Source organism: Oncorhynchus nerka, linkage group LG24 (genome assembly GCF_034236695.1).
Source record: "Oncorhynchus nerka isolate Pitt River linkage group LG24, Oner_Uvic_2.0, whole genome shotgun sequence".
NCBI classification, from domain to species: Eukaryota; Metazoa; Chordata; class Actinopteri; order Salmoniformes; family Salmonidae; genus Oncorhynchus; species Oncorhynchus nerka.
The window spans coordinates 62,733,282-63,309,997 of record NC_088419.1 but is presented as its reverse complement, the minus strand read 5'-3'; the positions used below and the strand labels follow the sequence as shown (position 1 = coordinate 63,309,997).

Sequence of the window (576,716 nt, the reverse complement as noted above, 5' to 3'; positions counted from 1 at the left end):
GGAACCATGAATTCTGCTCTGTATCAGATAACTCTATAGGAGAATGTCAGGCCAACCATCTATGAGCTGAAGCTTAAGCGCAGCTGGGTCATGCAGCAGGACAATGATCCAAAACATACAATCAAGTCTAAATGAAAATGCAAGAAATGTGAAGTTTTGGAATGGCCTAGTCAAGTCCAGACCTAATCCCAATTGAGATGTTGTGGCAGGACTTGAAACGCACAGTTCATGCTTGAAAAACCACAAATGTCGCTGAGTTACAGCATTTCTGCATGGAAGACTAGGCCAAAATTCCTCCACAGCAACGTGAAAGCTTGATAAACAACTACAGGAAGTGTTTGGTTGGAGTCATTGCAGCTAAAGGTGGCACTTGAGTGTAAGGGGGCAACTACTTCTTCACATAGGGGCATTGGGTGTTGCTTAACTTTGATTATGAAATAAATTAAATACATATGTCATTATTGTGTTATTTGTTCACTCAAGTTCCCTTTATCTAATATTAGGTTTTGCTTGAAGATCTAATGATGTTCAGTATCCAAAATATGCTAAAGTAGAGACAATTAGAAAGGGGGCAAATACTTTTTCACGACACTGTAACATATATCCGTGGCCATAGAGTCAGCTACCATACTCACTAACTTTCCATCTAAGTTGTCAATGTCAGGAGGTTTGTCATTATTGATCGATAACAATCATTTCCCCACTTCTCCCACACTAACTTTACAAAATTCTAACTTACAATGCTTTTCTTTCATTATTTTGTCAATTTTATGCCTGAATACATTGGCTCACTGTTCGTTGTTGGCATTTCCTGCCTAAGTCTGCCCACTTGGCCAATGAAGTAATCATTCAAATAATTGGCCTATATCAAATGATTTTGTGATGAATAAGCCATCTGATTCGATGAAAGATGGAGTTGAATTCGTCTTTCTGTCCATAATTTCATTTAAAGTACTCCAAAGTTTTTTTTCCATCTTTCTTTATATCATCGATCTTGGCTTCATAATATAGCTTCCTCAATTTGCAGTAAGTCAGCCAGTCAGATGTGCAGACAGACTTATTAGACACTCCTTTCACCCCATCTCCTTTAACCACAGAGTTTTTAAATTCCTCATAAATCAATGGAGCCGTAACAGTTCTAATAGTTTGTTTCATAACAGGGGCAATAATTGAAAGAAGTTCAGCGTCTGGATGCTCCTCATTAATCACGTCAGACCAACAAATATTTTTACATCAAACATATGAGTCACAGCAACATCTTTTGTATGATCTCTAATACATTATTGTAGGCCCAGCTTTTGGAACTTTGGCTCTGCTAGATACAGCTACTAGATTGTGATGACTGCATTCAATGGGTACGGATACAGCTTTAGAACAAAGTTCTACAGTGTTAGTAAAAATGTGATCGATACATGTGGATGATCTTGTTCCTGTAGTGTTTGTAAACACCCTGGTAGGTTGATTAATAACCTGAACCAGATTACAGGCACTGTTTAAAGTGAGAAGCTTTCTCTTGAGCGGACAGCTTGATGTAAACCAGTCAATATTCAGGCCACCAAGAAAGCTGGCCTCTGTTTACATCACATACACTATCAAGAATTTCACACACATTATTTAGATACTTACTGTTAGCACTTGGTGGCACATAGCAACATCCCAAAATAATATGCTTTAGATGGCAGGTGAACCTGCAACCACAGCACTTCAATAACACTTGACATGAGATCTTCTCTAAGCGTTACAGGGATATGGCTCTAAAAGTATATAGCAACACCTCCCCTATGAGAATTCCTGTCTCTTCTATAGATGTTATATCCTTGTATTGTTACTGCTGTATCATCAAAGGAATTATGTAAATGAGTCTCAGAAATGGCTAATGTATGAATGTTATCTGATGTTAGCAAGTTATTGATTTCACAAACCTTATTTCTAAGCTACATATATTAATATAGGCTATTTTCTGGGCTTTTCAGAGATAAACATAATATGGAAAATAACAAACAAAACAAACAAACATTCAGAAGTCCATCAATCAGGTGTGTGTAAGTATGTGTGTGTGCTGAAGCTACAAACCCATAGGTAAGGCCCTCTCATACCTTCTAGGCTTTTGGGAGGGAGGGTGGACAATGACCCTACCATAGCGGATGTAAGCAATGCCCCTACTCGCTCTGGCAGCTTTCATGGCCGTGATAAGTTATTTTCTCTTCTGGCACATAGCTTCAGAATGGTCCTTGTTGAGGAAGATGTACATTCCTCTCAAGTTCTTGGCTATTTCCAGAACAGCTACCTTGTCCTTGAACCTCTGGAACTTGACTGGGCCGGTCACTTGAGCCGGTGGTTGGTTTTCCAATCCTGTGGGCGCACTTCACTTCAATATTCCTGTCGTCCATCTTCAATTTCTAAGAGATAATTTCCCTCACTTTGTCCTCAGACTCCATCCAGGTCTCATGTGGAGATTCTGCAAATAGTTCCGCCTTGATTATCCCTTGAAATAATCTGATTTCTCCATCATTGTTATCATGGATTCACATACAAAACTGATGTCCTCTCTCAATGACATGCAGATTGCTGTTATCTTGCCTTTTAACTGTTTGAACTCATCGAGTTGACCCTGGGAGAACTCTGTACTGTTCTTCAGGTCCTGAACCTCTGGTCAGGTCGTCCATTATTTTATTAGTTGACTCCACCAGTAATTATCAACATGGAATTGGGCCATGTTGGTAATTTAGCCATGACACCAGGTAATTACCACCCCTAGTCTTACATTAAGTGCCATGGGATTTTTTTAAAGAACCACAGAGAATCAGGACTTCAGTTTAACGTCCCATCACAAAGACGGCACCCCAGACAGGGCGATGACCCCATCACTGCCCTGTGGCACTGGAATATGATAGTAAAACCAGAGGGAAAAGTGTCACCTACTGGCACTCCAACACTACTTCCAGCAACATCTGATCTCCCATTCAGGGACAGACCTTGCTTAGCTTCAGAGGCAAACCAGCAGTGGGATGCAGTGTGCTATGCTGCTGGAATCGATGTGATAAACTTGCAACTGCAAAAGAAGTCAGTGAAAGCAAAGGCCAGGGTACCATAACCAGGCAAAGAGCAAGGCATTTGACCACAATCACCTCATCATCGAAAATTATTTTCCTGCATTCAATTAATTTACAAGCCTAGGTGTGAAGTTGGTGATGTAAAACATTGTTTATTATAATTCATTTCTTTATAATTATGAAATAAACATGTCTCCAACCACCATATCAAACACTCACAAAGTGAAATCATATGTGTGTACATTGAACAATCAATTGGTGAGCCTCAAATATTCCATTCATATGTACACTGAGTGTACAAAACATTAGGAACAACTATTTCCATGACATAGACTGACCAGGTGAATCCATGTGAAAGCTATGATCCCTTATTGAAATCCACTTATATCAATGTAGACGAAGGGGAGGAGACAGGTTAAAGAAGGATTTTTAAGCTTTGAGACAACTGAGACATGGAGTGTGTATGTGTGCCATTCTGAGGGTGAAAAAACAAAATATTAAAGTGCCTATGGACGGGGTATGGTAGTAGGTGACAAGTACACCGGTTTGAGTGTGTCAAGAACGGCAATGCTGCTGGGTTTTTCACACTCAACCGTTTCCCATGTGTATCAAGAATGGTCCACCACCCAAAGGACATCCAGCCAACTTGACACAACTGTGGGAAGCATTGGAGTCTTCATAGGCCAGCATCATCTCTGTGGAACGCTTTCAACACCTTGTTGTCCATGCCTCAACGAATTTACGCTGTTCTGAGGGCAAAGGGGTGGAACTCAATAGTAGGAAGATGTTCCTAATGTTTTGAAAACTCAAAGTATATATCCACTGCGTAGCCTACATGAATCGCAGCAAAGTTGGTTCCTGTTTCAGTCACATCTGTGGCAGGGGTGAAAGTAGATTTAATTTCTTCCAAGTGTGGTGAAACTGATGGTTTGTCGGGAACTGATGACTTCTACGGTTGTAGCTAGATGGAGTTAGGAGGTTAGGAGAATTAGATTAAGGTTAGGAAAAGAGTTATGCTTAGCTAAAATGCTCCGGTTGTCCCTAATGCAACAACTAAGTGGAGCTGTACTCCATCTAGCCACAAACATAGAAGCCATCAGCTCTGAGAAGCCGTCAGTATCACCATACCAGCTTACTTTCACCCCTGGTCTTTGGTCATACTTGTGTGGGTAAAATAAACACCATAATGATTGGTTGACAATAGAGCCCACCACAATGCAGGCGATGGCTGCAGAATGAAGATGATAAAGAGAATCGGCGGCAACTTGCAGTCAACTGAAGTTAAAACTTCATGACTGTTGATCACGTGGCTTTTGTAAAGTTCATGCAGTCTACATAAAGGTGCAGGTCAGACAGTTTTTCCCATAATGCAACACACTGACTTTGTAAAACCAAACCGCCCAATATGATCAGTTTTGAAGTATTTTCCAAAACTGAGATTTGCGAGATTTAGGGAAAACTATTATGTTCTTAAATCCTTCGATATTTTAGGGTTGGATATTGATTTCAGTCATGCCCAGTAATGCCCACTTGCCCACTAACATGGGATGGTAATGCTGTGTTCGTAACCAGGTGGGAATTTACCAGTTGTGAAGTTGTAAATATCAGTTGGATGCATTCATGTGCTTTGAACTCATTGAGAAATGCAGATTGGCTAATGGCCAACAAGCTGCATCAACCATAAAACGAAAAGTACCGCTATCATGCTTGTAAATTCTAGGGTTCAAAAACCATAGATTACTTTTTATAAATAATGTTTTATTGTAGCATTTAACTGCCAAAAATGCTGTTATCGAGGTGACATCAGAAGTTAGTATGTGGGAGAAGTTGCAGCTAAGGATGAAAGACGAATTTCCCACAAATAATTACCAGTTTGAGGGCCGTTCAAGTGGATTTTTCCCAGTCGTATGTGGTTTATTCGCACTTCCCACTTGGTTACGAACACAGCATAATGCCTAAGAAGAATTATCATGCAAGGACAAACAGCTGCACTGAGTGCACTCTGTCCAATCAACCAACAGAATCAACCTACAGAAATACACGAGACAGCAATACATAGACATCTTTGCCAATGTTATGTTGAAATAAGGAGACTTGGTGTTTATAAAGGACTTTCCAACTCAAACATCCTCACATTTGTGAGCTAACGTTAGATTCACAAACACAATGGTCATCAAAGATAGAGGTTGTGTTCCCCTGCTCAGATGCTTCTGAAGCATGCCGGATATTACAATGCCTGGATACTGTTGGTAGGCTATTTTCCTTATCAGCTAGCCACATCTTATGTTATAACAATCTGTTGCCCGAAGCTACAGTTAATGATGTGACATGCAACATCTGAGCAGGGGAACATGACCAGATACTGATACTCTAGAATTTAGGAAATGCTCGGAGGTTGGGATTCTTGACAAATCACATTCATGTTGTCATGCGTCACAAGGATGCTAAGCCATTCGTCACGCGTACAGTGGCTGTTTGGGATGTTTCAAGTAAAGAGCAAGCATAGAGATAGATAGAGGACTCTAGTGCCAAAAAGCCAGTTTTAGCATGGGCATTTTCAAGTAGTAAACTGGATGGGACTTCCTATGGTCTAATGATGAATCACATAATTCCATCCAGGTCACCAGGAAGGATCAGCCAATTAATTCTACTAGTGAGGAAACATTCCATAACTGCAGGTGGCAGTAAATCGCCAAACTTGGCTTTATACCTGTTGAAACAACACACTCTAGGTGGCAGTGTGCACCTGTTCAGTTTTTTTGCCAACTCATAGATGTAGTAAAAAGTACAATTGACTACTACAAAATAGAGCCCCGCAGTGGAGGTGTCATAACACCCATAAAACCTAACGGTCAAACAGGGAAATGGTACCAATCATTTTTCCACCATTAATTTGTTTCTCATAGGAAATGTTATAAACACTTAAGTGCTGTGTTTCGTGTAGGCTTATCTTGGCGTGACGTTTTGATAACCATGTAAATCTCTCCCGGACAAGGTGACTTTTATCAATATATTCAGCTTAATTTACTCTCAGACCCGGAAATGCTATTTAGGATCAGCAGACATCATGCAAGACTACAAATCCCTGCAAGCTCCTGCACGTCATCTCTAGCTGACACCTTTGTCAACAGGTATTGGGTCATTTAAAACTTGCACAAGGCAGTTCACAGGATTGTACATTTAAAGACATTTAGCCAATTTATTCATTACTAAATTTAGCTAACATTAGATAGTTAATCCAGATATTCTTACCTTTGCCTCGATATGGCAGTCTCGTCTAGATCATCATGGCATTTGTAGTTCTTTATGATAGCCACATTATCAGCTAAATAGCATTCATTTTTATGGGGTAAATACAGGCAAATATATTGATAAAAGTCACCTTGTTCTAGATCAATTTACACAGTTATATATATGTCACACCAGGGTAAGCCTACACTGAACACAGCCCTTAAGCGTTTCTAAAACCGCTATAGGAAAAATGAATGGTGGAAAAACAATTAGAACCATTTCCTTGTTTGACCTGACTTTATGGGTATTATGACGTATACTGTGGTATACTGCGTGCTTTTACACCCGCATTGTTTGCTGTTTGGGGTTTTAGGCTGGGTTTCTGTACAGCACTTTGAGATATCAGCTGATGTACGAAGGGCTATATAAATAAATTTGATTTGATTTGATTTGATTTGATTTGATATTCTATCGAGATGGCCTAAGTGGCGCTGCCTGTGCTCTCACAGACGCCATAATGGGACAGATACAATGATGTGATCAGTGTTGGGGAGTAGTGAACTTCATCCAATTCAATTAGTAATTTAACTACATTTTGCAGTAGCTTGGTGGCAGTTGAACTCAATTCAAGTCTTGGTAGTGCTGTCAGTAGTCAATTACTTTTTTGTCATGCAGCGGTGTAGCCAGCTAATGGAACTACACACAATTTTCTTTGCTAAAATAAAATATGGGTGAAATAGGCAAGAATGTCCCACTTCAAACACTTCAAGTTCAGCCCTCCTTTAGTAAACTCCATCAGTTTATGATGATGCTGGTATTGTCACACCCAGATCAGTTTCACCTGTCTTTGTGTTTGTCTCCACCCCCTCCATGTGTCTCCTATCTTCCCCATTATCCCCTATGTATGTGTACCTGTGTTCTCTGTTTGTATGTTGCCAGTTCAAATCAAATCAAATGTTATTTGTCACATGCGTCAAATACAACAAGCCCTTAATTAACCAACAATGCGGTTTAAAGAAAATACCTAAAAAAAGTAAGAGATGATAATAATAACAAATCATTAAAGAGCAGCAGTAAAATAACAATAGCGGGGCTATATACAAGGGGTACCGGTACAGAGTCAATGTGCGGGGGCACCGGTGTCGGGGTAGTTGAGGTAATATGTGTATGTAGGTAGAGTTATTAAAGTGGCTATGCATAGGTAATAACAGAGAGTAGCAGCAAAGTAGAAGAGGGGGGCAATGCAATAGTCTGGGTAGCCATTTGATTAGATGTTCAGGAGTCTTATGGCTTGGGGATAGAAGCTGTATAGAAGCCTCTTGGACCTAGAATTGGCACTCCGGTACCACTTGCTGTGCGGTGGCAGAGAGAACAGTTTATGGCTAGGGTGGCTGGAGTCTTTGACAATTTTTAGGGCCTTCCTCTGACATCACCTGCTATTGAGGTCTTGGATGGCAGGAAGCTTGGCCCCAGTGATGTAGTGGGCCGTACGCACTAACCTCTATAGTGCCTTGAAGTCGGAGGCAGAGCAGTTGCCATACCAGGCAGTGATGCAACCCATCAGAATGCTCCTGATGGTACAGCTGTAAATCCTTTGAGGATCTAAGGACCCATGCCAAATCTTTTCAGTCTTTTGAGGGGGAATGGGTTTTGTCGTACCCTCTTCACAACTGTCTTGGTGTGCTTGGACCATGTTAGTTTGTTGGTGATGTGGACGCCAAGGAACTTGAAGCTCTCAACCTGCTCCACTACAGCCCCATCGATCAGAATGGGGGCGTGCTCGGTCCTCTTTCCTGTAGTCCACAATCATCTCCTTGTCCTTGACTTGATCATGTTGAGGGAGAGGTTGTTGTTGTTGTTATTGCACCACACGGTCAGGTCTCTGACCTCCTCCCTATAGGCTGCCTCTTCGTTGTCAGTGATCAGGCCTACCACTGTTGTGTCATCGGCAAACTTAATGATGGTGTTAGAGTCGTGCCTGGCCGTGCAGTCATGAGTGAACAGGGAGTACAGGAGGGGACTGAGCACACACCCCTGAGGGTCCCCCTTGTTGAGGATCAGCATGGCGGGTGTGTTGTTACCTACCCTTACCACCTGGGGGCGGCCCGTCAGGAAGTTCAGGATCCAGTTTCAGAGGGAGGTGTTTAGTCCCAGGGTCCTTAGTTTAGTGATGAGCTTTGAAGGCACTATTGTGTTGAACGCTGAGCTGTAATCAATGAACAGCATTCTCACATAGGTGTTTCTTTTGTCCAGGTGTGAAAGGACAGTGTGGAGTGCAATAGAGATTGCATCATCTGTGGATCTGTTAGGGCGGTATGCAAATTGGAGTGGGTTTCTATGATAATGGTGTTGATGTTAGGCATGACCAGCCTTTCAAAGCATTTCATGGCTACAGATGTGAGTGCTATGGGTCAATAGTCATTTAGGCAGCTCCCTGAAAGCAGCAGCTCTACCCTTTAGCTCAGTGCGAATGTTGCCTGTTAATCCATGGCTTCTGGATGGGGTATGTACGTACAGTTACTGTGGGGACGACATCATCAATGCATTTATTGATGAAGCCAGTGACTGATGTGTACTCCTCAATGCCAATCGAAGAATCCCTGAACATATTCTAGTCTGTGCTAGCAAAACAGTCCTGTAGTTAAGGATCTGCTTCATCTGATCACTTTTTTATAGACCGAGTCACTGGTGCTTTCTGATTACATTTTTTGTGTGTAAGCAGGAATCAGGAGTATAGAATTATGGTCAGATTAGCCAAATGGAGAGCGAGGGAGAACATTGTACGCTTCTCTGTGTGTGGAGTGATGGTCGTCTAGAGTTTTTTCCCTCTGGTTGCACATTTAACATGCTGATAGAAATGAGGTAAAACTGATTTAAGTTTCTCTGCATTAAAGTCCCCGGCAACTAGGAGTGCCACCTCCTAATGTCTTGTCAGGTCTTACTAGCGTGCTTTCCATGTCTTCCTGCTTTCTCAAGTTTCTGTTTCCTAGTTTCCCCGATTACGAACCTCTGCCTGCCCTTGACCTGTCTTTTGCCTGCCACATGTTTGGGTCAATAAACATGTGTGATTCTAGCTGTCTGCATCTGGGTCTTTTCCTGAGTTCTGATAGATATAGTAAAATGGAATTTTGGCAAAGTTGTGAATCCTCTGAAAGAAACAGATAAGGAGGCTTTTGTAGCCATGCCCTTAAAGTAGCACTCCAGTCTCCTTTTCACCTCATTTATCACTTGATTTACTTAACAAAAGCCACATATTAATAGGTGGTCCAGGTATGTCATGACATAGTACAAGTCCTCTATTGTTCAAGCAGAGGGAAAGCAGATGACATCGCGGATTCTCATCAGACCAACTCCTTGAAGTTTGCAGTTGTGTCTAAAAAAACAATTTTGCTCAAAAAGTATTTTTTTACCCTTCAGTGTGTGTATTTTACTGAATTTATGCTTATGATATTCCTTTTCAACAGTAAAAGTGCAAAAATCACTGAAAGACGTCTTTAATTGTACAGTGGCTTGCGAAAGTATTCACCCCCCTTGGCATTATTCCTATTTTGTTGCCTTACAACCTGGAATTAAAATGGATTTTTGGGGGGGTTGTATCATTTGATTTACACAACATGCCTACCACTTTGAAGATGCAAAATATTTTTTGGGTGAAACAAACAAGAAATAAGACAAAAAAATTGAAAACTTGAGCGTGCATAACTGTTCACAATTACAGCTGCAAGTCTTATGTCTTTATAAGCTTGGCACATCTAGCCACTGGGATTTTTACCCATTCTTCAAGGCAAAACTGCTCCAGCTCCTTCAAGTTGGATGGGTTCTGCTGGTGTACAGCAATATTTAAGTCATACCACAGATTCTCAATTGGATTGAGGTCTGGGCATTGACAAGGCCATTCCAAGACATTTAAATGTTTCCCCTTAAACCACTCAAGTGTTGCCTTAGCAGTATGCTTAGGGACATCGTCCTGCTGGAAGGTAAACCTCTGTCCCAGTCTCAAATCTCTTGAAGACTAACACAGGTTTCCCTCAAAAATTTCTCTGTATTTAGCACCATCCATAATTCCTTCAATTCTGACAAGTTTCCCAGTCCCTGCCGATGAAAAACATTACCAGGGATGGTAATCTCGGGGTGATGATAGGTGTTGGGTTTGTGCCAGGCATTTTCATTGATGGCCAAAAAGCTAAAGTTTAGTCACATCTAACCAGAGTACCTTCTTCTATCTGCTTGCGGAGTCTCCCACATGCCTTTTGACAAACACCAAATGTGTTTGCTTATTTTTTTCTTTAAGCACTGTTTTTTTTCACCCCACTCTTCTGTAAAGCCCAACTCTGTGGAGTGGATGGCTTAAAGTGGTCCTATGGACAGATACTCCAATCTCCGCTGTGGAGCTTTGCAGCTCCTTCAGTGTTATCTTTGGTCTCTTTGTTGCCTCTCTGATTAATGCCCTCCTTGCCTGGTCTGTGAGTTTTGTGTGGGCGGCCCTCTCTTGGCAGGTTTGTTGTGGTGCCATATTCATTCCATTTTTTAATAATGGATTTAATGGTGCTCCGTGGGATATGCAAAGTTTCTGATATTGTTTTATAACCCAACCCTGATTTGTACCTCTCCACAACTTTGTCCCTGACCTGTTTGGAGAGCTCATTGGTCTCCATGGTGCCGCTTGCTTGGTGGTGCTTCACCAATTTGGACTATTTTGTGTATGTCCATTACATGAAATCAAAATTAAAATCCATTTAAATGACAGGTTAAAATGCAACAAAATAGGAAAAATGCCAAGGCGGTGAATAGTTTTGCAAGGCACTGTAATTGTTATCACCTCGGATCTGACCACTGAGGTACAGTACCAGTCAAGGGTTTTTCTTAATTTTTAAAAACTATTTTCTACATTGTAGAATAATAGTGAATACTTCAAAACTATGAAAAAACACAAATGGAATCATGTAGTAACCAAAAAAGTGTTTATATTTGAGATTCTTCAAAGTAGCCACTCTTTGCCTTGATGACAGCTTTGCACACTCTTGGCATTCTCTTAACCAGCTTCATGAGGTAGTCACCTGGAATGCCTTTCAATTAACAGGTGTGCCTTGTTAAAAGTTAATTCGTGGAATTTCTTTCCTTCTTAATGCGTTTGAGCCGATCAGTTGTGTTGTGACCAGGTAGGGTTGGAATAAAGAAGATATCCCTATTTGGTAAAAGACCAAATCCATATTATGGCAAGAACATCTCAAATAAGCAAAGAGAAATAACTGTCCATCATTACTTTAAGACATGAAGGTCAGTCAACATGGAACATTTCAATAACTTTGAAAGTTTCTTCAAGTGCAGAAGCAAAAAACATCAAGCGCTATGATGAAAATGGCTGTCATGAGGACCGCCACAGGAAAGGCAGAGGATACGCTCATTAGAGTTAACTGCACCTCAGATTGCAGCCCAAATAAATGCTTCACAGAGTACAAGTAACAGACACATCTTAACATCAACTGTTCATAGTAGACTGCATGAATCAGGCCTTCATGGTTGAAATGCTGCAAAGAAACCACTACTAAAGGACACCAATAGTAAGAAGAGACTTGCTTGGGCCAAGAAACACGAGCAATGGACATTATATCGGTGGAAATCTGTCCTTTAGTCTGAAAAATCCAAATTTGAGATTTTTGGTTTCAACCGCAGAGTAGATGAAGATGAAGAGTAGGTGTAGGTGAACAGATCATCTCCGCATGTGTGGTTCCCACCGTGAAGCATGGAGGAGTGTGATGGTGTGGGGGTGCTTTGCTGGTGACACTGTCTGTGATTGTTTTAGAATCCAAGGCACACTTAACCAGCATGGCTACCACAGCATTCTGCAGCAATACGCCATCCCATCTGGTTTGCACTTAGTGGGACTATCATTTGTTTTTCAACAGAACAATGACCCAAAACACACCTCCAGGCTGTTTAAGGGCTATTTGACCAAGAAGGAGAGTGATGGAGTGCTGCATCAGATGACCTGGCCTGCACAATCACCCAACCTCAACCCAATTGAGATGGTTTGGGATAAGTTGGACTGCAGAGTGAAGGAAAATCAGCCACCAATTGCTCAGCATACAGTGGGGCAAAAAAGTATTTAGTCAGCCACCAATTGTGCAAGTTCTCCCACTTAAAAAGACGAGAGAGGCCTGTAATTTTCATTATAGGTACACTTCAACTATGACATACAAAATGAGGGAAATAAATCCAGAAAATCACATTGTAGGATTTTTAATGAATTTATTTGCAAATTATGGTGGAAAATAAGTATTTGGTCAATAACAAAAGTTTATCTCAATACTTTGTTATATACTCTTTGTTGGCAATGACAGAGGTCAAACGTTTTCTGTAAGTCTTCACAAGGTTTTCACACACTGTTGCTGGTATTTTGGCCCATTCCTCCATGCAGATCTCCTCTAGAGCAGTGATGTTTTGGGGCTGTTGCTGGGCAACACGGACTTTCAACTCCCTCCAAAGATTTTCTATGGGATTGAGATCTGGAGACTGGCTAGGCCACTCCAGGACCTTGAAATGCCTCTTATGAAGCCACTCCTTCGTTGCCCGGGTGGTGTGTTTGGGACCATTGTCATGCTGAAAGACCCAGCCACGTTTCATCTTCAATGCCCTTGCTGATGGAAGGAGGTTTTCACTCAAAATCTCACAATACATGGCCCCATTCATTCTTTCCTTTACACGGATCAGTCGTCCTGGTCACTTTGCAGAAAAACAGCCCCAAAGCATGATGTTTCCACCCTCATGCTTCACAGTAAGTATGGTGTTCTTTGGATGCAACTCAGCATTCTTTGTCCTCCAAATACGACGAGTTGAGTTTTTATCAAAAAGTATTATTTTGGTTTCATCTGACCATATGACATTCTCCCAATCTTCTTTTGGATCATCCAAATGCTCTTTAGCAAACTTCAGATGGGCCTGGACATGTACTGGCTTAAGCAGGGGGACACGTCTGGCACTGCAGGATTTGAGTCCCTGGCGGCATAGTGTGTTACTGATGGTAGGCTTTGTTACTTTGGTCCCAGCTCTCTGCAGGTCATTCACTAGGTCCCCCCGTGTGGTTCTGTGATTTTTGCTCACCATTCTTTTGATCATTTTGACCCCACGGGGTGAGATCTTGCATGGAGCCCCAGATCGAGGGAGATTATCAGTGGTCTTGTATGTCCTCCATTTCCTAATAATTGCTCCCACCGTTGATTTCTTCAAACCGAGCTGCTTACCTATTGCAGATTCAGTCTTCCCAGCCTGGTGCAGGTCTACAAAGGACACCCAGCCTGGTGTCCTTTGACAGCTCTTTGGTCTTGGCCATAGTGGAGTTTGGAGTGTGACTGTTTGAGGTTGTGGACAGGTGTCTTTTATACTGATAACAAGTTCAAACAGGTGCCATTAATACAGGTAATGAGTGGAGGACAGAGGAGCCTCTTAAAGAAGAAGTTACAGGTCTGTGGGAGCGAGAAATCTTGCTTTTTTGTAGGTGACCAAATACTTATTTTCTACCATAATTTGCAAATAAATTCATTAAAAATCTGGATTTTTTTTCTAATTTTGTCTGTCATAGTTGACGTGTACCTATGATGAAAATTACAGGCCTCTCTCATCTTTTTAAGTGGGAGAACTTGCACAATTGGTGGCTGACTAAATAATTTTTAGCCCCACTGTATGTGGGAACTCCTTCAAGACTGTTGGAAAATGATTCCTCATGAAGCTGGTTGAGAGAATGCCAAGATTGTGCACAGCTGCCATCAAGGCAAAGGGTGGCTACTTTGAAGAATGTCAAATATAAAATATATTTTTATTTGTTTCACACTTTTTTGGTTACTACATGATTCCATATGTGTTATTTCACAGTTTTGATGTATTCACTATTATTCTACGATGTAGAAAATAGTAATAATAAAGAAAAACCCTGGAATGAGTAGTTGTGTCCAGGGAGCTGACAGAAGCAGAAGGGTGTGTTAAAGATCATCTCTGTTACATTGAAAAACTACTGAAATGTAGAGGCAAAATGTTGTATGATCGATTTATGATTGGTTTCAAGTGCGTAACATTACTATCCTGTGCATAGGAATTAAATTTTTGTACCATCAATAAATATTTTTGCTTAAGTCTTGTGAGCACTGTCAATAGTCACCAGGTTTAATTGTATTTGCAATACCTGGGCTCGCTAGTTTTTAATCAATGCTATTGATTGATAACATTGCAATACATCTAGGCTAAACATGCATTATCTTCTATTCCCTGATGAATCTGAATAACCATATAGTATCACTTTACAGTGCATTCAGAAATTATTCACACCCCTTGACATTTCCACATTTCGTTGTGTTGCAGACTGAATTTAAAAATGATTAAATTTAGATTATTTTTGTCACTGGCTTACACACAAAACCCATCATGTCAAAGTGGAATTATGTTTTTTGAAAATGTTTAAAATGAATAAAAAAATGATCAATAAATATTCAACACCTTTGTTATGGCAAGCCTAAATAAATTCAGGAATAAAACATTTCTTAACAAATTGCATATTAAGTTGCATGGACTCATTCTGTGTTCAATAATAGTGGTTAACATGATTTTTGAATGACTACCCCATCTCTGTACCCTTCACATACAATTATTTGTAAGGTCCCTCAATCAAGTAGTGAATTTCAAGCACAGACTCAACCACAAAGACCAGGGAAGTTTTTCAGTGCCGCGCAAAGAAGGGCACCTACTGGTAGATGTGTAAAATATAGAAAAAGCAGATGCCGAATATCTCTTTGAGCATGGTGAAGTTATTTATTTAGCTTTGGATGGTGTATCAATACATCCAGTCACTACAAAGATACAGGTGTCCTTACAAACTCAGTTGCCGGAGAAGGATTTCACCTTGAGCCTAATGGGGATTTTAAAACAGTTACAGAGTTTAATGGTTGTTATAGGAGACAACTGAGGATGGATCAACAACATTGTAGTTACTCCACAGTACTAACCTAATTGATGGAGTGAAAAGAAGGAAGCCTGTAGAGTATAAATAAATATATAGTGCTGGGAAAAGTGCCCAATTGTCATACTTGAGTAAGTAATGATAACTTGATAGAAAATGACTCGAGTAAAAGTGAAAGTCACCCAGTAAAATACTACTTGAGTAAAAGTCTAAAAATGTTTGGTTTTAAATATACTTCGGTATCACAAGTAAGTGTAATTGTTAAAATATATAAATAATATCACATTCCTTGTATTAAACTAACTAGACAGCATGATTTTCTTGTTATTTAAATTTATGTATAGCCAGGTGCATATTTCAACACTCAGACATAATTTACAAACAAAGCATTTGTGTTCAGGAAGGAAACTGCTCAGGGATTTCACCATGAGGCCAATGGTGACTTTAAAAGAGTTACAGAGTTGAATGGATGTGATAGGAGAAAACTGAGGATGGATCAACAACATTGTAGTTACTCCACAATGCTAACCTAATTTACAGAGTGAAAAGAAGGAAGCCTGTACAGAATACAAATATTCCAAAACATGCATCCTGTTTGCAACAAGGCACTAAGGTAATACTTCAAAAAAATGTGTCAAAGGAATTAACTTTTTATTCTGAATACAAAGCGTTATGTTTGGGGCAAATCCATTTCAACACATTACTAAGTACCACTCTCCACGTTTTCAAGCATAGTGGTGGCTGCATCATGTTATGGGTTTGCTTGTAACTGGGGAGTTTTTCAAGATAAAATAGAAATGGAATGGCACTAAGCACAGGCAAAATCCTAGTGGAAAACCTAGTTTAGTTTGCTTTCCATTAGACACTGGCAGATTCATTCACCTTTCAGCAGGACAATAACCTAAAACATAAGGCCAAATATACTCTGGAGCTGCTTACAAAAAGACAGTGAATGTTCCTGAGTGGCCGAGATACAGTTTTGACTTCAATCTGCTTGAAAATCTAGGGCAAGACCTGAAAATGGTTGTCTAGCAATAATCAACAACCAATTTGACAGAGCTTGTAGAATTTTGAAATGAATAATAGGCAGATGTTGCACAAACTAGTTGTGGAAAGCTCTTAGAGACCCAGAAAGACTTACAGCTGTAATCACTGCCAAATGTGCTTCTACAAAGTATTGACTCAGTGGTGTGAATACTGATTTAAATAAGATATTTCTGTATTTCATGTCTAAAAACATGTTTCTCTTTCATCATTATAGGGTATTGTGTGTAAATGGGTGTGAAAAAAGTTATATTTAATCTATTTAGAATTTAAGTTGTAACACAACAAAATGTGGAATAAGTCAAGGGGTATGAATCCTTTCTGAAAGCACTATACATGTAGCAGAAACACTCTCATTTATACAGACTAATAGACTTATAAACCATTAGGCCTAGTGGGTTATTGATAAATTGAATGCTGATATTTGGCATCAGTCAGCTGCTGATGAGGTTTCAGCAGTGGGCAATGTGAACAGTCAGCAAAGGATGCCTACATGTACAGTATATAGGCTCTGTTTAGTATTCACCCAGCATTCTTCCTATTATGACCTAGAAAAATGACATGAACCATGATGATTACTGAAAATAAAATAAATAAAAAGGAGGAAAGAAATGCCTTCCCAAAATGTATTGGAAAAACTGCATTATAGCTAAGCCCACAAAGCACTGTAGCCTAAGATATGTAAGATGCTGATGCGGCAACAATGACAGTTCAAGTAGGTTACCATATTTTGCTGACATATTGCCATCATCACCTAGACATTAACATTGCATATCCTCAGACAGCCATGTATGTTCAAATTTATAGAAATGTTAAAAGGGAGAGAAAACTGTACTGCTGATTATTGCAAAGATTTCTTCCTGTGGATTCTCTGAACATTCATCAGCCACAGTGTGTTGAACTAGAAGTAATTATTGTCTCTGAAGATAAAAAGAGAGTGGGCAATTTTGGAAAATAAACTAGTGATAGAATGACCTTAAATATTTTTAACTCCTTTTCCAATAAGACTATTTCATCTGAGTTTTTGATAAAGGGATTACTGGATTGCATTATGCAGCACTAGTCGAATCTGGATGTGGAGGTGCCAATTTGATTGAATAATTCTTGTTTCCTTTTTTGCAAACCTTGCAATCCTTTTGGAAGCTAAAATTCAGCATAATGCAAGATTTACTTGTGGTCTGGGAAAGCGATGAGGTTCGTCCCTCATGCCACATCCGTTCACTTCAGACGTGGGGAAAAGCTGCAGCCAACGCCATCACCAGTCAGAGCTGGTCAGTTCAGAATCCATTATCGTCCTAAAACGCAAATGACAGAGCACAATTTGCCTGTCAGTGCATCTATTATTTGACACTAGTGGTTGTTTTTTTTATCTCACAAGCTGAAACCCTGACCCACAATCATTAGGTCTGTCAGGGTTAATCAACAGACTCTTGACTTGCCCAATTTTCTGATAAGACCTTATTGCAGGTATGGGGTAAGTGGGATGGGGTCATGGTGAGGGGGCATATGTTGGGGCCTCTGTTTTGTCTGGATGTTTCAGAGCATTCAAATGCTTGGAATGAATCACTTTAAAAAAGTGCCCAATTTCTCACGCAAAACATTATCAGTCCACAGCCCTCTCTACTACTTCTTTGATATATACAGGTAGTGAGATCTGAGACAACAAAGCCAACAGTTGAAGTAATCTGCATTCATTGAAATCCTTCAGTCACCCACTGAAAACATCTTAGGGGGCCATATATCCCCCCATTATCTGGGAGTTTCTTCTCCTATACACATAGCATACTTAAAGGAAAATACTTTGTCATGTTTTTTTGCAGCAAGCAAACATTCAAATGTGTAAACTGACATCCTCCATGAAGATATATGTGTGATGTATGATGATCAACATAACTGTTATGAACCTGTAATGTAATGAAATTATTACCAACAACATACTATTAGGATAACACACTTTTAATAAGCTGACATTAGCAACTTATCAAAACAGCTATGCTCTGCTCAACAACAAAAAAGTTTATTCCCAATAATCATTCTATCTTAGACTTATTTAGAACCTATGATTTAATATGTGCTCACACATTTTTGCTATGACAGAATTTGCTATGCATTTGCCTCTTCAAAACACTTGACGACTTGATAAAGTTGATAGGATCCAATTCTAGTAAACCATTCTAAAATTCACAAAGTACTGTTTCCTAAACTTGGCTAAATATCTGCGTGAGAAAATATCATATTAACATGTAAAGCAGAGTTGAATATTATCAACACTGCTGTTATCAGATCAAAGTTACAATATCAATACTCTCTTAGGAGTAAGTAAGCAAACACACATAACAAGACATCTATTAGAGGTCACCTCTATGTCAACCTGACAATAAACAAACCACTAAACATCTATCTTTACTCCAGACTATCTATACATTATTTCACCAACAAATGTAGTAATATGTCTGTTAAAGGTACAAGGAATGACCCCTAGTTATACAATACCACATATTCTTCTATATAACCTCTTTCCTTTAGATGCAATCACACATCAATTAAATGAACCACTACATAAAGTATACGACTGAAACTGAACACTACTAAGTTAAACGTTGCATAATATAACGACTTTGAATATACCCCCTCTCTGCATCACAGACATGGGGAGAATGCACCCAGTTCCATAAATGTAAAATAAATGCCCCATGTCCCTGAAGTGCCACATTGTCATGCTTAATCGTCTGAGTCTGAATCATAAACAATCTGAGAACTTTTATTGTGTTTCTCTATTTATGCATATCCCTGAAGGTGTTGCCTTTAGATACTTCCTACGAAAAAAGGGAAACAAATAATTACAAAAACAAAAAAATGAAATACCTTTCAGATGCCCAGAGGAAGGCTGTGGACAGACAGATGATGTGATATATTTCTCCCCCTCATTCTTAGGCAGCTTCCTCTCTCTGCGGCTGAAAGCAAATGCTTTGAGACTCTGTGGCATATTTAATTAGAAGCAAGCTGTTTGCACTATCAGTGTGAGGATCTACCTCTCCAATCTCTCGTGAGTCAATCTTCCCCATCTCTGATTTTCTTTTATATTTATGCTGGAATATTTAATTGTAGACAAAAGGTTACTCTGGCAGCATTCACCGCACAGAGGCAGAATAATCTGCTTTAAAAGGCTTGACATTTCAGGCTTTTCAAAAAGGCTGAAAAAATTATATCCCTGCTTTTGTTAATCAATGAAGTAGAACTCCCCTGAACAAAAGAATTAAATTGCTTGGTTGGTTTAATAAAACCAACAGAAATAGCTGCTTCCTCTGGGCTTTTTGTGTGTAGGCTCACCACATGCACCCAGCACTGTAATTCCATATGATTTTGGGGCAAAACTCTAATTTATCCACACAGTTGGCTTTTTAAATCCTATTGAAACTCCAGCCCTCCAGCCAGTGTGCCTGCCTGATGGAGGACAGATTCATCATTAAACCTGACTTTCACTGACTGCTGCAGGTCCACTACAGTTTGAAATTTCTATACTGCCCTTGCCTTGGAAAACATTGTAATTATGCAAATGATAGGGGCAATAATTAGGACCTTCAACATCTCATTGTGTTGCTCCAGTGTGCTTCATTCCAATGGGAAGAGAGATAACCATGTTCTATTCTATTTTAAATTGCTCAGAGCAGATGTTTGGTTAAAGTTCTGTTCAGTCCTATATTATTGCAATCCTTGGGAACTGACCATGTAAGGTAAGATCAATTATGTTCTTTCTAGTTACACTACATTACCAAATGTATGTGGACACCTGCTCGTCGAACATCTCATTTCAAAATCATGGGCATTAATATGGAGTCACCCCCCTTCGCAGCTATAACAGCCTCCACTCTTCTGGAAAGGCTATCCACTAGATGTTGGAACATTACTGAGGGGACTTGATTCCATTCAGCCACAAGAGCATTAGTGAGGTCGGCTACTGATGTTGGGTGAATAGGCCTGGCTCGCAGTCCGTGTTCCAACTTCCCAAAGGTGTTCGATGGTGTTGAGATCAGGGCTTTGTGCAGGCCAGTAAAGTTCTTCCACACCAATATCAACAAACCATTTCTGTATGGACCTCACTTTGTACACGGGGGCATTGTCATGCTGAAACAGGAAGGCCCTTACCCAAACTGTAGCATTAAGATTTCCCTTCACTGGAACTAAGGGTCGTAGCCCGAACCATGAAAAACAGCCCCAGATTATTATTCCTCCTCCACCAAACTGTACAGTTGGCACTATGCATTGGGGCAGGTAGCTTTCTCTTGGCATCTGCCAAACCCAGATTCGTCCTTCGGACTGCCAGATGGTGAAGCATGATTCATCACTCCAGGGAATACATTTCCACTGCTCCAGAGTCCAATGACTGCGAGCTTAACACCACTCCAACCGAAGCTTGGCATTGCACATGGTGATCTTAGGCTTGTGTGCGGCTGCTCAGCCATGGAAACCCATTTCATTAAGCTCCCGATGAATAGTTATGTTGCTTCCAGAGGCATTTTGGTACTTGGTAGTGAGTGTTGCAACTGAGGACAGACGATTTTTACGCGCTATGCACGTTGTTGCTCCTAGACGTTTCCACTTCACAATAACAGCACTTAAAGTTGACTGGGGCAGCTCTTGCAGGGCAGAAATTTGAGGAACTGACTTGTTGGAAAGGGGGCAGCTTTTTAGTAAGGCCATTCTACTGCCAATGTTTGCATTGGAGATTGCATGGCTGTGTGCTCGATTTTATACGCCTGTCAGCATCGGGTGTGGCTGAAATAGCTGAATCTACTAAGTTGATGGATTGTCCACATACTTTTGTATATACAGTGCATTCGGGAAAATACTCAGACCCCTAGAATTTTCCCACACTACAAGCTTGGCACACCTGTATTTCGGGACTTTCTCCCATTCTTCTCTGTAAATCCTCTCAAGCTCTGTCAGGTTGGATGGGGAGCATCGCTGCACAGCTATTTTCAGGTCTCTCCAGATATGTTCGATCAGGTTCAAGTCCGGGCTCTGGCTGGGCCACTCAAGGATATTCAGAGACTTGTCCCGAGGCCACCCTTGGCTTGCTTAGGGTTGTTGTCCTGCTGGAAGGTTAACCTTTGCCCCAGTATCAAGTCCTGAGCGCTCTGGAGCAGGTTTTCAAGGATCTCTCTGTACTTTTCTCCATTCATCTTTCCCTTGATCCTGACTAGTCTCCCAGTACCTGCGGCTGAAAAACATCCCCACTACATGATGCTGCCACCACCATGCTTCACCATACAGATGGTACCAGGTTTCCCCCAGATGTGACACTTGGCATTCAGGCCAAATAGTTCCATCTTGGTTTCATCAGACTCAAGAATTTATTTTATTTATTTTTATTTCACCTTTATTTAACCAGGTTGGCTAGTTGAGAAGAAGTTCTCATTTGCAGCTGCGAATCTTGTTTCACATGGTCTGAGAGTCCTTTAGGTGCCTCTTGGCAAACTCCAAGCGGGCTGCCATATGCCTTTTACTGAGGAGTGGCTTCCATCTGGCCATTCTACCATAAAGGCCTGGTTGGTGGAGTGCTGCAGAGACGATTGTCCTTCTGGAAGATTCTCCGATCTCCACAGAGGAACTCTGGAGCTCTGTCAGAGTGACCATCGGGTTCTTGGTCACCTCCCTGACCAAGGCCCTTCTCCCCCGATTGCTCAGTTTGGCCAGGCAGCCAACTCCAGTAAACATTTTGGGGGTTCCAAACTTCTTCAATTTAAGAATGATGGAGGGCACTGTGTTCTTGTGGACCTTCAATGCTGCAGACATGTTTTGGTACCCTTCCGCAGATCTGTGCCTCGACACAATCCTGTCTCGGAGCTCTATGGAGAATTCCTTCGACCTGATTGCTTGGTTTTTGCTCTGACATTGACTTTCAACTGTGGGACCTTATATAGACAGGTGTGTGCATTTCCAAATCATGTCCAATCAATTGAATTTACCACAGGTGGACTCCAATAAAGTTGTAGAAACATCTCAAGGATGATCAAAAGAAACTTCAAGTCTCATAGCCAAGGGTCTGAATACTTATGTTAAAAAGGTATTTCTGTTTTTTATTTTCAATACATTTGCTAAGATTTCTGTTTTTGCTTTGTCATTATGGGGTATTGTGTGTCGATTGATGAGGAAATGTTTTAATGTAATCCATTTTAGAATACGGCTGTGACATAACACAATGTGGAAAAAGGGAAAGGGTCTGAATACTTTCCGAATGTACTGTATAGTGTATGAATGAGTGCCTGTTGTAATTTGAGTGACTAACGTGTGACTATTTGGCATTACATTCCCACTGCTGTACAATACTGCGTGTTTGTACTGGACATGTATGTATTATACATGCACCGTTGTTCCATTGGATAAAATAAAATAAAAATATATGTGTATATATACACACATATTTTTTTTTAGCATGTCAAACAAGCAGGTCTCTGGAGAAAAAGTATCTAAATAATAGTATTACATCTGGGGAATAGGTAAAAAGACTGATTTATAAGTATGTTATACATTACCTTAATAATGTGTTCTGAAAAACACTATTTGCACAATTCTCTTTTATTAATGCATGAGCATTTTCAGGTCCAGAGACGCTGGACCAGATAGGCAACATATTTTATAGGACACTAAATTACTAGGCAGGAAGTAGCTAGGGACTAGGCATACATTTCTATAGAATTGGGACCTCATTTTGCGACAGTGCTGAGCAATTGGACTTGAGTCTTTACGACATGTGCCTTTAATTTCTGTCAGGCCAGAAATATACAACAGAGAAGTCACGGATCAAAACATGAGGGGTCATCTGTGACTTTGTTCATCGTAGACAAGTGTATAAAAAGTTATGTTGCAAGTCTTTGATAGAGGCGGATCTTAGCAATAAAACATGGTGAGTTAGTATTGATTATATCGATGCTACCGTGAAAGGATAGCTTACTGCATTGAAGTGTTTAGACAAGAGCAGAAGCTTTAGAATTTCGTTAGCTAACTGGCTGGTTAGCCAGCTTTACTAACTAGCGACTGTAACTAGCTGTAGCAGCATACCAGTGAAAGTGAGCAAGCTGATAGTGTGTGTAGCTACGACTAACAGCCATACAGTTGGTGGCTAGCTAACATTACTCAAATGGTTAACGTTACAGCTAGAAACAAATAGCAGCATGACTACTGCAGCGCCATCATGTGGAAACCATTAAGGTACATGACCTACATATCACACAGGTTTTGACCACATATCTGAGATGTAACCACTGCACTAGCTGACTTTGATTATAAACATGTCTTGTAGGCTTTATATGAAAAGGTTGCGATATCTTCCTCTACTAATGAACATCCATAATCGTTTCACAGGCCAGTTCCATGGTGGCAGTGGGGCTCACCCTAGCAGCAGCTGGATTTGTAGGTCAGTTTATCTTTAAGGTACAGAATATGCAGAGTTGAAGAAACGATTTGATGGATTTTGTGACACTAAAATGCGGATCCTCCTTGATTCAGGTCGCTATGCCATGCAGGCCATGAAACACATGGAACCCCAAATGAAGCAAGCTATGCAGAGTTTTCCCAAATCGGTAAGATTGTATGGGCTTTCACACGTGTTGGCCTCTACAAGACACAATGAATGGCATTGGTCTGACTGAACTCACATTGATGCTGTGGTGGAACAAGTACCTAATTGTCATATTTGAGTAAAAGTAGATACCTTAAATAGAAAATGACCCAAGCAAGTCACCTAATAAAACATTAGGTTTGAAATGTATAGTTTTACTTTTGATACATAAGTACATTTCAAATTCCTTATTAAGCAAACCATATGGGACCATTTTCTTAATTTACAGATAGCCAGGGGCTTTCTCCAACACTCAGACATAATTTACAAATGAAGCATTTGTGTTTAGTGAGTCTGCCAGATCAGAGGCAGAAGGGATGACCAGGGTGGTTCTCTTGATAAGTTTGTGAATTGGACCATTTCTGTCCTGCTAAGCATTCAAAATGTAACAAGTACTTTTGGGTGTCAGGGAAAATATGGAGTAAAAAGTACAGTTCTTTAGGAATGTAGTAAATTGAAAGTTGTCAAAAATAAGAGCCAACAAAAACTACTTACACCAATGCATCTGTTATACAATTGTAACTGTCTTGTTGCAGGCTTTTGGTGGTGGATACTACAGAGGTGGATTTGATCCCAAAATGAACAAGAGAGAGGCATCGCTCGTTCTAGGAGTCAGGTACTGTAAATTTCACTGTGATAAGCAAATACTTGACTTTATTGCACTAATGCATCATATTGTTGTCCCCAGTCCCACAGCTAACAAGACCAAGATCAGAGAAGCCCACAGAAAACTGATGATTCTTAATCACCCCGATAGAGGTTTGAGAAACTAGTACAATGTGTGGTCATGACTTTTATTTAGACCCATTGCGCTTGTAAAAATGTATTGGATCACACTGTACTCTAAAAATGCACATTTTGTTCTATTGCAGGTGGATCACCATATCTTGCGGCTAAAATAAATGAAGCAAAGGATTTACTTGATGGACAACTAAAGAAATAGATCAGATAATCACATTGCACTTGGTTTTTCTTATTAATTGTGCCCAAATAAATAATGTAAGAGATCAAACTCAGTCTTCCTCTTTACATTACTCATGTTCTCAGGACAAAGGTGGTTTTGGATCTAAATGGAAGATCGGGTTTTATTTAAGAACTACCGGCATACAAAACATATTGCACATCAAACCAGAATGAGCATAAAAAAACAGAATTGTAGTTTACCAAACCAACATCTGGGAACTTCTCTTTCAGTAGTCCAAATTGTCACCTGCATGAAAATACGGTCTTCAGCCAGTGTTAGGAATAACAGCTTTTTAAATACTGTACACTTGATAAACCAAATAAAGCTCCTTCATGAGACCAGTTACTGCCACCATAATTCCAGCCTCTGGTGGGTGCATTTCAGCATACAGGTTCACTACTATGTGGAGTGTCATTCAGGGAAAAAAATAAAATAAATTGACATTGAACATTAACAGACCAGTTTCCAGACTAATGTTATTCTTATGGAAAATAAATTACAATTCAGTGCAAAACTCTTCCAGACTGCATTTCCTCGTATGAAGAAGTGGTTGCATATTAAAATGTAACAAAAAGCAGCTAACTCAACAAATATTAGGATAACTGGATTCTTCCTATCTTTGCCATCACTGACAAAACGTTTACTACAGCCAGGCAACTAACTATGTTGAATCTATTCTCAAGGCACAACATCAGATCATGTACTTGAAACATACTCTTATGTCTTGGGTTCAGTGCTAAATCTCTCTGTGTCCCATGTTGAGGGAACTGAAAAGTGCAGTAGAGAATCTGGAAGTCCATGACTATCTTTGGCAAGCTTGTACAATAACTATTGTAAAAATGTAGTACAATTAATGAGTTTGAGTGGATTCGTAGATTAGGAAACCCCGTTCAGGACAGGCTGCTGGTCACCATTCCCTTGGTAAGTGACTTTGGCAACCTGTTCTGTGGAAGCCCTGCCTGGTTCGTCACCTCTTCCATTGCTGGATCCGTTGCTTGTATTTGCTTCTGCAGATAGGCTGTGCTCCGCGATACACTCAACCTGCCCCTAAAAGACACAGGTAGAAACAGTTACAGAAGCTTGACCAAAGACACAATTCTGAGAATTGAAAACCAGCCTGGTCTCAACTCATTGGCAGGGTTTGGTACATTACCATGATTCTTTCTCTGGCCTGGGACCGACCTGTGTGTAACAAGTATCTCATAGTAGTAGTGCTGATTTAGGATCAGTTTAACCTTTTAAATCACAATGAGTAATTTATTTAACCAGGCAAGTCAGTTAAGAACAAATTCATGATTGCCTACCCCGGCCAATTGTGCGCTGCCCTATGGGACTCCCAGTTAGTCAGTTGTGATACAGCCTGGAATCGAACCAGGGTCAGTAATGACGTCTATAGCACAGAAGCAGTGCCTTAGACCGCTGCGCCACTCGGGAGCCCCAAGTAAGAACCGGGGGGTCTGATCCTAGATCCGCACTCCTATTCTGATACAAACAGGCCCTGAAGTCTGATTTGTAGCATTGTTTTCCAGACTCACCAGTTCTTTTTTGTTATTTTTCAGTTCTTTTTGGTTAGTCTGTCTGCTTTGTGATTCAGCACGGGATATGTAATCTGCCACTGTAACTGCAAAACAAAGAATGTTAGAACCACTTTTACATTGGTAATTCATTTAACTAGAACTTCAATCGGATGTCATCATAGCTAATTAAATAAAAACAATGAAAAAACAGACAATGCAGTTAAAAATAACTAAAAAGGTGGTCTTAGGAGTGCAAGTGAGAAATACAGGCAACTAGTATTACAGCAAGGAAAACTCAATGAATTTTCACAACCTTAAAACGGTTGTCAACCAGTAGCTGACATGTTAGTGAATTGGAGTGGTAACATTAAAAACAATGGGTCTTCTTGATGGCATGCCTTTCCTAAGTTTCTCCCTCAGCTCCAGATAGAGAAATTGAAGAGGCTTCCCAGAGCAAGTTGATGGTTACTGGTTGAATCACTTTACTGCTAGCGAGGGAAAGTGTTAAGCACACGCTTTGGTAAACAAACAGGCCGTTCACCACCGGTTACCTGGTTGCTTTTCCTCTGGTGGGCGGACACTGCGTCTGCTGCTACGGTTACGCCGTTGTGGTTTAGCTTTTGAGTCATCTATGTGGGGGAGAATTTGTGCAGAGCCCTCAGTGAGAGTATTGCATAAGGATAGACTTGGGATTGGTGTAAATGTATGATTCTATCCTTTTTTGGTCTGTCACGGAGGTAATTGCCTCCCATCTAATGCTTATGAGAGTGTTTGTTATTGAATCCCATTGGCTCCCAGGGATTGTTTATTTTACTCAGACACCTTTATCCAGAAGGGACTTACCAAGGCTATTCTCACTGAGGGAAGCGTTATCTGATTCACTCATGCCATCAATGACTGTTGTGTCCTCATCAGTCCGGCGGCGGCGGGAGCGGCGGCGGCGGTTTGTGTTGAGGTTGGAGTCGCTTGCATCAGTGTCAGCCGTCTGGTCTGTCTCTGTGTTGTCAAGCACACTGTATGGGTTGCCATAAGGATCCTTCAGAGCTACAGAGTAAGCAAAATGGCTTAATATTTAATACCTTAATACCTATCGTTTGAGGAACAATTCAAACCTTCATGTGATCATTCATGATAAACATAAAGGATAACAAATTATTGTCTGATGTCATCAGCATGTGTTTGACCCATCAATTGTGTATGCAGCTGTACCGGTGTTGGGGGCTCCTCTCCCTGCTCCACGGCCCCTGGGCCCTCTACCCCTCCCTGGACCAGCTCTCCTCCTGCTGTCTCTCTGTTGTCGAGTCCCCCTCTCCGGTTCTTCTCCCGCCAGGGACCAGTCACTCAGCTCATCCTTACGCTCAGAGTCAGTCTCAGAGGCATTGGATTGCTCAGAGTTTGTGCCTGAAAGTCAAACATAGTCATCAGCCATGTGGTATTAAAAAGCTATCACATTATATCCCAATATCAATAACTTTTGACTGACCACCTGATAGGTGTGGAAGACTGGCTTGTAATGGGAGAATCTACAAAATGTCTTCAGTATCATTGTAAACATGACACTCACCATAGCCAGAGGTGTAGTTGGGGCCCCTGCGTCCGCGGCCTCTGCCGGTGTAGGAGCGGCTGGTGTGCACGGCGGTAGCAGCCACACTGTCGTCTGTGGTGTAGCCCTTGTCTGCTGGGCGGCCAGATGAAGGCCTGTGGCCCATCCCAATCTGCCTCAGCTGCTCGTCAATCTGCAGTCTCTCCATACGCAGCTGCTCCACTTCCTGCAGTCAACGAAAGGCAAACATGTCACAAAACAAACTCCTACAGCGCTGACTCAAACCATTAGGAGTGTGTTACTGTAGATCACTGCTTACGTTCAGGTAGGCAATGTGGTACTCCAGAAGTACCCGGACATTCCCAATATTCTCCTTAGTGCCGACAAATGTAAACGGGACCATTCCCTGTGTCAGCGCATCACAAATAAATGATGTTATTATGGGTGAAGAGTGTTTCGATGACAATATTGATCTCTTTGTCTACTAAGTGAGCTAGAAAGTAGCACAAAAGTAAGGGCTTACTTCTTGACGTGGCTGTGTGCCATCCTTGTCCCCTTCAATCCTAACTCTCACCACTCCAGACTTGTCAACGATCTCCTGAATGACTTTCCCATTCTTGCCAATTACCTTTCCTGAAAAAGCCACAAAGAACTTGTGTGAACTGCCACAAACACACCATCACTTTAATTTTATAATGATCAAATCCATCTCCATACATACCGACCAAGTTCCTGGGGATCTGAACAGAATCTTCAAGAAACTCCAGATAATTCCTTGCCTTCTTAACGGCCTCCTCATTCTTGAAGAATACAAAAGGTTGTTTTTCTTAAAAAGGTCCTGGTGGTAAATACACGTTTGTAGTTCACACGCACACAAACGTCTATAGTTAACACACACAAGCCCATAGTTCACACACACACACGCCCATAGTTCACACACGCCCATAGTTCACACACACACACACCCATAGTTCACACACACACACATAGTTCACACACACACACCCATAGTTCACACACACACACCCATAGTACACACACACCCATAGTTCACACACGCCCATAGTTCACACACACACACACGCCCATAGTTCACACACACACACGCCCATAGTTCACACACACACACGCCCATAGTTCACACACACACACGCCCATAGTTCACACACACACGCCCATAGTTCACACACACCCATAGTTCACACACACACACACCCATAGTTCACACACACACACCCATAGTTCACACACACACACACACACACCATAGTTCACACACACACACACACACACACACCCATAGTTCACACACCCATAGTTCACACACACACACACACACATAGTTCACACACACACACCCATAGTTCACACACACACACACACACACACACACACACACACACACACATAGTTCACACACACACACCCATAGTTCACACACACACACACCCACACACACATAGTTCACACACACACACCCATAGTACACACACACACACCCATAGTACACACACACCCATAGTACACACACACCCATAGTACACACACGCCCATAGTTCACACACACACAAACGTCTATAGTTAACACGCACACAAACGTCTATAGTTAACACACACACGCCTATAGTTAACACACACACACGCCCATAGTTCACACACGCCCATAGTTCACACACACACACACACGTCTATAGTTCACACACACAAACAACACGTCTATAGTTCACACACACACACAACACGTCTATAGTTCACACACACACACGTCTATAGTTCACACACACACGTCTATAGTTCACACACACACACGTCTATAGTTCACACACACACACACACACACACGTCTATAGTTCACACACACACCCATAGTTCACACACACACACACCCATAGTTCACACACACACACACACACCCATAGTTCACACACACACGCCCATAGTTCACACACATGCCCATAGTTCACACACACGCCCATTGTTCTCACACACACGCCCGTAGTTCACTCACTCTCACACACGCCCGTAGTTCACTCACTCTCACACACGCCCGTAGTTCACTCACTCTCACACACGCCCGTAGTTCACTCACTCTCACACACGCCCATAGTTCACTCACTCTCACACACGCCCGTAGTTCACTCACTCACACACACGCCCGTAGTTCACTCACTCACACACACGCCCGTAGTTCACTCACTCACACACACGCCCGTAGTTCACTCACTCACACACACGCCCGTAGTTCACTCACTCACACACACGCCCGTAGTTCACTCACTCACACACACGCCCGTAGTTCACTCACACACACGCCCGTAGTTCACTCACTCACACACACGCCCGTAGTTCACTCACTCTCACACACGCCCATAGTTCACACACACACGTCTATAGTTCACACACACACGTCTATAGTTCACACACACACACGTCTATAGTTCACACACACCCATAGTTCACACACACACACACACCCATAGTTCACACACACATAGTACACACACACACACCCATAGTTCACACACACGCCCATTGTTCTCACACACACACACACGCCCGTAGTTCACTCACTCTCACACACGCCCGTAGTTCACTCACTCTCACACGCCCGTAGTTCACTCACTCACACACGCCCGTAGTTCACTCACTCACACACGCCCGTAGTTCACTCACTCACACACGCCCGTAGTTCACTCACTCTCACACACATAGTTCACACACACACACACCCATAGTTCACACACACACACACCCATAGTTCACACACCCATAGTTCACACACACCCATAGTTCACACACACACACCCATAGTTCACACACACACACACAAACCCATAGTACACACACACACGCCCATAGTTCACACACACGCCCATAGTTCACACACACACAAACGTCTATAGTTAACACACACACGTCTATAGTTAACACACACACACGCCCATAGTTCACACACACACACACGCCCATAGTTCACACACACACAAACACGCCCATAGTTCACACACACACACGCCCATAGTTCACACACACACACACACACACACGTCTATAGTTCACACACACACAACACGTCTATAGTTCACACACACACAACACGTCTATAGTTCACACACACACACGTCTATAGTTCACACACACACACGTCTATAGTTCACACACACACGTCTATAGTTCACACACACACACGTCTATAGTTCACATACACACACGTCTATAGTTCACACACACACACACACATAGTTCACACACACACACCCATAGTTCAACACACACACACACACCCATAGTTCACACACACACACTCATAGTACACACACACACACCCATAGTACACAAACACACACCCATAGTTCACACACACGCCCATAGTTCACACACACGCGTCTATAGTTAACACACACACACACGTCTATAGTTAACACACACGCCCGTAGTTCACTCACTCTCACACACGCCCGTAGTTCGCTCACTCTCACACACGCCCGTAGTTCGCTCACTCTCACACACGCCCGTAGTTCGCTCACTCTCACACACGCCCGTAGTTCGCTCACTCTCACACACACGCCCGTAGTTCGCTCACTCTCACACGCCCGTAGTTCGCTCACTCTCACACACGCCCGTAGTTCGCTCACTTCACACGCCCGTAGTTCGCTCACTCTCACACACGCCCGTAGTTCGCTCACTCACACACGCCCGTAGTTCGCTCACTCACACACGCCCGTAGTTCGCTCACTCTCACACACGCCCGTAGTTCGCTCACTCACACACGCCCGTAGTTCGCTCACTCACACACGCCCGTAGTTCGCTCACTCTCACACACGCCCGTAGTTCGCTCACTCTCACACACGCCCGTAGTTCGCTCACTCTCACACACGCCCGTAGTTCGCTCACTCACACGCCCGTAGTTCGCTCACACACGCCCGTAGTTCGCTCACACACGCCCGTAGTTCACTCACACTCGCCCGTAGTTCACTCACACTCGCCCGTAGTTCACTCACACACACACGCCCGTAGTTCACTCACACACACGCCCGTAGTTCACTCTCACACACACGCCCGTAGTTCACTCACTCTCACACGCCCGTAGTTCGCTCACTCTCACACACGCCCGTAGTTCACACACGCTCACTCACTCACACACGCCCGTAGTTCGCTCACTCTCACACACGCCCGTAGTTCGCTCACTCTCACACACGCCCGTAGTTCACTCACTCACACACGCCCGTAGTTCGCTCACTCTCACACACGCCCGTAGTTCGCTCACTCTCACACACGCCCGTAGTTCGCTCACTCTCACACACGCCCGTAGTTCACTCACTCTCACACACGCCCGTAGTTCGCTCACTCTCACACACGCCCGTAGTTCGCTCACTCTCACACACGCCCGTAGTTCGCTCACTCACACACGCCCGTAGTTCGCTCACTCTCACACACGCCCGTAGTTCGCTCACTCTCACACGCCCGTAGTTCGCTCACTCTCACACACGCCCGTAGTTCGCTCACTCTCACACACGCCCGTAGTTCGCTCACTCTCACACACGCCCGTAGTTCGCTCACTCTCACACACGCCCGAAGTTCGCTCACTCACACACGCCCGAAGTTCGCTCACTCTCACACGCCCGAAGTTCGCTCACTCTCACACACGCCCGTAGTTCGCTCACTCACACGCCCGTAGTTCGCTCACTCTCACACACGCCCGTAGTTCGCTCACTCTCACACACGCCCGTAGTTCGCTCACTCACACACGCCCGTAGTTCGCTCACTCTCACACACGCCCGTAGTTCGCTCACTCACACACGCCCGTAGTTCGCTCACACACGCCCGTAGTTCGCTCACACACGCCCGTAGTTCGCTCACACACGCCCGTAGTTCGCTCACACACGCCCGTAGTTCACTCACACTCGCCCGTAGTTCACTCACACTCGCCCGTAGTTCACTCACTCTCACACACGCCCGTAGTTCACTCACTCTCACACACGCCCGTAGTTCACACACTCTCACACGCCCGTAGTTCGCTCACTCACACACGCCCGTAGTTCGCTCACACTCACACACGCCCGTAGTTCGCTCACTCTCACACACGCCCGTAGTTCGCTCACTCTCACACACGCCCGTAGTTCGCTCACTCTCACACACGCCCGTAGTTCGCTCACTCTCACACACGCCCGTAGTTCGCTCACTCTCACACACGCCCGTAGTTCGCTCACTCTCACACACGCCCGTAGTTCGCTCACTCTCACACACGCCCGTAGTTCGCTCACTCTCACACACGCCCGTAGTTCGCTCACTCTCACACACGCCCGTAGTTCGCTCACTCTCACACACGCCCGTAGTTCGCTCACTCACACACACGCCCGTAGTTCACTCACTCACACACACGCCCGTAGTTCACTCACTCACACACACGCCCGTAGTTCACTCACTCTCACACGCCCGTAGTTCACTCACTCTCACACACGCCCGAAGTTCACTCACACTCACACACGCCCGTAGTTCACTCACTCTCACACACGCCCGTAGTTCACTCACTCACACACGCCCGTAGTTCACTCACTCTCACACACGCCCGTAGTTCGCTCACTCTCACACACGCCCGTAGTTCGCTCACTCTCACACACGCCCGTAGTTCGCTCACTCTCACACACGCCCGTAGTTCGCTCACTCACACACGCCCGTAGTTCGCTCTCTCACACACGCCCGTAGTTCGCCCGTAGTTCGCTCACTCTCACACACGCCCGTAGTTCGCTCACTCTCACACACGCCCGAGGTTCTCACACACGCCCGAAGTTCGCTCACTCTCACACACACGCCCGTAGTTCGCTCACTCACACACACGCCCGTAGTTCGCTCACACACGCCCGTAGTTCGCTCACACACGCCCGTAGTTCACTCACACTCGCCCGTAGTTCACTCACACTCGCCCGTAGTTCACTCACACTCGTTCACACACACACATAGTTCACACACACCCATAGTTCACACACACACACCCATAGTTCACACACACCCATAGTTCACACACCCATAGTTCACACACCCATAGTTCACACACACACAAACCCATAGTACACACACACACGCCCATAGTTCACACACACGCCCATAGTTCACACGCACACAAACGTCTATAGTTAACACGCACACACACGTCTATAGTTAACACACACACACACACAAACACGCCCATAGTTCACACGCCCATAGTTCACACACACGCCCATAGTTCACACACACACACACACACACACACACGTCTATAGTTCACACACACACAACACGTCTATAGTTCACACACACACACAACACGTCTATAGTTCACACACACGTCTATAGTTCACACACACACACGTCTATAGTTCACACACACACGTCTATAGTTCACATACACACACGTCTATAGTTCACACACACACACACCCATAGTTCACACACACACACACTCATAGTACACACACACACACCCATAGTACAAACACACACACACACCCATAGTTCACACACACGCCCATAGTTCACACACACGCCCATAGTTCACACACACACGTCTATAGTTAACACACACGCCCGTAGTTCACTCACTCTCACACACGCCCGTAGTTCGCTCACTCTCACACACGCCCGTAGTTCGCTCACTCTCACACACGCCCGTAGCTCGCTCACTCTCACACACGCCCGTAGCTCGCTCACTCTCACACACGCCCGTAGCTCGCTCACTCTCACACACGCCCGTAGCTCGCTCACTCTCACACACGCCCGTAGCTCGCTCACTCTCACACACGCCCGTAGTTCGCTCACTCTCACACACGCCCGTAGTTCGCTCACTCTCACACACGCCCGAAGTTCGCTCACTCTCACACACGCCCGAAGTTCGCTCACTCTCTCACACGCCCGTAGTTGGCTCACTCTCACACACGCCCGTAGTTCACTCTCACACACGCCCGTAGTTCACTCTCACACACGCCCGTAGTTCACTCACTCTCACACACGCCCGTAGTTCACTCACTCTCACACACGCCCGTAGTTCACTCACTCTCACACACGCCCGTAGTTCACTCTCACACACGCCCGTAGTTCACTCTCACACACGCCCGTAGTTCACTCTCACACACGCCCGTAGTTCACTCACACACGCCCGTAGTTCACTCTCACACACGCCCGTAGTTCACTCTCACACACGCCCGTAGTTCACTCTCACACACGCCCGTAGTTCACTCACTCTCACACACGCCCGTAGTTCACTCACTCTCACACACGCCCGTAGTTCACTCACTCTCACACACGCCCGTAGTTCACTCACAGACACGCCCGTAGTTCACTCTCAGACAAGCCAGCAGTTCTCTCACACACACGCCCGTAGTTCTCTCACACACGCCCGTAGTTCACTCTCACACACGCCCGTAGTTCACTCACACACGCCCGTAGTTCACTCACAGACGCGCCCGTAGTTCGCTCACTCTCACACGCGCCGCGCCCGTAGTTCGCTCACTCTCACACGCGCCCGTAGTTCGCTCACACACGCCCGTAGTTCACTCTCACACACGCCCGTAGTTCGCTCACTCTCACACGCGCCCGTAGTTCACACGCGCCCGTAGTTCGCTCACTCTCACACGCGCCCGTAGTTCGCTCACTCACACACGCCCGTAGTTCGCTCACTCTCACACGCCCGTAGTTCGCTCACTCACACACGCCCGTAGTTCGCTCACTCTCACACGCGCCCGTAGTTCACTCTCAAACACGCCCGTAGTTCACTCAGACACACGCCCGTAGTTCACTCACACACACGTCCGTAGTTCACTCACACACACGTCCGTAGTTCACTCACACACACGCCCGTAGTTCACTCACACACACGCCGTAGTTCACTCACAGACACGTCCGTAGTTCACTCACACACGTCCGTAGTTCACTCACAGACACACGCCCGTAGTTCTCTCACTCACACACGCCCGTAGTTCTCTCACACACGCCCGTAGTTCACTCACTCACACACGCCCGTAGTTCACTCTCACACACGCCCGTAGTTCACTCTCACACACGCCCGTAGTTCACTCTCACACACGCCCGTAGTTCACTCTCACACACGCCCGTAGTTCACTCTCACACACCTCTCACCCACGCCCGTAGTTCACTCACACACACGCCCGTAGTTCACTCTCACACACGCCCGTAGTTCACTCTCACACACGCCCGTAGTTCACTCTCACACACGCCCGTAGTTCACTCTCACACACGCCCGTAGTTCACTCACACACACGCCCGTAGTTCACTCACACACACGCCCGTAGTTCACTCACAGACACGTCCGTAGTTCACTCTCACACACGCCCGTAGTTCGGTCACTCTCACACGCGCCCGTAGTTCGGTCACTCTCACACGCGCCCGTAGTTCGGTCACTCTCACACGCGCCCGTAGTTCGCTCACTCTCACACGCGCCCGTAGTTCGCTCACTCTCACACGCGCCCGTAGTTCGCTCACTCTCACACGCGCCCGTAGTTCGCTCACTCTCACACGCGCCCGTAGTTCACTCACACACGCCCGTAGTTCACTCTCACACGCGCCCGTAGTTCACTCTCACACGCGCCCGTAGTTCACTCTCACACGCGCCCGTAGTTCACTCACTCTCACACGCGCCCGTAGTTCACTCTCACACACGCCCGTAGTTCACTCTCACACACGCCCGTAGTTCACTCTCACACACGCCCGTAGTTCACTCACTCTCACACACGCCCGTAGTTCACTCACTCTCACACACGCCCGTAGTTCACTCACTCTCACACACGCCCGTAGTTCACTCACTCTCACACACGCCCGTAGTTCACTCACTCTCACACACGCCCGTAGTTCACTCACTCTCACACACGCCCGTAGTTCACTCACAGACACGCCCGTAGTTCACTCACAGACACGTCCGTAGTTCACTCACAGACACGTCCGTAGTTCACTCACAGACACGTCCGTAGTTCACTCTCACACGCCCCGTAGTTCACTCTCACACACGCCCGTAGTTCACTCTCACACACGCCCGTAGTTCACTCTCACACACCTCTCACCCACGCCCGTAGTTCACTCACACACACGCCCGTAGTTCACTCTCACACACGCCCGTAGTTCACTCTCACACACGCCCGTAGTTCACTCTCACACACGCCCGTAGTTCACTCTCACACACGCCCGTAGTTCACTCTCACACACGCCCGTAGTTCACTCACACACGCGCCGTAGTTCACTCTGACACGTCCGTAGTTCACTCTCACACGCGCCCGTAGTTCGGTCACTCTCACACACGCCCCCGTAGTTCGGTCACTCTCACACACGCCCCGTAGTTCGGTCACTCTCACACGCGCCCGTAGTTCGCTCACTCTCACACGCGCCCGTAGTTCGCTCACTCTCACACGCGCCCGTAGTTCGCTCACTCTCACACGCGCCCGTAGTTCGCTCACTCTCACACGCGCCCGTAGTTCACTCTCACACGCGCCCGTAGTTCACTCTCACACGCGCCCGTAGTTCACTCTCACACGCGCCCGTAGTTCACTCACTCTCACGCGCCCGTAGTTCACTCACTCTCACACGCGCCCGTAGTTCACTCACTCTCACACGCGCCCGTAGTTCACTCACTCTCACACGCGCCCGTAGTTCACTCTCACACGCGCCCGTAGTTCACTCTCACACGCGCCCGTAGTTCACTCTCACACACGCCCGTAGTTCACTCTCACACACGCCCGTAGTTCACTCTCACACACGCCCGTAGTTCACTCACTCACACACGCCCGTAGTTCACTCACTCTCACACACGCCCGTAGTTCACTCACTCTCACACACGCCCGTAGTTCACTCACTCTCACACACGCCCGTAGTTCACTCACTCTCACACACGCCCGTAGTTCTCTCACACACGCCCGTAGTTCTCTCACACACGCCCGTAGTTCACTCTCACACACGCCCGTAGTTCACTCACACACGCCCGTAGTTCACTCACAGACGCGCCCGTAGTTCGCTCACTCTCACACGCGCCCGTAGTTCGCTCACTCTCACACGCGCCCGTAGTTCGCTCACTCTCACACGCGCCCGTAGTTCGCTCACACACGCCCGTAGTTCACTCTCACACACGCCCGTAGTTCACTCACAGACACGCCCGTAGTTCGCTCACTCTCACACGCCCCCGTAGTTCACACGCGCCCGTAGTTCGCTCACTCTCACACGCGCCCGTAGTTCACTCTCAAACGCGCCCGTAGTTCACTCAGAGACACGTCCGTAGTTCACTCACAGACACGTCCGTAGTTCACTCACAGACACGTCCGTAGTTCACTCACAGACACGTCCGTAGTTCACTCACAGACACGTCCGTAGTTCACTCACAGACACGTCCGTAGTTCACTCACAGACACGTCCGTAGTTCACTCACAGACACGTCCGTAGTTCTCTCACACACACGTCCGTAGTTCTCTCACACACGCCCGTAGTTCACTCTCACACACGCCCGTAGTTCACTCTCACACACGCCCGTAGTTCACTCTCACACACGCCCGTAGTTCACTCTCACACACGCCCGTAGTTCACTCTCACACACGCCCGTAGTTCACTCTCACACACCTCTCACCCACGCCCGTAGTTCACTCACACACACGCCCGTAGTTCACTCTCACACACGCCCGTAGTTCACTCTCACACACGCCCGTAGTTCACTCTCACACACGCCCGTAGTTCACTCTCACACGCCCGTAGTTCACTCACACACGCCCGTAGTTCACTCACACACACCCCGTAGTTCACTCACAGACACGTCCGTAGTTCACTCTCACACACGCCCGTAGTTCGCCACTCTCACACGCCCCGTAGTTCGCTCACTCTCACACGCCCGTAGTTCGCTCACTCTCACACACGCCCGTAGTTCGCTCACTCACACACGCCCGTAGTTCGCTCACTCTCACACACGCCCGTAGTTCGCTCACTCTCACACACGCCCGTAGTTCGCTCACTCTCACACGCGCCCGTAGTTCACTCACACACACGCCCGTAGTTCACTCACTCACACGCCCGTAGTTCACTCTCACACGCGCCCGTAGTTCACTCACTCACACGCGCCCGTAGTTCACTCACTCACACACGCCCGTAGTTCACTCTCACACACGCCCGTAGTTCACTCTCACACACGCCCGTAGTTCACTCTCACACACGCCCGTAGTTCACTCACTCTCACACACGCCCGTAGTTCACTCACTCTCACACACGCCCGTAGTTCACTCACTCTCACACACGCCCGTAGTTCACTCACTCTCACACACGCCCGTAGTTCACTCACTCTCACACACGCCCGTAGTTCACTCACTCTCACACACGCCCGTAGTTCACTCACAGACACGCCCGTAGTTCACTCACAGACACGTCCGTAGTTCACTCACAGACACGTCCGTAGTTCACTCACAGACACGTCCGTAGTTCACTCTCACACACGCCCGTAGTTCACTCTCACACACGCCCGTAGTTCACTCTCACACACGCCCGTAGTTCACTCTCACACACCTCTCACCCACGCCCGTAGTTCACTCACACACGCCCGTAGTTCACTCTCACACACGCCCGTAGTTCACTCACACACACACGCCCGTAGTTCACTCTCACACACGCCCGTAGTTCACTCTCACACACGCCCGTAGTTCACTCTCACACACGCCCGTAGTTCACTCACACACACGCCCGTAGTTCACTCACAGACACGTCCGTAGTTCACTCTCACACACGCCCGTAGTTCGGTCACTCTCACACGCGCCCGTAGTTCGGTCACTCTCACACGCGCCCGTAGTTCGGTCACTCTCACACGCGCCCGTAGTTCGCTCACTCTCACACGCGCCCGTATTCGTTCACTCTCACACGCCCGTAGTTCGCTCACTCTCACACGCGCCCGTAGTTCGCTCACTCTCACACGCGCCCGTAGTTCACTCTCACACGCGCCCGTAGTTCACTCTCACACGCGCCCGTAGTTCACTCTCACACGCGCCCGTAGTTCACTCTCACACGCGCCCGTAGTTCACTCACTCTCACGCGCCCGTAGTTCACTCACTCTCACACGCGCCCGTAGTTCACTCACTCTCACACGCGCCCGTAGTTCACTCACTCTCACACGCGCCCGTAGTTCACTCTCACACACGCCCGTAGTTCACTCTCACACACGCCCGTAGTTCACTCTCACACACGCCCGTAGTTCACTCTCACACACGCCCGTAGTTCACTCTCACACACGCCCGTAGTTCACTCACTCTCACACACGCCCGTAGTTCACTCACTCTCACACACGCCCGTAGTTCACTCACTCTCACACACGCCCGTAGTTCACTCACTCTCACACACGCCCGTAGTTCACTCACTCTCACACACGCCCGTAGTTCTCTCACACACGCCCGTAGTTCTCTCACACACGCCCCCGTAGTTCACTCACACACGCCCGTAGTTCACTCACACACGCCCGTAGTTCACTCACAGACGCGCCCGTAGTTCGCTCACTCTCACACGCGCCCGTAGTTCGCTCACTCTCACACGCGCCCGTAGTTCGCTCACTCTCACACGCGCCCGTAGTTCGCTCACACACGCCCGTAGTTCACTCTCACACACGCCCGTAGTTCACTCACAGACACGCCCGTAGTTCGCTCACTCTCACACGCCCCGTAGTTCACACGCGCCCGTAGTTCGCTCACTCTCACACGCGCCCGTAGTTCGCTCACTCTCACACGCGCCCGTAGTTCGTAGTTCGCTCACTCTCACACGCGCCCGTAGTTCGCTCACTCTCACACGCGCCCGTAGTTCACTCTCAGACGCGCCCGTAGTTCACTCAGACGCGTCCGTAGTTCACTCAGACACGTCCGTAGTTCACTCAGACACGTCCGTAGTTCACTCTCACACACGCCCGTAGTTCACTCTCAGACACGCCCGTAGTTCACTCACAGACACGCCCGTAGTTCACTCACAGACACGTCCGTAGTTCACTCACAGACACGTCCGTAGTTCACTCACAGACACGCCCGTAGTTCACTCACAGACACGCCCGTAGTTCACTCACAGACACGCCCGTAGTTCACTCACAGACACGTCCGTAGTTCACTCACAGACACGTCCGTAGTTCACTCTGACACGCCCGTAGTTCACTCACACACGCCCGTACACCGTACACGTTCACTCACTCACACACGCCCGTAGTTCTCTCACACACGCCCGTAGTTCACTCTCACACACGCCCGTAGTTCACTCTCACACACGCCCGTAGTTCACTCTCACACACGCCCGTAGTTCACTCTCACACACGCCCGTAGTTCACTCTCACACACGCCCGTAGTTCACTCTCACACACCTCTCACCCACGCCCGTAGTTCACTCACACACACGCCCGTAGTTCACTCTCACACACGCCCGTAGTTCACTCTCACACACGCCCGTAGTTCACTCTCACACACGCCCGTAGTTCACTCTCACACGCCCGTAGTTCACTCACACACACGCCCGTAGTTCACTCACACACACGCCCGTAGTTCACTCACAGACACGTCCGTAGTTCACTCTCACACGCGCCCGTAGTTCGGTCACTCTCACACGCGCCCGTAGTTCGCTCACTCTCACACGCGCCCGTAGTTCGCTCACTCTCACACGCGCCCGTAGTTCGCTCCCGCTCTCACACGCGCCCGTAGTTCACTCACACGCGCCCGTAGTTCACTCTCACACGCGCCCGTAGTTCACTCTCACACGCGCCCGTAGTTCACTCTCACACGCGCCCGTAGTTCACTCTCACACGCGCCCGTAGTTCACTCTCACACGCGCCCGTAGTTCACTCTCACACGCGCCCGTAGTTCACTCTCACACGCGCCCGTAGTTCACTCACACACGCGCCCGTAGTTCACTCACAGACGCGCCCGTAGTTCGGTCACTCTCACACGCGCCCGTAGTTCGGTCACTCTCACACGCGCCCGTAGTTCGCTCACTCTCACACGCGCCCGTAGTTCGCTCACTCTCACACGCGCCCGTAGTTCACTCTCACACGCGCCCGTAGTTCACTCTCACACACCTCTCACCCGCGCCCGTAGTTCACTCACACACGCCCGTAGTTCACTCTCACACACGCCCGTAGTTCACTCACAGACACGCCCGTAGTTCACTCACAGACACGCCCGTAGAGCACTCACACACACGTCCGTAGTTCACTCACAGACACGCCCGTAGTTCACCCACACACGCCCGTAGTTCACCCACACACGCCCGTAGTTCACCCACAGACACGCCCGTAGTTCACCCACAGACACGCCCGTAGTTCACCCACAGACACGCCCGTAGTTCACCCACAGACACGCCCGTAGTTCACCCACAGACACGTCCGTAGTTCACCCACAGACACGTCCGTAGTTCACCCACAGACACGTCCGTAGTTCACCCACAGACACGTCCGTAGTTCACCCACAGACACGTCCGTAGTTCACCCACAGACACGTCCGTCCACAGACACGTCCGTCCACAGACACGTCCGTCCACAGACACGTCCGTCCACAGACACGTCCGTCCACAGACACGTCCGTCCACAGACACGTCCGTCCACAGACACGTCCGTCCACAGACACGTCCGTAGTTCGTCCACAGACACGTCCGTAGTTCACCCACAGACACGCCCGTAGTTCACCCACAGACACGCCCGTAGTTCACCCACAGACACGCCCGTAGTTCACCACACAGACACGTCCGTAGTTCACCCACAGACACGTCCGTCCACAGACACGTCCGTCCACAGACACGTCCGTCCACAGACACGTCCGTCCACAGACACGTCCGTCCACAGACACGTCCGTAGTTCGTCCACAGACACGTCCGTAGTTCACCCACAGACACGTCCGTAGTTCACCCACAGACACGTCCGTAGTTCACCCACAGACACGTCCGTAGTTCACCCACAGACACGTCCGTAGTTCACCCACAGACACGTCCGTAGTTCACCCACAGACACGTCCGTAGTTCACCCACAGACACGTCCGTAGTTCACCCACAGACACGTCCGTAGTTCACCCACAGACACGTCCGTAGTTCACCCACAGACACGTCCGTAGTTCACCCACAGACACGTCCGTAGTTCACCCACAGACACGTCCGTAGTTCACTCACAGACACGTCCATATTTTTCGTACATTAAAACATCAAATTGATCAGAAATACAGTGTAGACAATGTTGTAAATTAATATTGTAGGCCAGCAAGGCCAGCATCCCAAAGTCGCCTCTTCAGTGTTGACGTTGAGACTGGTGTTTTGCGGGTACTATTTAATGAAGCTGCCAGTTGAGGACTTGCGAGCCTTCTGTTTCTCAAAGTAGACACCCTAATGTACTTGTCCTCTTGCTCAGTTGTGCACCCGGCCTCCCACTCCTCTTTCTATTCTGGTTAGAGACAGTTTGCACTGTTCTGTGAAGGGAGTAGCGTTGTACGAGATCTTCAGTTTATTGGCAAATTCTCACATGGAATAGCCTTCATTTCTTAGAACAAGAATAGACTGACGAGTTTCAGAAGAAATTTCTTTGTTTCTGGCCATTTTGCGCCAGAAACAAATCGAACTCACAAATGCTGATGCTCCAGATACTCAACTAGTCTAAAAAGGCCAGTTTTTTTTATTGCTTCTTTAATTAGGACAACAGTTTTCAGCTGTGCTAACATTATTGGAAAAGGGTTTTCTAATGATCAATTAGCCTTTTAAAATGATAAACTTGGTTTAGCTAACACAACGTGCCATTGGAACACAGGAGTGATGGTTGCTGACAATGGACCTCTGTATGCCTATGTAGATATTCCATTAAAAATAATATTTTTCCAGCTTCAATAGTCATTTACAACATTAACAATGTCAACACTGTATTTTTCATCAAATTCATGTTATTTTAAAGGGGCAATTTTTTTGATGCTTTTCTTTCAAAAACAAGGACATTTCTAAGTGACTCCAAACTTTTGAATGAACGTCTATAGTTCCCTCATAAGGTCTTGAAGCAGCAAAAGCATTAGCACACCTCTCCGTAAATTCTGAACGTCCCGCTCCCCTCATCCAGCTCGATAGCAGTGACTCCAGGCAGTTTTCTGGCTTGTTGAATGTTGCTTCCATGGCTTCCAATGGCAAGGCCCATGAGGTCCACCCTGACTGTAAACTCCTCTTGGAAACCAGATGCCAGTTGCTTTGTACTCTTGAGAGGAGATCGTTTTGAGTGAAAGATCTTACATTCACAGATGCCATTCATTTTACTATTATCCAATTTAATTCTGTCATGCGCATGAATTCATGTGTTTTTATGCCAGGATGCAATTATGAAAATGGCCCTTACCTCCAGATGTTTAGTGGCCTCCTCATTTCGGGACATGAGCATGAGCTTAGTACGAATGCTCCTCAGGTGCATGTCACTGAGCAAAGACACTCGCTTAACTGTGGCTTCATTTATGGACTGCAAGGAAACAAGAATATAAACATAAATAAATGGTCAAAACACATGAACTGGTAGGGGGAAAAATGTATAGTTACATATCGGGATATTATTTTTGACGATATATCATATTTTCACAATATTATTTTGCGCTAGTTGGCTGTGCCTGCACCAAAACTCCAGTATTTTTTTCCCATAGCTTGTTCTCCATCTTTTTAAATAGGAACCCAATTTGTTTTCAGGGCTTATTTCCATAACTGGTCCAAACTAGTTCTCTCATGTCTCTTGTCCCTCTGCAGTAGACATACAGCTGAAGTCGGAAGTTTACATACACTTAGGTTGGAGTCATTAAAACTAGTTTTTCAACCACTCCACAAATTTCTTGTTAACAAACTATAGTTTTGGCAAGTCGGTTAGGATATCTACTTTCTGCATGACAAGTAATTTTTTCACCAATTGTTTACAAACTGAGTATTTCACTTAAAATTCACTGTATCACAATTGCAGTGGGTCAGAAGTTCACTAAGTTGACAGCTTGGAAAATTCCAGAAAATGTCATGGCTTTAGAAGCTTCTGAAAAATAATGTCTATTAGCCTGAGTCAATTGGAGGTGTACCTGTGGATGTATTTCAAGGCCTACCTTCAAACTCAGTGCCTCTTTGCTTGACATCATGGAAAAATCAAAAGAAATCAGCCAAGACCTCCACAAGTCTGGTTCGTCCTTGGGAGCAATTTCCAAACGCCTGAAGGTACCACGTTCATCTGTACAAACAATAGTACGCAAGTATAAACACCATGGGACCACGCAGACGTCATACCGCTCAGGAAGGATACGCGTTCTGTCTCCTAGAGATGAACGTACTTTGGTACGAAAAGTTTAAATCAATCCCAGAACAGCAAAGGACCTTGTGAAGATGCTGGAGGAAACAGGTACAAAAGTATCTATATCCACAGTAAAACAAGTCCATTATCGATATATTGCTCAGCAAGGAAGAAGCCACTGCTCCAAAACCGCTATAAAAAAGCCAGACTACGGTTTGCAACTGCACATGGGAACAAAGATCGTACTTTTTGAAGAAATGTCCTCTGGTCTGATGAAACAAAAATAGAACTTTTTGGCCATAATGACCATTGTTTTGTTTGGAGGTAAAAGGGGAGGCTTGCAAGCCGAAGAACACCATCCCAGCCGTGAAGCACAGGGGTGGCAGCATCATGTTGTGGGGTTGCTTTACTGCAGGAGGGACTGGCGCACTTCACAAAATAGATGGCTTCACGAGGGGGGGGAATGCTACTCACTGGACCTATGATCACTCGGCTACACATGCCTCTCCCTAATGTCAATATGCCTTGTCTATTGCTGTTTTGGTTAGTAATTTGTCTTATTTCACTGTAGAGCCTCCAGCCCTGATCAATATGCCTTATGTTCCACCCCCCCACACATGCGGTGACCGCACCTGGCTTAAATGGTGCCTCTGGAGACAAAACCTCTCATCGTCACTCAATTCCTAGGCTTACTTCCACTGTACTCACATTCTACCATACCCTTGTATGTACATCATGCCTCAAATCTATTCTTCTGTGCCCAGAAACCTGCTCATTTTACTCTCTGTTCCGAACGCACTAGACGACCAGTTCTTTTAGCCTTTAGCTGTACTCTTATCCTACTCCTCCTTTGTTCCTCTGGTGATGTAGAGGTTAACCCAGACCCTGCAGCCCTCAGCATCACTCCCATTCCCCAGGTGATCGCATTTGTTGACTTTTGTAACCATAAAAGCCTTGGTTTCATGCATGTTAACATTAGAAGGCTCCCCCCTAAGTTTATTTTATTCACTGCTTTAGCACACTCCGCCAACCCGGATGTCCTAGCCGTGTCTGAATCCTGGCTTAGGAAGGCCACCAAAATTCCTGAAATTTCCATCCTTAACAATAACATTTTCCGACAAGACAGAACTGCCAAAGGGTGCGGAGTTGCAATTTTCTGCAGAGATAGCCTGCACAGTTCTGTCATACTATCCAGATCTGTGCCCAAACAATTTGAGCTTCTACTTTTAAAAATCCACCTTTCCAGAAACAAGTTTCTCACCGTTGCCGCTTGTTATAACCCCCCCACCCCCCCAGTTGTGCCCTGGACACCGTATGGGAATTGATCGCCCCCCCATCTATCGTCAGAGTTTGTACTGTTAGGTGACCTAAACTGGGACATGCTTAACTTCTTACGGGCAGGTGGGACGGTAGAGTCCCATCTTGACAACTTCCGGTGAAATTGTAGAGTGCAAAATTGAAATTACAGAAATATAAATATTTAACATTCATGAAAATACAAGTGTCATACATCAAAATAAAGCTTACCTTCTTGTTAAAGCCGCTGTGTCAGATTTCAGAAAGGCTTTAAAGCGAAAAAGCACACCATGCGATTACAAAAGCACGAAAAACATTTTTCAACCAGGCAGGTGCGCCACGAAAGTCAGAAATAGCGATAAAATAAATGCTTTACCATTGAAGATCTTCTGTTGGCACTCCAAACGTTACCAATAAACTTCTCCAAACAACGTTTTTAATCAAACCTCCGGTACCACTTAATACGTAAATAAACGATAAAAATTTAAGGCCGAGAATCGTTATTGTCTTTACCGGAGATAAACAACAAAGAATGCGCTCTCATCCACACGCATGAAAACACTACAGCCAAAATGGGAGCCACTTAGAAAAACTACCAATTCTAGCTCATTTTTCCAAAAACAACCCTGAAACTTTCTAAAGTCTTGACATCTAGTGGAAGCCCTAGAAACTGCAATCTGGGAGGTTTTTGCCTCATAATAAACATGACAGCCATTGGAAACCGTGGTAGGCAGAATATTTTTTGGGGGGGATGGTTTGTCCTTGGGGTTCCGCATGGTTCTGTTATACTAACAGTTTTAGAAACTTTAGAGTGTTTTCTATCCAGGCAGTTTACTTTGGGCACGCTTTTCATCCAGATGTCAAAATACTGCCCCCTAGCCCAAAGAGGTTAACTTCATTGGGATAGGAGGCAGTATTTTCACGTCCGGATGAAATGCGTGCCCAAAGTAAACTGCCTGTTTCTCAGGCCCAGAAGCTAGGATATGCATATAATTGGTAGATTTAGATAGAAAACACAAAAGTTTCTAAAACGGTTTAAATTATGTCTGTGAGTATAACAGAACTTATTTGGCAGGCGAAACCCAGAGGACAAACCATCCAGGGGGGAAAAAATGAGGTCACTGTGTTTTCAATTGATTTTCTATGGGAAACTATATTTATGAGAACATGGTTGCAGTTCCAATAGGTTCCACTAGATGGCAACAGTATTTAGAAATTGCTTGATGTTTTTCTTTTGAGAAATGAAGAAGTAGGGCTGTTCATTGTGAGTGTCAAGCTAAGTGGACTCTTCTGCGTGGTGCGCGTGAACTGGCGCTCACTCCACGTTGTTTATATCCGCAATTGAACACAGTATATTCAGTCTTAAATTTTATCGATTATTTACGTTTTAGGATATCTAAGGTTGGATTTGGTAAGTTGTTTGAAATGTTTGGACCAAGTTTACAGGTAACTTATTAGATCCTTTGTTGTCATGTTGGGCGAGTTGGAGCCGGTGTATTTCTGAATCAAACTTGCCAAATAAATGGACATTTTGTGGATATAAAGAAGGAATTTATCGAACAAAAGGACCATTTGTGGTGGGACACGGTTGAAATATGTTTTTCATGTGTTGGTATGCGTGGCGCTGTCCTCAGATAATCGCATGGTTTGCTTTCCCGTAAAGCCTTTTTGAAATCTGACACGGTGGCTGGATTAACATCAAGTGAAGCTTTATTTTGATGTATTGCACTTGTGACTTTATGAAAGTTAAATATTTATAGTAATTTAATTTGAATTTGGCGCACTGCAATTTCACTGGATGTTATCGAGGTGGGACGCTACCGTCCCACTGATCCGAAAGAAGTTGAGCTTCAGAAGCTAACCAGCTAATAAGCTACAAGCTATTTATTGTTAGCCACTGCTAGCAGCTTTTACCTTCTGCACAGATACCAGCCCGGTTTTTAGCCTGGACAATACCCGCCTGTCTACCAATATCGCTTGTCTACCAATATCGGACTGTCTCTCCACAACAACGCCGGATTCCTGCCGTAATCCCTGGACCACTACTTCTGATCTTCACAGCTAGCTCGCTCACAGCTAGCTAGCTTTCACTCACCGTGGCACCTAGTACCGAAGCTATTCCCTGAGGCCCACCTCCCGGCCTACTCAGCTGTTCACCCGAACCCCACTCATACACGGATAGAGCCCAAAACTCCACCTGATCCTTGCTCTATACTCTGGACCTTGGCACCGGATCACCGCTGCTACCGATTGGATATAGTGGCTAACGCCACTGCCACGAAGCTAGCACCAGTTAGCCGTGAGCCAGGCACATCTCCCGGCTAGCAAACTAAATTCCACAATACCTCTTTCGCCATCTGGCTTGGATTCTCTGTCGACACGGCGCCCCGCCGCACCACCACGACTGGTCTGCCGACGAATACTCCATCCGCTGTGCCTTCATCCGGCCTCCGTCGGAGCAGACGTTACTAACTTTAAACGCCGTGTCGCTTGCGTAGTGGGGCTCCCCTGTTCCATCTACTGCTGCCCCCTGGACACTATGATCACTTGGCTACATAGCTGATGCCTACTGGACTGTCCATTAATCACGGTACTCCATTCTGTTTATTTATTTTTTATCTTTTCGGCCCAGCCGCAAACTCAGGCTCTGTGTGTAGTTAATCCGACCCTCTCTGTCTAGTCATCGCCATTTTACCTGCTGTTGTTGTGTTAGCTGATTAGCTGTTGTTGTCTCGCCTGTTATTTTAGCTAGCTCTCTCAATCAACACCTGTGATTACTTTATGCCTCGCTGTATGTCTCTCTGAATATATTCTACCACGCCCAGAAATCTGCTCCTTTTATTTTTTGTCCCCAACGCTCTAGGCGACCAGTTTTGATAACCTTTAGCCGTGATGTGGAGGTAAACCCATGCCCTGCATGTCCCCAGGCACCCTCATTTGTTGACTTCGTTGATCGAAAAAGCCTTGGTTTCATGCATGTCAACATCAGAAGCCTCCTCCCTAAGTTTGTTTTACTCACTGCTTTAGCACACTCTGCCAACCCTGATGTCATTGCCGTGTCTGAATCCAGGCTTAGGAAGGCCACCAAAACTTCTGAGATTTCCATACCCAACTATAACATTTTCCATCAAGATAGAACTGCCAAAGGGGGAGGAGTTGCAGTCTACTGCAGAGATAGCCTGCAAAGTAATGTCATACTTTCCAGGTCCATACCCAAACAGTTCAAACTTCTAATTTAAAAAATGAATCTCTCCAGAAATAAGTCTCTCACTGTTGCCGCCTGCTACCGACCCCCCTCAGCTCCCAGCTGTGCCCTGGACACCATTTGTGAATTGATCGCCCCCCATCTAGCTTCAGAGTTTGTTCTGTTAGGTGACCTAAACTGGGATATGCTTAACACCCCGGCAGTCCGAAAAATGTAAGCTAGATGCCCTCAATCTCACACAAATCATCAAGGAACCCACCAGGTACAACCTTAAATCTGTAAACAAGGGCACCCTCATAGACGTTATCCTGACCAACTGGCCCTCCAAATACACCGCCACTGTCTTCAATCAGGATCTCAGCGATCACTGCCTCATTGACTGTATCCGCTACGGGTCCGCAGTCAAACGACCACCCCTAATTACTGTCAAACGCTCTCTAAAACACTTCTGCGAGCAGGCCTGTCTAATCAACCTGGCCCGGGTATCCTGGAAAGATATTGACCTCATCCCGTCAGTTGAGGATGCCTGGTCATTCTTTAAACGTAACTTCCTCACCATCTTAGATAAGCATGCTCCGTTCAAAAAAATGCAGAACTAAGAACAGATTTAGCCCCTTGTTCACTCCAGACCTGACTGCCCTCGACCAGCACAAAAACATTCTGTGGCGGACTACAATAGCATTGAAAAGTCCCCGCGATATGCAACTGTTCAGGGAAGTCAGGAACCAATACACGCAGTCAGTCAGAAAAGCAAAGGCCAGCTTTTTCAAGCAGAAATTTGCATCCTGTAGCTCTAACTCCCAAAAGTTCTGGGACACTGTAAAGTCCATGGAGAACAAGAGCACCTCCTCTCAGCTGCCCACTGCACCGAGGTTAGGTAACACGGTCCCCACCGATAAATCCATGTTAATCGAAAACTTCAACAAGCATTTCTCAACGGCTGGCTATGCCTTCCTCCTGGCTACTCCAACCTCAGCCAACAGCTCCATCCCCCCCGCAGCTACTGGCCCAAGCCTCCCAAGCTTCTCCTTTACCCAAATCCAGATAGCAGATGTTTTGAAAGAGCTGCAAAACCTGGACCCGTATAAATCAGCTGGGCTTGACAATCTGAACCCTCTATTTCTGAAACTATCCGCCACCATTGTCGCAAGCCCTATTACCAGCCTGTTCAACCTCTCATATCGTCTGAGATCCCCAAGGACTGGAAAGCTGCCGTGGTCATCCCCCTCTTCAAAGGGGGAGACACCCTGGACCCAAACTGTTACCGACCTATATCCATCCTGCTCTGCCCATCTAAGGTCTTCGAAAGCCAAGTCAACAAATAGATCACTGACCATCTCGAATCCCACCGAATCCCACGCGCAATCTGGTTTCCGAGCCGGTCACGTGTAAACCTCAGCCACACTCAAGGTACTAAATGATATCATAACCGCCATCGATAATAGACAATAATGTGCAGCCGTCTTCATCGACCTGGCCAAGGCTTTCGACTCTGAGGCGTCAGGGTAGCCTAGTGGTTAGAGCGTTGGACTAGTAACCGAAAGGTTGCAAGTTCAAATCCCCGAGCTGACAAGGTCCAAATCTGTCGTTCTGCCCCTGGACCGGCAGTTAACCCACTGTTCCTAGGCCGTCATTGAAAATAAGAATTTGTTCTTAACTGACTTGCCTAGTAAAATTAAAAATAAAATATTCTTATCGGCAGACTCAGTAGCCTCGGTTTTTCTAATGACTGCCTTGCCTGGTTCTCCAACTACTTTGCAGACAGAGTTCAGTGTGTCAAATTGGAGGGCCTGTTGTCCGGTCCTCTGGCAGTCTCTATGGGGGTGCCACAGTGTTCAATTCTCGGGCCGACTCTTTTCTTTGTATATATCAATGATGTTGCTCTTGCTGCAGGCGATTCCCTGATCCAACCCTACACAGAAGACACCATTCTGTATACCTCTGGCCCTTCCTTGGACACTGTGCTATCTAACCTCCAAACGAGCTTCAATGCCATACAACACTACTTCCGTGGCCTCCCAACTGCTCTTAAACGCTAGTAAAACCAAATGCATGCTTTTCAACCGTTCGCTGCCTGCACCAGCACGCCCGACTAGCATCACCACCCTGGATGGTTCCGACCTAGAATATGTGGACATCTATAAGTACCTAGGTGTCTGGCTAGACTGTAAACTCTCCTTTCAGACTCATATCAAAATCTCCAATCCAAAATCAAATCTAGAATCGGCTTTCTATTTCGCAACAAAGCCCCCTACACTCACGCCGCCAAACTTACCCTAGTAAAACTGACTATTCTACCGATCCTCGACTTCGGCGATGTCATCTACAAAATGGCTTTCAATACCCTACTCAGCAAACTGGATGCAGTTTATCACAGTGCCATCCGCTTTGTTACTAAAGCACCTTATACCACCCACCACTGCGGCCTGTATGCTGTAGTCGGCTGGCCCTCGCTACATATTCATCGCCAAACCAACTGGCTCCAGGTCATCTATAAGTCCATGCTAGGTAAAGCTCCGCCTTATCTCAGTTCACTGGTCACGATGGCAACACCCATCCGTAGCACGCGCTCCAGCAGGTGTATCTCACTGATCATCCCTAAAGCCAACACCTAATTTGGCCACCTTTCCTTCCAGTTCTCTGCTGTCTGTGACTGGAACTAATTGCAAAAATCTTATCTCCCTCACCAACTTTAAACATCTGCTATCTGAGCAGCTAACCAATCGCTGCAGCTGTACATAGTCCATCAGTAAATAGCCCACCCAATTTACCTACCTCATCCCCATACTATTTTTAGTTATTTACTTTTCTGCTATTTTGCACACCAGTATCTCTACCTGCACATGACCATCTGATCATTTATCACTCCAGTGTTAATCTGCTAAATTGTAATTATTCGCCTACCTCCTCATGCCTTTTGCACACCATGTATATAGACTCCTTTTTCCCCCTACTGTGTTATTGACTTGTTTATTGTTTACTCCATGTGTAACTGTGTTGCTGTCTGTTCACACTGCTATGCTTTATCTTGGCCAGGTCGCAGTTGTAAATGAGAACTTGTTCTCAACTAGCCTACCTGGTTAAATAAAGGTTAAATAAAAAAATCACTCATTCCGCTAAACATATCCTCGTAAAACTGACAATCCTACCAATCCTTGTCTTCGGCGATGTCATTTACAAAACAGCCCCACTCAGCAAATTGGATGCAGTCTATCACAGTGCCATCCGTTTTATCACCAGAGCCCCATATACTACCCACCACTGCGACCTGTATGCTCTCGTTGGCTGGCCCTCACTACAGATCTGTCGCCAAACCCAGCAGGTATATTGCACTGGTCATCCCCAAAGCTAACACTTCCTTTGGCCGCCTTTTCTTCCAGTTCTCTGCTGCCAATGACTGGAACCAATTGCAGAAATCTCTGAAGCTGGAGTCTTATATCTCCCTCTCTTACTTTAAGCATCAGCTGTCTGAGCAGCTTACCGATCACTGTACCTGTACACAGCCAATCTCTAAATAGCACACCCGACTATCTCCTCCCCATATTATTACTTACCCTCTTGCTCTTTTGCACCCCAGTATCTCTACTTGCACATCATCATCTGCACATCTATCACTCCAGTATTAATGCTAAATTGTAATTATTTTAGCTTCTATGGCCTATTTATTGCCTACCCCCCTACTCTTCTACATTTGCACACACTGTACATAGATTTTTTTTTTTCTTTTGTGTTATTGACTTTATGTTTGTTTATGTGTAACTCTGTGTTGTTGTTTTTGTCGCACAGCTTTGCTTTATCTTGGCCAGGTCGCAGTTGTAAATGAGAACTTGTTCTCAACTGGCCTACCTGGTTATTAAATAAAGGTGAAATAAAAAAATATATAAAATAAAAATGGGTCTCCCAAATGGACAATGACCCCAAACATACATACAAAGTTGTGGCAAAATGGCTTAAGGACAACAAAGTCAAGGTATTGGAGTGGCCATCACAAAGCCCTGACCTCAACCCTATAGAAAATTTGTGGGCAGAACTGAAAAAGCATGTGCGAGCAAGGAGGCCTACAAACCTGACTCAGTTACACCAGCTCTGTCAGGAGGAATGGGCCAAAATTCACCCAACTTATTGTGGAAAGCTTGTGGAAGGTTACCCAAAACATTTGACCCAAGTTAAACAATTTAAAGGCAATGCTACCAAATACTAGTTGAGTGTATGTAAACTTCTGACCCACTGGGAATGTGATGAAAGAAATAAAAGCTGAAATAATTCACTCTACTATTATTCTGACATTTCACATTCTTAAAATAAAGTGGTGATCCTAACTGAACTAAGATTCTTACTAGGATTAAATAACAGGAATTGTGAAAAACTGAGTTGAAATGTATTTGCCTAAGGTGTATGTAAACTTCCGACATCAACTGTATAGTGAGTAATATGTTTGGAGCATCAAATCGCAATAAAATCACAGTATCGAAATACATATAGAATTGTGAGAATCCCAATACATATCGTATCGGCACCTAAGTATCATGATAATATCATATCGTGAGGTCCCTGGCAATTTCCAGCCCTATTTCATTGGTATACTCAAATCTGCTGGAACTGAATAAAGAGTGTCAGAAAGATGTATACATACTTACCAGTACAACCAAGCTACTTGTTTCTGAACAGTAGACAATCCGACAAGCTCCCACTGCCTTTTTGAAATCTTTATGCGCTTGTTCACTTTCGCACCTGAAGTAGAAGGAACTATAATCAGATTCTAAATTATAATGCATGTAAATAACATCCAACAAATAACCAGTCTATATCACAATCAGAAACTACTTTTAAACAAGGTACATACACTGCTTTCAGGTCGTCGGGAACTGGGACTGTGCACTTGAAGAAGGAGCTCTTTGACACCGCCTTGTTGATATTTACAGGCCGAAGACGTTCAAATGTGACTATTTCATTGTATGTGGCGTCACAGGCAGCATACTCGATCACATAGAACTACATAGTAAACACAACACAGGTTACATATCGACTTGCATGAAACTGACAAACATAACAGGATGAGGAAACCCGAGGACAAACATCAAATAAACATCTCCTTGATTAAACAACTCTCCACAATTACATTATAGGACCAGTGAAATTGTAACCACAGTTAACTACTCACATCTCCCTTCATCATGCGCACTTTGGCAAGCCACCAGCCACATGGCTCCTGCTCATTGGCCCGGGAGAAGATCTGGTACAGAGAGAAACAAGGGGAGAAAATTAAAAATAAGACATCCTATGGAAACTGTGTCTGTTAAATTTCTATGAAGATAGAGAGCCAGTTCTCACCTCCACCTCTTCTCCCTCCCCGATGTCCTTTTTACCATCGGCTGGAGGTGGCATCCGAACATCACTAAAGGGAACTTGTCTCTCTGGTTGCCAACTTCATTAACAACAACAAGCATTTAGATCAGTATCAAAGTTATGCCCAAACTAATACCACTATCACTCCAATATGACAAACTACAACCTGACAAGAACTGACGAATTACCACACTTACTTGTTCTCAAAGGCAATAGCGAGTGAATCGTCATGGACATCTTTGACAAATCCCTAGAGAAAGGACAGCAGTACTTTAAATTCAGAAGTGCTCCCCTAGCCCTAGATTATATATACAGTGCAGCGAAAAATTATTTGCCCTCTTTCTAATTTTATCTACTTTTGCATATTTTGATACGGAATGTTTTCAGATCTTTTCAGAACCAAAACAGCCGTCCAAAAAGTTATACTTTTGACTCATCTGTCCAGAGAACATTCTTCCAAGAGTTGACAATAATCCAGGTGTTTTTTGGCAAACTTCAGTCATTTTTATGGATGAGATGGGTCCCATTATGCCTGGTGAAAATCAAATACTATAGTCCACAGGAAAAACCTCATACCAATGGTCAATCATTGTGGTGATAGTGTGATGGTTTGGGGATGCTTTGCTGCCTCAGGACCTGGATGATTTGCCTTAATAAAAGGAACCATGAATTCGGCTCTGTATCAGAATTTTAGTCAGGCCATCCATCTGTGAGATGAAGCGCAGCTTCATGCAACAACACAATGATCCAAAACACACAATCAAGTCTACATGAAATTGGCTAAAAAACAACTAATTGGAATGGCCTAGTCAAAGTCCAGACCTAAACCCAATTGAGATGTGGCAGGATTTGAAACAAGCAGTTTCTGCTTGAAAACCCACAAATGTCACCGAGTTAAAGCAGTTCTGCATGCAAGAGTGGGCCACAATTCCTCCACAGCGATGTGAGAGACTGATCAACAACTACAGGAAGCATTTGGTTGCAATCATTGCAGCTAAAGGAGGCACAACCAGTTATTGAGTGTAAGGGGGCAACTACTTTTTCACACAGGGAATTGGGTGTTGCACAACTTTGTTAATTAAATAAATAAAATAAGTATACATTTGTTGTGTTATTTGTAAACTCAGGTTCCCTTTATCTAAGATTAGGTTTTGGTTGAAGATCTGATTACATACAGTATAAAAATGTGCAAAAATCAGAAAGGGGGCAAATGCTACAGTGCTGTGAAAAAGTTTGTTGCTAGGTTATGTTTAGGTCTATTCTAGTCAAGAACTCGACCAGGGCACTGTGATATCCCTTCACTATGTGGATCTTTGATTCAGTGAATACAAAAATAGACCTGGTGCCTAAAGTATCTGCTGAATCTGACGACAGCTGAGCTGAGGACAGAGCAGCTGACACGGCATAGATCAATCAGTGGGCCTAAGACTGGGCATTCATGGAATAACTTCAGGATAATGTGTTGTTCACATTTCCAACTTTCTGCAATAGTCTAACAACATCCACAACGAGTGCAAACATTTTCACCAAATGTATGTTCTTAAACGGGCAAGTCCTTCTATACACAACATTTCAGCTAGCTAGCAAGTTAGTTCCTTATTCAGACTTCAATGAGGAGCAAATGAAAACAGTGAGCTGGCTATGATTCAAATATGAATTTAACAAACGTTTTACTTTAAAATTGTTTTATGATTAACACAAATGGTTAGCATATACACTTTGAGATAGTCTAGCAGGTCATAAAGTTACTCAGATCGCTCCTGATTCAAGACGAGCAAAGTCAAAAGAGCAACCGAACCCGTTAGTTCAGCTAGCCAAGTTAACTAGCTAGTACCTAGCTAGCTGGTTGATGCTAACAATAGACAACCCGCCCGACTAGCTGTTAATTAAGTCAGAAACATTCCTCAGTGTTTTCGTCCAAGAAAACTAATATCGTAATCATGTAACGTTAAGACAAACAGGACGTGAATAAACGTTGTTGCAACAACAAAAACGGACAAGAGGCCAAATAGCTATAATATTTGGCCATCAAGATAGCGTATCTAGCTAACGTTTCGTAATAGCTAGCTAACTACCAACGTCAGACATGTTGAAAACACATATCTAGTTTAGTGTGTGTAGCTAGATTACGTTTGTTGACAATAGTTGGGGAACAGATGTGTGAGTCATGTTTTATAAAACATGATTATGGTCAGTTTACATGAATGTTAAGAATGTATTTACCTTATAATATGCTCCGTTGGAGCCACGGACCTCCACCGTCAGTTCATCCATGTTGGGCATGCAATGCATGCCGGGGAGGAGTTCTAGAAGTTTACAAATGGTACAAGTCTAGAAGTGTACTTGCAAATTGATAGGCCAAATTCAATGTGCACATAATCCATACTCCAGGATTACAACATTGTTGTCCATAATATAGGCCTACATTTAACAGATTTAGTTAGCTACAGTGTTGCACAACATATATTCTATGATTTAGGTTAGCTACATTGTAAAATGTGGATATCAACAAGACCTATCATTGATTTTTGCACACTGTAAATCGCCTGAGTGAGTGCATTTTAGAAATGTGGACATGTATCATTAATCAATTTTGCTATCCATGACATTAGACAGAGGACCAAGATGAGGACCAAACTTTGAAATGGCCTGATGTGCTGGCAATTGTAGTCAATGAATTGACAGGCATAAAGGCTAAACTTGTGAATCAGAAATCCGAGATGAATAATGAAAAGGTTTTTGTGTCACTCATAAATGGTCCATTTATTCAGATGTAAATGTTGTTATGATGCTGGAATTCAATCAAAACCACACTGCAGCATAACATTGTTCCTGGGCCATAGCACATTCTCCTGATACAGTGCCCTAAGAAAGTACACCCCTTGGACTTTTTCCACATTTTGTTGTGTTTCCAGCCTATATTTTTGTCACTGGCCTACAGACAATACCCCATAATGTCAACGTGGAGTAATGTTTTTAGAACATTGAATGTTTCCGAGTGGACTAGTTACAGTTTTGACTTAAATTGGCTTGAAAATCTATGGAAAGACTTGAAAATGGCTGTATAACAATGATCAACAACAAACTTGACAGAGCTTGAAGAATTTTTCTAAGAATAATGTGCAAATATTGTACAATACAGGTGTGTCTTAGAGATTTACCCAGAATGACTCACAGCTGTAATAGCTGCCCAAGGTGATTCTAACGTGTATTGACTCAGGGGTGTGAATATGAGATAGTCTATTTATGTATGACATTTTCAACAAATTTACCAACATTTCTAAAAACATATTTTCACTTTGTCATTATGGGGTATTGTGTGTAGATGGGTGACAAGAAAATTGATTTGCTGGTTTTAAGCATTAAACTTTCAAATAGCTCTTTGTTGACTGTTGCTGGTTGTTATCATTCACCATCATCTCCGGCCTGTACCCTAAATGCCCTAAGCTCTCTTCTGGCCCCTTACACTAAATCTGTAGTTGTCCTTCTAGGTGACCTAAATTGGGACATGTTTAAACCACCTGACCAAGTCCTAAAGCAATAGGACTCCCTAAATCTCACTCAGATTATTACCAATCACACAAGGTATGACTCCAAACACCCAAAAAAGGCTACTCTCCTTGATGTTATCCTCACAAATAGTCCTGATAGGTATCAGTCTGGTGTTTTCTGTTATGACCTTAGTGATCACTGTTTAACAGCCTGTATTCACAATGGCTGCTCAGTGAAACGACCTGTCCTGATTTGTCACGCTTGCTAAAAAACTTTAATGAGCGAGCCTTCCTTCATGAACTGACCTCTGTAAATTGGTATAGAATCAACTTGATCCCCTCTCTCGAAGATGCTTGGACCTTCTTTTTTGATATTTTCAGTGGTATTGTTAACAAAACTCCCCCATAAAGAAAATGAGAATTAGGAACAGGTTCAGCCCCTGGTTCGACTGTGATCTGGCAAAGTTACTCCACCTCAAGAATTCCATTTGGCGAAAGGCTCGGCACACGCATACTCAGGCTAACTGGCTTTCGTTCAGGCAAATGAAAAATAATTGCACTCAGGCTATCCGGCAGGCCAAAGTTAGTTACTTTAAGGAGTAGTTCTCTCTCTCTGTGGGTCTAACCCCAAGAAGTTATGGAAAATGGTTAAAGACCTGGAGAAGAAACCCTCCTTCTCACAGCTGCCCATGTCCCTTAATGTTGATGATGTGGTTGTTACTGACAAGGAGCACATGGCTGAGCTCTTTAATCACCACTTCATTAAGTTAGGATTCCTATTTGACTCAGCCATGCCTCCTTGCCCATCCAGCATTTCCTCATCTCCCACCCCTCCTAATGCGACTAGCCCCGATGCTCCTCCCTCTTTTTCCCCTACCCCGCTACAAAGTTTCTCCCTGCAGGCGGCCACTGAGTCCGAAGTGCTAAAGGAGCTCCTTAAACTTGACTCCAAAAAAACGTCTGGGTCTGATGGTTTAGACCCTTTCTTCTTAAAGGTTGCTGCCGCTAACATCGCCAAGCCTATCTCTGACATTTTTAACCTGTCTCTTCTCTCTGGGGAGGTTCCCATTGCTTGGAAGGCAGCCACGGTGCATCCTTTATTTAAAGGGGTTGATCAAGCTGGTCCTAACTGTTATAGGCAAAATTTCTATTTTGCGCTGTTTATCAAAAGTGTTGGAAAAACTTGTCAGTAATCAACTGACCAGCTTTCTTGATGTCTATAGTATTCTCTCTGGTATGCAATCTGGTTCCGCTCAGGTTATGGATGTGTCACTGGAACCTTAAAGGTCCTAAATGATGTCTCTATTGCCTTTGATTCTAAGCAATGTTGTGCTGCTATTTTTATTGACTTGGCAAAAGCCTTTGATACGGTGGACCATTCCATTCTTGTGGGCCGGCTAATGAGTATTGGTGTCTTTGAGGGGTCTTTGGCTGGTTTTCTAACTACCTCTCTCAAAGAGTGCAGTGTATAAAGTCAGAACATCTCCTGTCTCAGCCACTGCCTGTCACCAAAGGAGTACCCCAAGGCTTAATCCTAGGCCCCACGCTCTTCTCAATTTACATAAACAACGTAACTCAGGCAGTAGGAAGCTCTCTCATCCATGCAGATGATACAGTTTTAAACTCAGCTGGCCCCTCCCCGGATTTTGTGGTAAACTCCCTACAACAAATCTTTCTTAGTGTCCAGCAAGTTTTCTCTGCCATTCACCTTGTTCTGAACACCTCCAAAATGCGTTTGGTAAGAAGAATGCCCCTCTCCCCACCGGTTTGATTACTACATCTGAGGGTTTAGAGCTTGAGGTAGTCACCTCATACAAGTACTTGGGAGTATGGCACTGTCCACTGTCCATCTCTCAGCACATATCAAAGCTGCATGCTAAGATTAAATCTAGACTTGGTTTCTTCTACCATAATCGTTCCTCCTCAACCCCAGCTGCCAAACTAAGCCTGATTCAGATGACCATCCTATCCATGCTAGATTACGGAGACATAATTCATAGATCATCAGGTAAGGGTGCTCTCGAGCAGCTAGATGTGCTTCACCATTCGGCCATCAGATTTCCCACCAATGCTCCTTATAGGACACATCAATGCACTCTATACTCCTCTGTAAACTGGCCATCTCTGTATTCCTGTCGCAAGACCCATTGGTTGATGCTTACTTATAAAACCCTCTTAGGCCTCACTTCCCCCTATCTGAGATACCTACTGCAGCCCTCATTCTCCACATACGACACCCGTTCTGCCAGTCACATTCTGTTGAAGGTCCCCAAAGCACACACATCCCTGGGTAGCTCCTCTTTTCAGTTCGCTGCAGCTAGCAACTGGAACGAGCTGCAAAAAAACACTCAAACTGGACAGTTTTATCTCCGTCTCTTCATTCAAAGACTCAATCATGGACACTCTTACTGACATTTGTGGCTGCTTCGCGTGATGTATTGTTGTCTCTACCCTCTTGCCCTTTGTGCTGTTGTCTGTGCTCAATAATGTTTGTACTATGTTTTGTGCTGCTACCATGTTGTGATGCTGCCCTATTGTGTTGCTACCATGTCATGTTGTGATGCTACCATGCTATTTTGTTGTCTTAGGTCTACCTTTATGTAGTCTTGTGGTGTCTCTCTTGTCGTGATGTGTATTTTGTCCTATATATGTATTTTATATTTTTAATCCCGTCCCCGCAGGAGGCCTTTTGCCTTTTCGTAGGCCGTCATTGTAAAGAAGAACAGACTTGCCTAGCTAAATAAACGTTCAATAGAAAATAGATAAATACAATCGTGGTTTGGGGACAATGTTGTGGCTGGGACTGTTGTGAATCAATCTGTAGAGTAAACTGAAGCATGCAAACACCCAATATTCGCTGTGCAAATAGGCCTTTTTTACTTTATTTGAATTAAAGTTTCCCTCCCAGTGCATAAACAATGTGCTTTTCCATTGTGCATGTTTCACAGTGTGGATGTATTGAATCTGATTATTTTATTTTAAACTATTTTGTGACATCTAGTGGCCAATATAAAATATTTGTTATTACCAGTCTGCTCCCATATACCCGCCAGGAACATCATTGTCCTTCCACACAGACCGTATTTGAATGGATTCTAATTGTACACAGACTGTTTCTGAAATAAATAATACAGCAGAATGCCTACTGCATTTTTCTGAAAATAAATTCTGTAGAAAATATTGAGTGATAGACAAACACTTGATTTGATATTTACAGTTATAGCCAGACATGTTTTAATTGCATTGCCTTCAGAAAGTGTTACGGTGTTACAACCTACATTTAAAATGGATTAAATCTGGGGGGTTTTCTCACCCATCTACACATAATACCCTATAACGACAAAGTGAAAACGTGCTAATATATTGAAAATGAAATACAGAAATATCTCCGTTACATAAGTAGTCAATATTTTGTAGAAGCACCTTTTTTCCAAGAGCTTTCCACATCTGGATTGTGCAACATTTGCCCATTATTATTTTCAAAATTCTTCAAGCTCTGTCAAATTGGTTGTTGATCATTGCTACACAACCATTTGCAGGTCTTGCTATAGAAAACGGTTACTCAACCACTCAACATTCACTGTCTTCTTGGAAAGCAAATGTAGATTTGGCCTTGTGTTTTAGGTTATTGTCCTGCTGAAAGGTGAATTAATCTCCCAGTGTCTGGTGGAAAGCAGACTGAACCAGGTTTTCCTACAGGCTTACTTCTTTTCACTCTCAATTAGGTTAGTACTGTGGAGTAACTACAATGTTGTTGATCCATCCTCAGTTTTGTCCAATCATAGCCATTCAACTGTGTAACTGTTTTAAAGTCACCATTGGCCTCATTTAGAAATCCCAGAGTGTTTTCCTTCCTGTCCGGCAACTGAGTTAGGAAGGAAGCCTGTGACTTTGTAGTGACTGGGTGTAATGATACACAATCCAAAGTGTAATTAATAAATTCCCCATGCTTAAAAGGATATTCAATGTCTTTTAGACATTTTTTACCCATCTACCAGTAGGTGCCCTTTGCAAGGCATTGAAAACCTCCCTGGTCTTTGTTGAATCTTGTGTTTGAAATTCCATGCTCAACTTAGGGACCTTATAGTATGTGTGGGGTACAGAGATGAGGTAGTCATTCAAAAATGTTAAACACTATTATTGCATACAGATGCGTCCATGCAACTTATTATGTGACTTGTTAAGCACATTTTTACTCCTGAACTTATATAGGCTTGCCATAACAAAGGGGTTGGATACTTATTGACTCTAATTCAGCTGTTCATTTTTTATTAATTTGTAAACAATTGGAAAACGTAATTCCACTGTGGCATTATGGGGTATTGTGTAGGCCAGTGGCACGGTCATCTCAATTTAATCCATCTTAAATTCAGGCTGTAACACAACAATGTGGAAAAAGTCAAGGGGTGTGAATAGGCACTGTAATTATTGCAGAATTTGCAAACAACCCTCAATGAGTATCTTATTTGTGAAAACAACCTTGTTTTTCAAGTTATTCTGAGTCCTCTGTTTGTTTGTTTACACAATAAAATGTAGTGAGAGAAACATAATAATATAAAAGACATGTAACTTTCCAACAAAATAAGTATTACAGACATGAATTATGACTTATCATATTCAGTATTTATGTTGGTGCACATATGTCCCTGTGACACCGTCCCAATAAGAAGAAAACAAATCTAATCAATAAGACATATGCTTGTGAAAATATTCCACTGGGCTCCAGAGCTATTACCATATAACCATTTAGGGCCCAGCTGATAGTCTGTCCTCACTTTCAGATTTAAACCAGTTTACAAAATCCATTATGCTAAGCCTGAACACTAGTGGAAATGATGAATGATTACGAAATACATAATCTCCGGTGGTACCATCCTTGCAATATGACAGCCAAATTTCATTCATCCTATCAAATCTTTCCTTATTTAAGAAAGAAAATGACTGGCCCAGTAATCAGATATACAGCAGGGCTGTCTCCAGGAGTTAAGCCAACTTCCATTAGGCTTTTAACCTCTCTCACATTTTAGTAAAATGCATGCACATAGAGATACAAGTGTGTTCCCCATGTCTGACCATTCATAGTTTTGACATCCCTTTTGCTTGAATCACTCTCATTTGGTCAAAATATTTTGTAAAATATTGTCTTCCAGTAATGGTTGTTTGAAACAGTGCTGTCATATAAGTGGTTTATATAGCTGCATGCTACTTTCCTTGAAACCACATTGTATAAAACCATATCTGGCTAAAGACAAATTGGTAATGCTATGAAAGATAAGATTTGTTTTCAACTGATGAATTAGTGACCTATCTTAATAGGTGTTTTGGGTCAATAATAACCACTCAGACATTCAACATAAACTCAGAGACATCAATTTGGCACCAATCTTAATTCACCAGCCATGAGATAAATATAAAATCATCAGTCTCTCATTTATCGATCAAAATGAGCATATTATTTTTTTCTCTCTCTTGAGATGTTCCTCTCCTGTTACATAAACATCAACAGGAGGTGAGAGAAACAGAGAGGGCTTAACATCTATTACTGTTTGTTCTCAATGCATGTCCAATGTTCTTCCAATCTTTGATGCATTATCGGTATAATTGAAAATTAGTAGTACATCTTTTTTGGGGAGGGTAATTTATCATGGTTCATTGTTCCACGCTGACACTTTAGTCCTGTCTCTAACAAGGCGTTGGTAGCTCGAGGGTTGAGCCATGGAGAGCAATTATGCTGTAGTGATGCATTTTCACTGCTTTGTTGCTAATTGTGGCCTCCCTTCTATTGAATTGTGAGTCCAGTAAAAGAGCTTGTTGGCTCGATGCAGGAGAGCTGCCTGGGCCGCTCTCGCCATTATCAAAGATACTCTTGATCTTTTCAAAAGCAGGAAATAGATTTTCTCCCTGTTCAACAGCAAAAAAAGTAATTTGCAATGCGTCCATTAGTTCTTCATTAAAGCAAGATTAAATTGCACTGCAAATCACATCTGCCTTTCAATGATTAAAGGGTGGCATTTTTGGGGCCAAAACGAATTACTAGTCAAAATGAATGGGAATGAAAAAACAGGCATGTTTTTACATTAGATAGTGTGGCCTGTAATTAGATTCAGGCTAATTCCACTATTTCTGCTTCTTTAATGAGAAGAGACTGTCCTCATCTTTTTGTCTCTTTTTGTAGGCCATGCTAACAGCTCCAAATGTATAATTTTGATAACACAGCGTTTACATAAATTAATTTTTCTAGTTACCTGCCACAAGTGCCAAATCTGTGAGGGACGGAATTCTTATTCAATATTCAATGAGGGGATGGTTTTCTATAAAAACCTGACAATTATTTATTGAGAAGAGCGTGTAGTTGCACTGATTTGTTGTCAGCTGACATTTGGAGCTGGGATATCAGTTGGTCTTCTACTAGTTCAACTCTCTAGTCTCTACTCCTAAAAATGACACATTTATAACATGAAAGCTGTTCAATAGTGAAGACTGTACACCTTTACTGTTTGTCCAATTCAGACCGTCTCTGACTCTGTGGTCTTAAATGTTACACATTAGCTTGCTCTTCTAAATGAAGAAAATGCCATTGGGGCAAGGATTGTCAGATTAATGTAAGACCCCAGAGCAACCCAGGGACACAAACAGGATTTAATATGTTCAAGAGAAGCACACCTCCCCGGCCTGTAATGCATCATGGAAAAATTATGAGGATGTAAGCATAACATGCTTATGTCAGATATGCCTGATTTTTGTGAGACTTAAAGTGCAGAGTATACATCAAATTAACATGTATGCATTTGTAAAGTTAAACATCTTGCAATCCGAGATGAGTCAATAATGATCTCAACTTTAGCTTTTACTTATAGTATGAACCTAGTATTTCAAAATACATTTAGTAAGTTCTCAACTGATTACTCCTCTGAAAAATGTTTGCTCCCCAACATTTCCACATGCAATGCGTTTTCAGAAGACCAGACGTCCTTTCCTTGCAAAAAATATATGCAGTAGCACTAATTTTTAAGCACAGGAATCGTTCTATTTCTGCTGAAGTGAGATTTTGCTCCACAGCCCGTAGTCGTTCCAGAAATTCAAACCTCATAACATTTCAGCCAAAGCTTATACTAAGCTTGTTAGTATTTCTGATGCAGTAGGTGATATGGCTGCTGCATTACCATAAATCAGCAGAATTAACTATGATCTTCAACAGCATGTTTAAAACTGTCTGACAGAAGTTTGCAATATGCTGCACAGAATATTATGATAACAAGCCATAATAAATGTTTATAATCTACTTTGGGCCAGGGTTCAAATGCATTCTATATTATTGCTTTTTCTCCCCCACCCCCCAAAAAACTGTTCCACAATCATGACCAAGTGACAGATGGACACTTAACTATTAATATAAGAAAATGGTTTGGGTCAAGAAAAACTCTCCAAGAACATAGAAATATTCTTCATACAATTTTCTCCACGTAGTGAAATGAATGAATCAACTGTAACAATTGAGGAAGTTCCTCTTTTATACCTTATACCTATAAAGCAGTGTTAACACCACTACTACTATGTGGCTGCATACCAGGAAAGTATTCAAGCTTTGAAAAATATTCAAGTTATGTCTCAAGGCAACTTTAGACACAAGGAAATTAATATGGTATACTATCAGAAAATACCAAGGTCATTCTTTGAAAGGGTTACCAGCTTTATAGGATTCCTTTGTTGACACATACAGTACATATCATATTGGGATTAGCATTCCATTTGCTGGGACAAAGGTCTCTTTGAAACCCCAGAATCTATAGTGGAGGTGCCCAGCCAGAAAATAACATACTTAAACACCAATGGATTTCATAAGTACCTTACCAAGGATCAGTGCAGACAGTCTGAAACACATGACTAACAATGCATGTAAAAAATATATTTATGGGTAAGGTTATGTATGCTGTTTGCTGGGGAAAACAGAAAAGTATTTAGTATTTAGTATCTGAATAATGACTGGTGTGAATAGGAGATCACATCGTATGATCTTCTGTAACCTTACCATGTCCTCTAAGAGTGCAGACCGAACACAGAAGTGTATGCTCGCATGACTATAAGTTGCTTTGGATAAAAACATCTGCTAAATGGCATATATTATTATTATTATTATTAGCAGTGGTTGGATGGTAGAGTGACTGAGAAATGGTTGCACTTTGATTTATAATGAGTAAATAGCAACATTTTTCAGTGCATTGTTTTGGGCAAACAGTCATAACACAAGATTCAGTAAGCAACAACAGTAATATTACTCTGGTGTTGTGGAGCACCAAGACTGTGTTTATATTACACTACAGGTGAAAAGTTTTAGAACACCAACTAATTCAAAGGTTTTTCTTTATTTGTACTAATTTCTACATTGCAGAATAATAGTGAAGGCATCAAAACTATTAAATTACACATATGGAATCATTTAGTAACCAAAAAAGTGTTAGACAAACCAAATTTGTTTTATATTTGAGATTCTTCAAATAGCCACCCTTTGCCTTGATGACCGCTTTGCACACTCTTGGCATTCTCTCAACCAGCTTCACCTGGAATGCTTTTCTAACAGTCTTGAAGGAGTTCCCACATATGCTGAACACTTGTTGAAGCTTTTCCTTCACTCTGCGGTCCGACTCATCCCAAACCATCTAAATGTCGTTGAGGTCAGGGGATTGTGGAGGCCAGGTCATCTGATATAGCACTCCATCACTCCCCTTGGTAAAAATAGCCCTTACACAGCCTGGAGGTGTGTTGCATCATTGTCCTGTTGAAAAACAAATGATAGTTTCACTAAGCCCAAACCATATTGGATGGCGTATCGCTGCAGAATGCTGTGGTGGCCATACTGGTTAAATGTGCCTTGAATTCTAAATGAATCACAGAAAGTGTCACCAGCAAAGCACCCCCACACCATAACACCTCCTCCTCCATGCTTTATGCACACCGCGTCTTCCACACGGCGTCTCACAAAGACACAGTGTTTGGAACCAAAAATCTCACATTTCCACCGGTCTAATGTCCATTGCTCGTGTTTCTTGGCACAAGCAAGTCTCTTCTTATTATTGTTGTCCTTTAGTAGTGGCTCCTTTGCAGCAATTTGACCATGAAGGCCTGATTCACACATTCTCCTCTGAACAGTTGATGTTGAGATGTGTCTGTTAATTACTCTGTTACTTACTCTGTGAAGCATTTATTTGGCCTGCAATTTCTGAGGCTGGTAACTCTATTGAACTTATCCTCTGCAGCAGAGGTAACTCTAGGTCTTCCTTTCCTGTGGCGGTCCTCATGAGAGCCAGTTTCATCATAGCGCTTTATGGTTTTTGCGACTACACTTGAAGAAATTTTCAAAGTTCTTGAATTTTTCACATTGACTGACCTTCATGTAATTTCTCTTTGTGACAGTTAATAATTAATCCAATCTCTGAACTGTATTAAAATGAAATACAATGCCTTCAGAAAGTATTCATACCCCTTAACTTATTCCACATTTTGTTGTGTTACAGCCTGAATTAAAAATCTATTTCAATTGACATTTTCTGACCTAACTACACACAACACCCAATAATGACAAAGTGAAAACATGTTTCTAGACATTTTTGCACATTTCTTGAAAATTAAATACAGAAATATCTCATTCACATAACTATTCACTCCCGAGTCCATACTTTGTAGAATCACCCTTGGGCGACGATTACTGCTGTGTCTTTTTGGGTCTCTAAGAGCTTTTATTCTTAACAAAATCTATTCAAGCTCTGACAAGTTGGACAGCCATTTTCAAGTCTTGCCATAGATTTAAGTCAAAACTGTAACTATGCCACTCAGGAACATTCAATGTGGTCTTCGTAAGCATCTCCAGTGTAGATTTGGCCTTGTGTTCTAGGTTATTGTCTGGCTGAAAGGAGATTTCTTCTCTGTGTCGGTTGGAAAGCAGACTGAACCAGGTATTCCTCTAGGATTTTGCATGTTTATTGCTGTATTCTGTTTTTATTTAAAAAAACCTCCCTAGTCCTTGCCGATGACAAATGCCCATAAAGTGATGCAGCACGGCCATGCTTGAAAATATCAAGCGTGGTACTCAGTGATGTGTTGTGTTGATTTGCACTAATCATAATGCTTTGTGTTCAGGACCAAAAGTTAATTTCTTTGCCACATTTTTTGCAGTATTACTTAAGTGATTTGTTGCAAACAGGATGCATGTTTTGGAATATTTTAATCTGTTCAGGCTTCCATCTTTTCACTCTGCCGTCATTTAGGTTAGTCTTTGAGGAGTAAATACAATGTTGTTGATCCATTCTCAGTTCTCATATCACAACCATTAAACTCTGTAACTGTTTTAAAATCACCATTGGCCTCATGGTGAAATCCCTGAGCAGTTTCCTTCCTCTCCGGCAACTGAGTTAGGAAGGACGCCTGTATCTTTGTAGTGATTGGGTGTATTGATACACCATCCAAAGTGTAATTAATAACTTCACCATGCTCAAAGGTATATTCAGCGTCTGCTTTTTTTTTTACAGATCTACCTTTCGTTTCCCTCTTTGCTAGGCATTGAAAAACCTCCCTGGCCTTTGTGGTTGAATTTGTGCTTGACATTCACTACTCTATTGAGGGACCTTACAGATAATTGTATATGTGTGGTACAGAGATGGGGCAGTTATTCAAAAATCATGTTAACCACTATTAATAAACACAGAAAGAGTCCAAGGAACTTATGTGATTTGTAAAGTCAAGTTTACTCCTGACCTTCTTTAGGCTTGCCATAACAAAGGGGTTGGATACTTATTGACTCAGGACATTTCAGCTTTTAATTTAAAAAAATTCTACAAATGTCACGTTCTGACCTTAGTTCCTTTGTTTTGTCTTTTGTTTTAGTATGGTCAGGGCGTGAGTTAGGTGGGTTATCTATGTTCGTTTTTCTATGATTTGCCATTTCTGTGTTTGGCCTGGTATGGTTCTCAATCAGAGGCAGCTGTCAATCGTTGTCCCTGATTGAGAACCATATTTAGGGAGCCTGGTTTCTATTGTGTTTTGTGGGTGGTTGTTTTCTGTCTTTGTGTGTCTGCACCAGACAGTACTGTTTCAGTTGTGTTCTTTGTTGTTTTGTTATTCAGTGTTCAGTTTACATTTTAAAAAGATGAACATGTACCACGCTGCGCATTGGTCCTCACCTTCTTCCACCGACTACCGTTACAACAAACAAAATTCCCCTGTCATCAGTGACACATAATCTAAATTCAGTACATTTTAAATTCTGGTTATAAAACCAAAATATGGAAAAAGTAAAGGGGTGTGAATACTTTCTGAAGACAATGAGCTGTAAGATAACTTATTGCTTGGGTTGGTTTTTCTACACAGTGTTATCTTTTAATATGAAATATTCAAGCTATACCATAGGACAAATTAATAGAAATGGTTTTATGTCTGTAATTAGAGAAATTAAGTGGGGGGAGGGGCAGGACTAATGATTAAACAGAAAGCAAAGCATCTCATGAAATATGTGAGAAATTATCCTGTGACATATATGTGACTTAAATGCAAACCAAATTTGGCTCTGTTGTTTAAAATATATATATTTTTATTTAACTAGGCAAGTCAGTTAAGAAAAAATTCTTATTTACAAAGACAGCCTAGGAACAGTGGGTTAAATGCCTTGTTCAGGGGCAGAACAACAGATTTTTACCTTGTCAGCTCGGGGATTCGATCTTGCAACCTTGCGATTACTAGTCCAACGCTCTAACCACTAGGCTACCTGTAATAAGACATTTCCCAGAATTAGTTTACGTTTGCAGAAAATTGCAAAAGGCTAGTACTTTTATCTATGAATTTCATTTGAGCATAAGCAAAAACCCCTCATACATTATTTGGTTACGTTCCATCACTAGGAGAAATACCATAATGCACTGCAAATTCTATGTATGTTAATAATACATAGACATCCACCTGCTTTCAGATAAAATTAGTTTAATTTTCTGTTGCCCAGTGCCTGGTTGGCCTTTCATAAATTACTTATGCACAGCCATTATTAAAATAGAGGGAAAGCAAATGAGAAAGTCTTCCTATCTCCACTGGATTTAGCCAAGCCAGGGCTGTAGCTAACACAGTCAGCATTTCTCTCTGAAATTCTGCTCTCCTGAAAATCCTCCCCTCATCTCTGCATTTCTATTTTGTTGTAGGAGCTGTGACCCTGTGTTTACTAAATTGACCTAAATCGTTTTACGATGACAAGTGTAATGGAATTTTCAGACTTCTTCAATGTGTGTATTAGAATGTATTTGTCGCTGGACTCAAACTTATTTTTGCTGTACAACGTGTCCTCTGTTGTTGCAAGAGACAATAGCAAAAGCTCAATAGTTGAAAGATATCAATCTGAAATGGAACCTGGAACGCTTGTAGCTCTGCAGAGGATAATAACAACTTGTTAGAAAAATAATAAGTGTTGGAATGGGGTCAGATGCAGGTGCTTTTACAAGCATTGCACTGAAGTATGATTATTTTAGAAAAACTACTCTAGTCAAGTTAACATTGGGTGGTACGAGCTGTACATTTGCTTTGGATACAGTTAAAGGCCTATGCAGTGAAGGCCTGTTGGAGTGCGGGTTTGATTGAACAACTGCCTGGGGGTAGATATGCTGGGGTTAAAAAGCTTTCAATTCATAATTATCCAAGAACTTAAAGGCACTTCCATTTACTTTTCATTTTCAACCCCATCCATATTGTCATGCTCTAGGAATTCAATGTAATACTTTTATTTTAAACTGAAATACTTTTTTTGGACATTAATTTAAAACGTGTCATCTCTGCATGTTCAACTGTCTGATTGCCCCATGAAAAAACTACTTCATAGAAATGGAAGTCCCGTTTTGAAAAGGACCACTGGTTTTTCCATCTATGAGTCAAAGAAAAGGAATGAATGATTCTCAAATGCAAAAATCTGCAGTTTCATCAAAAGCAGTCAGGTCTGCCCTTAAGCCAGAGCCTAGTGTCATCACTGAGGCCTTTTCTTAATTGGATTTGCTGAACTCCTGCGATTTCTCTCCTCCACCCTCTCTAACCTTCTTTTGAAAAAGGTCAAAGGTAATCGAGGAGAGGCAGTGAGGAGAGGGAACATGGACGAAAATGTGCTTGCATAGAATGAGACTCCTTCTCCACTCACACGTCACGATTTGGCTTAATGACGCCAGTGTCAGAAGTGACTTCGAAGCAGGTTAGGAGAATTTACTCAGTAGGTTAAGATAATTAACATAACATAGCAGGTTAGGACAATTAGATTAAGGTTAGGAAAAGGGTTAAGCTGATGATACACTAGCAATTTGTCCGGCAATGTTGCCGAGCAATGTTTCTGGCAACGGAGTGGGGTATGAGACACTGAAGCAATGATCAGCAAAGAGTAACATGGACAGGAATAATAGGGCATAATACAGTAACTTAAAACTCAATTTCCCTATTTATTTCATCATCACCTCCAGCACGTTGGGCTCCTGAGTGGCGGTCTAAGGCACTGCATCTCAGTGCAAGAGGTGTCACTACAGTCCCCAGTTTGAATCCAGACTGTATCATATCTGGCCGTGATTGGGAGTCCCATAGGGCGGCGAACATTTGGTCCAGCATCGTCCAGGTTTGGCTGGTGTAGGCCGTCATTGTAAATAAGAATTTGTTCTTAACTGACTTGCCTAGTTAAATAAATAAAATCAATGTGGTATTCTGTTGATTGTTGTACTGGAATTTATCAGCAAAGAATAAATAATGAGGTGTTGCCTCTGTCCTGGGCATTCACTCAACCTACTGCCAGTCAAGTTAATGCAGACAATTAGATTTAGCAAACGTTTTACTTCACAATTCTAGGCTAGAAAGTGTAAATGGTATTCATTCAGCTAGCCAGCTAGTATAAAATACCAAAACGAAAAATGAAATGTAAAATCTACATGGCTAGCTAGCGAATTAGCTTGTTTGTCCCATTGATTTAGCATGGGTTTCGATTAGCATGGGTTAATTGATGAGCCTACACCCCAGTGTGGATATTTTCATCAGTTATTGAGCACAGTATGTATGTGTTAACGTATCATGATCAAATACTGCAGTGCGGAAACATTTTAGACGTGAATGGCCAACATTTCACTGCAAAACGGGAGTTGATTTTCTAATTTCAGCTCAAAAAAGGCCATGTTTTCCAAAATACTTTCAAAATGGCAGACTGATCTAATATCTACATAGGCGTACAGAGGCCCAATATCAGCAACCATCACTCCTATGTTCCAATGGCACACTGTGTTAGCTAATCCAAGTTTATTTTAAAAGGCTAATTGATCATTAAAAAACGCTTTTCAATTATTTTAGCACAGCTGAAAACTGTTGTTCTGATTAAAGAAGCAGTAAAAATGGCCTTCTTTAGACTAGTTGAGTAACTGGAGCATCAGCATTTGTAGGTTCGATAACAGGCTCAAAATGGCAAGAAACAAAGAACTTTCTTCTGAAACTCGTCAGTCTATTCTTGTTCTGAGAAATTAAGGTTATTCCATGCGAGAAATTGCCAAGAAACTGAAGATCTCGTACAGCGCTGTGTACAACTCCCTTCACAGAACAGCACAAACTGGCCCTAACCAGAGTAGAAAGACGAGTGGGAGGCCCCGGTGAACAACTGAGCAAGAGGACAAGTACATTAGTGTCTAGTTTGACATACAGACGCATCATAAGTCCTCAACTGGCAGCTTCATTAAATTGTACCCGCAAAACACTAGTCTCAACGTCAATCAATCAATCAATCAATCCAAGGTATTTATAAAGCCCTTCTTATATCAGCTGATGTCACAAAGTGCTGTACAGAAACCCAGCCTAAAACCCCAAACAGCAAGCAATGCAGGTGTAGAAGCACGGTGGCTAGGAAAAACTCCCTAGAACCTAGAGAGGAACCAGGCTATGAGGGGTGGCCAGTCCTCTCCTGGCTGTGCTGGGTGAAGATTATAACAGAACATGGCCAAGATGTTCAAATGTTCATAGACACTGTGGCCCCGTCTGACAATACCCCCAGACAGGGCCAAACAGGCAGGATATAACCCCAACCACTTTGCCAAAGCACAGCCCCCACACCACTAGAGGGATATCTTCAACCAGCAACCTACTATCCTGAGACAAGGCCGAGTATAGCCCACAAAGATCTCCACCACGGCACAACTCAAGGGGGGACGCCAACCAGGACAGGAAGATCACATCAGTGTCTCAACCCACTCAAGTGACGCACCCCTCCTAGGGACGGCATGGAACAGCACCAGTAAGCCAGTGACTCAGCTGCTGTAATAGGGTTAGAGGCAGAGAATCCCAGTGGAGAGAGGGGAACTGGCAAGGCAGAGACAGCAAGGGCGGTTTGTTGCTCCAGTGCCTTTCCTTTCACCTTCACACTCCTGGGCCAGACTACATTCAATCATAGGACCTACTGAAGAGATGAGTCTTCAATAAAGACTTAAAAGGTCTCTCACAGGGGTAGGCAGACCATTCCATAAAAATGATGCTCTATATGAGAAAGCCCTGCCTCCAGCGGTTTGCTTATGAATTCTAGGGACAGTAAGGAGGCCTGTGTCTTGTGACCATAGCGTACGTGTAGGTATGTACGGCAGGACCAAATCTGAAAGATAGGTAGGAGCAAGCCCATGTAATGCTTTGTAGGTTAGCAGTAAAACCTTGAAATCAGCCCTTGCCTTAACAGGAAGCCAGTGTAGAGAGGCTAGCACTGGAGTAATATGATCAAATGTTTTGGTTCTAGTCAAGAGTCAGTGCGAGACACTGTGGCTGGTAGGCCTCTCCAGCCACGCATACACACCAGTAAAATAACTATTTAATCCATTTTAGAATACGGCTGTAATGTAACAAAATGTGGAAAAAGTTTCAGAATGCACTGTGTATATACAGTATATACAAAAGTATGTGGACACCCCTTTAAATTAGTGGATTTGGCTATTTCAGCCACACCCGTTGCTGACAGGTGTATAGAATCGAGCACACAGCAATGCAATCTCCATAAATAAACATTGGTAGTAGAAAAAATAAGAATTTGTTCTTGCCTAGTGACTTGCCTAGTAAAATAAAGGTAAAAAATTAAAAATAAATAAAAATGAAGACCTTTCCAAGCTGTTATTGTGAAGTGGAAATGTCTAGGAGCAACAACGGCTCAGCCACGAAGTGGTAGGCCACACAAGCTCACAGAATGGGACCACCGAGTGCTGAAGCGTGTAACGTGTAAACACAGTCTATCCTTGGTGGCAACACTCACTACCGAGTTCCAAAATACCTCTGGAAACAACGTCAGCAGCATAACTGTTTGTCGGAAGCCTCATGAAATGGGTTTCCATGGCCGAGGAGCCGCACACAAGCCTAAGACCACCATGCAATGCCAAGCATCGGCCTCCATGCGCAATGTAAAGCTCTCAACCATTGGACTCTGGAGCAATGGAAACGCGTTCTCTGGAGTGATGAATCACGCTTCACCATCTGGCAGTTCGACGGATGAATCTGGGTTTTGCAGATGCCAGGAGAACACTACCTGCCCGAATGCATAATGCTAACTGTAAAGATTGGTGGAGGAGGAATAGCGGTCTGGGGCTATTTTTCATGGTTCAGGCTAGACCCCTTAGTTTCATTGAAGGGAAATCTTAATGCTACACCATACAGTGTATTCGGAAAGTATTCAGACCCCTTCACTTTTCCACATTTTGTTGTATTACAGCCTTATTCTAAAATGTATTACATTTTTTTCCTCATCAATCTACACACACCCCATAATGATACAGCAAAAACAGGTTTTTCAAATTTTGCAAATGTATTATTATTATTATATATATTTTTTAAATATTTACAAAAATATTCAGACCCTTTACTCAGTAATTTGTTGAAGCACCTTTGGCAGCCAATACAGCCTTGAGTCCTCACCATAGGGATGGTGCCAGGTTTCCTCCAGTCGTGACGCTTGGCATTCAGGCCAAAGAGTTCAATCGTGGTTTTATCATACCAGATAATCTGTGAGCCAGGCCTAATCGCACAACATCAGTGCCCGACCTCACTAATGCTCTTGTGGCAGAATGGAAGAAAGTCCCTGCCGAAATGTTCCAACATATAGTGGAAAGTCTTCCCAAAAGAGTGGAGGCTGTTACAGCAACAAAGGGGGGACCAACTCCATAGTAATGCCCATGATTTTAGAATGAGATCGTCGACAAGCAGGTGTCCACATACACTACATGACCAAAAGTATGTTTGGGATGCTATTGGAAACATTTGTAACACATATGGTAAAAAGCATTCATTGTCACACTTCTGCAATTACAGACTGCCATGTTGTATATATATATATATATATATATATTAATATATTAAAAACGATGTATTTTTACAATGAATTTCAATACATTGCATTCATTGTCACACTTCTGCAATTACAGACGGCCATGTTGTTATATATACATATATATATATATATATATATATACATTTATATATAACTATGTATTTTTACAATGAATTTCAATACATATTACAGCATAATTGCATATGTAATTACACTGTAATAAGGACCCAGTGAAATGAAGTGTTATACAAAACTCTTTGGCGAAGGACTCAGGTTGGATACACATAGCCACCTTTCATCGAGGATAGTTAACGAGGAGGGGTGGACACTCTTCTGTTTGCCTACTAATGAATTGACATCTCCTCGACCACTTATTAGTTTCCGGGTCACAGCTTAGAGAGGGTGGAGAACGCCCTTACAAAAATGGATTGCAGTCGACTGTGGTATTTTGGATGCAGTAATTGCAGAATAACTGCAGTTGAACTTCAGTTATACTGCACTCTAGTAAGACAAATTGTTTTTTTGGACACAGTATTTGCAGCATACTGCAGTTATATTGCACTTTAACTGCAGTGTAATGCAGTTATACGGCACTTTTTTCATAAGGGCAGACTTTTACCCAAATGAGAAAAGACCTTAGACTCATCCAAGGACTTAAGGTCCTTCAGACAAAAAGGCTTAACCTGTTTATTCCCAAGGGAAACAGAGAAAAATGTTTAGTAAATCAAATGACCTGAGAGGAACAATGAATAAATGCAAAATATAAGCATGCCCAAGCCCAATGAAGAAACGTCAGCTGACTGTCTATCAAACTAATTATCCCAAAAACCTTTGCTAGTTTTTGTCAGTTGATGCAAGACAAGACGGGCCTTTACTCTTCGGCTGTGCAAACAGTACACATTTGGAGAGCGGTGGGGGCAATGCATTACTGCCATGGACCATGGCACTACATTAGCAGAGAGCCTATGAATGTGCTCACTAATGTGATGCAATGAAAAGGTCTTTGTGAGTTTCTGTGGGGAGATGAACCAGAGTTCTTGTCATGCATACAATACAAACTGGTCTCAGAGTGTTTCGTATTATTCTGAACGTAAATCCAAGACACTCCATCAGGGCCAGTCCTTGCCGTTCTGCCGCCATAGGCAAGACCAGAAAATACCGCCCTCTGCAAAACTGGAATACTCTCATTAAGCAAAAATTACGGAGAAAATATGTATTTTCCAGACGTTGAAAAAAAAAAGGTTCTTTTCAGTTCTGAATGAAAGTTGAAAATACTTATTTCCGGATAATGAAAATACATATTTTACAGACGTTGAATTTTGAATTGTTTTTACGGATGTTGAAATCAGGCTCTGAATAAAAGTTGAAAATAAGTAATTTATAGACGTCTATGTTTGGCCCAAATCAAGGCTGGCCCAGACCGGACAAGATCTGAACCAAACACAGTTCTGGACCGGATCAAAAATCAAGGCCGGTCCGGAACTGCACCAAAAAAAGACGTCCAAAAGGCGTCGACATCAGTCCATGCTTACTGAGGTGTAGCCTACAGTGTTGCCTGAAATGGAATTTTATGAACACCCATTTATGTGGTACGCCTACCATTTGTAAAACACAAATAAAAGACTGGGGTGTAGCCTACCATGTCGGCCTGCAATGACATTTTATGAATGCACATACATGTGGTAGGCCCACCGTTTGTGAAAAAAGGCCATTGCATTGACTTTAATAGTCCTGATTCCTGTGAATAATCAATGTGGCTATTTAAGCTCTGAATATCAGCTACCCAACTTTACCAGGAGTTATCGCAAGCCTATTTGCAATGTGTTTACACAGTGGGAAATGCAGAAGTATTTTCTTTTTCACTATGATCAGCCTGTCAAAAATTGAGGATACAAACTTGAATCCACTGATCATGTCAGTGGGGAGAAACTCCTGGACAACAGTTGTTATTGTCCATTCCATATATTTTTAGGATATGTTGTTTGTTAACATGACAGAGCATTTTGTATTTTATTGAGTGCCATTTAGGTTAGGCTATTTGATCGGAGAAACCTTCATGATATAAAAAAAGTGTCAGTCTCCTTACATTGTCATACCTTTTATTTCCAGCCTGTAGGCTACAGAAAAGTTCACATACTCTTTCTACCATATCCTATATCTGCGACATGATTTATGTTTTTTTTTTTTTTACGCAACGTTGGTGGAGCACTGCAGAGATGCGTCTCTCCAACAGCACCCTGGAGAGGTGTTCTGGGAATGGACACGCAAAATATTTTGAGCACCAGCCTTTGACAAAGTGGGCCCTTCTTACCGAAGGGCAGCATCGGTGCTCAACTAAAAAGCCCATATGCCACTGGTTGAGAGAAATTGTCATTGTTTTGGGCATAATTATGTGAGGTTTTATGTGTTGTTGTTGGTGGTCTTGGTCAGTTTAAATCAGAAAATGCTGCTCTCGTCAATCTAGTGCCATAGGCCTAATCCTGCCTAATGAGCGGGTCGGCAGTGCACTCCATTTAGTATGAGATTGTTTCGTATTGTATGTATTATTTTGTGGATGTCCATCAACCATTTCCTATGACACATTACGAATTTGCAAAACGTATATGTTATGAATTTCAAATTGGTTGTGGCTAACGTTAGCTAGGCCAGTGTTAGTGTTAGGAGTTAGTTTAAAGGGTTAAGGTTAGGGTTAGCTAATATGCTAAGTAGTTGCAAAGTAGCTAAAAAGTAGTAAGTAGCTGCAAAGTCGCTAATTAGCTAGAATGTTAAAGTTGTGCGTGATGAGATTGGAAAAACGCAACCTTTAGGTTGCTCGACGTTCGCGTTATACGCCCACCAGTGGAGGTTCCTCAGCAGAGGAAGGGGATCATCATCCTCCTCAGTGAATTTCATAAAAATAAAAATTGGAAAACAATTTTTAAATCATCCTTTTTAGATAAAACTATACTAAATATATTTGTATGTCACCAAATAATTGATTAAAACAATGTTTTGCAATGAAGATTTACAGTAGCCTCAACAGCACTCTGTACGGTGTTGCCGAAGGACAGCTAGCTTCCGTCCTCCTCTGGGTACATTGACTTCAATACAAAACCTAGGAGGCTCATGGTTCTCACCCCCTTTCATAGACTTACACAGTAAGTATAACAACTTCCGAAGGACGTCCTCCAACCTTTCAGAGCTTTTGCAGCATGAACTGACATGTTGTCCACCCAATCAAAGGATCAGAGAATGAATCTAGTACTGAAAGCATAAGCTACAGCTAGCTAGCACTGCAGTGCATACAATGTGCTGAGTAGTTGACTCAAAGAGAGAGAAAGACAATAGTTCAATAGTTTTGAACAAATTAATAAAAAAATGAAGGAAAAGCAAGAGAGAGGGTAATTTTTTTTCACTTACTTAGCTAGCAAATGCAGCTAGCTAGTTTAGCCTACTCAAACAGAGGAATGCTATGTTAGCTAGCTGACTATATCCAACACAACAGTGGTACTCTTCCAAGTCAAGGTAAGCGTCTGGTTTGACTAATTTATTGCCACCGGGGCCTGCCGGTGTAACTGCTAAACTGCTTACTGACTGCACACTGTAACTTTACTGCATGATTGTAGCGGGTTTACTAACGCGTTAGTTCAAATAGCTATGTTGACTATGACGTTACTTTAGCCAATATGGTGACAACATTGTAGGCTGTGTGTGGTCGGTTATGATATGGTTTGGCTTGGAAAGGTCCACAAACGAAGGAAGTCCACAAATGAAGGAATACAACTTGGCTTCTATGAAAGTGAACTGTTTACACATGATCAGGGGTGTATTCATTGAGCCGATTCTTTGAAAACCATGTCTTAAACGGAAGCAAACGGAACAAAACGGGGATAAACATACCTGAATTTGGCCAATAGAAACTTGTTTGCAACTGTTGGACTAATGATTACACACTAGATCAGCTAGATGAAGGCAAGAGTGTGCAAACCTACTATGTTGTAAATGTTCATTCATAGGCATAGGGAAAATTCAAGTCTCATATAGTAGCCTAAACCTATCGATGTTACGTTGAATAGAGTAAATGGAATATGAATGACTGTCATCCAATGTGCTGTAATAGAAATAAGGCCATGCACATTAACATTTGTTTTTGTCCTCCCTCTTCATAAACTGCACCGGCCGCTAGAGAGACGTTTTTACCTTCCCACTGACGCCCACCCATCCAACCTCTTTCCGTTTTTGCCTTAAGAAACCTTCTGTCTTATGTAACCATACCAAATGTAACATATAATACTAATTTTAGTGTCCCGGATATACATTTACTATGTTATGTCTAGTCTATGAGAGCATGCACATCTCCAGCATCTTAAATGCCGCTAGACATGCTTTTACCTAACCCCCACTGTGAATGGAACAATGGAGTGCTAGGTGGAATTTCATTTTAATTTGAACATAGACCATTGATTGGCACAATGCCCACTCCTCACACTATGATGTCTCCCCCTACCTCAATCTTTTTGCTTAGAATGCAATATTGCCATTGTGGGACCCAGAGAATGAGTTGACAGTGTACAATCAAGGTTACTGCTGTCAAAAGGTTCATGACCTTTATGACTTTATAAGACCCCGATGTGACCCAGTGTTTTCAGATAACAAATGTTAAGTGAATTAAGTGGTTCAAATATTACGTTCTCTGGTGAACTGAGATGGAGAAAAGCTTACCTTTGTCATCACTAGAAGACATATTACTCTCATAAAATCTCATTTTCAATCTATTTGTACTATTAAGGTTAGACAAGTGTAGCGTGAAGTAAATATAAATGTCATAACTGTGGAGGACAGAGGGAAAATTATACTAAAATAATTGGGTAGACTATCTAGTTTTTTCACTATATTTATAACTGGCCACAAAGTACTTAAAAAAAACTGTGTGCAGAGCTAGTGTTGTACTGCCCTCCAGTGGAAAGTATCAAAAGTGCATGTTTTCAGTTGAGCTCGCCACTGGGTCATATTACACTGAACAAAAATATAAATGCAACATGGAACAATTTCAAAGATTTTACTGAGTTACAGTTCATATAAGGAAATCAGTCAATTGAAATGAATTAATTAGGTCCTAATCTATGGATTTCACATGACTGAGACTACAGATACACTTCTGTTGGGGCTCCTGAGTGGCGCAGCAATCTAAGGGACTGCATCTCAGTGCAAGAGGTGTCACTACAGAACCTGGTTCAATTCCAGGCTGTATCACAACCGGCCGTGATTGGGAGTCACATAGGGCAGTGTACTATTGGCCCAGCGTCGTCCGGGTTAGGCTGTCATTGTAGATAAGAATTTGTTCTTAACTGACTTGCCTAGTTTAATAAAGGTAAAATAAAAATACCTTTTAAAAATGTAGGGGTGTGGATCAGAAAACCAGTCAGTATCTGGTGTGACCACCATTTACCACATGCAGTGTGAGAAATCTACTTAATATAGTGTTGATTGTGGCCTGTGGAATGTTGTCCCACTCCTCTTTAATGAGCAAAGTTGCTGGATATTGGTGGGAACACGGGGTCATACACGTCGATCCAGACAGCATTCCAAACATGCTCAATGGGTGACATGTCTGGTGAGTATGCAGGTCATGGAAGAACTGGGACATTTTCAGCTTCCAGGAATTGTGTACAGACCATTGCGACATGGGGCCATGCATTATCATGCTGAAACATGAAGTGATGGCAGCAAATGAATGACACAGGATATCATCAAGGTCTCTCTTTGTATTCAAATTGCCATCAATAAAATGCAATTGTGTTCTTTATCCGTAGCGTGTGCCTGACCATTCCATAACCCCACCACGAGACACTCTGTTGACAACATTTACATCAGCAAACCGCTCGCCCACATGACACGATACACTACACGCCCGGTACAGTTGAAACCAGAATTAATCCATGAAGAGCACACTTCTCCAGCTTGCCAGGGGCCATCGAAGGTGAGCATTTGCTCAGTGATATTGGTTACGACACCAAACTGCAGTCAGGTCAAGACCCTGGTGAGGACGACGAGCAAGCAGATTAACTTCCCTGAGACGGCTTCTGACAGTTTGTGCAGAAATTCTTTATGTTGTGAAAACACACAATTTCATCAGCAGTCCAGGTGGCTGGTCTCAGACGATCCCGTAGGTGAAGAAGTCAGACGTGGAGGTCCTGGGCTAGCATGGTAACATGTGGTCTGCGGTTGTATGTACAGCAAAATTCCCCCAAACAACGTTGAAGGCGGTTTATGGTAGAGAAATTAACATTCAATTATTTTGCAAAAGCTCTGGTGGACATTCCTGCAGTCAGCATACCAATTGCACACTTCCTCAAAACTTGAGACATCTGTGGCATTGTGTTGTGACAAAACTGCACATTTTAGAGGGGCATTTTATTGTTCCCAGCACAAGATGCACCTTTGTAATGATCATGCTGTTAAATCAGCTTCATGATATGCCACACCTGTCCGGTGAATGGATTATATTGGAAAAGGAGAAATGCTCACTAACAGGGATGCAAACAATACATTTGAGAGAAATAAGCTTTTTGTGCATATGGAACATTTCTGGGATCTTTTATTTCAGCTCATGAAACAAGACCAACACTTCACATGTTGCGTTTATACATCTGTATTTCATACAATCATCAGGTAAAAACATGCAAATGGTCACGTGAGATGAAATGTTTTCAAGTGTAGGATTATTAGCACACTGCATACATAAAATGTGATTCTAATAAAAGGAGTGCACTTAAGGCAAAGATAAATAACTGGAAAGACATGACCACCACAGAGTAAACAGTGCATAACATGATTAGAGTTAAAGGGATCAGTTTAAGACATTAGTACATTTAAGAGCGATAGATTTGACGGACTAAAGAGCTGTGCCTGTGAATTAGTGAGTAATCCCTTGTAACAAGATGAACTAAAAACATGTCTAACTGATGTGCAGTATAGTGATTGAAGACGTTGAAGTTAAGCTGTAAATAAGCCACTTTGGCTGTTGACATGAAAGTTGTGCTCTTTGCAAGGATGCTGTGTCCAGTTATTAAATCATGCAATTTAACTTAAATTAGCTTACCAATATGCCATTGGGTCTAAGTTAGTCTCAACACTGAAGTGAGATACAAGAAATGTAACAGTAAGATCCATACAAAGCTATAGACCCTTTTCTGCGTTTGCAAACATTGCCGCACAAGTGCGATGCACGCAAGTTGGTGGAAGTCCAAGTAGAAACTTCAGCAAAACAATTCTCTCTATTTACATGTAGTTTATGAGTGCATTTCACACTACTTTTGTATTATCATTGGATTAAGGCTCATATGAATGTCCTGCTTAATATGTTTGTGTCATCGCAAATCAACTGCATTTTACTTTAAAAAAGCACTTCAACCAGTAAATGGCTCTTTGGCTAGCTTTTGCTACAACTGGAATCAATGAGCGTTAGCATTCTAGCTAACAAACTGCTGCATCCAAAATTATTTTGCAACGATCACAACCAAATATAATCATAGCCACTGTTTAAGCAAGAACCAGAACATAATTGTAAGGGTATGAGAACACAAGTTATTTTGTTTAGAAGTAATAAAAACAAAGCTAGGCTGTTGAATGGGCACAGACAGCGATGGCTTTCTTTCTGCCGCCAAGAGTTGTGCGCATCTGTGCATTACGTCAGTGTGTCATGTACTGAAAAAGGGTCTATAGAATAGCATTAGCACACATTCTTATAAGCAAATATCTGGTTCGAAGTTGGATTTACACAAAATAACCACATTAATGCTTAAACCAAACAAATCAGGCTTGGAAATTTTGGCCAAAGTTCACAGCCAATTTATTGAAACGGATTCATATTGAAATTTCAGTCATTGAATGACATCTTCCAATCTACTACCAGCAAATAGAATAAAAGAATGCTCAATATATCTAATCTGTGAGTTTCCCGATACTTAATACAGAGTTTACTGTACTTAGTTAAAGTTAGTTAAATTAGTTAAAGGTAGACTATATCTGCGGTGCTGCTCCTAACAACGTTATTTCACAGCGTCTACCTTTAATTGAGGCTAAATCATCTTCAAACTGCATGCCGACAGCAGATATCAGGTCTTTCATTTGCTTTCTTTCCTTTCACAGAAAAAACAATCTGATATGATATTTAAGGCAGTGTAATTATCACAAAAACAGTAAAAATTTCAGAGCACATTTTTTTGATATCACCAATGCAAAATTGACAGCATTGGACACTTGAAATTTGTCCAACACTATAATAGCAATAGTTGATTTGTTTATAGTTATGAAATAAGATGGTTAAAGCATCTCGGAAAAGCTGAATTCACTTTTTCGGCTTGAAGCATTTCTCCTCAAACTGAGCTATTTGGCTGAAGATATCTAGGAGATTAGTTGACAGCTCTTTACTTCCTCCTGCAGATCCCTTACCATTCAGGGAGGCATCATTGGAATACCTGTTATCCCTGCCATCAGACCTTCGGGTGGCCTTATTTTTCTCATCTCCTTGTTCTGTGCTACCATACCTCCCACTATCTGATCGTCTGTAACTGGATATGTGAGACTGTGACGCAAGGTCGTTGGCGTACCAGTCAGATTTGCAGGAATGCTCTGAGCTGGCAGATGAAGACATTCTTCTGTGTTTGGCTTTCTCCAATGAGCTGAGAACTTCTTGTGGGATACTTTGATCCTCCTGGCCCTGGTTCTTCCAATGCCCCCCGGAGGCTTCCCTCTCATTCACTTCCTCATCACTGGTCTTGTCATCATGGACACCATTCCCCTTGCTGCTCTCAGCACGCTGAGGAGAGCTGTCAACAGGGTCATCGTCAAACCTACCTCTGCTGTTGTCCGGAGCATCTGTGGACACGAATGATAAAGAGTGATGATTGCTGTGGGGCTGACTATGCTCTTCGGTCCTATCTGGCCCCTCAAACAGCCTGACCAAGCTACATTTCTGATCCAGGAAGGAGGTGGTGGTGTTGGGTGGGGCAGGGTACCATTCCTCAGACACACTCCTGTTGTCCCTGGATGAAACCCTCCGTTTGCGTTTCTCCCCTCGAGATGACCGTCTGTGTTTGCTCTTCTTTTTCTTTGAGGAGGAGTGGTCGGACGAAGAGGTGGAAGACAATGACGTTGATGAAGAGCAAGATATCTTCCATTTCTTTTTCATTCTAGAGGGAGTTATAGCACAGAAACTATGTAGCTACAAAATCAAAATTAGATATTGGAGAATTAAACGATGATTAATATTTAGCCAAATTAAATTACGTGTATGCATTTTGTTTTACAAGGCAACCAATGAGCTGACAGTTTACCTTCCGGATGTTGGATTGGTATGGATTTACCTTTTTTCTTCTTTTAAGATCTTACGCAATTTTTCTGCACTCGTCTCCACATTCTTAGCTTTTTCCACTTCCTTTGCTGCTGCCTCTTCTCTCAGTTTGAGGGATTTCTTTAAAGCAGTCAGTTTTCATAGTAAAATTACACCATATTTCATGAATTCAAACATGGGAGCAAACCAGGAATGTGAAAAACGGCACATACAGACAAATTTACCAAGGCATGATCCAGAAATCATAATTACAGGTAGAGAACAAAGTTTACATTTACTGCATTGAGATCAGGTCCAGCGTACCAACCATTTTCATTCCAGTTGTAAGGTTGCTTGTTCCACCAATAGACACGCGACAATCAAGGCAGTCGGGTAGAGTCAAAGGGCAGGGTCCCAGATTGCAGACACGCACATAACAAAACACTTCATCAGTATTACAAGGCTCCGTGTGTGTTATGCCAAAAACACAAAAATGACTGAACATTTAACTGGCCCCTTTTCAAATGTTCATGTTCAAATATGTCAAGTAAACAGATAAAGTATCAGTTAAATGAGGGTGTTAAAACAGTTAGAAACAGACTTTCCAATCGAAGCTTAGCTTCTTAAATGGGAAACAAGTGGAATAGTTGGCATAACCCATGGAATATACCAGCTAACCTGGATAAGTAGCTCTATTTTTCTCAATGCTTCCTTGGCATCCGGGAAGGAGGTTAAGGCCAGAGCTTTTCTGTAGAGGCCCTCAGCTGTAATTAACTTTTCTTCCTCCTCCAGTCTAACAGAAAGAAACAAGTATTTTAGAGGAGTGGTTTTCACTTAAACACAGGATAATAAAGGACGAGGGAAAACATTCCTACTTACTGGCCACCTCGCTCCACCAGGGTCTGGCATAGGTATTTCTTAGCATTTCTGTGGGTTGGGCAGCTTTCCAATGCCAGCTCAAAGTCTGTTATTGCCTTCAGCAAACTCCCTTTGTTGGCATACCTGGGAGAAGTCAACTGGCAGGTTTATATTAACTGCATGTAGGACAACTACATTTTATGTTAGAATTAAAAACATTTTTTTTAAACTGTGTTTAAACAGAAATAACTAGCAAGAGTATAGGCTGGGAGTGCTGACTACTACGCCACAACATTATCAATAAAACCAGATGGATACTCACAGTGCACCACGTGCCACAAAGGCTTCCACATGGTTAGTGTCAATATTTAAGGCCTTATATTCATTCATTGCTTCGACGTGGCGACCAGACTTGAAGTGGTCCACACCAACCCTCACACTGTAACCCAGACATAACGTATATTGACAAAAACAAAGCACGATCAGGAGCAGTTCATGCATTCTGTAAATAGGTTAGCACAGATCTAGTCACTGGCTCCTCTGTTTTTCTCCAATATGCAATGGGAGTTAAATGGTCAGGCATACCATTTAAGAGCCCAGGACGCAGACTGCTTCTTTGTGGATAATTGTGGCAAAGTCCTCCTCAAGGAAATGTTTGCTGTAAAGGAGAGTCCCAAAATACAGTCAAGTGCTGATAAAAGGGGTATCATTTTCTGGCAAGCGTGTCTGCTGAAGAGTGACAAAACAACACGTTTGTCTTCTCACCTCTGTAGTCCTCTCATGAGTGAGGGAGGCTGTGTGTCACTGATCCCAATCTTCCCCAAGAGATACTCCACACTAGATGGGTTGGAGTATCCAATAGTATCCTCTAAAACCCTCTCATAGGTTTCAGTGTTGTCGTTGGCAACGCTCACACTGCGACTGGGTAAAACAGTACAATGAGCAAAGACAGCCTGAGTTCAAGCTGAACTCATTTTTACCATATTTTTTCTGCCAACTAGAATATGTCTGTCTTACCTGTATTGAAGTGGAAGATCATCTCTACTAAACACTCAGAGCTTTAGGCTCATCAGGTTTGGGGCGCGGGAGGTGGGCTGAAGTGAAATGGTTATCTTCTCATGGTATCGGTCAAAATATCCTTCACTCCAGCTAGGGCACAGCACATGGTATATGGGTCAGTTTGTTGACTTATCACAAAACTGCATTGTGAGCATGTTTACATTTACAACACAGTTCGCTAGTGCAGTGTGCATTCACCTCTTATTAAATAGCAGATCATCATGATTGCTATTGGAAGGTACATCTCTAAGGGGACACAGGGCCTGAGGAGAGAAAGAAAGCAGAGAAAGAGGTTAACATGTGCTCCTATTTCTTCAATAAAAAACACTGACCACCAGGCCAAAGCCACAAGCCTTACCGTGAGCTCCAGATCCTCTATGTCTCTCTCTAGCCCACCTGCCATGCAGATCACTGTTACAAAGAAGCCAAAATCACTGATGGAGTTGATCCTGCCTATCACAATATCCTCTTGCTCCATGTCCCTGTACAACAAATTCCTCCGCTCCTCAAATAACACCTCCATGAACTGCTCCAGAGGGGGCATGATGGCATAGGGCTCTAGGAAAATGATATTAGGCCAAACTCAGTACAATATGTTAATTTACCTGTGTATTTGACAGTAACAACTACCTTCTCCTTCCTCCAACACATCCTCCACTGTTGCACTGGATTTCCATGATGGTGAAAATAGGATGTCTGCTTTTCTAGCAATAAACTGCTCCACTAAAACATTGTCCTCCCCTCCATATTTTCTGCAAAACATGGATATTAATGATCATGTACACATTTTCTGGAAATTTGCCATTGACAGTGTTGCCATCTTGAGGTTCCATTAGCTGAATCACTGTACTGTTCATTTAAAATTACCTTTGATAGCTGGCCTTAGACAAGTCCAGTTCAATAGCTTTGAAATCTAGATTTTCACTTTGTTCACATTTGAGATGGGTAAACAGGCTTTGTCCATGGTGAGACAAAGTCTTCCTCAGTAAATCTCTATCCATTTTCAGTTATTGGCATCAGAATTACGCCTGATTAGCTAGTATGAACAACATCCTGTAACAGAAGAAAAACATGGCATAACAGCTTACTACAGTAGCAGCTAGCCCAATAGTGGACTAAAGGAGCCTAGCATTACTCCATATAGTCCAAAGGACCAGACATGTTCTGTTTAAATAAAAGGTGAGATGGCTCTAGAGACCAAAACAGCCAAATCAGGGATGGGCAACTCCAGTCAACCTTTCTGACCTGTGAAAACCCACTAAAACAAAAATAAATAAAAAGCACACAATAAATCAGAGTATTAACCACTAACAAATATTCATTAACAGGTGGGTTGTGTGTGGATGCTGGCATGTGTGTGCTAAAAATCGTAGGATTAAAAACAAACTGGACACAGTTCAACGTAATGGAAACAGATTGTTTTAGATGACATTGCATTCTTACTTAAATCACTGGTGCTACCCAAACTATAGAATTGAGTAATACATTGTCAAAAACGTGTCTTATTAATTATTCATACCTCTGTCCCAAATTTCCCCACAGCCTGTTTGAGTCCAGTGTGTACTGGCTATCTGTTGTTCCATAGGAAGCTTATCACTGACCCAAACACAAGATGGCGGCCTCATTTAATATCAGTCCCAATGCCCAATGCAAAACATTTACGCATTGAAATTACTAAGACATTGCATTATTAAAGTGCTATATGAAAGCCAATTACCATTCATTTTGTTACTTCACACTTATTAAATGTCTATCATTTTAAGATGACTATGTAATGATTTGGAGGGATCAATATGTATTAACTGTGTTGGCACGGACTATCAGTCCCCTGTAGATGACATGGTGCTCTGTCCATAATAAGTCTCTAACGGTTGAGTAGGTGAATACAGAAAATCAGTTGGTCTATTTAACAGGGTATGGGGTGCCTTCGGTAGGTATTGAGACCCCTTGACCTTTTCTACATTTTGTTACATTACAGCCTTATTCTAAAATGGATTTTTTTAAATCCTCAAAAATCTGCACACAATAACCTATAATTTTTTAGATTTTTTGTAAATGTATTACATTTTTTAAAACGGAAATACCTTATTTACGTAATTATTCAGACCCTTTGCTATGAGACTCAAAATTGAGCTCAGGTGCATCCTTGAGATGTTTATACAACTTGATTGGAGTCCACCTGTGGTAAATTCAATTGATGGACATGATTTGGAAAGGCACACACCTGTCTATATAAGGTCCCACAATTGACAGTGCATGTCAGAGCGGAACCCAAGCCATGAGTTCAAAGGAATTGTCCGTTCAGCTCTGAGACAGGACTGTGTCGAGGCACAGATGTGAGGAAGGTTACCAAAAAATGTCTGCAACATTGAAGGTCCCCCAAGAACACAGTGGCCTCATCATTCTTAAATGGAAGAAGTTTGGAACCACCAAGACTCTTCCTAGAGCTGGCTACCTGCCCAAACTGAGCACTCCACCAGGCCAGTCAGGCCTTTATGGTAGACGGAAGCCCCTCAGTAAAAGGCACATGACAGCCCGCTTGGAGTTTGCCAAAAGGAACCTAAATACTGTTGAACCATGAGAAACAAGATTCTCTGGTCTGATGAAACCAAGTTTGAACTTTGGCCTGAATGTCAAGTGTGGCTTTTGGAGGAAACCTGGCACCATCCCTATGGTAAAGCGTGGTGGTGGCAGAATAATACTGTGGGGATGTTATTCAGCGGCAGCGACTGGGAGACATTTCAGGATTGAGTCAAAAATGAACGGAGCAAAGTACAGAGAGCTCCTTGATGAAATCCTGCTCAAGAGTGCTCAGGACCTCATACTTGGGCGAAGGTTCGCCTTCCAATAGGACAACGACCATAAGTACGCAGCCAAGACAACGCAGGAGTGGCTTTGGGACAAGTCTCTGAATGTCCTTGAGTGGCCCAGCCAGAGCGCGGACTTAAAACCGATCGAACATCTCTGGAGAGACCTGAAAATAACTGTGCAGCAACGCTCCCCATCCATCCTGACAGAGCTTGAGAGGATCTGCAGAGAAGAATGGAAGAAACTCTCCAAATACAGGTGTGTCAATCTTGTAGCGTCATACCCAAGAAGAATCGAGGCTGTAATAGCTGCCAAAGGTGGTTCAACAAAGTACTGAGTAAAGGGTCTGAATACTTACTTAAATGTTAAATGTCAGTTTTTTATTTTGTATAAATTAGCAAAAAAATCTAAAATCCTGTTTTTTTTGTCATTATGGGATATTGTGTGTAGATTGAGAAAAAAATAAATAAAGCTGTAACCTGACAAAATGTGGAAAGAATCAAGGGGTTTGAATACTTCCGAAGGCACTGTATTTCAAAAAATATTACCATGGTGGAGGAAAGTGTTTGGAGTTTTATTGGTTAGGGGTTAATCAACTCCTGTACAATGCTTTAATCTTTATGAAATGATCCATAAAGGGACCACTCAACATTTCCTAAATCACTTTTTACAACACTTACATACTTCTAAGTGTGAGTGTGCATGTTGTATATTAATTAAAAAATATATGTTACTTCATATCTCGAGTAACCCATTATACTCAATATTATGTTACTTTATCTCTAGTAACCCATTATACTTTGTGCATCGAGTTTTACATCACACATTCCTCCTCTCCACCAGTGTTCTACTCATACAGGCGTTGAAATATTCACTCTAGTGTTCTATTTAATAGCATATTTGGGAATAGTACTTTCTCCTTTCATACATGTATCTCCATACAGAATCCCTATATAATATTGTACATCTTTAGTTATTCACGTCTACTCCATTTTTACGTTTCGTTTTATTGGTTTTACTATTACTTTTTATTTTATACAAATTAATTTCAATTGACTTACTGAAATCATTTGCTGTGTCCCTCAATTGTTTGCGGATGATGTCTCCTCCTGAGCAGCTCACAGTAAGGGTCTGGGCGGGTCTTGTCTCTTTTGGTCAGACAGGAATTTCCCTCACGCTTCATAAAGTGTAACAGGAGCATTGGTAGACACAATGTAAGTAAGATAATTGTATGTCCCTCTAACTGCCCTGAAAGTCTCTGCTAATGCAGAGACCAGATTGAACCAGATTTATGCTGTTAGCACTGAGGCAGTGTGCTCTAGTAGGAAGTCCACTGTCTGCAGCTCACCCTGGACGAACATACATAACATGAGAATATCTACTTCTGATAAGCTTCCCAGTAAAGAAGTAAAAACAAGCAAGCATCCCAGAAAAGTGCTCAAAATAGCCAACATTAACACATGTAGCTTAAGAGACAAGGTTCATGAAATGAATAACTTGCTAGTAACAGATTACATTCATATTCTGACTATATCTGAAACTCACTTAGATAATACCTTTGATACAGTGGTAGCAATACAAGGTTATAACATTTACAGACAATACAGAAATGCCAATGGTGGAAGTGTTGCTGTTTATATTCGGAACCATATTCCTGTACAGCTTAGAGATGATCTCATGTTAAATACTGTTGAAGTAATATGGCTACAGGTTAATCTGCCACACCTAATGCCCATTTTGGTGCGAAGCTGTTATAGACCACCAAGTGCTAACAGTCTCTGGATAATGTGTGAAATGCTTGATAATGTATGTGAAATCAACAGAGAGGTATATTTTCTGGGTGATTAAAATATTGACTGGGTTTCATCAAGCTGCCCACTCAAGAAAATGCTTCAAACTGTAACCAACCAGTGCCTGTAACCTGGTTCAGGTTATCAGTCAACCTACCAGGGAAGTTACAAAAAGCACAGGAATGAAATCATCAACATGTATTGATTACATCTTTACTGAGGAGGCAGAAATTAGCTTGAAAGCAGTATCTAGATCCATTGAATGTAGTGATCACAATATAGTAGCCCTATCTAAGGAAAACCAAAGTACCAAAATATGGGCCTAATATAGTGTATAAGAGGTAATACAATACGTTTTGTATTAATTCCTATGTTGTTGATGTAAAGAATATTTGTTGTTGGTGTGTAATGAGGAGCAAACAGACACTGCACTTGCTTATTCCAGTTACTAATAAGCATGCATCCATTAAGAAAATGACTGTAAAAACGGTTAAAACCCTGCAAATTGAGAAATCATGTGACTCCACCTGTCCGTGCTGCTGCTCCAGTTTCAACTGTTTTGCCTGTGATTATTATTATTTGACCATGCTGGTCATTTATGAACATTTGAACATCTTGGCCATGTTCTGTTATAATCTCCACCCGGCACAGCCAGAAGAGGACTGGCCACCCCACATAGTCTGGTTCCTCTCTAGGTTTCTTCCTAGGTTTTGGCCTTTCTAAGGAGTTTTTCCTAGCCACCGTGCTTCTACACCTGCATTGCTTGCTGTTTTGGGGTTTTAGGCTGGGTTTCTGGACAGCACTTTGAGATATCAGCTGATGCACGAAGGGCTATATAAATACATTTGATTTGATTTGATTTAGAAATCCTTGAGTAAGTATTAGCTAGGTTGCCACTTGTTGTTCGCCTATTGAAATTGAACTTCAGTTCATGAAAATAAATAGCTAGCCAGCTACTTAAACCTGTTGCCAAAAGTTAACGTTATAACCAGCCAGCTAGATTCATCTGGCTAGAAATGCTCGACAGGACCGTGTTGTGTTGTGAAAGCTAGCCACAATAAGGATTATGCACAATAGTGGAATTTGCGGTTTGTCTTCAAAATTAAAGTATATAATTGACAGTGATGCAAATGAATACAAATAGTAGAATTATGCCATAATTTTATTTTGAAGGCTAACAAATTCCACTAATGTGGATAATCCTTATTGTGGCTAGCTTCACATAAATGGGTCCGACCACCATTAATCAACTAAGAACTGTTTTATAAATTAGGGTTATTTTAGATGATGACACCTCGCTATATAGTTAGCTAGCTAATTATAGCTACTGAAACAGATGTCGATTCGCTATATTTTTGGGAAGAACATTGTTTTGCATCCATGAGTTAGCTAGCTTTTTTAATGAGCAGCACTGTAGGTGCGCGAGCACCAGCATCATAGCAGCAATGAATCGTTGTGATATATGAAATACGAGTGATAGTGTAATCAATGTGTAATAACTACGTAAAAAATGAATGAACGCGTTAAATTATTACGTGACGTGAAGTCGTATTCAGGTCCTGATTGGTCAAGAAGCTTATTTGACATGTCAAATAGTGTTATTTGACGTGTATCTTTTTTGACACGCAAAGACCCGAACAGCGTTCCATAGAAATATTCGTTGAAAATGAAACGACTGAACAAATGAACAACCAAACAGAACAGCAAGTAAGTGAAAGAAATAGGTTTTATTATGTTTTACTGGTAATGGGGACATACAGAAATGCCAATAGAATTACTTTTTGGTCAGTGTAGAATGTGTGTGTGTGTGTGTGTAACCTTTATTTAACTAGGCAGTCAGTTAAGAACAAATTCTTATTTACAATGACGGCCTACCCTGACCAAACCCGGATGACGCTGGGCCAATTGTGCGTCTCCCTATGGGACTCCCAATCATGGCATGATTGGGCCAATCATCCCAATCATGTGATACAGCCTGGATTCGATCCAGGGACTGTAGTGACACCTCTTGCACAGATGCAGTGCCTTAGCACGCTGTGTCCATGTGTGTGTGTGTTAACTATTTAACTGTACTAGAATACTTGAAGGCCACTAAAATGTTAAATATCGGTTATTGGCATCAGGGTTTTTTTTTGGCAAGGAAAATATCGGATAACGGTATCGGTCAAAAAATGTATATCGGTGCATCACTAATACTGTAGGCATGACATGCCAGCAACAAAGGCTGACAATACACATCCAAGTATATTTGACAAAATTAAGACAGACAAGCGTTGTAATTTTGTATTCTGTAATGTGATTGTGGAATAGGTGAAAAAAATATTGTTGTCTATCAACAATGACAAGCCACCGGGATCTGACAACATGGATGGAAAATTACTGAGGATAATAGCGAATGATATTGTCACTCCTATTTGCCATATCTTAAGCCTACTAGGAAGTTTCTGCCCATGCAAAAATCATTCCGCTACCTAAGAATAGCAAACCCCCTTTTACTAGCTCAAATAGCCAACTAATCAGCCTGTAACCCTTAGTAAAGTTTTGAAAAAAATTGTGTTTGACCAGATACAATTCTATTTTACAGTAAACAAATTGACAACACATTTTCACATTTTCACATTTTCAGGACATTCAACAAACTGATGCTAAAAAGACTTTTGACATTATCGATCAAAATCAAATCAAATTGTCACGCCCTGACCATAGTTTGCTTTGTATGTTTATAGGTTTTGTTTGGTCAGGGTGTGATCTGAGTGGGCATTCTATGTTTTATGTCTAGTTTGTCTGTTTCTGTGTTTCGCCTGATATCGTTCTCAATCAGAGGCAGGTGTTAGTCGTTGTCTCTGATTGGGAACCATATTTAGGTAGCCTGTTTTGTCATTGCGGGTTGTGGGTGATTGTCTATGTGTAGTGTTGGTGTCAGCACAATTGTTCATTAGCTTCACGGTTGTCACGTTGTTGTTTTGTAGTGTTCAGTTTTTCCATTAAAATGACGAACACTTACCACGGTGCGTATTGGTCCGATCCTTCTCGCTACTCCTCCTCAGAAGAGGAGGAAGAATGCCGTGACACAAATATTATTGGTCACATACACATGGTTAGCAGATGTTAATGCGAGTGTAGCTAAATGCTTGTGCTTCTAGTTCCGACAGTGCAGTAATATCTATCAAGTAATCTAACAATTCCCCAATAACTACCTAATACACACAACTAAAGGAGTGAATGAGAATATGTACATATAAGAATATGGATGAGCGATGGCCGAGCGGCATAGGCAAGGTGCAATAGATGGTGTAAAATACATATGTTATATGAGTAATGTAAGATATGTAAACATGATTAAAGTTGCATTATTTAAAGTAGCATTGTTTAAAGTGACTAGTGATCCATTTTTTAAAGTGGCCAGTGATTGGGTCTCAATGTAGGTAGCAGCCTCTCTGAGTTAGTGATTGCGGTTTAGCAGTCTGATGGCCTTTCAATCTCTCGGTCCCAGCTTTGATGCATCTGTACTGACCTCGCCTTCTGGATGGTAGCGGTGTGAACAGGCAGTGGCTCGCGTGGTTGTTGTCCTTGATGATCCTTTTGGCCTTCCTGTGATCGGATGCTGTAGGTTTCATGGAGGGCTAGGTAGTTTTCCCCCGGTGATGAGTTGTGCAGACCGCACCACCCTCTGGAGAGCCTTGCGGTTGAGGGCGGTGCAGTTGCCGTACCAGGCTGTGATACAGCCCGACGGGATGGTCTCGATTGTGCATATGTAAACGTTTGTAAGGGTTTTAGGTGCCAAGCGAAATTGATTTTGGTTGAATAAACACAGTTTCTTCACCAAACTGTCCATGTGGGTTTACCATTTCAATGTGATGTGTACCTCGAGGAACTTGAAACTTTCCACCTTCTTCACTGCTGTCCCGTCGATGTGGATATGGGGGTGCTCCCTCTGCCTTTTCCTGAAGTCCACAATCAGCTCCTTTGTTTTGTTGACGTTGGGTGAGAGGTTATTTTCCTGGCACCACACTCCCTGTGCCCTTGCCTCCTCCCTACTTTATGACTCTTCATCTCTGAGTGGTTGGTCTTGGGAAGGATGGTTTTTTGCATGAAAAAGAGACAAGACAATCATTGCTTTCACCCATCACCTTCTCCAAAATTGAATCCATTCTCATTGATCTTTCGAAAAACCGTATAAAAAAAAATCAGAATTGGGCTGGCTGTGTAAACACAGCCTAATAAACGCTGCCATTGGTAGCCTTTTCCTCTTTTTCTCTGTGCACTTCTGGCATACAGGTGTGTTTACTGGACCATGCTTACTTTCTGTTAAGTTGCTATTCAGTGTAGGGCAGATCAATCACTTCATTTTTGTATTCTTGCATTGACATCAAAACCAGTTTTCATGCAACTGTGTCTAATTTATATAATTTCATGACACTCTTTGGGCCTCCATTATTTCCATGCACTGGTTTAATTCAATACATGGATAATATATGGATAATTTTGCACAAATGACCAATTTAGTAGAAATATAGTTTCATCTGAAATGGCAACAGAGAGAGAGAGAGACAACAGTAACCGTATTTATTTGGACATGGAATAGAACATACAATTGAAGTCGGAAGTTAACATACACCTTAGCCAAATAAATTTAAACTCAGTTTTTCACATTTCCTGACATTTAAATTCCCTGTCAATTAAATTCCCTGTCTTAGGTCAGTTATGATCACCACTTTATTATAAGAATGTGAAATTTCAGAATAATAGTAGAGAGAATGATTTGTTTCAGCTTTTATTTCTTTCATCACATTCCCAGTGGGTCAGAAGTTTACATACACTCAATTAGTAGCATTGCCTTTAAATTGTTTAACTTGGGTCAAATGCTTTGGGTAGCCTTCCACAAGCTTACCACAATAAGTTGGGTGAATTTCGGCCCATTCCTCCTGACAGAGCTGGTGTAACTGAGTCAGGTTTGTAGGCCTCCTTGCTCGCACGTGCTTTTTCAGTTCTGCCAACACATTTTCTATAGGATTGAGGTCAGGGCTTTGTGATGGCCACTCCAATACCTTGACTTTGTTGTCCTTAAGCCATTTTGCCACAACTTTGGAAGTATGCTTGGGGTCATTGTCCATTTGGAAGACCCATTTGCGACCAAGCTTTAACTTCCTGACTGATGTCTTGAGATGTTGCTTCAATATATCCACATAATTGTCCTGCCTCATGATGCCATCTATTTTGTGAAGTGCACCAGTCCCTCCTGAAGCAAAGCAACCCCACAACATGATGCTGCCACTGTGTTCTTCGGCTTGCAAGCCTCCCCCTTTTTCCTCTGAACATAATGATGTTCATTATGGCCAAACAGTTCTATTTTTGTTTCATCGGACCAGAGGACATTTCTCCAAAAAGTACGATCTTTGTCCCCATGTGCAGTTGCAAACCATAGTCTGTCTTTTTTATGGCGGTTTTGGAGCAGTGGCTTCTTCCTTGCTGAGTGGCCTTTCAGGTTATGTCGATATAGGACTCGTTTTACTGTGGATATAAATACTTTTGTACCTGTTTCCTCCAGCATCTTCACAAGGTCCTTTGCTGTTGTTCTGGGATTGATTTGCACTTTTCGCACCAAAGTACGTTTATCTCTAGGAGACTAAATGCGTCTCCTTCCTGAGAGGTATGACGGCTGCGTGGTCCCATGGTGTTTATACTTGCGTACTATTGTTTGTACAGATTAACGTGGTACCTTCAGGTGTTTGGAAATTGCTCCCAAGGATGAACCAGACTTGAGGAGGTCTACAGTTTTTTTCTGAGGTCTTGGCTGATTTCTTTTGATTTTCCCATGATGTCAAGCAAACAGGCACTGAGTTTCGAAGGTAAGCAAGTTAACAAGATATTTGTGGAGTGGTTGAAAAACAAGTTTTAATGACTCCAACCTAAGTGTATGTAAACTTCCGACTTCAACTGTATGTCAATACAAACCACAAATAAATCATTTTCAAATAAAAGTATTCAAAATATCTGAAATTAAACTAAAAGCTTGAAATGCAGTTTTACAGTGACAATCTGGGTAGGACAATACAGTGTTTTAATTCTAGACTGTATTGCTTTTATCACTGTTCCGCCTCAAACACAACAATGTCCAGCATCCAATGGGATACCAGACTTTCCCTGTAGCCTACAGCTGTTGGGGGAAGCTTGCGCTGGGGTCCACTGCATTTCCTCTTTCAAACAAATACTTTTCAACATCTGAATGGCAAAAACACAGTTTGAATGAAGGCTAATATTGTTGTGGATTTGGTAGTTCCTGGTGGAATTTCAGAAAATAGTCCCAACTGAGTGCCATACAGCAATCCACTGCAAATATGTATGCAGCATATGTCACACACCAAAACCTACTGTAATCTTGTGCTGGACCACAGACATTTTACCAGATTCCATTGAAACCAATACATATGCTGAGGTATACTGCAAACACAGTAAGCTAAAGGCTATTGAAACACTTGATCATGAGAAAAACACACACATTGAATCACATTAGGTTTACCTTGTTTGGTAAACTAAAAAACATGTTGAGGTACAAGCGACAAAAATATTCCCATAAAGCTAAGCCCTACAGTACTTTCATATATTTCAAAAATTATTATTTTAAAGTTAAAGGAGATGACTGATTTATGGTACTGCCTGCAAATGTAATACATCTCCTTATCTTCAATTCATGCATGTGTGCATATAGTCACCAACATAATGAAATGAACTGAACCTGAAGGGGAGAGAGCCTGTTTTACTGACTGTATACCGTTGTTTGATTGATGAAATCTTTGGAAGTAACTTGTTGTAGGATGGAGGGATCCGGGTTGGTCAGCAGTATTCTGCCACAAAGTACTCCTTTCTTATAGCCTTATGATGCACCTTCCTCTTACATTTCTAAACATCTCAGAGTCCAACCAGGTGAGCCTGTTTAGGCCCTTATTTCAGTTTACTTTTTATAAACAGCAGAAGTGTCATAATAAGGGTCTCTCCACCATACATTACTCAGTCCACTGAAATGGTTCTCCATACTTACTATAGTAGCTACAGTATATGTTCAAGCTGGACAAAGGACTAATTTTCTCATATCACAGTAAAGTATAGTACAGTGGGGGTTTTGGTTGAAGGAGGCATGTCTCCTGCCATGTCTTTATATCGTACTGCTGCTCAAACTTGTCACTCTGGAGCAAGAGCAATCAGGATGTATGATTCATCTGAACCCTCATTGCAGTCTGGAGGTTTGGTCACCAAGTGACATTAAGCACTCTGGACTAGCTCATTGTGAACGTCGTCCTTGGGGCCTTCAGCAGTGGATCTCATATGCAATTTGTGAGTCGAGGAACAAGCCTGTGTGATTCAGAAACAAGCCCTCCGACTCGGCTGTCACCGGCTCTGCCTCCCCGCCCTCCCCTGCCATCCTTCTCATTGTCCGTATATCCGGCTCTATCTGGGGCTTTGTGGGAGACAGTGCTTCCTGCTGTTGGTACCCCAGAGTGGTGGTAGTGGCTGTGGTGGAAGGTGGGAGGACGGGTTTAGCCCGGTTCAGAACATACATCTCGTGCCCGCGCTCATCCCGATACTCCTCCAGCTGGGCAAAGGTTGTTGGTCCGTCCGAGTAATCATTGACATACAGGATGCTTTCCTCCTTGTCATCTGTGTCCTTCTGCCGATGGCGTTGTCGGCTGTAGATCATGGCCACCAGGAGAAGAGCTGTGAGGGCCAGCAGGGAGATCCCTATGGCGATGGCAGTCTGAGTAGCAGCTCCCAGTGCGCTGAAGGCCATGCTGCCAAGGGCGTACAAGGGCTCTCGACTCACGTCTGACGACGTCGGCCGATTGGAGCGCAGACGAGGCCAGGATGGAGCGTAGGAGGCAGGGGACCAACTGGACGAGGACGAAGAGTTGATTGCGAGCTGAAAGGTCACACGGGCCACCCCTCCAGCATTCCAGGCTTCGCACTCATACAGCCCGGCGTGAGCCACTGTCACGTTGCTAAGGAACAGCATCCCACTGCCAGTGTCTGGATCGAAGCGCTCCCCATCCTCCTTCTGGAGTCTCACCCGTCCTGCAGCTGGATGTATTGCATCCTCAGCCCCCACAGTCCCTACACCGCCCAGGTCCTGCACCAGCCCCCGAGGGGAGAGCTGCACCTTACCCTGGGAAGCCTTCCTCCAGGTGACCTGCGGCCGGGGGTAACCAGATGCATGGCAGGAGACGCGCATGCTCTCCCCCAGGCGCACGGCCAGGCGGCGGGGTTCCAGCTGAACCAGAGGGGGGATGCACACCAGGCTGTTAAGAGGCACCTCCACCAGGCTGAGGTGGGAGAGGCGGGGTGGCTCAGAACAGACAAGGCGCCGCTCGGCCGAGCTCAGCAGGCGCTGGCCCTCCTCATCGATCCAGCTGCGCAGCCAGTGCAGGGCACAGTCGCAACGCCAAGGATTGTCTACAGTAGGAAATTATAATTTGACGGGGGGATGTGGCAAAGTCAACAAAGGGGAATGGAAAGGATGCAACACAACATTGAGACAATTAAGACAAAACATTTGAAAGAGGTAATTCTATTTGAAGAACAAGGTCAATATATTTACTGTAGGCTTCTTTTTTGGTCCCACAGCCCTACCCCAAATCCTGTCCTTTGGCCCTCACCTGTGACACGCAGCACCTGCAGGCTGACGAGGGGCCGCAGGGTGGCAGGGCCGATGGTGTGCAGGTTATTCCGGCTGAGGTCAAGCAGGGCCAGAGAGGACAGACCAACTAGAGCTTGGTCTCCCAGAATCTCAATGCTATTCTGCTGCAGGTGAAGCTCTTGAAGACGCTATGGAAGCAGGGATTGTAATCATTATTAGGAATGAATAGTGATATAATGTAGAGGAAGTGGTTTAAGTTGAAGCGTTGATTGTTGTGGTGGAACTCTAGATGATTATCAGGACAAACAGTCTGTTTACAAGGGAGGAGGGGAACACTAGCATTGGTTTGACAAAACATGAACTGAGTTACTGATAATAAGGGGACTGACCTGTAGGCCTCTGAAGGTATAGTCCTGTAGGCGAGTGATGTCATTTCCTGCCAGGTAGAGGATGCGGAGGTGCTCCAGGCCCCTGAACATGTCTGCTGTGACCAGGTGGATGCGGTTCCCGTTGAGGGCCAGCTCCAGAAGCTGACCCTGGCTCTGGAAGGCCCCGGGCTCCAGTGCTGAGATACTGTTGTTCTGCAGATACAGGTAGTGCAGACGGCCCAGCTGGGAGAGGTCTGACAGACGGATCTGCCCGATAGCATTGTCCTGAAGGAAGATGGTCTAATTGGAATAGATGGGCATAATTAACAATAAGCATAACTCCATATGTAAACGCTAACAAGAGTAGGTACGCCTGAGTGAGTGTATGGATGATTCAAGCATGGCTATATTGTGTTGTGGGTGGTATCTGGGAAACAGACATGTAGACATATTGAGTCAATGCTAACCTGTGTAGAAGCTGGGACGTGTGAGGGGATGTCCCGGAGGCCCGTAGAGCCACACTCCACAGTCAGGCTGTAGCAGCGACATCCCACTGGACAGCCAATGGATGGGAGAGCGTGGAGAGATAATATCAGGATAGCCAGAAGAGAGAAGGCCATCGCACCAATAGGACAGAGATCCTAGAAAGAGAGACAGACAGATTGAGGAAAGAGAAATGGAGGTTTAAGCAGTGTTTCCCAACTCCAGTCCTCCAGTATCTCTAACAGTACACATTTTTGTTAAAGCCTCAGACAAACACACCCGATTCGACTCATATAGGGCTTGATGATAAGTTGACAAGTTGAATCAGGTGTGTTTGTCCGGGGCTTCAATAAAAATTGGTACTGTTGGGGGTACTGGTGGGGGTACTGGTGGACTGGAGTTGGGACATTGGTTTAGAGAGGGCATGGTAAAACTGGTTAAAGTAACAAAGAAATATATACTTTTTTTGACAATATCCCAATCTGGTCATTTGTATATGTCATTGTGAACTCAAAGGGGACATACTTGCGAACATAAGCAACCATTTAAATGCAAACAGTTTCTCCTGCTCAAAATATGTATCAGCCAATTAAAATCGTTGATTTACTTGCACGTGGCAGAATGCAAAATTGTAGCCGGTCCAGTCAGATAAAATGGCACGTTAGCCCTATACTATGTGGTTACACTTACATTTAGCCTTACAACATTTTATAGGCTATGCATTATGATAATCATCCACTTTGTCACATGCGTTCTGAATTGAGCATCAAGGACCGGCAGTAAAAAAAAGAATCCTCAACAAAAAGGCTTGATGTGAGGCGGGCCTCAAACCCATGGTTAAAGTGCACTATTGATTTCGAGTCAACCGAAATGTGTGCCACCTAAAAGCGATGTTGATAATAGTAGCCTACATGACTGCTATTTGACAAGTACATAAGGCTCTTCATTTTTTTAACGATATATGATAAACTGACATAAACGTATTTATATATTTTTTTTACATAAAAGCACATGTTCTTTTGCACCCCAGTATCTCTACTTGCACATCATCATCTGCACATCTATCACTCCAGTATTAATGCTAAATTGTAAATATTTCACCTCTATGGCCTATTTATTGCCTACCTCCTGACTCTTCTACATTTGCACACACTGTACATAGATTTTTCTATTTTACTTTTCTATTGTGTTATTGACTGTACGTTTGTTTATGTGTAACTCTGTGTTGTTGTTTTTGTCACACTGCTTTGCTTTATCTTGGCCAGGTTGCAGTTGTAAATGAGAACTTGTTCTCAACTGGCCTACCTGGTTAAATAAAGGTGAATTTTTTTTTTTAAAAATAAATAAAAAAATAAACATGGATGTGTGTGAAACAGATAAACAAAAACTTTGGAATTTGTCAAGTATAAAAATGTTGTCTAACGCTGGTAGTAGTTAGTAGCCTAGTCAAGGATGCATCAATGCAATATTTACAGACAACGTTTTGTTACAGACCAATGGAACAAAAGTAATCCTTGAATTTGTTAGCTTAAAGTGTTTTAAGAAATGCCATTGGTTGGTGGATATAAAGTCTAAGTTCTTTGATAGGCTGATGGAGAATTTGTTCCAGGATATAATCACTGCCACCCGGTGAGGTTAGCAAAGGGCTAACTTGTGCCATGTTATCTGATGGGACCAGCTACAATTTAGTGTTCCGTCACGTGCAAGTAAATCAACGATTTCAATTAGCTGATACCCATTTTGAGCGGAAAAACTGGGCCCCAAAATGTTCTGCCCGAGTGCATAAACAAAATGCAAGTGTCAGCACTCATGTTACATGCTGACACAATACAGTGTCACGTAGAATCAGATCAGAAAAAAGAGCAGTTTATTACATGGATGTTGCTTTCTATGATATTAATCCAGGTTGCTTCTGGGCTGACTTCTCCAGACTGTCAATAATAATAGTTGGTCTTTTTTAAATGACTACTCTATCAATTAATGTATTTTCTATGCATACATGTAAGGCATGCTATACTTGTATGTTGCTTTGGATGATGACTGTAAAAAAAAAATGTCACAAACAAATTGGAGGGAAATTAACTGTGTCACTTCAGTAGGCTAATTAAGCAAAGGGTCACTTAATTTTCACAAACTGATTAGGCACGCTAAAACAATATTGAGGAGTCTTTATCAGGAAGATTCCATTGCCTGCTCTCCAAACATAAGCTGCTGCTGCAGGCAGCTGTGGAAGTACAGGCTTGTGTTGAAAAGATAAGCACAACATTTCCTTGGAGAAGATGAGTTCAACTCCAGACAGTGACCAGGCAGTGAGCATCTTCCTCTAATAAGCCTGACATCTAGCAAGGGCCTGGAGGCATTCATGAGGAGCGGTGATGTAGCTCCAGGGGAATAGGCTATGCAGCATCCATGGTGGTATTGATATGTGTTGTAAAAGAAGCCTATCATGGCCATGCCTCGAAGATCTGATGCTCCTGACTTCATAGCACTGATTGCATATGAGAGGCCTTTTGGGGGTTGTAGCCCATTGTAACTGCAATAAGTCAGAGGATGAGAATATGCCAAAAATGAATCATAGCAAATATTCAGCAGATGATAATTATTTATATCTAGGCCTAGACAGATGGCTACACAACCACCACTTACAACTAATGTATGATAATATGAACACTAATAATGTTGTTACTAGGCCTACTGCTAATAAGTAATAATATATAATGAATAATAGTCATGCGTTGTTATATCATAATTACTCACACGATTCCTCTTATTTATATTGTGTAGGCTGATAATTACAACTACAATAATAAATACACTACCACATTAAATCAATATCTGATACAACCTACACTGTGATAAAAACGACTAAACATTAGAATACACACTGTCCAGTCCACAATATATCACCGTTTTTAAAAGAAAAAGAGGCACCATCGGAGGGCACATACCAGATAAGGATGTAGAGATGCGCTATACAATTACAATCGCCCAGATTTCGAATGGATCCGCACGGAAGAGCGCGTTATTATTTTGATGGGAATCACATATATATCGTATATATTGGTAGGTTAAAATCATATTCTAACGGGATCTCCTCGGTAAAAGACACATCCGACGTTTTGAACACATTGTCCAAGGCTACTGTCGAGCCATTATTATGGTACAGGGCCCCGCAAATATATAGGCTAAAGAATAATAACCGATACGTGAAGGCTACAGTATACCGCCACACTCCAAAATAGAATCTTCAAGCCGACAGGCTTGTATTCCAAAAAATGAAAAATTATTTTGATGAATCAGGATTTCTCCTTTTTCATCCTATGTTATCTTGTCAACGTTCTTGCGCTCGTACGGTGTCATCCAATTCACTACGTTCCTCGTCTCTAGCCCCTCCCTTTCTCTATCAAATGGATCACTTAACAGCGTTACAGTTGAATTGTTAACACTTGCTTTGTTTCCTTCTTGCCTTTTATTTTCTGTGATCTATTCCAGACGTTCCTATCAAATAAATAGCTTGGAACCCACTTTCTATGCCTTGTTTCTAAATCACATACAAACGCGCGCAGGCTTACAGCGTTTCTCAAACTCGGTCCTCGGGACCCCGTGGGGTGCACGTTTTGTTTTTTTGCCCTAACACTACACAGCTGATTGAAATGATCAAAGACTGATGTTTCGTTGATTATTTGAATTAGCTGTGTAGTGCTATGGAAAAAAACAGAGTTTGGGAAACCCTGGACCATCCTTTCCCTTAGTCCTGTGTTTTTTTTCATTATGGTAACAGCGTCTTCATCACTAAAAGCTTAATCCACATGATTGCAATATAATAACAATATTACTATCTAATCCATTTTAATGAGGAGGGGAAGGAGGATTGTAACCATTATGATTTAGGATAGTAGGTGGTAATCCATGACTGGATCCTTATATTCCTTCATGAGAGACAAATACAATGATTGCGTAATGTGATCAGTGATATTAACTAGTTTAAATGCATGAGGTGTTTCTCAATATAGGGCCATTTTGTGGCACAATGAGCTTATGTGACAAACACTGTGAGTTGGGATAAACACAACACAAATATCCCTGGATCCAAAGGCAAATTAGGTGGTGTCTTAGAGTTTCAGGATATTGAGACAAAAGGCCATTTTTAGGCACACGAAAAATGTCCACTACTGTATAGGGGACTGGGGTCACCTGCTGGTAAGATTGAGGAAGCTATCCAGATCAATAAAGGTGGTTGTGTTCTCGACAGGAGCAGGGCATCATGCAATGTAACACTGTGTTACTAGGACCTTTGCTGGTAGCTTCTTGTTGTTCAGGGATGAACACTATTATATGATTTATAGTATATAATGTTCAATGTTTAATCCTAAAAGTCTGACAATCTATTTGAGAAATCACATTAAAGATAAACATCTCGTCCACAGACGGCTGTACAACATGAACATATTGTTCTCCCACATAATACACTTCAACCCAGATATACAGTACCAGTCAAAAGTTTAGAACACCTACTCATTCAAGTGTTTTTCTTTGTTTGTACTATTTTCTACATTGTAGAATAATAGTGAAGACATCAAAACTATGAAATAACACATATGAAATCATGTAGTAACCAAAAAAGTGTTAAACAAATCCAAATATATTTTATATTTGAGATTCTTCAAAGTAGCCACCCTTCTACACAATAGTAGATTTTGGTAGACAGAAGGTGCTCTTTGGTAAAAGGGGTAAATTGTTCATCAAAAAGAAAGGAGGACCAAGGCACTTCAAATAATTAATTAAAATGTCTTTACTTGTATGACATGTTCAATGGAAACAAAGTTGAAAAACTCTGACGCGTTTCGGTTGCATGGCCTTCGTCAGGGAGTACAAAGAAATGATAATACAATGTCCTCTTTTGAACAGCTTTTTCCAATCATCCCTGATTTGAAGAGAGAGTGGTTACAGCATTCATTTGACAACACCTAGTAAGCAATACTATACACATTAAAAAGTTAAATACTGTAAATATGTTATAAAAAATGCAACTCCAAGCTCGAAGCATCAGAACCCCTAGAAAGGTAGTTCCAATCTTGAATATAACTGGGCAAAGTGCCAAGAATCAGAGAGCCATCTATAACATAGTACCCTAAAGCACAGCAAACATGTACAAGTCTAAACATAGCTGAGGGGAATAGAGCAAAAATGTCCACTAGATGACAGCAAATGGACCTATCACGACACTACAGGAAAGGTGAGAAATTCATATCTTCATTTAAACCAGGGTACTTAGTGCCCTGTAGTTTGTAAATCCCAAAGCTTTCTCTTTGGTTTAGCTGTTTAAAAGACGGTCTCCTTTTCTAATTGAGGCCGGAACATGATCAATACCCATAGCTTGTAGGGAGGCAGGGTTGCCATGGTGTTAGGACTTGTAGTGCCTTGCCATGGGGTAGTCTTCATTGCCTACCTATATGGCGTACTTGTGTTCTGCTAAGCGGTCTTGAAGGCGTCCCTTTGTCCGTCCAATGTAGAACACCTTGCACTGTGGACATTCCAATCTGTAGATGACATGAGTGGTTTTGCAGTTAATGAAATTCTTGATGTGATACTCCATTTTACAAGCAGTGATAACAAAAAAAACATTTTCTGTGCAATATTTCTGCAATGGTTGCATTTAAAAGAACCCCTGGGTTTGTGGTCTAGCCAAGTTTTTTTTAGAGTCACCAGGAAGATGGCTGTGAACTAATTTGTCATTTAGAGTAGGACATCTCTTAAAGTGTATGACTGGTGGCTCTGGGAAGTCTTGGCGTAGTAGCGTATCACTTTGGATTATTCCCCAATTATTTTTAATGATTATTTTAATGTTCTCTGCTTCAGTGCTATATTTTGTAACAAAGTACACTCTCTCTGATGCCCCACGTGGCATTCCCCTTTGCAACAAGTTCTCTCTGGGAAGTCATCTGGCTCTCATACCTGCACCTTTCAGGACCTGAGCGCTCTAGCCCCGATTCAAGAAGCGATTTTCCAATTCAGCAGATTTGACACTGTAGTCTGTTTCCTGATCGCAAATTCTGCGGACTCTTTGGAATTGGCCATATGGAATGTTCTCTTTAAGCCTTTTGGGGTGAAAACTGTCTTCCCTCAGAATGGCTTTCCCACCTGTAGGCTTCCTAAAGATTAATGTGTGCAAACTACCTTTGTCATTTTTACTGATGTCAATGTCCAAAAAATGTATGTTATCCTTTCTGTACTCCATAGTTAGTTTGATGTTAGGGTTAATTCTGTTAAGGTATTGGTGGAAGGAAATATGTTAATCTTCTGAGCCAGATCAGAACAGGCAAACATCATCGATATAGCGTCCTCACCATATAATCCAGTCAAAGATCTGGTTTTTAGAAGGATCCAAAATGAAGTCATTTTCCCATTTACCTAAGTACAAACCAGCATAGGAAGGGCTTGTAGCAAGCTTCCATGGCACACCCTTTGACTTGTTTAAATATACATTCCTGACAAAGATGTTATTATTAAGAGTCTGTTCAGTCAGTGAGACAATGAATTCTGTGGGAGGCATCTCAGTTTCAGGTCGGGTACTCAAGAAATGATGCATAGCTGCCAAACCCTGTTCATGTTCAATGGTGGTGTATAGAGACTCCACATCCATGGTGACCAAAAAGGAAGCTGTACTTATATTGTTGAATTCCTTCATTTTGTTCAACACATCTGTGGTATCTTGAAGATAGGCTGGGAGTGACTGCAGAAAAGGCTTAATAAAGTAATCAATGTACTTGGAGATGGGTTCTGTCAGATGTTCATTACAACTAATGACTGGTCTGCCTGGGTGGTTTTCAAGATTCATGTGGACTTTTGGAAGAAGATAAAAAGAAGCCATATGCGGACTGTCATTGAAAATACATTTCAACTCATTGTCTGAAATGTAAACATTCTCTTTAGCTTCTTTACTCCACACCACTGTAGCACCACCCTTCGTCTGCTTTTGTAACCACAATCCGTCCATTTTTGTACATTGATTCAACTGCATCCCTCTCTGTCTTAGAAGATTACGTCGTGTTTGGTTAGTCAATTTTACTCTTAATTAACAGATTCTCCTTATCAAAATTCACCTTCTTGACAAGTGTATTTATGTGGCATTCTGGACAATGGGACAAAAGGTGGACTTGGGCTTAGAAGGTGTTTTTAAGGGCACAGAAACTGCCTGACCTGAAACACCGGTGTCTGTAGTTGGAGAGATGTTTTGCCTGTACCAAGCCTTCAGATGTAGATTCCTATAGAAACGAAATAGGTCAATCTTTGTATTGAATTCATTAGTTGAGTATGTGGGGGCAAAGGACAGTCCTTTAGACAAGACCCTTACACAATCATCAGAAAGGGGTTCTCCAGAAATGTTGACCACAGCCTTGTTCTGGTCCTGTTCCATGTGGTTGGAGAGTCTTGATTTCTATCTCCCCCTTCCGCGTTGGCCTCTTCCACATCCTCTCCCTCTCCTATTGGGGAACCTGCATGGCTCCTCTTCCTGGTGTAAAAATTATTGGGAGGAGCCTGCCTCTGACTGTCTGGTGTGACCCTCATTGTCACTGCTCGTAAAGTTGAAAGAAACAGATCGAGGCTTCCTCCTCTGCGGATGTGATTCTGTATTCTTGTGGGTTGGTTTTCTCCAGGCAAAGACCTTACCATCTCTATTAGTCTTCTTCATCTCCTCAAATTTTCCTTAGATTGTCTTGCTTCAATGTCAGAGTGAATGTGTCTATTTTCTCTTTCAAAATCTCATAAAATTGTGCTTTTTTAGAATTGTCACTGTGTTCTGTGATTTTCCTTTTCACTTCTTAAATTTCGGTTTGGACTACTTGTGTCTATTTCCTCTATTAGAAGTAGCATTAGGTCAAAGGAACACTTGTTGAGAACAGCCTCCCATGTATCTCTAAATTCAGTTGTACCTTGTGCTCTATTAGCTGGAAAATTCCTAATGAGGAGTCCTCTGGGGATTAGGCCTTTCCTCCAGTAGTCAGACAAGGTGATAGAATTGAGGTCAAGTTTGGTGTCTTTCTCCATAAGGTGTTGCAAGCCTCTGTACGCCTTGTTCAAGTCCGTTCCAGTATTCTCTGTGGCTGTCATTTCATCTAGCAATGAGGTTGTGGTAATGATCATTTTAATAATCCTTCATGGGAATAGGAACATCTTGTAGCCTCTCGGGTAAAATCCATAGTATGAGTTGTAAAATGTCCCCAAAACACAGAACAAAATACTGTGGAGCTGCTTCCTCTAAGCACTACCCATGTGCTGTGATTAACTTGTAGAAAATGGGAAGCGCTGCTAAGGTACACAATAGTAGATTTTGGTAGACAGGAGCTGCTCTTTGGTAAAAGGGGTAAATTGGTCATCAAAAAGAAAGGAGGACCAAGGCACTTCATATAATTAATTAAAATGTCTTTATTTGTATGGCATGTTCAATGGAAACAAAGTTGAAAAACTCTTTTCGTCTGCTTGGCCTTCGTCAGGGAGTACAAATAAATGATAATACAATGTCCTCTTTTGAACAGCTTTTTCCAATCATCCCTGATTTGAAGAGGGAGTGGTTAGAGCATTCATTGGACAACATCTAGTAACCAATACTATACACATTAAAAAGTTAAGTACTGTAAATATGTTATAAAAAATGCTCCAAGCTTGATGAAATGTGTTTAAAAAGTTAGCTTTCCGATGCACAGGGACTATGGTGATCAGCTTGAAACGGTGGCATTACAGATTCAGTCAGGAAGAGGTTGAAAATGTCAGTGAAGACACTTGCCAGTTGGTCCGCGCATGCTTTGAGTACACATCCTGGTAATCCGTCTGGCCCCGCGGCCTTGTGAATATTGACTTGTTTAAAGGTCTTGCTTACATCGGCTACGGAGAGCGGGATCAAACAGTCATCCGGAACAGCTGGTGCTCTCATACATACTTCAGTGTTGCTTGCCTCGAAGTGAGCATAAAAGGTATTTAGGCCGTCTGGTAGGCTCGCATCACTGGGCAGCTCGCGGCTGGGTTTCCCTTTGTAGTTTGCAAGCCCTGCCACATCCGACGAGTGTCAGAGCCATTGTAGTAGGATTCAATCTTAGTCCTGTATTGACGCTTTTCCTGTTTGACGGTTCGTCCGAGGGCATAGCGGGATTTCTTATAATTGTCTGGATTAGTGTCCCCAGCTCTTGCCTTTAGCTTGGTGGGGATGTTGCCTGTAATCCATGGCTTTTGGTTGAGATATGTACGTACGGTCACTGTGGGGACGACGTCGTTGATGCACTTATTGATGAAGCCGGTGACTGAGGTGTTATACTCCTCAATGCCATTGGATGAATCCCGGAACATATTCCAGTCTGTGCTAGCAAAACAGTCCTGTAGCACGGCATCTGCGTCATCTGACCAGTTCTGATGCAGCCGACCACCCTGCATCATTACATCAATTTATATCAATTCACTGCAATGATAAGTCACATTTATCCAGCTCGACTGCTTTACGGCACAGACAAGGCAAAGAAATCGCAAAATTTCTCTCGAGCAGGTGGATCTAAATACCTAACTTTCATAGTTCTATGATAAATAATGCGACCTACACACTTACTTAAATCTAAAATAAGTAAAGAAGTCATTTTGTTTGGAAGTCGCACATTTGTTTTACGTCGGAGGCAGACACATTGCATATGCTCAGAATGACAAAATTGAGACCTTTACATATACAGCCCTTCTCCCCTTGTCTATAGGAGGGACGCATGCTGTTTAAATGTCCCAAATGTTGATTTAAACATTCACAAATTTAACAGATTTTGACTAATGCCATGATATCTTTGGTAAAGTAGTAAAGAAGGTGAAATATTTTGGGTAGATGTTCCTAAAAAGATGATGACTGCAGTATATATGGACATAATATAAAATATGAAAAGGCTTATTCATTCGCCATTTCGTTTTTTAAAAATCATACCATATTTTTTGTTTTACTATACTTTTATTGTGTACTAGATCATATGGGTTGAAAAGTTTATTTTTTCTCAGACATATATAAACTATTCCAGGTTTAAGCCAAAGGCCATAGCTTTCCAGGGGGGGTGATACTACCACCTCAATAAAATATTGCCCTCTTGCTAGATTGATTACTAAAGCCTTAGCGAAACAGAACAAAACGGCTGTCAGCTCAACTTTAATATATATATATTTTTTAAAGATTATGTAAAAAAGTAAAAAAGACGATGAACATTTATCTTTTCGTTAGTTTATCATACTGCCGTCATCAAAATGTAATGAATTGTAAACACTTTTAAAATGGACATACATCCATAAATTATTCACACATAATTTAAAAGACCATTTCATAGAGCCGTGGTTCCCAACCTTTTTCGGTTACTGTACCACCAACTGAAGTTTGCTCTGTCCAGAGTACCCCTGAAGTGCCCCCTCATGTACATTTTACCAGTAGGCCTATGATCTCATGAGTCTTCTCAAGTACCCCCTGTGGATAGGCCAAGGTGTCCTAGTACCCCTGATCGGGAACCACTGTCATAGAGAATGTTACAAACTGGACTATATGTAGGAACCTCCTTTGAAGAGATGGTGATTGGGTCTAAATAGGTTTTTGGCGTTTGGTAGTCTGAATTCAGTGTCCTTGTCTTTAACTGTCATTTCCCACACTCCAACTCATTTTCTCAGCCATAGAAGCATCTGCATTCACCAAATGTTGTTAGACATATTCTTCATATTTATTACATAGGGAATTGTTAATATATTGTCCAAATTGTTTTTTCTTTTTTTTTCTTTTTTACCCCTTTTTCTACCCAATTTCGTGGTATCCAATTGTTTTAGTAGCTACTTGTCTCATCGCTACAACTCCCGTACGGGCTCGGGAGAGACAAAGGTGGAAAGTCATGCGTCCTCTGATACACAACCCAACCAAGCCGCACTTTTTCTTAACACAGTTCGCATCCAACCCGGAAGCCAGCCGCACCAATGTGTCGGAGGAAACACAGTGCACCTGGCAACCTTGATTAACGCGCACTGCGCCCGGCCCACCACAGGAGTCGCTGGTGCGCGATGAGACAAGGACATCCCTACCGGTCATGCCCTCCCTAACCCAGACGACGCTAGGCCAATTGTGCGTCGCCCCACGGACCTCCCAGTCGCGGCCGGTTACGACAGAGCCTGGGCGCGAACCCAGAGTCTCTGATGGCACAGCTGGCGCTGCAGTACAGCGCCCTTAACCACTGCGCCACCCGGGAGGCCCTGTCAAATTTTTCTTGATGACATGTTCTTCAAAAGAATTCACCAAAAAATGCATTTTACTTTCTTTAGTATTTTTCAGATAGAAAGATGAAAAAAGTATTAATCTACAATTGGCTATGTGTAATATTATGAGACATCAAATAATTTGCATATTTCAATAGAATATTTCAGAATCATTGTAAACAAAAAAAGTATTATATTTGTGTCTACATTTAACTTATAAAAGTTTTTTGTGATATGATTAAGGAACAAAAATACCCCATGTCACACCCTGATCTTTTTCACCTGTCTTGTGCTTGTCTCCACCCCCCTCCAGGTGTCGTCCATTTTCCCCATTATCCCTGTGTTTTCTGTTTGTCTGTTGCCAGTTCGTCTTGTCTCGTCAAGCCTACCAGCGTTTTTCCCCCATACTCCTGTTCTCTCTAGTCCCTGTTTTCTAGTTCTTCCGGTTTTGACCATCCTGCCTGCCCTGACCCTGAGCCTGCCTGCCGTTCTGTACCTTTCTGACTCTGGCCTAGATTACTGACCTCTGTCTGACCCCGAAACTGCCTTCTAATTCTGTACATTACCGACTCTGCACTGGATTACGGACCTCTGCCCGCCCTTGACCTGCCTTTTGCCTGCCCCCTGTTTGGTCAATAAACATCTATGATTCGAACGGTCTGCATCTGGGTTTTATCCCGAGTCGTGATAGTATAAATTGGCTCTGTCTGACCCAGCAGACTCGGACCAGCTCCATAACGTTGTCTCCTCCCAAGGAGCCACCATTGATAGGAGTTTCTTCAAGGTTTTCTGGAAGGATTCCAGAACTTGGCGGAATGCCACGACCATGCTTTCCATACATTACTGGAGCAAGTCCATTAGAAAGCTAACCACTACCGTAAACTCCCAGCCTCTCAGTAACCCAGCTGTCAGCAGCGCATCCCCCAGCCCACCCCGCCTTCCTGAGATCCCCGTTTACCTCCTCCGGAAGACTCAGGGACCTGTCGGATGTTTCTCTCCAAGTGCTCCCTCATCTTTGAGCTACAACCCTCTTCTTTTCCCTCAGACCACTCGAAGTTAGCGTACCTTATAACACTTATAACACATGTCCGAGAGGGCTCTCACCTGGGCTACAGCAATGTGGGTGCAACAAGCCACCGTGTGTTTCAATCTGGAGGAGTTCATGAGGAGTGTTTGATTCTCTGTTGTCAGAGAGAGACTGCTCAGAAGCTACTCCCGCTACGCCAAGACTCCCATAGTGTGGCAGACTATGCAGTCAATTTCTGCATGTTGGCAGCCGAGAGTGCCAGGAACCCGGAAGCCCTGTTCGACACATTCCTTCACAGGTTATCAGAAGAGGTGAAAGATGAGCTCGCAGCCATGAGCTGCCCATCGACCTTGACTCTTTCATTGCCTTGACCATTTAGATCGTTGGGTGACTACGGGAACGTTGGAGGGAGAGGAGGTCTGTTTTCACTCCCCCTTGCTCGTCAATGGATCCCACCTCGCCTCCGAGGAATCCTGGAAGTCCTTGGCATCTACATTGACGAGAGAATCCGAGATTACCCCCTGTTCCCCCGGGAATCACCGAGGTCTGCCGACTCGCCCACTACGGAGCCTATGCAACTTGGCAGAGGTAGATTGTCTCCTGCAGAACAGTTACACAGACTGAACACCAAGAGATGTCTGTATTGGGGGACTGCATGTCACTACATTTCTACCTGTCCTGTAAAAAGACCCGGCTCATCAGGAAGTGTGAGTATGCTGATGGGCATTACCAATGTCCAATCTCCCCTTACTCGTACCTCACTCCATGCCACCCTGCTGTGGGGATACGGATACAAGAAGGGGATGAGTGGAAGACTGCCTTTAGCTCGGCTAGCGGGCACTACAAATACCTGGTGATGCCATTCGGACTGACCAACACTCCTGCTGTGTTCCAGGCCCTGGTTAACAACGTTCTCCGTGACATGTTGAGCCGGTTCAAGAACTTGTCCTCCATGTCTGGCAAGTCCTCCAGCTTCTTCTGGAGAACCAGCTGTTTGTCAAAGCAGAGAAATGCGAATACCATCCCTCCGCCATCTCCTTCTTGGAATACATCATAGCTGTAGGCAACATACAGATGGATCCTGGAAAGGTGAGAGCAGTGGTGGATTGGCCACAACCCACCTCCTGATTGCAGCTGTAAAGCTTCCTGGGGTTTCCGGCTGTAAATCTTCCTGGTCTTCATCACTGGTCTCCCTCCATCTGAAGGCAACACCACTATCCTTACGGTGGTGGACAGGTTTTCCAAACCCGCCCATTTAATTCCCCTCCCCAAGCTCCTCTCATCCCAGCTCATGGTGCAGCACATCTTCCGGATCCATGGACTTCCGGTGGACATGGTCTCTGACCGTGGTCCTCAGTTCTCGTCCTGGAAGACGTTCTGCACACTCATTGGGTCGTCGGTCAGTCTGTCCTCCGGGTTTCACCCCCAGTCTATTGGCCAGTCAGAGCAAACCAATCAGGACCTGGAGACAACTCTTCGCTGCCTTGTCTCTGCCAACCCTACCACATGGAGCCTGCAACTCGTGTGGGTGGAATACGCCCGCAACAGCCTCCCCTGCTCAGCCACTGGTCTCTCGCCTTTCGAGTGTTCGATAAATTATCAACCCCCGCTCTTCCCTGAGCAAGAGGTCAGCATCCCCCTGCCCAGATGCCGCTGTATCTGGAAGAGAGCCCGGTCTGCTCTTCTCAATATCACCTCCAGGTATCGACGACAGTCAGCTCGCCACCAGACCCCGGTTCCCCGTTATCATCTTGGGCAGAGGGTATGGCTGTCCACTCGGGATCTGCCCATCCTGGTGGAGGCCCGCAAACTTTCCCCCCGTTTTACCGGACCTTTCTCCATCTCTAAGATCCTTAGCCCCTATACTGTTCATCTTCTGTTGCCCCCGCACCCTTCATATAAATCTCACTTTTCATGTATCAAGGAACTTTGATATATGAAAAAGACGGTTAGGAAATCATTACTCTAGTATAGAGCACAAATCCTTAATGTTGTATTTGCTCCAAGCATTGTGTAAGTTGTGCATTCAAGTCTCATATATAATGTATTACTCTCTAGTTATTATTCTGAACTAAACATTTATAGAATTCTGAGTTCATAGAAAATGTATTATTAAAGAGAGGTTATTTATTATTAAAGAGAGAAATGAACAAACAATTGTGTACATTATTAAAATGTACGCATGACATTACATACAGACACTGCGAGAGTCCATCAAGCATTAGGTTTTAGACATTCATTTACACTGTGTTGTAGCATAGCATGAAGCTTCATTATTGACTGCATATTTGGCAAAAGACTTTGAGGTATATTTTAGAGAAAGCTTTAGATGTCTTAAAGAAATGTATACTTTTTTGCTTCGTTCCCAAACTCAACATGGATCAATGAGGGCTATACTGTACACCAGGAGTGTGAAACTCATTCCATGGAGGGCCTAGTGTCTGCACATCTTTGTTTTTTCTTTCTATTAAGCCCTAGACAACCAGGTATGGGGAGTTCCTTACTAATTAGTGCCCTTAATTAATCAATCAAGTACAAGGGAGGAGCGAAAACCCGCAGACACTAGGTTCTCCGTGCAATGAGTTTGACACCTGTGCTGTGCTGCTTGAGGCTCTCATTCACACCACTGTTCACTCTGTTTGCTACAAATATACGTAACTTGTCAATTATCTTAAAAGCGTGTCTTAGAACTAGAGGTCGAACGATTATTATTTTTCAACGCCGATACCGATACCGATTATTGGCGAACCAAAAAAATCTGATACCGATTAATTGGCCGATTAAAAAAATATATACTTGTAATAATGACAATTACAACAATACTGAATGAACACTTAATTTAACTTAATATAATACATCAATAAAATCAATTTAGCCTCAAGTAAATAATGAAATATGTTCAATTTGGTTTAAATAATGCAAAAACAAAGTGTTGGAGAAGAAAGTAAAAGTGCAATATGTGCTATGTAAGAAAGCTAACGTTTCAGTTCCTTGCTCAGAACATGAGAACATATGAAAGCTGGTGGTTCTTTTTAACATGTTTCTTCAATATTCCCAGGTAAGAAGTTTTAGGTTGTAGTTATTATAGGAATTATAGGACTATTTCCCTGTATACCATTTGTATTTCATTAACCTTTGACTATTGGATATTCTTACAGGCACTTTAGTATTGCCAGTGTAACAGTATAGCTTCCTTCCCTCTAGTTAGCGCACACTAACTAGCTAGCCATTTTACTTCGGTTACACCAGCCTCATCTCGGGAGTTGATAGGGTTGAAGTCATAAACAGCGCAATGCTTGACTCACAACGAAGAGCTGCTGGTAAAACTCATGAAAGTGCTGTTTGAATGAATGTTTACACGAATGAATGTTTCTGATTGTTATGAAAACTTGAAATCAGCCCTAATTAATCGGCCATTCCGATTAATCGGTCGAACTCTACTTGGAACGCATTTCTTCCACATGCTTTTGTATTCATGTAGTTCACAGTAATCTGATAACATTGACTATAAATATGACCTGATCTGAACTTGATGAACTGTAAAATAATATGCACAGGGTTCTCAAACTGTAGTACAACCTTACTGTCTACCAAATGTGGCATTATAGCAGGTAGTGTTAGGGTTTTCATAGTGCTTGTAAGGGTTATTTTTGTCCAGGATAATAAGGCATACACCCAGCAGAAGTACTGACCACTGAAACAGGCCATCTTGTTGCAACCACCATTCTTCTGTAATGAGAGGATACACACTGGTCAGGAGGATGAAGTCAAGCCATGGAATGCCATACAATGTCAAAGTTACAATAGGCTGGTTATAGGGCTCAGGCTTACCTGTATGTTGGCACAGCAGGATGATTTTTTTTTGCTGTTCTGACCCAAAAGCGGTTTTCCAGGAACTTTCTCTCCTGACTGCCTGAGGCATAATCTTGCCATAGGCCCTGGAGCCAAGCTATAAGCACAGACAAAAACAGACACAAATACAGAAAATGAACCACAAGCTGGGATAAGAGTTTGATTGAGCCAATGTCATCTGAGATGACTGCGATGACTGAACAGTGGTTACTGAGTATTGGCATTCCAGACTACAAACAGAGCTAAACATTTGAGATGTTAAATGCCATGACAAAGCTTAGAAGCACAGCAATTCAAATACAGTAATTCTGTTTATAATTTCTTTAACCTGTTGCGACGAGCCATCCCGGATCCGGGATCGTGAATACAGCCTCAAGCTCATTACCATAACGCAACGTTAACTATTCATGAAAATCGCAAATGAAATGAAATCAATATGCTAGCTCTCAAGCTTAGATTTTTGTTAACAACACTGTCATCTCAGATTTTCAAAATATGCTTCTCAACCATTGCAAAACAAGCATTTGTGTAACACTATTGATAGCTAGCGTAGCATTTAGCGTTAGCATTCAGCAGGCAACATTTTCACAAAAACCAGAAAAACATTCAAATAAAATAATTTACCTTTGAAGAACAGATGTTTTCAATGAGGAGACGCTCAGTTAGATAGCAAATGTTCAGTTTTTACAAAAATATTATTTGTTTAGGACAAATCGCTCCGTTTTCTGCGTCACGTTTAGCTACGAAAGAAACCTGTATCCAGGATTGTGTAAATCTATCCGCAAGCTCATTAGCATAACGCAACGTTAACATTCATGGAAATCGCAAATGAAATGAAATAAATCTATTTGCTCTCAAGCTTAGCCTTTTGTTAACAACACTGTCATCTCAGATTTTCAAAAATATGCTTCTCAACCATTGCAAAACAAGCATTTGTGTAACACTATTGATAGCCTAGCATAGTATTATGCCTGACATTCAGCAAGCAACATTTTCACAAAAACCAGAAAAACATTCAAATAAAATAATTTACCTTTGAAGAACTTTGAAGACCTTCAGATGTTTTCAATTAGGAGACTCTCAGTTAGATAGCAAATGTTCCGTTTTTACAAAAAGATGATTTGTGTTGACAAATCGCTCCGTTTTCTTCATCACGTTTGGGTAAGAACAAAAAAAATAAAAAATAAAATATTAAGTCATTAAAACGCAAACTTTTTTCCAAATTAACTCCATAATATCGACAGAAACATGGCAAACGATGTTTAGAATCAATCCTCAAGGTGTTTTTCACATATCTATCGATGATAAATCCTTCGTGGCAGGTGACTTTCTCTTCTGAAGAAATAGAACGCACATGGACCTAGAGATTACGCAATAATTTCGACACAGGACACCGGGCGGACCCCTGGTAAATGTAGTCTCTTATGGTCAATCTTCCAATGATATGCCTACAAATACGTCACAATGCTGCAGACATCTTGGACGAACGGCAGAGAGCATAAGCTCGTTCACGGCACATTCACAGCCATATAAGGAGACGATAGAAAAACAGAGCTTCAAAAATTCTGCTAATTTCCTGTTTGAGTTTCCTCTTGGTTTCGCCTGTAGCATGAGTTCCGTGGCACTCACAGATAATATCTTTGCAGTTTTGAAAACGTCAGAGTGTTTTCTTTCCAAAGCTGCCAATTATATGCATAGTCGAGCATCTTTTCATGACAAAATATTGCGCTTAAAACGGGCATGTCTTTTTATCCAATAATGACATAGCGCCCCCATAGGTTGAAGAGGTTAAGCGACATTGAAAAATTATCTTCTAAGTTACCTTCCACAATCATATACTTTAATTGTAGAGTTTCACACAGCACCAAGGCTCTGAGAGTGTGATTGTTCAACAGACGTTCATGTGGTTCATTTGGTTGTATATAACTTACACTGAATGGTTTTCCCATCACATCAGCCATGCAGTCCAGAGTGGACTGGAGCAGGAGGCGGTCGAAACGGGTGAACTGCTCCCCAACCAACTGCTTCACCTTAAACAGTTCATTCTCTGGGTTTAGTTTCCACATAGTGTAGAATAGCAGTTTCACACAGGTTGACTTCAGATATTCACTGAGGAAACTGTATTTCTACTTTGAGCTCTAGAATAAACATCTGTTCACTGCAGTTTTTCATTACCTGTGAGGGTGTAGCTGTGGAGCTGTGCTAAGGCTCTGGAAAGGTAAGACCACGGACTTTCCCGTCTCTGATCTGGGCCGTGAAGAGTATACTCCAACATGCATTAGTTTCAGTAAACATGGCTCCAGTCTCTGAACTGACTACAGCCTTACTTACTCATGAAGTGTCATGGTCGATGGAAGGAGCGGACCAAGGTGCAGCGTGGTGAGCGTACATGTTCTTTAATTAACAAAAGACGCCGAACAACACAATACACACTACAAAACAAAACAGTGAAGCTTAAGGCTAAGTGCCAAAAAGAAAGACAACTTCCCACAAACACCAGTGGGAAAAAGAGACATAAAATATAGACATAAAAAGGATCTCCAAGGCCAGGGCGTGACAGTACCCCCCCCCAAAGGTGCGGACTCCGGCCGCAAAACCTAAACCTATAGGGGAGGGTCTGGGTGGGCATCTATCCGCGGTGGCGGCTCTGCTGTGGGACATAGACCCCGCTCCACCTCTGGCTTGGCCCTCTAGAGCGGGGAACCTTGCCGCCGACCCCGGACCGGGGACGCTCGTAGCGGGAAGGGCGCCTCTGGAAGCTCCGGACTGACGGGCGACGCTGGAGGCTCCGGAATGGACGCAGGCACAGGACTCACCAGGCTGGGGAGACATACAGGAGGCCTCTTCCTTGGCCGAGGCACCGGATACACTGGGCCGTGGAGGCGCACCGGCGGTCTCGAGCGCAGAGCTGGCACCACCTGTTCTGGCTGGATGCCTGCTTCCATCCGGCAAATGCGGGACGCTGGCACAGAGCACACCGGCCTGTGAATGCACCGCCTCGACACCATACGCATCACCCCATAGCACGGGGCCTGACCAGTCACATGCTCGCCACGGTAAGCACGGGGAGTGGGCTCAGGGCTCTAACCGGACTCCGTCACACTCCCCGTGTGCCTCCCCCCCAAACATTTTGGGGCTGCCCCTCGGGCTTCCTTGCCAGCCGCGTTCCTTCATAACGATGCCTCTCTGCCTCTACCTGCTCCCAGGGCAGGCGATCCTTTCCAGCCAGGATCTCCTCCCATGTGTAGGATCCCGTGCCATCCAGGATGTCCATTCCTCCTTACCATGCTGCTTGGTCCCGTGTTGGTGGGAAGTTCTGTCACGGTCAATGGAAGGAGCGGACCAAGGTGTAGCGTGGTGAGCGTACATGTTCTTTAATTAACAAAAGACGCCGAACAAAACAATACACACTACAAAACAAAACCGTGAAGTTTAAGGCTAAGTGCCATAAAGAAAGACAACTTCCCACAAATACCGGTGGGTCAAAGGCTACCTAAGTATGGTTCCCAATCAGAGACAACGACAGACAGCTGTCCCTGATTGAGAACTATACCTGGCCAAAACATAGAGATAGAAAATCATAGAAACACAAAACATAGAAATGCCCACCCCAACTCACGCCCTGACCAAACCAAAATAGAGACATAAAAAGGATCTCCAAGGTCAGTGCGTGACATGAAACAGATCCCACAATTATGTAAGCCTGTCCCTCAAACACTCTCTGCCTCTGTCTCTCATCATAGTCCAGCAGATGCACCAGGATGTCCATGTCTGTGGCCAACTTTGAGAGGGCCCTGGGGTCAGAGGCTCCAACTTCACTGCCCTCTGTAGCCCTCTGGGAGTCTCCAGCCTCACTGCCCTCTGCAGGCCCCTCTGCGTCTCTGGCCTCAGAAAAGCAGTGAAAGTTACTGGACCCAGTAGAAGAGGACCACGCTGACCAAATTAACAGACTTTCAGCACACTTATAGGGAAGGACATTCAACAAGCATATCACTTACACAAATGACTGCTGATTGGCTGAGAGAAATTGATTATAAAAGATTGTCGGGCTGTTTTGTTAGACTTCAGTGGCTTTTGACATTATCGATAATAGTTTGTTGCTGGAAAAACACATGTGTTATTGCTTTACATCCCCTGTTATATTGTGGATAAAGAGTTACCTGTCTAACACAGAACACAGAGGGTGTTCGTTATTTGAAGCCTCTCGAACAAAATCCAGGTAGAATCAGGAATTCCCCAGGGCAGCTGTCTAGGGCGCCTTCCTTTTTTCAATCTTTACCAACGACAATCCACTAGCTTTGAGTAAAGCCAGTGTATCTATGTATACGGATGACTCAACACTATACACCTCAGCTACCACAGTGACTGAAATGACTGCAACACTTAACAAACAGCTGCAGTTAGTTTCAGAATGGGTAGCAAGGAATAAGTTAGTCCTAAATATTTCAAAACTAAAAGCATTGTATTTGGGGAAAATCATTCACTAAACCCTAAACCTCAACTAAATCTTGCAATGAATAATGTGGTAATTGAGCAAGTTGAGGTGACTAAACTGCATGGAGTAACCCTTGATTGTAAACTGTCATGGTCAAACCATATTGATACAACAAATCAAAATCAAATCATATCATATTTATTTATATAGCCCTTTGTACATCAGCTGATATCTCAAAGTGCTGTCCAGAAACCCAGCCTAAAACCCCAAACAGCAAGCAATGCAGGTGTAGAAGCACGGTGGCTAGGAAAAATTCCCTAGAAAGGCCAAAACCTAGGAAGAAACCTAGAGAGGAACCAGGCTATGAGGAGTGGCCAGTCCTCTTCTGGCTGTGCCGGGTGGAGATTAAAACAGAACATGGCCAAGATGTTCAAATATTCATAAATGACCAGCATGGTCAAATAATAATAATCACAGTAGTTGTCGAGGGTGCAGCAAGTCAGCACCTCAGGAGTAAATGTCAGTTGGCTTTTCATAGCAGATCATTCAGAGTATCTCTACCACTCCTGCTGTCTCTAGAGAGTTGAAAACAGCAGGTCTGGGACAGGTAGCACATCCCAACAGTAGCTAAGATGGGGAGAAGTCTGTCAATAATAAAGCGCTGCTCTGCATTCTTAATTTAGCGCTGAGATCCCGCTAACGGGATCGATATGACAACAGCCAGTGAAAGTGCAGGGCGCCAAATTCAAAACAACAGAAATCCCATAATTAAAATTCCTTAAACATACAAGTATTTCACACCATTTTAAAGATACACTTCTTGTTAATCCCATCACAGTGTCCGATTTCAAATAGGCTTTACGGTAAAAGCACCCAATACGATTATGTTAAGTCAGAGCCAAGTCACAGAAAAACACAGCCATTTTTTCAGCCAAAGAGAGGAGTCGCAAAATTCAGAAATAGAGATAGAATGAATCACTAACCTTCAATGATCTTCATCAGATGACACTCATAGGACTTCATGTTACACAATACATGTACAGTGGGGAGAACAAGTATTTGATACACTGCTGATTTTGCAGGTTTTCCTACTTACAAAGCATAATGTAATTTTTATCACTTCAACTGTGAGAGACGGAATCTAAAACAAAAATCCAGAAAATCACATTGTATGCATTTTTTATTTGCATTTTATTTATTTAATATGCATGTCAATCTCTCCTGGCTCAAAGTGACTTCATCACTACTTGTATTTGTGAGAGGTGTTGACATGTTGAATGCACCAAGCTGTCTGTTTGAACTACTGGCACACAGCTCGGACTCCCATGCATACCCCACAAGACATGCCACCAGTGGTCTCTTCACAGTCCCCAAGTCCAGAACAGACTATGGGAGGCGCACAGTACTACATACATGCAGTGGAAACGTGTTCTTTGGAGTGATGAATCATACTTCACCATCTGGCAGTCCGATGGATGAATCTGGGTTTTGCGGATGCCAGGAGAACGATACCATTTATCTGCTTTACCAGAACACCATGAAATGTCACACTTGTTATAGATCAATTTCTATTGTAGAATACAATTAATGGCTATGTTAAAACTGGCAGTGAAATCAAAATAATTCAACATCATTGTTCATAACAGTCCTGTGTTACTTCACAAAATTTTCTAAACATATTATTATATGTTTATGAGAAGAATAGGCAAACACCAGATAGAATATTTCAGTCGCTACTGTAAATTTCCTTACCCTCTCTATTGCCTCCCAATGCTGTTGTGCCCTGCCCATAGGAAACCTTGTTTATTGGAGTGGGAATCCTGGGGTGCTTCACTTCTAGGATGCGCAGCCAATGCTATTGGTCTGAAGTTATAGAGTAGACTGATGCAAGAGTGAACAAGAGCAAGTATTGTCGAGGCAAATTTAGCTAATATTGCCTGCATGAGTCACTGCAAGTGACTCTCCCGTTGGATTGTGTTACAGTCATGTTACAAAAAGAGGATCAAAAGTAGGCTACTCCATCCAATCACTGCAACCTGGTCTCAGAGCATTTCATATTATTCTGTATATAAATCCAAAACACTCCATTTAATATGACATGTTACATTTCATATGATATATGTTATTTTGTGGATGTCCATCACCCATTTCGTAATTACAATTTGTATTATATATTACAAATTTGCAAAATGTAGAATACATTACGAATTTGAAAAACGTACTATATGTTACGCATTTGCCAAACGTATGTAATGTAATGAATTCTATCTGGCTAACGTTAGCTAGGCTAGGGGTTAATGGTTAAGGTTAGGGTTAAATTTAGGAGTTGGGTTAAAGGATTAGGATTATGGTTATGGGAAGAGTTCACTAAAAGGATTAAGGTTAGGGTTAGGGAAAGGTTTAGCTAAAAGGGTTAAGGTTATGGGAAGGGTTAGCGAACATGCTAAGTAGTTGCAAAGTAGCTAAAACGTAGTAAGTAGTTGAAAAGTTGCTAATTAGGTAAAATGCTAGAGTTGTCCGTAATGATATTCAAACTCATAGACTTTGTGTTACTAGACCATCACGTTATACAACTACCCATCCGCTCCAGCCAACCACCCTACTTTCATTTTTGCCCAACCTGGTGTCAAAGCATTTCGTATTATTCTGTACATAAATCAGAGATACTCCATTTAGTATGATATGTTAAATTTCATATGTTTACATAAAACAGATCTTTATTTAAGACAAAAAAACGAAAGTAGGGTACAAAAACGTCTAGCAACAAAAATGTTTCAACTACAAACTACTTTTGAGCTACTTTGCAACTACTTAGCATGTTAGCTAACCCTTCCCTTAACCTAACCCTAACCCTAACCTTAACCCTTTAACCTAACTCCTAAACTTAACCCTAACCTCTAGCCTAGCTAACATTAGCGAGCTAGCTAACGTTAGCCACATATCATACGTTTTGCAATTTTGTGACATACATTTAGAAAATTTGTAACATATTGTACGTTTGCAATTTGTAACATATAACACATTTTGAAAATTCGTAACATATTGTATGTTTCGCAAATTTCGTAACAAACAATATTAATTGTAATTCATAACATATTATAGAAAATGGGTGATGGACATTCACAAATTAATACATACCATACCAAACGTAACATATCATACTAAATGGAGTGTCTCAGATTTACATACAGAATAATATGAAATGCTCTGAGACCAGGCTGTTTTGATCTATCTTATGTAACCATACCAAAATTAACATATCATACTAATTTGAGTGTCCTGGATTTACATTTACTATGTTATGTCTAGTCTATGAGACCAGGCCCATCAGTCAGTGACGTCACTCCATGTATGTCTCCCGTCATGTGTTTTCAAAGTTTTATCAGGCATAGCCTTGTGGAATTATTAACACCTTACATTATAGCCTAATTAAAGTATAAAAATGGGGTTATAAATACAGTTGACAGTTGATAGTTTATAAATCTGTACAAACAAGAACGCCTACAGATATAGGCCTAGCTGATTGTATGATTGCACTGCTTAAATGGCTAATAAAATTGGATACATAGTAGGTCTTTTCATAGGCGCGGGGAGTAGGGGTGCTTGATAAATTGAAATAATTTAGCCTACAAAGGATCAATAGCTTTTAGCTGTGGATTAAAAGCACTTACAGTCGGAAAGGCTGCAATTTGGGCAGCACGCTGCCAAATATAGAACAGCTTGTTGCGTTGTGGCAATAGATATAATCCATAGAAGGATTTTGGAACTTCTAACCCTGACACTTTGAATGTTAAAGCATCTCTGCTCAAATCTGGGTCAAATATTGAAAGGAATGTGAGTCTTATTAAGTACATTTAGTTATTGCTTGTTTTTCTAAAGTCTACCAACATTGCCAGCAGGCATGCCAGCTAAGATAGTCAGATAAGCTAGCTACTCTAACTAGATTGATAGCCTGAAATTTCTTTTTGGTAGCTGGTTATGAGGTTGGGTGATTGGGAACCTTTCTGGGCTACCCTAAGCCAACTTCATAAAATTGCTAAGTGGCTAGTATTACAGACAAAAAAACAACACATTTTTATTTTATTTTTAGAAGACAAATCTGAGAGATCACGTGCTCCTGTGCCTCCTATGGGCATGATGCAGGCACCCACCAAAATATGTTTGTTTTATTATTAATAACACTGTAGATGCCCTTTTATCCATTGGCAGTTTCACTTTTACTGCGTGACAGCTAACATTAATGCTGTTGCTGATATGCGTATGCACTGGCAATGTTGTGGGAAATGCATAGATTACACATAATGTCATTGTATATATCCATGGATGAAATATAGATTTGTGTGGACGTGTAGCCTATAATAAATTGCCAAATGTTTGGGGGGAAAGGCACTTTGAAGACGATGGAGGCCAGAAAATGCAGGGTAGTCAGAATGTTTGGGTTAATTGCATTCTGTAAACAGCTTTGACCTTATAGTGATTCCTATTAACACAGGAGAACACATTTGGAAACACCGAAAAGTACAATACTTGTCCTAAGTACATGTACAGTGGGGCAAAAAAGTATTTACTCAGCCACCAATTATGCAAGTTCTCTCACTTAAAAAGGTGAGAGGCCTGTAACTTTCATCATAGGTACACTTCAACTATGACAGACAAAATGAGAAAAAAAACACCAGAAAATCACATTGTAGGATTTTTTATGAATTTATTTGCAAATTATGGTGGAAAATAAGTATTTGGTCACCTACAAACAAGCAAGATTTCTGGCTCTCACAGACCTGTAACTTCTTCTTTAAGAGGCTCCTCTGTCCTCCACTTGTTACCTGTATTAATGCCACCTGTTTGAACTTGTTATCAGTATAAAAGACACCTGTCCACAACCTCAAACAGTCACACTCCAAACTCCACTATGGCCAAGACCAAAGAGCTGTCAAAGGACACCAGAAACAAAATTGTAGACCTGCAACAGGCTGGGAAGACTGAATCTGCAATAGGTAAGCAGCTTGGTTTGAAGAAATCAACTGTGGGAGCAGTTATTAGGAAATGGAAGACATACAAGAACACTGATAATCTCCCTCGATCTGGGGCTCCACGCAAGATCTCACCCTGGGGGTCAAAATGATCACAAGAACGGTGAGCAAAAATCCCAGAACCACACGGGGGACCTAGTGAATGACCTGCAGAGAGATGAGACCAAAGAAACAAAGCCTACAATCAGTGACACACTACGCCGCCAGGGACTCAAATCCTGCAGTGCCAGACGTGTCCCCCTGCTTAAGCCAGTACATGTCCAGGCCCGTCTGAAGTTTGCTAGAGAGCATTTGGATGATCCAGAAGAAGATTGGGAGAATGTCATATGGTCAGATGAAACCAAAATATAAGTTTTTGGTAAAAACTCAACTTGTCGTGCTTGGGGGACAAAGAATGCTGAGTTGCATCCAAAGAACACCATACCTACTGTGAAGCATGGGGGTGGACACCATGCTTTGGGGCTGTTTTTCTGCAAAGGGACCAGGACGACTGATCCGTGTAAAGGAAAGAATGAATGGGGCCACATATCGTGAGATTTTGAGTGAAAACCTCCTTCCATCAGCAAGGGCATTGAAGACGAAATGTGGCTGGGTCTTTCAGCATGACAATGATCCCAAGCACACCGCCCGGGCAACGAAGGAGTGACTTCGTAAGAAGCATTTCAAGGTCCTGGAGTGGCCTAGCCAGTCTCCAGATCTCAAGCCCATAGAAAATCTTTGGAGGGAGTTGAAAGTCCGTGTTGCCCAGCAACAGCCCCAAAACAGCACTGCTCTAGAGGAGATCTGCATGGAGGAATGGGCCAAAATACCAGCAACAGTGTGTGTAAACCTTGTGAAGACTTACAGAAAACGTTTGACCTCTGTCATTGCCAACAAAAGGTATGTAACAAAGTATTGAGATACTTTTGTTATTGACCAAATACTTATTTTCCACCATCATTTGAAAGTAAATTCATAAAAAATCCTACAATGTGATTTTCTGGATTTTTTTTCTTCTCATTTTGTCTGTCATAGTTGAAGTGTACCTATGATGAAAATTACAGGCCTCTCTCATCTTTTTAAGTTGGAGAACTTGCACAATTGGTGGCTGACTAAATACTTTTTTGCCCCACTGTATGTATTTAAACCATATATTACATGTTCTTGTAGATTGGATTTTCAAAATACTTATAGACTTTTCCATTAGAATTTCACAGGATGTGATTAGAATAGTTTTTGTAATATTTATTACTGATGAACTACTTTTACAAATCAGTATGCTACTGCTTTACTCAGACCATAACCTTTTATATATCCCTTCGCTTTTTGTATATTCCTATACCTAAAAAGTTCAGTTTAGCTAAACTTCAATTCTGAAAAAGGTGTCCTAACCTGTTCTGGTTAGGTGAAATATTTGAACCATTAGCACTGTTAAAAGGTGCTGCATGTGGTGTATGAGAATAGCACATTCCTCCTGAATTCCCCTGGCCTAAAAATAATCCTCATTCCCCCTCCCCACAGAGAGAGTTGTGTATCTGCATTGTAGTCAGTGCTCCTTCCCGCCACAGCAGAGAGAGATCGCTCTCGGAGGAGAAATGTAAGGTGTCTGTTTGAGGGTAACACCTGAGCAGAGAGGAAGGCTGGTGTCCCACGGGGTTAGGCAACACAAAGCCGTGCTGATTAATGACAGCAGACGCACTGACGGCTCTGCTTTGATGTACACATTCTCCACAGGAAATGTATTCAGTCCCCTGCAACTGTTCCTCCTCCTCCTCTTCCTCCTCTGAGACTACAGCAGACAGTACACTGAATGACTCATCTGGAATGGTACTAGAGAGGGCTGCCTCTACAGAGGTAGTACCACCTATCCCCATTAGATGACAGTGTGGCCCCTTCACATGAGACAAGACTAGACAATTGGACCTGTGAGATATTACAACCAAATCAAATCCATTTATTTCACAATCAGTAAAATACAGTGATGGGTGCTTGAAATGATCAAAAGCTAAATTCAGAAGGTGTGCCAGTCTTCTGCTATGCGTTACCATTACTGCAGTGAGTTCTAAAATCCTCATGATATGCTGACTCACACACCAAAGCGTTAAGCACAGAGCCATAGAGGAGCAAACAGCCTCTCAGGACAAATGGACACAAGCTGGTGTCAACAGTCTGAAGTATCATGCTTTTCTTCTCACATTAAACCTGAAACCCACACAACTGTTGGAGCGTTTTATGGATCCTGATAAGAGGCAGAGCTTTGCCTGCAAAGAGCTGTATTGCTTGTCTAATGTTTACCAATTATTTTGCATGTCTGTTCCTTGCCAAGTCAAAAGAGAGATTGCAGTGAGTTGGAAAACATTCATTCAACCTGGTCATGCCAAAACACATTCTGTAATAAACACAGTTGAGAAATAAAATCCTAACAAAAAAAGTCCATGCTGACTGTGGTGTACTGTATGTTGCTGCAGCCAAGTGATGTATTTGCAACAGGGTCTGGTCGGGAGAGATAAGGGTGTCAGAATGCTCTGAGGGGCTTGCTCAGTAGAGGAAGAGACAAAAGTTTAAAGACCTCCTTTGATGTGATTTAAAAGTAATCTGCTTCGCTCTAAAGATGTCTCTTTAGTGATGTTGACGATACAGGAAAAACTGTTTTGGAGTCACTGCCTACTCTCGCCTTTTACTTTGAAGTGCTTGTTGTTAAATGCTGCGTCTGGAACTAGGGGTTAGCTTGAGAACTTCAGATTTCAGCTTCCTCGTCCCCTTCATCCTATATCCCCCTTTCTCTTCACAGGAAGCTTGCAAATGAGTTCCAGGCTAATTGTTATCCAATTTCATTCCTTCGTCCATCACTGGACAGCTCACCACATATCGATTGTGCTATGTGCTGCAACAATGGCAGAGAACAGGGGATGGAGAAAAAGAAAGAGGGGGAAGGGGAGAGAATTGCTCATTTACAGTGGAACTGTTTTTACCAGGGTGATTCCGCTCCCAGGGGTCATAGCGTATTCCCTTTGACTTGCACAGTGGAGGAAATGGCATTTCCAATATCTGTCTCCCTTACTGTATTCTCTTTTCCTCTCTCATCCCTTATTATTCTCTCATCTCTCAGTGCACAGGAGTAAAGGAGTATTGCCCATGCCATTTTGGAGTCTTGGAGTCTCCTGTACAACATTATAACAGACTGTACAATAGTTGGTCATATCTACATTCTATTCTTATTCTTGTCTTATTTTCCCAGTGAGTGTACTGAGGCTGACATCATGTTTTCAGTCAGTGAACGAAGACCGATAGCTCCATATTGAGTGGTCTTGATAAATTAAGCAGTGGTCAATTACAGTAACTTAGCAGGTCAACTTGATGAATTAGTCTACCCCCTTAAGTCGTAAAAAGAAACAGTCTTCTCTGAGCTGCAGTCCTTGGTCCTTCAGTCCTTCAATCTCCCCAATAACATTTTTGGTTGGGAGACAGCTATCAAAGGGAAAAGTGGTGTATAGGTCATACTGCGGGCAACATAGTATGATATTAGCCAACTATAACATCTACAGAGTATCTCCAAAATGTGTGATCCCCAATGCATAGTAGGAGTGAGATATATAGCCCAGAAAGACAGAGGGGGAAGGGGTGTATTAGTGGTGCAGAGCATTGACGACAGTCTCAGACAATCCATGACCTTGCCCAGAGAGACAAACTCTGGCAACTTTACTTTTTTACCCCAAAGGCTATTTTTAAAACCCTCTTTGAAGTTGGCACTTAAAAGCTCTAATATAGACACTGAAGGAAGAGTGTAGTGTGGAAGGGATGTTCAGACTTTCAAACTGTGTGTGTATGTCTGTCTGTCTGTGTGTGCGTGCGTGCGTGCGTGCGTGCGCGTGCTAGTGTGCATGCTGCAGTGGTGGTGCATCAGTGTGGTTATGTGTGTGCCCATATTAAGTGTGAATACCCTATTACCATTTCCTGCATGCAGAAATACTGTATTAGACATTGACATACAGCAATAATGTGATGCTGGCTAAAACAGTAAGCATCCTCTTGCTTCCAGCTCACAATGCACCAACACTGTTGGCACTAACCAATAATTTACTGAGTTAACGTTATAACAAAGTGGTATTATAATTCTGCTAAAGATTTGACATCCACCCACTTCCGGGCCTCTCACCTGCCAGATAAGTATTTATTGCCCAGGAGTGGGACACTGGCACCCAGGCGGGCATAATTGATTGTATAAGAGAGAGGTCAATCCAAACATTACAATGCAAGGAACGCAGGGATGCCACTGCCCAAAAGTAATGCATTATTCAAGCAATGATGCTAATGCTACTGTTCTACAATTGAGACATTTTACCTTCATTTTATACTCTGATTTACAGAGGAATAATAATACATAGAATGTATGTAACCATATCTTGCATGCAGTACTTGTAATGTGGTGTGCAGGGGGTTTGCAGGGGGTTTGCAAGGCAGGTGTGATACATAATCACAGCAACTATAATGAGGATTATGTAATTGATGTACTCATATATAAATATCTGACAATCATAACCCTTTCTATTTTTTACCGGGTGAACTGAAAGGTCTCTCCACAAAGTTCCCCATTTGGTAAGGTTATACTGCTGTGTCCTCTATCAGCTCTGTGGGTGCATCCCTACAATGCTGCCTCACAGTGGACAGTTGGCATGAACATTTTATGTGGAAATGGAATAGAAATAATGAGACTGGCTGTTCTGTTCCGAGCTCTCTGTTGGCTTGGCTGAGGATGCAGGACATGAGAGGTTGGGGTGTTGATGAAAGGAGCTGTAGTAAGATAGCTACAGCTCACTTTGAGGGTGCATTAATTATTTCATCCCTATTGATGTCTATTTGACTCAGTTTGACACAAACTCAGATACCAATGGCCTTCCTTGTCATTTGTTGATAGTATTAATAACATTCAAAGGAAATTGTAACTAGGCCTACAAAGAAAGCCAGTTTTGAGTTATGTCAGTATGAAACCAGTGTGCTCAGATTGACTAGGGAGCAGGAACTTAGAAAAACACCTAATAAACTAACAATATCATCTAGCAAATAAATGCTTTCAGTTGTCATTTCATTGCTCTTTGTGACATTAATTGGGGCGATTCCACGCCAGCGGGAGCGGAAAATATTTTTGGTATCTCACATTGTTCTGGTAAATCCAACGTCAGGAACTTAATTGGGAGAAAGGATTGTTTTTTAACATGCTTTTAACATTTGTATCACAAACCATATTTTTGAAAATCATGATGAAATTTAACATTTCAGGTCCTTTTTAGACCTGTACATGCCACCTGTAAGACCTTATGATCCGGACAACATCTTGGTGTTGTTATACTCATTATAGTGTGTTCTGGAGTATGGAGTATGTCTAGATCATGAAAATGAAGTATGTCTAGACCATGTCTAGATAATTTTTTCACCATAAAAAAATCTCTAAACTACCCTTTTAGATTTGGTTCATTTTAAGATATTTTTGGGTGGAACAGTATACTCTTCATACGCTTATTTTTTTTTGTATTGAATAAATTATGATTTTATTTTATTTTAGAATCTAGACATAATCTATATGTTAGAGGACACTGTAAGATGTCTTTATCATGTACGGTTCACAGATCACAAGGTCTTACAGGAGGCATGTATTGGTCTTCATGACTTTCGCATAAATGGTGATACAAAAATAAAAAACATTTTAAACATCCTTCCTTCCAATGAAGTTTATGTGAGAATTACCAGAACAATCTGAGATACTCCAAATATTTTGCGCTCCCGCTGGCATGTAATCGTCCATTGATTGTCATATGGTGAGTTTGGACCCAGCTGCAGAGAAGAGACCAGACGAGGAATCAGGACAAACATAAACATTTACTGAGAAACAGTAACGGAAGGATCACAGTAACACTGGGGAAAAGCCACTACGTCTCGAAAACTCACTCAGGAGCCAACCGCACACGGCACACAATTCAAGCTTCTGCAAAGGACAGCAGAAAATACACCTCTTTTAACAAGGAAATCATAATGAGTGAATAGGACACACCCGAGTGTCGTTAATGTCTCTATGATGGTCTCTGCCACCCTCTGGTGACAGGTGGAACCATGACATTGATGTGTTGTCTGACACACAATCTCAAACTCTCCATCACATACGGTATTCATTAGATGTACAGGTTCTTCATGCAGTAGTGTTCCCATGCAGTAGTGTTTTAATTTAGTCCCCTTATGTATTGATATTTACCAGTTGAATCTGTTTGGCACCCACACAAATATTTTTATAAAGCAGTAGAAAAATAAGTTATGATCTCTAGACAATGAGGATCCCCAATTCGATTACTTAGTGGATGTGTATTACAGGTAAATCAAATCAAATGTTGACCCTCTTCATAATCAGATAGGTATGCTCTTTCTCTCTCTTGTGTGCAGACTCACAGTCATGAGCCAGGAAAAATATCATCAACCTCTCCTAAAACACTACACTCTGCTAGTGTATACACCCTTATGTTATACTAGGTAAATGGTGTTTCCATTGTTTCAGCTATGGCTGACAGTGAGGACTTGTGAAGATCAGAATCAACAACCTCAGCATAATCAAGACAGTTGCTTTGTGAGAAGATGTTCAAGTTCAGTTGTTAAAGTTCCCAGTGATTGTTATATAAAATAACAACTGAAAAGTACCAATGGCCTGGCTTTGGCCCTAGGTGAGAGCAGGTCTGCGAGAGCCATGGCCCAGTGATACATGGGTACCAGCCTGTGTAGATGGACACAAAAAAGTCTGAGCCTTTTGGGTAAAACACCGAGGTAAATCCTCACTGGAAATGCGCCATTGTCCACTATTCTGTATCTGGTTCTATGGTTGAAGGTGCATAATATTTCCCTGTTGTATTCTGTACCTGATTCTCACTGCTGCGCTGACGATCAAAAGCGTCCTTCAATCTCTCCACCTTCTACAGACAGTCCTCTGTAGGATCCTCTCCATCCATCCTCCTGACAGGATCAACGGACCTAGAGGGCCACTCGTTCATACTTGAGACTTCATAACTTTTTCAGTCCCACATATCTATCTTCCTCTAGTCTGTATCCTAACCCTTAGACCACACCAACATCTGAAAGTTCAGGTGAGATGTTTTTTTTATCTTGTGAATCATGTTTTTCTCTGATATTCTTCCAATCATCCCCGCTAACCGATGACCTAGTAACTCTTACCTGAAACAGGGTGAGGGATACATTCAGTGCTATATCAGTGCTATAACCTTACCTTTCTTCCTCTGACCATTGCAAAGGGTGATCCATAATATCAGTGTTTTGACTATGCATGTAATAAAATATGTATAAAAATCTATGCAACCGCAACAAAAGCTCTTTCCGAGTTGTAGAGAATAAATAAGAGCGAGGTTCCCATCAGTGTGAAATGCATGGGTATGTGTGATCGAGAAGCATGGAGTTAATGGTGAAGGCAGGCTTCAAAGCGATGTTAGAATCCATTATCCCCTGACTTCCTTTTTTCCAACTGTCATTTCCACTCAAACCTGTGAGGATGAAATGGGGAAAGTGAGAATGTGGAGATAAAAAAAGGGACATTGACTTGACAGCACTTCTGTGCATTGCCTGCATTGTATAAAACATGGAGCATTAGAACCCTGTCTTATTGAAATAGCTAAGTGCAGAAAAAAGATCCTTCTCTAACATTGGCACACACACATACACACAGGTACTGCATCTACATAGACTTTACTACCACTTTCACCTGTAAGATCTGTCTTTCCATCTGTCTTTCTGTGTCCAGGCAAAGACATTGTAATGCATGGTATATTAGCTTACATTAAATCAAATCAAATGTATTTATATAGCCCTTCGTACATCAGCTGATATCTCAAAGTGCTATACAGAAACCCAGCTTAAAACCCCAAACAGCAAGCAATGCAGGTGTAGAAGCACGGTGGCTAGGAAAAACTCCCTAGAAAGGCCAAAACCTAGGAAGAATTCAAGAAGTTGCATGAAGTGATATAAAGAGTAGAAAACAAGCATCAGTCTTTGTATCACAGCCTCTACTTGATTTGTTTGCATAAAATTAGTCTATCCATGAGCTGTTGCCCATTCTAGTGTTGTTTCTATTTTACTTTGGGGCTATGATAAACCTTTACTGATTAACTCGTTCCGATGAACTCGACTGGAACAGTTGAAATAATTCACCATGCTCGGTGCATTGACAACAATTGAAAAATTCACCATACTCTGATAGTGCATTGAAGAGGTGCACTTTCAAGTGAAATATTTATTTGTTTTTACATACATCTAGCTTAAATTATGTTTTTGTTTCCTGCATCATGGCATGGTACTCTACATCCCTGCGAGGGCTTTCTGCATAACTAATCAAAAGCATTAGCATCTGGATGCACATTTTGGCAGCTTTGATGTAGCAGGTGTGTCATCCATTACAGCGTGGGCGGATGTTCCCACATACAAACCTAGGTATGGGGGATAGAACAAAGAAAACACAACAAAAATAATCAGTTTGGTGTGCATGGGCTTGGTTTTTACCAACTTAGCATAATCATAACCAATTTCATTACAAGACAGAGTTGTGCTTTGATGTATAAATGAATGAGTGAAGTATCTTATTTTGGCTATAATCCATCAATTTTCCATCTGTTACTAACACACAAGAGGTTCCCGAGGGGCAGACAGAAATGATCGTCCTCTGAACCAGAGATCATTACAGCAGAGCCGTTATTTGACAGAACCAACATCCATGCACGCAATCATACAAACATGATGGAGCATCTATTTTTGGAACAATGTACGATCAAAAGCTAGAAGAAAGACACTGTTACCACTACATAGAATATTGTGACAGAGACTAATTTTGCTCCTTGGGAATAAATTAAGGTTTTAGTTACAAAATAACATGCAGCTCTTTTCATGTCAATACATTATTCCCAAGATAGTAATCCATTTCTTAAACAGATGACTTTTTGATATAGCACCAGTCAATTTTCAATAGTTCACCATGGGGAAAAAGAAAAGAGGGCATAAAACACAGACACTTCTGTCTTTTCATCCTCATTCACCAAAAAAGCAGACAATGCAAACCACTTGAATGTAGAGAAGTAAGAGATGAGGATAATAAGGAGACAAAGAGGTTTATTCGGGGTCTTCTGTCCGTGATATGTGGTTGTGTGAAATGAAAAGATGAGTGTGTTAAAGGGATAGTTCACCCAAATGACCAAATTACATATTGGTTTCCTTACACTGTAAGCAGTACAGTGCATTCAGAAAGTAATCAGACCCATTGACTTTTTCCACATTTTGTTACATTACAGCCTTATTCTAAAATGGATTAAATAGTTTTTTTTTCTCTCACCAATCTACACACAATACTCCATAATGACGAAGCACGTCTGCTTTGTTGAAGCAGGTTTGGCAGCGATTACAGCCTTGAGTCTTCCTGGGTATGATGCTACATACTTGGCACATCTGTATTTGGGGAGTTTCTCCCATTCTGCTCTGCAGATCCTCTCAAGCTCTGTCAGGTTGGATGTGGAGCGTCGCTGCAAGGCTATTTTCAGGTCTCTCCAGAGATGTTCGATTGGGTTTTAGTCCGGGCTCTGGCTGGGCCACTCAAGGGTGCAGGCCAGGCAGCAGGCTGTTAGCCAGCCTGCCAGCTTAGTGGAGTCTGCCACTAGCACAGTCAGTGTAGTCAGCTCAGCTATCCCCACTGAGACCTTGTCTGTGCCTCGATCTAGGTTTGGGCAAAACTAAACATGGTGGTGTTAGCCTTAGCAATCTCAGTGGAATAAAGACCTCCTCCGTTCCTGTCATTATTGAAAGAGATTGTGATACCAACACATCTCAAAATAGTTTTAATAGTTATAATCAAAGCAGTTATAATCAATGAACTAATCACTGATCATAATATTGATGTGATTGGCCTGACTGAAACATGGCTTAAGCCTGATGAATTTACTGTATTAAATTAGGCCTCTCCTCCTGGTTACACTAGTGATCATATCCCCCGCGCATCCCGCAAAGGCGGAGGTGTTGCTAACATTTATGATAGCAAATTTCAAAAAAACAAAACAAAGGATACGTTTTCATCTTTTGAGCTTCTAGTCATGAAATCTGTGCAGCCTACTCAATCACTTTTTATACCTACTGTTTACAGGCCTCCTGGGCCGTATACAGCGTGCCTCACTGAGTTCCCTGAATTCCTATTGGATCTTGTAGTCATGGCAGATTGTCACTCCCTGATCTGTTTCACCTGTTCCTGTGATTGTCTCCACCCCTTCCAGGTGTCGCTTATTTTCCCCAGTGTATTGATCCCTGTGTTTCCTGTCTCTCTGTGCCAGTTCCCCTTGTATGTTAGTCAAGTCAACCAGCGTGTTTTTCCCGTACTCCTTTTGCTATTCTCTTTTTGATAGTCTTCCCATTTTTGACCCCTGCCTGAATCTGTACTACTTTCCCGCCTGCCTGATCACCCTGCCTGCCCTGATCTCGACTCTGCCTGCCCTTCGGTACCTTTTAGACTTTTACTCTTTTGCCTGTCCATGGCCATTCTCTTGCCTTACCCTATTGGATTAATAAATATTGTAAGACTCCAACCATCTTTCAGACATAAGGAAGTGGATGGCGGCAAATTATCTACTTTTAAACTCGGACGAAACAGATGCTAGTTCTAGGTCCCAAGGAACAAAGAAATCTGTTGAATCTGACAATTAATCTTGAAGGTTGTACAGTTGTCTCAAATAAAACTGTGAAGGACCTCGGGTTACTCTGGATCTGATCTCTCTTTTGACAAACATATCAAGACAGCTTTCCATCTACGTAACGTTGCAAAAATCGGAAACTTTCTGTCCAAAAATGATCCAGAAAAACTCATCCATGCTTTTGTCACTTCTCGATAAGACTATTGCAATGCTCTACTTTCCGGATATCCCGATAAAGCACTAAATAAACTTCAGTTAGTGCTAAACACGGCTGCTAGAATCTTGACTACAACCAAAACATTTGATCATATTACTACAGTGCTAGCCTCTCTGCACTGGCTTCCTGTTAAAGCTAGGGCTGATTTCAAGATTTTACTGCTAACCTACAAAGCATTACATGGGCTTGCTATATTTCCGATTTGGTCCTGCCGTACATACCTACACATACGCTACGGTCACAAGACGCAGGCCTCCTTACTGTCGATAGAATTTCTAAGCAAACAGCTGGAGTTAGGCTTTCTCCTATAGAGCTCCATTTTTATGGATTGGTCTGCCTATCCATGTGAGAGACGCAGATTCGGTCTCAACCTTTAAGTCTTTATTGAAGACTCTTCTCTTCAGTAGGTCCTATGATTGAGTGTAGTCTGACCCAGGAGTGTGAAGGTGAACGGAAAGGCACTGGAGCAACGAACCGCCCTTGCTGTCTCTGCCTTGCCTGTTCCCCTCTCTCCACTGGGATCCTCTGCCTCAAACCCAATTACGGGGCTGAGTCACTGGCTTACTGGTGCTCTTCCATGCCGTCCCTAGGAGGAGTGCTTCACTTGAGTGAATTGAGTCACTGATGTGATCTTCCTGTCCGGGTTGGCGCCCCCCTAGGGTTGTGCCGTGGTGGAGATCTTTGTGGGCTATACTCGGCCTTGTCTCAGGATAGTAGGTTGGTGGTTGAAGATATCCCTCTAGTGGTGTGGGGGCTGTGCTTTGGCAAAGTGGGTGGGGATATATCCTGCCTGTTTGGCCCTGTCTGGGGGAATCGTCGGACAGGGTCACAGTGTCTCCCGACCCCTCCTGTCTCAGCCTCCAGTATTTATGCTGTAATAGTTTGTGTCGGGGGCTAGGGTCAGTCTGTTAAGTCTGGAGTATTTCTCCTATCTTATCCGGTGTCCTGTGTGAATTTAAGTATTCTCTCTCTCGGAGGAGGAGGGCCTGAACCCTAGGACCATGCCTCAGGACTACCTGGCCTGATGACTCCTTGCTGTCCTCAGTCCACCTGGTCGTGTTGCTGCTCCAGTTTCAACTGTTCTGCCTGCTATGGAACCCTGACCTCTTCACAAGACATGCTACCTTGTCCCAGACCTGCTGTTTTCAACTCTCTAGTGACAGCAGGTGCGGTAGAGATACTCTGAATGATCGGCTATGAAAAGTCAACTGACATTTACTCCTGAGGTGCTGATCTCCTGAGGTCCTGACCACCCTCTACAACCGCTGTGATTATTACTATCTGACCCTGCTGGTCATCTATGAACATTTCAACATCTTGGCCATGTTCTGTTATAATCTCCACCCGGCACAGCCAGAAGAGGACTGGCCACCCCTCATAGCCTGGTTCCTCTCTAGGTTTCTTCCTAGGTTCTGGCCTTTCTAGGGAGTTTTTCCTAGCCACCGTGCATCTACACATGCAGTGCTTGCTGTTTGGGGTTTTATGCTGGGTTTCTGCACAGCACTTTGAGACATCAGCTGATGTAAGAAGGGATTTATAAATACATTTGATTGATTGATTCAGAGACTTGTCCCGAAGCCACTTCTGCGTTGTCTTGGTTGTGTGCTTTGCGTCATTGTCCTGTTGTAAGTTAAAACTTTGCCCCAGTCTGCGGTCCTGAGCACTCTGGAGCAGGTTTTCGTTATGGATCTCTGTACTTTTCTCAGCTCATCTTTCCCTCAATCCTGACTAGTCTCCCAGTCCCTGCCCCTGAAAAATATCCCCATAGTATGATGCTGCCACCAACATTCTTCACCATAGGGATGGTGCAAAGTTTCCTCCAGACGTGACGCTTGGCATTCAGGCAAAATAGTTCAATCTTGGCTTCATCAGACCAGAGTATCTTGTTTCTCATGGTCAGAGTCCTGTAGGTGCCTTTTGGCAAACTCTAAGAGGGCTATTATGAGGAGTGGCGTCCATCTGGCCACTCTACCATAAAGACCTGATTGGGGGAGTGCTGCAGAGATGGATGTCTTTCTGGAAGATTCTCCCATCTCCACAGAGGAATACTAGAGCTCTGTCAGAGTGACCATCGGGTACTTGGTCACCTTCCTGACCAAGGCCCGTCTCCCATGTCTGCTCAGTTTGGCCGGGCGGCCAGCTCTAGGAAAAGTCTTGGTGGTTCCAAACTTCTTCCAAGAATGATGGAGTCCACTATGTTCTTGATGACCTTCAATGCTGCAGAAATGTTTTTGTACACTTCCCAGATCTGTGCCTCGACACAATCCTGTCTCGGAGCTCTACGGTCAACCTGATAGTTTGGTTTTTGCTCTGACATGCACTGTCAACTGTTGGATCTTATATAGACAGGTGTGTGCCTTTCAAAATCATGTCCAATCAATTGAATTTACCACAGGTGGACTCCAATCAAGTTGTAGAAATATCTCAAGGATGATCAATAGAAACAGGATGCACCTGAGCTCAATTTTGTCTGTATACTTATGTAAATAAGATATTTCTATAAAAATAAATAAATAAATGTGCATAAATGTCTAAACTTGTTTTTGCTTTGTCATTATGGGGTATTGTGTGTAGATTGATGAGGACATTTTTTTCATCCACTTTAGAATAAGACTGTAACATAACAACAAAATGTGGAAAAAGTCAACGAGTCTGAATATTTTCTGAACACACTGAATGAATAAGGAATGACAGCAATCCAAGCTTTGATTTAGCTTCCCTGGCACTGTTTCCAAATGCATATATTTTTGCATATGTGGCACAAATCCCATTCAAATCATGGGACCCATATTAGCATTTTTTGCGCATCGTCTATGTGACTTTGCTGAGCTTCACAATACATTTTAGATACTTTCAGATTATTTGGTATGATCTGGGAAAAATATGACTATCGGTCCCATAACTTCAATGGGATTTCCTACAGCAAATGCTAAAATATTAGCATTTGGAAACAGTGCCAGGGAAGCTAAACCAAAGCTTGTATTGCTTTGTAATTTGGGTGAACTATCCCTTTAAGCAGATAAAAACAGCTGGTGGGAAACCAAAGGGAAAGGACAAAATGCATTCTGCCAATGTGGCGTTATGTTACTACATATAAAAACCCAGCCGCTGTAGCAAAGTAAAAATGATTATTACTATTCTCACACTTCGAGTAAGAACTTTGAGGATAAATAGTGTAAAGTATGGAGTGAGACTGACTGAAAGCACTACTATACAGGAAATTTATTTTGGTCCCCAAGTATTCTAGGTAGGGTTGCAAAGGGAGGGTATATTACTGGAAACTTTCTAAATGTACCAGTAAACTACCAGAATTATGGTATATTCCAAGGATTTAAAGTAAATCTATGGCTAGACATCTAGTGGACCTTTCGGGTACTTCAGATTGTCACAGGTGTCTGTAGTCTCTGTCCCTCTGTGTGGCCGTATCGCATGTAAAATACATGAAGTCATTTAATAAGATTTTAAAATAAAACAATGAATTACAAAGCTGTAGAATATTATCCTAAATACAAACCATACATTTAGTGAATACTATTGGTGTTTAATATGAGGGTTTCAGCATGAAATATCCTTTATATAATATATACATTTTTTTACAAACTTGTATTTATTTTACTTTGTCAATATGGATTTGTTGTCAATGTCAAACTGTTGGCAGTTTTGAAAAATGTCAATAGCTGGAAGATTTGCAGAGTTCATTGAAAATAATGCCATTGTTGATTAGACATTTCAATAAATATAATATTTTCTCTTTAACCATTGGTCTATCTACGAGACACTCATAGACAACATGGACAAAGATATAATTACATTAACACTACAGTAAGCTACAAAGTATTGGGACAGTGACCCATTTTTGGTGTTTCTGCTATGTACTCCAGCACTTTGGATTTTAAGTGATACAATGACTATGATGTTAGTGCAGACTTCCAGCTTTCATTTGAGGGTACTTTCATCAATATTGGGTGAACCGTTTGGAAATTACAGCACTGTAACTTTTAGGGGACCGAAAGTATCTGGACAAATTCACATATATCTGTATTAAAGTAGACAAAAGTTTAGTATTTGGTCCCATATTCCTAACACACAATGATTACATCAAGCTTGTGACTCTATAAACTTATTGGATGCATTCATTGTTTGTTTTGGTTCTGTTTCAGATTATTTTGTGCCCAACAGGAATGAATGGTAAATAATGTATTGTGACATTTTGGAGTCACTTTTATTGTAAAAATTATAGAATATGTTTCTAAACATTTCTACATTAATGTGAATGCTACCATGACTACAGATAATCCTTAAGGAATCATGAATAATGATGAGTGAGAAAGTTACAGATGCACAAAAGTCATAGCCCCCAAAATGCTAACCTCCCCTGTTATTGTAATGGTGAGAGGTTAGTGTGTCTTGGGGGTAGGATATTTCTGTGTCTGTAACTTTCTCACTCATTATTATTAATGATTATTCATTGTATCATTAAAATTTAAAGTGCTGGAGTACAGAGCCAAAACAAAAACATAAATGTTCACTGTCCAAATACTTTGAGCTCACACACTACCAGTCAAATGTTTTAGAACACCTACTCATTCTAGGGTTTTTCTTTATTTTTCGTATTTTCTACATTGTAGAATAATACTGAAGACATCAAAACTATGACAAAACACATATGGAATGATGTAGTAACCAAAAAAGTGTTAAACAAATTAAAATATATTTTATATTTGAGATTCTTCAAATAGCCACCCTTTGCCTTGATGACAGCTTTGCACACTCTTGGCATTCTCTCAACCAGCTTCATGAGGTAGTCACCTGGTATGCATTTCATTAACAGATTTGCCTTAAGTTAATTTGTGGAATTTAGTTCCTTCTTAATGCATTTGAGCCAATCAGTTGTGTTGTGACAAGGTAGGGGGGGGGGGGGGGTATAAAGAAGAAAGTCCTATTTGGTAAAAGACTAAGTCCATATTATGGCAAGAACAGCTCAAATAAGCAAAGAGAAATGACAGTCCATCTATACTTTAAGACATGATGGTCAGTTAATACGGAACATTTCAAGTACTTTGCACGTTTCTTCAAGTGCAGAAGCAAAAAACATCAAGCAATATGATGAAACTGGCTCTCACGAGGACCGCCACAGGAATGGAAGACCCAGAGTAACCTGTGTTGCAGAGGATACGTTCATTAGAGTTACCAGCCTCAGAAATTGCAGCCCAAATAAGTGATTCACAGAGTTCAAGTAAAATACATATCTCAACATCAACTGTTCAAAGGAGACTGTGTGAATCAGACCTTCATGGTCAAATTGCTGCAGAGAAATCACTACCAAAGGACACCAATAATAAGAAGAGACTTCCTTGGGCCAAGAAACACGAGCAATGGACATTTGACCGGTGGAAATTTGTCCTTTGCTCTGAAGTCCAAATTGGAGATTTTGGTTCCATCCGATGGGTCTTTGTGAGATGTGGTGTGGGTGAACGGATGATCTCTGCATGTGTATTTCCCACCGTAAAGCATGAAGGAGGAGGTGTTATGGTGTGTGGGTGCTTTGCTGGTGACACTATCTGTGATTTATTTACAATTCAAGGCACACTTAACCAGCATGGCTACCACAGCATTCTGCAGCAATACGCCATCTGATCTGGTTTGGACTTAGTGGGACTATTATTTGTTTTTCAACAGGACAATGATCCATCACACCTCCAGGCTGAGGAAAGGCTATTTTACCAAGAAGGAGAGTGATGGAGTGCTGCATCAGATGACCTGGCCTCCACAATCCCCCGACCTCATCCAAACTGAGATGGATTGGGATGAGTCGGACCGCAGAGTGAAGGAAAAGCAGCCAACAAGTGCTCAGCATATGTGAGAACTTCATCAAGACTGTTGGAAAAGCATTCCAGGTAAAGCTGGTTGAGAGTGCTACGAGTGTGCAAAGCTGTCACCAAGACAAAGGGTGGCTATTTGAAGAATATCAAATATCAAATATTTTTAGATTTGTTTAACACTTTTTTGGTTACTACATGATTCAATATGTGTTATTTCATAGTTTGATGTCTTCACTATTCAACAAAGTAGAAAAAGGTCAAAATAAAGAAAAACCCTTGAATGAGTAGGTGTTCCAAAACTTTTGACCGGTAGTGTATATATATATATATATATATATATATATATATACAATTTAAGTCGGAAGTTAACATAAACCTTAGCTAAATACAGTTTCACAATTCCTGACATTTAATCCTAGTAAAAATTTGCTGTTTTAGGTCAGTTAGGATCACCACATTATTTGAAAAATGTGAAATGTCAGAATAATAGTAAAGAGAATGATTTATTTCAGCTTTTATTTATTTCATCACATTCCCAGTGGGTCAGAAGTTTACATGCTACCAAATACTCATTGAGTGTATAGCCTTTGAATTGTTTATCTTGGGTCAAACGTTTTGGGTAGCCTTCCACAAGCTTCCCACAATAAGTTGGGAGAATTTTGGCCCATTCCTCCTGACAGAGATGGTGTAACTGAGTCAGGTTGTAGGCCTCCTTGCTCGCACACACTTTTTCAGTTCTACCCACAATTTTTCTATAGGATTGAGGTCAGGGCTTTGTGATTGTACTCCAATACCTTCACTTTGTTGTCCTTAAGCCATTTTGCCACAACTTTGAAAGTAAGCTTGGGGTCATTGTCCATTTGGAAGACCCATTTGCGACCAAGCTTTAACTTCCTGACTGATGTCTTGAGATGTTACTTCAATATATCCACATAATTGTCCTGCCTCATGATTACATCTATTTTGTGAAGAGCACCAGTCCCTCCTGCAGCAAAGCACCCCCACAACATTATGCTTGTTCGACAAAAGGGGAGTGGAGGTCAGCTGAGAAGTGAGTACAGAGTTGATAATTATAACAATTGAAATGCTAATCCTTTGCACATGAACGCTCACTCATTCGGGAACAATTGCAATCAATATACACTGCTCAAAAAAATAAAGGGAACACTAAAATAACACATCCTAGATCTGAATGAATGAAATATTCTTATTAAATACTTTTTTCTTTACATAGTTGAATGTGCTGACAACAAAATCACACAAAAATTATCAATGGAAATTAAATGTATCAACCCATGGAGGTCTGGATTTAGAGTCACACTCAAAATAAAAGTGGAAAACCACACGACAGGCTGATCCAACTTGGATGTAATGTCCTTAAAACAAGTCAAAATGAGGCTCAGTAGTGTGTGTGGCCTCCACGTGCCTGTATGACCTCCCTACAACGCCTGGGCATGCTCCTGATGAGGTGGCGGATGGTCTCCTGAGGGATCTCTTCCCAGACCTGGACTAAAGCATCCGCCAACTCCTGGACAGTCTGTGGTGCAACGTGACATTGGTGGATGGAGCGAGACATGATGTCCCAGATGTGCTCAATTGGATTCAGGTCTGGGGAACGGGCGGGCCAGTCCATAGCATCAATGCCTTCCTCTTGCAGGAACTGCTGACACACTCCAGCCACATGAGGTCTAGCATTGTCTTGCATTAGGAGGAACCCAGGGCCAACCGCACCAGCATATGGTCTCACAAGGGGTCTGAGGATCTCATCTCGGTACCTAATGGCAGTCAGGCTACCTCTGGCGAGCACATGGAGGGCTGTGCGGCCCCCCAAAGAAAAGCCACCCCACACCATGACTGACCCACCGCCAAACCGGTCATGCTGGAGGATGTTGCAGGCAGCAGAACGTTTTCCAGACTCTGTCACGTCTGTCACATGTGCTCAGTGTAAACCTGCTTTCATCTGTGAAGAGCACAGGGCGCCAGTGGCGAATTTGCCAATCTTGGTGTTCTCTGGCAAATGCAAAACGTCCTGCACGGTGTTGGGCTGTAAGCACAACCCCCACCTGTGGACGTCGGGCCCTCATACGACCCTCATGAAGTCTGTTTCTGACTGTTTGAGCAGACACATGCACATTTGTGGCCTGCTGGAGGTCATTTTCCAGGGCTCTGGCAGTGCTCCTCCTGCTCCTCCTTGCACAAAGGCGGAGGTAGCGGTCCTGCTGTTGGGTTGTTGCCCTCCTACGGCCTCCTCCACGTCTCCTGATGTACTGGCCTGTCTCCTGGTAGTGCCTCCATGCTCTGGACACTACGCTGACAGACACAGCAAACCTTCTTGCCACAGCTCGCATTGATGTCCCATCCTGGATGAGCTGCACTACCTGAGCCACTTGTGTGGGTTGTAGACTCCGTCTCATGCTACCACTAGAGTGAAAGCACCGCCAGCATTCAAAAGTGACCAAAACAATCAGCCAGGAATTATAGGAACTGAGAAGTGGTCTATGGTCACCACCTGCAGAACCACTCCTTTATCGGGGGTGTCTTGCTAATTGCCTATCATTTCCACCTGTTGTCTATTCCATTTGCACAACAGCATGTGAAATTTATTGTCAATCAGTGTTGCTTCCTAAGTGGACAGTTTGATTTCACAGAAGTGTGATTGACTTGGAGTTACATTGTGTTGTTTAAGTGTTCCCTTTATTTTTTTGAGCAGTGTATATATTTACGCTCAGTGTGTCGTCGGGATCTCTGTTGAAAAGTTTGTTTCTGTTGGAGGTTTGTCCGCCCTCTCTGTCGTGGTTAGAATGGATAGTTCAGAGTGACATTCATTCATGTCGTTATGGAGAGATGTTTCGGCGGTTGTCGGTCTGCGCGTTCAATTATACTAAATTCCTAGCTGCAGACTAGTAATTAATATCAAAGACTTGTTCTTATTCTGTCGGTATCGATAGTCTAAGAGTTTAACCACGTGGGATGGTTAAAAGATTCAGAAATCGTCTCAAACCTTGGCCCTCTCGTTATCAAGGTAAGCTGGTCTGCAACCTTTGTCCTCTCGTAATGGAGAGAAACATGGTCTGTTGAGAAATTCTCAAGGTGGGGTTTTTATTCGGAATTGCAGAAAAGGGCCTGTCCCAGGATGCCCGAACATAACTGTGCTCATGGGCGGTCTTTTGATTTAGTTAAACTACAAAGGGAATTAGAGTCTTATACAAATTAGATGTAAACCACATATCTGAGGCTATTATATATACAGCGTTATGGTAATGTGGCCGTCTTGTCTCCCATGAGTTTCACAAAATTGTACCAAACGGACCAGCTGGATTCTTCACCGATCTTTTATACCTTCTCCAGAACATAAATGTTGTTCGAACCTCAAGTTCTGTGAGGTGGAAGAAATTCCTTTGTTCTCTTATATGAAAACTCTACTCTCTCTCTCTATTTTGTGGCCATGAGGAGATAGTCTCCTCCAGGAATTTACGACCTCTCTCTGACCACAGCAGCCTGGGTGTAGGAGACAGGGAGACAGGGAGAGGGGGTTGGGGCTTGCTGTACCCAAAGAGAGCAAAGTCATGACACAAGCCTCTCCCTTTTTCCTCCAAACATAATTATGGTCATTATGGCTAAACAGTTCTATTTTTGTTTCATCAGACCAGAGGATATTTCTCCAAAAAAGTACGATCTTTGTCCCCATGTGCAGTTGCAAACCGTAGTCTGGCTTTTTTATGGCGGGTTTGGAGCAGTGGCTTCTTCCTTGGAGAGCGACCTTTCAGGTTATGTTGATAAAGGACTCACTTTACTGTGGATATAGATACTTTTGTACCCTTTTCCTCCAGCATCTTCACAAAGTCCTTTGATGTTGTTCTGGGATTGATTTGCACTTTTGGCACCAAAGTACGTTCATCTCTAGGAGACAACGCATCTCCTTCCTGAGCGGTATGACGGCTGTGTGGTCCCAAGGTGTTTATACTTGCATACTATTGTTTGTACAGATGAACATGGTACCTTCAGGTGTTTGGAAATTACTCCCGAGTATGAACCAGACTTGTGGAGGTCTAAAAACTAATTCTGAGGTCTTGGCTGATTTATCTTGATTTTCCCATGATGTCAAGCAAAGAGGCACTGAGTTTGAAGGTAGGCCTTGAAATACATCCACAGGTACACTTCCAATTGACTCACATGATGTCAATTAGCCTATCAGAAGCTTCTAAAGCCATGACATCATTTTCTGGAATTTTCCAAGCTGTTAAAAGGCACAGTCAACTTAGTGTATGTAAACTTCAGGCCCACTGGAATTGTGATACAGTGAATTTTAAGTGAAATAATCTGTCTGTAAACAATTGTTGGAAAAAAGACTTGTGTCATGCACAAAGTAGATGTCCTCACTGACTTGCCAAAACTATAGTTTGTGAACATGAAATTTGTGGAGTGCTTGAAAAACAAGTTTTAATGACTCCAACCTAAGTGTATGTAATCTTCCGACTTCAACTGTATATTTATTTTGTACAATTATCCAACCTCTCTTTAATATCGTCTGAGATCCCCAAGGACTGGAAAGCTGCCGCGGTCATCCCCCTCTTCAAAGGGGGGAGACACCCTGGACCCAAACTGTTACAGACCTATATCCATCCTGCCCTGCCTATCTAAGGTCTTCGAAAGCCAAGTCAACAAACAGATCACTGACCATCTCGAAACCCACCGTACCTTCTCCGCGCACCTTCTCTGTGCAATCTGGTTTCCGAGCCGGTCACGGGTGCACCTCAGCCACGCTCAAGGTACTAAACGATATCATAACCGCCATCGATAAAAGACAGTACTGTGCAGCCGTCTTCATCGACCTGGCCAAGGCTTTCGACTCTGTCAATCACCATATTCTTATCGGCAGACTCAGTAGCCTCGGTTTTTCTAATGACTGCCTTGACTGCCTTGCAGACAGAGTTCAGTGTGTCAAATCGGAGGGCATGTTGTCCGGTCCTCTGCCAGTCTCTATGGGGGTGCCACAGGGTTCAAATCTCTGGCCGATTCTTTTCTCTGTATATATTAATGATGTTGCTCTTGCTGCGGGCGATTCCCTGATCCACCTCTACGCAGACGACACCATTCTGTATACTTCTGGCTCTTCCTTGGACACTGTGCTATCTAACCTCCAAACAAGCTTCAATGCCATACAATACTCCTTCCGTGGCCTCCAACTGCTCTTAAACGCTAGTAAATCCAAATGCATGCTTTTCAACCGTTCGCTGCCTGCACCAGCACGCCCGACTAGCATCACCACCCTGGATGGTTCCGACCTAGAATATGTGGACATCTATAAGTACCTAGGTGTCTGGCTAGACTGTAAACTCTCCTTCCAGACTCATATCAAACATCTCCAATCTAAAATCAAATCTAGAGGCGGCTTTCTATTTCGCAACAAAGCCTCCTTCACTCACGCCGCCAAACTTACCCTAGTAAAACTGACTATCCTACCGATCCTCGACTTCGACGATGTCATCTACAAAATAGCTTCCAATACTCTACTCAGCAAACTGGATGCAGTTTATCACAGTGCCATCCGTTTTGTTACTAAAGCACCTTATACCACCCACCACTGCGACCTGCATGCTCTAGTCGGCTGGCCCTCGCTACATATTCGTCGCCAGACACACTGGCTCCAGGTCATCTACAAGTCCATGCTAGGTAGCTCCGCCTTATCTCAGTTCACTGGTCACGATGGCAACACCCACCCATAGCACGCGCTCCAGCAGGTGTATCTCACTGATCATCCCTAAAGTCAACACCTAATTTGGCCGCCTTTCCTTCCAGTTCTCTGCTGCCTGTGACTGGAACGAATTGCAAAAATAGTTGAAGTTGGAGACTTTTATCTCCCTCACCAACTTTAAACATCAGCTATCTGAGCAGCTAATCGATCGCTGCAGCTGTACATAGTCCATCGGTAAATAGCCAACCCAATTTACCTACCTCATACTGTTTTTATTTATTTACTTTTCTGCTCTTTTGCACACCAGTATCTTTACCTGCACATGACCATCTGATAATTTATCACTCCAGTGTTAATCTGCTAAATTGTAATTATTCGCCTACCTCCTCATGCCTTTTGCACACAATGTATATAGACTCTTTTTTTCTTTGTTCTTTTTTCTACTGTGTTATTGACTTTTTATTGTTTACTCCATGTGTAACTCTGTGTTGTTGTCTGTTCACACGGCTATGCTTTATCTTGGCCAGGTCGCAGTTGTAAATGAGAACTTGTTCTCAACTAGCCTACCTGGTAAAATAAAGGTGAAATAAAATATAAATAAATAAATAAAAGCAGAATTGACCAAAGTTACATTATATTCCTATAGATTTTCTGTTAATTACGTAAATACCTGAGATTTTGGTAACTTAAATTACCGGTAGCTTTTCAACCCTAATTCTAGGTCAGTTTAGGTATAATGGCTTGATACTGCCTCTTTGTCCCTAACATAGCAGCTGTAGAAAGACGCCAGAGTCTCCACTTCTGTTTTTCAGGGGAAATGGAAATTAGGTTGAAAATACTGTATCCCTGAAAACCAGAAGCATCTGCTTTCTGCCTATGCCGCTAAGGTTGCTTTGCCCCCAAAGTGGCTTCATCCCAAATCATGTTCCTCATTATTGTTGATGTGAAATTAATGGTTCGGTGACAGAAAATAACAAAAGATTATGGACAAGCTAGTGGGACTTGCTGTAGTTAGAGTTATTTCAGCCACACCCGTTGCTGACAGGTGTATAAAATCGAGCACATAGCCATGCAATCGCCATAGACAAACATTTGCAGTAGAATGGCCTTACTAAAGAGCTCAGTAACTTTCAACAAGTCAGTTGGTCAAATTTCTGCCCTATTAGAGCTGCCCCGGTCAACTGTAAGGGCTGTTATTGTGAAATGGAAACGTCTAGGCGCAACAAAGGCTCAGCCACGAAGTGGTAGAGCACACAAGCTCGCAGAACGGGCCTGCCGAGTGCTGAAGTAAAAATCATCTGTCCTTGGTTGCAACACTCACTACCGAATTCCAAATTGCATCTGGAAGCAACGTTAGCACAATAACTGTTCGCCGGGAGCTTCATGAAATGGGTTTCCATGGCCGAGCAGTTACCCACAAGCCTAAGCTCGCCATGCGCTATGCCAAGCGCCGGCTGGAGTGGTGTAAAGCTCGCCGCCATTGGACTCTGGAGCAGTGGAAGCGCGTTCTCTGGAGTGATGAATCACTCTTCACCATCTGGCAGTCCGACAGACGAATCTAGGTTTGGCGGATGCCAGGTGAACGCTCCCTGCCCGAATGCATAGTGCCAACTGTGAAGTGTGGTGGAGGAGGAATAATGGTCTGGGGCTGTTTTTCATGGTTCAGGCTAGGCCCCTTAGTTCCAGTGAAGGGAAATCATAACTCTACAGCATACAGTGACATTCTAGACAATATTTGTTTTTTCTTAATAATGAAAAACATTTCCTTGGAATGTTCTAACATTCTAACATTAGTAAAAATAAAAAAAATCATAAGACACATGATGAAGGAAATAAAACATAAAATAGTGTTACTAGTACACAGCATATGCAAACTCCACATGTGCAGATTGTCAACGTATGAAGTGTAAAAATATGGTGTGTTTGTATGATTAAATGCCATCTGTGTCTACAGTGCATTCAGAAAGTACTCAGACCCCTTGGCTTTTTTCACATTTTGTTACATTAAAGCCTTTATTGTCACGTTCGCTGGAATAATTATCGGACCAAGCTGCAGCGTGATATGGTTTCCACACATTATTTAATTGAAACGCACAAAACAACAAAGAATGAACGAAACAAACAACGAACCGTGACTACAGAGATGCAACATGCACTAACTCAAAACAATATCCCACAAACACAGGTGGGAAAAACAACTACTTAAATATGAGAATTAGAGACAACGACAACCAGCTGCCTCTAATTGGGAATCATACAAAACACCAACATAGAAAAAGAAACTAGAACACAACATAGACATAGAAATACTAGATCACCCCCTATTCACGCCCTGACCTACTATACCATAGAGAAACAAGGGCATGACACTTATTCTAAAATGTATTCAAGAATTTGCTTCCCTTATCAATCTACACACAATACCACATAGTAACAAAGCAAAAACAGTTTTTTTTAAATGTTTGCTAACTTATAAAAATAATAGTAATAATAATTTACGTAATTAATCTGACCATTTGCAATGACACTCAAAATTGAGGTCAACTGCATCCTGTTTCCATTGATCTTCCTTAAGATGTTTCTACAACTTAAATGGAGTCTGTGGTAAATTCAATTGATTGGACATGATTTGGAAAGGCACAGACCTTTCTATAGAAGGTCCAACAGTTGACAGTGCATGTCAGAGCAAAAACCAATCCATGAGGTCATAGGAATTGGCCGTAGAGCTCCGAGACAGGATTGTGTCGAGGCACAATTCTGGGGAAGGTTACAAAAACATGTCTGCAGCATTGAAGGTCCCCAAGAACACAGTGGTCTCCATCATTCTTAAATGGAAGAAGTTTGGAACCACTAAGACTCTTCCTAGACCTGGCTGCTTGGCCAATCTGAGCAATCGGGGAAGAAGGGCCTTGGTCAGGGATGTGACCAAGAACCCGATGGTCACTCTGACAGAGCTCCAGAGTTCATCTGTGGAGAATGACAACTCTCTGTCATCTATCTCTGTCATCAATGACAACTATCTCTATTATCTTTTCCAGAATGACAACTATCTCTGCAGTACTCCACCAATCAGGCCTTTATGGTGGCCAGACGGAAGCGACTCCTCAGTAAAAGGCACGACAGCCCACTTGAAGTTTGCCAAAAGGCAGCTACAGGACTCTCAGACCATGAGAAACAAGATTCTCTGGTTTGATGAAACAAAGATTGAACTCTTTGGCCTGAATGCCAAGCATCACGTCTGGAGGAAACCTTCTACCATCCCTATGGTGAAGCATGGAGACTAGTCAGGATCGAGGGAACAATGAACGGAACAAAGTACAGGGGGATCCTTGATGAAAATCTGCTCTAGAGTGCTCAGGACCTCAGACTGGGGTGAAGGTTCACCTTCCAACAGGACAATGACGCTAAGCACACAGTCAAGAAAATGCAGGATTGGCTTCAGGACAAGTCTCTAAATGCCCTTGAGTGGCCCAGCCAGAGCCCATCCAACCTGACAGAGCTTGAGAGGATCTCAGAGAAGAATGGGAGAAACTTTCAAGCTTGTAGCTTCATACCCAGGAAGATTCTAGGCTGCAATCGCTGCCAAAGTTGCAAAGTACTGAGTAAAGGGTCTAAATACTTATGTAAATGTGATATTTCAGTTTTTGTTATACTTTTTTTTCTCTAAAAACCTGTTTTTGCTTTGTCATTATGGGTTATTGTGTGTAGATTGATGAGGGGAAAAAACTATTTATATAGAATGAGGCTGTAACGTAACAAAATGTGGAAAAAGTCAAGGGGTCTGAATACTTCCCGAATGCACTGTATATCACCTTGTAGTGGGCCTACAATCCAATCCTCAAATGCACATTTCTTTAAATCAGGAGAGAAACATAATAGGGATGTATTCCAATCTGCTTTCTTATGCTTTAAGGAACTAGAAATGTGAGTGCTGAGAATGTTGTGGTAATATTAGGTCTTATATATAACATTTTCTAAATGTTATAGAAATGTTCTAAAGACCTCCAAGACAAAGTAACATTTTTATTGTGTGACCATCAGTGGAATATTATGTTAAACCGTAAACAAATATTCTATGAACGTCATAAAAACAGACTTATTGGAAATTGTGGAACATTGTGGGAATGTTCTGTGCAACCTCTTTAATACAATATGTGAATAGAATAGCACAATGATATTCTTGCAACATCCTAGACAACTCCCATGACTTAATGGGATGTTTAGGGAATCTTAAATAACTTAGGCCAGGTTTCCTGTCAACATTCTTACAACAAGGGAATGTCCTGTGCAACCTAACTTCAACAACTGAGCATATTTTGTGCTTTGGAAACTGAACTATTGGTATGTACCCACACTGTTCCGAAGATGTTTTGGGAACCTTTAAAGAACTCATCAATTCTGTTCTGTCAAAATTCTTGCAACATCTAAGGAATGTTTTGTGCACCCTGATACAAACATTATCTGAATGTCAGCACAACTGGGCAGTTTTAGTGTTTTTGGAGCCTATCTCTTGTCATATCCCCACAAAGTTCCCACAACCTAAATAAAGATTTGAGGAATTGTTAAAAAAACATACAAATGTGTTCTGGGAACATTCTTGTAAATTCAGGTGTTGTAAGGTGTTTTTTGCACCCTAAAATAAACATTGTATAATCCTCCGAACAACTGGAGGGTTTATCTTTTGTGATGTTCCCACAATGTTTCCACCAGACTGTTCCCACAACCTAATGAAACATTCTGGGAACCTTTAATTAAAGAACATACTAAATGTGTTCTGGAAATGTTCTTGCAACATCAGGTGAATGTTTTATACAAACATTGGATAATCAGCATGACTGGACAGTAGTTTTCTGTTTTATGAGAACATGTGCCATAACCTAACGAGTGTTCTGGGAACTTTCACAGAACCAATTTTGGTTTGCTGGGTATCCAACTTAAATCACATTTTTAAAAATTGTATTGGTCACATACACATATTTAGCAGATGTTGTTGATGGTCTAGCGAAATGCTTGTGTTCCTGGCTATATACACAAATCTAAAAGTAGAAGAATGGAATTAAGAAAAATATAAATATTAGGACGAGCAATGTCGGAGTGGCATTGACTAACATACAGTAGAATAGAATACAGTATATACATATGAAATGAGAAAAGCAGTATGTAAACATGATTCAAGTGACTAGTGTTACATTATTAAAGTGATCAGTGATTCCATGTCTATGCACAGTATATAGGGCAGCAGCCTCTAAGGTGCAGGGTTGAGTAACTGGGTGGTAGCCGACTGGTGATGGCTATTTAAAAGTCTGATGGCCTTGAGATAGAAGCTGTTTTTCAGTCTCTCGGTCCCAGCTTTGATGCACCTGTACTGACCTCGCCTTCTGGATGGTAGCGAGATGAACAGGCCATGGCTCAGGTGGTTGACGTCCTTGATGATCTTTTTGGCCTTCCTGTGACATCGGGTGCTGTAGGTGCCCTGGAGCGCAGGCAAAGTGCCCCAGGTGATGTATTGGGCAGACCGCACCACCCTCTGGAGAGCAGATGCCGTACCAGGCGGAGATACCCGAGATATGAGATACTAGAATTTGCTGTCATTCTATATCTGAGGGAAGTTTAAAGCTCCTCTCTCCCATAGAATGCTATTGACAACAATAAAAATTAAATTAAATAAATCTCCCATCTACCCATGCAACTGGCAAGCGGCATATGAGGGCTCTAGAGAATGGCTGAATAACAGAACACTGTCCTGTCATAACCCAGGGCTCTGCAGCAGACAGACAGCCTGGCTGAGCACTGGGCTAAACCACATGGTGAACTCAGTAGGGACTGCTAGTCACCGTCACTGTAATTGGCTTAGTGTGCCTCTGCTGCCCTTGGGTAAAATACTCTCATTGGGCAATTGAACAGAAATTGAAATATTAATTGGCTCATAGAGATTAATTGTACATGTAATTAATATGTTAACAATAGTCCTCATTTTGCTAAAAGTATTTTGCTTTGTTTTGGTCTTCGTGTGTTATTTTTATATTGCATGTAGAAGATCTATGCTATTCTAGTGTGGTACAGATGTAGGATCGTCATTTGAGCCAATTTACTACAGCAGGGGTTGATACATGAAATTACAATGAAGTCTGAATTTTCAAAGTGGAAATTACAAACTTCAGAAGCGTTTGTAAACCTTATATACACTATAGGTTAGCAGGACAACTCCTGGGGGAAACTGGAGGGCACGCAATTCAAATAAATAATCAGAAAAATGATGGATATTAAACATTTAGGTACATATAAGTGTCTTATATCGGTTGAAAGCTTAAATTCTTGTTAATCTAATTGCAATGTCCAATTTACAATAGCTATTACAGTGAAAACATGCCATGTAATTGTTTGAGGACGGCGCCCCACATCAAAATATTTTTCCACCGGCACAGGTTTCATAAATTCACAAATAGCGATGAAATATTCACTTTCTTTTGAAAATCTTCCTCTGATTTGTCATCCAAAGGTTCCCAGCTAAAACATTTAGTGTCGTTTTGTTAGATAAAATCCTTCTTTATATCCCCAAAAATCTGTTTAGTTGGCGCCATAGATTTGAGTAATCCACTCGTTCAACATGCACTGAAAGGAATCCAAAATTCTGACCCTAAACGTTGTTTCAACAAGTCAAAATCCATTTCTATTTACTCCTCAGATACCCTAAAATGTAATCAAACATGAATTTCCAAGACTGTGTCCCTGTACTAAAACTGATATTTGTCATTTGTTTTTGAAGTTACAAGCCTGAAACCTTGAACATAGACTGCTAACACCCTGTGGAAGCCATATGAATTGCATCCAGGGAGCTAAATTTTCAGTATGACCTTATACTTGCCACTGTAAGAGGATGGTCTCTCAAAAAAATATATTTCTGGTTGGTTTTTCTTTGGATTTTCTCCTACCATATCTATTGTGTTATATTCTCCTACATTACTTTAACATTTCTACAACCTTCAAAGTGTTTTCTTTCCAATGGTACCAATTATATGCATATCCTGGCTTCAGTGCCTGAGCAACAGGTAGTTTACTTTGGGCACGTCATTCAAGCGGAAATCGAGAGAAAAAAAGGGACCTAGCCCTAAGACGTTTTAAAATGTACGAGATTGCAGGGAAGTTCTCCTGCAACAAGGTGATCAAATGAGCATCCTACATCTGTATGTGCTATTGCTCAGAACATGAAGGATGTATTATTATTTTGATTTACTGTGTGAGTAAGTTCATTATAAATCCACTGGATTGGGTCTCATGATATTATGAAATAGAGCCGACTGGCTGTTAGTTGCCACCAGACACACTCCATCACATCAAATGGCTTTTTAAAAAAAAATCTGGCTGCTTATTTATTCTGTGTGATGTTCTGCTTACTGACATTGCTATGGAGCAAATGCAGTACCATGAATATATCATTTACATTACATTTAAGTCATTTAGCAGACGCTCTTATCCAGAGCGACTTATATGTTATGCTCAAACTAATAGGAACCCACAGAAACAAACTAAAACCTTTACCATTTCAACAGATTTTTACATTGAACTAGAGTAACAAATAGATAGAGAGAATTTTCCCTGTCTGGTATGTTTGACATTATAAACTGTGAGCAAAACCAAACCCCAACCTCTTACCACCATGCAATTTTGTCCGGAGCATGCATCATGCTGCTTCATGTGTATTAAGAGTCGAGGTCACATTGCGGGGGATACTCACTCACAGGAAACAACAGTATTTCTCTTGGAGAAACAAGCAAATTCTTTAGACAACAACAAAAAAACGAAATAACATGTTATGACATTCGTGCCCATCTTTTAGGAAAAATGGCAAAGCCCAGACAATGATCTTTAACTAATGTTTTGGCTCAGCAAGGAACAAAGACCTTCCCCGTCAACCATTTGTCCTCCTTGCTGACTTTAGCAGTGGCTTAACTTCCCTCTCTTCTCCTCTGTCGTTCCTCAAAGCTTTTTTTTTTATTTCCTCAAGGCCTCAGCCCCTATGTTTAGAGCATTGTTGTGTATAGAAGACAGCTGACATGCAAGGAAGCTGTTTTCAGTCTTTCTTAGGGAATGTCCCCTCTCTCTCTGTGTGACATTGGAGGTATAAATACCTCAAATTCCTAACACTTTTGGCCATATTTCCTTTGTTACTGAAGAAAAGTTTAGGATATCAGGCAGTGACTTCAGTCTACTTTCAAGTCTTTCTCCATTATGTAGTTGAACACACAGCAATAATAAAGTAAAAGGCTTTTCTGGTGTAAGACAATTCTCTGCGGTCCTTCACCTAATAAGTCAGCCAACTTCCTTCAATTCCACAACACAATTGAAATCTATTCGGTACCTGTGGAATTTGATTGTTTACCATACTGTACTGTACCACATAAGTTAATGTATAAAAAAGGAAAAGCACAAATAACTTCCCAGTGTATCACAGTGGAAGTAACTCTCAGTATGTTTTGTGTGAGTCACACTGTTTCTTCCTGGTCTCCTAAGTGTTTCCATCTACGCTGTGATGTGACAGACTTCAAGACACCTTGTCTGGCGCTTCCTTCCTCTAGTAACGGCCTTCTCAATTAGGTTTCTCCTTTATCCACATCCCTAGGAGTGCTCACAATCCTCCATTTAGCTGACTCCATCAGCCCTAATGCCTGTTTATCTCTAGGGCCTATTTAGACATGCAATTGATTGTTTTCTGATGCAAGAAAGGTGGTGTTTCTGTCTTCACCAATGGACCTAGTTCTATTACAGAGCACTTCCTCAGTACATTATGTGCTGTGAAGTACAGACAAAGGGCTGAGCATAGCTGTGCATTAAGAAAAAAAGGTGCTCCTGTATCTACAACCTAAAAGAGTCATTTGGCTGTCCCCATAAGGTTCAACATAGGATTTTGCCCTTTCCACAGAGGGTTCTACATGGAACCCGAAATACTTTTTCCTGGACCCAAAAAGGGTTATCCTACGGGGACAGCCGAATATCCCTTTTGGGACCTTTTTTTGTAAGAGTGTTGTTTACCACAAGCTCCTACTAGGTAACTGAGTATACTATTCCCAAATAAAATGAGTTTGTTTGTGTCTAACCCTCTAAGCTTTTAAGCATGCCATTGAGTTACCAGAGTGACTAAATTATTTATAACTCTGTTGGAGCAGAATATATTGACACTTGACTTGGGAAAGACCGGTCAAACTCACAGCAGCCAAGCAGATAGAAGTTCATTAACCTCCTGAGCTCAGAAGTCATTCCGTTTGAAGACAGAGAGAGAGGTAACAACAGAGGCTTTAATAGTTACATCAATACCAGATGAAGCAATCTGGCCAGAGGGGTAAGTGAACTGAGCTCATTAACCATACCTGTTAGTTGGGAGACATGCAGAAGAGACACTAATGGACTTCAACAGGCTCTCCCTGTGCCTAACTCCCTTTGCTCCTCTGATTGTCTTTAACTCTGTAGTGTTCAGTATCTGTTTACCTATCCCCCCGTTTTGAGCACTGTCAGCCATTAAGCGCACCTGCTCAGTATGCAAATTGCATTTTTACTCTGGTGGCAAGGGAAGCTTTCAAGCCAACATTCAAAGGCTCAGGTCTGCATGGAGATTAAATAATGCACAGCTGAGATTCTCTGAAATGGTTCCAGTGTCAGTCATTTCCCTGCTTATCAAAAGGTTCATATACAGGACATTAGACACCCACGCTGCAACCGGTGGAAAAAGTCCTGGGGTAATGCCCCAATTTTATATTTCACATTTCAGCTTGCTTATTAGAATATTAAACCAAAAGGAGGTGGTAAACAAATGTGGAGGAAGAGAATAAAAGGGAGGTTGAGTACAATGTACTACTATACTAGTTTATACACTTTATGCTTGTTGGTGTGCTTGAATCCCTTTATATATATACAGTTGAAGTCGTAAGTTACATACACCTTAGCCAAATATATTTAAACTCAGTTTTCACAATTCCTGACATTTAATCCTAGTAAACTGTTACGGATACAAGTATCCTGTGTGTGTATCCTGTGTGTGTGTGTATCCTGTGTGTGTGTTTCTTTTCTCTCCTTCTCCCCTCACAGGTGAAAATCATCACTCCCCAATCAGTCACCAATCCAATCATCAATCAGAAGACACACCTCCTCCTGTTTCCTACCCTATCACAGTTCCTTTCCCTTGGTTTAAAAACCCTGTCAGTAGCTTTGCTCTAAAGCTCAATCTCTCTGTAAATGCCATGTCTGTAAGTCTCTGTGTTTCACTCGCTCTTTGTGTATTGACCTCTCTTTTGTTTGAGCACCTACATAGAACTTTGTCATCACCTGTGGGAAAAGGGGAAACCAAGACAAGTTGCCCATGGGCATACACTCCCGTAGGTAAAACTTTTGTTAAATTCACTAGTTAGAACTGGGCGGACCACCCACTGTATTTTTGGTTAGTTAGCTGTTAAAGTAGGCTGGTCTAGCTTAGGGTGTTTTTGAATACTTATTGTTTCTTTCCTTGGGTCCAGCTCAGCCCCTTTTCCTGCTCCCCACATTACCGTGTGTTTTACAATAAACCCTGAGTTTGACGGTAGATTTCGGTTGTCGTGGTTATTTCGTTCTCACTTACTTTGTCACTATTATAAATTGCATGAGTTATGTTACGGGTCTCATTATCATCCCCCCTAGACTGTCGGGCCAAAAGGGATTCGTAACAAACATTTGCTGTCTTTGGTCAGTTAGAATCACCACTTTATTTTAAGAATGGGAAATGTCAGAATAATAGTAGAGATTTATTTCAGCTTTTATTTCTTTCATCACATTCCCAGTGGGTCAGAAGTTTACATACACTCAATGAGTATTTGGTAGCATTGACTTTGAATTGTTTAACTTGGGTCAAATGTTTCGGGTAGCCTTTCACAAGCGTCCCACAATAAGTTGGGTGAATTTCGGCCCGTCCCTCCTGACAGAGCTGGTGTAACAGACAGGTTTGTAGGCCTACTTGCTCGCACACACTTTTTCAGTTCTGCCAACAAATTTTCTATAGGATTGAGGTCAGGGCTTTGTGATTGCCACTCCAATACCTTGACTTTGTTGTCCTTAAGCCATTTTGCCACAACTTTGGAAGTATGCTTGGGGTCATTGTCCATTTGGACGACCCATTTGCGACCAAACTTTAACTTCCTGACTGATGTCTTGAGATGTTGCTTCAATATATCCATGTAATTGCCCTGCCTCATGATGCCATCTATTTTGTGAAGAGCACCAGTCCCTCCTGCAGTAAAGCATCCCCACAACATGATTCTGCCACCCCCGTGCTTCACGGCTGGGATGGTGTTCTTCTGCTTGCAAGCATCCCCCTTTTTCATCCAAATGTAAAGCCATGACATAATTTTCTGGAATTTTCCAAGCTGTTTAAAGGCAGTCAACTTAGTGTATGTAAACTTTTGACCCACTGGAATTGTGATATAGTGAAATTCTTTCTGTAAACAATTTTTTGAAAAATTACTTGTGTCATGCACAAAGTAGATGTCTGAACCGACTTTCCAAAAATATAATTTGTTGACAAGAAATTTGTGGAGTGGTTGAAAAACAAGATTTTAATGACTCCAACCTAAGTGTATGTAAACTTCTGACTTCAACTGTATATATATTAAATTAAACCCAATTAATCTTTGTACTGTCACTGAGTTTCAATGTCTCACTTGATCAATCACAAGTGGAAATCAAATAGAATATATATATTCTAATAGAAAATAGAATATATATATATTCTATTTTTTCTATTAGAATATATATATATTCTATTTGATTTCCACTTGTGATTGATCAAGTGAGACATTGAAACTCTGACAGTACAAAGTTTAATTGTGTTTAATTTAATTCAGTCGCCATATGAATAACTGATATCTAACTCATAAGATTGATTTATTCCCACTTCTATTGAGTTTCATTGACTCAGTTTTGAGCATTACATTTTGATTTACAGTTTTTCACCATTGATTTGTAAATGACCATGGTTGTAGAGCATTGGCATTTGTAGTCATGTATCGAGAATCTATTCTGCTGTTTCACTCTGTAAATTGTAGCAAGTTGTTGAGGAAAATATCCCACACTGACACACAAACCACTGCGCAGCAGGAGAAGCTAAGCTTAGTAGACCAAAGATAACAAATATAACCCGCAGTATGTCTTCAAACAAACCTTACATGTTGATATTGCTCAGTACCAGAAACTAGAGAGAGACTGGAATTCTGTCCATGTCACCATGGAAACCAGCCACTGTCAAGAAAATCTTATTTCTTTATCTTTCAAGAGATATTATGGTTCAGGGCATCAAGTGATGAAGCTTGTTGCAGTGTCTGTTATAAAATTGACCCCAAGCGGCAGAAACAAAAGAAAATGCTTTGTGTTACATATTTTGTTTCACTAAATGGCTGAGGAGTCTTTTATCAGATGCTGTGTGTTAGCATTTGAAGAGTTTAATTCTAAAACACTAGATATCCATTTCCTGAAATGTTGCTAAATGAGCTTTTATTGTGTAATCCTTTCCTTCAGTCAATGACAAAAAGCACTCTCCTTGGCCTCATGGGTGGAATGTTATAGTTTCCATAATTTCATAATTAATAAAGGTTACTTTAAAAAATGGATAAAAATCAGGTGTTTCTATGTCAAACAGTTGTTATATTTCAGTCTTCTGTGATGTAGTGTATTGGGATGGAAACTCAAAATTCTATGAATTTAAACTCTGTCTGTTGTACAGATGTCTTCTCTTAAGTCCATAATCATGTATGTGAGGTTTTGAAGAATTTGTGAAAGGAATTGGTTTGTATTTTCACCACCTAATCATGGCATGGGGTTGTTAAATGACAGACGTACTTCAACCACATATCACAGTCAATATGAACATTCCATTCCAGCTAAACAATGGATATAGAGCGTTTTGCAACCAAACCCATTTTAATACGCATCTAATATATGAACGAAACATCTGAGAACAGTAATATTTTACACACACATGAGGGTACCAATAAGCAATATATCATGAAAAAACACATGTCAAACATTGGTGCGTATAGTGTTTTGAAACTAAACTCTTTGTCTGTACTATAGGATGGTGTCGACTTCAGGCTGTAGACTGTAGTTTCAGTAGAGGGTATTTCAGTTGAAATACTCTCTTCTGTCTCACTCGCTTTCTCTCCCAATGTGAAAATCAAATTGTGCTGTCGCTCATTATCAACATAAACCTCCATACTGAAAATCTTGGGAGCTCTGAGAGATGGTACATGAGATGGAGGAACTATACTGAGACAAAAGCTCTATGGAGCGTTTTATTCCCTCATCCCTTTAATTACCTGACATGCAACTGCATTCTTGAGTAAGCAGTTGGTTATTAAAGACGCTGTCCCAGATCATGAGTGCTCACAAATTCACAACATACAGTACTCTATGACTTGGAATTCATAACATACCACACAAATTGCAAAAACATACACACCATATCATACGAAATGTATGACGTTGTACACAATTGTGCACAATTTCCGGGGACACATTTTGGCTCGTGAGCACTACTTTCAAAACTACTTGCTGAAATTATACAAAAGCTCTGGAGCATCACTTTAAAGGATGTGTAAGGCCAAATTAAATAAGGGGAACAATCCTCTTTAGGAAGTGCTTTCCATGATCAGCCAATCCTTTCTCGTGTCTACTACTGTTCTTCGCCCTTTACAGGTTATAGTTTTTGTTTTGTTGTGTTGGGAATTACTTTGTGAGTGATTCCCATGATGCAGCAAAGCTCACTATTTATGGTGAGAGTGAGCCATGAAAATGACATGTCAGCCCCTGGAATGGAGATAATAGTTTTTAGCTTGACAAGCTAATTGTGCTCGTCAGAGGCTTATTTCAATGTGTGGTTGCCTGAGATTACGACCAACTGAATCCCTGGCTGTTCGGACCACACCGCTGTCAGTGTTCATAGCATAATGATGCCGTACATCCAGGGATGTGATAGAACTCTGTTTGTTTGGATGTTACCTTTGAATGTTATGATATGGGTGCACTAAGGCAAAGAAGCCCTGATCACCCAAACTGACTTGAGGAGCACAATTTAAATCTTGGTTGTCACTGGCAACAGCAAACCTGCAGGGTTTATGCACTGATGAGTCTTTGGCTGAGTACCTCTAGAATTGCTTGAAGCAGACATGCTGTCTCAAGCAGTCAGTCACGCCATGCTGATGTCTGATGTTGGGGGATGATACGTTGTCAGGTTGTGATCTCAGTGTCTTGCTCCCTCCTTTTTTCTTCATAGAACTAAACCTCATTATGAATGGCACAATGGTAACGCTTTGCCCCATGGTCCCAGGGCTTTTTAATATTTCACTGAGAGTGTGTGTGGAGCCTAAGAATTATCCTAAAGGATGGCACTCAACATTACATTTCCATGGACAATCTCCATACTAACCCACTTGGCTCTACTCACTCACACATTCCTCCGATGGTGGACCACCAGGCTTTTCTGGGGTTAAATCTCAATAGACTTAAATCCCAATCGAATCAGGTGGCTCCCTGTTACTCGAAGCTGACGTTTATTCATTTAGAATAAAAATGAGGTGGGTCCAGGCTGGGGTGAGATTTTTCTCCTCTCATGGTCACAATGAAGACACGGGGGGCTAATGTCTTCACACAAAAAATAATCCCCCACAAGCCCATTGTCTCACATTTTCAAGATAATTATCTCCCTTTGCAAAATAATATTAGTGGGTAAGGCTCCTACTTCCAAAATATAATAGCCATTTAATAGCAATTTGGTTTTGAATTTCTTACCCGTATTTGTATTGTAGAATGTGGTGAATGTAACAACTGCTTTGAACATCGTAAGGTGAATAAATACACTTTTGTTAAGGAATCCTATGACTCACATTGTTTTTGCCTTCACACTCTTCAATTCCAGCTCTACTGTCATATTAGACTGAGAAGACCCACTATGTACAGAAGTCAATTCAATGTATATTTCACATTGGTTCAATGTAATTTCATTGAAATGAAGTGGAAATAACGTTGATTCAACCAGTGTGTGCCAAGTGATCTGAAGTAAAATTTAGAGAACAAAACAAGAGTGAGAGCGGAAAGATATATTGAATGCTTCACATGAACTTTTAGTGCATGTTTCCCTCACGGTGGAGATAATGTGAGCGGAGAGAAGAAAAATAGAAAAATACCCTTTCTGTATAATGGCCTAGACACAGGTGGGGAAGTACATGATTCCCTATGGAGCAGAAATGACAAAAGAATAGTACCACAATCGACCATCAAAGATCCAGAGGAGTGCTGTGAGCACTAGGAATGTAGAGCACATGGTCTTAATTGGCTGTTTCAGGGGCCAGAGAGGAGTAATTGTTGAAGTTCGGAGATATGGTGCTTTTGAATGCACACACATGATTGCAGACATAAATCTCCACAACTCCCGTAATGCCATCCAAGGCTGTGGCCGTACATGAGCCACAGCAAACCTGAAAGTGTAAACCACCGCATTTAACCATTGCAGGGTGACTGGGAACATGGACGTGTACAAACAGACCAGCTATGCCCTTCGTAAGGTAGTCAAAGAGGCAAAACGACAGCTCAAAAACAAGACGTACAGTTGAAGTCGGAAGTATACATACAACTTAGCCAAATACATTTAAACTCAGTTTTTCACAATTCCTGACATTTAATCCTAGTAAAAATGTTCTGTCTTAGGTCAGTTAGGATCACCACTTTATTTTAAGAATGTGTAATGTCAGAATTATTGTGTAATGAGATAATTATTTATTTCAGCTTTTCTTTCTTTCATCACATTCCCAGTGGGTCAGAAGTTTACATACACTTAATTGGTATTTGGAAGCATTTCCTTTAAAATTGTTTCACTTGGGTCAAACGTTTCGGCTAGCCTTTCACAAGCTTCCCACAATAAGTTGGGTGAATTTCGGCCCATTCCTCCTGACAGAGCTGGTGTAACTGAGTCAGGTTTGTAGGCCTCCTTGCTCGCACACACTTTTTCAGTTCTGCCAGCAAATGTTCTATAGGATTGAGGTCAGGGCTTGTGATGGCCACTCCAATACCTTGACTTTGTTGTCCTGATGCCATTTTGCCACAACTTTGGAAGTATGCTTGGGGTCATTGTCCATTTGGAAGACCCATTCGCGACCAAGCATTAACTTCCTGACTGATGTCTTGAGATGTTGCTTCAATATATCCATGTAATTGTCCTGCCTCATGATGCCATCTATTTTGTGAAGAGCACCAGTCCCTTCTGCAGCAAAGCACCCCCACAACATGATGCTGCCACCCTCGTGCTTCACAGTTGGGATGGTGTTCTTCGGCTTGCAAGCCTTCCCCTTTATCGTCCAAACGTAACAATGGTCATTATGGGCAAGCAGTTTTATTTTTATTACATCAGACCAGAGGACATTTCTCCAAAAAGTACGATCTTTGTCCCCATGTGCAGTTGCAAACCGTAGTCTGGCTTTTTTTATGGCAGTTTTGGAGCAGTGGCTTCTTCCTTGCTGCATGGCCTTTCAGGTTATGTCGATAAAGGACTCGTTTTACTGTTGGTATACATACATTTGTACCTATTTCCTCCAGCATCTTCACAAGGTCCTTTGCTGTTGTTCTGGGATTGATTTGCTCTTTTCGCACCAAAGTACGTTCATCTCCAGGAGACAGAACGCGTCTCCTTCCAGAGTGGTATGATGGCTCGTTGGTCCCATGGTGTTTATACTTGCGTACTATAGTTTGTACAGATGAACGTGGTACCTTCAGGCGTTTGGAAATTGCTCCCAAGGATGAACCATACTTGTGGAGGTCTACAATTTTTTCTGAGGTCTTGGCTGATTTCTTTTGATTTTCACATGATGTCAAGCAAAAAGGCACTGAGTTTGTAGGTAGGCCTTGAAATACATCCACAGGTGCAATTCCAATTGACTCAAATTATGTAAATTAGCCTATCAGAAGCTTCTAAAGCCATGACGTCATGTGCTGGAATTGTCCAAGCTGATTAAAGGCACAGTCAACTTAGTGTATGTAAAATTCTGACCCTTTGGAATTGTGAAATAATCTTTCTGTAAACAATTGTTGGAAAAATTACTTGTGTCATGCACAAAGTAGATGTCCGAACCGACTTTCCAAAACTATAGTTTGTTGACAAGAAAGGCAATTCGCTCCCGGATGAGCTAAATACCTTCTTCACCCGCTTCGAGGAAAACAACATTGAGCTGACAACTCAGGCCCCTGACGCTCACGTGGACTGCATGCTCTCGTTCTCCTGGCTGAGGTGAGTAAGTCATTTATGCGTGTTAACCCTCGCAAGGCTGCCGGCCCAGACTTCATCCCAAACCATGTCCTCAGAGCGTGTGCAGACCAGCGGGCTGGAGTGTTTACAGACATTAAATATCCCAGTCTGTTGTCCCCACTTGCTTCAAGATGTCCTGAACTAAATTATTATCGCCCTGTAGCACTAATTTCTAACATCATGAAGTGCTTTGAGAGGCTAGTTAAGGACCATATCCCCTCTACAATTTGCATATCGCCCCAACAGATCCACGGACGACACAAATGCAATTGCACTGCACCCTGCCGTATCCCACCTGGACAAGATAAATACCCATGTTAGAGTACTGTTCATCGTCTACAGCTCAATATTCAACACTATAGTGCCCTCCAAGCTCATCACGAAGCTTAGGGCCCTGGATCTGAACCCATCCCTGTGCAACTGGGTCCTGGACTTCCTGACGGGCCGACCCCAGGTGGTGAAGGTAGGCAACAACACCTACAACACGCTGATCCTCAACACAGGGACCCCACAGGAGTGCGTGCTCAGCCCCATCCTGTACTCCCTATTCACACATGACTGCATGTATCATCATCAAATTTGCTGACGACATAACAGCAGTAGGCCTGATTACCAACAACAACAACACAGGATACAGGGAGTAGGTGAGAGCCCTGTCAGAGTGGTGGCAGGAAAATAGCCTCTCCCTCAATGTCAACAAAACTAAGGAGCTGATTGTGGAATACAGGAGAAAGTAGAGAGCACGCTCCCATCCACATCGATGGGGTCGCAGTGGAGAGGGTCAGAATCTTCAAGTTCCTCTGCTTACACATCACTGATGACCTGAAATGGTCCCTTCAAACAGACAGTGTGATGACGAAGGCGCAACAATGCCTCTTTAACCTCTGGTGGCTGAAGAAATTAGGCTTGTCCCCTAAGACCCTCACAAACGTCTACAGGTGCATCCTGTCGCACTGTATCAGCGCCTGGTACGGTAATTGCGTCTTCTGCAACAGCAGGGCTTTCCAGAGGGTGGTGCAGTCAGTACAATGCATCACCGGGGGCACAATGCCTGCCCTCCAGGACATCTACAGCACTCGGTGTCACAGGAAGGCCAAGAAGATCATCAAGGACCTCAGCCACTCAAGCCCCGGCCTCTTCATCCCCCTATCATCATCCCACTAAAACCCGGAACTCTACCCTGCAAATTAGAGACTGCTGCCCTATGTTTCATTGAACACTGGTCACTTTAATAATGTTTACATAATGTTTTACCCACTTTATGTGTACGGTGCCTTCAGAATGTATTCATACCCCTTGACTTACTCCACATTTTGTTGTGTTACAGCCTGAATCCAAAATGGATGAAAACACACACAACACCTCATAATGACAAAGTAAAAAAAATCATAATAATTAAAACATGCACATTTATTGAAAATTAAATAAAGAAATATCTAATTTATAAGTATTCATACCCCTGAGTCAACGCTTTGTGGTAGCACATTTGGCGGCGATTACAACTGTGAGTCTTTTGGGGTAAGTCTCTAAGAGCTCTGGTAAAGTTAATAAAGTTAATTTCTTTGCAGTATTACTTAAGTGCCTTGTTGCAAACAGGATGCATGTTTTGTAATATTTTTATTCTGTACGGGATTCGTTCTTTTCACTCTGTAATTTAAGTTAGTTCTGTGGAGTAACTACAATGTTGTTGATCTATGCTCAGTTCTCATATCATAATCATTCAACTCTAACTGTTTTAAAACCACCATTGGCCTCATGATGAAATCCCTGAGCAGTTTCTTTCCTCTCTGGAAACTGAGTTAGGAAGGATACCTGTATCTTTGTAGTGATTGGGTGTGTTGATACACCATCCAAAGCCTAATTAGTAACTTAACCATGCTCAAAGGGGTATTCAGCATGTGCTTTTTATTTTTACACATCTACCAATCGGTGCCCTTCTTTGCGAGGCATTGAAAAACCTCACTGGTCTATGTGGTTGAATCTACGCTTGAAATTCACTACTAAATTGTGGGACCTTACAATTATCTGTATGTGTGGGGTAGTCATTCACAATCCATGTTAACCCCTATGACTATGAGTCCATGCAACATATTATGCCATTTGTTAAGCACATTTTTACTCCTGAACTTATTTATTTAACAAAGGGGTTGAATATTTATTGAATCAAGACATTTTTTTTTACCCCTTTTTTCTCCCCAATTTCGTGGTATCCAATTGTTGTAGTAGCTACTATCTTGTCTCATCGCTACAACTCCCGTACAGGCTCGGGAGAGACGAAGGTTGAAAGTCATGCGTCCTCCGATACACAACCCAACCAGCCGTACTGCTTCTTAACACAGCGTGCATCCAACCCGGAAGCCAGCCGCACCAATGTGTCGGAGGGTACACCGTGCACCTGGCAACCTTGGCTAGCGCGCACTGCGCCCGGCCCGCCACAGGAGTCGCTGGTGCGCGATGAGACAAGGACATCCCTACCGACCAAGCCCCCCCTAACCCGGACGACGCTAGGCCAATTGTGCGTCGCCCCACGGACCTCCCGGTCGCGGCCGGTTACGACAGAGCCTGGGCGCGAACCCAGGGACTCTGATGGCACAGCTGATTTCAGCTTTACATATTTTACTATATTATTTCATGTTCGACAAACAAAATTCCACAAATTCAACAATTTAATAAATGTCTAATTTAGGCTGTAACAAAACAAAATGTGGAAAAAGTGAAGGGGTGTGAATACTTTCTGAAGGCACTGTAATATACTGTAATATAAACTGGGTGGTTCGAGCCCTGAATGCTGATTGGCTGACTTTCTGGTATATCAGACCGTATACCACGGGTATGACAAAACATTTATTTTTACTGTTCTAATTAAGTTGGTAACCAGTTTATAGTAGTAATAAGGCACCTCTGGGGTTTGTGGTATATGGCCAAAACACTACGGCTAAGAGCTGTATCCAGGCACTCCATGTTGCGTCGTGCTTAAGAACATCCCTTAGACGTGGTATATTGGCCATATACCACACCCCCTGTGTGCCTTATTGCTTAATTCTAGTCATATACTACAGTCGTGGCCAAAAATGTTTTTAGAATGACACAAATATAAATGTTCATAAAGTCTGTTGCCTCAGTTTGTATGATGGCAATTTGCATATACTCCAGAATGTTATGAAGAGGGATCAGATGAATTGCAATTAATTGCAAAGTCCCTCTTTGCCATGCAAATGAACTGAATCCCCCAAAAACATTTACACTGCATTTCAGCCCTGCCACAAAAGGACCAGCTGACATCATGTCAGGGATTCTCTCGTTAACTCAGGTGTGAGTGTTGACGAGGACAAGGCTGGAGATCACTCTGTCATGCTGATTGAGTTCGAATAACAAACTGGAAGCTTCAAAAGGAGGGTGGTGCTTGGAATCATTGTTCTTCCTCTGTCAACCACGGTTACCTGCAAGGTAACAAGTGCTGTCATCATTGCTTTGCACAAAAAGGGCTTCACAGGCAAGGATATTGCTGCCAGTGAGATTGCACCGAAATCAACCATTTATCGGATCATCAAGAACTTCAAGGAGAGCGGTTCAGTTGTTGTGAAAAATGCTTCAGGGTGCCCAAGAAAGTCCAGCAAGCGCCAGGACGTCTCCTAAAGTTGATTCAGCTGCGGGATCAGGGCACCACCAGTACAGAGGTTGCTCAGGAATGGCAGCAGGCAGGTGTGAGTGCATCTGCACGCACAGTGAGGCGAAGACTTTTGGAGGATGGCCCTGGTGTCAAGAAGGGCAGCAAAGAAGCCGCTTCTCTCCAGGAAAAATGTCAGGGACAGACTGATATTCTGCAAAATGTACAGGGATTGGACTGCTGAGGACTGGGGTAAAGTCATTTTTTCTGATGAATCCCCTTTCCGATTGTTTGGGGCATCCGGAAGAAGCTTGCCCGGAGAAGACAAGGTGAGTGCTACCATCAGTCCTGTGTCGTGCCAAGAGTAAAGCATCCTGAGACCATTCATGTGTGGGGTTGCTTCTCAGCCAAGGGAGTGGGCTCACTCACAATTTTGCCTAAGAATACATCCATGAATAAAGAATGGTACCAACACATCCTCTGAGAGCAACTTCTCCCAACCATCCAGGAACAGTTTGGATGCGAACAATGCCTTTTCCAGCATGATGGAGCACCCTGCCATAAGGCAAAAGTAATAACTAAGTGGCTCGGGAACAAAACATCGATATTTTGGGTCCATGGCCAGGAAACACCCCAGACCTTAATCCCATTGAGAACTTGTGGTCAATCCTCAAGAGGCGGGTGTACCAACAACAAAAAAATTCTGACAAACTCCAAGAATTGATTATGCAAGAATAGGCTGCCATCAGTGTGGCCTAGAAGTTAATTGACAGCATGCCAGGGCGGATTGCAGAGGTTTTGAAAAAGAAGGGTCAACACTGCAAATATTGACTCTTTGCATCAACTTCATATGATTGTCAATAAAAGCCTCTGACACTTATGAAATGCTTGTACTTATACTTCAGTATTCCATAGTAACATCTGACAAAAATATATAGACACTGAAGCAGCAAACTTTGTGGAAATTAATATTTGTGTCATTCTCAAAACTTTTGGTCACGACTGTACATCGGTACTACTGTACACAATGTTTATATTCATATACTGTCCATACTGTCTATACACACCAGTGGCGGTGGGTGCTGTTTAAGATTAGGGAGGATGATATTTTTATTTCTGATTTCTATTACAGTGCATTGCCTTCAGAAAGTATTCAGGCCCCTTGACCTTTTCCACATTTTGTTACATTATCCTCAGCAATCTACACAGAACACCCCAGAATGACAAAGTAAAAACAGGTTTTTAGAAATGTTTGCAAATGTATTTAAAAAAAAGAAGAAATTCCTTATTTAAGTATTTGGACCATTTGCTATTAGACTCGAAATTGAGCTCAGATAAATCCTGTTTCCATGGATTGTTTCTACAACTTGATTGGAGTCCACCTGTGGTAAATTCAATTGACTGGACATGATTTGGAAAGGCACACACCTGTATATACAGTATAAGGTCCCACTCTTGACAGTGCATGTCAGGAGAACAGGATTGTGTCGAGGCACAGATCTGGAGAAGGGTACCAAAACATTTCTACAGAATTGAAGGTCCCCAAGAACACAGTGGCCTCCATCATTCTTAAACGGAAGAAGTTTGGATCTATCAAGATTTCCAGAAGGACAACCATCTTTGCAGCACTCCACCAATCAGGCCTTTATAGTAGAGTGACCAGATGGAAGCCACTCCTCAGTAAAAGGCACATGACAGCCCGCTTGGATTTTGCCAAAAGGCACCTAAAGCCTCTCAGACGATGAGAAACAACATTCTCTGGTCTGATGAAACCATGATCGAACTCTTTGGCCTGAATGCCAAGCGTCACTTCTGGAGGAAACCTGGCACTATCCCTACAGTGAAGCATCATGCAGTGGGGATATTTTAGAGCAGCAGGGACTGGGAGACTAGTCAGGATTGAGTTAAAGATGAACGGAGAAAAGTACAGAGAGATTCTTGATGAACACCTATTCAGACCTCAGACTGAGGTGAAGGTTCACCTTCCAACAGGACAACGACCCTAAGCACACAGCCAAGACAAAGCAGGAGTGGCTTTGGGACAAGTGCCTGAAAGTCCTTGAGTGGCCCAGCCAGAGCCCGGACTTGAACCCGATCTAACATCTCTAGAGAGACCTAAAAAATAACTGTGCAGGAACGCTCCCCATCCAACCGTACAGAGCTTGAGAGGATATGCAGAGAAGAATGGGAGAAACTCCACAAATACAGGTGTGTCAAGCTTGTAGCATCATACCCAAGAAGACTCAAGGCTGTAATCGCTGCCAAAGGTGCTTCAACAAAGTACTGAGCAAAGGGTATGAATACTTATGTTAATGTGATATTTCTTTTTTTTTTTTATACATTTGCAAACATTTCTAAAAACTTGTTTTTGCTTTGTCATTATGGGGTATTGTGTATAGATTGATGAGGGAAAATAGAATACAGAATAAGGCTGTAACGTAACAAATTGTGGAAAAAGTCAAGGGGTCTGAATACTTTCCGAATGCACTGTACCTCACATACAAGTACGACCAAATGTATTTAATATCATTGTAATGAACATTATATTATACAAGGCGTAAATCTTAAGCTACAAAGCAATACTGATATTAACAAAGCATAATTCTAGGCATAAACTGTAGATCCGAAGGTTAAGTTACAAGACAAAGCATGAGCAAAGAGATGCCTACTAATCCAGAGGCCCAGAAACCTAGAAAATTGGAAAATATCATACAACCGTTCTCCAATCGACAGGATACAGGATAAGAGAGAGAACAACATACCTTCATTCCATTTATAACATCTGAAGGTGTAACTTTTTCTAACCAAAACCAACCACCATTGACCAATCAAATGATACCTATTTTACAGGAACCCCAATCTCCACAGGGTGTCACTGCATCTAAAGGCTTGTGTGGGGGATGAGACCAGCGTAAATAAGACTGAATTTCTGAGAGGACAATAAAAACCCTAGCATAGAGAAATGCATAGTTCACCCTGTACAGAGATCATACATCCATATAGATTACATTTTAGATAGATACTAAACACGGTTGCTGTTGGATTATTCTATCATACATTCCATTCCAGGATCCTACACTCACACACAATCAGAGCTGCCATGAGCAGAGTGCATGCAGAGTGTGCAGGGTGCTGGTTTCCCACAGAGGGGCAGCTAATGGATTTACTGATGAGGAAGTTATGTCACTTTTCGGGCATAAGCAATCGGGCCTGGGTAGGGTAGGGTATGAATGTTGTGTGCATGGGTAGGGCTCGGGCAGGACTCCAGTAAACATTGGTCACAGAAGATCACTTGAATTACACGCCCACCGTTGGTTGAACACATATGAACAGCACGAGAGGTGGTGTCAGGTAGCGCGTGGTGCTGTCTGGGAATCACTGGCATAGAAGAGCAGGATGGAGTGCAAAGTCTTGCATGGTGATGTACTTTGATGCAGCTATGCAACTTTTTGTCAGAGGGAGTTTCAACAGCTATTTTTTACATTTTATTTCACCTTTATTTAACCAGGTAGGCCAGTTTAGAACAAGTTCTCATTAACAGCTGAGACCTGGCCAAGATAAAGCAAAGCAGTGCGACAAAAACAACAACACAGAGTTACACATAAACAAACGTACAGTCAATAACACAATAGAAAAATCTATGTACAGTGTGTGCAAATGTAGAAGAGTAGGGAGGTAAGGCAATAAATAGGCCATAGAGGCGAAATAATAACAATTTAGCATTAACACTGGAGTGATAGATGTGCAGATGATGATGTGCAAGTAGAGATAATGGGGTGCAAAAGAGCAAGAGGGTAAGTAATAATATGGGGATGAGGTAGTTGGGTGTGCTATTTACAGATTGGTTGTGTACAGGTACAGTGTATTTAAGCTGCTCTGACAGCTGATGCTTAAAGTTAGAGAAGGAGATATTAGACTCCAGCTTCAGAGATTTTTGCAGTTTGTTCCAGTCATTGGCAGCAGAGAACTGGAAGGAAAGGCAGCCAAAGGAAGTGTTGGCTTTGGGGATGACCAGTGAAATATACCTGCTGGAGTGCGTGCTACAGGTCGGTGTTGCTATGGTCACCAGTGAGCTGAGATAAGGCAGGGCTTTACCTAGCAAAGACTTATAGATGACCTGGAGCCAGTGGGTTTGGCAATGAATATGTAGTGAGGGCCAGCCAACGAGAGCATACAGGTCGCAGTGGTGGGTAGTGTATGGGACTTTGGGGACAAAACGGATGCACTGTGATAGACTACATCCAGTTTGCTGAGTAGTGTTGGAGGCTATTTTGTAAATTACATTGCCAAAGTCAAGGATCGGTAGGATAGTCAGTTTTACGAGGGTACGTTTGGCAGCATGAGTGAAGTAGGCTTTGATGTGAAATAGGAAGCCGATTCTAGATTTAATTTTGAATTAGAGATGCTTAATATGAGTCTGGAAGGAGAGTTTACAGTCTAAACAGACACCTAGGTATTTGTAGTTTTCCACATATTCTAAGTCAGAACCGTCCAGGGTAGTGATGATAGTCGGGCGGGAGGGTGCAGGCAGCAATCGGTTGAAAAGCATGCACTTAGTTTCGGTAGCATTTAAAAGCAGTTGGAGGCCACGGAAGGAGTGTTGTATGGCGTTGAAGCTAGTTTGTAGGTTTGTTGGCACAGTGTCCAAAAAAGGGCCAGTTGTATACAGAATTGTGTCATCTGCTAGAGGTGAATTAGAGCGAGCAGCAGCGAGAGCGACATCGTTGATATATACAGAGTAAATAGTTGGCCTGAGAATTGAACACTGTGGTACCCCATAGAGACTGCCAGAGGTCCGGACAACAGGCTCTCCAATGTGACACACTGAACTCTATCTGAGAAGTAGTTGGTGAACCAGGTGAGGCAGTCATTTGAGAAGACAAGTCTGTTGAGTCTGCCGATAAGAATGATTGACAGAGTCGAAAGCATTGGCCAGGTCGATGAAAACGGCTGAACAGTACTGTCTATTATCGATGGCGGTTATGATATGGTTTAGGACCTTGGACGTGGCTGAAGTGCATCCATGACCAGCTCGGCAACCGGATTGCATGGTGGAGAAGGTACGGTGGGATTCTAAATGGTCGGTGATCTGTTTGTTAACTTGAATTTCGAAGATTTTTGAAAGGCAGGGCAGGATGGATATAGGTCTGTAGCAGTTTGGGTCTATAGTTTCTCCCCCTTTGAAGAGGAGGATGACTGCGGCAGCTTTCCAATCTTTGGGGATCATAGATGATACGAAGGAGAGGTTGAACAGGCTAATAATAGGGGTTGCAACAATTTCAGTGGATAATTTTAGAAAGAGAGGGCCCAGATTGTCTAGCCCGTCTCCAGCCCGGAGCCTCCAGAGACGCCCTTCAGTCCGGAGCTTCCAACAAGGGTCTCCAGTTTCGGGCCCACTACGAGGGTCTCCAGTCCGGGGTCGGCGGCGAGGGTCCCCGCTCTAGAGGAACATAGGAGGAGTAGGATAAGCGTACGGCTAAAGGCTATAAGAACTTGTCGTCTAGTGTGTTGGGAACAGAGAGTAAAAGGAGCATATTTCTGGGTGCGGAAGAATAGATTCAAGGCATAATGTACAGACAAGGGTATGGTAGGATGTGTGTACAGTGGAGATAAACCTAGGCATTAAGTGACGATGAGAGAGGTTTTGTCTCTAGAGGCACCATTTATGCCAGGTGAGGTCACCTTATGTGTGGGGGGTGTAACAACAGGGCTAGCTAAGGCATGTTGAGCAGGGCGGGAGGCTCTTCAGTGAAATAAGACAATAATCAGTAACCAAAACAGCAGAAGACAAGACAATATTGACAATAGGGAGAGGCGTGTGTAGCCGAGTGATCATAGGGTCCAGTGAGTAGCTAGGCAAGCTGAAGACACGGCGATTCAGACAGCTAGCAGGCATGGGCTAGCAGATGGGCCTCGGGGGACGTCGCAACGGAAGAGCCTGTAGAAACCCTCTCGGATGGTCACATCAGCAGACCAGTCATGATGGATCGGCGGGGCTCTGTGTTGGCAGTAAAGGGGTCCAGGCCAATTGGCAAAAGCGGTATTGTAGCCCAGGAATTGGCCTAGCTCCAGGCCAGCTCCAGGCTAACTGATGCTTGCTTTGGGACAGACATTAGCCAGGAGTAGCCACTTGCATAGCAGCTAGCTAGCTGCGATGATCCAGTGTAAAGGTTCAGAGCTTGCGATAGGAATCCGGAGATGTGGTAGAGAAAAAGCAGTCCGATATGCTCTGGGTTGATATTGCGCTGTGCAGAGTGGCAGGAATTGCCCGGGCTGAGGCTGGCTGATGTCTGAGTTAACGGTGATGACCGCTAGCAGTGTCTAACGTAGCTGGCTAGCTACTGATGGAGGTTCCCGGTCCTAATGTATAAAAAATAGCAGATCCGTACCACATTGGGTGAGGCGGGTTTCAGGAGAGTATGTTCAGTCCATCGATGGAAATTGAGATAAAAAATATATACGAAATATATACGAAGAAAACAATATATACACAGGACGAGACAAGACAAGACAAAAACAGACGTCCGACTGCTATGCCATCTTGGAAAAACCAAGCTATAATGCAAATGTACGCAAATTATGATATTTCCAGACCGTATGCATGGTGGATTGAATAGAAATACATACGAACATTTATTTAGGGTAAATTTCCCCTTTAAGCTTGTCCAGCTTGAAAGACAAAGGCCCCTGTGACACCCAAGGAGTTGTTCGGGCCCTCTGTCCTGCCATGCGGCAGTTGTGTGACATGCTTTAGAAAGTAGGTAAAGCCTTCAACTTCTGCCTGCCCCACAAACCCGGGCCCCGTGGCAACCTGTGGGTTCCTGCAGTTAATCACAGCTTTACGGCTGGGAGGGGGCAACAAGCTGGTTTTAGGTTACCTAAACACCCGGCAGACTACCAATACCAGGTTAGACCCCTGAACCAGGGCAAACCTGGAGGTGAACAGTCTTTGCTGCAACTGCAGCTGTAGTTAAGTTACCCCCTGGGGGTAAGAGGTGTCGGCCAACCTAGAGCTCAGCCCTGGCGGCAGGGAAGGATAGTGTACACAGCCTACAGTGCACACAGCCTACGGCTCCCTTCCCTACCCACTCTCTCAGGTTAAACGTAAGCCATTCAAAACGCTCTGCTCATATGCCTTGGATTCATTACGAGATATCCCAGTTTCTCGGACATACTCTCTGTCCCCTCTGCAGAGTTGTCAGACCCTGGGGTACACATGACACACTTGCACTGGCTGTTTCCAAACTCCAGGGGGCCTCTTCGCTTCAATAGGGACTGTTAGTAATGACAGAAATCTTCCTCTTCAGGAGTCATGGCCGGGATAATGCCTGGATAGTGCCGGGATAGTGCCCGATAGACCATTGATTGAGTGCTTTGAAGTGAGCCTTCCCTATAATCTCCGCTATGCTGCATCAGCACAATGGACATTGTATCTCACTTGAGAAAGCATCTGAGCGAGCGAAACGGCGCCCCTCTGTCTATGTATGTGTGGGCTATCTATCTGATTCTGTCTGGTCATAAAGAGTATGACATTGTTGCCGCCTGTAGCACTGAATGCTAGGGAAGGCAGAGAGCATTTGGCCTCCGATGATAAAAAAAGTATATAAACAATAGCCAATCAGCGTTGAGCTAAACTGAGTGAGCTCAACTGTGAATGGTCCTGGCACACCAAAACATTTTGTCAAGGGAAGCCAGATTGGATTTGACTTCTCTCCTATCAAGATAACTACATCATTGACAGAAACAACTTGAATTGTTGCATCTCGTTGTGTTGTTGTTCTCTGGTGGTTAGCTAGCTAGCTAAAATTGGCCCTTTACTAAATTAGCCATGGATTGAGCTAGGGATTTGGACTGATTTTACTTAATTCTCCGTACGGTCAATGATTATAATGGCGATTCTACACCAACCATAAATTCATACATTGTGCCCCTGGACTGAGAGGATGGGCATTCAATATGTAGTTAGATGTAGAAGGCTGATGTTAACTACAGACACAAATCAGAACCATGGACAGCCACATCATATTTAGCTTACTTTGATTGGACTAAATTGTTTTTGGTATTTTTTAGTTGTCACTGTAATAGACTAGCATAGGTATTTGGATGATGTTGAAATGTTGAAGTTGAAATGGTGCTGGAATAGTGGAGGGAGCTCCTGTTTTCTTTTCGACTTGTGGTAACTCTTCGTGGTTCTAAATCAATAGCTGTTTAGTAGTCCGAAAATGTTGGAAACGTTTGTTGACCATGCTGTAGGTCATGTGGTTGTTTGTTACATGCAATATGCTTTGTGGACTTTTGTTGCTCTCCGGTTTTGTGATATAGCAAAGGTGGGGTTTAATTGATTCTTCCCTGTGTCTTCATATTGTCTCCACCTTAGGCCTATATATCACTGTCGCAAGGTATATGAACTAACAGGTTATAGAGCAAACAATGCAACTATCATAACACATAGGTTGTAATAAATTATGGATTTTTTATGGCTCGCCTTCCCTGGTGATTTTACCCACTCACCACTACTGCGCCCATAAACACTAAAGCAAGGATGGTTTGGTGATGAATATACGCTACAAGATACAGTAGATAGGGCACCTATTACAAACAGCCTATGTGAATGCAGCCGTACACACAGCTGTCAAACCAAAATAATGCAAACTTAATGCTGAAAGTAGTAGCTTAGTTATTCATGCATGCAAACAAAAATACTGAATAGCAGTTTGGCTTAGAATACCGACACTGTGAACTGTGAATGCGAACAAAGGAATGCAAACAGAACACAACAGCGGTATCAAGTAAGCCTAGTAAACAAAATATCAGATCAATAAAGACATGACACAATCTATATTTAGGCTAGTTATATTAACAGTAAACAAATGTGGTAAACAAAAGGCAACTGGAGTTCCAAATAGCTAAAACATTATTTTGTATTTCACCTTTATTTAACCAGGTAGGTGAGATGTAGCCTTGCACAGCTGTCTTGCCAAATGTACCAGTATAGCTTCCGTCCCTCTCCTCGCCCCAACCCGGGCTCGAACCAGGGACCCTCTGCACACATCAACAGTCACCCTCGAAGCATCGTTACCCATCGCACCACAAAAGCTAAGGCCCTTGCAGAGCAAGGGGAACAACTACTTCAAGGTCTCAGAGCAAGTGACGTCACAGATTGAAACGCTATTAGCGTGCACCACCGCTAACTATATAGCCATTTCACATCGGTTACTAAAACAAATAGGCCTATAGGCCCGCTTCAAACATGGAAAACCATACTGCTATCCTGTGGAGCCATTATCCTGGCGGCGCTTGTGGAAGGGTGGGTAGGCTCTGCACGCCGAGAAAACTGGAGCTCGGCAGCATCATCGCTGCTGGGCTTGGCTGGGGCCACGGTGGTTTGATGCTGCTGCTGGTGGTCATCGATCTCCTTTAGGCTTTGTTTGGGTACTTTGGCGCAGCCAATTTCTGTTATCTATCATGGCAGTGGCAGATGAACTGGTTTGAGCTACATAGGCTAAGGCTAATACTACTAAATAGCACTTTGCGCCAACCTGTCACTCAATCATTTGAACTTTTTTGCTATTTTTATATAGGGACATAACACTTTAAGTTTCACCTTGAGGTTTACCACCTCTGGAGGGCTTATGGGCCATTTTCTCCACCAGAGAGGTGGCTACTTCATGGGCAGTGCACTTAGGCATCTATTCAGAGATTGGTTTGCGATGGTTGTATACCCCTCAAGGTATAGGTAATTTATGGATGGTGCTGTGCTGTCTCATAGCTTGCTGCCTTTTTCTCTCTAGGCCTCTGTGGATGAAACTGTCAGGTAACCCTGGCTTCGGAGAGCATTTCTGCCATACAGGACTGCCATACAGGGCTATATGTGTATCCCATAGTTACACATCGAAACGTGTACTTGAAAGAGAACTCAAGGTTTCTCTTGAGTGAGATTTGTCACTGCATTTCCCTGCTCGCAAGAGCTCAAGAAGTAGAGACATGCTTGAGAATAACCAGAGGGTGGGGAGAGTGGTGCCGCATAAAGAGGGATGGCCTCACCTCATTTGGCACTCGACCTGTCTGTCTCCGACAGACGTTGTGTGATTGGTTCTTCTTAGTCATCAGCCTATCCAGCAAATCCCATAGTGAGACATCTCACTCATATACTTTTAGAGAACTGGGGTTATGCAAGTAACCTTGAGTTCTGGGAGCGGAGCTCCTATCTGCAGTGCTGTCTTGTCCTCATCCAAAAAGTAACAGCGCTTCGATGGATGGACCACAGTTTTAATTTAACAAGCTGAAGGTTGAGGCTGCAACAAGACTCACTTTCTACTGCCAGCAAAGCAGCATCAGAGGTGCAAATCAAAGAAATTGCTTTTGCCTAAAAAATATTTCACACCACTTTTGGTGACTTTCACTCTAAGAGTATCTGATTATTACACACAGTGATTAGACCATGAGTACCTTTTCTTTGCAGGACACGCACACATGTAGATACAAATGTAATAATGTAGGGTTTTATAGCAGATGCAAGGATACAAGCACAAATTAAAATGCATTGGAAGTTCTGTAAATCACTGGATTAACAACAGTCAGATAAATTGTATATCTCTAAACTGTCAACATGAAAGCAACTAAGTGCACCATTACCACTGTGTGCATGCTTCAATGTATTTAGTAAACCCCTTTTTAATTGGGGGCTTTGAGAAAACAATAAAAATGAAATACTGTCTTATAGATGAGCTGCATTAAACCAGCTCATTCTTCACTTGGACAATATGTAATTACTCTGAGCTAATAACATTTGCCAAAGCTTTTTCATGGGTTTATTTATCTTAACGTACATTTGAAAAGTGTTCTAGGGGGACGTTTATGTCAAGGGTCCATTTGCGGTTTCCAAAAGCTGTTATTCATATGGATTGATAATAAGATTTTCATATTGGCATCTCTTCCCCTCATTTTCATGCCTTTGATGAATAACTTCTCTAGTTCCTCCCTGATCAAATCAAATCAAATGTTATCGGTCGCAGATATTATTGTGGGTGTAGTGAAAAGCTGGTAATCATAAGGTACTTAAAACAAATCAGCAGTCATCATTGGTCATTAAGTGCAGTCTCCGTCATGCAACCTTCATCAACAGAGATCCTTATTATGCATACAGATACAGCCCATGTATTTGTATTGACCTTGGACGTTTATGTTGCTATTATTTTCTTGTTTTTTTATGTCAAATGGTTATGCATACTAAATCATCATAAGGAATATGTCAGATTTGCAGTATGCTGTTGCTGTGAACTAGTTTTTATTTGCATCAACCAAATTTAACCATAGTCAGCCATAATGAATTATAAAAAAAATTGACAGAAGATAGAAAGAGCACAGTTTTAAGTTGTTTCTTATACATCTTCCCAGACCCTTTTTTTACTGGCTCAAACTTTGTTGTGCCTTTTTGTGCACTAGAACTTACACTGAATCAAGAAAAAGCTGTTTACTCCATTCCAACTACACTACCATTCAAAAGTTTGGGGTCACTTAGAAATGTCCTTGTTTTTGAAAGAAAAACACCAAAAATTGATCAGAAATACAGTGTAGACATTGGCAGCTTCATTAAATAGTAACCGCAAAACATCCGTTTCAACGTCAAGAGTGAAGAGGCGACACCGGGATGTTGGCAGAGTTGCAAAGAAAAAGCCATATCTCAGACTGGCCAATAAAAATAAACGATTTAGATGGGCAAAATAACACAGACACCGGACAGAGGAACTCTGCCTAGAAGGCCAGCATCCCAGAGTCGCCTCTTCACGGTTGACGTTGAGACTGGTGTTTTGTGGGTACAATTTAATGAAGTTGCCAGTTGAGAACTTGTGAGGCGTCTGTTTCTCAAACTAGATGTAAACTAATGTACTTGTCCTCTTGCTCAGTTGTGCACCGGGCCTCCCACTCCTCTTTCTATTCTGGTTAAATCAAATCAAATCAAATGTATTTGTCACATACACATGGTTAGCAGATGTTACTGCGAGTGTAGCGAAATGCTTGTGCTTCTAGTTCCGACAATGCAGTAATAACCAACAAGTAATCTAACTAACAATTCCAAAACTACTGTCTTATGCACAGTGTAAGGGGATAAGAATATGTACATAAAGATATATGAATGAGTGATGGTACAGAGCAGCATAGGCAAGATACAGTAGATGGTATCGAGTACAGTATATACATATGAGATGGGTATGTAAACAAAGTGGCATAGTTAAAGTGGCTAGTGATACATGTATTACATAAGGATGCAGTAGATGATATAGAGTACAGTATATACATATTCATATGAGATGAATAATCTAGGGTATGTAAACATTATATTAGGTAGCATTGTTTAAAGTGGCTAGTGATATATTTTACATCATTTCCCATCAATTCCCATTATTAAAGTGGCTGGAGTTGAGTCCGTGTGTTGGCAGCGGCCACTCAGTGTTAGTGGTTGCTGTTTAACAGTCTGATGGCCTTGAGTTAGAAGCTGTTTTTCAGTCTCTCGGTCCCAGCTTTGATGCACCTGTACTGACCTCGCCTTCTGGATGATAGCGGGGTGAACAGGCAGTGGCTCGGGTGGTTGTTGTCCTTGATGATCTTTATGGCCTTCCTGTAACATCGGGTGGTGTAGGTGTCCTGGAGGGCAGGTAGTTTGCCCCCGGTGATGCGTTGTGCAGACCTCACTACCCTCTGGAGAGCCTTACGGTTATGGGCGGAGCAGTTGCCGTACCAGGCGGTGATACAGCCCGCCAGGATGCTCTCGATTGTGCATCTGTAGAAGTTTGTGAGTGCTTGCCGAATTTCTTCAGCCTCCTGAGGTTGAAGAGGCGCTGCTGCGCCTTCTTCACGATGCTGTCTGTGTGAGTGGACCAATTCAGTTTGTCTGTGATGTGTATGCCGAGGAACTTAAAACTTACTACCCTCTCCACTACTGTTCCATCGATGTGGATAGGGGGGTGTTCCCTCTGCTGTTTCCTGAAGTCCACAATCATCTCCTTAGTTTTGTTGACGTTGAGTGTGAGGTTATTTTCCTGACACCACACTCCGAGGGCCCTCACCTCCTCCCTGTAGGCTGTCTCGTCGTTGTTGGTAATCAAGCCTACCACTGCTGTGTCGTCCGCAAACTTGATGATTGAGTTGGAGGCGTGCGTGGCCACGCAGTCGTGGGTGAACAGGGAGTACAGGAGAGGGCTCAGAACGCACCCTTGTGGGGCCCCAGTGTTGAGGATCAGAGGGGTGGAGATGTTGTTGCCTACCCTCACCACCTGGGGGCGGCCCGTCAGGAAGTCCAGTACCCAGTTGCACAGGGCGGGGTCGAGTCCCAGGGTCTCGAGCTTGATGACGAGCTTGGAGGGTACTATGGTGTTAAATGCCGAGCTGTAGTCGATGAACAGCATTCTCACATAGGTATTCCTCTTGTCCAGATGGGTTAGGGCAGTGTGCAGTGTGGTTGAGATTGCATCGTCTGTGGACCTATTTGGGCGGTAAGCAAATTGGAGTGGGTCTAGGGTGTCAGGTAGGGTGGAGGTGATATGGTCCTTGACTAGTCTCTCAAAGCACTTCATGATGACGGAAGTGAGTGCTACGGGGCGGTAGTCGTTTAGCTCAGTACACCTTAGCTTTCTTGGGAACAGGAACAATGGTGGCCCTCTTGAAGCATGTGGGAACAGCAGACTGGTATAGGGATTGATTGAATATGTCCGTAAACACACCAGCCAGCTGGTCTGCGCATGCTCTGAGGGCGCGGCTGGGGATGCCGTCTGGGCCTGCAGCCTGGCGAGGGTTAACACGTTTAAATGTTTTACTCACCTCGACTGCAGTGAAGGAGAGGCCGCATGTTTTCGTTGCAGGCCGTGTCAGTGGCACTGTATTGTCCTCAAAGCGGGCAAAGAAGTTATTTAGTCTGTCTGGGAGCAAGACATCCTGGTCCGTGACTGGGCTGGTTTTCTTCCTGTAGTCCGTAATTGACTGTAGACCCTGCCACATACCTCTTGTGTCTGAGCCGTTGAATTGAGATTCTACTTTGTCTCTATACTGACACTTAGCTTGTTTGATAGCCTTGCGGAGGGAATAACTGCACTGTTTGTATTCAGTCATGTTACCAGTCACCTTGCCCTGATTAAAAGCAGTGGTTCGCGCTTTCAGTTTCACGCGAATGCTGCCATCAATCCACGGTTTCTGGTTAGGGAATGTTTTAATCGTTGCTTTGGGAACGAGACAGTTTGCTCTGTTCTGTGAAGGGAGTAGCACACAGCGTTGTACGAGATCTTCAGTTTCTTGGCAATTTCTCGCATGGAATAGCCTTAATTTCTCAGAACAAGAATAGACTGACGAGTTTCAGTAGAAAGTTCTTTGTTTCTGGCCATTTTGAGCCTGTAATGAAACCCACAAATGCTGATGCTCCAGATTCTCAACTAGTCTAAAGAAGGCTAGTTTTAAATGCTTCTTTCATCAGAACAACAGTTCTCAGCTGTGCTAACATAAATGCAAAATGGTTTTGTAATGATCAATTAGCCTTTTAAAATGATAAACTTGGATTAGCTAACACAACATACCATTGGAACACAGGAGTGATGGATGCTGATAATTGGCCACTGTACGCCTATGTACTGTATATATTCTATAAAAATGAGCCGTTTCCAGCTACAATAGTGATTTACAACATTAACAATGTCTACACTGTATTTCGGATCAATTTGATGTTATTTTAATGGACAAAAAATGTTCTAAGTGACCCCAAACTTTTGAACGGTAGTGTATGTTATCTAAAATGTATTACCCATGACATTTGACTCAATCTGAAATTGAAAAGTAGACTGTGCTAATTAGAACAACAACAATATCAACAACTCCAGAAAAGCACGGGGCACAAAACTGTAATGTGAGTTGGTTTTGAACAGTATATTGTTGACAGGGGTCATGGTAAACAACATCAGCAGATAAATACACAAGGTGCTGTATTATGGCCATGTTTTAGAACTCATCATAAAAGCTCATGTGAAAATGTAATGTTCTGTAGGCTACAATGTGTGCTGTTTTGCACGACCGTGGAAACGATACTGTACCTTGCTCTGAGATCACCCTCACACTAAAGTAGGCTATACTGTTACTGACACAGACTGCTGGATTTGTACTAAATAGGATGTATTTGATCTGTCAGATCTCCAGTGAGAAAACATCCAGGTCTTTTAAAATATCTTTACATTGTCTTCAACAAGAGATGAAAGAATTCGTAACTATTTCAAACATATTCTTTTGCAGGTTTTATGGATTTAAAGGTTTTGTCATGGATGTGGTTATAACATTTAGTTTGTGCTTCAACCCACTTAGTTTTAAAGGCTGCATGTCTTTTTATTTAATGTAACCCTTATTTTACCAGGTAAATTGACTGAGAACACATTCTTAACATGTGGCTTAAACGTCTCTAGAGACAATATCTCTCTCATCATCATTCAATGCCTAGGTTTACCTCCAATGTACTCACATCCAACCATAATACCTCTGTCTGTACATTATGCCTTGAATCTATTCTCTCATGCCCAGAAACCTGCTCCTTTTACTCTCTGCTCTGAGAGCACTAAACGACCAGTCCTGTTAGCCTTTAGCCGTACCCTCATCCTACTCCTCCTCTGTTCCTCTGGTGATGTAGAGGTTAATCCAGTCCCCGCAGTGCCTAGCTCCGCTCCTACACCCCAGATGGTCTCATTTGTTGACTTCTGTAACCGTAAAAGCCTTGGTTTCATGCATGTTAACATTAGAAGCCTCCTCCCTAAGTTTGTTTTATTCACTGCTTTGGACACTCTGCCAACCCGGATGTCCTAGCCATGTCTGAATCCTGGCTAAGGAAGTCCACCAAAAGCCCTGAAATTTCCATCCCTAACTATAACATTTTCCGACAAGATAGAACTGCCAAAGTGGGCGGTGTTGCAATCTACTGCAGAGATAGCCTACAGAGTTATGTCTTACTATTCAGATCTGTACCCAAACAATTGGAACTTCTACTTTTAAAAATCTGTCACGACTTCCGCCGAAGTCGGTCTCGCTCCTTGTTCGGGCGGCGTTCGGCGGTCGACGTCACCGGTTTTCTAGCCACTGCGATCCACTTTTAATTTTCCATTTGTTTTGTCTTTGTCTTACACACCTGGTTTCACTCACCCAATTACTTGTTTATTATTTAACCCTCTGTGCGCCATGTTTGTTTGTGAGTGATTGTTCGCTGTACATCGGTCCGTTATTGTGGGCTCGCTATATTGCTTTGTATTTTGTAAATTTTGAGTAAAGTACGTTGATTACTCAATCTGCTGTCCTGCGCCTGACTCTCTACACCAGCTACACACAGGACCAGTACAAATCCATCTTTCCAGAAACAAGTCTCTCACTGTTGTCGCTTGCTATAGACCACCCTCTGCCCCCAGCTGTGCCCTGGACACCATATGTGAATTGATTGCTCCCAATCTATCTTCAGAGCTCGTGCTGCTAGGTGACCTAAACTGTGACATGCTTAACACACTGGCCATCCTTCAATCTAAGCTTGATGCCCTCTATCTCACACAAATGATCAATGAACCCACCAGGTACAACCCCAAATCCGTAAACACGGGCACCCTCATATATATCATCCTGACCAACTTGCCCTCCAAATACACCTCTGCTGTTTTCAACCAAGATCTCAGCGATCACTGCCTCATTGCATGCATCTGTAATGGAACAGATATAGCCCACGGTTCTTTCCAGACCTGACTGCCCTTGACCAGCACAAAAACATCCTGTGGCATTCTGGACCCGCCATTTCTAAAAATTATCTGCCGAAATTGTTGCAACCCCTATTACTAGCCTGTTCAATCTCTCTTTCGTATCGTCTGAGATTCCCAAAGATTAGAAAGCTGCCACGGTCATCCCCCTCTTTAAAGGGGGAGACACTCTAGACCCAAACTGCTACAGACCTACCCTGCCTTTCTAAGGTCTTTGAAAGCCAAGTTAACAAACAGATTACCGACCATTTAGAATCTCACCATACCTTCTCTGCTATGCAATTTGGTTTCCGAGCTGGTCATGGGTGCACCTCAGCCACGCTCAAGGTCCTAAACGATTTCATAACCGCCATCGATAAGGGACATTACTGTGCAGCCGCATTCATCAACCTGGCTAAGGCTTTCAACTCTGTCAATCACAACCTTCTTATTGGCAGACTCAACAGCCTTGGCTTCTCAAATGATTGCCTCGCCTGGTTCACCAACTACTTCTTATTTTTTTTTTATTTTTTTATTTTACCTTTATTTAACCAGGCAAGTCAGTTAAGAACACATTCTTATTTTCAATGACGGCCTGGGAACAGTGGGTTAACTGCCTGTTCAGGGGCAGAACGACAGATCTGTATCTTGTCAGCTCGGGGGTTTGAACTCGCAACCTTCCGGTTACTAGTCCAACGCTCTAACCACTAGGCTACCCTATATAGAGTTCAGTATGTCAAATCGGAGGGCCTGTTGTCCGGACCTCTGGCAGTCTCTATGGGGGTGCCTCAGGGTTCAGTTCTTGGGCCAACTCTCTTCTCTGTATACATCAGTGATGTCGCTCCTGCTACTGGTGATTCTCTGATCCATCTCTACGCAGACAACACCATTCTGTATACCTCTGGCCCTACTTTGGACACTGTGTTAACTAACCTCCAGATGAGCTTCAATGCCATACAACTCTCCTTCCGTGGCCTCCAACTTCTCCAAATGCAAGTAAAACTAAATGCATGCTCTTCAACCGATCGCTGCCCGCACCTGCCCGCCCGACCAGCATCACTACTCTGGACAGTTCGGACTTGTGGAATATGTGGACAACTACAAATACCTAGGTGTCTGGTTAGACTGTAAACTCTCCTTCCAGACTCACATTAAACTTCTCCAATCCAAAATGAAATCTAGAATTGGCTTCCTATTTCGCAACAAAGCATCCTTCACTCATGCTGCCAAACATACCATAAAACTGACCATCCTACCGATCCTCGAATTCGATGTAATTTCGATGTAATTTACAAAATAGCCTCCAACACTACTCAACAAATTGGATGCAGTCTATCACCATTTTGTCACCAAAGCCCCATATACTACCCACCACTGCGACCTGAATGCTCTCGTTGGCTGGCCCTTACTTCATACTCATCGCCAAACCCACTGGCTCCAGGTCATCTACAAGTCTCTGCTTGGTAAAGCCCCGCCTTATCTCAGCTCACTGGTCACCATAGCAGCACCCACCCATAGCACGCTCTCCAACAGGTATATCTCACTGGTCACCCCCAAAGCCAATTCCTCCTTTGGCCGCCTCTCCTTCCAGTTCTCTGTTGCCAATGACTGGAACGAACTGCAAAAATCTATGAAGCAGGATACTCTTACCTCCCTCACTAGCTTTAAGCACCAGCTGTCAGAGCAGCTCACAGATCACTGCATCTGTACATAGCTCATCTGTAAATAGCCCCTCCAATTTACCTCATCCCCATACTGTGTTTATTTATCTTGCTCCTTTGCACCCCAGTATCTCTACTTGCACATTCATGTTCTGCACATCCTACCATTCCAGTCCAATTGCTTTATTGTAATTACTTCGCCCCCATGGCCTATTTATTGCCTTACCTCTCTTATCCTACCTCATTTGCACATGCTGTATATAGATTTTTCTACTGTATTATTGATTGTATGTTTGTTTATTCCATGTGTAACTCTGTGTTGTTGTATGTGTCGAACTGCTTTGCTTTATCTTGGCCAGGTCGCAGTTGCAAATGAGAACTTGTTCCCAACTACCCTACCTGGTTAAATAAAGGTGAAATAAATAAATTAAATAAATAAATAAATTACAGCAACAACCTGAGGAATAGTTACAGGGGGATGAATGAGCTGAGGATGATTAGATGACAATGAGGGCCAGATTGGAAATTTAGCCAGAACACCTGGGTTAACACCCCAACTCTTACGATAAGAGCCATCAGATCTTTAGTGACCACAGAGACTCAGGAAACCCGTTTAACATGCGATCCAAAAGACGGCACCCTACACAGGGCAATGTCCCCAATCACTGTGCTGGGGCAATTTTTTAAGTCAGAAGGAATAATGTGGATATCAGTTTCAACAGCCATAGAAATCCTCATGTAAATAACTAAAACAACAAACAAAAAAATATTGGAAATAGTCAAACACCATTACAGTAAATTTCTCCAGAGTAAAACATCCAATGAGCTTTTTAATATGCCCACTTGAGAGGAAAGAGTTTTCTACACCCATTTCCACTTTTAGAGTCCTTAAGGATCAGTAAGTAAGTCCACACTGACAACACAGCTATCATTCCATGGGATCTCCAGGCCTGAATACAATATCATTGGCAGAGATCCTCAGAGCCAACTCTCATTAAATGTTCATTCCCAGCGTGTTGTAATGATTCCCTTAAATGAAAATCTTCTCATTGATAATTTAGAGGACACTAATGCCTTTCTGGCTCCTGCAAATCAGATAGAAATCTGAAATCTTTAATATTTCATTATTTTCTGTTCAAGTTATGGATGTGATTGGATTTTAATGATGATCCACCTTTCTGCACACCTGTAAATAGTTCCTGTGGAGCTTGTTTTACTTTATGTGAAGTGAGTGAATAGATCAACCTATCTCAACATCATCATTAAGTCTACATGTACCGAATCCATACAGAGATCACCTAAATCATACACTGATATCAATGGGAGATTTGCCAAGAAAGTTCAGTTACTGTGACATTCACGTGCTGTCAGAGTTATGGGATGTTCCGAGTTCTGACTGGGAAGTTGCACTTGAACGACTCTTCAAGTCGCAATTACAAATGGGAAACTCAGAGAGAATGTTATTACCTGAGTTGAAACGTTTCACCACTGACATGTCGTTTCAACCAAAGGATGAGGGTGACAATTACAAACTTATCAATGTGGATAATGTAGCTAGTTTGACCATATTGTCAATGTTAAAGAGTAACTAAACGCACCGATTCCACGTGTTTCTCTGTTGCTCATAAACAAGTGGCAGTTACGGACGTTTGTTCCCCATGAGACACCATTGGAACGAAGACAGTATAACTTCCTCAAAATTGGTTCTGACGAGTGGGAGTAGGCCTACAGCTATGAACAGAAGTGACGTTTTCGTAGCAGGTTAGGATAATTAACATGGTAGGTTAAAAAGTCACTTTCGATCATAGCTATACTCTAGTAACAACCTTCAAAATAGTCTGAATAGTCTGAATCTAAGATAAAAATGAATTACTGATTTCTTGAGTTGACATTTTTGCAACATGGTTTTATTCACACAATTGTATATCTAGCTAAGCTGTTTGGTGCAGTATTTCTCAAGTAAAAAATTAGCAAATTCGGATCCGCTGCACTGCTGGGCAGGTCTCTCTCACTGTCTGTGTTCTGCGTGCAATCACTGCAGTTTGTGTATCCCCCTGTGTTAGTGAGCAAGTCAACACTGTCGAAATCAAAAACCAACCCTCACAAACTCCATTTTGGACGGACTTTATGACCAAAATTCTCCTATTTACACGTTGTAGTCAATTTTGACACCACCATAAATGTTTCAGTTGCGCTTTAAGCAAGCTAGCTTTAATATTAGCAAGGTTATTATATGATCTAAAATCTTATTGGTTGAAGAATTGTTCTGACTTCAAAAGCACTTGAACACAATCACGTTGGACAATAAGGGCACAAGACGAGACCCAGATGCAGACACAGGAGGCAGATGTTTTGAGTCTCTGATATTTATTATAATAAAAAGGGTAGGCAAGAGAATGGCCATGGACAGGCATAAGATCCAAACCAGGTCAGAGTCCAGGAGGTACAGAGTGGCAGGCAGGCTCGAGGTCAGGGCAGGCAAAATGACAAGCACATGAATGCCCCATAAGTAGGATTTAGCCTTATATAACTCATAACTCATTCAAGGTATTACCTGTTCAGTAAAAAACTTTCAGAACTGTCATGCCCTGACCTTAGATATCTCTGTTTTCTATATATTTTGGATAGGTCAGGGTATGACTAGGGTGGGTACTCTAGGTTTTTGTATGTCTAGGGGTTTTGTATGTCTAGGGGTTTTGTATGTCTATGTTGTCCTGATATGGTTCCCAATCAGAGACAGCTGTTTATCGTTGTCTCTGATTGGGGATCATATTTAGGAAGCCCTTTTTCCCACTTTCTGGTGTGGGATCTTGTCTACAATTAGGTGCCTGTGTGCACACCAGTAGCTTCACCGTTCGTTCGGGTGAGTTTCAGTGAGTTTCAGTTCATTCAAAATATGTGGAACTCTATTCACACTGCACCTTGGTCTCATCATTACGACGATCGTGGCAAGAACAATCAAAAGATTATTAAAATAAGTACCATTGCTTATTGAAAATGCAGATGCATATAATATAATCGAAAAAATATCACACTGCATATTATATGGTGTGGTGTAAAGGGAGGAAAGAAGAGTCTGAGAGGAATGTGTTAATGATTATGCTTCAAATTAAATGACATGCATTTTTGTAAAATCTCTATAAAAGATGATTGCACAGAATTGGACAGAATTTCTGTGTGGTGGAGAATCAAGTCTTGAAGAATATGATGCTATATTAATATGTTTGCAATCTGTAAACTAAAGAATCTGCAGAACCTTAAACTTCCCCCTGTACTTACTAATGAAATATACTGAATGAGGTAGAATGCCAGTTTGATTAAGAATATGGTGCCAACATGGAGCTAAGTCTCTATTGGATGAAGTACTACCTTATACTGGACAGTGTTTTCAATCATTTGAAATGCTAACTAATATGGACCTAGAGGGCCAAAGGGACCATATGAGAAAATAGAATTGGTAATATTGTGCATATACTGTACTTTGTAGGAATACATGAAATGTTAGTACAGTATACACACTGTAAAGTATAGGTCGGAAATCCATAATACTACATATTTGATTATGAAACCGGCTAATTGTCAGTGTTTATCCTCCATTCTCATATTGTCTAGACTAGAGCATCTGTCTCTGTGTTGATTTATAGGAGTTACAACAGATGACACCTACTTTACCCCTGCTTGACAGATCTAAAGACATTGTAACTTACTGTCATGTTTGTCTCCAGAAAAGATCAACATTGACAGAGAAAAAAAGGCTCCCTGTAATGAATATGGATGTGTTTCATAAAGGACTCTGGGAATCATGCAAAACAGACTCATTAGCTCCCACAGAAGTTCATTTTTCTCAAGATGCAGTGGAGAGCTCCATCACATGTCCCTAGCCATTACTCTGGAATGGCTGCTGTGTTCTCTATGCCAACTAGGAGATGGGAATCATTGTCTGTGTGTAGGCTTATCACTCACATGGCTTTAGTGGCCACTTTGACACTTTGACGGAATCTGTGATTTAATACAGAAGAGTTACACACACTGAGGTCACAGTAGGCTCCACTGTTAGTGATGTCACTGCATGTTTATGTTTATGTCGTCATTATCGAGTGCTCGCTACAGTATGTGCGCCTGTTTGTGCTCCCCTGTAACATTTGACCATATGGTCCATGACATCTCCGTGCTGGGTTGTGGAAGGGGATGGATTCCTCATGGCCAGGATGATGCAGAGCTCTCTGGGGTTAGCAAGTGAAGCTACTGTCAGAGAAACAGAAAAGAGAGAGGAAATGACGAGTGGGGAGAACATACTAGATAAAGTGAAGATGCACTGACCAGTATGTTGGTATGATGATGGATCACACCATACGCGGCTCATATGGACGCACTTTGAGATACACTGAATAAGAAGTACTCTATTGTCACTATCTATGCATACTGGGTTGCTTAAATGGCTTGTTGAAGCCTGTAAATTCAGGCAAATGGATAAAGAGGTATACCAGTCCTAACTGGCCCCTCTTCAGCTATAGAGCTTTCAAATCCAGCAGAGAAATCAGCAACTCTCTCTACCTGATGAGCTATTCAGTCACCTCCTACAGCCTAAGTGCATTGTGCCACTGTGCTAATGCCCACTTACTCCTCAGTTAGACAACAAGATGAAACCTGGAGCCATTCTATTACATCTCTAACCAGATAGACACAGATACTGTGCAAGAAACCTTCCATCCCGCTAACATGCATTAAGAAACGTTATTTCAATCTTTTATTGTTCAAATGTCCTTGAATTGAATTGGTTTAAATCAGTACTTTGGTTAGGAAAAGATGAAAGATAAATTAAACAGCGATTTAACTATTCAATCTTAAAATCACAATCATTTTTAAAAATAAATCGTTCATAGCAGTCCTGTTCTGTACAAGTTCACAATTTATAATAAGTAGGGTTAGTATAAGAGTAGGAGATCTGAGTGATCTGTGCTAGGTAGATGTTTTTACTCATCGTCTGTCTGAGAGCCAGAGCTATTGACCCTGTGACCTCAACATTCACTTACCGTACAGTGTCTTTCTGCTGATGCCCAAGAGGATACGTGGAGGGAAGGTGGGGCATGGCGTGTCAGTAAATAAACATGCCACTCAGTCAGACAGAGAGTGTGTTGTTGACAGCTGGTGAGTGCTAGGTTGTGTTCAGGGCAGCTCTAGTGTGACAGCAGAACACACCATCTGTCATACAGAAGTGAGGAGGCATGTGGTTAGGGGCTATGAACTCTCTTCTGTCTCCCCAGGTGTGATGAAAAACAGTCATGAACTGAAGTAAGAGGAAGTGAGGATGATATATAAAAAGACCAGAGGTCTTGTTTCTCACTTTACTGTACGTGACCAGAAAGACAAGGTAACATCTACAAACAAACTTTCTCTAGGCTAGACTGGATGTGGAGGTATAGGCTAGGTCCATTATTTTATGTTTTCTTAACACTTGTTTCACTGCACAGTTGTGTAACCTTTTCTTATTCTATCAGTCAACTTTGAAGGACCCCCCCCCACCTTCCCGTACCTCCTTGGATCATTAAACTTATTTCATGAGTTCTAAGATGTAATTGCACTCCTTTATGTAGTGGGTAAAGAGCTCTCCGGCTTTTTGGATGTGAAGGGCAGTCCATTATTATTGTTATAACTCAGACGGGGCCCGTGCCATCGGCTACAAAGGTAAGACACAAGTCATTAAATCTAAATGAAGCAATATTTCCGCTGAGCGCATGAAGGGCTCTCACTGTGGTAGATTGATGTTGCAGCATTAACCCAGCTCTCTGTTGCCTCTTTCAGTCGAGGGTGAATAGAGTAAACTTGTAGAGCTTCCATACTAAAGAAAAAGGGCCTAGTAAATTAGTATTCCACTGAAGAAGGAAGATACAGTAAGAGGGGGAAACCTTTACTTTTGGCCCACAGCAGATGTTGTCTTTTGACCCATTATCCTCTATCTCCTCTAGGCTTAAAACAATGAGGCCACTTATTAGTCTTCTCTCATAGAGAGGGGTGGTAGAGAAAGAGAGTGACCTTGTATATTTTATATGGTCAGAGATTAGCCCCTGTCCCGTCCTTATTGTAGACGGTTTATAATCCTATGTTGTCGGGTCAGCATTGCTCTCAGCACAGTACCATCGACCCGACTATTGATTGGTCTGTTATTGATTGGAGGGAGGTGTTCAACCAGCTGCTTTGATGTGTGTTTTAAATTTCCCTCCATCTGTCGGGTCACAAAACACTGTTATCGTCATATAAACAGCTTCCTCATCATGCGTGTCAATTCATTCCAAAAGACTGCAACAAACTGGGACTACCTAGCAGGCAAAGCTGGTTGCAATGACTTCATCTTCCACCACAGACCTAGAAAGAGTAGAACAGACATCCTTATTCAAGTCAATAATGCCACAATGGGTGGTTACAACTCATTGTGCTGGCTGGGTACTTTTGTTTTAGACTGGTTGAGTTGGTACTGCCTCTACACTTTGTAGAGGTGTGTGATTTGTGACAGACGTAGACAACAGCACTGAGTAAGACCTCATAGTTGAATGGTGTTTAGGTGGTTCATGTCATAAACCTGCGGAGTTGGCAGAAGCTGTCTTCATCTGTTGTGGTGCACAGAAATTATGTCATTTTTACAACTCTTCTCTTTTGTGACATCATATATTATATTTCATGGCACTGCACAGTGGCACATTTCCTGAAATATTAATGATCTGACTACTTTTAAGGCATGGCATGGCACGCCACTTAGTTTGACGAAGTAGTGTCTCCTATTTTAATTAGATTTATAATAATAATAATGCCCAGCATATCATGTGGATCATGGGCAAAGACATCCATCACCAGACAATGCTTTGTTATTGGTTGATTACGAATGCAAGTGGCATCAGTGTTGTGTATCTAAACATCTTATTTATTTGACATAATGACCTTCAGTCCGGAATGCATGCGTTTTGGAAAGTCCTCATCTCAGGCCAGACATTTTATATAAAAAGCCTGTGCAGTATAAATGATGTCTGTGGGAAATGAGATCAGATTGCTTTCTACGGAGCACTTACTGTATGTGCAAACAGTCTTCAGTGTGCTAAGATCTTAGCCCTATGTGGCCAGATAAACCACTTCACATCTACAGCTCCACATCTCTAGGAAATGAAAATGTAATGTTATATGGCTTCGAAAACCCAGGGCTATAAACACAGGATACAGAGGCTCAGAGTATCATATAGTACATACATACCATCTTAACATTAATATTTCATAGATGGAAGAAAAAAAGGCATATTTTTCACACGAAAACATTGCAGCCTTCTTGAAATACTCACCAGACAATGCTTTTTACCAAAACACACATCAGGTACTGCCTTGACAAAATAATTTTACTAGATTTATGGACAGAGAAACTACCCAGACCAACCCTGACACTTCTGAATATCTGAACTCATTGGTCTCTCTTCAAACAGGAGTAAAATCAGTGGCATCCCAACAGATCTGAGGCCAGTCTTTATCAATATCCCCTTGAGGGTGTTCATTTAACCTTGAATAGAAGTTAATAGAAATTAAATTTACTGGCTTTAGCCACTGGAGGCCTTCACTTTTGATATGCACTTCCTCAGCAGATAACAGATGAAAACCACTTAAAACATCATTACGGAAAGGAGATGCTGCTTTTTGTTCTTTTTGTTCTCTGTCACTAATTTGTCTGCCTTTGTGCTGGACAAGTTATTACAGGAGTCACCATTGTAAATGATGAGCATAAAGCAGCACGGTTGCTGTAATTCTTGTCTACTGTGGGCTTTAACCAATGTAATCCGTTTTTGAGAGCTCACACTATTCCAAAGAGTAGATAGAGGCTGCTCACTGCGCATCTGATCAAAATCCCATTTTGGTTGGTATTTAACTGATTTGTCAAGAAACATGAAAGCAAAGAGTTGGGCACTGCCCAATATGCTGATTACTTAGATCTCATGTTGGTGCTGAATGGACAACTAAGCTCAAATTTTTGTTGGCTACACTTTATCCCTTACCCAACATTTTCAAAATATGACTTTTAAAGTGTCTGAAAACTTCACCCTAAAGGAAACACAATACCATGGAACAGTGCCTGGTAATAAGATACTGTATACTTGAAACTCTTCTGACTTTACAGTTCACACCACTCAGACATATATATATATATATATATATATATATATATATATATATATATATATGAGAGAGAGAGAGAGACAGGGGCTGTGTGTAGAGGCTGCAGGAGCACAGTGATGTGGGAGTCGTTCTTTATCTCTCCCTTTCCTCCATGTCCGGTGGACGTCTCTCTGATCTCTCTCTATCCATCTACCTGGGCCTGCAGCTAGCTATATATGTGTGTCACTGGGGCTTAGGCTGCTGCTGGAATGGAGCAACACAGAACAACCTGCATCAGAAGACCCAGAAGAGAGAAAATATGGCAGAATAGAACAAATATATAAAAAATAACACAGAGCAGTACCGTAGTAATGGAAACAGGCTCTGCATGTCTGAATTATTTTGCTTTCTAATAAGAATTAATTATGTTTATTTGTGATCCTATTACTTGTTCATGGCATGCACTGTTTTATAACAAACAGAATGCATGTGTTTAAGTATATACTGTCCAGAATGTGAGGAATAGCGGAGTGAGTCAGTGAGTGAAAGAGAATCAGAGAGGAGTGTCTGTGGAGGGTGGAGGAAGAGAACATATGAACGCTGCTTGCGCCTCATTGGCCTTGACATTGAGTCTGAAACCTCACGGATAAGAACAGACTGAATAAAAAGACGTCCGCTCATAAGGAGGAGACGGGAGCTGGGCAAATGGAAGATAATTACACCTATCGAGAGCAATGTCCTTATGTCCTTATGTCCTTATGCCTTCTGCCAAAATAATGAAATAAAATATGTCTTCACCAGCCAAGTTGGGCAGAGTGGGAAATCCATACCTGCCCACTGTAGAAGAACGGGATCATGTTAGCATTGAATCTGTCACGTTCTGACCTGAGTTCCTTTGTTTTGTCTTTGTTTTAGTATGGTCAGGGCGTGAGTTGGGGTGGGCAGTCTATGTTATTTTTTCTATAATTTGGGATCTCTGTGTATGGCCTGGTATGGTTCTCAATCGGAGGCAGCTGTCAATCGTTGTCCCTGATTGAGAACCATACTTAGGTAGCCTGGTTTCACCTTCGAGTTGTGGGTGATTATTTGTCCTTTTCAGTGTTTGCACCATTCGGGACTGTTTCGGTTTTCATTTTGATTCTCTTGTTCTTTTGTATTCATTGTGGATATGTACCACGCTGCATTTTGGTCCTCCGATCCTTCCTACTACTCCTCCTCAGAGGAGGAAGAAGAAACCCGTTACAGAATCCTCATTCAGAAATCAAAATAGGTTAAGGCAGCCTGCTTTCCATTCTTCCATTATCTGAGAGCCACGTGATTGTTGACTGGTACTGTATCTGGCTTCATAGATGGTCCATTGTTGTTGATGGTGCAGAGTGGGGGTTCTTCAGGATATGTTGGTCTGGTAACCTACAGCAGCTCAATTCTTATTTTTCAAATAGAGCAGCTCACTCAATACCTGCTTTGAAGGAGTATTGATCTTTTGAGACCACTCTCTATTTCAAATGAATTCTCCTGTCTCATTTAACCATCCATCCACAGAATGTTCCGCACCCATGCTGAACAAGTCGGTCTTCCTCTATCTCTATTTCCCACTATGTGTTTCTCTCTGTTTATCTATGGGCACACTTTTTCTTCCTGTTCTGTCCCAGCTTTCTATCTGATAAACCTAACCTTGACAAGTCTAAAGCGGTGACAGTTTGTGGGGGGTTATGGGATATGTAGCTGAACAGTTACTTCGTATTCATTAGCGATATAAAACCAGTAGCTGCCTCTTCAACTAACTAGAGCAAAATAACCTGCCAACGAGAGGCTGGTATCACAGCGTTCAATGTTCCGCCCCAGGGTCTGTTTAGCGTCTCCCAGCACATATCCCTCTGTGCCCTCTCTCTGTGCAGGTAGATATGAGAGTTTCAAGTCAGAGAACAGGGGGGAAGAACTTTAACACCTCTCAAAGGTAGCCTGGGGACATTGCAATAGTTGCTTCCAGCAGATTCATACTGCTCAGAAAATTCATCATACTGTAAATGCTAAATAAATGTTTTTCACCCGCTCTACTAATTCATTATTCCCTCTCTCTTCCTCTGAGTGATTAGCATTTTCTTCCATTTCTTTCCCTCCTGCGCTGTAGACTCCATGCACAAAGAGCAGATTTTCTTTTTGTTATAATGTCGCTCGCCAATATCTCCCTTTTCATTTATTTTCTTTCAAAAGAGACGGTGGTTGTTCCTTTTGTTCAAAGAAGTGATAGAGAGCGGGGATATCCCTAGGCAACGCCTTTGACTGACTGCTAGATCTGTGGGGTGAGGGTAGAGAGTTATGAGAGATATGTCGTCTCACATGCAAAGCAGCATATTCTACATGCCTTGTAGGTACACAGGGCGGGATGAGGGAGTTGGGGGGGGATGTTAAACACTTGCTCAAGTGAGTCAAAATGAACACCCTGAAACGACAGGGCCTACTGCTAGTCCATTACTCAGGAGACCCGCTGTTTTAATTTACTACAGGCTCCGAGAAGACAGCTAGGACGAAGGACCTGACCAGGGGGCTATGGTCATCCATATGCAACAGAGGCTTTGCCTAGCTGCTGCTTTCTTACAAACTTTCCTTATCCTCAGGGATATCAGAAACCACTTCAAGAGAAAGATGGAAAGAGGGACACAATAATTATTGTGAGGCAATGTTTTAATGTTCTCCATTTTTGGTATTTAATGCAAAATTGTTGTGAGTGGATTGTAGGCAGTCAATATTTATTGGGATATGACTGAGAAGCAATGATGGTAATGTCGAGGAAAAGTTGATTGTAAACATGTAGGCTAATTATGTGCTTTTATTTGCTTGCCAACATGCTAATTAGAAGCCAATCTGAGCAATCAGTGGGGTTAGGGGTAATTCTTCCCTGATTACTGTGCCACTCAGAGGTGTCAGCTGTGGAATAAACAAAACCTGATTGAAATTACACCCTACCTTCTATCCAATTAGAAATTCAGAAACAATTTACCTTTGTCACTAATGTCTTGATCCAATAACAAAATCATGTGCTGCACATACAGTAAAGGAGACCACCCACTGGGCACACCATGTCATTTCAATGTGGATAATTGAGTAATATTTGGTTGAGACAATCAATGAGATTACAACCTACATGGAGTGTACAAAACATTAAGAACACCTTCCTAATATTGAGTTGCACCCCATTTTTTCCCACAGAACAGCCTCAATTCATCGGGGCATAGACTACAAGGTGTCGAAAGCGTTCCATAGGGATGCTTGACCATGTTGACTCCAATGCTTCTCACAGTTGTGTCATGTTGGCTGGATATCCTTTGGGTGGTGGAACATTCTTGATACACATGGGAAACTGTTGAGCGTGAAAAACCTAGCAGTGTTGTACAGTAGTTCTTGACACACTCAAACCGGTGCGCCTGGCACCTACTACCATATTCCATTTTAAGTCAATTAAATATTTTGTCTTGCCCATTTACCCTCTGAATGGCACACACACAATCCATGTCTTAATTGACTTAATGCTTAAAAATCCTTCTTTAACCTCTCCTCCCCTTCATCTACACTGATTGAAGTGGATTTAACAGGTGACATCAATAAGGGATCATATCTTTATCCTGGATTCACCTGGTCAGTCTACAGTTTGTCATGGAAAGAAGAGGTGTTTCTGATGTGTTGTACACTCAGTGTATATCCACCCACTCAAAAAGACAGTCAAAAGTCAATTCAATTATTGCCTATGCCGTCAAGCACAACAAAATTCCAATGGAAAAACAATGTCTGAATTTTGGTTTATTCATGTAACAGATTATTGTGTTATAACTGTGTGTTTCATCTAATAGCAGAACCAAATGACCTGGATTGCAATTGAAATTACATTAAAAGTAGATGGTGCAAGCGATCAATGCCGTTTGAGATTCTACGTAGCAGATTATTACAGGAATTGTGAATATCTTCACAGACCTGCGATGACCTATGCATGCTATCTTGAACATGCAAGCTTTATTTGATTACATAAGAAGAAATGTATAGGTACAGAAACCTCAAAATGTGTCAATGCAACCAAATCTCAACATTTAAAGGATATGTATCTTCTGCTTGGATAGTTCCATCTATACCATTTACATAGTCTGGCTTTGATTTCAGTTTGTTAACAAATTTGTAATTGTTGGATTCATATGTCTCAACCAAAAATCTACTTTAAAGAATAGGTCTAAATCAAATCAAATAAACTTTTAATGCACTTTTAATTTGTAAAAATTTGATTTAGTAATATTATTTAAATTGAATTTTTGTTTGAGATGGAGACGTGAATCCAACATATCAATTGTTCATATGTCGACAAACTGGAATTAAAGCCGGACTAAGTCAGTGGCACAGATGGAACTATACAAGCAGAAGATACAGTACATCTCCTCCAAAAGTTGATATTTGGTTGCTTTGATAACCAAACATAATTCAACATCACAAAATAGAATTAAATCAGAAATCAACCAGAGCTTGAAAACCTAGGCCTTTTACTTGTCTTTCACTGCCATGACATTTTTGTGTGTTTCTAAAAGAAAATGTTATCTAGAATAAAACATATCAATAATTCCCTCTGGGCAGGTCTGGAAAATATATCTAAGGTTAACCACACAAAATGTGATGAATGCAGATGTATCTGATGCTGATTTTCTTTTGTTGATGTGTGGGAATTCAGGAAATGTTAAAGACTGAATTTAGACTACCCAACTACAAATTTAGACCTAATCACCATCTCTAAGTTATTAAAGTAAGTTACTAAATATAGTCCAGTTTGTAACACTCTCTATGAAATGGGCTTTTAAACTGTGTCTAATTCAATGTAGTGATATTTGAAATGATTGATGTAAGTCCATTTTAAAGTGGTTAAAATTCATTAAAATGTTGATGACAGTATTATGATAAATTAAAGAAAATATAAATTTTTGAAATTTTTCACATTTTTATGTTAACTTTTTGAAAATTCTAATATTAATGGACCAAAATACCAACGAATCACTAAATTGATATACAGTGGGGCAAAAAAGTATTTAGTCAGCCACCAATTGTGCAAGTTCTCCCACTTAAAAAGATGAGAGGCCTGTAATTTTCATCATAGGTGTGGCTGTTTGAGGTTGTGGACAGGTGTCTTTTATACTGATAACAAGTTCAAACAGGTGCCATTAATACAGGTAACGAGTGGAGGACAGAGGAGCCTCTTAAAGAAGAAGTTACAGGTCTGTGAGAGCCAGAAATCTTGCTTGTTTGTAGGTGACCAAATACTTATTTTCCACCATAATTTACAAATAAATTCATTAAAAATCCTACAATGTGATTTTCTGGATTTTTTTCCCTCTCAATTTGTATGTCATAGTTGAAGTGTACCTATGATGAAAATTACAGGCCTCTCTCATCTTTTTAAGTGGGAGAACTTGCACAATTGGTGGCTGACTAAATACTTTTTTTGCCCCACTGTAGGTAGATGCAAAAATGTATCTTAACACTCCCTCTCAGAATAGCACATTGGCAATAGCCAGTGACAAATATCTTAGCTAAGCAGAGCGAGGCTTTTAAACCCCTGGATGGGAGACCGAAGTGTAGCTGGAGATATTCTCCAGTAGGAGGTGCTGCCCAGCCTATTGTTTTCTTGATAGTGGATATAACATTGAAGATCTGACATTGTTTTAAAGGTACAAATTCAACATATTTTATACAAGGATCGTCTAATTTGTTGAAATTTGGTTACCATGATGACATAACCCTGTGGTTGAAATTTCACCCTCAAAACAACATTTTACGTTGATTACTTTTTTCAAATCCAATATACTATATCTTCCACGTAGATTACACGTGACAATAAGTTGACATATGATGTTGAAACAATGTAAATTCAACCAGTTTTAGGCATTGCAGCTTTTAAATGCAATTAGCAGCGTTTACCATGAATGGGAGCTCCGCGAATGCGGGAACATTCCCTTTAAAAGCCGCAATGCCTATAACCCGCTATCAAATTTAATTCCGGCCTAACTCTTGATTGAAAGTTTATGCCTCATGAAAATGATGGCTTAAGTAGGCTACTGATGATCCCTCACATACTGTGTATGTATTGATAAGACATTGTTACTGTAAAGTAATTGTGTTATTGTGTGCTATCCTCCATGATTTTACTCATGTTCGTGTCTGTCTTGTTTTTAAAATTGTCAAATGAATAAACTAAACTATATGCAGATATAGGCAGGGGTAAAAGTGACTGGGCAGCAGGATAAATAATAATAATAATAATAATAATAATAGCAGCAGCATACAGTATTTAGGTGAATGTGTGTGTGTGTGTGTGTGTGTGTGTGTGTGTGTGTGTGTGTGTGTGTGTGTGTGTGTGTGTGTGTGTGTGTGTGTGTGTGTGTGTGTGTGTGTGTGTGTGTGTGTGTGTGTGTGTTTGTGTGTGAGAGAGAGAGAGAGAATGTCAGTATATGGGCTGTATTCAAGCAGAACCGTTTTAGATGACATCCGCATAGAGGTTGTTTTGTTGGTGTCGGAGGTGGAACTGAGTTACAGCTGTCAAATCCACAAGCAGCCCCTGGCACCATACCTAGAGGAAACATTACCATTGGTTGCACGGAGTCACATTAAGATAAATCCCATGTTTACATGTTCAAACACTGGAATGTGAGACATGATCTACACCTTGATTAGACTGATAGAAATCCTCATTATTTTGTTTAATGATTTTCTATTTGAGCTTCATTATTTCTATATCCTACACTTTCTAGTTCTGAACTTCTAACGCGAGGGGGAGGTGTGGCTTCATGACAATGATCAGCTGCTCACCGATTTGATGGCTCCAATGCAGTTACACCTCCGACACCGCCAAAACATCAGCTATGCAGGTGTCGACTATCGTCGGTTAACGCTTATCTGATTTCATTTAAAGTGTGTGTGAGTGTGTGGATAGAGACCTGAGAGTCAGTGCAGATAGAGTCAAGGAAGTCCTTTTTCATAGCATATACTGTAAGTCATGTTTGATTATAAAAATACATGCATTCATCTGTAGAAAATCTCCATTAGGTTTTTTAAGTATGGCAGTTGTGACAGGTCAACGGGAAGCTAGAGCATAAATGCAGTAGATTAATGACCATGCAGTTGATGACATCTGATCTCCAATGTGTCGTATGAAGACAGTTAAATCAGACATGAATATTCAGTGAGCGTTATAAATCAGAGCAGGCCTGTTAGATACTGTGAGTGGTTGTTTCTCAGAGTGTGTATTCTGCAATGTTTCATCAACCAAAGAGGGTTTGTTATCACCACAGATAAAAGTGACCTTGAACATTCACTGTACTCTCTCTTTTCCTCTTTGCTGTTAGCACACCCACTCTAACAACTCTGTTGAGAAACAACAACAAAGTAGGCTCTCATTTTCATTTGCCAAATTCTAATCCTCTGTAATCAACAGTGTATGAAATCAAAGCAAATAGAAAGACAACAACACAATTCATTCCTTTGATTACAAGAACATGGCTTTGCCTTACAACTTCCTGCCTGCTCCCAGATCCCGGACTCTCAAGAGGCCTGTACACTTCTCTTTTAGAAGAGCTGTGAGAGGAGGAAATGTCATCACTTTAACCTCCTTCACCATCCACCTCTACTCTTTGCCGTGTCCTTATGTTTCATTAGTTGGTATTGTAATTTGTATCAAAGCAGTGGCGCCAGTTAGGGTATGGCAAAGTGGGGGAGGATTTTCACCATCGAATTGCACCTTTATAATAAAGGATTGCATGCATCTATCATCACATTTGCAGACTCATGTAAGATAGGCTACTATGTGATGAGTAGATTGCATAGTCATAATTTAGGCTAATAAAATAACTCAATCACTGTTAACAAAACAGACAGTTCTGAGCAATGCACGCCTGAGCACGTACTGACAGAGTAGGCCTAATCAGAGACGTTTCTTCTCCTTTCTTTGCACAGGAAAAATGTGACCTTTATAAACGGATTTCATACAATTCTACTGCACTTTATATGAATGAAGACATAAGCAACATCTTTTATACGACACAAATGTGTAGCCTACTATGTTGACACTGACAAACAGATCAGTGAAAATGACCTTGTCTTGAATGCAACCATCTAATCTAGGCCTATCAAAAGGGGAGACACACATTTTACAATATGACTTACATCTAGCCTGGAGGAAGAAATGATTGTCCCCCAAAAAAACTTTCCAGTGGTACTGATCCAATAATAAATGCAGTGAATATGCATGCACACAACGGGGATGTGGCCAATGCTCTCTGCTGGTGCCAATAAAATAGGCTACTGCTCGCTCAATTGGGAGTTGAGAGTTTCGATAACTAAAGACAGATTAGGGCTACAGAGTGGTGCAGTGGTCTAAGGCACTGCATTGCAGTGCTTGAGGCTATATCACAACCGGCCGTGATTGGGAGTCCCATTGGGCGGCGCACAATTGGCCCAGTGTCGTCCGGGTTTGGCCGGTGTAGGCCGTCATTGTAAATAAGAATTTGTTCTTAACTGACTTTCCTAGTTAAATAAAGGTTACATTAAAAAAATATATATTAGAGTACTTTCTTTGTCTTCTCTTTTCAGCAAATCGCCATATTCTTTCTAAACTATGTTTTTCCTATGAATCTTTTTGGAAATATTGCGATAGGCCTATTTAGCTGCTTTTCACTGACCGCCGCAACCCAACAATCAGCTATTTGTCACATGCCCTGTCCAAATTGTGCTTAAAACAATCCACGGCTAATTTTTAAAATAAATAAATGATGGTATGTGGCCAAATCAAGCTCTCTAGAGTAGTATTTTGTATTATTGTATTTATTTCTCTATAGGCACAAATATTTATAGCACATTTTATTAAATTTAATTTCGGGGAAGCACCTAGCCAATTGGACCCGCCGCCTATGCTGACATCAATGTGAAAGAGACCGGTACATAAAACAGCTGGCAGTCAGGCTTACAAGTCCCAGTTCTAATGCTTACATCAAATTCAAACGGCTGACTGGCAAAAGCAAACTGTCTGGCACTGTCTCTGCTCTCTGCTTTTTTAAAGAGAGGAACGCAGCCTGGCAGCTTCTCTCCGAGCGATGCTCCTCATGGTCCTAAAGCCAGCCTTCCAATACACTAAACAGCCATTACATTTAAATCAAGATTGGAATTATTTTAGTCAACTTTTTTGTAACCTACTTTAAAATGTTTGGTCTTGAGCTAGGTTCTTGGCCCTCCGTTTCCTGTAGTCCACGATCAGCTCCTTTGTCTTGCTGATGTTGAGGGAAAGGTTGTTGTCCTGTCATCACACTGCCAGGCCACTGACCTCCTCCCTATAGGCTGTCTCATTGTTGTTGGTGATCAGGTCTACCTCTGTAATCAGCATCAAACTTAATAATGGTGTTGGAGTCATGGAAGTCCAGGATCCAGTTTCAGAGGGAGGTGTTCAGTTCCAGGGTCCTGAGCTTAGTGATGAGCTTGGAGGGCACGAAGGTGTTGAACGCTGCGCTGTAGTCAATGAGCAACATTCCAACATAGGTGTTCCTCTTATCCAGGTGGTGGAGGGCAGGGTGGAGTGTAATAGAGATGGCGTCACCTGTGGATCTGTTGGGGCGGTATGCGAATTGGAGTGGTCCAAGGTGTCTGAGATGATGTCGTTGATGTGAGCCATGACCAGCCTTCCAAAGCATTTCATGGCTACAGTTGTGAGTGCTATGGGATGATAGTCATTTAGATAGGTTAACTTGCCGTTCTTGGGCACAGGGACTATGGTGGTCTGCTTGAAACATGTAGGTATTGCAGACATGGATGCCCATGCAAATGGTTTGTCTTTCACTTCCTGCCTCTGACATTGATTGCTAATCGTGGCCATAGAGATTGATTTGCTCACCGTCATTGTGCTGTGGGATACATGTATATAGATTTCCAGACCACTGAGAGTGATTAGCTATTCCTGCCAAAGGCCTGGAATGTGTTTAGATAATTGATGAAGAAGAGGGCTAGCAAATCTCATTTCTCTCCTCAGTTATACACTTCATATGTAATGAAATACGATGAGAAGATTGAGCAACCACAATCAAGGGACATTGTCATTGAAGTCTTGAGTTTGATTGGTTCATTCTGGAAACATTTCTTTTGACTTTATTGATTAAACTAATTTGGTAAGGAAAAAAAGGAAAGCACTCATGCTAATTAAACTCTTCCTCTTTAGGATTTATTAAGCACAGTGTGTACTTATTGTGCTAAAGAGAAGTGGAATATGCAGAATAGAAATAATGTCTAAGTGCAGAGATAATCCATTTTCTGCAATAATGTATTTAATATATTTTTAAATCATGATTGGCATAATCTATAGTTAATTTGTAAACGGCCTACATACAGTAAAGATTTGCTCATATACTTTGCCCTTTACCAATCACTGTTGCGTGATAGCAGTATCTCCTATTTTCTAATTAGATATATTTATTTTTAAAGCTTTTGTGATTTATCATCTCTAAGGCTCTATTAATTCCACTGAAATTGAATGTCTGTTTGAAATAAGGCAAATTATATTCTAAAACCAAAGGCATGATACCACCCCTATAAAAGCAAGTCATAAATCTGTAGTGCCTTGTGGGAGATGGGGTAGGGAAAATAATTCAATTTGATATGAGATGTGTCATTCTCTGCGCCAAATTGCATTTAGCCTACCTTACTGAATTAATGGTAAGCGTTCTACAATGAAATGTTGAGTCAGAATTCTTTCTTCCATGAGAGCAACCTTTCCTTTACCCACAATGCATTTCTAGTACCCACAGTCCATCTCTATTTTGCTGCATGAACCGTGTTTGTCCCAGGAAGACAAATGTTCTCGTATCTCCACGAAATAGCGTGTCATTTCTCTACCCTGATGTCTAGGTCTGTCCTTTCCTCTCTCTCCTCCCTCCCTCAATCCTGTCATTCACCACTATCCTCTTTTCACATCCACCGCTCCCTCCTTATAAGGCACTGGCAGTGTCACTAAAGACATTTTTTAAGATATATATTTATACATGTGAAAAGTGTAGTGAAATCTTCCTTCCATGAGCATACAGTACATCATGTGTGAGTTAATGAATAAGATAACAGGTCTGTTTTTAATGGCACTGCTAGAGTTCCAGAGCGTCATGATGAATAGGGCTGATTCTGCCCGGCTATAATTACACTCACATGACGGCACTCATAATTGATTTTTAATCTCCTAAAAGTGAATATATATGAGCACATGCTAACCCCATCAGCTGGGCAACGACAGATAACAGAGTAGGAGAGGAGAAGTTACATGACTTCTGAAAGTGGGTGTGAAAGTCAGAGAGAGGTGTGGACTAAGCTGTGTGATCCTGAGTCGCTCTACACTTGTATGGACTATACAATGAACTCCTTTACTCCTACGTACCCAATGCAAGAATAGGAGCAAAGATAATTTCATTCCATCAGCCACCAGGCTGCTGAACAGTGGGACAAAGGACAGATTGAGGCCCAATACATGGTTGGACAGTAAGCCGCAGAGGCTTTGAATGTGTGAAAATGTAATTGTGTGACGTGTGTACAATACCCTTCCGGTTTTCTGTACTACATGTAATACAGTATATTGTGTTGTGTTTGTATATTTGTATGCTGACGTCACAAAATGAATTTACATGTAAATGGACAATAAAGTATATCATATCTTACCGCTAAACCCCTATATGTCCCAATCTGTTAGCCATCAAGTCTACATGAACAGTAGAGTAACCGACTGCAGCTGCTCAATGTCTCGATGTGCTTGTACAAAGTGTATAATTTTCCTCTGAATCTAACTCTGATCGAGAGGGGCGTTTCCCTCAAGGCTTCAGAGGCTGCGGTACACCTCAGAGAATGTTTCCTTAGAAGCTCTGACACTACCTCCTGTATCTACATAAGAATAAAGCATGGATAGGGTGTTCTTTCAGTGAACTGAAAGTCTCGTTATACACCTTTACTGACACATCTCCCAGAACAAGCTTATTTTATGTGAATATTATTCCTAAGAGTAGAGGTTCACACTTGGGCTAGAGGAAGCTTTTCCTGTGTGACTATGGTTACAGTATCTATTTGTTGCTATCATGAATAATGCATTGTCCTTTCTCAAAGCATTTGAATATCACTATAGTCTGCTACACATCAAAGAAAGCCACCTGCAACATATTATGCAGTAGTCCTGGTTTGAAGCACCAAATTTAGAGGAGCACTTTGAATTAAAACCCCAAATTTGAACATTACAACATAAAAACAATCTTACAGAACAGCAACATCAAAAAGCATGAAATCACACTATCCTCAAAATAAAACCTCATAGAGTAATGCTATTGCTGTATTATTTTTCTTTCTAAATGCTATTTTAATTTCAATGAGACTTTTCCCGGTAAAGTTCAAACCAAATAAAAAATGTACACAACCGGTCAAAAGTTTCATAACACCTACTCAATTCAAGGGTTTTTCTTTATTTTCACTATTTTCTACATTGTAGAATAATAGTGAAGACATCAAAACTATGAAATAACACATATGGAATCATGTCTTATATGGATCCTTGACTTTGGCGATGTCATTTACAAAATAGCCTCCAACACTCTACACAGCAAATTGGATGCAGTCTATAGATACAGCCCTCAATCTCACACAAATTATCAAGGAAACCACCAGGTACAACCCTAAATCCGTAAACATGGGCACCCTCAGCGATCACTGCCTCATTGCCTGTATCCGCTATGGGCCCACGGTCAAACGAACACCCCTCATCACTGTCAAACGCTCCCTAAACACTTCTTCGAGCAGGCCTTTCTAATCGACCTGGCCCGGGTATCCTGGAAGGATATTGACCTCATCCCGTCAGTCGAGGATGCCTGGTTGTTCTTTAAAAGTGTTTTCCTCACCATCTTAAATAAGCATGCCCCTTTCAAAGAAATGTAGAACTAAGAACAGAAATAGCCCTTGGTTCACTCCAGACCTGACTGCCCTTGAGCAGCACAAAAACATCCTCTGGTGGACTGCACTAGCATCGAATAGTCCCCGCGATATGCAAATGTTCAGGGAAGTCAGGAACCAATACACGCAGTCTGTCAGGAAAGCGAAGGCTAGCTTTTTAAAACAGAAATTTGCATCCTGTAGCTCTAACTCCAAAAAGTTTAGGGACACTGTAAAGTCCATGGAGAATAAGAGCACCTCCTCCCAGCTGCCCACTGTACTGAGGCTAGGTAACATGGTCACCACTGTCATGACGTTGGCCTGGGGGGTAGGTTTATGACAGTCATAAATACCTCTTCCCCGCTTTTTCCTCTCTCTACCCTACTGAGGTTACATTTGCAAAGCCCTTGGTTAACATAGAGATTCTGGGAACATCAGTAGGTGGGGGGAAATGAACTATATTCTGGTAATCCGAACCATTGAACATATGCGGAGATACTTAATGAATATGATGTCAGTTTGGTTGTCATCTGAGACATTCTCATCAATGATAAGATGACATAAACTCTACAGTGGAAAGTCTAAACAGCAGAGTTATCGGATTCACATGGAATTGTTGTTCAATTTAAATGTATGAATATGAAATTATTTGTGATGGGATGAAAAGTTATTTTAGCTTCTAAAATGTGAGATGTGGGTTTTCATAAGATAGGGCTGCTCAATAAGTGGCCCACCCTGTGAAGGGACATGGGCTATAAAACTTTTCAAATACGGCCTCCTCTCCCTTCCTATATAAGCCCTTGACGACAATCGAACTTCCTGTTCCGGGGATGTAGCACGACGGTCCTATGTCAGAATGGTTCAGATAATAACTACAGAACGAAGCCAACATCAGCCTGAGCTTTGGTTGCGAATGGTATGAACTTTGAACTCTTATTCACTACAGAAGTGTTACCTCCTAGCTGTTGAGTTAGCAACCGCAGCTGCAAACGCAGGTTAGGAAGGAACAGACAGAGTATCCCGTCTACCACACAACGACATTACTACAGCGTATCCAATTGACCACCAGAGACATTCTTCAAAGGACTCGGTTGGGCAACACGGCCTTCCATCTACCACCAACCTACTGAAGCGCAGCTCAGAGTAAATATTTATTACATTTTCCTTTTCCAAATGGGCGGTAATTTAGAATGCATAAGATCCTGTATTTACGATAGCACAGCCTCTTCCCTTTGTTCCTCAGTCTTCCCGCTCTTTCACTCAAACCCAGCCCCATTTTCTTTTGTGTAACAAGCTGTCATATCTGTTCCGCCTGCCAGGGACGTTTTCCTTTATGACGTAATTGGTAATCAAGTTATGATTAATTGTGTGTATGTATAATTCTGTGTGATTAGTTAGGTATTTAGTAAATAAATAATTAAACCCAATTTTGTATTGCTGATTCAACTTGTTAGCCAGGGTTGGTGCAGATAAAATAATTTACAACTTTCAGATGAGACTGAATTAAGATGACGATTGATATTGACTGCTATTGATGTAAAATATTACTAGGTCTTTAAGAGTTTATTCGGAAGATAACAGCTCTATAAATATTATTTCGTGGTGCTCTATAAATATTATTTTGTCTCTAGACAATTACATTTACATGATTAGCTCAATCAGGTGATATTAATTATGGAGAAATTATTTTATAGAATAGCATGTGATATCACTTAATCCGGCAAAGCCAAAGATACGACACCACCGATAAATCCATGATAATCAAAAATTTCAATAAGCAATTCTCTACGGCTGGCCATGCTTTCCTCCTAGCTACCCCTACCCTGGCCAACAGCTCCGCACCCCCCGCAGCTACTTTCCCGTGCCCCCCAGCTTCTCTTTCACCCAAATCCAGATGGCAGATGTTCTGAAAGAGCTGCAAAACCTGGACCCATACAAATGAGCTGGGTTAGGCAATCTGGACCCTCTCTTTCTAAAATTATCCACCGCCATTGTTGCAACCCCTATTACCAGTCTGTTCAACCTCTCTTTCGTATCGTACGAGATCCCTAAAGATTGGAAAGCTTCCACGGTCATCTGCCTCTTTAACCTCTTCAACCTATGGGGGCGCTATGTCATTATTGGATAAAAAAACGTTCCCATTTTTAAGCGCAATATTTTGTCACGAAAAGATGCTTGACTATGCATATGATTGGCAGCTTTGGAAAGAAAACACTCTGACGTTTTCAAAACTGCAAAGATATTATCTGTGAGTGCCCCAGAAATGATGCTACAGGCGAAACCAAGATGTAACCTCAAACAGGAAATGAGCTGAATTTCTGAAGCTCTGTTTTACTATCGTCTCCTTATATGGCTGTGAATGTGCTGTGAACGAGCTTATGCTCTCTGCCGTTCGTCCAAGATGTCTGCAGCATTGTGACGTATTTGTAGGCATATCATTGGAAGATTGGCCATAAGAGACTACATTTGCCAGGGGTCCGTCCGGTGTCCTTTGTCTAAGTTGGTGTGTAATTCCCAGTGGCAATCATTTTACCACGCGATACAGAGGGAGAAGCACACTTCCAGGAACGATACATCATTGAAGAGATATGTGAAAACCACCTTGAGGATTGGTTCTAAACAACGTTTGCCATGTTTCAGTCGATATTATGGAGTTAATTTGGAAAAAAGTTTGGCGTTTGGATAACTGAATTTTCGGGTTTTTGTGGTAGCCAAACGTGACGCACCAAACGGACCGATTTCTCCTGCACAAAAAATCTTTCAGGAAAAACTGAACATTTGCTATCTAACTGAGAGTCTCCTCATTGAAAACATCCGAAGTTCTTCAAAGGTAAATGATTTATTGAATGTTTTTGCTGGTTTTTGTGAAAATGTTGCCTGCTAATGCTAACGCTAAATGCTAATGTTAAATGCTAATGCTAAATGCTAGTTTGCTATGGTAGAGAAGCATATTTTTGAAAATCTGAGATGACAGTGTTGTTAACAAAAGGCTAAGCTTGAGAGCAAATAGATTAATTTCATTTCATTTGCGATTTTCATGAATAGTTAACGTTGTGTTATGCTAATGAGCTTGCGGATAGATTTACACAATCCTGGATACAGGTTTTTTTCGTAGGTAAACGTGACGCAGAAAACGGAGCGATTTGTCCTAAACAAATAATCTTTCAGGAAAAACTGAACATTTGCTATCTGAGAGTCTCCTCATTGAAAACATCCGAAGTTCTTCAAAGGTAAATGATTTTACTTGAATGCTTTTGTGGTTTTTGTGAAAATGTTGCCTGCTGAATGCTAACGCTAAATGCTACGCTAAATGCTACGCTAGCTATCAATACTGTTACACAAATGCTTGTTTTGCAATGGTTGAGAAGCATATTTTGAAAATCTGAGATGACAGTGTTGTTAACAAAAGGCTAAGCTTGAGAGCAAATAGAATAATTTCATTTCATTTGCGATTTTCATGAATAGTTAACGTTGCGTTATCGTAATGAGCTTGAGGCTGTAGTCACGATACCGGATCCGGGATGGCTCGACGCAAGAAGTTAAAGGTGGGTGACACTCTAGACCCAAACTGTTATAGACCTATATCCATCCTGCCCTGTCTTTCAAAAGTCTTTGAAAGCCAAGTTAATAAACAGATCACGGACCATTTCGAATCCCACCGTACCTTCTCCGCTGTGCAATCCGGTTTCCGAGCTGGTCATGGGTGCACCTCAGCCACGCTCAAGGTACTAAATGATATCATAACCGCCATCGATAAAAGACAGTACTGTGCAGCTGTCTTCATCAATCTGGCCAAGGATTTCGACTCTGTCAATCACCGTATTCTTATCGACAGACTCAATAGCTTTGGTTTCTCAAATGACTGCCTCGACTGGTTCACCAACTAGTTCAGTGTGTCAAATCGGAGGGCCTGTTGTCCGGACCTCTGGCAGTCTCTATGAGGGTACCACAGCCGACTCTTTTCTCTGTGTATATCAACGATGTTGCTCTTGCTGTGGGTGATTCTCTGATCCACCTCTACACAGACGACACCATTCTATATACATCTGGCCCTTCTTTGTACACTGTGGCAAATAATCTCCAAACAAGCTTCAATGCCATACACCACTCCTTCCGTGGCCTCCAACTGCTCTTAAACGCTAGTAAAACCAAATGCATGATTTTCAACCGTTCGCTGCCCACACCCGCCCGCTCAACTAGCATCACTACTCTGGATTGTTCTGACGTAGAATATGTGGACAACTACAAATACCTAGGTGTCTGGCTAGACTGTAAACTCTCCTTCCAGACTCATATCAAACATCTCCAATCCAAAATCAAATCTAGAATTGGCTTTCTATTTCGCAACAAAGCCTCCTTTAATCACGCTGTCAAACTTACCCTAGTAAAACTGACTATCCTACCGATCCTCGACTTCGGCAATGTCATCTACAAAATAGCTTCCAATACTCTACTCAGCAAACTGGATGCAGTCTATCACAGTGCCATCCATTTTGTTACCAAAGCCCCTTATACCACCCACCACTGCGACCTGTATGCTCTAGTCGGCTGGCCCTCGCTACATATTCGTCGCCAGACCCACTGGCTCCAGGTCATCTATAAGTCTATGCTACGTAAAGCTCTGCCTTAACTCAGCTCACTGGTCACGATAATAACACCCACCCGTAGCACGCACTCCAGCAGGTACAGTATATCTCACTGGTCATCCCCAAAGCTAGCACCTCCTTTGGCCACCTTTCCTTCCAGTTCTCTGCTGCCAGTGACTGGAACGAATTGCAAAAATCGCTGAAGCTAGAGACTTACATTTCCCTCACTAACTTTAAACATCAGCTATCTGAGCAGCTAACCGATCACTGCAGCTGTACATAGTCCATTTGTAAATAGCCCACCCACCCAATCTTCCTACCTCATCCCCGTATTGTTTATTTACTTTTCTGCTCTTTTGCACACCAGTATCACTACTTGCACATCATCATCTGCTCATCTATCACTCTGTGTTAATCTGCTAAATTGAAATTACTTCGCTACTAGGGCCTATTATTTGCCTTATATCCTCATGCCATTTGCACACACTGTATATGAACTTTCTTTTTTTCTATTGTGTTATTGACTGTACGCTTGTTTATTCCATGTGTAACTCTGTGTTGTTTGTGTTGCACTGCTTTGCTTTATCTTGGCCAGGTCGCAGAAGTAACTAGCTTACCTGGTTAAATAAAGGTTCAATTTTAAAAATGAGAGCCAGTTTCATCATAGTGCTTGACGGTTTTTGCGACTTCCCTTTTCAAAATTTCCAGATTGACTGACCTTCATATCTTAAAGTAATGATGGACTGTCATTTCTCTTTGCTTATTTGAGCTGTTCTTGCCATAATATGAACTTGGTCTTTTACCAAATAGGGCTATCTTCTGTCACAACACAACTGATTGGCTCAAATGCATTAAGAAGGACAGAAATTCCACAAATGAACTTTTAAGAAGGCGGAACCTGTTAATTGAAAGGCATTCCAGGTGACTACCTCATATTTTAATTATTTAACTAGGCAAGTCAGTTAACAACAAATTCTTATTTTCAATAACAGCCTAGGAACAGTGGGCTAACTGCCTTGTTCAAGGGCAAAACAACAGATTTCTACCTTGTCCGTTCGGGAGTCTATCTTGCAACCTTTCAGTTACTAGTCCAACGCTCTAACCACAAGGCTACCTGCCGCCCCCTCATGAGGCTGGTTGAGAGAGTGCCAAGAATGTGCGAAGCTGTCATCAAGGCAAAGGGTGGCTTTTTGAAGAATCTCAAAATATAAAATATAATTAGATTTGTTTAACACTTTTTTGGTTACTACATTTAAACAATATATATATATTTCACCTTTATTTAACCAGGTAGGCTAGTTGAGAACATGTTCTCATTTACAACTGCGGCCTGGCCAAGATAAAGCAAAGCAGTGTGACACAAACAACAACACAGTGTTACACATGGAATAAACAAAACATACAGTCAATAACACAATAGAAAAAAAAGTATATGTACAGTGTGCGCAAACGAGGTAAGATAAGGGAGGTAAGATCATAAATAGGCCATAGTGGTGAAATAATTACAATCTGGCAATTAAACACTGGAGTGATAGAGACTGGAGTGATAGATGTGCAGAAGATGAATGTACAAGTAGAGATACTGGGGTGCAAAGGAGTAAATAATAATAATAACAGTTTGGGGATGAGGTAGTTAGATGGGCTATTTACAGATGGGCTATGTATAGGTGCAGTGATCTGTGAGCTGCTCTGACAGCTGGTGCTTAAAGTTAGTGAGGGAGATATGAGTCTCCAGCTTCAGTGATTTTTGAAATTCGTTCCGATCATTGGCAGCAGAGAACTGGAAGGAAAGGAGGCCAAAAGAGGAATTGGCTTTGGCGGTGACCCAAAGCCAATGCATGCTACGGGAGGGTGCTGCTATGGTGACCAGTGCGCTGAGATAAGGGGAGCCTTTACATAGCAAAGACTTCTAGATGACCTGGAGCCAGTGAGTTTGGCGACGAGTATGAAGCGAGGGCCAGCCAATGAGAGCATACAGTCCACAGTGGTGGGTAGTATATGGGGATTTGGTGACAAAACGGATGCCACTGTGATTTTTTTTCACCGTTATTTAACTAGGCAGTCAGTTAAGAACAAATTCTTATTTACAATGACAACTAGGAACAGTGGGTTAACTGCCTTGTTCAGGGGCAGAACGACAGATTTTTACCTTGACAGCTCAGGGATACAATCTCAACCTTTCAGTTACTGGTCCAATGCTCTGACCACTAGGCTACCTGAGGACCACCACAGGACTGGAAGACCGAGAGTTACCTGTGCTGCAGAGGATAAGTTCATTAGAGTTACCATCTTCAGAAATTGCAGCCCAAGTAAATGCTTCACAGAGTTCAAGTAACAGACATATTTCAACATCAACTGTTCAGAGGAGATAGCGTGAATCAACAAGTTTTTTTTTTTTACAAAAGGATAGATTTAGAGTAAGATAAACTTGGATTTTTTGGCAGGGACATATGCAGGATGCTACCCTCCACACGCACTGTTGGGGTGAGTGACTCTGAGCTTACAATGGCTAGCCCCAAGTCATAAAAAAAAAAATCCCAGCCCCTGTCCCCGCATGAGGCCTTTGGCCTTTTGGTAGGCCGTCATTGTAAGACTTTGTTCTTAACTGACTTCCTAGTTAAATACATTTAAAGAGCACGGCTACCACAGCATTCTGCAGTGATACGCCATCCCACCTGGTTTGGGCTTAGTGGGACTATCATTTGTTTTTCAACAGGACAATGACCCAACACACCTCCAGGCTGTGTAAGGGCTATTTTACCAAGAAGGAGCGTGATGGAGTGGTGCATTAGATGACGTGGCCTTCACAATCCCCCGGCCTCAACCAAATTGAGATGGTTTGGGATGAGTTGGAGCGCAGAATGAAGGAACAGCAGCCAACAAGTGCTCAACATATGTGGGAACACCTTCAAGACTGTTGGAAAAGCATTCCAGGTGAAGCTGATTGAGTGAATGCTAAGAGTGTGCAAAGCTGTCATCAAGGCAAAGGGTGGCTATTTGAAGAATCTCAAATATAAAATATATTTCAATTTGTTAAACAATTATTTGATTACTACATGATTACATATATATTATTTCACAGTTATGATGTCTTCACTATTATTCTACAATATAGAAAATAGTAAAAATCACACATCTCCTACATTATTTTTGATGATGGTGTAATGTAGACCTGTTATTAATGAAAGGAGAAACTGTGATCTTAACATACTAGAATTACTTAGGAATTATAGTGAAAGAGATATTTGTAAGCATGATAGAATGTCTTGTCAATTACTCACTAAATTCAACCAAGACCACGCAGGCTGCAATTCATGTAGGCAAAAGCACATATTGTCCCTACTTCTTCCCCTATCTGATCATCTGAGAGTGATTCTTATCATGGGCTGCTCAATCGAGCTCTGGCCTCGTCAGCAATAAGGCAGAAAGAAAGAGAAAAAAAGAGAGAGAGAGAGAGATGGTAAAGTGGGTTGGCTGCTGGTTGACTTACAGACAGACAGGTCTCTGGGGTGCTGGCTAATTGTCTCCAGAGAGTGAACATGGACTTATTCTAATGAGATCCTTGGGAGTGTGTCCGCCTAAGAAAGTTTCAGGTCTGCTTACTTGTCTGAATGCCTTCAAGTCCCTTCGGATGAGGCCTTTAGAATCCCCAAAATACACACAAACAAACGCATGAGTAGAAAGACAATCAGATACTTCTCACGATTTGTTAAGGGCTTTTCAGCAACTTTAATTCAATGTGAAATCAACAAAAAATTTCACCATGTCATTGGATTTAGGTTAAAAGTAGGGTGAAAAGAATATGAAATGCCTTTACGTTGATGACTTTTAGAAAATCCATTCTATTTCCCACGTTGATTCAACATCATCACATAGATTTTTGGGGATGAAATGACGTGGAAACAATGTTGATTCAACCAGTTCTTGCCCAGTGGGTTGTATGACAAAGCCTTTCGTTTATGAACTAGATTATTTAAAAGTAGTATTCTGAGAACTCATCATTCATCTGGCACAAGTATTAGCTCCCTTTTGTGTCAATTGTAACTCACCCCCTTTTCATTTAACCCAATTAAATAGGGAATGTGAATAAAAAGCGGCGCTGATTGGTAGTTACTGTAGGGTACAATACAGTTGATCTAATTGCTTTCCATAAATGTAATTCCGTGGTTAATTTACCCCAGCAGTTCACTAATTCCTTCATTCACAGTAGATCGAATATTCTTTTAAGATAAGGGAAAAATCTAATGCAAAACTGAATAGAAAATATGTCTGTTTTTCTACAGTATGTACTGTTACACATTAAAGCAGATTTTACCATGACATAATCGCAGTCTTCTTTGCTGATCTCAATGTCAAATATAAGGTACAGTTGAAGTCGGACGTTTACATACACCTTAGCCAAATACATTTAAACTCAGTTTTTCACAATTCCTGACATTTAATCCTAGTAAAATTCCCTGTCTTAGGTCAGTTAGGATCACCACTTCATTTTAAGAATGTGAAATGTCAGAATAATAGTAGAGAGAATGATTTATTTAAGCTTTTATTTCTTTCATCACACTCCCAGTGGGTCAGACGTTTACATACACTTAATTTAGTATTTGGTAGCATTGCCTTTAAACTGTTTAACTTGGGTCAAACGTTTTGGTTAGCCTTCCACAAGCTTCCCACAATAAGTTGGGGGAATTTTTGCCCATTCCTCCTGACAGAGCTGGTGTAACCTAATCAGGTTTGTAGGCCTCCTTGCTCGCACACACTTTTTCAGTTCTGCCCACAACTTTTCTATAGGATTGGGCGTATGCTTGTGGTCATTGTCCATTTGGAAGACTCATTTGCGACCAAACTTTAACTTCCTGACTGATGTCTTGAGATGTTGCTTCAATATATCCACATCATTTTTCTGCCTCATGAAGCCATCTATTTTGTGAAGTGCACACGATGGTCATTATGGCCAAACAGCTCTATTATTGTTTCATCAGACCAGAGGACATTTCTCCAAAAAGTCCCCATGTGCAGTTGCAAATGGTAGTCTGGCTTTTTTATGGCGATTTTGGAGCAGTGGCTTCTTCCCTGCTGAATGGCCTTTCAGGTTATGTCGATATAGGACACGTTTTACTGTGGATATAGATACTTTTGTACCTGTTTCCTCCAGCATCTTCACAAGGTCCTTTGCTGTTGTTATGGGATTAATTTGCACTTTTCGCTCCAAAGTATGTTCATCTCTAGGAGACAGAACGCGTCTCCTTCCTGAGCAGTGTGACGGCTGCGTGGCCCTGTGGTGTTTATACTTGCGTACTATTGTTTGTACAGATAAACATGGTACCTTCAGGCATTTGGAAATTGCTCTCAAGGATGAACCAGACTTGTGGAGGTCTACACGTTTTTTTCTGAGGTCTTGGCTGATTTCTTTTGATTTTCCCATGATGTCAAGCAAAGAGGCACTAAGTTTGAAGGTAGGCCTTGAAATACATCCACAGGTACACCTCCAATTGATTCAAATGATGTCAATTAGTCTATCAGAAGCTTCTAAAGCCACGACAAAATGTTCTGGAATTTTCCAAGCTGTTTTAAAGGCACAGTCAACTTAATGTAAACTTCTGACCCACTGGAATTGTGATATAGTGAATTATAATTGAAATAATCTGTCTGTAAACAATTGCTGGAAAAATTACTTGTGTCATGCACAAAGTAGATGTCCTAACTTCCGACTTCAACTGTATCTACATAGTGGAACTGATGGCATTAAGTACAGTATGATATGGGTCACACAGCAACAGCATGAAGAATAAAGAGAGGGAGTTATACAAATCTGAGAGGCAGAGTTCAACAGAATACTAGGTGGAGAAGACAAGAGTAGCAAAATATTTTAATTCAAGACGGATCACCCTAAATGAAAATCACCTCATTAAATGCATTCTGAGGAAGACATTGACTTCTTACAACCTCATTGCTCGAATGGGATTTAATTCAGCCACTAATTGGGATGTCAGCGAAAGATGAAAATTGGAACAGACCAGAGGAGCTGAGCTCAGCATGGTTTTGCATACCTCAGGGTTTGGGGGTAACAAATGTTTTTAAGGTACACCGTGCCCTCAATAAGTAAAGTGTTGTGGGAGACATGGTGTGATTTTCAAGCATGGCTCACTACCTTTCCTCTTAATTGGTTTAGATGTGTCTAATTGCCAGGCACCTCTCCCTCTGCCAGTTTGCCCTGCTCTGAGTGAGGCCTCGGCAGGACACTTTCTACCTGCCTGCCGAGATATTCAGGCTGGAGTTAGAGGTCCTCAGGGTGACCACTGACAGCTAGCTGCCTGCTCCCAGCAACTAACATCCTCCCTCTGTTCTGCTCCGAACGTTTCTTTGTTTTTTTACGACCGTATTTTTCTTTCTGCTTGCATTTTGTATTTAGGTTAAATAAATAAAACATCTGAAGGAGATGATGTCAGTAGAATGGATGATGAGAATCCTAATTCTCATCATTATGTTTTCAGCTGTTCTGTTAATATCCCAGTCTGAATCAGCTTATGTCCATGCTTTATTCATCTCTGTCAATAGGTAAGGGTTATTATCTCTCTCTAAAGCTCTTTGCCACTCAAAAAAACAGAAGCATGCGTTTTTCATGCCGATTCATGACACTCCTGCCTCACTTCTCCATTTCTTCAAGCAAATGCTGCTCTTTAATTTACATTCTGCTCATGACCAATCTATGAAACAATATTGCATTGTTTAGTAGTTTGGAATGTTTAGCGTTGTTTTGGATGTTTGTGTTGTTTAGTGCACTGATGCAGGCTGTCTGTGTCTCCGTCGAGGCCCTCTGAGTTCCCTATTTTCCGGATGGTTTGAGTGTGTCTCAGCCATGACTGTGTACTACACACCTGAGTGCTAATTGAAATGAGGAGAGTGGCTCACTAATTGAGCTGCTCTAGCGCTAATGCGCTGACGAATAATCAGCACCTGCTGCAGCAAGTCTCCTGTGCCAGACGTGGCTGCCAGCCGACAAGGTGGGGGGGTAGGACAGACAACACAAGACACTATAACAATCACAAGAACACAGAACAGAAGTGAAACATGGACTATACAAGGGCACAGAGGAAGGACAAATGAACAGGGTACAAAGAGAATTTTCAGAAAATAACTGAAAAGCATTGTCAATTCAACCAGTGCCTGCTGTGCCTGTTAAATATGTGTAATGAAATTTTAATTAGAAAAATAAAGAAAGCGATGATGTACAGAACAGAAAGTCTCCCAGCAAAATGGGAGGGCTCTTTCTGAACGTTGCAAAGCATTTAAAATCATATCAAATTCGTACAAACAATTATTATACAGCTTACAGTTTAATGTGGTATATAGATGAATAATTATTATTGGAGTGTTCCTAGCCTATATCCACAGATTGACAGATTTCCACGCGGAATATTCTAAAATACACATAAAAACAATATGCACATTTTCCCACCAGAGATGTTTTTCAATCAAACTGACTTGTTGCGGATCAAAGGCTATGTGTGATTACGTAGTGCAGAAAAACATTTATTTTGCTATTAAATTCCCATGTTTTGAATAAAAAAAATCTAAGTTAAACGGGTTTTCATTGCATTTACAACTCTATAGATGGTTTAGTCACAAAAACTGTTGAGTTATGTAGCAAGAATGTGCGCTCTAGACAACAGCTCACATATACAGCGCGGGTAGGCAGATTATTTTGGATAAAAACTATATTATCTTTATTTGTCAAACGACAGCCAAGCATCAATCATCATGTCACCAGAAGAAGACACTCAATATTTATTGGAAAGGAGCATCAAGCTCATAACTGTGTGCTTTCACCAAGTTTATCATAAATATTTTAATCTGTAGCCTAATAAACTGCATACTTGCCGAGTTGTAGTAGCCTACCCGACCGCTTGTAGGCATCTGCATGGTCCTAAAGTACATTGTTTTCCTCGTTTTGTATCACATTGCTATTTCAGACATGTTGTTGCACCCTGATGCTATCAATATTTACGCATAAAGACAGTGTCGAACTCATCTATATATATATATATATAAAAAGAGAGAGAGAAAGAGAGAGAGAGAGAGAGAGAGAGAGAGAGAGAGAGAGAGAGAGAAAGCTTTGGAAGCTCCAAATGAAATTGGAGTTAAATGTCAACTTTGTAATGAGAAAATTGGGTGAAGTTGTCCACAAGGCATTCAGCTTAAATACAAAAATGATATTCTACAACCTGTTTTTGTCAGAATTGAGTTTCAACTCTTTTAAGAGTAAATGTAAAATAAGATAGAAATAACAAGGAGAAGGGGAAGAGAAGAGGTGTTTTTTGCTGAGAGACATGTGGAATACAAATGGTGTTTGGCCAGGCAGGCAGTATTTTGAATGCCAGTGGTGCATGCATGCATTCATCATCTCATTTCTGGTGAATATGGCTCCTCTTCACACTCACATGACAACCTGCTGTCATCTGAAGTCCTTCATCAGATTCAATGATGACCTATGTATCATACAGAGGGGGGAGATGGACAAAGAAAGAGGTGTGATGGTAGCATTTGGAATGACCCTCATTGGGAAGGACACACATAGGGAGTAAGAGCATAGAGAGAAGAGGAAATGGTGACTGGCTCCCAAAGGTACTAGTAGCTTCATTAGGAAGGCCATAATGAGTCCCAACACAAGTGTGCATCTGAGCTGATAACGCCATCCAGCATGAGCAGGTAATTAGACAAATATTGTTAGTGTGGCACAACTGACAGAAACACAGTGTGCAGCGTGAGATAACAAAACTCAACCTGAAAACAGGTTTTCAAACTAAGCTTGCAATACATCTCCATAGGAACTATGAATGTTAGTTTTCATCCATTGATGTCTCGGCTTCAAATACGTCAGACATATCGACTGGATCAACACAGAAGAAGAATAATCTCTCTCCTTAGGACGATATATAGGTCAAGGGAGGATGTGTGGTGTTTGTAGTCAAATCAAATCAAATGTATTTATATTGCCGTACATCAGCTGATATCTAAAGTGCTGTACAGAAACCCAGCCTAAAACCCAAACAGCAAGCAAAGCAGGTGTAGAAGCACGGTGGCTAGGAAAAACTCCCTAGAAAGTCCAAAACCTAGGAAGAAACTTAGAGAGGAACCAGGCTATGAGGGGTGGCCAGTCCTCTTCTGGCTGTGCCGGGTGGATATTATAACAGAACATGGCCAAAATGTTCATAAATTATAATAATCACAGGCAGAACAGTTGAAACTGGAGCAGCAGCACGGCCAGATGGACTGGGAACAGCAAGGAGTCATCATGCCAGGTAGTCCTGAGGCAAGAAAGAAAGAAAGAAAGAAAGAGAGAATTAGAGAGAGCATACTTAAATTCACACAGGACACCGGATAGGACAGGAGAAGTACTCCAGATATAACAAACTGACCCTAGCCCCTCGACACAAACTACTGCAGCATAAATACTGGAGGCTGAGACAGGAGGGGTCAGGAGACACTGTGGCCCCATCCGATGACACCCCCGGACAGGACCAAACAGGAAGGATATAACCCCACCCACTTTGCCAAAGCACAGCCCCCGGGTCGTAGTTGTAGTGTCAGATGTTTCGAATATACACTGCTCAAAAAAATAAAGGGAACACTAAAATAACACATCCTAGATCTGAATGAATGAAATATTCTTATTAAATAGTTTTTTCTTTACATAGTTGAATGTGCTGACAACAAAATCACACAAAAATTATCAATGGAAATCTAATTTATCAACCCATGGAAGTCTGGATTTGGAGTCACACTCAAAATTAAAGTGGAAAACCACACTACAGGCTGATCCAACTTTGATGTAATGTCCGTAAAACAAGTCAAAATGAGGCTCAGTAGTGTATGTGGCCTCCACGTGCCTGTATGACCTCCCTACAATGCCTGGGCATGCTCCTGATGAGGTGGCGGATGGTCTCTTGAGGGATCTCCTCCCAGACCTGGACTAAAGCATCCGCCAACTCCTGGACAGTCTGTGGTGCAAGGTGGCTTTGGTGGATGGAGCGAGACACGATGTCGCAGATGTGCTCAATTGGATTCAGGTCTGGGGAATGGGCGGGCCAGTCCATAGCATCAATGCCTTCCACTTGCAGGAACTGCTGACACACTCCAGCTACATGAGGTCTAAAAAATGTGCCCACTCTAGACTTGTCTTGCATTAGGAGGAACCCAGGGCCAACCGCACCAGCATATGGTCTCACAAGGGGTCTGAGGATCTCATCTCGGTACCTAAAGGCAGTCAGGCTACCTCTGGCGAGCACATGGAGGGCTGTGCTGCCCCCCAAAGAAATGCCACCCCACACCATGACTGACCCACCGCCAAACCGGTCATGCTGAAGGATGTTGCAGGCAGCAGAACGTTATCCACGGTGTCTCCAGACTCTGTCATGTCTGTCACGTGCTCAGTGTGAACCTGCTTTCATCTGTGAAGAGCACAGGGCACCAGTGGTGAATTTGCCAATCTTGGTGTTCTCTGGCAAATGCAAAACATCCTGGGCCCTCATACCACCCTCATGGAGTCTGTTTCTGACCGTTTGAGCAGACACATGCTCTGGCAGTGCTCCTCCTGCTCCTCCTTGCACAAAGGCGGAGGTAGCGGTCCTGCTGCTGGGTTGTTGCCCTCCTACGGCCTCCTCCATGTCTCCTGATGTACTGGCCTGTCTCCTGGTAGCGCCTACATGCTCTGTACACTATGCTGACAGACACAGCAAACCTTCTTGCCACAGCTCGCATTGATGTGCCATCCTGGATGAGCTGCACTACCTGAGCCACTTGTGTGGGTTGTAGACTCCGTCTCATGCTACCACTAGAGTGAAAGCACTGCCAGCATTCAAATGTCACCAAAACATCAGCCAGGAAGCATAGGAACTGGGAAGTGGTCTGTGGTCACCACCTGCAGAACCACTCCTTTATTGGGGGTGTCTTGCTAATTGCCTATAATTTCCACCTGTTGTCTATTCCATTTGCACAACAGCATGTGAAATTGATTGTCAATCAGTGTTGCTTCCTAAGTGGACAGTTTGATTTCACAGAAGTGTGATTGACTTGGAGTTACATTGTGTTGTTTAAGTGTTCCTTTTATTTTTTTGAGCAGTGTATATATATATATATATATATATATATATATTTGTTAAACCTTTATTTAAGTAGGTAAGTCAGTTAAGAACAAATTCTTATTTACAATGACGGCCTATCCCAGTCAAACCCTCCCCATAACCCGGACGACGCTGAGCCAATTGTGTGCCACCCTATGGGACTCCCGATCACGGCCGGTTGTAATACAGCCCGGGATCGAACCAGGGTCTGTAGTGACACCTCTAGCACTGAGATGCAGTGCATTAGACCAGATATGGATAGCTAAACGGCAGCAGCAGGGAAATCATTATTGTTCACCAATAGCCTATCATTTAAAGGAGACAAATAATGAATGTGTATGATGGCTAAAGGCAATGTTATTATGCCTTTGTCACACCTGAGTGAGATCTAAATATAGCCAGAAGGCTGCCTGGGAGAGTGGAGGGGATGATTACCTGGGATCAGTGTCACCAGTGGAAGAACGGACAGTCACATAAGCAAGGGACAGGGGGTTTAAATATAGGCCTGCCACAAAAGTGTTATTCTCCTGGGCCTGCAGGAAAACTTAGCAGTTCAACCAGAGTTCATTTCTACCATGGAAGAGGTGACATCACAGAAAAGAGCACATAAGTGTTTCTCTGCTCTTCTCTTTTTAAAATACTAGTCTTGACTCTCTACATTTATACATTTGTAGGATGTTCTCCAAAATATAGAAGATTACTCCCTTCCCTTCAATATCAAACTCACTTTTAAAGGCAAAATATTTTAGGAAACTCAGCAAATTTATATTGATAGAATTTCCACTAGAAATTAAAATGTGTTTCACAGTCAAAAAAACATTTAAATCAGTCTTGAGCACCTCCTACTCAATTTGAGGGCTTGTTCGTCAGTATTTAACAGCCATTGAAATCCATGGAATGACAACCCTTTTCCATATGCTATGTATGAAAAATAAAACATTTATTGAGGACCAGAAACCCTGCAGGCAAACACTTTTAGTCCATCACTGGTGTTCTATATGTTCTGCTTGAATATAAACTATTTCCCTGTTATCTGTCCATGTTTGTCAAAGATTAAAGGCCAAAAATGGACATGTCATACAATATACTGTACTCTATCAGTAACGACACTGAAGAAACCAAAAATACCACAGAAATAAATATTGACACCCAACTACAGCACAGTAGCTACATACCCTGCACCCAAAAACATATCAGTGCCTCTGTTCAGCCTGACATGGAATGGTAGTCTTCAGAGATGGTAGTGAAAGAGAGGCCTGATGACTGAGATGGAAGCAGCGAAGTGTCAGTGCTCCAGTGATTTACGGTTTCATTAATGGACAATTAAGAGGCCTCCTATTAAAAACATTATAATACCAAACACCAACAAACAATTAGTACATAATCACGTCCTCATCTCAAACGGACTCCTTAATATTGACCAATCAGCCCCCGATTTATGCGGCTAATAAAAGTGTTTACAAACATTTGATTGCTAATTTCAACATGAGCAGGTACTGTATGTAGTGGTGTACTGTAGACTTCACGGTTGTAATATAATTTCATTGAGCTAACTCAAAATATATCCTCAAAGCCATTTTGATTACATTACACTCATCTATTTTCCTTTTCATTCCCTTTATTCTCTGCCTAATAGTCAGTCATATATGCATAAATCATCACTAAGGTCCACCAAAGAGCAAAAGTGACTTGAGGAAACAGAGAAAAGTTTGTCCCTCTACAGAAATGTTACTCATTTCTACAGTAAAGGGGTTATTTGGTGACAGTCACCTTCTCCGGAAAAACACACAACTGGCACTCAGATCTGCGACTGGCTCCCCTGACGGCCATAAAAAGCATTCATTAACATCAAAGCCTTCTTTTTCTTAATTACCCGTGCTCACCCTGCCCTTCTCTGCAGCACTACACTGCTGCCTAATTAGATTAAAGCTATTTTTAGCCTCAGATCTGGATTTACTCTGTGGTATAGTCCTGGCATTTTGTTTCAGATGTGTCCCCTTCTGTAATTCTTGTAACCTTTATTTAAATAGGCAAGTTAGTCAAATCAAATCAAATTTATTTTTTATTTTTTTTATTTTTATATAGCCCTTCGTACATCAGCTGATATCTCAAAGTGCTGTACAGAAACCCAGCCTAAAACCCCAAACAGCAAACAATGCAGGTGTAAAAGCACGGTGGCTAGGAAAAACTCCCTAGAAAGGCCAAAACCTAGGAAGAAACCTAGAGAGGAACCAGGCTATGTGGGGTGGCCAGTCCTCTTCTGGCTGTGCCGGGTAGAGATTATAACAGAACATGACCAAGATGTTCAAATGTTCATAAATGACCAGCATGGTCGAATAAGTTAGTCAACTTATTTTGGTATAGGGGACGCTTGCGTCCCACTTGGCCAAAAACCAGGGAAAATGCAGCGCGGCAAATACAAATAAATTGATATAAAAATCTAACTTTCATTAAATCACACATGTAAGATACTCAATTAAAGCTACACTCGTTGTGAATCCAGCCAACATGTCAGATTTTAAAAAGGCTTTTCGGCAAAAGCATAAGAAGCTATTATCTGATTAGAGGACAACAGTAAACAAAGAGGGTAGCACATTTCAACCCTGCAGGCGCTACACAAAACGCAGAAATAAAATATAAAACATGCCTTACCTTTGATGAGCTTCTTTTGTTGGCACTCCAATATGTCCCATAAACATCACAATTGGTCCTTTTGTTTGATTAATTCCGTCCATATACAGTGCCTTGCGAAAGTATTCGGCCCCCTTGAACTTTGCGACCTTTTGCCACATTTCAGGCTTCAAACATAAAGATATAAAACTGTATTTTTTTGTGAAGAATCAACAACAAGTGGGACACAATCATGAAGTGGAACGACATTTATTGGATATTTTAAACTTTTTTAACAAATCAAAAACTGAAAAATTGGGCGTACAAAATTATTCAGCCCCTTTACTTTCAGTGCAGCAAACTCTCTCCAGAAGTTCAGTGAGGATCTCTGAATGATCCAATGTTGACCTAAATGACTAATGATGATAAATACAATCCACCTGTGTGTAATCAAGTCTCCGTATAAATGCACCTGCACTGTGATAGTCTCAGAGGTCCGTTAAAAGCGCAGAGAGCATCATGAAGAACAAGGAACACACCAGGCAGGTCCGAGATACTGTTGTGAAGAAGTTTAAAGCCGGATTTGGATACAAAAAGATTTGCCAAGCTTTAAACATCCCAAGGAGCACTGTGCAAGCGATAATATTGAAATGGAAGGAGTATCAGACCACTGCAAATCTACCAAGATCTGGCCGTCCCTCTAAACTTTCAGCTCATAAAAAGAGAAGACTGATCAGAGATGCAGCCAAGAGGCCCATGATCACTCTGGATGAACTGCAGAGATCTACAGCTGAGGTGGGAGACTCTGTCCATAGGACAACAATCAGTCGTATATTGCACAAATCTGGCCTTTATATGGAAGAGTGGCAAGAAGAAAGCCATTTCTTAAAGATATCCATAAAAAGTGTCATTTAAAGTTTGCCACAAGCCACCTGGGAGACACACCAAACATGTAGAAGAAGGTGCTCTGGTCAAATGAAACCAAAATTGAACTTTTTGGCAACAATGCAAAACGTTATGTTTGGCGTAAAAGCAACACAGCTCATCACCCTGAACACCTCATCCCCACTGTCAAACATGGTGGTGGCAGCATCATGGTTTGGGCCTGCTTTTCTTCAGCAGGGACAGGGAAGATGGTTAAAATTTATGGGAAGATGGATGGAGCCAAATACAGGACCATTCTGGAAGAAAACCTGATGGAGTCTGCAAAAGACCTGAGACTGGGACGGAGATTTGTCTTCCAACAAGACAATGATCCAAAACATAAAGCAAAATCTACAATGGAATGGTTAAAAAATAAACATATCCAGTTAGAATGGCCAAGTCAAAGTCCAGACCTGAATCCAATCGAGAATCTGTGGAAAGAACTGAAAACTGCTGTTCACAAATGCTCTCCATCCAACCTCACTGAGCTCGAGCTGTTTTGCAAGGAGGAATGGGAAAAAATTTCAGTCTCTCGATGTGCAAAACTGATAGAGACATACCCCAAGCGACTTACAGCTGTAATTGCAGCAAAAGGTGGCGCTACAAAGTATTAACTTAAAGGGGGCTGAATAATTTTGCACGCCCAATTTTTCTGTTTTTGATTTGTTAAAAAAGTTTGAAATATCCAATAAATGTCGTTCCACTTCATGATTGTGTCCCACTTGTTGTTGATTCTTCACAAAAAAATACAGTTTTATATCTTTATGTCTGAAGCCTGAAATGTGGCAAAAGGTCGCAAAGTTCAAGGGGGCCGAATACTTTCGCAAGGCACTGTATATCCAAAATGTCAATTTATTTGACGCGTTTGATCCAGAAAAAAAACAGCTTCCAAAACGTGCAACGTCGCTACAAAATATTACAAAAGTTGCCTATAAACTTTGCCAAAATATTTCAAACTACTTTTGTAATACAGCTTTAGGTATTTTTAAACGTTAATAATAGATCAAATTGAAGATGGGTCAATCTGTTTTCAATAGAGGATGAGAGGAAACTAACGCTACTTTTCAAGTCTTGGCCAACTCTCAACAGCGTTACCCTTTTCCAGGAAGGCCCTACTTCTTCATTGCACAAATGAATAACCTCAACCTCAACCAAATTCCAAAGACTGGTGACATCCAGTGGAAGCGGTAGGAACTAAAAACAAGTTCCTAAGAAATATCATTTGCCAATGAGAACTCAGTGAACAGACAGAGACCTAAAAAAAGACATTCTGAACGGGTTAGGCCTCAGGGTTTTGCCTGCTACATAAGTTCTGTTATACTCACAGACATGATTCAAACAGTTTTAGAAACTATCCAAATCTACTAATAATATGCATATCTTATATTCTTGGCATGAGTAGCAGAAAGTTGAAATTGGGCACGCTATTTATCCAAAAGTGAAAATGCTGCCATCTATACCTTAATTAAGAAGTTAAGAACAAATCATTATTTACAATGAAAGCCTAGGAACAGTGGGTTAACTGCCTTGTTCAGGGGCAGAACAACATATTTTTACCTTGTCAGCTCAGGGATTCGATCTAGAAACCTTTCGGTTACTGGCCCAATGCTCTAACCACTAAGCTGCCTGCCACCCCATATTACCGGTTGTATGACCTGTTGGTTATTACAACTGATTATTCTGATCACCATACCACAATAATAATCTCTCTGACTACATGAATGAAGGGAAATAGTAATGATAGAATACAATAAATGCAGTATATCTGTCACATTTCTGAATGTCTTTAAAATATCGATAATATTGAGAAATGCATTCTAGCCTATAGTTCTAAGCCTACTGTATACTGGTTATGCCTGGACATTGAATTACCCCATCAATTCAATATACTTTTTACTTGTGTTTAATAATGTGTTATCACAGCAGGTTCAAGGATCCAATCATCGGATTACAAACCAGTACTTATATCAACACACAACCATTTAACCAATCATACAGCTATTCATCCAAGATCAACTGTAAGCGCCTTATGACTCAATCCCTAAAGGCTGGGGGATTTCTTGACCTTTGTGAAAGACATGAATGCTAAACTGCTGTACTATAGGGGTGAGTTTTCTGTGCCCTTTAAAGACTCATATCATTTCCTCTGGTGGGAGCATCTCTGTATCTCTGAGTAACCCTGTCCTTGGCTCTCTAGCATAGGTCATATAGATGGAATGGATGCAGAAAAACAGGATTAGAAATAGTGACCAATTTATATGATAATTTTGTCAATGATGCACTATCCTGAGCAACTGCTATTCCTTTCAGCTGCTTGTTTAGCAAGAGCAGAATAATTATGGAGATGAAAAGCGGTCTAATTACCGTAAGCAGCTTTAGCATTCAGAGTATCATCAGAGCAGAGCATCAGTCTTATCAGTGATACAAAAACATAAACATATGTATACACACAGATACACACAAACACATTCCCGAACACACACACCTTTCTTTTTTATCTACTCTAGCGTCTGTACCAATGATGTACAGTGCCTTCAGAAAGTATTCATACCTGTTGACTTAGTCAACATTTTATTGTGTTACTGTCCTTGTTCGGGCGGCGTTCGGCGGTCGACGTCACCGTTTTTCTAGCCTCCACCGATCCACTGTTCATTTTCCATTTGTTTTGTCTTCATTGTACACACCTGGTTTCCATTCCCAAAATTAAGTTCCTTATTTAACGCTCTGTTTCCCCCATGGTTTTGTGCGTGTTTGTTCATTGTAAGTTGGTCTCATTTGTGAGCTTGATTTATTTTCCTTCTTGGAATATTTGTTGTTATGAGTAAAGTTAAGTTTATTACTCATCTCTGTGTCCTGCACCTGACTCCGCCTTACCTGCTACACCTAGACACCTTACAGAAAAAACGCACCAAGAAATGGAGTCAGCAGGTGCACACAGCCCTCCTTTGTTAGTAGAGGAGCACGTCCAGCAGCACGCGACAATGCTGCAAAGTCTCGGCACAGCTATGGATCGCATGCTGCAAACAATGGAGCGATGGGAGAGAGGAGGTTTTCCAGCACCCCCATCATCATCAAATCAACCCACACCGCTGTCCACCCCTCCTTCACCTGGTCCCAGTGGGATTCGGCTCGCACTTCCGAGGGAATATGATGGGCCGGGAGCTCCAGCCGGGTGCCTACAGCGACCGTCCACCCGGCTACTTCGGGACGCGAGAGCGTGTCCGCCCTCGTCTCCTGTCTATCTGGGAAAGCTCTTGAGTGGTCCAATGCCATATGGGGAGTGGGCGACGCGGCGTCGCATAGTGGACCACTATGAGCATTTCACGATTGTTTCACCTAAGACAGGAGTGCACAGGACTTTGCTTTGGACTTCCGAACCCTGGCCGTCGCCGCAGGATGGATTGATCGACCATTACCGGTGCAGTTTGCGCGAGGACGTCCGTCGGGAGCTGGCCTGCAGGGACACCACCTTAACATTCAACCAGCTGGTGGACCGGTCTATCCGGCTGGATAACCAGTTGGCAACCCGCGGACGTACGGATCGGGGTCTGTCAGTTCCATCCCCCAGCACCTCCGCACCGACACCTATGGAGCTAGGAGGTGCTGCTCTTAGGGTGACCGGACGGGGGGCCATTCCCAGACCATCTGTGGCCGCAGAGGGCACACTGCTGGTCGGTGCTGGGGAGGTTCCTCAGGGAGTCGAGGCAGCAGTGTCACCCCAGGTGAGTAGGCACCAGACTCACTCAGAGCTCCCTGTTGCTCACATGTTTGTGTTTATAGAATTTCCTGAGTTTCCCCCGCATTCCCAGCATAAGGCGCTAATAGATTCAGGCGCAGCTGGGAACTAGATAGTCGACCATTAGGGTCGGGGCTGATTAGGGAGGCCACCGCTCCACTATGCATGGTTACGCAGGAGGGTCATGAGGAGAGAATTGAAATGGTAAAAACACACAGACATCGTGGTGAAGAAGGCACGACAGAGATTCTTCAACCTCAGGAGGCTGAAGAAATCTGGCCTGTCCCTGAGGGCCCTCATAGTTCTACAGGAGCACCATCAAGAGTATACTGTCATGCTCCATCACAGCCTGGTACGGCAGCTCCTCCGCCGCTGACCACAAGGCAATCTGCACGACCCAATGTGCACCTATCACATCTTCCATAAGAACAAACAGGGCAGGAAGGGATATGGAGGGTGTGCAAATTGTATTTTCTGTTGAAAAAATCAAATGAAATGTTCACCAAAATGTGCATCTTTCCAGAAAGCATCTGATTGCAGTTCTGGATTTGCTATGCTGCATTTTTTTTACAGAATTGGCAGAGATGATGTGCTTTGGAAATATCAACTTGGACATGACAATGTTTGCCTTTCCGTGCCTTGTATAGCTTACTACTGAATATGATGTAAATGTATGCTCAGATATGTCACCTTCATGTGAAGAAGCACAATGATTTTAGACGCCTGAACAGGTCAAATAACTCGGATTTGAGTCGGATTTAGCCCATTTTTGATCAAACTAAAATGTCTATGATTCACATATCATGTAATGATATCTATTGAAATTATCTTTTTTTTTTACGGATACATAAATGATCAGGTAATAACTACAGATATGATCGATTTTAGAAAATATGTGGATTCGTTCATGACCGAGTGTAAAGACCATTTTACAAATATGTAGGCAGGTACACCAACATCAGGTGCGTGTCTTGAACTTATCTCCCCCGCAGATACAGTATTTCCCTGAACTCATACGGTACCAGGGAGGTCCGGATTGTTTTTTATAGGGCAAGGCAGCTCTAACCAACATCTCCAATCTCGTCTCATTGACTGGACTCCAGGTTAGCTGACTCCTGACTCCAATTCGCTTTTGGAGAAGTCATTAGCCTAGGGGTTCACATACTTTTTCTAACCTACACTGTGAATGTTTAAATGATGAATTCAATATAGACAAGAAAAGCAGAATCATTTCTTTGTTATTAGTTTAAGCACACTATGTTTGTCTATTGTTGTGACATAGATGAAGATCAGATCAAATTTGATGACCAATTCATGCAGAAATCCAGGTAATTCCAAAGGGTTCACATACTTTTTCTTGCCACTGTACGTCTCGTGTCTGAAAAGTTGAATTTCGACTCCACTTTGACTCTATACAGACGCTTTGCCTGTTTTATTGCCTGCAGAGGGAATAACTACACTGTTTGTATTCTGCCATATTCCCAGTCACCTTGCCATGTTTAAATGCGGTGGTTCGTGCTTTCAGTTTTGCGCAAATGCTGCCATCTATCCACGGTTTCTGGTTAGGGTAGGTTTAAATAGTCACAGTGGGCACAACATCTCCTATACACTTCTTGATAAACTCAGTCACTGTATCAGTATATACGTCGATGTTATTCTCTGAAGCTACCCGGAACATATCCCAGTCAGCGTGATCAAAACAATCTTGAAGCGTGGATTCCGATTGGGCAGACCAGCGTTGAATAGTTCTTAGCATGGGAACTTCCTGTTTGACATTCTGCCTATAGGAAGGCAGGAGCAAAATGGAGTCGTGGTCAGATTTGTTGGAGTAACAGTGGTTGAGTGTTTTAGCAGCGCGAGTACTACAGTCTATGTGTTGATAGAACTTTCTGCAGGCTTTTTCTCAAATTTGATTTGTAAAAATCCCCAGCTACAATAAATGCGGCATCAGGATATGTGGTTTCTAGTATGCATAAAGTCCAGTGAAGTTCTTTGAGAGCCGTCGTGGTATCGGCTTGAGGGGGGATATACACGGACGTGACTATAACCAAAGAAATTACCTTGGGAGATAATATGGTCGCATTTGATTGTGAGGTATTCTAGGTCGGGTGAACAAAAGGACTTGAGTTCCTGTATGTTATCACAATTACACTATAAGTCATTAATCATGAAATATACACCTCCGCCCTTCTTCTCCCCGGAAATATATTTATTGCTGTCTGCACAAGGAACTGAGAACCCAGCTAGTTGGACCGACTCAGGCAGTATATCCCGAGAGAGCCATGTTTCCGTGAAACAGAGTATGTTACAATCCCATGTCTCTCTGGAAAGAAACCCTCGACCTGAGCTCATCAACTTTATTATCCAGAGACTGAAAATTAGCGAGTAATATACTTGGAAGCGGTGGCTGGTGTGCACACCTCCTAAGTCGAACTAGAAGACCAGAACTAGAAGTACCTCTCCTTCGCCGGCGTTGTTTTGGGTCGGCCTCTGGAATCAGTTCAATTGCCCTGGTGGGTGCGAACAAAGGATACGCTTTGGGAAAGTCGTAATCCTGGTCAAAATGCTAGTAATGCTGGTGAGTTACCACTGCTCTGATATCCAATAGTTCTTCCCGGCTGTATGTAATAACACAAAACATTTTCTGGGTTAATTACATAAGAAATAATACATAAAAAACAAAGGATCAGAGAATTAATCTAGTACAGAAAGCATAAGCTACAGCTAGGTAGCACTGCATTATATAAAATGTGGTGAGTAGTTGACTCAAAAAGAGAGAAAGTCAATAGTTTAACAGTTTTGAACATGTTAATTTCTTCCAAAATTAAGGAGAAGCAAAAGAGAAATATAGTGAAAGACACGCTTTTTTTCATTTCACCGATTCTGTTGAAAAATATTTAGCAAATGGAAAAAAACATACCTGAATTTGTCAATAGAAACTCTTGTTTGCAACTGTTGGACTAACGATTACACCCTATATCAGATGGATGTAGGCAAGAGTGTGCAAGGCAGTATTGAATGCCACTGTCTGTCACCTCAAATGTTGCTCTCGACTTGTGTGCACCTATGTTGTAACCTTTCATTCATAGGCTAGATTGTAGCAACCTCAAGATGGATATAGGGAAAATTTGAGTTTCATGTCATAGCCTAAACCTATTGCTGTTACATTGAACCGGGTGAATGGAAAATGAATGAGAGTCTTCTGATATGCTGTAATAGAAATAAGGCCATTCTCATGAAAAGAAATCATCCAACCTCATCTTAAACGTATAAATTATTGGAGACAGGCGCAGGAGTTCATAATAGGGGGGTTTAATACTCCACCCAAAATATACAACATACCATGAAAAGGCACGGGGACGAAGCCCAAAACAAACACGTATACAAAAACACAGGGATGTAACCCAAACAAAAGAGCGAGATAAAACTTCTAATAAATACACGGGGACGAGACCCGCCATACACTACACGGGGCGAGACCCGTAATAACAAATGCACAACAATACACAGGACGAGGCCAGTAATAACAAGTGCACAATACACGCAGCACGAAAGCCGAAACAAAGCACAGGTATTCACAGACCAATGGACATGGGAACAGTAACCGACAAGACAATGGTAAACGAAGGGCACATACATACAATTACTAATCAGGGGAAATGGAATCAGGTTTGCATAATGAGACAGTTAAATGATGCCTAGAGGGGTGCTCAGCAGTACCAGGGGAATCCGTGACACATAGGCATATTTAGGAAGTACATTTCCTTGGAAGATAACTGCCCCGTGCTTATCCGCCCATGCATAGGCTGTAACCTACTCTATTTAATTGAGACTACACACTCACCTGATCTCGTCAGATATGTCTACTGAACAGGAAGCAACAAGAATGATGACAGCAACACTTGCTAAGTTTTGCATAGGCCTATAGGATATAGCCTACCTTTTCAGGGGACAATTTGCAGGAAGAAACAAATAAATGGGAAATCAATATTTTTTGAAAATGAAAAGACACAATGCTCACTGTTCGTAGTAGCCTAACAGATGTGCACATTGTTCCTTTTCAAGGATGATTACATTTTTTTAATGCACTTTGACTCACGTTGGTTGAGCACCTTCCACTTCTTTCCATTATAAATATTTATTTACAGACATTGTATTAAACTACAGTCTAATCATATTTAAGTTAATTTCATTTTCAAGTTAACTGCCACTTGGTTCTCAGTCCATGTAGGCAGCCTACTCTATTTCAATGAGACCACACATACCAGGCGCACTTGAACTCACAACCAACTAGGAAAGGGTAGGCTACTGAAGTTGAAGCAGCGAAGTATGTGAATAATGCGAAAAATATGTGCTTTTAATACAATAGGTAGGCTAACGCATACAAAGCAGAAAGAGGAACTTTTCCAAATAATCTGTGTGGCAACAAAAATATTTTAAATCCCAAAGTCGTCTGTCTGACCGCCCTCTCCTGCTGCAGCATGAACAATGCTGACCTCACCGCAATAATCTCTTTGGGGTCCAGCAAGTCCTGAAGGCATCCCGCAGGAATGCAGCCCTCTAGTGCAGTCAGAACACAAAACTATGTTCATGTTTTAGGATGATCAGATGGTGACAGGGGTCCCAGCAGGGTCAGACCAGTCTACAGAGCTCAGGTGAATTAGGAATTGAATTAGTAGGACTGCAAAATTCACCTGAGAATGATACAAAGTTCCATCTTGAATTGATGGGTAGACCTACAGTAGCTACAGGACAGCAGTTTAAGCTTAAATCTATAGTCTGTGATCTGGGAATAATGGTCATTTCAATTATTGAACCACTGATTCTATTCTTGGATAATATAAAGTATACCAAGGTAATTCTTTGTCATGCCTCATTTTAGGAGGATCAGATGGCGACAGGGGTCTCAGCAGGGTCAGGCATCCAGGGAAGAACAGTCTGTGGTGGAGTTTAGTTGAATTGTTGCAGAAACCACACTTTATTCTCTCTGTGCAGCAACACTGGACAAGCCAGATGTTATTTTAAGCCAGTTTGACAAACCTCCAAAGTTTATTTCCAAACTGTATCAAAAATGTCAAACTAAAATGTGAGGAAGACCTGGTTGTCACACCCTGATCTGTTTCACCTGTCTTTGTGATTGTCTCCACCCCCCCGGGTGTCACCCATCTTCCCCATTATCCCCAGTGTATTTATACCTGTGCTCTCTGTTTGTCTGTTGCCAGTTAATTTTGTTTCGTCAAGCCTACCAGCGTTTTTTCCTCTGTTCCCGTCTCTTGATTATTCCTGTTTTCTAGTTTTCCCGGTTTTGACTTTTTCTGCCTGCCCTGACCCTGAGCCTGCCTGCCATCCTGCACCTTTGCCTCACCTATCTCGATGACTTACCTCTGCCTACCCTGACCCTGAGCCTGCCATCCTGTACCTTTGCCACACCTATCTGCATTACTGACCCCTGCCTGTCCTTTACCTGTCTTTTGCCTGCCCCTGTTGGATTAATAAACTGTTGTGATACTGGTAGAATGTACTATATGCCAGCGAAACTGAATTATATGCATTCATAAATGTAGTTCCTCTGCTGGAGGTGTAAAACATGAAAATAATATAATTAGCATATGTTATGGTCTTGTGAAGACTGGCTGAATTCTGGCAAACAGTATATTATTTTATCCCAGCATGTCTACAGATTCTCCCTTCTCCCTGTTTTTGTTTGCTTGGTAATGTTGATGCTGGAGACTGTTATCTGAAGAAACTGTGTAACCAAGCATTTATAGCAGCTAACAAATGCATTGCCATGAATTAGAAGGTTGGTTATCCTCCCACAATTTCAAGTTATGTATCACTAGATTTTATTTATGACAGGATTATGGTTACGCTGGGCAACTTTCATAAGGTCTGGATTAGGGCTGTGGTGGTCACAGAACTTTGTCAGACGGTGATTGTCAAGCAAATATCTGTCGGTCTCACGGTAATTGACCGTTAATTAACATATACACATTTAGCATCTCTTGGCATCCACACATAGCGTACAAGCCACTGATGCTGACCTTGGGAACATCTCAATTTTTAAAAGTCTAATAAATCCATGTAATATAGCCTATACCTTCACAATAAATCCATTATTTATTTTAGACAGGTCTAAAGAAGCATGACATGATGAAATTGTAGTCTATTTCAGAATAACAGAATAGCATACTCTGAGTTGTCCTTATGTTAGGTCCTGATATGGGTATTCCAAAAGGCTGTGACAAGATTTGCTTAGAATTCCGTGGCATTATTTTATAATATGCAGAATACAATTTGAACGATGCTGAATACAATAGAAAGGATATTTTGAGGGAGTGTGCACATGAGGCTATTCAGTGACTGATGTCGTGTGTACAGAACTGCGCAGAAATCAGGGGTGTATTCATTCTGCCAATTTGGTTGAAAAACGTTTCTTAAATGGAAGCAAACGGAATGAAACGTGGATAAACATACCTGAATTTGTCCAATAGAAACTATCATTTGCAATTGTTGGACTAAGGATTACACCCTAGATCAGCTAGATGCAAGCAAGAGTGTGAAAGGCTATATTGAATGTGTCACTGTCTCTCACCTTGATTACAAAAAATTATCTCGACCTATGCACCTAAGTTGTAAACCTTCATTCATAGACTAGCTAGGTTGTAGCAACCTCATGATGGGCATAGAGAAATTAGAATGTCATATGGTTGGCTAAATCTACTCATAACTCAGTCATAACTCTCATGTGAAGATCTGAAGGATCAGGTTACAGTGGGTCAGCTCTACAGTGTGCTCTCTCTCATAGAGGGGGAGAGTGGGAAGTAGGCTATTTTATGGCAGTCATAAAATACGCTGCCTTTATGCTATGTAGTGTTCGAGATTGGAATGTAAATTGTGGAACACAGAGAGACCCTTGGACATTAAATGTTTGAATAATTTTATTTTTATTTTTGAGAATGTGGGAGTGGTCCGTAGACACTTAAGGGACAGTCACGTCGAGTTTGTTTAATTTGGTGATCTCATGAAGGACAGGAAACACACATTACTGTGTCTTTGGTTGTGTCCACTTCTCAATTACCGGGTTGATGTATATGTATTTGAGTACATATGAAACTATTTGTGAAAATATTAAATGTGATGTTAGCCTTCTAAATGAGAGTATGTGTTTCCATATGAAGGTTTTAACCAAATTAGTGGCCACGCCCACGTGAGCATAGACATTACGTTGGCGTCATGAACCACCTTTTTCTCAGAAGTATATAAAACCCACTACAGACTAAATGTACATTAGACCAGAAAATATGGCGCTGTCGCTACATGTTGGAATGGTTAAGAAATCTACAAACTGAAGTCAAACAACGCCAGGACAGAGTCCCCACGTTGAAATGGATACCACTCTATAGGCCCAGGAGACCAGACAACATGTAGTGTTGGCTACATGGCTGGAAATGGTTAAACTCTGAGACTATCGATTCCTACAGAATAAGAGCAAATCCAAGATGTAGAATTACTAGTCTGCAGCTGGAAATTGCGTAAATCTAGTACGAGAATACCGACAACCGCGGAAGCATCCATTCTATGCAACGACCATCTGTACGCCTGATATATCCATTACAACAGACACTATCCAGAGCCGCTGAGAAAGCTACAACCACAAAAGACATTGTGACTTCTGGGGAAGTTAACCAGAGACTCTCTGATGAACTAACTCTCCAGCAGATGGACCAGCGATTCCAACAGAGAAGACAACCACGACATACGGGCATACGGGCATAAATATATATTATTTTCAAATAAGCAGCCATTCATGTGCAAAGCATTAACTTTTCAATGAATATAATTATCAACTGTGTGTAGTGAATCCATTTTGTCTTTCCCACTCTTTATCTGTCCCCACCCCTTTCCATTGTCTACCAAGCCGTCATATCGGTTTAGCCCACTAGGGACGTATGCATTGTGTTAGTAACCAATAACTATATTGTTGTTTATGCGTTTCTGTGATTTGTTTAGTTGATTGGTAAATAAATAATTAGGCCAATTTGTATATCACTGATTCATTATGGAGACTAGGGTTCATGCAGATATCCAAGGGTTTGCGACATTCAGAAATGAGACTAAGGTAATAATGATACATTAATAGAAGATATGAAAATATCTGAAGAGTTGGCTCGGGAAATAGAGACTATAAATATTTTCCTAGTTAATTAAAGTTTACATGATTAGTTTAATCATGTAATAATAATTACACATAGAGAATTGATTTGATAAAATAACAATCTTCACATTTAACGATAGTCACAGACACGACACTCTCCGTGTTACATTGAGCTGGGTGAATGGAATATGAATGACAGTCATCCAATATACTGTAATTGTCATGCCCTGACCTTAGAGATCCCTATTATTCTCTATGTTTGGTTAGGTCAGGGTGCGACTCGGGTGGGAAAGTCTATGTTTTCTATTTCTTTGTTTTTGGCCGAGTGTGGTTCCCAATCAGAGGCAGCTGTCTATTGTTGTCTCTGATTGGGGATCATATATAAGTTGTCATTTTCCTTTTGGGTTTTGTGGGATCTTGTTTTCTGTTTAGTGTTTCTGCCTGACAGAACTGTGCGCTTTCGTTTTTACGTATGTTATTTTGTTTGAGTGTTTTTTTAAATAAAATAACCATGAACACTTTCCATGCTGCGCTTTGGTCCACTCTTCCTACCACCAACGAGAGTCGTTACAGTAATAGAAATAAGGCCATGAACATTAAACAAATTATCGTCCTCCTTCATCTTAGACGGCACGACCGCCACTGATCCACAGTAAAGCCTATTGAGAGAAATTAATTAAACGTATTACTTAAACTCAACAAAGATATAATAGCAGTGATGGGCAATTTTTAACACAGAGTTAAACACAGAGATAAAATGTCCTCGAAGCCCAGTCTTCTATAGACAGGAGGCCTATTGCTGTGTAAAAAGGGGCCAGAGTCTACTTCCAGAAAAGCTGCAGACTAGATGAAATAAAATATAAATGATAACTTCCCCACAATATTCCAACATTGGCACCACTGGCTTTTTTTCTGCCAGTGGTTTTAGTCTTCCGTGACCACTGGAAGGAGAGTCTCTTCCATCTCTAGGAATTTCAGTATGGAGTGCAAAACATATCGCCCTATTAAATCACTGTCTGGCCCCGGATCCTGAATAATGCAGAGCATGACGGGAGAGGAGCTCAGGGATCATGGAAGAAGGGGAGCTGTGTGGTGCTGTGAGTTTCCTGAATTTAACGCCCTCTCTGGGGATTTCATCAACCTTAACCATAATCCTTCCCCCCTCTCTCTTGCCCCCTATTTCTCACTCTCTGCACTACATTGCACCTTATTTTCTGACAGGTTATTAAAGTGGTCCATGTGTCTTTTTATGTATATTGACTAGGAAAATGCATTTACTAAATACAGTACAGTCATCTATTTCCTTAGCTCTTTTTTTAAAAGACACCTTGCTCCAGCTCCTGCTGTGTGTGACGTATAAGCATGCTTCACCAAGCTTGACAATTGTTTAGGGAGGCCATTAACATGTTAAACAGGAGGGTTCAACCACAGGCACGACATCATACATATCATATGAAGACCATTTAGTGCATGGGTTCATATTATTGGCCCATTCTGAAAGAGCATTACATATCATGTTCTTTTATAGACTCAGCATACTCATTCACTCACAGGAACTCTGTTACCGCACACACACACCTCAACATCCTCAATCGCCACCAATTCTAGAGCACCACTAAAACATTCATTATTGTACAGTTCGTTAAATACTGTTGTGTGAAATGTATGGAGATCTCAGATGTTACAGTATGTTGCATATTTTGTATACGCAACAACATTTGGTATTTACTCAGACTGTTTGACAGCTAAGTTTATCAGAGGGTTAAGTTGATTGATTCATTCTGGTTGCAGACATGACATTCTACAACTGTTCCTCTTTCCTGGAAGATCTGGTTTGAGATAGATTAGTTAAGATTATAGGAATGACAGCACATAGGGAAACGCAGGGTTGCCTCTGGTACATCGTTTTGGCTGCTTCATTGATGTTATTTTTTCATGTTTCTGCTATGCAGCCACGTGAGTTCGAGTAAAACATTTAATAAAAGCCCAGTACATTTAATGATTAAATTAAAATGTGAATGCAATGTGTCATAATGGACACTTCATGGGTAAACAGAAGCTAATGGTGCATTAACGTACACTCATCCACTATGACAAAATATGTATTGTATCTGTCTCTCTGAATTTCCAGATTTCAGCTTTTCCTGCTGAGAAGGCTGGGGATCAAATTCAGTATATTTGAGAAAACTGTGGTTATTTCTGCTGTGCACACATTGAGCTGTCTAAGGGAAGAACTACATAGTAGGTTGCAGTATTATGCTGTCATGCACATTTAAACCTATGTATGCTTATGAATTAGGGTTAGGTGTGGACATGAAGCGAGCCTCATCCTAGTTCAAGCCTAACCTTAGCTTCAACCCTAACCCTTACCCTGCAGCAACACTAACCCTAGTTTCATGTCCCCACCACGGCTCAACCCTTACCCTAACCGTAACCATAACCCTAACCCTAGTCTAGATCTTTAATTTTAGGGTAACTGTCCAATCAGCAGCATCTATTGCAGTGAAGAACCACACATCCAATCTGTTGGATGACAGGTCCATTGTATGTTGCGAGGTCATTTCAATAGTGTAATTTTGTATTCAAGGTCTACAATATAACATTGTGGCCCCCATCATTGTCAAGAGGGTTTTGTTAGCAACAGTTAGCTAATGGACAACTGAATAATCCTTTTGGATTTAACCAGTTCTCAAGAACATGTCCTCCAGTAGAATAATAGTAGCACGCTGCTCTCTCCCTTATTACTTGAACTAACTCTGGTTCCTGTTGAACGGTAACTACTTGAAATATTGATTGTGAAGTTAAAAGACAGTAATAAACACATGCAATTAAAAAGCAATTGTGAGGGGTTTGTCAATTAACTGTGTACTGGAATTCCCCTGCAGGAGTTCTAAGGACAGATTAGAGAAACAGCCATTTGCCCACCTTGAATGTTGTTTTAAAAGTGGTTACCTAATTCATGTATAATGGCTCCTTCACCGGTAAATGATTAGCCAGCATTTTCATATGAAGTGATTAAAGTTAGCATATCAATTCACATTAAATGGATTTGTGCCACAGAAACTATAGCAACAAGATAATTACGACTATGAATAGTCATTAGAATGGGATAATTGACAATGGGTGTAGTTGTAGAAATGCAATTACAGTGAAGTGTAACCTCTCTTGTACGTCCTGACGCTGGGGATTCCATGTGAATTATAACGTGCCATGTTGATTAGGGCCGATATACCAGCATGCTGTCCTTTAATGGGATTACTTTGATTAAGTACCTTGTTTAATTGAAGTGGGTGGGCAGAGCTGAGGGGGCAGCATATTCCTAGAAGGAGTCATACTATAATATAGAGTTATAAAGATTATGTATTTTGTTGTGTATGTTCCAAAGGCTTTTAGTTCAGGAGAATATTCAAGCACCAACCTAATATTGAAACATGGGTAAAAAATTTAACGTAAAATATTTTTTTCTGCATCCTGTGTCTTTGTGCTGTTGTTGAAGAAACATTTACATTCAGTCCCATTTGAGACAAGAAATATGCCAAGTTTGAAATCCTGCCTCGGTTCGTCATACATTAAAACAGGCATTCCACATACAGCAAGATTACATCTGTGGGTACCTACACTCTCATTCCATCCCCCTTAAAATCCCATGTCAAATGTGTGATATGAAACTTCAAATAATGTGGTTCTCTTATTGCATTTGGCCATTGTTTATTACCCTATGTTGGATACTGAAGCGTAAAGTAATTTCAGGACCTCTATCGCTCCCACACACTTGATGCTGAGGGTGTCAGCATCAGCAATACTTCACAAAAGGGTTTATTGAAACATAAAAGGCTAAAGTTGTATTCTAACTTCTCAACGTAATGTTTTTTCAAGGGCATGTTAACACAGGCTTGTATTTTCAACTGCATTCACGCTGTTCATTTGTTCTCCACAACTTACAAGATCTCACGCAGACTGACGACCTTCCAGGGGAATACATGGACTTGCTTGATTGATTTGTCTTTATTGAGTGCATTTAATACAATATTTCTTCTCAGAAAGTTACAACTACAAACTCTGACATACTCAGCACAATAAACAAATTTGTAACTGTACAATGACACCCCCGAACAAATGAAAAGATCCCTCCTGGTTGTGTCAAGTCTTATTTACAGTAGGTTGGAAGAGTGTGTCCGTTCTCATGCCGCTATGTTGTTGCTTTCCAGCCTCAGTCCAGTGACATGGCCGGAGAAAAGAGCCACCAGTGAGATGTCTTTGAAAATGGAAAGGGGCTGTTTCACAATGAAAATGTAGGGGGAAATCTGTCTTGATCCAAGCAATCTACTTTTTTTTGACGAGCTGGAAATATCACATTCCTCAAAATGTAGATAAATACTGATTTTGAAAACACACAAACAAACAAAAAATCTGAGAAAAATTTCTCACAACACTCCAAAAACAGCAATATCCTGGGAGACAAGTTTGTTTAAGTGGCAGGAGAATAGGAGAGCAAGGGAGTGAAAGTTCGAGTTAGGGTTTGGGCCAGGAGGTTTCTTATCTGCTGGTGGATTACTTGAAGTGGCACAATTACAAGGGGAGGTGAAGTCAACGTGACAATTAAACAGTCTAGAAAGTCAGCAATACCACCATAAAGTATGTCCACTTGAATAAGGAATGAGTCCACTTACAGGAATCTCTAAGTTTGCCTCAATGAGTCTGGGAGTGTCTGCATTTGCTGTTGGACCTTGACTTTTAACGAGACTGTCTGAATTACAGAAAGGCACTTTAAATGCAGAACACAGATAAGAGACCTCACAATGTTACACTACTTTCACATTCAGTGGAAGTTCTCCAACTTCTCCCAGCTTTCATCTTCAAAATAACAACACTTTTTCCAATTCCACCAGTCTATTACCCGAATCAGTGGAGTGAAGCTGAACACTAACGTCCAACCGTTACCAAATTACTATTATAAAAAGGAAAACTTGAATAAGGACAGCACCTTTTTATGTCCCCACAGAATGAACAGATGTCTAATTTAGAAAGACTTGAAATTCCATAATGAGACTTTCTTCTTCAAAGTCTGCTTGAGTGCAGGTGATACAATACTCTCAGTATTATGTTATGCATTAGGTACTGTTGAGACAAATTTGGCGAAAGTGTTTTTGTAACACTTAACCTGATGGGCCCTGACATACAGTAGTCTGCTCTGCTCAATAATAACTCTTTGTTGCCACCAATAACTAACTGTGAGGGGTTACCATGACACTGCTGAAGACAGCTCCTACTGTGATAGTAGTTAGAGAGACAATGATTTGCAATGGAGATGGCAGATACTTTGTACATAGCTTCACATGCAGTCTAAGGCCTGCTGAGCAAATATGCACACAAATGAACAGTAGACACATTTTCAAAGGTATTATGTTAGAAGGCTCCCACTTGTTACCCTGTAATCCGTCATATTTGAGCTGGGTAATGAATTTGATGCTTCAGTTCCAGCGTCTAGGTCCCCAGGAGAACACAGCCACCCACTTCAAGCTATTAACCTGCACTGTTTCAACAGCCCCCATCATCACCACACATCATTATGAGCTGATCGCAAATAGATGATGTCTATCGTCAGTAGATATCAACGTAATTAAAGAAGGAGAGGAAGTACAAGGCAATGAAATGTCAGAATCTGATAGGAGAATGACCTGTCTGTAACGATCAGTATTCCCCCAGACGTTTTGAACCTCATTCCTGCCACTTAATGGCTTGGCGTGGGAGGAAGTCACCTGTGTTAATTAAAAGGTAGCTTTACAAAGTCCATCCCTATTACTTATATTCCGACTCTCTCTGTCATAATAACAACAACCTTCACTGACTTACATCATGCTTTTGACACAGTTCTTTAACGCGCCTCGAGTAGCCCAGAATCAACACAGCATGGTCAACCCAACATGTCAAACTGGGAAAGATGTTCTGTTGTCATGTTTGAAAAGGAACTGGAAATGGTAGGTAACGTTCTATTGTAGTAGTGTGGTGAAAGCACAAAGCACTTGAGACTGTCAATACAACTTTCAGATTTCATATAACCTTCACTGTCCCTGTAACATTATTTCTTAGCCTGGGTATTCGATGCACAACACTAGACACTTACTGACTCTTGTAGTTGTATGGGTTCAATGTCAATCTGGTCTCTGAAAGTCTAAAACATTACAAAGAGATATCTTATATGTATATATAAACAGTGTATCCTTTAATACAGAATCAGTCATGTCGGTCTTACCCCATGGATCTGCCTCCTATTGGGAAGAACTTCCAAGTGCCTCCATAGAAAATAACCCTTCATGACTACAACAATCCTAAACTATTCAGTTGAAACTAGCTGTTGTTGTTGCAAAAAATGCAAGCATAAAATTAATATCCATATAGTATTTACAAATCATCTTCAATATGAAGATTCATTTAAATAAGTCAATCTACTTGTTTTGATTTTAATATATTTTTTGTATCTTTTTTAAAATTTGGGTGACACCGTTTGATGCTGTTCTTTGGCTAAGTCATCCCATTGATCCTCACATAAAGTAGCACAGGTTTTTTATATTTTATTTTTCGCACTTTAAGACCATCTGTCACAGCAAGCAAACAAACGCCCTTGTATTTCCACTTGCTCTATTCTTCAGAAAAAAATAAGCCAACTTGATAGACTGCTGTGATTGAACCAGTGAAGTTGTTCTGAGGCAGAATCTTATCTTCTATCCCTTTGTACCTTCAGTAGACTAGAGGGCAGGTATCTTTCCCTCTGGTCTTCAGAAAGTGTGTTGTGGGCGTGAATGTTGTTGTTAGATCAAGGCTAGTGTCTCCACCCTGGTGTATTCTGTAGGGTCATCAGGAGTTCTACTATGGGTTCCATGGTGGTGGTGCTGGCCCCCCTGTAGTCAGGCCATGGAGTTGGGAGACTGGGCCATCTGGTCCCTCATAGACTGGACACTGCTCAGGATCTTCTTCTGATGGCCGGCCAGGGTGACTCCTATCCTCAACAGGTCTCTGACAAACAGGACGAACAGTGTCAACAACATGGCTGAGAGATGGAGGTGTTCACAGTACAGTACCTCATGGCTGTGTGTTTTCTCTTGGATGGAATTATTGGGCTATGATATTCTCATTGTGCATGTACTAATACATAGACAAACAATCCCACCATGCACAAAGACAATGGTACAATATTTTGTCTGCTTGGGGCAGAGCAGAAATATAAACATGTAGGGATGGTTTCCAGCGCAGTAAACAATGTGCCAGATACACTCCCTGCTAGAGATAAGCACTATATATTTTACTGTCCCCATTCATATGGTAATACACTGTTCTATTTACAATGGTAAGCCCAGAATGGACACAATTGGTTGAGGAGTGCTGGGAATTGTTGCTGACTTGTACAGTAGCAGTCAAATGGACAACAATAATCTCAAGGCAATCTATTTGATCAGCCTGAACAATGAGCAGGTTAACTTTTTTCCCCCCACATTTTTTTAACCAGGTAGGCTAGTTGAGAACAAGTTCTCATTTGCAACTGCGACCTGGCCAAGATAAAGCAAAGCAGTGTGACACAGACAACAACACAGAGTTACACATGGAGTAAACAATAAACAAGCTAATAACACAATTAACAAGTCAATGACACAGTAGAAAAAAAAGAAAGTCTATATACAGTGTGTGCAAAAGGCATGAGGAGGTAGGCAATAAATAGGCCATAGGAGCGAAGTAATTACAATTTAGCAGATTAACACTGGAGTGATAAATGAGCAGATGATGATGTGCAAGTAGAGATACTGGTGTGCAAAAGAGCAGAAAAGTACATTTAAAAAACAGTATGGGGATGAGGTAGGTTAGATTGGGTGGGCTATTTACAGATGGACTATATACAGCTGCAGCGATCGGCTAGCTGCTCAGATAGTTGATGTTTAAAGTTGGTGAGGGAAATAAAAGTCTCCAAGTTCAGCGATTCTTTCACTGGCAGCAGAGATCTGGAAGGAAAGGCGGCCAAATGAGGTGTTGGCTTTGGGGATCATAAGTGAGATATACCTGCTGGAATGTGTGCTACGGGTGGGTGTTGTTATCGTGACCAGTGAACTGAGATAAGGCGGAGCTTTACCTAGCATAGACTCATAGATGACCTGGAGCCAGTGGGTCTGGCGACGAATATGTAGCAAGGGCCAGCTGACTGGAGCATACAGGTCACAGTGGTGGGTGGTATAAGGTCATTTGGTAATAAAACGGATGGCACTGTGATAGACTGCATCCAGTTTGCTGAGTAGAGTGTTGGAAGCTATTTTGTAGATGACATCGCCGAAGTCGAGGATCGGTAGGATAGTCATTTTTACGAGGGTAAGTTTGGCGGGGTGAGTGAAGGAGTCTTTGTTGCGAAATAGAAAGCCGATTCTAGATTTGATTTTGGATTGGATCTAGATTTGATTTTGGTACTATATTGTAAAAATTCATGAAAACAAAAATGTCCTTTTTGGTCTGAATTTAAAATTAAAATTAGGGTTAGGCATTAGGGTTAGCAGTGTGGCTAGGGTTAGGGTTAAAATCAGATGTTATGACTTTGTGGCTGTGCCAGCTAATGACCACTCTGCAGAGCTGCCTCCAGAACAAGATTCATGACAAAAAATGCTAACCGGCAAACAACCAAAGGAAAGCCAATCATTTGTCCTACTTTAAATAATTTGTATTCGTGCCACTATCAAATCAAAGTGATTAGTAAGACCTTGGCGACGTAGACCTATCCAGAGCTCTGAATGCCTGGTGGATTTGAAGCATGACAGTCCTGAGCTCCTATGGACATTTACTGAAGGGATTATTCCTGTGTCTGAGCCAGGAGCATGATTCCCATTATTCTGAGACAGCTTTTTGAAGGTGGATGTGTGACTGCAATGGCCTGTGTGGCTGGTTGGCTGTCTCAGTGAACCTGATTGAAAATTCATTCCAGCCTGCCCCATTACACTACATCTAGAAGAGTGCAAATCTAATTATAGGGGGATAATACTTCTGAGACCTTCTGTAATCTGTGACAAATGAGTGTGTTGCGTCCACCCGTTTGTGTGTGTGTGCAGGCAGGTGTGTGTTTTCCATGACTGCTAGTGTAACACTTCTCAAAAAAAAGTAATATTGGGAAGCATCTACCTGATCAAGGGCTGATCAAATATTATATTGCTACAGTGGATAGTGATTGGAGGGTTTTACTGTTTGGTGACTCTTCATAAAATGGGGAAATTAGGTGGGATATGACGACGTCAGGACTTACTCAGAGGTGATCTGAGCCACCAGGGGTAAGGAGGTGAAGCCGGACCCCAGAAAGGTGTCTCTGTACTGGCCCATCTTGATGGCACCTAGCCAGTCCTCCACAGAGGTGAAGGTGGTGAAGTCTGGAATGGAGCGGCCCAGCAGGGGCTGAGAAGGCCTATGGAGAAAAAGAGAGGAGAGGGATGAAACATTGAAGGGATGTGGTACAGGAGAGGGGAAACCTGGGACAAGTGTTTCAGTAATATGGTTTGTGTGCTATGAAGGTGATGTATGTGTTCTGTTGAGAGTCAAACCAGTTTTTACAGACGTACACTGCAGTGATGGTGGCCACAGCTTTGAGGCTGGTAGGGTTGCGCATCATCTTGTCCAGTGTGTTGACGATGTCAGGGAATTTGGGCCGGGCGTTTCTGTCTTTCTGCCAGCAGTCCAGCATCAGCTGGTGTAGTGCTGTGGGGCAGTCCATGGGAGGGGGCAGACGGTAGTCCTGCTCTATGGCATTGATCACCTGTACCAGGAGGAGAGGAGAAAGAGATGTCAAATTTAAAGAGAGGAAAGGAAGGAAAAAGAGAGGGACAAAGTAGACTACACTGGGAGACTGAGAATCAAAAGGACACTCCATGAACCTAGACTACAGGGACGGACAAAGGTGTTGGTTTGAACACATTGTTTGACAGCGAAACATACATATGAAACACAAATCTATTTAAAAATGTCCATTCTAAACAATGCAAGAGCTCATAAGCAATTGACAAAGGTTTTTTTGATTTCCTGTATGTTTCAAGACACCTGCAACTGAACTGCTTCCAGATGGGAGGTTTCAGAACACCATAACAGAGCAGTGGATGCCCGCTCTAATAGGATTTCATTGGCACACTTCCAATGATATCATCATATCCAATTTAAGCTTCCTTACAGCTTGTCACTGCTTGTATAAGACCTAGCTTTGTGTTTGTGTAAACACTAGCTGTAAGGAGGGGAAAGATACACCGAGTACAATGTGCAAAGTTTTGTTCAACTTCACAGAAATTTGCACTCTTTGTGACCCAGGTATCTTCACTCTACATCCAAATCTGTCAATCAAAGTTTACAGTAACATCCCATTAGATTAATCTATTTTCTCTATCCATTACGATCCTCAGCAGATTTTCCCTGGTCTCTGTGTTGCAGCTGAACTTCAGGCAGAACAACGGATACCACAGCTGATAATTGCTTTCAAAAACAGGACGGTCTGAAGGGATTTTGATATATCTCCGTTCCCTGATTTCTCTTTTATCAGAGAGAGGGTGGTCTCTCCAGACAGCCGTCAATCACCACAGCATAAAAGAAGAGACAGCTTTGCTATAGAAACCGGCAGGAGCCAGCTTCCTTTTGGGGGCTGGGGCCTGATTGCTTGTAAAATAGAAAAAAAGGAGAGAGTGGGAATTTAATGAACTATATACCGAGAGCTGGTCTGTGTTAAGAAATCTCTCCCCGCCCCTGACTATTCAACCTTGATTGCAGGAGAGTGGCAGGCGAGAGAGTTGCTGTCTGGGAATTCACTACGGGAGATCTCGTTAGTGTCTGAGGTAGGACTGTTGCAAATGGGAAGCCGTGCATTCAACAATAATCTTCTTTACCTATAATCCTCCGTCATCTCTAGGTGGGTTACTCCAAGGATTTACAGAGTGCTGCACTGGTGGAGACTGCAGTGCCACTACACAGGCTCTGAATAAAAACTGCACACAACTACAGAGTCTGGCAGACAGACAGATCCACAACAATTCAGCAGTGTAATATTTGTGATGGAGATTTGAGGAGACCAGTGTTAAGTGTTAGTTTGACATAAAACGAGTATGAATATGAAACCCAGTGTCAATACAGACAAATGCTCATTAGTAGACACCCATAATGACATCCTTAAATGAAATAATGAGCCCTGGATCATGGTATTCTCAATTTATTTAATGCAGTCACATACAGTGCACTCAGAAAGTATTCACACCCATTGACTTTTTCCACATTTTGTTGTGTTACAGCCTGAATTAAAAATTGTATAAATTGAGATTTTGTGTCACTGGCCTACACACAAAACCCCATGATGTCAAAGTGGATTTTTTTTTTTTTGACATTTTTACAAATTAACAAAAAATGTAAAGCTGAAATGTCTTGAGTCAGTAAGTATTCAACCACTTTGTTATGATAAGTTCAGGAGTACAAATGTGCTAAACAAGTCACATAATAAGTTGCATGGACTCACTGTGTGCAATAATAGTGTTTAACATGATTTTCGAATGACTACCACATCTCTGTACCCCACACATACAATTATCTGTAAGTCCCTCAGTCAAGCAGTGAATTTCAATCACAAATTCAAACACAAAGACCAGGGAGGTTTTCCAATGCTTCACATAGAATATGACAATGGTAATAATGTAGTTATTGAATATCCCTTTGAGCATGGTGAAGTTATTAATTACACTTTGGATGGTGTATCAATACACCCAGTCACTACAAATACACGTGTCCTTCCAAACTCAGTTTTTGGTGAAGAAGGAAACTGCTCAGGGATTTCACCATTACAAAGTTACTCCACAATACTAATGTAAATGACAGAGTGAAAAGAAGGAAGCCTGTCTTGTTTGCAATAAGGCACTAAAGTAAGACTGCAAAAAACATGACAAATAAATGTACTACGTCCTGAAAACAAAGCGTTATGTTTGGGGCAAATGCAAAAACTCATCACCTAGTACTACTCTTCATATTTTCAAGCATGGTGGTGGCTGCATCATGTTATGGGTATGCTTGTCATTGTCAAGGACAGGGTTGTTTTTTACATGAAAAGAAACGGACTAAAGCCAAGTACAGGAAAAATTCTAGAGGAAAACCTGTTTCAGTCTGCTTTGAAACAGACACTGGGAGACAAATTCACCTTTCAGCAGGACAATAACCTAAAACACAAGGCCAAATATACACTGGAGTTGTTTACCAAAATGACATTGAATGTTTCTGAGTGGCTTAGTTACAGTTTTGACTTAAATCAGCTTGAAAATATATGGCAAGACTTTAAAATGGCTGTCAAGCAATGATCAAGAACCAACTTGACAGAGATTGAAGAATTGTTAAAATAATAATGTGCAAAGCTGTTAGAGACTTACCCAGAAAGAATAGCAGCTGTAATCACTGCACATGTATTGACTCAGAGTTGTGAATACTTATGCAAATTAGATATTTCTGTATGTCATTTTCAATAAATTTGCAAAAGTGTAAAAAAACATGCTTTCACTTTGTCATTATGCGGTACTGTGTGTAGATTGGTGAGAAAAAAACTAATATTTAATAAATTTTGAATTCAGGCTGTGACACAACAAAATGTGGAATAAGGAAAGGGATATGAATACTTTCTGAAGGAAATGTAACTGTTAATACTGCAAGGAAGTTGTATAATACTCACGTCCTGGTTGCTCATGTCCCAGTACGGCCGCTCGCCAAATGACATCACCTCCCACATGACGATGCCGTAGCTCCACACGTCGCTGGCTGAGGTGAACTTCCTGTAGGCGATGGCCTCAGGGGCTGTCCATCTCACCGGGATCTTCCCTCCCTGGGGGGAGAGACAGAGACAAGGAAGAAAGAGAGGGAAATGTTTTAGACTGTAATCTTGTGTCTCTTTACACTGGCTGGTTAGACATGACATTTGACCGTTTCCTGCTTTTTAAGGGCAAGGCCCAAATGTAATAGCCAAAGACGAATGGAGAACCATATCTGTGAGCTTCCTCTTACAAATACACTGAAATCACCCCACCAATCAGAGTATTTATTCAAAACATACCATCTCCATATCAAAAACATATGCAATGGACTTAAAACCACTCTATTTATATAGCATTATAAACATTATTTTGGAAAACATTTTTTTTAATCACAATCTGACTATATTTATTTTGAAAAAATATATTAGTTATGAGTGTACCAACAACACTGGCTCACCGTGCAATTATTTTCATTAACATTGATGAACGATGCTCATTACATATTTCCTACCATGCATACAGGACACCCTGGGTGATTTCTCTTACAACTCCTGGAAGAGTGTACTCTTAACAGCACCAAAAGGCCTGGACGTGTATGCTTTTGGATAAGTTTGATTCCAAAAGAACTGCAGGCTTACACAGCCCTCCTCTGGATCCAGCTACATGCTCTACAGGGAACATATTTATGAGTGTGTGCGGTTAGAGAATCACATTGGGCTGATGGTGGATCCCATCTATTGGAGACAGTTGAATTAAAGACCTCTGTAAGCTGGACTGAAATTCATGAAGTTCAGTTCTGATTGTTCTGGGCAGAGAGTCTTTTGTTGAAAAGCCTGTGCTGTGAATTCACAGGACTGAGAGAAAACCCCTGATGAGTGTTGAGCAGGGAAACCACCAGCAATAATATTCACATGCCATCAACAGCTAAATGGACCTGATGCTTACAAGTCAGTTGTTGATTCAAGAATAACATATGTATTACTAAGGATCTATTTTAGAAGGAAGGTTTTTGATGTGGAAGTGTATTCAGTGTGACATCATGAGAAATGAACCATTGTTCAGAAGCATGCTTTGAATCAAACTCTCAGTTCTTGTGCATTTCATTTACAGCGCTTTCAGATACTTTCCCTCTGTGTGTTCTTTGGCTCCTGGAGGCGAACTCAGATGTCTCTTCCACAACAGAAGAAAGGAATGCTACAGAAAATACTACAAATCCCAGTATTTCCTGCTGAATGTATTATGCTTCAATGGTTAGCTCGTTTGAGGCTGCATTGCAGATCCCCTATAATTAACGCTATGGGGGAGGCAGCCGAACCGCAGGTTTTTAATAAAGCAAATTGTTGAAATGCAGAGGAAAACAAAAGGCTTGGCTCACACTGTATATTTATAATGAATAGAGTCAACTTTCTCTCTCTACCCAATAAAAACTGCGAGAAGAGAGAATTCCCCCAGGGAAACATGGAAATTATGAAACTTAAAAGTGTTGACAAAATTACTGTAAGGTCTATAGTCAACAAAGCTTCAGAGCTCCAGACACTGTGTGATGTCTAGTGTAAGGAGTGGAGAAGAGCATAAGGAATGGAGAGAGATAGCGTAGGGAGTGGAGAAAGGCATAAGGAATGGAGAGAGATAGCGTAGGGAGTGGAGAAAGGCATAAGGAATGGAAAGAGATAGTGTAGGGAGTGGAGAAAGGCATAAGGAATGGAGAGAGATAGCGTAGGGAGTGGAGAAAGGCATAAGGAATGGAGAGAGATAGTGTAGGGAGTGGCAAAAGACATAAGAAATGGAAAGAGATAGTGTAGGGAGTGGAGAAAGGCATAAGAAATGGAGAGAGATAGCATAGGGAGTGGAGAAAGGCATAAGGAATGGAGGGAGATAGTGTAGGGAGTGGAGAAAGGCATAAGGAATGGAAAGAGATAGTGTAGGGAGTGGAGAAAGGCATAAGGAATGGAAAGAGATAGTGTAGGGAGTGGCGAAAGACAAGGAATGGAGAGAGATAGTGTAGGGAGTGGAGAAAGGCATAAGGAATGGAAAGAGAGAGTGTGAGTAGAAAAAGGCATACTGAATAGAAAGAGATAGGAGTCTTTATTAATTTCACAGTACAACTACTGATATCATTAAAAGCTGCTGTGTTTTGGTACTGCGTGTTGGTTACACCATGACTGTTACTTAAATGAATGACAAGAATTACATGTCATAATTTATTGAAGTATTTGAAATGGGTGACTTCTTTTTGAGGGGTATGCTAACCTACATACAACACATACAGAAACAACCCCCCTCCTATATCTCTCCCTAGAACAAACACAGGCAAACCTCTCTCCTGTATCTCTCCCTAGAACAAACACAGGCTAACCTCTCTCCTGTATCTCCCCCTAGAACAAACACAGGCAAACCTCTCTCCTGTATCTCTCCCTAGAACAAACACAGGCAAACCTCTCTCCTGTATCTCTCCCTAGAACAAACACAGGCAAACCTCTATCCTGTATCTCCCCCTAGAACAAACACAGGCAAACCTCTCTCCTGTATCTCTCCCTAGAACAAACACAGGCAAACCTCTCTCCTGTATCTCTCCCTAGAACAAACACAGGCAAACCTCTATCCTGTATCTCTCCCTAGCACAAACACAGGCAACCCTCTCTCCTGTATCTCTCCCTAGCACAAACACAGGCAAACCTCTCTCCTGTATCTCTCCCTAGAACAAACACAGGCAAACCTCTCTCCTGTATCTCTCCCTAGAACAAACACAGGCAAACCTCACTCCTGTATCTCTCGCTAGCACAAACACAGGCAACCCTCTCTCCTGTATCTCTCCCTAGCACAAACACAGGCAAACCTCTCTCCTGTATCTCTCCCTAGCACAAACACAGGCAACCCTCTCTCCTGTATCTCTCCCTAGCACAAACACAGGCAAACCTCTCTCCTGTATCTCTCCCTAGAACAAACACAGACAACCCTCTCTCCTGTATCTCTCCATAGAACAAACACAGACAACCCTCTCTCCTGTATCTCTCCCTAGAACAAACACAGGCTAACCTCTCTCCTGTATCTCCCCCTAGAACAAACACAGGCAAACCTCTCTCCTGTATCTCTCCCTAGAACAAACACAGGCAAACCTCTCTCCTGTATCTCTCCCTAGAACAAACACAGGCAAACCTCTATCCTGTATCTCTCCCTAGCACAAACACAGGCAACCCTCTCTCCTGTATCTGTAAACACAGGCAAACTCTCCCTAGCACAAACACAGGCAAACCTCTCTCCTGTATCTCTCCCTAGAACAAACACAGGCAAACCTCACTCCTGTATCTCTCCCTAGAACAAACACAGGCAACCCTCACTCCTGTATCTCTCCCTAGCACAAACACAGGCAACCCTCTCTCCTGTATCTCTCCCTAGCACAAACACAGGCAACCTCTCTCCTGTATCTCTCCCTAGCACAAACACAGGCAACCCTCTCTCCTGTATCTCCCTAGAACAAACACAGACAACCCTCTCTCCCTGTAGCACAAAACACAGGACAACCTCTCTCCTGTATCTCTCCCTAGCACAAACACAGGCAAACCTCTCTCCTGTATCTCTCCATAGAGCAAACACAGACAACCCTCTCTCCTGTATCTCTCCCTAGCACAAACACAGGCAAACCTCTCTCCTGTATCTCTCCCTAGAACAAACACAGACAACCCTCTCTCCTGTATCTCTCCATAGAACAAACACAGACAACCCTCTCTCCTGTATCTCTCCCTAGCACAAACACAGGCAAACCTCTCTCCTGTATCTTTCCCTAGAACAAACACAGGCAAACCTCTCTGCTGTAGATCTCCCTAGCACAAACACAGGCAACCCTCTCTCCCTCGGTTTCCTTTCCACTCCCCCCCCTCTCATGCACGCACACACACACACTCACACAATCTTCATGTAGTATACATTTACACACATATAACGTAAGCTCATAAATCTGCCACAGCAAATCATAAATAGTAATGTGAAGCCTAACCAGATTACTTTGTTTTTCCAATCTTCAAGGATAAATTAGACTATTAATATGGCAGAGGGGTGATGAAAAATGCATTTCATGCCAGCCGGCATAATTTGGTTTATGATCCCATTGGGTGAAGAGAATGGCACTTATTCTGTAAAAAAAATACATCTCCAGGGGTATCGAGGGCTGGCTTTTCCCATCTCACATTCTTGTTTTTATAGTACAGTTAAACCCAAATCAATATGGCCCTACTCCAGATATGTATCATTGGGACATTTCAGCAAAGCAGGCTTTTCCCCTCTGTCTCCAGTGACTGTCATCCCTTCTTAAAGCCAAGTGGGTTTCACACTGTCAAAACCATGAGGATATGTATCTACATGGCAGGAAGCAGGGAACCCCTGCATTAATGGAAATTTAGAGAGCAGTACAAGTTATATTGATATTTTCTGGAAAAACAGTTTGTGGAAACCGACTGGGTAGATACGGATTGATACATTACAAACAGGAATAGGAACTAATTATCACGTATACCTCCCTAACATGCAGCATTCCCATGGTTCCTGCATTACTTAATGCTCTAACTTATTTAAATATTGACAAACTTACTTTATATTTGTGTCAATATTGAGATGTTGAAGTCACATACTGCACAAGGGACCAGGAGCTTGGCTTAGATAGAGGTCATTTAACGTATCATCTTTGACCTATGAAGGACTGGACATAAATTATTAGATGAGAAAATGTAAATGGTGAGCCACCCACTGTGCAGTTCTGGTGCTCTTTGATAGCTTGTTCTGTACAGATTTGGGCCTCTACATTCTTCTGTCTCAACTCTCGCTCCCCATGATGTGTGTGACATTTACAAAGGCCTAAAAGTCACTGCACACACTCACACTACAAATCTCTCCTACAAAGGTGAGTAAAAGAGCCCCTCATGGCCAAAGCCATTATATCAGGTTTGTTATAATGTGTGATATATGTGATATAAAATATTAGCAATTAGATTGTATGTATGTATAGTGCAATTCATCAGTGAAATCGAACATGCTTTTCAATTAGTAATCTTACTGCCAATGGGTTGCAGTCAGCAACTAAAAGACTGTGGTTGGAAGTAGGAGAAATGCTTTACCTCTGCAATGGCTGTTTTTCTTTTTTTAATCAGGTGCGGTTAAGAAATAACCTTTTCACCTCAAAAAGCCCTTTCAGAGCCAACCAACAGAACATTGGCTGGAGAACTGGAATTAAAAGGGCAAGCAAACAGAAATAAATCAATGATGTTATTTAGCAGTGCAGTCTGAGGTGCTAAGGGTAGAGCTCGTTAGGTGAAAAGGGCGACCCCAGCCCAGATAGCTCTGTTTCCCATTTCAAACAGCAGTGGAGCAGCTCAGCCCTGTAATGGAAACAGCTAGCCTGTTGGCCAGGTTCGTTCCTCATGTTGAGTTGGAATATGATGAGAAACTGAAGCATTGGAGCTACCCCTGCCATATTTATCACAGCAAACCCATGTTATAGGAGAAAGTATAGCGCTGTACAACGTGACGATCAGGAGTAGGCTACAGTACTAAGAGCTTAACATTTCCACACCCTACATGTATAATTGTAGTCTAACCAATACCCAAATGGAGATTCAGTGAAAATAAAAATCTCATTGATTTGTCAAGACCAGTCCCCATGCTTGTCTCAGAGCAGCACGAAACGGTGCTAAAATAGTGACCACAGCGGGTAGGCTATTGCTTCAAATCCTATTGCTTCTAACTTCAATATGCTCTTTAAATGAATAAGACCTACACCACTTTTAACCTTTTTCGGATAGGGGGCAGCATTTTCACTTTTGGATGAATAACATGCCCAGAGTGAACTGACTCCTACTCTGTCCCAGATACTAATATATGCATAATATTATTAGTATTGGATAGAAAACACTCTGAAGTTTCTAAAACTGTTTGGATGATGTCTGTGAATATAACAGAACTCATATGGCAGGTGAAAACCTGAGAAAAATCCAACCAGGAAATGGTACATCTGACATTTGTAGTTTTTCAAAGCTTGGCCTACCGAATACACATTGAGATATGGATGAGGTTGCACTTCATAGGGCTTCCACTATATGTCAACCGTCTTTAGAAACTGGTTTGAGGATTCTACTATAAAGGAGGGGCTCATGAGACCTCTTTGAGTCAGTGGTCTGGCAGAGAGCGTTGGTCTCATGACGCGCACTCCCGACAGAGTTACTTCTCGTTCCAGTGCTTTTCTGAAGACAAAGGAATTCTCCGTTTGGAAAATGATTGATGTTTTATGTTAAAAACATCCTAACGATTGATTCCATACATCGTTTGACATGTTTCTAAAGGACTGTAATGGAACTTTTTGAGTTTTTGTCTGGATGAAGTGCCTGCGCCTCGAAGATGGATTACTGGGCTGAACATGATAACAAGTGGCTATTTGGACATAAATGAAGGAACTTTATGCAACAAATCAGCAAGTTCTCCCACTTAAAAAGAGGAGAGAGGCCTGTAATTCTCATGATAGGTACACTTCAACTATGACAGACAAAACGAGGGAAAAAAATCCAGAAAATCACAATGTAGGATTTTTTATGAATTTATTTGCAAATTATGGTGGAAAATAAGTATTTGGTCAATAACAAAAGTTTCTCAATACGTTGTTATATACCCTTTGTTGGCAATGACAGAGGTCAAACCTTTTCTGTAAGTCTTCACAAGAATTTCACACACTGTTGCTGGTATTTTGGCCCATTCCTCCATGCAGATATCCTCTAGAGCAATGATGTTTTGGGGCTGTTGCTGGGAAACACGGACTTTCAACTCCCTCCAAAGATTTTCTATGGGGTTGAGATCTGGAGACTGGCTAAGCCACTCCGGGAACTTGAAATGCTTCTTACGAAGCCACTCCTTCGTTGCCCGGGCGGTGAGTTTGGGATCATTGTCATGCTGAAAGACCCAGCCACGTTTCATCTTCAATGCCCTTGCTGATGGAAGGAGATTTTCACTCAAAATCTCACGATACATGGCCCCATTCATTCTTTCCTTTACACGGATCAGTCGTCCTGATCCCTTTAGAGAAAAACAGCCCCAGAAGCATGATGTTTCCACCCCCATGCTTCACAGTAGGTATGGTGTTCTTTGGATGCAACTCAGCATTCTTTGTCCTCCAAACACGACGAGTTTTTACCAAAAAGTTATATTTTGGTTTGATCTGACCATATGACATTCTCCCAATTTTCTTCTGGATCATCCAAATGCTCTCTAGCAAACTTCAGACGGGCCTGGACATGTACTGGCTTAAGCAGGGGGACACGTCTGGCACTGCAGGATTTGAGTCCCTGGCGACATAGTGTATTACTGATGGTAGGCTTTGTTACTTTGGTCCAAGCTCTCTGCAGGTCATTCACTAGGTCCCCCCATGTGGTTCTGGGATTTTTGCTCACCGTTCTTGTGATCATTTTGACCCCACGGGGTGAGATCTTGCGTGGAGCCCCAGATCGAGGGAGATTATCAGTGGTCTTGTATGTCTTCCAGTTCCTAATAATTGCTCCCACAGTTGATTTCTTCAAACCAAGCTGCTTACCTATTGCAGAATCAGTCTTCCCAGCCTGGTGCAGGTCTACAATTTTGTTTCTGGTGTCCTTTGACAGCTCTTTGGTCTTGGCCATAGTGGAGTTTGGAGTGTGACTGTTTGAGGTTGTGGACAGGTGTCTTTTATACTGATAACAAGTTCAAACAGGTGCCATTAATGCAGGTAACGAGTGGAGGACAGAGGAGCCTCTTAAAGAAGAAGTTTGTGAGAGCCAGAAATCTTGCTTGCTTGTAGGTGACCAAATAATAATTTTCCACCATAATTTGAAAATAAATTCATTCATACATTTTCTGGATTTTTTTTCTCATTTTGTCTGTCATAGTTGAAGTGCACCTATGATGAAAATTACATAATCTTTTTAAGTGGGAGAACTTGCACAATTGGTGGCTGACTAAATACTTTTTTGCCCCACTGTACATGTAGGTATGGTTAAAGTGACTATGCATATACGGTAAACAGAGAGTAGCAGTAGCGTAAACGAGGGGTTGGCAGGTAGTGGGTGGTGGGTGGCGGTACACAATGCAGATAGTCCGGGTAGCCAATGTGCGGAGGCACCGGTTAGTCGGGCTAACTGAGGTAGTATGTATATGTAGGTAAGGTTAAAGTGACTATGCATATATGATAAACAGAGAGTAGCAGCAGTGTAAAAGAGGGGTTGGGGGTTGAGGGGACACACAACGCAAATAGTCCGGGTAGCCATTTGATTACCTGTTCAGGAGTTTTATGGCCAGGGGGTAAAAGCTGTTGAGAAGCCTTTTGGTCCTAGACTTGGCGCTCCGGTACCGCTTTCCATGCGGTAGTAGAGAGAACAGTCTATGACTGGGGTAGCTGGGGTCTTTGACCATTTTTAGGGCCTTCCTCTGACACCGCCTGGTGTAGAGGTCCTGGATGGCATGCAGATTAGCCCCAGTGATGTACTGGGCCGTACGCACTAACCTCTGTAGTGCCTTGCAGTCGGAGGCCATGCGGTTGCTGTACCAGGCAGTGATGCAACCAGTCAGGATGCTCTCAATGTTACAGCTGTAGAACCTTTTGAGGATCTGAGGACCCATGCCAAATCTTTTTAGTTTCCTGAGGGGGAATAGCCTTTGTCGTACCCTCTTCACGACTGTCTTGGTGTGTTTGGACCATTCTAGTTTGTTGGTGATGTGGACACCAAGGAACGTGAAACTCTCAACCTGCTCCACTACAGCCCCGTCGATGAGAATGGGGGCGTGCTCGGTCCTCCTTTTCCTGTAGTCCACAATCATCTCCTTAGTCTTGGTTAAATTGAGGGATAGGTTGTTATTCTGGCACCACCCGACCCGGTCTCTGGTGGTGGAGTCGTGCCTGGCCACGCAGTCGTGGGTGAACAGGGAGTACAGGAAGGGACTGAGCACACACCCCTGGGATACTCCAGTGTTGAGGATCAGCGTGGCAGATGTGTTGCTACCTACCCTCACCACCTGGGGGCAGCCTATCTGGAAGTCCAGGATCCAGTTGCAGAGGGAGGTGTTTAGTCCCAGGATTCATAGCTTAGTGATGAGCTTTGAGGGTACTATGGTGTTGAACGCTGAGCTGGACTCAATGAATAGCATTCTCACGTAGGTATTCCTTTTGTCCAGGTGGGAAAGGCCAGTGTGGAGTGCAATAGAGATTGCATGATCTGTGGATCTGTTTGGGTGGTATGCAAATTGAAGTGGGTCTAGGGTTTCTGGGATAATGGTGTTGATCTGAGCAATCACGGTTGGATGTATATCACGGTTGGAATAATAATAATACGTTTTGTTGTATTATTTGTTTTGTCTTTTCTGGTGGATTAAACTGAAATTGCAACCAATTACGTTCGGTTGTGATACAGTCAACCCAACTTAGAAATACAGATGTCCTAACCTCACGCTAGTAAGCCTGCGGCAAATAAGAGTGGAGCACAGAGAGTGGAGCGGGGAAGTGGGGCAGACCAGGAGTGGTTAAGACTGTCTTAATTAGCAGGCAGCAAACAAAGCATGGCCATAGCCCCCAAGCTTCTCCAGCCCCCCTCAGCCATCCACCCAGAACCACAGGGTCAGCCATCTGGGCCAACCATGACAGGAACAATACACACTGCCTCTCCGACATACTCACCCACATCCACACAGTCAGGCACACTCTCACTTACTATATACCCTCAAACATCCAGACACCAATGGTTTCTTCAGGTGATGAAATCTACAATATAGAGTATAACTTAAGAGCTTATCATCAAACCCAAATGAAATCCAACTACTCTCTGAGGTATAACCTAGCAGAGATCTTAGATGATACTTGCAGGGTTGCCTACTACAATGCTCCTGCAAGCACCAATCAATAATTTGCTATAATCTATGACTGTGTGAGAGAGTGTCTTTGCATAGGCAGACATGTACACTCATCTCAGACATGGGTTGATATTCCATTCACAATGCCAATGTCTAGTGTTCCACATTGTGTGATAACTGTCCATTTTGCTAACGGGAAAGAGAAACATGTACTGTTTCCTTTCAAAATGTTGATGTTCTGATTGGAGCTGTTGTGGAGGCTGCCCTATGGGAAACTCATTATAAAGTTATGCCTCCTGCACACAGCCAGACAGACACCCAGAATTGTGGAAAAGTTTTTTTCTATTGAATTTCAGTTTTAACCAAAGAATTGTGAGAAGAGTCAGAACCCATCAAGATTGCAATTCATCAACTTGTGCATTTTGCTGCAGTAGTGCAATATAGCATACTGTAGTTATAGCAAGTTATACTCATACATACTGTAGACTTTGTTATAAGATATGATTCTGGTGAAAGAAGAGTGACATTTGACATAATATAATCCTTATTCACAGACACAAATAAATAACCATGGTCAACTATTGAATCACCCAACTCTCTCGACAGACAAGGGTACTCACCAGGGAGCTAGTATAGGTGGGGTCTGATGTATCATCATGCAGGTAACGGGACAGGCCGAAGTCGGACACCTTGCAGACCAGGTTGCTGTTGACCAGGATGTTGCGGGCGGCCAGGTCTCTGTGGACGTAGTTCATCTCTGCCAGGTACTTCATTCCTGCGGCGATGCCACGCATCATCCCCACTAGCTGGATCACTGTGAACTGCCCATCGTTTTGCTGCAGTGCAGGGGCCAGGGGGCATAGAGGAAATTATGTCACTTTAGAGGTAATAACATAGTAAAGATTCTTGGGAAAATAATACTCCCACTATGTATCTAGAATGTCCTTGTGTTGGAGATGCAAAGGTAAAGTTTCAAAAATTGGTGGAGCGGTTTATTTGTGCTTATAAAGCTTATTAGGTATACCACCCCATTCACGAAAATGGTTCGCTCCTACAGACAGTGAGCCACGTGGCCTGCTATATAAAGCAGGCAGACAGGCATTGAGGCATTCAGTTACTGGTCGATTGAACGTTAGAATGGGCAAATAGAGTGATCTAAGCGACTTTGAGCGTGGTATGGGCTTTTCACGCAGGACAGTGGGCTTTTCAGGCATGACAGTGGGCTTTTCAGGCTTGACAGTGGGCTTTTCATGCACGACAGTATCTAAAGTTTATAGAGAATGGCGAAAAAAGAAAAAAAAGTCCAGTCAACGGCAGTCCTGTGGGCAGTCCTGTGAGAGGTCGTAGGAGAACGGAAAGAATCGTGGAAGCTAACAGGCGGGCCACAAACAGAATGGCGTCTCGGAAGTCACAACTCGTTGGTCCTTTTCACGGATGGGGTATTGCAGCAGAAAACCACAGGGTTCCACTCCTATCAGATAAAAAGAAAAAGAAGCGGCTCCAGTGGACGCAATCACATACACTGGTTGATTGAGGAGTGGAAAAACATAGCCTGGTCTAGAGAATCCCGGTTCCTGTTGCATCATACTGACGGCAGAGTCAGGATTTGGCGAAAGCAGTCCATGGCCCGATCCTGCCTAGTGTCAACAGTAAAGGTCGGTGGGGGTGGTGTAATGCTGTGGGGAATATTTTCCATGAACACGTTAGGTCCCGTGATACCAATTGAGCAGCGTTTCCATGCCCCAAAGAATTCAGGCTGTTCTGGTGGCAAAGGGGGGTCCGACCCATTAGTAGACGGGTGTACCTAATAAACTGAAAAATAAGTGTATATACAAACAGTACTAGTCATAACTTTTGACACACCTACTCATTCCAGTGTTTTTCTATATTTTTACTATTTTCTACATTGTGGAGTGTACGGCTTAAAGTGGTCCTATGGACAGATACTCCAATCTCCCCTGTTGAGCTTTGCAGCTCCTCCTCTTTGTTGCCTCACTGATTAATGCCCTCCTTGCCTGGTCTTTATGTTTTGGTGGGCTGCCCTCTCTTGGCAGGTTTGTTGTGGTGCCATATTCTTTCCATTTTTTAATAATGGATTTAATGGTGCTCATTGGGATGTTCAAAGTTTCTGATATTTTTTAATAACCCAAGCCTGATCTGTACTTCTCCACAACATTGTCCCTGACCTGTTTGGATAGCTCTTTGGTCTTCATGGTGCTGCTTGCTTAGTGGTGTTGCAAACTCTGGGTCCTTTCAGAACAGATCTAATGAGATCATGTGACACTTAAATAAAGTCCACCTGTGTGCAAACTAATTATGTGACTTCTGAAGGTAATTGGTTGCACCAAATCTTATTTAGGGGCTTCATAGCAAAGGGGGTGAATACATATGCACGCACCACTTTTCCATTTAATATTTATTAACAAGTATTTTTTTTCATTTCACTTCACCAATTTTGACTATTTTGTGTATGTCCATTACATGAAATAAAAATCAATTTAAATGACAGGTTGTAATGCAACAAAATAGGAAAAATGCCAAGGGGGTGAATACTTTTGCAAGGTCCTGTATATATACACACACACACACACACACACACACACACACACACACAGAGTTGAAGTCGGAAGTCGGATATATTTCAACTCAGTTTTTCACAATTCCTGACATTTAATCCTAGTAAGAATTCCCTGTCTTCGGTCAGTTAGGATCACCACTATATTTAAGAATGTGAAATGTCAGAATAATAGTAGAAATAATTATTTATTTCAGTTTTTATTCCTTTCGTCACATGCCCAGGGGGTCAGAAGTTTACATACACTCAATTAGTATTTGGTAGCATTGCTTTTAAATTGTTTAACTTGGGTCAAATGTTTCGACTAGCCTTCCACAAGCTTCCCACATTAAATTGGGTGAATTTTGGCCCATTCATCCTGACAGAGCTGGTGTAACTGAGTCAAGTTGGTAGGCCTCCTTGCTTGCATACGCTTTTTCAGTTCTGCCCACAAATTAGGATAGGATAGGATTGAGGTCAGGGCTTTGTGATGGCCACTCCAATACCTTGACGTTGTTGTCCTTAAGCCATTTTGCCACAACTTTGGAAGTGTGCTTGGGGTCATTGTCCACATAGGAAGACCCATTTGCAACCAAGCTTAAACTTCCTGACTGATGTCTTGAGATGTTGCTTCAATTTATCCACATAATGTTCCTGCCTCATGATGCCATCTATTTTGTGAAGTGCACCAGTCCCTTCTGCAGCAAAGCACCCCCACAACATGACGCTGCCACCCCCGTGATTCACAGTTAGGATGGTGTTCTTCGGCTTCCAAGCCTCCCCCTTTTTCCTCCAAACATAACGATGGTCATTATGGCTAAACAGTTCTATTTTTGTTTCATCAGAGCAGAGGACATTTCTCCAAAAAGTAAGATCTTTGTCCCCATCTGCAGTTGCAAACCATAGTCTGGCTTTTTTATGGCAGTTTTGGAGCAGTGGCTTCTTCCTTGCTCATTGGCATTTTAGGTTATGTCGATATAGAACTCATTATACTGTGGATAAAGATACTTCCACAGGTAAACCTCCAATTGACTCAAAAGATGTCAATTAGCCTATCAGAAGCTTCTAAAGCCATGACATCATTTTCTGGAATTTTCCAGGCTGTTTAAAGGCACAGTCAACATAGCGTATGTAAACTTCTGACACACTGGAATTGTGATACAGTTACTGGCCCAAGTGAAATAATCAGCCTGTAAACAAATGTTGGAAAAATGTGTTGTGTCATGCACGATGTAGATTTCCTAACCGACTTTACAAAACTATAGTTTGTTAAAAACTATAGTTTGTGGAGTAGTTGAAAAACAAGTTTTAATGACTCCAACCTAAGTGTATGTAAACTTCCGACTTCAACTGTATATATACACATATACAGTTGAAGTCGGACGTTTTTTTAATGTAAAAAAATATATATAAATAATATTTAGGTTTTCAATCAATTTTATTTGTGGAGTGCCTTCGTCACAACTATGCAACAGAAAACATGTTTTGGAATGTGGTAATAAAAAAAATACCCCAATCACCAATACGCACGGTCAGCAAGACGTGTGGTCAAATGATGAATAATTATAAGTGCCAAGTGTGCCTCATATGACAACTGTAAAAAATTGTAAATTATTGTCAGCTCGTGCTTACAAGGTGTGCATCTTAACGCAATGGCATCAGTTAGAGCATGTCCATGTCACATAAACAACAAAAGCATTGCTGATGTATTTCTTTGCTTGAGATGTTGGGTCCCCTCTCTCAGTGGTGACATTTTGTGCTGATAATCATCCCGTAGCATTGTAACCAGTATGATCTATCCAAATGGTGCCATCCCTTCCTCTCTCCTGTCTCACCATTTCATTTGGTGGTGGCATGGGCACCTGCTCAGCGCGCACCATTCCGACTTTTGTTGTGCTTTGCCCTGTAGGTTCGAACTGAAGCTCAGAATCAGAAGAACAATCATCAGAGATGATTTATTTCTTCCCCACTATCTGAGTCGTTTTCATTCAGATTTTGTAGCAACGCTGATGCAGAATGTGCATTCATTTGTCTTGGTCTTCGTGCCATTGTAAATGACACACGCAGTCCAAGTAGGCCAGCGTAGACTGATAAGACTGCTTGGATTCCATGGATTGATATATTTAACAAGGCAAGTCAGTTAAGAACAAACATGTATTTACAATGACATATTACCAGGGAACAGTGGGTTAACTGCCTTGTTCAGGTACAGAAGGACAGTTTTTTACCTTGTCAGCTCAGGGATTCGATCTAGCAACCATTCGGTTACTGGCCCAACGCTCTAACCACTAGGCTACCTGCCGCCCTAAGTATATAGGGTACATACCATTTAGAGATTATAATTAGATAAATACAATAGAATGGCCCACCTTGTTCTTCATTCACAATTGGGGATTACATATTACTGTATTTCACCTGTTGTTAGACGTGTGAAATTAGTTTAGATATAGTTTAAGTTCAATTTCGAGGCAATTATCGGAGTGCTTGTCAATTGGGCACGGCACCTTAGGGGTGATTATCAACTGGGCACAGTACCAGGAGAAGGAGGGGATCAGGCCCTACAGTCGGGAGGAGGGGCAACCACAGAAAACAATTAAAAATTGACATATCTCCAGTTCTGTTTGTGATATTAAGATTCTAACAATGACAGAATGTTATATAGACTTATGACTTTAAACATTCCAGAGTAATAAATGTAATTCATGAGCAGTCCAAATGACTGCTTTAGCGGTTCTAGTGTTACTGTGGCATGAGCACAACCAGTCATGACGTTTTCATCACTTCAAAAAGTAGGTTATATTCATCCAAAATACCTCTAGCATCTGAACAGTGGCTGAAAATATCTTACCGGAGAAAGCAAAGCAAAACAGCACCCCTGTCTTACTATATGTAGCCAATGAATCTGATGCAGTCTGGCCAAAAAGAGTATGACATACCATACTATTTTTGGCCAGACAGCATCAGATACATGGGCTATACATACTGTGACAGAGGGGCGCTGTTTAACTCGTGCAAATGCTTTATCTGAGATTGATGAGTCTTTCTGTCAGCGCTTGTCTCGGGCAAATAAATTATAAATATTTATTTGCATGGGCAAGGAGCTATGGTAGGGCGGAGCAGGCACCCTAAGGCCAGCCCATAACACCGGCCAGGCGTAAAACTATTGCTGTCCCTGTAAAACTACACATTCCACTGCACCTATCCGGTGTATGTGACAATAAATAAAACATATATGTTAAGCCCCAGTGGCTCCATGTCTTTAATCTTTCTCACTCTGCCTCCTTATCCCCAGCTTGGCTGTTTATTAGTGGCCCCTACCAAGGTGGATAACCCCCTCCCATGAGTCACTGCAAGTCTGACCCTCCGGTGTGGCCTCAGTGGGCACCTCCAACACTCAGAGCGGGGTGCTCATTCAACTGTGGCTCCCTGCACCAGCAACATGGGCATGCCAGAAGAAAAACAACCCAGAAATCGATGGCTGCGGGAGTCAAGTGCGGTGGCTCGGAAGAGGGGCCTGGTGAGGGAGCGGACATCAAAGGGGTGTTCAAAGCCCCGCTTCAAACGAGCCCAGGATCAAAGAGAGGAGGAAACAGGTTGAGGGGATTAGAAAACTAGGCCACGTATTGATTGGGTTCCATGTTCTCTGTTTCCAAGGAGTTAGAAGAAGCACTAAACTGTGCCAGGCTGGCACTTTGAATCAGGGCACTGTGAATATATTAGCTACATTGCCTCAAAGAGCTCTGGGTGGAACAATTGCATTTACGTTAATCTCATGAATTACATTAGGATAAATCAAATGTTATTGATAAATAGAAATCATGCTTACACACACAATCTTTAGATTCTTTTTCCAATTCATGCCAAGGTTGTTTATCAGATCTCAATTCCCTGCTATATCGAAAAACCTTTATTATCCTCCAGATAGCTTTAAATCTCCATTGTCATAATCCGTGTCCCAGCTATTCTCAACAATCATACTTCACTGTTTGTGTAAGACTGTCAAATTAACTATAAAAGCTTCAGCTGATCGATCAATATGATTCATATAAAGTGCCTTTTTTATATACAGTGCCTTGCGAAAGTATTCGGCCCCCTTGAACTTTGCGACCTTTTGCCACATTTCAGGCTTCAAACATAAAGATATAAAACTGTATTGTTTTGTGAAGAATCAACAACAAGTGGGACACAATCATGAAGTGGAACGACATTTATTGGATATTTCAAACTTTTTTAACAAATCAAAAACTGAAAAATTGGGCGTGCAAAATTATTCAGCCCCCTTAAGTTAATACTTTGAAGCGCCACCTTTTGCTGCGATTACAGCTGTAAGTCGCTTGGGGTATGTCTCTATCAGTTTTGCACATTGAGAGACTGAAATGTTTTCCCATTCCTCCTTGCAAAACAGCTCGAGCTCAGTGAGGTTGGATGGAGAGCATTTGTGAACAGCAGTTTTCAGTTCTTTCCACAGATTCTCGATTGGATTCAGGTCTGGACTTTGACTTGGCCATTCTAACACCTGGATATGTTTATTTTTGAACCATTCCATTGTAGATTTTGCTTTATGTTTTGGATCATTGTCTTGTTGGAAGACAAATCTCCGTCCCATTCTCAGGTCTTTTGCAGACTCCATCAGGTTTTCTTCCAGAATGGTCCTGTATTTGGCTCCATCCATCTTCCCATCAATTTTAACCATCTTCCCTGTCCCTGCTGAAGAAAAGCAGGCCCAAACCATAATGCTGCCACCACCATGTTTGACAGTGGGGATGAGGTGTTCAGGGTGATGAGCTGTGTTGCTTTTACACCAAACATAACGTTTTGCATTGTTGCAAAATTTTGGTTTCATCTGACCAGAGCACCTTCTTCCACATGTTTGGTGTGTCTCCCAGGTGGCTTGTGGCAAACTTTAAACAACACTTTTTATGGATATCTTTAAGAAATGGCTTTCTTCTTGCCACTCTTCCATAAAGGCCAGATTTGTGCAATATACGACTGATTGTTGTCCTATGGACAGAGTCTCCCACCTCAGCTGTAGATCTCTGCAGTTCATCCATCCTCTTGGCTGCATCTCTGATCAGTCTTCTCCTTGTATGAGCTGAAAGTTTAGAGGGACGGCCAGGTCTTGGTAGATTTGCAGTGGTCTGATTCTCCTTCCATTTCAATATTATCGCTTGCACAGTGCTCCTTGGGATGTTTAAAGCTTGGGAAATCTTTTTGTATCCAAATCCGGCTTTAAACTTCTTCACAACAGTATCTCGGACCTGCCTGGTGTGTTCCTTGTTCTTCATGATGCTCTCTGCGCTTTTAACGGACCTCTGAGACTATCACAGTGCAGGTGCATTTATACGGAGACTTGATTACACACAGGTGGATTGTATTTATCATCATTAGTCATTTAGGTCAACATTGGATCATTCAGAGATCCTCACTGAACGTCTGGAGAGAGTTTGCTGCACTGAAAGTAAAGGGGCTGAATAATTTTGCACGCCCAATTTTTCAGTTTTTGATTTGTTAAAAAAGTTTGAAATATCCAATCGTTCCACTTCATGATTGTGTCCCACTTGTTGTTGATTCTTCACAAAAAAATACAGTTTTATATCTTTATGTTTGAAGCCTGAAATGTGGCAAAAGGTCGCAAAGTTCAAGGGGGCCGAATACTTTCGCAAGGCACTGTACTTATAAGTGATATACTTATAAGTACAGTGGGGAGAACAAGTATTTGATACACTGACGATTTTGCAGGTTTTCCTACCTACAAAGCATGTAGAGGTCTGTAATTTTTATCATAGGTACACTTCAACTGTGAGAGACGGATTCTAAAACAAAAATCCAGAAAATCACATTGTATGATTTTTAAATAATTAATTTGAATTTTATTGCAAATTATGGTGGAAAATAAGTATTTGGTCAATAACAAAAGTTTATCTCAATACTTTGTTATATACCCAATGACCCAATGACAGGCAATGACAGAGGTCAAACATTTTCTGTAAGGTTTTCACACACTGTTGCTGGTATTTTGGCCCATTCCTCCATGCAGATCTCCTCTAGAGCAGTGATGTTTTGGTGCTGTTGCTGGGCAACATGGACTTTCAACTCCTTCCAAAGATTTTCTATGGGGTTGAGATCTGGAGACTGGCTACGCCACTCCAGGACCTTGAAATGCTTCTTACGAAGCCACTCATTCGTTGCCCAGGCGGTGTTTGGGATCATTGTCATGCTGAAAGACACAGTCACGTTTCATCTTCAATGCCCTTGCTGATGGAAGGAGGTTTTCATTCAAAATCTCACAATACATGGCCCCATTCATTCTTTCCTTTACATGGATCAGTCGTCCTGGTCCCTTTGCAGAAAAACAGCCCCAAAGCATGATGTTTCCACCCCCATGCTTCACAGTAGGTATGGTGTTCTTTGGATGCAACTCAGCATTCTTTGTCCTCCAAACACGACGAGTTCAGTTTTTACCAAGAAGTTCTATTTTGGTTTGATCTGACCATATGACATTCTCCCAATCTTCTTCTGGATCATCCAAATGCTCTCTAGCAAACTTCAGACGGGCCTGGACATGTACTGGCTTAAGCAGGGGGACACGTCTGGCACTGCAGGATTTGAGTCCCTGGCGGCGTAGTGAGTTACTGATGGTAGGCTTTGTTACTTTGTTCCCAGCTCTCTGCAGGTCATTCACTAGGTCCCCTCGTGGGGTTCTGGGATTTTTGCTCACCATTCTTGTGATAATTTTGACCCCACAGGGTGAGATCTTGCGTGGAGCCCCAGATCGAGGGAGATTATCAGTGGTCTCGTGTCTTCCATTTCCTAATAATTGCTCCCACAGTTGATTTCTTCAAACCAAGCTGCTTACCTATTGCAGATTCAGTCTTCCCAGCCTGGTGCAGCTCTACAATTTTGTTTCTGGTGTCCTTTGACAGCTCTTTGGTCTTGGCCATAGTGGAGTTTGGAGTGTGACTGTTTGAGGTTGTGGACAGGTGTCTTTTATACTGATAACAAGTTCAAACAGGTGCCATTAATACAGGTAACGAGTGGAGGACAGAGGAGCCTCTTAAAGAAGAAGTTACAGGTCTGTGAGAGCCAGAAATCTTGCTTGTTTGTAGGTGACCAAATACTTATTTTCCACCATAATTTGCAAATAAATTCATTAAAAATCCTACAATGTGATTTTCTGGATTTCTTTCTTCTCATTTTGTCTGTCATGGTGGAAGTGTACCTATGATGAAAATTACAGGCCTCTCTCATCTTTTTAAGTGGGAGAACTTGCACAATTGGTGGCTGACTAAATACTTTTTTTGCCCCACTGTATACACTGGAGATATTTACCAAGACACAATGGAATGTTCCTGAGTGGATTAGTTACAGTTTTGACTTAACATCTGCTTGAAAATCAATGGCAAGACCCACAGCTGTAATTGCTGCCAAACGTGATTATAACATGTATTGACTCAGGGGGTTGAATACTTATCTAATCAAGATATATTAGTGTTTTATTTTCCATCAATTTATAATAATTTTCTTCCACTTTGAAATTACTGTCACGCACTGACCATAGAGAGCTTTTATGTCTCTATTTTGGTTTGGTCAGGGTGCGATTTTTCTATGTTTTGTATTGCTTTGTTTTGGCCAGCTATGGTTCTCAATCAGGGACAGCTGTCTATCGTTGTCTCTGATTGGGAACCATACTTAGGTAGCATTTTCCCACATGGGTTTTGTGGGTAGTTATTTTCTGTTTAGTGTTTGCACCTTACGGGACTGTTTCTGTTTAATTTATTCTCTGGTTATTTTGTATTAGTGTTCAGTTCAATAAACAAACATGAACACTTACCACGCTGCGCTTTGGTCCGACTACTCTTCCTCATCCGACGACCAAAGCCGTTACAATTACAGAGAAGTTTCTGTGTATTGTTGACAAAAAATAACAATTAAATCCATTTTAATCCCACTTTGTAACACAACAAAATGTGGAAAAAGTCAATGGGTGTGAATACTTTCTGAAGGCACTGTATCAAACCACACAGTGGCCCTATTAAGTGAAAGCTGTGCCCGGGGTGGTGTTCTGAGTAGGTTAAAACATAATAACAAAGCAGTGCTCCCTTTCTCACCCTCAGGAAGGAGTCCAGGGCCCCATTCTCCATAAACTCTGTGATGATCATGACTGGCCGGCTCTTAGTGACCACGCCCTCCAGTCGGATGATGTTGGGGTGGTCAAACTGGCCCATGATGCTGGCCTCAGACAGGAAGTCCCGCCTCTGCTTCTCCACGTAGCCCGCCTTCAGGGTCTTAATGGCCACATACAGCTCCCTCTTCCCAGCCGGCTTCAGACGACCCTTATACACCTCCCCAAACTCGCCTGGAGGAAAAGACATGGGATTACTGATTGATTACCTTATTACACAGCCAGCTACATGTATGCAAGCTGATGCCATATATTTTAACTTCCTATTCAATTACATATAGCACATGTACAATCAAAAGTCCCCATAAAGATAAAACACTGTATGTGTGACAGACGCAGAGATAATAGAGCCCAGCTTCAGGGTCATAAGACAAGTGCTGTGCTGACAAGTCCGCAGATGTCAAACATCAGCCAGTGAGAGGACCGTTCTTTTGCTGAATGCATGAATATGTCATGTCAAGTAAAAAATAAATGTCCCCAACAGATAAAATCAGCATGAATTATAGATGGAGGTGGTCCGGTTACTGAGATAGCGGCTAAATTTGCTCTCTGTCAAGAGAGGAGCTCTGTGAAGTGGATATGGTTCTCTATCTAAAAGCAAAACAAATTAGATTAAAAAAGTGGTTTAAAAAAAACTGAATAGCTGTGCTAACACCTGGATACTGTACAGGTAAAGAGAAAGTGGAGGAGAAAATGATATAGATTCATGGATGCCGAAGAGGTACTCCATTTCCACCATGTCACCTGCACCAATGACCTCCTCGATCTTCACACAAGACACGTCGATCTCCTTGGCAAACTCTCGGACGGCCTCGTTGGGGTCCTCGTAGGTGAAGGGATCGATGTAGATCTTAATCCCTGGTGAGCCAGAGAAGTGGGTGGGGCATCCCATGGGGGAAGGGCAGTTGGACATGTCCGGTCTCAGAGAGAGTTCTGGAACAAAGGCCGAGGAGGATGAGAGGTTAGGATGAGCACGGGGAAGCTCAAACAAATATATCATCAGTGTTTGTCCGTGTGTGACTATATGTATGTACAGTATGTGTGTGCATGTCATCTCCATGTTTTTCTTTCCAAACTCTCTCTCTTGCTCTCACACACACAGAGATGTAAACTATTTCCCGTAATTGATGTGGAAGGCAATTTCCTTGGCTCCTCTATCCCACCTTCAGGAACTGAGCATAAACTGATAAAAATGACACAATATCACATTACCCTCTGTACAGATGATACGGGTGAGTCACTGACAATAGTAGCTTGGAGTGCTCCTGTCATCCGGAGCAATGACCAAATGAGAAATACAGAACGCAAAGACCTTACGAAAATATGTGTGTGATTTGGCAAGTGTGTATGTGTGTGAGTGGGCATAAATGTGTTTTTTAGACTGAAGAGTCGATCCTGACTGTTGTCCTGGAACCGATTTTATGAGACACTAACATTAATAAATCAAATGTTATTGGTTGGGTTACACATATTTTGCAGATGTTATGCAGGTGCAGTGAAATTCTTATGTTTCTAGCCCCAACAGGGCAGTAATACCTAAAAATACAAAACAATACACACACAAACACACCCCCCCCCCCTTGCCCTCAGAACAGCCTCAATTCGTTGGGGCATGGACTCTACAAGGTGTTGAAAGCGTTCCACAGTAATTATATAGGATGAGCCTTGACTAGAATACAGTATATACAGTGCATTCGGAAAGTATTCAGACCCTTTGACTATTTCCAACATTTTGTTACAGCCTTATTCTAAAATTGATTTTTTTTTAAAGATCCTCAATCTACACACAATACCCCATAATGATGAAACAAAAACAGGTTTTAAGAAATGTTTGCAGATGTATTAAAAATAAAAACTTAAATATCACATTTACATAAGTAGTCAGACCCTTTACTCAGTACTTTGTTGAAGCACCTTTGGCAGCGATTACAGACTCATGTCAAGTAAAATAAAATGTTATTGGTCACATACGCATGTATAGCAGATGTTACTGCGGGTGTAGCAAAATGCCTGTGTTTCTAGCTCCAACAGTGCAGTAATATTTAACAAAGGAATGGAATTAAGAATATATGTGGACAAGCAATGTCAGAGCAGCATAGACCAAGATACAGTTGAATAGCATAGAATACAGTATATAAGAGATGAGTAAAGCAAGATATGAAAACATTATTAAAGTGACTAGTTTTCCATTTATTTAAGTGGCCAGTAATTTCAAGTCTATGTATATAGACAGCAGCCTCTAATGTGCTAGTGATTACTATTTAACTGTCTGGTGGCCTTGAGATAGAAGCTGTTTTCAGTCTTTTGGTCCCAGCTTTGATGCACCTGTACTGACCTCGCCTTCTGGATGATAGCGGGGTGAACAGGCAGTGGCTCGGGTGGACAGGATGCTCTCAATTGTGTCTTCTTGGGTATCACGCTACAAGCGTGGAAGACCTGTATTTGGGGAGTTTCTCCCATTATTTTCTGCAGATCCTCTCAAGCTCTGTCAGGTTGGATGGGGAGTATCGCTGCACAGCTATTTTCAGGTCTCTCCAGAGATGTTCGATCGGGTTCAAGTCTGGGCTCTGTTTGAGCCTCTTAAGGACATTCAGACACTTGTCCCGAAGCCACTCCTGGGTTGTCTTGGCTGTGTGATTAGGGTCATTGTCCTGTTGGAAGGTGAACCTTCGCCCCAGTGTGAGGTCCTGAGCGCTCTGGAGCAGGTTTTCATCAAGGATCTCTCTGTACTTTGTTCCGTTCATCTTTCCCTCAATCCTGACTAGTCTCCCAGTCCCTGCCGCTGAAAAACATCTCCACAGCATGATGCTTCCACCACCATGCTTCACCATAGGGATGGTGCCAGGTTTCCTCCAGATGTGATGTTTGACAGAGGGTTCAATCTTGGTTTCATAAGACCAGAGAATCTTGTTTCTGATGGTCTGAGAATCCTTTAGGTGACTTTTGGAAAACTCCAAATGGGCTGTCATGTGCCTTTTACTGAGGAGTGGCTTACGTCTGGCCACTCTACAATAAAGGCCTGATTTGTGGAGTGCTACAGAGATGATTGTCCTTCTGGAAGGTTCTCTCATCTCCACAGAGGAACTCTGGAGCTCTGTCAGAGTGACCATTGGGTTCTTGGTCACCTCCCTGACCAAGGCCCTTCTCCCCTGAATGCTCAGTCTGGCTGGGCGGCCAGCTCTAGCAAGAGTCTTGGTGGTTCCAAACTTCTTTCATTTAAGAATGATGGAGGTCACTGTGTTCTTGGGGACCTTCAATGCTGCAGAAATGTTTTGGTACCCTTCCCCAGATCTGTGACTCCACAAAAAAATCCTGTCTCGGAGCTCTACGGACAATTCCTTCAACCTCAAGGCTTGATTTTCACTCTGACATGCACTGTTAATTGTGAGACCTCATATAGACAGGTGTGTGTCTTTCCAAATCATGTCCAATCAATTTAATTTAGCACAGATGGACTCCAATCAAGGATGATCAATCAAAACAGAATGCACCTGAGCTCAATTTCGAGTCTCATAGAAAAGGGTCTGAATACTTATTTAGGTATTTCTGTTTTTGTTATCTGTAATACATTTGCAAAAAAATCTAAAAACCTGTTTTTGCTTAGTCATAATGGTGTATTATGTGTAGATTGATGAGGAAAAAATGTATTTAATTAATTTTTAAATAAGGCTGTAACGTATCAAAATGTGGAAAAAGTGAAGGGGTCTGAATACTTTCCGAATACACTGTATATATGAAGCATGTAAAACAGTATGTAAACATAGTTAGTGACCAGTGTGGCCAGCAGTCTCTAAGGCGCAGGGTAGAATGCCAGACGGTAGCCGGCTAGTGACAGTGACTAATTTCAGGACAGGGTACTGGGCGGAGGCCGGCCAGCGGTGACTATTTAACAGTCTGATGGCCTGGAGATGAAAGTAGTTTTTTCAGTCTCTCTGCCCAGCTTTGATGGACCTGTACTGTTTCCGCCTTCTAGATGAACAGGCCGTGGCTCAGACTGCTGAGGTCCTTGAAGATCTTCTTCGGCCTTCCTGTGAAACTGGATGCTGTAGATGTCCTTGAGGGCAGGCGGTGTGCCCCTAGTGATGCGTTGGGCTGAATCCGCTAAAACCCTCAAACATGCATTAATCTCCTTCCATCTTGACTACTGCAACTCACTTCTCTCCTGCATCAACTCAAGCTCCCACCATAATCTCCAAATGGATGGTTACAATTCTGCAGTTCGACTCCTCATCCACACTAAGACCTGGCAGCACATCACCCCTGTCCTCCGTGAACTCCACTGTCTCCCAACGCATTGATTACAAGATCCTCCTTCTAAACTACAAAGCCTTCACCACCTTGCCCCCCACTTACCTCTCAGACCTCTTTTTCCCCTACCAACCAACACGCACACTCCATTCCACCTTATTATCCCCAGGTCGAAGCTCCAGAGCTTCAGTGACAGGGCCTTCTCCACGGTTGCTCCTAGGCTCTGAATCTCCCTCCAGCCATCCATGACTCAGAGGCCATCACTGCCTTTCAGTCCCTCCTAAAGCCCAACCTCTTTGACGAGGCCCGCCCCCCCCCCCCCACACACACATACAAGCAAAGAAATACACAACTAAGACACTCCTCTCTTCACTATACTGAGCAGCAGTTGTGTAAAATACTTGAAAGTATTACTTAAGTTGTTTTTTGGGGTATCTGTACTTGTCAAGACTTCCTTCTAGCCATCGCCGATCCACTTTTCATTTTCCATTTGTTTTGTCTTTGTTTTACACACCTGGTTTCAATTCCCCAGTTACATGTTCATTATTTAACCCTCTGTTTTCCCCATGGTTTCTGTGCGTCTTATGTATGTTCGGTCCGTTTATGTGTGCTCGGTATTACGACATGTTATTTGGAATATATGAGTAAAGTTACTTGTGTTACTCATTTCTGCTGTCCTGCGCCTGACTCCTCTGCACCAGCTACACCAAGACCACTACAGTGTTTTAGTTTACTATATAATATATATGCCAACTTTTACTTTTTACTCCATACATTTTCCGCAGACACCCAAAGTACTGGTTACAATTTGAATGCTTAGCAGCACAGGAAAAATGTCCAATTTACACACTTATCAAGAGAACGTCCCTGGTCATCCCTACTGCCTCTGATCTGGTGGACTCACTAAACATAAATGCTTCCTTTGTAAATGATGTTGGAGTGTGTCCTTGGCTGTCAAAAAAAAGTCATAAAAAAGGAAATTGTGCCGCCTGGTTTGCTAAATATAAGGAATTTGATGTATAGTCTTTACCTTGAACTTTTACTCAAGTATGAAAATGTAGTACTTTTTCCACCACTGCATTTAAGTACATTTAAAATCTGATAGACTTTTAGACTTTTACTGAAGTAGTATTTTACTGGGCTACTTTCACTTTTACTTGAGTCATTTTGTATTACAGTATCTTTACTTTTACTCAAGTTTTTCTTTTCATTTCTACAATTGTAAAGCCACTATGGTTCCTTGAAAAGCAGTACATGCAGTAAGTCCCATGAAGGCGGCTCTATGTTTTCCCCGAAGTAGGCAAAGAAGGTGTTTAGCTTGTCCGGGAGAGAGGCATCGGTGTGGCACCGATTTATAATCGCTGATTGTCTGGAGTCCTTGCCACATACAGTCGGGCAAAAAAGTATTTAGTCAGCCACCAATTGTGCAAGTTCTCCCACTTAAAAAGATGAGAGAGGCCTGTAATTTACATCATAGGTACACTTCAACTATGACAGACAAACTGAGAAAAAAATCCAGAAAATCACATTGTAGGATTTTTTTATGAATTTATTTGCAAAATATGGTGGAAAATAAGTATTGGGTCACCTACAAACAAGCAAGATTTCTGGCTCTCACAGACCTGTAACTTCTTTAAGAGGCTCCTCTGTCCTCCACTCGTTACCTGTATTAATGGCACCTGTTTGGACTTGTCATCAGTATAAAAGACACCTGTCCACAACCTCAAACAGTCACACTCCAAACTCCACTATGGCCAAGACCAAAGAGCTGTCAAAGGACACCAGAAACAAAATTGTAGACCTGCACCAGGCTGGGAAGACTGAATCTGCAATAGGTAAGCAGCTTGGTTTGAAGAAATCAACTGTGGGAGCAATTATTAGGAAATGGAAGACATACAAGACCACTGATAATCTCCCTCGATCTGGGGCTCCACGCAAGATCTCACCCTGTGGGGTCAAAATGGTCACAAGAACGGTGAGCAAAAATCCCAGAACCACACGGGGGGACCTAGTGAATGACCTGCAGAGAGCTGGGACCAACGTAACAAAGCCTACCATCAGTAACGCACTAAGCCGCCAGGGACTCAAATCCTGCAGTGCCAAACGTGTCCCCCTGCTTAAGCCAGTACATGTCCAGGCCCGTCTGAAGTTTGCTAGAGCATTTGGATGATCCAGAAGAAGATTGGGAGAATGTCATATGGTCAGATGAAACCAAAATATAACTTTTTGGGAAAAACTCAACTCGTCGTTTTTGGAGGACAAAGAATGCTGAGTTGCATCCAAAGAACACCATACCTACTGTGAAGCATGGGGGTGAAAACATCATGCTTTGGGGCTGTTTTTCTGCAAGGGGACCAGGACGACTGATTTGTGTAAAGGAAAGAATGAATGGGGCCATGTATCATGAGATTTTGAGTGAAAACCTCCTTCCATCAGCAAGGGCATTGAAGATGAAACATGGCTGGGTCTTTCAGCATGACAATGACCCCAAACACACCGCCCGGGCAACGAAGGAGTGGCTTCGTAAGAAGCATTTCAAGGTCCTGGAGGGGCCTAGCCAGTCTCCAGATCTCAACCCCATAGAAAATCTTTGGAGGGAGTTGAAAGTCCGTGTTGCCCAGCAACAGCCCCAAAACATCACTGCTCTAGAGGAGATCTGCATGGAAGAATGGGCCAAAATACCAGCAACAGTGTGTGAAAACCTTGTGAAGACTTACAGAAAACGTTTGACCTCTGTCATTAACAACAAAGAGTATATAACAAAGTATTGAGATAAACTTTTGTTATTGACCAAATACTTATTTTCCACCATATTTTGCAAATAAATTCAAATTAATTACTTAAAAATCATACAATGTGATTTTCTGGATTTTGTTTTAGATTCCGTCTCTCACAGTTGAAGTGTACCTATGATAAAAATTACAGACCTCTACATGCTTTGTAGGTAGGAAAACCTGCAAAATCGTCAGTGTATCAAATACTTGTTCTCCCCACTGTACTTATAAGTATATCACTTATAAGTACAGTGCCTTGCGAAAGTATTCAGATTTTTTTTCTCCATTTTGTCTGTCATAGTTGAAGTGTACCTATGATGAAAATTACAGCCCTCTCTCATCTTTTTAAGTGGGAGAACTTGCACAATTGGTGGCTGACTAAATACTTTTTTGCCACACTGTACATCTCATGTCTGAGCCGTTGAATTGCGACTCCACTTCGTTCCTGTACTATTGTTTTGCCTCTTTGATTGCCTTATGGAGTGCATAGCTGGTCTGTTCATACACGTCCATGTTTCCAGTCACCTTGCCATGGTTAAATGCGGTGGTTCATGCTTTCAGTTTTGCGCAAATGCAACCATTTATCCACGGTTTTTGGTTTGTATAAGTTCTAATCATCAGAGTGGGAAAACATCCTTTATGCACTTCCTGATGAACTCAGTCACTGAGTCAGTGTATACGTCAATACCATTCTCAGAGGCAGCCCGGAACAATTCCCAGTACTCGCAATCAAAATAATCTTGAAGATTCTGATTGGTCAGACCAACATTGAACAGTCCTTACCACAGGTACTTCCTATTTAAGTTTCTGGCTATAGGAGGGGAGGAGCAAAATGGAGGCGTGATCTGATTTGCCAAAGGAAAATCAAGCCTAACAGTGCATCAAAATCACATAGATTTGGCTTGAATGTTGGTGCTTACACACTGGTGCCTCCATTTGAACTGTGATGATTCGTTTTTCTGTAATCAAAACTGTCCTCAGACACCCCCTTGCTATTTTGCTGACCAAATTATTAGATTGGTTTCTTTTACCTCCAAGCAAGTTGGACAAAGTCCCTGGTAACCAAGCAGAAGACGAGCAGACCAAACAATGTTTTTGATCCCAGGGACATATAAGATGATCAGAGTGACTCACAAAGTCCTAGCAAACATTGCAACGTAAGAGAGGGAAAAGCGTCATAACACACATTAAGATGAAAGATTCCAGGAAATATCACCTCCTGCAGTAGACATCCTATTTTAAGATTCAGAGAAAAATTCATTAGATCCCACACACTGCACTTGCACAGTATCAGTATTTTTTGCCAACATTTTGGCCTCACAGCCTTCGTCATAGCTTCTATGTTTCTTCAAACTGTTATTTAACATTTCCTATGCACCTGCAAAGCAATCCCTAAATGTGTATGTGCATTTCACTTTTATGATTAAGAAAAAAATGAAGTAAACTTAATTATGAAAACCCAGCCAAAGTTTCCAGTTTAAGGTCAAGGTTAACTATAGATTTTTCTGATATCTGCCTCTTTCTACATATATTCTACACTACAAAAATGGAAGAATAATGGAACTATTGAAAGTAAAGGACAATCATCTCAGTTGACTTGAGAACATCTATTCTGTGGCTCTTGTGGGGATCAAGGCTTGGTTCTCAATGGAACAGGATCGGCTCATTCTGACATAGTCCTAATTGCTTTGAACCAATAGGATACTCAGATTTAATAGACAATTAAGTGAATCCAAACACACTCAAATGAGAGGATTTACTCAGGCGCCGGGGGAAGAGAAACAGCTCACCATCCCATAATGGGTTTCTTGGCAACCTGCACTGACTGTACTATTATAAGGGTATATCTGCACAGCGTCCAAATCTTTTCACACCACATGTGCAGAATCTATTCAATTTATGATCAGCAACATATAATTTTATGTCTTGTTTAAACAGCAAACAGTTTATATATTTTATCTTCACCTGTGCTGTGGCACCATCTTTTTATGGGGATGGCAGAGAGAAATAATAGATACTAAATGTAAACATTCTCTTTCTCTCTGATCTGAGTGTCCATCAAACAGAATGACTGTTAATCCTGAGAGAGAGAGACAGAGAGACAGAGACAGACAGAGAGCGAGAGAGCGAGAGAGCGAGAGAGCGAGTGAGAGAGAGAGAGAGAAAGAGAGGAGTAACTGAACAGGGCAACAAGACTCTTGGGAAATCCACCCTTAATTAGGCCGGATTCAGAATCCATTGTAACAGGTTGATCTGTGAAAGGTCAGGGCCCTGTAGGCACTCGATTGGCAGCATGTTATCCAATATTGATCATTTTAGCTGTAAAACACTGAAACTTGTACATACATTAGACGCTATTCCCTGACCACTGCCCTGGTCCAGAACCCACTGTATGTAGAAGGTGTGTGTGTGTGTGTGTGTGTGTGTGTGTGTGTGTGTGTGTGTGTGTGTGTGTGTGTGTTTGTATACATGTGTGTGCGAGAGAGAGTGAAAGAGAGAAAGAAAGAGAGAGAGCGCATGATACAAATTCATAATGAGTACATTTACAAGGTGTATCTCATCCTAAAGCACTGTGTTGGGATATCTCAACTCATCCGGCACCATTGTATAGCATCTAAAGTGAGGGAAACAAGTATTTGATCCCCTGCTGGTTTTGTATGTTTGCCCACTGACAAAGAAATGATCAGTCTATAATATTAATGGTAGGTTTATTTGAACAGTGAGAGTCAGAATAACAACAAAAAAATCCAGAAAAACGCATGTCAAAAAAGTTATAAATTGATTTGCATTTTAATGAGAGAAATAAGTATTTGACCCCTCTGCAAAACATGACTTAGTACTTGGTGGCAAAACGCTTGTTGGCAATCACAGAGGTCAGACGTTTCTTGTAGTTGGCCACCAGATTTGCACACATCTCAGGAGGGATTTTGTACCACTCCTCTGTGCAGATCTTCTCCAAGTCATTAAGGTTGAGGCTGACCTTTGGCAACTCGAACCTTCAGCTCACTCCACAGATTTTCTATGGGATTAAGGTCTGGTGACTGGCTAGGCCACTCCAGGACCTTAACCTCTTGGTGTTAGGGGGCAGTATTTTCATTTTTGGAAAAAAAATGTTCCCGTTTCAAACGGGATATTTTGTCAGGAAAAGATGCTAGAATATGCATATAATTGACATCTTTGGATAGAAAACACTAACGTTTCCAAAACTGTAAAGATATTGTCTGTGAGTATAACAGAACTGATGTTGCAGGCGAAAGCCTGAGAAAAATCCAATCCGGAAGTGCCCCAGGTTTTGAAAGCGCTGCGTTCCAATGACTCCCTATATGGCTGTGAATGTGCCATCAACGAGCTTACGCTTTCTACGTATTCCCCAAGGTGTCTACAGCATTGTGACGTAGTTTTACGCATTTCTGTTGAAGAATAGCCGTATGGGGCACATTGCGTATGTGGTCACATGGTGGCTCCGAGAGAGATTCTCGCGTAAAGTGCAGAGGTAGCCATTACTCCAATCGGTCCTAGAGAAAAAGGAATTGTGCCGGCGGATATATTATCGAATAGATATTAGAAAAACACCTTGAGGATTGATTCTAAACAACGTTTGCCATGTTTCTGTCGATATTATGGAGCTCATTTGGAATATTTTTCAGCGTTGTGGTGACCGCAATTTCCGGGCGATTTCTCAGCCAAACGTGAAGAACAAACGGAGCTATTTCGCCTACAAAAATAATATTTTGGGAAAAAATGAACTTTGGCTGTCTACCTGGGAGTCTCTTGAGTGAAAACATCCGAAGTTCATCAAAGGTAAACGATTTAATTTGATTGCTTTTCTGATTTCCGTGACAAGTTTACCTGCTGCTAGCAAGGCATAATGATATGCTAGGCTATGATAAACTTACACAAATGCTTGACTAGCGTTGGCTGTAAAGCTTATTTTGAAAATCTGAGATGACAGGGTGATTAACAAAAGGCTAAGCTGTGTTCCAATATATTTCACTTGTGATTTTCATGAATAGGAATATTTTCTAGGAAGATTTATGTCCGTTGCGTTATGCAAATTAGTGTCAGATGATGACAACGGTCCCGTTCACGGGCTGGGCGTCACTACAGGTTAATGTGCTTCTTCTTGAGCCACTCCTTTGTTGCCTTGGCTGTGTGTTTTGGGTCATTGTCATGCTGGAATACCCATCAACGACCCATTTTCAATGCTCTGGCTAAGGGAAGGAGGTTCTCACCCAAGATTTGACGGTACATGGCCCCGTCCATCGTCCCTTTGATGCGGTGAAGTTGTCCTGTCCCCTTAGCAGAAAAACACCCCCAAAGCATAATGTTTCCACCTCCATGTTTGACGGTGGGGATGATGTTCTTGGGGTCATAGGCAGCATTCCTCCTCCAAACACTGCGAGTTGAGTTAGTGCCAAAGAGCATCTGACCACAACACTTTCACCCAGTGGTCCTCTGAATCATTCAGATGTTCATTGGCAAACTCCAGACGGGCATGTATATGTGCTTTCTTGAGCAGGGGGACCTTGCAGGCGCTGCAGGATTTCAGTCCTTCACGGTGTAGTGTGTTACCAGTTTTCTTGGTGTCTATGGTCCCAGCTGCCTTGAGATCATTGACAAGATCCTCCCGTGTAGTTCTGGACTGATTCCTCACCGTTCTCATGATCATTGCAACTCCACGAGGTGAGATCTTGCATGGAGCCCCAGGCCGAGAGAGATGGGCAGTTCTTTTGTGTTTCTTCCATTTGTGAATAATCGCACCAACTGTTGTCACCTTCTCACGGGTGCAGGGGATCAAATACTTTTTTCCCTCACTGTATGGACCGGAGAGGAATAAGGAGGCAGGGATGAAGGAGGATAGGTAACGAGCTGTGTCTTAAATAGTTAATCTATCAAAATAGCCAGGATGTTATATAAGGGCCCGACTGGGATGATGGGAGTCAGATGTTGTGTGTTGCCTCTGGTGGAGTCACTGGTAGAAGAGTGTGTGAGTGGGAAGGTCCGTGGGGGTGTGTGTTGTGTGTGTGGGATGGGATGGGATGAGAGCTTTATGCTTACCTCTGCCTGTACTGTAGTGCTGCAGTTTGTCACTGTATATAGTCTCCTTCATGTATGATCTCTTCCTGCAACAAAGAATCAGCAAAATACGGTTATGTAACCATATTTGACAATATTAAGGCACTGTATTAAACATTTGTAATATTAACATTTAATTCCTGGGAGGCATAACTGTTGATCATATTCCCGGTAACACCAGATATGAGCAATGACTAAGTGGTTGTTACCTGCTGCAGACGATGGAGATGGCCACCAATGATACAAGGAAGACCACTCCTGCAGCCGCTGAGCCTGCAATCAAAGGCAGCTGCTCCCTCAGCTCCGATTTATACTCATCTGCAACAACAGAGAGAGAGAGAGAGAGAGAGAGAGAGAGAGAGAGAGAGAGACAGAGACAGAGACAGAGAGAGAGAGAGAGACAGAGAGAGAGACAGAGAGAGAGAGAGAGAGAGACAGAGAGAGAGAGAGAGAGACAGAGAGAGAGAGAGAGACAGAGAGAGACAGAGAGAGAGACAGAGAGACAGAGAGAGAGAGAGAGAGACAGAGAGAGACAGAGAGAGAGACAGAGAGAGCGAGACAGAGACAGAGAGACAGAGAGACAGAGAGCGAGAGAGACAGAGAAAGAGAGACAGATAGCGAAAGAGAGAGAGAGAGAGAGAGAGAGAGAGAGAGAGAGAGAGAGAGACAGAGAGAGAGACAGAGAGAGAGAGACAGAGAGAGAGACAGAGAGCGAGACAGAGAGCGAGAGAGAGACAGAGAGAGAGACAGAGAGAGAGAGAGACAGAGAGAGAGAGAGAGACAGAGAGAGAGAGACAGAGAGAGAGAGAGACAGAGAGAGAAATGGAGAGAAATAGAGATAGTTGAAGGGAAGGTAAAAGAGGAGGTCAGAGAAGAGGTGTGAAAAGTAAAGTGGTGAGAGAAGATAGGAAAGGATGGGAGAGAAGAGAAATATGAGTATTGGAACAGTAGTTAAATGGTATTGGGACAGTGTCAAAAGTGTCTCTACTGTGATACACATAGACATGTGGGCTAGTATCTGTGCAGACAGACAGTCCCTCAGAGTAACACATTGCTTCCTGACACAGCTAATCCCCTTACACACTCAATAGGAGTCAGAAGAACGCCTGCTAATCTCAACACAAATGCTTTATCACGTGTCAGAGGGAGAGTTAAGAAAGTAAACAGAAACACCATACCTTCATATGTATAGATCGGATTAAAAGGATGTGTTGCTGTTCTGTCATTTCCAACTGAATCACACATTCTCCAGTATTTATCTATATCATGTATATAACCATTCATATTGTGTTTTGAATGAACAGCACCCTTTCTCATATTCTGTGGTTCTCATATGGGTTATAATTGTTTATAACATTTTGTGGAAGCTTTCAAAATAGCTCCTAGTGATAACAAATATTTTAGACTTATTTTGGTGCAACATTTGCATAAAAGCTTTATTTTGTAAACTTTTTATTGGGTTTAGAGTTTTATAGTCTCATGACCAGACAACTTTTCTAAGACTGATGACTCAACTGTTTTGGGGGGGAACGGATGCTGCTGCAACCCCAAGTCTTCGGCAGGCGCTGCTGCTAGAGATCCCTTAACGAGCTACACCACACTGTGAGCATGCAGGGGCTCTCTGTTGGCTGCTTTCCTCCACTACGCCATGCAGCTGTGCCACCTGCAGACTCACTATGGCTAACACCTCAAATGTGCAATTTCCCCGAACAAATGGAATTAGTCAGAGCCATATATTTATTTTCTACAGTGCCTTCATAATTTATTCACACCCCTTGACTTTTCCACATTTCGTTGTGTTTAAAATGGATTCAATTTAGATTTTGGCACAGATCTACACTCAATTCCCCATAATGTCAAAGTGGAATTATGTTTTTAGAAATGTTTACAAATTAATCAAAATGAAAAGCTAAATTGTCTTGAATCACTAAGTAGTCAATCCCTTTGTTATAGCAAGCCTAAATAACTTCATGAGTAAAAATGTGCTTAACAAGACAGATTTTTTATTTTATTTTACCTTTATTTAACCAGGTAGGCTAGTTGAGAACAAGTTCTCATTTGCAACTGCGACCTGGCCAAGATAAAGCATAGCAGTGTGAACAGACAACACAGAGTTACACATGGAGTAAACAATTAACAAGTCAATAACACAGTAGAAAAAATAGAGAGTCTATATACATTGTGTGCAAAAGGCATGAGGAGGTAGGCGAATAATTACAATTTTGCAGATTAACACTGGAGTGATAAATGATCAGATGGTCATGTACAGGTAGAGATATTGGTGTGCAAAAGAGCAGAAAAGTAAATAAATAAAAACAGTATGGGGATGAGGTAGGTAAAAATGGGTGGGCTATTTACCGATAGACTATGTACAGCTGCAGCTATCGGTTAGCTGCTCAGATAGCAGATGTTTGAAGTTGGTGAGGGAGATAAAAGTCTCCAACTTCAGCAATTTTTGCAATTCGTTCCAGTCACAGGCAGCAGAGAACTGGAACGAAAGGCGGCCAAATGAGGTGTTGGCTTTAGGGATGATCAGTGAGATACACCTGCTGGAGCGCGTGCTACAGGTGGGTGTTGCCATCGTGACCAGTGAACTGAGATAAGGCGGAGCTTTACCTAGCATGGACTTATAGATGACCTGGAGCCAGTGGGTTTGGCGACCAATATGTAGCGAGGGCCAGCCGACTAGAGCATACAGGTCGCAGTGGTGGGTGGTATAAGGTGCTTTAGTGACAAAACGGATGGCACTGTGATAAACTGCATACATTTTTCTGAGTAGAGTGTTGGAAGCAGATGCAGGTCGCAGATGTAGATGACATCGCCGAAGTCGAGGATCGGTAGGATAGTCAGTTTTACTAGGGTAAGTTTGGCGGCGTGAGTGAAGGAGGCTTTGTTGCGGAATAGAAAGCCGACTCTAGATTTGATTTTCGATTGGAGATGTTTGATATGAGTCTGGAAGGAGAGTTTACAGTCTAGCCAGACACCTAGGTACTTATAGGTGTCCACATATTCAAGGTTGGAACCATCCAGGGTGGTGATGCTAGTCAGGCGTGTGGGTGCAGGCAGCGAACGGTTGAAAAGCATGCATTTGGTTTTACTAGCATTTAAGAGCAATTGGAGGCCACGGAAGGAATGTTGTATGGCATTGAAGCTCGTTTGGAGGTTAGATAGCACAGTGTCCAAGGACGGGCCGGAAGTATATAGAATTGTTTCGTCTGCGTAGAGGTGGATCAGGGAATCGCCCGCAGCAAGAGCAACATCATTGATATATACATAGAAAAGAGTCGGCCCGAGAATTGAACCCTGTGGCACCCCCATAGAGACTGCCAGAGGACCGGACAGCATGCCCTCCGATTTGACACACTGAACTCTGTCTGCAAAGTAGTTGGTGAACCAGGCAAGGCAGTCATCAGAAAAACCGAGGCTACTGAGTCTGCCGATAAGAATATGGTGATTGACAGAGTCGAAAGCCTTGGCAAGGTCGATGAAGACGGCTGCACAGTACTGTCTTTTATCGATGGCGGTTATGATATCGTTTAGTACCTTGAGTGTGGCTGAGGTGCACCCGTGACCGGCTCGGAAACCAGATTGCACAGCGGAGAAGGTACGGTGGGATTCGAGATGGTCAGTGACCTGTTTGTTGACTTGGCTTTCGAAGACCTTAGATAGGCAGGGCAGGATGGATATAGGTCTGTAAGAGTTTGGGTCCAGGGTGTCTCCCCCTTTGAAGAGGGGGATGACTGCGGCAGCTTTCCAATCCTTGGGGATCTCAGGCTGGTAATAGGGGTTGCGACAATGGCGGCGGATAGTTTCAGAAATAGAGGGTCCAGATTGTCAAGCCCAGCTGATTTGTACAGGTCCAGGTTTTGCAGCTCTTTCAGAACATCTGCTATCTGGATTTGGGTAAAGGAGAACCTGGAGAGGCTTGTGCGAGTAGCTGCGGGGGGGGTGGAGCTGTTGGACGAGGTTGGAGTAGCCAGGCGGAAGGCATGGCCAGCCGTTGAGAAATGCTTGTTGAAGTTTTCAATAATCATGGATTTATCGGTGGTGACCGTGTTACCTAGCCTCAGTGCAGTGGGCAGCTGGGAGGAGGTGCTCTTGTTCTCCATGGACTTCACAGTGTCCCAGAACTTTTTGGAGTTAGAGCTACAGGATGCAAATTTCTGCCTGAAGAAGCTGGCCTTAGCTTTCCTGACTGACTGCGTGTATTGGTTCCTGACTTCCCTGAACAGTTGCATATCGCAGGGACTATTCGATGCTATTGCAGTCCGCCACAGGATGTTTTTGTGCTGGTCGAGGGCAGTCAGGTCTGGAGTGAACCAAGGGCTATATCTGTTCTTATTTCTGCCTTTTTTGAACGGAGCATGCTTATCTAAAATGGTGAGGAAGTTACTTTTAAAGAATGACCAGGCATCCTCAACTGACGGGATGAGGTCAATGTCCTTCCAGGATACCCGGGCCAGGTCGATTAGAAAGATAAGTTGCATCGACTATACAAAAGCAGACATTGAATATCCCTTTGAGCATGGAGAATTTATTCAACTTTGGATGGTGTATCAATACACCCAGTCACTACAAAGATACAGGAGTCCTTCCTAACTCAGTTGACAGAGAGGAAGGAATCTGCTCCAGGATTTCACCATGAGGTCAAAAGTGATTTTAAACCAGTTACAGAGTTTAATGGCTGTGATAGGATAAAACAACAACATTGTAGTTACTCCACAATACTAACCTAAATGACAGTGACAAGAAGGCCTGTACAAAAAAATATATATATTCCAAAACATGCATCCTGTTTGCAATAAGTAAAACTGCATAATATGTGGCAAAGAAATTAACTTTTGTCCTGAACACAATGCATTATGTTTGGAGCAAATCCAACACAACACATAACTCAGTACCACTTTTCATATTTTTAAGAATGGTGGTGGCTGCATCATGTTATGGGTATGCTTGTCAACAGCAAGGACGAGGGAGTTTTTTTTATAAAAAGAAAAGGTCTAGAGCTAAGCACAGGCAAAATCCTAGAGGTAAACTTGGTTCGGTCTGCTTTCTAACAGACACTGGAAGACAAATTCACATTTCAGCAGGACAATAAGCTAAAACTCAAATCTACACTGGAGTTACTTACCAAGATGACATTAAATGTTCCTGAGTGGCCTACAGTAGTTACAGTTTTGACTTAAATCAGCTTGAAAAGACTTGAAAATGGCTGTCTAGCAAAGATCAACAACCAACTTGACACCTTTAAAAAAAATGATGATGAAATATTATTCCACTTTGACATTAAAGTATTTTGTGTAGACTGTTGACAAAAAAATTACAATTAAATCCATTTTAATCCCACTTTATAACACAACTATATGTGGAAAAAGTCAAGGGGTGTGAATCATTTCTGAAGGCACTGCGGATTCATGGCTCTAGTAGGAACTACTTCAATCCAGACAATGACTTTGGGATATGTATATTAAAAATAAACCTTAATATCAAGGGAATATCTGTTTAATTTTTAAAAAATCACCACCTGCTCTGCGTCAACACATACAAATGTATTGCAGTAATGGTAGTTAATGTTTGAAGTTATTACTATAGCCAAACTCCCACACCCAGTCCACAGACACAAAGACCCGCATGGTGGTCACACACACACACACACACACACACACACACACACACACACACACACACACACACAGAGAGCATACCATCTGTCAGGGTTTGGAAGCACTGCTTGCTGCTGTATTTGCCGAAGCCTGCCACCGTCCTGGCACGGACCTGTACCACGTACATGATGCTTGGCCTCAGACCCTCCACACGGGCAGTGTTGGTCTGGCTCCGCACCATGGTTGAATTCAACTCAGTGTGGTCCTGTAACAATAACGGAGAGATTGAAAAATAGGAGAAAGAGAGTTAGAGGATATTACATCTGTTCATCACACTGGGCCTGCAGCCTTTAGGCAGTGGAGTAACAACTCGAGTCAACCCCTAATCCTAATAGACACTACATACTGCCCTGTGGGCTTAGATAACAAAATGGCCCTTATTCCTCTTTATGTTTGTGTATGAGATTATTCTGGATGGTGGATATCCACATTGGCCTCCAGTGTTGTAATCTGTATACAGCCATAGAGGGGAATTAGGTTTTTCACATACACACAGTATATCATTTTAGAACTCTTTTAATTTGGCCACATAAAACCAGAAATAGGGACATCGAGCAATGAGTGGGGTGTTGAGAAAAAAAAGAGTTCCAAACAACATCCCCATATTAGATCTTTCACCATGTGCAGCATATTGGTAGCTGATCCGGGTTTTAGAATCCATGCATAGACATGTCCATCATCAATCATCAACCAGAGTTACCACACACATCTCTCCTTTCAGATCGTTGGCTCATCACAACACACCTTTTCACTGGCATTGTGTGTACTTAGAGAGCTCATGGCATTTGCTTTTCTTTCTCTGTTTGCTTTAATCCCTCTCTGTCTCTCTCCTTCCAGACTCTTTCCTCTGTGGAGGGATGAGAGCAAACAAGAGCAGGAGGTGGAAAAACCGTGAGACGTGTTCAGTTTCGCCTCAGACCAGAGTGAAGGGATACAGGGAGAACATATATTGTGTGAGAGGTGGATTGTATGCTGATCTTTTTACTGAACACATGAGTGTATGTACATGTTCAGCATGTGTTTAGTAAGTGTTTAGTGAGAATGTGTGACTTGGTATGTGGCAGGTTAGGTCTTCTGGTTTGTATAAAGACTGGACACATTTTTAGTATCTGGACCATACAAACTGTAAGTATCCTCCATGGTGGTAATTTATACAAGGAAAAGTGTGTGCATACACAGCAGACACACAAAAACAGCCAACCCACAGAGACAGAGAGAGACAGAGGAAGGAAGGTAACACTCCTCAGCTAATGGAGGCTCTGACCTTCCTTTATCAGAAGAAAAACACTGAGTAGAAATTAGATGCAACTTCACCCCTGAAATATAGCTGCTTCCTCGCTCAGCGCATGTACTGCCTAAATGACAAGGTCCTGTGCAGAATTAGATATGGGGACTTTGTATAATGCCTGGAATTCCTTAAATGCCCAAGGCCACTTATCTCTCTTCCCCAGAAATACCCAGTGAACCGCCCTTTACAACCACTCCCAATTCCATCCCTCTGAAGCCCCAACCCATCCTCCTCTGGCCTTATCCCCGCCTGGCCTTCTTAAAGATTTGTGAGGGGTGGAGACTCCCAGAGCTGCAGAGGGGGACTGTGAATTTAGCTCTCAACAGCCTAGCAGTGTTCAGCCTAGCAGTGTTCAGCCTGGCAATGTTCAGCCTGGTAGTGTTCCGTGGCACTTCAGTCAAAGCTGACGGATGAAATATGCCTCGTTGCCCTTGCCATTTCAATTTCAATTGCAGACTCCACCTTGCCATCACGCCAATATTCTCACTGCTTATCATCACACCAGCTTTGATGCTCAGCAAGAAGGCCAAGATGAAATCCACTACCTCAGCAAAGGCTAGCAAATGGAATTCTCCTCACACATGCAGAAAATGCGGAATGGGGTTTGTACTTGGACCGAGTAGAGCATTACATAATAGGATATTGTGACAGGGAGTGCTGACATTATCAGTGTGCTGCCCCATCGGGAGCCCACCTCTTCTTCATTGTCTGCACAGAGCAGGAGGAAGAAAAAGACCTTCGCTAGAATAGAGATTTTATATCTGCTTTCATTGGCCAATGGTGCAATCCACGCCCAATCCCAAATCTAAACCAACCCCATGGCTCCAGACATTCCCTGGAGAGTGCAGCTAAGTAACTGGCATTAAACACAGAAATACTGGACGGGGGGTGAAACTAGGAAGAGAGTGGCAGGACAGGAAACAGCGTGTTATACTGGCCCTCCATACATAATTATCGATTTCATGAAGCATGAACCCTATTCGTGAGCTGTGTTTTTTTTGTATGAAAGATATGTAGTAAACCGCAAAGCATCATACACTGTGGTGGGACTCTGATGACTTCATGATTTCAAAAAGAACTTTAAATCATCTTTACTTTTAGCTCTGACACATTTTCCTGTTGCCCAGACAGAGGTGATAAAGCCATCATATTAGGCAGACCAGGTAGATAAAACAAGTATGGAAATAGAACAAGGCGCTCAGACTCGTATTCCTGCAATTTGATCCAGAATTCTCTCCATTATTTTCTGTGTGGGAGTGTAACCTGGTCCTGGGGTAATAGTAGAATGTATTATTCTCCTTCCGTTGTGTGTGTGTGGGGCCATCTTTTCTGACTCTCCACCCTGAGGACTCTGATTCTCCTCATCTCTTCTTTGCAATACAGCTGCGATCCAGGTAAATATCCATATCCCTATCTCCACGATAATACTATTGTCTCTCTGAGGAAATGAGTTTGTTCAACACTATGGTGTGTCTATGGAACCACTGTGGGAGGCCTGAAATGAAACACAGTACAGAACCACCTCAAACAAACCTGTGACTTCCGCTGTGATGAAAAAAGGTATGTCTTTATATTGAAATATGTGACTCGTTTCAGGAAACTAGGTGTATGTTGTGCACAACTAAACTCAGCAAAAAAAGAAACAGCACTTTCAGGACCCTATCTTCCAAAGATAATTCATAAAAATCCCAAATAACCCCACAGATCTTCATTGTAAAGGGTTTAAGCACTGTTACCCAAGCTTGTTCAATGAACCATAAACGATTATTGAACATGCACCTGTGGAATGGGCGTTAAGAAACTAACAGCTTACAGACGGTAGGCAATTAAGGTCATAGTTGTGAAAACAGTGTCCTAAGTTTTCACAACTATGACCTTAATTGCCTACCGTCTGTAAGCTGTTAGTTTCTTAACGCCCATTCCACAGGTGCATGTTCAATAATTGTTTATGGTTCATTGAACAAGCATGGGTAACAGTGCTTAAACCCTTTACAATGAAGATCTGTCGGGTTATTTGGGATTTTTATTAATTATCTTTCTACTGACTCTGAAAAACACCAAAAGAAATATGCCCAGGTCCCTGCTCATCTGCATGCATGCAACAAGGACGCATGAGGACTGCAGATGTGGCCAGAGCAATAAATTGCAATGTCCGTACTGTGAGATGCCTAAGACAGCACTACAGGGAGACAGGATGGACAATTGATCGTCCTCGCAGTGGCAGACCACGTGTAACAACACCTGCACAGGATCGGTACATCCGAACATCACACCTGCGGGACAGGTACAGGATGGCAACAACAACTGCCCGAGTTACACCAGGATCGCACAATCCCTCCATCAGTGCTCAGACTGTACGCAATAGGCCGAGAGAGGCTGGACTGAGGGCTTGTAGGCCTGTTGTAAAGGCAGGTCTTCACCAGACATCACCGGAAACATCGCCGCCTATGGGCACAAACCCACTGTCGCTGGACCAGACAGGACTGGCAAAAAGTGCTCTTCACTGAGGAGTCGGTTTTGTCACACCAGGGGTGACGGTCGGATTTGTGTTTATCGTCAAAGGAATGAGTGTTACACCGAGGCCTGTACTCTGGAGCGGGATTGACTTGGAGGTGAAGGGTCCATCATGGTCTGGGGCGGTGTGTCACAGCATCATCGGACTGAGCTTGTTGTCATTGCAGGCAATCTCAACGCTGTGCATTACAGGGAAGACATCCTCCTCCCTCATGTGGAACCCTTCCTGCAGGCTCATCCTGACATGACCATCCAGCATGACAATGCCACCAGCCATACTGCTCGTTCCGTGCGTGATTTCCTGCAAGACAGGAATGTCAGTGTTCTGCCATGGCCAGCGAAGAGCCCGGATCTCAATCCCATTGAGCACGTCTGGGACCTGTTGGATGTGAGGGTGAGGGCCATTCCCCCCAGAAATGTCTGGGAACTTGCAGGTGCCTTGGTGGAAGAGTGGGGTAACATCTCACAGCAATAACTGGCGAATCTGGTGCAGTGCATGAGGAGGCGATGCACTGCAGTACTTAATGCAGCTGGTGGCCAAACCCCTCCCCTTTGTTCAAGGACACATTATGCAATGTCTGCTAGTCACATGTCTGTGGAACTTGTTCAGTTAATGTCTCAGTTGTTGAATCTTGTTATGTTCATACAAATATTTATACGTTAAGTTTGCTGAAAATAAACGCAGTTGACAGTGAGAGGACGTTTCTATTTTTGCTGAGTTTACTTCACAAGGGCACCATTTGAAAGTTTTTATCAAAATGTTTTTGGGGGGGGATGTGAACTTTCATTTGCCTTAATAACAAACGTATATGTCATTTGTAAATACAAATAAAATTGTTAAATTACGGGCCTAGCTGGTTTATCCATGGGAAAAGGCTGCTTCCCACTAGCCATGATTGGACATGCCGAGAGAGGAGTTAGGATTGGTCTGCCATGTAGAGTATGATAGCTAAGGAGATGGAGAAAATTCTGGCGTTTTATTGCAAATATGCAGACGGAGTCGACAAGAGAACACAGAAGGCTCTGAATTACATCTTCAAACTAAGAGCAACCATGGAATCCGTGACAGAGAAGGAGAAATGTCCATCCATGTATACGGGTAAGAGAGTCTAGCTAGCAACATTTTCAGATATTACATGTTTCTAGTTTGTCAGAATGTGTACTGTTAGCTAGCTAGCTAACATTAGCTAGCTATCTAATGTTACGTGTATGATCGGTGTAGTAATATTATTCGTATCTCAGAGCCATTTACATTGCTAGTTATAGCCTAATGTTAGCTAGCTAACATTGAACCTGGTTGGTTAGCTACCTGCAGGTTCATGCAGGGTAGTAACATTATGAGTTGGGATTATGGTTCATTGTTTAGCTAGCTAGCTACATGTCTAAACAAAATACTCCACTATGCAAGTAACTATTTCAATATAATGTTTATGATGTCTCTGCGACAACTGTCGATAGAGGTAGTTGGTAAATTCACAGACTTTGGTCTTGAAATCTTTGGTTGTTTAGTACATGTGAATCCTTAAAGAGATGGGTGACGCTCAAGCTTAAACGAGTGTGAATGATGCTGAATGGGTGTAGAAGAGCTCTCCAGTAGGTACCAAAACATTCAAGGGCCATTTTCTCAAAAGTGAGGTTACAAATTTATCAACTTTCAAAGCAGAATTACTTTTGCATTGTTCCTGCTGATTGTCCACCGGCCTACAAAAGGGTTATCCCAGTTGCCCATCCCTGGCTTGGGGGATGGGGGCAGGCACACAAATATAGACACAGACTGATGAAAACAACCCTGTCCATTAAAAGTAAGAATGCTAAAATTGCTAGTTGTCTTTGACATACAGAACACTCAATATCTTTAACGCAACTTAGCCTGTTTAAATAGGCCAGCTAGCCTCCATCTTCTCGTACTCTCAGAACTGGACATATGAAGTGCTTATTAATAACAACCTTTCACTGATTGACCAGGAAAACAGTAAGTCATCAGAGGACAGAGAGGGTTTTGACCAAACTCTCTGAAAGAGCACATTTGACTGCATTATGTTGGATAATATACAGTAAATGCAGGCTTTATGAGTGTACAGTGCTGTCAACGCAGCCTTTTCAATAGAAACCACAAGTGACATCGTATCCATGAACTCCATAGGTATGACCATACTATATCAGAGAGGAAAAGACGAGAGCCAGAGAAGGATACTGACAGAAGACTGCAGAGGTGCAGCAGGCAGAGAGAGACAATGAAAAGGAAATGGAAACAACAATGAAAAAACAGTGTAAAACAGAGTGAGAGAAAGAGGAAGCTGAGAGAGACAGAAGGAGGTTAGGGCAATGGAGTGGATATAAGGTTAGCAAGACCACAGGGCAGCCCTCTCTAAGCACAGGGGAAGCTGCATATTTACTACCTAATGATATAGAGTTGAAAGGCTATGTGTGCTGCCTCTACTCAGGGGGGGGGAAAGGCTGTGTGGAGGAGCCACAGGTCAGACAGGGTTGGCGAAAGACCCAGACTGAGAGGACACCTTTCACACAAAATGGGTCCAAGCACGCCAGTATCCTAGCAACCCAGTGCTCTGTGCTCATCCAAAGAAGACGCCGGTTAAACGCAATTAATGGATAATTATCAAGGTTGCAAATGCATTCTCGGATGCACACTCTCCAAGGTAACGAGGGGAATGACTCAAAAATCAGAGGGTACAATAAAATTAGAGTAAACGTGTCAAGTATAATAACACATGAATATTGAGTCCCATGGTTGAAAGGATAAAGGCATAAAGGCTAATATTCCTAGCAAGCTTGGTAGACCAATACCCACCCAGAAGATTCACCCAATAGAGACAACCTTCTGGGTGTCTTTCCATTGAACGTAAAAGAGATGCCTCTGGTGGACATAATGATCTGCTCGTGTATTTTAGTTCTTATTTCAGACATTCATTATTAAAATGTTGTCTTACCTTTTCATAGTACCTCAGTTCATAGTCCAGGATGATTCCATTGGGCTGCTCAGGTTGTGGCCATGACAATGTGAAGCTCTTCATGGTGGAGCTGACCTGGTGCATGATGGGAACCATGGAAGGAGCTAAGGGAACAGACAGATGGGGCAATGTCACCTGTATGGATGCTTCCTTACTCTTTAGTATTGCAACCATCCTACATGTTTGATCAATGTTATGAAATAAAGGCCTTCTGTGCTGAAACTGTATGAAAAAACATGCTTGACTGAAGAGTCTCATTTAATTGAATGGCTTTCAAATCTCTTAGGAAACACTACAGACGTATGAACTCGTCATACCATTCCGTTAAGCAGTACTGAGGTATCCTTGGTCATAGAATTGTTGTAATATAAATACTATGGCATCGAACTGAGCTCACTTTATAGCACATTTGATTTGCAGCCCTCCTTTCCCCTTACAGACAGCAATAAAGTTGAAATGCCCATAACATGTTTTATGAATTAAACCCATTCAGCCCATTCAATTTCCTCCCTCTCTCTCTGCTACCACCACAATCCCCCAGGCCACCATCTCCAACAACCCATCATCTTAACCCACGGAGGGTGGAGGGCACCACAGCAAGCCCTCGACCAGGGATGGAGGGAGGAGTGTAGGATATTACCCCCATAGCATCTAATGGTGTATCTGTTTGTATGAATGTCTTACATCCCGGCAATTCTATGTGACTGAGCATCCTTACTGTAGCAGCAGCAGGGAGAGATGTTGGTCATGTTAAGCGGTTGTCTGTGCACTGCTGCTCTGGCTAAAAGAGGGGAGGGGATAGTCATCAGTCAGCGAGAGGAGGCTCTCTGGCTCTCTTTCACGCACCGCTGCTCCAGCTTTGCACCGCGTTATCAATACGCTGAGCCTGGCTAGCGGTGAGGCAGCAGTCTACAGGCCCCCAGCACTTCCTATCATTCAGACTGTTCCAAATGTGCTGCTTTCCTTGCCTCAAAGGGCCTGCTTTTTAATCTATTCAATTCATTTTTTATTTTATTTAATTTGCGGATTTGGTTTTTGGACTATGAGATATGAAGCTATGTTTAAGTGAGTGAAACTCTAGCTAAGTGGAATGGAATCTCCCTAACACAAATGTTATATATTTTTTGGAGCCCACAGGGTTTATGGTGAGGGGTGAACAAATCAGGCCAAACCCTATTATTTTGACAAGTGTGAGTGAGTGAGTGAGTGAGTGAGTGAGTGAGTGAGTGAGTGAGTGAGTGAGTGAGTGAGTGAGTGAACTACATTTGCCGGTCCCCACAAGGAAAAATGCTATTTTAGGCTTAGGGGTTAGGTTTAGGGTTACAATTAGTGTTTGAGGTTTAGGGTCAAGGTAGGTTTAGGTTTAGGTTAAGGAAAATAGGATTTTGAATGGGAGTCAATTGTTTGGTCCCCACAAGGAGAGTAAAACAAACGTGCGTGTGTGTGTGTGTGTGTGTGTGTGTGGTGTGTGTGTGTGTGTGTGTGTATCTGTGTTCCCCATCCTCTCTAACTGTGGCTGGCACTAGGCTGAGTGAATTAGGAGCCAAATCAGAGAGGAAGAAAAAACATTGTTAGTTCTCTAAGAAAGTAAATCTGCCACGCTAGACTAGACTTCATGCTCAGCTCAGAATTATGGCTGTCTGAGTTACATATTTAAAAACTCTACAAAAAAGCCATCCGACATTTCCTCTACTAAGTGTGGTGACGCATCCCTCACCTAAAAAGACATGCGTCTGGGTTGTTGCTCTTTCAACTGCTGTTAACTGCCTCAACCTCCACTGGCAAGCCGTGAAATTCAATAGTTTTCTGCTATTATTGACAATGCATGTTATTTTTCTGATTGTCATGCTGAAACTATCAATACGATGTTGCCCTGGATTTTAAAAAAAGGACTCCAAAATCTCCATAAACAATGACACTGAGTGAGGCCGATGCTAAGTTACTACACTGACATTGAAGTCTTCATCATAATTTTTGAAATATTGGGCTTCCTGTAACCGATCCATTTTTATTGGCTGAAGTAAACTAGCAGAGCTCTCAAAAGGCTTGCCTCAGCGTGTTGTTCTTTTTATGTCTCCAAGATGTGTGTGGATTTACAAGGAGAGAAACGTGTAGAGGACGATTTGAACAAGCAAGATAAGGGTGGTAAAACTGTCAGTGTTCCAATCTCCTGAACACCCGCGTTCCTCACAAGGTAAAAATGTCCCACAGGACACCTAAAGGATGAAGCAGGATCTCCATATTCCAACACTGTTTCCCACAAGAATAAGGCAGAGCTTGTTGGAGGAAAACTACAGTGATTCTTCACATATATCAGATAAAGCAATGTTACCTTTTTGTCAGATAGACTTCATCATTAGGAAAGTCTCATTACAGCCAACGTTTAATGTAATGTTGATGATGACCCTGTTTCCTTCACCAATTTGGATTCAAGCTACATGAAATAAAAGTATTTCGGTTGTACTACAAAACATATTTTCTCCTTTCTCTGCCTTTTCTTTCTGTATGCATTGTTCGGTCTGTCCCTCTCTCTCACTTGTTCTCGCTCGTTTTCTCGCTCTGGGTGAATGTTTTATAGCTCTAGATAATGCCTCTACTCAGAGTGGAGCATCAGGGATCCCTCACACAGAGACAGATACCCTGTAATCTCACCTAGTGCAATATTTCCATCTGTTTCTTGTTTTCTTATTTACCAGATGTTGGTTCAGATGCAATTTCCAAATGTCCTTATAGGGCACAGGAGACAAACTGACCAAAACACAAGAGTATGGCTTTCTGTGTTAAGATATTACATATAGCTAACTGCCAGTGGCTACTGTAGCTACACTTGTACCTTGATGTTATTCTGTATTTTCTTGAGGTGTATACTCATGTGTATACGGTTCCAAAGAATACAGTCAATGCAAGCCTTTCCTGTCTCATCTCATTTATTTTTTAATTACCCTTATTTTACCAGGTAAATTGACTGAGAACACATTTTAATTTACAGCAACGACCTGGAGAATAGTTATAGGGGAGAGAAGGGGGAATGAATGAGCCAATTGAAAGCTGGGGATGATTAGGTGGCCATGATGGAATGAGGGCCAGATTGGAAATTTAGCCAGGACACCAGGGTCAACACACCTATTCTTATGATAAGTGCCATGGGATCTTTTAGTGACCACAGAGAGCCAGGATACCTGTTTAACGTCCCATCCGAAAGACAGCTCACTACAAGCGCAATGTCCCCAATCACTGCCCTGGAGCATTGGGATATTTTTTTAGACCAGAAGAAAGAATTCTTCCCACAGGCCCTCCAACACCACTTCCAGCAGCATCTGATCTCCCATTCAGACTGACCAGGACTAACCCTGCTAAGCTTCAGAGGCAAGCCAGCAGTGGGATGCAGGGTGGTATGCTGCTAATGGTGTCATGGGTGAATGAGCTGTGGTAAGAAAGGACAGACCCCTATGACTCTGCAAAATACTGGTGACATGGAGGGTGGGACTGGCTGATGTAGTGATTTTTAACCTCTTCAGTCGACCCTCTACTTTTTTGAACATTCTGTTAAAAATCGCGCAACATTTCAGCGCCCTGCTACTCATGCCAGGAATATAGTATATGCATTCGCTTAGTCTGTGTGGATAGAAAACACTCAGACGTTTAAAAAACTGGTTAAATCACTGCTGTGGCTTTACCAGAACGGCATTTACATCGAAAAGCACAGGAAAAACTGATCACTGAAAATGGGAAAATATATCCATGCGCTACTTGATCCCATTGATAAAGGTGAACCACAATTAATTGACTGAGGTTGCAGTACCTACAGCTTCCACACGGTGTCTAGAGTCTTGTCATTTCCCTTCGAGTTTTTTTCTTGGTCAAACACATGCAGGACACCGTATCTAATCCGGTCTAGGACCGGATATTTTCGTTGAGTTTCTAGCCGGACATTTTTCCAGACGGACAGCTAATGATCTTTACATCACCTCCTGATGAATTTTATCGCTTATTAACGTTTACTAATACCTAAAGTTGCATTACAAACGTATTTCGAAGTGTTTTGTGAAAGTTTATCGTCGACTTTTTGAATTTTAAAAAATGACGTTACGTTTTGAAACGATGTTTTTTTCGTTTATCACACAGTCTACATATAACGATATCTAGGCTTTATATGGACCGATTTAATCGAAATAAAGACCCAAATAGTGTTTATGGGACATCTAGGAGTGCCAACAAAGAAGATGGTGAAAGGTAATGAATGTTTTCTATTTTATTGTGCGGTTTGTGTAACGCCGAAATGCTAATTATTTTGTTTACGTCCCCTGTGGGTCTTTTGGGGTGTTGCATGCTATCAGATAATAGCTTCTCATGCTTTCGCCGAAAAGCATTTTAAAAATCTGACTTGTTGCCTGGATTCACAACGAGTGTAGCTTTAATTCGATACCCTGCATGTGTATTTTAATGAACTTTTGAGTTTTAACTAATACTATTAGCATTTAGCGTAGCGCATTTGCATTTCCAGAGCTCTAGTTGGGACGCAAGCGTCCCGAGTAGAAGCAACAGGTTAATCTTCACAGATTCAAAACAGCAGGAAAATATATTCCATGAGAAATTTAAATGCAGTCTTACTACTGCAGCAAGCCGTGTCTATGAGTAAGCGTCTGAAGCTGTTCAACGATTAGTACAGTTTGTGAAAGAGTGTCATGACGTTGGCCTGTGGGTAAGGTTTATGACCCCCCCCCATAAATACCTTTCTCCCTTCCCTCTCTCTTGACTCTACAGCGGGACTATTGAATAGCCTTTGTTAAACAGAGAGTCTGGGAACATCGAACAAGTGGAGGGAAAGGAACCATATTTCGGTAATAGAAAATAGTTGAAAATATGCGTTGGTACGAATATGATGTCAGTTCGGTTGTCATCTGAGACATTATGACTGATGACAGGACGACCTAAACTGTATCTGGGAAAGTCTACACATTATAGTTATCAGATTCACATGGAATTGTTGTGCAATTCAAATATTTAAATATAAAATTATTGGTGAAAAGGTTAAATGTAATTTTAGCTTCCAAATGAGAGATTTGGGTTTTCAAAGGTTAGAGGTCTGCTCAATCAGTGGCCCGCCCCTGTGAAGAGACATGGGCTGTAAACTATGAAACACACCCTTCTCCCTCCACTATATAAGCCCTTGACGAAAATGTAACCTCCTGTTCCGGGTACATTAGGATGACGGTCCGATGTCAGAAGGATTCAGATAACTACAGAACGAAGCCAGCCTCAGGGTGAGCTTTGGTTGAGAATGGTATGAACTTTGAACTCCTATTCACTACAGAAGTGATACCTCCTAGCAGTTGAGTTAGCAACAGCAGCTGCAAACGTGGGCTAGGAAAGAACAGGCAGAGTATCCCGTCTACCACACAACGACGTTACTACAACGTATCCAATTTACCACCAGAGACATTCTTCAGAGGACAGGAAGATCTGTTGGCCAACACAACCAGCATCTACGACCAACCTACTGAAGCGCAGCTCAGAGTAAATATTTATTGCATTTTCCTTTTCAAAATGGGCGGTAATTTAGAATGCATAAGATTCTGTATTTACGATAGAGTAGCTGCCTACGGCCCGATAGAGACATAGCTTCTCCCTTTGTTCTTCAGTCTTCCCGTTCTTTCACTCAAACCCTGCCCCCTTTTCTTTGTGTAACCAGCTGTCATATCTGTTCCGTATGCTAGGGACGTTTTCCTTTATGACTTAATTTGTAATCAAGGTATGATTCATTCTGTGTATATGTAATTCTGTGTGATTAGTTAGGAATTTAGTAAATAAATAATTAAACCCAATTTTGTATTGTTGATTCAACTTGTTAGCCAAGAATTTACAACTTTCAGATGAGATTAATATTGACTTCTATTGATGTCAAATATTACTAGGTCTTTAAGAGTTTATTCGGAAGATAACAGCTCTATAAATATTATTCCATGGGGCCCCGACTTTCTAGTTAATTACATTTACATGATTAGCTATATTAATATTAATTAGGTAATATTAATTACAGAGAAAGGATTTTATAGAATAGCATGTCATATCACTTAATCCGGCATAACCAAAGACACGGCAAGAGCTATGACAAATTTCCGGCTTGGGAATTCAATAGTCTGTCTGATGGATCCAAATACTCTCAAAGTGCCCACTGATGGAACAAAGAACCAAGTATCTCTCTACAAATTGACACGGTTTACTGGTCTTTATGAGAGGCTCCAGTTAACATGGATCCCTTTATGTGGACTAATGCAACTTCTGGCCAGACATATCCTACTGCCCATGGAACAGTAGACATGTTTTACATGTGTGTGTAAGAACCATTCCCCTGAGCACACACTGTCATGGGCTGGAGAGAAGCCTCCACTGGGCTCCAGTGCCTGCCACACCACCCCCATGCCAGCATGAGAAGAGTTTGGGGTTTGAGTGTGGAGCCCCAGAGTCTTGCCAGAGTAGAGGGTTTGGCACTGTTCTCTGTGAGCTTCTATCATCCGCTAGTGTCAGTTACTCTGCCACAGTTCTGGAAGAGTACGCAGACCTTGGAGTGTACATGTTAATATGTTGCCCACATTAGCTGATTTATTTCATGCCATTCAATCTGCACCTCTGTTTTAATTCATTGAATTCATGGCTCCCACTGACCCACTCTCCTAAAGACTTCCTCAGACTACAGTTGAGAATGCATAAACCGTAAAAGGCAATGGTAAAATAATATGTAATATCATCTTTTACATTTAACTGAATGGTTCTAATAAGTAAGCTGGTCTTTGGTTGGTGGTAAATCGGGTATGCATGAGAACACACACCACTGTGTCTGAGAGGAGAGGAGTTACAGAGCGGTGCATCAATCAGGGTTCCTGTCAGCTCTGTCACTCCAGCCTGAATAAGGTCTAATGGCCCCTTCACTGAACCACAACTAACTCTCTCCTCAACAGAGATTTCCTTTACTCTGAACTGTCGGGGGGGGCACTATTTGAACCAACCTCCCATCCCCCGTGACTCCGTTAAAAGGACAGTGGTGTACACTCACACCATTACCCTTTCAATATAGCCCAGGGGTCTTCCAACCTTTTCTTGCCCCCTCCCAGGCAAACCGGTGACCCAGGGACCCCCATCACAAAATCCACGTCTTGTCTTATCAAGTATTTAATTTTTTTGCTGACCCCCAGCAGTAGTGCTAGGGGTCCATAGACCCCCGGTTTAATAACGCTGATCTAGCCAACTCATTCAGCTAGAATCCTTCATTGAAACAGTAACAAAGTGTTCGCCCCGCGGTCCCCCCCGCTGTTTCGCTAAAAAGCTAAGGGATGGGGCTGGAGAAAGGCTATACAGTGTTTGTTTACACTTAAGATATTTACACTTTGTAGTAAAACAAGCTTATATTTTCAGTTCTGATGGGGTATGGCAGTTGAACTAAGCTCATGAGGCATTTATAAGTTATATTCTTCAAGAATCAATGGGTTTATATCATAAATATTTACATCCAAAAATGGATGTAGCAACGAAGGACTCTAGCTTTAAGGTAACTAGCTAAAAATCCCATCTCCTCCATTGCCTCTCAACTCCTTCTTTTATTCTAAACATGACAGATTTTTTCCTACAGAGCCATGACATAAACTCCTTCTCAGGGACAGCTGAAATGGCCCAATTACCTGGCAACAACACAATGGCTCTGACCACTTTTCTGAAGTGAAATTAAAAGCTACTTACGCATTACCACTGCAGCCGTTTTTACAAAAGACAATGGCATTGGCTATTTGGTGTATCTATTTATTTCTTTATTAATCTATATCCATCTGTCAAGTCGAGCACTTAACTTGTCAAGCTTGATGATGGGGTCTATTAAGTCTACTAGGTAATAAAGGTCATTTACGTTCTCATTTCCCCCACTTTCCTCTAATGTGAAGCTATCAAACGAGAACGTTCCATTTTGGCCAGGCATTAAATCTGTCTACTTGAATATTGTTTCTACAAGCCAATGTTCAGAAAGTATTCATTCCCCTTAACTTATTGTACATTGTGTTGTGTTACAGCCTGAATTCAAAATGGATAAATAGATTTTCTTTCTTACCGATGTACACATAATACCCCATAATGACAAAGTGAAAACATATTTTACATTTTTGCTCATTTATTGAAAATGAAATATCTAATTTACATAAGTATTCACACCCCTGAGTCAATAGAATCACATTTGGCAGCGATTACATCTGTGAGTCTCTAAGAGCTTTTCACACCTGGATACTACAATGTTGGCACATTATTCTTTAAAAGATTCTGTTAGTTGGTTGTTGACCATTGTAGGACAGCCATTTTCAAGTTTTGACATATATTTTCAAGATGATTTAAGTCAAAACTGTAACTAGGCCACTCAGGAATATTCTATGTTGTCTTGGTAAGCAACTTGTATATATTTGACCTTGCATTTTAGGTTTTTCTCCTGCTGAAAGGTGAATTTGTCTGCCAGTGTCTGGTGGAAAGCAAACTGAACCAGGGTTTACTCTAGGATTCTGCCTGTACTTAGCTCTGTTCTGTTTAGTTTTATCCTAAATAACTCTCTAGTACTTGCCGATGACAAGCAGCCACCACCATGCTTGAAAATATGAAGAGTGGTACTCAGTGATATGTTGTGTTGGATTTGCCCCAAACATAACACTTTGCATTCAGGACATAGAGTTAATTTCTTTGCCACATTTTTAGCAGTTTTACTTTAGTGCCTTGTTGCAAACAAGATGCATGTTTTGGAATATTTTTATTCTGTACAAGCTTCCTTCTTTTACAGGTTCCTGACCAATTATGCTATTTTGTGTGTTTTTGGGGAGCTTTCTTTTTTCTTTTTTTGTACATAATGTTTCTTATGACCGAAAAGAGCTTCAGGACATCAGAAAAGCGATTACTCACCTTGAACTGGACAAGTATTTTTTCTTTAATGTGTTGGACGCGAAGGATATACAGTACTGCTCCTCCCTGACCAGGTCCAATACTCCGTCATTTGTATGAAGAGGAGACGTCGTTACAGAGGTCGAAGATCCAGATGCATGGTGAGACTGCATCAGCAAGTGGATAGTCCGCCCTTACCGTCCGTTCTACTGGCAAATGTGCAATCACTGAATAATAAACTGGATGAGCCCCGTTCAAGACTATCCTATCAATGGGACATTAAAAACGGTAATTTCCTATATTTCATTGAGTAGTGGCAGAACAAGGACATGGATAATATACAGTTAGCTGGGTTTTCCATGCATCGGCAAGAAAGAACAGCAGCCTCCAGTAAGATCAGGGGGGTGGTGTATGTTTCTTTGTCAACAACAGCTGGTGCACAATCTCTAATATTAAAGAAGTCTTGAGGTTTTGCTCGCCTGAGATAGAGTACCTCAAGATAAGCTGTAGACCACACTATTTATCAAGAGTGTTTTCATCTATATTCTCCGTAGATGTCTATTTACCACCACAAATCGATCCTGGCACAAAGGCTGCACCCAACGAGCTGTAGAAGGCCATAAGTTAACAAGAAAATGTACATCCAGAGGCGGCTCTCCTAGTGGCCAGGGACTTTAATGCAGGAAAACTGAAATCTGTTTTACCTCATTTTTACCAGTATGTAACATGTGCAACTAGAGGGGAAAAAAACTATAGATCACCTTTACTCCACACACAGCGTCGCATACAAAGGCCTCCATTTGGCAAATCTGACCATAACTATATCGTCCTGATTCCTGCTTACAAGCAAAAACTCAAACAGGAAGTACCAGTGATGCACTCAATGCAGAAGTGGTCCGATGAAGTGAATCCTAAGCTACAGGACTGCTTCGCTAGCACACACTGGAATATGTTCCGGGACTCAGCTGATGGCATTGAGGAGAATATCAGTCACCGGCTTCATTAACTTCTTCGAGATAGAGGGCGCTCTTTTAATTTTTGGATAAAAAACGTTCCCGTTTTAAACAAATTATTTTGTCACGAAAAGATGCTCGACTATGCATGTAATTGACAGCTTTGAAAAGAAAAAACTCTGACGTTTCCAAAACTGCAAAGATATTATCTGTGAGTGCCCCAGAACTAATGCTACAGGCGAAACCAAGATGAAGTTTCATACAGGAAATGCCCCAGATTCTAAAGGCGCTGTGTTCCAATGTCTCCTTATATGGCTGTGAATGCGCCAGGAATGAGCCTGCCCTTTCTGTCGTTTCCCCAAGGTGTCTGCAGCATTGTGACGTATTTGTAGGCATATCATTGAGATTGACCATAAGAGACTACATTTACCAGGTGTCCGCCCGGTGTCCTGCGTCAAAATTATTGCGTAATCTCCAGGTGCATGCGCGTTCCATTTCTTCAGAGAAGAAACTAAACTGCCACGAATGACTTATCATCGAATAGATATGTGAAAAACACCTTGAGGATTGATTCTAAACAACGTTTGCCATGTTTCTGTCGATATTATGGAGTTAATTTGGAAAAAAGTTCGCGTTTTAATAAGTGCCTCTACGACGTCGTACCCACAGTGATCGTACATACATATCCCAACCAGAAGCCATGGATTACAGGCCGCCGCTTTCAAGGAGCGGGACACTAATCCGGAAGCTAATAAGAAATCCAGCTTCACACTCTGACAAAGTATCAAACAGGCAAAGCATCAATACAGGACTAAAATCGAATCCTACTACAACGACTGTGATGCTTCTTGGATGTGGCAGGGCTTGCAAACTATCATGGATTACAAAGGGAAATCCAGCCGTGAGCTGCCCAGTAACGTGAGCATACCAGACAAGCTAAATGCAGTCTATGCTCGCTTCGAGGCAAGCATGAGAGCACTAGCTGTTCCGGACGACTGTGTGATCACACTCTCCGTACCTGATGTGAGTAAGACCTATAAACAGGTTAACATTCACAAGGCCACAGGGCCAGATGGATTACCAGGATGTGTACACAGGGCATGCTCTCCCTGACCCAGTCTGTAATACCTACAGTTGAAGTCGGAAGTTTACATACACCTTAGCCAAATAAATTCAAACTAGTTTTTCACAAATCCTGACATTTAATCCTAGTAAAAATTCCCTGTCTTAGGTCAGTTAGGACCACTTAATTTTAAGAATGTGAAATGTCAGAATAATAGTAGAGATAATTATTTATTTCAGCTTTTATTTCTTTCATCACATTCCCAGTTGGTCTGAAGTTTACATACACTCAATTAGTATTTGGTAGCATAGCCTATAAATTGTTTAACTTGGGTCAAACGTTTCAGGTAGCCTTCCACAAGCTTCCCACAATAAGTTGGGTGAATTTCGGCCCATTCCTCCTGACAGAGCTGGTGTAACTGAGTCAGGTTTGTAGGCCTCCTTGCTCGCACACACTTTTTCAGTTCTGACCACAAATGTTCTATAGGATTGAGGTCAGGGCTTTGTGAAGGCCACTCCAATACCTTGACTTTGTTGTCCTTAAGCCATTTTGCCACAACTTTGGAAGTATGTTTGGGGTCATTGTCCATTTGGAAGACCCATTTGTGAGCAAGCTTTAACTTCCTGGCTGATGTCTTAAGATGTTGCTTCAATATATCCACATCATTTTCCTGCCTTATGATGCCATCTAGTTTGTGAAATGCCTCAGTCCCTTCTGCAGCAAAAGCACCCCCACAACATGATGCTGCCACCCCCGTGCTTCACGGTTGGGATGGTGTTCTTCGGCTTGCAAGCATCCCCCTTTTTCCTCCAAACATAATGATGGTCATTATGGCAAAATAGTTCTATTTTTGTTTCATCAGACCAGAGTACATTTCTCCAAAAAGTACGATCTTTGTCCCCATGTGCAGTCGCAAACCTTTTTTTATGGAGGTTTTGAGGCAGTGGCTTCTTCCTTGCTGAGTAGCCTTTCAGGTTATGTCAAAATATAACTCATTTTACTGTGGATATAGATACTTTTGTACCCGTTACCTCCAGCATCTTCACAAGGTCATTTGCTGTTGTTCTGGAATTGATTTGCACTTTTTGCACCAAAGTACGTTCATCCCTAGGAGCGGTATGACGGCTGCATGGTCCCATGGTGTTTATACTTGCGTACCATTGTTTGTACAGATGAATGTGGTACCTTCAGGCATTTGGAAATTGCTCCCAAGGATGAACCAGACTTGTAGAGGTCTACAATTTTTTTTCTGAGGTCTTGGCTGATTTCTTTTGATTTTCCCATGATGTCAAGCAAATAAGTACTGAGTTTGAAGGTAGGCCTTGAAATACATCCACAGGTACACCGCCAATTAACTCAAATGATGTCAATTAACCTATCAGAAGCTTCTAAAGCCATGACATTATTTTCTGGAAGTTTCCAAACTGTTTAAAGGCACAGTCAACTTAGTGTATCTAAAGTCCTGACACACTGGAATTGTGATACGGTGAGTTATAAGTGAAATAATCTGTCTGTAAACAATTGTTGGAAAATTTACTTGTGTCATGCACAAAGTAATGTCATAACCGACTTGCCAAAACTATAGTTTGTTAACAAGACATTTGTTGAGCGGTTGAAAAACAAGTTTTAATGTTTCCAACCTAATTGTATGTAAACTTCCGACTTCAACTGTATATGTTTCAAGCAGACCACCATAGTCCCTGTGCTCAACGCCAAGTTAGCCTGCCTAAATGACTATCGCCCTGCAGCACTCACGTCTGTAGCCATTAAATGCTTTGAAAGGCTGGTCATGTCTCACATCAACACCATCATCCCAGAATCCCTGGACCCATTCCAAATAACATACCGCACCAACAGATCCACAGGTGACACAATCTCTATTGCCCTCCACACTGCCCTTTCCTACCTGGACAAAAGGAACACCTTCGTGAGAATGCTGTTCATTGACTACAGCTCAGCATTCAACACCATAGTGCCCTCCAAGCTCATCACTAAGCTGAGGGTCCTTGGACTGAACACCTCCCTCTACAACTGGATCTTGGACTTCCTCACAGGCTGCCCCCAGGTGGTGAGGGTAGGCAACAACACATCCGCCATGCTGACCCTCCTGTACTCCCTGTTCACCCATGACTGTGTGGACACACATGACTCCAACTCCATTAAGTTTGCCGACGACACGAAGGTGGTATGCCTGATCACAAATGATGAGACCACCTATAGAGAGACCTGACCTCAATGTGAGCAAGACAAAGGAGCTGATTGTGGACTACAGGAAAATGCGGGCCAAGCATGCCCCCATTGACATCTACAGGGCTGTAGTGGAGCGGATTGAGAACTTGAAGTTCCTTGGTGTCCACATCACGAAGGACCTATCATGATCCAAACACACCAAGACAGTCATGAAGAGGTCACGACAATGCCTATTCCCCCTCAGGATGCTGAAAAGATTTGGTATGAGACCTCAGATCCTCAAAAGGTTCTACAGCTGCACTGTTGAGAGCATTCTGACTGGTTGCATCGCCGCTTGGTATGGTAACTGCTCGGCATCCGACTGCTCTTCATCCGACCCCAAGGCGCTACAGAGGGCTTCCTGCCATCCAGGACCTCTATGCCAGGTGGTGTCAGAGGAAGGCCCTAAACAATGTCAAAGACTAGAGCCACTCAAGTCAGACTGTTCTCTCAGCTACCGCACAGCAAGCGGTACTGGAGCGCCAAGTCTGGGACCAAAAGGCTCCTTAACAGCTTCTACCCCAAAGCCGTAAGACTGCTGAACACTTTATCAAATGGCTACCTGGACTATTTGTATTGACTAATACAATTTGATTTGAATGAACTTCACCATAACAAAGGGGTTGAATACTTATTGACTCAAGACATTTCAGCTTTTCATTTTTAATTAATTTGTAAAAATTTCTAAAAACATAATTCCCCCATGACATTATGGGGTATTGTGTTTAGGCCAGTGACAAGATATCTCAATTTAATCCACTTTAAATTCAGGCAGTTACACAACAAAATGTGGAAATGGTCAAGGGGTATGAATACTTTCTGAAGGCACTGTAGACTCCAGGTGTTCTCTATAGCCTGTTGTTTGGTTCAACACATGGTTATAATTGAATGCAACTGAACACGGTGTTAGCTCAGTAACCATAGTTCCATTTAATTGAAAGTAATATAGCAGTGTAAGATACAATCTTGATGTTCCTCCAAGAACATTCACAGTGGAGCACTGAAGAGAGTCATGATTATAATCCTTTTCAAGAAGACATTTTCAAGTCTTCCTAACAACGAGTCCTATGTCTGGAGGGAGAGGTGTCGTTGGCTGGCCTGGTGTTACCCATGGGTATACCGTATGACAGGACAACTGAGTACTAGAATGGCTTACCAATGAAACAATGTCTCCTTCATGTTGTCATGACATTGGCCTGGGGTATAGGTTTATGACAGTCATAAATACCTCTTCCCCCATTTTTCCTCTCTCTACCCTACTGAGGTTACATTTGCAAAACCCTTGGTTAACATAGAGATTCAGGGAACATCAGAAGGTGGGGGGAAATTAACTATATTCTGGTAATCCGAACAATTGAACATACAGTGCCTTGCGAAAGTATTCGGCCCCCTTGAACTTTGCGACCTTTTGCCACATTTCAGGCTTCAAACAAAGATATAAAACTGTATTTTTTTGTGAAGAATCAACAACAAGTGGGACACAATCATGAAGTGGAACGACATTTATTGGATATTTCAAACTTTTTTAACAAATCAAAAACTGAAAAATTGGGCATGCAAAATTATTCAGCCCCCTTAAGTTAATACTTTGTAGCGCCACCTTTTGCTGCGATTACAGCTGTAAGTCGCTTGGGGTATGTCTATCAGTTTTGCACATCGAGAGACTGACATTTTTTTCCCATTCCTCCTTGCAAAACAGCTCGAGCTCAGTGAGGTTGGATGGAGAGCATTTGTGAACAGCAGTTTTCAGTTCTTTCCACAGATTCTCGATTGGATTCAGGTCTGGACTTTGACTTGGACATTCTAACACCTGGATATGTTTATTTTTGAACCATTCCATTGTAGATTTTGCTTTATGTTTTGGATCATTGTCTTGTTGGAAGACAAATCTCCGTCCCAGTCTCAGGTCTTTTGCAGACTCCATCAGGTTTTCTTCCAGAATGGTCCTGTATTTGGCTCCATCCATCTTCCCATCAATTTTAACCATCTTCCCTGTCCCTGCTGAAGAAAAGCAGGCCCAAACCATGATGCTGCCACCACCATGTTTGACAGTGGGGATGGTGTGTTCAGGGTGATGAGCTGTGTTGCTTTTACGCCAAACATAACATTTTGCATTGTTGCCAAAAAGTTCAATTTTGGTTTCATCTGACCAGAGCACCTTCTTCCACATGTTTGGTGTGTCTCCCAGGTGGCTTGTGGCAAACTTTAAACAACACTTTTTATGGATATCTTTAAGAAATGGCTTTCTTCTTGCATTTCTTCCATAAAGGCCAGATTTGTGCAATATACGACTGATTGTTGTCCTATGGACAGAGTCTCCCCCACCTCAGCTGTAGATCTCTGCAGTTCATCCAGAGTGATCATGGGCCTCTTGGCTGCATCTCTGATCAGTCTTCTCCTTGTATGAGCTGAAAGTTTAGAGGGACGGCCAGGTCTTCGTAGATTTGCAGTGGTCTGATACTCCTTCCATTTCAACAGTATCGCTTGCACAGTGCTCCTTGGGATGTTTAAAGCTTGGGAAATCTTTTTGTATCCAAATCCGGCTTTACACTTCTTCACAACAGTATCTCGGACCTGCCTGGTGTGTTCCTTGTTTATCATGATGCTCTCTGCGCTTTTAACGGACCTCTGAGACTATCGCAGTGCAGGTGCATTTATACGGAGACTTGATTACACACAGGTGGATTGTATTTATCATCATTAGTCATTTAGGTCAACATTGGATCATTCAGAGATCCTCACTGAACTTCTGGAGAGAGTTTGCTGCACTGAAAGTAAAGGGGCTGAATAATTTTGTACGCCCAATTTTTCAGTTTTTGATTTGTTAAAAAAGTTTGAAATATCCAGTAAATGTCATTCCACTTCATGATTGTGTCCCACTTGTTGTTGATTCTTCACAAAAAAATACAGTTTTATATCTTTATGTTTGAAGCCTGAAATGTGGCAAAAGGTCGTAAAGTTCAAGGGGGCCGAATACTTTCGCAAGGCACTGTATGCAGTGGTACTTAATGAATATGATGTCAGTTCGGTTGTCATCTGAGACATTCTCATCAATGATAAGATGACATAAACTCTACAGTGGAAAGTCTACACATCAGAGTTATCAGATTCACATGGAATTGTTGTTCAATTTAAATGTTTGAATATGAAATTATTTGTGATGGGATGAAATGTGATTTTAGCTTCTAAAATGTGAGATGTGGGTTTTTGTAAGATAGGGCTGCTCACTCAGTGGCCCGCCCACGTGAAGAGACAGAGGTTGTAAACTATGAAACACACCCCTTTTCTCCCTTCCTATATAAAGCCTTGATGATAACATAACTTCCTGTTCCGATGATGTGAGGACGACGGTCCTATGTCAGAATGGTTCAGATAATAACTACAGAACAAAGCCAACATCAGTGTGAGCTTTGGTTGCGAATGGTATGAACTTTGAACTCTTATTCACTACAGAAGTGATACCTCCTAGCCGTTGAGTTAGCAACCACAGCTGCAAACGCAAGTTAGGAAGGAACAGACAGAGTATCCCGTCTATCACACAACGACATTACAACAACTTATCCAATTGACCACCAGAGACATTCTTCAAAGGTCAGAGGACTCGGTTTGGCAACACGGTCTTCCATCTACCACCAACCTACTGAAGCGCAGCTCAGAGTAAATATTTATTGCATTTTTCTTTTCCAAATGGGCGGTAATTTAGAATGCATAAGACACTGTATTTACGATATCACAGTTTTTTCCCTTTGTTCCTCAGTCTCCCGCTCTTTCACTCAACCCATCCCCTTTTCCTTTGTGTAACAAGCTGTCATATCTGTTCCGCCCGCTAGGGACGTTTTCTTTTATGACGTAATTTGTAATCAAGTTATGATTAATTGTGTGTATGTGTAATTCTGTGTGATTAGTTAGGTATTTAGTAAATAAATAATTAAATAATTTGTATTGCTGATTCAACTTGTTACCCAGGGTTTGTGCAGATAAAATAATTTACAACTTTCAGATGAGACTGAATTGAGGTGACGAATAATATTGACTGCTATGGATGTAAAATATTACTAGGTCTTTAAGAGTTTATTTGGAAGATAACAGCTCTATAAATATTATTTTGTGGTGCCCGACTCTCTAGTTAATTACATTTACATGATTAGCTCAATCATGTAATAGTAATTACGGATAAATTATTTTATAGAATAGCATGTCATATCACTTAATCCGGCATAGCCAAAGACACGACAATGTATTACACCTCATTACACCAACCTACAGAAGTTTGATAGATTCTGAAACGGCCGATTCACGCCATATTTAAAAGTGGAAGGACTTATTATCAATTATCAAGTCCATATGATTTTTCAATACCAAAAGAAAATGATAGAAAGATACATTGTATGACTTACATTGAATTCTACCTCCTGAATGGTGTTGTCTGTATTGTGAGAGACATACAAGTAATAAACCTATCTGTGATACTTGAAAAATGTAACACGTTATGAAAAATCCAAAACAGCCGAAGTGAAGTCTTGACAAAAGATCAAAAGCCTTGCCTTTGGTTCTAAAATGTTCTAGAATGTCTCCGGTTTAAAAAACAAGAAATGCCAGTAGCGCTGATGAGTTGTTGTGCAATAGCATTCATCAATTAGACGATAAATATAAGCCTTAAGTCATTGATTTCCAGAACAAAACTCTATAATGGTTGCCAGGGGAGGCTGTTCAATAGAAATTCACAGCAACAGCAACAGGTGAAACAGTTTCACGTATTGACAAATAGGAACATGAAAAAAATTCACAAGAATGTAACCTTGGGATTTAATTGCTGCCGATCAATAGCAATGTACAGGACTGTGTTGAGTCTGTTGACTCATTCTGTTGATGAGTGAGGAAGGCTTTCAGTCAAGAATACAAGACGGCTATCAATAGCATCCATCTTATTAAAGGACAGAGAAAATCGATTGTATACAGTATAGGGCTAAAGCTTGACTGTAGACCATTAGACTGCCTCAGACCTTTTTGTTGCAGTTACCTTGAAACGTGTACCACTGAAATGTACTTGTTGTGAATGCCTGTACATGAACATGTATTTCTAAAGCATGGTGTGAGACACAAAGCATGGTGCTGTACAATGCCACTGACCAGCCTGGTTGGTAGTGATGTTGATGGACACGTGCTGGGCAGGGTAGGGGCTCTTGTTGGTGACTCCATTGATAGCGTGTATCTCAAAGGCGTAGGGGGTGTGGGCCCACAGGTTACTGATGAACACCCTGGTCTCAGTCAGGCCCTGCTGCCTGGGCACATACTCCACGTTGTCATCACAGTGGGAGCACAACGGCCGATCCGCACGGCACTTCCTGCACACGATGTTGTAGGTGACGTCATCGCGGGCGCCAGTCTCCCTAGGCGGGTGCCACTCCAGGATCACAGAGGTCTCGTTGACGATGGAGATGACATTCCTGGGACCAGAGGGGACACCTTTAAAAGGACAGGGAATGCAATGCAGACATTAATATACTGAACAATATGTAGCACTGTTTCCACAACCTGCAAAAACTGTAATATGACACTGCAACAAGACTCTGCACTCTGATGTGAAAGAGATATTAGGATCAACCATAGTGATCAACAAAAATGATAATTCAGATGTAAATGTTTAGGATGATTCCTCATTAAAAAATAACAAAAACAACAACAAAAAATACCATTAAGGGCCCTTTGGAGTCTTAAAGGAAGCCTGGATAAGGCCAAAATGTCACAAATATTCCAACATCAATGAATTATTAATTAAGTGTCAAATGCATGGCAACAATCCTTCCTCAAAATCACCCTTCTATGGATTAAATGTCTTGAAAATCTAGTTTTGTGAGGAATCACCTTATAGCACTGATGCCACCTACTCATTTCAGTCCCACCTGCTCATTTCAGTCCCACCTGCTCATTTCAATCACAAGATGTACACACACACACATACATAATGTAATGCCCCCTGTTTTACTAGTCATCTGTCATGTGGGAAAATACATAATGTGCATTACATTTAGTCAGAGATACAGTATGTAGTATGTATCTATGTATGGCTCTGTATTTAGCTGAAATGATTCCCTACTGATGGTTATTACACATCATGCAGCTGCCATTTAGCCCATGTGTTTTTGATGTGCACGTGTTGCAACAATACCATTAACATGACAGAGCACATCATGGGAGCAGAAATTACACCACTCAATCACCCCCTTCAACCAACCTCATACACAATCTCATCCTGCTCACTCACATTCACACATACTGGTCTCTATCTCTCCTCCACTAAAATAGTTTTCCCTACATTTACCTTTCATCTGGCACTGGGATCCCTGCCAGGGAATTTTGGTTTTGTTGTGCACCGTTTCTATCTCTGTGTTTGAGTCAATATTTTGTGACGATAATAGATTTTATCTGAGTTTTTTGCCATTCATGTTTCTATGCACATATTTCCCTATAGTGGCTGTATGCTTCTCAAAACTTGTACTCACAAAGGCCCAACAATCACTGTGGTGCTCCAATCTTCAGAAGTGTTTTGACCATTCGACCAGTGAATCAAGAGGTGACAGATGTTTGGGTTGGTTGACCAATTTAACATATGCCTTTCTGGTAGCAGTTTCCCACGGGGTGGCAGGTAGCCTAGTGGTTAGAGCGTTGGACTAGTAACTGAAGGGCTGCAAGATTGAATCCCCGAGCTGACAAGGTAAAAAATCTGTTCTGCCCCTGAACAAGGCAGGTAGTCCACTGTTCCTAAGCCATAATTGTAAATAAGAATTTGTTCTTAACTGGCTTGCCTAATTAATTTTTTTTTTTAAAGTACTGTACACACAGGGGTCTGACCATGCCTTAGCAGCCTGAGCTTTCTCTCCTCTACTTTTCCTCTCCCTAAGTCACAGCTGTGATCTGATTGGTCAATATTCTGGCTTTTATATTAGTCTCTCTTTCTGATCCACCTCCTCACACTCTCTCTCTCGCTGTGAGGGGCAAAACCAGCATTGTGAGTCTGAGGACTCCTCCAGTAGCCTAATTGTCAGCTGCTGGGGAGAAGAGTGGACGGGCTCTACACAGCAACTCTACAGTAGCCAGCAGTAGACTAGCCAAGGGAGGGAAGACGAGCAAGATTCAGGAGATCTTGTACACAACAACAGTTGTTGTGTACAACAATCACAGTGAACCAGAGCCATATGTAGAGATCTCTTGTGAACACTGCAATGTATGAGCATACTGTTTGTTCAAACATGTAATTATGTAGATGTGGAAGTATCTTGATATGACTGTAAGTAGGTGTTGATGGCCATGTGTGGCCTTCTCTAATTTGAGACTCTTTTAGCTGGGATGACTCGGTTCACACAACACAGGGTCACTGGTCCTTTGTCAAAAGCCTGTCTGTGCTTAATAGGGCCCAATGTCTTTGACCTGCTTCTCAGCTTTGACAAAAAACTACGGAGGGGTTGAGAAGACTGATGTGATCACCACTTAACAGCTAATTTTACCTGCCATTATGGCCACTCTCTCCTTCCCTCTTTCATTTGTGAGAGGATCTAATTTGTCCACAGCATTAGTTACCGTTCTCTGCCTCTCTCCCCCATTGTCCATCAGCTGCAGGAGTCAAGGTTGATTTGGCTCAGTGGCACAGGGCCGCCATACACCAAGCTGAGTTATCGACACCCAGACCCACAGACTGGTCTGTAGATCCATGCTAATTACATTTACATTTTAGTAATTTAGCAGACACTCTAATGAACTTGAGAGTAATTGAAACTGCACCTTGTCCCCCTGCCCTCAGGCACGCGACAGGGGGGTAATCGTTTTGCCATTGGCTAGCCTTTGATGGATAACCAGCCTTCTGCACAAAACTAGCAGGAGGCCTCAGAGTGAAAGAGCCAAAGGGTTAGCTAACATTCTGTAGCTAACATGCAATTAAAAGTGTATAATTAACTTTTTTTCTCCTCAATACATATTTACATACTGTAACTTAGTTACAATAACAGTTCACATATGGAGAAACCATAATTCAGTCCATACAAGAAGTCTCCGTAGATTCATCAAAAGTCTAAAAAGTTTGCATTCATTTCTGTGAGCAAACAGTGAGCAAAAAAATAAGTTAAAAACATTTAATCTTGTGCATTGACTGTCCAAACTATTCTACAGTAACTAGATAGGCCCCTCACATGAAAGACAACCCCAGCGAGACCAAGAGCTAAAGGATAAACCCAACAGCACACCAAGACTGGTGTGGAAGTCTGTCGGCACGCGACTCCACACGCTAACAATCACACCTTAGTTTACACAGCTAGGCCTCACATCCACATCCAGGATCACTTCTTCCTTGGCCAGACCAGTTCTTTTTCTCTCCTTCTACGATTTTGCCACTCTGGAATGTGCCCAGAGGGAAATAACAGGCCAGACTGATCTGTACCAGGCATTCCTGACACACTGTGGAGAGGCCCATGACAAAACTGCCCTTTAGTGTTCAAAAAAGGGAAAGTTCTTTCACAGGGACATTTGTTTAAGTTTTATTATAGTATCTACAGGTAACTGCCAAAATAAAAGGAAACAACAAGATAATGTGTCTTAATAGGGCAATGGGCCGCCACGAACCAGAACAGCTTCAATGCACCTTGGCATAGATTCTACAAGTGTCTGGAACTCAATTGGAGGGACACGACAGCATTCTTCCACAAGAAATTACATAATTTGGTGTTTTGTTGATTGTGGTGGAAAATGCCATCTCAGGCACCAATCCAGAATCTCCCATAAGTTTCCAATTGAGTTGAGATCTGGTGGCATATGGTTCACATAGTTTTCATGCTCATCAAACTATTCAGTGACCACTCGTGCCCTGCGGATTGGGGGCATTGTCAACCTATGGGGGCATAGCAATGATAATAATGGCCATTTTTATTCATGACCCTGAGCATGATGGGATGTTAATTGCTTACTTAGTTCCGGAAAGACACCTGTGTGGAAGCACCTGCTTTCAATATACTTTGTATCCCTCATTTACTCAAGTGTTTCCATTATTCTGGCAGTTACTTGCAGCTAGTAATTCCGGTAGTATACCATTAGTGTTGGCCCTTGAATTTAAACAGGAGTCTGTGACTTGACATCCTAACAAAGAACAGCCGAAGGATGTTTTAATGGGTATGTCTCAGAGACAAATTGGTTTTTGCATGTCAATCTATTCTAGACTACAGTACTCAGTGCTTCTGCCATGTGCTATATCAATACCCAAGGCGCACAGCAGTCTGAAACTGTCTGCTCTAAAGATGCCAAGGCGGCTTTAACATTCAACCATGCCTTTCAAGGAAAAACCCATGAGAGGCCATTTCAATTCCAATCCGAGCAACAGCTTATTTTTATGTTTTCATGGTGACATTTTGTAGCTGTCAATGTCTGCGTGTGAAAGCAAAGGGAAGAGGGCAACCTGCATATTTCATGAAACCGAGTGATGATTCTGGGTTAGAGATGACCATGTGTAAGGACCGACACTGCAGATGAGAAGCAGGAACGAGGAGTCAACATTTGAATATAGCACAAACAGTAAACAGGACAGGAACAATGTCAGCACCGGGTAACATAACGACATACGAACATTAATACAGCACCGGGTAACATAACGACATACGAACATTAATACAGCACCGGGTAACATAACGACATACGAACATTAATGCCGCAGCGGGGAACAGAGCTGGGGAACTAACAAATATAGGGGAGGTAATAAAAACAGGTGATTGAGTCCAGGTGAGTCCAATAATTCGCTGATGCGCGTGACGAGGGAACCAGGTGTGCGATATGATGGTGGCAGGAGTGCGCAGTGCTGAGCAGCCTGGCACCCAATGAGCGCCAGGGAGAGAGAACGGGAACCGGCGTGACAGTACTTGCCCCTCTAGGGGCGCCACCTGGCATCCCACCTGGACGAGCCAGACGGGCCGGCCGAAGCATGGGTGCTGGACCAGCCGGCTGGGGTGTAGGAGCCTGGCGAACAGGCTGAGGCGTGGGAGCCTGGCGAACCGGCTGAGGCGTGGTAGCCTGACGATCTGGTTGAGGTGTGACAGTCTGACGATCCCACTGGGACGTGGGAGCCTGGTGAGCCAGCTGAGGCGTAAAAACCTGACGATCCGGCTGAGGCCTGACGTGGGATGGGAGCCTGCCGAGCCAACCAGGGAAATGAAACCTCGAGCCAACTAGGGCATGGAAGCCCGACGATCCAGCTAAGGCATCCCAGGTTCCATCGGCGGCAGTCCCCGGACCCGACGTCACCACCAACTGAAAAGCCAGCAGTGCCCAATGCTTCATTTGAAGGCTGCTACATTCTGTAAGAACCGACGCTGGAGATGAGAAGCAGGTATGGGGAGTCAACATTTAATTTGGAACCGACATAGAACAGGAACGACAATTAATACCGCATCCGTGGATCGCTGGGGAACAGACAAATATAGGGGAGGTAATAATCAAATCAAATCAAAGTTTGTCACGTGCGCTGAATACAACAGGTGTAGACCTTACAGGGAAATGCTTGCTTACAGGCTCTAGTGCAAAAAATGTATTTGGTGAACAATAGGTAGGTAAAGAAATAAAACAACAGTAAAAAGACAGGCTACAGACACCGGTTAGTCAGGCTGATTGAGGTAGTATGTATGGTTAAAGTGACTGATATGGTTAAAGTGACTAAAACAGGTGATTGAGTCCAATAATTTGCTGATGCACGTGACGAGGGAAGCAGATGTGTGTAATGACGGTGGCAGGAGTGCGCAGTGCTGGGCAGCCTGGCACCCAGAGCGCCAGGGAGAGAGAGTGGGAGCAGGTGACACCATTTTTTTTACATACAGTGGGGATAACAAATATTTCATACACTGCCGATTTTGCAGGTTTCCCTACTTACAAAGCATGTAGAGGTCTGTCATTTTTATCATAGGTGCACTTCAACTGTGAGAGACGGAATCTAAAACAAAAATCCAGAAAATCACATTGTATGATTTTTAAGTAGTTAATTTGCATTTTATTGCATGACATAAGTATTTGATACATCAGAAAAGCAGAACCTAAATATTTGGTAGAGAAAACTTTGTTTGCAATTACATAGATCATACGTTTCCTGTTGTTCTTGACCAGGTTTGCACACACTGCAGTAGGGATTTTGGCCCACTCCTCCATACAGATCCTTCAGGTTTCGGGGCTGTCGCTGGGCAATACAAACTTTCAGCTCCCTCCAAAGATTTTCTATTGGGTTCAGGTCTGGAGACTGGCTAGGCCACTCCAGGACCTTGAGATGCTTCTTACGGAGCCACTCCTTAGTTACCCTGGCTGTGTGTTTCGGGTCGTTGTCATGCAGCCACGACCCATCTTCAATGCTCTTACTGAGGGAAGGAGGTTGTTGGCCAAGATCTCGCGATACATGGCCCCATCCATCCTCCCCTCAATACGGTGCAGTCGTCCTGTCCCCTTTGCAGAAAAGCATCCCCAAAGAATGATGTTTCCACCTCCATGCTTCACGGTTAGGATGGTGTTCTTGGGGTTGTACTCATCCTTCTTCTTCCTCCAAACACGGCGAGTGGAGTTTAGACCAAAAAGCTCTCTTTTTGTCTCATCAGACCACATGACCTTCTCCCATTCCTCCTCTGGATCATCCAGATGGTCATTGGCAAACTTCAGACGGGCCAGGACATGCGCTGGCTTGAGCAGGGGGACCTTGCGTGCGCTGCAGGATTTTAATCCATGATGGCGTAGTGTGTTACTAATGGTTCACTTTGAGACTGTGGTCCCAGCTCTCTTCAGGTCATTGACCAGGTCCTGCTGTGTAGTTCTGGGCTGATCCCTCACCTTCCTCATGATCATTGATGCCCCACGAGGTGAGATCTTGCATGGAGCCCCAGACCGAGGGTGATTGACCGTCATCTTGAACTTCTTCCATTTTCTAATAATTGCACCAACAGTTGTTGCCTTCTCACCAAGCTGCTTGCCTATTGTCCTGTAGCCCATCCCAGCCTTGTGCAAGTCTACAATTTAGCCCTGATGTCCTTACACAGCTCTCTGGTCTTGGCCATTGTAGAGAGGTTGGAGTCTGTTTGATTGAGTGTGTGGACAGGTGTCTTTTATACAGGTAACGAGTTCAAACAGGTGCAGTTAATACAGGTAATGAGTGGAGAACAGGACGGCTTCTTAAAGAAAAACTAACAGGTCTGTGAGAGCCAGAATTCTTATTGGTTGGTAGGTGATCAAATACTTATGTCATGCAATAAAATGCAAATTAATTACTTAAAAATCATACAATGTGATTTTCTGGATTTTTGTGTGTGTACGTATGTGTGCATAATGCATGCGTGTGTGTGTGTGTGTGTGTGTGTGTGAGCACAATGACCACAGACTAAATACGAGGAGTTAATCTCACAGCTACAGACATTAACATGCTTGCCTCTGCGTAAGGCGGAGCTGATATGTGAATGTAGGATGGGTCTCATCACTCCTTTCCCAGGTGGAGTAATAGCTACTGTCTCTATCTGACTCCAGGTAATTAGCATTGATGTTTTGCCAGGTCCACACGCTGTGCAACACTGCTGGCTTGCCGTAAGGGTGCTGCTTCAATTAGAATAATTGAAACATCAACGTTCTCCTCTTCACCAGTACGGCAAGGCCCAGGATAGGGCCGGATGAAGGCTTCCAGGAGGGGATACATAGGGGTACAGGGAGTTCCAACAGGGAGGTATGGAGGGGGGCCTGATGTTTAATAGGTGTAGTAGTGATAGGTCTTTGAAGGAGCAGGGGGCTCAGCGGTGAGGCTCCATGGTTAAAGTGTAGTGTTGCTCTCCTGCTGACAGAGCGGAGAGCGTATCAAGCCATCACCCTGCTAATCTGACAGAGGGAGCAGCAGAATACCAGCCCACTCTACACACCTTGGTTTGCCTGACGCCTACTGATACTCCTACACAGCCTAAAAACTGCTCTACTGCACAGTCTGTGAGCAAGGGGAAACAGTAGAGACAGTGTGTGTGTGTCCTCACAAGGATATTAAAACAAAGAATTCAGACAAGTGGGGACATTTCGCCGGTCCCCACATGGAAAAATTATATTTTAGGTTTAGGGGTACAATTAGGATTAGAATTATGGTTAGGGTTTAGGGTTAGCGTGCGTGTGCGTACATTCTTGTGTGTGTGTGTGTTTGTTTGTGTTTCTGAAATCCCCCTTCATCTGTAAGATAATTTGGTGAATAGTAAGTAGAATAAATATGTGAGTTAATAATATGCCAACGGTAACAAGGATGCTTAGATGTACACCCCCTACGAGGCTGGCTTCAAGGGAGCACTGCTCCATACTGTTCCCTCAGAGATCTGCCTTCCACAACCGTGCAGAGCTTTCAAGTGAACTGTTCTCAATTAAGCACTCAATCAGTGGGGGGGGGGGGGTTAATTATTTAAGCTGATACATCCTGTTTTACATCAACTGTGAGAGGTTAAGGACACGGGTGGGCCCTGCGTTTCAACCATGCATTCATTACATTGATTACAGCTGCAGAATCATATATGAATGCACACTTCACCACTGTAAACATACACTATGCAGCTGCTGTCTCTGTCTGTGTCTTTTGAGTACTTTTAACAGTAAAAGTGGTGAGTGGGAGTAGTTAAAAAGACAGGGTGACGGTTGGTTTCTGAATCAAATTCCAAACAACTACCCTAAAATCTACTCACATTGGCTAAATGTATCAAATGGTATGAAGACTGTTAGTCATTGTAGGGAGGTAAGCGGAGAAACCAATTTACTCTGATATCGTCATCTGTTCCTCTCTCACCTCTTTTCATTTTTAGTCCTTCTCATTCCATAAAATTGAGAGGAAGACATTTTGTGTGAGTGTGGATGGTTTATGACTTGCTAATGGTTACAGGGACATGGTCCCACGTGGCGGCTGTGGTGGAACAAAGCGTGTTTGAGAGAAAAAGCCTATATGAGGCCTGCAGTCAGGAGCACTGTTCAATTACACCCACAAACAACAGCTGTAAACTAACTAAATGCTTACTTACGGGTCCTTGAAATAGTGACATGAGGAATAAATACACGGTGAATAACTAATAACAATGACAAGTAAAAAATAAGATGGCTATATACAGGGAGTGCCAGTACCAAGTCGATGTGCAAGGGCACGAGGTAATTGAGGTAGTTATGTATGGTGTATTTGGAAAGTATTCAGAACCTTCAATTTTTCCACATTTTGATATGTTACAGCCTTTTTCAAATGGAATTAAAAAATGTTTTCCCTCAATCTACATCAATAGCCCATAATGACAAAGCGAAAACAGGTTTTTAGAAATGTTAGCAAATGTATTAATAATAAAAAACAGAAATACCTTATTTACATAAGTATTCAGACCCTTTGCTATGAGACTCGAAATTGAGCTCAGGTTCATCCTGTTTCTATTGATCGTCCTTGAGATGTTTCTACAACTTGAATGGAGTCCACTTGCGGTAAATTCAATTGATTGGACATGATTTGGAAAGGCACACACCTGTCTATATAAGGTCCACAGTTGACAGTGCATGTCAGAGCAAAAACCAAGCCATGAGGTCGAAGGAATTGGCCGTAGAGCTCCGAGACAGGATTGTATCGAGGCACAGATCTGGGGAAGGGTACCAAAACATTTCTGCAGCATTGAATGTCCCCAATACCACAGTGGCCTCCATTATTCTTAAATGGAAGAAGTTTGGAACCAGCAAAACTCTTCCTAGAGCTGGCCACCCGGCCAAACTGAGTAATCGGGGGAGAAGGGCGGTGACCAAGAACCCGATGATCACTCTGACAGAGCTCCTCTGTGGAGATGGGAGAACCTTCCAGAAGGACAACCATCTCTGCAACACTCCACCAATCAGGGCTTTATGTTAGAGTGGCCAGACAGAAGCCACTCCTCAGTAAAAGGCACATGACAGTCCGCTTGGAGTTTGCCAAAAGGCACATAAAGGACTCTCAGACCATGAGAAACAAGCTTCTCTGGTCTGATGAAACCAAGATTGAACTATTTGGCCTGAATGCCAAGCGTCACGTATGGAGGAAACCTGTCACCATCCCTACGGTGAAGCATGGTGGTGTCAGGATCATTCTGTTGGGATGTTTTTCAGTGGCAGGGACCGGGAGACTAGTCAGGATCGAGGGAAAGATGAACGGAGGAAAGTACAGAGATATCCTTGATGAAAACCTGCTAACGAGCGCTCAGGACCTCAGACTGGTGCGAATGTTCACCTTCCAACAGGATAATGACCTAAGCACACAGTAAAGACAATGCAGGAGTGGCTTCTGGACAGATGTCTGAATGTCCTTGGGTTGCCCAACCAGAGCCCGGACTTGAACCCGATCTAGCATCTCTGGAGAGACCTGAAAATAGCTGAGCAGCAACGCTCCCCATCCAACCGGACAGAGCTTGAGATGATCTGCAGAGAAGAATGGGAGAAACTCCCCAAATACTGTTGTGCCAACCTTGTAGCATCATACCCTAAAAGACTCGAGGCTGTAATCGCTGCCAAAGGTGCTTCAACAAAGTACTGAGTAAGGGTCTGAATACTTGTGATATTTCAGTTTTGTATGTTGTGGGTGAACAGTACAGGAGGGGACTAAGCACACACCCCTAAGGGGCCCTGTGTTGATGGTCAGCGTTGCGGATGTTGTTGCCTACCCTCACCACCTGGGGGGCGGCCCATCAGGAAATCCAGGATCCAGTTACAGTGGAAGGTGTTCAATGCCAGGGTCCTAAGCTTGGTGATGAGCTTGGAAGGCACCATGTTGTTGAATGCTGAGCTGTAGTCAATGAACAGCATTTTGCCTTTAACTTTGTCCAGGTTGGTAAGGGCAGTGTGGTGTGCAATAGAGATGGCATCATCTGTGGATCTGTTGGGGCAGTATGCAAATTGGAGCGGGTCCAGTGTGTCTGGGATGATGGTGTTGATGTGAGCAATGAGCAGATTTTCAAAACATCTCATGGCTAAAGACGTGAGTGCCAAAGGGCAATAGTCATTTAGGCAGGTTACCTTGGCGTTCTTGGGAACAGGGACTATGGTGGTTTTCTTGAAACATATACAGTGGGGCAAAAAAATATTTAGTCAGCCACCAATTGTGCCAGTTCTCCCACTTAAAAAGATGAGAGAGGCCTGTAATTTTCATCATAAGTACACTTCAACTATGACAGACGAAATGAGAAAAAAAATCCTGAAAATCACATTGTAGGATTTTTTATGAATTTATTTGCAAATTATGGTGGAAAATAAGTATTTGGTCACTTACAAACAAGCAAGATATCTGGCTCTCACAGACCTGTAACTTCTTCTTTAAGAGGCTCCTCTGTCCTCCACTCATTACCTGTATTAATGGCACTTGTTTGAACTTGTTATAAGTATAAAAGACACCTGTCCACAACATCAAACACTCACACTCCAAACTCCACTATGGCCAAGACCAAAGAGCTGTCAGGACACCAGAAACAAAATTGTAGACCTTCACCAGGCTGGGAAGACTGAATCTGCAATAGGTAAGCAACTTGGTTTGAAGAAATCAACTGTGGGAGCAATTATTAGGAAATGGAAGACATACAAGACCACTGATAATCTCCCTCGATCTGGGGCTCCATGCAAGATCTCACCCCGTGGGGTCAAAATGATCACAAGAACGGTGAGCAAAAATCCCAGAACCACACGGGGGGACCTAGTGAATGACCTGCAGAGAGCTGGGAACAAAGTAACAAAGCCTACCATCAGTAACACACTACGCCGCCAGGGACTCAAATCCTGCAGTGCCAGACGTGTCCAGGCCCGTCTGAAGTTTGCTAGAGAGCATTTGGATGATCCAGAAGAAGATTGGGAGAATGTCATATGGTCAGATGAAACCAAAATATAACTTTTTGGTAAAAACTCAACTCGTCGTGCTTGGAGGACAAAGAATGCTGAGTTGCATCCAAAGAACACCATACCTACTGTGAAGCATGGGGGTGGAAACATCATGCTTCTGGGGCTGTTTTTCTCTAAAGGGACCAGGACGACTGATCCGTGTAAAGGAAAGAATGAATGGGGCCATGTATCGTGAGATTTTGAGTGAAAACCTCCTTCCATCAGCAAGGGCATTGAAGATGAAACGTGGCTGGGTCTTTCAGCATGACAATGATCCCAAACACACCGCCCAGGCAACGAAGGAGTGACTTCGTAAGAAGCATTTCAAGGTCCTGGAGTGGCCTAGCCAGTCTCCAAATCTCAACCCCATAGAAAATCTTTGGAGGGAGTTGAAAGTCTGTGTTTCCCAGCAACAGCCCCAAAACATCACTGCTCTAGAGGAGATCTGCATGGAGGAATGGGCCAAAATACCAGCAACAGTGTGTGAAAACCTTGTGAAGACTTACAGAAAACGTTTGACCTCTGTCATTGCCAACAAAGGGTATATAACAAAGTATTGAGATAAACTTTTGTTATTGACCAAATACTTATTTTCCACCATAATTTGCAAATAAAAACATTAAAAATCCTACAATGTGATTTTCTTGATTTTTGGTTGTTGTTTGTCTGTCATAGTTGAAGTGTACCTATGATGAGAATTACAGGCTTCTCTCATCTTTTTAAGTGGGAGAACTTGCACAATTGGTGGCTGACTAAATGCTTTTTTTGCCCCACTGTAGGTATTACAGACCGGGGTGGGTAGAAAATTTCAGTGAAGACACTTGCCAGCTGGTCAGTGCATTCTCTGAGTACATGTCTTGGTATTATGTCTGGCCATGCGGGCTTTCGAATGTTAACCTGCTTAATAAAGGTCTTACTCACAGCTCGTCTGGTAGGCTTGCGTAACTGGGCAGCTCGCGGATGGGTTTCCCTTTGTAATCCGTGATAGTTTGCAAGCCCTGCCACATTTGTGGAGTGTCAGAGCCGGCATAGGATTCAGTCTTAGTCCTGTATTGATACTTTTCTTGTTTGATGGCTCGTTGGTGGTCCGTAGATGTAGTTCTTATAAGGATTAGTGTTATGCTCCTTGAAAGTGGCAGCTCGAGCCTTTAGTTTAGTGCAGATGTTGCCTGTAATACATGGATTCTGGTTAGGGTATATAGGTTCGGTCACTGTGAGGACGAAGTTGTCGATGCACTTGTTAATGAAGCCGGTGACTGATGTGATAAACTCCTCAATGTTATTGGATGAATCCTGGAACATATTCCACAATGTGCTAGCGAAACAGTCCTGTAGCTTAGCATCTGCTTCATCGGACCACTTAAGTATTGAGCGCGTCACTGGTTCTTCCTGTTTGAGTTTTTGCTTGTAAGAAGGAACTAGGAAAGCTGATCTAGAGTTTGGTGGCCTCTAGTTGCACAGGTGACATGATGGTAAATGGATTTCAGTTCCCCTGCAGTAAAATCACAGGCCATGAGAAACACAGCCTCTGAATGTGCACTTTCTTGTTTGCTTTTGGCACTATACAGCTCGTTGAGTTCGGTCTTAGAGCCAGCATCAGTTTGCTGTGGTAAAAAGACAGCTATGAAAAAAGAAATAGGTGAAAACTCTCTTGATAAATAGTATGGTCTGCAGCTTAACATGAAGTAGCAGAACTCGCCTGAGTTAGATTAAGTTGTCGCACCATCTGTTGTTAACAACAAAAAAACACCCCTCTAGTCTTGACAATGCATAGAAAAACCAGCGAGATGCATATTCATGTCCTCGTTCAGCCACGACTCTGAGAAACATAGGATATTAACTTTTTTCAGGTCACGTTGATAGGATAGTCTCAAACAGAGCTCATCCAGTTTGTTCTCTTGTGACTGCACGTTCGCCAACAGATCCGAGGGCAATGGTGGTGTTCTACCTTCTGTGTAATGTGTAAGCTACAAAGCTTGGAAGACAGCTTAAACTATTCCAATAAAGAATCAGTATGCATTGGTACCGTTAACAATCTTTAGTAGAATATATGAAGTTTGTAAAACTGTAACAGATACGGAAAGGAGAAAATGTATGAGAAAAAGTCACTATATACACTACCGTTCAAAAGTTTAGAGTCACTTAGAAATGTCCTTGTTATTGAAAGAAAAGCACATTTTTTGTCCATTAAAATTACATCAAATTGATCAGGAATACAGTGTAGACATGGTTGATGTTGTAAATGACTATCATAGCTGGAAACGGCAGATTTTTTATAGGCGTACAGTGGCCCATTATCAGCAACCAGCAACCTAGGAACAGTGGGTTAACTGCCTGTTCAGGGGCTGAACGACAGATTTGTACCTTGTCAGCTCGGGGGTTTGAACTTGTAACCGGAAGGTTGCAAGTTCAAACCCCCGAGCTGACAAGGTACAAATCTGTCGTTCTGCCCCTGAACAGGCAGTTAACCCCACTGTTCCTAGGCCGTCATTGAAAATAAGAATTTGTTCTTAACTGACTTGCCTAGTTAAATAAAGGTAAAATAAAATAAGAATTGCATGTTGTGTTAGCTAATCCAAGTTTATCATTTTAAAAGTCTAATTGATCATTACAAAACACTTTTGCAATTATGTTAGCACCGCTGAAAACTGTTATCCTGATTAAAGAAGCAATAAAACTGGCCTTCTTTAGACTAGTTGAGTATCTGGAGCATCAGCATTTGTTGGTTCGATTACAGGCTCAAAATGGCTAGAAACAAAGCACTTTCTTCTGAAACTCATCAGTTTATTCTTGTTCTGAGAAATAAGGCTATTCCAAGAAATTGCCAAGAAACTGAAGATCTCATACAATGCTGTGTACTACTTCCTTCACAGAACTGGGCAAACTGGCGCCAACCAGAATAGAAAGAGGAGTGGGAGGCCCCGGTGCACAACTGAGCAAGAGGACAAGTACAGTTTGAGAAACAGATGCCTCACAAGTCCTCAACTGGCAGCTTCATTAAATAGTACCCGCAAAACACCAGTCTCAACGTCAACAGTGAAGAGGCGACTCCGGGATGCTGGCCTTCTAGGCAGAGTTGCAAAGAAAAAGCCATATCTCAGACTGGCAAATAAAAATAAAATATTAAGATGTGCAAAAGAACACAGACACTGGACAGAGGAACTCTGCCTAGAAGGGCCAGCATCCCTGAGTCGCTTCTTCACTGTTGACGTTGAGACTGGTGTTTTGCGGGTACTATATAGCTAATGTAGTCTCACCAGGATTCCGCCTCGCCTGCCTCTTTTTCACTTCCGCTGATCACTGTTCTGATATGCAGAAACTGTTTTCGGTCATAGGACATGATGACGGAGAGATTATGTACAAAAAAAAGTTAAGATCAGCTTAAAAAAAATACAAAATAGCAGAATTAGTCAGGAGCCCGTAAGACTGCTGCTATTCACTGCAGCACCATCTCAACTCACCCGTCTCTCTGGAGTTAATAGCTAGTGGATTAGAGAGGAAACACAGAGAGAGAAAACGTGTATCGGGGCGGACGAGAGGGATTGGGAGCAAGAGGGAGAGTGTGCACACTGATGGGTGGGGAACGTAAGAATGTGTATAACTGATGTGAGCAAGGAACATGAATAATAACAATGATGTTTGTGCTGTAGGTCCAATACATTATCACTGCATATTGGATATGCTTGAATTGCCCAGCCAATGCTGTTCTTCTCAGACCATTTTAAAATTATATTTCAAAATCTGAGGTGTATAATTACTAGTAATAGATCATTTGTTGAATTACTTGTGAGGCACAGCTGAGTATAGTAATTATCTTTTTATTTTATTTGATTGGACTGATGGCATGCATCTGGTCAATTTGAGAGGAGGGAGGGATGGAGGGAGGGAGAGCAGCGGGGAGGCTGCCTCTCACCCGATTCTCTGCCCATTTGCTCTCCCTCCCTTCGGTGAGAAAGGGGACAGTCTTCCAGCTGATGGCAAAACTCAAGTCGCACTGCATTATTTCTGCCTCATGCACTAATTCATGTTGTTACTCCTATGACCAGAAATATTCCTCAATGTTAAAAGACATAAGCTTCTAATAATAACAACCCAAGCTTATTGAAACACTTTGTAATACTCATTCATTACAGCTGCAGTGCTGGTTGTAGTGTGACTGGAAGTGGAAATAGGGAGAACGCGCATTCTATGACTTATAAAAGTGTTGACACTGCTGAACTTAAACATGAGCTTACTGATTTTAAACAGCAACTCTTTGCTGTATTTGTTGAGTTTCTCTCCAGTCATGGTTTTAAAAGTTTTTAAATCTCACAGTATCAACTTTGATGTGTGCTCGAGGCTTAAGGCTCTGGGAAACTGCCAATAAGTAGATCTGAGCGATCTGATTGGCCAGCGGTAGGCCTATAGGTGCACTTGATTTGCTATCTGGGCCTGTCGGGTAGGTGGAGTTCTACCTTCAAATTGGGAACACTTTGCCTTTCCGGTGCTATGGCTGCTGAATCAAGTGCACCTATCGCCAACAGCACGAAACAAATAAAAAAATAGGAACGCAAGGCTTTGTCGTTGGGTATTTTACAGAGATGTTTGGTGATCAACTACGAAAGCTTGGAGATCTCTCGCTCTCTCTCTCCCCTATTGGGACCTAAAGATGCTTCGAAGACCCAACTCTACAACCCGAGAAGTACCTTCATCCTGCTAATCACATTAACACAGGAGCTGGGGATGGAGGGATGGAGAGAGAGAAGTGAGGGATTAAGGCCTTTCTGAAGCACTTCTCCAGGGTTTCACAGCGGGGCCCCACTACTCTGGCTGGAGAAGCCCGAGGGTAGGGGGGGTAATGAGGATTGTAACAGCACTGAACGTCCAGGCTCAGCAGGAGGCCAGGCCTCAACACTGAGCCATCGCTAAGTCACATGAAAGGAGGGAGAAAAGCCCCTCAACAACGCCTCATCACCATCAAGGATAAGAGGCCAGAGAAAGAAAAGACAAGTCACACCACACAGCTCTTAATGCTTTAGCCCTGGGCTTAGCAGCTCCAATGTGTCTCCAAAATGTCTCTCTAAGAAGCATCGATTGCATGGAGTTTGAAGGCAACTAAATAGTTAGAAGAACCATTTATATTACCAGTTATATTTATATAATAGTAGGTCTAAGGAAGGGTTCCACAACTGGCGGCCCACGGGTGGTTAAAAAAAAAAATATATATATACACACACATCTTGTTTTGAATTACTTTTTTATTGTTGGACATAAAAGAATGTAAAAACACCAATAAATCAGCTCCAAGTGTAATTTTGGAAATCTGTTCCCAAGTATTCCCCACATTATAGAGACAAGTGATCATAAAAATGTAAGCAAGGTTTGAAATTATTATGTTTAAGTCAAATCTTATATCTTTTGGGCTTCTTGCTGTCAATTTCAGCCTACGAATTATTTTTAATTATGTTCTGGCCCCCCCGACCAGCCGTTCAAGAAACAATTGGCCCGTGGCTGAATCGTGGCTGAATCATGGCTGAATCTACAATATGTTGGTCTAAGGGTTCTATATAGAATAATAATGGTTTAATAGGCAGTGTTTTCTGACTCAAAAACATTTCATTCACAAAAGAGTTTTATATTAAACTATTTATGAATGGGGTGACCATGTCTTATTTTCCCATAGTACTTGTCTATCCAGGTCACCTACATAGTGCAGCGTCCCACTTTCTCTGTCCCTGTAGGTTTGAGGGGAAATGAATCAGGGAGTTTTAGGGCAATGGTTGGAGTGGCTGGCTCAACTTCAGGGACATTAGTTAAATCTTATTCATGTATCGACCTACATTGATATGATCTGGGGCAATGGAGTAGACAGACAGAGACAGAACAGCTGCTACACTACATACGTACACATCCCTGTCCCAGTCTCTCATTTGGAGAAAAGTCAACAGGAGACTATTGGTAGTGTGTCAGTAAGGTGATGAAAAAGTAAGATTTTTTTATTTTACCTTTATTTTACTAGGCAAGTCAGTTAAGAACAAATTCTTATTTTCAATGACTGCCTAGGAACAGTGGGTTAACTGCCTGTTCAGGGGCAGAACGACAGATTTGTACCTTGTCAGCTCGGGGATTCGAACTTGCAACCTTTCGGTTACTAGTCCAACGCTCTAACCACTAGGCTACCCTGCCGCCCCTTGGGAACACTTTGCCTTTCCGGTGTTATGGCTGCTGAATCAAGTGCACCTATCGCCAACAGCACGAAACAAATAAAAAAATAGGAACGCAAGGCTATACCTAGTTTTATAAGCTTGTCATATAGGTCTCTTTAGCAGCTACTGCCATGTCCATGGTGAATATGGACAGTCAAACCCAACGATATAAGAGCAATTCATAGGTATGACCCAAATTAATCATAATTTTCACTCAGTTGCTTAATAAATGTTGCATGCATTGGATGAGTCATCCATCGATGGGATCATACAGTCTTCCTGTCCTGCAGTTCTTTATACGAGAGTACTTTCTCTATCTCACACTTCATTGACTGGAGTGCGTTACAGTGTGAGTTTTAAAACTCAGCTGGTAGAGGGGGTGGCTCACCACACATCCCTCAGGTTCCTCGTGTCCTATTAATAGGTTGCACCTCCTTCACTCGGTTGAGTCATGCCATTATTAGGAAATTTCTCAAGCCGCCCGGAGGCTAACTACTGTTGAGTCTAAATTACACTGTAGAGCCTGGAAATACGATGACATTGCTAAAGTAGTCATATACTTAGTAGGATTTTTTCCCCCAGCATTATCATGTCGTCAAATTTACTTTAGGCAGGCGTCAATGTTGTCATTAGCTAGCAAAAGTTTGGCAAAAATAGCTAGCAATGCTAACGTTAGGTAGCTAAAATCTGGTTGCCTCTCCTCAATCTTGGATAGCTAGCTAACAGTATACTGCATCTAAAGTCAATCTGGTGACATCAAAATGACGACGAAAGGTTTTCCTAATAATCATCTGACTCTTTTGTAATGTCATTTTATTTCCAAGCCCGCTCATTGACGATGCATTGAGTAGAATGCACTCAAGCAGCACAGGTAGAGCAAGGGATTATGGCCAACCTTGAAATATATAGTATCTACAAAGGTTAAAAAATGTACTCAGGAGTTAAAACAGTTGATATTGAACACACCCTTTCCAAATGAACATTAATTTTCCCATTGATGAGTAGTAGGAATGTGAGACTTACTGGTGCAGGAGGCCTCGGGCAGGTCCATGTCTCCTCTGTAGTATCCGTTACGGCAGCCGCAGATGGTGGCAGCCTCCACAGTGGAGCGGCTGTTGGGGGGGCACTGCAGACACAGCCCTGGCCCCTGGGTGGACTTGAACGTCCCCTGAGGACACGCTGCAGGGAAGACAAAAAGAAAAGACAGAGAAAATTGCATTTAGACTCTTTATCAACATCCACAGTGTACTGTATGCAGGGCCCAACATGTAGGCTACCATTACTCCACCCAAAAGTCAGTCTCGCACACAAGACATTTCCTCCTGCGCAATAGCCTGGAGACGAGGTTACCCAAAAGTTGACTAAAAGAATATAAGTTGCCTCACTATAACCATCAGTAAGCGTTGACTCACCCTTCAACAACTTTAACTATGGCTCTCTATGCCTTAGTGGATCTACAGTACATATTCTACTGTCATAAAACATAACTCCAAAAAGAACAACAGATCTGATAAGTTAATAGGTGCCTCGCTTCATTTCAGTCTGAGCACACAGCAATAACAATGGTCCCTTAATTACAGTAAGAAAATAATGTGTTTGTTCACAATAATCTGTCTGAAGAATCACCGCTATGGAGGCTAGATTGCATAATCACACTGATCCAGGATAACATAAACAGCCATTACAGAGAATGCTAACTGCTCATCTGCCGCTCCGAGTGTGAATGTGGCGGCTAAATGAGTGAATTTCTATTTTCCCTCATCCAGGCGACCTTGACTCGATACAAGTCTGCTCGGGGGCTCAAATGGAACGGATTTTCTTCATATTCCTGATCTGATTCTGGGAACCCTCCAGCCAACATTTAAACGGATTGCACAAGCCGACCGAGAAGCACGGCTACAGCTGGATTTGTTCAAAGATGAATCCAAGGCAGAAGAAAGGGATTCCAAACTACAGTTGTTACACAGAGATAGTAATACCCCCTGGTTTACAGTTATATGAAGTGGTGCATAATGGTGACATTAAATCATCACTTGTTTAAGTATTCAGCTGTGTGTAAAGTGATATTCTTATCTCATGACTTAGGAATGGTCCCAGTGTGGAGCTGTCACTCTGAAATCAGTTGCCTGAACAACATTCACATTTCCATAATCCCTCTCCAGTAGCATTGCACCATGACTCAACAGTCTATCCTCCACTAAATTGCCTCTCTCACTCTCAGCAGATAAGAGTAAAGACGTTTTTTTTGCTAAGGTGCAGAAAGTGAGAGAATCCTTGGGGAATGGGGGACACATGGAACTTTAATACATTCTTCAATCTTTTATTTACTCCAGAAAATGTGAGTTGTTCCAAAAACAGGAATTGTGACATGTTGTATGACAGAAATAAGGACCAGATTCAATATGAGGAAAAGTAGATCCCAAGGGGAAACTATCAAACTTACCTAAGCATATCTTATGTACTGCTACAGCAATTAAAACACAGAACACCAGCTCTCTTACTAAGTCAAATGTTAAGGATCATTTTCTGTACAAGCCATTACCTCAGCACAGGCTTTCAAACACAGAAGTGGGATAATGTAATTAAACGATTGGAAGCGAGTGCATCGCTACAAACAATATGAAGATATGGTATTGATTTACTTATTAAGAAGTTTGGGAAGCCAGATCAGATGGCCTATCCAGTTCTTGGAAATTATTATCCCAGGCAGGAAGCAGGTACCCTCAGATCTGTGTGATAGCCCTTGTTCATTGTGCAACTCCTACCATCTATCATCTCATGTCATTTCAACCTCCAAATTAAAACCCTGACTATGGAACCGAGAACAGCACTAAATTAAATTCCACTTTTTTTTCTCTCTCAGATAAGTACCTATTGTATACACCTCTGATACTGTTGCCTGTGCTCAGCCGCTGCTCTTTTCTCTCTCTCTCTAGAACTGTTTGTCGGAGCCCTGCTGAGTCCTGCCCCGCCCTGCCACTCACACAGAGCCTGCAGGCCTATGACAGCGGGGGGCGTGGTAAATAGCGCTAAGTAGCGGGCACACAAGGCTTCCACATTACCCACACAAACAAGTGCTAACGTCCAGCCTAATGCCCACCCGCAGAGCAGAGTGGGGCCAGAAAGAAGGAATAAGCAGCACGCTTCTAAAACAACATAATGACAAGACACTATTTTATTTTCCTTTCTTCTCTTTCAGTCTTATTTTGCAATGGTTAATCCATCCCTGGGAACCTATACACTTCTTTAAGCATAGACTGTATGACAAGCATATACAGACAGCTAAGCTGTCATAAACTGCATTTATTTCTAATCTTAAAGCATTATGATGAAAAAGGCAGGCTGTCATTGAAAGAATAAAGGTTGGAAATAAAGCTTGGGACCCACAGACACACCGTACTGTCTTGCAGCAGTGGATTCAGGCCACTCACTGATATTATGTTTTTAAACCCATCTGGCCAGGGCAGTCACTCAAAACAGATACAACCCAGAGTCCATATGCTCTGTAGTTGCCGCTAAAGTTATAATATCATCACAATTGCAATGACATGTGCAGGGCCTGGAAGACAACACTTGGTTCTGCACTTTTCCACTTGCGCCATTGGTGCACCTGTAATGATGGGGCGGTGAGTTGGAAGCAGGTGAAGAGGATGAATCAGGACCTGGGAAGGTTCCTGAGGAGTCACTGTCAGGACCGGCAGGGTGAGTGGGCACGTTTCCTTCCTTGGGCAGAGTACGCCCAGAACTCTCTACGTCACTCCTCTACTGGGTTGACACCCTTCCAGTGTGTGTTGGGTTTCCAGCCAGCCCTGGCCCCGTGGACCCCGGGCCAGACCGCGGCTCCTGTGGTAGATGAGTTGTTCCGGCGAGTGGAGGAGGTGTGGAACAATGCGCACGTGAGACTTCAGCGCGCTGTCCATCGTGTAGAAGGAGTAGGCAGACCATCATTGCAGTGAGACCCCTGTGTTCCATCCTGGGGATCGCATCTGGCTCTCTACCAGGAACCTGCCACTCCACCTGTCCGGCCAGCGACCTGTGAATCATTATGATTCACACCTGGACTCCATTACCTTCATAATTTCATCCACTTTATATGTCACTCAACAGTTGGTATTGTTCTTGTGTATTGGGGTCCTGCCTTATGTTAGTGTTGTGTTCTTGGTTTTGTTGTTTTATTAAAACGTTTCACCAGCAAAAAATAATAATACAATAAATAAATAAACACCCTGATGCTTCCCTTTGGTGAGGCGTCATTCTGTAGCGAGTGGGCTGAGAGTCAGGAAGCAAGTTCAGGGAGTGTGTTCTAATAAATAAATGTAACATAATACAAAACACAAACAATGCAGACAAGCAACAGAAAAAAATGACACCTGGGAAAGAGACCAAGGGGAGTGACATATATAGGGCAGCTAATCAAGGAGGTGATGGAGTCCAAGTGAGTGTCATTATCAAATAAAATTGATTTATAAAGCCCTTCTTAAATCAGCATGTCACAAAGTGCCAGCCCAAAACCCCAAACAGCAAGCAATGCAGGTGTTGAAGCACGGTGGCTAGGAAAAACTGCCTAGAAAGGCCAGAACCTAGGAAGAAACCTAGAGGAACCAGGCTACGAGGGGTGGCCAGACCTCTTCTGGCTGTGCCGGGTGGAGATTATAACAGAACATGGACAAGATGTTCAAATGTTCATAGATGAACCAGCAGGGTCAAATAATCATCACAGTGGGTGTCGAGGGTGCAACAGGTCAGCAAATGTCAGTTGGCTTTTCATAGCCGATCATTCAGAGTATTTCTACCACTCCTGCTGTCTCTAGAGTGTTGAAAACAGCAGGTCTGGGACAGGTAGCATGTCCGGTGAACAGGTCAGGGTTCCATAGCCACAGGCAGAACAGTTGAAACTGGAGCAGCAGCACGGCCAGGTGGACTGGGGACAGCAAGGAGTCATCAGGCCAGGAAGTCCTGAGGCATGGTCCTAGGGCTCAGGTCCTCAACGAGAGAGAGAAAGAAAGAAAGAGAGAAAGAGAGAGAGAGAAAGAAAGATAAAAGGAGAGAAAGAGAGAAAGAAAGAGAAAAAGAGAGAGAGAGGATTAGAGAGAGCATACTTAAATTCACACAGGACAGCGGATAAGACAGGAGAAATACTTCAGATATACCAGACTGACCCTAGCCCCCCGACACAAACTACTGCAGCATATATACTGGAGGCTGAGACAGGAGGGGTCAGGAGACGCTGTTGCCCATCTGACGATGTAACCCCACCCACTTTTCCAAAGCACAGCCCCCACACTACTAGAGGGATATCTTCAACCACCAACTTACCATCCTGAGACAAGGCCGAGTATAGCCCACAAAGATCTCCGCCACGGCACAACCCAAGGGGGGGCGCAAACCCAGACAGGAAGATCACGTCAGTGACGCAACCCACTCAAGTGACGCACCCCTCCTAGGGACGGCATGGAAGAGCACCAGTAAGCCAGTGACTCAGCCCCTGTAATAGGGTTAGACACAGAGAATCCCAGTGGAGAGAGGGGAACCGGCCAGGCAGAGACAGCAAGGGTGGTTCGTTGTTCCAGGGCTTTTCCGTTCACCTTCACACTTCTGGGCCAGAATACACTCAATCATAGGACCTACTGAAGAGATGAGTCTTCAATAAAGACTTAAAGGTTGAGACCGAGTCTGCGTCTCTCACATGGGTAGGCAGACCATTCCATAAAAATGGAGCTCTATATGAGAAAGCCCTGCCTCCAGCTGTTTGCTTAGAAATTATAGGGACAGTAAGGACGCCTGCGTCTTGTGACCGTAGCGTACGTGTAGGTATGTACGGCAGGACAAAATTGGAAAGATAGGTAGGAGCAAGCCCATGTAATGCTTTGTAGGTTAGCAGTAAAACCTTGAAATCAGCCATTGCCTTAACAGTAAGCCAGTGTAGAGAGACTAGCACTGGAGTAATATGATCAAATGTTTTGGTTCTCGTCAAAATTCTAGCAGCCGTGTTTAGCACTAACTGAAGTTTATTTAGTGCTTTATCCGGGTAGCTGGAAAGTATAGCATTGCAGTAGTCTAACCTAGAAGTGACAAAAGCATGGATTAATCATTTTTGGACAGAAAGTTTCAGATTTTTGCAATGGTACGTAGATGGAAAAAAGCTGTCCTTGAAATAGTCTTGATATGTTCGTCAAAAGAGAGATCAGGGTCCAGAGTGACGCCAAGGTCCTTCACAGTTTTATTTGAGACGACTGTACAACCATCAAGATTAATTGTCAGACTCAACAGAAGATCTCTTTGTTTCTTGGGACCTAGAACAAGCATCTCTGTTTTGTCCCGAGTAGAACATTTAAAAGTAGAACATTTGCAGCCATCCACTTCCTTATGTCTGAAACACAGGCTTCCAGGGAGGGCAATTTTGGGGCTTCACCATGTTTCATCGAAATGTACAGCTATGTGTCGTCCGCATAGCTGTGAAAGTTATCATTATGTTTCCGAATGACATCACCAAGAGGTAAAATATATAGTTAAAACAATAGTGGTCCTAAAACAGAACCTTGAGGAACACCTTGACAGTTGATTTGTCAGAGGACAAACCATCCAGAGAGACAAACTGATATCTTTCCGACAGATAAGATCTAAACCAGGCCAGAACTTGTCCGTGTAGACCAATTTGGGTTTCCAATCTCTCCAAAAGAATGTGGTGATCGATGGTATCAAAAGCAGCACTAAGGTCTAGGAGCACGAGGACAGATGCAGTACCTCGGTAAAGGTCATTTACCACCTTCGCAAGTGAATTGATGGGATCTAAAACCAGACTGAAGCGTTTCGTATACATTGTTTGTCTTCAGGAAGGCAGTGAGTTGTTGCGCAACAGCTTTTTATAAAATCTTTGAGAGGAATGGGAGATTCAATATAGGCCGATAGTTTTTCATATTTTTGGGGTCAATGTTTGGCTTTTTCAAGAGAGGCCTTATTACTGCCACTTTTAGTGAGTCTGGTACACATCCGGTGGATAGAGAGACGTTTATTATGTTCAACATAGGAGGGCCAGGCACAGGAGTTTAATTGGAATAGGGTCCAATATGCAGCTTGAAGGTTTAGAGGTCATGAATATTTTCATCCATGTGTCAAGAGACATAGTACTAAAAAACTTGAGTGTCTCCCTCGATCCTAGGTCCTCGCAGAGTTGTGCAGACTCAGGACAACTGAGCTTTGGAGGAATACGCAGATTTAAAAGGAGTCCGTAATTTGCTTTCTAATGATCATGATCTTTTCCTCAGAGAAGGTCATGAATTTATCACTGCTGAAGTGAAAGCCATCCTCTCTTGGGGAATGCTGCTTTTTAGTTAACTTTGCGACGGTATCAAAAATACATTTTGGATTGTTCTTATTTTCCTCAATTAAGTTGGAAAAATAGGATGATTGAGCAGCAGTGAGGGCTCTTCGATACTGCACGGTACTGTCTTTCCAAGCTAGTCAGAAGACTTCCAATTTGGTGTGGCGCCATTACCGTTGCAATTTTCTGGAAGCTTGCTTCAGAGCTTGGGTATTTTCTGTTATACCAGGGAGCTAGTTTCTTATGACAAATGTTTTTGGTTTTTAGGGGTGCGACTGCATCTCGGGTATTGCGCAAGGTTATATTGAGTTAAGTGCAGTGGCCTTAGACCACTGTGCCACCCGGGAGGGCAGATTTTAGCATAAGTATAATACAGGAAGGCACAATTTATAGTCCAATATTTATACATGTTTTGGGGAATGGTCAAGCAAAGCACTTGTCTATACGTTGATATTTAGTGGTTGACCAGCCCATTTGCAGAGTGGCGGGCTGATGAGAGGGCCCAGAAGACTCTGGGTAGAGGGGTCAGGATATGGACACAGTGCTGACGGACACAAACATCAAAGACCTCCATACAGAACAACAGCTGTGGAGCGCTGAAGGGAGAGAATAGAGATAGGACCAGTGGGACGGTGAGGAGCTACAATGAGAGTATATCAGCTGGCCCTGCCACCGTGGAACACGGACAGGGATACAGTGTCTAGCCTATACATGGGCCATGGCATGGGGGCCAGCCTGACGGCTATATTCACCATCTTCTCTTGAAAAGATACTGAATTAAATATCATCCATTACACCAAAATGTTCTAAACAGAGTAAGGAAGGGTATACAGTCATAGTGTTTTCACTCTGCTGACTGTTGAAGAGAGAACAGGCCCTCGTCTCTTTGTTCTCCTCAGGCAAAGGCAGAACTCAACAGAAGCTCAGGGTCACTCTTTGTTCTGGTATCTGTTAGCTAGGGATTAGAAATAAAGGAAGTGCTGATGGAGGGATGAGGGAGGAGAAAGAGAGAGATGCAAACAGAGAAGAGGGATGCTGTGGTGCGTGAGAGGGACTATAAGTGGGAGGGAAAAGGTTTTTATGTAAAACAGTGGATCTGGCCTTCGATCTCATGAAAATAGGAAATCTCTTTCTGTCTCTCGACAGACAGACAGACAGACATGAAAACTTGGGACACTAAAGAGGTCTTTCTACTGAGTCTGAAAAACACCAAAAGATAGATGCCCAGGGTCCCAGCTTAGGCATGCTGCAAGGAGGCATGATTAATACAGATGTGGCCATGGCAATAAATTGCAATGTCCGTACTGTGAGATGCCTAAGACAACACTACAGGGAGACAGGACGGAGAGCTGATCGTCCTTGCAGTGACAGACCACATGTAACAATACCTGCACAGGATTGGTACATCCGAACATCACACCTGCGGGACAGGTACAGGATGGCAACAACTGCCCGAGTTACACCAGGATCGCACTATCCCTCCATCAGGGATCAGACTGTCTGCAATAGTCAGAGAGACTGGACTGAGGGCTTGTAGGCATGTTGTAAGGCAGGTCCTCACCAGACATCACCAGCAACAACATCGCCACAAACCCACCGTCGCTGGACAAGACAAGACTGGCAAAAAGTGCTCTTCACAGACGAGTCAGGGTTTTGTCTCACCAGGGGTGATGGTCGGATTCGCGTTTATCGTCGAAGGAATGAGTGTTACACCGAGGCCTGTACTCTGAAGCGGGAACGATTTGGAGGTGGAGGGTCCGTCATGGTCTGGGGCGGTGTGTCACGGCATCATCGGACTGAGCTTGTTGTCATTGCAGGCAATCTCAACGCTGTGCATTACAGGGAAGACATCCTCCTCCCTCATATGGTACCCTTCCTGCAGGCTCATCCAGCATGACAATGCCACCAGCCATATTGCTCGTTCTGTGTCAGTGTTCTGCCATGGCCAGCGAAGTTAAGTTTGCTGAAAATAAACGCAGTTGACAGTGAGGACGTTTATATATATATATTTATATATATATACTGCTGGAGGTCATTTTGCAGGGCTCTGGCAGTGCTCCTCCTGCTCCTCCTTGCACAAATGCGGAGGTAGCGGTCCTGCTGCTGGGTTGTTGCCCTCCTACACGTCTCCTGATGTACTGGCCTGTCTCCTGGTAGCGCCTCCATGCTCTGGACACTACGCTGACAGACACAGCAAACCTTCTTGCCACAGCTCGCATTGATGTGCCATCCTGGATGAGTTGCACTACCTGAGCCACCTGTGTGGGTTGCAGACTCCGTCGCATGCTACCACTAGAGTGAAAGCACCGCCAACATTCAAAAGTGACGAAAACATCAGCCAGGAAGCATAGGAACTGAGAAGTGGTCTGTGGTCACCATCTGCAGACCCACTCCTTTATTGGGGGTGTCTTGCTAATTGCCTATAATTTCCACCTGTTGTCTATTCCATTTGCACAACAGCATGTGAAATTTATTGTCAATCAGTGTTGCTTCCTAAGTGGACAGTTTGATTTCACAGAAGTGTGATTGACTTGGAGTTACATTGTGTTGTTTAAGTGTTCCCTTTATTTTTTTGAGCAGTGTATATACAGTGCCTTGCGAAAGTATTCGGCCCCCTTGAACTTTGCGACCTTTTGCCACATTTCAGGCTTCAAACATAGAGATATAAAACTGTATTTTTTTGTGAAGAATCAACAACAAGTGGGACACAATCATGAAGTGGAACGACATTTATTGGATATTTCAAACTTTTTTAACAAATCAAAAACGGAAAAAATTGGGCGTGCAAAATTATTCAGCCCCCTTAAGTTAATACTTTGTAGCGCCACCTTTTGCTGCGATTACAGCTGTAAGTCGCTTGGGGTATGTCTCTATCAGTTTTGCACATCCTCCTTGCAAAACAGCTTGAGCTCAGTGAGGTTGGATGGAGAGCATTTTGTGAACAGCAGTTTTCAGTTCTTTCCACAGATTCTCGATTGGATTCAGGTCTGGACTTTGACTTGGCCATTCTAACACCTGGATATGTTTATTTTTGAACCATTCCATTGTAGATTTTGCTTTATGTTTTGGATCATTGTCTTGTTGGAAGACAAATCTCCGTCCCACTCTCAGGTCTTTTGCAGACTCCATCAGGTTTTCTTCCAGAATGGTCCTGTATTTGGCTCCATCCATCTTCCCATCAATTTTAACCATCTTCCCTGTCCCTGCTGAAGAAAAGCAGGCCCAAACCATGATGCTGCCACCACCATGTTTGACAGTGGGGATGAGGTGTTCAGGGTGATGAGCTGTGTTGCTTTTACGCCAAACATAACGTTTTGCATTGTTGCCAAAAAGTTCAATTTTGGTTTCATCTGACCAGAGCACCTTCTTCCACATGTTTGGTGTGTCTCCCAGGTGGCTTGTGGCAAACTTTAAACAACACTTTTTATGGATATCTTTAAGAAATGGCTTTCTTCTTGCCACTCTTCCATAAAGGCACAATACTTTCGCAAGACACTGTACATACATACACATTAATATACTCTGAATGTGTATTTTCTGCTCAGGTCTGACCCTACTAGATGGGATTCTTGTTTGACATTTTCATTCCCATTGTCTCCTGTCTGCCAAGAACACATTTTAACTGCAGCTCTTGCTCATGCAAACCATTGTGAATGTACTCAGCCAGGAACAAATGCCCCCAATCCAGTCAGCCAAAGAAATGTTAGAGTGTAAATCTTACAGCAGAACATTTTCAGATGTGCCTGCACAGAAACTTGATCAAGACTAAGCTAATATTTTCCTCTCTGCATATAACTTCCTTCAGGTTGGGGCGAATCCACCTTCAGCTTGTGCCAGGCAGGGGAGAGAATCCTGGATCAGTGAGGAACCAGAGGTCATCCCTCTCCACATACCTCACTCCTAAGAGTGGCAAGGCCATCAACACAATAGCCATCTACTACACTCTTACCATCAACACAATAGCCATCTACTACACTCTTATCATCTCTCTCTCTCTCTCTCTCTCTCTCTCTCTCTCTCAAATCCTGGGGAGAAGAGGGCTGACAGCTTCAAGATTCAGGTGTACAGACCTGGTTGATTGTCTGTGATATAATGCATGAAAAGAGGATGGTTTCCTTGTGCAAAAGATACCAAAATGGGTATATATTAATTACCCCAAAGTACTCCAAAGGAAAATATTCACATCAGAAAGAATCCAACTGAATGTTAATCAGTCCCAATGAGGGTACAGGTTAATAGCCAGTAGCATCATAAACAGGAAATGTGAAAAAGGGGTCATGCAATGTCTGGTTTATTGGAAGGACAGTAGTCACCCAAGGACCCCCAGAGAGGTTGTTTCTCTACTTAGACACGAGAGTACCTCAGTCTGGGAGCCTGGGCAGACCAGGGTCATGGCCCCACTTGACCAACTGGATGATTTGTTGTGCTGAACTGCAGTTAAAGCAGCATGTGCTCGCTGACCGGATCCTCAGGGTCACAGAATGTTATTGCGTTTCTCCTCAGAACCCTGCTGAGGGCCCCGCCTGGCACTGATGGATCACCACACGTTTCCTCCAACTCCAGCCGACTCATACATGGTGACACACACACCAACATAAACACACACAAACCATTTCCATTCAGGCTGTCACTAAAATTCATATCGGCATGGTCTTCCATTTCTCTCTCCTATCTGTATCAATCATGGCTTTTCTCCAGTCTCTCAGTAGATATGATCTCGGTGGTCATAAGGCTGCTGTTTATCTGACCTCTAATCTGGAGACTGAGGACTCCCAGCAGCCTCTCCTTCTGAGATGACAGAGCAGAGGGCACTGCAGCAGGAGATGAAACACTCAGCATAAACTGAGAGATGCAGTCCAGGGGAAAAAGAGCTTTGAAAGCGTATCATATTATTCATTTATATAGGTCTGCTCTGTTATCATAGTACACCAACCTGCTTGCATGGGTGTGTGTGTATGTGTGTGTGTGTGTGTGTGTTGATATCATCCACACAAACAACCAAATAAATAAACAAACAGTCAGTTATAAAGTGAGAAATATGAGATGAACAACCTCTGATACAACCAGTGTTGAAAAGGCCCATGGAGTTGGTGGAATCACCCTTTAATTCATGCTCGCTGGCGCTTGGGCCAGAGCATTATAATTAGGTTGGGTGGAAATGTCCGACAAAGCTCAACTCATTAAATGGAGGAAATCGCCACGGCCCAACCTCGCTGCTCTGTCTCCCCCAACTCGGTCAAATCCAGGCAAAAAAACTATCCAGTAAATAAACCACTATGTGGTTAAAGGAATTTCCGCCTCAGTCTCCTCCTTTCCTCAGTCACCTAAGCCATGACCACCTGTTCACGTTCACTACCTGACACACATATATTTCAAGAATATTTCAACCAGCGAATGGCTTTAAATATTCTCGCCACGGTACACAAAATAGCTTTATAGAAAGCCATGTGTGACATCATGCCATCACAACTTCCTCTCTCTCACGGGTCACAACATTTGTTTTCTTGATATTTGGCTCATGCTATTCTATTCTGTTAACTAATTTCCTCCAGTGTTTTTCCAGCCTTTTGTTTAACCAGTAGAAGGTCAGAGAGCAGATGAACACAGCAGCCATCTCTCTACCACTGATGAGTTTTTCCAAGTAAATCCCCAGAAGACCAAACGGCATGAGTCACTGGTCAAAGAAAACACGGGTAGACACAAGGACCCACTATGGTTTTCTTTACTATTATTTTCCATTGTGTTAATTGAATAGAAGCTGACTGATCCCCAGTCTGTATTTGCCAAACTGTCTGAGGCCAGAGCAGATCAATAGCAAAGCGAAGACCTATCTCACTAGTGACCTTCTACCATCATCTTTCATGACATACTGTACAGAGCCGGTTATTCTACGTTATCGATTCAACTATGCCACATCACTTTGCTCCCAAGGACCTATAAGCGGGGTGAGTTGTAGAAAATATAGTGGTATTATATTGTTTTTCAGTCTGATCTACAAGTTATGTTTCAGTAGGGACTACCATGAACTGTGCAATACACGAGGATGAAACATTAGATGACCATACCTACAGTATAGCACATTAAACTAGGCTTAATGGTAAATTCACACAGTAACTGGGGATGCCAGCTAATTTTGTAAACAACACAGTGTTCTTTTTTTTTGTGACCTGTATCTCCAACTGTCCTCTTTCCCCATGCACCTGGTCTGGGAGGTTATTTTGTATTGCTTATACAATTTCCAATGCGTGTGTAATACATTTTTTGCGAGAAAGGGAAGTGTGTGTCTGTATGGTGGGAAAACTGTGTCTGTGACTTGGCAACAGGGTTGGGGTCAATTTGAATTGAAGGCAGTCAATTCGAATTGAAGGCAGTCAATTCAGGAAGTAAACTGAAATTTTTATTCAATAACTGAACAAAGTAATTTATTTTCGATGACTTCTCAATAAACTGAAAAGTAGAAACTATTTCTTTCAAAAGTCTTTCCATTTTTGAATTTCAAATTCAAATCACTTCCTGAATTGACTGCCTTCAATTTGAATTGACCCCAGGTCCCCAACCCTGCTTGGCAGACACCATCCCTTCCCCTGCTCAGACAGTGTATGCATCAACTAATGGTTGCGTGCCACGTCATCGACTGTGTCATCGACTGACAGATTGCTATGCATCAGATTGTTAGGGTTCGTTTCCTTGTTCCTTGTCAATCATTGGTGAAATTAGCATTATAACAATATCTTGAATTAAATCATTCAAAAACCTTTAATGCAATTGCAGACAGAAGTTGACAATCAGGAACATAGCATGCATGTTTCCGAGTAAGTTCTGCATCAAAGAAAAGGTCCCATGTTATTTTATCACACCCGAAGTCCAGCGCTTGTGATGTCACTATCTTTTACTCATGAGACCAAAACCATGCCTACACAGCTATATAAACAAGGCTTTTAGTGTGTTATCTAAAATCTTAGCAGTAAATGTCCAAGTTGATTTATAGTGGAATGTCTGACTAGTCTCCTATCTCTTACACTCCCCTGCAGAGTTCTGTCTTCACAGTCACACATTTCTCAGACAGTTTCTTCATAAGAGGCAAAGAGCCTAGAAAAGTACTGTGGAACAATATTAAACCTCATAATGTATATATATATTGTTAATCTGTAGTCTAGGACCTTATAACCCCTAGGTTAGGGTCTTATAACCCCTCCCCTTCTATTAATACAACATAAGCATAATCAATTATTCTAATACATCAATAATTTGGTACAGCCCCAATCATGACCCCTAGGTGAACCCCTGACAAGATCTGGCAAACATCGGCAATGCCTGGGCATAGGAACATGCCCCGTTTATTGATCATTCACTGCCCATGCTCTCTTTCCAGGACCCCCTGGTGATGCTGCCCACAAATAACGCCTGCTTGAAAATATGCTGCTTGAGAACGCCAAAGGTTTCTGCAAACAGGAGGGAGTTCTAAGCAGCTTCATACTTAACTCAAACTTGAATTTGCACCTTGGCTAGAAACAATGTTCTATTCTGAAATCCTGCTGTTAAGGGTTTGTCTATATCAACTGATGTGCTTTCTTTATGAGTGAAGAGCTGTGGTGTTGTGTAAAGCTGTTATGGAGGACCCTTCATAGGGCCATAGCAGTTAATGATATAACATTCAGTTAAACTAGGGTTATTATAGCCCTTCCACATCTCTATCCAACTCTCTATCCAAACATTGTACAATTGTGTATGGGCCCATGTTCTTGGAGAGCAGGCCTTTTTTACAAAAGCCCATTCACCATGGTTACGCCGCAGCTGGTGCTGTGCTGGCACGTCCCTGGTCTCCATATTGAACAACAGTGGGGTCCAACAACAGACGGTATCGCCTGTGAAATCTGGAGGACAGGACGCAGCGCCAGCCCTAAACTTCGGGGATTTGTTCGGTATCAGGGAAAGCTGGCAGGACCCGATGTCTCCAGCCTGGCCAGTGATCAAAGGTTTGGGAGAGAGGGGGATTGGGGGGTGACATGCCAGCAGCACACAGCATAGCCCGAACAGATGAGACTGCTAACAGAAACACATTAACATTCAGAGAGCAGAGAAACCTCAGCCAGACTCAGCCACAGAGCTCTCAGCAACGCTGCACAATCACACTGTGACTCTGTTTCTCTCTGACTGAGACACGCCACAACAGATCGAGAGATACCAGGGAGAGAATGCCATGAGAGAGAGTTCCAAAGCAGAGAGAGATAAATAACTTAAATTCCAATTAATCATTTCCATTACTGCCCATGGTCATTATCATCCCTGCTGTGTTGCTTTGTTTTATTGGCCGCATAAAATGCTCAAATTACAGTATCATACTATAACTGGATTGAAGATGTATGTTTTATATCCACCCACCCACCCACTCTCTCTCCTATTTAAGTGTGTGCTACTGCATAGTATGTCCAATGAAATGACATTGGCGCCTGACACTGGCTTTGATCAGGGCTCAGGCCAGAGCCGGTAGGTGAGCAGGATTAGAGTGGCATGCCACTGCCACCTGACCTGTGAGCCACCAGTGGATGGAGGGATGGAGGAAGCAGGAAAAATGAACAGAGATGAAGGGATAGATGGCCGGCCTCCATTAGTTCAGCAGATGGAGGGGATCAGGAGTTCAGGGCTCTGCCTTCCCCTCTGCGCCCTGCAGAGAGCTGCTCATCAGAGGGATAGATACAGCCCAAATGAAGGGGGCAAAGGGTCACACAGTCGTCTGGATCCTGAGATGAGGTACACCATGTTACTGCTATTACAGTCTATATAGGGAGCTCTCTGTCATAACAGTCACTGAGACCACGATGAGAATCAGAGAAAGAGCCAGAGAACGATAGATAGGGAGAAAGGGAGAAAAAGAGTCCCACTGGGCACACATTGGTTGAATCAAACATTGTTTCCATGTCATTTCAATGAAATTTGGTTGAACCAACGTGAAATAGACATTGAATTGTGCCCAGTGGGGTGGGTGTGTATGTACAGTACCTTCAGGAAGTATTCATACCCCTTGACCTTTTCCACATTTCGTTGTGTTACAGCCTGAATTTTAAATGGATTTAACTGAGATGTTGGGTCAACAATACCCCATACACCAAACATTTCTAAAAACATGTTTTCACTTTGTCATTATGGGGTATTGTGTGTGGATGGGTGAGAATGTTTTGACATTTGATATATTTTGAACTCAGGCTGTAATGCAACAAAATGTGGAATATATCAAGGGATATGAATATTTTCTGAAGGCACTGTACGTGCTTGAATGAGTGTGTCAGTGTGGTTGTGTGGCATCGCTTAATCCAGTTGCTTTCAGTCAGAGCTACCTGCCAAATATATTTCCTTGCAGATGAGGCCAGATGGTACCTAATTTGTCAAAAGAAAAGTATGCAATTGATACCACCACAAACAAGGGAGCAGACAAGTAAATGTCTGTCCTATAATGAGAAGTCAAAAGAAAAGGATTTTTCTGAAAACAATGTAAACACTCCACATGTAAATTAAGCTTGTTTATCTAATTACAAACGACATTTGAACTTTTTGTGAAATAAAATAAGGGAAAGAACATGGTTATGTTACTGAACCCATTAGTATCAAAGGAATTCTGTCTCTCTTGCCTTACGGCCCATTTACAGTAAACCCCTGAACAAATACTCACCACACAACTTGCACCCCTCCACCCCAATCAGCCCAGGGAAACTCAGCCCAGGGAAACTGGTCCAGCTTTTAGAGGCTATACAACTCAATGCTCCATTTGACACTACAGCTGGCCCATGAATAATTACTGTAGTGCAAGGCTATGACACATGGCAACAGGAATAAGCAAATGCATTTTGTAGAGACAACATTCCTCCCCAAAAAACTCCTCCACTCTGCTGCTGCTGCTCATTGGCTAAATAAGTGCCCAAGCTAGGGAGGTAGGAATCTTTAATGGACTGTCTCTCCGTCCACAAACCCCAGGAGGGCCCCAGTCTTGTTGATGTCCACAGCAGGGATGCCCAGGGGCCCAAACTGAATCACAAACAAACAAAAACACGTGCCTGCACTTCAAAAACATGCCTCGCGGATATTAGTACCCGCTAGCACGCTCCGAGACATACAGGCACGTTCCATTACACTACACGCTATCTACTAGTCTCCTAGACTACACGCAATCACGCTCTCAGCTGGGTGCCACGCACAACTTCAATTATTCAACACTAGCCCAGTTTGAGCCCAGTGTGGGTCATCATTTTCAGTGTTTCATCACATCTGTGGATAGTACTCCCCCTGCACATCCTTACCTTTCACATATACTCATTACACATCAAACTGAATGTACGGAAGTGGGTCAAATTTTCTAATTGTATCTACTTCCTCTATGCTAATGACAGGGTGGTAGATCACAGAATCATAAAATAGTTCACGTAGGTTTCAATGATGCTATTGCTAAATTAAGCCCACCAGGTGCAATGAATGGACACCATCTTCACCACGCATCCAACTTACCTAAGTTGTTTTATTTCACCTTCATTTAATCAGGTAGGCCAGTTGAGAACAAGTTCTCATTCACAACTGCGCCCTGGCCAAGATAAAGCAAAGCAGTGCAACACAAACAACAACACAGAGTTAGACATGGAATAAACAAACGCGCAGTCAATAACACAATAGAAGAAGTCTATATAGGGTGTGTGCAAATGTTGTGAGGAGGTAAGGCAATAAATTGGCCATAGTAGCGAAGTAATTACAATTTAGCAAATTAACACGAGTGATAGATGAGCAGATGATGATGTGCAAGTAGAAATACTGATGTGCAAAAGAGCAAAACAGTAAATAAAAACAATATGGGGATGAGGTAGGTAGATTGGATGGGCTATTTACAGATGGGCTGTGTACAGCTGCAGCGATAGGTAAGCTGCTCAGATAGCTGATACTTAAAGTTATTGAGGGAGATATAAGTCTCCAACTTCAGCGATTTTTGCAATTCATTCCAGTCATTGGCAGCAGAGAACTGGAAGTAAAGGTAGCCAAAGGAGGTGTTGGCTTTGGGGATGACCAGTAAGATATACCTGCTGGGGCGGGTGCTACGGGTGGGTGTTGTTATGGTGACCAGTGAGCTGAGATAAGGGGGAGCTTTACCATAGATGACCTGGAGCCAGTGGGTCTGGCGACGAGAACATACAGGTCGCAGTGATGGGTGGTATATGGGGCTTTGGTCACTAAATGGATGGCACTGTGATAGGCTGCATCCAGTTTGCTGAGTAGAGTGTTGGAGGCTATTTTTAAAATGACATCGCCGAAGTCGAGGATCGGTAGGATAGTCAGTTTTACGAGGGTATATTTGGCAGCTTAATTGAAGGAGGCTTTGTTGCGAAATTGGAAGCAAATTCTAGATTTCATATTGGATTGGAGATGTTTGAGTCTGGAAGGAGAGTTTACAGTCTAACCAGACACGTAGGTATTTGTAGTTGTCCACATATTAAGTCAGAACGGTCCAGAGTAGTGATGCTGGTCGGGCGGGCTGGTACAGACAGCAATCGGTTGAAAAGCATGCATTTAGTTTTACTAGCGTTTAAGAGCAGTTGGAGGCCACGGAAGGAGTGTTATATGGCATTGAAGCTTGTTTGGAGGTTTGTTAACACAGTGTCCAAAGAAGGGCCATATGTATACAGAATTGTGTCGTCTGCGTAGAGGTGGATCAGGGAATCACCCTTTAGCAAGAGTGACATCGTTGATATATACAGAGAAAAGAGTCGGCCCGAGAATTGAACCCTGTGGCAACCCCATAGAGACTGCCAGAGGTCCGGACAACAGGCCCTCCGATTTGACACACTGAACTCTATCTGACAAGTAGTTGGTGAACCAGGCAAGGCAGTTATTTGAGAAACAAAGGCTGATGAGTCTGTCGATAAGAATAGGGTGATTGACAGAGATGAAGATGGCTGCACAGTACTGTCTTATATCAATGGCGGTGATGATATCGTTTATTACCTTGAGCGTGGCTGAGGTGCACCCACTCCGCACAGCGGAGAAGGTACGGTGGGATTCGAAATGGTCAGTGATCTGTTTGTTAACTTGACTTTTGAGGACTTTAGAAAGACAGGGCAGGATGGATATAGGTCTGTAACAGTTTGGGTCTAGAGTGTCACCCCTTTGAAGAGGGGGATGACCGTGGCAGCTTTCCAAACTTTAGGGATCTCGGACAATATGAAAGATAGGTTGAACAGACTGGTAATAGGGGTTGCAACAATGGCGGCGGATAATTTTAGAAAGAGAGGGTCCAGATTGTCTAGCCCAGCTGATTTGTACAGGTCCAGGTTTTGCAGCTCTTTCAGAACATCTGCTATCTGGATTTGGTTGAAGGAGAAGCTGGGGAGGCTTGGGCAAGTAGCTGTGGGGGGTGGGGAGCTGTGGCCGGGGTAAGGGTAGCCAGGAGGAAAGCATGGCCAGCCGTAGAGAAATGCTTCTTGAAATTCTCGATTATCGTGCATTTATCATTGGTGACAGTGTTTCCTAGCCTCAGTGCAGTGGGCAGCTGGGAGGAGGTGTCCTTATTCTCCATGGACTTTACAGTGTCCCAAAACTTTTTGGAGTTAGAGCTACAGGATGCAAATTCCTGTTTGAAAAAGCTAGCCTTTGCTTTCTTAACTGACTGCGTTTATTGGTTCCTGACTTCCCTGAACAGTTGCAAACGCGGGGACTATTCGATGCTAGTGCAGTCCGCCACAGGATGTTTTTGTGCTGGTCGTTTTTGTGCTCTATCTTGACGGAAAATGTTGTAGTTGGGAATGGAAATCTCAGAATTTTTGGTGGCCTTCCTAAGCCAGGATTCAGACACGGCAAGGACATCAGGATTGGCGGGGGTGTGCTATAGCAGTGAGTAAAACAAACTTAGGGAGGAGGCTTCTGATGTTAACATGCATGAAACCAAGGCTTTCACGGTTACAGAAGTCAACAAATGAGAGTGCCTGGGGACACGCAGGACCTTGGGTGAACCTCCACATCACCCGAGGAACAGAGGAGGAGTAGGATGAGGGTACGGCTAAAGGCTATCAAAACTGGTTGTCTTAGTGCATTGGGGACAAAGAATAAAAGGAGCAGATTTCTGGGCGTGGTAGGAAAGATTCAGGGCATAATGTACAGACAGGGGTATGGTAGGATGCGGGTACAGTGGAGTTAAACCTAGGTATTGAGTGACAATAAGAGAGGTTGCATCTCTGGATGTACTATTTATGCTAGGTGAGGTCACTGCATGTGTTTGAGGTGGGACAAAAGAGGTATCTGAGGCATGTTGAGTGGGACTAGGGGCTCCGCAGTGAACTAAAAGAATGATAACTCTCCTAAACAACAGTATACAAGGCATATTGACATTAGAGTGAGACATAAAGCGAGGCATAAATCAAAGGTGTTGATTGGGAGAGCTAGCTAAGGCAACAATAGGTAATACAACAACAGCTAATCATCTAAGTAAGGTCAAGTAGCCCTTTTATAAGAGTTTTTGCATTGTATTGTCAAGGAAAAGCTATGAAAACCCAATCTGCACCAGCATGACGAGTAAGACAATCTGTACTGGGCTCCTGACGGAAAGGAAGGCGGGGAGAGTAGTGTGGTGCCTGGAGCGCTCTATCTCGCCTGGTAGGTGGAGTGGAAAAACACACACTGAGATGGATGGCCCAGAGAGACACAGTGCATTCATCCACTCCTCCCAGGTCCAACAGAGGGATGTGTGGATCCACTCATCCCAGACTGGGAGCCTCCTCTGAGGCCTATGGTCCACCAGAGCCGGCCCCTGAGAGACGGAGCTCTGCATCACCACCATACTACAGCCCCTGTCGAGCTCTGTCTTTCAGTCATTAGGCGGCTCATACTAACTCTCCATCATTCAGTTCCTGAGTCCTAGACACACACCGCACACTGAATGAACACATTTGCTTTGCACAGAAAGACACATGCAAATGCAAACAAACAGTGACGAGAGAGGTTTGAAGAGGAATCCTTGACAGTTGTACAGAAGAAGTGGGTGAAGGTAGAAAGAAACTGAGAGCAAGCGAGACAGAGACATGAAGGAGAGGGAGGGTGGGGGGCAGAGAGCAAGACTGTTGCCATGGTGAAACAGCAGTCTATGTGCTGGCAGATTGAATAAATGACCTTGACCTTGTCATCTCATTTAAATATAAAATCTCTGTTTTGTGTGAAGGCCCCCCCAGATCTCATTTCAATTACCCGTCCTTGCCGTTCTGCGAATGCTACGCACGCACCTGTCTGCTTTTTCCAACCCTTGTGATCCGACAGCACATTCACAATTTAAAACGGCCCTATCAAAGAAGAGAGAGAGAGAAAAAAAATTCTGTTAGAATAGAAGAGCAGAGCGAAGGCAGTTTTAAAGTCAGGGCCACGCTCTCTGTGGAGCAGACAGCCAAGGCCACAGAATGACACTGAGGAGGACATCCACAGGACAGAACCGAGGCTGCCAGGGTCTTCGAAGTTTAGCTGCCCGGAACATCACACGTCTCAGTTCCATGTCTCCCTGGGCCAGGCTCCGATTTCACTCTGTAGTAGCCCCACTGTTCGCCAGATTTGCTAGAGCCTTCAGAAGTCACAGCTAGATTAGAAACCATCTTGTGTCACCCGCGGACAAATTGTGTAACAAAGCAATGTTTGGCATTCTTTTTTTTACTTAAAAAAAATAAAATACCCACCCACCCGACCATCTCATCCCCTTCGTTTCTCTCATCCCCTCTCTCCCCAGGCCACTCCCTGAACTGAAACATTGGAGCACTCGCTCGTTCAAAGAGAATCTTTTCAAACAGGCAACGTTTGTGGGCAGCCTCACCAGGTGGTCTTGGATGCAAAGCAAGGCAGTGGGGGGGATCAATAATTTGTCAGTGACGAGAGAGGTCAAGTGCAGCGGTTTCTGATAGCACGTGATTATTTTCCATTCTGTGGAACTTTCTGTCCATTGATGAACATAGGGTGTCCATCAACTCTGTCACATGTCCTGTGGTTACATTTGCTTCTCTCTGGCGGCTGGCTGTGATTCGCTGCAGACCCGTACACAGGAGTATCATTTTTGAGGCTGTAACTTAGCTGAAAAGAGAGAACAGGAACGTATTAGTTCAGGTTCATGTTCATGTTTTGTCTACTGATACTACATTCTCATCTACTGCTCATATACATATATAATAATGGATTAAATAATGTAGTAATAACGGCTTACTGTACCTCTCTCCACTGATCTCCAAAGTGACCTGCTCAAAGGGTTCCAGGACTCTGCACACCTCCTCCACCACCTCCCATTCCTCTTGGGTCAGAGCATCTACCCTGACAATGGCCAGGGTAGAGATGATGGTATACTTTGACTCAAGAAACCGCTTCAACATATAAAATATTGAATTCCACCTTGTAGTGCAGTCTTGTTTAGGTCTCAGCTCAGGCATCCGGATCTGGCGTTGTGTAGACTTAGTTTTTCAGCACCTACTGTGCTCCTGTGGATGTATTCCTCAGCGGCTTTCACTTTGTCCACAGTGGGCTTCATCACCTTCAGAGCATCTCTAACAATCAGGTTGATTGTTAACACAACAGACCACTTTTCCATCTACTTGCCATTCTCTGGCCACTCTCAACAGTTCCTCTGCCAAGTTCTCTGAGGTGTGTCTGACGCTGAACTCAAAGCAGTGCAGAAGATAGCTAGACATCGAAAAATCTACAATGAAGTGACATGTAACCGAGCATGTAAGAAGTGGTTACCCTTGTTGTCCAACAGTCAGTGGTAAGACAAACTGCAGTAGCTTGTTGGACTCTTTCCCACACTGAAGCCTGTGTGCTCTCGTACAGTTGTGGTATATGTGATTTTGAAAGGGTTGCTTGGAATTGTGTACATTTGGTTTTAGACTATTGCTATAATTTCTAAAACCTCTGTCCTCCACGAAGACTGCATTGCTGTGGGTCGCGGAGTAGGCCTACTTGACTGAGTGGATACATCTCCACGTGTGGAGGTGCTTGCTCCACCACTATCACTAGCAGGACCGCTAGTTTCTCGAAGCTCCGCTACAGCTAGCTTCACAGTTGGGTGGACAGTTCGCATATGCCGGTGTAGGTTGTGCGTAGAACCGGATTTATGAGATTTTCTTTTGGCAAATTTTACAGTGTGCTAACATTGTCTACATTATTAAAATGCATCCAAATGCTACTGTGCTTCCAACTCATTTTCCAGCTGTTGTTTTCACAGCTGTCCTTCCTCTCTCTCCTCGGCTGCTAAGTGTGTGTCTGAGTGAGTTGGCTAGGCATCTTGGTTCATTGGTTGACAATGTGTGTCTGTCTACAGGAACAACAGGTGAGGCTGTTTGTCTGCTCAGACTATCAGAACTCATTTGTGCACTTGAGTATTTAGGCCTATCTTATTTTATTATTTTTTTTGTTCTTTGAATTAATTATATTAATTTAAATCTTTTGATTATTCATATCTTCATTTTTAAAAATGTTTTTATAAATAGATTCGGCTCTTCTGGTATGTGAGCCGGCTACCAACGTTCACCTACAAGAGCCCACTCTTAGAGCAGACTCGTTCGCGAATGACCCCTCACTACTACGTGTACTGTAGTGTAATTGCAGCAAAGCTTGCTGTAATCATGCTGTTAAATAGTACCGCTCTAGCCAGCAGCACACATGGCGCCAAATTGCACCCATGCTGACTAACTTGTCATTTGTTTGATAGTTTATTTTAATTCAGGTTATTTTACTACAGTTTATTTTACTACTTGTATAACAGTAGCTAGCTACAAAAGCCAACTGTAGCTATGCTTGTAGTTACAATTACTATTAGATTGGGAGGTAATGAGCTGTTATCAGTTTATTTTACTATTGTGGTTGTATTCAGTGACTTGCTAGCCAAACATCAGATATATGCATGTGTAGCTAACTAAATTTTCCAGGGTATGTTGTGGCATTTAGCTAGTATGCTGTTAGCTGGCATTGCGCTATTTAGCATGGTGTTAGCTAGCATAGTGTTAGTTAGGACACGTGGCCGAATTTGCACATGTGCTGGTTAGTTAAAGTGTGTTTAGTTAGCATGGTGCTAGATAGCCTGTGGTCGGAATTGCAAATGTGCTGATGAAAACTGCTTGTTGACTAGTTTGGAAATAGTTTGACAGCCTGCATAACAGTACAAAGGAAAGATGTTTGCTAGCCATGCTTCTAATTACTATTGGGTTTAAAACCCTTATTTTTTCCAAAATGTTTGATTTAAAAACCTAGCTAAGTATATTCTAATGATTAATTAGCCTAATCTTGCAAGTAGTAATGTTAGTAAGTAGTAATATTTTGTTATTTTACAATTGTTAGTTTGGGTGTAATGAAATGTTATGTTAAACAAACCATGTTATAAAAATTAACTTTGCAGTTAGTAAACAGGTTTACCTAGACAGCACTTAAATCTGGAATTGATCAATTTCAGAATAATGTTAATAATTAACACATTAACTAAAGTGAATAAAAATGTTTACGTAAACATTATTTTTTAGATTCTTGGAAATCCAAAAGCATTCATCCGTCAATGGATGAAGTGGAACCGTAAGTACTGCAGATTTGACACATCAAATCAATGCATCCTTATTAGACATTACAAATTGAAGCATGGACATTATGCAATACCTGTCCATTACCATGAATCCATCAAGACTGTCCGTGCACCTTTTAAAACAGAAATAGCACTCAAGAAGCATTTGACTCAACATCGAAGAAATGTTCATGAAACAGTTACTGCTTGCATAAAATGTGACCTTGGACATTTTTCTGAGCCCTGTAATGTTAAGCAGTACTTTTCTCATTTGAGAAGAAATTTCAACAATAAGGATTATATGCAAGAAGAGATTCAGAAAATAAGTCCTGACTGGGTAACTGGGTAAATGCAGCAATGATGACTACTTTCTCATTAAGAAGAAAGGAGATTGTGGAAGATGAGCCCCTTGTGATTGACATCAAATCTAGATGGCCAGCGCTGTTCAGACAGATAACTGCTTATTTAAAATCTGCAAAAGGTCCAATAAGATTTTCTGTGATTGTTGAAATTAATAATATACACAGTTTCTCATACTTCAAGAGCTTGACTCTCAGACTTTTGTGCATTTTGAGATGAAGGTGATTAGAGGACACAAGAAACTACATAAGTTATTAATGTAATATTCTTCCCAAAAATGTATTCCTTTTATCTGTAGTACTTTAAGGCTGGGTGTAAAAATCATAACTCTGACTGCTTATAGGTCACACAAATGTATTCCTTTTATCTGTAGTGCTCTAAGGCTGGGTGTAAAAATCATAACTCTGACTGCTTATAGGTCACACAAATGCAGGGTTCTATACAGTGTAAGTGTATCACTCATTTTTTAAAGTAAATTATGGCTATAAACCATTGTTGTTTTCAAAGTATTTCTGTCATTTAGTTTCATAGATTGTTAAATAAAGTTAAGGGATTCAAGTCAATGAGGGCAGTGGCAGTCACAGGCTGTCATAGATACATTTGAAATTTTCCCAACTGAGACTTTGCTAGTTTATGTTTCCATGTTTCCTAGCTATGTATATTTTAAATCACAGGCTTCTCAGTTTTCAGTTTTAGTTTCAGTTTAAACTGCAATATACATTTCCCCCAAATCAGTATAAGTACTGTACTCTGTTACCATGGTAACCCTTTGGTCTGAAAGTAGCAGCGGATAATTTTAATCACTTTCCTACATTAAATGTTATGTTTTTAAAAAAGTTTTGTAGCAATGTAATTGGCTATTTTGCTTGATGGCCTTAGTGCCCTGGCTGATTGTTTTGGTGCGCTGGCAGATTAGGCACCCCCTTGTCCCTAAAATTCCTTCCCTGGTATGTTATGCTCTTCAAACAGGTTGCTCTGGAGTTCATGAGACTGGTGTCTGTGGACCTCAAGAAGACATGTTATGAAGGCCTGGACAGTCATCTTTCCAAGCTCCTTGAATTCTACCGGGCCAAGAGTGGTGGAGGGATGGAGCTCAAACACCTGATGGGCAGTCTTGACAAAGACTATTATATTGATATTAAAGTCTTCTGTACAGTTATTACCTACGTTCTGGTGTATTGAGAATTGCTGCTTTTTTAAATACACATCAATATTGGGGATGAGACCTTATCATTGAAAACCACATTAATAATGTCGTAAAACAGTAAATTGTGCTTTTGTTGTTAGAGTTCCAATCAAAGGAAGAGAGCGGCTGTGCTCCGTGGCTTGCCATACTTCCTGCGAGAAGACCCACCATATTTTTTGAAGACATATGAGGTATACAAATGTACAACATAACCTTATGCTTTCTCCCAGAGAGTGACATTTCCTATGAATCATGATGGACTGTAACGTTCAATGGAGTCACGTTGAATGTCTGTCACCATGGGAATGTCTATCACCATGTCACCATGGGGCGGCAGGGTAGCCTAGTGGTTAGAGCATTGGACTAGTAACTGAAAGGTTGCAAGTTCAAATCCCGAGCTGACAAGGTACAAATCTGTCGTTCTGCCCCTGAACAGGCAGTTAACCCACTTTTCCTAGGCAGTCATTGAAAATAAGAATTTGTTCTTAACTGACTTGCCTAGTTAAATAAAGGTAAAATAAAAATAAATAAATAAAAATCTGAAGTGATTATAACACACAGGCCCAATCAAATGTGAACCAGAATTAAAAAGTGGCACTGAGGAATTCCAAATTCTATACAAAAGCTGTAAAAACAATTTCTTCTTATTTAAATATAAAAAGCGATTTTGATAGGACAATTAATCCCTACACCATGCAGTGCTGACTTTGGCATTTGAACAGGAATTGCAATCAGTTTTGCTTCAACATTGCTCGTCAGTGGGCTTGCGCCGGTCCGTCTTCATACAAACTTTGTATTTTAGACTGTGCTTTTGTCTAACAAATTAATTGCTTATTGCTGGGAATCATTGTTCTATCGAAATAACTTTTTATATTTAAAAAAAAATAAAAATAAAATCCAGAAATAAAGTTTACAGCTTTTGTAAGCTGGTCATTTAAAAAGAAAGTAGTAGAGGTGGAATTCTACACAGTGCACCTTTAATATAATGAATGTTGTAGAAAGAGCTGATTGCTAAAACAGCACTAAATGATAGATGAGGCTTTACATGGTTTTCCCCCTCATTTTCAGTGTTGGATGACCATGGCCCTTCGCGGCGCTATAGTGGACAATCAATTGTTTTTTTTACAAATGGAAAAAGAACAGACCATGTTTTACCTCAACTAAGAATGCATTTTATCTAGACCTGGGAGAAATCATGGTTGACTGACGTGCTTAAGGACTATGCTTGTTTACAGGCACAATGCTCTTGACCACTAGTCTACCTGCCACATCACTTTCCTGCATCAATAAGCAACAGTACATTTGCAGACAGTGTCACAGAAAAATTGTATTGGAGGATGTTTTGTAGGGCAATGCCTCTAATCTTTGCCTATTTTTGTTCTGTTTTTCAGAAGACAACGGATTCTGAAGAAGTCACCCGCGGAATGAAAATCGGTATCCTTGTCGTTGTGGATGGAGCTGCAGCAGATGACCCAATGCTAGCTGACAATGTGGACGTTGCCCTTGTGATAGAAGAGCAGGTGATCATACATGAGCTTCACAATGTCCCAAATGCCTTTGCCACTTTGATTGGGATTCTTTGTCTGAACATGGATTACCCAAAATGTTTGAGGTCCACTTTCGAGGTAGTTCAGAAAATGTTCTTGAAGATTGGTGCAGAAACTGAACAGCAAAAGTGCACGGGCTGAAGAACCGTCTTCTTTGTTAAGACAACTATTTGCAGTGTTTTTGTTTTACTCGCAGTAGTTGAGTTAATTCCTCAGACAATGATGCTGTTATTTGCCTAAATCTTACAAATCTCAGTTTTGGAATTACTTAAGTTACCCTATTTTAACGTGTGACCAGTCTACAAAACTACAACCGTCTTTTGTTAGAGACCATTGATTTGCTATCATCTCTTCCCATTAACTACAGTGCATTCTGAAAATGTTTACAGCATGTTAGAAAAAACATTCACGCTCGACACCAACTTGTCTTAGAAACCATTCTGAAGGTTGTCTTTGATCAGTGTTTGAAGTTTGATTTACCGTGCCATAAAACCACGTTTCAATGGTGCCATTTACAAATATGTATGGGTTTATTGGACAGAGGATTTTTTTAAAATTGACAAAACATTTATGTTTAGAAAAAATAAAATCTTAGCTGTTCGGATAAAAGACCAATTAGTGACAGCAGAATTTGGCTGCCCGTTTAAATGGACTCAAAGACATGCATCTAAAAATATGCATTGTTAGATATTTTTTTTCATGACAATCAAAATGCATTCTAGGGAATATATACAATGTTGCAAATGTATTTGTTTGTTAATACATAGTGTAATAAATGTTCTGAAATACACGATAGGACTATTAAGTTGTCATTACAAGCTAGATGGAATTCATTGATTTCAATGTAAGTTGTTGAATCGATCAATGTACTCTTGATAGTAAATCAATCATTGTAAATATAGTAATTTTAAAATGAAGATAAGCTTTACTAAATCTGAACTTTGTTAAACTGTACATACTGGTTTATATTAAGTTGACGTGTTTTATTTGTCAATGTCATTTTGTTGAGTTACAACAGTGGTTCTCAACTTGCAGGCTATGGCAAGCTTGTCTGTTATGTCATTAATAGTTTAGTTATTTATATGTGGCCTGCTTGACTTGCTCGTAGCCACAGTGTAGCACCACCAGCCAAACAGATTGAGAACTCTGTTACAATAACTCAATATGAAGTAGGTTTGACATAAGTGCATGTTGAATGAACAATAATTGTAAACGGTTAACTCTTCAATGTGGCTTTAGACAATTCACACTTTAATGTTGTTCAACTTTTATTTCCAGTTATCTAGTTACATGGCCTTGTTCAAGCTCAGAGTACATTACATGTCACAATTTTGTTATGTAGACTTTAAATGTAGTTATCTTAACTGTGTTACTAGTTATGATTAACTTTATTAAAAGTTGACATAACAATATAGGAAAAAGATTAAACTCAGAATATTAAGTTATAGTGGCAAATGGTTAACTCTTTTATACATTGAAGTAACTGGCTTTAGTTCAGATAACTCTAGCTTTAAGTTTGTTTCAACTTGTTATTTCCAGTCATCTAGTTGCGTGGCCTTTTTCAAGCTCAGAGCACTTAACAAAATGGTCTAAGCAAGGATAACGTGACATGTTATGTAAACTTTAAATGTAGTTATGATAACTGTATTACTAGTTACAATAACTTAACTGAAAGTTGACTTAACAAAATCTGAAATTAGTTAAACTAAAAATGGTTGGTTATACTGAAATGAAGTGGATTTCTATTATTTGTCTATTTTTGTATACTGTCTACTGTCTATCTATCATTGCTATGCAGACGACACACAATTAATCTTCTCCTTTCCCCCTTCTGATGACCAGGTGGCGAATCGCATCTCTGCATGTCTGGCAGACATATCAGTGTGGATGACGGATCACCACCTCAAGCTGAACCTCGGCAAGACGGAGCTGCTCTTCCTCCCGGGGAAGGACTGCCCATTCCATGATCTCGCCATCACGGTTGACAACTCCATTGTGTCCTCCTCCCAGAGCGCTAAGAACCTTGGCGTGATCCTGGACAACACCCTGTCGTTCTCAACTAACATCAAGGCGGTGGCCCGTTCTTGTAGGTTCATGCTCTACAACATCCGCAGAGTACGACCCTGCCTCACACAGGAAGCAGCGCAGGTCCTAATCCAGGCACTCGTCATCTCCCGTCTGGATTACTGCAACTCGCTGTTGGCTGGGCTCCCTGCCTGTGCCATTAAACCCCTACAACTCATCCAGAACGCCGCAGCCCGTCTGGTGTTCAACCTTCCCAAGTTCTCTCACGTCACCCCGCTCCTCCGCTCTCTCCACTGGCTTCCAGTTGAAGCTCGCATCCGCTACAAGACCATGGTGCTTGCCTACGGAGCTGTGAGGGGAACGGCACCTCAGTACCTCCAGGCTCTGATCAGGCCCTACACCCAAACAAGGGCACTGCGTTCATCCACCTCTGGCCTGCTCGCCTCCCTACCACTGAGGAAGTACAGTTCCCGCGCAGCCCAGTCAAAACTGTTCGCTGCTCTGGCCCCCCAACGGTGGAACAAACTCCCTCACGACGCCAGGACAGCGGAGTCAATCACCACCTTCCGGAGACACCTGAAACCCCACCTCTTTCAGGAATACCTAGGATAGGATAAAGTAATCCTTCTCACCACCCCCCCCCCTTAAAAGATTTAGATGCACTATTGTAAAGTGGCTGTTCCACTGGATGTCTTAAGGTGAACGCACCAATTTGTAAGTCGCTCTGGATAAGAGCGTCTGCTAAATGACTTAAATGTAAATGTAAAATGTCTATTATTTGTCAACAATAATGTAGCTTTAGTTATTAGAACTCCACATTTATTGTTAACATAAAAGGTTTAAACATTTTCAAATAATATCAAATGAAATTAACAATTCAAACATCAAATTAACCACCTATTGTTGGTCAAAATACATTTAAAAAAAGATCATTGGAAATAATAAGTTGAAACAATAAATCATTTTTTACAGTGACGTCTTAATTTACCGAGGTTAGCTAGCCAGCTATTCGTCGTCCTTAACGTAACAGAACTTCCGCACTCAACAATCCGGTCGCATTTCGCTTCGCTCCACAGGTAGTATCACATTTTTCATTTCATTACAGTACAACGGCTTGATTTGTTTGATCGTAGCTAGCTACATAGCCGTCTTTGTATCAAAGATAATTGTGTAGTCTTGAGCGATTTCCTAGGTTAGCTAGCCAGCTATTGTCGTTCTTTTAACGCAACGTAATGTAAATCAACACTGCTAGCTAGCCAGCTAGCCCCGAATAGCAGCACAGTAGCACAGTAGAAACCATTACACTCAACGGAACGACTTGATTAGTGTAGTGTCAACAACGCAGACACTGCCAGCTAGCCTACATAGTCAACAACGCAGCCTCTGCCAGCTAGCCTACTTCAGCAGTACTGTATCATTTTAATCATTTTAGTCAATAAGATTCTTGCTACGTAAGCTTAACTTTCTGAACACTCGAGACGTGTAGTCCACTTGTCATTCCAATCTCCTTTGCATTAGCGTAGCCTCTTGTGTAGCCTGTCAACTATGTGTCTGTCTATCCCTGTTCTCTCCTCTCTGCACAGACCATACAAACGCTCCACACCGCATGGCCGCGGCCACCCTAATCTGGTGGTCCCAGCGCGCACGACCCACGTGGAGTTCCAGGTCTCCGGTAGCCTCTGGAACTGCCGATCTGCGGCCAACAAGGCAGAGTTCATCTCAGCCTATGCCTCCCTCCAGTCCCTCGACTTCTTGGCACTGACGGAAACATGGATCACCACAGACAACACTGCTACTCCTACTGCTCTCTCTTCGTCTGCCCACGTGTTCTCGCACACCCCGAGAGCTTCTGGTCAGCGGGGTGGTGGCACCGGGATCCTCATCTCTCCCAAGTGGTCATTCTCTCTTTCTCCCCTTACCCATCTGTCTATCGCCTCCTTTGAATTCCATGCTGTCACAGTTACCAGCCCTTTCAAGCTTAACATCCTTATCATTTATCGCCCTCCAGGTTCCCTCGGAGAGTTCATCAATGAGCTTGATGCCTTAAAAAGCTCCTTTCCTGAGGACGGCTCACCTCTCACAGTTCTGGGCGACTTTAACCTCCCCACGTCTACCTTTGACTCATTCCTCTCTGCCTCCTTCTTTCCACTCCTCTCCTCTTTTGACCTCACCCTCTCACCTTCCCCCCCTACTCACAAGGCAGGAAATACGCTCGACCTCATCTTTACTAGATGCTGCTCTTCCACTAACCTCATTGCAACTCCCCTCCAAGTCTCCGACCACTACCTTGTATCCTTCTCCCTCTCGCTCTCATCCAACACTTCCCACACTGCCCCTACTCGGATGGTATCGCGCCGTCCCAACCTTCGCTCTCTCTCCCCCGCTACTCTCTCCTCTTCCATCCTATCATCTCTTCCCTCTGCTCAAACCTTCTCCAACCTATCTCCTGATTCTGCCTCCTCAACCCTCCTCTCCTCCCTTTCTGCATCCTTTGACTCTCTATGTCCCCTATCCTCCAGGCCGGCTCGGTCCTCCCCTCCCGCTCCGTGGCTCAACGACTCATTGCGAGCTCACAGAACAGGGCTCCGGGCAGCCGAGCGGAAATGGAGGAAAACTCGCCTCCCTGCGGACCTGACATCCTTTCACTCCCTCCTCTCTACATTTTCCTCTTCTCTCTCTGCTGCTAAAGCCACTTTCTACCACTCTAAATTCCAAGCATCTGCCTCTAACCCTAGGAAGCTCTTTGCAACCTTCTCCTCCCTCCTGAATCCTCCTCCCCCTCCCCCCCCTCCTCCCTCTCTGCAGATGACTTCGTCAACCATTTTGAAAAGAAGGTCGACGACATCCGATCCTCGTTTGCGAAGTCAAACGACACCGCTGGTTCTGCTCACATTGCCCTACCCTGTGCTCTGACCTCTTTCTCCCCCCTCTCTCCAGATGAAATCTCGCGTCTTGTGACGGCCGGCCGCCCAACAACCTGCCCGCTTGACCCTATCCCCTCCTCTTCTCCAGACCATTTCCGGAGACCTTCTCCCTTACCTCACCTCGCTCATCAACTCATCCCTGACCGCTGGCTACGTCCCTTCCGTCTTCAAGAGAGCGAGAGTTGCACCCCTTCTGAAAAAACCTACACTCGATCCCTCCGATGTCAACAACTACAGACCAGTATCCCTTCTTTCTTTTCTCTCCAAAACTCTTGAACGTGCCGTCCTTGGCCAGCTCTCCCGCTATCTCTCTCAGAATGACCTTCTTGATCCAAATCAGTCAGGTTTCAAGACTAGTCATTCAACTGAGACTGCTCTTCTCTGTATCACGGAGGCGCTCCGCACTGCTAAAGCTAACTCTCTCTCCTCTGCTCTCATCCTTCTAGACCTATCGGCTGCCTTCGATACTGTGAACCATCAGATCCTCCTCTCCACCCTCTCCGAGTTGGGCATCTCCGGCGCGGCCCACGCTTGGATTGCGTCCTACCTGACAGGTCGCTCCTACCAGGTGGCGTGGCGAGAATCCGTCTCCACACCACGTGCTCTCACCACTGGTGTCCCCCAGGGCTCTGTTCTAGGCCCTCTCCTATTCTCGCTATACACCAAGTCACTTGGCTCTGTCATAACCTCACATGGTCTCTCCTATCATTGCTATGCAGACGACACACAATTAATCTTCTCACCCCCCCCCCCCCCTTAAAAGATTTAGATGCACTACTGTTCCACTGGATGTCATAAGGTGAATGCACCAATTTGTAAGTCGCTCTGGATAAGAGCGTCTGCTAAATGACTTAAATGTAAATGTAAATGTACGTAGGGAAGTGATGCATCAGATGACCTGGCCTCCACAATCACCCGACTTCAACCCAATTGGACCGCAGAGGGAAGGAAAAGCAGCCAACCCCATAAAAATGTATATAAAATCAATAACAATATATATTTTCCAGGAGTATTTCCAAATACATTCCAATATTCAACTACGTTTCCAAATCAGAAATATCCAAATACTTACTTACAAATGTCTTTGAAAGTAATTGAAATACCCTAAATAGTATTTGAACCCAGGTCTGATTCATGCAAATACCAAGTCGCTCTTTATCACATGCAAACTGAAACAAAGGCACACTTACAATGCCTTCAAAAAGTATTCACACCCCTTTTTCCACATTTTGTTGTGTTACAGCCTGAATTTAAAATGGATTTCATTCAGATGTTATTGTCATTGGCCTAAACACAATACCCCATAATGTCAAAGTGGAATTGTTCTTCAAAATTTGAGTCAATAAATGTTCAACCTCTGTCATGGCAAGCTTGAATAAGTTTAGGAGTAAATGTTTGCTTAACAAGTCACATAAGTGGCATGGACTCACTCTGTATGCAATAAGTGTTTAACTTCTTGACGCTACCAATCCCTGTAGTGGGATCATTTCCGTCTGCAACCTCTGAATAGCATAGTGCAACAGTCAAATAATATTACTAGAAAATACTCATTCATGAAGTGCAATATTTTGAAACACAGCTTAGCCTTTTGTTAATCACCCTGTTGTCTCAGATTTTGAAATGATGCTTTACAGCGAAAGCAATCCAAGTGTTTGTGTAAGTTTATCGATAGCCTAGCATTATGCCTAGCTAGCAGCAGGCAGCTTGGTCACGAAAATCAGAAAAGCAATCAAATTAACCGTTTACCTTTGATGATCTTCGGATGTTTTCACTCACGAAGACTCCCAGTTACACAGCAAATGTTCCTTTTGTTCTATAAAGATTATTTTTATACCCAAAGTACCGACGTTTGTTTGTCGCGTTATGTTCAGAAATCCACAGGAAAGAGCGGTAACGACAACGCAGATGGAAATTCCAAATAGTCTTCATAATGTCCACAGAAACATGTCAAACGTTTTTTTTATAATCATTCCTCAGGGAGTTTTTAAAATATATATTTGGTAATATATTGACCGAGTGTGTAGCAATATCAGTTCTGTTATACTCACAGACAATATGTTTACAGTTTTGGAAACTTTAGAGTGTTTTCTATCATAATCTGTCAATTATATGCATATTCTAACATCTGGTCATGAGAAATAGGCCGTTTACTTTGGGAACGTTATTTTTCCAAACATAAATATAGTGCCCCCTAGCTTCAACAGGTTAACCTTTTTGGGATAGGGGGCAGCATTTTCACTTTTGGATGAAAAGCGTGCCCAGAGTAAACTGCCTCCTAATATGCTAATATGTGCATACTATTATTAGTATTGGATAGAAAACACTCTGAAGTTTCTAAAACTGTTTGAATGATGTCTGTGAGTATAACAGAACTCATATGGCAGGCGAACACCTGAGAAAAATCCAACCAGGAAGTGGGACATCTGAGGTTATTTGTTTTTCAAAGCTTGGCTACCGAGTACACATTGAGATATGGATGAGGTTGTACTTCCTAGGTCTTCCACTAGATGTCAACCGTCTTTTGAAACTTGAATGAGGATTCTACTATAAAGGAGGAGCTCATGAGACCTGTTTGAGTCAGTGGTCTGGCATAGTGCCTCGGTCTCATGTTTCGCGCTCCCGACAGAGTTACCTCGCTTTCCAGTGCTTTTTCTGAAGACAAAGGAATTCTCCGGTTGGAACATTATTGATGTTTAATGTTAGCATCCTAACGATTGATTCCATACATCGTTTGACATGTTTCTAAAGGACTGTAACGGAACTTTTCAAGTTTTTGTCTGGATGAAATGCTCGCGCCTCATGAAGATGGATTACTGGGCTTGAACACGCTAACAACAAGTGGCTATTTGAACATAAATGATGGAACTTTATGGAACAAATCAGTCATTTATTTTCGAACTGGGATTCCTGAGAGTGCCTTCTGATGAAGATCATCAAAGGTAAGTGAATATTTATGATGTTGTTTCTAACTTTGTTGATTCCAAAATGGCGGCTATCCCTCTGGCTGTTTTGGGTTCTGAGCGCCGTACTCAGATTATGCTTTTTCCGTAAAGTTTTTTAAAAAATCTGACAGAGCAGTTAAATTAAGGAGAAGTCTATCTTTAATTCTGTGAATAACACTAGTATCTTTAATCAATGTTTATTATTAATGAGTATTTCTGCAAAATCACCGGATGTTTTGGAATCAAAACATTACTGCACGTAAGGCGCCAATGTAAACTGAGATTTTTTATATAAATATGCACATTATCGAACAAAACATACATGTATTGTGTAACATGATGTCCTACGAGTGTCATCTGATTAAGATTATCAAAGGTTAGTGATTCATTTGATCTATATTTCTGCTTTATTAGTTTTTTTCTTTGGCTGGAAAAATGGCTGTGTGGTTTTCGACTTGGCGGTGATCTAACATAATCATATGTTGTGCTTTAGATGTAAAGCATTTTTTAAAATTGGACATGATGGGTAGATTAACCTTTCTACCGCAGGGGTTCCGCTAGCGGAACACCTCAACAACATTCCGCTGAAAAGGCAGCTCGCGAATTTCAAAAATATTTTTCCAAAATATGTAACTTTCACACATTAATAAGTCCAATGCAGCAAATAAAATATTAACATTTTGTTAACTTCTTCGAGATAGGGGGCGCTCTTTTAATTTTTGGATAAAAAACGTTCCCGTTTTAAACAAGATATTTTGTCACGAAAAGATGCTCGACTATGCATGTAATTGACAGCTTTGGAAAGAAAAAAACTCTGACGTTTCCAAAACTGCAAAGATATTATCTGTGAGTGCCCCAGAACTAATGCTACAGGCGAAACCAAGATGAAATTTCATACAGGAAATGCCCCAGATTCTGAAAGCGCTGTGTTCCAATGTCTCCTTATATGGCTGTGAATGCGCCAGGAATGAGCCTGCCCTTTCTGTCGTTTCCCCAAGGTGTCTGCTGCATTGTGACGTATTTGTAGGCATATCATTGGAAGATTGACCATAAGAGACTACATTTACATTACATTTAAGTCATTTAGCAGACGCTCTTATCCAGAGCGACTTACAAATTGGTGCGTTCACCTTAAGACATCCAGTGGAACAGCCACTTTACAATAGTGCATCTAAATCTTTTAAGGGGGGTGAGAAGGATTACTTTATCCTATCCTAGGTATTCCTGAAAGAGGTGGGGTTTCAGGTGTCTCCGGAAGGTGGTGATTGACTCCGCTGTCCTGGCGTCGTGAGGGAGTTTGTTCCACCGTTGGGGGGCCAGAGCAGCGAACAGTTTTGACTGGGCTGCGCGGGAACTGTACTTCCTCAGTGGTAGGGAGGCGAGCAGGCCAGAGGTGGATGAACGCAGTGCCCTTGTTTGGGTGTAGGGCCTGATCAGAGCCTGGAGGTACTGAGGTGCCGTTCCCCTCACAGCTCCGTAGGCAAGCACCATGTTCTTGTAGCGGATGCGAGCTTCAACTGGAAGCCAGTGGAGAGAGCGGAGGAGCGGGGTGACGTGAGAGAACTTGGGAAGGTTGAACACCAGACGGGCTGCGGCGTTCTGGATGAGTTGTAGGGGTTTAATGGCACAGGCAGGGAGCCCAGCCAACAGCGAGTTGCAGTAATCCAGACGGGAGATGACAAGTGCCTGGATTAGGACCTGCGCTGCTTCCTGTGTGAGGCAGGGTCGTACTCTGCGGATGTTGTAGATCATGAACCTACAAGAACGGGCCACCGCCAAGGTTCTTAGCGCTCTGGGAGGAGGACACAATGGAGTTGTCAACCGTGATGGCGAGATCATGGAACGGGCAGTCCTTCCCCGGGAGGAAGAGCAGCTCCGTCTTGCCGAGGTTCAGCTTGAGGTGGTGATCCGTCATCCACACTGATATGTCTGCCAGACATGCAGAGATGCGATTCGCCACCTGGTCATCAGAAGGGGGAAAGGAGAAGATTAATTGTGTCGTCTGCATAGCAATGATAGGAGAGACCATGTGAGGTTATGACAGAGCCAAGTGACTTGGTGAATAGGAGAGGGCCTAGAACAGAGCCCTGGGGGACGCCAGTGGTGAGAGCGCGTGGTGAGGAGACAGATTCTCGCCACGCCACCTGGTAGGAGCGACCTGTCAGGTAGGACGCAATCCAAGCGTGGGCCGCGCCGGAGATGCCCAACTCGGAGAGGGTGGAGAGGAGGATCTGATGGTTCACAGTATCGAAGGCAGCCGATAGGTCTAGAAGGATGAGAGCAGAGGAGAGAGAGTTAGCTTTAGCAGTGCGGAGCGCCTCCGTGATACAGAGAAGAGCAGTCTCAGTTGAATGACTAGTCTTGAAACCTGACTGATTTGGATCAAGAAGGTCATTCTGAGAGAGATAGCGGGAGAGCTGGCCAAGGACGGCACGTTCAAGAGTTTTGGAGAGAAAAGAAAGAAGGGATACTGGTCTGTAGTTGTTGACATCGGAGGGATGGAGTGTAGGTTTTTTCAGAAGGGGTGCAACTCTCGCTCTCTTGAAGACGGAAGGGACGTAGCCAGCGGTCAGGGATGAGTTGATGAGCGAGGTAAGGGAGAAGGTCTCCGGAAATGGTCTGGAGAAGAGAGGAGGGGATAGGGTCAAGCGGGCAGGTTGTTGGGCGGCCGGCCGTCACAAGACGCGAGATTTCATCTGGAGAGAGAGGGGAGAAAGAGGTCAGAGCACAGGGTAGGGCAGTGTGAGCAGAACCAGCGGTGTCGTTTGACTTAGCAAACGAGGATCGGATGTCGTCGACCTTCTTTTCAAAATGGTTGACGAAGTCATCTGCAGAGAGGGAGGAGGGGGGGAGGGGAGGAGGATTCAGGAGGGAGGAGAAGGTGGCAAAGAGCTTCCTAGGGTTAGAGGCAGATGCTTGGAATTTAGAGTGGTAGAAAGTGGCTTTAGCAGCAGAGACAGAAGAGGAAAATGTAGAGAGGAGGGAGTGAAAGGATGCCAGGTCCGCAGGGAGGCGAGTTTTCCTCCATTTCCGCTCGGCTGCCCGGAGCCCTGTTCTGTGAGCTCGCAATGAGTCGTCGAGCCACGGAGCGGGAGGGGAGGACCGAGCCGGCCTGGAGGATAGGGGACATAGAGAGTCAAAGGATGCAGAAAGGGAGGAGAGGAGGGGGTTGAGGAGGCAGAATCAGGAGATAGGTTGGAGAAGGTTTGAGCAGAGGGAAGAGATGATAGGATGGAAGAGGAGAGAGTAGCGTGGGAGAGAGAGCGAAGGTTGGGACGGCGCGATACCATCCGAGTAGGGGCAGTGTGGGAAGTGTTGGATGAGAGCGAGAGGGAAAAGGATACAAGGTAGTGGTCGGAGACTTAGAGGGGAGTTGCAATGAGGTTAGTGGAAGAACAGCATCTAGTAAAGATGAGGTCGAGCGTATTGCCTGCCTTGTGAGTAGGGGGAAGGTGAGAGGGTGAGGTCAAAAGAGGAGAGGAGTGGAAAGAAGGAGGCAGAGAGGAATGAGTCAAAGGTAGACGTGGGGAGGTTAAAGTCGCCCAGAACTGTGAGAGGTGAGCCGTCCTCAGGAAAGGAGCTTATCAAGGCATCAAGCTCATTGATGAACTCTCCGAGGGAACCTGGAGGGCGATAAATGATAAGGATGTTAAGCTTGAAAGGGCTGGTAACTGTGACAGCATGGAATTCAAAGGAGGCGATAGACAGATGGGTAAGGGGAGAAAGAGAGAATGACCACTTGGGAGAGATGAGGATCCCGGTGCCACCACCCCGCTGACCAGAAGCTCTCGGGGTGTGCGAGAACACGTGGGCGGACGAAGAGAGAGCAGTAGGAGTAGCAGTGTTATCTGTGGTGATCCATGTTTCCGTCAGTGCCAAGAAGTCGAGGGACTGGAGGGAGGCATAGGCTGAGATGAACTCTGCCTTGTTGGCCGCAGATCGGCAGTTCCAGAGGCTACCGGAGACCTGGAACTCCACGTGGGTCGTGCGCGCTCGGACTACCAGATTAGGGTGGCCGCGGCCACGCGGTGTGGAGCGTTTGTATGGTCTGTGCAGAGAGGAGAGAACAGGGATAGACAGACACATAGTTGACAGGCTACAGAAGAGGCTACGCTAATGCAAAGGAGATTGGAATGACAAGTGGACTACACGTCTCGAATGTTCAGAAAGTTAAGCTTACGTAGCAAGAATCTTATTGACTAAAATGATTAAAATGATACAGTACTGCTGAAGTAGGCTAGCTGGCAGTGGCTGCGTTGTTGACTTTGTAGGCTAGCTGGCAGTGGCTGCGTTGTTGGCACTACACTAATCAAGTCGTTCCGTTGAGTGTGATAGTTTCTACAGTGCTGCTATTCGGGGGCTAGCTGGCTAGCTAGCAGTGTTGATTACGTTACGTGGCGTTAAAAGAACGACAATAGCTGGCTAGCTAACCTAGAAAATCGCTCTAGACTACACAATTATCTTTGATACAAAGACGGCTATGTAGCTAGCTATGTAGCTAGCTACGATCAAACAAATCAAACCGTTGTACTGTAATGAAATGAAATGAAAATGTGATACTACCTGTGGAGCGAAGCGGAATGCGACCGGGTTGTTGAGTGAGGAAGTTCTATTCTAGACTACATTTACCAGGTGTCCGCCCGGTGTCCTGCGTCAAAATTATTGCGTAATCTCTTGGTCCATGCGCGTTCCATTAATTCAGAGGAGAAACTAAACTGCCACGAAGGATTTATCATCGATAGATATGTGAAAAACACCTTGAAGATTCATTCTAAACAACGTTTGCCATGTTTCTGTTGATATTATGGAGTTAATTTGGAAAAAAAGTTTGCGTTGAAATGACTTAATTTTCGGATTTTTCTTACCCAAACGTGATGAAGAAAACGGAGCGATTTGTCTACACAAATAATCTTTTTGTAAAAACTGAACATTTGCTATCTAACTGAGAGTCTCTTCATTGAAAACATCTGAAGTTCTTCAAAGGTAAATGATTTTATTTGAATGCTTTTCTTGTTTTTGTGAAAATGTTGCATGCTGAATTCCAGGCTTAATGCTATGCTAGGCTATCAATACTGTTACACAAATGCTTGTTTAGCTATGGTTCAAAAGCATATTTTGAAAATCTGAGATGACAGTGTTGTTAATAACCTCAAATCTGTACCCCACACATACAATTATCTGTAAGGTCTCTCAGTTGACCAGTACATTTCAAAACACAGACTCAACCACAAAGACCATAGAGGTTTTACAATGCCTCGTAAAGAGGGGCATCTATTACGAGATTGGTAAAAAACAGACATTGAATATCCCTTTGAGCATGGTAAAGTTATTAATTACACTTTGGATGGTGTACCAATACACCCAGTACCTACAAAGATACAGACATCCTTCCTAACTCAGTTGATGGAGAGGAAGGAAACCACTCAGGGACTTCACCATGAGGCCAATGGTGAATAGTTGAAGTTTACAGTTGAAGTTTAATGGCAGTGATAGGAGAAAACGGGGGATGGATCCACAACATTGTAGTTACTCCACAATACTAACCTAATTGACAGAGTGAAAAGAAGGAAGCCTGTGTGAGGTAAAATTGTATGTTTGTGTATCAGATCAATGCTGCTTTTATAATAACCAATAATATAGGATCATGGAAGTGACTAATCGATCGTGCATGGAGGAATCCTCACTATCAGTATAAGTAATTTGGCAGTACGCCCAGAACATTGCTGTAAGTGAACCAAAAGGGGTATTTCAGTTTCAAGGTCTCAGTTTGGAGAGAAGAAGGCTTGTGAGGTATTGGTCAGTCACGTGCAGAAACCAAAGTTAATGATGAATAAAGAATCATGTAAATCATGCTTTAATGACTTTTTTGTATAGCCGTATATAAGAAAAATAATGGGACTCCCCAGGGGAGCTCCCGACCAACATGTACTATGGTACATTAACCTGTCTGAGAACGGGGTTCGTTCCGCTAGCGGAACCCCTCGCCAACAGCCAGTGAAATTGCAGGGCGCCAAATTCAAACAGAAATCTCATAAATCAAATTTCTCAAACATTCAAGTATTAGGCACCATTTTAAAGATACAATTCTCATTAATCCAGCCGCAGTGTCTGATTTCAAAAATGCTTTACAGCGAAAGCTCCACAAAGTCACAGAAAATCACAGCCAATTTTTCCAGCCAAAGAGAGTTGTCACAAAAAGCAGAAATATATATTAAATGAATCACTAACCTTTGATGATCTTCATCAGATGACACTCATAGGGCTTCATGTTACACAACACATGTATGTTTTGTTCTATAAAGTTAATATTTATATCCAAAAATCTCATTTTACATTGGTGTGTTATGTTCAGTAGTTCCCAAACATGCTGTGATTTTGCAGAGAGCCACATCAATTCACAGAAATTCTCATAATAAACATTGATAATAGATACAACTATTATACATGGAACTTTAGATAAACTTCTCCTTAATGCAACCACTGTGTCAGAAAAAGCATACCATGCAATAATCTGAGTACGGCGCTCAGAGCCCAAAGCAATATCCGCCATGTTGTGTAATCAACATTAGTCAGAAATAGCATTGTAAATATTCACATACCTTTGATGATCTTCATCAGAATGCACTCCCAGGAATCCCAGTTCCACAATAAATGTTTGATTAGATTGATAAAGTAAATTTATGTCCAAACACCTTCTGTTAGCGCGTTTAGTAAACAAATCGAAACTCACGAGGCGCGGGCAAGTCCAGCGGAAAGGTCGGACAGAAATTCCCAAAAGTTATATTACTGGTCGTAGAAACATATCAAACGCTGTATAGAATCAATACCTATCCAAACTCTGTTGCGTGAGCAAAACTCATGTGACCACTTGACGCGATGTTATCGTTCTGGCTCATTTTTAAAAATAAAAGCCTGAAACTATGTCTGAAGACTGTTGACACCTTGAGGAAGCGATAGGGAAAGGAATCTGGTTGATATCCCTTTAAATGGAGCAATGGGAGGCTATGGTTTGATTTTTCTCAGGGTTTCGCCTGCAATATCAGTTCTGTTATACTCACAGACAATATCTTTACAGTTTTGGAAACTTTAGAGTGTTTTCTATCCCAATCTGTCAATTATATGCATATTCTAGCATCTTGTCCTGAGAAATAGGCCATTTACTTTGGGAACATTATTTTTCCTAACATAAAAATAGTGCCCCCTAGCTTCAAGAGGTTAATCATGAAACACGCCCTTCTTCCCGAAGAGATATTTATTTCGGTCTGTGCGATGAACTGAGAATCCAGCTGGCTGGACCGATTCGGACAGTATATGCCGAGAGAGCCATGTTTCCGTGAAGCAGTATGTTACAATCCCTGATGTCTCTCTGGAAAGAATCCCTTGCCCTGAGCTCGTCAACTTTATTATCCAGAGACTGAACATTAGCGAGTGATATACTTGGAAGAAGTGGGTGGTGTGCGCGCCTCCTAAATCGGACTAGAAGATCACTCCGAGTACCTCTCCATCGCCGTTGTTGTTTTGGGTCTGTCACGCATCCTTCCAGTACTGCTGCTCATTCCGTTCACCAGCTCCGGAGGTCTACGTCACCGGCCCTCTAGGTGTCACTGAACTGGATTCATTACCAACAACCCCGGACTGTCTTGTCTCATTACGCACACCTGGTTCCCATTCCCCCTGATTAGTATGTGTATATATGTGCCCTCCGTTCCCCATTGTCCTTGTCGGTTATTGTTACCATGCCCGTTGGTCTTGTGAGCACCTGTGCTGTTGTATCGGCTTCAATGCTACGTGTTATTGTGCACTTGTTTTACGGGTCTCGTCCCGTGTATTATATAGAGGTTTACACCTTGCATCTTGTTTGGGTGAAGAAAATAAAACCCTCATTACGTATTCCTGCACTTGTCTACTATCATTATACAACTTGACAGGGTCGGCTTCTGGAATCAGTTCAGTTGCCCTGGTGGGTGCGAACAAAGGATCTGCTTCGGGAAAGTCATATTCCTGGTCGTGATGCTGGTAGTGCTGGTGAGTTACCGCCGCTCTGATATCCAATTGTTCTTTCCGGCTGTATGTAATAACACAAAAACAATTCTGGGCTAACAATGTAAGAAATAATACATAAAAAAAAAATACTGCCAAGTTTCCTAAGAGGAAGAAGCGAGGCGACCTCTGTCGGCGCCAATTTCACTTATGGGTATGCTTGTAATCGTTAAGGGCTGGGGAGTTTTCAGGATAAATCATTTACAGAATGGAGCTAAGCACAGGCAGAATCCTAGAGGAAAAACAGGTTCATTCTGCATTCCACCAGACAATGGGAATTCACCTTTCAGCAAAACAATAATCTAAAACATAAGGCCAAATCTACACTGGAATTGCTTACCAAGATGACAGTCAATTTACAGTTTTGACTTAAATCTACGGAAAGTCTTGAAAATGGTTGTTTATCAATGATGAATAACCAATTTGACAGAGCTTGATGAATTTTGAAAATAATCATAGGCAAATGTTACACAATTCAGGTGTGACTGGACTGACTCACATTGCTACCAGAGATGATTCTAACATGTATTGACTCAGGAGGTTGAATACTTGTCTAATCAAGATAGTGTTTAATGTTTCATGAATGTTTTACAAATATAAGATTTTTTTCCCACTTTGACATTAAAGAGTATTTTGTATAAATCTTTGACAAAAAATGTAATCCATTTTAATCCCACTTTGTAACACAACAAAATGTGGAAAAAGTAAAGGGTTGTGAATACTTTCTGAAGGCACTGTATTTTCTCTCCCTTACACCCTCATCTCTCTCTCATTCTCTTGTCCCTATTTGACCTTAATCTTCCCTTAGGACTTATAAATGGCATAGCCCCATTCTCCACCAGACCTCCCAGACTATCACCTTCGGTGGTGCTATGCCTACAGATTCCATCTCCATAGAGTAAGAGTGAGTGAGAGGAATATCGAGTGGCACCATCCAATTCTGTGTTCCATTTGGAGACCAGGCTCTGAGGAGGTTGCTGCAGAATGCCAAATGAAGTGTGTGTCTCTGTCTGTGACAGTGACAAACTGCCCTCAGCCCCTTGAGTGGCTTTGCCCTCTCTCTGTGTCCCCTGTCCTGTCCCCTCCACAGCAGGCAAGGGTGCCAGTGTGCCCACCTGTGCCAGCCCTGCCAGCTGATAAATCGGGCATCTTGCATAAATAACAACCCCTGATAAGTTTGAGTATGAGCAGTCAATCAAGTTGCCAGTGAATCTAGCATCATCTGCTTCAGCCTACTGCATGTTAAATAACGTTATTTGAATATTTGAAATATTAATGCTAATGTGTCTGGAAGCCAGGGAGACCTGGTGCACCTCTACATTCTGTCCCTGCCTTGTATCTATATGCAGAAGCAGTAGTATGGTGCCTCTGGTGCAAGAGAGAGGTGCATTCTGGGATGGCTTAAAAAGGGGCTATGGAGTGAGTCAGACATCAAGGGAACTGGCCATTGAAATAGTGCACAGTAGTGAGACGAGAGTTCGCTACCCATCTAATGAATAATGAATGTGTGCTGTACCGATGAGGCAAACAGTCACACAGGATGTGGAACACTAGGTTACTTGACACTTTCAACATTACAATAGTTTCTGCTAATGTCACCAGCCACTGTGTAGACCCTTTGGAACAATTTAAGAACACTTCCACAGCAAATAATCACCCATCAATGTGAAACCTGACTGATTTATATAGAATTTGTACTCTGCAGAATCTATACTTTATAGTGCCCCTGTGGCGCAAAGTATCTACTGTCATTGAACAAAGGAACTGAATATAAGTCACCGCATTTATATTCTGAGTCTATGGCCTCTCTCATGATCTCTCCTGTGTAATATATTCAGTCAGACCAACCATAGCGGGCGGCCTTGACCACTCTTCTTTACTGTTGTTTTCTCCTTCTCTGCTCTCATTCTCTCTCCAATCGTGTGCATTGAATAGATATGAGGTGAATTTAAGCCTGTAGCGAAGTGATCTGGGTTGAACCTACTTTGCCAATTAACATGTAATAAGAACACTTAATATCATTCAAAGACATATACACATGTGCACCCCCCACCACCTCCATCCCCCTCGCTCCAGCTGCATAGATAAAGGGAGGTGGGAGATGTAAAAGGGTGTGAGAACAAAATGGATTAAAGACTCGATCGAAAGAAATGATTGGATACCGCGAGAAGATGGAGCAAAAGGACATTTTAGGAAAAGGATAGGATAAGAAAAAAATATGGGAAAGAACGTAGGAGGATAAGAAAAAATAGATTCTAATATGATGTGGCGAGGCAGAGGGCACTAGCCTTTTTAATCTGACAAGCAGAGCCAATTTCCATGATTAATTATGCTGCTGAGCGCTGAGCTGATCTATGAAATTCTTATTAAATACCTGACAGTTGCAAGCTTGGTGGAGGCCACGTGTCAGCACAGGGCCAACACACGTATTTACTGTAGCATTCACCATTAGCTTTCTCTCTGTGTGTCTTTCCCTGTCTTGTTCTCCTTCTTTCTCTCTGCTCCGCCCCTACTTCTCTCTCTCCCCTCTATCTCTGTCCCTCTTCTCCTCCCTCTCTTTCTATACTATTCTCCCCCTTCATCATCTCATTCCTCATACAAGTTTTTATTCACACAAAGATTTTCTCAAGAGTGCCACTATGGTCCAATGATTGGCAGGTGTGGATACTGGTGGCAGGTGGCAGCTTCTTTTTGCACTATGATGTGGGGGTTTCAACAGTAAGCCGGCAGTTATCACTACACCATCAGGAAGCCCCGAGGTTGGGCTGGGTTGGATCTTGTATGGAGAGCAACTGGAGACCTAGACGGTCAGCCGGACTTCAACTCAACACATCTCTCCAGCAAGCAGTAGCTCTCCTATCCTATTCTCTGGCAAGCCACAAGGTGTTGATGAGCTGTCATCATATCTTTATTAACACTTCTGGGGCTGGATTCACAAGGCTTTTTGTAATGATAAATGAGACTTTCATGAAGCACTCCAAGGCCTTTCCAATGTGTTGGACTACTCACAGTCGTATATCCCCAGCAGTAGGCAGTGACAAAAATCTAAAATGTCTCAACTTTCTGACAAATAATTAAACATCAGAGAGATATTTCATGTAGGTAATGCTAACATACTGATGCATGATTGAGCATATGAGTAGATGCGGACTGAAAAAAGTATCCTCAAAACCAATCCCAGACATAAAGGGATCAGGCTGCTAATAAAACACTGCAGAGCAGGGCCAAGTCTTGCTTTTAGAGCAGCACCATGTCACAGTAACCCAAATAAACACCTTTAGAATCTGTCACTTAGAAATGTTCTGACAAGCTTATGAAAAAACATTCCAGTGGCTACACTTCTTTTTTCAATTATGAATCTGATCCTTTATTGTCACATACATCCACTCTCATAGACATAGTGACACTTTCATAAACATGTCTTCACTATTAGATGACAAATACCTTACCGTCAGTACAGTAATCAGCTCTTGCTGTACCACTCTTTGACTGATCTAAATGCTCACCTCAGAGGCAGAACGAAGTCAAGGACTCCCCAGTCAAGGACTCCACTAGGTCATCTGTGAAACAGGCTCGACTCCATATTAGGAGGAAAGGTTTAATATCTATATTATTGATCAGCGCATATGGCTGCCGATCAATCTTATCTGGTCTCTATACAGGCAGACTGTGAGAGAATATACAGTAGGAGTCAAAAAGAGTGTGTGTGTGTCCTGAATGAGGTCACTACTGTAAGTAACATCAGAATGGAACACATCAGATGTCCTCCTATGAGACAAAGATAAACATCTGAACATAGTGCTGGGGGAGGAAAACATGCCATGCAGGTAGCTTACTGTAGATACTGCAGTGGAAAATCCAAAGAGCTAAACCGATCAGAAAAAGTTTATGGAAAACCTAACTTAATAACTTTGTTGGCCTTATAATCAAATTTCTCTATAGAATAACCAACAACCAACAGGCTATCTCAGCATGAGAAATCCCTATAGTTGTTGGTTAGTTGCGCCCCCCGTGCTTCTGACTGGTGCTAGACAAAACGTTACCCTTTCGGTTCCTTGATGTGAAATAATTATTACAATTATGAACTTTTCAAATGATATGCCTGCTGCTGGTCAAATCAGTCTTCCCTCAGTACAGCCTTTGATTGTCTGGCCGCCCACATAGCTATCCCCTGACAGCAGTGATTGCCAGACAAAACAAAATATTTTCTGCTCCTTACTTTGTCTATCATCACCACGGTTTCCACAGTGAGACACAATGCCTTCAAATTTCCAATAGGACAGTAAGACACAGTAACACAAAGCGTGATAGGGGTTATTATGAGTGAGGAGAACTGATCTCACCTCTACAGACATTGCCGTTATCCGGCTCAAAGCCAGCCTTGCAGGTGCAGCTCCCGATGGGAACCATCCACTCCCCATCTCCATTGCAGTACAGCTTGATGGGCACGTCCACCTCCTCTGAGTTAGCGATGCATGTGCCTCTGGCGATGACCAGTGAGGTGCTCTCGGCGCCCGTCATCGTCTCTGGGAAGATGGCGAAATTCTGCACCACGCTGGGGCATTTCTTATGGAAGACACGTACTGACAGCAGGGACATGCAGGCCCCGTAGTCCTGGAATGCCAAGTAGAACCCATTACGGGAGAGAGGGCCAAAGCTCCGCACCTCCGTGTTGACCTTCATCAATCGTCCACCGAAGTCCACTTGGGAGAAACTCTCGTCGGCCGCGATGGTGTCCACCTTCAGGTAGGGAGCTTCCATCCAGAAGGAGGTTCCCTTGGTGGTGGCGATGACAGAGTCTGTCTCGTAGTAGTAGAGGTTGAAAGTCTCCTTACAGGAGCCGGGGACACTAGGGATGGAGCTGCAGTCACGTACGGTGAAACGCATCTCCACATAAACACGCTGAGCCCCTCGTCTGTCGATGAAGGTTGTGAGGAGCCAGTTGTTCTGGCTGGGCTCGAACACGTTACACACCTGGTAGGTCCTGATGGTGTTGAGGTTCTCATCGTAGCCACTCACCTCCTCCCACTGTGGAGAACAGACAGACAACAAGTTAGAGCAAGGCTTCAATCAATCAGCAAGTCCGTCCAAGTCATGGAGAGAGAGATTAGTGATAGTGAGAGAGACCGAGAGTATGGCCCTGCATATGTTTTCCCTCCATTTCCCAGTGTATTAATATACCTCTCTGAACGCTGGTATTGGCTGTTAGCGGCCCACAATCCACTCAGACACAGCCAGTCTACCACAGATAAGTGGCCCAACTGAAATCAATCTTGCGCAGGCATGACTGAGCAAGGCCTCACCACATTAGGACATTTGGTGCATTACAGACGCAGGATTATACAAGGTATTGAATTAAAGCCTTAGAGAAACGATGGCCCATCGCATCAGAACGAGCTGCCTAGCTAATGGAGTCAGCATTTAAAGCAGTACACACACGTTAGGGGGCTGTGAGCCAGCCATAAAGCACTGATAGGCCTTAAACACAGTCAATGCTTTCCCTACACCATTAATTCACACATTACCATTTATGGGACGGACCAGGATCACTGCTACTGTGCATTAACACCACTGGTCAATTCTTTATAATCATAACAGAAATGTTTGTGTGTTTTGTGTGTGTGTATGTGTACCTGTTTGATGTATATGTGCAATATTATGATGTACTGTTGGTACATGGTATGACGTTGAAAGGCCACTTCTCCACAGGAGAATTACCATGGACCAAGAGAGGGTACACTGGATGTGGATTGGCCATAGCAGCCCAGTCTGGCAGATGATGGAATGCATGAATACAGAAACAATAGTGGAGAGTACCCTACACACCATCATCCCTGAGAGCTATTGTTTTATCCAACTATCCAGGCCTTCTTTAGGGAGGTGAGATAGATACACTGTCGTGTGTGTGTGTGTGTGTGTGTGAGCAATAGACGAGGGTTGTGTGAAACAGGAGGTAACGTGGTGAGTTGTGGCTACTGGGGAGCACTGAAGCGGTGCATTGTGGGAGATCCTGTTGAAACAGCGGCCAGGAAGAGGACTAGATCACAGAGAGCTGAGATGATTAATGAGTTTACGGAGAGCCCTGACACAAATTAAACCGTATCTTTTTTCTCAGTGTCTCTCCTTCGCTCTGCCCCTCTTCCCTGGGATGACCATTCATCAGAATTAGAGCGACCTGTCCCTTTCAACACCAAGCAGACATTAATACAGCCAGATTCCAGCCATAGAGAGCGAGCGAGGGGTAGGGGTGCTCAGCACAGCTAGAGCCAAGCTAAGGGACCCTCCATGTCTCTACCATCCACAGATGACCTATTTTCACAGCATTCCAGACTAATGTCTGACTATGTGTCTGACAGCAACATTAATTTCAAGTGCTGTGCCACAACAACTGTGCCAAGCATCCACTGTCCTGACAATGTTCCATACACAGGTGTTCGGAGATGCTAGATAGCTAATTAGAACAGGTGTTTGCATCTCTTCCTTAAGCTGTATCATTGAAATATAGCCATGTGGGAATCGTGTTATAAAGGTGTGTAATAATGAGACTGTTTTGATTGTGATGTTTTTTTGTTTCTTAATGCGTCTTCATGGGTCATACCCTGTGTGGAGATACTGATGGTTTGTCGGAACGGATGGTTTGTTACGTAACGGGTTAGGAGAACTAACGTACCAGATTAGGAGAATTAAAGTAGCAGGTTAGGAGAACCAACATAGCAGGTTAGGAGAATGAACGTAGCAGGATAGGAGAATTAACATAGCAGGTTAGGAGAATGAACGTAGTAGGATAGGAGAATTAACATAGCAGGTTAGGAGAATGAACGTAGTAGGATAGGAGAATTAACATAGCAGGTTAGGAGAATGAACGTAGTAGGATAGGAGAATTAACATAGCAGGTTAGGAGAATGAACGTAGTAGGATAGGAGAATTAACATAGCAGGTTAGGAGAATGAACGTAGTAGGATAGGATAATTAACATAGCAGGTTAGGAGAATGAACGTAGTAGGATAGGAGAATTAACGTAGCAGGTTAGGAGAATTAACGTAGTAGGATAGGAGAATTAACATAGCAGGATAGGAGAATGAACGTAGCAGGATAGGAGAATTAACATAGCAGGTTAGGAGAATGAACGTAGTAGGATAGGAGAATTAACATAGCAGGATAGGAGAATGAACGTAGCAGGATAGGAGAATTAACATAGCAGGATAGGAGAATGAACGTAGCAGGATAGGAGAATTAACATAGCAGGTTAGGAGAATGAACGTAGTAGGATAGGAGAATTAACATAGCAGGATAGGAGAATGAACGTAGCAGGTTAGGATAATTAACTCCAACTCTCCCCGGGACAGTATAAAAGAAATAACCGTTGTACCAAACGCCAATCAAACAGCTTGAGCCGAAACTATCTCAGGGAATCCTACTGCCCTGGAATTCACCATAGTCTCAGGCTCATAACCCCTATCGCTAGTCAAATCAACAACAAAAAATATTGCAATGCCCCTTATGAAAAAAGATTGCAGTCAGAGTGCGGTATAACTGTGGTATACTGCAGTATACTGTAACTGCAGTTAGAGTGCAATATAATTGCAGTTATAGTGCAGTATTACTGCATTTCAACTACAGTACACTGCAGTTATTCTGAAAATACTGCATCCAAAATACCAGTCGACAGCAATTACTGCACTTTTACTGTAGTTTCAAAACTGCAATATTCTTTAGGATATAGATCAAAAAAATTACACACCAGGACAGAGGATTTTTTCTCGCTGCATGCTTCAGCACTCTGTAGTCCCGTTCTGTGAGCTTGTGTGGCCTACTACTTCACGACTGAGCCATTGTTGCTCCTAGACATTTCCACTTCACAATTACAGCACTTACAGTTGACCGGGGTAACTGTAGCAGGACAGAAATTTGACAAACTGACTTGTTGGAAAGGTGGCATCCTACTGTATGCCTGTGCCACATGGAAAGTCAGTGAGCTCTTCAGTAAGGCCCTTCTACTGACAATGTTTGTCTATTGAGATTGCATGGCTGTGTGCTCGATATTATACATCTGTCAGCAACGGGTGTGGCTGAACTAGCTGAATCCACAAATTTTAAGGGGTGTCCACATATTTCTGTATATATAGTGTGTCTACCTCCACCACTCCAGTATCCCTGTCACCTTACCCCTATACATATCTACCCCATCACTCCATTATCCCTGTCACCTTACCCCTATACATATCTACCTCAATCACTCCAGTATCCCTGTCACCTTACCCCTATACATATCTACCTCCATCACTCCAGTATCCCTGCACATTATAAACATGATATTGGAACTGACCCTGTATATAGTATGCTTACTTACTTCCTGTGTTCTTCATATTTCTTCTTATTTCTCATGTTTTTTTCCAGTATTACATTGTTATTAATTATTGCATTTTTGGGATTTGAGTTAGCAAGAAAGGCATTTCACAGTACTTGTGCATGTGACATTAAAACTTGAAACAACGTCAAATGGTTTATGCCAGGTTAGGGCAGGTCCTTTAAGAATGCCATTCTCCTCATTCATAAAGAGCTACTTGTGCAGGTATATAGCTCTGCCACTTAGAGGTGTGAGTTTATGGGCAATTTGCCCTATTTTTGAGGTGCTTTTGCCTTTGTCCTCTGTAATATTTAGAGCTGAGCGATTAACCAAAATATCAGTTATTTTTCATATTTTAAATAACACTTTTAAATGATGTCAGTTCAATTCTCCTGTGTGCTCGATGCTCAGTTTCTGTAGAGATAAATCAGATAAAGCCCAACAGTATGATGTATTAGGGACTTGTGGTTTCCAACAGGCCAATATTCTACATAGTTTAGCGCAGAAAATGTGGTAATTTACTACAATTACCATAACCCATTGCGCACCCGCTTACCTGTCTGGTCTGTGTGGAGCAGACATTGAGACTTCATCGACAGAGACAAGAGAGAACGCGCGAGAGGGATAGAAAGCAGATGCTTGCGAGGTATCTCTACCTGAAAATACATGATCTAAGTGACTGATAGTCATAAAAGTCATAAAAGTATGCCCTAGCTGCAGCTCTATAGAGAGGAGATGATGACTTGGAATGAAATAAAGTCATCAAGTAAAACAAATATTTTATTAAAGTAAAGTAATCTATCAGCACTAGTAATATTGCATGTTTTTTTTTAAATCGTCAACAACAATTTTTAATCATTTTTGCTATTTTATAAATAGGCTACATCTCTGGATCCAGTCTTCTCCATTACCTGCACTGTAAATAAATACCACCTATTTTTGCACCTGATCTAGGCTATACAGATTGATTAAGTACTCCGGAACCTCCTTACTAGGCTGTCGGATCCTCTATCTTTAACAGAAGCCCAAACAGAAAGCAGAGTGTCCATTGGGATTCTAACAACAGCCTGTCATGTCCTTGTCGTGAGCGTCCCAGCAAACCCAATCAGTGGTGATGATTAAGTTAGGCTGTTTCCCCTCTGGCTATATTATGTATTATACTTATGTAACACCGCCTTGCTGTTTTATTATCCCCATCACCTCTTAGCCAAGCAGGCAGGTAGGTAAAGAGAGAATGGGGGTGGATGGATGAATGTTCTTCTGAGAGAGAACAAAGCAGCTCTGGGAACAGATGCAGTGTCTGTCTCTCTCTCTCTGTGTATGTTTGTGTGTGTGTTTCCATGTCATTTCAGCAAGCCATGACACCCACCATATCAGATTTCTTTTAAATCGTTTCTGTAGTTAGAACGAGATAAGATTAGCATTCCTGCAACATTATTTTGTTCAAACATAATTTGATCTCAGATTTTAATTGATAGGATTCATATAATGTTCAATTAATAGAGTACCTAACATCCAATTTGGACAAAACGTTTTTTCTAACAATGAGTAAGACATGAGGAATATAAAGAATTGGTCAAAAACCACCCACAGACGCCCACAATCTACACCAATCCCACCCTAACAACAAATATAAAGTAGCAGTTCTCTATCGTCCTCCATCAGCACTGGCCTGTACCCTACCTGCACTAAGCTCTCTCCTGGCCCCTTACACTAAGTCTGAATTTGTCCTGCTAGGTGACCTAAACTGGGACATGCTTAAACCACCTGAACAAGTCCTAAAGCAATGGGACTCCCTCAATCCTCCTCAGATTATTACCAATCCCACAAGGTACGACTCTAAACACCCAGAAAGGGCTACTCTCCTCGATGTTATCCTCACAAATAATACTGATAGGTATTAGACTGGTGTTTTCTGTAATGACCTGAGTAATCACTGTTTTACAACCTGTGTTCGTAATGGCTGCTCAATGAAACGACCTGTCCTGATTTGTCATAGATGCTTGCTAAAAAACTTTAGTGAGCAAGCCTTCCTTCATGAACTGGCCTCTGTAAAATTGTGGGGGTGGGGGGGTGGATGTCAGAGACACTTGGACTTTTAAAAAATATTTCCAGTGTATTGTTAACAAACATGTCCCCATAAAGTAAATGATAATTAAAAACAAGTTCAGGCACTAGTTTGACCGTGATCTTGCATTTGGCGAAAGGCTCGGTACACGCACAGTCAGGCTGACTGGCCAAAGTTAGTTACTTTAAGGAGCAGTTCTCTCTCTGTCGGTCGAATCCCAAGAAGTTCTGGAAAACGATTAACTTCTTATGGCTGGGGGGTAATATTGAGTAGCTTGGATGAATACGGTGCCCAGAGTAAACTGCCTGCTACTCAGGCCCAGACGCTAAGATGCATATTATTAGTCGGTTTTGATAGAAAACACTCTGAAGTTTCTAAAACTGTTTGAATGATGTCTGTGAGTATAACAGATCTCATATGGCAGGCAAAAACCAGAGAAGAAATCCAACCAGGAAGTGGGAAATCTGAGGTTTTGTAGGTTTTCAAGTCTTTGCCTATTCAATATACAGTGTAAAATTTGGTCCGATTGCACTTCTTAAGGCTTCCACTAGATGTCAGCAGTCTTTATAACCTTGTTTCAGGCTTCTACTGTGAAGGGGGAGCGAATAAGAGCTGTTTGAGTCAGGTGTCTGGCAGAATGCCATGAGCTCAGTCTCGCGTGCGGCCGTGAGCACGAGCTCTGTTCCTTTTCCTTTCTAAAGACAAAGGAATTGTCCGATTGGAATATTATTGAAGATTTATGATAAAAACATCCTGACATGTTTCTACGAACTGTAATGGAACTGTCGTCTGAACTAAGTGCCTGCGCCTTGTGAATTTGGATTTGTGAACTAAACGCACTAACAAAAAGGAGGTATTTGGACATAAATGGACTTTATCGAACAAAACAAACATTTATTGTGGAACTGGGATTCCTGGGAGAGCATTCCGATGAAGATCAAAGGTAAGTGAATATTTATAACGCTATTTCTGACTTCTGTTGACTCCACAACATGGCTTGTTTTGGTCTCTGAGCGCTGTACTCAGATTATTGCATGGTGTGCTTTTTCAGTAAAGCTTTTTTGAAATCTGACACAGTGGTTGCATTAAGGAGAAGTAAATCTTTAATTCCATGTATAACATGTGTATTTTCATCAACATTTATGATGAGTATTTCTGTAAATGGATGTGGCTCTCTGCAAAATCACTGGATGTTTTGGAAGCAAAACATTACTGAACATAAAGCGCCAATGTAAACTGAGATTTTTGGATATAAATATGAACTTTATCAAACAAAACATACATGTATTGTGTAACATGAAGTCCTATGAGTGTCATCTGATGAAGATCATCAAAGGTTAGTGATTAATTTTATCTCTATTTCTGCTTTTTGTGACTCCTCTCTTTGGCTGGAAAAATTGCTGTTTTTTTCTGTGACTAGGTGCTGACCTAACATAATCATATGGTGTGCTTTCGCTGTAAAGCCTTTTTGAAATCGGACACTGTGGTGGGATTAACAACAAGTTTATCTTTAAAATGGTGTATAATACTTGTATGTTAGAGGAATTTTAATTATGAGATTTCTGCTTAGGATTGGCGCCCTGCACTTTCACTGGCTGCTGTCAAATCGATCCCGTTAACGGGATTTCAGCCGTAAGAAGTTAAAGACCTGGAGAATAAACCCTCCTCCCCACAGCTGCACATGTCCCTTAATGTGGCAAGAAGCACATGGCAGAGCGCTTTAAATCACCACTTCATTAAGTCAGGATTCCTATTTGACTCAACCATGCCTTCTTGCCCATCCAACATTTCCTCATCTCCCACCCCTTCTAATGCGACTAGCCCAGATGCTCCTCCCTCTTTTTTCCCCTGCCCCGCTACAAAGTTTCTCCCTACAGGCGGTCACTGAGTCCAATGTGCTAAAGGAGCTCCTTACACTTGACCCCAAAAAAACATCTGGTTCAGATCGTTTAGACCCTTTCTTCTTTAAGGTTGCTACCCCTATCATCGCCAAGCCTATCGCTGAACTTTTTTAACCCGTCTCTCTTCTCTGGGGAGGTGCTCATTGCTTGGAAGTCAGCCACGGTTCGTCCTTTATTTAAAGGGGGAGATCAAGCTGATCTTAACTGTTACAGGCCTTTTTCTATTTTGCCCAGTTTATCGAAAAACTTGTCAATAATCAACTGACTGCCTTTCTTGACGTCTATATCATTATCTCTGGTATGCAATCTTAAAGGTCCTCAATGATGTCACCATTGCCCTTGATTCTACGCAATGTTGTGATGCTATTTTTATTGACTTGGCTAAAGCTTTTGATACAGTGGACAATTCCATTAAAGTGGTTCGGCTAAGGAGTATTGGTGTCTCTGAGAGGTCTTTGGGCTGGTTTGCTAACTACCCCTCTCAAAAAGTGCAGTTTATAAAGTCAGAACATCTATCTCAGCCACTGCCTGTCACCAAGGAAGTACCCCAAGGCTCAATCCTAGGCCCCATGCTCTTCTCAATTTACATAAACAACATAGCTCAGGCAGTAGGAAGCTCTCTAATCCATTTATATGCAGATGATACAGTCTTATACTCAGCTGGCCCCTCCCCAGATTTTTTGTTTAAAAGTTCTACAACAAAGCTTTCTTAGTGTCCAACAAGCTTTCTCTGCCCTTAACCTTGTTCTAAACACCTCCAAAACAAAGGTCATGTGGTTTGGTAAGAAGAATGTCCCTCTCCTCACAGGTGTGATTACTACATATGAGGGTTTAGAGCTTGAGTTAGTCACCTCATACAAGTACTTGGGAGCATTGCTAGACGGTACACTGTCCTTCTCTCAGCACATATCAAAGCTGCAGGCCAAAGTTACATCTAGATGTGGTTTCCTCTATTGTAATCGCTCCTCTTTCAACTCAGCTGCCAAACTATGCCTGATTCAGATGACCATCCTACCTATGCTAGATTACGGAGACGTAAGTTTTGATCGGCAGGTAAGGGTGATCGAGCGGCTAGATGTTTTTCACCATTCACCATCAGATTTCCCACCAATGCTCCTTATAGGACACATCAATGCACTCTATACACCTCTGTAAACTGATCATCTCTGTATACCCATCGCAAGACCCACTGGTTGATGCATATTTATAAAACCCTCTTAGGCCTCACTCCCCCTGTCTGAGATATCTACTGCAGCCTTCATCCTCCACATACCATCCCCGTTCTGCCAGTCACATTCTGTTAAAGGTCCCCAAAGCACACACATCCCTGGGTAGCTCGTCTTTTCAGTTTGCTGCAGCTAGCGACTGGAACGAGCTGCAATAAACACTCAAACTGGACAATTTTTTATCTCAATCTCTTCATTCAAAGACTCAATCATGGACACGCTTACTGACAGTTGTGGCTGCTTTGCGTGATGTATTGTTGAAGTCGGAAGTTTACATACACCTTAGCCAAATACATTTAAACTCAGTTTAAACTCTTCACAGGGTCTTTTGCTGTTGTTCTGGGATTGATTTGCACTTTTCGCACCAAAGTACGTTCATCTTTAGGAGACAGAACACGTCTCCTTCCTGAGTTGTAGGATGGCTGCGTGGTCCCATGGTGTTTATACTTGCGTACACTTGTTTGTACAGATGAACGTGGTACCTTCAGGCGTTTGGAAATTGCTCCCAAGAATGAACCAGACTTGTGGAGGTCTTCAATTTTGGCTTGGCTGTTTTGGCTTGGCTGATTTCTTTTGATTTTCCCATGATGTCAAGCAAAGAGGCACGGAGTTTGAAGGTAGGCCTTGAAATACATCCACAGGTACACCTCCAATTGACTCAAATTATGTCAATTAGCCTATCAGAAGCTTCTAAAGCAATGACATCATTTTCTGGAATTGTCCAAGCTGTTTAAAGGCACAGTCAACTTAGTGTATGTAAACTTCTGACCCACTGGAATTGTGATGCAGTGAATTTTAAGTGAAATCATCTTTCTGTAAACAATTGTTTTACACTCAGGTTGGAGTTATAATGACTCCAACCTGAGTGTATGTAAACTTCCGACTTCAACTGTATACTATAACAAAATTCATACATATACAGCATACCGTACTATGGTGTGATATCAGTGGCGGTCTGTGCCTTTTTAAGATGAGGGATTTATATATTTTATTTATTTTACCACTTTTTGTGATATCCAATTGGTAGTTACAGTCTTGTCCCATCGCTGCAACTCCAGTACGGACTCTGGAGAGGCGAAGATCGAGAGCCATTCATCCTCCAAAACACGACCACTGCCAAGCCGCACTGCTTCTTGACACACTGCTCACTTAATCCGGAAGCAAGCCGCACCAATGTGTCAGAGGAAACACCGTACAGCTGACGATCGATGTCAGCGTGCATGCGCCCGGCTGCCACAGTGCGATGCTAGAGTGCGGTGGGACAAGGACATCACAGCCAGCCAAACCTTCCCTAACCCGGACGACGATGGGCCAATTGCGTGCCGCCTCATGGGTCTCCTGGTCGCGGCCGGCTGCAACACAGACCGGGAACAAAGTGACGCCTCCAGATCTCCGATGCAGTGCCACTCGGGAGGCCATATTTCGATTACAGCATATTGGATGACTGTCATTCATATTCCATTCACCCACTTCAATGCAACAGCGATAGGTTTAGGCTACTATATGAGGATTCTACAATCTATGAATGAAAGTTGACAACGTAGGTGCACACAGGTCTAGAGAACATTTTGAGGTGTCAGACATTAACACATGGATAGACAGTGACAGATTCAATACCACCTTGCACACTCTTGCCTGCGTTTAGCTGATCTAGGGTATAATCACTAGTCCAACAGTTGCAAACGAGAGTTTCTATTGGACAAATTCAGGTATGTTTATCCCCATTTCGATCTGTTTGCTTCTGTTTAACCTCTTCAACCTATGGGGGCGCTATGTCATTATTGGATAAAAAGACGTGCCCGTTTTAAGCGCAATATTTTGTCACGAAAAGATGCTCGACTATGCATGGAATTGACAGCCTTGGAAAGACAAAACTCTGACGTCTCCAAAACTGCAAAGATATTATCTGTGAGTGCCCCAGAACTAATGCTACAGGCGAAACATAGATGAAGTTTCATACAGGAAATGCCCCAGATTCTGAAGGCGCTGTGTTCCAATGTCTCCTTATATGGCTGTGAATGCGCCAGGAATGAGCCTGCGCTTTCTGTCTATTCCCCGAGGTGTCTGCAGCATTGTGACGTGTTTGTAGGCATATCATTGGAAGATTGACCATAAGAGACTACATTTACCTGGTGTCCCGCCCGGTGTCCTGTGTGCGTAATCTGTAGGTCCATGCGCGTTCCATTTCTTCAGAAGAGAAAGTAAACTGCCACGATGGATTTTATCGTCGATAGATATGTGAAAAACACCTTGAGGATTGATTCTAAACATCGGTTTGCCATGTTTCTGTCGATATTATAGAGTTAATTTGGAAAAAAGTTTGCGTTTTAATGACTTAATATATATATATTTTTTTCCTTACCCAAACGTGATGAACAAAACGGAGCGATTAGTCGACACAAATAATATTTTTTGTAAAAACGTTTGCTATCTAACAGAGTCTCCTCATTGAAAACATCTGAAGTTCTTCAAAGGTAAATGATTTTATTTGAATTCTTTTCTGGTTTTTGTGGAAAATGTTGCATGGTGAAAGAGAGGCATAATACTATGCTAGGCTATCAATACTGTTACACAAATGCTTGTTTAGCTATGGTTCAAAAGCATATTTTGAAAATCTGAGATGACAGTGTTGTTAACAAAAGGCTAAGCTTGAGAGCAAATAGATTAATTTCATTTCATTTGCGATTTTCATGAATAGTTAACGTTGTGTTATGCTAATGAGCTTGCGGATAGATTTACACAATCCTGGATACAGGTTTTTTTTCGTAGCTAAACGTGACGCAGAAAACGGAGCGATTTGTCCTAAACAAATAATCTTTCAGGAAAAACTGAACATTTGCTATCTGAGAGTCTCCTCATTGAAAACATCCGAAGTTCTTCAAAGGTAAATGATTTTATTTGAATGCTTTTCTGTTTTTTTGTGAAAATGTTGCCTGCTGAATGCTAACGCTAAATGCTACGCTAGCTATCAATACTGTTACACAAATGCTTGTTTTGCAATGGTTGAGAAGCATATTTTGAAAATCTGAGATGACAGTGTTGTTAACAAAAGGCTGAGCTTGAGAGCAAATAGATTAATTTCATTTCATTTGCGATTTTCATGAATAGTTAACGTTGCGTTATGGTAATGAGCTTGAGGCTGTATTCACGATCCAGGATGGCTCGACGCAAGAAGTTAAGAAACGCTTTTTCAACAGAATCGGTGGAATGAATACACCCCTGATCACACATGGTTCACTTTCATAGACATGTTGTATTCCTTCTCGTATCTATGCGCTCTCCTCCTCTCACCTTTCCTTTTGCTTGACTTCAATGCACAACACATCAGCTGTTTGTTACCAGGCAAAAAAAAACTTTACAAGCCAAACCATATCATAACAATTACACAGCCTACATTGCTGTCATTATATTAGCTAAAGTAATGTCATAGTAAACATAGCTAATAGAACTAATGTCAGTAAACCTGCTACAATCATGCAGTAACGTTAGTGTACAGTCAGTTAGCAGTTTAGCACTTACACAGGCGGGCCCCATGGCAATAAATTAGTCAAACCAAAAGCTTACATTGAGTTCCAGTGTTTTGTTGGATAGTCATAGCCAGCTAACTAAAATAGCATTCCTCTGTTTGAGCAGGGTTTTTAAGTAGTAAAACTAGCTATCTGTATTTGCTAGCTAAGTACGTGAAACTTACTCTCTCACTTCTCCTTCATTTTGTAAGAAATTCATTTGTTCAAAACGATTGACTTTCTCTCTCTTTGAGCCAACAACTCACCACATGTTATGTACTGCAGTGCTAGATAGCTTATGCTTTCAGTACTCCGATCCTTTTGTAGGTTGGAGGACGTCCTCAGAAATTTGTCATAATTACTGTGTACATCTATGGAAGGGTGAGAACCATGAGCCTCTTAGGTTTTGTATTGAAGTCAATGTACCCAGAGGAGGACGGAAGCTAGCTGTCCTCTGGCTACACCATGGTGCTACCCTACAGAATGCTGTTGAGGCTATTGTAGACCTTAATGGCAAAACAGTGTATTTTAATCAGTTATTTGGTGCCGTGAATATATTTTAGTATGGGGCTGCAGGGTAGCCTAGTGGTTAGAGCATTGGACTAGTAACCGAAAGGTTGCAAGTTCAAATCCCCGAGCTGACAAGGTACAAAATCTGTCGTTCTGCCCCTGAACAGGCAGTTAACCCACTGTTCCTAGGCCGTCATTGAAAATAAGAATTTGTTCTTAACTGACTTGCCTAGTAAAATAAAGGTAAAAAAAAAATAGTTTTATCTAAAAATGATAACTTTTTAAATGTTTTACAATTTTTTTTAATTATTTTTTTATTCAGTGAGAAGGATGGTCCTCCCATTTCGCCCTCTGAGGAGCCTCCACTGTATGGTACTGTAAAAGCTGTGTTTCATAGTCAGTGAACATGAATGATCAGACTTGGACCCTGTCTTTCCTCTTGGCCTCTGTGTTCATCCTCGTTCCAGTCACAGTGCCCTCCCTCCCTAACGTTCTCTCTCCTCCTGCCCCACCTTCTCTCCCAGGATTCCTCCGTCTGTGTGACTATGAGCGGAGGAGAAGCAGAGAATAGGAGAGACGTGATAATGAGACCGTCAGCGGCAGGCAGGCAGCGCCACACACTGAATCAACAGGCTCTCCTGAAACAGCAGGGGAAAAGAGTCCAGACCTCCAATGCTCCCCAACCCAACCCAGCCAGACGCTGATTAAAAGCCAGGTGTCTATTTTAGACAGACAAAATAAAGGGAATATTCAGGAGAGCCCAGTAGTTTCAATTAGTGAACTCCGGGGTTCTGTTTGAGTGCTCTACCTCCTCATTACTGTAATCTGGGCCGTGGTTTAGGAGGTGGAAGGTGGTTACTGCTTTGAGCGACTTTTTGAAGGGAATCCGAGTATAGATATTAATAGCCGCTTTAGACATGCTGGGATGGGGTAGGTGTGATTAGATAGTTTGGAAATAGCTGAAAAGTTCTCTACTCTAGTGAGAAGACAGTATATGTTCCTCTCGATGTTCTGTCTTAAATAATAAATAGGAAGATTGCTGTATAAGGAATGATGAATGTAACACCAAAAAGACATTTGAACACAGCAGGGTTTTAGAACAGTTTGTTCCCACTCATACGGGCCAGCAGCATATCACAGCAGAGAGGTACTGTGTGGGCTCAAAGACAGAAAGGCAGGAGTTAGAGTTTAAAGTCACAAATATTCAAATTAGATAGCTAATAAACAGAGTACTCAATATGCTCTGGTCTTTACAGATCTGAAAATCTGTAAAGATGTGCCGGATTTTCTGAAAAACATGTAAGGAACAGTAATTGCTGATTATATCAAACATTATATGATCACCTGCTCTTTCCATGACATAGACTGACCAGGTGAAAGCTATGATCCCTTATTGATCCCTTATTGATCCCATTTCAATCATTGTAGATGAAGGGGAAGAGACCAGTTAAAGAAGGATTTTTAAGCCTTGAGCCAATTCAGACATGGATTGTGTATGTGTGCCATTTTGAGGGTGAATGGGCAAGATAAAAGATTTAAGTACCTTTGAAAGGGGTATGGTAGTAGGTGTCAGGCGCACCGGTTTGTGTCAAGAATTTGAGGCTGTTCTCTGGGGGCAAAAGAGTGTGGAGGGGTGCAACTCAATATTAGAAAGGTGTTCTTAATATTTTCAAATCAAATTTTTATTAGTCACATGTGCCGAATACAACAGGTGTAGGTAGACCTTACAGTGAAATGCTTACTTACGAGCTCCTAACCAACAAAAAAAAGTATATATACACTACCGTTCAAAAGTTTGGGGTCACTTAAAAATGTCCTCGTTTTTGAAAGAAAAGCAAATTTTCTCGTCCATTTAAAATTACTTCAAATTGATCAGAAATGCAGTGTAGACATTGTTAATGTTGTAAATGACTATTGTAGCTGGAAACGGCAGATTGTTAATGGAATATCTACATAGGCGTACAGAGGCCCATTATCATCAAACATCACTTCTGTTTCAATGGCACGTTGTGTTAGCTAATCCAAGTTTATAATTTTAAAAAGCTAATTGATCATTAGAAAACCCTTTTGCAATCATGTTAGCACAGCTGAAAACTGTTGTGCTAATTAAATAAGCAATAAAACTGGCCTTCTTTATGTAACCGATGTGAAATGGCTAGCTAGTTAGCGGTGGTGTGCGCTAATAGCGTGTCAATCGGTGACGTCACTCGCTTTGAGACCTTGAAATAGTGGTTCCCTTTGCTCTGCAAGGGCCGCGGCTTTTGTGGAGTGACGATGCTTCGTGGGTGTCAGTTGTTGATGTGTGCAGAGGGTCCCTGGTTTGAGCCCGGGTATGGGCGAGGGGTCGGACTAAAGTTATACTGTTACATTTAGACTAGTTGAGTATCTGGAGACACAGCATTTGTGGGTTCGATTACAGGCTCAAAATGGCCAGAAACAAATAACTTTCTTCTGAAACTCGTCCATCTAGTCTTGTTCTGAGAAAGAAAGACTATTCCATGCGAGAAATTGACAACTGAAGATCTCGTACAACGCTGTGTACTACTGCCTTCACAGAACAGAGCAAACTGGTCTAACCAATTTGTAAGTCGCTCTGGATAAGAGCGTCTGCTAAATTACTTAAATGTAAATGTAACCAGAATAGAAAGAGGAGTGGGAGGCCCCGGTGCACAACTGAGCAAGAAGACAAGTACATTAGAGTGCTAAACTGGCAGCTTCATTAAATTGTACCCGCAAAACACCAGTCTCAACGTCAACAGTGAAGAGGCGACTCCGGGATGCTGGCCTTTTAGACAGAGTTGCAAAGAAAAAGCACACATACATATCTAAGGGCCAAAAAAAAAAAAAGATTAAGATGGGCAAAAGAACACACTGGACAGAGGAAAATTGAAAAAAGTGTTATGGACAGACAAATCTAAGTTTGAGGTGGTCGGATTACAAAAGAAGAACATTCGTGAAATGTAGAAAAAATGAAAAGAGGCTGGAGGAGTGCTTTGGTGATGGTAATGTGGGAGATTTGTACAGGGTAAAAGGGATCTTGAAGAAGGACGGCTATCGCTCCATTTTGCAACACCATGTCATACCCTGTGGACGGCGTTTAATTGGAGCCAATTTCCTCCTACAACAGGACAATGACCCAAAGCACAGCTCCAAACGATACAAGAACTATTTAGGAAAGAAGCAGTCAGCTGGTATTCTGTCTATAATGGAGTAGCCAGCACAGTCAACGGATCTCAACCCTATTGAGCTGTTGTGGGAGCAGCTTGACCGTATGGTATGTAAGAAGTGCCAATCTCTTCAGATTACATCAACAAATTGACAACTAGAATGACAAAGGACTGCAAGGCTGTAATTGCTGCAAATGGAGGACAATTATTGGAGAACACAATGACAAGCAAAGTTGGAAGGACAGAATTATTATTTCAATTAAAGATCATTATTTATAACCTTGTCGACATCTTGACTATATTTCCTATTCATTTTGCAACTCACATTATGTATTTTTTCATGGAAAACAAGGACATTTCTAAGTGACCCGAAACTTTTGAATGGTAGTATATATATATATATATAAAACACGAATAAGAATAACAAATAAAAGTAACAAGTAATTAAAGAGCAGCAGTAAAATAATAATAGTGAGACTATATACAGGGAGTACCGGTACAGAGTCAATGTGCGGGGGGCACCGTTTAGTCGAGGTAATTTAGGTCATATGTACATGTAGGTAGAGTTATTAAAGTGACTATGAATAGATGATAACAACAGAGAGTAGCAGCGGTGTAAAAGAGGGGAGGGGGACAATACAAATAGTCTGGGTAGCCACTTGATTAGATGTTCAGGAGTCTTATGGCTTGAGGGTAGAAGCTGTACACTCAGTGTATATTATGTATGTAGTGGTAGAATATATTAGATACAATTACAATGGGTTCTTGACTAAAGTAAAACCAGGCTCTAAATGTTTGTGTAACGTAAGCAATAACTACAAGAGGCTGGAAGTTCAGTCATATCTAACTTCTGATTTTATTACACGTCAACAGGTTAACCATGTAATGATCAACATCCATGTTGGGCAGGTTTTTGGGGAGGCAGAGAGCAGACTTCATAAGAAGAGCTAGGTGCAGAGGAGGAGAGTGTGGTGGGAATGTGAGCGAGGGATACACTCTTGACTCCATAGGGAGTCCTCCCGGTGGATCAGAGGATGGAGGGATGATGAAGGGATGATACAGGCTCTCCACAGGCGGTCTCCTCTGTTCCCACTCCTTTCTCACACTCACCTAAATCTCTGTACATCCAGTACACACCCAACAAGCCCGTATGCACGTGGACAGGTACATTGGCACGCATGGATGAGTACGAGTGCCCGTGCGAACACATACTTACACAGCTTCTCAATTGAGTAATTTCCATAGTAAATTAAACCGGTGCATGAGCAGTCCAGTATTTCCATGAGGAGGAATGGGCAGGGATTATCTGTCAGATATTCATTGTTTCTGGAAGGGGAGGATGAGAATAGCAGCAGGCCTCTCACTCCATGTGGAACACAGGCCATTAAGGATCAGAGAAAAGACTGTGTACAGAGCCTTGCCCTGACCAGGAGAATGTACTGGGTCTAATTCAGCCTCTTATATGGTCTTCTTTCACTGAAAACCCCAAACGGTTTGATATATTTCAGTCATGATACACCTATGAGCATCTACATAAAGATCAGCGATGCCCTCCCTTAACCCATGACCACCACAACCACCACCTGCCCTCTGCACAACCCCACACCTGGACTTTCAGTGCAGCTGAGTGCCCATGTAGCATCTGTGTGATATCCACTGTGAACCCCCTCCCCCTATCCCCTCTTCCCCCAATGCCTCCTGCTCCTAAAGTATCTCCGCCTACTCTCTCACACAAGAATACTTTGAGGTGGTTTTCCATTAGATTACCCCTCCTCACCTGCACTCACACTGACCTCCGCATACAACAATATACTGCTGTTAGTGTGAGCTTAGGGGCCTATGGAAAAAAAAGATAATGATTTAAGATCTTCTCCTACCTATCATACCATAATAGCCTATCACTCCATATTACTACATTCTCTGCTCTCTTTTGTGATCTATATGCCAGAGAGAGAAAAAAAAGCTCAGATCAAATAAATATGAAGCACAATTATAGGCTACATACTGTATATGTAGTATTGAGCTACAGTGCATTCGGAAAGTATTCAGACCCTTTGACTTTTTCCAAATTTTGTTGCGTTACAGCCTTATTCTAAAATGGATTAAATTGTTTTTTTCCCCTCATCAATCTACACACAATACCCCATAATGAAAAACATGTTTTTCTACATTTTTGCTATGCATATTTGTTTTACTGAAATGTCTCATTTGCATAAGTATTCAGATCCCTTTACTCAGCACTTTGTTGAAGTGGCAGTGATTACAGCATAGTCTTCTTGGGTATGATGCTACAAGCTTGGCACACCTATATTTGGGGAGTTTCTCCCATTCTTCTCTGCAGATCCTTTCAAGCTCTGTCAAGTTGGATGGGGAGCATCGCTGCACAGCTATTTTCAGGTCTCTCCAGAGATGTTCAACCGGGTTCAAATCCGGTCTCTGGCTGGGCCGCTCAAGGACATTCAGAGACTTGTCCCGAAGCTACTCCCGCGTTGTCTTGGCTGTGTGCTTAGGGTCGTTATCATGTTGGAAGGTGAACCTTTGCCCCAATCTGAGGTCCTGAGTGGTCTGGAACAGGTTCTCATCTGAGATTTCTCTCTACTTTGCTCCATTCAACTTTCCCTCGATCCTGACTTGTCTCCCAGTCCCTGAAAAACATCCTCACAGCATGATGCTGCCACCACTATGCCTCACTGTAGGGATAACGCCAGGTTTCTTCCAGACGTGACGCTTGGCATTCAAGTCAAAGAGTTCAATCTTGGTTTCATCAGACCAGAGAATCTTATTTGTCATGGTCTGAGATTCCTTTAGGTGCCTTTTGGCAAACTCCAAATGGGCTGTCATGTGCCTTTTACTGAGGAGTGGTTTCCGTCTGGTTGTCCTTCTGGAAGGTTCTCCCATCTCCACAGAGGAACTCTGGAGCTGTGTCAGAGTGATGATTGAGTTGTTGGTCACCTCTCTGGCCAAGGCCCTTTTCCACCGATTGGTCAGTTTGGCCAGGTGGCCAGCTCTAGGAAGAGTCTTGGTGGTTGTAAACTTCTTTAATTTAAGAATGATGGAGGCCACTGTGTTCTTGGGAACCTTCAAAAGCTGCTGACATCTTTTGGTAACCTTCCCCTGATCTGTGCCTCGACACAATCCTGTCTTGGAGCTCTACGGACAATTCCCTTGACCTTATGGATTGGTTTATGCTCTGACATGCACTGTCAACTGTTGGACCTTATATAAACAGGTGTGTGCCTTTCCAACTCATGTCCAATCAATTGAATTTACCACAGGTGGTCTCCAATCAAGTTATAGAAACATCTCAAGGATGATCAATGGAAACAGGACACACCTGAGCTCAATTTCGAATCTCATAGCAAAGGGTCTGAATACTTATGGAAATAAAGTGTCTGTTTTTTATTTTAAATACATTTGCTAAAAAATTTAAAAACCTGTAATCGCTTCGTCATTATGGGGTATTGTGTGTCGATTTATGGGGATTTATTTGACAACAAAAAAACATTTTAGAATAAGGCTGTAACGTAAGAAAATGTGGAAAAAGTCGAGTCTGGATACTTTCCGAATGCACTGTATACTACTATCTTAACGTGTCTCTTTTACTCATGTAGACATTAACAGGAGACTTTTCCCTTTGTGAGAGTGGTATGTATGTGGGAGTGTTCTCCTTTGAACTGAATGATTCATAATGTCACGGTGATTGCCAAGAAGTGTACAATTCAATTACAATGACAAGCCATCATGAAATGAATATGCTCTCTCAATTTGAAATGAGAAATCTGACTCCAACTCTGTAGGAACTTACAGTAATAGCATCATCAGACAACCAGGAGTCATTTACGGTATGCAATCAAATAGATACTCAGCAAAAGGTTAATTAATGGTCATGATGGAGTTTTATTTGCACAGAAGGACCAGTTTTGCATTAAACATTATCAGATACTTTGGCATGTCTTCCATAGCTCAACCATGTTTATGTTTTAACAACTATAACATGGGCGAGCATTCAATTATAACCATTTGGGTAGGTGCACAATTTTCTCTCTCAAACTAGCAAATTAACTATGACCCTTGCGAGTCTCAGCTTCACATATATGGCTAGAAAAATCTGAACTTCTCCACCAAAACGCAGCTCTATTCATTGTTTCTCTCTGACCCACTAAATGTTTACTATAGTAGAGCATCTAGCTCCGGGAACCTGCCTATGTTTCACCACACACAATCTATCTAAAGGAGGAAACATCACTAACCCTCAATTTTCTTGGTTTTGAAAGCCCTTGCCATCTCCTCATCTCCCTCTGTTATTGATAGTGACTCAGTGTCCATATGAGTAAGTGACTATAGAAAAACACATTTTTTTCTGTTAAAAACAGAGAGGGACCATTTCTAAACACTGTCATCTATGCACAGAAAGACAGTGCTTGTCTGTATACAAGGTTCTGGTTGCAGCAGGATCAAAGCTAATGCAGAGCCAAACAATGTGTACCTATCTGTTAAATATACATTCTGCATGTACATATTCTACATTCAACCCCACATTCAACCATCTCTTAGAACCTCATTATTATATATTCTGTTTCTGTTGACAGTATAGTTGGCAGAGTTTCCAGTCATATTTCTAATGCCAATTTCTGCCTGTCAAATGAACATAATATCCTAATGAAATAATTGTGGTCATGACTAAGACCTGTGGCAGCTTTCAGAGAATTACTCATTATTTACAAATGACTCATTGACAGAGGGCGGCCTGAAACCATGCACAATTGCAATAGATTAAAAACATTGCTGCATATAATCTACATTCATTTAAATTAATCTCATTAATCACATTACCATAAACAACAAACCTTAAGGGCCTAAATGTGTCTCATTTGGCAGAAAATTATACATTTTCCATTTTGTAAAACACACTGGTTGAAAATACTTTTTATCTAAAATAAAATAAAAACTAAATTGGTTTCTGTAATCATCTGTCACGCCCTGACCTTTTTAGCCTTTTTATTCTCCATTTGGTTAGGTCAGAGTGTGACTAGGGTGGGCAATCTGTTGTATTTTCCATGTTGGCCTGGTATGGTTCCCAATCAGAGGCAGCTGTCTATCGTTGTCTCCGATTGGGGATTATACTTAGGCAGCCTTTTTTCCACCTTGGTTAGTGGGATCTTGATTTTGTATAGTTGCTGTGTAGCCTGCAGAACTTTAAGTTCGTTTTGCATTTTGTTGTTTTTTCGGTGTTCATTTTAATAAATGTAAGATGTTCGCCTACCACGCTGCACCTCGATCTCCTCATTCAAACGACAAACGTAACATCATCGAAGTAGGAGACTTTGTTTGAACTTTTTTAAATCACTATAAATGTCAATCTGTCAATATGAATATGGCATTGTCTTGTGAATTTGAATTAATCTTAATGGCATGCACATACATTCAACAGAATCTAATCTTGTGTGTAAATAATGACACATTAAAGCTCTCACAACTGTTCATGCAAACAAGGACCTCTGGCATTTATTTTCCTCATCTGGATTTGGCCAATTCTGGTGTTTAATGTTTCACTTATTGTAGCACATAAGTAGAACTTAATTGTTCAGAACGAGATATAAGTGTTTTAATTAAGCTGTTGGCAGGCTTGAAATTGGAATCTAAGTGTGCTCAAACTAAAGTATTCCCTTGGGGTACACACACTCACGGTGCAATACATTATTTCTCCTGATTGCATGAGACACAGGGGATGCACATTCTGTCTTTCCACTTAACGTGGCTCAGAAAACTACAGCTCAGAACCAATCTGCCAGCCAGCGCCTATGAATGACAAATATGTTTATAAGAGGAAGAAGAACATGGTCACAAATCACTACATCTCCCAGAGATGGCTGTCTGTGAGCCAGTCAGTCATGGGGCAGCAGAATGAAGTGAGCTCGTTAGCTGGTGAGTGTGTTGTTAGGCTCTGAGAGCAGACTGTGGGTATCTGAACACTTTCTTTGGCAATTCATCTCACTGTGGCATCAACAATACACTCTACCACTCAACTTTCAGGGAAGCTTTTTGAGATTGTGGATAAGTGTAGATGTCAATGAGAGGGAAGGAGAGGATGGTTGGTGAGTGTTTAAATGAGGTCTAGATGAGGAGTGGTCTTACCCCAGAGGCAGGATAAGCTATCCAACCCAGCTCCGCTGTGGCCGTCCGCGTGTCCATCACTGTCTCTGTAGGAGACAAAGAGCAAGAAATGTAATACACATGTCTGCTACTACCAATGTAATGCACCCCCTTCACTTTTTCCATAATGCACTTATTTTTTTCTCAGTCCATTGAAAACCATTGATATGAGCTAAAGCTTCAATGTCTCATTACTGGAAATATATATCAGCCATTTACCAATGGTCCAGACAGAATCAGACCAATGTTTGACAGTTCTTACTGGATGACACCTTCTCTACACATTTCACTACTAACTCTGACTCAGAGACATAGGGTGATCCATCACCTCTCCACTTCTAACAGGCTCTGGGTCTGAAGAGAGGCCACAATCTTGGAGGAAAAGTGGGAGATAACCAACACTTTTGTTTGGGATAAGAGGTATGGTACAGTATATACAAACCATTCTCTGTGGACTTTCAGTTAGCACCATTCTCTGTGCAAACTGCTGCCCTTGGAAGTGTGTTGTTTTCACACAGTCTGGGCTGTGACTGATCAATAGGTAATGGTGGGTGATTTCTGCAGAGGAGTGTATTAAATATTGATGGCCCAGGAAATATTGATCACATCCATGATAACGCATCAGCAGGTATACAAACACCGGTGCATGCCAACAGCCACACCTGGCTTGGGTTCAAATGCAACAACTACTAACACAGCTCACATAGCCACAAAACAGCACATTTTGGTCTATTGGTGTCATTTCCCCACAATTTATATATATTTTTCAAATGTGATCAGTCGATAACAGCAGCCATTTTACAGAGAGAGGGTCTGGTCCAATCAACTGCCAACCAATCAACCACCCCATGTAGAATCCCCCAAAAAACAATTGCCCTCACCCAAACTATTTTTCGATTTTCCAAAAGCATTGACACTGATCTCTTTGTGATGTTTCTGTCTGTCTGTCTTGTCTGTCTGTCTTCTTCACAATTTTCCTGGGAGTCGATCAAGTCAGCAGGTGGAAAGGCATCAGCAGGATGGGTAAATCATCAGTCGATAACAGCAGCCATTTTACAGAGAGGGGGTCTGGTCCTGCCAACCAATCAACCACCCCATGCAGAATCCCAAAAAAAACAATTGCCCTCACCCCAACTCACCTTCCTACAAGTGCCCTCAACCCATCCCCTCCAATGATGTATATAAACCGTGGATTTCTGATGCTAAGTATTGGCCATTGAGAGGCTTTGTAGCCACTGGACGGCCATATTGGCACTCCCCAGTAGGAGCAGTCCTCCATAGGAATGAATGGAATTCTACAGTATTTCAATTACATTTATCAAGGACAAAAGGACAAGTATTTTTTGTAGTGGTGTAGGGGGGTCAGTAGCATTAGTTCTCTCTAAAAATTTTACTTTAAGGAAAAATGTAAATATTTTAAATAAATGTATTTGTATGTTTAGCTCATATAATATAATTTAGAAGTATGCATTAAGGTGTCTGTAATATAATAAATGTGGACATTAATAAATCCATTCTATAGCTCCCAAAATATTTTTACGACCATGAGGGAGTGCGAAGTTGGAGGCACAGTGGCTTCAACCCAGCACCCCTACCAGTCATCTAGTGTATATATAAATCACTGATCCCTTCCCACTCATCAGCAAACTGGTCAGGGTAAAGCCATACTGTATTTTTTACATTTCTTTATTTCTCTGTATACAGGCTACTTATTCCTAGTCTCGATGCAATACCCATAATGCTATACAATAACTATTGTGGTTTCTTTCAGGGTTACAGTTCATCATAGACCCTGACCACTGGCTGGCAGAATAAGTGTTGAGCCCACTGAGGTCAGTGCCTGTGGAGAGTGTTCTCTGTAGTCAGCAGAGGAGAGCAGGGCAGAGAAGATGAGAGCAGGTCCAGGGCCAGGACCAACCACAGGGTGCCTGTCTGCCTTTCACTCCCACAGAGCTCAAAGCCACACATTAATCCTATTAGGGTTTCCTCAGTCTTAGTAGATCATCAGACAGAATATCTCAGAATTTTGCATGGAAATATAGGTTCTTTAGATTGACACCCATGATAGATGTTGTAGAAAAGACACTCCAAGACCAGCTACAGAACATGTAACAGCAGGATGTTTCTGTGGGAACAAGGGTGTGTGGGCCTAGCTGTATTTTCATGTTTATGTAATTTGCTGTTAGCTTAGGCGGGGGTAAAACAGAATGGAAATAGCCATTTTGATTAGCATGTCCTGTGAAGCAATGCATCCCTAGCCTGTACCTGGCATCTGTTTGTCATTCACCATGTGAAGCTGCTGCAGGCGTAGTAAAAACCCCTGGGACAAGAGACAACGGAAGCCTCCAGAACAGCACTAGCCAGTTGCCCAATCAGTCAGCCAAGCGTTCTGGGGGTTTAGCACGAAAGGAGCCATGCCGAGCCTACTGTATCTTTACAGAGACCCATTGAAAAAGCCACACCACAGTCACACTACCCCTCCTCTGCAGTTAGGCGAGGGAGGGTGACGAGAACGCAATGAGCCAGAACACGTTAACATCTGTGTTCAGTGTTGAAGTAAATCCATTGCATTTCCCAGCAGTGTGCCAGCTGTGCTTTCCAATGATGGCACACTTATTCAGCTACCAATACCTGGGGATAGGTATTCTCAGAGGTCGGTATTGTAGCAACTTTAAGATTACAAGTTCATTTTGTGGCATAATGGCATCACACAGTTTCACTAAACCAGAGAAACACCTTACTTTATTACATTATGACACAGCAACATCATGAGCCAACAACAATACCACAGAACAATATCACAACATAATTTATTCCTACTCTATAAAACATCCCTCTACCAACTAGTAAGTAATGCAATACAATGTATATTAATTCCACAATGCAACATCACAAAATGAGCTAGGATACATTTGACAGAAAAATCAGTTGTATGGCAGGACAACCAATCTCAAGATGATTTTTATGACACTGGTCATTCCTACTTATCTGTTTTAATATCCTATGTTGTTATTGTCAAATCAAATTTTATTGGCCACATGCGCCAAATACAACAAGTGTAGACTTTACAGTGAACTGCTTATTTATGAGCCCCTAACCAACAACGCAGAGTTGAAAAGTCTGAAAAATATTTGCTAAATAAAAAAGGAGACAGTAACTATGACAAGGCTAAATACAAGTACCAGTACTGAGTCAATTTGCAGGGGTATGAGGTAAGTGAGATAATTGAGATAGTACGTACATGTAGGTAGGGTTTAAAGTGTCTAGGCAATCAGGATAATAAACAGAGTAGCAGCAGCATCTGGGAAGAGTGTGAAAGTGTGTCTATGTGTGAGTGTGTGGCGTAAATATTCATGTGTGTGTGTTTTGTATGATAGCTTATGTAGTGTGTGTGTGTGTTGGAGTGGCAGTGTAGTATGTGTGAGTGTGTAGGTAGAGTCAAGTGAGTGTGCATATATAGCCAGTGCAAGAGAGTCAGCATAAAGAAAAACAATAAATAAATATCTCTTATGGCTTGGGGGGTCAAAGCTGTTTAGGAGCCGGTGACTGATGTGGTAAACTCCTCAATGCCATCAGATGAATCACGAAACATATTCCAGTTTGTGCTAGCAGTCCTGCAGCTTAGCAGCCGCTTCATTGGATCACTTCCGTATTGAGCGCATCACTGGTACTTCCTGTTTGAGTTTTTGCTTGTAAGCAGGAATCATGAGGATAGAGTTTTGGTCAGATTTGCCAAATGAAGGGGGAGGGAGAGCTTTGTATGCGTCTCTGTGTGTGGCGTAAAGGTGATCTAGAGTTTTTCCCCCCTCTAGTTGCAAAGATGACATGCTGGTAGAAATGATGTAAAACAGATTTCAGTTTTCCTGCATTACAATCAGAGCGCAGCTTCTGGATGAGCTTATGGCCCTATACAGCTCGTTGAGTGTGTTCTTAGTGACAGCATCAGTTTGTAGAAGGCATATGCAGAATCTCTAGGAATTCTACTAACCAGGTGTAAAAAGAAACGTGTCCCTCGCTATCAAATAAACATCTGAATCCAACTTTTGTCTGAACAGCACCGTATTCCTGTTGAGTTAGACAGCGGGCTGCCATTAGACCACACACACCTCACATGAGGGTGACATTGTTTATTTGATATGTTTATTCGATATGTTTATTTGATAGTGAATGTCACCTTTTACTTTACATCTGGTATGTTGAGTTCCTAGAGATTCTACATATGTGTTTGTTGACAGGAAAAGTTTTTGGGCTGAAGCCGGCTATATTGTTGTAGGGTTATTTTCCACCGCCAGCCACCAGAATGATGCACAACTCAGGGAGTCCAACCAATACACAGACTTCTGATGTTGTGTCCCAAAGCTAGGCTACACTGAATGCTGTGTAGGAAAAATTCACACATGAAAAGTCTTGTGTGCCCGTGGATCTATTTTTAGAATCGCAAGCATGACCCAATTTATTTGTAGGCGTTTTTAGCCAAGCTTCTCTGGGTGACATGTTACACCATGAAAGTACCGTCACTTTTAATCACAACAAGGTGATCATACAGTGATTATCCTTGGACATACCTGTCAGGATGGAGGAATGTTTCAAGTATAGCTATATCTGGCATTCTTTTACACAGGATCTGAAGATTTTTTTTTGTGCTAGAGATCTAAATATGGTCTGTTTTTATTATGTACTGTATGTCTCCTCATATTAGAGTGCTTTCAAAAGGTTGCAAGAATGGATGTTCAAAGTAAAGACATTTATCAGGAAAGGTTCACAACTTGTACAGGTTCGGTAATAGTGTGATAAACATATTGCACAGACATAACGCCCTTCTATGACACACTGTACTTGTTATGGTTGGCCAAAATGGCCAGCTACTGTGGCAGATCTAATGGTCCAGATGATCATCTCTTAATACAAATATAACCACAACCTTAGCCACTCTATGGAGCTTAAAATAGGAAAAAGAGAGCTGGCAATAGAGAGAGCACAGATGATCTCTGGCCATGTATGTTTGGCCAAAGTATTTATAGAATGGACAATTAATGCACGTTGCTGTACAACATGACAAATTAGTCAATAATAGAGCTCTTATTTCAATAGCCTGACCCACTGAAACACTGCGGCTAATATGAATACAATATCAATGATGTCAATAATAATAATGTTCAGCGACGGTTGGCCATTGTCCTCACTCACGGAGTTCAAATCTGAAGTTAAAAAGTTCTACACGATGGCATCACCAAAAGTTAAAACATTTTAAAAACAGCGATCTTCAAACACTATGACATTTGCGGTGATGTGGAGGGCAAGAAAATACCGTCCCTCTGGCTAGAAACTTGTTGAAGGTTCTTTTAATCCTACCCTGTGATGTCACAGAGAAGTATTTTTTACGACCTTTCTGCTTATCTTTTTAATCACAGATCATAGAAACGAGTCGTTTCCACATACACTATATATACACAGAAGTATGTGGATACCCCTTCAAATTAATGGATTCAGCTACTTCAGCCACACCCATTGCTGACAGGTGTATAAAATTGAGCACACAGACATGTAATCTGCATAGACAAAAATTGTCAGTAGAATGGCCTTACTGAAGAGCTCAGTGACTTTCAACATGCCCTGCTAGAACTGCCCCGCTTAACTGTAAGTGCTGTTATTGTGAAGTGGAAACGTGTAGGAGAAACAACGGCTCAGCCGCGTAGTGGTAGTCCACACAAGCTCACAGAACTGGACCGCAGAGTGCTGAAGTGCATAGCGGGTAAAAATTGTCTGTCCTCGGTTGCAACACTCACTACCGAGTTCCAAACTGCCTCTAGCAGCAACGTCAGCACAATCACTGTTTGTCAGGAGCTTCATGAAATGGGTTTCCATGGCCGAGCAGCCGCACACAAGCCTATCACCAGCGCAATGCCAAGCGTCGGCTGGAGTGGTAAAAAGCTTTGGATTCTGGAACAGTGGAAACGTGTTCTCTGGAGTGATGAATCAGTCTTCAACATCTGGCAGTCCAACGGACAAATCTGGGTTTGGCGGATGCCAGGAGAACGCTACCTGCCCCAATGCATAGTGCCAACTATAAAGTTTGGTGAAGGTTGGGCTAATTGTCTGGGGCTGTATTTCATGGTGTCCACATACTTTTGGTCATGTACTGCATGTAGACACTGGTATGTTGTTGGAGATGATGAATACGAGGTTGAAAAGTGGCAGAATTGCCCTTTAACAACACATCACAGGTGCAACTATATCTGAAAGCATATTTTCCCAATAGATGTATCAACAGTTTATTTTTGGAGACTGCCCATGGATTCAGGGCAGAGATGGGGTTTCTTTAGACAGACTGTAGGCGAGAGTGCTAGAGGTCTTCACGGATCCACCTGTATCCGAAATACCCAAGACCTGAGCGGGTCTGGATCCAGAATTCTAAATAATGTCTTGGGTATGTGTAATTTATCTGATCCAAACGAGACCGCTGCAGTGTGTATAGAGAGACCGAGAGAGAGAGAGACAGAGAGAGAGAAATTGTATAATTTATGCTGCTGCTCTTGCTTTTCACGAGAGTGGCGCGTGTAGCTTGTTGTTGCCCGATCATAAATCAACAATGCGGCAATAGACTACAATCTCCATGTATGGCAAAAGTTAGGATATATCTAATCAATTGAAGATGGAATTAAAATTACAGAATTAAAAGTTCAAAGGATAGCTACAACGACCAAGAGCTAACAGGTAGGCCGTTACTTAATAATCTGAATGTAGTTGTTGTTGTTTGCAACTGTGTAGGACAAGAAAGCACATGCAGCCTCAATTAGACTAGCTAGCTAGCATTTCAATGTTTTTTCAACCTTTATTTAACTAGGCAAGTCAGTTAAGAACAAATTATTATTTACAATGACAACCTAGGAACAATGGGTTAACTGCCTTGTTCAGGGGCAGAACAACAGATTTGAACCTTGTCAGCTCGGGGGTTCAATCTAGCAACCTTTCGGTTACTGGCCCAATGCTCTAACCACTAGGCTACCTGGGTCTGATGCAGTCAAGACAGGCACTACGTATATATATTGGATGATAAATAACCTAGATGATAAATAACCTAGCTATAGCAGCTGTTATTATACTATAGCGCGAGTCGGCTTGATTGGTTGCGGTCTCTCCCCCCCATGTCACTCGCTCACTCACAGTAGCCTACACACAGCACGCACGGCCCCTGCTAGAGCGGCACCCTCTCTACCTCACACTTTATTAACTGGAGCTGATAAAGCATCTTAAAAATGGCCTTTTCTGCTGCTTCCCTCACTCGGATCGAGTCTGGATCCGACCAGATCTATACTAAATCGGGTCTAGTTGTCATCGGGTCCATTTGGAACAGGTCTCTATATTATTATTTTTATGCATATCGGGTCCCGGTGAAAAGCCCCAGGTTCACTTCGGAACTGAACGTCTCTAGAGAGCGCTCTTTATGCCCTGCCAATCATAACCTTATTTTTCCCCCAATAGGAACACACAAGAGTATGGATTTGTCCAATTCAAACACAGAGGGGTACAGGCATTGATCATGAAGGGGAAATGTGAAAGAAAACACACAGTGTCACCACACGTACAAGCTGTGACTGTATAGCCCCAGACACTCGCAATCGATACAAATGGTTTAAACGACTCAATTATGCCCATGATGGTCATGGGAGTTTGGATGACGGTAATTGGTCAGGCAAATGGCCGCGGTCACCGTAATATATACATACACTGAGTACACAAAACATTACGAAAACATGATCCCTTATGGATGTCACTTGTTAAATCCACTTCAATCTGTCACGCCCTGACCTTAGAGCCTTTTTATGTCGCTATTTGGTTTGGTCAGGGTGTGATTTGTGGTGGGCATTCTGTGTTGTTTTCTATGATTTTCTATGATTTTGTGTTTCTATGTGTTGGCCGGGTATGGTTCTCAATCAGGGACAGCTGTCTATCGTTGTCTCTGATTGGGAACCATACTTAGGGAGCCCTTTTCCATCCTTTCTGTGTGGGGAAGTTAATTTTGTTTGTGGCCCTTAAGGGTCACGGTCGTTCATTGTTTATTGTTTTGTTGGCGTCATTTTAAATAAAGGAAAATTGTTTGCTCACCACGCTGCACTTTGGGCCAGTTCTTTCGAGGGCCGTGACATAAATCGGTGTAGATGAAGGGGAGGAGACAGGTTAAAGAAGGATTTTAAGACTGGATTGTGTACGTGTGCACAGTAGCGGTGCATGGGTAAGATCACTGGGGAAGACAAGCCAGGGAAAAAAGGCTATATTATAACCTACAGCATGTGCTGTGATAATTGCATTGTTTGCTCTTTAACCTGTTAGTAAAAACGTATGCCTTGCCACCGTGATCCTGTATATAGTCCTAACAGGCTGACTACACTGCTCACGCCACGTGCGCGAGCGTTGCAAAATACATTTACAAATCTATATTATTCAATTATTGCACCCACACTGTTTGCGCGGGCCAACGAGCATCTGCGTTGCCAAGGAATAAAATAGAAGTCAGTTGTATTTGTGACACAGATCGAGCTGCAAGTCCTGCCTCTCCCATCTCCTCATTGGTTTATAGAAGCAGGAACCCACGTGCCATCTCCTTATTGGTTATACCCAAGTGGGTCGAGACCCAGAGCTTGATGACGAGTTTGGAGGGTACTATGGTGTTAAATGCTGAGCTGTAGTCGATGAACAGCATTCTCACATAGGTATTCCTCTTGTCCAGATGGGTTAGGGCAGTGTGCAGTGTGGTTGCGATTGCGTCGTCTGTGGACCTATTTGGGCGGTAAGCAAGTTGGAGTGGGTCTAGGGTATCAGGCAGTGTGAAGGTGATATGGTCCTTGACTAGTCTCTCAAAGCACTTCATGATGACGGAAGTGAGTGCTACGGGGCGGTAGTCGTATAACTCAGTTACCTTAGCTTTCTTGGGAACAGGGACAATGGCGGCCCTCTTGAAGCATGTGGGAACAGCAGACTGGGATTGGTTGAATATGTCCGTAAACACACCAGCCAGCTGGTCTGCGCATGCTCTGAGGACACGGCTGGGGATGCCGTCTGGGCCTGCAGCTTTGCGAGGGTTAACACGTTTAAATGTTTTACTCACATCGGCTGCAGTGAAGGAGAGTCCGCAGGTTTTGGTTGCGGGCCGTGTCAGTGGCACTGTATTGTCCTCAAAGCGGGCAAAAAAGTTATTTAGTCTGTCTGGGAGCAAGACATCCTGGTCCGAGACAGGGCTGGTTTTCTTTTTGTAATCTGTGATTGACTGTAGACCCTGCCACATACCTCGTGTCTGAGCCGTTGAGTTGTGACTCTACTTTGTCTCTATACTGACGGTTAGCTTGTTTGATTGCCTTGCGGAGGGAATAGCTACACTGTTTGTATTCGGTCATGATTCCGGTCACCTTGCCCTGGTTAAAAGCAGTGGTTCGCGCTTTCAGTTTCACGCGAATGCTGCCATCAATCCACAGTTTCTGGTTTGGGAATGTTTTAATCGTTGCTATGGGTACGGCATCGTCAATGCACTTTCTAATGAACTCGCTCACCGAATCAGCGTATTCATCAACGCAATGCGGAACATATCCCAATCCACGTGATCGAAGCAGTCTTGAAGCGTGGAATCAGATTGGTCGGACCAGCGTTGAACAAACCTGAGCACGGGAGCTTCTCATTTTAGTTTCTGTCTGTAGGCTGGAAGCAACAAAATGGAGTCGTGGTCAGCTTTTACGAAAGGAGGGCGGGGGAGGGCCTTATATGCGTTGCGGAAGTGAGAATAGCAATGATCCAGGGTTTTACCAGCCCTGGTTGCGCAATCGATATGCTGATACGATTTAGGGAGTCTTGTTTTCAGATTAGCCTTGTTAAAATCACACCACGTCTCGTTAATCATAAGGCATACCCCCCCGCCCCTCTTCTTACCAGAAAGATGGTCGTTTCTGTCGGCGTGATGCGTGAAGAAACCAGCTGGCTGCACCGACTCCGTTAGTGTCTCTCGAGTGAGACATGTTTCCGTGAAGCAAAGAACGTTACAGTCTCTGATGTCTCTCTGGAATGCTACCCATGCTCGGATTTCATCAACCTTGTTGTCAAGAGACTGGACATTGGCGAGTGGTATGCTAGTGAGCGGTGCGCGATGTGCCCGTCTCCGGAGCCTGACCAGTAGACCACTTCGTTTGCCTCTTTTACGACGTCGTTGTTTTGAGTCGTCGGCTGGGATCCAATCCATTGTCCTGGGTGGAAGGCAGAACACAGGATCCGCTTCGGGAAGTCATTTTCCTGGTCGTAATGATGGTGAGTTGACGTTGCTCTTATATTCAGTAGTTCCTCTCGACTGTATATAATGAAACCTAAGATTACCTGGGGTACCAATGTAAGAAATAACATGTAAAAAAAAAAAAAAAAATACTGCATAGTTTCCTAGGAACGCGAAGCGAGGTGGCCATCTCTGTCGGCGCCGGAAGTCTAGTGTCATGGAAGCTGTGTCACCACTGACTGGATAATTGTTTAATTAGCTCAGTCAGCCTTTCCACCATAACCCAGCCTCCCCAGTTCAGTGTACTAGTACAGAGTTACACAAAATGGTCCTACACACACAATCACACATATGCACATGTGCACACACACAGGATGTAGTTTACGCCAGGCCTTGTCTGCCGTTTTCCCTGCAGAGGACCTGGGGAGCGATGGAGTGCAATTCATTTCTGCTCTCCAGGCACTAACTAATTACCTTCCTCTACGGTAGGTTGGCCATCAGACCGAGAAAGACAGAGAGACATCTGCAAATAAAAACGCCAACATAGAGCACCACAGGAATCAGGAGTATAAGGAGGATTAGGGTCAGCACCAACTACAAGACAAGAGAAGTAAAACGTATCTTGACATAAAACCCTAAAATATGAATCATCATTGTGGAGTACAGTGAAAAGTGATCTGAGGAGCTAGTCTTAGATCTTGGCTCTCCTGTTGCACTGATTGATTGCTTGCCCAAGATGGCGGAGTGAAGAGGGGGTTACCCACTAAGTACCTCTCACCCCCCATAGATGTCATCAGTGCGACTCCTGCTGCTGACAGAGTGATTGGAGGACTCGAGTGACTGGGCTCTGACTAAGTTGAACAGGCGGTGGATAGACATGCCATGAGAGAACATGGAGGACAGACCAGACTACCCAAAGCATGAGACAAAGCACCTTCTGAAAGACGCCATCCCTATGAATTCACAAAATAGTGTCCATTTTACAATGATTTCACTGAAAATGATGACCTAAGGTGAACTCCTTAGATCTGCTTTCATCACATAATCACACATTCTAGTTATAGCTCTTTCTATTTTGGTCCATGCAATTACAGACTCATCATTGGGTAAATTGAGTCTTGCAGCAGATACTATGGCGGTTTGTACACAGCTGTGCCTCAGTACCTGGCTGCTGTACATTAGCTGAGGAGAGACCCTATTACTGCTTCATGTAGACTGGACTATAAACCAGTACAGAGCCCTGGGATACATACACAGCTTTTAGTCGCGACACATTATGTACTCCATTACAGGCTTTTTACTGGCTCCTTCACAACTCTGTGTAGTCTTCATTTTCTCACAGGACTCTGGAACAGTCTGGTATAGAATGCCAGGCAGTTCAATTCTGGATTCATTTGGATTTGACACCTTAGATTCCATTGTAATTGCTGTCAGTTCTCCAGACTTCCAACTCAGTATATTGGGTCTCGATATTCAACATGCTCTCACTGTGGAGACATGCATGAATGTCATACTGTCAGTCTGCCTGCCTAGTATTTGACTTGAGGAGATGACAGCTCAATTATCTACTGATCCACTGAGCAGGGCTGAAGACTTTTGGTGAGCGCCTCAACAGGGGAGGCGAACAGTCATTCTGAACAGATAGGATCACTTCTATGTTACTGGTGAGAGAGAGATAAAAAGCAAAAGGTCTCTATTGAGAGACAAAACCTTTCATATCTTACACTTAGTCCAAATATCAACAGAAGGGAGTATTACTCATGCGACTAAGTCCTCCCTTGTGCATGGGGTATATAACTCTGACTGGTCATTTAAAAAGCCTGGCTTCAGATTGGAGCTCACAGAAATGGGATTAAAGTTAATTGCAGGCATCCATCCTTGCTGAAATACCTCACATGGAAGCTGTGAGGAGGAAACTGTTAGCCAGGAATTAGTGAGACCAATACCAGCCGCAAATGACTTCCCTCTCTGAGTGAAAGGGATGAGATCCTTTCTCTTTGTCTCACTCCCTCATTCCATCTTTTTCATATTCCCTCTGTGTCCAGAATGACTTGTATGGCCTTCTGCAGGAGACCATACTCAACCATACAGATATGTCTGGAGAATGTATTGATTCCTGAGGCACATGATAACACGGCCTTAAAGAACAGGAACAATTGGAGTCTGAAAGGTATGGAACAGTGAGAGGGACATAGGTATAGTTCTAACCACATCAAACACAACACCGTGACCATGGAGAGAAGCATATTAAAGGAATATGAAACAAAGACTCTACAGAACATACACCCCCAGGGTGGCACTGGGTAAATATACTACATAAATAAATTCAATACAGTATGCCTGACTGCTGTAGGAGACACAATAGCATTTGGCCGTAGGCACAGTTCTTAAACTCCTATGAGGAATTATTCACCGAGTTACTGAGGGAAGGAATAAGAGTGATAAAATAGGAAAACGCAAAAAAAACGAGAGAGAACAGTTTAGTTCTTCTCACTTTGGGAAGCCAGAAAATAAATCTGATCCAACTATCCAATAACCATTCCAGCTGACAAACCACATTCTCCAAGTCCTTGTATGTATTTTTGATACAGTGTGTTGACTAAGAGTGAAGGAGAGTGTTGACAGGCTGTTGAGTAGACGCCACTGAACAACATTGGCTCTCTGTCCTATCCAAAGCCCTGAGCAGAGCTCCCTCTACTGTGCTGACAGCTCTGAGTGATACCAATGCTACTGAAGAGAAGTGCTGACCATATGTCACTGCCCAAACAGCCTGAAAAGTGACTGTCAGACATGCGCTAACCCTGTGTAAAAACATCTGGATTTTAAATACGATATGGCCAGGGGCCACTGAGACCACTTGAGTGGCAGCACAGAAGGGTAACCTGGGTCACTTGTGGAAAACGCCTCACGGACACTCCAGGTGAAGTGGCAGAGTGTTGAGGGTTTGGGGGGATTTGAAGCAAGGTGGTTAAGAGGGGGAAATATCCCTCATGTTCAAGAGAAACATAAAGGCAGTGTTTAATGATCTCCTTTAAGACTAAACTCAGCGGTGAAAGTGTTGAAACTCTAAGCTTAGTTTTAAGTATGTGTATAATGAGTGTGTGTATGTGTGTGGCATGTGTTACACGTGTGCATGTAATGTAAGTGACAGGTGGCTAAATTCCACAGGCATTTCATGTTACCCTATGGCTGTGGCTTGTTTACGTTACCTGTCATGTTGGGTTAACCTGGCTAAGGGCTGATAGGTGCAGATGGACAGAGACAGGTGTGTACGTGTGCATGCCTGTGCGTGTCATAGGTATTTGGACTGGGGAGCAGGTAAAAAGGTCACCAGTCATGTGGCATGTGAGAAGGAGGAGCCGAGGAAAATGATGGTTGGGATGAAGATGGGATTCAAGGAATATGGAGGTAGAGGAAGGTGGAGATGTGGAGGACGCATGTTTGGTACCTTAAGGGTAGAGGGAAACTTGACTCAGAGCAGCTTCTTGAAGAATAAGAGGTCTATCACTACTGGGAAAGTCATACTTTCCTAAAAAGACAAGCTGGTATGGAGTGCTGATATAAGCCCTCTCAGAGAGAAATCTGATTCTGGGCAGCTGTTAGGTGAGGTAGGGGCCTTTCAATGGGCCCTATGACTGAGGGCCAATGGTGGGGGGCCCGTGACTCGAGGCCTGAACTCCCCTCTGACTGAGAAGGGCTAGGCAACAGTACGTCTCTATCAGTATCCCTGGGGGAAACTTGACTCGGAGCAGCTGGCCGCCGTAGTCCCCCGGCGAGGGATATATTTATTCCTCTGTAAACACTTCACGTCCACTCAGGAAGAATGAGTCCCCTGGGACAATACTCCCGTATGCTCATTCAGTGGCTCACTCCAAAATCTAAGAAAATACTCCTCTCTATCTCTCCCTCTTATTTTACTTGGCCACTCTAAAATCTATCATCTCGTCTTTCACTGAGAAAGAGGCATGTGCTCCTCAGTTCTCTCTTCTCGATTTAGATGCGATCTCCACGGGCACCTAGCCAGTCAGCCGTCAATCAGACGTGACATACAGTTGAAAGTTGGACGTTTACATACACCTTAGCCAAATACATTTAAACTCAGTTTTTCACAACTCCTGACATTTAATCCCAGCTAAATTCCCTGTCTTAGGTCAGTTAGGATCACCACTTTATTTTAAGAATGTAAAATGTCAGAATAATAGTAGAGAGAATTATTTATTTCAGATTTGATTTCTTTCGTCACATTCCCAGTGGGTCAGAAGTTTACATACACTCAATTAGTATTTGGTAGCATTGCCTTTAAAGTGTTTAACTTAGGTCAAACGTACCACGTAGCCTTCCAAAAGCTTCCCACAATAAATTGGGTGAATTTTGGCCCATTCCTCCTCACAGACCGGGTGTAACTGAGTCAGGTTTGTAGGCCTCATTGCTCACACACACTTTTTCAGTTCTGCCCATAAATTTTCTATAGGATTGAGGTCAGGGTTTGTGATGGCCACTCCAATACCTTGACTTTGTTGTCCTTAAGCCATTTTGCCACAACTTTGGAAGTATGCTTGGGGTCATTGTCCATTTGGAAGACCCATTTGCAACCAAGCTTTAACTTCCTGACTGATGTTTTGAGATGTTGCTTCAATATATCCACATAATATTTCTGCCTCAGGATGCCATCTATTTTGTGAAGTGCACCAGTCCCTCCTGCAGCAAAGCACCCCCACTACATGATGCTGCCACCCCCGTGCTTCACGGTAGGGATGGTGTCCTTCGACTTGCAAGCATCCCTTTTTTCCTCCAAATACCGATGGTAATTAAGGCCAAACAGTTCCATTTTTGTTTCATCAGACCAGAGGACATTTCTCCAAAAAGTACGATCTTTGTCCCCATGTGCAGTTGCAAACATAGTCTGGCTTTTTTATGCCGGTTTTGGAGCAGTGGCTTCTTCCTTGCTGAGTGGCCATTCAGGTTATGTCTATATAGGACTTGTTTTACTGTGGATATAGATACTTTTGTACCCATTTCCTCCAGCATCTTCACAAGGTCCTTTGCGGTTGTTCTGGGATTGATTTTCACTTTTCGCACCAAAATACATTCATTTCTAGGAGACAGAACGCGTCTCCTTCCTGAGCGGTATGACGGCTGCGTGGTCCAATAGTGTTTATTATTGCGTACTATTGTTTGTACAGATGAATGTGGTACCTTCAGGCGTTTGGAAATTGCTCCCAAGGATGAACCAGACTTGTGGAGGTCTACAATGTTCAATGGTCTTGGTTAATTTCTTTTGATTTTCCCATGATGTCAAGCGACGAGGCACTGAGTTTGAAGGTAGGCCTTGAAATATATCCAGGTACACCTCCAAATGACTCGAATGATGTCAATTAGCCTATCAGAAACTTCTAAAGCCATGACATCATTTTCAGGAATTCTCCAAGCTGTTTAAAGACACAGTCAACTTAGTATATGTAAACTTCTAACACACTGGAATTGTGATACAGTGAATTATAAGTGAAATAATCTGTCTGTAAACAATTGTTGGAAAAATTACTTGTGTCTTTCACAAAGTAGATGTCCTAACTGAGTTGCAAAAACTATAGTTTGTTAACAACAAATGTGTGGAGTGGTTGAAAAACGAGTTTTAATGACTCCAACCTAAGTGTATGTAAACTTCCGACTTCAACTGTAACTGGAGAAGGCAAGACACTGCTCTGTAAACACACCATCAATAAAGAGCTGGCTCTGATTACAATACACAGAGAGAGGACGAGAGAGATAATTAGTGTTAGGGTTGGAATTAGGTTTAGGGTTAGAAACTAGCGTTAGTTTTAGGGTTAGAAGCTAGGGTTAGGTTTGGGGGTTAAGGTTAGGTTTTTGGGTTAGGGTTAAGGTTAGGGTACGGCTTAGGGGTTAGGGAAAATAGGATTCTGAATGGGACTGAATTGTGTGTCCCCACAAGGTTAGTTGTACAAGACTGTGTGTGTGTGCTTGCATCTGTGTCAAATACACACACAGGATTTATTGTGCATTAGCACAAGATCACATGTGCACATCGTGATATTTGTGCACAGGGCCACAATCATGCTCATGCATTTGTTTACACAGGAAATTTGAACTGTCAGTCAGAGTGAGTGACGCAATTAATCCACTGAGGTAAACAAGTTCTGAGGTTGACATCTGCCTCCAATCCCTCTTTTTATCTCAGGTGATAGGTTGCCAGCAGACATTTCACACAATACCATCACACACAGAGCTATGATTCACAGGGAAATATCCCTGTCTTCTCACTCCATTATGCACCAATAAAACAACATCTATTCAAAGCTGAATTAAAGAGTTGCTGTATTGCCAAAATGAGAAAGGCTTTAAAGCGCCAGCTGCAGCCGAAATCTGCTGTGATAAAGGTGTAATGACATTCCCTCATGGCAAAATGGATTTTCTGGAAGGATATTAAAGGAGACTATTACCGTCAATCACTCATCTGACTAACTGATAATGTCTCTTTGATAAATAGACTTAAGGTCATAGATTCACGTTTATCATTATATAGACCTACACTGTTGATGTACGTCAGCCATTAGTTCTGAAACTCCCAAAAGATGTGTGTTTAGGTCACCATCACTTATACAATACACAGCAAATGAAGTGGTCAAGACACCCAGCAGGTTATTACTGTTGTGTTCAGTTCTTAGATCAGCCCCCTCCCAGTGTGAATGTGATGTGCATAGGGAGACATGTTTCATCAAGTCCTTAGATCAGCCCCCTCCCAGTGTGAATGTGATGTGCATAGGGAGACATGTTTCATCAAGTCCTAGATCAGCCCCTCCCAGTGTGAATGTGATGTGCATAGGGAGACATGTTTCATCAAGTCCTTAGATCAGCCCCCTCCCAGTGTGAATGTGATGTGCATAGGGAGACATGTTTCATGAAGTCCGTAGATCAGCCCCCTCCCAGTGTGAATGTGATGTGCATAGGGAGACATGTTTCATGAAGTCCTTAGATCAGCCCCCTCCCAGTGTGAATGTGATGTGCATAGGGAGACATGTTTCATGAAGTCCTTAGACCAGCCCCCAGCCCCCTCCCAGTGTGAATGTGATGTGCATAGGGAGACATGTTTCATGAAGTCCTTAGATCAGCCCCCTCCCAGTGTGAATGTGATGTGCATAGGGAGACATGTTTCATGAAGTCCTTAGATCAGCCCCCTCCCAGTGTGAATGTGATGTGCATAGGGAGACATGTTTCATGAAGTCCTTAGACCAGCCCCCTCCCAGTGTGAATGTGATGTGCATAGGGAGACATGTTTCATGAAGTCCTTAGATCAGCCCCCTCCCAGTGTGAATGTGATGTGCATAGGGAGACATGTTTCATGAAGTCCGTAGTCTGCCCTGTGTGGTCCAAGATGCAGGTGAAATCATGATACATAACAGAAAATCACTCTAATTTGTATTTCGCCATAGAAGGTAACATGAAAGTAAGCCAGCCTATTTACAGTAGAGATGGAAAAACATTTCCATTCCCTCCCTTAGTCCACAGAGCATTGGTTTTCTTTTGATAACAGAGTCCGGTTTGCACACTTGCTGTGGGTAAACACATTTTGACTAAAACGTTTAAGGCAAACACTTTTAGCAGATACAAAGACTCAAAATATACTGTAGCAGGATTTCCACTGTGTGCTACTGTATGAAATCAGAGAATCCAGCTTGGTTCCAATGAAAGAATGGCTCAAGAATGACAGAAACTGCTTATGATAAGGGCCAATTGTATCAGTTAATTAAAAATCAACAATCAGGTAACAATAGCCAGGGGGAAAGTACAGCCGGAAAACCTTTTTAATGCTTGGACTGCTCCGCCTTAATTAACCTAAACCCGCGCAATGGCATTGTTTTACTGGGCGATTTCCTCAATGAATGATAACTGATACAGTGCATTCGGGAAAGTATCCAGACTTTTTTCACATTTTGTTACGTTACATCCTTATTCTAACATGGATTAAATTGAAGAAAAATCTCCTCATCTACATCTACACACAATACCCCATAATGACAAAGTGAAAAGCTTTTTAGACATTTTAGCAAATGTATAAAAACTTAAAACAGAAATACCTTATTTACATAAGTATTCAGACCCTTTGCTATGAGACTTGAAAATGAGCTCAGGTGCATCCTGTTTCCATTGATCATCCTTGAGATGTTTCTACAACTTGATTGAAGGCCAGCTATGTTAAATTAAATTGATTAGACATGATTTGGAAAGGCACAGACCTGTCTATATATAGGTCAGAGTTGTCATGCACTGTCACAGTTGACAGTGCATGTCAGTGCAAAAACCAAACCATGAGGTCGAAGAAATTGTCTGTAGCGCTCCGAGACAGGACTGTGTCGAGGCTCAGATCTGGGGAAGTGTACCAAAACATTTCTGCGGCATTGAAGGTCCCAAGAACATAGTGGCCTGCTTGGGTGGCCCAGCCAGAGCCGAACATCTCTGGAGAGACCTGAAAATAGCTGTGCAGCAACACTCCCCATCCAACCCGACACCAGAGCTTGAGAGTGTCTGCAGAGAAGAATGGGAGAAACTCCCCAAACACAGGTGTGTCAAGCTTGTAGTGTCATTCCCAAGAAGACTCAAGGCTGTAATTGCTGCCAAAGGTGCTTCAACAAAATACTCAGTAAAGGGTCTAAAAACATATGTAAATGTGATATTTAAGTAGTTTTTTAAATGTATTCTAAAAAACACTTTTGGCTTTGTCATTGTGGGGTATTGTGTGTAGATTGATGTGGAAAAAACAACAATTTTATATAGTTTAGAATAAGGCTGTAATGTAACAAAATATGGGAAAAGTCAACGGGTCTGATTACTTTACGAATGCACTGTATAATGGGTACATTTTCTTATTTTCTGAATATAGGGATATGACTCCATGCCAACAAGAGGGAGTCTACAGAATGTATATATGTGTGAGAGAGTGAGTGAGTGAGTGAGTGAGTGAGAGAAAGAGCAAGAGAGAGCGACAGAGAGAAAATTGAATATAAGTGGAAAGAACAAGGGGAAAAACATCCCCCACCATGCATTTACTGTCCATTTAAAATCCCCTCTTATCCTCTATTCGGACATGAAGTATATATTCATACCATTACTTCACACAAGACACTCTCCTCTCTACAGTCAGATGATCTCATGATACCCTCTCTCTACCCTCGTAGCAGTGAGGGGTAAACCTGCACCCCAGAGAATCAAGGTGTGTCTTTAGCAGTGTTGGGCAGTAGTGAACTACATGTAGTTCAGCTAGAAATGCAACTACCTCTTGCAGTAGCTTGGTGGTAGTTGAACTAAATTAAATGTGTGGTACTGTTTTTAGTAGCGGTGTAGCTAACTACTGGAACAACACTAGTTTTTTTGCAAAAATAAAATATGGGTGAAGTACGCAAGAATTTCCTTTATTTTTCGGCATTAGACCGGCCTAATTCTTACTTAAACCATAGTTTTTTGGTTAATAGGCTACATTACACATTCTGTTAACATCTGACTCCAGAGTGATCTGTTCTTGCAATTGGTAGTCTATGACAGTGGACTACTAAGTAACTTTAGTTGAGTAAACTATATTTTTCTTAAATCGTAGCTTTAGTGTATTTTAACTTCTTCCAGTGTAAAGTAATTGGTAGCTTGGTAAACTATATTTTCTGAGTAGCTTCCCCAACACTGGTTATAGCATTGTTAGGCCATAGCATGACTAGACTGTACCCGGCTTCATTGTGACTTTGTCTAAGGTTGTCTGTCATAATGCAGCTGCACTAAACTGTACTCAGAATCATCCTGACACTCATATTCCCCTCAGGTTGAGTTCCACTACAGTACATGTCCTGAGCAACAGACTATGTTTACCTACTGTAGCCCTGCCACTCTCTGACGAAGGACTCTTCAAGGGCACGCAAGATGGAACTCAAACCCTGGAAACATGAACTGCTGGATTAGATAATACTTCCACATGTAATTATTCTAATAGAATGAAGTGAAACATCTAACATGTGTAACTGGGTCAGGTTGTAAATTCCATTCTATGCTTGTTTGTTAATTTCTTTGTTTTTATCCTCACAGGTATTATTCTCCCAAAACAGTGGTTTATCTCCACCAAACATGACCTCAGCAAAAACAACATTATCTAACAGGGGCAGCCAGTGAAAATACATGTTTTGGGAAAAGCTTAGGAGATTAACTAACCACCTCTGCCCTTTACGGAGTAGAAGTCTGGTGCTGTAATTCCCCACCTGAATGTCAGTGGCATAACAGACATACATCACCTGCCTTAGCCAGGAGTTATTGGCACATTAACCTTTAGACGGTGTGAATATTCCAACCCCCCAAAATCTCAAATTCTCACAAAATCTGAATGCTACAGGAGTGTTCAACGGTTTCTTTAACAGTTCACTGACTTAAAGCAGAAGCAGGACTATTTACTTTGGAAGCAGGCCAAGCCAGAAGAGACAGTGATGTGGAGCAGAACATAACAGAGAACAGCGTTCTAAACTAAACCAGGATAAGAACCTGGGGCTGGTGTGTGATCTTCTCTCTTATCATGACCCTGAAAGTTTGCTTCAGACTGCTTTCTAATATCTGTTCTATGATAGGTTCTATGTGATTTTACTAAAGTATTATTTTTAATATACAGTGGAAATATATCCGGAAGAAATGGAAGCCATTGGAGCAAAAAGTGGAGTATTTTGAATTAAATTTGAGCAAACTGATCCCCGTTTCTGTACAGCTATATTTTTGCTACAGTTATTTCTCTCAGTAGGGGTGACTGCCTTCTATTACTGTTCAATTCACTGTACCAGTCACCTATGTAACATGTGTATTGTTATTACATCAATGGCTATTTCATTGATTAAGCCATTTACCAACAGCAGTCCCCCTTCTCCTAGTATGACTGTGATATTGAATGGAAAAATAATATAATTAACTGTGACAACGACAGGTTTCCTGTACAGCAGTCATGAGCAAAGTTCCTTTAGAGTGCAGCAGCGCATGAAGGATTTTGCTGTGCGTTTCCTCACATGCTCCCCTGTGACCCCCTCGCGTGGCGATTAATTCATTCTCCCTGAGCAACACCTTGCTGATACAGCAATCTTTTCCCCCCACTTCAACAGCGATCTGCAGATGGTGTTTTAAATGACCTGCAAGGCCCGGTATCTTGTCTCTCGTTGTTAGGAGTGAAACTCGGGGCATTGAGGGAATGGTGGTAACTACCGGAATAAATTGGTGAACACACTTTGTCCCTTTAGACATTCACTGCACACGCAGCTCAGGTGTATCGAGGGTGCTACTTCTCACTAAAACAGAAATAATGAAGGGTTTTAAGTGCGGCCATACACTATTCATGACATACGAACTCTCTATTTCTCTCATCAGATCATCAACCAACCTGCACCACTCCTCACAGGAACACCTGTATGGCTAATTAGCCTGGTTTGGCATTGGCTTTTCAGTGTATTTCTATAGGCCAGGGGTATTCAACTCTTACCCTACGAGGTCCGGAGCCTTCTGGTTTTCTATTCCACCTGATAATTCATTGCACCCACCTGATGTACCGGCTCTAAATCAGTCCCTGATTAGAGGTGAACAATGAAAAAACACAGTGGAACTGGCTTCGAGGTCCAAGGTTGAGTTTGTGAGCTACAGGCTATGGTAACATTGAAACATTGTTTTGCAGTTATGCCAAGTAAAGTGTTTCTCTTTATGTGTCCTGTGAACTATGTCTGACTGACCCTATGCTCTTATAAAATAAGATTTCCAAAAGGGTTCTTTGCGGAGAGATAGGTTTCTACTAAGAACCTTTTTGATCTGAAGAACCCCTTTTGGAAGACAAGGGTTATTTGTAAGGCAAAGGATTCTACCTAAAACCTTTAACATCCTAAGAACTGTTTTTGAAAGAAGGGGTCTGATGATTCTTTAGAAGGCAATAAAAATGATTTGGAAGGCAAATGCTCCAAAACCGCCATTAAAAGGTACCACACGGTTCTACATAGAGTCATATATCATATTTCCCAATTTTCAGAATTGTTTGTTTTAATATCTGTTTTTGCATGTAGAGTTGAAGTCGGAAGTTTACATACACCTTGGCCAAATACATTTAAACTCAGTTTTTCACAATTCCTGACACTTAATCCCAGTAAAAATTCCCTGTCTTAGGTCAGTTCGGATCACCACTTTATTTAAAAAATGTGAAATGTCAGAATAATATTAGAGAGAATGATTTATTTCATATTTGATTTCTTTCATCACATCCCCAGTGGGTCAGAAGTTTACATACACTCAATTAGTATTTGGTAGCATTGCCTTTAAAGTGTTTAACTTGGATCAAACGTTTCGGGTAGCCTTTCACAAGCTTCCCACAATAAATTGGGTGAATTTTGGGCCCATTCCTCCTGACAGACCTGGTGTAACTGAGTCAGGTTTGTAGGCCTCCTTGCTCGCACACGCTTTTTCAGTTCTGCCCACAAATTTTCTATAGGATTGAGGTCAGGGCTTTGTGATGGCCACTCCAATACCTTGACTTTGTTGTCCTTAAGCCATAACTTTGGAATTATGCTTGGGGTCATTGTCCATTTGGAAGACCCATTTGCAACCAAGCTTTAACTTCATGACTGATATCTTGAGATGTTGCTTCAATATATCCACATAATATTTCTGCCTCAGAATGCCATCTATTTTGTGAAGTGCACCAGTCCCTCCTGCAGCAAAGCACCCCCACAACATGATGCTGCCACCCCCGTGCTTCATGGTTGGGATGGTGTTCTTCAGCTTGCAAGCCTCCCCCTTTTTCCTCTAACCATAACAATGGTCATTATGGCCAAAAAGTTCAATTTTTGTTTCATCAGACCAGAGGACATTTCTCAAAAAAGTACGATCTTTGTCCCCATGTGCAGTTGCAAACAGTCTGGCTTTTTTATGGCGGTTTTGGAGCAGTTGCTTCTTCCTTGCTGAGCGGCCTTTCAGGTTATGTCGATATAGGACTCGTTTTACTGTGGATATAGATACTTTTGTACCCGTTTCCTCCAACATCTTCACAAGGTCCTTTGCTGTTGTTCTGGGATTGATTTGCACTTTTCGCACCAAAGTACGTTCATCTCTAGGAGACAGAACACATCTCCTTCCGGAGCGGTATGACGGCTGCGTGGTCCCATGGGTTTTATACTTGCATACTATTGTTTGTACAGATGAATGTGGTACCTTCGGGAGGTCTACAATTTTTTTCCCCCCCAGAGGTCTTGGCTGATTTCTTTTGATTTTCCCATGATGTCAAGCAAAGAGGCACTGAGTTTGAAGGTAGGCCTTGCAATACACCCACAGGTACACCACCAATTGACTGAATTATGTCAATTAGCCTATCACAAGCTTCTAAAGCCATTACATTATTTTCTGGAATTGTCCAAGCTGTTTAAAGGCACAGTCAACTTAGTATAAGTAAACTTCTGACCCTCTGGAATTGTGATTTAGTGAAATAATCTGTCAGTATATAATTGTTGTAAAAAATACTTGTGTCATGCACAAAGTAGATGTCCTAACCGACTTGCCAATACTGTAGTTTGATAACAAGAAATGTGTGGAGTGGTTGAAAAACAAGTTTTAATGACTCCAACCTAAGTGTATGTAAACTTCCGACTTCAACTGTACATTGATTGACTGATTGATTGATACATTCTTCTAAATGAATCCAATCTGTTAGTAGTTGTACTTATTGCACCCGTGACTGAGATGGTTGTTCCAGTTTGAGGTAATCTCAGTATTCAATCTTCCATACCCTGGCAGTCATTCTGAATGCAGGTTGCAGGTGCAAAACAATCTACTTGTTGGATATCCTAACTCTGGCTGGATTCCAATAGGAATCAAACATCACTTTGCAAGCTAGCAGAGTGTAACTTGCAGGCCTGAATTAGCCTTTAAACCAAGAGTTTCCTAACATTACTGTGTTAGGGTATAACTGGGCTCTCAAAGAAAAGCCGTATGATGTATGTAAATAATTGAATTGTAAAGGCTAATAAGACTGGTGGAACTGTTCATAGGGAGTTCTGGGAAGAACCTTTAGATGATAAAATGGTTCTTGGTAGAACTCTTCACAGGGGGTTCTAGGCAGAACCCTTCAGAATGGTTCTAGGTAGAATCATATACTGAGGGTTCTATGAAGAACCCTACATACAGGGTTTTTTGGAGAACCCTCTGCTACCCAGCACCAAAAGGGTTCCCCTATGGGGACAAACTGATGAAACCTTTATGGTTCTAAGAGAGAGTGTAGGCTACAAGTGGGCCTACTAGGTTTCCAAAGAACTAATGATGAAAAGCTATTCTAATGGAGAACAAGCCCTTACTATGGAAGTACTGCATCAAACAACACTCTATGCTCTAGGCACAGAAAGCAGAGAGTACTTCAACACCACATATGGAAAACCCCAAAGCTATAATTTCAGTGTTGTTTGAATAAGAAACAAAGAGAGAAAGAGAGAAAATTGTGCTTATGACAGATATGGGAATTGAGGTTGTTGGCAGACATACATCTCTGTGGTCAGTGGGAGAGTCTTGGTGGATGAGGGTACTGCTTATAGAGTGTTGTGTGAGGTGCTGGAGATAGAAGTGGTGAAATGGCCCCGGGCCTGTGGTACATTTTTCTCCTGGGCTCCCAAAGGCTCCGGCCCAGAAAGTTATAGCACACAGACAACCAGTCTCCCTGACTTTCTCTCTCTCCCTTTACTTACCCACTCTTTCTTTAGATCTCTCGTTCACTTTCTCTCCACACCGAAAGTCTGTTAAATAACTTGATGGAAGTAAGACAAGGTTGAATTCAACCACCAGGACAACAATGAGGTTAGTATTATAAATGTGCCTCAAAAGAGAGCCTGACAAAAAAGTAATAAGCACTTGATTACACTAAAATGTGTGTGTTTTGGATAATGTGTTGCATGAATAATCTTTTCCTGAACTCAAGATAATTTGACTTTCCTTAAATGTAGGTTTGGTGCCAAAATGGTTTGGAAATCCTATGGAATCATTATTTAGTACACACTTTTGGGTGTTCCCAATTACATTTTGGGGCTCCCGAGTGGCACAGCGGTCTAAGGCACTGCATCTCAGTGCTAGAGCCAACACTACAGACCACACATACACGCAGTACTGAAATACAATACCTATTCTATCCATCTGAGGCCAGGTACTGAGCATGCCTTTGTATTGCTTGAACTTCAGTGACTCAAATAGACTGAAACATCATTCCAGCTACTCCTAATAACAGGCCTGGTTGTGCTGGTGTGAAAGCTGTGAAACTTTATCTGGCAGCCATGGTAAACACAGGTTTATATGTTGTAATCCCTGATCATTTGGAACTCAGGGGCCTCCTTCTCACTCTCTCTGAACCCCTTTAGGGGTGTCTCTGGGCGGCAGGGCCCATACGGATAGGTTCTCCCAGGGCCCTGGCCACAGCCCTGAGCCGATTACCTCTTAAGCTTCTTTTGGCAAGTTGGGACAATAGAGTTAAAGCTGTGGAGCCTTTAAACAGGCTCTGGATAACTGCTCTGACTGAGCTGATCCACTCTCACACATTCCAGGAGTGACCTTCCACCCTCAGAATATCAAGCCTCTTAAAGCCACCACCATCAGGTGGCTGAAAGATGGCCAGTGGGTAGGCTGGGGAAAAGTCTCACTGGACTGTTAGCCATCAGCTGCTAGCCGGGCCAGTGTGTACTAATCCACTCACACCCTGGGACCCTGCTCTTTACTACATGGCTCGACTTCCCTTCCGTATGAATGGTGCAGTAATACAACACAATCATTAGGTGAGTCTGTTACAGGAGGTAGTAATGTTGGTGACATCTGGATTACTAGAGTAAAGGTTGGTATTTGTTGGGTGCCATTCTCTGTAGCTCTGCTCTTCGGAGAAGGGAACAATCAACACAGTCGATAAGTAACAAACTACTACAACAGACAAATTCAGAGACCAATTTGCAGCCCCAAAAAACAAATGTAAATAAAAAAAAAACACATGTAAAATAGATTTTCCAATGCCGCCGGCAATCAAGCACTTATTTATCCTGTGTGTGTACCTTCAAGATAACAAATAGAATCCCAATCAGGTACTCCAAAGATGATCATCCGACATCAGTAACATTCACAATTTAGTGCTTTGTGCAGCATATCTACAATAAAGTGATTGCACTCGTCTTTTTTGTCTGTCTGATAATGCGTTCATTTTCTCATTGGTCCGTAGGGTACATTCATTTGCTCGATTAGGTTTAATAAATAATGAATACATGATAATTATTTCAATGTTATTTCCAAGCACACAAGCTATACCACTTGAGAAGAGGTTAATCTGTACAAAGCCATACTCTCTCTAAATGAAACAGATGATGCTAGAATGCATTTAGCTGTTTGCCGTTTTCTGCTTTCTTGTTCCATTCTCTGGATGAATCTCATCCTGTTCATGCCTGTATGGGGGAACTGATGCATTCCGCAAACTGATGCATTCTGGATTGTTCTACCAGGAATTTGAGTTTGGGTAAGGACAGCACTGTCTGTAAACCACACAAAGTGTCACTTTGACAGGAACAGAGCTCGTCACCCGTCCCCATGGGTACTCACTCAACCACAAACTAAGGCTGTGTGTGTGTGTGTGTGGGGGGGGGGGGGGGGGGGTTAGCCAGCAACATAAATCTAACATGATTGAACAGGGGGAGTAGGAAAAAAGGAGGGCACCTCCCTCTGAGGGCAAGCAAGTCAAGCGAGGGTGACAGATTTTAGCAGCCTGTGTCTGCTTGCTCCGACACACACACTTGACTTCCTCCCACAAGAGTTCCTCTTTCATAAGGATCAGGCCACAGGGTAGAGCAGGAGGACTGCACTGCAGCAGCAGCTTCAGCAGCAGAGACACAACCGTAGAGTCCATGTGACAGTGCTCGGCGTCAGCCCACAGCCTCCACAACTAAACACACCGCACCATCTGATACACAGAGCACACAGCTTCTCTAATACCACAGTAGTCCAATAGTACTGCTATTGGAGAAATAACTCAAAGAATCCTATACTTCTTCTGTGGGAAGATGGACAGGAAGACGGGAGGCAGAAAGTCTGACTGGTCCAATGCTATATTATCTCTCCCTATCTACCTAGTCCTTTCACAGTCCACTTCACTCTCCCTTTCTCTCTCTGTCAACTCCACTCTCCAGTTCTGTCCATCTCCCTTCCTCCTGCCATGGGTTCCCGTCATCCCCACCTTAAACCCTTCCATGGTAAAAAGGGACACTCGTTTTAATAGCTTTTTGCTAAGATTCCATCTCTGTCCATTTTCCCCTCTTCTCCCCAAAACAGTGCCCTCCATTTCATTCAACAGCCTGGTGAGATGGCTGGAATTGCTTTCACTTACCAGGGGCTCCCCAAAGTTCAGCAGCATCTTAATGAAAGTCCAGGGAGGCCAGGTACTGAAGCAATCTGTGATGGGTTTTTGCCAGGCAAAGCAAATTGCTTTCCGTTGTCCCAGGTAATTGCCCTGATCTCAAATAATCTTCCTGGATTGAAAAGGGGAAAGAATCCTTATGTGTATGTTTGTGTTTTGGAAATTAGAAATTAAAGACAGATTAGGAAACTAGAGGAAAGTAAATAGAGAAAGCGGGAAAATACTGTGTATGTACGCACACGTAATAAGCAAGCTGAAACAATTAGAGAAGAACACAAGGGCACAACGTAACCCTCATTTTGTGCAAACAGTCCAGTAGTAAGAAAACGGGCACAATTACCTTCCATGTAGCCACTGGGCCTGAGACGTGTTTATCATCAGAATAGGTACTGTAGATGTACAAACACAGCATCCCTTAACAGTGGGCTGAATGGAGTCATTTCCCCTCTGGCTTTTAGTTTCTGGTCGCTCAGCTTGCAGACACCATTGAGCTCCATGACCACAGGGGAAGGACTGCGCTGGCAGTTCAGCATGCTGGGACCGTGGCCAAGGAGCTATGTTTTATTGGCTGTAATAGCTTCCTCCCGGCAGACAGCTGGCTAAGGGAGTGTGTGTGTGTGTGTGTGTGTGTGTACACACGTACGTGTACAAGGGGGTCTGTCTGAGTTAGGGAGAAAAATTACAGTGGGTGTGTTTAGGGGAAAAATGTAATATATGTCACTGACGACTGGGAAGGCAAGACTCTTGTTGCCATAGATTTTGTACATTTACATTACATTTAAGTCATTTGTAAATGGCCTTTCTGATTGAAGGGCCTATCCCCTCACATCTGTGTAAATCAGAAGGGTTGGGCATCCTGCCAGAGACGTGTCTGTCCAGTGATATAAACCTGACTGAGCTCTTCACAGAGACTACACAACCACTGTCACTCACTGAGCTCCAACAAAATAGTCACAGATTTACAGATGCATACATCCATACAGCACAAACACATTGCCCAAAAGTACAAGCATACTGCACACCCACCCCAAACAAACTGCAAACACATTCATACTGTATCTCATACACAAACCAACACATTCAGAGAAAGTGAGTGAGTGAGTGTTTTAGGGGTTTCATAACTTTTGAAAAGATTGCTGAAATGAAATCTGTGTTGGTTTTTACTGCTTGTCTTGGGTCCAACAGCATAAAATGTGCTAGATATTTTAAGTCTGTGGAACTTAGCTCTTTTGCTCGTCTCCTGCTATACGCTATTCCAGTCAGCACACTTCTTGCTACTGGCTAAGTTTTTTTAAACATATTGATTTGATGGATTTTTTAAAACAACTTTTTAGTTTTTCTTCTCTTCTGATTAGACACACTAAAGGTATTCTGAGTTATCACTCAATAAATGTGGAGAACGTGTGAAACCAGATAAGGATATATTCAATGACATTTGACAATGAGGTTGAATTAGTCAAAACGTGCTTAACAGCGGTCATGGAGAAGGTTTTGTAAAAGGTCACCATTGGTTTGATTTACGTGCTTGTTAAGAACCAATGAAGTGCTGAGGCTACGGAGCTTGTAGTTACTGGATACTTTGTCTGTCAATCACATCCTGGTAGGGGAGAAGACACTAGGTCAAATCTTATTCCTTTTTGCTGGAGTACAAAAATCTGATTTCTTTCATATCGAATACGTAAAAGTAGCTACTGTAACTAAAAGTTGGTAAAGAAAGTAGAGTGTCAGTCAGTTGTCAGTTGATACATGGTCCTGTATGGCTCAGTTGGTAGAGCATGGCGCTTACAACGCCAGGATTGTGGGTTTGACTCCCTGAGGCCACCCATATTTAAAATGGATGCACACATGACTAAGTCGCTTGGGATAAAAGCATATATTGTTTGTATTATTTGATGTGTCCTGTCACAGAGAATTCACTCTCTCTGACTGTGAGGAGAAAGGAAATGATGGATGCTTGTCATCCCTGATCACAGCCTCACATAACTGGAAAGTTCCAAATTCAATACTTTTCTCCCTCGTCCATATCCATGGTAGTATGCTGGAAAATGTGCTAAAAAGCAACATAACAAACCTGGGGGCTGAAAACTGTCTGCATGTCCAGAATAAGCACCAAATCCACCGCAGCTAATGAGCAATGTAATAGCCATTTCTAAAATACTCAAACACCGGCCTGACCTCAATGAGGAGAGAGGGAACTGAAAAAAAGAGGGGTCGCAAAAATAAGCAGTTTAACGAGGAAAAGACTAAATACATTCTTGCTCAATGGACAGAGTCAGGTGTTGCAAAAACGTGTGAGACTGTCACGACTTCTGCCGAAGTCGATGCCTCTCCTTGTTCGGGCGGTGTTCGGCGGTCGACGTCGCCGGTCTTCCAGCCATTGCCGATCCCTTTTTCATTTTCCATTTGTTTTGTCTCGTTTTCCCACACACCTGGTTCTCATTTCCCTCATTATGTGTTGTGTATTTAACACTGTTTCCCCCATGTCTTTGTGTGGTATTGTTTATGTGTTTTCATGTATGCGCACGTTAGGCTGGTTGCGCTGGGTTATGTTCAACCCGTATTTATATTCCGTGTTCATTTGTGCCGTGTGTTTTTGGTTTGCCAAATAAAAGGCTCCAGTTTGCTACCAAATATCTGCTCTCCTGCACCTGACTTCCTACAGCCCTTCACGCATACCTTGACAGAGACTGCGCACTCTTCGTGCCTCATCCTCTTAATCAACCTCTCTCTCCTACTCTCTCTCTCCCTCCCTCCCTCTCTCCTTCCTGTTCTCTTAAACTTGATCTTTCTCTGCCTGCTTTCCAAGAAAGGTTTGTCACCAGAGCTGGCTTTAGAACTGCTCCTGTGATGTAAGGCATGGGTTGCATTAGGGTGGGTGCTGTATAGTCAACCATTAACGCTGGGTTACAGAGAGTAGGCTACATACACACAGTTTCAATTACCAACGGTGTGGCACCAAGACCAGGCTTTGTGGAATCTAGCTCCGACTATGTCAATTCGCCCAAAGTCCATATTCAATTATGAAACGCCCACCTTGTACCTATGTTTTTCCTCTGTAGTTGCGTTTGATTAACGTATGGATTTTAGCTAACAAAGAACGGTATGCAACTACAGAGGCCAAACATACTGTCGGTACAAAGTGGGCGTTTCCTAATTAAAAACCTTTTAAGTATTGAACTTCGAGAATCGGAGCTGGTTGGAGCTATATTCCACAAAGCCTGGTCTCGGTTGGTGAAGTTATTCAGAAACTTCCTTCAACATGGAGTAGAGTTTAGTACGTTACCTAACCCCTAACCTAAACCTAACCACAAACCCTAACTCCTATACCTAACTCTAATTTTAACCCTAATTGTAACCCTACATTTAAAAGCCTTTTTCCTTGTGTCCCCACTTGTCTGAATTTTCCTTGTTTTACTATCCTTGTGAAGACGTCTTAGAAGATTTCTTCAAAAACACACACACTAAACACCTCCATTATCACAGAGGGGCATACACTTAAGTTATTTGCCATGCTTTTAGGTTTCCACAATCCTCCCCCTCTCTTTGGTTGCCTTTCACCATCTGTCTTCCCTGGTGGGATAATCCTCCTGAAACATCCGTTATACTTGCTTATGGAGCCATACGCCCAGAGAGAGAGACTCCTTAGGTGGCTGGCACACTGCCTGCCCTTAAATACAGTACCTGCTCTTCCACTAATAATTCCCCATTATGTCAGCTAATGCTCCTGTGTCAGTGACCAGGGAACAGATGAAGCAAGAACCTGGGAGGAGTAATGTCCCTTCCTGCTGCAAGGGAGAGGGCCCAGACCTTATACAGACCTCATTAAATGTGATTTGATATACAGTAGTACATGGGCAAATCTGAGGCACATTTTCTCAACCAACTCACACAGTGTTCAGTGGTTGAGAAAAGGCCCTTGATGTCTGGTGGTGCATTTGACATTCAGAAAAAGCTATGTCTGTCTTTGTCTCTGACTGTGGGAGAGCTATTTTGTTTCAAAATACTGTGTGAAATGAAGCGTAATTGAATTTTTTTTCATAAAATATAACGCATTAGTATTCTGTAATAAACACCACATTCAAACATTTCTAAAGGAGCCCACATCATGCCTGCTGTGTAGCATGCTGGTGGCAGTTGGCAATCACTGCTTACCCAGCATATTAATAAGTCTAAAAAACACCAAAAAGAAGGAAAAAATCTGACGTTGCCATATGCTAGAAACAAAGAACCCTTTCTTCAAAATGCCCATTTGCCTTTTTTCATCAAACACAATCATCTATTTCTAAAATTAAAGCCATCAAATTCTGTTCGTTATGTAAATTGCAAAGGGAGGTTGGGTGGTTCAGCTCTTCAGAATGCTTTTGTCTCTACTTGTGTTTTCAACTTTTCACTGCAGATAAACATCAGCTCCAAAGACACATTCATGATCTCCTAGATGGTCTTTGTTTTGTATTGCTGTCAACTGAAGCAAAGCAAGGTGCACACTGACAAACATAAGTCAGGGAAAGAAAGTAGGCTTCCGTCTATCATTCCACACACTAGCTTGGTGTTGTGTGCTCTTGGGCGTACAATCAAGACAGCTCAACTCTTCTAACCAGGTTTTTACACAACATCATGCAGTGGAGGTTTAAGTGATAGAGTAAGTGCTCAAACCCTTGGTTAGGTTACAGCCAGCACCATCTAGCCCAAGATCATGCATTTGTAGCACAGACCTCTCCTCATCAATAATAACTAATGTCACACATGATTATAAGCAGGAAGCAGTGCCCATGATGAGGTCAGCTGTCAGGTAAATTAGTAATGACAGGACTATAATGAACATGTATTAAACATGAAAAGACAAGTGATGTTGCACGTAGAGGGGCAGGGCGGTGTGCTTCTGCACGTCTGTCAATCCATTTTCAACATTGATGTGATATCTATCCTTGATGGAATTTAATTGAATCTGATGTTGTTAAATCAACCTTGACAACAAGGTAATTGCGACCCCAATATCTTCCCTATTACTCACTGATCACCTAGTGCCCAAACAGTCAAATCACCCTATTGCCTTGAGGATTTGCAATAGGATAAGAAATGCATCAAAGATTGGGCTGTTAATTCATGTGTTTAATGTGCAGATGTCGGTCTTCTCCTGTGTTGTTCCATACACAGACTGATAAGAGACATCAACAACATGCCAGAATTCTCTCTCTCTCGCTCTCTCTCGCTCTCAAGTCCAAATAAGTACACTCCTGAGGTCATAAATACAAGACAAAGTGTATAAGGCTGTAACAGGGATCTAAAATGGCCGCTCAGGAAGATTCACGAGGTACGTAACAGCTTTATGGCATTGTTTCCTGGGTATAAAAAGGAAATAAGGGCTGCAACTTCGATGCACATATTAAAATAATGAGGCTGTGAATCAGGAGGGAAGGAACTGGGAGGCAGAGTGAGTCCATCTTTTCACACCCACAGGGTCCCTATCCTTACAAGACATGCATGCTGAAAATCACATGATCAGCATAATTTGCCACCAAACAGTGATGACCAAGCATTTCATTCCTATTCATCTACATTATTAGACATCTGAATGAAACAGTCAAAGACAAAACTACAGAGTGGCCCTCCACTAGCACCTGGATAGACTCTCACCTGGATGGGAACACTGACACATTGATTCCATACATCACCTGCCAAAGGAAATCATTTCATAAATGTACAGTTCTGTGCTTTTTCTGCTTGTTCTATTGGGACGCAAGCATACGTGTATATCCAACAGGACTGAGCAGTGTCAGAAAGTTACTTCTCAAGGGGAACGTCTGACTTGGTCTACACCAGGCTTTGCATCACAGGTTGATGAACCCTCTCTTTTCCCCACTAGGCTGGCCCTGCTGCCCAGATTGACAGCCAGTCTAACTATGCTGCTCACTCCAGTAAAAAGGACAGAAGGAAGGCACAGAAGGAGAGGGCTGTTACCTTCTTTTTTAAGTATTGCTGCATCTTAACAATCAATACCTAATTACCTGAAAAAAGGGGGAGTCAAGGGCAGGGTCATTACCAACTGTGTCACGCCATCACCTGCCTGTCCACATTCCTACACTTTTTCCCCCTTGTTCAAACTTTTCCTCCCTCAGTTTCTACCTTAAACCTTCTGTCCCTTGCTTTCTCTCATTACTATGGGAGAGGAGAAGGGCATGCAGAACAGAGAACACCACAGATAGAATATGAGAACAGAACAGTGCCTGAACGGTCCTGAAAAGCAGCCAAGCAAATTCTGCTGTATAATGTGCTCTGGATGGGTCCTACTTTCTGTTTTATGGCACTTGCAGATACACACAGCTAGTCACATGGACATCCACATAGCAAGGCATAATGTGACCTGTGACCCTTGTGGACAATGATTAGCGTGGCATTAGAGATGAGGTGCCCCTGTCTTGAAGGGTGCCTCTAGAGAAAGGACAGAAATAAGATGTTATGAAACACCGATGTATTTAGACAAGAGAGAGAGAGCACCCGACCTCACCCTACTAGAATCTGAAGTCAAATGTCTACTGTTTGCAGATGATCTGGTGCTTCTGTCACTAACCAAGGAGGGCCAACAGCAGCACCTAGATCTTATGCACAGATTCTGGTCACAGTAAATCTCAGTAAGACAAAAAAGGTCCAGTCACCAGGATCACAAATACAAATTCAAAATTCCTAGAGCACACAAAAAACTATACATACCTCGGCCTAAACATCAGCGCCACAGGTAACTTCCACAAAGCTGTGAACGAACTGAGAGACAAGGCAAGAAGGGCATTCTATACCATCAAAAAGAACATACAATTTGACAGACCAATTAGGATCTGGTTAAAAATACTTGAATCAGTTATAGAACCCATTGCCCTTTATTGTTGTGAGGTCTGGGGTCCGCTCGCCAACCAAGAATTTACAAAATGGGACAAACGTAAAACACCAAATAATGCATGCAGAGCAGAATTAGGCCGACACCCGCTAATGATCAAAATCCAGAAAAGAGACGTTAAATTCTACAACCACCTAAAATGAAGCGATTACCAAACCTTCCATAACAAAGCCATCACCTATAGAGAGATGAACCTGGAGAACAGTCCCCTCAGCAAGCTGGTCCTGGGGCTCTGTTCACAAACACAAACACACCCCACAGAGCCCCCGGACAGCAACACAATTAGACCCAACCAAATCATGATAAAACAAAGAGATAATTACTTGACACACTGGAAAGAATTAACAAAAAAACAGAGCAAACTAGAATGCTATTTGGCCCGAAAACAGAGAGTGGCAGAATACCTGACCACTGTGACTGACACACACTTAAGGAAAGCTTCAACTATGTACAGACTCAGTGAACGTAGGTAGCCTTGCTATTGAGAAAGGCCACCATAGCCTGTCTTCTCTTGAGAGCCAGGTCTGCCTATGTGCACACTGTCCACAAAATGAGGTGGAATCTGAGCTGCAAACTGAGCTGCACTTCCTAACCTCCTGCCAAATGTGTTTTCATATTAGAGACAAATATTTCCCTCAGACTACACAGATCCACAAAGAATTCAAAAAACCAACCTAATTTTGATAAACTCCCATATTTACTGGGTGAAATACCACAGTGTGCCATCGCAGCAGCAAGATGTGTGACCTGTTGCCGCAAGAAAAGGACAACCAGTGAAGAACAAACACCATTGTCAATACAACCCATATTTATGTTTATTTATTTTCCCTTTTGTACTATTTGCATATTGTTTGCACACTGTATATAGACATAAGATGACATTTGAATTGTCTTTATTCTTTTGGAAATTCTGTGAGTGTAATGTTAACTGTACATTTTTATTGTTTATTTCACTTTTGTTTATTATCTACTTCACTTGCTTTGGCAATGTTAACATATGTTTCCCATGCCAATAAAGACCTTGAATTGAATTGAGAGAGCGAGCCAGCAAGAATAAATACACTTAGCTGACCCAGCAACTCACCTACCTACATAATCCGCTCCTGCCTTTTCTCCCTCCTCCTTTGGCCTAACACTCTGCTCTCTTGTCCCTTTGTAAACAAGGCTATTGACTCATAATCCATGTAATAACGGAATGCTTAAAAAACACAAAGCTAAGACCATAATCATATAAATTCAAACTTTAAGCACAATATCAAAACCAATTAGTATTTTAGTTGGGGGGGCTGTGAGGCGCACAGAGAGGTCTGCTTCGCCCATCACCAGGAGCTGCTGCTGAAGACTTTAATTACCAGGAGAGTGAATGAATGGCGCACACACAGAGAGACTAATGCCTCACATAATAAGAGAAACAACCCCAATCGAAAAGGCATCTGGAAAAACTACTTTGAAAAACTATATGAAAATCCAGAATGCCAGAAATTAACCGAGACTCAGACCAAATTGGTTGATACATTTTTTTTATTTTATGGAAAAACAATCAAAATAAAGACCAACAAAACCCATTAAATACCCATCACACTAACAGAGCTGAAAGAGAAAATCAAACCCTTCAAGTGCGGTAAAGCCTGTGGGACAGACGGTATCGGCAGTGCCATGCTGAAGAAAAGCAGCCCTAAGCTGTAGGAAGCCATACTCTACAGTAGCTCTTAAATCTGGTGCTGAATGTAGGATACTTTCCAGAAATAAGGCATAATAACACCCATATTCAAGGCAAATATATGACCATAATAATTATCACGGTATCTGCGTGACAAGTCATTTAGGGAAGGTTTTCTTGCAGCATAATAAATACGAGAATACAGACTTTCCTCAACAAAAACAGTGTTTTACAAATGTTCATATTCATCCTCTCCAGCACCACCCCAACATCAACGTGTGTGAAAATTAAGGGGTGATAAGTATTTCCAATGGCATCATCAATCAATTAGTAGACAGTAATCACACTTTGCACACAGATGATGTCATTGGAATACCCATCACTATTATTGGAATACCCATCATTATTATTCAACCATGCTGGTCATTTATGAACATTTGAACATCTTGGCCACGTTCTGTTATAATCGCCACCCGGCACAGCCAGAAGAGGACTGGCCACCCCACATATGCTCTCTCTAATTCTCTCTTTCTTTCTCTCTCTCGGAGGACCTGAGCCCTAGGACCGTGCCCCAGGACTACCTGACATGATGACTCCTTGCTGTCCCCAGTCCACCTGACTGTGCTGCTGCTCCAGTTTCAACTGTTCTGCCTTATTATTATTCGACCATGCTGGTCATTTATGAACATTTGAACATCTTGGTCATGTTCTGTTATAATCTCTACCCGGCACAGCCAGAAGAGGACTGGCCACCCCATATAGCCTGGTTCCTCTCTAGGTTTCTTCCTAGGTTTTAGCCTTTCTAGGGAGTTTTTCCTAGCCACCGTGCTTTTACACCTGCATTGTTTGCTGTTTGGGGTTTTAGGCTGGGTTTCTGTACAGCACTTTGAGATATCAGCTGATGTACGAAGGGCTATATAAATACATTTGATTTGATTTGATTGGAAACATTTATCTTCCTCTATCTTTTTTACTTCAAAAAATAGATACGTGCAATTTTCACATACGTTGATGTTGGGGTGTTGCTGGAGATGATGAATATGGTGAAATGTCCCTTTAAGTGCAGGTCAAATTGGCTTCCTACCGAAACAAAGAACATCTGACCACCCATCCGTAGCACGCGCTCCAGCAGGTGTATCTCACTGATCATCCCTAAAGCCAACACCTCATTTGGCCGCCTTTCGTTCCAGTACTCTGCTGCCTGTGACTGGAACGAACTGCAAAAATCGCTGAAGTTGGAGACTTTTATCTCCCTCACCAACTTCAAACATCAGCTATCCGAGCAGCTAACCAATCGCTGCAGCTGTACATAGTCTATTGGTAAATAGCCCACCCATTTTCACCTACCTCACTCCCATACTGTTTAAAAAAATAAAAAATAATTACTTTTCTGCTCTTTTGCACACCAATATCTCTACCTGTACATGACCATCTGATCATTTATCACTCCAGTGTTAATCTGCAAAATTGTATTATTTGCCTACCTCCTCATGCCTTTTGCACACATTGTATATAGACTGCCCATTTTTTTTTCTACTGTGTTATTGACTTGTTAATTGTTTACTCCATGTGTAACTCTGTGTTGTCTGTTCACACTGCTATGCTTTATCTTGGCCAGGTCGCAGTTGCAAATGAGAACTTGTTCTCAACTAGCCTACCTGGTTAAATAAAGGTGAAATAAATAAATAAAAATTAAAAACATATACACCCTTATCAATCCACCAAGGGTAAAATATTTTCCTGCTTTATTGACTTCCATCTGGCATAAAGGACTCTTCCTGAAACTCATCCAAGTGGAATTGGAGGAAGAACCTATGAGGATATTAAATCAAAGTACAAGAAAAATACATGTAAAAAGGGGTCACCCAGGGCAGCAAATCTCAGCCCAACATCGTTAAATATCTATATTGATGAATTTTCAAAACAGTTGGAGCTCCTGGGCTTCTCCTAGACAACAAGAAATGAGGCTCTTTCTCTATGCAAATGACCTGGTCTTGTTGTCTCCAACAGAACAGAGGTTACAGTATAGCCTGTCAGTGATAGATGCCTACTGCCAAAACTGGGCACTGACAGTTAGCATTAGCAAAACAAAAAGTATGATCTTCCAAAAGTAGGTGGACACCTGCTCGTCGAAAATCTCATTCCAAAATCATGGGCATTAATATGGAGTTGGTCCCCTATAATAGCCTCCACTCTTCTGGGAAGTCTTTCCACTAGATGTAAATTGCTGCGGGGACTTGCTTCCATTCAGCCAGAAAAGCATAAGTGAGGTTGGGCACTGATGTTGGGCGATTAGGCCTGGCTCGCAGTCGGCGTTTGTATTTATTAGGGATCCCCATTAGTTCCTGCCAAGGCAGCAGCTACTCTTCCTGGGGTCCAAACACACCAATGCACCCACATTACTTGTGTAACCGATGTGAAATGGCTAGCTAGTTAGCGGTGGTGCGGGCTAATAGCGTTTCAATCTGTGACGTCACTCGCTCTGAGACCTGAAGTAGTTGTTCCCTTTGCTCTGCAAGGGCCGTGGCTTTTGTGGAGCGATGGGTAACGATGCTTTGTGGGTGTGCAGAGGGTCCCTGGTTCGAGCCCGGTGAGGGGATGGACTAAAGTTATACTGTTACACTTGTAAAACAAGAGATAAAACCGTGAACTATGTTTGTACTGAATGAGCTAAAGATAAAACAGTACACCACCACATATCCACAACACAAAATGCTCAATACCACCATCCAACAATATCACAATGTGTGTGTATACATGTGTCTGTACCTTTGTGTGCGTCTCTTCACAGTCCCGGTTGTTACATAAGGTGTATTTTTCCCTGCATTTTAAATCTGCTCGCAGTAGAAAGTCGTAAGCACAGAATCGTCTAGAATGTAATTGTATGCGGTAGCATTAAGATTTCCCTTCACTGGAACTAAGGGGCCTAGCCCAAACCATGAAAAACAGCCCCAGACCATTATTCCTCCTCCACCCAACTTTACAGTTGGCACTATGCATTGGGCAGGTAGCGTTCTCCTGGCATCCGCCAAGGCCAGATTCATCCGTAGCGACTGCTAGGATGGTGAAGTGTGATTCATTACTGCAGAGAACGCGTTTCCACTGCTCCAGAGTCCAATGGTGGCGGGCTTTACACCACGCCACGCTTGGCATTGCACATGGTGAACTTAGGCTTGTGTGCGGCTGCTCGGCCATGAAAATCCACTTCATGAAGCTCCCGATGAACAGTTCCTGTGTTGCTGTTGCTTCCAGAGGCAGTTTTGAACTCGGTAGTGTGAGTATTGCAACTGAGGACAGACGATTTTCAGAACTCTGCAGTCCTGTTCTGTGAGCTTGTGTGGCCTATGACTTCGCGGCTGAGACGTTGTTGCTCCTCAACGTTTCCACTTCACAATAACATCACTTACAGTTGACCGGGGCAGCTCTAGCAGGGCAGAATTTTGATAAACTGACTTGTTGGAAAGGCAGCATCCTATGACAGTGCAATGTTGAAAGTCACTGAGCTCTTCAGCAAGACCATTCTACAGTCAGTGTTTGTCTATGGAGATTGCATGGCGGTGTGCCCAATTTTATACATCTGTCAGCAACGAGTGTGGCTGAAAAAGCTGAATCCACTCATTTGAAGGGGTGTCCACTTTTGTATGTTTTTAGTGTATATTTTTTTCCATGAGCATTATATTTACTATTTTAAATTGTTATCACTGTTGTTTTCATATTTTATGTGTATCACTTTACTTTGGTGACATTGACCTTGTCCTTCATGTCAATAAAGCATATTGAATATGAATTGAGTTTAATATGAATTGAATATGAGAGAGAGGAAACAAGCCCTGGAGCAGGTACACGCAGACATAACAATGATTCTTTGTACGGACATGTACCCTTATGCCAACCACACTCTTTCCAATGGAAACCAGGCCTAGGGGCCTCTTTCATCAGGGGAGGAAGTGAGGGGCCCCCAATGCCACCCTAGCACCGCCACCACCATTCACTCAGTAACTTACATACTCCACATCCCTCACTAACGCACTACCTCTTTCATTCTCTCCTCTCTATCCCTTTTCTAACAGCCAACACCACAATTATTTTTCTACCTAATCCTCTCGCTTCCCATATCCTTCTTCTTAGACTATTGGTGAAGGGTTTGAGTTTTTCAGAGAGAGTTAAGATAAGGCAGGCCTGGAAGTTAGAGGCTGCATTAACATGCTAGGGGATATGGTCAATTTATTTAAGGCTTGGCAATAATGAATGTCTTAAATGTAGCTCATTAAAACACAGGGTGATAGAGGGACCATGAGAGAAAAGGGGAAAATTAGTACAATAGAAACAGACAGTTAGTGGGAGAAATATGTGGATGAAACGAAAGGGAAAAGGGGGGTGAATAGAGCAAAATATGAAAAGAGAAATGAAGAAAGATGACAAGGAAAAGACTCATTAAAACACAGTGCTGATTAGAACAGAGCAGTTGAATGTTTGGGATTTGGTCTCAGTCTGAATTCATAGGACAGTTGAAATATTCACACAATTAGCTGTGCATAGAGAATGAAAGAAGAGCACGGAGGGAGAGAGAAGATAACTGAATACCTAATGGTATGGTAAGAAGAGAATGAAGTGAAGCAGAGAGCAGCACACCGGCTGTTGTAAGGTTGTGAGAGGAATGATCTGGACTCTAATCATCACTATAACGTTGTTTCCCTTAAACAGATTCTTGTTTAAATGACTTAATCGCCCAGTTCATTAGGCAGCAATTTACCCGCAATAGACCCTGCATTCAATTAGGGCACTGAGAGGCTGGGTTAGAGGAAGTCCTGCTGAAGGATTGGCCTGATTGGCCACACCATACCCAATGTAGGGCAAAGCCAAAGCATGGGGCAGCTCATTAATAAGGCCAAGGCAATTCCCTAATTGGCAGTGTTTATGGATAGCTGTGGATATTTCTTGACAATGCCTGCCTTAACATGGGTCATCTCATTCATGGGGCCTGGCCACTAATAGGTGAGCTAAGCAGTCCTCTATCGGGGCTGGCCTATAGATGAAGCGGATGCTAATCTACAGGACTGTTTAGCTAGCACAGACTGGAACATGTTCTGGGATTTATCTGATGGCATTGAGGAGTTTATCACATCTATCACCAGCTTCATAAATCCCAGTTTTCTTGAACGCACTGAAGTCAGAAGTCTGAGATTTGAGCTCCCAGTTGTTTTGAACATGGCATTAATGCCCAGAGGGAGACAGCAGTGTATTATTCCCTTTGAGTCAGGAACCAAAATTCCTCCGTAGGTGTTCGATTTCACTTACCGGCATGTCAACTGAGCCGGGATCACAGTCACACGGATTGGGACGTCGGTCCCAAAGTGCCCTTCCAAGCGTTGGAGGTGAGCAGTCATCACTGTGTGGGACACTTACTGATGCACAGCTGATGGTTCGCTTTTGAAAGACTCTCTCCAAAAATAATTATCTCCTCTGAATCCACTGATTTGGTCACAATGCTCTTGTATTTCCACTGCATGCTTGGGTTCAGTTCGTTCAGTTTCCAAAATATGCAAGGAGACATTTTCTTTTCATTACACAGAAACTCAACCAAGTCTGTTTTTTTTTTACATCCATTGTGAATGACAACAGTTCCTCTCTCAATGCGAAAAATCTTTCCAATACTCCCCCTCGATAACCACCAGGCCTCGGTGTGAAAAAGAACATTGTCATGCTCTGATCCCATATCTACACATAGTTTTGCGAACAGGTGTGCACAGTGGATGTGGTTTGATGTAATTTACAATCGAAGTTATCTGCTGCAGTATATTTCTGATTTCTGCGCTCAGCTCTTTTGCCGCGAGTTGCTATCGGTGTATCATACAATGCGTCCATATGGCAGAGGGAGACCCATTCATAACTAGAGTGCAGAGACCTGCCCCATCTATGCAAAAGCCCACCATTTGATCCCATGGAATCTGTTCTTCATCAATATAGCCACGCAGCACACTGAACATCCCCTGTGCCGTTTCATGCTCGGGAATCGTGAGACAGAATAGTATGTACTCGTGAATAGCATCCCCTGACATGTAAAGTGAACAAAAGTCAATGCATGGACATCTCGGCCCTCACAGCTAACGTCCATTTGGAGAGCATAAGCTGGAGAGTTTGAGTCATTCAGTCAGTGTTCTCTTGATTGCTAGAAATAGCATGAATTCTTCATTTAACAGTGTTATCTGACAAAGCTATTGATGTGAGTTTGTGCGTCTTTCTCCCCACCCATTGTTTTCACCATATCAGTTGCATCCAGTAATATCAAAGTCTCTGCAATAGTGTGTGGTTTCATAGCATAGCTTGCTTAGCCATTCACCGTGGGAATGATTCTAGTGCAACGGTCAAGTGGGGCTTTTTCCCATAATCTAAGGGCGCTCTCTAGTTGAATTTTATCTTTTAGATTTGAATAATTTTTTATTTAGATTGTTAAGGTTAACCACATTACAATGATTGAGATACAATGGCGATATTATAATTTATAATTTTTTTGTATATATCTATTTTCTCCAGGATTTTGGAAATTCTTCCAGGACCCCATTTTCACAACCCCTAGTTTGGGAACCGCTGTCCTTTAGGGAGGAGGTCAGAGACCTGTCAGTGTGGTGACATGACAACAAATTCTCCCTCAACATGATTAAGACAAAAGGAGCTGATCGTGGACTACAGGAAGCGAGGATCAAGTACGCCCCCATCCACATCGACAGGGCTGTAGTGGAGCAGGTCGAGAGCTTCAAGCTCCTCTGTGTCCACGTCACATATGGTCCAAACCAGTGGAGGCTCCTCCGAGGAGGACCATCCTCAGTGAATTTCATAAAAATCTAAATAGTGAAACATTTAAAAAAGTGATATATTTAGATAAAACGATACTAAATATGTTCACGTCCTTTTCAGATAAAACTATACTAAATATATTCACGTCACCAAATAATTTATAAAAACACATTGTTTTGAAATGAAGGTCTACAGTAGCCTCCGCAGCACTCTAATATAGTGCGATGGTATAGCCAGAGGACAGCTTGCTTCTGTCCTCCTCTGGGTACATTGACTTCAAAACAAAACCTAGGAGGCTCATGGTTCTCACCCTCTTCCATAGACTTACACAGTAATTATGACAACTTCTGGAGGATGTCCTCCAACTTATCAGTGCTTTTGCAGCATGAACTTACATGTTGTCCACCCAATCAAAGGATCAGAGAATGAATCTAGCACTGAAAGCATAAGCTACAGCTAGCTAGCACTACAGTGCATAAAATGTGTTGAGTAGTTGACAAAGAAAAATAATCGTTGAACCATTTTGAACAAATTAATATCTTCCAAAAGTAAGGAGCAGAAAAAGATAGATATTTCTTAGCATATTTGTTTTCACTTGCTTAGCTAGTGATGAATTCAGCTAGCTAGTTTAGCCTACTCAAACACCCAGCTCAAACAGAGGGATGCTATGTTAGATAGCTAGTTATGGCTATCCAACACTGGAACTCTTCAGAGTCAAGGTAAGCTTTTGGTTTTATTAATTTATTGCCACTGGGGCTGCCGGTGTAACTGCTAAACTGATTTCTGCTGACTACACTGTAGCGGGTTTACTAATGTGTTAGTTCTAGTAACTATGCTGCCTATGACATGACAACAATGTAGACTGTGTGTAGAGGTTAGTGGCCATGATAGGAAGGTTTGGCTTGGAAAGGTTTGTTCGCCTGGTCACAGACAGCTGATGTGTTGTGCACTGAAGTCCACGAGTGGAGGGAAAAGGTGAGAGGAGGAGAGCGCATAGATAGATGCAAGAAGGAATTAGAAATACAACAGGCTGTTTTTATGTGTCTGGCATAAAAGTGCCGTTTGCTTGTGATCAGGGGTGTATTCATTGCAGTGATTCTGTTGAAAAAAATGTATTGAATTGAGGCAAACGGAATGGGTATAAATGAATTTATCCAATAGAAACTATTGTTTGCAACTGTTGGACTAATGGTTACACCCTAGATCAGCTAGACACAGGCAAAAGTGTGCAAGACGATATTGAATGTGTCACTGTCTGATTACTCAAAATTCTCTAGACCTGTGCACCTACATTGTAAACATTTATTCATAAACTAGGTTGTAGCAACCTCATGATGGGTACAGATTTTTTTTTAGTATCATTTAGTAAGCCTAAACCTATCCATGTTACATTGAGCTGAGTGACTGTAATATGATTGACAGTCATCCAATATGCTGTAATAGAAATAAGGCCATGTGAATTTAAAAAAATAATCATCCTCCATCTTAAACGGTACAGACTGCCACTGGTCCAAACACATCAACACTAGGCTTGGGTGGTATCCAGATTTTCAAATCATCATACCGTTCTTCCCTCATTATGGGATTTACGGTATTACCAGCATAGCACACAGGGGCGTGCGAAAAACGCAAGACACTCCCATTGGGCTTCTATAACCAGAATGCTAACAACATTTGCACAAACTAATAGCAAAATCACATAGATGCTGTTAGCTAAATGCTAACGAGCGAAACTAACAAACTAATTGCAAAGACTCATACATTCAAGCATAGCTACAGTAGTAGCTACCGAATCTCATTTTCGGGGGGTGTGGACATTTACAATCGAAAGTGAAAGACAGAAATTGTGAAAATGAACAAAGTTGTGATGCATGCTTTTCTGAAGGAAGAGCATAATGGGTTAATGGCGCACCGGATAGAAGAACAAACGCTAACAGAGAAATAATGTCAACTGTAGAGGTATCTCATCCAGAGCTCTTTCACTTCTGGCAGAATGCCGTTATAAGATATATAATGGCAAACATTTAGTAGTGAATTGCATACAAGTGTAACTTCATCACCTCATGTGCGCAGCACAACAGAGACTCGCCATGGACTCACAAACTCCCACTTTCTCCCGTTGTGCTATTTACAAACAAACGCGTGACTGGTTCAACTGTTCTGGGGAACTAAGGTAAACTTCATAATGTAAAATTATGTGACAGGTGAAATGAAGAACGCAATCTGCTTGATCTTGTAGCGCATTTTTGACTCATTACATATGCTGCTGCTACTGTTTATGATGTCACTTTAGTCCTAGTTATATGTACATATCTACCTCAATTACCTCGTACCCCTGCACAGGGACTCGTTACTAGTACCCAGTGTATATAGAAAAGTTATCGTTACTCATTGTGTATTTATTATTACCACGTTTTTTACTTTTCTATCATTTCTCTATTTTCTTTCTCTGTGCATTGTTGGGAATGGACAATAAGTAACCAGTTCACGGTTAGTCTACACCTGTTGTTTACGAAGCACGTGGCGAATAAAATGTCATTTGATTTTATTAGCCAGGTTATTGTCACGGCCAGGCAAAGGGTGAGGGTCCTCACTATATGACCAGTCACCCCTAGTCCACGTATTATGGGGATTTGTAGCTTTATTAGTTTTTATTTTATACTTGTTTTGGTTTTTACTCTCTTGCTGTAAAGTGTCCTTGAGTTTCCTGAGAGCGCTTTAAATCCCATGTATTTTTATACCAAGTACAGGTTAAATAGGTAACCATTTTACCTTTCCAAAACCTTGTTACCTGCCCTGACATATTGTATCTTATCATCACCAACAAGCTGGTCAAATCAAAGATGAAACATTTGATACAGTTTTTTTGCATGGTGTATCTCAGTGCATTGATCTACAAGAAACCTCAGTAAGAAAACATGAAACAAGGGCATTCGATCAACTGACTGTCATCGCGTTCACCACTGACGCACGTTGGCTAGGCTATTCATCACAGCCATAGCGGAGGACGCGTTATGCATCGCGTCTGGGGATATGATAGCAATACACCTCGTGAGACCAGCCAACCTGTGGATTCTGTCCGAGTAACCTATTCAAAAAGATACATACAGACAAAATCCACCTTTTAAATATTTTGTAGAAACCGGAGAGAAAAATGGACATGAGAGGAACAAACCTCCATACAGAACTTCTCATTATTATATCGAACAAACAGCATTTCGGAGAGACCTTGACCTTCTCTATAGCTTATATAGAGGGACAGCTTCACATCAAGTAAAAAGAGATTCAATGAAGTCATAATGTATGGAGGTTTAGGAGGAAATGGTAAAATAAATGAGTATAGGTTCTCTACCTGCCACCTTATATCTTAAAACATGACCTGAAATGAATATTCTGTGGCACTGACTCACTGACTGCAGGCTTCCCTCATCTCCTCCACTAGCCTATATGTTTGGGAGGTAATGTCCTATCAAATAATATTGGTGTAAATAATTGGGGAATTAGGCCTATGTATAGTTGAATTTTTATTTAATTGTCCAGCGGCATTAAATGATTGGAAGAAATCGTGGAATATCTTAATTGAAGCAATTAACCTAATGCAGCGTTTAGGTAATGTCCGATACTCGGGAATTTCGGACTTGCTAACCAAGAATAAAGAGTCGGAGCCCGAGTTCCACACATGGGAGGTAATCAGAATCAACCAATAGGAAGCTCTACACAAATAACATACGTTCCTTTCAACTCGGAGGTCCCAAGTTTCGACGCGACATGAACGCGTCATAAAGCAACGATATATATATATATAATATAATATTAATCAGTAATACATTGATTCAATGCTCATCTAGTAGTCTAATTATTGATGGTATATTATTGAAGGGAATACATGACCCAAAACTGCACATCCACCATCGTAGTGGCAGTGGTACACCCACTCTCGACCCTGGGTACCTCTGCCTGAATCAATCAGAGAGGCGCCACGGAACCAGTTCCAAAGTTATCCCATCCAAGATCCTAATTGCTTTCCATACCTTTAGAAACGAATACATCCATGCGCTTACAATAACACTGTATAATGCACCATATTGCGTTCACATACGTGCACACATAGCAATAGAATATCACAGCTACAAAGAGAGAAACTCAAATAATTTACCTTCCACTGCGTAAACCGTAGTAATCACGCATAAAACCGCTAACAAATCCGCTGGCATGGCAAAGGTGGTCTGCCTTTCCTCTCCCCTTTAAAAAGGTGTAAACACAAATCCTTTAGCTGCCACAGAATAGTATTCCAGCAGTGCGTATGTTGAATCACATTTCAAACCGTACTGTACGCAGTGTATGAAAACCTACTAGGTTACTTGGAGGATGAGGCATGTAAGGGATAAGTGAAGCGGGATGAGAAATAGACCTTGGCCCCCGTTCCCTCAACAGCACTTCTCACACCCCTTTAACACCTCGTGACCAATCACGAAAAGAAGATAGTGCATCTCAAACCAATCGCAACAGAGCATCCGCTCAGATTCCTACTAACATTTTTAAACTACTGAAAAGTCCCCTGCTTTGCCATCCAATCGTACTGCAGGGAAAGAGCAACGACTAGTGGTCCAGATGAAGCATTGCATGCACAGCTTCACCTAATAGGCGTTTCTCATCAGATGAATTTCACTACGGCGATAATGTGATTGCATTTTACCATTTATTTATCATGCTATTCCATAAACCTAAGCAGTCCATGGTGTGTTATGGCTATACATAGTCACGAAAGCTATTTCCATAGCCCATGTTGATATACTGAATTGTCACCTGTAATATCTCTATTTGATGGGAATTAAACCCATCACATGCAGGACAACGACAGAATTAAAAAACGTATATCTGCCATCATTTACGATCGACCACCTAGTTTATTAAGTAGGCTCGTAGATTTATGAATGGTTTATGTTCTGCAGGAGCATATGGCAGATTTAAGAGTCTATTCTAACAACAGACAATTACTGTGTCATCATGGCACTGCATAACAACTTTTAACATGTGCCTTGAAGTGACACGGTAAGCCTATGAAATGGTTTGGATTGATGTCCTCTATACTAACACCTTGAAAGTAGTTTGTTGTGAATATGGATACTCATTGTGTTGCACTTCATTCACTGTACTTGGTGCTGTGTTCTAGAATCAAATCAAATATGGTAATATGTAGTTCATTTAACAAGGCAAGCCAGTTAAGAACAAATTCAAATTTACAATGACGGCCTATCGGGGAACTGCCTTGTTCAGGGGAAGAACAACAGATTGTTGTTACCTTATCAGCTCGGGGAATCGATCCAGCAACCTTTCACTTACTGTCCCAACGCGCTAACCACTAGGCTACCTGCCACCCCAAATTAAATTGTGGCTCCATTTAGTTCCCATGTACAAAATGGTATCTTCCATTACATGGAATATACAATAACATCGCTATCCTCACTTATGAAATACTAATATTACAGTCTGCCTAAATGAGGGTGGAGAAGTCAACAGCCTGAGACTCAACAGCCCAGACAGACAGGACACACAATAATGTAGGCAGGGTGTGTGCCAACAGTCGCGGCTCTGCCCCCTCACACCCAACTAGGTAGCGAAACCCTCCCCCTCCACACACACACACAGTGCTGTTATATTAGTTCGCCCACTTGTCTTCATTAGCACTCCTCACACATGCTCCCATTACATTTATACCTTAATTGGCAGCCAGATCTGCAGCTATTACATGTACATGTATATATTTGCAGACTGCCTGCACCAACCCACCCCCATGCCTCCCCATAGTGAGGCGCCTGCTCCAACAGATGGCAGACTCACAGCTCCTCCTCCCCTCCCTAGGGAAGCGTGGCGGACACAAGGCCTGCTGACGGAGCCTGATACGCTCTTATCAATACAGCAGCTCCGCTCACTTGCTCTACTTCCAATTACAGCCCTGTGCCGACTCTGTGGAGCTGGCTGAACTGCCGCGCAGACATCTTTGGATGGCAGAAATTAAAAAGAATTATACGCCCAGTCCTACACAAAGCTACATGTAAATGCACAGGGATGCACCCCCTAAACAGAAATACACACACATGTACATACCACACCCCTGTGCGCACACACACACACACGATATAACTATCAGCCCAACATTTACACTTTAGTCATTTAGCAGACGCTCTTATCCAGAGCAACTTTCAGTTAGTGCATTCATCTTAAGATAATTAGGTGGGACAACCACACATCTCAGTCATAGGAAGTACATTTTATCAGCAAAGTCAGTGCAAGTTTTTTTTTTTTTTTTTTTTTTTTTTTTTTGGGGGGGTCAAGTGTTAGTGTAATTTCACAAAAGGCAATTTATGAGGGGGTCCGATGGGTGCTAGACAACCATTTTCAAGTCAAAACACACAAGAAAATTCACTGTCTTCTTGGTAAGCAACCCAGTGTAGATTTGGCCTTGTTTTAGGTTGTCTTGCTAAAATGTGAATTCAGATTTTCCTCTAGATTTTTTTTTATATACACACACACATACATATTACCAGTCAAAAGTTTTAGAACACCTACTCATTCAAGGGTTTTTCTTTATTTTTACTATTTCCTCATTGTAGAATAATAGTGAAAACATCAAAACTATAAAATAACACATATGGAATCATGTATTAACCAAAAAAGGGTTAAATCAAAATACATTTTATATTCTTCAAATAGCCACCCTTTGCCTTGACAGCTTTGCACACTCTTGGCATTCCCTCAACCAGCTTCACCTGGAATGTTTTTCCAACAGTCTTGAAGGAGTTCCCACATATAGTATGCTTAGCACTTGTTGGCATCCCAAACCATCTAAATTTGGTTGAAGTCAGGGGATTGTGGAGGTCAGGTCATCTGATGCAGCACTCCATCATGCTCCTTCTTGGTAAAATAGCCCTTACACAGCCTGGAGGTGTGTTGAGTCATTGTCCTGTTGAAAAACAAATGATAGTCCCACTAAGCCCAAACCAGATGGGATGGTGTATCGCTGCAGAAGGCTGTGGTAGCCATGCTGGTTAAGTGTGCCTTGAATTCAAAATAAATCACAGACAGTGTCACCAGCAAAGCACCTCCACAGCATAACACTTCCTCCTCCATGCTTTACGGTGGGAAATACATATACGGAGATCATCCGTTCACCCACACCGCGTCTTACAAAGATATGGCAGTTGGAACCAAAAATCTCACATTTTTCATGTTTCTTGGTCCAAGCAAGTCTCTTCTTCTAATTGATGTCCTTTAGTAGTGGTTTCTTTACAACAATTCAACCACGAAGGCCTGATTCACACATCTCCTTTGAACAGTTGATGTTGAGATGTGTCTGTTGAACTCTTTGAAGCATTTATTTGGGCTGCAATTTCTGAGGCTGGTAACTCTAATGAACGTATCCTCTGCAGCTAAGGTAACTCTGGGTCATCCATTCCTGTGGCGGTCCTCATGAAAGCCAGTTTCATCATAGCGCTTGATGGTTTTTGCAACTGCGCTTGAAGAAACTTTTAAAGTTCTTGAAATGTTCCTTATTGACTGACCTTCTAGTCTTAAAGTAATGATGGACTGTTGTTTCTCTTTGCTTATTTGAGCTGTTCTTGTCATAATATGGACTTGGTCTTTTACCAAATAGGGCTATCTACTGTATACGCCCATACCTTGTCACAACACAACTGATTGGCTCAAATGCATTAAGGAGGAAAGAAATTCCACAAATTAACTTTAATGAAGGCACACCTGTTAATTGAAATGCATTCCAGGTGACTACCTCATGAAGCTGGTTGAGAAAATGCCAAGAGTGTGCAAATCTGTCATTAAGGCAAAGAGTGGATATTTGAAGAATCGCAAATATAAAATATATTTTGATTTATTTTGCACTTTTTTGGTTACTATATGATTCCATGTGTGTTATTTCATAGTTTTGATGTCTTCACTATTATTCTACAATGTAGAAATTAATACAAAGAAAAGAAAAACCCTGAATGAGTAGGTGTTCTAAAACCTTTGACCGGTAGAGTATATTTTTATATTAACCCTTCGGATGACAAATATATATATATATTTTACAGCTTTTCTGCTACATATACAGTACCAGTCAAAAGTTTGGACACACCTACTCATTCCAGGGTTTTTCTTTATTTTTACTATTCTCTACATTGTAGAATAATAGTTAAGGCATCAAAACTATGAAATAACACATATGGAATCATGTTGTAACCAAAAAAAGTGTTAAACAAATCAAAAGCGATTTTATATTTGAGATTCTTCAGAGCAAAAACATGTTTTTCCAAAATGTTGCGTATTCAGACCCTTTGCTATGAGACTCGAAATTGAGCTCAGGTACATCCTGTTTCCATGGATCATCCTTGAGATGTTTCTACAACTTGGAGTCTACCTGTTGTCACAAGTGTAGAGAGGAGTAGGCAGAAAGCAGTCACAGGTTTAGAACTACTGAATTTATTAAAGCACCATATATAAAAGCGGGACGAAACCCAAAGTGCAAACTAATAAAATACTCAGGAAATAGTAGGAGAGATACCCATCAGGAAAACAAGCAACATTTACAATGACCGACAAAGACAAATGACAGAGGGAGTATATATACAGTGAGCGGGGAATGGAACCAGGTGTGTGTAATGATGAAGAAACAAGTCCAGGGTTAATGAGTGAAGGGTGTTTACCAGCAGTAGGTTCGGCAGCAGCAAGAAGGCCGGTGACGCCGAATGCCTGAGCTGGACAGGAGGGGGAGCCAAAGCGAAGGCTGGTAAATTCAATTGATTGGACATGATTTGGAAATGGACACACTTACAGTGCCTTGCGAAAGTATTCGGCCCTCTTGAACTTTGCGACCTTTTGCCACATTTCAGGCTTCAAACATAAAGATATAAAACTGTATTTTTTTGTGAAGAATCAACAACAAGTGGGACACAATCATGAAGTGGAACGATATTTCAAACTTTTTTAACAAATCAAAAACTAAAATTGGGCGTGCAAAATTATTCAGCCCCCTTAAGTTAATACTTTGTAGCGCCACCTTTTGCTGCGATTACAGCTGTAAGTCGCTTGGGGTATGTCTATCAGTTTTGCACATCGAGAGACTGAAATTTTTTCCCATTCCTCCTTGCAAAACAGCTCGAGCTCAGTGAGGTTGGATGGAGAGCATTTGTGAACAGCAGTTTTCAGTTCTTTCCACAGATTCTCGATTGGATTCAGGTCTGGACTTTGACTTGGCCATTCTAACACCTGGATATGTTTATTTTTGAACCATTCCATTGTAGATTTTGCTTTATGTTTTGGATCATTGTCTTGTTGGAAGACAAATCTCCGTCCCACTCTCAGGTCTTTTGCAGACTCCATCAGGTTTTCTTCCAGAATGGTCCTGTATTTGGCTCCATCCATCTTCCCATCAATTTTAACCATCTTCCCTGTCCCTGCTGAAGAAAAGCAGGCCCAAACCATGATGCTGCCACCACCATGTTTGACAGTGTGGATGGTGTGTTCAGGGTGATGAGCTGTGTTGCTTTTACGCCAAACATAACGTTTTGCATTGTTGCCAAAAAGTTCAATTTTGGTTTCATCTGACCAGAGCACCTTCTTCCACATGTTTGGTGTGGCTTGTGGCAAACTTTAAACAACACTTTTTATGGATATCTTTAAGAAATGCCTTTCTTCTTGCCACTCTTCCATAAAGGCCAGATTTGTGCAATATACGACTGATTGTTGTCCTATGGACAGAGTCTCCCACCTCAGCTGTAGATCTCTGCAGTTCATCCAGAGTGATCATGGGCCTCTTGGCTGCATCTCTGATCAGTCTTCTCCTTGTATGAGCTGAAAGTTTAGAGGGACGGCCAGGTCTTGGTAGATTTGCAGTGGTCTGATACTCCTTCCATTTCATTATTATCGCTTGCACAGTGCTCCTTGGGATGTTTAAAGCTTGGGAAGTCTTTTTGTATCCAAATCCGGCTTTAAACTTCTTCACAACAGTATCTCGGACCTGCCTGGTGTGTTCCTTGTTCTTCATGATGCTCTCTGCGCTTTTAACGGACCTCTGAGACTATCACAGTACAGGTGCATTTATACGGAGACTTGATTACACACAGGTGGATTGTATTTATCATCATTAGTCATTTAGGTCAACATTGGATCATTCAGAGATCCTCACTGAACTTCTGGAGAGAGTTTGCTGCACTGAAAGTAAAGGGGCTGAATAATTTTGCACGACCAATTTTTCAGTTTTTGATTTGTTAAAAAGGTTTGAAATATCCAATAAATGTTGTTCCACTTCATGATTGTGTCCCACTTGTTGTTGATTCTTCACAAAAAAATACAGTTTTATATCTTTATGTTTGAAGCCTGAAATGTGGGAAAAGGTCGCAAAGTTCAAGGGGCCGAATACTTTCGCATGGCACTGTATATAAGGTCCCACAGTTCACAGTGCATACCAGAGCAAAAATCAAGCCATGAGGTCGAGGGAATTGTCCGTAGAGCTCTGAGACAGGATTGTGTTGAGGCACAGATCTCGGAAAGTGTACCAAAAATGTCTGTAGCATTGAAGGTCCCCAAGAACACAGTGGCCTCCATCATCCTTAAATGGAAGAAGTTTGGAACCACCAAGACTCTTCCTAGAGCTGGCCACCCGGCCAAACTGAGCAATCGGGGGAGGGCCTTGGTCAGGGAGGCAGCATCGCTACCCATCCAACCTGCTAGAGCTTAGGATGATCTGCAGAGAAGAATGGGAGAAACTACCCAAATACAGGTGTGCCAAGCTTGTAGCGTCATACCCAAGAAGACTCGAGGCTGTAATCGCTGCCAAAGGTGCTTCAACGAAGTACTGAGTAAAGGGTCTGAACTTATGTAAATGTATTATTTCAGTTTTATTTGATAAATTTGCTTTGTCATTATGGGCTATTGTGTGTAGATTGATAAGGGGGGGGGCGATTTAATACATTTTAGAATAAGGCTGTAACCTAACAAAATTGGGAAAAAGTCAAGGGGTCTGAACACTTTCCGAAGACAAAGTCAAGGGGGGGGGGGGGGGGTTCTTCTATCCTTGTGGGGACCGAAAATCCCGTAAAGTCCCCACAAGGATAACAAAACAAGGAACATTCTACCTCGTGGGGACATCTCCCACATCCCCATGAGGACAAAGGCTATTTTAAACTCAGGTGTTAGGATTAGAATTTGGGTAAGGGGTTAGTGGTTCGGTTGAGAAGTTAGGTTTAGGGTTTTGGTTAGGATTCCAAAATGTGTGTGTGTATGTGTGTACAGTACGCATGCGCGTAAGTCACACACCAGAGAACATTATGAATGCTGGTTTATAAACATTTTTGTTACTTTATTCTTTGGTAATTACATTATCCTTTGTGTTTGTAACATGAGTATACATTAATTGCAGGCCATAAGCCAACTATAAGAGTATACACTGAGTGCACAAAACATTAGGAACAGCTGCTCTTTCTATGACATAGACTGACCAGGTGAATGTTATGATCCCTTATTGATGTCACCTGTTAAATCTACTTCAAATCAGTGTAGATGAAGGTGAGGAGACAGGTTAAAGAAGGATTTTTAAAGCCTTGAGGCAAGGATTCTGTGTGTGCAATGCAGAGGGTGAATGGGCAAGACAAAAGATTTAAGTGCATTTGAATGGGGTATGGTAGGAGCCAGGCGTACCGGTTTGAGTGTGTCAAGAGCGGCAACGTTGCTGGGTTTTTCACACTCAACAGTTTCCTGTGTATCAGGAATGATCCACCACCCAAATGACATGTTGGAGTCAGCATGGGCCAGCATCCCTGTGGAACGCTTTCAACACCTTATAGAGTCCATGCCTGTCGATTTGAGGATGTTCTGAGGGCAAAAGGGGTGCAACTCAATACTAGGAAGTTGTTCCTAATGTTTTGTACACTCAGTGTACGTCATTATTTCTACCACTATGCAGATGAATATTCTTTCAGTCTTTAATTTCTTGATCAGATCATCAGTCACTTTCAGTCTGCAGAAATAAGTATTTACTCTACTCAATATCCTGAGCAGCAATGATCCGGGTCAGCAGAGCGTCTCCAATGATCTTGGACAGGGATGGTGTTGAAATCTGTGTGTGACGTTCCTGTAGGGCTCAATGACCAGGAGCCCTGGCACACTGTTGGATTTTGCCAACGGTGGGGTCTCCTGGATATTTCTCTGTAGAAACTCTGTAAAAGTCTTTATCAAGCCAGGGACACTGAGTTGATAGTGCTGGCTCAGGACATCTACAGTCGTGGCCAAAATTTTTGAGAATGACACACATATTAATTTCCACAAAGTTTGCTGCTTCCATGTCTTTAGATATTTTTGTCAGATGTTACTATGGAATACTGAAGTATAATTACAATAATTTCTTAAGTGTCAAAGGCTTTTATTGACAATTGCATGACGTTGATGCAAAGAGTCAATATTTGCAGTGTTGACCCTTCTTTTTCAAGACCTCTGCAATCCACCCTGGCATGCTGTCAATGAACTTCTGGGCCACATCCTGGCGGATGGCAGCCCATTCTTGCATAATCAATGCTTGGAGTTTGTCAGAATTTGTGGGTTTTTGTTTGTCCACCCGCCTCTTGAAGACTGACCACAAGTTCTCAATGGGATTAAGGTCTGGGGAGTTTTTTGGCCATGGACCCAAAATATTGAGGTTTTGTTCCCCGAGCCACTTAGTTATCACTTTTGCCTTATGGCAAGGTGCTCCATCATGCTGGAAAAGGCCTTGTTCGTCACCAAACTGTTCCTGGATGATTGGGAGAAGTTGCTCTCGGAGGATGTGTTGATACCATTCTTTATTCATGGCTATGTTCTTAGGCAAAATTGTGAGTGAGCCCACTCTCTCCGGTCGTAACGTACCAGGAGCTCTGCCATCCTCTTCTTATCATTGGCTATACCAGGAACTTGCTTAGGTACTCAATTTCTGAGGAGTGATCTGCTCCAAATATCCTTTGTATGGGGTCCATGGACGACCTTTGTCCTTGAATCTGGTGAGCCAAGACCTCAAAGAGCAGTGACAGCCACAATCCCCAGACCTCCCAGGCTCACCTTGGTGCTACCTCCAAATGCAGACATCAGGTCCTGGTTACATGCTGTTAGTTTTTCAGACGACATATTCTGCTGGATGGCTGCATATTGATGTTCCAGAGAAGCAGACAAGTTCAGGGATAGGCATTTGGTGAGGGTTCTGTCCAGGGAGATGTCTGGAACGATGCAATCATGGCTGGCTACTTCAAACAGACAGTTAATGGTTTCTGAAGATGGACTGCAAGCTTTGTTACCCATGTTTGGGCTGTGCTGTATGTCTCACGCACTCCTCTACCTGTGTATTTAAAAACATGATGGGTTGAGTCTGAAGGACATAGTCCTGGCTTGGACAAACATCTAATAACCAAAGAGCGGAATGTAGGACACCACTTGCAAAAAACAATCATATTCATCCAATGGAAAAGGTTTATAAATCTTTAGAGCAGAGGCAAACAGTACATGCGTTGTTGTTGACACAGACTCAGAGCCTTGTTAATGCACTCTTTATCTAACCATTCCAAAATACAAAAATCACCATATCAAATGATGAAATATTACTGTCACCTTTAAGACTACCGCTACACCTTTTAAAGGAACTTTTCTTCCATTACTTTCCAGATTTCAGCTAACATTAACTACAATCACGATTGACACAATATCCTATGTTTGTGATTGCATGTGTTACAAAAATCCATGTGTAATGTATTGACTTGTTTGAAATCAAAATACAACTAACATGGATTTCACTGACACACGTAGCTTCACTCTCCCTTTATTTCTGCAATTCAAAACCTTCCCGTTGGTTGATCAGTTTGTAAAAGTCACGTTCAGACTGCAGAAAGAAGTCTTTGCTGTCTTCAATGTCCTGAGCAGCAATGATCCGAAGCAGCAGAGCATCTCTAATGACCTTGGACTCACAGAGACTGTGTTGAATTCTGTGTGTGAAATCTGTGTAGGGCTCAATGACCAGGAGCCCTGGCATAATGTCAGCTCCTGGCACTGGCGGTGTCTTCTGTATATTATTGCTTACTTACTCTGTATAGAGCTTGAATAGGCTGGTGAACGCAGTCTTGTAGGAGACGCGCAGTGCTTCTGCTGAGCCTCATGGAATGGAGCCCAAGCGGATCTCGTGGATCCTCATGTGCAGGTGGAACGCTGCCCCACACAGCCACTGCTTCATGGCCACTGACCCCATACATCTCTTGTTGGTCATCCTCTCAAAATGGTCAATCAGCTCAAACTTTGGGTACTGGTCATAGAGCTCTGTCACCTCCGCCATCTTGTCCATATCACCAGCTATCTCAGGGACCAGTTTCAGGTATTCATTGATGTGGGACCCAATTCTTGAGGAATAGCATTCTCGTTGTCCCCCTGCCCTTTTGCCTTGTGGGCTAAGACATCAAAGCGTAGGGACAGAACTAGTGCCACAACACCCACACCCCCCAAGGCCACCTTTGTGCTCCCTCCCAATGCAGACTTTAGGTCCTGGTTGAAAACAGTTAGTTGTTCAGCAGGAAGGTGTTGCTGAATGGATGCATGCTGTTGGTCGAGAGCTGCACTTGAGTCCAAGGATAGGAAGCTGAGCAGTGTGTCATCCAGAGAGATATCAGGAACCAAGCTGCCTGCCCTGGCCACTGAGAACAGGTTCTATATTGCTGCCAAAGATGGGAGGCAAGAAGTGATGCTTCTGAGCAGCATTATTATCTATCTTACTATGACTCGCTATAACCCACTTTCTGGTGATTTCACTCTCATCATCTGTAATACAATGCTAAAACTACATTACAATGGTGATGCATTTGAACAGCAAGCCTGTGGAGGACCTTGTCCTGTGAAAGTAAATAAATGAGACAAATAAAAAAGAACATACTATTGTATTGTAGAGCACCATTTGAAAACAATGTATATTATGATGACCTAATAAAAAGGTTCAGTGACATTAAACAAAAACAGGCCATCACTACTGCACTGACAATGATGCAGTTCTACATGTATACCTGAGACACTATGCACTAATTCAAGCCAACCCACATGTTATATATGTGAATGTGGGCTCAAGTGAAGATAGGGTGTAGGTTTATCCTTACAGGTAGTGGCAGGTGGTACACACAGGTTCAGCTCTATACAGGTACTAAAGCAAAAAGCAAAAAGTTGAAAGCAAAAAGCTCAAAGTTGAATCCTTGTTACTCTCCATTATTCAGGCTGGACCAACAAGATATTAACTTCGTTACATGATTCTCTCAAAACATCACATTATATTTTTCTATAAAGTACATAGAAAAACATTTTATTGGAAAAGAAGCAGGCCTAAAAGTTTGCGTAGTCCATGATGTGTAGACTAAAAGGGTAAACAGCAAAACTCCTGGGAGAAGCGTCCCAATAAAATAAGTAGCTAACCATGGGACGCCTCGGTTGTCAAGGAGTGTTAGAAACATTCCCTGGAGCCCTCACAGTGTGGTGATACTTGTGTTGCAGGCAATGGAATTACCTTTTGCTTTGACATCTGAGATCGTCGACTCCATGATTAGGTTTTCTCTGCATGCTCGCTCTCAGACGGACCAAGATTCGATAATATTTGACATGTAATGTACTGGATTTAATTAAGTAATTCATCCAAAGTGTTCAGATCGAGGTGTTCTTGGACGGAGCATTTCAACAAGAAAGCTACAAGAATGTAAGGATTATTTATAAACAGGCAGAATTTGTCGAGAATTTGCGATATTTGTGAACGATTAACAAAAGGGCTGTCCCTTCCATCGTTGTCAAGGCAACCTACACTGACTGACAAACCACCCGAAGACCGACAGTTGAAGGATTTGTAAACGTTTATGGAAACTTGTTTGGTCAGCTAATGTTTGTAATTTAATGAAAGCCTACTATTCCACAAAATAATACGCTCTGTGTATAATGGCGACTTCTACACGCGTTGCACCTGAGGCATCTGTCAGATGTGAAGTGCGGGCAGGTAGAGAGCATTGGACTAACATTAAAGCTGGACGTGAAAAGAGAAATGGACCTGGGGTTCAGCAGTGGTCTGACGGATCTAAATATGAAGGAGAATTTGTGAATGATTTGAAGCACGGCACAGGAGTCTTCACCTGGACAAATGGAGAGGTATTGTTTTTGAATATAATAATTTATTGACCGTCATGAAATAGCCCTGTGGGAGGGGGTCATACAATCCTGGCTGGCCAACATTAGGCTAATTTTGTTACTAGTCGCTGTTTATAGCAGGTATTGTTACATTGGCGCAAGTAGTTCAATTGTACTTAAAAAAATAATACTTTCACTATTACAGGGTCCACAGCCTATGTCATCGAGTTATTTCTATAATTTTATTCTGTAGTTTTATGATGGCTCATTCTACAAAGATTATCGTCATGGAAATGGGACTTATTCCTGGCCAGCAGGCTTCAAATTTGTGGGAAAGTTTTATTTGAACCGGAAGGAGGGCTATGGCATTCAGACCTTCCCTGATGGCACCACCTTTCAGGTAAGACAAGAGTATGAGTGTCACCTGATACCAATAACCTATGACATTTTCTGAACTTTTTCTGCTTGAGGAGCTGAGTAGAAATAAAATACTTAACACCTGACTTTTGATTTAACCTGACGCCTACAGGGGTTGTACCATGCAGATGAGCGCTTTGGGCCAGGTGTGGTGACATACCCAGATGGACATCAGGACGTAGGTCTATGGCACCGGGAGAGGCTGCTGAGGCTGTGCACTGCTCTGGAGGGGGGCTTCACTCTCCAAGCCTTCCCAGAACACATGGCTCAGATCAACTGCAAGAAGGAGCCTAAGAACCAGTCCCAGAGCTCAGCCAAGGGGCCAGAGACCAAGGCCAAGCCGGGCACCAGGGAGGTTGGCATGGACCCACTTCTCTCTCCTTACCATGAGCTGCTGCAGGACGAACACTTCATCCTGCCCCCAGACATGGACCGCTACTCCACAGACTCGGACCACCTGCCTGTGCCCTGGGGGCTGCGTAAGGAGCTGGACCTGCAATTCTTCGGCGAGTGCTGTGACAACCCAGACACTAACCCTGATGTCTCAGCAGCTTTACCACTGCAGCAGCGCATGCAGGCTCACATCCATAGGCACAGGTGAATGCTAACGCAGGCCAAATTTGTTATACAGATGCCTGAAAGCAAATAAGCTCCTTCCAGTTAGTCTCAAAACGGTTTATTTTTGTGTCCTGCTTTACCACAGTCTGTTGTCACTTCATGCTGCAGGTTTGAGGTGGAGGCACTGGACTGGGACGTGGAGGCTGTTCTGTCTGAGAACCGGCAAAGGTTTGGCCCTAAGGGATCTCTGGAGCTCAACTCAGAGGGCCTCATCCAGGAGGCCTCGCTGGGTGACCCGCAGAGTGTCTATCGCATCCTACGGGATGGTAAGATACACCCTGATGTTGGCGATGCCCGAGGACACACAGCACTCATTGCAGCTACGGTAAGACACTGATATTGTATCCCAAAGGCATGGGGAGACTCCAACAGAGATATGAATGGATAATATTGCTAAAGGTGTTGTGTGCACAGGATTTACCTTTTTTAAGATTTCTTTACAGGTCAACTGCCATAATGATGTGATCCACCTGCTCCTGGACAGCGGAGCAGATGTGAACAAGCTCAACTGTGAGGGCATGTCTGCTCTGGCTGTTTGTAATGTCCTGTACTACCCAATCCAGTCACTCCATGAGACAGTTGCAGAGAAGGTCCCACAAAAGACCCACGCAAAATCACAGGTCTGTGAGGCACCAAAACATTTGACGTGCCTTCTTTGGACAGTTCTTTGCTCAAAAGTGTAATCTCTTTATTGTTTTTCTTCATTATATTTATTTGTCACTCCTATGTAAAACAGGCTGTCAAAGCCCGGTCCCTATCAGTGAACAGTCCTCAGAGCAGCATAGTGGAAGCCACCAAAAACAGAGCCCAGACCACCAAACAGACTGACCAGCCCAATCAGGCAGACGACACTGCTCCAAAGGGCCACACCAACCAGGCTGATAACGAGGCTATGGACCGTGGCCAGTGTAATGACAGTCAAGTGTCCCTTTGCAATGGCCAGGGTTATTGTCAGGAAGAGGCTGACCAGGATGAGGATGAACAGTACCTCCAGGAATGCAGTGACCAGGCTGCCTTGGACCTAGACCGCATGGAAATGATAGTGGTGAGGGAAAGGCGCTCCATCCAGGTGCTGGATGGGAACATCCCACTGGGCTGTGTCCCCTGGCATGAGGGGGGTGGCTCTTATGATCTGACCCAGCAGCAGCAGGAGGAGGGAGAGGCCGGATCAGAGGAGGACCGGAGGAGGAGGGAGAGGAGAGGCAGCCTTATGGCTGACCCAGCGTTTGACTCGGCCCGCTCCCTGGCCAGCTTCCACATCCATGTCACGGAGGAGGTCATGCAGAAGACGGCCGAGGCCTTAAGCCGATCGGGCCTGGTACCACATGCTGACACCCAGGAGACCGTCCGCAAGATGGCCCTCATGAAGACCGAGTGAGTCTGGGACAGCCAGGGCTCTGCTCTGAGCTCATAGGAAACATTGTGGGTTAATTTTAAAGAGGCTGTCCTTACTCGCATACATGTGGATTTATCTCATAGCATGTGCAATGTGAAAACTGCAAACCATGGAGAAAATACTTCAATGGAATCGTCCTCTAAATAAAATCAAGACAAACAAACAAAAGGGATGTGCTGATGATTGACATCATGTTAGGGTGGAGGAGATTAACCCCCATCTCTTTGTACAGGCACCGCGGAAGGTGGACCACCATGAAGCTGCTACTGGACAGGGGAGCAGACCCTAACGCCTCCAGTGTGCCCATGCCTGTCCTCTTCCTGGCCATCAAGGCAGGCCACATCCAAGCTGTCAGGCGTCTGCTGGAGTGTGGAGCACGCACTGATATGTGCCTGCCTTCAGAAGTGGGCTATCTCTCACCTTTTTTTCTCTTTCTCACTCTCAGCCCCACTAACAAAACACATGGCTTTCTCCTAGCTGAGTGTCTTTGACTACACAGAGTTGATGTTTCAATATGACTGTGGTTGCTGGAATGGCTTAGTGACAACAGAAGGCGAGGGTGGTTGGTTGGTCTATTCCAGTGATTAATTACACTCATATTGCATCTCATCTCATGTGTTCCAGCAAAGGGGTTTCTACCCCCTGCACATCGCTGCAGCTCTCCCCGGGGCAGAGGGCCCCAAAATCACTGAGCTGCTGCTGCACGCCGTGGCAGACCCAGATGTCACCGCCCAAGACGCTCACGAGGTGTTTAAGCTGGACAAGGTCAGCAGAGGAGTAAGATAGGGTTTTCTGTTGTTGCCTGAGACTTGCCTCATCTTCATGGTTCATAACTGATATGGTTCCTTTCTATTTATTTTTTTTATACACTCGAACAACAACAACACACACATGCATGTGCACACACACACCAACCACTCAGAACCCTGTGGAGCCCCAGGCTGGTTTTGGGAATAAGTCTTCCACGTCGTCCGGCCCCCCGTCTCAGTTCTATATGGCCCCCAGTGTTCCCCCAGAAGAGGGGGGCAGGACTCCTCTGCACATGGCCTGCCAGAGAGACAAGGACTACTCTGTGAGTATTGCCACTAGTCATCAGAGTGTAAAGTTCTGACTTTGTGTATGAGTATTGTGCATGTGTGTGATATTGTATGTGTATTTCAGAATGCTAGGGAGGTTGTGTCACTGCTCCTCTCCCACAAGGCAAGCACCAATCTTCTGTGGAGTGGCCACTCTCCCCTCTCTCTAGCTATCGCTAGCGGCAACGACTTGGTAAGGTCTTCAGTTCTCTCTTAAATAGGCCAAGACAGAAATACAACACCTACGCATTTGGCAAAACACACTTATTACTGTAAATGCTACTGGGAGGGAATTTGAAACAAGTGTGTTACCAGTCTACTCCTCCTGTCTACTTCCCCTAGTCCCCATATGTAATCATTCTGAGCTTGGCCTGGGTTTTTTATCCCATCTCTCCAGGACTGTTCAGTGAGCTTTCCTGCTGTGTTTTACACCCACCACTTAATGGAGAATGGCTCTATCATTATTTCCTGTGCATTTTGCCTCTCTTTCCCCCCCCATCATTCCTCAATAGCCATTGAGTATATGAATTGCCTTTTTATAATATGTGAGGAGTAAATCTTAACCAGCTCCTTTCATGGCACAATGTGAAATGTCTCCTCTGTTACATTCATTCTGCACCTTTATTCAGTCACAGACCGAGGGGTTTTGAATCAGAAACACGTTTTTTCTCCAACAAAGGGAAACAGATTTTAATTTGCTGTAACAATGGCGTGCTAAACCTACAAGGATTACGGGAAGGAGAGCGGCTGCCTACTTTAGCTGGCTGGATGGGAGGGAGGGAGGGAGGCAGCACATCCTTGAGAGGAGTTGGAAGTGCTGCTGGGGACATGAAAGGCTTCTGGTGAATCACACACAGTCAGGCTGAGATGAAGGATGGGGTGGGGGAGGGGTGGATGTGTGAGGCAACAGTAACCCAGACAGGCATTTATTGGGGCAGGAGTCTTAACAATCTCATATACAGTGAGCTCTAAAAGTATTGGGGCGGTGACAATTTTGTTGTTGTTTTGGCTTTGTACTCCAGCACTTTGAATTTGAAATGATAGAATGACTATGAGTTTGAAGGGCAGACTGTCAGCTTTTAATTGGAGGGTATTTTCATCCCTATCCGGTGAGCCCCCCCACACACACACACATTTTAGGGGACCAAAAGGACAAATTCACTTATATGTGGTAAAGTAGTCAAAAGTGTTTGTATTTGGTCCCATATTCCTAGCACACGATTATTACTTCAAGCTTGTGACTCTATAAACTTGTTGGATGTATTTGTTTGTTTGTTTTGGTTGTTTGAGATGATTTTATGCCCAATAGAAATAAATGGTAAATAATGTATTGTGTGTCATTTTTATTGTAAATAATAATAGAATATGTTTCTAAACACTTCTACATTGATATGGATGCTACCATGATGACGGATAATCCTGAATGAATCGTGAATAGTAATGAGTGAAATTTACATACACACAAATAGCATGCCTTGGGGGTGTGATATCTTCTCACCATTATAATTACAGGGGAGGTTAGCATTTTGGGGGGAGTATGATATTTGAGCATCTAACTTTCTCACATTGTTACATGAATACATTGCTTACCATTAATTTCTTTTGGGCACAAAATCATCTGAAAAACAACCAAAACAAACAGCAAATCCATCCAACAAGTTTGTAAGAGTCACAAGCTTGATGTAATCATTGCATGCCAAAAACCCCCAAAATGTGTCCCAATACTTTTAGAGCTCACTATCTGTATAGGACTTCAGCCTTGTCTTTCCCTCTTGCGTTGACCTCCTTTTTCTACTGAATGTCCCGTTAGGCTGTTGATGAGCTGTTGGCTGGGGGTGCTGACCCCAACCTCCCCCTGACCCGCCGGGTGGGTAGTGCCCTCTGTGCCATGACCAATATCAGCTACGACTGTGCGGCTCACCTCCGCAACAGAACCAAGCTGGTAAGCACATTCAGGAGGCTGCATCCATACACACTATGCTGCTTCTTCTCCTCACTAAATGCAGCACATTAGGAGTGTCTTTGTTTGTTTTTTACGAGCTGGAGAAACTGATGAAGGCTGGTGCCAACATACTGATGCCAGTGGTGGTTGGTGAGGGCCGCAGGTGTGCTGTGGGCACCGCTGTGGACTACGCCCACTATGCATTTCACCAGGTACAGTACCAACACAACTGTACAATACTTCAAACCTTATACTCAGAAACAGACATACTGTAGACTTCCATGCAAATCCTCCAGTAGGTACCTGGTGTTATTAAAGTAGAAGTACTGGTGCCTCCTCTCATGCACCAGGACTGGCGCATCGCCCACACCCCGTACCATGCCCTGAACCAGAGGGAGAGAGAGGCATACAATGCCCGCAGACAGATCCTCAGCGTGATGGGAGACTTGCTGCGTCAGGCAGTCATCAGGATGGAGAGACAGCGTGTAGAGAGGGAGCAGGGCCTGGGCATCAGCAGTATGTGTGTGTGACCATGTGTGTGTCACTGTGAATGCATTTGTGTGAGTACATCTGTGATGTGCATGTAATATATGTGTATCTGTGGCAGGTGTTAGTCCCACAGAGAAGTTTGTGTACACTGGAGCAGGAGCCACTCCTCCCTGGAACAAGGCAGCCAGAGCAGTTCTCTCTGAGGAGCAGGACAGCACAGAGTCTCTCCCTCAGCAGATAGAACAGCAGCAGAGGGCAGAGCAGAGGTACTAGCATCCCCACTACACACACACACTAACACACGGACACAGTTACTGTTACCGTTCAAATTCAAGTTACTAATTTCTTTAAAAAATTACTAATCTTTCCTCTCATTCCAGACGGGGAAGTAAGGCAGTCATTGTCAGGTGAACTATACTTAAATTGATTCAACTGCTGTCTCAGACCTTCTTTTAGCATTTACCAGGGTTTCACACAAGTGTTCTAGTAAAGTAGGCTACTGTATGAGTTGAGATGAGTAAACAACACATTTAAAGCTATGAGTTTTAGTCACTAGATGGCAGCAAAGTCATTGTTATGGCATTTACATGAGACTAGACCAACACTGTGCGCAATCTGATATTTATACATGTATATGTATGTGGTGCTTTCAGGAAGCCCCTGTTTAAATACTGCTACCAGTGTGGCCGTTCTGTGGGTGTGGTCCTGATCGCCTGCAGCCGCTGTCACGAGGTATTCTACTGTAGCAAAACGTGCAAGATGAAGGCCTGGAACGACCGCCACAAGGATGAGTGTGTCCGTGTACCAGGTCGGAAGGACAACACCACCTCCCCCAATCACCTCCTCACAAAGCATGCAAACACCTTTAACTAACCAATCAATCCCCGTGTGTCATTAAAACACAAGTTCATATGAAGTTATACTCCAACATCCAAACTTTAGCTTTTCCCTGTTCTGTAGCACATTTGATTAAACTAATCTGCATTCCTAACCCTCAAGTGATTGAGTATGTCAAAGAGCCCATAGTCAGCTTAATAGACACACGGTTTCACAATATTGATGTAATATACAGTATACACTGTGTACAAAACATTGCTCTTTCCATGACCGACTGAACAGGTGAAAGCTATGATCCCTAATCTATGTCATGTGTTTAATCCACTTCAATCAGTGCAGATGAAGGGGTGGAGATCGGTTAAAGAAGGATATTTAAGCCTTGAAACAATTAAGACATGGATTGTATGTGTACCTTTCAGGGGGTGAATGTGCAAGACAAAAGATTTAAGTGCACTTTAACAGCTCCCGAGTGGCGCAGCGGTCTATGGCATTGCATCTCAGGCGTCAAAACAGACACCCTGGTTCGATTCCAGGCTGTATCACACCCGGCTGTGATTGGTCCCATAGGGCGGCGCACAATTGGCCCAGCGTCGTCCGGGTTTGGCTGGGGTAGGCCGTCATTGTAAATACGAATTTGTTCTTAACTGACTTGCCAAGTTACATAATTAAAATAAATTAACAGGGTATTGTAGTAATGTGCCAAGTGCACCAGTTTGTCAAGAACTGTGATTTTGCTGGGTTTTTCACAATCAACAGTTTCCTGTATGTATCGAATGGTCCACCAGTCAACATGACACAACTGTGGGAACATTGGAGTCAAACCTGAACCAGCATCCCTGTGGAATGCTTTCGACACCATGTAGAGTCCATGCCCCAACAAATTGAGGCTGTTCTGAGGGCAAAACTCTATTGGGAAGGTGTCCTTAATGTTTTGTACACTCAGTGTATGTACTGTATAATGGAAGTGCATGGTTTAATCGTGCAGTCATTCAATTGCACATACTGTACTGCAGTGGTTCTGAAATCCGTACTCTGGGAACCCAGACGTTTCACAATTGTGTTGTAGCCCGGAACTAACTCACCTGATTCGCCTAGTCAAGGGTCACGTTCCCCTGCTCAGACGTTGCATGCATCAACCAATGGTTGCATGCCACGTAATCGACTGACAGATTGCTATAACATGACAAGTTGATACCTAAAATACCTATCCAGGCGTTGTAAGATCTGGCATGCATCAGCAACGCCTGGACAGAGGAATGCGCCCAATGGCTTGATGGTTAGTTGACCATTTAAATCAGGTGTGCTAGGTCTGGAATAGATTAAATACATGGAACATCTGGGGTTCCCAGAGGAGAGGTTTGACAACCCCTGCTGTACTGTACAGCTTTCTCCATGCCTTTATTACTTATCGCCACTAGGTGGCACTGACGCTACACAGACTGATCGAACCTGTTAACATGGCATTTATACTGAGAAGTGGCTATTTGAGCTTTAAAATGAGAAATAAGAACTAGGCACAGATGGGTCATGCAGCATGCAGTGAGCTTGTATCCCATGTTGATTCTTTACAGGAGTCACCCATAGTGAAAATACTCTACTAATTCAGGAGAGAAAAGGACAGCCAAGCACAGTCAAGAGTAAGGCCATGGCGTAAAACAGATATATAGCAAACAACGGTGTGAGTGATGAGTATGTGTGAAGATGTTTGCTATATATCTTGGAGAGTGAAAAAACATTTGTGAGGGTAAAATTAGATGATTGACTTCTGCTTTTAGGAATTTTATGTTGACACACTGTACACTACAGTTTAAGTGTATTAAAGACAGTGACCTAGTAGAGTATGTGATGACGCTGCTGTTGCTGTGACACCAGTGTTTGCCGAATCCCAAAAGAACCCCGCCAAGGCATCGCTGATAGAGCAGATGAAGGTCCATCTGAAGCGTGACAGGTTAAAGGAGAAGCTGGCAAGAGGGTTACTACAGGGTAGGATTATAGTAAGATAAGGCACCATATTCACTACAGGACATTATCTCAAAGTACTGAATAGAAAAGTGAAAGTCTCTGATGTGATAAGGATATTGTCTGCCAGTTATGATCCATTTAGATAATAGAGAGATTGTGACTAAGCAGGGCTCTGTGTTTGTGTCTGCAGCTAAGCCCAAAGACCCAAACAGCTCTATGAGGAAGGCCAAAAGCAGCGAGGGCTCTCAGGATCCAGCCACTCAGAGACGATATTTAGGAGCCGGGGCCAAAACCAAGACGGGCCAGCTCAACCTGGCCCAGAAACTCTCAGAGAGCCACTATGGAACCCTGAAAGAGAACTACAGCTTCATCTGACAGCTACACATAGACTGATTCTGTTATATTAAAGTACTTTGGGAATGGAATATATTCTCTAGAGAGATGAATGGAGGAGAGTGGTGACTTGGTTTCATGTGAAACTGTGTGCCAGATGACTTGACAGACATGATCATGTGCAGTAAGATAAAATGTGTAATCATTGGGCATTATCCCAGTACCTTTGACTCTGTTACCAGAAGAAGCAATTACAAATAACAGTCAGTCTCAGTCGGACATCTTTAAAATGTCATCACGTTTATAATAGCTGACAATTCATGGGGGAAAACAACGACAGAATGTCGACATATTTTCACCTTGGCATTGTTGCTCAATCACAAGAACCTCAAAAGGGGAATTTTGTATTTATTTTTCAAATTGGCACATTTTACTTATGCCTCCCACTGTATTGTAGGACAATCAAGTGTGTCCACCAAATACTTTGGGGCCCTTGATTTTCACACCCTGACACATAAAACCACATTCACACCACACGCATACATTTTATGTAATCAGCCAGCCTGTATCTGTATCCAAATCAATCAGCACCTCAACATGGCGCTTCTCTCCCATTGATTTTTCCATATGAGGATTCTCTGTGTGTTGAGAGGGCCTGCTCATCGATTTCTCAGTGTTCATTGGGCTTGGGATTGAGCTGAGCAGCCCAGTGTTGGGTTTGTTAGCACAAGTATTTTGAGCTATACGAACCTGCAGGTAACGAGGAATGGGCTTCTTATTCAGCTTCCCACCTAAATGTATTAAGAGCAAAATCTCTCACCAAATCTACTGTAAGTGCCAGGGAACCACATGAAAAGCAGGTGAAGGAGAGACCAGGGGCAGTGCAAATTTAGGGGATGATGATCAAGACTGGAAAGCAGCAATCATGCTCTGTATTCTGTTTACGTTTCTTTTAGCTCGGTTTTCAATGTTTCTCTCCTGGGAAATCAGAAGCTGTATTCACACAGTCTTAAAACATGCATTCTACATGCATCCATTCATGCTGTGCCTCTATATGCAGGCAGTCAAACAGTCTCACACACAGTTTTACACAAAGTCAAAGACAGGCACTCACACACTTACATACCGTACACCAGTACATTGACATATACACTGTGTTACATTAACGGACACTGTGTCACCAGATCTTCTCCATTCTAGCATCCACGTACTGTCTGGATGTCTCACCCCCAACAATTTATAATTTAATCACTATTGGCCATACATACACAATATGCCACTACATCAGATTTATTCTCTGCTATGACAGACTGTAACTGTACACAGACACTTTGAAATTGTCCTCCTGTGTGTGACGGAGGGAACATGAGCCAGCTCCAACAACAATGCACTCCCATCACTGACTGCACCTTCATTACAATGTCACTGTGCTGCCTGGAACATTCTAGCAACGTTTGGAGAACGTGTGACAGTGATTTAGTCAAGGCATTCCTTCTCCACATCCAGCTGTAGTCAACTGTGCATATGGCAGGCGGGGAAGGTTCAAACCCCTAAGTTTGGGTTAGTGATAATAGATTACATTATATTACAAGATAGGAAATATGTATAAAAAGCTGCACCTCTCCTTTTTTTGACGGGTCGCCAGGATGTGTTGAGTGAACAACACTAACCAACGGCTATGCTTCAAATTCTTCTTGTGATCTGTATGCGTGTTGGGCTTATTTTGAAGTGTGTATACTCTGTGTGTTGCTGGCTAAGTGAGCTGTGCGTCACCTTGACTGCTAACAGAATGGTGGATTTTAGAAGTTTGAAGACCAGATTGATCAAATAAAATATCAGACACAGAGAGGCTTCCAGGCCTAATATGACGGAAGCGGCTTTCTACAGTCCTTCAATAGAGAACGGCTAGATTGTTATACTATACCCACCTGCTTTCACAGACCTACAGATCTCCTATCTTCATTTAATCACTCTGTTATCACAGAGAATGTCCCTGTGCAGCAGGAAATGCAAACTTAAGAGTTTTTAAAAGGCTTCTAAAGTTTGTAATTTCCACTTTAAAATGTCAGACTTGATTTGCCCTAATGAAAAAATGTATCCACCCCTACAAAAATGTATATTAATTATAATCCACATAATAATTCACATTTCCTGTTGCTGCAAGATTATTGTCCTTTTGTGAGAAGGTCAAATTAAGATAGGACATAGATATGTCACTGCTGCTGTGTTAATTAATGTGCTATTGATGCAAGGGTTTTACAATAAACCATCATTTTTTATGTAATAGATACTTGAGAGATCCACATTCCCTTGTCACTGTGATTGAGTAAAAAAAAAAATGAATGTGTTGGATGAGCATACTGTAGATACGCACCAAACTGGCTTTCACAGTGTTCTCACAACATCGCTGTTATTGGCATTGTTAGAACATTGCAACAAGGTCACATTGACTTTACATTAGAATGGCATATTCACTAAGAAGCCTGTGGCATCCAAACATCACATCTAGCATGTGAACCATCCTTGTTCACCACCCAAGCATAGAAACAATAAAAAGAAGCCAAAGACCAGCTCTACTTGCCACATTAAAAAAATATAAACAAGCAAAAAAAAAAAGGAATATTAATGTTTTTCTCATTAAAAAAAAAGGTAGTCCATTTATTCAATGACAATCCTTTCCTATTTGGCAAAGTTACCCATCAATCGCCCTTTTTTCCTCTTCTATTCCATCTCAAAACACAGTCTCAATTGGATGCACCACCTGTTCATTATCGCCTGAGCAGCAGTGTGGCCAATGAGAGCAGGGGGAGGAGGATAGAGGGGTGGGTCTGGGTTCCTGTTGCCTTCACCTTCTTGTTCTCGGGAGGATTGTAGTATCTGGTGCTGTCTGTTTTGGGCACAATGACACGAGGTCCGCTACGAGCACATGACTCGCCTGTACACATTCCACTTCCTGAACCGCTGATGTCATCACCTGGGGACAAGGTAAAGGCATTTGTTAATTGAAATGAGGATATCAGTGAGTTCCAAGCTTTTCAAGATGTTTCTGCACTCCCAACTCTAACCTATACATCCATTACCCCCCATCCCCAAACCAATATCCCATACTCTCTAACCCACTGTCTACTATAGTCTCAGCCCTTCCTTCCTCCTCCATCAGCCCTCCTCCCCCACCCGTCACTCACTGGCATCCTGGAAGTCCACGTCATTGCCGTTGAGGGCGTTCCTCAGCCGGTTGGTCATGATCTTCAGCTGCATGATTTGCTGGCGGATAGTCATGTCTGGCTTGGTGATGTCAATTTCCACCTCGGGGTTATTGATCTGGCTGGCCAGGCCGTCACCCATCACCTCAGGAAGATACCTGGACACAGAACACATCAATACGTCACTTAGCAGGCAACACGGTTGCATTTCTGTGGTACTACATTGCATTAGGATGACAAAGCTCTGGGACTAGGCCTTTATTTGAATGTGGCTTTGGACCATTAAGGAGATGTACGGCAAGTAGAATTTTGTGGGTTATGTTTTTATCTCTGGGTATTTATTTTTGGACAAATCCATTTTCCTTCAGGGATTTAGTCTATTGATTTCACCAGTTATTGATTTGTCAACCTTTTGATGTGTCTGTCTATCTGTCTCAGTCTCTCCTCATCTTCTCTACTGTATATATCCTCTAGGCTCCCCTCTCCTCCACTGGACTACATTGCTTTGGTCACAGTATTGGATGGAAAATCCCACACTCATACAGTATATAGTGTATATATGCAGGTAACTGCCAAAATAAAGGAAACTCCAACATAAAGCATCTTAATAGGGCATTGGGCCAACATGATACAGAACAGCTTCAATGCACCTTGGCATATATTCTACAAGCCTCTGGAACTATTGGAGAGAAGCGACATTCTTCCACGAGAAATTCCATAATTTGGTGTTTTGTTGATGGTGGTGGAGAACGCTGTCCCAGGCGCCACTCCAGAATCTACCATAAGTGTTCAAATGGGTTGGGATCTGGTGGCTGAGACAGAAATGGCATATGGATTACATCGTTTTCATGCTCATCAAACCATTCAGTGACCACTCGTGTCATGTGAATGGGGGCATTGTCATCCTATGGGCATACAGTAGCTTTGGTAGCCAAAATAACGGCCTGCCCAGACTTTTTATACATGACCCTAAGCGTGATGGGATGTTAATTGCTTAATTAACTCAGCAACCACATCTTTGTAGAAGCACCTGCTTTCAATATACTTTGTATCCCTCATTTACTCAAGTGTTTCCATTATTTTGGCAGTTACCTGTAGCTTGAATAGCTATACTTGATGCCTGTTAACCTGTAATTTACGCATATCACTTTCTGCTTACGGCTGAGCTAGCGATACAGCACACTGAGCCCTACATGCATTATTAATGGCCCATTGCCTTGGAGTTGCATTTTTATGTCCTGACCTGTCACAAATTTCAATATTTCAGCATCTCTAACCACGTTTCCATCAATGATTTACAGTGTCTTCAGAAAGTATTCATACTGTACCCCTTGACTTATTCCACATTTTGTTGTGATACAGCCTGAATTCAAAATGTTTTCAATTGATTTTTTACACACAATATCTACACACAATATCCGGTAATGACAAAGTGAAAACATGTTTTTAGACATTTTTGCAAATGTATTACAAATTAAATACAGTAATATCTCATTTACATAATTATCCACAACCCCGAGTCAATACTTTGCTGAAGCACCTTCAGCGGCAATTAGAGGCACCTTTACCTTTAGCGGCAATTACAAGTACAATTACAATATTTTGGGGTAAGTCTCTAAGAGCTTTGCACACCTGGATTGTACAATATTTGACCATTATTATTTTTTAAATTCTTCAAGCTCTGTCAATTTGATCATTGCTAGACAGCCATTTTTAAGACTTGCCATAGATTTTCAAGCCGCTTTAAGTCGAAACTGTAACCGGGCCACTCAGGAACATTCAATGTTGCCTTGATAAGTAACAGTGTAGATTTGGCTTTGTGTTTTACGTTATTATCATTCTGAAAGTTTAAATCATCTCCAGTGTCTGTTGGATAGCAGACTGAACCAGGTTTTCCTCTAGGATTTTGTCTGTGCTTATAGCTGTATTTTGTTTTATCCAACGAACAAAAAACTCCATAGTCCTTGCAGATGCCCATAACATGATGCAGCCAACACAATGATTGAAAACATGAAAAGTGGTACTCAGTGATGTGTTGGATTTGCCCCAAACATAATGCTTTGTATTCAGGACAAAAAGTTTGTTTCTTTGCCACATTTTACTTAATTACTTAAGTGCCTTGTTGCAAACAGGATGCATATTTCGGGATATTTTTATTCTGTACAATCTTCCTTCTTTTCACGCTGTCATTTAGGTTAGTATTGTGGAGTAACTACAATGTTGTTGACCCATCCTCAGTTTTCTCCTATCACAGCCGTCTAAAAATGTTGCTGTACATTGATGTCTTGAAAATTAAGCTTGTAAGAAATGTTGGATTTGTGTAAACCCCAGGGCTATAATCTAGTATGTGGGCATACTATAGGCTATACCTATGGCGGGTGTTCTACAGGGACGTCTAAAATGCTTTGAATTAATCAGCACCTTAGAGAACGCTGTCAGTTGCACCCCCATAGCTAGTAGGATACTTGGTCTGCTGCGCTGCTGCTACGTTATGTTTGTCACTGTTTTTCTCATGCGTTCCGGTACCTCGAGTCCACTGGATAACCCCCTCTCGCACTCACTATGTGTTCCCGATTTACAAATTAAGCGCTGCATACCGTATCACGACAGGTGTGATGGAAGCAAGACGTTGCTGTACAATTTGATAGATCATTTCTTCATTCAACATGGTGGGATAGTCTGTAAAATTAATTATGTGAGAAATGGCGTTGTTTATTGTCAGATATTACTGCACTGTTGGAGCGAGGTACACAAGCATTTATCTACACCTGCAAACCCACCTGCTAAATATGTGTATGTGACCAATACATTTTGATTTGAAATATTGATATAATAACCTTCATATAGAGGTAAACTTGGAGTCACACGATAACATGGTGTGTGGTCCACCCACTACATCTCGGGAAAGCATGCCGTTTATTACAGATGAAATAAGTTATGATGAACTTCACAGGGGGGTGAAAGTGCACGGTGATGAGCTTGATGCTCAGTTTCAATAAATATCAAGGGTCTTATTCTGGTGAAATGATCATCGAGGTTTGGCTGCCGTTTGACAAATAAAACTATTATTGTGCTGTTCCATAATAATCATAATGTAGACTGGCCTACCTGCACAGCCTACCTGCACAGTCTACCTGCACAGCCTACCTGCACTGTATCAGCGAGCTGTTGGCTGGAGTGCATGTGCCAAGACCAAAGTGGGCACATTTGCTATAGTTTTTGTGAAAAAACTATCGGTAGAGTTGAAAATGCGATGGAAACATATTGAACATTCAATTTTTATTCGGTACATTTAAACATTTTGTGTGCACTATGTCATCACGCACTGATTTTTATCCGCAACAAGTCAGTTTGGTGCAAATACACCACTGGTGGGAAAAATCGCAGATTTTCTTTATGTGGATTTTAGAATATTTGCATGAAAATCTGTTGCCAATTGGATGTAAATCTAGCTACACACATTTATGCACACAAACTCACACACCCTCACACGTTTATATCAGTGTCCAATGCTGCTTGAAAAACTATCACAAACACGCCCATGAACCCACAAGTACATACATTTTTTATGACATAGTCTGTCACATATTTCAGAGTCAACAGCCCACTATAAATCAAATTGCCCAATCTCAATCCAATAAGGGAGGAGTTGTGGCACTGCAGAAAGGGAGGTAAACTGCTCAATAATCAATTTAGTTGAATAGCACGAAAGGGGGTGAGGGGAAGGGGAGGCCATTTCAGACAGATACAGAGGGTCTTGGGGGATTCACTCTAACCAGAGAGAGTGTTACATGACTAATAGGCAGGGCTGTGTCTCTGTGCACTGTCTGCTGCTGTGTGAATGGTCAGCTTGTTCATCCTGGTTCTAAAGTGCATCTCAGGGTTACCTGAGCAATTCACATCCAACACAGTACAGATGTTCTCAGACAGGTGAGGAGGAATAGTATACTATGTTTAGGGGATGATATTCTACATATTACTGTTGACAATGTGTCATTAACAGTCTGTCTCTGCCAGATAGCTAAAATACTGGAAAGGTGCTCATCATACCTGGCCTTGGTCATGCCATTCCAGCACTTGTCACCAGCTGCTCCTGCTGCCACTTTACTATTGCACAGAGCAGCTGGCAGCTGGACCCAGTACTGCTGCATCTCCCGCAGCTTACTAGACACATCAGATATCTAGGAGAGATAAGACATAGTTTGAATACTCAGCACACACACACACACACACACAAGACAGAGAGGATGTCCTGCAGTTCTAATGACACACACACCTGCATCTCCAGTGGGACCCCTACAGTGGGGCTGGGTTTGTACTCCATTGCGGTGCTGGCAGGGTTCACTCTCTTCTTTCTCTCCTCAGACCCTGAGCTCTGTGTGTCTGCCAACCTGGGGGTCCCACAGGCCTGGAACACCTACCACCAAACACACAATGAAACCCACACCTTTAGACACACATCTAACACTGAAGAGAATGGGCCATGAGTGGGAGTGAGAAGGTTTAGTCAGGGTTTGGTGCTGGTTGAACTGACCTTGCTGGTGAAGACCTCTGTGTTCTCCTGCATGTAGAGGATGGCCTCTGAGATGCGGATGGGGAGGGAGTGGATGACCACATCCACACTGGGGTCAGCACTGAAACTAGACGCCACCTGCAGCATGGTGTCTAGACAATAGAGACAGGGAAGAGAATCGAGGAAAAGACTGTGAGAGTGTGTGCTTATTTTTGTGTGTTGTGTGTGTGCGGGCATGTGTGAGTGCACGTGTGTTTCTCTCACCGATGAGGTTCTGCCACTCGGTGTCCAGGTCGGCCTGGTTGGCAAGGCAGCCCTTCATGACGTTTCTGCAGTAGTTGGCACAGGGCTTGACGGAGGCCAGGCCTCTACAGTGGGGGCAGTACACAAGCTTCATCATAGCACGGGTACACTCTGGGCTCAGAGGAACCTGGAGGGGCACACCCATCATCATCATCAAGGAGCTTTGCATCTTTTTAACTGTGAGGAGTAATGAGACTACATTATTTATAAGACTCTTTAGAGGTATAAATAATTGACTCCTGCCTTTTTGCAAAAATAAATATAACTTGTTAAACTCTCTTTCTCTAAGCAATTGCATTAGTATAAAGTAATATACAGTGGGGCAAAAAAAAGTATTTAGTCAGCCACCAATTGTGCAAGTTCTCCCACTTAAAAAGATGAGAGAGGCCTGTAATTTTCATCATAGGTACACTTCAACTATGACAGACAAAATGAGAAAAATAAAAGATGCAAAGAGAAGAAAAAAATCCAGAAAAATCACATTGTAGGATTTTTATTTATTTATTTGCAAATTATGGTGGAAAATAAGTATTTGGTCACCTACAAACAAGCAAGATTTCTGGCTCTCACAGACCTGTAACTTATTCTTTAAGAGGCTCCTCTGTCCTCCACTCGTTACCTGTATTAATGGCACCTGTTTGAACTTGTTATCAGTATAAAAGACACCTGTCCACAACCTCAAACAGTCACACTCCAAACTCCACTATGGCCAAGACACCAGAAACAAAATTGTAAACCTGCACCAGGCTGGGAAGACTGAATCTGCAATAGGTAAGCAGCTTGGTTTGAAGAAATCAACTGTGGGAGCAATTACACTGACTCTCACCCCGTGGGGTCAAAATTATCACAAGAACGGTGAGCAAAAATCGCAGAACCACACGGGGGGACCGAGTGAATGACCTGCAGAGAGCTGGGACCAAAGTAACAAAGCCTACCATCAGTAACACACTACGCCGCCAGGGACTCAAATCCTGCAGTGCTAGACATGTCCCCTTGCTTAAGCCGGTACATGTCCAGGCCCATCTGAAGTTTGCTAGAGAGCATTTGGATGATCCAGAAGAAGATTGGGAGAATGTCATATGGTCAGATGAAACCAAAATATAACTTTTTGGTAAAAACTCAACTCGTCGTGTTTGGAGGACAAAGAATGCCGAGTTGCATCCAAAGAACATAATACCTACTGTGAATCATGGGGGTGGAAACATCATGCTTTGGGGATGTTTTTCTGCAAAGGGACCAGGACGACTGATCCGTGTAAAGGAAAGAATGAATGGGGCCATGTATCGTGAGATTTTGAGTGAAAACCTCCTTCCATCAGCAAGGGCATTGAAGGTGAAACGTTGCTGGGTCTTTCAGCATGACAATGATCCCAAACACACCGCCCGGGCAACGAAGGAGTGACTTCGTAAGAAGCATTTCAAGGTCCTGGAGTGGCCTAGCCAGTCTCCAGATCTCAACCCCATAGAAAATCTTTGGAGGGAGTTGAAAGTCCGTGTTGCCTAGCAACAGCCCCAAAACATCACTGCTCTAGAGGAGATATGCATGGAGGAATGGGCCAAAATACCAGCAACAGTGTGTGAAAACCTTGTGAAGACTTACAGAAAACGTTTGATCTCAGTCATTGCCAACAAAGGGTATATAACAAAGTATTGAGATAAACTTTTGTTATTGACCAAGTACTTATTTTCCACCATAATTTGCAAATAAATTCATTAAAAATCCTACAATGTGATTTTCTGGATTTTTTTTCTCATTTTATTTGTCATAGTTGACGTGTACCTATGATGAAAATGACAGGCCTCTCTCATCTTTTTAAGTGGGAAAACTTGCACAATTGGTGGCTGACTAACTACTTTTTTGCCCCACTGTACTTTCTAATTGTTTTTGAACCTGCACATAGCTCAGTATTGGGATGATTTATTTTATAGAGTCATTATCACTCATCTTTATCAACGGTGTCAATAATTTCGGGCCCCACTGTATATGTGTGGTTAAAACATGTACTATGATCATGATTATCATGTATTGATTATGATTATGTAGTGCACATTTTGCAACATGAAACAGCAACAATACCATGCAGCTAATGCATAAGAGGGGTTCGGTAAGGGATAGATAAACGGATATGTTGGTGTAGATGTTTCCTAAAGGATGCTAACTGTTACAAGAGTTGGCTATCATTTCCAAGAATAATCTCGCACTATTAAAGCATTCGGAGGAGGACCATTTCATTTTCCCAGAATGCAGCTTCAAATGTAGCTCCTTAAAAGGATAAGAGCGAGCTTATGCTGTCTAGAATGGGAGACCATTAAGAACTTCACAAGGAGACTGAACAGCTAACAAGATTAAAGCTGTGTCATTACAACCGGTCCTTGTATTAACAGACTTCACAGGAACCCATCAACAGGGCTTAATGTACACAGACAACCAGCTTCCTAATACGTCCGAATGTCACCAATTGATTGTGACATCCCACAGTGTTAAATCTCCTACAGTGTGACAACAGGAGGTGGAGTGGAGCAGAGCGGACAGGTAATGGTGCTGATAAATTAAGATCAGTGACAGGACAGACACCCATGATGCCATACTGTTACATCAGCCACTGTCACTGACAGTAACAACAGTAATCAACCATAGCTCAAAGGGATTATTCCATCCATCCTCTTTCTCTCTCTCACTCTCTTTCTCTCTCTCAGATCCTCTCTCTCAGGTTCTCTCACACACTCCCTTTCATCTCTCTATACCTCCTCCTCTCCACTTCTATCTCCCTCTCCCTGTGTTCTATTTAAAAGTTGTAAAGCTGGTGGCACCGTGCTGTAAATAAAGTCTGTATTTAAATGGGCCAGACTCCAGCCTCTTTGTGCCAACATAAAGAGCGGTTTGAAATGGTGGTTATTTTTAGGAAGAAGGGAGTGAGAGCCCACAGGATTCCTGTACGTGGCTATTGCCCTCTCTGGTGTTTGTGTAAATAGCTTGTGTATGTTCGATAAGTAACGCAAAAATACACGTTCGATACGTAACGCAAAAATACACATCGATCCACTAAAAGACACAACAGATTACACGTTAGATATTTGTAGGCTAAACGTACTTTCATATTAATGTTACATTTAAATGAACATAAAACCTAAACATTTCTCAAAGGCTCCTTCCTCTCTCCAAGAATGTGCTTTTGTGATTCTCTATACCAATAAAAGCATCATAAAAGTTGTCATATGAAACAGGCACTGGGCACGTTCCACTGCTACCATCCAAAGAGATAGAGACATGTCCCTAAAATGCCTTACTTTCATCCAATAAAGGCTAAATGTAGACTGGCCAAGTAGTCGGCCAGTAGACTGTGGCTGATGGAACAGGGACAGGGGTCGGAGGGGCCAGGTTTCTTTGTAATTCACTCCTGATGGGAAATGTTTTTTAAGCTACATGTTTCATCCGCCCCTCAGACACCCTATTGCTGGGGCAATGCACAGCAGCCCTTTACCCATCCCTACTGAGACAAGCCCTTACTGAGACAAGCCCCTACTGAGGCAGGCCCCTCCTGAGGCAGGCCCCTATTGAGACAAGCCCCTACTGAGGCAGGCCCCTATTGAGACAAGCCCCTACTGAGGCAGGCCCCTACTGAGACAAGCCCCTACTGAGACAAGCCCCTACTGAGGCAGGCCCCTACTGAGGCAGGCCCCTACTGAGACAAGCCCCTACTGAGACAAGCCCCTACTGAGGCAGGCCCCTACTGAGACAAGCCCCTACTGAGGCAGGCCCCTACTGAGGCAAGCCCCTATTGAGACAAGCCCCTACTGAGGCAGGCCCCTACTGAGGCACGCCCCTATTGAGACAAGCCCTTACTGAGACAAGCCCCTACTGAGACAAGCCCCTACTGAGGCAGGCCCCTACTGAGGCAGGCCCCTATTGTGACAAGCCCTTACTGAGGCAGGCCCCTACTGAGACAAGCCCCTACTGAGGCAGGCCCCTACTGAGGCAAGCCCCTATTTAGACAAGCCCCTACTGAGGCAGGCCCCTACTGAGACAAGCCCCTACTGAGGCAGGCCCCTACTGAGGCACGCCCCTATTGAGACAAGCCCTTACTGAGACAAGCCCCTACTGAGGCACGCCCCTACTGAGGCAAGCCCCTTAATGTGCTCTATCCATCTACAGTATGCATATGTTTTCACCAGGGTAACCAAGGTTAAACACACTGCCTAGGGGTGAAAATTACACACCCAGGGCATTTTCTTTCTGTGACAGATTTACGCAAGGAACTTACTCTGTGATTTACATAACAATCCCAATTTCAACTAGTTGACAGCGTTTATGTGTGTGCAGGGTGTTTAATGGTTGACGGTGTGGTGGATGTGAGTTGGTAATATCAGGAATAAAAAGCACTGCCATATTTCTCAGCGGTAGCAACACGTGAAACAGCACAGGTCTCTACTATAACAGTACCTGGGAGACTTTGCGGACCACCTCCCCACTGACAGTCAAGCCCTGGACGAATGACCGCGCCGCCACGAAGGCCCTGGTGACCTTGGGCTTGAGGTCACGGGGGACGTCCCCAAAGGGCCGCAGGGTCTCCGTTTGCTTGGCCACACACTCCAGGTAGTCGTCAGTGAGGGTGTACTGCGGGAGGGAGGAGGCCTTGAACAGGCGCTCCAGCAGCCGTGCCCAGAAGTCGTTGAGCGTCTCCTCCAGGTTGACAGCGGAGCCACGGTAGTAGCGACGCAGGTCAGCGTACAGGTCCTGGAACACAGGGGCGTTCTTGGAGTAGAGAGAGCCCAGCGTGGCCAGGAAGGATTCTTGAAGGGAACGCTCGGATCTGTTCAAGAGGTCTGTGAAGTACGCTGAGGAGAGAGGAGAAAGAGAGACGAGGAGTCAAATACTGGAATATTCCGTTTTACCTATTGGACAGGTGCAGAACGTGTCAATGCCTTTTCCACAGACCCCTTAATACAGGGCCTGGCGAGCCTAGAGCGAGAGGAGAGCCATTCCTTTTCTTGTGCAAACAGGAAGTGACCTGTGAACTTTGGAGGCGACCGAACAATCAAACACTGAGATGATAAAAGAGATGATCAATAGCAGTTAGATACTTGACTGCTACAGCCCTATGGTCTATTCTACAGTGCCTAAAAGGCTCATTCATATTGATGGTTACCTGCATGTATAAACCCTTCCCCCTCTTCCCCTCACACTCTATCCCAAACTTTCATTCTCTCCTTTCCTTTTTGTCTTTACCCTTTTTGTTTTTCCTCTCTCACTCTCTTTTCATCTGTTTGGTTTCCAGCTGTCAGCCATTACACCATTAGTTCCATCACTACCTGTCGGTCAGGAGAAACAGCACCTTCTGGGCCTCGGTACCGGTCTACTGTGCCGCCCCTCTCCACCCAAATCAAAATGGAGGCTGCAGTTAGTCAGTTTTACTGTACAGTATGTTGGCGATTCAAAGCATTGTGTGACATCAAACCCCAAAAACCAAGCTTAGCCTTCCCAGTGCTGCTGGCCTCTGCCCACAGAGTGAACACAGGCTCAGATAAAGTACAGCTAAATGGCCACTACTTGAAGTACAGTAGATCCCATAGAATGTGAGCATATCACCACCAACACACAGATATACAGTAGGTAGTAAAGAGGGCACAACAAAACCTATTCCCCCTCAGGAGACTGAAAAGATTTGTCATGGGTCCTCAGATCCTCAAAAGGTTCTACAGCTGCACCATCGAGAGCACTGGTTGCATCACTGCCTGGTATGGCAACTGCTCAGCCTCCGACTGCAAGGCACTGCAGAGGGTAGTGCATATGGCCCAGTACATCACCCAGTACGTCAAGTCTAGTTCCAAAATCAAATCAAATCAAATTTATTTATATAGCCCTTCATACATCAGCTGATATCTCAAAGTGCTGTACAGAAACCCAGCCTAAAACCCCAAACAGCAAGCAATGCAGGTGTAGAAGCACGGTGGCTAGGAAAAACTCCCTAGAGGCTTCTAAACAGCTTCTACCCCATTGCCATAAGACTCCAGAACATCTAATAAAATGGCTACCCAGACTATTTGCATTGCCACCCCCTCTTTTACGCTGCTGCTACTCTTTGTTGTTATCATCTATGCATAGTCATTTTAATAACTCTACCTACATGTACATATTACCTCAACTAACCGGTGCTCCCGCACATTGAATCTGTACCGGTACCCCCCGTGTATAGTCTCGCTATTGTTTCTTATTCTTACTCATTTTAAAAAAAACGGCATTGTTGGTTAGGAGCTCGTAAGTAAGCATTTCACTGTAAGGTTGATGTATTGTAATAATCATAATTGTAAAATGTCATTTGATTTGAATATTAGCACCCAGAACCAAATTAGGCTGTCACGAGATTAGCTAGACTGTAAAGTACAGATCCAACTGTCCTCCCATTTGGCACCCAGACGTATGATTGATTTGTGTTCTCCAAAAACCAAAGTCACTACCCACTGGGCAAAAACTGGTTGAATCAAAAGTGGAAAAAAAATCAAAAACCCCCAAAAAGTGATGGCGTTGAATCAACATGGAAAACGATTTTCTTCTTTTTTTTTTACCCAATTTTGAACCTAAATACATTGACATGGTGACATTTATTGTTGATTTCTGGCTGAAGTCACAACCAAATGTAAATCAAAACTAGATGTTGAAATTATGTCTGTGCTTAGTGGGTAAGCTTTTCGTGCTACGTAAATAAACAAATAAATGGGAGCGTGGGAATGAGCAGATCGATTTGGCCCAATGTGACAAACAAGGAGGAGTGTTCTAGCATGCCTGACAAACAAACTATAGACACTGTGAGAACCTGGGAACTCAACCGTAGAACTGTAGAGCACTGTCTCAGCTGCAGTTCAGTTAACAGCACTTCGTGGGTAAAGTGAGAGGAAGAGAGAAAAACTAAAATAACAACGGACTATACCATTGTCCTACATACCTCCTTATTGAGCCTTCCAATAAAGCAGCGAATACTGAGAGTTACAGTGTCAGGGGGGAATGTAATAAAACTCTGTCACCTCCCATTCTGCTGACACAATGACTGGGCTGCTCCCTGCTGCTGGAGCTGACCCCCGTAGAGGGAGGGTTAGGGAGGGGACACTATCTCTGGCAATCCCGCTAATCTGAGGGATTGAATGCTGGAGACAGGCGGAGGGCCTGGGCCGGGGCCGGGGCCTGTGAGTGCCGCTGCTGCTGTGGAGAAGCAGTAAAAACCTGCATTTAGCTGAGTGAGTCCAGGGCCCACGCCCGGCAACCCTAAACACAACCAGATGGCCATGCAACTCTTACCGCCACTCCTCTCCTCGATCTTATGTTCATTCCGTTTCTATTGCTCCTACTGCTGCTCTGTTTTCTACTGCTACTGCTGCTACCTACTGCTCCTGTTCATCTGCTGTAGTCTACGGAAGAGACAGCTGCAATCATACCAAATGGACTTGAAACATCACCTGCACACTTCCATTCCCTCCCCTCTCTATCACTGCTTCATGTAGCTGTAGCTCTAGGTTCCTCTTTGAATGGATTGCTTCATCCTCACCAACATCTGGCCTCCCTCTGTCTCTGTGGCTGTAACCTCCTGATGTTGAGGGAGAGGAGGAGGGGGCAGGGGTTGTGTATGCAGCTGGACTAGCTCTATACCAGCGTTTCCCAAACTCGGTCCTCGGGACCCCAAGGGATTCACGTTTTGTTTTTTGCCCTAGCACTACACAGCTAATTCAAATAATCAAGTTGATTAGTTAATTATTTGAATCAGCTGTGTAGTGCTAGGGCAAAAAACAAAACGTGCACCCCTTGGGGTCCCCAGGATAGAGTTTGAAAACCCTGCTCTATACTGTTCTGCCAGCCCAGCCCCTGTGTGTGACGGTGTCCTTGTTGTTGTGTGGCCCACACCTTCCTCCTGTTGCTAAGCTAGGCTAACTCTGCCAAGGCGTATGTCACACATATCAGTCACACTGATTTTATCTCACTCCGTAAATCAGTGCAGCCCAGCCGTTTAGGAAGTATCGAAAGCAGGAGAAAAATGTACTGGAACTCCCCATCTGACACACACTGCCTGACTCATATCACCATACCCTTTCACAACCCCCTCTTTCTCTTTATTCTCTCCTCCCTTTTCACTTTCTCTTTTTTCTCTCTCTTTCTCCATATCGCCCTCCACTAACTCTAATCAATCCATCATTCCCCCCTCCCTCTTTCTGTCCCTCTCTCTTCCACTACCTACCTGCTTCACCCTTCTCTTTCTTTGCCCTTCTCTCTCTCCCTCTCTCTGTCTCATTACTCTGATGTGTGGTGATGTGATGCTTCTGGCAGCCACTCTCCTCATTGGGTCAAATGCTCATTAGCAGGGCCAGCATCCCGGCCTGTGGGGGTAGATGGGGTGGAGGAGAGGAGGGGGGGCAGCTTATCACATTTCACCCCTCCCTCTTCCACACCACAGTGTCTACTATGTTCCCAGACTCATTACCACAGCCAATCATAACTCTGTCTCCCAGCTGCCCACCTTCCCCTCTCCTGTCTATGTCTACCTGTCTCTGTCTCTACCACTCTGATGACAGCTAGGGCCCATCAAGACAGGAAATATGACTGCATGCCATCATCCCCACATCCTGTTTTAATCTTATGTTAATCAGATGGATGGATGGATGGATGGATGGATGGATGGATGGATGGATGTCCAGATTACTTTGTGGGAGATTTATTGTCCCGAGCAAACAGCCGTGTTTCAGGCGTCATCAGTTGCTGTCATCTGGGTACAGTATCCTCCGGCTCCATAGTGCTACTGTAGCTGGAGCCTCAGGACTATTTTGATTCATTTATATAAATAGAGTTTATTAGTGATGGGTCAAAGATTGCAGTAATGTCTTCAAAATTCGCAGAACAAGTCAAGGACACTATCAAGGTCATCCAGTTGTTGAAAAGATTGCACGCAACTACAGACTTGAGGCTGGTGTCAAGACAGGCAGCGCTTAAGAAATGTCAGGAAGTATCAGCATTTTGACACAAATACACAATTGTCTAGTGTTATTATCCCAATGTCTAGTGTTATTATCCCAATGTCTAGTGTTATTATCCCAATGTCTAGTGTTATTATCCCAATGTCTAGTGTTATTATCTTAATGTCTAGTGTTATTATCCCAATATCTAGTGTTATTATCTCAATGTCTAGTGTTATTATCCCAATGTCTAGTGTTATTATCCCAATGTCTAGTGACCTCCTTTCCCCTTCAGGTTGACAGCTCAGCGTGTCTTTCTGACGTGTGGACATTTATTTGGTTTGTTTATTTATCTGAGACCACGTCAACACTTGCCCTATCCTCTCGTTAAACAACTGACAGACAGAGTAGATGCCCATGTTCATTTTATGAGGGTTTGTGTGTAAGTGCGTGCATGTGTGCATCTGTGAGTGTATTGTCAGAGGAGAGTATGAGTTCTCTGTGGCTACTCACTGTCGAAGCTCCTGTACTGTGTGTTGAGGGAGGCCTGTAGCGAGCGCCCTGCCTCTCTGACCAGCCCCTCAAACTCCCTGCGACTCAGGTTGGACAGGGTCTCCTCCATGGCACTGGTACAGCAGGTGTACCCCTGGGGACAGATCCGCAGGTGCTCACCTAGGGACAAGACAGAGGAGAGGACATGTTTAGGGTTTTATCCACTTAATACTAAAGAGTATATTTTAGAGAGGCTCTAAGAGCGTTAGGCCAGTAACCGAAAGGTTGCTGGTTTGAATCCCTGAGCCGACTAGGTGAAAAATCTGTCGATGTGCCCTTGCGCAAGGCACTTCACCCTAATTGCTCCTATAACTCACTCTGGATAAGAGCCTCTGCTAAATGACTAATATGTAAAAAATAAAAAAAACTATCTGGAGTAACTTACAGTAGTGAATGCATTCTGTACATTTTCATGCTAGTCCCTGGTGGGAATCAAACCCACAACCCTGGCATTGCAAGTGCTATGCTCTACCAACTGAGCCACAGGGGATTACTTCTTGAATGGCAGAAGAAGATTATTTGTACAAAAATCTAATAAGTCATCTACTAAAGCTCTGGTAAGATTTTATATGTTTTTCCTTATATGTCCGTGGTGTATTTGTATATGTGTTAACTTATAAGCCTTATATGACATACACAATTGAATACATGATATGGTATGACATATTTGAGACAATATTCATGAATTATATGAGCCATCTATGAATATTATAGGAAAGTGTATGTTCTGAGAATGTAACCTCTACAAAATAAATGCTTTCCTTATATAGGTTTCACGTTTTTTTTTACAAGTCAACATATAAAAAAATATGACAATGACCAATTTGTAAGTCGCTCTGGATAAGAGCGTCTGCTAAATTACTTAAATGTAAATGTAAATATATAAGAAAAATACAACATTTGTATATACATTTTAATTTCTGAGTTTCCATGTTTAAGGCTGGGAAGCACTTCCTACTGGACAGCTGGTTTACCTACAACTACACTTTTGGTCTCCTATCCAGGGTCTTAGCCAAGCCAAGCCCTGTTTAGCTTTGGTATTTGTCACAGACTAATACCAATGTGCTATCGTGAGACTGATTGTTGAGAAATCTCCACTTAATAACTAAATATATTCACTGCTGCTATCGGTCATTCCTCATTCTCCCCCTCCTCATGTCATCCCCTTCTCGCCCTCTACTCTTCCCCTCCTGCTATTCTCCTCCCCTCCTCCACCTGTCCTCCTCCTCCTGTCCTCTTCTCTCCTCCTCCCCTTTCCTCCTCCTCCTCCTCTCCCCATCCTGCTCCTCATCCTCTACCCCTCCTCCTCTCCTCCTCCTCCTCCTCTCCCCATCCTGCTCCTCATCCTCTACCCCTCCTCCTCTCCTCCTCTCCCTATCCTCCTCCTCCTCCCCTCCTGCTATTCTCCTTACCCTCCTCCTGTCCTCTCCCTCCTGTCCTCTTCGCTCCTTCTCCTCCTCTCCCTCTACCCCTTTCCTCCTCCTCTTCCCCCTCCACCCTACTCCTCTTCTCTCTCCACCTCCTCCTCCTCCTCCTCCTCCCCCCCCTCCTCTCCCCCTCCTCTCCTCCCTATCCTCCTCCTCTCCTCCTGCTATTCTCCTCCATCTCCACCTCCCCCTCCTTCTGTCCTCCTCTCTCCTCATCCTCTCCCCCTCCTCCTCTCCTCCCTCTCCTCTCCTCCTCACCCCCCCTTCCTCCTCCTCCTCATGGCAGACTTTGCTTCTTTTTTCAATAAGTGTCACATTGCATGTATCAATGACATCAGACAATGCAAGTGCTTTGAAACATGCATGTCCCATGTGCCTTAGAAGGCTTAGCTTACATGTCTCTTGTATGTTTTTTATATAATACATACAACATTTCTGTTATGTCCAAATGTTAACCACCAATATAAGTCAGATATTACAAGAATCTTCTATGAAGTGTATTTGCTGCCATATGTATTACTGACAAGTTCCACAAAAAAATATCTTGTTAAATTCTTCTATACCTCTCCACATACACACACACACACACACACACGCACACACACACACGAGAGAAAGAGCCAGACAGCTTAGAGTGCAGTCTGCAGCCCCAGTCCCCAAGCAGGCGGGGGTGAGCCTGAGGAGGGGGTTAGGCGTAGAGGGGATGGGGGTGAGTGGTCTGCCCCCCAGCCCTCTCTGCCACTTCACAAACGGGTTCCCTGCTCAAGCCCTGCCTCTGCCTGGCCCTGGCTGTCTGCCCCGGGAACTGGAGCGAGAGATGCTATCACATCCATGCATCTTTTATAAATCCTGACTACAGCAGGAGGGAAAAGTGCAGAGAAATCTCTATTCACTTATTTATTTATTTCCTCACTTCTTTTATCTTAAAATTCTAGAGAAGGGAAATAGGATGTGTGCCAAGAAGCTCACTAGTTGTGTGGTAGTCAAGCAGTAGTCTGTCTGTTTTCCTGTAGTCTTCTGCACGGTATGTGGCACTGGCATGAGGAGTATTTGCAATCCTTTATATTGTATCAAACAACTTTGAGAGGAGAAAAAAAAGGGATGATTGAGCCTGATCGTGATCATGCTGTGTAAAGAGAAGAGAAGGGCAGAACTGTTAACTTGACAGACATTTTTACTGTGCATTCTCCTATCGTAAACTCCTTCCTCGTGCCTCTCTCTCATGTGTCAAAGTGTTAAAATGTCTTTACTTTGAAACAGTGCATAGCTTCTGAAGCGAGACTTCAAACAGGTTGTTCTGAGGTGATTTAATATGCAGCGTAAAGTGTGAACCAGTAAAAACACAATGGAGGGATTCCAGTAGAAATCATATTGTGTGTCTCTGGTAGGCCTAGCGTCTTGCAGAGAAGAACAGGCTTAAATCCCATTAAACATCTAATCTCCTGGCCAGCTCGTGAGCGCTCGTCCATTTTAGTCAGCGAGCAGGGGGCAGGCGTGTGGCCTGCATTTCAATGACTGCTGACAGCGAACAAGGAGAGACAAGACTGATAAATCAGATTTGTCGTGTGCACACACATTCATACAAGCCAGGGACACAGGGACACACACGCCTGAGCACCCAGACACACCTCCCTAATCCATAGACATGCAAAGACAGACACACAGAATAACAACGAGCAAGTCATCATCAGTATGCAGATAGGATCACATCTCTCATTGGACCAGTAAGACAGCAAGGTTCCTGAGACCTATGCCTACATTATGGAGATCCTTTACAATGCTATATATATGTAACCTTCGGCACTCCATATAGAGAAGCTCTAGGCCTATCTATGTATTATCTGTGATGGGTATGATTGAAAATGGGTATGTAGTTCCTGGCTATAGTGGCTAGTGGGCTATATCCTGTTTGCTGCTCAGTGTTCGACAGACAGAACAGTTCTGGCTCTGGCTGGCTATGTGAGGGAGCAGGTGCGGGGAGAGAGTCCAGCCCACTTACAGCGTTTATTCAAGAGACAGATTACTGCCGAGGGAGATGAGGGGTGGCCAACCTTGCCCCCTGTGTCACACTAATCGAATCAAAGCCCATTCATAGCCAATTAGAGCTCTGCCAGCCACAGTCAAAGGCACAACATACACGTAATAGAGGCTAATACAATCTGCAAGACTTCCACAGAAAATGTAGCTAGCAAATCTAGATTGGACAGCCGTTGAAAGATAATGTTGACTTTGACTATTTGTCCATGAACCTGCACTCTCCATCCCATTTCACATCTATCTCTAATGGCTGTCATTTCTGCAATCAGAAATTAATGTCTGGACAGATGATTGTGGCCAGCCTACAAATGTCTGTTGGTGACAAACTACCTAAATGGAACCATGCAAAAGTGATTGAAAAGAAAGCCATGTCAGATGCTTGGAAGGGGAAATCAAAGGCTTGAAAAGACTTTCAGAATGTCTAACCTTAACTAACTGGAAACTTTGGTTAGAAGAGGCAAAGAAATCCAACTGCAGGATTTGCCATTCCACTTTAATATATTTAATTGTGTTTGGATTAACCACTGATCTGTGGATGGAGGAAACACATTTCCGCCGAAGTCGGCTCCCCTTCTTGTTCGCGCGGCGTTCGACGTCACCGTCCTTCTAGCCATCGCCGCTCCATTTTTCATTGTTCCATTTGTTTTGTCTTGTTCCCCGCACACCTGGTTTACATTCCCTAATCACACTGCATATATATCAGTAAGAACTACAGGAAACGTATGATCTCTGTAATTGCAAACAAAGGTTTCTGTACCAAATATTAAGTTCTGCTTTTCTGATGTATCAAATACTTATGTCATGCAATAAAATGCAAATTAATTACTTAAAAATCATACAATGTGATTTTGTGGAGTTTTGTTTTAGATTCCGTCTCTCACAGTTGAAGTGTACCTATGATAAAAAATTACAGACCTCTACATGCTTTGTAAGTAGGAAAATCTGCAAAATCGGCAGTGTATCAAATACTTGTTCTCTCCACTGTATATTCCTCTGTTCCCCCCATGTATTTGTGTGGAATTGTTTTGTTTTGTGTTTGTTGTTTCGCGCCAGGCTGGTTTTTCACCCTGGGCATTGCCTGTACCCTATTTGGGGAATTATTGGTGAACCTTATTGTTATATTATTGACGGTATTTTGCGCTTGTCACTTTTGCCGGTTGGATTGAGTTGTAGCTGTATGCGCCTGTCTGTTTGTTGCTCTTGGCTAGTCACCTGATCACCTATTCTCTGCTCTCCTGCACTGGACTCGAATGACCAGCAGCAAAAACCCTGACACAGAGATGTTTGTTGTCACTAGACTGTTAAGGATGTTTACTACAGTAAAGGGGCTTAACAATGTTCCAGCGTTGCTTCGTAATGTAAACTGGGTATCCTGCAGGAGCTATAAAGTTTGCAGCCCATTCAGTGGATCACAGTCCCATATAGGCCATTATGTTACAGTACATAATGACAATGAACACTGATATAGATTTCTCTGCACCCTATCATACTGTAACAGGGATAATGAATGATGTTCAGTCACTCTGCATCTGTCTCTACCAGACTGCTCCTTCTCTCTCCATCCACAGACACTACCAATGTTTTCAAGTTGACCTATTCTTTCTCTGTTCTCCCCCATCTTTCTTTCTCTCTATTGCTCTGTGTGCACCATAGTGTAAAATGATCCAGTTTACAACCATACACTACTTTACATCCCATGAATATTATTCACAACTGTATTGGAAATCCATCTGAGAACAGCAGATCTCGACCCATAACCACCGGTACATGCAGCTTATTCTACAGCCCACACATATACATTAGATTGGCTCTAACACAGCATTAATGATTCCATTTAAACCACTGCATATTCCTAGTTAAATAAAGGTTACATCAAAAAAATGTAAACAATACAAATCCATCTCATGTGACTCATCTCGTAGATCATTTCAATGGGATTGTTGAGCATGTATCTGGGATGTGGGCCACTGTTTTAAGATGGTAGCCGCTCTTTTGCCTTCCTCCCCACATCTCCACTCACCAGACACACCGTCACTCCCATTACTCCCTGGCTACAGTTTCATCTGGAAAGGACATGAGTCATTTCTAAATGCTGCATCATTTTACGGGCACCTTGGCTCTGGGAGGGGCCATTCAGTGACGGTATGTCCATTTTGGAAAGTGTAGATTAAAAAAACATGAGCTAGCGCACACCCAGAATAATAGTTTGTGTGGAGGTGCTGACTACCGGCAAATAAACTACAAACTATCAAAATAAAGAAAGTCGAACACTCCACGTATAATTTACCTGCAATTTAATGGGTTTTTACCAACGTTTCGGCATCACAGTGCCTTCCTCAGACCCTGGCAGACCCTGGCAGACCCTGGCAGACCCTGAGGAAGGCGCAGTGATCCCGAAACGTTGGTAAATACCCATTAAATTGCTGGGAGATTATACGTGGAGTGTTCGACTTTCTTTATTGTGATCGTTTACATTTTGGAAAGTGTGACGTCACCGCCGGGGCGCAGTGTGGGGACACTGCTCCTCAGCCAGGTGTTGACAGGGTAGACACCGGGGCCGACTCAGTGAAAGGTCGCCAGACGCCCCCGGTGGACTAATGCCAGCCGTCTGTATTCAGAGAAAGGCTGAGCCGTCACCTGATATTAGACACCTACTCCATCTCCTTTCTCAGCCATGTGCATAGAGACACACAGACGCGTGCACACAAAGATACTGTACATAGACACAGAACAGACACACACAAGGGAGGTTTACACATAGCCTGCAGGCCACCACCCAGGGGTATTGTAGGATAGAGAATGCAAAGCATATTGGTAAGGAATTATTTATACGCTACATTTATATGCTACAGCACAGAGGAAGAGAGCACATACTAATCTAGTTTGTCATGGTAACTAAGGATCTATGGACGTTATTATCAGGCAGATGTTGGGAGTATTGAATAGGAGCTTGAGCTTTTGATTCAGGGCATGATGAACATACACTCTTAGAAAAAAGGTGCTACTGTATCTACATAGCCACAGGAAGTAAGGGTGATGAGGGTGGTGCAGCACCCCCTAAAAAGAAATTGTTCAAATATATTTGGCAAAAAAAATTGCACCACCCCTGAAACCAAACTACTTCCCACAAAGAGTTCTACATGGAATCCAAATGGGTTCTACCTGGAACCAAAAAGGGTTCTACCTGAAACCAAAAAGGGTTCTCCTACGGGGACAGCCGAAGGACCCTTTTGGAACCTTTTTTCTAAGAGTCTAGATTATACAACCATCAACTCTTTCCCACCCTCTCCTGAAAACCGTACACACAAACACACACACACACACACACACACACACACATACACACATACACACATACACACATACACACATACACACATACCCTGTCGTGCCAGTTGATCATGACTGAATTGCTGTGCATCTCAAGCAGAGCACTGTGTCTCTTCTGGCCCACCTGGCATAATCCCACCACAGCCATCCCATGCTTTAATCTCATAAATGGTCGCATGCATCTACTGGGACTCTGGCAGGGGAACATCTATGCATCCCTGCCTGCTTGATTTTGGCCCCTGACAGCTCTCAGACCTGGCTGGAGAGAGTCCTGATGCAGCACAAAGTGGAGACTGTGTGATCTGAGGCCCATGTGTGACAAATCTGATGTCAACAACGCCACAATGTTGAGACAGAGAGGAGGGTTAATTTACACTGACAACGAAATAAGGGATGACATTGAGATAATATTTGTCTGAGATTAAATATGTAAAGTGCCTGATATGGTGTAAGAATCGTTTGCTAAATTGTAGAATTAAACATTGGTAGTCTCTGTTACAAGCTTCTCAGAAATGACATTAAAGTGCTTCACCATGGCCAATAATTTCTGCAGGGGAAAAAACGTAATCAGTTGAGCAACCGTCACTAGTAGTCAGACAGCCTATTTGAGTGCTTAATCCCTCTCTGGTCAACTATTCATGAAAGATTTATTTAGTTACGGTCCGGATTTTGCATGTTGAAGTGGGCCATTACACTATTACTACTAGTCTGCAGTGACTGACAATGAGGATTTGGGATAATCTGAAATGCAAATGTATTTTCCTCAAATTCCTCAATGATCTATATTCAATGTTCTTTATACATAAATTATTCAACATCTTATAGCCAATTTGAATATATACAGATTTATGCTGTATCTATCTATCCTATATCTATCTATCCTATATCTCCATCTGAAATCAATCATCTCTATAGCCTTGCATATGGGGCATCTATAAGCTTTTTCATTACACTTCAATGTGTCAGACACTTGGCTGGTAAACCAAACTATTCTTCCCAATTAAATCTGTCCTGTTTTGCCATGCCTTTCTCCAACATACAAGTTAATAATTATTATATTTAGAGTACACAAAATGGTTAACAGTAGCCTAAAAATCAGACCTATGTACCATGACACACACACCACGGACCAGATACAGATCTCAGGGCCTCTATAAAGTAGGTAACTAAAAGAGAGATATGTGCCTGCCCATGACCTTTGACCCTGTTCTCTCCCTAAGCCCTTGTCTGAGGAACACAAAGACAATTCCAACTGAAGTGGTTCCTCTTCTTCTCCACTTGCCTCTAGGCCACAACATAAATTTAGACTTCCCAAGGGCTAATACATATACATTTATCCAGGAGTTAACTCTGATTGGATTTGCTCCTTCAGGCGGCCACAGTGAGAGGCGAGCACTGCAGTGAGAAATAACCTAAATAAATGATAGAATGTTGAGAATAAGTAAATATAATTCGTGTCCTGCAGGCTTCTGGGTAAAACACAGCAATTTGTTGGCACTGCTGATTGCTGTCAATGCTCATCTGTATTCAGTCCTAGCCAACATTCTGCATGTTTATGCCTCCGGTGGGCACAAACCCACCAGTCAGTGAAACACTAAATCCAAACCTTAAAAAAGAAAGACTGTGGTAGAGGACTTCACGGATCCGGGCGGAATTCAGAATTCATCAAAGTGGCAATAGGCTACAGTCATAGAGCCTCTGTGTGGAAAAAGTTAGGAGATAACTAATCAATGGAACAAGATGGGGACAGGATGGCGCCGACAGAGAGGGCCGCCTTGCTTATAGTCCTTAGGAAACTTTGCAGTACTTAGTTTTTTTTATATTATTTCTTACATTGTTAGCCCAAAAAATCTTAAGCGTTATTACATACAGCCGGGAAGAACTATAGGATATCAGAGCTACGTCAACTTACAAGCACTACAACCAGGAATACAACTTTCCTGAAGCGGATCCTTTGTCTGAACCACCCAGGGCATTTGAACTGATCCCAGAGGCTGACCCAAAAGATGAAGACATAGCAGCCTTCTGGTCAGACTTTGGAGGCGCGCACACCACCCACCACTTCAGAGTATATTACTCGCTAATTTCCAGTCTTTAGATAACAAGGTAGACAAAATTAGGGCACGGGTTGCTTTTCAGAGATACATCAGGGATTGTAAAATACTCTGTTTCACGGAAACATGGCTCTCTCGGGATATACTGTCTGAGTCTGTACAGCCACCGGGATTCATTATACATCGCGCCGACAGAAATAAACATCTCTCCGGGAAGAAGAAGGGCAGGGGTGTATGTTTCATGATTAATGATTCATAGTGTAATTGTAACAACATACAGAAACTCAAGTCCTTTTGTTCACCTGACCTAGAATTCCTCACAATTAAATGCAGACCGTATTATCTCCCAAGAGAATTATTGTTGGTTATTGTCACAGCCGTGTAGATCCCCCCTCAAGCCGATACCACGACAGCCCTCAAGGAACTTCACTGGACTTTATGCAAACTGGAAACCATATATCTTGAGGCTGCATATATTGTAGCTGGGGATTTTAACAAAACAAATTTGAGAACAAGGCTACCTAAATTCTATCAGCATATTGATTGCAGCACTCGCGCTGGCAAAACACTGGATCACTGCTACTCTAACTTCCGCGATGCATACAAGCCCCCCCCCCCCCCACCCACCCCGCAATTCAACGGCTCAGACACGAGACAGCAGGATCTACAGACAATCACGGACTACAAAAATAAAACTAGCCACATCATGGACACCAACGTCTTGCTTCCAGACAAACTAAACACCTTCTTTGCCCACTTTGAGGAAAATACAGTGCCACCGACTGTGGGCTTTCATTCTCCGTGGCCAACGTGACTAAGACATTTAAACGTGTTAACCCTCGCAAAGCTGCCTGACCAGACAGCATCCCTAGCCGCATCCTCAGAGCATGTGCAGACCAGCTGGCGTGGACCAGCTGGTGTGTTTACGGACATATTCAATCTCTCCCTATCTTAGTCTGCTGTCCCCACATGCTTCAAGATGGCCACAATTGTTCCTGTAACCAAGAAGGAAAAGGTAACTGAACTAAATGACTATCGCCCTGTAGCACTCACTTTTGTCATCATGAAGTGCTTTGAGAGACTAGTCAAGGATCATATCACCTCCACCTTACCTGTCACCCTAGACCCACCTCAATTTGTGTACCGACCCAATAGAACCACAGATGATGCATTCATAAAAATGTTCATTGACTACAGCTCATCATTCAACACCATAGTACCCTCCAAGCTCATCATTAAGCTTGAGGTCCTGGGTCTCAACCCAGCCCTGTACAATTGGGTCCTGGACTTTGACGGGCCGCCCCCAGGTAGGGAAGGTAGGAAACAACATCTCCAACTCGCTGGTCCTCAACACTGGGGCCCCACATGGGTGCGTGCTCAGCTCCCTCCTGTACTCCCTGTTCACCCATGACTGCATGGCCATGCAGTCCACTCCAACTCAATCATCAAGTTTGAGGACAACACAACAGTAGTAGGATTGATTACCAACAACTCAGCGTGTGGTGTCAGGAAAACAACCTTTCACTCAACATCCACAAAACAGAGATGATCGTTGACTTCAGGAAACAGCAGAGGGAGAACCCCCCTATCCACATCGACGGGACAGCAGTGGAGAAGGTGGAAAGTAGAGGTTGACCGATTAATCGGCCATATATATATACACACATATAAAAAATTGGCTGATTAATAAGTATCAGCTTTTTATGGTCCTCCAATAATCTGTATCGGTATCGGCGTTGAAAAATCCTAATCGGTCGACCTCTAGTGGAAAGTTTTAAGTTCCTCGGCATACACATAACGGACAAACTGAAATGGTCCACCCACACAGACAGTGTGGTGATGAAGGTGCAACAGTGCCTCTTCAACCTCAGGAGGCTGAAGAAATTTGGCTTTGTCACCTAAAACCCTCACAAACGTTTACAGATGCACAATTGAGAGCATCCTGCCAGGCTGCATCACCGCCTGGTACAGCAACTGCACCGCCCATAACTGCAGAGCTCTCCAGAGGGTGGTGCAGTCTGCACAACACAGCACCGGGGGCAAACTACCTACCCTCCAGGACATCTACAGCACCCGATGACACAAGAAGGCCAAAAAGATGATAAAGGACAACAACCACCCGAGCCACTGCCATCCAGCTACCATCCAGAAGGCGAGGTCAGTACAGGTGCATCAAAGCTGGGACCGAAAGACTGAGAAATAGCTTCTATCTCAAGGCCATTAGACTGTTATTAAACAACCATTACTAACACAGTGAGGCTGCTGCCTACATACAGACTTGAAATCATAGGCCACTTTAATAAATGGATCACAAGTCACTTTAATAATCCCACTGCAATAATGTTTACATATCTTGCATTACTCATCTCATATGTATATACTTTATTAATCATCATCCACATATTTATATGTATATATTCTTTTCCACCCTCGGTCTGGGGCTCCATGCAAGATCTCACCTCGTGGGGCATCAATGATCATGAGGAAGGTGAAGGATCAGCCCAGAACTACATGGCAGGACCTGGTCAATGACCTGAAGAGAGCTGGGACCACAGTCTCAAAGAAAACCATTAGTAACACACTACGCCGTCATGGATTAAAATCCTGCAGCGCACGCAAGGTCCCCCTGCTCAAGCCAGCGCATGTCCAGGCCCGTCTGAAGTTTGCCAATGACCATCTGGATGATCCAGAGGAGGAATGGGAGAAGGTCATGTGGTCTGATGAGACAAAAATAGAGCTTTTTGGTCTAAACTCCACTCACCATGTTTGTAGGAAGAAGAAGGATGAGTACAACCCCAAGAACACCATCCCAACCGTGAAGCATGGAGGTGGAAACATCATTCTTTGGGGATGTTTTTCTGCAAAGGGGACAGGACGACTGCACCGTATTGAGGGGAGGATGGATGGGGCCATGTATCACAAGATCTTGGCCAACAACCTCCTTCCCTCAGTAAGAGCATTGAAGATGGGTCGTGGCTGGGTCTTCCAGCATGACAACGACCCGAAACACACAGCCAGGGCAACTAAGGAGTGGCTCCGTAAGAAGCATCTCAAGGTCCTGGGGTGGCCTAGCCAGTCTCCAGACCTGAACCCAATAGAATATCTTTGGAGGGAGCTGAAAGTCCGTATTGCCCAGCGACAGCCCCGAAACCTGAAGGATCTGGAGGAAGGTCTGTATGGAGGAGTGGGCCAAAATCCCTGCTGCAGTGTGTGCAAACCTGGTCAAGAACTACAGGAAACGTATGATCTCTGTAATTGCAAACAAAGGTTTCTGTACCAAATTTTAAGTTCTGCTTTTCTGATGTATCAAATACTTATGTCATGCAATAAAATGCAAATTAATTACTTAAAAATCATACAATGTGATTTTCTGGAGTTTTGTTTTAGATCCCGTCTCTCACAGTTGAAGTGTACCTATGATAAAAATTACAGATCTCTACATGCTTTGTAAGTAGGAAAACCTGCAAAAACGTCAGTGTATCAAATACTTGTTCTCCCCACTGTATATACAGTATATATATATATAAACTCATCAAAAAAAGAAAGGTCCTCTCACAGGCAACTGCGTTTATTTTCAGCAAACTTAATGTGTAAATATTTGTATGAACATAACAAGATTCAACAACTGAGACCTGAACTGAACAAGTTCCACAGACATGTGACAAACAGAAATTGAATAATGTGTCCCTGAACAAAGGGGGGATCAAAATCAAAAGTAACAGTCAGTATATGATGTGGCCACCAGCTGCATTAAGTTGGTTGGTTGCTGTTTCTCGTCTCTCCCTCCCTCCTCTCTACTCCCCGTGTCACTCACTCATAGTATGGCCCCTCCCCCTGCTAGTACAGTGCCTTGCGAAAGTATTCGGCCCCCTTGAACTTTGCGACCTTTTGCCACATTTCAGGCTTCAAACTTAAAGATATAAAACTGTATTTTTTTGTGAAGAATCAACAACAAGTGGGACACAATCATGAAGTGGAACGACATTTATTGGATATTTCACATTTTTTTAACAAATCAAAAACTGAAAAATTGGGTGTGCAAAATTATTCAGCCCCTTTACTTTCAGTGCAGCAAACTCTCTCCAGAAGTTCAGTGAGGATCTCTGAATGATTCAATGTTGACCTAAATGACTAATGATGATAAATACAATCCACCTGTGTGTAATCAAGTCTCCGTATAAATGCACCTGCACTGTGATAGTCTCAGAGGTCCGTTAAAAGCGCAGAGAGCATCATGAAGAACAAGGAACACACCAGGCAGGTCCGAGATACTGTTGTGAAGAAGTTTAAAGCCGGATTTGGATACAAAAAGATTTCCCAAGCTTTAAACAGCCCAAGGAGCACTGTGCAAGCGATAATATTGAAATGGAAGGAGTATCAGGTCTACCAAGACCTGGCCGTCCCTCTAAACTTTCAGCTCATACAAGGAGAAGACTGATCAGAGATGCAGCCAAGAGGCCCATGATCACTCTGGATGAACTGCAGAGATCTACAGCTGAGGTGGGAGACTCTGTCCATAGGACAACAATCAGTCGTATATTGCACAAATCTGGCCTTTATGGAAGAGTGGCAAGAAGAAAGCCATTTCTTAAAGATAGCCATAAAAAGTGTCGTTTAAAGTTTGCCACAAGCCACCTGGGAGACACACCAAACATGTGGAAGAAGGTGCTCTGGTCAGATGAAACCAAAATTGAACTTTTTGGCAACAATGCAAAACGTTATGTTTGGCGTAAAAGCAACACAGCTCATCACCCTGAACCCACCATCCCCACTGTCAAACATGTTGGTGGCAGCATCATGGTTTGGGCCTGCTTTTCTTCAGCAGGGACAGGGAAGATGGTTAAAATTGATGGGAAGATGGATGGAGCCAAATACAGGACCATTCTGGAAGAAACCCTGATGGAGTCTGCAAAAGACCTGAGACTGGGACGGAGATTTGTCTTCCAACAAGACAATGATCCAAAACATAAAGCAAAATCTACAATGGAATGGTTCAATAATAAACATATCCAGGTGTTAGAATGGCCAAGTCAAAGTCCAGACCTGAATCCAATCGAGAATCTGTGGAAAGAACTGAAAACTGCTGTTCACAAATGCTCTCTATCCAACCTCACTGAGCTCGAGCTGTTTTGCAAGGAGGAATGGGAAAAAAATTCAGTCTCTCGATGTGCAAAAGTGATAGAGACATACCCCAAGCGACATACAGCTGTAATCGCAGCAAAAGGTGGCGCTACAAAGTATTAACTTAAGGGGGCTGAATAATTTTGCACGCCCAATTTTTCAGTTTTTGATTTGTTAAAAAAGTTTGAAATATCCAATAAATGTCGTTCCACTTCATGATTGTGTCCCACTTGTTGTTGATTCTTCACAAAAAAATACAGTTTTATATCTTTAAGTTTGAAGCCTGAAATGTGGCAAAAGGTCGCAAAGTTCAAGGGGGCCGAATACTTTCGCAAGGCACTGTAGCTTTAAAAAATTATGTTCTACTGCTTCCCTCACTCAGATTGGATCGTGTCTGGATCCAACCAGGTCCATAAGGAACAGGTCTAGTTGTCCTCGGGTCCGTTCAGAACAGGTATCTATATTTTTAATTTTTATGCATATCGGGTCCGGGTGGGAATGCACCAGGTCCATTTCAGAACGGGTCCAAAAAGACTTCTACTGTGAGCGGACTATTATCAAAACTTCAGAGAGAAATACCAACCTGTGTCTTGAGAATACAGAGCACACTGGACAGTAGAAACCTTTTAAAACAGTATTGAGCCATTTTCTCAGACATAAGCACTTTAATTATAAAACATGTACATAATGAATATCACAATCTAGTGTTGTTAACCTACATGTCCCATCCTTTCCCGCTACAGATCCCTCTGTTAACCAACCAAATTTCCTTCTTCTCATTCCTCCCTGTATTCGGACTAAATACCACAGCGAGCATGAACACAGTTCGAGCCTGAACAGGAGCACAGGGCATGGTTCCAAATCCCCCTTGGTAATGGCGAGAAAACCACGTCGTCGTGCTAGCCCATCTCATTTTGTGAAAGAGAGGCATTCAGACGCAGAGCCGAAAAAATGTCAGGCTGCAAATTTGTTTGAGCTCTGTTCAGCCAAGTCTTCAAAGATAAATGGATGCATCTGAATGGCAGCCAAACAAGCTATATACATTTACATTTACATTTAAGTCATTTAGCAGACGCTCTTATCCAGAGCGACTTACAAATTGGTGCATTCACCTTATGACCTCCAGTGGAACAGTAGTGCATCTAAATCTTTTCAGGGGAGGGGGTGAGAGGGATTACTTTATCCTATCCTAGGTATTCCTTAAAGAGGTGGGGTTTCAGGTGTCTCCGGAAGGTGGTGATTGACTCCGCTGTCCTGGCGTCGTGAGGGAGTTTGTTCCACCATTGGGGGGCCAGAGCAGCGAACAGTTTTGACTGGGCTGAGCGGGAACTGTACTTCCTCAGTGGTAGGGAGGCGAGCAGGCCAGAGGTGGATGAACGCAGTGCCCTTGTTTGGGTGTAGGGCCTGATCAGAGCCTGGAGGTACTGAGGTGCCGTTCCTCACAGCTCCGTAGGCAAGCACCATGGTCTTGTAGCGGATGCGAGCTTCAACTGGAAGCCAGTGGAGGGAGCGGAGGAGCGGGGTGACGTGAGAGAACTTGGGAAGGTTGAACACCAGACGGGCTCGGCGTTCTGGATGAGTTGTAGGGGCTAATGGCACAGGCAGGGAGCCCAGCCAACAGCGAGTTGCAGTAATCCAGACGGGAGATGACAAGTGCCTGGATTAGGACCTGCGCCGCTTCCTGTGTGAGGCAGGGTCGTACTCTGCGGATGTTGTAGAGCATGAACCTACAGGAACGGGCCACCGCCTTGATGTTAGTCGAGAACGACAGGGTGTTGTCCAGGATCACGCCAAGGTTCTTAGCGCTCTGGGAGGAGGACACAATGGAGTTGTCAACCGTGATGGCGAGATCATGGAACGGGCAGTCCTTCCCGGGAGGAAGAGCAGCTCCGTCTTGCCGAGGTTCAGCTTGAGGTGGTGATCCGTCATCCACACGGATATGTCTGCCAGACATGCAGAGATGCGATTCGCCACCTGGTCATCAGAAGGGGGAAAGGAGAAGATTAATTGTGTGTCGTCTGCATAGCAATGATAGGAGAGACCATGTGAGGTTATGACAGAGCCAAGTGACTTGGTGTATAGCGAGAATAGGAGAGGGCCTAGAACAGAGCCCTGGGGGACACCAGTGGTGAGAGCACGTGGTGTGGAGACGGATTCTCGCCACGCCACCTGGTAGGAGCGACCTGTCAGGTAGGACGCAATCTAGCGTGGGCCGCGCCGGAGATGCCCAACTCGGAGAGGGTGGAGAGGAGGATCTGATGGTTCACAGTATCGAAGGCAGCCGATAGGTCTAGAAGGATGAGAGCAGAGGAGAGAGAGTTAGCTTTAGCAGTGCGGAGCGCCTCCGTGATACAGAGAAGAGCAGTCTCAGTTGAATGACTAGTCTTGAAACCTGACTGATTTGGATCAAGAAGGTCATTCTGAGAGAGATAGCGGAGAGCTGGCCAAGGACGGCACGTTCAAGAGTTTTGGAGAGAAAAGAAAGAAGGGATACTGGTCTGTAGTTGTTGACATCGGAGGGATCGAGTGTAGGTTTTTTCAGAAGGGGTGCAACTCTCGCTCTCTTGAAGACGGAAGGGACGTAGCCAGCGGTCAGGGATGAGTTGATGAGCGAGGTGAGGTAAGGGAGGAGGTCTCCGGAAATGGTCTGGAGAAGAGAGGAGGGGATAGGGTCAAGCGGGCAGGTTGTAGGGCGGCCGGCCGTCACAAGACGCGAGATTTCATCTGGAGAGAGGGGAGAAAGAGGTCAGAGCACAGGGTAGGGCAGTGTGAGCAGAACCAGCGGTGTCGTTTGACTTAGCAAACGAGGATCGGATGTCGTCGACCTTCTTTTCAAAATGGTTGGATTCATCTGCAGAGAGGGAGGAGGGGGGAGGGGAGGAGGATTCAGGAGGGAGGAGAAGGTTGCAAAGAGCTTCCTAGGGTTAGAGGCAGATGCTTGGAATTTAGAGTGGTAGAAAGTGGCTTTAGCAGCAGAGAGAGAAGAGGGAAAATGTAGAGAGGAGGGAGTGAAAGGATGTCAGGTCCGCAGGGAGGCGAAGTTTTCCTCCATTTCCGCTCGGCTGCCCGGAGCCCTGTTCTGTGAGCTCGCAATGAGTCGTCGAGCCACGGAGCGGGAGGGGAGGACCGAGCCGGCCTGGAGGATAGGGGACATAGAGAGTCAAAGGATGCAGAAAGGGAGGAGAGGAGGGTTGAGGAGGCAGAATCAGGAGATAGGTTGGAGAAGGTTTGAGCAGAGGGAAGAGATGATAGGATGGAAGAGGAGAGAGTAGCGGGGAGAGAGAGCGAAGGTTGGGACGGCGCGATACCATCCGAGTAGGGGCAGTGTGGGAAGTGTTGGATGAGAGCGAGAGGGAAAAGGATACAAGGTAGTGGTCGGAGACTTGGAGGGAGTTGCAACGAGGTTAGTGGAAGAACAGCATCTAGTAAAGATGAGGTCGAGCGTATTTCCTGCCTTGTGAGTAGGGGGAAGGTGAGAGGGTGAGGTCAAAAGAGGAGAGGAGTGGAAAGAAGGAGGCAGAGAGGAATGAGTCAAAGGTAGGCGTGGGGAGGTTAAAGTCGCCCAGAACTGTGAGAGGTGAGCCGTCCTCAGGAAAGGAGCTTATCAAGGCATCAAGCTCATTGATGAACTCTCCGAGGGAACCTGGAGGGCGATAAATGATAAGGATGTTAAGCTTGAAAGGGCTGGTAACTGTGACAGCATGGAATTCAAAGGAGGCGATAGACAGATGGGTAAGGGGAGAAAGAGAGAATGACCACTTGGGAGAGATGAGGATCCCGGTGCCACCACCCCGCTGACCAGAAGCTCTCGGGGTGTGCGAGAACACGTGGGCAGACGAAGAGAGAGCAGTAGGAGTAGCAGTGTTGTCTGTGGTGATCCATGTTTCCGTGTGCCAAGAAGTCGAGGGACTGGAGGGAGACATAGGCGGAGATGAACTCTGCCTTGTTGGCCGCAGATCGGCAGTTCCAGAGGCTACCGGAGACCTGGAACTCCACGTGGGTCGTGCGCGCTGGGACCACCAGATTAGGTGGCATCTTTGTAAGAGAGGAGAGAACAGGGATAGACAGACACATAGTTGACAGGCTACACAAGAGGCTACGCTAATGCAAAGGAGATTGGAATGACAAGTGGACTACACGTCACGAGTGTTCAGAGAGTTAAGCTTACGTAGCAAGAATCTTATTGACTAAAATGATTAAAATGATACAGTACTGCTGAAGTAGGCTAGCTGGCAGAGGCTGCGTTGTTGACTAAGTAGGCTAGCTGGCATTGGCTGCGTTGTTGACACTACACTAATCAAGTCGTTCCGTTGAGTGTAATAGTTTCTACTGTGCTGCTATTCGGGGCTTGGCTAGCTAGCAGTGTTGATTACGTTACGTTGCGTTAAAGAACGACAATAGCTGGCTAGCTAACCTAGGAAATCGCTCTAGACTACACAATTATCTTTGATACAAAGACGGCTATGTAGCTAGCTATGTAGCTAGCTACGATCAAACAAATCAAGCCGTTGTACTGTAATGAAATGAAATAAAAAATGTGATACTACCTGTGGAGCGAAGCGAAATGCGACCGGATTGTTGAGTGCAGAAGTTCTGTTCGGTAGACGTTGGCTAGCTGTTGGCTAGCTAGCAGAGTCTCCTATGTTAAGGACGCATAAAACTACACACTCTAAACTACACAATTATCTTGGGTACGAAGACAGCAAAGACAACTATGTAGCTAGCTAACACTACACTAATCAAGTCGTTCAGTTGAGTGTAATAGTTGTGCTGCTAATCGGTAGACGGTGGACTAGCTAACAGTGGACGTTAGCTAGCTGGCTAGCTGCAGGGCAGTGTAGACTGCGTTAGGACGACGAAATACGATAATTACGCAATTATCTATGATACAAAGACGGCTGTGTAGCTAGCTAAGAAGAAATTGCTAAGATTAGACAAATCAAACCGTTGTGCTATGATGAAATGTAATGAAATGTAATACTACCTGCGGACCGAGTGCAGATGCGACCGCTCGCTCCAACCCGGAAGTAAAGCTAAATACAAACAATAGAATGAAGTTAGGCTATCTTACTGTAGATCCTATCAACTTAGTTCAACTCGGGCCTAAATAGGCACAAATAGCCATTTGCACTCCAAAAGGCAAGAACCAAGGTGATAATACTGCAGGTTAAGGGCAGGACGTTCTGCAATGGCTGAAGTTGACCAAAGTGATGAGATAAATACCTGATGTAAGTAGGCTAGGCTATATCCACATATGGCCATTTGAAAAGCTAGTGTTGAAACACAGATCATTCCAGATGGGTGTCTCATGGTCACAGGGAGTCACACGGAGATAAGTGCCTTCGTTAAGTCTGACCTTGTTTTCAGATTTGGAGTCACAGTGGATCTGAGCTTTACAGAAACAATCGGTCTCAATTTAGCGGTTCAGTGCATTTAACAAACACAACACAGACATAATACCCATCAGCCTTATGAGCCACAGCGGATGGACACAGAGGATATGAGGGGTGAGCAAGTGCATGCAATACACAGACACACACACTACAATATCAATGTAAAAGAAGGCAACATGTCAAAGTTCCTCATGTTGAAATCAGCTAGAAATCCTTGAACTTATTGGCATTACAGCATGTTTGAAATGAATACAAGAGATTTACTGTAATGGCTTGCTTTCACTATTCAGTCAATTCTGATCTCTCTACTGTCTCAACCTTCCCGATTCAGAGCACCTTTCAGAACACCTTTCCTCACAGAACCTTTCTCATCATTTCCCAACCTCCACATCCCCTCTAACCTTTCCTTTATTTCTGCCCTCGTTCATTATCACCTCTTTCCCTCCATCACTCCACCTCTTCTCCCTATTTGCCAGTCGTGACATCCGCCTAATGCCTCCAGGTTGGTTGCCCCCTGCAGAGTCTGCTGGAGTTGAAAGTAAGCCACAGGAAGTATTTTGAGTCTGCAGCATCTCACCTTCATTTTAAGAGCTGGTGCCCTTTGACCTGTGGGCTCATAAAGCCGTCGCACTCGCACAATAAACGGGATTGACGGCCGCCCTGTGGCTCGCCTCTTTGTGTGCCACAAGAGATGACATCAAAGCAGGTCTGGTGCGCTCTATAAAATGCCAATAAGTGCAATTTAATGTATTTCTTCAGTAGTTTTGTATTCCCTCCCTTCCTTTATAAATGAACATGTTAGTCAAGTGCAGGTTTTTTATATCATGCTTGTTACAGACGGCATAATGAGGGGTGGAGGGACTGTGTATGTGAGTTTCCAGAGCTATGGAACACTCTCTGAGGTCTGACTCTACCCTGTTCTTTAAAAAAAGCACCTGTATCTGATTAAGTATGCACATGGCCAGCCTCCGAATATATTTTTATTACCTTAGGAGGAGGAAAGAGGGAGGAAAGAACGATAAACCTGTAATGGAGGTGTCTAATGAGGCCTCATGATCCTATTAGGGCTGGAGAATCAGTGGTTGCAGACGGGAGTGGTTTCCCCCTCTACATCACTTCACATTAAGTAAGGACTCCTGAGAGCCCTGTGGTTTTCTATCATGTCTTTTCAAGCATCCCGAAATAGTCTCTCTGACTTCAATAAATGAGAAGAAACAGAGAAAACTAAGGGCTCGTATAAATGGTTGAACGGACCTGTGAAGGTCCATTGTATTTGGGTTAAAGTTTCAAATTAAAAAAAATATTCATTAGCATGATGACGTGACCGGCGAAGCTTTGCTTCTTGAGAGTCCAATATCTTGACAACTATTTGGGACGGTACCAACAGTGGACTAATGAAAAAAATACCAAAATATAGTTTTTGAGTGGATTTTCCCTTTAAGTGTAATATAGATATGCACAATAAACTTAATGGGAGACATTGCAAAGAGGGAAAAACAACACTTTGGGTGAAACATTCCTGGGATTATAAATTTATAAGTCCAAAAATACATCACTGCTCGGCATCAACCCTGGTCTGTCTGCACACCGTGTGTGTGTGTGTGTGTGTGTGTGTGTGTGTGTGTACGTGTTTGTGTACACAGCAAGTTGAGGGTATAATAATGTAATTCTATGTAATTGTACCAAGCCCTTAAAGCCATTTCTTAAGCAAGCTAGTATTTTATTCCTCATCCCTCTGAGGCTGTAAATATAAGCAACTTGTGTCATGCTGTGTGGTTATGGGTGTCTTCTAAGAAGCATCTTTATATCATTCTACTTCAGGGTGTTGTATTCAGTCAATTACTGCTGTTGGTTTCTCAATGAGCAGTTACATACTGGTGGTAAGAATGTTTACCAGAAAGCAGAATGTGTTTGCCAAGGCATTAGATATACATTATCTTCAGAAAGTATTCAGAACACTTGACTTGTGGTAAATTCAGTCCACCTGTGGTAACTTCAATTGATTGGACATGATTTGGAAAGGCACACACCTGTCTATATAAGGTCCCACAGTTGACAGTGCATGTCAGAAAAAAAACAAGCCATGAGGTTGAAGGAATTGTCCGTAGAGCTCCGTGACAGGATTGTGTTGAGGCACAATTCTTGGGAAGTGTACCAAAACAGTTACGCAGCGTTGAAGGTCCCCAAGAACACAGTGGCCTCCATTATTAAGTTTGTAACCACCAAGACCCTTCCTAGATAGCTGGCTGCCTGGCCAAACTGAGCGATCGGGGGAGAAGGGCCTTGGTTAGAGAGGTGACCAAGAACCCAATAGTCACTCTGACAAAGCTCCAGAGTTCTTCTGTGGAGATGGGAGAACCTTCCAGAAGGACAACCATCTCTGCAGCACTTCACCAATCAGGCCTTTATGGTAGAGTGGCCAGACGGAAGCTACTCCTCAGTAAAAGGCACATGACAGCCCGCTTGGAGTTTGCCAAAAAGCACCTAAAGACTCTCTCAGACCAAGAGAAACAAGATTCTCTGGTCTGATGAAACCAAGATTGAACTCTTTTGAATGCCAAGCGTCAGGTCTGGAAGAAACTTGGCACCATCCCTACGGTGAAGCATGGTGGTGGCAGCATCATGCTGTGGGGATGTTTTTCAGTGGCAGGGACTGTGAGACTAGTCAGGATCGAGGTAAAGATGAACGGAGCAAAGTACAGAGATCCTTGATGAAAACTTGCTCCAGAGCACTCAGGACCTCAGACTAGGGCGAAGGTTCACCTTTCAACAGGACAACGACCCTAAGCACACAGCCAATACAATGCAGGAGTGGCTTAGGGACAAGTCACTGAATATTCTAGAGTGGCCCAGCCAGAGCCCGGACTTGAACCCGATCGAACATCTCTGGAGAGACCTGAAAATAGCTGTGCAGCAACGCTCCCCATCCAACGTGACAGAGCTTGAGAGGATCTGCAGAGAAGAATGGGAGAAACTCCCCAAATACAGGTGTGCCAAGCTTGTAGCGTCACACCCAAAAAGACCCGAGGCTGTAATCACTGCCAAAGGTGCTTCAACAAAGTACTGAGTAAAGGGTCTGAATACTTCTGTAAATAAGTATTTCGTTTAGAATTTTTAATAAATTAGTAAAAAATTCTAACATCTTGTTTTTGCTTTCTCATTAAGGGGTATTGTGTGTAGATTGGTAAGGGGGGAAAAATGATTTAATCATTTTTAGAATAAGGCTGTAACCCACCAAAATGTGTAAATATATAAACAATATTGCTTTTCCCAATGTCATGCTATACGGGAGGCAACTTCATGCTATGAAACAGTTGACAGTTAACTTGGGTAAGAGAGATAATGACCCACTACACCAGAGCTGAATACAGATGGCCAGCTACAGTATACTGGTAAAAACCAACTGTGTGGGTCAAAATGATAGGAGAGAAATGTAACACTTTATTTGGATCATCCCCTACAAATGATGCGTGGATGTTAAAACTGTTAGCAAACTATCAGTTCCACATGTCCCTGACAGAATAGCGGGAGAAGGATGAGAGACCAAAAGACTTTGAAGATGTTCCTTCTCTGATCACAAGATCAAGATCCTTATTTGAGGGCATCACAACTGCACAGCATCCAAGCTATATATTATCTGGATGGAATGACAGCTGTATAAAGACGTTCATGACGTGCATTTCACAGATGATCTGATGCATTGTACTGTTGTAGATACTGGAGCGACAAAGAGAAAAAGAGGGATTAAATCCCACAGGTCATGGAGACGGTCTTAAACTGCCATGCTCAATGCTCATAAACACTGGATTACAGTTCTGAGATTGTGGCGAGATTATTAATGTCTTAAAGACATCCTAATCCCTCCATAATAAGGCAGAGGAAAACCCTTGGCAGGCCTAAGTGTGGTTGGTTGAGGGCACATTTTCGAGAGAGAGTGAGAGAGAGAGAGAAAGGAAGAAAGTGCGCTAGATGAAGAGAGAGAGAGACAGAGAGAGAGCGACAGTTGAGCATGTGTGCAGTGAGTAAACGTGAGTTATGGAGAAGAAAGAGGAGAAGTGTACATGAGAAGAAGAGGAAAATCGATGAGTAAGAGGTATGAAGTTGAGTAAGTGAAAGTAGGAGGTATTAAATCCCATAACACACACTGGCACATGCTTGTCCCAGCAAAACAGCTCTCACTGAAGTGGCATGAACTAGCCGACCAGCCAGACTTGAATATAAACTCTGGAATAGCTAAGCTTTTTACTGAAACATGGGTAATTATAGGTCTCTCTCTCAGAATACATCTTTGAGTCCAAACCCCAGACATGTAAACGAGGACTTCCCTTAACCAGTTTAGACTCAGCTAGAACACTGCTTCGTTTTCAAGGAAACATAGCAACAGACGCTTATGAATTATGTGTGTTTGTCTAACTATGTGGAAGTTTGTTTACTGTAAATGTTGTTGATCTTGTTGAAGTTTGTATTTGTCTGTGTTAGGGGGAAAAAGAGCCACCCACACAAATAATTTGTAGTGCACCTAAAAGAGCCAATAAGATTGGAAGACAGGGTTTGGACCAACCAGCTAATTCTTCCAATCTGAAACCTGTAAAGGGCTTATCCAATCAGGTGTACGAACAGGAGGCTCTGAGATAAGCAGTCTCACTGATTACATCTGTGGCTCGTGACCTCATGGTGAGGACGAAGGCCATTCTGTAGCCTCTGTGAGGACACTGCATGCTACACTGAGCAACGCTACTTAGCTAACCTCTCCCTCAGGCTATTTTGACTATAGTCTGCACCTGTAGACATGAATAAGGAAGCTCATCCTGTTACACCCTATTGTACTATACATTACCTGTTGATACCTCAAGGGCATATTGAACTTGGATAACTCTGAACTTATGCAAAGACATAAAACATCATAATTCCAGATTGTCATGTATGATGAGTGTCAGCAGTAAAGGCATTATCATCCTACTGTATTAAAGGTGCAATATGCAGAAATCGCTCTGCCATTTCCTGGTTGCAAAAACTATAATAGTTTGCATAATTTCAGTTTTTGCAGCTTTAACTGTTTTGATCCATAAATTATATTGAAAGATCTTATATTTCTAAATACGTGATTTCTGAGCTGCAGAGCGGAAAGCATGGGAGCTGCATGAAATTCTTTATTACATACTTTTATAGACCATTCGCTCGTTCAACATTTGCCAGCCACTCGCTGCCTCTTCAATACAACCGCAAAGGAAAGCATGTGTACTTTATTGAATCCCTAGCATGAATCACAGATCATGTGGCTTCATTAAGTTAACAGACTAGCACCAATCAAGAGGCCCACATCAAACATCAGCAGATGAACTGAGGAAGAAAGGAGGAAGAAACACAGACTAATAATAGCATCCAACATTACAGATGTAAAATGGAACACAGGAGCAAGAGGGAGCATGAAAACTGGGAAGAGAGATTAGAGGAGGAACAAAGGAGTTGGAGAGGAAGGGAAACAAGATAACGAGAGGGCGAGAATAGGAGGAACAAAGAGAGAGAGGGGCAAGAAGAAACACTTCTGGCAACCAAGACAAGGGAAGAGAGGAGGAGACAGGGATGGGATCCAAGAAGAAGAGGAATATGGAGGGAGGGATGAAAAAGAGAGAGCGCAAGCTGCAAAGGCTGTCAAGGAGAGATGGAGAGTGCCGTCCTCAGTCCTGCTACCTTTAAAATACATAGGAGCGTCTCCTCCCACCGGAGGAAGACTTCAAACATCATGAAAAATTTACAGCCAAAGGCTTTTAACAAGCCTGCCCTAAGACCCTACCAAATACACACACACTCACACACACACACACACACACCTCAAAAGCACAACACAGCCACTCCCAGTCCCAAACACACACACACAAACAGAATACTTCACCCACAAAGTACAATCTATAAAACAACTTTGGCACCAGAACCAAGAGAAGGACACAAAACCAAAAGACAAACTAAACACAGTCATGTGAATACACCCATAACAAGCATACTAATTCAAAAACTGCACGGGGTGATTCTACACGAAACTAGAACAAAACAAGACCATGATTTGGGAGATTTTATTAAAAAATATATATCTATAGAAGGGTCCTTTGGAGGAAAGATTGCTGATATACACTGATTGTACAAAACATTAGGAACATATATTTTTTTTGCAGTCAGAACAGCCTCAATTTGTTGGGGCAGGGACTCTACAAGGTGTCAAAAACTTTTCACAGGGATGCTGGCCCATGTTGACTCCAATGCTTCCCACAGTTGTGTCAAGTTGGCTGGGTGTCCTTTGGGTGATGGACCATTCTTGATACACACGGTAAACTGCTGTGAAATACACAGGAGCGTTGCAGTTCTTGACACACTCAAACTGGTGCGTCAATACCCTGTTCAAAGACAGTTAAATCTTTTGTTTTGCCAATTCACCCTCTGAATGGCACACATACACAATCCATGTCTCAATTGTCTCAAGGCTTAAAAATCCTTATTTAACCTGTCTCCTCCCCTTCATCTACACCGATTGAAGTGGATTTAACAGGTGACCTCAATAAGGGATCACAGCTTTCACCTGGATTCACCTGGTCAGTCTATGTCACGTGTCAAACTCATACCATGGAGGGCCGAGTGTCTGAGGGTTTTCACTCCACCCTTATTCTTGATTGATGAATTAAGGTCACTAACTAGTCATTTCAAAATACTGATTTTAATAACAATTTTCTCACATAGATTCATGAATATGAATATTGAAAATAACATTTTTTATTTGGTAAATGTTTTAAACTTCAATTAATTATTTCTCAATTATGCTTTCAGATAAAATTGTCAAATATGCATTACCAGTCAAAAGTTTGAACACATCATTCCTCATTCCAGGGTTTTTCTTTATTTTTACTATTTTCTACATTGTAGAATGATAGTGAAGACATCAAAACTATGAAATAACACATATGGAATCATGTAGTAACCAAAAAAAGTAAAAATAAAGAAAAACCCTTGAATGAGTAGGTGTCCAATCTTTTGACTGGTACTGTATGTCAACAATTCTTCCTCCAAATGACTGTTCCATTGCCTTGTTTTGTTCTAGTTTCGTGAGGAATCACCCTGAGGTCTCTCATTGTGGCAGGTGAGCTCAGATTATAATTCACCTGCACGGCACAGATAAACATTTATTTTAAAAAGCCACCTGAGTAGCCCTGCAGTGAGAAACAATGTTGTGATAAGGTTTTCTATGCGCTGCTGCACTGTTTGAACGGTTGAGGAGCAGCTGATCGCTGACGGGTGTTCTTCTGCTAGAGACTTTGGACAGCATCAATGTCCTCCCTGACAGATGGAAGATCCTCCACCATACAAAGCAGCTACAATAGGAAAAAAAGTAAACACTACTTACTGTATGTGTGCTTAAAGTGTACACAGACGCTGCTCTAGGACTACACACCTCTATGTTAGGAATGTATCAATGACAGTATCTAGCTGTAATCATCTAGCTGTAATCAATACAATGCTCTTTCAGATTGATTTCCGTATAGTATCGTGAATCAGGTTTTGTTACAGTATTTTGTTCAGAATAAATCCTATCTCAATGTGAAGGTGGGGAGCGCTCCAGTTTGAGTCAGTTCAATAGAATGTTACAGTGGTAAAAGCCTAGACTTAGGCCCTATATTTAAACCCTCAATGACAATATCAGAAACGCTAAAGGCCACTCACTTTCTCAGGATACAGACATACAGGGAGAGAAGAAAAACTGTAGACCAAGGGAAAATACACAATGCTCTAGAGAGGAGAGTTACATTTTTCACGTTGATCTTAAATTTCACGTGAAACCATATTTTCACATGTATTACATTTAGAGTTCACGTGTTAACACCACGTTTTTACATTTGAGAAGAAAAACATGTTGTTTTCAACTCATGTGAATTGCAGTTGCAAAAGTGACATTTGGTGTTTCACATGTAAAAAAGCTTTCTCATGTGAAAATCTCACATTTACATGTGGAACTGCAAGTTCACATGTGGTGGTGAAATAGTGTCATTCTCCTTGCATGTGAAAAGGTGGTGTTAAAATGTTGCAGTAGCAATGTTTCCAAATATGGAATTGCAAATGATAAATAATGCCGATCTGTAAAAGGGAACTTAGCCTACCCTAGTGTTACAAATAATGATTTCTTATTTCTGAGCCATCCAATTCGGAGTGTTACTGCTGCAGGTGCACGCCTCTCTTCTGCATATGATGGTCAGTGACCATTGGAAGAAGCCCAGCAAAAATAATAGAGAAGCTAGAGCTCTGTGTCTCCTTATTTATCCTTTTTAACATGTTAAAATTAGCGCTGTAAGAGTTTCAGTTAACTCAAGTAAACTTTGTAATTTTAGTGCAATAATGTTTGGGGGCGCATTGTCTGAAAGTGTTCAAAATACACTGAAACATCCAAATGACATCATCTATACAGCTAAAAACAACCATGTTGTTTCAGATTGACAAAACAAGTTGACTTTGAAGTTAAAGAAAATGTGTTTATCAATTTACCTGATTTGTCTGACCGTTACTTTGCAAATTTCTTGTAATGCTTTTTGTAAAAAATATATAGTAAATTACAGCATAATTTGAGCAAATTATGAATTTGCGATTAATCATGATTAATTACAACAAATCCTGCGATAAACTCGTTTGACAGCCCTAGTTGACATTAACCTTTTACTGCAGTGGGCTAAATCAGGTTTACACAGTGTTTCATGGTAGTCTTGAACTAATCTACTTAGAAACAAAAGTATACAGCTCACACACATGGTTACGGGTTTACAAAAAAGAAGACACGTGCTGAAAAACCATGTTTCTTCATTGGGTTTTTTCGTGATTTTGTTATGTGTTTATTTTAAGGGAGAGTGTGCAAGAGAGTAAAGAGGAGACAAAAACTAAGTCAATAATTGGAGACATTATTATTTATTAGTTTCCATAGCTCTGTTTGGAGTAAGAGTGTGAAGCAGCAGGAACTCAGGAGACACCACGGATGTTGGAGGAGAATGATTCATTTAGGGCAATAATTGGCCAAACGAAAGCCATTAACATTCAGCACAAGGTGTTCTGCTCTCTCATGTTTCTCACAGTGGATGTGAAGGCAGGCAACGGCTGTGAGAGCATTACGATGAGTGAGGGGTGCCATCTTGGCACTGACAGAGTACGATTGTCGATCCCTGTCACTTCCTTCCCCTTCAATTCACTTCCCCTCCCAGGCTTCACTTTCAATGCTAAACTAATCTGCCCGCAAATTTGGTGAGGAAGGAAACTCAATTAATATTGACAGAGCCCAAACGACAGGACTGTGACCACGTTTCCCTGTAAATTATTCAAAAACTTGGAAATTTGCTACATTTCAGTGCAGCAATTGACTGCGATAAACACACATGTGGTACAGCGAATACTGATATGCTGCCGAAAAAGCACAGCCAAACAAGAGTATCTGCCTAACTTCAACTGAACCAAGAAGCACAAACACAACCAGGCCTGAAGCCAGCACCACCTCATGAGCACTGACAACACAACACTCTCGCTCTGTTTATTTAATGCTCGGTATATATTACATACCGTAGGAGTTGAGGACCAACTAAAGGGAACCACAGGTATTAGATGTTTATGTGTTTATGGCCAGTAGTTCTTCTCAGTAGCAGTGAAAAGGAGATGTTTAGCAACAAAACTGACAAGTGTGCAACTATGTGGCAAAACAGACAGGTTTGGCTTAGATTGTTGGCAACATGTAAAATATATTTAATCTCCAAATATTTATTGAAAACATAAATTGATTTTCACAATGAGCACTTGTATACCATTAGCAAACACTCTTATCCAGAAACAATTCAGGATTAAGTGCCTTGCTCAAGGTCACATCGACCTTTCGGTTACTGGTCCAATGCTCTTAACCGCTATGCTACCTGCCACCCCACTTGTTGGTTCTCAAATAGCTAGCTAGTGAATGTTTTGCCATATTAGCATTGACATTAAATTAGTCAAAACAAGACAAGGTATCAAGAAGAAGATAAACTTGCTGAAACAAGCCACCTACGATTCCCCACATGGAAGCTTCTTGTCATTGTTGCTATCCATCTGACTGTCCAGAATCATAACAAAGCACGGCTTTGGGCCCCATCGATGCGAGTGCATCATTTTCGTGACGTCAGCCAACCCATCTATTTCTATGTGAAAAGCAGCTTTCATGGTTCCTCGTCGGAGCTCAGGGGCCTGAGAACCGCCTCTCTTTATCACACCAGTGATTAAGTCTATTGATTTCCTCAGGAAAAAGAAGCTGCTGGGTGTCAGGCCTGGCTACAAGGCTGATCAGGTTGGTGTAGCAGTTGGGGAAGAGGAAACTCATAGTAGCTTGATTAACACAGTTGTACTGTAACAGCTTTCAGATGTCTTCCTCAATGAATGCAACTGAAGTCGATGAAAGTAAACAATGTGAAGAAACATTTAAGAACGTGGGACTGTCCGACCTTTTCATTATAATATCAGGTATGTATCTGGAGTCCGACTTCAACGGTTGTCTGATGATTCATCGTGTTCTCAGGAAGGAAGGCAGCAGTCTGAAGGCCCAAGCTGGAACACTTTCATACTTTATGTAGCTTATCTTGTGTTATTCATGTTTTATGAGTTCGTTTTCACATCAGTGGCACAACATACAATATGCCCCGACGCAGGTGAAGCATGGGAAAAAAAATCAGGTCATGAAGTCATTAACCTGCTTCTGTCATATGAGTGCATCCACAGTAAATGAGACAGGGAACCCATGTTCATGAATAAAATGTCCTCCCTGGAAGAGGTGTTACCATTCAGTACACGTTAAAGAGCGACTGAAAGCACCAATTCCGCATGTGTTTCTCTGTTGCTTATTAATACAAATTTGATTTCAGTCTTGGGAGTGTGGTTCGATGTGACAGTTACTGATATTTGTCACCCATGAGACGCCATAGGAACAGGTCAGAATTTACTTCCTCAAAATAGTCAGAATTATTCTAAGATATACATACATTGCATTTGGATTACTGATAAAGTGTTATTTGGGTTTTTAACTGGATTCGTTCTGACATTTGTGATTTTTTCTTTCTAGTTTTTGATTATTATTTGTGTACTTGTTTGACATTTTTGCTGCACTGTTAGGGGCTAGTAACACAGGCATTTCGCTGCACCAGCTATAACATATGCTAAACTGTGTAAGTGCCTAATATACTTTGATTTGAGATAACTCAAGAAATCTGTAATTCATTTTTTTGTTTTTGCAGATGAGGTTTCAGTCACACAATTGTACATCTAGGTAAGGTGTTTGGTCCAGTATTTCTCAAGTTTAAAAATGTGTAACGTGTTGTCTTATGTAAACAAAGTCTGACTTGCTCAGCTACTGGACCGCAATCTCTGTTTATACCCTGTTGGTGGGCAAGTGGGCACTGTCTAAATCAAAACCCAAACCTCAAGTAAGTCATGATGGACTCTTGTACACAAATCTCACAAACCTCGTTTTTTTTGCATTATGATCTAAATTAACCTACTTGCATTTCTTAGTCAATTCTGGCACTGGAATAAATGTTTCTGATTAATACTGATGTCACATATGTCGTTTTCAACAAGAGAAGTTAGTTCTCAAGTTCAAGTTCAGTTCTGCTTTAAACTCACAAGCACATAGGGCTGTGATGGTCATAGAATTTTGGATGACGGTAATTTGCCAGCCAAGTGACCGTAATGACCGCTCAAATAGCAAAAAAATATAAAGTAGTCTATATATATATATATATATATATAAATATATATGTTGTTTTTTTACTCACATTTCCTCCTCTTCTGCATGTGCTGGAATTGAAATAATGAATAAGACGGGCATCCCCATTCAAGTCAACGATGGCATAATGGGTGATCTGGTGGCCATTGCGAGTGTACCCATAGGAGCCAATCAGCAAGTAAAATATGTGCTAAAATATGGGTCAGTACCCTAAACCCTAACCTTACCCTAACAATAACCCTTACCGTAACCATTTAAAATGACAACTTAAATGGGGTACGGATGTCCCAAGGATCCCTGATAGCATGGACACTAAAATACTGTATGTGCTGGGATTTATTGAATCAACTCAACTGACATTACAAAAAAAGACATGCCATTGCATGAGCCATATCAGTTAACATCATTTGAATGAACATTCTACATTAATATGGAAATTATTATATCACAATACCAGGCAGCCATTGTAAGTGTACCCATAAGTATACCAGTGAAATTGCCTGAGTTAGAGACTCCATACCCGTTCTAATAATTATATTTCTGTGTGCTGCTTCTCCATGGTGGGGGGTGTTGCCTAGGCAACCAAAGACTGGTTTGCTTGTTTCAGCAATGAGCAACAAAAGCCCCGTTTCGACTGCCACTTAACATTAGGACCAAATTCGAGCTAGGTCGAGGGAAACCTAGGCCAGCGCAGCCCAGTCACATGCTTACCAGACCAGACACGTCGCGTGCGCGAGCGTCGCTAAATAAATTTAGAAATCCATGTTATTAAATTATTGCGCGCCAACGAACGTCTACGACGCCAAGGGCTAAACTAGAACTCATTCAATTCAATTCAATTCAAGGGCTTTATTGGCATGGGAAACATGTGTTAACATTGCCAAAGCAAGTGAGGTAGACAACATACAAAGTGAATATATAAAGTGAAAAACAACAAAAATTAACAGTAAACATTACACATACAGAAGTTTCAAAACAGTAAAGACATTAGAAATGTCATATTATATATATATATACAATGTACAAATAGTTAAAGGACACAAGATAAAATGAATAAGCATAAATATGGGTTGTATTTACAATGGTGTTTGTTCTTCACTGGTTGCCCTTTTCTCGTGGCAATAGGTCACAAATATTGCTGCTGTGATGGCACACTGTGGAATTTCACCCAAAAGATATGAGAGTTTTTCAAAATTGGATTTGTTTTCGAATTCTTTGTGGATCTGTGTAATCTGGGGGAAATATGTCTCTCTAATATGGTCATACATTGGGCAGGAGGTTAGGAAGTGCAGCTCAGTTTCCACCTCATTTTGTGGGCAGTGAGCACATAGCCTGTCTTCTCTTGAGAGCCATGTCTGCCTACGGCGGCCTTTCTCAATAGCAAGGCTATGCTCACTGAGTCTGTACATAGTCAAAGCTTTCCTTAATTTTGGGTCAGTCACAGTGGTCAGGTATTCTGCCGCTGTGTACTCTCTGTGTAGGGCCAAATAGCATTCTAGTTTGCTCTGTTTTTTTGTTAATTCTTTCCATGTGTTAAGTAATTATCTTTTTGTTTTCTCATGATTTGGTTGGGTCTAATTCCTATTTTCATTCCTATTTCTGACGCAGATCGCGCTGAAAGTCCTGCCTCTCCCATCTCCTAATTGGTTTATAGAAGCTGGTGCCCACGTGCCATCTTCTCATTGGTTATACCCACGTGGGTGACTGAAAGACCAACTGTTTTGCAAGTAGTCGTAATACAATGAAAGTTTAGATGCGATCATCATATAAATTAAACGATTAAAAAGCCTGGAATGAGGAGAGATGACTAGAAACGATTCGGTTGGCCGTTTTAAATAGGACAAATTAACGTTAGCTAGCAAGTGCAAGCTAACTGGCTAAATTGCCATACATGTTTAATGCTTTTCGACATGTTCCCAAATTAATGTCACTGGTTCAGAGTTTGTTTTGATATTTTAACCTGCGTGTCGTGTTCGCATTTGGTGGGGGGGACAAAATAAATTTATGCACACGCGCAGCCGGTTTTGGGTTCCGTGTTAAACAGCAGGTGCCAGCTCGATTACAATTCGGGATGGTGACGCCATTACTATATAACCACCAAGCTAATCACTGCAGACACAACGATTAGCTCGTTTTTTAAATAATATTTTTTGTAAATAAAACGTTTAGCTCGCTCATCTGGGCTTGTTGCTGTTAGCGTGCATAGTCCGACATGACACGAATTACCACCATAGCTGAATCCTTCATAAATATTTGCACTACATAATCAACTTTTATGAAAACAGTCAGTCCTCAAATGCTAGCTACCTCATTTAGCTAGCAAATCGGAGATGAAACAAGCTAGCTAGCAGGAATTTTAGCTGGCCAGGTAGTATTTAAAGCTAGCTACATAATATCCAACCTGTTGTCTGGTTTGCTTGGTTAGCTAGCTACCTACTATAGCAAGCAAGGTAGGGATTCAGCTGTTATGCTAACCCTTTAGCTGGCTAGCCAACGTCAGCAAGCTACATATATGGCTCTTGAGTCTGGCTGGCACTTACAGGAGTATGGGTAACGTTAGTTACTGCGTGGTCAATATCTTGCTAGTTAGCAACATTAGCGAAGCCAGTTGCAGTCACATATTGGCCACCTAGCAACATGACATCGTGTCTAATTTCTGGAGGCAGTGGAAACTCAATTTGAGCCAGCCCAACCTGGGTTGACTTCGAAGTGCCAATGGAAACAGGGCTAAAGTTTCATCAAGTTGTTAAGAGTCATGTTAAGGCCGAAACAGCCCCAACCACACAAATGCCCGGCTGTCCTGTCTTCAGTCAGCTGTTGGTTCCACCATTTTTTGTTTGTTATGATGGTCTTTATCCATAACCGTCGGTTACACGGTAATTGTGCCAGCCCTACACACACACTCATATAGCTTCCACCTGAATGGAGAAAATAAGAACCTTTCTTTGTTAAGGGCAACAGTGAACAATGAGGGATTATTGTCTGTTTATGGGGTGTTGCTACAATCATCTCAGATGTTAGTAAGACTAAATACATAGATAAGGCAAGAGTGCACACAGCAAACTTAATTTACATTTTTCAAAACACAGATCAGTATCTACAGAACATATTTGCTTTTTGTCTAGCCCACTGTCACATACAGGGAAGGTGTAAAACGATTTCATGTTTCAATCTGGGCCTCAACTGAATGATATTGAAGCCCCAGGGCATGATGCTGATGTGGTGTTAAAGGGAGAATGGGAGCATTTAATGGCAGATATAACGAATCACATCTCCTGGACGTCATGAAAAACGACAATCTATATCCATTCCTGAGCTGCGGTCGCTACTTTGTTTTGCAGATAAATAAAAGATGACAGTCCCTGAATGATTCACACTGGGCATATTCAATGTTTTCCCCTTGCTTTCAAAATGTCATTGAGACTGAATGAAGTGACCTTCAAATTCCCTGCAGAGCCCATTGGCAATTTCCCCTCTACTACCCTCTTAGCTCTGTGTACATAATACACAGCCAACAGGAGACTCAGAAACCTATTGCAACTGCAATAATTGCAAAGGTGTGTACGTGCGTGAGTGTGTGCTACATGTATGTGTACGTGCGTGGTTATGCATGTGCGTGTATGAGTTATTAGTTATGGAGGATGGCACAACAAAGTGTCTAATATAAAGGGTGACTGCTTCAGAGGCTGACATTGCCTACTAATCACTGTGATAAATCATGTTGCTTTGCGTGATGCTGGATGTGAAGACTAGCAGCCCACCTCCTACACTGTTCTGTTAATGCCTCTTCATCTGCATGGCTGTTTTGATCTTTCATCCTGGAATATTAACTGTCTACTCACAGTAATTTTGAATATTGCTGTGTGTATATGCGTGTGTGTCTGTATTTCTCAGTTATCCATATAAATCACTATATATTTTAAAGGAAAGTTTGGTTATGCTCATCAAGCCATGACATCACACCAGAACACAGTCAATATGATTATGTGATGACACCATTTTTGCTGATGGACTAACGTTCAGATAAGGCAGTTTAGAGGGAGGCCTTGTCTAATGGAGAGTAGCATTAGGGAGAGAAGTCCAAAGGTTAAACATGAAACACATTGACTCTCAGCCGATAGACTGCCGAAAGGTACTTATGACAGTGGGAGGCCGTTCCTTCTCTTGTTAGAACAAAAGCTGTACCTGCTGCATGCCGACCCGGTAGCGACGAGCCTATCGTTTCTACTAGTAGAATCAAAATGCTTGTCAGTGGCTGACAACTTGACTTTGAGCCAATCAGAGAGCACGAAACCCCACGTGAGGAGCCAACAATTTTTTTTTTTTTAAATTGGGTATTTTCTACATACATCCACAGGTGAGCCAGTCCCGATTCATATTTTATTTAACTAGGCAAGTCAGTTAAGAACAAATTCTTATTTACAATGACGGCCTACCGGGGAACAGTGGGTTAACTGCCTTGTTCAGGGGCAGAATGACAGATTTTTACCTTGACAGCTCAGGGATTCCATCCAGCAACCTTTTGGTTATTGGCCCAACGCTCTAACCACTAGGCTACCTGACACCCATCATATGGAATGTGGGCTATTGGATGGTAGTTTGCTAGTGCACAGACGCAATGCACACAACACTAAATACTTCCTCCAAACTAGCTAACCACTGTAGCTAGTATTGACATAATTACATCATAATGGATTAGCTAGGGCACGTTCGTAAATTCACTCTGGCTATCTACTCCGATTTCAGAGCACTCTCGTCTGGCAGAGCTCAGAATAACTGACGAACTTACGAACACTCAACACCCGTTGAATATGGCCGGTGTCAGTAAATTAATTTGATCTAAATTTAATTGTTGCCAACAGCAAGTCACCAATGCTCTGGATAACAAAAAAACAGCCTAACCAGCTCTGCTAGGGCGAGTAAAATGGTCAGAGTGAGGTGTTCTCGCATTTGTGTCTGGGTGCTTGACTGCCGTAAGCTAGCCAAAGTTCGCCAGTTAGCATGGGTGCTTGACTGCCGTTGTGAAGCCAGAACACTCGGATCAACCCTTATTCTGGCCAGAGTGTCCAGTGTGCGCTCTGAGCGCTTCGAGAGAGAAACGCTCTGAATTTACGAATGGACAATTTGACAACGCTCTGAATTTAAGAACGCCCAGAGGGCACACTGAGCGCACTCTGGCACTCCAGATTGAATATACGAACGCACCCCTAGTTCCAATTAAACATCTGCCTATGGGTGGCAGGGTAGCCTAGTGGTTAGAGCGTTGGACTAGTAACCGAAAGGTTGCAAGTTCAAATCCCCGAGCTGACAAGGTACAAATCTGTCGTTCTGCCCCTGAACAGGCAGTTAACCCACTGTTCCTAGGCCGTCATTGAAAATAAGAATTTGTTCTTAACTGACTTGCCTAGTTAAATAAAGGTAAAATAAAAAAATATGTTAGCTGCTGAGTGAGTTAGTGCAGTGCTTAGTGAATATGCTAACGTTAGCTAGCTAAACATTTGGCTATGGGTTGGCACTGGCATTGTGAGTTTATGGAGAGTGAATTAAATTGTTTCTTTGTAATCTTGCTAGGTAGTTATCTAGCTGGGGTCATCTGGCTAGTATCATCAAGGACTTTCTTAACTGTTCGAGAACAAAATCTGGATAGAGACAAAAATGATTCTACTTCATATATGGCACCCTTAAGGTACAGTCAAAAGTTTGGACAAACCTACTTATTCAAGAAGGGGTTTTCTTAATTTTTTACTATTTTCTACATTGTAGAATAATAGTGAAGACATCAAAACTATGAAATAACACATATAGAATCATGTAATAACCAAAAAAGTGTTTAACAAATCAAATTATGAGTCCAACTTTGAGATTTTTGGATCCAACCGCCGTGTCTTTGCGAGACGCTGAGTAGGTGAACGGATGATCTCCGCATGTGTGGTTCCCACCGTGAAGCATGGAGGAGGAGGTGTGATGGTGTGGAGATGCTTTGCTGGTGACACTTGTCAGTGATTTATTTAGAATTCAAGGCACACTTAACCAGCATGGCTACCACAGCATTCTGCAAGCGATACACCACCCCATCTGAAAAAAAGCCATCTTGAAAAAGCCAAACCTTGACCCAGAAAATATAAAAAAACTATCGGCCTATATCGAATCTTCCATTCCTCTCTCTCAAAAAAAAAAAGCTGTTGCGCATCAACTCACTGCCTTCCTGAAGACAAACAATGTATACGAAATGCTTCAGTCTGGTTTTAGACCCCATCATAGCACTGAGACTGCACCTGTGAAGGTGGTAAATGACCTTTTAATGGCATCAGACCAAGGCTCTGCATCTGTCCTCGTGCTCCTAGACCTTAGTGCTGCTTTTGATACCATCGATCATTCTTTTGGAGAGATTGGAAACCCAAATTGGTCTACACGGACAAGTTCTGGCCTGGTTTAGATCTTATCTGTCGGAAAGTCTGTCTGTGAATGGTTTGTCCTCTGACAAATCAACTGTAAATTTCGGTGTTCCTCAAGGTTCCATTTTGGGACCACTATTGTTTTCGCTATGTATTTTACCTCTTGGGGATGTCATTCGAAAACATAATGTTAACTTTCACTGCTATGCAGATGACACACAGCTGTACATTTCAATGAAACATGGTGAAGCCCCAAAATTGCCCTCACTAGAAGCATATGTTTCAGACATAAGGAAGTGGATGGCTGCAAACTTTCTACTTTTAAACTCGGACAAAACAGAGATGCTTGTTCTAGGTCCCAAGAAACAAAGAGATCTTCTGTTGAATCTGACAATTAATCTTAATGGTTGTACAGTCGTCTCAAATAAAACTGTGAAGGACCTCTGCGTTACTCTGGACCCTGATCTCTCTTTTGAAGAACATATCAAGACCATTTCAAGGACAGCTTTTTTCCATCTACGTAACATTGCAAAAATCAGAAACTTTCTGTCCAAAAATGATGCAGAAAAATTAATCCATGCTTTTGTCACTTCTAGGTTAGACTACTGCAATGCTCTACTTTCTGGCTACCCGGATAAAGCACTAAATAAAAATACGGCTGCTAGAATCCTGACTAGAACCAAGAAAAATGATCATATTACTCCAGTGCTAGCCTCCCTACACTGGCTTCCTGTCAAAGCAAGGGCTGATTTCAAGGTTTTACTGCTAACCTACAAAGCATTACATGGGCTTGCTCCTACCTATCTCTCTGATTTGGTCCTGCCGTACATACCTACACGTACGCTACGGTCACAAGACGCAGGCCTCCTAATTGTCCCTAGAATTTCTAAGCAAACAGCTGTAGGCAGGGCTTTCTCCAATAGAGCTCCATTTGCCTACCCATGTCAGAGACGCAAACTCGGTCTCAACCTTTAAGTCTTTACTGAAGACTCATCTCTTCCGTGGGTCATATGATTGATTGTAGTCTGGCCCAGGAGTGGGAAGGTGAACGGAAAGGCTCTGGAGCAACGAACCACCCTTGCTGTCTCTGCCTGGCCGGTTCCCCTCTTTCCACTGGGATTCTCTGCCTCTAACCCTATTACAGGGGCTGAGTCACTGGCTTACTGGGGCTCTCTCATACCGTCCCTGGGAGGGGTGCGTCACCTGAGTGGACTGATGTGATCATCCTGTCTGGGTTGTTTGGGGTTTTAGGCTGGGTTTCTGTACAGCACTTTGAGATATCAGCTGATGTACGAAGGGCTATAAAAATACATTTGATTTGATTTGATGATCTGGTTTGCGCTTAGTGGGACTATCATTTGTTTTCCAATAGGACAATGACCCAAAACACACCTCCAGGCAGTGTAAAGGCTATTTGTCCAGAGTGTCCCACTTGTCCGGCGCATGTCCAGATTCTCCCGCCTGTCCAGATTCTCCCGCCTGTCCAGAGTCTCCCGCCTGTCCGGCACCTATCCAGAGTCTCCCGCCTGTCCGGCACCTATCCAGAGTCTCCCGCCTGTCCGGCGCCTGTCCAGAGTCTCCCGCCTGTCCGGTGCCTGTCCAGAGTCTCCCTTCTGCCCGGCGCCTGTCCAGAGTCTCCCGCCTGCCCGGCGCCGCCAGAGTCTCCCGCCTGTCTCCCGCATGTCCAGAGTCTCCCGCCTGTCCAGAGTCTCCCGCCTGTCCGGCGCCTGTCCAGAGTCTCCCGCCTGTCCGGCGCCTGTCCAGAGTCTCCCGCCTGTCCGGCGCCACCAGAGTCTCCTGCCTGTCCACAGGCACCACTCACTCCAGACTTGACCATCAGTCTAGTGGCTTCCTCTAGTCCGGGGTAGGTAGTGAGGATTCCCGCTCCAGAGACATTACGTAAGTGGGCCGAGTCAGAACTGGTCCACGTCCCTCACCAGAACCACCACCTCGGAGTTATGCCCACCCAGACCCTCCCATATAGGCTTAGGTGTGCGGCCGGGAGTCCACACCTTTGGGGGGGTGGTACTGTCACGCCCTGACCTTAGTGTTCTTTGTTTTCTTCATTATTTTGGTTAGGTCAGGGTGTGACAAGGGGTGGTTTGTTGTGTTTTGGCCTGTCTAGGGTTTTTGTATGTTTATGGGGTTGTCTACTAGTCTAGGTGTTTTGTTTGTCTATGGTTGCCTAGATTGGTTCTCAATTAGAGGCAGCTGTTTATCGTTGTCTCTGATTGGGAACCATATTTAGGCAGCCATATTCCTTGGGTAATTTGTGGGTGATTGTCTATGTGTTAGTTGCCTATGTCTGCACTTTTCATATATATTTGTTTTGTAAGTTTGTTTGAGTGTTCTTCGTTTCATTAAATAAGAAGATGTATTAATCTCACGCTGCGCCTTGGTCTCTTCCATACAACGAACGTGACAGCTAGCTTGGAATCTAGACCTTCAGCAACACACATGGACATGCGTTGTCAAACAACGCTACTGCCACCTTCTGGTTTGGAGTATTTTAAGAAGGCTGAGTGCCAAGACTTTCATGGTCTTTGCTGTGTGAACATAAAAAATATTGACTGCTGACACTGTTCAGAGTTACTAAGTAGGACCTACTGTCAGCAGACAAATGTTTGACAATCCTACTGGTGTGTCTGAGCTATTAAACGAACAGGCAGGACATTTGAGTGGCAGTTAAATCTAATTACCATACAAAAGGTTATTAGTTCAAAAATACTGTACTGAATGTTGAGCCTGAAATAGAATGTAAGTTCTACCACACTTTGCCTCTTGGTTATACCATGCTTTCTTTTATCCAAGTGACTGAAAACAAGTGATGCACTCTCAGGTAGGCCTACAAAATTATAACGGATGATGATGCTGATGTTTTTTTTTGTTGAATTCTTTTTGTGTACCACATCTAAAAGTATTATATTGATGCCAGGCCCAACCCTATGTGAAGACAGCAGAGCACTTTGAGAAGCTCTTTTCAGCTGAAGTGTGCAACTTCGGGGCTATAGCTACACATGGAGTGTACTTGTAGAGGTAGATACAGTAGCCTATATTAGCTGACCGCTCACTACCTTATTGCCCTCAATCGTGTCTTGTGCTCATTATTTAACGTTCACACCGGAAGCAAAAATTATACTAAATTGTATACAATTATTTAATTAACTAGTTGCGTGAAAAAGGTAACAGTATGGCTACAAAATGCACCGTTACTTACCAGATATCTCTGTCTGTGGCACCCCGTTGAGGGTGAAGCCTTTCCCGCTGTAGAACTGTCGGACATCCAAACAGCTCCGGGCTTTACTGTTCGCATTGTCCGCCGACAACGGGACAGCGGATAGAAAAAATATTAGAAGAGCCGGTAGGAAATCCATACTGACAACCAAACAGCAAGGTGTAGATCCAAGAGAACGAGTCGAGGCAATTAAAAGAAGACCTACAAAGCCTCGTATGGCATCCAACCGGTAGATAAAGCCTTCCTTGGCAGTGTATCTCGCTTTGGCGCCGAGGATACAGCTGCAAACACCAGCTGAGCAATCTGTCAGCTCTCCCCGGAGTCCTGTGACGACGTGCGATTCTGGTGCACGCTGTGACTGTCAAGATCAGCCTGTCCTCGCAGTGGTGAGTCTACTAGACAGAACCGCTCACAAATAAATATCAAATTAATTACTGTAACACGTGTAATCCAAATCCACCAACAAAACGTAGAAAATAAAGGCTCTGCTTTTGTCTGAATATTCACAATAATCTTGGATTAAAGTGAATTACATGGATCAGGTGAACTCCTTTACAAATAACGGAGATGTGTCAGAGAGAAAAACCGAGTGTTGTGAGCTGAGCACGTAGCACAGCCTGTAAGATTGGAGCGGATTGGAGACGCGCTGGGATACCCGGGCTGGTTTTACTGCGGAGCAGCTGTTTAGGTCCTGCCCCGCAGAGAACAGAGGATGACACAACCTGCAGGCCAGTGCGCCTCTACCTGCAAGTGCAGCCCTTTTATATTAGACATCGCAGCAATCTTTATACAATAGCCAATACCATCCTACTTATTTTTGGTGAAAGACGTGTAATCATTCTAGAAAATTTTCTGGAGATTTCGCGTTATGGAGATAAGCTCAAATGCCTTTACTATTGGCTCTTGAAATCCACATATTGGCTACTGGATGGGATAACATGATGACAATAGGACAATACTTTGTGTTCACCTGTATGAGTGCTGTTCGTAATCAATATTTTATGCACAGATGCTCACAAGACACAATGAAAAGACCATAGGATCTCTATGGAAAAGACCACAGGAGAATGAGGGCACCTTAATTGGGGAGGACAGGCTCGTGGTAATGGCTGGAGTGGTAATAAGTGATAAATCAAACACATGGTTTCCATGTGTTTGATGCCATTCCATTTGCTGTCTTATTTTGAGCCTTCCTCCCCTCAGTTGCCTCCACTGGACAAGACTCATAAGCCTTGAACGAAGCATCTTCATTCATTCTCTACACATATTCCTACTGACATAGGCCTACTGTACTGTATACACTAATTTCCAATCTGATTCTTTGCAGGGCACAAATGTAGCCTACAGAAGCCTGAGAGAGGGGAGTTTTACCCATCACAGTGGATGGGAGGTCTGACCAGCCACTAAGCTGTAGAAAGGCCACTGGCATGTGTGAGGTGACAGTGTAATTACATGTACAGGGGACAAATGTAGTCTCTCACTAACCACACTGTAATCCCTGTTAATAGCAGTAACAGTGTAGCCTCCCAGGATCTGTACTGGATTAACATGGTGTTGTGGGTTGAGACATGGCCCTTTGTGTGAGTGTGTGTATGTGTTTAATGTGTGTGTGTTTTGTATGCATGTGTTGTGCGGTAGAAGTGTGAAACTCAGGCCTATGTAGGCCTACAAAGCGAGACAGTTAGAAGATAGAAAGGTCAAGGCACTGATTTCTGTCTGTTTAGGCTCTTGGAATAGTTCTCTCTCTCAATTCATTTTTTTTCAATTCAAGGGGCTTTATTGGCATGGGAAACATGTGTTAACATTGCCAAAGCAAGTGAGGTAGATAATATACAAAAGTGAAATAAACAATCAAAATTAACAGTAAACATTACACATACAGAAGTTTCAAAACAATAGACATTACAAATGTGATATTATATATATACAGTGTTGCAACGATGTACAAATGGTTAAGGGTACACAAGGGAAAATAAATAAGCATAAATATGGGTTGTATTTACAATGGTGTTTGTTCTTCACTGGTTGCCCTTTTCTTGCGGCAACAGGTCACAAATCTTGCTGCTGTGATGGCACACTGTGGAATTTCACCCAGTAGATATGGGAGTTTATCCAAATTGGATTTGTTTTCGAATTCTTTGTGGATCTGTGTAATCTGAGGGAAATATGTCTCTCTAATATGGTCATTGGGCAGGAGGTTAGGAAGTGCAGCTCAATTTCCACCCCATTTTGTGGGCAGTGAGCACATAGCCTGTCTTCTCTTGAGAGCCATGTCTGCCTACTGCGGCCTTTCTCAATAGCACATAGTCTGTACATAGTCAAAGCTTTCCTTAAGTTTGGGTCAGTCACAGTGGTAAGGTATTCTGCCACTGTGTACTCTCTGTTTAGGGCCAAATAGCATTCTAGTTTGCTCTGTTTTTTTGTTAATTCTTTCCAATGTGTCAAGTAATTATCTTTGTTTTTTCATGATTTGGTTGGGTCTAATTGTGCTGCTGTCCTGGGGCTCTGTGGGGTTTGTTTGTCTCTCTCTCTCTCTCTCTCTCTGACTGAGACGCATCAGTGGCTGATCAGCCCTATAGTCACATTTTTTTGCTTAATGGAGCAGAAGAGTCCATTCACAGAGCATATTTCACATGCATGGATGTATTATTTTATGCTAAATAACACCAAAAGTTGCCTTTAAAGGGACTTGCTGCTGTGGTTTTGATGTGCGTAGGAGTGTTTTTCTCTTTCTCAGCTTTTATTTAAAAAAAATTCTCATGAGAAAACAGATCCTTCGCCACAAGATGATAGTACTACTCATACTGAAAGTCGTAGTGGTTAAGTGCATTGCCACATTTAACAAGCACCTTTTGAGCCAAAAGCAAACTAAGACTCATTTCCCACATTCTGCTGTACATGGTGTTCTATTCCATCAAGCTGGTTCTGTGGTTGACCAATATTCTAATCTAACTCATGCACATCTCACACGTCATGTTCAATAAAAAGTTTGTTGCCAAGGACTGTTTGCATGTCAATGCAGAAACAAAAAAATTATAGACTATTCACAATATATTACAGATGATAATCCAGAGCTATCCATAATAAATAGTCTGCTATCCCATTTGATTGCATTTATTTGTCAAGACAAGATCATGACGTGCTAGGGAGGACTGTTGAGGTAGGCTAATGACAGGAGTCATGACTGATTGGTTTGGAGCTGAATGGTGAGAATGTAAGAATCTACTCTAACCTGAAAACAATACAGTGCCACTCTACCAGTGGCGATTTTAGAATGTAAATCTTGGTGGGAAAAAATAAAATAAGTGGGATGCATGCCGGCAAAGCCACTACACAACACAACACAACACTAAACAATACATTAATTGCACAATAACGGTGACAAACGGTGCCCACAAACCGTTAGGGCCTACATAAAGCTGTCCCAACAGCAGTCCCAACACCTTACCACTGCTACACCTGGTTTTCACCGGAGCCTTGTCTGTCAGCGAAACAGTTCATTCAGCTTCATTTACTGCCTTTATAAACAAATGTGGTTTCTAATGACAATTGAGATGTATAAACTATGGCATAAGGGAACGACATGCAGATAAGAGACAATCTGTCATTTTGATTAAGACATTAATGAGCGAGCTAGGACAGACGTAGTCAATATAACTATTTGTTTAGCACTTTTGAAATGTACAGCGACACAATTCAGAACATGAGTCATTCTTATACTGTTCTCCCTGTACACCAAGTCAGAACCGTAGGATAAATAAAGGGGGCATATGAGCAGACAATGAAAGCTCTTACAATATTTTATGATTACATTTCTCTAAAACAGGTTATAGGCTATATGTGCACCACCAAGTCAGAACAGTAGGCAAAATTAAGAGGGGTAAATAGACCAAATTATTAGGGTGAGGCACATGGGCTAGCAACATCTTACTACACAACATACTTAGTATTACTTTCTTAGCTACAGTATACATATCTCCCTGGCATATTACATCATTTATGCAGCAGCATACAATACATTTTTTGGACTCACTTTTTGGAGTCACGTTGACCGCCGAATGCCGCCCGAACAAGGAGAGGGACCGACTTCGGCGGAAGTCATGACAGTACCAGCACGTTGACACCGACCTCGGGAATGACCCGGAGGACGAGGCTCAGGGCGATCCGGATGGAGACGGTGGAACTCCTGCAGCAACGAAGGGTCCAAAACGTCCTCCACCGGCACCCAGCATCTCTCCTCCGGACCGTACCCCTCCCACTCCACGAGGTACTGAAGGCCCGACGCCTCGAGTCCAGTATGGCTCGAAGAGCATACACCGGGGCCCCCTCGATGACCAGAGGAGGCGGAGGAACCTCCCGCACCTCAGACTCCTGGAGCGGACCAGCCACCACTGGCCTGAGGAGAGACACATGGAACGAGGGGTTAATATGGTAATCTGGGGGAAGCTGTAACCTGTAGCAAACCTCGTTCAGTCTCCTCAGGACTTTGAATGGCCCCACAAACCACGGGCCCAGCTTCCGGCAGGGCAGGCAGAGGGGCAGGCTTCGGTTCGAGAGCCAGACCTGGTCTGAACACCGGGGCCTCACTGCGGTAGCGATCGGCGCTCGCCTTCTGATGCCTCACGGCCGTTGCAGGTGCACATGAGCGGCGTCCCAGGTCTCCTCCGAGTGCTTAAACCATTCGTCCACCGCAGGAGCCTCGATCTGGCTCTGATGCCTAGGTGCCAGAACCGGCTGATACCCCAGTACCCACTGGAAGGGAGAGAGGTTAATGGAGAAGTGGCAGAGCGAGTTTTGGGCCATGTCTTCCAGGGGATGAACACCGCCCACTCCCCCGGCCGGTCCTGGCAATAAGACCGCAGAAACCTACCCACATCCTGGTTTACTCTCTCCACCTGTCCGTTACTCTCGGGGTGAAAACACGGGGTAAGGCTGACCGAGACCCCCAGACATTCCATGAACGCCCTCCAGAGCCTTGACGTGAACTGAGGACCTCGATCAGACACTATATCCTCAGGCACCCTGTAGTGCCGGAAGATGTGTGTAAACATGGCCTCTGAAGTCTGTAGGGCCGTAGGGAGACCGGGCAAAGGAAGGCGGCAGGACATGGTGTTACCCAGTGAGGGAGGAAGATCCGTGAGGAAATCCACCGACAGGTGCAACCACGGCCGTTGTGGAATGGGTAAGGGCTGTAACTTCCCTCTGGGCAGGAGGAAACATAAACCCTCACGTCCTTGGCCAAGGTGGACCACCAGTACTTCCCACTAAGACAACACCCAATAGATCAAATGGTTGCGGACAGCAGACGGAACGTACAGACGCCCAGCTGGACACTGGGGAGGAGTGGGCTCTGTACTGAATGCCCGCTCGATGTCCGCGTCCAGCTCCCACACCACCCGTGCCACCAGGCAAGAGACCGGAAGTATGTGAGTTTGATCCATGGACCGCTCCGCTGTGTCATACATCCGGGACAGTGCATCTGCCTTAGCGTTCTGGGAACCTGGTCTGTAGGACAGGGTGAAAACAAAATGGGTAAAGAACACGGCCCACCTTGCCTGGCGAGGGTTCAGTCTCCTCGCCGCCCGGATGTACTCCAGATTGCGGTGGTCAGTCCAGATGTGAAAAGGGTGTTTATCCCCCTCAAGCCAAAGTCTCCACGCCTTCAGAGCCTTGACGACAGCCAATAGCTCCCGGTCCCCCACATCATAGTTTCTCTCCGCCGGGCTGAGCTTCTTTGAAAAGAAAGCACATGGGCGGAGCATTGGTGGCGTACCCGAGCGCTGAGAGAGCACGGCTCCTATCCCAGCCTCGGACGTGTCCACCTCCACTATGAACGCCAAAGATGAGATGAGCCAGCACGGAAGCCGAGGCAAACAGAGCCTTCAGGTGACCAAAAGCCCTGTCCACCTCAGCCAACCACTGCAGTCGCACCGGTCCCCCCTTCAGCAGTGAGGTATGGGAGCCGCTACCTGGCCAAAGCCCCGGATAAAACTCTGGTAGTAGTTTGCAAACCCTAGAAATCGCTGCACTTCCTTTACCGTGGTGGGAGTCGGCCAATTACACACGGCTGAAATGCGGTCACTCTCCATCTCCACCCCTGAAGTGGAAATGTGGTACCCTAGGAAGGAGACGGACTGTTGGAAGAACAGACATTTTTCAGCCTTGATGTACAGGTCATGCTCCAAAAGTCGACCAAGCACCCTGCGCACCAGGGACACATGCTTGGCGCGTGTAGTGGAGTATATCAGAATGTCGTCGATATACACCACTACACCCTGCCCGTGCAGGTCCCGGAAAATGGACCATTCATCAACCCATACGGCATGACGAGGTACTCATAGTGCCCAGAGGTGGTACTAAATGCCGCCTTCCACTCGTCCCCGTCCTGGATACGCACCAGGTTGAAAGCACTCCTGAGATCCAATTTTGTGAAGAAGCGCGCCCCGTGCATTGACTCTATCGCACTGGCTATGAGAGGCAGCGGGTAGCTGTACCTCAGTGATTTGGTTGATACCTCGATAGTCAATGCACGGGCGCAGACCTCCATCCTTCTTCGTCACAAAAAATAAACTCGAAGAGGCAGGTGAAGTGGCGGGCCGAATGTACCCCTGCCCCAGGGATTCGACGAGCACTTTCGTGACCATCCCTTGAGAGCCCTCTGTTGCCACGAAATAGTGGGGTCATGACAGGCCAACCAGGGTATGCCCAGCACCACGGGAAACGCAGGAGAATCAATAAGAAAAAGACATTCTCTCCTCATGACCCTCCTGCGTAACCATGCCCAGTGGAGCGGTGGCCTCCCTAATTAGCCCTGACCCTAATGGTCGACTCTCTAGAGCGTGCACAGGGAAAGGGCACATCCACAGGAACAATGGGGATCCCTAAACTATGAGCAAATGCTCCATCAATAAAATTCCCAGCTGCGCCTGAATCTACGAGCGCCTTATGCTGGGAATGCGGAGAAAACTCAGGAAAATGTATCAACATTGACATGTGAGCAACAGGGGGCTCTGCGTGAGCCTGGTGCCGACTCACCTGGGGTGACACGAGAGTTCCCTGCCTGCTGTCTCGACTTCCAGAGGAACCTCCCCAGCACCGACCAGCAGTGTGCCCTCTGCGGTCACAGATGGTACATGGAACGGCCCCTCCTCCTGTCGCCCTAAGCGCAGCACCTCCCAGCTCCATGGGCGTCGGAGTGGTGGTGCTGGGGGATGGAACTGACAGGCCCCAATCCAGACATCCACGGGTGATCAGCAGGTTATCCAGCCGGATGGACAGGTCCACCAGCTGGTCAAACGTCAGAGTGGTATCCCTGCAGGCCAAATCCCGACAGACGTCCTCGTGCAGACTGCACCGGTAGTGATCGATCTGGGCCCTGTCGTTCCATCCCGTGCTGGCGGCCAGGTCCAGAAGTCCAAGGTGAACTCCTGTGCGCTCCTCGTCCCCTGCCTCAAGTGTAACAGACGTTCACCCGCCGCACTACCCTCGGGCGGTGGTCTCAGAGCATTTCGTATTATTCTGTACGTAAATCCAATACACTCCATTTAGTGTGGGAGAACCGGGACGAAAGTAATACTTTTAGTTTTTTTCCTAATTACTCAGATATTTTTATTTTATTTTACCTTTATTTATACAGGTTTTTCTCATTGAAATAACATCTCTTTTCCAAGAGAGACCTGGTCCAATAGCAGCAGAGGGACAACATTTCAGACAAAACAACTTACATACACTAACACAACATTAAACAAACTTTAAACACACATACAGAACAACAAAATCATTTTACGTAAAAAACACTAAAGTCTTGACTAAAAACAGCTGTCCTAAAGACAATTACACTCTTCTATGATATATACATCGATCAAGTGTTTAAACTCCACCAACGAAACTAGATCATCAGTAACTAAAAGTAACTAAGTAACTAAAACTATTTCTACCATGACCTGTTCTAATTTTTGGTACTTTTAGAAGCAAATGAGAATGGGACCATAATTTATATTTATTTACCAACATGACTAAAAAATAACAGAGATAAAATTGCATTTTACCCAATATTGTCACGACTGTTGTAAGAACCGTGCCTGGACGCCGTGCCTGGACGCCGTGCCTGGACTTGGCACCGGCGCAGAGGAAGGCTCCGGCCTTGGAGCGGGACTGGACGACATGCCTGGACTGGGCACTGGCCATGGAGCTGGACTGGACCGTGGACTTTCGCCGGAGGTCCTGGACCGGGAACCGTCACCGGAAGCTCTGGACCGGGAACCGTCGCCGGAAGCTCTGGACTGTGAATGCGCACTGAAGGCCTAGTGCGTGGAGCCGGTACAGGTGGCACCAGACTGGTTACACGCACTTCAGGGCAAGTGCGAGGAGCAGGCACAGGACATACCGGACTGGGAAGGCGCACTAGAGGCCTGATGCGTGGAGTCGGCACAGGTGGCACCAGACTGGTGACACGCACTTCAGGGCAAGTGCGAGGAGCAGGCACAGGACGTACCGCACTGGGGAGGCGCACTGGAGGCCAGATGAGTGAAACCGGTGCAGATGGCACCGGACTGGTTTTCACGCTCTTCAGCACGCCTGTACGGCAGCATTCTCATCGCTACCACCTCTCTCCGGAATCTTTCATAAAATTCCTCCTCCGACTCCCAAACAGGCTCTGGCACTCTCCGCTGCTCGACCGCCAGGTCCATGTGCACCCCCCCAAAAAAATCTTGGGGTTTCTGTGGCCGTGGTCCCCGATGTCGTCGCTGTCCTTCCATGCTCCTTGGCGACTCCCGCCAAGGAAGGGTCTCGTGACCTCTCATGTCCTCCCAAGTCTAAAACTTCCTTACCTCATTTTCACGCTGCTTGGTCCTTTGTTGGTGGGATATTCTGTCACGACTGTCGTAAGAACCGGACCAAGGTGCAGCGGATGTTGAGTTCCACATATTTAATTCAAAGAGAAACTTAAACAAAACAAAATATATCAATAAACGAACAACTAAACAAAACAATATTCCACAAATGCAGGTGGGGAAAAAGCCTACCTAAATATGATCCCCAATTAGAGGCAACGATTACCAGCTACCTCTCATTGGGAACCACACAAACCACCAACCTAGAAATCTATAAACTAGATATCCCCCCCCAGTCACGCTCTGACCTAAACACCATAGAGAACCGAGGGCTCTCTATGGTCAGGGCGTGACAAATATGGCCTTAGAAATCAGTGTATACCCGTGTTTAAGCCCACGCAAGGTCAATGACGACCAGCCAACGGCGCAGATTCAGTGAATTGAGATGCATCCAATGCACACAAAAAAACTGATATCTCTAGCTTAGTGGTTAGAGCGTTGGGCCAGTAACCGAAAGGTTGCTGGATCGACTTCCCGAGCTGACAAGGTAAAAATCTGTCATTCTGCCCCTGAGCAAGGCAGTTAACCCACTGTTCCCCGGGCTCTGTGGATGTTGGGCAGCCCCCCGCACCTCTCTGATTCAGAGGGGTTGGGTTAAATACAGAAGACACAATGCATTCAGTTGTACAACTGACTAGGTTTCCCCCTTTCCTTAAACCGCCAGATTTTTTATTTTATGCTAATTCGATTTCAGCAGGGGCACGGACATCAACTCTAGTTGGGTATCCCTTTGGAGCCCAACATTACGTTGCTGTAAAATATGCCTACATTGGGCATGCCTATACATTTGGCAATTGAAGGCATCTAGGGCTTATGCTAACTCTGATTGTGTTCGATGAAAACGATAGGCCTTTGTATACGTTGTATGCAACATTATCGGCAAGTGACTTGATTGATACCTACTGTGCCAAAGCGATTTATAGTTGTTAATCTGAATATACATTGAAATCACCTGATGTAGGTAATTAAATAATGGAAAGAAAAACATGTTTATTTATTAGCCTAGTGGTTATAAGTATTTAGCCATGTCATGTGAAATAAGCCTCGTGAAATAATTGTAAAAAGTGCAAGAGATAAAGCCTACTGTTGCATGTAGGTTTAGATTATTTATGGATTGATCCTATCAAAACAGAAATATCAAAACATTATTTTAACAACTCCAAAGCAATTGCATGTGGCGCAGGAACCACTGACTCGCTGCATTTAAAAAAAAACTGCCACCTGCTAACCTGTTGGTAGCAGGTGGCAGGCAGGTAGCCAACGGATAAGAGAATTGGGCCAGAAACTGAAAGGTCGCCTGGTTCGAATTCCCAAGCAGACTACGTAAAATAAAATATATATAATTCTGTTGATGTGCCCTTGACCAAGGTACTTAACCCTAATTGCTCCAGTAAGTCACTCTGGATAAGAGTGTCTGCTAAATTACTAAAATGCTAAATGAAAAAAATACTGGTAACTCTCAACTGGTTAGGACAGCTGATGAGGTGCCCATTTTGTATATGCTAGGAATTAAAATCCGTATTAGATTTATGTTACAAATTGGCAAAACGTATGATATGTTAAACATTTTCTAAACGTGTGATACAGTATGTTACACATTTTAGCTAGGTGGCTAACGTTAGCTAGCTCGCTAATTTTAGCTAGGCTAAGGGTTAAGGTCAAGGTTAGGGGAAGGGTTAGCTAACATGCTAAGTAGTTGCAAAGTATCTAAAAAAAATAGTAAGTAGTTGAAAAGTTGCTAATTAGCTCAAATAGTCTGTGATAATATTCGAACTCGCAGCCTTTAGGTTGCTAGCCGTTCACGTTATACGTCAACCCATCCACCCCGATCAAGCACTCTACTTTCGTTTTTGCCTTAAGTAACCATCTGTCTTATGTAACCATACGAAACGTAACATATCACACTAAATGCTCCGAGACCAGATTGGAATCCCAGAAGTCTAGGAGATCTCCACCAAAGCCCTATGCCCTCCTTACCATTTCTCTGTGACAGATGACCTCTCATGCTCTACTTGTCCCCCAGGGCAGGCTGCTAATCTCAGTCCATCCCCTCAGCCCGTCATTGCTAAACAACACACATTTGATGGATGAACACCAATTGAACTGAATGAACAGGTTAACTGTGAGGCTTAACTCACTATGTACACATGCACAACCCACACACTTATCCCATGTTTAAGACTCCACAGGGATGAAAGAGTGGGAAATAGAACGATGGTCAAAAATAGACATGGGTTCAACACATCTACATGTGCTGTATTGGCTATGTGTTTATGTGTGTGTCTGTGGCTCTGTGTGTGTGGTGCATTCCTGCAGCGTGGTGATGACAGTCTTGGGACTGGAGGACAGGGCTTAGGTCAGAGGGGGCTGGGCTCAGCTGAGGAGTAGAGGGGACTGGGTGGTAGAGGTGGCTGCAGCTCTCTGGGTCTGGCTCCTTGGATGGTGCTCTGCTCTGCCTCTGTCTGGATTGTGAGAGGTCCAGGAATAGCTCTGTGCTCTGCTGTGTGCTGCTGGCCTGGCAGAGAAGCAGCTGGTCCTCTAGCTCCGTTGATCCCTGCCTCTCCCTGACTGGAGGAATCCCTGCTATTAATGGAACATTATTACAAAGCACTATGTGACTATAGCAGCATTACAAAGGGTAACCCCGTCATTGGCCAAGCTAAATCCTATTCAATCTTTGTGATAGAAAACTGAATTCAATAGACTAATGGAGTTGAGCCACAATTATGTGGCCTGGCCTGGAAGCTCCAGCCACAGTGTCACAGACGCTCTGGCACTTTGTTCATCTACTGTATGTAGAAATCTGATGTTAGGTTAACCTCTTGAGATGAAGCGTTGGAATAAATCAATTCACTATTTTTCTGCCTTTGTGTGTTTTTTATTAAACCGTTTGTACGTCTGATTGGATTCCACCTTTAACCTTTGTAGCGTTTGGTGAATTTGATCAACTCGGGTACCTTGTAGACTTGTCAGAACACGTTCAGTTGCACTTAGACACAGGGAAGTTTGTGAAACCAGCATTCTGTCTCTCTCTCCTTGTGGTTGTGGGCTCTGCCTCACAGGTTACTTGATATTCAGTGAGAGATGTATTCATTATCCAGCAGGGCCTGTAGGGCACTGGTAGTGATTGGCACCAGTTAGTGGGGTTTGGCAGCAGCCCTTGCCAATCCAATCACTGTAATCCAGTGAAGGGCCAGAGGGCAATGAGCAGCGGCAGCCAGCACAGTCTAGCCCTGCGTAGCCTAGCCTGGCTTAGCTCAAGAGGCACAGAGTGGCAGAAACAACATGGGCATGCACTGTTTGGCAAAGCCATGCAGAATCCCCAGCACAGATCTGGAAATATACTGTAGAAAATCCTTGTTTGAGAACCAAATCTAACCCAATACAATATTCAACTTCCTTTATTAGTATTCATATCAACACTGCAAGCACACTGTCTCATAGCAGATGAGAAAAGAATGTTCACAGCTTGACGGTTTGGCTATGCATGACTGGACCTGAAATAAAACATGTCCTTACCACACTAACAGTTTTCTCAGGAACAGCTTGGCTAAGTGCCTCGACAAACACTTTGAACAGTTGAGGAAAACAAATCAGGCTTTCATGCAAACTCACACAATCTCAGTCAGAGAATGCAAAGAGAAAAATGAGGAAAGACAAGTGTGGCAGGCACATCATGGTCAGGTTGACTGTTATATGTTTATTAAAATGCCAATGCGAGTCTACAAAGTCTCCATCCGTTTCAGATAAAGGGCCAGTCTAATATATCAGTTCTGTCATCACTCACCTGGCTTATGAACATTTCTGTCCTTTTAAAGGGGTTGCAAAGAAAGATTAGCCTCACAAGCCACCTGGCTTGCGAGTTTACATGAATGGTTCACTACCACGGAATCAGCGCAGAGGTAATCAGTCTGGTACTGTAATTACGAGGCTAAAGCAAGATCTCATATCAAAAGGTCTGATTGGCCAATTAACATTGACATTCAAAGGAGTGGAGCGGCAATGATGAGGTACATTACTGGACCCGGCCTTCAGAACTAACAGGTGAGGCATAGGGTGCATTGCTATCCAGTATAGCAGAATATTGGACCTGTCACTCACTCTGTCTCCTGACAACAGCTCAAAGCCACCTGGATAGACATGGAGTTCATGGGGGGTCTTTATTGAGCTGAAGGCTCTTTATATGCAGCTATTGTTTCCTTGCTAGGTAAAACACACTTGGTTATCTTAAACCTGGAACTTTATGCAGGACGGAGGTGTTTGCAGCATCCCTTTAAAGATGGAATCTGCAGTAGGGGAAACAGCACCACTGACCACCCCACGGCCGTTGTTATTGTTTTTCTTTTGTTGACGGAGCGGAGGTGAGGAGCGTTGGGTAACCTGGTAAAAACAAAATCCCAGTACTATTCTGCTGCATTGATGTCTGAGGGAAAAAAAACTGTGTTGGTTGTTTGCGATATTACAACAACAAAGAAGTTACTGCAAACAGACGTGCCAGTTTCACTATTCAGGATTCCAGCTTTAAAAAGTTTGCCATTTCTGTACTAAGAAAATGTAACATTTAAAACCAAAGATGAACATTGTGTGTGACTTCAGATATATACATTTATACACTTGCCATTATAATAGAGGTGATCTTTGTGCAATGGATGCATGTTAACTAGGATGTCAGTGTGTGGGAACATATGTTGAGGGTCGGGCTTGGTGCCCATCAAAACATACGGGCAAAATAATTTGGTGAAGTTTATATAAAAGGTATCCAAAAACCTATTATTCCTCTATTTCCACAGCAACAACTCCAATCAAGCCCTTGTTATCCTATCCTTATACAGTACAAACTGTATATTTACATAAATGTGTATTTACATTTGTCCAATAGATCAATTCTAGTACTGTACAAGCCATTATATGTTGTTACAGTAGATGACATGGTAAAGAAACCCACATGTAGACATAAGTATAGGTAAATAAAGGCACACAAACAAACAAATACACAATCAAAGTCCCACATGGGACCATATAAAACATGTACAGTGTGCTCGATGACTATTGACAGAAGGCATAATCAAACGCAAACTAAGTAACAAATAGAGAGAGCCCAGAGAACATGGCAGTTGGCTTTGGGTGTGGACAGGTGAGGAGAGATGTCTGTGTTGGGCCTGATTACATTCTTAAGTTCAGCACTGTTTCTGAACTTTACTGTTCATGACCTAAACCTAGGGACCACAGGAGAACCAAGCGAGTAGTGGGACATATAGCTGACCACATCTGACGGTCAACTGACTAGGCAGTTCAGTGAACCAGAGAGGAGGAGGCAGTGAGGACAAAGCAGAGGTAAAGGCAGCAAGGGAGAGAGAGAGAAATGCAGACATCCTACATCGCACAAACACAGCCATGCAGTCCAGCTCCCGCCAACTAACAGAGAGCAGCTGGGGAAAAGCCGCAGGTTGGCTCGCGAGCACCTCTTCTTGTCCTCCTTCTCATCCTCCTCTTCCTTCTTGTGAATGCTCCCCACCTCTCTCCAGTGCTCAGTGGCATCATCAGCGGAGGGGAAGGGGGTCTCAGAGTTGGTGTCATGGTAACCCCAAGGCAAACAGAAGGGTGATGAGGGTGATGGTGATAGCTGGGTGGTGTGTTGGGGTGTGGCCCGCAGCTTTCACAGCTACCTGTGGAGGGGGTTGAATGGTAGGGACCTGGTGTGGGGGCTCCCTGGCTCCTGGGCTCTTCCCCAGTGGAACACCAGCAGTGGCCACGTCCACTCTCTCATTCTCATCTGGGGAGGGAAACAGAGAGAGATACCAGATAGAGCTATTACTGTCACATCAAAGGGGTAGAAGGGGAAAGAAAGAGAGGACAGAACGATTAAGACAGAGAGAGTGAGGTATCCTAACAGAGACACACACAAACCTGTTCCAGGAGATCTACAAAACCTTAGATCAGTTGAAACTCGCTACTGACAGAATACACTCACAAAACAAGGAGACAAAAATGAATGTTTACAGTAAATTTGTGAGAACAACTCTGTCAAAGATGAACCCTACTTGGTTTCATGAGTTTCGCAGGGTTTTAACCCTCCGCAGCTTTGAATCAAGGGTGAGCTGTGGTGAGTAAATCACTGAGACAGTAACGGGACTGATAGTGGTATATAGTGAATGTAATGACAGTTAACATGAACCTGACAGCAGTTACAGCTAAAGCCAGTTAATGATCCACAGACATACAAGCTCCTGTGTGTGTATGTATAGTATGCAAGAACACACACAAAGTATTTAGATATTTATTTGCATAGGCCTATTGCTTTTAGTCAGATGGCCGTCCACAAATACACATAATGTACCAGTCAAACGTTTGGACATGCCAAATCATGCAAGTGTTATTTCTTTATTTGTATTATTTTCTACATTGTGTAATAATAGTGAAGACACAAACTATGAAATGACACATATGGAATCATGTAGTAACCAAAGTGTTAAATCAAAATATACTGTATTTTATATTTGAGATTCTTCAAAGTAGTCACCCTTTTCCTTGATGAGAGCTTTGCACACTCACCAGCAAAGCACCCCCACACCATCACACCTCCTCCATGCTTCACGGGGGGAACCACAACATGTGGATATCATGTGTTCACCTACTCTGCGTCTCTCAAAGACACGGTGGTTGGAAACAAAAATCTTCATCAGACCAAAAGACAGATTTCCACCAGCCTAAATGTCCATTGCTTGTGTTTCTTGGCCCAAGCAAGTCTCTTCTTATTGTTGTCCTTTAGTAGTGGTTTCTTTGCAGCAATCCGACCATGAAGGCCTGATTCATGCAGTCTCCTCTGGACAGTTGATGTTGAGATGTGTCTGTTACTTGAACTCTGTGAAACATTTACTTTGGCTGCAATTTCTGAGGCTGGTAACTAATGAACGTATCCTCTGCAGCAGAAGTAACTCTGGGTCTTTCTTTCCTGTGGCGGTCCTCATGAGAGCCAGTTTCATCATAGCGCTTGATGTTTTTTGCGACTGCACTTGAAATTTTCCGCATTGACTCACCTTCCTGTCTTAAAGTAATGGTGGACTGTCATTTGTCTTTGCTTATTTGAGCTGTTCTTGTCATAATGTGGACTTGGTATTTTACCGAATAGCCCTGTCTTCTGTATACCACCCCTACCTTGTCACAAAACAACTGATTGGCTCAAACGCATCAAGGAGGAAATAAATTCCACAAATTAACAAGGCACACCTGTTAATTGAAATGCAAATCCAGGTGACTACCTCATGAAGCTGGTTGAGAGAATGCCAAGAATGTGCAAAGCGGTCATCAAGGCAAAGAGTTGCTATTTGAAGAATCCCAAATATAAAATATATTTGGCACTTTTTTGGTTACTATATGATTCCATATGTGTTATTTCATAGTTTTGATGTCTTCACTATTATTTTACAATGTAAAAATAGTAAAAATAAAGAATAACCCTTGAATGAGTAGGCTTGTCCAAACTTTTGACGGGTACTGTACATATACACAGGTGTGCGCGAGTGTGAGGTAAGTTTTAATCAATCAGTGTGTCTCCCTGCCCAGACAGGCTGGAGGCTTGGTTTGTCCTCAAAGAGAGTTGTTGTTCCAGCAGATACACAACATATGTCTGGAGAACACACTCCAGGTGCCCCTCTTCTGCTCAACGGCACTATGTGTGTGTGTATACGTGTGGTGACGTACTGGTGTCGGCTGGCATGCATTTCACTCCCTGACAAAACCTCTTCCTGCTCCCAGGAGTGTTGGCTGAGCTAAATGAGTGGATTAAGACAGTAAAGGCATCACGGACAGCCAAGGGGAGAAACAGAGCACAACAGACACGTCCTCTCACAATGGCCATTGTACTCTCACTACAATAGACAAAGGAGCTCTTTATCTCCCATTGCAATGAGGTGAGCTGTATATGATCATTACAAAATCATTATCGGAGATGAACAAACAGCCCCCATAGGCCTATTGACTTTAGCAATTGTATTGGCAGGATGTGCACATCCCAATGTGTTTGCCTGAATGTTTACAGACGTCTTGGTGAATATAAATCTGTGCATGAGAAAACCAGTGTGGGTCCTCAACAGATGATTTAATATCGCCAGAATGTTTAGTCACTCTGCGTCCTAGATTTCATGCCATCTCAGTCACTGGCTGTGAGGAAACTTATATTCTCTGGAGAGTCAGGCTCATTCTCATTCAATCTGCACTGGGACAAGCAGCACAAACATACAACTCTGTATGTGTGTTTGTGTGTCCACATGCATATGTAGAGGTGTGTGGGTGTATGCTTGCATGTGTGTGTGTGTTTAGAGGTCAGGGGTAATTGAGACAGTTTAGGGAGGAGGACATGACAGTGGATAGTGGTAGAGCAGTAGAGCTGGTGGTAATGGGGCACTAAGCCTCGTGTCTACCCGTCTACATGCCCTACAGCACTGCTGTCTCCTAGCAACGCAGGTTGACGTTTATTGTCATGAGTTTTGCCCTGGAGGCAGAACTGAGTGGTTTCCGCTAGATGGGCCAGCTACAAAGTACAAAATTGTCTGTATCGTAAAATTTAATGAAAACAAAAATTTGTTTAAGGTTAGCATTAGGCATTACAGTTAGCAGTGTGGTTAAGGTTAAATCGTATTGTATGACTTTGTGGCTGTGCCAGCTAGTGACCACTCTGCAGAGCCACCTCCAGTACATGAGTCATCTTAATAAATGCCATACTGCCCTAGCAGCCCCAGAACATGTCACTGGGGATAGAGTGGAGACACACAGCCAGTTGGTGAGTGATGAGCAATGCCCAGAGTCCCCATGCTAATAAGCCCATTTGACCTTTCCAAAGAAGAGGTTAATGTGTGCGTGTGTGTGTATGTGTATGACGTTGACATTTCCAGACATCTTCAGTGACGAGGTCCATAGGGATAATATCAGGAATTGCTCTCAAAAAAAGTCTGCATACAGTATGTGCCCACACCTGTGTCTATGTCCATGTATACAGTGAATATGAGATGTGAACGTAACGGTGTTGACGATTTTATCTTAAATCTTCCCATAAATCCCATTGTGACAGGGGAAATGGAAGCTTTTAGTGTGCAACAGGGAGTGGCAATTGAATGAAAGCTTCACAAATTTTGCATTATTGTTAAAACATTTTAGACTGTTTATCTATGGGTAACAGGGTTGACACGTTATATACTCGACCCGCTCAGTTGTCCACCACAAAACCAGAAAATGATGTCAAAATGCTGAATCTTGGCACTTTAGCAAGTCTTTATTAATGTAAAGAAATCTGGATTTATTGAATTCTCAATGAGATCTATATTAAAAGGGCACTTCATTGAATATAACATTCAATATTGGCCTACAATTTCTACTTTAATATTTTAAGGAAAACAAAAAGCAATAATTTATTGGCAAAACCCTGCTATGAATATGATTTTTTTATGGTAATGTGTGAAATTTGAGGGTGTACTGTATTGGAATGAATATGTCCCAGTTACTATGAAAAGGCTGTTACACAGTGTGATGGGTTAGTAGTGAGTCACTGCCAGGTTTGATGTATGCATCCTGAATTGTGGCCAGACTACGTGTCTGATACAGACGTCAGCTCCTACAGATCTGGGCTGGGGAAAGAGTCCCTCAGCTCTGCCTGCTTTCAGCTTGGGCGTCGTGGGGGTTGGCATATGCAAGGGGTTTGCAATGGGCGACAGCAGGGGCTCTCGAGCATGATGAGGGGAAATAAATCACCCAGCCGGGAGACATCGCCGTGACAACCCAGAGGAATTCGCCCAGCGAGCGGAGTCAGACAGGGTAAAATATGGAGGAGATCTCAGACCCAGCTGCAGATGCTTGCCTCCCTGCCTCTGCCTGGCTTCCTCTCTCACGCTGACATGTTCATGAGAGGAGGAACACCATGCTCCATCAGGATTTCTGTTTGTCACAATCTTCTCTTGACTGATGAGCTCATTTTATACCTACAGGCCATTCCTTATGGTCTTTGGCTGAATGGAAATATGTACTCTAATCAGCCAGTTTCACCTGGACTGCCCTTGTTTTGGATACAGTAACAGTTGTGTAACACTCAGCTTTTTGACAAAGCAGGAATCATAAATATGGTAAATGGCCAAAAAACAAGGGCTTTGGCAGAGCAGGAATGTCATTAAAACAAAGTACGGACGTGTGGTGTGTGTGCCACTCCTAACCATCTGAGCGAGAGCGTGGCGCTTCAGTGTCACACTATAACAAGGCAACAGTCACCATGGCGGTCTGAACACGTGACAATGTCCCGTCGGTAGGTGGGTCGGGACGTTGTGAGATCAGACATGGGGAATTGAGACACCCCCCCCCCCCCCCCCAAGGCCAGAGGCATCAGGCCAGTCAGTCATTAGCCTGCTCCAACCCAGGGGAGGAGCAGCAGTCAAGCCCCACTGTCAACACCCACACAGGAGGAGAGGGGTGGACGCCCCATTTTCTCACCTTCAGTGACAGCTAGTGGGGGAATTCCCCCAGTACTGTGCTGTGTGACTGTATGCTGGACAGGTGTGTCTTGGAGATGCCCCGTGACAACAAACAGGAGATGCAGCATGTCAGGGCTAGAACACAGGCAGGATTCAGATTGGCTGAGGTGAGGTCACCTTAATTATAGTTTACCATGCTGATGCAGTCTGGCGGCCCTTTATGTGGAAAACACCAGTCTTATAATTATCCATACGCACATACACATACCAGGACATAAGATACGGGCTGGGGTTTCACTGTGTGACACATGCAAACAGTGGTATGAGCTCCTGCCAGAGACCTGTGTGGTACCGGTAAGGGAGCATCCTTTGTGCCATGTCTGTGACAGCTGATGGATATGAGGGAGGATTGAGGTGTGGACTGTGAAGGGATGAAAGATAGTGTGAGAGAAGCAAGGCGTTTTCCATAGACTTGTTAGACATAGACAGACATAACTCAACCACTCAACACATGGAATATTCAGATATGGCATTCCTGAGATTCTTAGAAGCGGTACTAACACTCAGATTGCACATAGTGTACAGTCCTAGAGATTCTCTCATTACATCGACTATTACCATCTACATAGTTGAGGCTGTACCAGATATACAGACAGTAGAAGAGAAAACACACACACACACATTTACCCATTGATGTGATGTGACCTTGAGTGGGGTTGGAGGGGGGCAGGGGGGTAAAGGTATCCCTGTATTTCCAGCTGAATCAGTAATGAGCATTTCATTACCTTGGCCAATATCCCTTAGAGAGGACTGGCTGCACACAAAAAGACCTGAGGCAGAGACTATACTGATTGTACACAATTGGACTAGACTGGCAGACACTACAGAACTGCTTCTCTCTCAGCCTTTCAGTACAGTATCTTTCTCTCTCTATCTGAAACCGTATATCTCTTTGGTGATCACACGACTGTCTCACCAGGAAAACTACCTTGGAGGAGTTTGGGAGGCTATTTAAGATGGAAAAATATTGTGCTAAAGTGTACATTTGTATGATAGCACATGAACTTGTTTGAGTGCTCATGTATACTGTAGATGACATAGGCTAAGTATGGGTTGCTGCTGGGAAAGTAGTCTGTGGCTGAGAGGCATCTCCACTGGCCAATCTTAAAACCTACAGTACTACAGCAGTGCTTTTCCTGGTAATGATGATGATGATGATGATCCACAGACAGAGACAGAGAAACTCAGGGAACAGGAAATCCATATTAGCCCACGGCTAAATAAACCTAGCAATTTAACTGTAACTGACACACATTCCTCTTCACAGTCCAGGTGTAAACACACACACACACAATGCTGATGTAAAAACGACGTGGCAGAATTAAATAATGTAACATTTTGTAGAGGTACATGCAAATACAAAAAAAGAGTGGGCATGTTCATCACTGTCACTGTGTTAAACGTAGAGGCAGACAGTACATTATCCATCTTCCCTGACTGTCCTGTCAGTAGGGTTATAAATATTGTCAGCAACAATGTGATGGAGCTTTGGCACAGAGTCCGACCTCTAGTACATCAATCAATATCAATTACAATCTCTATCACACCTTTACTTCAACACCGATAACCAGACAAACATATATCAAAACAAGGCTGCCAGGTGAGGTGAGGTGTGTATATCCTCCCTCCCCACTAGGTGAACACAGAAAGGTGTTTGACCTTAAAATGAGCCAATTTCCCTTCCCATGTCTGCCTGTGCTTAGGTTTAATTGGATGTAAAACAATGAACATTCATTCACACAGCCCAGCAATGAAATAGAGCCACACAAACAGACAAAGGAAAATTGAAGCCACGTAGCCTACAACCACACTCATCCATACATACATACTGTATGGACCCAAACGTACATTGCATGGTCAGGATCAACCTGTTTCGCTCTCCATCTTTCTCTCACACCACATCTGACACATGCACAGACACGCACACACACACACTGGCAGTGCAGGGAAGGGTTGAGCTGCAGATTTCACCCTCAGCAACTATTTATCAGGCTCCAGAGCTGAACAATCGCATAGAGTTACAGATTGAGTATGGAGTCAGAGAAAGGAGCCAGACTCATTATAGGCCTTATTATTCTAGCCTCTAACCACAGCATCTCTTTATCAAACAAATGATATTAATTTCTCTCCTGATGATTCACCTTCATCAAGGTGATACATTGGCCACTGGCTTAATTTATACAATCCTCACTAGCTGTTGTATAAACACCTTCAGTGCTCTATTCACCATACCATAATGGGAAAACTGAACTACTACAGTATACAATTATCAGAAGAGGCTGGTGGGAGGAGCTTTAGGAGGACTGTCTCATTGTAATGACTGGAATGGAATTAATGGAACGGAGTTAAACCTGCTGTTTCCGCCTCCCGAGAGGCGCAACGGTCTAGGCACTGCATCGCAGCACTTGAGACGTCACTACAGACCCGGGTTCGATCCCAGGCTGTCGCAGCTGGCCATGACCGGGAGACCCATGAGGTGGCGCACAACTGGCCCAGCGTCATCCGGGTTAGGGGAGGATTTGGCCGGGTGGGATTTTCTTGTCCCATCGCACCCTAGAAACTCCTTGTGGCATGCCGGGTGCCTGCGGCTTAGCGGGGTCGTATTTCGGAGACTGCATGGCTCTCGACCTTCACCTCTCCCGAGTCCGTATGGGAGTTGCAGCGATGGGACAAGACTAACTAACAATTGGATATCATGAAATTGGGGAGAAAAAGGTAAGTATGCTTTTTCCATATACTGTATGTTTGATACCGTTCCATGGTTTACAATGAGCACATCCTACTATAGCGCCTTCCATCAGCCTCCTCTGATTAAGATCATTCCCAATTAAGAAAGGCCACATTGACCCACTCTTGCATCACTAAAAACTTCAACATGAATCTCAGCTAAAATCCTCACCACCAACCCATCTTCCACTCATATGTTGCACAAACAAATTTGTACAATTGATAGAAATCCTTTTGAAATGTCTGAGTCAGTATATCTTAAATATGGTTTGGATCATATGCATCTATCCAGTGTGTGGACAGAAGGATCCATTCTAGATGAGTAGTAACAGTGAGAGAGCACAGTGAATCTCTCATTCTTTAATGAGGGTTATTTCCCACCCCTGGGGTGCCATAGACAATGCATTACTGACCCTGCACTCAATTAGACACTACACCTAGCACATTCAACCCAGCGACAAGCTGTTTACCACCAGACACACACACACACACACACACACACACACACACACACACATTACTTTTAATTACAATCTCATGAACTTATTACTATCCAAAGACTTGTGAAAAAGCATCATATTGTCAGTCATCCGTCAGAAAGAGATACTGTATATGGTATATTGCCATACTGTAGCATAATTACTACGGTACAAGTCATATTGTAATCTGTCACTTGTACATGACATGTGGAACATTTTCACGATCAACTTCAAATAACTGTAAACCGGATTGTTTTGTTGGAACAAGGTTTGGGGTTTAGGCCGCATTTCGCTTCAGGCATGAATGTCAAAGCCTCACCCAGGGATGAAGGAAAGCTCCTAGCTCATCTACTGTAGCCTACGTCCTATGTATGTCAGGAGCCCAATGCCATAGTTACTGAGAGATAAACGTATACCAGGCAGTGCCAAAGGAAGACCCTAAAAATGATCAAAGACCCCATTGCCACCCAAGTCATAGATTGTTCTCTCTACTACCGCATGGCAAGTGGTACCAATACACCAAGTCTGGAACAAACAGGACCCTGAACATCTTCTAAGCTATAAGACTGTTAAATAGGTAGTTAAATAGTTCACCAATAGCTACCCGGAATATCTGCATTGACCCTTCTTGCGCTAACTGTTCACTGCTGTTACTATTAATCCTGTTGCCTAGTCACTTTACCCCGACCTATATGTACACATCTACCTCAATTACCTCGTACCCCTGCACATCGACTCAGTACTGGTACACCTGTATATAGACAAGTTATCATTACTCATTGTGGATTTATTTCTATTTATTCCTTGTGTTATTATTTTTAAAATATACAATGTTTTCCACTATTTCCCTTTTTTTCTCTGCATTGTTGGGAAGGACCCGTAAGTCAACATTTCACTGTTAGTCTACACCTGTTGTTTACGAAGCATGTGACAAATAAACATTTGATTTGATTTGTAATGAGATCGTGTAGTCATGGCATAGGGATCAATCTAATACAAGGAAATGCCCTGTTCTGTCACCGTGCCACATAAACAATGATCAGCCCATAGGGAATAGAGGGAGAGAGTAACTGGTTTAAGGAAGGACTGATTGAATTATACAACAAGCTTGTTCACAATACATACATATCATTAAATCCAATCACAGCGAAGCTTTAGGGGCGCTTAGATCACAGTAACAATCATATTATAAGTACTCTCATAAACACTGAAATCCAATGCAGATTTCACTGGAAGGCAACAGAACCAGAGCTGCAGCCACTGTCCAGCCAGTACATTTACACTGTGTTAAAACAGAACTAAAGGAGCCAGAGGAACACTGGTGTTGGCAGTGACAAACAGCCCCAGCCCCACTGACCCTGAATGTGAACAGTGTACACACAGCACTGGGCCAGGGGTCTGCTATGTTCTACTCTGCCTACCTCAGCTGCTCTCCATCTCTCCCCTGGGGCCAACACTGCCACGGATATTATCAGCTAAGCACTTTAATTTCCCCTGGCCTTCCCCTTTATCCATGGGATCTGCCTGGAAGACCAGAGGGAGCACAAAATGGCTGCTGCTGCACTCCGTAGCAGATGTATGCATGGCAACACACAGAGAAAGAGAAACTGGCTTTCTAAACCAGAACACACCCTTCAGTTGGACATGAGATACTGTTGCTGTTTATTCTAAACTACGATTGATCTGCTTTGCCAAATGTGCAGACAGTGCGCTGCTCACCAGAAAATTAATTGTGCACGAGGGGCGTTGTTACTGGGAACCTCAGCTCTATGTACTGTATTTATGAGGAAGGGGTTCAAATATGTCAACGACCATGCTTTGCGAACAAGGTGAGGCTTATGTCTGACTGCTCTGATGTGTTTAGTCAAGCAGAGTTCCTATGTTCCTCCTCCCATTGTAATAACCAGGGTTACAGTATGTGTATTTTATTCCATGCATAGTAAATCCTCTTTCTTTCTGTGAATGGTGGCAAATAACGGCCAATCAAAATGGGGATACACATCAGCATCTTTTGCGTGGCGAAGAATCTCATTTGTCAGGAATTTTACATTTGCCTGGGCGTGTTATTTGTATTTTACGGCCGCCACAACGCAACGGACCAGCCTCAGCCTCACGTCACCGTGAAAGACTAATAGGCCATGCAATGCGTTCATTTCCTCAGCTGCCTTCATAAGCAGACATTTCCATCTCAATTTAAACTTTGAGAGAGGGAGTTGCATGAAAGGGATCCGAGACAATAACATTAGAAACACACGCACATTAAATATGAAAGACCAGACCGAAAGCGCTCGTCTAGAGTGTGGTATCCTGACCTTGCATTATTCTATCAAGGAGAGAGAGTGACAGTAGAGGATAGACTAAGGTAATGTAAAATATATCGACATATTTTTAGACTAAAATAAACATTTTGCCTGCTAATCAATAGGACATCAATCATTTCTCAATCAATCAAAACTCTAAATAAATTACAAATGTACACATCAATATTTTACCATTAAGTTTAAAAGAACTGTTCAATCGCTAGATGAAAAACATAAAAAGTATATGTTCCTACAACTCCCCCATAGTGAGGTCTTGTTCCTCACAGTGTCACTAAGGTAAGCCATGTAAGTGAAAGACGTTTTCTGAAACAAGGCTAGTGAAGACATTGGGTCAGATATTGTAGGTTATGAGAGTTGTGACTGTTTAAGAATGGTTGACTATTTGCTTCCGTTTGTGTTCTCTTTGTTGCGTTGTCCTTGAACGAGACCCTGGAGACCACGGACCACCTTGTATCCATAGCAACAGAGATTGTCCCAGGAAAATCCCAGATCATTCCTCTCCCGGAGCAGTGCATTTTGGGAATTCTGGAGGGGAGGATATGTTCCATTTCTCTGGGATGGTCATAATCATAGAAGGTGGATAAATTAATACGTCCTACCATTGAAAAAAAATAGTAAGTTCCGGTCTGCTTAACAGAGGCACCAAAGCATTAACAGCTGGATCTGGTCTGTTTAGTTCATTGACTGTATATGAACCAAAAAAAATTAGGGAGTGGGAAGTTTCAATTCCTCTTCCGTCTCTGGTCCTAATTACATTACCATTATTGACATTGCAAAAGGGCGGACCTGTCTCAGCAAAGGAACTCTTGTTTATTTGAGATGAGAAGATCAATTTAGAATCCTAAAAGATTCCAGAAGAAAAAGAGAAAGATTTGATCCCAGCCTCGGAGTGAAAACCTCATCCAAACAGACCAGGGGCTGGCTATCCATCTTGACTCCAATCATTTTCTAAGTAAAGAAAACATTCCTTTGATATTGAGAAACACATTATTAAAGCAGAGTGGAATCCAACAGCAGAGTGGAACCACATTGTCATCAAACAACAGCCAAACACCACTGCAGATTCACCACGACCAAGCAATAACTCATCATAGCACAACTATCATGACATCATGGGAGGACCAGGCCAATCTGACCAGGGTATCATTGTAGGATTAGGAGAAAACTTAATAGCTCAGAAAACAAAGATAGATACACTGTAGTGAGAGGAGAGAGAGAGAAATAAAGAGAAAGATCTGTGATTCAATATTATCTAACATCCTGACACAGAATATGAATATCTCTCTTTGGGGATCATAGAAAGTAACTCCGTGACATAGGCATAGTGCCCTATGGAAGCTTTACTGTGGAATAATCAACATATCCCCTTTTCCATTCTGTTACTGAGTTATGATGTAGCTTCACGTATACATACATACATACATACATACATAGAATCATACATACAATCAGACATACATACATACATACATACATACATACATACATACATAGTACATACCTATGCTGGGGTAGAATTAGCTCAAAACAGGATGGATGCAAACCTCAGTCGAAACCTCTCCTCTCAGTCTACCCTTTGTATCCCCCACACCACCATATTGGACTACTATTCTAGTCATACCTGTACATCCACTGTACTACCCTGTTCTCTCTGTCCAACTATTAGTCTCTACTCTAGCTGACCTGTATAGCCTCCCATCCTCAGCCACCCCCAGTGTTATCTCACAGTGCCTCTCCCCTGTTCAGCTTCCATGTGATCCCACCGCACAATCTGCTTCCCTCAGCAGACGGAGAGATGGAGAGAGAGAGAGAGAGAGGAGAGGCAAATGGGTAAATCCTCCTCAGCTCTCTCAGGATGCCCCTTCTGGCTTCATTTCGTGTGTGTGTGTATGTGTGTGTGTGTGAAATGAGAGCACAGAGAGGATGGCCTGCATTAAGCTTCTGTATGTGAACTTTAGGAGTGCTGACAGTATGGGGAAGAATGGACCCATTCTATCAATGCAAGTCCCAGTCCCAGTCTCACACGAGTACAGAAATACACTCACTTTTACATGCTCACACACACATTCAGAGTGTGACAACAATTTATGAGAATCTGTCAACAGCCGGTACCAGCTGTATCCAAATCTAACCTTTGGCTTTGACGGAGTGCAGAAGAGTAAAGTAGTGAAACAAGGCTCTTGCTTCCCAGCAGTCACACTTCACTGAGCTACAACTCATTGTTCACTGCTTTCCCTATTGAAGGGATTTGTAACCACTTGCAAAGATAACCGTGTCCACTCATCATTACTCCCACTAGGTGTGTAGCATGCTGCAAACTCCCTTGTCCTTCAAATGACTTTGAACAGATTTTGTCTTCACCAGAAGGTAACAGTCACTATAATAGAAGATTATACTTCATATAGAAATATTCTAGCTCTCTCCCATCTTTCCTGCGCTGTCGCTCTTCTTGCACTTTAAATGCGCCCTGGTTGAGCTGTGTTGTGGAGGACTTGAGAAAAAGCTTTCACCGTCCTCTTCTGAAGAGCTCAGGCAGACGGCTGGAGCACAGCAATTACTAGCAGACAGATAAGTGTCATTTACCTGCTCCACAGATCTTAGAGGCACTGACTGAACCAGGGATCAGTGCTTATCTCTCCTCTCTCACCTCTCGCTCTCCCCTTGTTCTCTCGCGCACTCTTTCTAATGATCTGAATAGAAGAGACTGGATGAACGAACAATCTGCAATCAGCTTCAAACCTTTCCACCTTTTGACATCTCTATTTTGGTGAAGTTGCTTTCACAAAGCCAGCTCTTACAAAGAGAAAGTGAGTGTGTTTATGAGTCTGTGTACACAATAATTCATCCTTTGTATTGCAGTAGTGCTGGTATACAGCCATGAGCCAGTTCTACCACAAAGAATATAATAACAATTCAACTTGAAGTAATTGGAAAAAAAATGCTGTCCACAAATCAAATCAATCAGTATACTACACTGAGGATAAACCCACACAAGACACTGGTACTTGTTTTATTGATGTGTTATTTCACTGACAGCTGTTGTCAGCCTGTGCTGCTGACCATTTGCATACAGCAGAAGATAACATCATAAGGGGAAAGTATAGATATGGATTAGTTAGAGAGGAAAAGGCAGCTAACGCAACCGCAACATACTGTATTGTAGTAGACTTGGGACACAGACAGGTTTCAATATTAGTCTCTGACATCTGACACAAGCAGCAGTCTCATCTACAGGGAGTCTAGTTGGCTGAGGTAGGAGAGAGTATGGGGAGGGAGAGGAGGATCAATAGGCAGATGAGGAAAAGGAGGGGTGAGGGAATAAAAATGAATTAAAGAGGGGGGTTCTGACTCACCAGTAAAGTCTTCCTCTCCAGATCCCTGACATCCGTCCTCATCGTCACACCCTCCGCTGGCCTCTCCTCTCGTCCCACTGCCCGTCTCCACCCACGCCCCCCATTCTGTCGCCCAGCCCATCTGACCCTGCAACTCCTGTAACACACACACACAAACATAAGTCAGAGGTCAATCCGGTCTGAAAATAAGCCACATCAAATTCTGTACTGTTCCACTGTTCAAAACAAAACATGATTTAAATGGACAGACGAATGCTAGAGCACACAATACATACTGATCTGCTTACAAATCAAATGTTATTTGACACATGTGCCGAATACAACAGGTGTAGACCTTACAGTGACAGTTAATATGGACATAACCCATGTGCATATACATCAGTAATAAAACTGCCCCTCCCCCAAAAAATGATGTGAAATCAAAAACGGCAATTATAAAATTTCAGCAAACTGGTAGACAGAGCTTTGAGTTCAGCTTAGATGTTCTTCCCTTTCCAGCATTATTACATCTGATTGCAGGAAATGTTGATGAGCCAGTCTTCTGCAACAGAGCATTGTGCTTGTCTGCATAAAGTGATCTTGCGAACAATGCATTTGACACAAATGAATAAAGTATGAAAAATACACTTGTACTCTGAATGGCAAGATTCGCTTTTGCAGGCAGCACAGATCAACGTTACGAAAACAAAATGAGGGGTTTTGTGTTGAACAAAATGTGATGATATCCAACTAGAGCCTAGTATGCACTGTTCCAAATGTTGGTTCATCTGACAGGTGGGTAACATTTTACTTGACACCCAGTGTCATAACATGTCATGACACGGTCATAACCCTGTCAAAACCGATATATTTACACCTGTTGTGACATATTGCATTTTTGTATGGCTGGTTATGACACCTAGATAGTGTCAAAACCCACATTTATTCAAATGAGTTTTCCCTGTCAAGAACTCTCCTTTCATTTAAAAGTTTGTTTCTTCCTTTACAGTCATTTTTATATCATATTTTAAATAACTTGGAGAACACACACTTTATGACACTGCTAAGAAGCATTCTGACCATTCTGTGTCACTTTACTTGGACTAAGGAAATATACTTTGACACTGTCAAGAAGCATGATGACCATCATAATCATATCAGTCAGATAGGCCTATCACGTACCTATAACAGCAATGTTTTGGGTTAGAGTGTGTCAAGTGTCAGTTGTGCAGAGGTGAGGACCGCGCAGGAGTCAGGCGCAGGACACAGAACTGAGTAAAATAACGTACTTTACTCTGAAAAATAATCAGCCAATAAATCCACGCAGGGATAACAAACCCTAACACAGAAGACTAACACAAAACCAGGAACAATCACACACAAAACATAATGAGAACCAGAGGGTTAACTTCTCTAGGGTAGGGGGCAGCATTCGGAATTTTGGATGAAAAGCGCGCCCAAATTAAACTTCCTGCTACTCAGGCCCAGAAGATAGAATATGCATATATTTGGTAGATTTGGATAGAAAACACTAGGGTTTCCAAAACTGTTAAAATAGTGTCTGTGAGTATAACAGAACTGATTTGGCAGGCTAAAACCTGAGAAAAATCCATCCAGGAAGTAGGATTTTTTTTTTGTGTGTAGTTTTCTATTCAATGCTATGACAGTATCCATTGACTTAGGACTCAAATTGCAGTTCCCACGCCTTCCACTAGATGTCAACAGTCTTTAGAAATTGTTTCAGGCTTGTATTCTGAAAAATTAGGGAGTAAGAGCAGTCTGAATGAGTGGACCCTGCAGTGTCACAGAGCTTTTTCATGTGCGCGTCCAAGAGTGCCTTTCTTGTTTACCTTTAATATTGACAACGTTATTGTCAGGTTGAAATATTATTGATTATTTAGGCTAAAACAAGGATTTAATATAAACATCGTTTGACATGTTTCTATGAACTTTACAGATAAAATTAGGATTTTTTTGTCTGCCTGTTGTGACTGCGTTTGAGCCTGTGGATTGCTGAAGAAAACGGAGGTTTTTGGATATAAAGAGAGACTTTATCGAACAAAACAAACATTTATTGAGTAAATGAATGTCTTCTGAGTGAAACCAAAGGTAAGTGATTAAATGTATCTCTATTTCTGACTTGTGTAACTCTTCTACTTGGCTGGTTACTGTTTGTAATGATTTGTCTGCTGGGCGATGTTCTCAAATAATCGTAAGGTATGCTTTCGCCATAAAGCATTTTTTAAATCTGACACCGTGTTTGGATTCACAAGAAGTTCATCTTTAAACCTATGTAAAACACTTATGTTTTCTGAATTTTTATAATGAATATTTCTGGATTTTAATTTCGTGCTCTGCAATTTCACTGGATGTTGGCCAGGTGGGACGCTAGCGTCGCCCGAACAAGGAGAGGCACTAACTTCGGCGGAAGTCGTGACAGTACCCCCCCCCCCCCCGTCGACACCGGCCTCGGGGACAACCCGGAGGACGAGGCGCAGGGCGATCTGGGTGGAGACGGTGAAATTCCTGCAGTAAGGAAGGGTCCAGTTTGTCCTCCACCGGCACCCAGCATCTCTCCACCGGAACGTATCCATCCCTCTCCACGAGGTACTGAATGCCCCTCGCCCGACGCCTTGAGTCCATGATGGCTCGCACAGTATACGCCGGGGCCCCCTCGATGTCCAGAGGGGCGGAGGAACCTTCCGCACCTCAGACTGCTGGAGTGGACCAGCCACCACCGGTCTGAGGAGAGACACATGGAACGAGGGGTTAATACGATAATCAGGAGGAAGCTGTAACCTATAACATACCTCGTTCAGTCTCTTCAGGACATTAAATGGCCCCACAAACCGCGGACCCAGCTTCCGGCAGGGCAGGCGAAGGGCCAGGTTTCGGGTCGAGAGCCAGACCCGGTCTCCCGGTGCATACACCGGGGCCTCACTGCGTTGGCGGACGGCGCTCGCCTTCTGTCGCCCGATGGCCAGTTGCAGGCGTACAAGGGCAGCGTCCCAGGTTTCCTCCGAGCGCCGAAACCATTCATCCACCGCGGGTGCCTCAATCTGGCTCTGATGCCACGGTGCCAGAACCGGCTGATAACCTACTACACACTGAAACGGAGACAGGTTAGTGGAGGAGTGGCGGAGGGTGTTTTGGGCCATCTCTGCCCAGGGGATGAAAGACGACCACTCCCCCGGCCGGTCCTGGCAATAAGACCGCAGAAACCTACCCACATCCTGGTTGTCTCTCTCCACCTGCCCATTACTTTCTGGGTGAAACCCTGAGGTCAGGCTGACCGAGACCCCCAGACGTTCCATGAATGCCCTCCAGACCCTTGATGTAAACTGGGAACCCCGATCAGACATCCTCAGGTATGACATCCTCAGACATCCTCAGGACATCCCCCTCCTATATCCTCAGGTACCCCGTAGTCCCGGAAGACGTGTGTAAACAGGGTCTCCGCAGTCTGTAGGGTCGTAGGGAGATCGGGCAAAGGAATGAGACGGCAGGTCTTAGAAAACCGATCCACATCAACCAGAATCGTGGTGTATCCTTGTGACGGAGGGAGATCCGTCACGAAATCCACCGATAGGTGTGACCACAGCCGTTGTGGAACGGGTAGGGGTTCTAATTTTCCTCTGGGCAGGTGTCTAGGTGCCTTTCACTGGGCGCACACCGAGCAGGAGGAAACATACACCCTCACTTCCTTAGCTAAAGTGGGCCACCAGCACTTCCCACTAAGACAGCGCACTGTCCAACCGATGCCGGGATGACCAGAGGAAGGTGATGTACGAGCCCAACAGATCGATTGATCACGAACATCAGACGGGACGTACTTACGTCCAACTGGACACTGGGTGGGAGTGAGCTCCGCACGTAACGCCCGCTCGATGTCCGCGTCAACCTCCCATACCACCGGTGCCACCAGGCAAGAAGCCGGAAGTATGGGAGTGGGATCCATGGGCCGCTCCTCTGTGTCATACATCCGAGACAGTGTGTCTGCCTTAGTGTTCTGGGAACCTGGTCTGTAGGATAGAGTGAACACAATTCGGGTGAAAAACATGGCCGACCTTGCCTGGCAAGGATTCATTCTCCTCCCCGCCCGGATGTACTCCAGATTGCGGTCGTCAGTCCAAATGAGAAAAGGGTGTTTAGCCCCTCAAGCCAATGCCTCCACGCTTTCAGAACCCCGACAACAGCCAACAGCTCCCGGTCCCCCACATCATAGTTTCGCTCCGCCGGACTGAGCTTCTTTGAAAAGAACGCACAGGGGCGGAGTTTTGGTGGCGTACCTGAGCGCTGAGACAGCACAGCTCCTATCCCAGCCTCGGACGCGTCCATCTCTACTATGAACGCTAAGGAGGGATCAGGATGAGCCAACACGGGAGCAGAGGTAAACAGAGCCTTCAGGTGACCAAAAGCTCTGTCCGCCTAGCTGACCACTGCAGTTGCACCGGTTGCCCCTTCAGCAGTGAGGTAATGGGAGCCGCTACCTGACCAAAGCCCTGGATAAACCTCCGGTAGTAGTTGGCAAACCCTAAGAACCGCTGCACCTCCTTTACTGTGGTTGGAGTCGGCCAATTACGCATGGCTGAAATGCGGTCATTCTCCATCTCCACCCCTGACTCGGACAGGTGGTACCCTAGGAAGGAGACGGACTGTTGGAAGAACAGACATTTCTCAGCCTTAACGTACAGATCAGGCTCCAACAGTCGACCAAGCACCTTGCACACCAGAGACACATGCTCGGCGCGTGTAGTGGAGTATATTAGAATGTCATCTATATACACCACTACACCCTGCCCGTGCAGGTCCCTGAAAATCTCGTCTACAAAAGGTGCCCAGAGGTGGTACTAAATTCCGTCTTCTACTCATCCCCCTCCCGGATACGCACCAGGTTATAAGCACTCCTGAGATCCAATTTGGTTAAGAAGCGCACCCCATGCAATGACTCGGTCACACTGGCTATGAGAGGTAGAGGGTAACTATAATTCACCATGATCTGATTTAAACCTCTATAGTCAATGCACGGGCAATGCACGGTGACATATGTTCCCATAGCCGCCGTCTCCTCCTGTGACAGAGGATACATGTGACTCCTGGGAAGTGCTGCGTCTACCAGGAGATTTATCGCACAATCCCCCCGTCGATGGAGTGGTAGTTGAGTTGCCTTCTTTTCAGAAGGCGAGAGCCAAATCAGCATATTCAGGGGTGATGTGCATGGTGGAGACCTGGTTTGGACTCTCCGCCGTAGTTGCACCTATGGAAACACCTATACACCTCCCTGAACACTGACGTGACCATCCCTTGAGAGCCCTCCGTTGCCACAAAATAGTGGGGTCATGATGGGCCAACCAGGGAAACCACAACATCACAGGAAATTCAGGAGAATCTAATTCTCTCCTCATGACCCTCCTGCGTTATCATACATAGTGGAGCTGTGACCTACCTAATCAGACCCGACCCTAAAGGACGACTATCTAAGGAATGTACAGGGAAGGGCACATCAACAGGAACTATCTACGAGCAAACGAACGGTCAATAAAGTTCCCAGCTGCGCCTGAATCTACTAGCGCCTTATGCTGAGAATGCGGGGAAATTCTATAGATATATACATGTGCGCAACAGGAAGCTCTGGGTGAGTTGGATGCATACTCACCTGGGATGATCCACCAGTGCCCTGCCTGCTGCCTCGACTTCCTGGGGAACCTCTCCAGCACCGACCAGCAGTGTGTCCTCTGCGGCCACAGGGACTGCCGGAAACAGCCCCCCCTCCGGTCACCCACCCTCCGGTGGCCAACAGGTTATCCAGCCGGATGGATAAATCCACCAGCTGGTCGAGGGTAAGGGCGGTGTCCCTGCAGGCCAGCTCCCGATGAAAGTCCTCACGTAGACGACATCGGTAATGGTTGATCAGGGCCCTCTCATTCCATCCCGCGCTGGCAGCCAGGGTCCTGATGTCCAGTGTGAATTCCTATGCGCTCCTCATCCCCTGTCTGAGATGGAACAAGCGTTCCCCGCCGCTCTCCCCTCAGGTGGATGATCGAAGACCGCCCAGAAGCGGCGGGTGAAATCCTCATAGCGGACCGATGCTGCGTCTATACTTCCCCATTCAGCGTTGGCCCACTCAAGCTCCTTCCCAAACAGACAGGAGATGAGGGCGGACACGCTCTCGTATACCGAGGGAGCCGGGTGGACGGTCCCCAGGTAGAGCTCCAACTGGAGCAGGAACCCCTGGCACCCGGAAGCCGTCCCATCATATGCACTCGGGAGCGAGAGCCAAATCCCACTACGTCCAGGTGACAGAGGGGTGGACAGTGGTGTAGGTTGTGGTGTTAGTGGTGGTGTTGGTTGGAGTGAAGTTGATGGGGTTGTGGGAAAACCCCCTCTTTCCCATCGCTCCATGGTGAGCAGCACGCGATTCATGGCTGTGCTAAGATGTTGGAGCATCGCGTCCATCGTGCTGCTGTGCGTGTTCCTCCACTGGTACCGGAGGACTGGGTGCACCTGCTGACTCCATTAACCTCTAGTGACTCCCCATCCCGCATGAGGGAACGTAATCATCGACTGACACTAATTAGCATAATGCAATGGACATAAATATTCCTAGAAAATATTCCTATTCATGAAAATCAAAAGTGAAATATATTGAGACACAACTTAGCCTTTTGTTAATCACCCTGTCATCTCAGATTTTCAAAATATGCAAAATTTACAGCCAAAGCTAGACAAGCATTTGTGTAAGTTTATCGATAGCCTAGCATAGCATTTTGTCCAGCTAGCAGCAGGTAACTTGGTCACGGAAATTAGAAAAGCAATCAAATTAAATCGTTTACCTTTGATGAGCTTCGGATGTTTTCACTCACGTCCCAGTTAGATGTTCCTTTTTTCCAAAAATATTATTTTTGTAGGTGAAATAGCTCCGTTTGTTCTTCACGTTTGGCTGAGAAATCGCCCGGAAATTGCAGTCACGAAAACCCCGAAAAATATTCCAAATTAGCTCCATAATATCAACAGCAACATGGCAAACGTTGTTTATAATCAATCCTCAAGGTGTTTTTCAAATATCTATTCGATAATATATCCACCGGGACAATTGGTTTTTCAGTAGGACCGATTGGAATAATGGCTACCTCTGTATTTTACGCGAGAATCACTCTGGGAGCCATCAGGTGACCAGTTGCGCAATGTAGCCGCTTACGGGTATTCTTCAACATAAATGCGTAAAACTACGTCACAATGCTGTAGACACCTTGGGAAATACGGAGAAAAAGTAATCTGGTTGATAGCCCCTTCACTGCTCAATAGGGACGCATTGGAACGCAGCACTTTCAAAACATGAGGCACTTCCGTATTGGATCTTTCTCAGGCTTTTGCCTGCAATATCAGGTCTGTTATACTCACAGACAATATTTTTACAGTTTTGGAAACGTTGGAGTGTTTTCTATCCTAAGCTGTCAATTATATGCATATTCTAGCATCTTGTCCTGACAAAATATCCCGTTTACTACGGGAACGTTATTTTTCCAAAAATGAAAATACTGCCCCCTAGTCACAAAAGGTCCATTAAAAAGGTGCGTGATTCTGTTTTTGTGCGTGATTCAGTTGTGCAGAGGATGGAGTCAGGCGCAGGACACAGAACTGAGTAAAATAACGTACTTTACTCTGAAAAATAATCAGTCAATAAATCCACGCAGGGATAACAAAACCCTAGCACAAAAGACTAACACAAAACCAGGAACAATCACGCACAAAACATAATGAGAACCAGAGGGTTAATAATAATAGTAATAATAATAACGTAATGGGAACCAGGTGTGTACAATCAAGACATAACAGATGGAAAAAGAAACGTGGATCGGTGGCAGCTAGAAAGCCGGTGACGACGACCGCCGCCGAACACCGCCCGAACAAGGAGAGGCACCAACTTCGGCGAAAGTCGTGACAGGGTGAAAACACAATGATTATTGGATCTTCCATACCAACATGCAAGAATGTATTGGTTGAAGAAACATCAATAGTACTATACTGAACAAAAATATAAAATGCAACATGTAAAGTTTTGGTCCCATGTTTCATCTCATAAATGTTCCATATGCCCAAAAAGCTTATTTCTCTCAAATTTTGGGCACAAACTTGTTTACATCCCTGTTAGTGAGCCTTTCTCCTTTTCCAAGATAATCCATCCGCCTGACAGGTGTGGCATAGCAAGAAACAGCATGATCATTACACAGGTTCACCTTGTGCTGGGGACAATAAAAGGCCACTTTAAAATGTGCTTTGTTGTCACACAACACAACGCCACAGATGTCTCATGTTTTGAGCGAGCGTGCAATTGGCATGCTGACTGCAGGAATGTTCACCAGAGCTGTTGCCTGGGAATGTAATGTGTATGCCTCTACCATAAGCTGCCTTATGGTAGATAAATAGTTTTAGAGAATTTAGCAGTACGTCCAACCAGCCTCACATGTAACAAAGCCAGCACAGGACCTCCACAACAGGCTTCTTCACCTGCAGGATCGTCTGAGGGGGGTGGGGGTACTGAGGAGTATTTCTGTCTTTGGGTAAAAACTCATTCTAAAATGTTGAGCCTGGCTCCCCAGTGGGTGCACCCCTATCAAGTCATGTGAAATCCATAGATTAGGACTTAATTTATTTTAAATGACTGATTTCCTTTTATGAACTGTAACTCAGTAAAATCTTTGAAAATGTTGCATGTTGCATTTATAGTTTTGTTCACTATATATCCTATAGTAAAAAGGGCTCACTATTGATGTGGCTGCCCTTGGGGCTGTTACTATAGCAGAAGAGCAGATGATATTGCTGCCCTTGGAGCTGTTACTATAGCAGAAGAGCAGATGATTTTGCTGCCCTTGGGGCTGTTACTACAGCAGAAGAGCAGATGATTTTGTTGCCCTTGGGGCTGTTACTACAGAAGAAGAGCAGATGATTTTGTTGCCCTTGGGGCTGTTACTACAGCAGAAGAGCAGATGATTTTGTTGCCCTTGGGGCTGTTACTATAGCAGAAGAGCAGATGATTTTGTTGCCCTTGGGGCTGTTACTACAGCAGAAGAGCAGATGATTTTGTTGCCCTTGGGGCTGTTACTATAGCAGAAGAGCAGATGATTTTGTTGCCCTTGGGGCTGTTACTACAGCAGAAGAGCAGATGATTTAGTTGCCCTTGGGGCTGTTACTACAGCAGAAGAGCAGATTATTTTGCTGCCTGCCCTTTTGGGCTGTTACTATAGCAGAAGAGCATATGATTTTGTTGCCCTTGGGGCTGTTACTATAGCAGAAGAGCAGATGATATTGTTGCCCTTGGGGCTGTTACTACAGCAGAAGAGCAGATGATTTAGTTGCCCTTGGGGCTGTTACTATCGCAGAAGAGCAGATGATTTTGCTGCCTGCCCTTTTGGGCTGTTACTACAGCAGAATAGCAGATGATTTTGTTGCCCTTGGGGCTGTTACTACAGCAGAAGAGCAGATGATTTTGCTGCCCTTGGGGCTGTTACTACAGCAGAAGAGCAGATGATTTTGTTGCCCTTGGGGCTGTTACTACAGCAGAAGAGCAGATGATTTTGTTGCCCTTGGGGCTGTTACTACAGCAGAAGAGCAGATGATTTTGTTGCCCTTGGGGCTGTTACTATAGCAGAAGAGCAGATGATTTTGCTGCCCTTGGGGCTGTTACTACAGCAGAAGAGCAGATGATTTTGCTGCCCTTTGGGCTGGTACTACAGAAGAAGAGCAGATGATATTGTTGCCCTTGGGGCTGTTACTACAGCAGAAGAGCAGATGATTTTGTTGCCCTTGGGGCTGTTACTACAGCAGAAGAGCAGATGATTTTGTTGCCCTTGGGGCTGTTACTACAGCAGAAGGGCAAATGATTTTGTTGCCCTTGGGGAGACGACACAACACTTTTTTGCACTGGCCAAATGTCACCAACAGACTAGGGACTCCAATCTGATATGCTTTAAAACTAAAAACTAATGCTGTTGGTTCAATAGAAATAATAGTTTGGAATCACATACTGTACAGTAGGCTGATTTCATAAGAGTGCTTTGCATTTCCCATTTCCCATGGTCTACAGTCCACTAACTCAGGGTTTCCCAAACTCGGTCCTGGGGCCCCTCCTGGGTGCACTTTTCTTTCTTTCTAGCACTACACAGCTGATTCAAATAATCAAAGCTTGATGATGCGGTGTAGTTATTTGGTAAAAATGGTGCACCCAGGGGTGGCCTCAGGACAGGGTTTGGGAAACCCTGTACTAACTCAAGGTCCAATCTTACTGATTGATGATTACATCACACGTGTAAGTGATTAGGGACCAATTCATGTATCTCAAAGTATTCAAGTAGATGTAATTATTTGTCCTTCATTGTGTACCAAATTAAACCCTGGTCCTCCCTGCCCCCTGGTCCTCCCCCCCCCCCCCCCCAGTTCCACTACATTGAGACCCTGTGAGGTGTTATAAGCACATTAACCTTGCGTAACATAATTACATTTCCACAAATGAAAAGTCAAATTTAATAGCCTTATTCATGAGTTCACGGAGAAAAGCAATTGGCTGCAGTTAACCTCTTGAACCTCTGGGGGCAGTATTTCATTTTTGGATGAAAAACGTTCCGGGTTTTAAACAAGATATTTTGTCACGAAAAGATGCTCGACTATGCATATAATTGACAGCTTTGGAAAGAAAACACTCTGACGTTTCCAAAACTGCAAAGATATTGTCTGTGAGTGCCACAGAACTAATGCTACAGGCGAAACCAAGATTCCTTTCATACAGGAAGTGAGCCAGATTTTGAATGCGCTGTGTTCCAATGTCTCCTTATATGGCTGTGAATGTGCAAGGAATGAGCCTACACTTTCTGTCGTTTCCCCAAGGTGTCTGCAGCATTGCGACGTATTTGTAGGCATATCATTGGAAAATTGACCATAAGAGACTACATTTACCAGGTGTCCGCTCGGTGTCCTCCGTCAAACTATTGCGTAATCTCCAGGTGCGTGCATTTTTCCATTTTGTTCAGAGGAGAAACCAAACTGCCACGAGTGATTTATCATCATACAGATATGTGAAAAACACCTTGGGGATTGATTCTAAACAACGTTTGCCATGTTTCTGACGATATTATGGAATTAATTTGGAAAAAAGTTTGCCGTTGTAGTGACTGAATTTTTTCTTTTTTTTCTTAGCCAAATGTGATGAACAAAACGGAGCGATTTCTCCTACACAAATCATCTTTTTGGAAAAACTGAACATTTGCTATCTAACTGAGAGTCTCCTCATTGAAAACATCCGAAGTTCTTCAAAGGTAAATGATTTTATTTGAATGCTTTTCTTGTTTTTGTGAAAATGTTGCCTGCTGAATGCTAGGCTTAATGCTATGCTAGCTATCAATACTCTTACACAAATGCTTGTGTAGCTATGGTTGAAAAGCATTTTTTGAAAATCTGAGATGACAGTGTTGTTAACAAAAGGCTAAGCTTGTGAGCCAATATATTTATTTCATTTCATTTGCGATTTTCATGAATAGTTAACGTTGCGTTATGGTAATGAGCTTGAGGCTATAATTACGCTCCCGGATACGGGATTGCTCGTCGCAACAGGTTAACGTTGTATGGAGAGTTAACGTTGTATGGAGAGTTAACGTTGTAGTTAACGTTGTATGGAGAGAGCTAGTTTGCGGATTATAAGGGCAAGAAGTGAAGAGTTGAAAAAATAAAATTAAAATGTCTCCGGCTGTGACGTTGGCCTAATCAATTCCTATTATCAATGGCATTAAACCAATTAAATGTTGAGAGGAACCATGGCAACGTAGCTGCGACTGATTGGCCTCTACCTATGTGGCTACATGCATTTTTTCCACTGACTGACATGTTCCAGGTGATTGTATTTTTTGAACAGTACATTTAATTGCAATGCTCTGTTAGAAATCACACAGAAAATCTCAAATGTGAGCATATTATACTTTCTTATAGAGTCATTGAAAGGGTCTGGGAAACACAAAAGACTTGGATTAAAAGCTAAATGGAAAAAAACACTGGATCTCTTCAGGCAGTCTGAAGATCTATTCAACGAGCCACACAGTAACCCAGAGACAATGAAAAATATATACCAGCATGGCAACCGCTCAGATACCCCTTTTCAAATAGTAGCCCACATCAGATACTTGATTTGTTCTATACTATTGTCCCACCACCTCCCACAAAGACTTGTGTCATTGCAATAGGCCTTAAAATTCCTTATCCAATCACACCTAGCTTTACCTATTTATTCTTCACTTTTTATTACATGTATATTTCTCTTTGTCCCTTCATTTGTGCTCTCTTCTCCAAATCTACCTCTCTCCAGATCCTCCTCTTCTGGTTGTATTCTAATGTTTCATTTTTTTGTTTATTATTTTAGCCCGTTTTATCCCCAATTGGTAATTACAGTCTTGTCCCATCGCTGCAACTCCCGTACGGACGAGAGGCGAAGGTCGAGAGCCGTGCGTCCTCCGAAACACGACCCAACCAAGCCGCACTGCTTCTTGACACAATGCCCGCTTAACCCGGTAGCCAGCCACACCAATGTGTCGGAGGAAACACCGTACACCTGGCGACCGTGTCAGCGTGCATGTGCCCAGCCCACCACAGGAGTCACTAGAGCACGATGGGACAAGGACATCCCTGTCGGCCAGACCCTCCCCTAACCCGGACGACGCTGGGCCATGGGTCTCCTGGTCGCGGCCAGCTGTGACAGAGCCTGGACTCGAACCAGGAACTCTAGTGGCACAGCTAACACTGTGATGCAGTGCCTTAGACCACTGTGCCACTTGGGGGGGCCCACATTGTATTCTAATGTTTCATGTTTAATTGCATGACAGCATCCCAATCCCACTCTCCTCACCCTTAATTGCCCTCGTTGTGTATGTGTGGTCTGTGTGTGTGTGTGTGTGTGTGTCTATCCTCGTGGATACCGGAAACCCCTGAAAGTGTGTGTGTGTGTGTGTGTGTGTGTGTGTGTGTGTGTGTGTGTGTGTGTGTGTGTGTGTGTGAGCCTGCATGTGTGATCATTCACATCTGTGTATGTGTGTCAGGAGAACATTAAGCCTTTACAGTGCCATGAATTGACTTCCTGTGTCTGTGATTGCTTCTTAATGAGCTTTTTTGCCGGATTGATGCTAATTCATAAAAAACAGTGTTAGCTCATTGAAACCTCTGTTAGTCTTTTCATGAAGAATGACAGAAAAAGCTCTTTTTACAACCATCCTAGAGGGACTCAACAAACCTAGTGGTGGGGGTTGTTCTTATACCTTAATGTACTTGTGAGCGTGTGTGGTGGCCAGTTCTCCTATGGTGCTAGTCAAGGCTCATGGGTATTGAAGTAACATTTAAAACAGGCAAAACATGACATATTGTCATGCCCAGAAATAAATCCCCAATAAATCTTAACATTACTAAAATCTGATTTATAAATAATTTATTATGAGAAAACCTACAGGGCACTGGCAGCATGCACACTACTCAATCGTGGAAGATAAATCTTGTGCATAAATTATCATAGAAAAAAATAGTATTGAGCCTCAACCTCATTTTGCTGAGGATGCTTTTCCATGATGCTATTTTCACATGATTAAATGACCGAACAACTGGGATAAACAGTCAAGAACAGATTACAACTACATCATTTTTTCTGCTCTGTTTTGCTAAGCTCTCTCCTCTTTCTTTCACTCTCTCTCTCTCTCTACATGTTGTCATCTCAGGATCTTACACTGTACTGTGATAGACACATTGCTAGGCCAACATAATAGGCCAACATAATATTTTAAGACTGATGTTGCGAAAACCTATAGTGTATTTCCTGTAATGGTCAGAACGTTCTGGTTCAGACTGGGTCAAAAGGAAACCAAAGCAATGTCAGCCAGATAGGGCCTCAGCCTCAACCTCACCAGAGCAGCTATCACAGCAAATAAAGCCAGGCTTTCTGAAATCCAGTGAGGATTTTCTATTATTTCACAGTGGAGGAAATTTGAAATAAACTCAGGAAATCAAATGAAATTATTCTTTGTGGTTGAAGATTCCTCCCTTTCAAATGAACATTGGTACAAAATCACACACGGGCATAAATCTAACAACCTAAATCTTATCTCTTACGTGTGAGATGTTCGTTATAGAGGTGAGCAGGGTCCCAGTCAGGGTTAGAAAAACAAGCACACTGACAATATGGCTGTGAACGTTGTGAACATTCTTTCTCCTCTTAGGTAGAGTGGCCATAAAACACATGTAATCCTGTAAATCCCTGTTCTTTCTCACATTGAGCTCTTAGCCACCCCAACGTGCTTACATTGACTCCTCAGGTTTCTACTCCCCTCCCCACCTCTCTGATAGACTTTCCCAGCCTCTGGCTGCTTTGAACCGACAGGCCAGGCCCACAGAAACTAACTCAGCCACGTCTGCTTTTAATGGAGTAATAAGAGACAGAAGTGAAATGGCTCCCAGAAGGCCAGATGAGCTGTGTGCCTCTCCTCTCTCTCTCCTCGATCCCCTACCAGAAACAGCTGCAACAATGGGTTGGCCACCAAGAATACCTTTTTTAGCACCCCGGCTATCGTCCCGCTAACAGCCGATATGATCACTTATTGCGTTAGGCTGGGGTGATAACAGGGGAAATTCTCACTCTCACACCAAGCATGGAAGACAGTCTGATCTGATGGCTTTACAGAGCATACTCCGCTTCAAACTGGCTCCAGATAACATATATAAACAATGGTCTCAACCAGAAAATTGTAATTATAAGACTGAATAAAGTTGGCTAAAAATTAAAATATGAATCTGTATAACACTGACCCATTTTAGATTAAGATAAGTTATTTTGGGCACACACACTGTTAGGACACTTCTAGCAAAGCAAGAAAACACCAGAACTCTGTGTGAAAGACCAGACAACAGCTAAAGAGAGAAAGAAAAACTGACAGAGTAGACAGAGAAATATAGTAGCAGAGAGTGAGAGTGACAGAGAGAGACAGTGGGTGGAGTGTGGGGGTGAGACCACCACAGCACAACAGGACTCAGCGGGCCTAGTAGCCTTTCAGCTCCACAAAGGTCAGAACAGAGCTCTTAGCAGCCCAGCCAGGCAGGGAGGGACTGTTCCCTGAGCGTCTCTGCAGTCTGCACAAAGCCTCTCAGGAGAGTCTGAGGGGAAAATTAGCTTTGGCTTCTCGTTGAGGGAACGTTCAGGTTAAACAACATTTACATGACAAAAGTCTGACTTCAATGCGTCTCCTCTGAATCTGCTGACCTGTTGAATTGCGCCACCATTCCTGAGGTTGAAGACCTCAAAAAAGACTCACTGTTAGTCTGTAATTGTGTCTACCGGGTATGTGTGGAATGAGGCAGCAGATTGAAGGACCCACCTCCAGTTCTAAGCACACACCTGGCATCTTATCTAGGCCTAAAGTGCCAGTAGCTAACAAACATTATTTGAGCTCTTAGACTTGGAGGTGTAGGGAGTGACAGAAGGCGACGGCCTGAAAACTAATTATGGAACCGACATACTGCAACTCCTAGGCAATGTCTGTCCTCCCATTGCCAGGGGCCAGATTTCCCCAGCTGTGAAATCGCTGGCACTTCCGTGGGCACCCAGCCATTAAGAGCACTGGGTTCGCATCTATCACAGGGACAGGGCTGTTGGCTCAAATCCTCCAAGACACCACCAATTACCACACACACATACATCAGGGGAGGAGGGGAGGAGGCTGGGACCAGACAGGATTAGAATATAAAACATACAGTACACTGTGTGGCCCATCGTTCCTGCCTCGCTGACCCCGCAGGCTCCTCCTCCATGATGATTTGCATTGAGCTCCTTTATCTATGATGCATCAGTGGGTTATTGTATTCCATTCTCATAGTGAATGTCCCAGTGAATGCCTGAGCAGTAGAGGGGCTGATTTACTATCTAAGTATCTGTGATGGGTCCACCAGGACAATTTAGTTAGATTTGTCTGGCATATCCACATGTCTGTGAGCTAGCTGGCTGGCTGATCCTAGCTCTCAGGCCTCCAGAGACCAATGTCTGAATCCACTCCAATGGCATGGTTTGTACCGAACGCCAAGCAACAAAAACACACAAATCTAGGCCATTTACCACAACTGGTAGGAACAGCAACTAAGTGGAAAGGATGTGTCAGAATAGTATGTGACCGACATGTTGATGTCATCAGTGGTCATGTTTACGGTCAGATTTAAGTGAAGAAGGAACAGTGGCAATGAGACGTACCTGTTTGAACTGTTCTAGTTTGTCTCTAGCTGCCACTAGGATGGGGTCAATGCTGCGGACCTTAATCTCTGGGTTGTTTTTCTGGGCCTGAAGGCCGTTTCCCACAACACGGCCCAC

General features: G+C 42.8%; 7 protein-coding genes, 1 non-coding gene and 1 pseudogene across 14 annotated transcripts in view; 2 read left to right on the top strand and 7 right to left on the bottom strand.

Moving 5' to 3' along the window:
- The first annotated feature begins 23,033 nt into the window (after window positions 1-23,033).
- Window positions 23,034-24,908, top strand: dnajc19 (DnaJ (Hsp40) homolog, subfamily C, member 19). Of its 2 annotated transcripts, XM_029632694.2 has the most exons (7): window positions 23,034-23,182; window positions 23,433-23,487; window positions 23,641-23,692; window positions 23,785-23,858; window positions 24,433-24,512; window positions 24,585-24,655; window positions 24,769-24,908. In XM_029632694.2, the coding sequence occupies exons 3-7, from the start codon at window positions 23,650-23,652 to the stop codon at window positions 24,837-24,839; spliced, it is 339 nt and encodes a 112-aa protein (XP_029488554.1). In that variant the 5' UTR covers window positions 23,034-23,182; window positions 23,433-23,487; window positions 23,641-23,649; the 3' UTR covers window positions 24,840-24,908. The 2 variants fall into 2 exon arrangements, with proteins under 2 accessions (XP_029488554.1, XP_029488552.1); XM_029632692.2 differs by lacking the exon at window positions 23,433-23,487.
- Window positions 24,909-24,951: 43 nt separating this feature from the next.
- fxr1 (FMR1 autosomal homolog 1) lies at window positions 24,952-57,321 on the bottom strand. Of its 3 annotated transcripts, none has more exons than XM_029632689.2 (17): window positions 57,239-57,321; window positions 55,213-55,265; window positions 55,001-55,094; window positions 54,831-54,902; window positions 54,513-54,661; window positions 54,307-54,400; window positions 44,251-44,367; window positions 43,942-44,112; window positions 28,642-28,720; window positions 28,444-28,553; window positions 28,240-28,332; window positions 27,942-28,146; window positions 27,587-27,778; window positions 27,221-27,421; window positions 26,929-27,006; window positions 26,396-26,481; window positions 24,952-25,907 (listed from the first exon to the last, which is right to left on the bottom strand). In XM_029632689.2, the coding sequence occupies exons 1-17, from the start codon at window positions 57,305-57,307 to the stop codon at window positions 25,737-25,739; spliced, it is 2,034 nt and encodes a 677-aa protein (XP_029488549.1). In that variant the 5' UTR covers window positions 57,308-57,321; the 3' UTR covers window positions 24,952-25,736. The 3 variants fall into 3 exon arrangements, with proteins under 3 accessions (XP_029488549.1, XP_064865119.1, XP_064865120.1); XM_065009047.1 differs by having other exon boundaries at window positions 28,240-28,326; XM_065009048.1 differs by lacking the exon at window positions 26,929-27,006 and having other exon boundaries at window positions 28,240-28,326.
- A 26,849-nt stretch (window positions 57,322-84,170) lies between these two features.
- Window positions 84,171-88,072, bottom strand: LOC115107411 (tetratricopeptide repeat protein 14-like; annotated as a pseudogene).
- Window positions 88,073-96,227: 8,155 nt separating this feature from the next.
- Window positions 96,228-101,294, bottom strand: LOC115107409 (leucine-rich repeat-containing protein 24-like). The gene is made up of 4 exons (XM_029630809.2): window positions 101,134-101,294; window positions 100,688-100,966; window positions 100,318-100,486; window positions 96,228-100,114 (listed from the first exon to the last, which is right to left on the bottom strand). The coding sequence occupies exons 1-4, from the start codon at window positions 101,284-101,286 to the stop codon at window positions 98,976-98,978; spliced, it is 1,740 nt and encodes a 579-aa protein (XP_029486669.1). The 5' UTR covers window positions 101,287-101,294; the 3' UTR covers window positions 96,228-98,975.
- A 143,395-nt stretch (window positions 101,295-244,689) lies between these two features.
- On the bottom strand, window positions 244,690-453,016 carry LOC115108408 (ephrin type-B receptor 1-like). The gene is made up of 16 exons (XM_029632688.2): window positions 452,749-453,016; window positions 405,554-405,618; window positions 383,037-383,721; window positions 335,830-335,985; window positions 316,874-317,209; window positions 298,574-298,698; window positions 291,866-292,028; window positions 286,370-286,478; window positions 286,143-286,207; window positions 274,807-274,995; window positions 273,989-274,236; window positions 263,947-264,162; window positions 253,396-253,545; window positions 250,277-250,470; window positions 249,967-250,122; window positions 244,690-247,709 (listed from the first exon to the last, which is right to left on the bottom strand). Exons 1-16 carry the CDS (start codon window positions 452,804-452,806, stop codon window positions 247,601-247,603), a joined length of 3,024 nt encoding a protein of 1,007 aa, XP_029488548.1. The 5' UTR covers window positions 452,807-453,016; the 3' UTR covers window positions 244,690-247,600.
- A 6,663-nt stretch (window positions 453,017-459,679) lies between these two features.
- Window positions 459,680-475,915, top strand: ankmy1 (ankyrin repeat and MYND domain containing 1). Of its 4 annotated transcripts, XM_029632682.2 has the most exons (17): window positions 459,680-464,768; window positions 465,001-465,147; window positions 465,277-465,761; window positions 465,891-466,107; window positions 466,226-466,402; window positions 466,519-467,156; window positions 467,411-467,582; window positions 467,803-467,943; window positions 468,101-468,250; window positions 468,340-468,447; window positions 470,065-470,196; window positions 470,295-470,408; window positions 470,547-470,712; window positions 470,804-470,951; window positions 471,066-471,092; window positions 471,339-471,493; window positions 473,675-475,915. In XM_029632682.2, exons 1-17 carry the CDS (start codon window positions 464,562-464,564, stop codon window positions 473,857-473,859), a joined length of 3,369 nt encoding a protein of 1,122 aa, XP_029488542.1. In that variant the 5' UTR covers window positions 459,680-464,561; the 3' UTR covers window positions 473,860-475,915. The 4 variants fall into 4 exon arrangements, 3 of the variants coding, with proteins under 3 accessions (XP_029488542.1, XP_029488544.1, XP_029488546.1); XR_003860341.2 differs by lacking the exons at window positions 470,547-470,712; window positions 473,675-475,915 and having other exon boundaries at window positions 471,339-471,398; XM_029632684.2 differs by lacking the exons at window positions 471,066-471,092; window positions 471,339-471,493; window positions 473,675-475,915 and having other exon boundaries at window positions 470,547-470,716; window positions 470,804-470,878.
- LOC115108407 (glypican-1-like) lies at window positions 474,098-532,794 on the bottom strand. The gene is made up of 9 exons (XM_029632687.2): window positions 532,057-532,794; window positions 491,283-491,441; window positions 486,277-486,671; window positions 481,798-481,963; window positions 481,555-481,685; window positions 481,297-481,437; window positions 481,071-481,201; window positions 477,003-477,178; window positions 474,098-476,791 (listed from the first exon to the last, which is right to left on the bottom strand). Exons 1-9 carry the CDS (start codon window positions 532,211-532,213, stop codon window positions 476,586-476,588), a joined length of 1,662 nt encoding a protein of 553 aa, XP_029488547.1. The 5' UTR covers window positions 532,214-532,794; the 3' UTR covers window positions 474,098-476,585.
- Window positions 491,739-491,812, bottom strand: trnaa-ugc (transfer RNA alanine (anticodon UGC)). The gene has a single exon. It is a non-coding gene; the product is annotated as a tRNA-Ala (tRNA).
- Window positions 532,795-544,631: 11,837 nt separating the features above from the next.
- Window positions 544,632-576,716, bottom strand: part of gpc5b (glypican 5b) — an 85,159-nt gene continuing 53,074 nt past the window's right edge. The window contains exons 7-9 of the mRNA XM_065009045.1: window positions 576,600-576,716; window positions 560,363-560,498; window positions 544,632-546,741 (exon numbers count right to left, since the gene is read on the bottom strand). The exon at window positions 576,600-576,716 is cut by the window's right edge and continues 4 nt beyond it. Of these exons, the coding sequence (XP_064865117.1) occupies window positions 546,542-546,741; window positions 560,363-560,498; window positions 576,600-576,716 (453 nt within the window). The 3' untranslated portion in view covers window positions 544,632-546,541. The remainder of the gene's footprint in view (window positions 546,742-560,362; window positions 560,499-576,599) is intronic.

Coding starts and splice junctions, on each gene's coding strand:
- ankmy1 (XM_029632682.2), top strand. CDS start 464,562: ATGGCGACTTCTACACGCGTTGCACCTGAGGCATCTGTCAGATGTGAA. Junction 464,769..465,000: donor TCACCTGGACAAATGGAGAG/GTATTGTTTTTG, acceptor TTTATTCTGTAG/TTTTATGATGGCTCATTCTA. Junction 471,494..473,674: donor TGAGTGTGTCCGTGTACCAG/GTCGGAAGGACA, acceptor TTGTGTCTGCAG/CTAAGCCCAAAGACCCAAAC.
- dnajc19 (XM_029632692.2), top strand. Junction 24,513..24,584: donor TCGCTCGTTCTAGGAGTCAG/GTACTGTAAATT, acceptor TGTTGTCCCCAG/TCCCACAGCTAACAAGACCA. Junction 24,656..24,768: donor TCTTAATCACCCCGATAGAG/GTTTGAGAAACT, acceptor GTTCTATTGCAG/GTGGATCACCATATCTTGCG.
- fxr1 (XM_029632689.2), bottom strand. CDS start 57,307: ATGCATTGCATGCCCAACATGGATGAACTGACGGTGGAGGTCCGTGGC. Junction 54,401..54,512: donor CCCGACGACCTGAAAGCAGT/GTATGTACCTTG, acceptor CTTCTACTTCAG/GTGCGAAAGTGAACAAGCGC. Junction 27,779..27,941: donor CAACTACACCTCTGGCTATG/GTGAGTGTCATG, acceptor TTTGACTTTCAG/GCACAAACTCTGAGCAATCC.
- LOC115108408 (XM_029632688.2), bottom strand. CDS start 452,806: ATGCCAGCGGATTTGTTAGCGGTTTTATGCGTGATTACTACGGTTTAC. Junction 317,210..335,829: donor GCCCGAGGCCTCCTGCACCA/GTAAGTCTCACA, acceptor GTCCTTTTAAAG/GTGTCCCCTCTGGTCCCAGG. Junction 274,237..274,806: donor CGAGGAGGTCATTGGTGCAG/GTGACATGGTGG, acceptor CTTTTCCTCCAG/GCGAGTTTGGGGAGGTGTAT.
- LOC115107409 (XM_029630809.2), bottom strand. CDS start 101,286: ATGGCCTTCTCTCTTCTGGCTATCCTGATATTATCTCTCCACGCTCTC. Junction 100,967..101,133: donor ACGTCCCAGCTTCTACACAG/GTTAGCATTGAC, acceptor TATTCCAATTAG/ACCATCTTCCTTCAGGACAA. Junction 100,115..100,317: donor GCAGGTGCTGCGTGTCACAG/GTGAGGGCCAAA, acceptor TTCCTACTGTAG/ACAATCCTTGGCGTTGCGAC.
- LOC115108407 (XM_029632687.2), bottom strand. CDS start 532,213: ATGGATTTCCTACCGGCTCTTCTAATATTTTTTCTATCCGCTGTCCCG. Junction 481,202..481,296: donor GGGTCCCACTGGAGATGCAG/GTGTGTGTGTCA, acceptor TATCTCTCCTAG/ATATCTGATGTGTCTAGTAA. Junction 476,792..477,002: donor CGTGGACTTCCAGGATGCCA/GTGAGTGACGGG, acceptor CCTTGTCCCCAG/GTGATGACATCAGCGGTTCA.